At 42.1% G+C, this 495,681-nt stretch overlaps 1 protein-coding gene, 2 non-coding genes and 1 pseudogene across 13 annotated transcripts; 1 reads left to right on the top strand and 3 right to left on the bottom strand.

Moving 5' to 3' along the window:
- Positions 1 to 29,332: 29,332 nt before the first annotated feature.
- HECW1 (HECT, C2 and WW domain containing E3 ubiquitin protein ligase 1) lies at positions 29,333 to 485,517 on the bottom strand. 11 transcript variants are annotated; one of them, XM_021935846.2, is made up of 29 exons: positions 483,703 to 483,937; positions 353,845 to 353,902; positions 283,704 to 284,028; positions 275,165 to 275,272; positions 232,359 to 232,453; positions 197,448 to 197,523; positions 186,210 to 186,379; positions 156,318 to 156,460; positions 151,864 to 151,964; positions 148,909 to 150,261; positions 143,545 to 143,646; positions 138,107 to 138,257; positions 130,928 to 131,067; positions 128,236 to 128,357; positions 125,666 to 125,851; positions 115,160 to 115,294; positions 102,824 to 102,929; positions 101,820 to 101,916; positions 94,204 to 94,287; positions 93,660 to 93,769; positions 87,587 to 87,707; positions 86,712 to 86,825; positions 85,766 to 85,918; positions 54,342 to 54,440; positions 53,590 to 53,719; positions 45,012 to 45,158; positions 43,268 to 43,382; positions 40,516 to 40,714; positions 29,333 to 33,498 (listed from the first exon to the last, which is right to left on the bottom strand). In XM_021935846.2, exons 2-29 carry the CDS (start codon positions 353,869 to 353,871, stop codon positions 33,387 to 33,389), a joined length of 4,821 nt encoding a protein of 1,606 aa, XP_021791538.1. In that variant the 5' UTR covers positions 353,872 to 353,902; positions 483,703 to 483,937; the 3' UTR covers positions 29,333 to 33,386. The 11 variants fall into 11 exon arrangements, with proteins under 11 accessions (XP_021791538.1, XP_021791543.1, XP_021791536.1 ...); XM_021935844.2 differs by lacking the exon at positions 483,703 to 483,937 and adding an exon at positions 485,150 to 485,470 and having other exon boundaries at positions 33,133 to 33,498; positions 148,909 to 150,264; XM_021935843.2 differs by having other exon boundaries at positions 33,133 to 33,498; positions 148,909 to 150,264; positions 483,703 to 483,796.
- Positions 317,600 to 323,646, bottom strand: LOC110742821 (annotated as a pseudogene).
- LOC116274740 lies at positions 390,587 to 390,691 on the top strand. The gene has a single exon (XR_004183521.1). It is a non-coding gene; the product is annotated as a U6 spliceosomal RNA (small nuclear RNA).
- LOC116274749 lies at positions 404,288 to 404,349 on the bottom strand. Its single transcript, XR_004183527.1, has one exon. It is a non-coding gene; the product is annotated as a U7 small nuclear RNA (small nuclear RNA).
- Positions 485,518 to 495,681: the final 10,164 nt, after the last annotated feature.

Raw genomic sequence — 495,681 nt, 5'->3', positions numbered from 1 at the left:
CTGAAGACAAAGCACTATGCCTGCAGACCACACCACCCTGGAGCACACGGGTGAAAACCCTGCCTCTACTAAAAATACAAAAAATTGTACTGGCGGATGGCGGGCGCCTGTAGTCCCAGCTACTCGGGAGGCTGAGGCGGGAGAATGCTGAACCTGGGAAGCGGAGCTTGCAGTGAGCCGAGATGGCCGCACTGTACCCAGCCTGGGCGACAGGAGCCGAAGACCACTCAAAAAAAAAAAAATCGAAACCAAATCGTGCCACTGCTCTGCTCAAACTGTCTCAGTGGAGTTTTGCTTCTGGCACTGATAATATTAGTTTATTTGTGATCAACATTCTCACTAAGAAAAAACAGAAAAGTTGGCAAAAGTTAAAAAATTCCTCTCCCAGCAAAGACTTGGATGACTGAAATCCTGGAAAGATAGGCAGCTCAGAAAGCTGCCATTTTTCCCATGAGGTATTTGATGATTTTAAAGCAATGGCTGGAAGAGTGAGAAAGTAAGCAGAGCTTTCAGCCATCTCATGGGGTTGGGGAGAAAAAAAAATGGAGTTTAGGGCCTATTTAGGATGAGGGGCTGGTAAGCAACTAGGCTTTCAGCTGGGACTCCGAAGGGCTATACCCTAGGGGCCTGGATGAAAGGGAAGTAGACCCAAGGGGCAGAAGACCAGCTTCAAAGGCAATAGTAAATATTCTCTCTGGCGAAAAAGAGCATCATCCAGAGCCACACATTATCCATATAATATTTTATACACCATGTCTGAAACTTAATTTAAACAAAGGACACAGAATTGTCTTAAAAACTAAGGGAAAAAAACAGAAATAAAAACCAGATCCAGATATTAAAGTTTAAAGACAGATTTTAAAATAATTCTGTTTAATATCTTCAAGAAATTAAATGACAAGATTAAGAGTTTTCAGCAGAGAACTGGAAACTCCAAAGAAGAATACAATGGAATTTTGGAATTGGAGAAAAAACCACACTAACTAAAACTACTACAGAATTATGGGTTTAATAACAGATTAGATACAACTTAAGCAGGAATTACTGAAGCTAATAAGCAAAACAAAATATGCAAAATGAAATACAAGAGATATAAAAACTTTATATAAAAGATAAGGTTTCAGAAAGGAGACTATAACACATGTGATATGTGGTAAAACATTCTAACACACATGTAATTGGAATATCAGGAAGAGAGGTGAGAGAAAAAAGGAAAAGAAGCAGTATTTGAAAAGATAATGGCTGGAAATTTTTTTAAATGAATGAACTACAATTCTCAGAGTCAAGAAACATTATGAATATAGAGCAGGATTTCAAGCAAAGGAAACCATATCTACGCACATTGTAAACTACTGAGAAACAAAGTCAAAAAGAAAAGGTTTAAAATCAGCAGAGAAAACAGAGATATAATCTGTAAATGAGCAACAATAAAATTAAGAGCTTATTCTCAAAGAACCAGTGGAAGCCTAAACACTTTCAAATGTCTTCAAAGCGCTAGGAGAAATTACCTGTCAGCCTATATTATATACCCAGTAAAAATGCTTTTCAAAATTGAAAATAAAATACAGACAGTTTTATAACCAAGAAACACTAAGATCATCAGCTGATTTACATTAAAGGAAATTCCAAAAGGAGTTTTTCAGGCAGATGGACTATAATCCCAAATGAAATCATGGAGACATCTAAAGGAATGAAGATCAATCAAAGGGTTAATGTATGGATAGATGTAAATACACACTATTTGTATAAAACAATAAAAATGACATGTGAGGTTTAAATATATGTAGAATTAAAATATACACAATAATAGCACAAAAAGTGAGATAAAGTAAATGAAAGTGAAATGTTCTTAAGTCCTAGGATTGTATAGGAATTGATAAAAGTACTTGGCTTTAATACATCAAGAATGAATATTATAATCTCTAGAATAACAGCAAAAGTAATAGAAAAAGAATAAATAACATGTTAAAAAAGGGAGAATGGAATAATAAAAAAAATTTAAAAGATGCAAGAAAGGGAAAAAAAGGAACTCAGACAAGTAGAAACAAATAGATGATCACTCTGGAAGGCCAAGGAGGGTGGATCACCTGAGGTCAGAAGTTCAAGACCAGCCTGGTCAACATAGTGAAACCCCATCTCTATTGAAATAAAACACAAAAAAACAGCTGGGCATGGTGGTAGTAGCCCGCTACTCAGGAGGCTGAGGCAGGAGAATCACTTGAACCCAGGAGGCAGAGGTTGCAGTGAGCTGAGATTGTGCCACTGCACTCCAGCCTGGGCAGCAGAGTGAAACTCTGTCTCAAAAAATAAATAAATAAATAAAATAAAATAAAAAATTTTAAAAAAGCAAAGAAGCAAATAGATGGCAAATTTTTAAAAACAGGAGATTTTTTTGCAAGTACATTAAATATAAATGGAATCTATACTCCAAATAAAAGGCAAATGCTATGGACAGAATTAAAAAGTACTATCAATTATATGTTGCTTCTAAAAGACACCTCAAATAAAAGGCTACAGAAAGATTGAAAGGATGGAAAGAATTATGCCATGTAAATACAGGCGTATCTCATTTTATTGCAATTTGCTTTATCGTACTTTGCAGATATTACATTTTTTACAAACTGAAGGTTTGTGGCAACCCTGCATCAGGCAAGTCTACCAGTGCTATTTTTCCAACAGTATATGCTGTCTTCATTTCTTTCTGTCACATTTTGGTAATTCTCACAATGTTTCAAACTTTATTATTACTATTATATCTGTTATGGTGGACCGTGATCTTTGATCTTTGATGTTATTATTGTAATTGCTTTTGGGTACCATGAATTGCACTCATGCAAAGTTAATTGATAAATGTTGTGTGTGATCTAACTGCTCCACCAATCAGTCCCCTATTTCTCTTCCTCTCCTCAGGCCTCCCTATTCTCTAAAACACAACAATATTGAAATAGGCCAGTTAAAAACCCTAAAATGGCCTCTAAGTGTTCAAGTGAAAGGAAGATTCTCACGGCTTTTACTTGAAATAAAAGCTGGAAATGGTTAAGCTTAGTGAGGAAGACATGTAGAAAGCCAAGATGGGCTGAAAGCTAGGCCTCTTGAGCCAGTTAGCCAAGTTGTGAATACAAAGGAAAAGTTCTGGAAGGGAATTAAAAATACTACTCCAGTGAACACAGGAATGATAAAAATAGTGAAACAGCCTTCTTGCTGATATGGAGAAAGTTTGAGTGGTCTGGATAGAAGACCAAACCAGCCACAAGATTCCCTTAAGCCAAAGCCTAATCCAGAGCAAGGCTTTACCTCTTTTCAATTCTCTGAAGGCTGAGAGAGGTTAGGCAGCTGCCAAAGAAAAGTTTGAAGTTAGCAGAGGTTGATTCATGAGATTTAAGGAAAGAGACTATCTGCATAACATAAAAGTTCAAGGTGAAGTAGTAAGTGCTGATGTAGAAGCTGCAGGAATTTATTTAGAAGATCTAGCTCAAGTAATTGATGAAGAGAGCTATACGAAACAACAGGTTTTCAATGTAGATGAAATGGCCTTCTATTGGAAGAAGATGTCATCTAAGACTTTCAGAGTTAGAGAGTAAAAAGTCCAGGCTTGGTTTCAAAGCTTCAAAGGGCAGGCTGACTCCCTTGTTAAGGGCTAATGCAGCTCGTGACTCTAAGGTGAAGCCAGTGCTCTTTGACCATTCTCAAAATCCTAGGGCCTTTAAGAATTATGCCAAATCTACTCTGCCTATGCTCTAGAAATGGAAAAACAAAGCCTGGATGACAGCACATGTGTTTACAACATAGTCTACCTAACATTTTAAGCCCAGTCTGGAGACCTAGTGCTCAGAAAAAAAATAGATTCCTTTCAAAATATTACTGCTCATTGACAATGTACCAAACACCCAAGAGCTCTGATGGAAATGTGCAAGGGGATGAATATTGTTTTCATGCCTGCTAACACAACATCCATTCTGCTGTCCATGGATCAAGGAGTAATTTGACTTCCAAGTCTTGTTACTTGAGAAATTTATTTTGTAAGGCTGTAGCTGCCATAGATAGTGAATCTTCTGATGGATCTGGGCAAGGTCAATTGAAAATCTTCTGACCATTTTAGATGCCATTAAGAGAATTCATGGTTCATGGGAGGACGTAAAAAATATCAACATTAACAGGAGTTTGGAGGAAATTGATTCCAATCCTCACGGATGACTTTGAGGGGCTCAAGACTTCAGTGGAAGATGCTTCTTATGGATGAGCAAAGAAAGTGGTTTCTTGAGATGGAATCTAATCCTGTTGAAGATGCCGTAAACACTGTTGAAATGACAACAAATGATTTAGAGTATTACATAAACTTAGTTGATAAAATGGTGGCAAGGAAGTCCTACTGATAGAGGCAAGAGGCAGACAAAGGCCTAGGCAGATAGGGAAGGGTCCCCAGAGAATCTCCGACTCGCCCCACAAGTGTTTACATCAGATGTTTTGTGCAGATAAGGGAACCTGCACAGGGGACTTGCCTGAGCATGCCCATAGTGGACTGGAGACCCACAAGCACTGGGGGAATGGGTTGGAGCCATCAGGAATTCGCATCTTATGCAGGGGAGGAGCCTGGCTAAGGAGCCTAGCTAAGGAGCAAAAAAATCCTGCATCACTACTGTGTGGGTAAAATCAAACAGCATTGCATGCTACAGAGGAATCTTTTGTGAAAGAAAGAGTGAATCAATGTGGCAAACATCATTTTTGTCTTGTTTTAAGAAATTGCTACAGCCACCCTAACCTTCAGCAACCACCACCTTGATCAGTCAGTTGCCATTAACACAGAGGCAAGACCCATCACCAGCAAAAAAATTACAACTCACTGAAGACTGAGATGATCAATAGTACTTTTTAGTAATATAGTATATTTTAAAATTAATGTATGTTGTTTCACATATACATTCATTAAAATGTACAATGTATGTACATTGTTTTTCTAGACATAATGCTATTGCTCACTTAATAGACCATAGAATAGTGTAGACATAACTTATATATGCACTGGGAAACCAAAAAATTTGTGTGACTTGCTTTATTATGATATTATTACTGTAGCAGTCTGGAACTGAATCTGCAATATCTCCAGGTTATGTATGCCTGTTGTGCCTAATAGAAAATTGGTTGTAGCTATACAAATATTAGACAAAGTAGATTTTAAAGCCAAGTATTATAAGTGATAAAATGCATTCGTGAAAAGGATCAATTCAGTGCTATCTTAAAAAAGATAGTATTGAAATATATGAAACAAAATGACAGAACTAAAAGGACAAATATACAAATCTACCATCACAACCTGAGATTTTCAACACATTCCTCTCTGTAACTGATAGAACAAGCAGGGAAAAAAATAGAAAGGACATAGAAGCGTTGAACAACACAATGAACAAAATTGACATGATACAAATACAGCACTACAGAATATATATTATTTTGCTGCAAAAAGAATATTTATTGATTATGTAGTGGATCGTAAAGCACATTTCAACAATTTTAAAGGACTGAAATTCTATAGAGCATTCCTTATGACCATAGTGGAATTAAGGAAGAAACCAAATGTCATCTATTATTTCGATATACAACAACAACCACAACCAAAAGCCACAATCACAAATAGGTGGAACTTGGCCAATTTACTTCTCATCTATGTTGACAGAAAATGCTGGGAAAAAACATTGCATAATATGCAATACCCACTCATGACTGATTAAAATAGAAAGGAATTTCCTAAACTTAAGAAGATGCATCTCTAAAAAAATCTACAGAAGTATTATTGTTGAAGTCAGAGGCACAGCAAAGCTACGTGCTATCACCACTCCTATTCAGTGTTGCAGTTGAGAACCTAAATAGTGCAGTAAGACTACACTGGCATTAATATTGGAAAGGAAGAATTTAAGTAGTCATGAAGGAATTGTCACAATTGTTAAATGTAGAGAATTCTATATTCTACTTCTAGAATATCCAAAAGAATAAACTGGACCTGGCTCATGCCTGTAATCCTAACACTTTGGGAGGCCAAGGTGGGAAGATCGCTTGAGTTTAGGAGTTTGAAACCAGCCTCAGCAACATAGTGAAACCCTGTTTCTATTAATGCTGTTTTAAAATGTAATAAAAAAGGGCTGGGTGTGATAGCTCATGCCTGTAATCCCACCACTTTGGGAGGCCGAGGTGGGTGGATTGCTTGAGGTCAGGAGTTCAAGACCAGCCTGACCAACATGGTGAAACCCTGTCTCTACTAAAAATACTAAAATTAGCCAGGCATAGTGGCGGGCGTCTGTAATTCCAGCTATTCAGGAGGCTGAGGCAGAAGAATCGCTTGAACCTGGGAGGCGTAGGTTGCAGTGAGCCAGGATAGTGCCACTGCACTCCAGCCTGGGCAACAGTGTAAGACCCCATCTCAAAAAAGAACATTTTAAAATAAAACAAAATAAATAAATAAGTAAAATGTAATAAAAAAGATCAACGGAAAAATATTAAAATTAATACATTTTAAAAGACAATTAGGTTTAATAAAAATAAATCAATAGCATTCCTACATAATAACAATGAGATATGAAAGCTAATGAGGAACTATTCCATTTGCAATAAAATGAAAATAAAGCATGCAGAAATAACCCTCACAAAAAATGCACAAAGCTTATATTTTATTTTAAAGAACGTAGTTATTCTAAGAGACATAAACAAATACTTCAAGAGAGAAGCATAGATGAAAAGATTAGATTCTGTAATTCTTTGGAAATAAATCAATATATTTAACAAAATTCTAATAAGTCTCAAAAAATATGTCTTTTGGAATGTGTTAAAATTATCTCAGAGTTCATCATGAAGAATATCCAAACAAGTGTAGCTAGAAGATTTTTGTAAAAGAAAGTCGTAAGGAGAGAACTGTCCTAACATATTAAAATACAGTGTGAAATAAGATAGCTCAACATAACAGAATAGTTTTGAAATAGAGTTATAATATTTAAGAAACCACAAGAAGCCCCAAATCTTCTAAATCATTAAATGTAAAACAAAAACTACAAAATCTAGAAAGAAATAACATATAACAAGTAGCTGACTTTTTCTCTTTTTTTTTTGAGACAGGGTTTCACTGTCGCCCAGACTGGAGTGGAGTGGTGCCATCCCGGCTCACTGCAGCCTCTGCCTCCTGGATTGCAGGGGTTCTCTTGCCTCAGCCTGCCGAGTAGCTGGGATTACAGGCGTGTGCCACTATGCTTGGCTAAATTTCGTATTTTTAGTAGAGACAGGTTTTTGCCGTGTTGGCTAGGCTGATCTTGAACTCCTGGTCTCAAATGATCCATCCTCCTTGGCCTCCCAAAGTGCTGGAATTACAGGCATTAGCCACTTTGCCTGGCCTTGACAATTAGCTGATTTCTGAAACAAAAAGTAACTTCTAAGAAATAAAGCAGTGGAAAAAAACTTCAAGAAAAATATTTGACTACCTAATAATTAAAAAATTATTGCATATCAAAAAACATTATATGCAAAATTAGAAGGCAAACAAGCTGGAAATATATTTGCAAAAAATATTATAGACAAAAATCATACCCTAAATGAAGAACACATAATAAGAGGTGTGCCAACACTATATTAGAAAGAGGTCAAAGAAAATAGAATATTTTTTTATAGTGAAATGTTCAAATGTAATTTATATTTTCTTGAGAAATATAAATGGGTTTCAGTTTTGCCAATAAAAATGGCGAAGATTTTTAGGGTAATTCAATGCCCATTGTTAGTGATAATGGGGAGAAACACTGGAAAGATAAAAACATAAATGCTTTTTGTTTCCTTGTGTTGTTCTGATCTGTGTTTTTCCGTATAGAGTGCTATACCTGATTCTATCAGAGATTTTACGTGGCCCACCTGTTTTAATATCAACCTGAGTTTGTCTTTATCAAATTGCATTATAAGTGTATACTTTCTTTCTTCCTAGCTAGATCAAAAGGGACCATTTATTCTATATCCTCAGTGTGTATGAGTGACACTTCGTAAATATTGATGAATAGATGTGGTTGAGTTGAAAATGCAACACTCTTACTATCCGAGTAAGATAATGGTTAAATGAATTTTGATATATTTACCTGATAGGTTATTGTGCAATACCTTTTTTTTGAGATGGAGTTTCTCTTTTGTTGCCCAGGTCGGAGTGCAATGGCATGATCTCAGCTCACCACAACCTCTGCCTTCTGGGTTCAAGTCATTCTCCTTCCTCAGCCTCCCAAGTAGCTGGGATTACAAGTATGCGCCACCATGCCTAGCTAATTTTGTAGTTTTAGTAGAGACTGGGTTTCCCCATGTTGGTCAGGTTGGTCTCGAACTTCCCACATCAGGTGATCCACCTGCCTTGGCCTCCCAAAGTGCTGGGATTACAGGCGTGAGCCACAGCGCCTGGCCATTATGCAATACTTTTAAAGGGATTTAAGAACACTGGACAATATTGGTTTTGCAAAAAAACTCTAAAAAAGAATGATTTGAAATCATTTTTACTGTACTTTGTTGAGTAATTTTCTTTTATTTTCTGTACTCTCCAAATTTCCTTAAATGATTACATATTACTTTTATTGCAGAAGTAAAAAAAAAAATAAAAAAAAATTGTTTTTAACATAAGTACTCCACAGTCCAGCCAGGCAGGCATGGACTGTGATTATTTTAAACACAACTCACACCCACCTAGTTACTCTCTATCCCTGCATTTATTGTTGGGGGCTTAAGTCACAACCTCTCTGCCCCACATCAATTCAAGTTGAAGTTTGCCTTATGTCCAAACCTCTGTTGTTTTTAAATAACAGAGTACTGTTCTGGGAAATTATGTGCAAGTTACAGATCTAAGCCCTTCAAGGATAAGTATGCCTATCAGTAGTTAAGCTAAAAAACATTATTTCCTTTGACATCTGCTGTCAGAGAAAGAGAGTTGATTTGTACTTCTCATTCTCCTGCCAAAATTAGTATTTAGGTCAAATGTAAGTCTGGACTATTATCTTTCAGTAACTATTTTGTAGAATTTAGGTAAGAAAGAGACAGCTTACATTGGTCATCTCCTCTCTTTTTTTCCTTGCCATTTAGCCTTTCTAAAAACAGAGAACGGTCGGGTGCGGTGGTTCACGCCTGTAATTCCAGCATATTGGGAGACTGAGGCAGGTGGATCACGAGGTCAAGATATCGAGACCATCCTGGCCAACGTGGTGAAACCCCATCTCTACTAAAAATACAAAAATTAGCTGGGCATGGTGGCGGGTGCCTGTAGTCCCAGCTAGTTGGGAGGCTAAGGCAGGAGAATCACTTGAACCTGGGAGGCGGAGGTTGCAGTGAGCCGAGATCGTGCCACTGCACTCCAGCCTGTTGACAGAGCAAGACTCCGTCTCAAAAATAACAACAACAACAACAACAACAGAGAGCATTTGAAAGAATGACAGTTGTTCTATCAAAATTATACCCAGCAATTCTGGTGAGGAGATTTGTTGTGAAACTAAACAAAAATCCACAAACATTTGAGGGTCATGATTTGAAAGCATGGGGATCTGGGAGGTTAAGTAGTGAAGTAGCTACACCATGTTACATGTCAGCTGTTTGGAGAATGTTGTAGAATCCAGTGAAATGATAAACCAACATCTATCAACTTCGAAAGACTGATAAATGCGTGACTCAGTTCCCAGGTTAAAATGTGACACCTGACTTCTGATATGTTTACTGATTAAGAAACCAAAATATCTTAATACATGTAGAAGAGTTAATGAAAAGTATAAGAAACATTTTCATGGACTGAGTGAACTTCTCTGCAATTTTGTGTTTTACAATGAAAGTGCTAAAAGGAGAGCATGTTGGCTGAAGAAAGAAAATGTGGAGCACTTTGAATTGGTTGAAAATGTAATATTGCTGGTATTTTACTGTCTGTAATGCTTGGGGATTTTATTTATTTTTATGTAAATTACTATAGGAATCTTTGAGCATGAGGCAATGACATTGTCATAGATCTTTGGGGTGTCACTTTTCTGGCCTGAAACCTCTGGCCAGTGGTGCCTTTGCCTGAGTTTTTCTTGGGCCCACTGGGCTCGTTCCACCCATTCAGCCTGGCAGGCTATGATTGGCTCATGCTACCAGCCTGGATCCCACCTCTGCCAAGAGAGAGTCAGGTGTGGAGTGGCAAGGAGGGTGTGAGCCAGTGTGGGGTCCGGCCACTGCACAGTCAGACATGCCGGCTGCTGCAGCTGGGTGGGCAGCTCCAGGTGCTGGCACAGGTGCTCACTCTCAGCAAGGCTGTGGCTGGACCAGGTGTACTGCAAGTAGCTTCCCCAGGTGGCACTGAGGAACACAGTGGTACCTGGAAGCCTAAAGATGCCAGGCACTGCAGGACCCCAAAGAGGGAGTCTCAGCCCTGGCTCAGGGAACTCCCAGGTCTGGGCTCCCCAAAAGGCTGCAGCTCTTCTTTCCTCTTCATCCACAAAGTGGTGAGCAAGGGGAACATTTCAGCCCTGTTTGTGTAACAGCTCTTTAACCCTGCCATTTGGTGGATCCCAAGTTCTTGTCCTGCAACCAGCAAGAATAAGGTATGCAGGTAAGTGAAGGGTGAGCAAGACAAAGAGAAATTTTGCTGAGCAGTAGAACAGCTCAGAGACCTTCTGTGGGTAGCTCCTTTCTGCAGCCTGGGTGTCCCCACAAGTATTCAGCCCTCAGCAGAGAGAAAGAGACCCTGGGGTGGGTGGCTACTCTCTGCAGTTGGTTGTCCTGGAGTCTCCCGTGCTCTGGCTGAGCCTGGGGCTTTTATGGGCCTCAGAGTGGGGAAGTGCTGATTGGTCCATGGGCAGCCATGGGCCTGCCCAGGAAAAGCACCAGGAGTTTCCCCTCTAGTCTGCAGGACTGGCAGCAACCCAGCCCCCAGGCTTCAGGCCTTCCCTGGCTGAAAGGTGGGGCTTCATTGGGGACCTGTCCTCTTCTACCTAGGAACCTGTCGGCCTCCTGCTGCCATTCATCGTGCCTGGGCTCTGCCCAGACTTTTCTCCAAGATTGGGGTGAATGCTGACAGCAGGAAGCAGCCAGGCAGCAGGAGCAGGTACTTCTGAGCTTGTGAGGGCTGGTGGGGGCCTTCCCGGGCCCCCAAGAGTGCTGGGATGCATGGGTTTGCAGCCTTAGTTTGGGCAGCTGCAGCTGGGGGAGCAGGAGACCTGGGTCTGGGCAGCTGCAGTGGCACCCAGGGAACTCCTTGTCCCCACTCAGAAAAGGCGGGGCTCCCACTTGTCCCCAGCACCCCCCAGCTCCAGGGAGCATGCAGCCCTGGCCTGTATCCCTGCTGTAGCCAGAGTGATGGCAGTGGCTGCCCCGGATGGCCTACAACTGCCATCAACATCATGAAAAGAGTCTGAGTGTCTCAGGAAGCATCAGCAGCATAGGTGAATGGAATCTCCTCTCATAACTTCTCAGGTAAATAATTAACAAAAACCTGCCTTTAGAAATACCCACCTGAGCTCTGGAAGATAAGAATGAACAAAATATACCACGGGGTTGATTCTAGGATTAGTTTCTACTATTTACAGTTCTGAGGTCTGAAGACATCAGTTTAGAAAACAAGATGAACAAGTATGCTTTAGAAGTTGTTTCTGATGATCTTCTCCTGGGAAATTGGAGGATAGGAAAGGTCAGCCTTTCTCGATTCTGCAGTGGCTATGGAGACAGCATAAGTAATGGTCTCCATTGTGAAGGTTTTGAGAGATATAACTTATTAAGTTTAGGAAATATTTTTCTATTCTTAGGTTAATGTATGTATGTGTATATATATGTATGTCTGTATATATGTGTGTGTATATATAATTTATATAGATATATAATATAGGTATATAATTTATATATATATATATATAACTTTTTTTTGAGACAGGGTCTCACTCTGTCACCCAGGATGGAGGGCAGTGGTGGGATTAAGGCTCACTGTGGCTTCATTGACCTCCTAGGCTCAAGTGATCCTCCTGCCTCAGCCTCCCATGTAGCTGGGACCACAGGTGCATGCCACCATGCCTGGCTAATTTTTTATATTTTTTGTAGAAATGTGGTCTCACTTTGTTGCCCAGGCTGGTCTCAAACTCCTGGGCTCAAGTGAAGCTCTCAGCTCGGCCTCCCAAAGTGCTGGGAGTATAGGCATGAGCCACTGCGCCCAGCCAGGTTACCGCAGTTTAAAAATTAATCATGAATGGGTATTGAATGTCATAAAATATTTTTCCCAGTATGTATTAAGATGATACTATTTTTTTTTTTTTTACCTCTCATCTGAACATGTAGTGAACATCTTTGCATTCCTGGATAAAATCTACTCCATCATAATGTTGGATTCTTTTAAAACATTGCTTTGATTACTTTGAGTAATATTGTTTAGCCCATGCCATGTAGTGTGCTATTTGTATCTTGTTTACTCAGCATAATGTTTTTAAGATTTGTCCATGTGGTTGTATAGATCAGAAGTTCCTTCTTATTGCTGAGTAGTATTCTGTTCTATGCACAGAACAGAATACATGCACGTGGTATTTATCCATTCTCCTGTTGACGGATACCTGGACTGTTTCCAGTTTTGAGCTATTATGAATAAAGCAAAAATTCTTCTACTAAGCTTTGTGTGGACATGTTTTCCTCTCTGTTGGGAAATATCTAGAAGTGGAATTGCTGGGTCATAGGGTAGATATATAATTATATTCTTAAGAGACTGCAAAAGGGTTTCGAAAAGCAATTATAACATTTAACACTCTTACCAGCAATGTAGAGACTTCCAGATCCTTGCCAATATTTAGAATTCTCTGAGTTTTAACATTTTAGCTATTCTGGTGAGTGTATAATGGCCCCATATTATTGTTTTAATTTGTGTTTCCCTGATGACTAATGCTGTTGAGTACTTTCTCATGTGCTTATTAGCTATTTGTATATCTTTTTCATGAGGTATGTGTTCAAGACGTTTGCTCATTTAAAATTTTTTTTCCTGAATTGTTTATATATTCAATCTGTAAATCTTTTGGGAGATTTGTGTGTTGTAAATATTCTCATCTAGTATGTTGCTAGATACATCCAGTCTGTGCATCCATTTTTCTTAACAGCATCTTTGGATGAGCAGAAGGTTTAAATTTTAATAATGTTTATCGATTTATAATTTCATGATAGTGCTTTCTATGTGCTTTCCAGGGAATATTAGCCTACTCCATGGTTGTAAAGATGTCCTCTATGCTTTCCAGTTCTAGCTTTTAGGCTTATGTATAGGATCCATCTCAAGTTAATTTTTGCATATGGTGTGAGATAGTTGCTTTGTTCTTTTTTTTTTTTAAAAAACATCACTATTCAGTTTTTCAGCACCATTTGTTGAAGGAGTTTTCCTTTTTATAAGAAAATGCTTTGGCACCTTGGTTATAAACCATTTCACCATGTATTTATAGCTCTGCTATGGGACCGTCTATTCCTGTACTGTTCAATATGGTAGCCACTAGCTACATGTGACTATTTAAATTACATTTAAATTCATTAAAATTAAGTTAAAAATTCAGTTCTTCAGTCACACTAGCCACATTTCAAGTGCCCAATAGCTTTATGTAACTAATGGTTATCGTGATGGATAGTGTAAGAATAGAACATTTCCATAATCTCAGAAAATTCTATTAAGAAGTGCTACTCTAGGTGACTTCTTCGGCCCCCGCATTTGTGGACCGGAGAACATCACCCGAGAGCGCCGGTGCGACTTCCCTGGCCCCCCACACCTGAGGACCAGAGAACCTCGTCCGAGAGTGTATGCATATTTGCAATAAAAGACTGCCACTTTCTTATGTACTTTGGCCTCATGTTTAATTACTTAGCTCTCCTAAATTAAGTTACATTAAATTAAATCAAAACAGTGCCAAATTAATTTAAATTAAAACAGTTGGTGCAGAAACCCCACCCAGGAGGAGACCCTTCAACATCCCCTATGGGTCTAACGAATCTCCACAGCTTAACCGCTCCCAACCCAACCAGCCACGTGGACACCAAACAAGTGTTCCAGCTTCCACTGGTGCCGCTTCTGAGAATTCTTTTCTTTGGTGAGTACTCCCCGAGCGCACCATCTCCATCCGCTTCCGTGTCCTTTTTGGCCTAGAGTCGTGACAGACGCCTACGGACGAAGCCACCCTGTGGCGAGTAGGGGTGCCTTCAACCCGAGACGCCCGGCCTTTAAGTTCTCACTCTCTCGCTAGTGCTCCAGGAGCCCCCGGTTCCTGTGCAGCTGCAAAGGACGGTTATCGCATGAGGTCGTTTCCATTTCTGTGGTTAAACAATGGGAACCTCACAATTGAAAATCCCTACTAACACCCCTTTAGGTGTCTCCCTCCAAACTTGGAAGCCTTTACATCTAGCCCAAGATTTAAACTTAAAAGCGCTACACTTTTCCTCTCCACTTGTGGCATGCCAAACCTGTGGGAGGAGACCCCTCCCTCAGGGCCTCCCCTAAGGTCCGGGAGGAGCCTCCTCCTTCACGCCATGACAGACTCAGGACCTAGACATCGCCTACACCTCCAAGCCCAGTGGTATCTCTGCTCTCATACCTCTTTGGCCAGAAGTCCCAAGCAGGCTCAGCGTTTTTAGTCACCAGGTGACCCACAGGAGAGCTCCCAAAGGTAGAGACGCTCTGCCCAAAGGAACTCCATTCCAGTCCATGTGAGACCCGGCCCAGGACGGGAGAGACCCGGGCCTGGAGGTAATTTCCATTCCGCCCAGGAGCCTCCTCGGGTTCTAGTGGCTCCAGAGGACGCTTTGAGCTGTGGGTAGAGTTCGGCTTCAGCCATGGGTGAGAGAAGGCAAATGGGAAACTCCCTAACTAAAAATACCTACAGGACACCCCTTTAGGGTGTCTTCTAACTAATCTCAAAACTTTACAATTACAAAGGCAAGATCTTAAATGAAAAGCTGCACTGATTTACTTCCACTGTGGCGCATATCTCTAACATTGAGACTGCATGCAAACTGCCCTCAACGGGTCACTGAAGAATTTCTTAGACCGTGAATATTTTAATTAGATCTCTAATTTTCTGCCAGAGGCTCGGAAAGTGGTCAGAAATTATCTATGTCCAAGGCTTTTAGACTTGCGCCTCAGCCCAGACCTGTGCGCCCGTGTTAAAATGGCCTAGTCTTGTTAGCTCAAAAACTCCCTAAACTCCGCCCTTCTGCCCTACCGCAATCTGAGGACTCCCACCTTTATTTCTGATAAATACGCAGATCAATTCTCCCGACTTCTTCTTCAACCCTCCCTTTATGCGGACTTCCTAATACCACCCTCCCGACGCCCTCCTTTTCCAGCCATCTCTTCACCCTCCCCTATATCTTAACTGCTCCGCTTCCGAGACTTCCTCCTCAGCTTACCTTCTTAATTCTCCCATTTATCCTGCCATCTTTGCTCCAAGATCATGGCGTCTCCCCTATTAGTCAGTTCTACTAGCCAGCCTTGCTCAACCTCTACTTCAGTTTTGTCTTTAACTTTACCTGCATTGTTTCAGTTCGTTCCATCCCCTGCTAGTTTGCTGCCCTCCCCACCCCAAGAAGTTGCTAGAGCCAAAGGCGGTTAGAGTCCACGCCCCTTTTCCCTTGGCTGACCTTTCCAAACTGGAAGAACGACTTGGCTGGACTTCTCAGCCAACCCCACCCAATATTCCAAAGAGTTTCGATACCTAGCTAGAGCATATAACCTTACCTGGCATGACTTACATGTCATTCTTTACTTCCACTCTTAACCCAGAGGAGAGAGTGCATTCTCGCGAGCTACCAGGCAAATATGCAAATCAATGGTATTTAATCGAATTTCACCGGCCCTGTTAGGAGAGAGATGGCTGTCCGCCCATAGAACCAGATTGAGATTACCAACCACAGCAGCCTGCCGCCGCAGGAAGGACATTATGGTTCAATGTCTCTTGGCCGGTATGCAGGCAGCTCTAACAAAGTGGTCGACTTTGATAAACCAAAGGAAATCATCCAGCACCCAGATGAGAACCCAGCTTCCTCTTCCCACATCGCCTTACAGAGGCACTAGCTCAATTTACTCGGCTAGACCCCACCTCCACAGCCGGAGCAGCTGTCCTAGCCTCCTATTTTACTCCCAGTCAGCCTCAGATATTCGAAAAGCAAAAAGGTTGGAAGATGGGGCCTCACACTCCCATGGCCAGGAAAAATTGGCCTTTAAAGCTCTTTTTTTTTTAACTCCAGAGAAGCAGCAGCTGAGGCCGCGAGAGCTGAGCAAGGAGAAAAAGAAGCTGGCTGTGCTTCTCAGGCTGTGTTTTCCCAGTGGCTGCCCTCCAACCAGCTGCTGCCCACTCTGCTGGCAGGGAAGACAGGGCAAGTCTCCCAGGGGCTCCTGCTGAAATAAAGTGAGACCCAGGACCTCGGGCAAACCAGTGTCCCAGGCCAAGCCGGCCATTCTGTCTGGCCCATGCTTTGGCGTGTGGCACAACTGGGCATTGGGAAAAAGGTGTCCCAAATCCTCGCTTCGCCTACCACGCCATGCTCAACCTGCCAACAGGAAGGACACTGGAAGTCTGATTGCCCCGGCCAGCAGGGCAGGCATTGGCACCAACGTGGTGCTCTCAAAGGCCGGAAGGCTCTTCCAGCTCCTACACCTGGACGATGACTGACGGTGCTCACACTGGAGACCCTGGCTCACCCCCGCCGAGCCTAGGGTAACTCTACAGATAGCTGGTAAGCTGCCAATTTCTTTTCATCAATAATGAGGCTACCCATTCTGTTTCACTTCAACCCATGGAGGTCCTAGCCAGCCATCCACCATTCTCCTCAGTAGCCAGCATCGCAACCCGCCCAACCCCACCAGACCCCAGTGTTAAATTACTGCCTGACTATGCATGCTTTGCCCACTCTTTCTCATCATGCCCTCTTGTCCCACCCCTCTTGGGATGAAATGATCTTAACCTAACTCAAAACATCTATTCCCTTCCCTTTCTCCAGGTGGCCAGGTTCTACTCAAGGATCAACACCCTCCTCAAATTTTCGCTTCTCACCATTTCTCCTTCATCTTAACTTAACTGACTTTTCCTTTCATAAACCCTATAGATATCCTCCTTCCTCGGACCCATCTCCCCAACCACAGTAGGTTTCCCAACTTTACTCATGAAGACCTATTTGGCAGGTGCTCCTTTGTGATTCCGGCAATGCTGAACTCTACCCCTCACACCTCTAATAATATTATTATGGTTCACTCTAATTCTCCACATTCCTACTAATCCTAACTTTGTATGGAGATTCTAAACCTGGTCTACAGAACCAGATACACTCAGTCATGCACGGCACTGCAGATTGTCCCACCCCACCCAGGGTTGTCACTCTGCCCTCCCTAAATAAAATGTGGACTCATTAGGCCAGATGAAGGACAGATACAGGGAAGGGGAGAGGCTGTAAAATCAGAAGGCAGTAGAGCCCAGACTCCCCAAGGGCCTCTGCTGCACTCAGTCCCTAATGAGTCAGAGATAGGGAGAAATGGCATAGGAGCTGGGTGAGGGGAGCAGCCCTAGAGCAGGAGGTGGAGAGACAGAGAGAGAGGACAGAGGCGTGGATATAATAGGATAATAAGAGACTGGGGAGACACAGAGATGAAGAGACAGAGTGAGACAGAGATTCCTTACTTCTACTAAACTCTTTTCTCATGGTGTAATTGCACATAAGCTCCCAGCAGGACCCAGACGCCCCTGTTGAGGCTACTTTGGTGTAACCAAACTCTATCTAAACTCTTAACTATACCTCCATCACCCAGTCCCTTTATGCCCGGGTATCTTTAGTGCCTAGCTGAACCCTGTTATAGCTAAGGAGGTCGTTCTGAACTCAGCTTCCCCAGCTCAGCCCAGCAATAACATCCAAAGCTGGCTGTTTTTCTTCCCCTTAATTATCGGGTTTCTAGCTTCAACAATTTAACTTCCCCAACCTCGGGATCTCACCCCAAAGGCTACTGCCTGTAGTACAGCAGATGTTTCCATTCCCACCCCATACTAACTTCATTTTATGTTAACGTCTTGTCTCCCATTCTAATAAAATTCTCCGTTTCAAGGTCCAAGAGACCTGAGTCACCTTCAACCAAATGCAAGCTCTCAGAGTCTCCCTACACCCAACTGCCAACCTCAGACCACCCCACTCTTAACAGCAGGAAGCAGCTAGACAGACCACGGCTCTCTAAATTCTTATAATCAATGGGTGAGGTTGACTGTTTGGGTGAAGGAGAAAGGACAAGATGGAGGAAGGTGAACAAGTAGCTGCATAATCCATGTTGCTTCCGGTTCTTCTCTCACTAACTTTCCTGCACGGAAGATGCAGATCAACCCAGCATGCTCCAGGTGATGTCAACTGGCAGGACCAAACTTACCCGCCACGCTTATGGAGACGCCTACCACGCCTTTATCCTGCCCACCGTCCTCCCTTCCAGTACCAATGCATAAAGTCTGCCACTGGCAGGAGCCAGCGTGGACTTCCGCCCCGTGAGATTTGTGGACCGGAGAACATCACCTCAGTATCGGCGCCACTCCTGCCCCTCACACCGATAATCAGAGAACTCGTCCGAGAGTGTATGCATATTTGCAATAAAAAGACTGCCACTTTCTTATGTAAAAAAAAGAAGTGCTACTCTGTGACCGTTCCACTGATTTACTTCACGTTCTTGATCACGCAGCTTTACAGTAAGTCTTGAAGTCAGCACATTCAGTCTTCTAACTCGCTTTTTCTTTTTTAAGATTTTTATGGCTTTCTAGGTTCTTTGAATGCCATGTAACTTAGAATCAGTATTCTAAAATTCTGTCATTTCAAAACAAGCATTTTGTCGACTCTACAAAACCCCGCATTTGGATTTTGGCTAATGTACTGTATCATTAATTCGACATTTTTTTTTTTTTTGGACACAGAGTCTCCTCGTCACCAGGCTGGAGTGCACATGATCTCAGTTCACTCAACCTCACTCCTGGTTCAAGTGATTCTCCTGTCTCAGCCTCCGAGAAGCTGACCCAGACATGCCACCATGCCCAACTAATTTTTTAGAAGTTTTAGTAGAGACAGGGCCTCACCATGCTAGGGATGGTCCTCAATCTCTGACCTCGCGGATCCACTCACCTTGGCCTCCCAAAGTGCTGGGATTATGGCAACATATTCAGGCCCAGCTGACACTCATTTTTTTTTTTTTTTTTTTTTTTTTTTTGAGACGGAGTCTCATTTGCTTCAGGCTGGAGGCAGTGGCCTGGATCTCAGCTTCACTGCAAGCTCCGGCCCGGTTTACGCTTATCTTTCTCCTGCCTCAGCCTCCCCGAGTAGCTGGGATCACAGGCGCCTCACCACCTCGGCCTGCTGCTTTTTGTATTTTTAGTAGAGACGAGGTTTCACTGTGTTAGCTAGGATGGTCTCTCATCTCCTGACCTCGATCTCAGCCTCGGCCTCTCGCCGGGCCTCCCCAAAGTGCTGTATCACAGGCTTATCACCACCGCCGACATCATTTTTTAAGGAAGAGTTTGACCTATAGTTTTATTTTCTTATGCCTAGTTTCTCCAGTTTTGATATTATAGTTATACTGACTTTATAATATGAATTAGTTAACTTGTCATTTATTTTTTATGCTCTGTATAAAATTAATTCAACCATTTACTCAAGAAATAGCTGGTGAATGTGTACTCAGAGCCAGGAACTGTTCTAGGCCTTGGCACTGTAATGGTAAACAAAACAATAGTCCTGCTTCCTTAGAGTTTACGTTCTTATAGAGGAGACACCCAATAAACAAATAGATATAGAATATAATTTAGAGATAAGTAGTATGGAAAAACAGGAAACAAGAAAAGGAAATGGGAAGAGGCTGGAGGCAGTACTTTAGATATATTGGGCAGGCACGTGTAAGGAGAGTCCTAAGTGAAGTGAGCAAGAGAGCCACGTAGAGTCCAGGGGAAGAGGAACCCACCCAGAGGAAATCACGATGTAAAGGCTCTCCGGTGAAAAGGTGGCTGGGGTGTTGGCCTGGAGAAAGGATGGTAGCCCGGGCAGGCCATGCAGGAATTTATGAGCTGATGGGAAACCGTTGACGGGTTTGAGCTGGACAGCTGCATGATTTAACACATATTAGAAGGATCAGCCTGACTATACTGTGGAGGATAGACGGAGGGTGGCAAAATTCGAAGTAGTAAGGCCAGATAAGAGACTATGGTGACAACATAGGTGAGAAATTATTGTGGCTTGGATTAGGGAAGTGGCAATGTAATTGGTAAAAAGCAATAGAAATTATTTCATGGGAGGGCCAACAGGAATTGCTGGTGGGTTAGATGAGGGGTTTGAGAGAAGGATCTCCTCATGCAGTTTCCCTGAGTCCTGGGTCAGGTATGCGCGCAGCTTCGTGATGAGAAGAGACAATGTTTTCAGCAGGTTACTCACACTTTTGAGGTTGGAGGCAGTGAGAAACAGAAGGGCTTCTGTTTTTTTTTTTGCCTCTTGGGTTTAGTTTATCCTTGTAAGATTCAATTGTCTTAGTTCTCTCTTGCTTTATATCTGGCTTCCATTCCTGATTCAGATCCACCGTCAGATGCTAAAGCTTCCATATTTATTCACCAGTTCCACAACAGCATCGGGCTTACCCCTATACTAAATCCTTATTCCATAGCATTCATAGTGGCTCTCCTTTCCAGATCAAAGCCCTAACTGATACAAGTTTGATATGTCAATTAGCCTACTGAATAGAGATGTGCATTAGATAATTGAATACATAAGAAGATGTTTCAGCTGTATCCATGAATTATGAATACCTAGTGTTTTGTTATTATTCTACAGTTAGTAATTTTTAAACTATTATCTTCTAGTTCTATTGTATTGTGGTGAGAGGATGTGGAATATTAGTTCTTTGGCATTTATTGAGATATTGTTTGCATCCTGAATGTAATCTTTTTTCTTTTTTGCAAATGTTTCTTGAACTAGGGAAGAATGCATATTCTCTGTATGTTGGGTACAGGGTTTGATGGGTATCTAGACAGTAGGTGGTATGTGTACCCTTAATAACTCTTAATAACCAAGGAAATAGAATTTTAGATGAGCATTGTTAGAGATTGAGAAGGCCATTAAATCTTTGTAAAAGATACAAGCCACCAAAGAGACCTAACCATCATTAACTTATATGTACATAATAATATAGACTCAAAATATGTGACCTATTGAATTAGAAATACAAAAAATTTTACTTATAAACTTGACAAAAATTAGTAATAGTAATTAACAGACCAAATTATAAGTATTGTACTATATGTAGTGTATATATGATGTATATATAAATATGATTTGGTTTGTTAATTATTATTATATATAAATACATATATATAAATGTTGCTATACCAATGAAACAGATAATTCCTATAACAACAAATTTGAATGACATATTTATTTTATGTATTTATTTATTTTTGAGCCAGAGTCTTGCCTTGTCGCCCAGGCTGGAGTTCAGTGGCACAGTCTCGGCTCACTGCAACCTCTGCTTCTCGGGTTCAAGCGATTCTCCTGCCTCAGCCTCCTGAGTAGCTGAGATTACAGGTGCTCACCATCATGCTCAGCTAATTTTTGTATTTTTGGTAGAGATGGGGTTTCGCCGTGTTGGCCAGGCTGGTCTCGCCTGACCTCAGGTGACCCACCTGCCTCGGGCTCCCAAAGTGCTGGGATTACAGGCGTGAGCCACCGTGCCTGGCACTTACATATCAACTTTTTGAAAAAAAAATTTTAGGGTAGAAAATCAGTTTTCTTAGGTCAATCTGATGGAAGTTTAATCTAAAAAAATCAACTGGGCAATATTTTTAAACATACAATTATAATAAAAGTACACTTTATAAATACATATATATGAAAAATATAGATTCACTTATTTTAGAAGCTAGGTCTTTCAAGTGCTGTAAGCTGCCAACATTCTCATTCATGTTAAATACTTACAGGTTTCAAGGGGTTTGTTCTAGCAAACAAACAAACAAAAAAGTAGGTCGAGCATGGTGGCTCATGCCTATAATCCCAACACTTTGGGAGGCCGAGGTGGGCAGATGGCTTGAGGTCAGGAGTTCGAGACCAGCCTGGTCAACATGGTGAAACCCTGTCTCTACTACAAATACAAAATAATTAGCTGGGCGTGGTGATGGGCGCTTGTAATCCCAGCTACTCGGGAGGCCGAGGCAGGAGAATTACTTGAACCCAGGAGGTAGAGGTTGCAGTGGGCGGAGATCACGCCACTGCACTCCAGCTTGGGCAACAGAAAACTGTTCTTCTCAAACCTGCCTTTTTATGGTTTCTAATCTTTCATCCTTGATTCATATATTTGAATCTTTCTTTATCAATTTGGACCTTTAAAAGTACTTATGTTGTGGCTTTTTTAGAGGGCAGTACTATTTCAAGTTCCATTGGCTCATTCCATCTGTGGATCTTTCCTAGTGATAGAGTTCCTCATATATTTTATACTTTCTTGATGATGAGCTCCTATTTAACTGTAATTTTGTATTTTTAAAGGTTCCAAATAGGGTCTGAGTTAGGAAAGAATCTCTATGATGTGGTTTCTAAATGGTCTCTGCCCTGACTACAGAGTTTGTTGATTGGGAGACAAATTTCTGGCTTAATTTCTCAATGGAGCTTGGGGGTTCTGAAGCATTTGGATGATGTGAATTTGTGTTCTGCACTGTCATGAGCCATGAGTCAGGATTCAGGATCTGTGGTTCACACCACTTCCTCCATCAAGCAACTTATTGCCTGCTAGGACTCTGTGCCAGCAGAGGAGGTTTTTACTCATGAAGAAGTCAGCACTTCCCCAATTTTAGGTTCAATGCCAAGAGTTCATTTTCAGTTCCTTGCTCTACAAGAAGACTGAGGGCTCAAGTCCTGACACAGAAGAAAACCGATGTCCTTAAAGTGTTTAATTCTCACTAATCACTGTAGCTGTAGGTTTTCTTTTTATTTCTAGCTTCTTAGCTTCACTGTATATTACATTAAAAACAATATATATATATTTTTTGAGATGGAGTCTTGCTCTGTCACCCAGGCTGGAGTGCAGTGGCATGATCTTGGCTCACTGCAGCCTCTGCCTCCTGGGTTCCAGTGATTCTCCTGCCTCAGTCTCCTGAGTAGCTGTGATTACAGGCGCCTGCCACTAAACCTGGCTAATTTTTATATTTTTAGTAGAGACAGGGTTTTGCCATGTTGGCCACGCTGGTCTCGAACTCCTGACCTCAGGCAATCCACCTGCCTTGGCCTCCCAAAGTGTGCTAGGATTATAGGTGTGAGCCATCACGCCCGGCCTCCCTTTTTTTTTTTTTTTGGAGACAGAGTGTCGCACTGTCGCCCAGGCTGGAGTGCAATGGCACAATCTTGGCTTATTGCAACCTCCATCTCCTGGGTTTATGTGATTCTCCTGTCTTAGCCTCCCAAGTAGCTTGGATTACAGGCACACACCACCACACCCAGCTAATTTTTTGTATTTTTAGTAGAGACGGGGTTTCACTATGTTAGCCAAACTGGTCTGGAACTCCTGATCTCATGATCAGCCCGCCTCAGGATCCCAAAGTGCAGGGATTACAGGCGTCAGCCACCATCTTTTTCACACATTTCGAGCATAAGGGTGGTGGTTGTTTTCAAGTTAACTTAGTGCTCCATCTTAATTGGAAGTCTGCTATTGTTTCTTGTTTTTTTGTTTTGGTTTATTTTTCAGTCAATTCAGCTTTCTTTTTATGTATTTTGCTTCTATTTCTTAGGGATCATATCTTCTAGCTAGCTGATATTCAGAATGCCAATTAGAAAATATATATATTTTTTGAGCCAGAGTCTTGCTCTGTTGCCCAGGCTGGAGTGCAGTGGTATGATCATAGCTCACTGCAGCTTTGAACTCCCAGGCTCAAGGAATCCTCCCACCTCAGTCTTCTGAGTAGCTGGGACTACAGGTGTGTACCACCACATCTGGCTAATTAATTTTTTTTTTTTTTAGGAGAGATAGGGTCTCGCTATGTTGCCCAGGCTGGTCTTGAACTCCTGGCCTCAAGCAATCCTCCTGCCTTGGCCTCCCAAAGTGCTAGGGCCACAGGCATGAGCCACTACACCTGGCCCAATTAGAAATTTTTAAATAATTTCAATTGTTGCTGGTAGTGAGTCATCTTCAGGGATGAACTCTTCCTTTGAGTCTTCAGGGTGCTGATTCTTTTTCTTGTTCTGTGATGTTTGTCATAGTTTCCAGAATTATTTGTCCTTCAGTGGGTAAATTAGACCTAGCTTTTGCTAAGGAACTGTGTGTGTGTGTGTGTGTGTGTGTGTGTGTGTTTTAGTTCAACCCATTTGGACACCTGGACTCCTACATCTGAACAGCAGGTGGGTGAGTACAGACCAATTGGAGAATCTGGTAAGTATTCATCTAAGTGAAGCTCAGTGGAACTGAGGAAGTATTGCCTTCTACCTTTACTGATGGCTTTTCTGAAAAACTACATGAAAACTACAAGCCACCGCAGGCTTGACCAGAAATGCTTCAGTTTCAAAGGCATTTGCATTTGCTGTAGCCTTTGACGAAGCCACTCTTCCTCCAGAGAGTGTCAGCACTCATTCCCTCATCTCTGAAGATTTTGCCCAAACATCATCTTTTGTCGGCACCGTCCCTAAAAATTCTTTTTATATTTCTAATCTCTTTTATTTCAACCCTGTTTCCTTTCTCTTCATTTCCTTTCCTTTTTCCCCATCACACTTATCACCTCTCAACATACTATATTATTTACTTATTCTTTGTTTTGCTTACTGATGCAACCCCAGTGCCTAAAATAATGCCCAGCACAGTGTTGATGTTCAATAAACATTTATTGATAAATTGAATGAATAAATGCTTTGCCACTAGGGTTCTTCTTTCTCCTCCTCTCCCCTACAGAATTTGTGTATGGGCCTTCATCTTTTGGAACATGTGATACAGTATAATTTTCCTTTAGTTCCTGCTGTCTACATAGGAGTTCTAATCCTGGATAAACACAGAGTGTTACTGATGATGGGATGGGAAGAGTACCTAAGAACAGTTTAGTGTCTGACCTGAATGAAAGGCCTCTTCTCCGGATCCACCAGCAAGATGCAATTTTGAATCATAACTTGGGCCCTTGATATTTTAAAACTCTTGATACATATCATCAAATTATATTCGGAAAAGTTATGCCAACATGCCAATTTCTCTTTTCTCTACAGTCTCATTATTAATTGATTAATTATTATTTTTTTGAGACAGGGTCTCACTATGTTGCCTAGGCTGGTCTCAAGCTCTGAGCCTCAAGCAGTCCTCCTGCCTTAGCCTCCTGAGTATTTGGGATTACAGGTGTGAGCCACCAGACTTGGCCATTGTCAATTTAAACTAAAGAGTAGCTACCATGCATAGTGAATGCACTCCTAAGGTTAAACGCTCAGTGTTTCTTCTCAAAAGTTATCCTAAAAAGGAAAGAATGCCGAATGGTCTTTGAGTCTATTATTTATTGCCACAAAAAAGTACAGTGATCACAAAATATCATTGGTATTTAACCATGCACTTTCAGTGTTGATGTCTCCAGGGTCAGCTGGAGGTTGGCTGGGTGGCTCTAATGATCCTGGCTGGGTTTGCTGAAGTACCTGGTGGTCAGCTGGCTGTTGGTTGATCTAGCCTGGCTCAGTTTGGCCCCCGACATCTCTCATTCTCCTCTTATTCCAGGCCTGCTCTCATGGTGATAGCACAGCAACAAGAGAGAGAGGGCAAGCTCAGCCGTGCAAGTACTTTACATGCCTCTGCTTGTGTTACACTGGGTGGGTGGTTCAGGGAATGAGTCAGAATGTCCAACCACAGGTGGAGGTGACTGCAAAGTTAGAGGGTAAAGGGTGTGGCTTCAGGGGGGCTGAAGAATTGAGGCCCTTTTATGTGATCCACCACAATCTTAGAAAAGAGTTACTTCCTGTTGTCATTTAATTTTTCCTACTGAAGGAATAAGGTTGGAAAAAGGGAAGAAGCTCTTTTTATGAGTGAATATAAAATTCTGGACAGGATAAAAGCCAGGACTCAATTTTTATTACATTTAAAAAGTAATAGGGATTATATAACAACTGTGTAAGAAAAAAAGAAGACTCTATAGGATGTACTCTTTGGAATAAAATGGAAAGAAATACAAGTTCTTGGGCATATATAACTTGCCCAATTATTTGAACAAATTAATTCTAATCTGAACAAGTTTTAATGCTAATTCAATCAGAAGTTCCAGATATTAAAAAAATCTCTTTGTAGCTGTATTCTCCCAGCTTTTAAAGATATGAAGGTTCTTAGGTTGATTGAGTCACCTCTGCTCATTTCTCTGTTTACTGTTTCAGAAAAAACCGTTTTCCTCTTTCTGATATAATACATTTAAATTATTTTTCCCATTTTTATACATGTTCAAATTCTGTCTCCATCTGAGTTCATTACTGCCCATCCTTCCTCACCAGCAGAGACAATTGCTCTTGTTCCCTTTTCCTGTAGCACATTGCTTATTGATTTTTAATGGCATCATATTGCACTCGGGAGCCAGGGTTGGCGAGTTGGGTCAGGGAGACTACTCACACTGGAATCAGAAGCCAAATCTCAACTGGAGGAGAAGGATGCATCATTTTATTGTTAGACCATGAGCTCCCTGAGGGCAAGGACTGCCACTGACCCCTGTGTCTGGCACAAGACCTAACGTGTAACAAGTATTCAATAAATGGTTACTTGAATGAGATGGTGTGTGGTTGAGTGCTCGGGCCCTGGAGCTGGCTCCTTGTTCTCAAATCTTGGCTATGTTGTTTACTAACTGTGTGTCTTTGGGCAAGTTAGTTAACTTCTCTATGCTTTTTTTTTTTTTCTTTTTCAGCTTAAAAGAGGGCTATAAAGGTAACTATTTCATAAGATGATACATAAAAGGCATGTCAGAATTTATGACTGTTACTATTATTGCTGGAGGCTCTTAGGGAAGGAGGATGTTACAGACTGAATCACATCCTCCAGAGAAGATATAATGTAGCCCTAACTTCACCCAGTACCTCAAATGTGATTCCATTTCCTTATTTGGAGGTAAGGTCTTTACAGAACTAATCAAGTTAAAGTGAGGTCATTAGGGTTAGCCCTAATCCAATATGATGGTGTCCTCATAAAAAGGAAAAATGTGGACACACACACACATACACACACACACAGAGTCACACAAAGATGAAGGCAGAGATCTACAAGCCAAGGAATGCCAAGTACTGCAAGAAAACCACTGGAAACTAGGAGAGTGGGGTGGAACAGATGCTTTCTCACAGCCCTCAGAAGAAACCAGCCCCCGACTCCTTGATCTCAAACTACTAGCCTTGTTTAAGCCACCCAACTTGGGGTTCTTTGTTCTGGCAGCCTTAGCAAACTCGCACAGAGGGGCCGTGGGAACCAGCAGCCCGCATCCTTCTTTGGTGACTGCACACTGACCGTGGATTCCTGGCATCCAGTTGTACTCTTTGAGCTTCCATCTCTTCTGCATACCTCATGCTCCTGGCACATTTTTGAACGGTTATGCCAGGTCCAGGAGCCCAGGACCCCACAGGATATTTTGTGACAAGGCAGTAGTCTTCAAGATAAAACTCAGTGACCTTGACATCAACTATTCTATTCTCAGATCTCCAAGTTAAACCTGTTGGACAAAAGTGTCTAAGCCTATTCCCAGTCATAAATGTGATATGTAATTCCTGCAGCGCCGATAAAGGTTAGCCTGATCCTCCATAACTCCTTTCACTTATTCTCGTAGAGAGCCGTCCTCTAAACTGTGTCTGGAGCACAAGCTATGTGTGTCACTTTCCCCCTACAGTACATAATTAATGAGCTGTCAGCATATTAATTGGAAAAGTTTGGCCATAGAAATCAGGAGACCTGGCCGAGTGCGATGTCTCACACCTGTAATCCCAGCACTTTGCGAGGCCAAGGCAGGTGGATCCCTTGAGATCAGGAGTTTGAGACCAGCCTGACAGAGATGGGGTTTCGCCTGACATAGCTGGGCATGGTGGTGCACACCTGTAATCCCAGATACTTGGGAGGCTGAGGCAGGAGAATTGCTTGAACCCGGGAGGGGAGGCTGTAGTGAGCCAAGATCATGCCATTGCATTCTGGCCTGGGCAACAACAGCGAAACTCGGTCTCAAAATAAACAAACAAACAAACAAACAAACAAACAAATAAATAAAAGAAATCAGGAGACTTGAAGTCCAATCTTGATTTCAGAGTAAGATTAAAGCAGAATACTATACGCCTCACTATAAATGATGATCTAGTTCAGATTTTCTCTTTATGCCTTAGGAGAAAAGTGATTTTCAGTTAGAATAAATCTGAAGTCAGCCCAAGACATGTAGAAAAAACGCAGTATCAGCCGGCGGTGGTGGCTCATGTCTGTAATCCCAGTACTTTGGGAGGCCAAGGCGGGTGGATCACCTAAGGTCAGGAGTTCGAGACCAGCCTGACCAATATGGAGAAAACCCGTCTCTACTAAAAATACAAAATTAGCCGAGCGTGGTGATGCATGCCTGTAATCCCAGCTACTTGGGAGGCTGAGACAGGAGAATTGCTTGAACCTGGGAGGCAGAGGTTGCAACGAGCCGAGATTGCACCATTGCACTCCAGCCTGGCCAACAAGAGCAAAGCTCCGTCTCATAATAATAATAATAATAATAATAAGAAGAAGAAGAAGAAGAAGAAGAAGAAAAGAAAAATGCAATATAAGATGCCTCTCTGTCTCCAAATCAGTCCGTCAGGTTTTTCCTTCTCCCAGTCCTCCCCACACTTTTTCTAATAATAGAATATTTTCTGTCTAAAGAATAAATCAGCTTCTAACCACCCAGTAAGAGCCACATGGTTTGTCTTTTAGAGGCTTGGAAGGAGATCATGCTGTTTCCATCTTGGGAGTCTGTGATATGAGCCATAGGACACAATATGGTTGCCTAGTGGTAACCCTTGTCCTGGGATGACACTGGGTGTTAGGTTGTAGCCTGAAGCTTTCAAAGAAGCATCTCCATAGCTAGGAATGTATATAAACCAGTGCACAACTGGTTTACACAAAGGGAACTTAAAAAATTGCTGCCCATGTGGTTTGTTTAGGGTTCTTATAGGTAAACACAAGGAACTTGCTACAAAAGCTCTCCTCTTTATTCATGAATTTGTGAGCACATATTATGCTTTTTTGATAGATAATTTTTTTCTTGGGACTTTAAAAAAATCATAGCAGCTGGTAGCCTTCTGTGTTGTTTTATTGCTTACATCCAGCGAGAGCATAAGGCAGGATACAGATTGTTATGTGTTGTCCTAGACTTCCGTTTGCAATAAGGAGCATACACAATGCCATACCAAAGTGAGTTTATTGACATTCCTTGAAGATGGTGTGATGGAAGAGAAAGCGCGGCCTGAGTATCACGTGACATTTCTCTTGTTGATGTAAGCAAAATCAGCCCAGTAACGTGGACTTCTCCTGCTATTGACTAGAACAGACTTTTGAACAAAATTGTTGTAGACATTTCCTTAGATAAATTGGAAGCTGCAGGAAGTAGGCTAAAGGAACAATATTTACTCTATATACTACCTCTAGGCACCTTTTTTTCTACTAGAACAAAGGGACTACGTGTCGCTAACAGGAAAATAACACTTTCTCTTTTGGACCATTTATGATGGCTGGAACATCCATCCCAGATTTTTATGATATAGTATTGCAGTAGTTTTAATAATGAACACTGAAGTACGTAATAATAATAATAATAAAGCACCACATTTGTTATGTAAAGTTCTAACTACTTTCATTTGAAAGTGTTTCATCTTGACTGGGAAAATATTTGTGGTAATTGAGAAATTTCTGAACCCAAATTTTGGACACATGGTTTGACACATGGACTGACAATATGATGGATGTAATATTAAAACTATCCTGGAAAACTCAACCATTGGCTTGCCACACAAATATACTTACTGTTCAAGGACATATGGTCATGTATTAAAAGAAAATTTAGGTCTTGCATGTTTAATGTTTGCTCCCCCAAATCATATGTCTCTTTTTCTTAATTTTTTCACCACTCTCTAGGCATCTTCACAACCTCCAGTAATTTATATACATAAGAAATTACAAAGAGTTCAGTAGATTTAGAATACTTCTCCTGACCCCACAGAGTCAATTTCCATTTTTAGGATTATCATCTTCACACTGTAGAATAAAACATTTGTGATATCCATGGAATTATTATTATAACACTTTATAGATTTTTAAAAGCATTTTTCGAAGGTTGTAACATAAATCTTCTCTTATTTATCGCTCTTGTTTGTCCCCTGATTAAAGGTGTTACACTCTTACTAAAACCAAATCTAAAAGATCTTGTTTTAGGGAGATTGTGGCTTATAAATTTATAAGTGATTAATTTTGCAATTTGCCTCCATGGAGAAAACTCATGCTTAAAAAAAAATTACAGGTGGTAACAAATAGATCTGTCTGCCGAACTATATAATTTAGGGTGGTTTACACCTCCACGTAAGTGAAATTTAGTTCTATAGCTATTTCATTTCATATACACATTGAATGAAAAATTATATATAATTTAAACATCAGCCTTATAAATAAGGTAAACATGAATTTCCATAACTTGTTTCTGTGTTCCTCTTCTCTTTGTTTTTCTTCCTTAAGGATTCTATGCAAGGTTGCAATAAAGTATTACAAGCTTCATCTTCTTTCAGGTGACCGTGACATCAGCATTTCTTCATGAAATTTTGCATTTTTGTGAAATAATGTTCCTGTTATGCTTTGTGGGATAGATCTAGAGCTGTGACATCAGCAGTGCTGGTGGATAAGGAAACGTTTGTTGAAAAATCATGTATGCCAAAGTTACCTATCTAGATATAATTTCTGAGATACTGCATTCTTTTTGTATATGGTTAGAATAGATATTAATTAATCTAATTAATAGATTAATTCATTATTTATATAAATTGTAAAGCTCTCCAGGAGCCGGTCCATCTTGTAAACAGCTTTCTCCCTTTCCAATGCCTGACAAATAATGTAAGTACTAGAAAGAGACTGTTTGAATTAATGAGTATTTACATATGTATAATACCAAGTTCTAAAGATAAAAGATGCCCCTATATTAGAGATGCTGTTGCAAGAATTAGAATAAGGGTATGGTTCAATTATTTGCATAGTCCTTATGTTCTGATTTCATAAATAAAATAATAGCTCCATTGGAATCCATTATTTTTCAGATGCTGAATGTGTACTGAATTTCACATATCCCTCAAATTCTTTATCATATAACTTACTCATTCCATCCTGTCTCAGTAAATTCTTTTTAGACAATAAAAGGCTAAATTTCTATAATGTATACTCCTTGATTGACACCGGACACATCGCTGCAAGGGGTGCTGGGCATTGTAGATACTTCCTACTAAAAGAATGCTTCTATTTTTATTTATTTATTTTTGAGATGGAATCTCCCTCAGTCACCCAGGCTGGAGTGCAGTGGCACAATCTTGGCTCACTGCAATCTCTGCTTCTTGGGTTCAAGTGATTCTCCTTCCTCAGCCTCCCAAGTAGCTGGGACTACCGGCGTGTGCCATCACACCTGGCTAATTTTTGCATTTTTAGTAGAGATGGGCTTTCACCATGTTGGTCAGGCTTGTCTCAAACTCCTGACCTCAAGTGATCTCCCCATCTTGGCCTCCCAAAGTGCTGGGATTACAGGCATGAGCCACCGCTCCCGGCTGGAATGCTTTAGAGTGTAGGAAACACAAATAACACACTGTCCAGACACAAACTGGTATAATGAGCCACTAGGCCTGGCTTCATAGGAAATTCACTTCGTCTTACATTTCTCCCTTGTTTTAATATGGAAAACAATAATGTGACATTTAAATAGTCGGGTCTCTTGAGCTCTTCTTTTTCCCAGTGAAGAAAAACACTTTCATTTATGACCTATTTCAGACAACATGGATAACAACGTTAGAAAAATAGCAAATGACCATTATGGTTGGGTTTATTTCAAATGTAATTGAGAGGTTAGGCTGTCTTTGGAGCCTGCAACTGTTTTTCTGACAACCTGAAGTTTTCTGAGATATGTTTTCACTGAATGCTAAAAGAAATTGGATATTTATTTTGACACAAATCAACGTGCCTTTGGGGTGTTACGTTTCTGCCCCAGGAGGATTACTATGGGTGAAGGAGAAGTACTGTGTTGCCCTTGATCCCTAACAAGCACCATCACTCTTTGCAGCTTCCTAGTGTGGTCCCGATGGACAATCGAATGTAAAGGAACTTGAACTCCATGATTAAGAAAGGAAAAGGAAAAAAGAAAACGTGAAAAAAACCAATATCAAAGTTTAAAAAAAGAAGGGTTTGTCTGCCAAGCAAACAAAAGTCATGGCTTTAACAAAAGTCATGGTATCATCTACACATTTTGTTTTCCTTTATGAAGAACTGTGGCTAGACTAAACAAAATAGAACAGTACAGAACTCAGGGATTCAAACCAAGATAATATGTCCTTCTTCCCTTTCTCCAGTTGGCATTGCCACATTCTACACAAGACAATGGGGGCTGAAGCCTCATCCTTCATGCTACATCAATCAAGAAGGTTTCTTTCTTGGACATGTGCACAAGTTTGTCCTTCTTGTGGTGTGAGTATTCACTAGCAATGCTCCCCCTCCTAAACTTCTCTTGAGTTGAGCCCACAATCCCCGCAACCATTGGGATGCGATGTGTTTTCTTGCTGTTGTTAATTGTTGGGAGTGTCATATTTGCACCGTGTGTCTAGGCTAGTTCCGGCTGATGGGACTGATGCCACATGTGAATCATGAGTTGAATGTATAAAAATTTCAGCTTTGCCACTGTTGTCCTTTGGATGGATATTATGCACAGGGAAAAGTAGATAGAGAGGAAAACAAAGAGTTGATCAACTCCTAGTTCTGGAGTTGGTTGTTAGAAATTATAAAAAATGGTGGCTCTGCTCAGAAGACATGGGCATATAAAAGCTTGGAGTGCTTAACGCTCACATTTTCCCTTAAATGATAGAAATGGAAGTAAACATTTATTACCATTTGGTCAAGTGTAGCTTAACTTGCATTCATATTTCATTGTTAGTAATGGAGGTATGTGGAGATATACACAGACCTTGAGACAGCTGTTTTTTTAATATTGCATACAGGCTAGCAGTTCATTGAAAACAGAGGAGAGAAGCCTGAAGGTTAGATCTTAGAAGAAGGCAGTTCTTCATGCACAGCTTTTGTCAATCCTGATTTGGTTTGAAAATAAAAATCATGGAATACCAAAATCAAAGGAGAGTTGATTAAGGGAAAGGGAAAAGGGGATCATCCCAGGAAGGGTGATGTCACTGGCCAGGAAAATGTCAGGCGAGGTTCCATGTCCTCACTCAAGTCCAAAGGTGCTGGTTTCCTCTACTGCTGTTAACAGCTTTTCATACAACATGGAGTACGAGGGATACGGTGGAAGATCCAGTCGGTTGAAGCATGTGTGTGCCCTGAATGGGGAGAAGAGATCGGTGAGAGTGTTTGTTTCGATACAACTGGTTCTGGATCTGTGACTGTCTGAAGTTGTGATTCAAAAGGGAATCAAAAGTGAGCAGGACTGTGATTCAGGACCACCATAAAACATTGCACACTAAAGAGCCATATTCCTGTAGAATGAACAGACCGGTGGAAGGAATGGAATAACTAAAAATGGGTTGTTTGCATTTGCAAGCAAACCAACTACACTAGAATGACACTAGCAAACTGATTATAAACTCTATGGTATCAGCCTGATTTGCAATTGCGTTATAAATTTTGATGTGGTCGATGAAGGAGGCAGAAATATAATTAGTATTGAAGGATTATATTCCTAAGTCTTCTTGCCCAGCTCTGATTTCTGAGCCTCTGTGAACCACATGCATCTATTTAGAGGAACTTGAGATGGCCTGGAATTCTGAGATCCAGTTCTCCATTTAAGTCAAGTGTGCGCTGGAGACAAGTCTGACTCCTCTACCCCAGTAGAACCCACAGAACCTAAAGCTGAAGTGCTACATTTCCAAGAAAAGCTGCCCATGTGAGCCAGTCCTCCCCGGATGCCTGGAGAGTCCTGGCACCCAGGGTTCTAGTTTGCTTCATGTGTTTCCTCCTGCATGGCCAGTGTCTGCCTTAGACAAGGAATGTCTTCCTCGCCAGAGGCTAACACCTGGACCTGGAAGACTCATGTGGGTCTCCAGCAGTGGGTACAAGAAGCCCAGTACACATAGATCCCTTGCTGTGGAGCCTTGAATCACCTGACTAGCTGCTCCCTGCCAGTAGTTCTTTGTTTCTACAGAAACTTTGGCTGATGCTGAGCCTGTACCATAGTAGGGAGAAAGGTGGATGGGTGCAGGTGAAAGTTCATTTCCTGCCTTTTCCTCCCTAAGAGTAGTGTGTTGCAATGGTGTTTTGAGACACCAACCAGCACAGAAAAGGGCACTCTAAAATCAAACCAAATCAAATCACAAAACAAACATACAAAGAAACAAACAAAACTAAACTCTCTTCATTAGAGTTTTATTTGGGATATTAAACTCTTCTTTTCATTACAAGATCCCTAGGGGACTTGTGTATTATTCACACCTTTGTTTTAAAGTATATAAATCAGAGTATCAGATCACTGCCCAGGCTGATGCAGCACTCAGGTTATGGGGGGAGATTATTTTGGGAATGAGGAAGATGGGAAGAGGAAAGGGGGAAGGTGGGGCTTCCTGCCCAGCGAGAATCTAGGGAGGATGCTGGTGTTTTCGTCTGCCCAGCACCCATTCCTCCTCCTGGCAGTCCTTGGTGAACTTCCCTAACCCCTACCTCCCTCCTCCCTGTCCCATCCCCGCTGAAACTCCAAAGGCAAGCATAGGGTAGTAGAGTGTCTGGTCTTAGGCCTTAAAGACATAGTTGGGAAGAAACATATGAATAGAGATTAGCAGAATTCTTAGACTGTTATCTAAGATTCATACAGGCCTTCCTTTACTTTAAAAGAAAATAATTGAAATACTTTATCTAGATGTAAATATTTGAGTGAAAGGGAACTCAGTAAATCGACTTGGATGATTACAGTGATTTCTCTCTATGTTAAAAAGATTGCAATGAAACTAGAACATACATTGGGCTATGGCTAAACAGACGAAGTAGGGCAGAGAAATCCCAAGCATGCTTTTGAAACTAGCTGAATTAGCCAGGGGCGAGATAGGAGCAGGCATCATCTTCGTAGTTTTCTTCCTCTGGTCATTTTAACTGGCACTCATGAGTGGAAATATTACAGAAAAAAAAAAATCATCTTTACAAATTAGTTGGAACCAAATTAATTCTGTAAAAGATCATTTCTGGGAGTAAACAGAAAGCATTGGTGAATAGCACCTAGTCTGAACACCCACAGTTTCCTTACTAGTTGTTTTTATTGCATTTATTTAGAGCCTTGGTGAACTCCCTTAGTTTGTCATCTAGAATGAACGAACACAATCAAATCATGATCCAATTCAGCATTCCTAAGAGCTCGCCATCCTCCAGGTGTGGTTCTGACAGCACCGAGTGCCGCTTACCTCATTCCTGTGCACCAAACCAAGCATTGCCCGGTGGTGTGGGGCAGTGGACAGCAAGAAACCAGGGCTTGGAAGACCTCTATGCTGACCCCAGTCTAGCCACTTACCAGCTTTATGACCCTGGAAAAGTCAGTTAATCTTCCTGAGCCTCAGTTTTCTCACTTGTAAAGTGGGGATAATAATATATGCTGCGTGCACCTCAGAGGGTTATGGGGAGGATCAACGCTAGAACACACGTAAATGCGTTTTGTAACCTGTGAATCATCATTTAAACATAAGATTCTCTTAATGCAACCATGATTGTGATAATGATTTGGGGAACTGTGTCATACTTGTGGCAGCTGAAGCCTCTGGGGTTGTGCACGTGACTTACTGGCAGGTGACTCACTCTTTTCTCACACTTGGTACGACGGATGTTTTGGAGATCCGCACGGGTCTCTCAATTGTGTCGAATTCCACGCCATTGGTGTCAAGCTAGGGTTCCAGCATTTTGAGATAATTTTGGATTGGGTTATGCCAATCCCTGTATTGTTTATCCTTCTAACTGTGTCATCTACACAGTTGATCTCCCTGTCTCCTCTATTTTTTCCAAGTTATAGATTGAAATGTTAACCAACATAGGGCCAAAGAAAGTCTTGCTCCTCTCTACTAGAGACCACTTTAAGGTTGGCTAGAAACACACAAAAGAGGCAGCAGTCACTCCTCTTTGCTGCCAATTGTTCAGCCGGTAATGTAAGCTGTGTCTTCCCTTCATGCCAATCTTCTTCTACTGCCTAACTATAGCCTTGTTCTCTTCAGATAGGCCTTGCTCTCTTCCCTGCTAAATTTACTTTTTCAAGTTTGTCAGTAACCTCTTGATCCCTAAATCCAGAAGCCTATACTCTACTCCCTCCTGCTCCAGCTCTTTAAAAGCATTTGACAGCTCTTCCTCTGGAACATCTTCCTCCTTGGCTTCTCTTTGGTTTCTCAATGGCTGCCATTTTCTCTGCTGAGCTCCCTGATGGCACCCTCAGGCCTCCTTTGTAGTCCTCTTCTGGCCTTAGGTACTAGAGAGCAGCATTTTTCAGCTTGGCACGATTCACTTTTCAAACTGGATAACTCTTTGTTGTGGGAGTTGTTTTGTGCATTGTGAGATGTTTAGCAGCATCCTTGGCTTCTACTCAATAGCCACCAGTAGCACCCCTTCCCCTCAACCAAAAATGTCTCCAGACATTGTCAACTGCCTCCTGTGGGGGAAGAGAGGCAAAGTCGCCTTCCCTAGCCCCACCTTGAGAACCACTGCTACAGAGTAAACCAACTACTAACTGAACCAGGCCTCCAACTCCACCCCGGGCCTGGGCTCAGTTTACATCTGCAGTGAAACATGTTCATGTTAGAATTTCGTTTGCAACTTTTAGGCCAGTTAATTGCCTAAATGACTCATAGCTTTGATATCCCTGGTCCCTGCCCCAAAGGTAAACTCAAAGATTCTCCCCTCTCCTTTGTTCTGTCTCCACACTGCCCAGTGCTACTTTGACTCTGACCTAGCTTCTGTGCTTCTCTTTCCTTCCAAGCCTTTCCTCTGTCCTCCTTTGAGCTCTTGTTCAAAGTAAAGAAACTTTGCCACCTCCTTAAGCTCTTTCCAGATGCTGCCTCCAGGTCCTAGTGTCCCCTTTCCAGTCCTCATGGGTGGAAACTGCTCACTGCCCCACACGCTGTGACGTGGATGGACATTCTTCACACTCCCTGCTGTCAATTCCATGTCATGACTTTGCAATCCTTGATCAGTTTCCATTCCTTTGAATCTCATGTCATTTAGATAATTTATTTTTAAAACCATAGGTTTTGGCTGGCATTTCATTTTAATGAAATAGGTTAGAGTAGAAAATAGATTTTATTGCAGATAATAAGGGTAAAGTGCTGTTTTGAGGAACTTGAGTTTCAGATATACACACACATACGTGCAAATGAGTACATGTCCTGAGTTGTGATATAAAAGGCATTTCTTTCTGTGGACTATGGTTTAAAAAGCTTGAAAATAAGTGATCTAGATAGATCTTTGGTTCCTTCTGACCCTCTGAACTTCTAACTTACTATAATTATTATCTGGCACTTTGCTTAAGTCTTCCTTTCCATTTCAAGTCCTCCTACCAGACTGTGTGGCAACTAAGTCCACAGGGCTGACAGGGTGAACACCCAAACCCCCAGTTCCTTGACCTCAACTCCAGTGACAGTCCTGCCTCTCATCTACTTCAACTATGAAATTATATCCCAGAAGCCCCTACCCTCAAAGTCATTTCTCCTGACCCTCACACATCTTTTAGCAGGCAGGGACTTGGATTGACACAAAGGTTTTATGTAGCCTGGGCTATGACCGGGTTTTGCTGTGGCGGTGTCTGGCACTCTCATCTGGGAAGCCAGTTGTCTTTCCTTTCTGCAGAGGGAAGACCTGAGGAAAGAGCTGAAGGCCGCCTCTCCCAGAATTCAGGCCACATGCACTGTGGCTCGCAGTACCTGGGAAGCCCATGCCACCCGGGGTCTGCTTTGCTTCGTGCCTGCTCAGGGCTTCCTGCCACCTGCCATGGCCAGGCCAGGTCTTCCTGAATGACAGTTTCTGGAAGTCAGAGGTTCTTTCCTTCTATCCACACATAGATGACCTTTTTTTACATTCTTGGATCTTCAGACACTGTCCAAGGGAGACTGGACAGGGGTCACTATTTAGGGGTTATTTTCAGTGTCCTCTTAGAGGCAGTTGCTTCTTGTCCCAAGAAGAGGTCCCTGCTTCCCCAGGAAACCATCTCTGGGGCTTGTGGTGCAGCAGCCCTCTTAGGGGTGCCTTGGTCCAGATATGAAGAATCTGTTCATAAGCCCAGTGTCTGCCTTAGAAGTTCTCTGTGTGGGTTAATAATATTAATGTATATTTCAAAGCTTCCAAAGCAAATACAGAAATTATATTCAATCTGTGACCCCAGATAACAGAGGCAATGACTCCCATTTCCTAAATAATAGAGACTCCTCAGCACAGTCTTTTCTTTTTTCTTTCTTCTTCTTTTTTTTTTTTTTAAATTTAATTTGATACAGGGTCTCACTCTGTTGCCCAGCTGGAGTATGGTGGTGCAATCACAGCTCACTGCAGCCTCGGCCTCCTGGGCTCAAGTGATCCTCCTGCCTCAGCTCCTCAAGTAGCTGGGACTAAGGGTGCACGCCACCATGCCCAGCTAAGTTTTTAAATGTTTTGTAGAGATGAGGTCTTGTCATGTTGCCCAGGTTGGTCTTGAACTCCTGGGCTCAAGCAATCCACCTGCCTAAGCCTCCCACAGTGCTAGGATTACAGGCGCTCAGCCAGCAGGGTCTCTGTTTGTGGCTCACCAAACTCTTTCTCAACTGCATCCCCTGTGATGATGCTCCGGGCATCTTACCCTCTGCACTAGCCAGCCGCACCTTCCTGAACATGTGCTGCCATTCCCTGCTGTCAGACCTTGCATGTGCTATTGCTTCAGCCTGGAAGGCCCCTTCTCCCTATTCCTCATCTCCCAATGTTCCCCTAAATGCCAGTTTCTTTGTGGCATGTTCTCTAGGCAACTCGATTAGGAGTCTCTGTTTCACACTCTTGCAGCATGCTGCTCTTCACCCTGTGCTCCGCTGATTCTACCTTGTGCTATGATTAGTTACTATCAGGACGTGTTCTCCCTAGATTGCCGGTTCCCACGGGCAGGTGTGTGGTTGTAGCTCAGCCCCTCCTCAAGCTGCATGCTGTAGGGGTAGGCTATCATCAGTGATGACTCAAGCTGCATTTCTCTAAAATAAAAGCAAGATGTTTCCAAATAACTATATTATTGAAATCTATCATTCAACTTAACAAATGGAAATTCTGCCTTTTTAGTCTTCTTTTCTTGCCAGACTTAAATTCACTAGGTTTAGCTATTGGTGGAGCCATGCAAACAAGACAGACCCTTGGAGCTGAGGGTCTGCTGAACGGCGTGGGTGAAGCCAGGGCTGAAGCCTGCACCAGGGTGTTCAGCTGTGGTTAACCAGCTGGGCACGCCCACGAATGCTGACTGACACCAGGCGAATTGTCCTCGGGGAAAATCTGGGAACGCTAGATGAAAGCTATAGTCCAGTAAATCCTTCTGCAATAAGGATTTAGCAAAAGTGTCTGGGTGGCCATGTAGAAATAGAGCTGAGTTCAATGCAAAGCTTCTTTATAATTAGAACGTATCCTATTAACAAAAGATAATAGGGGTCCATCTTTTCTTCTGTCTGTTGCAGCAGCGTTTCTCACTACAGCGCTATGCACCACTGTCTCTTCAGTGCTTCCTGATTAGGAATGCACTACCCAAAGCGGCATAGAAAGGATTCAGGAAGTGCTGGGATTAAAACTCACAGTGCAGGGAATTTCTTCTGTAAAACTGCCTGGAGCCCCAGTGTCTCCTTTTTCACATTTATCCCACAATAGATGTGCTTTCTAAATAGAAGTCACCATAGAGACCCAGAGATACGTGTGGTCTCATCACCACATGTTTTAAAACTTGGTAGGAAAAATCCGACACATCACGCATATATAATGATCCTATGAAGTATTAAGAGATACGCTGCAGAAGTACCGATATGATGCTCGAGGCGTTACTTCCAGGTTCCAGCTTTTTTATATTAATGTCCTTGCCTCTGCCCTCTCCTGTGTGAGACATTCATCTTTAAATTAAGTTGGGCTGTGAGAGCATCCCATGACTGACACATGGACCAAGATATTACCGCTGAAATACCATCAGTCATCAAAACCTCCCTAAGAATAATATAGTTTCAATCCAAGTCTCACAGCTACCTCACCTTCACCTTTCCCTAATAACTGCCATGACAATACTTTGGGTAACCGGAAAGAATTCCATCCCAAAGGATGGTCACTCAAAATCAAATAGCAAAGTATACTTTGCCCTCTTCAGCAGGTTTCCCCGAAGGCTGGCAGGAGCTCTGTACCTGGGGAGAGAGGTAATTTTCCCCCATTTCTCTATGCAGAAGCGCCGAAGCCCATTGCTCCCACGGAGGGCTGCGAAGCCTTCGTAGGGCACGCTGGATGTTCCCGTGACAAACTGCAGTAATCTCAGCCTTTGCTCATTATTGAAGCGCTCCACTGCGGCCCAGAACCAGCGGATCACAAGATGCCCATCGTGGTAACCTGCATGAGGCAAAGGGAGGGAGGAAGACAGGATGCGGAGAAAAGAGGAAGGGGTGAGGAGGGGGAGAGAGATCAAACACATCAGGTATGATAGGAACGGAATCGCGGTTTTTGATCTGATTTCTCTCATGATGGCCTTTAGAGAGGTCTAAAACAATTTGTGCAACTAGGTCAAGTTTTAGAACAAGAGTAGATTTAGAAAATAGTCATTTTATAAAAGGACTTTATGTTCTGAGGGATGTTCTCAGAGATGTCTGCTTTCTATTTAAACAACTGGGACTCCACTTAAAATGCCCCTGCCTGATATAGGTGTAGATAAGGAATAGAACGGCCTGGTAGAGACCAAAGGGCCCATGAACACAATATTGCATCATGTTTCCTTTGTTCTGCTGTCTTAGCTCTTGGCAACCACATACCACGGGAGAGTCTAGGACTTACCAGTCCAGGCTGGAGGTGAACAGCCAGTTTGGTGAACAGGAGATCCCAGGCTCTCCCCTTGAGCAGCTGCTCTCAGGCCAGCCCTGGGTGGATACATGCTGGGCCCATGGATTAAGTACTGGGTCCCTCTCACAGTAAACTGGGGAGACCATGCTTGGATATATCAATTAAATGATTTGCCATTGACTGCAAATGCAAGAGGCATTCAGAGAGAGAAGAAATCCATGTGTGCCAAGGTAGAAGCAAGGAAAGCTTCAGAAAGGAAGTGAAGCTACGAGCAGTGTGCGAAGGGCTTGTGCAAGTGGAGGGAAGGAGAAGGACATTCCTGGCAGGAAAAATAAAGAATAACAAGAACGAAGAGGAAATATGCAGGCAACTGTAAGCCATTGGAGTAGAGGTGTGTGTGGTGAAGGCAGGAAGGAATATTTCTGGGGGGTGTTATGGGGCTTTAACAGCCTGGCAGAGAATTTTTTTTTGAGATAGAATCTCACTCTGTTGCCCGGGCTGGAGTGCAGTGGCACAATCTCGGCTCATTGCAACCTCTGCCTCCTGGGTTCAAGGGAACTTCTTATCTCAGCCTCTTGAGTAGCTGGTTCTACAGGCATATGCCACCACACCTGGCTAATTTTTGTATTTTTTTTACAGGTGGGGTTTCACCAGGCTGGTCTTGAACTTGTGAGTTCAAGCAATCTGCCTGCCTCGGCCTTCCAAAGTGCTGGGATTAAAGGCAGGAGCCACCATGCCCAGCAAGGCAGACAGCGGTTTTCATACTATACCAGTTTTATAATATAAGAGGCTTTGCGGGGCTGAGTGTACTGGGGACATGAGGGAGGCTGAGGTGATGCCCCTAGCTCACTCTCTACTGCATTGATGGATTTCTCTGTGGTATTTTAAATGAAGAGTTCTGAGGCTAACAAAACCCTTCAAATCTAGAAGTAATAAGGAACTTGTTTTGTGGGTAGGGAAGTGGCCCGATGAAAGCAATGTTTCAGGAAGACAGGTCTGGCAGTGTGCAAGGTGAGTAGTTAGGAGGGGTTAGACATTAGCTTTAGTGATGGCCACGGTTAGAACCGTGTTCTGGCAAACTAGGATCGAGGCAGAGAGGGCTCCAATTCTGCAGGAAATGAGACACCCTTCGCTGGAGGCACGCATGCCGCTCAGGAGCTGGGTCCTGGATGGAATGTTCTCTGTAAGCCTCTATACCATGTTAGGCCAGAGACTCGACCAATATGAGGAGGATGTCACCTGAAGGAAAGTTCAGGTTGGGAGTTGGAGAAAGGCATGTACAAACTCCTGCTTTGTACTGAAGTAAGGCCAAGCTTTTTGTAGTCTCCAAAAAGTGATGAATTACATACATATTATTATTATTTTTGAGACGGAGTCTTGCCTGTCACCCAGGCTGGAGGTGCAGTGGCCGGATCTCAGCTCACTGCGCCCGGCCCCGGGTTTTACTTCATTCTGCCCTCTCAGCCTCGAAAGTAGTTAGACTACAGGCTACCACCACCTCGGCCTCCGCTAGTTTTTATTTTTTTTAGTAGAGACGGGTTTCAATTTGTTAGCTAGGATGGTCTCGATCTCCTGACTCGCGGATCCGCCTGCCTCGGCCTCCCAGTTAGGATTACAGGCTTGAGCCACCGCGCCCGGCCAAAAAGTGACGAATTATTTATACATGCAATGGAATGTTATTCGGCTATAAAAAGGAATAAAATAATGAAACATGCTACGTACAACATGGATGAACTTCAAGTAGGTTAAGTCAAAGAAGCCAGACACAAAAGACCACATTTTGTATGATTCTATTTATATGACATATCCAGAATAGGCAAATCCATTGAGACAGAAGGCAGATTGATGGTTGCCAGGGGTTGGGGGAAGGGGGCGTAGGAGTGAGAGCAACTGCTTAATGGGTACAGGGTTTCCTTTTGGGGTGATGAAAATATTCTGCAAGTAGCTAGAGGTAATGGTTGCACAACACTATGAATCTACTAAATGCCACTGACTTGTTCGCTTTAGTCAATTTTATTTTACATCAATTTCACCTCAACAAAACAATCTTTTGGAAAGTGCCGAGTTCTATTTGTGATAATTATATCATCACAGCTTCTGCCCACTCACCTCCCCGGTACTCGGTGTTATTCCGCCAGTCATTTAGGTCGATTTCCGCGGTGCCAGCTATCACCAGCTCCAGCTCCCTGGCATCAAACACGGACACCAGCCTCGAGTCTACAACCTGAAATGCAGGTTAGGCTTCAGTATCCAGGTCCAAACACGTGGAAAGGCTATGTTCATTATTATATTTATGTGGGTTAAACTGGGAAACTCACCATCACTGGCAATACTTTCTTTCAGTCTGCAATCATTTTTAACTCAGAAATTATTGCTATGATCTGAATGTTTATATCCTTTTCCTTCCCCAAATTCATATGTTGAAATCTTTACCCCGCAGGGCATTGTATTAGGAGGTGGGGACTTTGGGGGGTGATTCGATCACCAGAGCTTCACGCTTTTATTAAACAGGCCCAAGAGATACCTCATGTCCCTTCCTTCATGAAGACACAGGGAGAAGGTACCATCTATGAACCAGAAGGTGGCCCCTTAGCAGACACCAAATCTGCTGGTACCTTGATCTTGGACTTCCCAGCCTCCAAAACTGTGAGAAATAAATGACTGTTGCTGTAAGTCACCGATCTCACAGTATTTTGTTACAGCAGCTCGAACGATGATCATTGACTTCAATATTTTAGAACACAAGCCTTCATAAGCAAGGAACAGAAAAAAGAATCCCATGCTCCACCCCTAATGCTCCCCCTCAGAATGATTTTGTAAACAAATCTGACTCGACTTTCTGCAGTCACATTGAAATTTTCAAATAACGCTGCATTTTAAAGGCAAAAAGTCCACATCACTTTGAAGGACTTAGTAGCTATTAGTATTACTATTTCACTTAAAATGTAATGTAGTCTTTCACATGCAATTATGACTTATTTCCTAAAATTTAGCATTTGTATTAAAACGACTGCATTTTCCATCCCTTCTCAAACCAGGACCCTAAGATTAAGAGCCTCATGCTCACTGGACTGAGCTAGCTGGGTGCAAATTTGTCTTTTCCTTCCTGTCTTCTCTCACTTCTTTCCTCCCTCCTTAGATATCTGGGAAGACTTGTTTTGTTAGGGTTCTGCATTCTGACTTTGCATCTCGGGTGAAATGTACCAGGCACAACTGAGGTCCTGTGGTGGAACCTCCTCTAATCAAACCAGAGGTGGACAAGACCATGGCCAGTGCACTATTCCATTCTGGCAGGGAAGGAGAGCCTTCCATGACCCAAGACGTGAGAAAACATTTATAGCCTCTGGTTTTTAAACTGGAGAAGTTCAAGGATGTCATAGGATGTCTAGCGGCCCTCCCTGTCTTCCTCATATACCACTCAGCATAGATTACGTGGCACAATGTGATGCTATAATGAAATAAAATCCTAGTGACAGTGGACAATACCCCCTGATGCCTTCTCTTCACTTATTTTTGTTTCGTTGAATGAAAGGAAACACCACCTGCACATATCGTGAAGAGATGCTAGATGTTTTCACATCTGGCACACCAGGGTCACATGCCAGTTGTCTGAAAGCATTTTTCACCAATAAGAGTTGAGTGTCCCAGAGAACTGTGACCCCTCAGCCCTCCACCCCAAGAAGGTCCTCAGCACTCCCTGGTGAGGAGCACTTGCTGAGCCCACTGCCCGCCTTGGCTCTCCCTGTCTGTTCTCACCACTTGAGCTGCTGCTCCCCCAGGGAGCCTGGAGGATGAGGCCCCATGAAGCAGCGCCCTGGCCACAGCTTGCCTTCCCCAGGCCACCGGGCCTCACCTCGTAGAAGCCGCGCACCAGCGCCTCGGTCTGCTGTACCACGCCGCGTTCCACCCGCCACTTCACCATGCGCTCGATGTACTCCTTCTTGTTCTTCTCCGTCACCTGTGTGTTGGCTCCTCCAGACTTCAACTCCCTTTCCGTGACCTTGTAGGAAAACAGAAATATTGCAATGCTTGTCAGTTCAGCTTATCTCTCAGGGAGATGCTTGTCAGTTCAGCTTATCTCTCAGGGAGGCACACCTGTATACCAAAAGTCCTCTACAGGGCATTATTTGGCATTATTACCCCTGGAGTCTTTTTTCCTTTCTCAAGGTCACTAAAAAGGCTCTGGCTGTTCTAAGCAGTTTGGAACACAGTGGTGCAATCATAGCTTATTGCAGCCCTGCATTCCTGGGGGCAAGTGATCCTCCTGCCTCAGCCTCCTGAGAAGATGGGATCACAGAGGCACCACTCTGCCTGGTTATCTTCCTTCTTTCTTCTTTCTTCTTCTTCTTGGGTTTTTTTTTTTTTTTTTTGGTAGAATGTGGTCTATGTTGCCCAGGCTAGTCTTGAACTCCTGGCCTTAAGTGATCCTCCCAACTCCGAAATATTGGGATTACAAGCGTGAGACACTGCACCTGACCTCTAAACAGATTGTTATGCACCTTGGAAGGGCTACAGTTTTCGTTTTATACAGAGGAAACAGGTTTCCTATACTCAAGAGGCATGATGGAAATGAAAGGAAAATGTGCTAGGTTGTCCCCAATGGTGAAGCTGAATGTCTCAATGCTACAATCACATACTTGATGCTCCCAAATCTCAATGACAGCAAATTCTTAACAGCCATCAGCTTCCACTCCCACAGCTGGCCAGAAGACAGTAGGCTTCTGGCAGAGGGTGGGGTATAATATTACACAGCCAGGGCAGCCTGATCCTGGGAAGGGAACCAGAAGCACGTAGGCACACACAGCAAATGGTGCTGCCACTTGTGTGATAATGCATGTTTTGTTAGGACACGCTTGAGTCATCAGGGAAGGCTATGATCTGTGTGCCATCTTTCCACAGGCAAGAAGGTAGATAACATACTAGACATTAAAAAAAATCAAAATGTGTTCATGTGTAAAGGGGGTAATTTTCAGTCATCTTAAATTCACTTAAGCGTTCACTGAAATGCTCAATGCTGCAAGACAAATGAGGCATCACTGGATTTAGTTACTGGTTTAAAGAAAAAAATACTTGTATATTTGGCACTTGTGGACACATGTACCTAAACAAAACAGTCCATAAGTAATCTGATGGTTACCTTTTCTTTTATCACTTAGGTGATCAGTGCTAATTATAAAATATTGGCTAACAATAAAATACTTGTTACCACCCAGCATCCATATTCTTTGGGATGTCTGATTTTTAGCTGCCCAGTTAAAGACTTTATTTTCCAACCTCTTTCACAGCTAGGTGTGGCACGTAAGTAAATTCTGTCCAATGGGATGAAAGCAGAAGTGTTTGGCACTGTCAGGAGGCCTCCTTGAAGGGATGGGCTGTGTGTTCCTTTGTCCAGCTGCATTGAACACAGTCATGATGGTTGGGATGCTGTACTCATCTGGGCTAATAGTGCGGGGCGCCTATCCTAGTGATAGCAGTGGGGAGACCTGGAAGGAGCTTGATCCCCGAGGATTTTATCAAATAGCGCCTTTTTTGTTTTTGTTTTGAGACAGGGTCTCACTCTGTCACCCAGGCTGGAGGGCAGTGGTACAATCTTAGCTCTCTGCAAGCTCTCTCTCCCAGGCTCAAGCGATTCTCCCACCTCAGCCTTCCAACTAACTGGGACTACAGGCACATGCCACCACACCTGACTAATTTTTATTTTTAGTACAGACAGGATTTTGCCATGTTGATCAGATTGGTCTTGAGCTCCTGGCCTCAAGCAATCTACCCGCCTTGGCTTCCCAAAGTGCTAGGATTATAGGCATGAACCACCACACTCAGCCTAAACAGGGCTTTTATGTGAGGGAAAAAAAAAGCTTCTATTAATTTCAACAGGGTCATTTTTGGCTTCTTCACTAGTAGCTGAATCTAATCCTAAAGCCTATGGTGTCTTTCACCTGCATCCCTCTGCTCTCCACTGTCTAACAACTTGACAAAAGAAGGGCTGCAATTCAATCTTCTAAAACCACTCATTGTTCTTGGTGACCTCCTTTTGAAGAGAAATGGGATAAACTTTAAACAGGTATACAGGTGACCCTTGAGCAACATGGATTTGAACTGCATGGGTCCACTTGTACATGGATTTTTTTCAATAAATATATTGGAAATTTTTTGGAGACTTACAACAATTTGAAAAAACTCGCAGATGGCCTGCATACCCAGAAAATTAATAGAAGCTTTTTTAAAATGAAAAAAAGAGTTAGAAATGTCATGAGTCCATAAAATATATGTAGATAGTAGTCTATTTTTATCATTTACTAACACAAAATGTACACAAATCTATTATTAAAAAGTTAAAATTTATGAAAACGTACACACACAAACACTTAGAGCCTGTACATGGTGCCACTGGCAGTTGAGAGAAAAGCAAACTAACATAAAAATGCAGCATTAAATCACAACTGCATAAAATTAACGTAGTACATACTGTACTATTGTAATAATTTTGTAGCCACCTCCTGTTGTTTTTGCAATGAGCTCAAGTGTTGCTGATGAACAGCCTCTCTCCAGTAAACTGTGTATCACAGTAAAAAGTGATCTCTCTTGTTTACTGCATATTTTACTGTGTTTAAGTGCAATACCGTGAACTTTGAATAACATCATGGGACCCACACGAAGGGCCACTAATGATGCTGGAAGTAATCCCAAGAAGGAGAGAAAAATCATGATATTACAAGGGAAAATTGAATTGCTTGATAGGCACCATAGATTGAGGTCTGCAGATGTGGTTTCCTATCTTTTCAAAACAAATGAATCCAGCATAGGGGCCATTGTAAAAAAAGAAAAGGAAATTCATGAAGCCATCACTGCAGCAATGCCAGCAGGTGTGAAAACCTGGCACTTTTTGTGGAATACCTTTTTATATCATATTGAAAATACAGCTTTTTTTTTTTTCCTCTGAGACAGAGTCTCGCTCTGTTGCCAGGCTGGAATGCAGTGGTGCAATCCCAGCTTGCTGCAATCTCTGCCTCCCGGGTTCAAGCGATTCTCCTGCCTCAGCCTCCGAGTAGCTGAGATTACAGGCACGTGTCACCATGCCCAGCTAATTTTTGTATTTTTAGTAGAGATGGGGTTTCACTATGTTGGCCAGGATGGTATTGAAATCTTGACCTTGTGATCCACCTGCTTTGGCATCCCAAAGTGCTAGGATTACAGGCATGAGCCACTGTGCTCGGCCAAAAACACAGCTTTTATGTGAGTGCAGTATTGTTAGAACAATGGCATACCTATAGACTCTAATATGATTCCAGAAAAAGCAAAGTCATTATATGATAACTCAAAGCAAAAGGAAGGTGAAGGATCTAAAGTTGGAAAATTTAATGCCAGCAAAGGATGGTTTGATAATTTTAGAAACAGGTTTGGCTGAAAAAAATGTCAAGATAAGAAGAGAAGCAGCTCGTGCTGACCAAGAGGCAGCAGATGAATTCCCAGACACCATTAAGAAAATCACTGAGGAGAAAAGATACCTGCCTGTACAGGTTTTTAATGCAGGTGAAAGTGCCCTGTTCTGGAAAAAAAGCACCACAAAGGACCTTTATTAGTAAGGAAGACAAGTAAGAACCAGGATTTAGGGCAGGAAGTGATAGGCTAACTCTACTGTTTTGTGCAAACACATTTGGATTCATGATCAGGATTGCCCTTATCCATTAAAGCTTTAACCCCCGAGCCTTGAAGAGAAAAGATAACACCAGCTGACAACAAGAAGGCCTGGATAATGAGAACGTCTCTTCTGGATTGGTTCTGTCAGTGCTTTGTTCCCGAAGTTAGGAAGTACCTTGCCAATAAGGGACTGCTTTTTAAAGTTTTTTTGATATTGGACAGTGCCCTTGGCCACCCAGAATCCCCTGAGTTCAACACCAAGGCATCAAAGTGGTCTACTTGCCCCCCAAAACAACATCTCTAATTCAGCCTTTAGATCAAGAGTCATAGGACCTTTAAGTCTCATTACACAGGGCACTCTATGGAAAGGATGTCAACATTATGGATGACTTCAATAGAGAGAACATTGTGAAATTCTGGAAAAGTTATGCCACTGAAGATGTTATAGAAAAAGCCATGAAAGTCATCAAGCCTCAAACAATAAATTTCTGCTGGAGAAAACTGTGTCCACATGTTATGCATAACCTCCCAGGATTTATGACAGAGCCAATCAAGGAAATCATGAAAGAGATTGTAGATATAGAAAAAAAAAAAAAAGTTGAGGGTAAAGGGTTTCAAGATATGGATCTTGGAGAAATTCAAGAGCTGATAGACACCATGCCAGAGGAACTAAAAGAAGATGACTTGATGGGGATGAGTGCTTCTGAACCAGCGCCAGGTGATGAGGAAGAAGATCTAGAAGAAGCAGTGCCAGAAAACAAATCGATGTTAGACAATCTGGCAGAAGGGTTCTGATTGTTTAAGACTGCTTTTGACTTCTTTTATGATAATGAACCTTTCTAGATATGGGCACTGAAACTAAAGCAAAGGATTGGTAGAAGAAGGATTGGTACTATATAGACACATTTTTAGAGAAACGAAAATGCAAAAACGACAGAAATTACAACGTATTTTCATAAAGTTACACCCAGTGTGCCTGCTTCTCCTGCCCCCTCTTTCACCTCTTCCATCCCTGAGACAGTAAGACCGAACCCTCATTTCCTGCTCCTCTTCAGCCTATTCAAAGTGAAGACAACCTTTATGATGATCCACTTCCATTCAATGAATAGAAAATATATTTTCTCTTACTTATCATGTTCTTAATAACATTCTCTTTTCTCTGGCATTCCTTATTGTAAGAAGACAGTTTATAATAGCTATAACCTATAAAATATTTGTTAATTGACCATTTTTGTTATTAATAAGACTTCTAGTCAACAGTAGGCTACAAGTATTTAAGTTTTTGGAGAATCAAAAGTTATACATGAATTTTCAACTCTCCAGGAGTCAGCGCCCTAACCCTTGCATTTTGAAGGGTCAACTGTACATTATTCTAGATCTACAACACATCCTTATTTTTATCATTGGGAACATTTAAGCTTTTTTTCTAAGTTGTCGAGTTCCTACACTTTACACTAGAGGATTGTTCTTTTTTATCTTCAACTTTATTTGTTCCTCTAATTTTATGCATTCAGTTATTTGTAGTTGACTTTGTTTTCTTGAATATATAGTATATGACCATGGAATAAAATTCAAGTGGTATAGAAGGCCATAAAATGAAAAGTAAGTTTTTATCCCACTTAACCTCCCAGCCATGCATTCTCCCTTTCTGGAAACAGTCATCTCTACTTCCCTTCCAGGGAGATTCTATGCATATGCTGGGGAATGTATATATTTCAATTTAAAAAATTTTTAGAGATGGGGTCTTGCTATGTTGCCCAGGCTGGTCTTGAACTCCTGCCTTCAAGAGATCCTCCCACCTCCACCTCCCACAGTGCTGGGATTACAGGCGTGAGTCACTGTGCCTGACCAATATAAACTCTTTTTCCCTGTAAACAGTAGTGTGTTTTACACACTGTTCTTCACTGTCTTTTTTTTTTTTTAAATATATCTTAGAAATTTTTCATGACAATTTAGACCTGTGTTTTTCTTTCTTAATTGTTGTTAGTGTACCTGTTTATTGCTCATGATTATATGTGAATTTAGGGGCTGAGGTGTCCTCTTGCTTTTTAATAACCCCACATGATTTCACTACTCCACTTAGTAAATGTGTCATTTATTTAACCAGTGCTCTACTGCTGGACATTTAGACTGTTACAGATATTTTTCAACTATCAACAAGGCTGTGATGAAGATCCTAATATATTAGTAATTTCAATTAGGTGTTAATGTATCGGTAGGACAAATTTCTAGACGTGTGCTGAGTCAAAGGCATGTGATTTAAAATATGAACTGATATCACCAAAGAGCCTTTCACAGAGAGTGAATCAAACTTCCACCTACAATGGACAGGAGGGTCTGTTTCTCTACACCATCCCAAAATACTGCTACATTTCTAATTCTTGATATTCTAATAAGGGAAAATGGTATCTCACTATAGCATTAATTTATTTTTAAAAATTGTAAATGAGATTATCTCCTCGTCTTTCCTTTTCTGGGAACTATCTATTTATATTCTTTGTGACTTTTCTATTAGGTTGTTGACTGATAATTTCATATTGATCTGTGGGATCTCTGATATTGAAAGAAATAGTCTTTATGTTATGTATTAAACATTATGTCGCTTTCAGTTTGCCATGCAGAAATTTAAAAATAATATTTGACTATGTCAGATGACTTTTATGACTTTGAGAGTTTGTGCCATATCTGTATCAGCATTCTTTAGTGCAAGATTAAAGATAAAAATTATCTCGTTTTTCCTTTTTTTTAAATTTAAATTTTTACAGTCAGGTTTCTGATCCAGCTGGAATTTATTTAGTGTAATGAGTTAGGTTAGGAATCTAACTTAAAACTTTTACAGATGGCTACCCAGTTGTCTTAATACAATTGTGTGTATTTTACAAATTTACGCTCTACAATTAGGCATATGTGAAAGATGGGCTAAAAGTAGTCATGCACAGAGAACAGTGTATTTTGCCTGTTCAATGAGTACATGGTAGGAAAGTTAAATGAGTAGCTGTTTTTTTTTTTTTTTTTGAGATGCAGTTTTGCTCTTGTCACCCAGGCTGGAATGCAATGACGTGATCTAGGCTCACTGTAACTGCCACCTCCCAGGTTCAAAAGATTCTCCTGTCTCAGCCTCCCAAGTAGCTGGGATTACAGGTGTCCGCCACCATGCCCAGCTAATTTTTGTATTTTTAATAGAGACGGGGTTTCACTGTGTTGGCCAGGCTGTTCTCGAACTCCTGACCTCAGGTAATCTGCCCACTTCAGCCTCCCAAAGTGCTGGCATTACAGGCATGAGCCACTGTGCCTAGCCATGAGTAGCATATTATTGAACATATTTAAATGTGCTCTCCAGAGTTGCAGAAAGAAATATTTTTTTTCCTCAAGTATGTAACAGCATTCTTCAGAGGCATGTTTTTACAGAGGAAATACAGCAGAATGTTGATGTTTCCAGGACCTATCCAAGATTCTTGACTGGGATGTGGGTGCTCGGTGGCCTGCAGCATTCATTCATTCTCATGCAGTGACCCAGTGCACTGTCCACATTGATGGGAGGCACCTCTGAAGCATTCTGACTTAACTATCACAACAACTCTGTTACAAATTACCATATGTCACGGGCTTTACATCCAGAAAATGAGGTTCACCAAACCTTGTTTGTTAAATCTACTCAGGCTATGGTTATTTTTTGTTAAAACTGTAGGCCATTTGATCAGAAGATTTGATGTTATATAAATACTAGTAGAAAGCAAATGGGAAACTTTATCTTATTATTTAGTGTTGAGATATATGTATTTTGGAGGAGTAGCTATCTGGATGTGATAGAATCATTTCTGTAATGGCACAGATAACAGAAATATCTGATATATGTATGGCGTACTTCACAAAAATGCTTTCTGATCCATTATCATATCTGATTTTCAAAGAACTACATAAAGTAGATCCATGTCATAACAAGAAAAAGAAGAAAGAGGACACGGGCAGATTTATTAAAGGAAGTGGTTCCCAAGGAATTGGTTTGAATGAATGAGATCCCATATTTGCTAATTTAAAAACGAAATCCCATTACCGCACGATCTAGCAATCCCACTTCTGTGTATATATCCAAAAGAATTGATATATACAGCAGGGACTTGAACAGATATTTGTACACTCACGTTCATAGCAGCATGATTCACCATAGCCAAAATGTGGAAAAAACCCAGGTGTTCATCAACAGACAAATGGATGAATGGATAAACAAAATATGGCATATATGTATATATATTTGTTTATATATATATAATATATACACATTATGAAATATTTTTCCGCTTTAAAAAGGAAGGAATATTTTATATATATAAAGGAAGAATACTATGTATATTTGTATATGTATGTGTGTATACATATATATCTATATAATGAAATATTATTTAGCCTTAAAAAGGAAGGAAATTTGGACACATGCTACAACACGGATGAGCCTTGAGGACATTACGCTAAGTGAAATAAGTCAGCCACAAAAAGACAAATATTGTATAATTCCATTTATATGAAGTATCTAGAGTAGTCAGATTCATAGAAACAGAAAATAGAATGGTAGTTGCCAGGAGTTGTGGGTAGGAGAAATGGAAAGTTATTGTTTAATGAGTAGAGTTTCTATTTTGCAAGATGAAAAAGTTCTGGAGATTGGATGCCCAACAATGTGGATAAACTGAAGCACTGAAGTCTACACTTAAAAGTGATTAAGATGATAAATTTCATGCTATGTGTATTTTCCATAGTAAAAAACAAAATCCCTTTTCCAAGCTCCATATCACACAAACCTGTCCAAAAACCTCTTCATTAACGGTGAAAGTGAGGTCTAGGATGTCTGTGATGTTGTTGTCCTTCATCCACTGCAAGCTTTGGTGGAATTCCTCATCCAAATATTCCAGGTCACTCAAATCACAGGGCCTGGGTGAATTCAGTGAGAAAGGCAAACACAATTACTGAACAAATGGCTACCCAGACCTCACTTCAAAATGTAGTTATATCATTCCTGGCTAAAACGTCCAGACTTATCTTAACAATTTGATACTTTTGAATACACTAATGAATCAGATCATTCAGTCATTTCAGTTCATTCAAATGATTTTCCTTTGAAAAGAAAATGTGAAATTGTTTACAATAACAAACACGAAATAATTATTGACTCATGGACTCTGCATGAAAATTGGAGAAAACTATCATTTTAAAACAACTACGTTATAAACTGATCAGTTCTACTTAACAGTTTAATGCAATGTTTGTAATATTATTATAATCTTTATATAAAATGATTCATCTCCACGATAAGACATTCTGATAATAGAATCTTCCCCTACAACAACAACAACAACAACAAAATCCCCAAATGCCTTTTTATTGTGCTAAAGAATGTATATGATATCTAAGCACTCAGAACAGGAAGCCACCATAGCCCTAACAGGAATGGTTAGGGCAAAACAGGGACAAAAGGGTCAGTGGCACCAGAGAGGTCGGTGTCGTTGCCCTGCAGACAGGGCTGGGGTGGAAGCGTGGTCTGCAAAGCACTTACAGTCTCAGGAGTGCCTTGTAGAAGGGCCTCGTGAAGAAAGCGTCAAGAAGGTACTGATGGATCAGAGCCAGGCCCAGGATGCGACCGCTAAACCTGAACCTGGAACACAGACAAGGCAGAGAAATGGATAAGTGGAAATTTACATTATTAAATATTTTAGTTTGCACTTTTATCTGATGTGTTTCTTCTGAGTATTCATCTCAAGTTTCTTAAGGAATCTTCTCATTGATGACGCAAGGAGGTGCCTGTTCTCCTCCTCCTTATGCTTTACCATGAACAATGCCTGTGTGCTTGCTAGGTACTAAAGGAAGCCTCCTCTCCCCACCATGTAGCAGACTCGAGTCGTTTTTTCAGAACCTTTTTCAGACCTCGGAGAATGAGGACCCAAGAAGAGGAAAGCACTGGGAAGGGGAATTCAGGAATCTTAGATAAAACGCCCACACTGAACTGGAGGAGGACCTGGATCCAGTGACACAGAGGACTTTCTGGATGTGCGTCCTTACCCATTCAAACATTTTATCTACATTACCTAAGGTCCATGCTTGAGTATGGAGCCCATATGGCAGTTGTGCTTGCAGACAGTGGGGAAGAGTTACATAGAATCCCAACATGGTAAGAGATAAGCTGAATGAGCATCACTCTTCAAAATTGCCAGCCACATAAAAGACAGAATGAGGTCACTGCTAGGAAGAACTGGCCATACAGATCTGGCCACCTCCAGATGTAAGTGCCTTTACTGATTTAAATCCTTGTCGGAGCATTGACTTCCTGAGCATTTTGCAAGTAACCTGCTTAGCAAAATGCTGAGGCTACCTGGGCTTGATTCCATTGTTGCCTGCTCCTAAACCAGCTTCTTGCCTGCCTGGTCTAGCACCCTATGCTTTCCCCACCATGTGGGCCTTGCCTATCTCTGACACCTACTTTCATAACTGGAGTCTCCCTGGTGTCCACTCTAAGTAGGTTCTCACCTAATCAGGGATTTAGTTGTGAATTTTCTCCGATCCTCCCTGTCAGAATTTCCAACTAATCTATCTCCAATGCCTTTTATGTGGGTCTTTTTAGACTCACGGGGTTTCCTACTCTATAGCTGCTATAAAGATGGTAAAATGAACAGAATATCTGATTCCATAGAATACATATATTTATAAAAACACTTCAAATTGGTATGTTTGAAGTAGTTGATTCTTTTTCCGTGAAATAACATGCTAGTGTTATTGACTCTGAAGAGACCAGAGGCAAACAAAACCTCAGTGAAAGTGCTATGGGGCACTATGGATAGGGGGCTTCTGGGACAATGGGTCGTTGGGCTTGGGTACCCCACCAGTGCTTCATTCCTGGGTGCCCTTTCCTGATCACCCCAATAACTGACTGGTCCCCAAGACAGTAACCACATCCTGTGTATAAAAACAGTTATCTTCTACCCCAATAGAAGATTGGCTCACCTACTCCAAATAGACTCTAGGGCATTGTAACCCATGCTTCTAACATGATAGTAGGGTTGTGGCCATCTAGGTAGAGATGACCGAGATGATCCAAACCAGGAAAAGACTAAAGGTCAGCACAGAAGTGATGGGCCCGTGGCTTCCCCACTTAGAGGTGGCCCCTGAGGGTCCAGTAAAGAGAGCTGGGAATCATAGCAGGGAGCAAATATATGCAGATATGGAATAAATGATAACATTAAATGAGATTACTATTTTCAGCTTAGTGCTAAAAAATTGAATATCTCAATGAATTAAAAATTTTCTAGCAAAATAAAAATTATTCAAATTTATTCAGGAAGATGTAGAAAACTTAGACCGATAACCATAGTGCCAAGTAGAAAATTTTGAGGAGAAAGGACTATCTCCAAAATTGATACTGGGACTGGATATATATATTTTTAAAGACATGTTCTTTCAAAGACTCAAGGACAGAAAACCTTTCTGCTATTTCAACAGTTCCAGAAATCAGAAAAGGGTGGAAAACGTCTTAATTCATCATTATGAGCTACCATAACCACAAAGTGGAACCTGGAAAAGATAAAACAAGAAAGAAAACTAGAGAAATTTCACTTGTACATAAATCCTAAACACACACAAGAGAATTGAACCTACTAGTTCATTTCCAGAACAATGAAGAATGATTAAGGATGTTTAATTAGACAACTAAGGATATTCAATATTAAGAATTTTATTACTAAAATCAAGTATAAGGACAAAAGACAAAAATTATATGACTTTTTTTTGGGTTACAAACTGGACAGTTACTTGAAAATATCCATCACCAATTTCTGGAGAAAAAAAAAACCTTTGTAGTAAACCAGCAATAGAAGAATGCTTCCTTAACAAAATAAAGCACATCTATCTCAGCAATATATTTAACAGTAAAAATACCGAAGGATGCTTGTTACTACCACTCTTCATAATATTCTATCGGTTCTAGTCACTGCAGTTAATTATAAATGAAAAATTGAAAACAGATTAGAAGTAACTTTTATCAAACGCCTACTGGGCCAAGGCACGTTATTTACAATATCTCACTGACCCTTGCAACAATTCTATTTTATTATTTTGGTCATTTCCATTTTGCAGATTAAGAAACTGAGGGCCAGTAATTAGCCCTAGGCAAGTGGTTCAGCAAGGAAACTGACCCACATCTGCCTGACACCAAACCAGGCCTTTTCCTTTGTGTCTATTTTGAGATGTGAGCGATGGAGAGGTTGCTCCTCTGGGTTCTGGGGCCAGGCTGCCTACTGTGTGATCTTGTGCAAGCGTTTAACCTCCCTCTTCTCAGTTTCCTCTTCTGGAAAACTTCACTATTTAAGTGTTACCTATTTTTGCTATTAGTATTTTATGTTGGCTACCAACATCTCTTGTGCTAATTAGACATATTTTGGTTCAGGTAACCTTCAACCAGCTTAAGCCCTCTAAGGCCACGGCGGTGTCTCAAGGAATCCAGGATCAGGAATGCAGTTGGGCCTCAGGAACGCCAGGGACATGAGTGATATCGCTCTCCCTCATCCAGTTTCTCCCTTTGGCTTCTCTAAGCTCATTTCTCCTCTCTCACTGCCAACACCGCCTATGGTTTACATCCCAGAGTTCAAGCACAGGAGACACCAACTTGACTCCCTCTGACCTAGTTCTAAATTTTCAGCATGATTCTGACTATTCTAACTCAGGTTGGATGCCCACTGGGATCAATCATGAGCAACCAGAGAGGAAATCTGAGTCTCGAGTACTTTGCAGCAAGGACCACTTTGCAGCAAGGATCACTCTCTACCAGGGGGTGGGATCACTGTTGTATGTCTCTCAACCAGGGAGTGTGGCAATGGGGTTTCCTAGCACAGGGGACTGCAGCGCAGACTGCCAACAGAGAATTGTGTATTTGCTTTGAATTGGGTAGACCATAAGGTGGAATTTCCAAAGTCAGAATTACACTGGTTTCAAGGACTGACATGGGCAACAAACAAGTCCTAGTTTATTTTTAAGTAACTGTGCAACAAAGCTATGATAACGTGGTTTGGCTTTACATAACCACAGACGGGATGGCTCTAAGCCAGTCCCATATGTACTGTAAAATATATTCCAGAGCCACGAACTATGATCTGGGACATGTTTGTATAAAGCAAAATACAGCAACTGTACAATTCAAATCTAAAACAATAGCAGATGGAAAAAAAAAAAACAACAATAGCTGATGAATTGCTGTGTGTGCAATTCCATAAATGAGAAAACACCTTCTAGTAATGGTGCACCTCCTTTATTTATCTTCTATATTTATCTCCCCTAAACTAAACAATTGCTTGTGGGGAAGTTGATTACATTTGCTGTTAACACAGGTTACAAAAGGGGAGGAAGTATGAGACAGAAAGAAAATACTTTTCCTTAGTCTCTGGACCTAAGATAGTGTGTCTAGGTATGAAGAAACTATCCCAGTAATTTAAGCAAAATAAAGTGCTGAGGTTTCGAGCTAAGTTACTTGGCGTAAATAGAGTCCAGAGGATAAACTAAAATAAGACCCTATAGAAGTAGCGGAGCCACTCCGCCTGCCTGTGGGTGTGTCTGTTACTTAAATACCCGGCCCCAGGGCCCCGTTCGAGAGCCTGTGTGTGTGAGCTTTCAGGGCTTTGCTCACTCCTTTCTCTCCTTGGATCTCAGGAGTCTCGACCGATACTGCATGCCAGCCTAGCTCCTGGGGTGTAGCACTGCTCCCCGCTTTTTCTGTGCTGACATTCTGGAGGCCATGCTTGAACGCAGCTTCTGCCGCCTCAGCCTCGGCAACTCAGCATGTCACGACGTGCTGCCTGTGCTGGTGCCGCCGCTGCCCGACCAGGCTGCGGCTCCGCATCTGTGCTTTTTCCTGGCCTGTGCTCAGTTTTACTTTGCCAGGAGGGAGTGGCTCCTCCGTGTTGTCCTGCTTTCTTAGAGGGGCCTTGCAGAGGAGTTGCCTGGACCCTAAAAGCTTACAGGGACTGCTTTTTTTTTTTTTTTTTTTTTTTTTTTTTGAGACGGAGTCTCTCTTTGTCACCCAGGCTGGAGTGCAGTGGCCGGATCTCAGCTCACTGCAAGCTCCACCTCCCGGGTTTACGCCATTCTCCTGCCTCAGCCTCCCGAGTAGCTGGGACTACAGTCGCCCGCCACCTCGCCCCAGGGACTGCTTTTGAAGCTTGCTCACGTCCTTTAATCCCTAGGGCAACCAGGGCCTGGTGGGTGGAGGGAACAGCTACCACGTTCACCTCTACCCCTCAGGCCGTGTTGGGCACCCCGGCTCCCTAGGCCATTCTTCTGCTTCTCGTGGGGGCTATTGTATCTTAAGGGCCCCCAGGTTCCCTGCTCAAAATCTGCTTTCTGCCGTTTCCCACGTGTGTCTAAGTTCCAACCATGGGTGCCCTTCAACTCCTCTTCACAAGAGAGACCTCAGCCCCCAGGTACCCAGCAGGTGCACATGCACACGGGGCTGAGGAGAGGAGGCAAGGCGGGTCAGCCCATGCAGCCTCCCAGCAGCGGGTGGTGGGTCCCAGCCTTTTCCCCATTCTAGCCACACCCGGATGGGTCAGGAAGGGAGCCTCCCCTGGGCAGTGAAGGGGCATGAGTCTCTCTCTCTGGCAATGTTTTTACTGTAATTTGAAGCCTCCCAGGAGATTCTGACATGCCATCACCATAAAACATATTCCTGACTTTTAAGAAACACATAAAGCATATTTTTCTACTTATTTATCAATTAGAGATGTGTTTCCACCCATTTAGACCTGAGACCACAGAAAGATTAGCAATATAGCAAAATACCGAGAACCCACATTTAACAACAACAACAACAAAATCCTTTCTATTGAGGATCAATGAAGGCCAAGTCTCCTTTGTGTGGAAGGCATGCTCTATTTTCCTTCAGATGAAGAGCACAGACAGTTCATGGTTACATTCCTCAATCCAAACCACATCCCCGTGGTTTGTGGGAACATTCCTGGACTCTGATATAAATTATTTTCACATCCTTGGTTTTAGTATGTTGCAAGTTTTTGTTTTTGGTATCATCAACCCCTTCCCTCCTGCCAAAGAAAAATAACAGAATTGGGTATTTTTTAATGTGAAGTAAAATACAAGTGATATATAAAATATTTTTAAAAAGTGAGTCAACTCTGTCACCCAAGGTGACATTTGTGACTGAGATGACTCTTCCCCTGATTACCAGTTGGTGAGAGCAGGGTCACACAAACATAGATCCTCCGTGCCATCATGTTCCCACCACGGTACAGTACGGACACCCTCGATACATGCAAATAGTGGTATTCATTATCCCTTAACACACTGCAAAACATTGCTTTTCAGGAATGCTCTATGCTTGGTTCAGCCCTTTCCCCTCTGATGGAAATATATATGTTTTTCATCTTTATCTGTCTGCTCATAGATCCTGAGGGGAAGCCTGGACCCAGTGTGCCGTGGGACTGTGGAGTAACTTTGGGAATGAGCAGACGTCACTCTTGGTGCGTGCACATCAGCACCTCCCCATATGCCTGGGAGATGAACTTGACCTACGCTGAAGAAACAGCCACTCTGACCTTTCAAAAATACGTGGAGGGCTCTTACAGCAGGAGATCTGAAGGGAGCTAATATTATTGGCAAGGATTTCTCATATTTCCATCTGGGTTTTGCACATTTTAGTGAGAGTTCAAAAGGTAATGGAGTTTCACACATTTCCAGCACATCTCCCCAAGTGGCTTAAAGGCCTCAAAATGACTCAACCCTCCCCTTGAGTGCATTACTGTTTGTTGACTTGACTCCTCTTCGGGCCATTTGCCAATAATCCAAACAAGGCAATGTGCTGTGGAGGATGATATCACAAGGTCTGATGTTAGGCTGCCTTGGTTTGGATCTTCTGACCTGTGTGACTTTGGGATACCTGTTTAATATCAGTTAACTCACCTGCAAAATGGGAATCATAATGGCACCTACTGTATAGGACAGCTGCTAAGATGCTAAAAGTCCTCTGTACAAGGACTAGTGGAGGTCAGTCCACCTGAGAGTCTAATGAATTCCTATCCATAGACTGGCATGTCTAGTTTCTTACACTCAGAACCCTAGACCTAAAAACCCATTCTGAATTGAAGAGTGAAAATGTGGATTGGGCTGACAGTGGCTAGCCTGAAACTTCCTGCTGCAAACTTCTGCTCTGCTTACAAACAGCATTTATGTGTCATGGTGTCTGGCACAGGTAAGGTCTCAATCAAGATTTGTTGAATGGAATTAAATTGAAAATTATCATTTGGTTTTATCCCAGTGGAGCGCAACTATACAAACCCACAGAAAATGTCTGAAATGTCATATACCATTTGAACCCTGTTTGACTAGGTTAATTGCTCAAATTTCCAATATCTGCAGTAGGTCTCCACCCAGGAAGATGGACAGAAAGAGCAAACTGCAGAGAAGAGTTTAGGGGTTGAGTCAATATATGGAAAGATGTGGCAAATATTTTACATCAAAGGACTGAAATAGCAGGTCTCCCTCTCCCTGTCTTCTCTCCCTCTTCAGTCTCTCCAATGAACCATTGTAGGGGAACATGTTTCAGCAGGAATTAGTATGTAATGAGTTCAGTGTATTTTTCAACAGATTATTTAAATGAAAGCAGTTTTTGTAATGGCAAAAAAATGCAGTTGGGAAGTCTGCAAGAGGAATCTCTTATTTACGGGCCATGATTTATGGAAGGGGAAGCGGGATAGCTCACCAAGCCAAGAAAATAAAAGACCTAATAATACTCTGGAAGGACATTTTGGATAGTGAAAGAAAAGACTTTAAAAGGCTTCTAGTTAATCTTTTTATATGCAAGTGATATAAAAATTGAGTGAAACCCTCAGTGCAGCACCCAGGCAATATGCCAAGTCTGAAAAGGCTCTGTAGGGCATTTCTGGCAGTTTTATTTCCTGGCATTAAACTTGGGCTGCTAAGGATTGATTCAAGGGGCCTCCTGGTTTTGGTGACCTTCTTAGTCTCTTCTTCTTGACCTGTTGCCCCAACAGATCAGGCTACTCATCTCCCTCTGCTTAATTCTTGGCTTCTGTATCTTTTGATGCATCACAGCCCAGCATGAAAAATACTCCCTGATAAGCTTCAGACTTGGGAGACCCAAAGCTGGGCCTTCCTGCCTGGAGAGGTGATCACATGGTGCACTGGGCACTGTAAAGAGGCTGGGCATTTGGTGGTAATGTGCTTGGCTCTTGTGCCTTTGGTGAGGAGATGGGGGCTGAGGCAGATGCAGGAACACCTGGCAGGACACTGAGGTCTGCTAAAAACTCTGCACACAGTCGTTAGTCTATAAAGGCCTCTTCTAACCACTATGGCATCTTCTGGAGCACAAATGTCTGTTGAAACGAACACTGTACTGGCAAATTTTAGGGGTTCACACATTTTGTTGGGTCAGTGAATGAGGCCAGAGGGTTGCTATAACTGCATCCATGCCTGGATGATGCCCCCAGGACACCATTGTAATGTCCTGTTTCCCAAGCCATGACTCTGGGGACTGCATTCACCTATGCATTGCCTACCACCTGCAGGTTGACAACCAGCTGGTTTGAGTCAGCTGAGTTCTAGAAGATTCTGTCTGTATCAGTCTATCTCTGATACTCCCTGGATCTTTCCCAGACACTGCTTCCCTGGTAATGGACCAGAACCTGCATGGGTTAAGTTCCTTTAAGGAGTCTTTTGCAGTTCTCAAAAGAAGAGAGTTGGTTCCTCAGCCTCGGCACTATTGATGTTTGCTTTCTGGAGTATTATAGGATGTTTAACAGCATCTCTGACCTCTACCTACTAGATGCCAGCAGTACCAGCCTCCCAAGCTGTGACAACCCAAACTACCTCCTGACATTGCCGGTGTCCACTGGCGGTGGAGAGTGATGGTGCAAAATCAACCTCTCTTGAGAACCACTGGAATAGAGCATAGGGTGTGGGCAAATATTTCTAAACATGTGACGACATACTCTTTTCTAACTTGCCTTTCTTGAAAACTTGAGGAAGGCTGCCTGGGCCCTCCAGGGCAATGCACGTCTTACCCCTATGGCTTTGTGCTCCACTCTGCACATCTGAGCAGCTTTTCATCATTCTCTGAATCTGTAAGTGTACTTCCTACCCCACCAAATATCATCTTAAACTCCCACCAAGAATCTGGGCTCCAGATTTCTTTTGGGGAAGTGATGAGCGGGGAGAATAATTCCTTCTGAATGCTTCAGAGAGCGTCACCATTGCTGAGGGGATGATGCAGGATCTGAGTAAAGAAAAAGAGTGAGCTCCTGGAGAATGAGCATCACAAACTGGGGGACAGCTTAGGGATCTAAGGTGGGAAGATGTGTGGTTTGTTTGAGCAATGCAAAGAGGCCAGTGGGGGTGGACCCCAGAGTAAGAAGGGGGAAATGGCAGAACATGAGTTTGGAGAGGCACCCAGGGGATAGATCATGCCGGACTTGGCGGGCTATGGAAAGGACTTTAGATTTCATTCTAAGTATGATGGGAATCCACTGGAAGTTTCATGTAGGGTCTTTGGAATGAACTGATGTGTTAAAATGATCACTCTGGATGCTGCATGGAGAGAGGTGAGTTCTGGCAAGAATGAAGGCTGAGATCTGTCTGGAGGCTTCTGCATCCAGATGGGAGGTGATAGTGGAGGTGATGAGGTGAGAGTCTGGATGTATTTTCACGATAGAGCCCAGGGGATTTACTGATGCATTTAAGGGGAGAGATGAGAAAAAGAAAGGCAACAGGAATAGTCCACGGCCTTGGGCCAGAGCAACTGGGTGCCATTTACTGAGATGGGAAACACCAGAACAGAGGGTTTGGAGGAGGAAATGGCGAGTTCTCTTTCAGACATATTACGTCTGTGCTGCCTATTTATATCTGAGTGGAGCTGTGAAGCAGGCAGTTTTACTGAGGAGTCAGTGCCTCCGGGCACAGGGCCGCGCTACAGATGTCACTGTGGGGCCGTCAGGATGCAGATGGCATTTGAAGCCAGGCATCTGGACAAGATCACGGAGGAAGTTTGTGCAGATGGAGAGGCGGACCCAGGGCTGAATGTTAATTGATGCAGCATTTGGGGATCTGGAAGATGAGAGGCAACCATAAAGTACATGAGAAGGAACAGGCGGTGAGGCTGGAGGAACAGGGATGTGGAGCACATGGTGCAGGAAGGAGGCAGAGGCCAACTGTGTCAAGTGCCTCTGAGATCAGGAAGTAGGCGGTCTGAGAGTCACCAGATGGCTTTGACAACCTTCATGAGGGGTGCAGGGGAGGAAGCTGGCTGGAGAGAATGGGAGGAGAGGCAGTGGAGAAAGCCAGCACAGATAACTCTTTCTAGGAATGCGCCTCTAAAGGGGAGCAGTGGGGTGGTCAGTGGAGGAGGGTGTGACATCAATGGAGGTTTGGGTTTTTGGTTTTTCAATGTGAGGGAAATTGCAGTGTGTTCATACATTTCCAATTTCAACAAACTTATCAAGTGCCTACTATGTGCCAGGTGCATAGAAAGATCCTAAGGTACCCATTCATTTTGAGTTTACAAGCTAGGAAGGGAGATAGACACAGCAATGCAGCATCTCATCACCACAGAGCAAGTGGTGGAGAAGAGGAGTGCACAGGGTGCTGTGAAAACTCAGGGGAGGAAGCACAGCTTGGCTCTGGGGGCGTTAAATCCAGGCAGGCCTCCTGAAGGAGGTGACAAGTGAGGTAAGCCTAAGAATTAGCCTGGAAGAATGAATAGAAATTAGTCTGCTTTAAGAAGACAGGGAAAGGCGTTCCAAGAAAATAGAATCACATCGGAAAAGAATAAAGAAAGATAATGGGATGTGTTTAGAACAGCATGCAATTCATGATTACTAGAGCATACAAAATGAGGAAGGACAAGATGTGAGATAAGGTTGTGGAGAGAGATAGCAGGAGGTCCTGGAAGGTCTTATTTTCCATGCCAACAAGTTCACCCTTTAAATTGTAGATGATGGGAACCCATTGACTGGTTTAAACAGGGGAGTGATGCGCTTGTTTTGGCATTTTTAGAGAAATCACTTTGCACCCATATGAAGGATATAGATTTTAGGAGGGGACAGATTTGGAGGTTATTACAATGTGTCAAGGGGATCATGCTGAACATTTTGGAGGTAAATCAGCAGGACAGTGAGACACAGCAGAAGAGAAGGATGACAGGAAGAAGTGGCTTGGTGGGAGAGAGTAATTGTTAACGTGGAGGAGGATCAAAATGGAGATGTCTAGTAGGTATTTTGATAATAAAGTTTGAAGCTTAACAGAAAAGTCAGAGCTGAAAATACAAATTTAGAATTCATATGTTAGTATGGAGAGAAGTTTATAAAGCAGTAAACTTTGATTACATTGCTATATTTTATATAAAATTATATCTGTCCATCCATCCATCCATCCATCCATCCATCCATCCATCCATCCATAAAAGAATATAAAAAAACTTAGGTCAGAAGAATAATGACATTTATTTCTGTACGGAGATATTTTCTTATGTATATTAAATTTTTTCATAATGAGTGTACCTTACTGATGTGATAAAACTATGTTTATTTACTTATAAGATATAATAAAAACTAGGTGACAATGGCATGTCAGAATCTAAGGGGGTAGAGTTTCAAATAGCAGTGTGTATCTACTGCAGTAAAGTGTCCATTAAAGTAAAGTGTGGGCCAGGTGTGGTGGCTCATGCCTGTAATCCCATCGCTTTGGAAGGCTGAGGTGGGTGGATCACCTGAGGTCAGGAGTTCGAAACCAGCCTGGCCAATGTGGTGAAACCCCATCTCTACTTAAAAAAAAAAAAAAATTAGCCAAGCATGGTGGCACAGGCCTGTAATCCCAGCTACTCGAGAGGCTGAGGCGGGAGAATCGCTTGAACTTGGGAGGCAGAGGTTGCAGTGAGCCGAGATTGCACCACTGCACTCCAGCATGGGTGACAGAGCGAAACTCTGTCTCAAAAAAATAAATAAATAAATAAAAATAAAAAAGTAAAAAGTGGTAAGAGTTCACTGGCTCTGTTGATGAGATGGTCTCTGCTGCTCATGGAAAGGGCGGTGCTGGTGACGATGACTGAAATCAGACTTCAGTAGGTGAGGAAGTGAGTGACGGAGAGGAGCAGAGCAGGGGGAGAGCATGATGTGTAAAGATCCATGAGAAAGGGATGACTGCTGGAGAGGCATGGAGATGGGGACTGGTGGGCCTCCAGCCTGCGTGGGTGGGTCCACCTTGAGTGGAGGAAAGGACTCCAGGGAGGCTGTTAAGGTTGGGTAGCATTTGTATTTGGGGTGAGAAATTGAAGGGGTCACCTCAGTGTTTCCATTTCAGTAGGGTCTGAAGTCACCTCACAGTGGAGGTGATTTTGGTTGGTGGAGGCTTTTGGGACAGTAAAATGGAAGATGCCCCCGTAACAGGACTGGTGAACTTTGCTCTGGCACTTTCTAAGGTCAGAGAGTATGATTTAGAATTGTACCCTTTCTTGGAATTACTTCATTTTCTCCAGGGCTAGAGCTGTAGAAAACTACCCTGGCATGGAATGGGGAAGAGTGAGTTACAATACTAATCCACAAAGGCATTTTGTCCGTCAGATGGGGTGCAAGCATGGAGCAGGGAGGGAATTGGGTGTGCAGGGAACAAAGGCGCTCAGGAGGCCTGGGATGAAGGAGGCCATGCCAGACTATGAGGAGACAGAGAATCCAAGGTGAGAACAAGCTTGGCAAGGAGTGGTGGTAGGGGGAGGAGGTGGGAATGCCGGCTGTAGAATGATTGACAGTGGGATTTTAGAGTTTTCAGTTTCTGACATGGCACAGTTCTGGGTGATAATGAGGTTGGGAGGGCCACTGTGGGAGCAGGTGGCTGGAGTGGAATGTAGGTCACTGCCATAGGGGTTAGGTAGGTTTGGTCTATTCTCTATACCCACATTTATTCAGATATCGTTTTGGGGAATGTATAAAGAATCCCCTCCTCAATGTCCCATAAAAATTGTTTAAATATTGCAGATGCAAGGCATTATTTATATTTGGTTTTCATAGCTTCCCTCTGTGTGGAAACGATTTTACAAATTAGCTGAGAAAACTTGAAGTTTTCTTCATCTGCCATGAAAGAGACTCTGCCAACACAAGATAATGACAGGATATTATCTTCAGATTGCTAATTAGTAAGTGAAATGAATGTCTAGCCCTGGTGCCGCCAAGTCCCCTCCTTTAATATCTGCCCTGCAGGGGGGCAGAGGACTGAGACCAGAGCTGCTTCCCCTCAACATGGTAGGCCAAGTGTGCGGTGTACCTCCCTTTTAGAGAAAGCACTTCTAAAAGTACCTTATGCAGACTTTTAACATACCCTCTGACTATAGAGAGATGGCAAATAACATACTTAGTATTGCTCTTCAATTCAACGAAAAACTAGTTGTGGTAAAATTGATCATTTGAAAGTGTGGATATTTTTTGACCCAGCATTCTGGTTAGCTTGTGTTAATACTGACTGTATCAATCGCATTTTCACAGATTATAAGGATGAAGTTAGGTTAATGTGGAAAGGAGTTGAGGAACAAAGATCTAGGAAAATAAACCTTCCCGTTAATATAGAGAACATTACCCCACCTTTGATTTCCTCCTGTGTCTAGATGTGTCCAGGTATGTTATCTGGCCCTCAAAGATGCTTTCATTGACCTCTAAGGCATGATTCCTCCTTAGCCTCCAAGTATTCTTTACTGGGAGAGTTCAAATATTTTGTTTTGCAGTATCATGGATGCTCACGACTGAGGTTATGTCTACAAGTCGCAAAAACGATGTGCATTTAATTATCCAGGCAAGCAGCCTTTCATGGTCAAACGACTGAACAATTCATTGGACGAAATTAATCAAATTAGTTAATCAAGGGACCAAAATAGCTCAGCTCTCAGTTTAGCTATTAACGTTAGCTAATAGCTCAGTTTTTAGTTATTTAAGTTTCTAGCTATTTACCATTGTCTGATCCTCAGTCATTAGTTCTCCAGGTTGACTTTTTTGTGAATTTGCTTTATGAGCTCAGGTAAACAGTTGAAGTTTTTTTCACCGGTTTGTCTGTTTACCTTGGGAGAATACTACTGATTTCTTCTCAGAGGCCTTTGGGAGCTGTTGGAAAGATCGGTGAATTTTCTATCAAAATCTTGTGTATTCTTCAGAAACAGACACTCCAAAGGTTCAGAGTGAAATATAATACTGCATTATTAAACTTGGAGGTTTCCATGATGGGAGGTATCTGAATGGGTGGAATATTGGGCCTCACAAGATATGCCCATGTCCTAAACCCTGGTACCTGTGACTGTGATGTTATTTGGAAAAAGAGTCTTTGAAGATATAATTAAGTAAAAGATCTCAAGATAAGATGATCTTGGATTATCCAGGTGGGTCCTAATCCATCGACAAGCGTTCTTATAAGAGATAGAGAGGGGAGGACACAGGAACCGATGAGAAGGCCACGCAAGACAGAGGCAGAGACTGGAGTGATGCAGCCACAAGTCAAGGAGCCCTTGAAACCCCAGAAGCTGAAACAGACAAAAAAGGGTCTCCCCTGCAGCCTTCGGAGGGAGTGTGGCCTTGCTGACACCTTGACTTTGGCCTTCTGGCTTCCAGAACTGAGAATGGCCAGTTTGTGATAATTTGCTACAGCAGCCTTAGGAAAGTGAGGGAGCGCCCACTCAGAGCATAGCCCTCCTCCTCGCTTGTCCAGAACACTTTTCACTCAGCATAGGATCTCGTAATTTTTAAGTTGTTCCACTAAAGTAATATATTTAATTTCATTCAAGAAGAGAATTTATCTAGTTTTAGAATGAGATACAGTGTCTAGTTCCAAGCCCAGTATTATATAGAAAATTTGATCATAAAAAGCTGCTTGCCTGGATAACTAAAGTGCTCTGAAACCTGCTACATCTATCTTTTTTTTTTTTTTTTTTTTTTGGAGACAGGGTCTCACTCTGTTGCCCAGGCTGAATGCAATGATGTGATCTCGGCTCACTGCAGCTTTGACTTCCTGGGCTCAAGTGATCCCCTCACCTTAGTCTCCCGAGTAGCTGGGACCACAGGTGCACACCACCACGCCTGGCTAATTTATTTTTTGTAGAGACAGGTCTTGCTGTATTGCCTAGGCTGGTCTCGAACTTGTGGACACAAGCCATCTTCTTGCCTTGGCCTCCCAAAGTGTTGGGATTACAGGTGTGAGCCACTGCACCTGGCCCTGCTATATTTTTATCTAACTGGATAATCCAGGAAGGTGAGGTTTAGAAGTCTTAATTATTTGAGCTGCACAGACCAGAAAATACAGGAATGGCAATGCCATTGTGTTCCAGGCAGAACCCAGAGTACCTTATTGACCCTTTAAATGTTATTATCTCTCTCTTACCTGCGATGCATTAGTCAATGCACAATATTTCCATATATCTGCATCGAGTTAAAAAAAAATCAAGTTGGGCTAAACCAAACAATGTTTAGAATTTCCATTCATTCATTCACTCATTCGATCTTTCCACAAATCATAAGTTATCTATCATCTGCAAGGCACTGTGCTAACTGCTGGAATACTTAGTGAACATAATAGACAAGGCTCTCATGCTCCCATGGAGTGTACAATCTAGTGACATTATGCTTCAGGAAGATGTTAGAATTATTTAAATATGACCTAAGTCTAAACTGATGTAGCATTCTGTAATTTTCACACGATTGGCAAAATAATAATGGCTCTGACAACATCAAGTTGCCATGCCACACAAGATCTATGTACTGATACAATCAGGATACCAGAAATACCTGAAACTATTTAAGTAATTGGTTCTGAATTAATTGCATAGATAGAGGGAAAATACGGAATGCATAAGCCAAACAATATACTAAATCAGCATAATATTGAGGTTTATGACTATGTTCTATGATGCTTTATTGTTTTGAAGATTTACCTACTAATGATATTTTTCTTTAGATAATAGAATTAATTGATATTCTTTAAAATTAGACTATAAAGAGAAAGTCCATAGAAGTCTGGATAGTAGGGACAGCCAGTGTAGCCTCTGTTTGCTATTCATCATCTGAAAGTAGGAAGCCTCCCCTTTCCACCCCTAAAGGTCCCAAGGCTGATCTGTTCTCAGCCTAGGCTGGAGGATCCATCTCCCGGATTACATCACACACTTTCCTAGAGGTCTACAGTGATTCCCATTTATCGTTCACAATGATATTCCTGATCATTAGTTGTATATATCTCCACCAACCATCCTGCTTCTCAGATCCTGAGATCACTGGGCTATCTTGGTTCTGTTCTCAATTTGATTAGGATTGTACTTCTGTCCCTGGTCCACCTCTGCCAATGTCATTTTCAGTACTTTTTTCAGCTGTGTTACTCTTAATTGAGAATAACCCATGCTAGGTGGTTTACATTGGCCCCACCCCTCCTGTCATTCCAGTTTCTGTTGCTGTCAAACTCTTTACACTCCACCCCGCTGAATGTATCCCTCCTCTCATGAAACTGGGCTGAATAGAAAGACGTCTTTATACTTACATATAATTTGCTTTTTAAACCTCTCCCAACAGACAAAAAGACTTTTGAATGCAATATATTGATTCTGTTAATTCTATCTGGCATTTAAACATCCAGGAAATGAACTGATTTCATGGAAAGTACATTTGCAGTAATTTAAATAATAGTTCCAATTTTGTTAATTTTCATACTCAGAGTCAAGCCTAAAAATTTCTCAGCCATGATGCTGACCACATATTCCGACTGATTCTTGGGCTTGATATTGTTACTAGAGTGCTTTACTTTCCTTTGTCCTTGAAGCAAATTTCTAACGTAGGCGGCATTGATGTTCATTTGTGTAATCAAGCCATAATACATTCATAAAAAAGAGTTTTGAATCAACAAATAAAGCCTAATTTTTAAGCTCTATTTTATAATAGGATGCTGAAATAAGATAATGTAAAGAGTCTGCTCAAGTTAATCAACTCTGATTCTTGTGAAAACCTCCTCAGTTTAAATCCTGATATACCAGGGAAATTTGGAGACTTGTAAATAGCATTTCATGCCCCTGTACAGGACACAGGAGCTCCTTCCACCTCCCACTAATGCTTGCTTACATAATTTTGCAATAACTTCTTTTCCAACTATTACAAGCACACAGGAGAGCAAGAGGTGAAACAATAGCCCCAAACCCGGATCTCCACAGTCTCCAGTAGGAACTTGTGAAAAAAAAATTCTTTCAATTTTAGCTCTGCATGGGCATGTCAAAGCCTCTCCACTCCTCTCTTCCCATCTACAAATAAGGGATAATAATGTTAATATTTGCTTACTTACCTCACAGGAGAATGAAAAGAAAGAGTAATTTAATGTTAATAGGTTCTTTGAAGATGAAAAGTATTTCATAATTGCTAAGTTCTATTACATTTTTTAAAACCCGTCTCAAAGATACCCCTCTTTCCTTATCCTCCTAACTTTGTTTAATTAAAAATAATTATCCTTTCTCAACCTCATTATTTAAGTGCATAAGACCTTCATGACGTTCCCACACAATGTATGTTTCCATGCTTTACTCAGTGTTACTGCCTTCAGGTTCGGGCCTTTCATATTTTCTAACTTCTTATGTATTAGAAAGTCTAGTGAAAATCTATCGTGTCTGTCTGGGGTAGATTTCATTTCTGAGTGTGAAAATTGCATGAACAGCCAGCTTTTCTTCCTCCCACTCTTTGAAAGGCTCTTGACGCTGCTGGCATCTAAGGCAGAATTTCTCAAAGGTGGGGGTGACCCTTCCATTGGTATCTGAGTCCCTGGGCTGTTTGTTAAGATCTAGGTGCCTGGAGATCAGACTCTATGGGGTGGGTTATGGAAATCTGCATTTAAAATAAATTCTGCAGTTGCTGACTAAAATTTGAGAACCACCCATTCCAAGTCCCTCATCATATTTTTAAGATGAAAAACATAATCTGAAGGTCAAAAGTGAAGTTTTTTGCCTTAGGCATCACTCATTGCATTTTCCTCACGGATACTGGAAGAAGGCATGGAGGACAAAGGCTTTTCTAGAAGCTGAGAGTATGAAGAGCTCTACTTGGCCTCCTCTCACACCACCACCTACAGGCACATGCATCCTTGCCTCCTCACACCCCACTAATTAGGGGGGGTCTTCTTTTTATCTAATCCCCCTCATATCACCAGACTCTCCCTCTCTCTGGTTCTTGCTTTTGTCGCCTCTCTCATTAGTAAGTACATCTGCAATCTACACTTGCCATTTATTTCCCTCAATCTCAAGGAAAAAAGGGCTGACTCTTTTTCTTTTTTCTTTTTTTTGAGATGACGTTTCCCTCTTGTTGCTCAGGCTGGAGTGCAATGGCGAGATCTCTGCTCACTGCAACCTCCACCTCCCGGGTTCAAGCAATTCTCCTGCCGGGGCTGACTCTTTTTCAAAGTTAATCTCTCCACTTGGGCTATCTATCCCCTTTCCCTGCCTCCTCTGCACTCTTGTTCCATCCACTTTTTGCTCTCTCTTATAATTCAAGACTTTCTCTCTCTTCTGACATTGTCTCCTCAAAGGCCTTGCATCCTTCTAGCGGTCCCACACAGCCAAGCTCCTAGAAAGAGCAGTTTTCAGGGCTGTTTGATGCTGGTATTTAAAAATACGAGCAAGGCCAGGCATGGTGACTCATGACTGTAATCCCAGCACTTTGGGAGGCCAAGGTAGATGAATCACCTGAAGTCAGGAGTTCGAGACCAGCCTGGCCAACATGGTGAAACCCCTTCTGTACTAAAAATACAAAAATTAGCCAGGCCTGGTGGCACACACCTGTAATCCCAGCTACTCGAGAAGCTGAGGTGGGAGAATTGCTTGAACCCGGGAGGCGGAGGTTGCAGTGAGCCAAGATCTCGCCATTGCACTCTAGCCTGGGAGACAAGAGCGAAACTCCGTCTCAAAACAAACCAACAAACAAACGAGCAGAACTACCTTTGGAAAGTGAACACACCGTACAAAGAGTAAGGGGAAGCACCAGCAATAACATCTGCACCATGGAGCTCTTTTTGGAATAAATATGGGGGAAGCGGAGTTTTGATTCTTTGCAGCTCCCTGTCCTCCTGGCACAATCAAATTTCCCTGGTCCTGGCTTTTATACCAAGGCCAGCATTGCTGTCATTCCCTGTGCTCTGTGCACATTCTTGTGGGCTGAGTTCAGGGTTTGGCCATAGGCTAGTCTCCTGTCTCCACTGCTAATAGTGGGTTTGGTGTAGGCCCTGGCATCCCCACCAGTGGTTTGCTTTGTAATTTTTCCCTCTTGGTCTGTGGGAGGACTGAGGCATGGGGTCTGGAACTCCCGTGCAGCTACAGGCCTGCTTGGAGGGTGAGGTGGCTGTTGTGGGGCAGGTGAGAGCACACCAGGGCCATAGCTAACCTCCAGCCTTCATAAAGAGCCCATGGCAACTCTGTGGGAATCCTTCCAGCAGCCCGCTTATGGCTGGAGACAGAGGTGTGGCTTCTGTCTAAGCTTTTCCCTCTGACTCAGTCCAGGAGGCCACTGTCTTGGGAAGCAAATGATAACAGCATCTGGGAGATTCTCTTCTAGATGGACTAGCAGGGAATCAGGACATGAACTCAGTGGACTGACTGCACCGAGACTCACCTGGTCATTACTTGAAGGTCATTACTTAAAGTAAGTTCTTCAGTTGCCAACATTTGAAAACTAAAGTGTGTGGTTCAGTTATGCTGGTCCAATAACCAGAGAGGTCTAATATATGAGTGTCTTAGTTCATTCCTGTGGCTATAACAAAATACCATGGCTTGAGTAATTTATAAATAATAGAAATTCATTTCTCACAGCTCTGAAGGCTGAGAAATCCAAGATCAAGGTGCCAAAAGATTCAGGGTCTGGTAAGGCCTTGTTCTCTGCTTCTAAGATGGACATCTAGATGTATCCTCAAATGGCAGAACGGGAAGAGCAAAAGGGACTAGGCCACCCTCTTCAACCTCTTTTATAGGGGGACTGATCCCATTCACAAAGGTGGAGCCCTCATGACTTAATCACTTTCCCAAAGGCCTCATTTCTTTTTTTTGTTGTTTGTTTTTGAGATGGAGTTTTGCTCTTGTTGCCCAGGCTGGAGTGCAATGCAATTAGGCTCACTGCAACCTCTGCCTCCCAGGTTCAAGTGATTCTCCTGCCTCAGCCTTCCTGAGTAGCTGGGATTACAGGCATGTGCCACCATGCCTGGCTAATTTTTGTATTTTTAGTAGAGATGGGTTTCACCATGTTGGTCAGACTGGTCTCAAACTCCTGACCTCAGGTGATCCACCTGCCTCGGCCTCCCAAAGTGCTGGGATTACAGGCATGAGTTTCCTTGCCCAGCCAAGGCCTCATTTCTTAATACCATCACCTTGGGGGTTAAGTTCCAACTTATGAATTTTGGAAAAACACATATATTCCAACTGCAGCAATGACATATTCCAAGGTTGAAAATGTTTTCCTAAAACTCTAGGCCTACAGAAATACTTTTTATCCTGCAAAAATATTTTGCTTAACCTTTTCTTTTTCCAGTCTTCCATCACGAAAACAGTGGTTCTCAACAGAGTGGTTTTGCCTTCTAGGAGAATTATGGCAATGTCTGGAAACATTTTCGGTTGTGACAGCTGGGGGTGGTCGTACCTAGTGGTGGTGCTACTGTACCTAGTGGGCAAACTCACTCTCTCAAGGCCTTTTATAAGGGCCTTACTCCTATTCATGAGGACTCTGCTCTCATCATTTAATCACTTCTTAAAGGCCCCACCTCTTAATATCATCACATGGGTGATTAAGTTTCAACATATGAATTCTGGGGGATGCGTCATTCAAACCACAGCAGGCACTCTTACATCCTTTTGGTGAACTAGGAGGCTGAGACTCAGATAAGTCAAGAAAGTTGCCCAGGGTCTACTGAGAGTTGGAGCAGGCATGAAACCTGGATTTGCCTTTTGCTGTGTGGCACCTGCCTCAGGACCTGAAGGGTGCTGCCTCCATGCCAGAAACCACGCTGGCTGCAGAGGGCAAACCCGAACAATAAGATGCTGCCCTGATCCAGTTTCAAAGCTAACACAAAGTGGCCAGGGAGGGATGGAAGGAGAGATGCAGACAGTAGATTAGAGCAGTGCTTTCTCAAGCTATTTTGCACAGAAGCATAGAGATGGGGAGGAGGAAGAGCCTGAGGGGCTCAGTGGACCAGTCACCCCTCCTCCTTGCCAGAGCCTGGCTCCAATTCCATCTATTCTAGATTGGAGAACAAGGTTCCCACTAAAAGGGTTTGGAAATCTTTGTTTTTTAAAAGAATTCAAGAGAAGATGAACATATTTGTCTTGAGAAGGTTCAGGAAATCATGAAGAAATCATGCAGTATTTTAAGTGGATTTTCAGGGTGGGAAATTTGCGCCCACGTAAATGAGAGAAGAGGAACAGAAGAAACAATCGAGCACATATGGGCAGCGGAGCAAAGCCTAAGGAAGCGTGGGGAGGGCAGAGGAGGAGCTGCCGGGAAGAGGCAGATGGTGTCTCAAGGCAGGTGGTCTTGTGCTTTGGCTGTCCTGAGAATGCGAGGAGTCCGGACTCCATTTTGTAGACAGTGGGGAATTAGTAAAGAGGTCTGTGCTGAGTAAAGGGGGGAGAAATGGCAAAGAGAGATAAAGAAGGGAAGAGACCGGGGGTAGGGTGAGCATAGTCGTACCATGTACATGAGGCATTTACAATATGCCAGGAGCTCACGTGTAGAACAGTTTGGAGAATCCAGCATCAAGTCCTTAGGTGCTAAGAATTGTGCATTGATGAATGCATATCTAAGATATTTGTTTTCCACTAATAATTAAGCTAAGACATTTATACCAAATGGCATCTTGGCTGTAAGAGATTTATTTATTTTTTACACACAGATGTAATTTTTATATAGATTTTGGCTTCTTCTGGCTTGGCTGGCTGGCTCCTGTCACCTTGGCTCATCTCCTGTGACACATATTGATAATCTAAAATGTGCCCTTCCATTTTTAAAATCTGAATCACATAATCACATACTAATATATTTATATTTATGTATCTCTAGCTACATACACACAGGGTTGGGGTTACTATTTTTCAATTTTTGAATTGCATTCTTCATGCTTTTCTGCTTTTCTTCTGTCAACAATATCTTGAGGAAATCTCTCTCCATCACCGGAAGGTTCTAATTCAGTCTTTTTTATGCTCCATATGACTGTGCAGTGTGGATCTGCTGTAATACATGTAACCATTCCCCTGCCGATGGACATTTGCATTGCTTCTAGGTTTGTGTCTTTAAGAACACTGCTGAAATAAACACACCAGTGTGTTTTGTGCAGCAGTCCAGCATAGCTTTTAAAAGTCTGCACTCAGCCAGCCGCGGTGGCTCACGCCTGTCATCCCAGCACTTTGGGAGGTCGAGGCGGGCCAATCATAAGGTCAGGAGTTTGAGACCAACCTGGCCAAAATAGTGAAACTCCGTCTCTACTAAAAATACAAAAACTAGCCGGGTGTGGTAGCGGGCACCTGTAGTCCCAGCTACTCAGGAGGCCGAGGCAGAAGAATCGCTTGAACCCGGGAGGTGGAGGTTGCAGTGAGCCAAGATTGCGCCATTGCACTCCAGCCTGGTGACAGAGCAAGATTCTGTCCCCCGCCGCAAAAAAAAAAAGAAATTCTGCACTCTAGAGTTAGACTGCATGTGATTGCTCCTCACCTCTGCCACTTACTAGCTCTTATACTGGGCAAGTTTAAGCCTCTATGGGTATCAGTTTCCCATTTGTAAAATAGAGGATTGTAACAGGTTGTGTAATTCATGTAGAGCCTTTGCAAAAATACCTGGCCCATAATAAGGGCTCAATAAATATTACCTGTTGTTATAAAAGTACTGGATATTAGTGCTTTTATTTCTATGAGATAACTTTATGGGCTAAAGGGTATCTGGGTTTTTAAAATTTTAGTTTATATTGTGGGTTGGATTCCCCCCTAAAAGGCTGTAAAATTGCTTCATGCCTGTTTCTACCAACAATGTATGAAAGCATCCTTTTACTCATGTCCCCTCCAAAGATGAATAACTCTTTAATTTTTGGCAATTTGATCGTTATAAAATGATATCTCATTGTTACCTTAGTTTTCATTTCCTTCACCATTGGAAAAGTTCAGATTTTTTAATGGGTTTATCAATCATTTGAATTTGTTCTTCTCTGAACAGCTTATTCTTATTCTTTGCCAATTCTCCCAGGGTTGTATCTCCTCTTTTTTTCAAGTTGTAAGAGCTCTTTGAAATGTGTATTACAGATTTTTCAACCTCTGATTTTCTTGAGTTACAAAGATTAATTTTCAAGATCAAAGTTTGTCTTTTGACCTTGTTTATGGTATTTTTGTCATAAAAGTATTTTAATTTTTATATATTCAAATACATCTTTCTTTTTTTTTTTGGAGACAGAGTCTCACTCTGTTGCCCAGGCTGGGGTGCAGTGGCGCGATCCCGGCCCACTGCAACCTTTGCCACCTGGGTTCAAGCAATTCTCCTGCCTCAGCCTCCCAAGTAGCTGGGATTACAGGCATGTGTCACTAGGCCTGGTTAATTTTTGTATTTTTTAGTAGAGATGGGGTTTCACCATGTTGGCCAGGATGGTCTCAAACTCCTGACCTCAAGTGATCCACCCGCCTCGGCCTCCTAAAGTACTGGGATTACAGGCATGAGTCACTGTGCCCTGCCTTTCTTTTCTTTTATAGATTCTAGTTGTTGATTAAAAAGATTGATTGTCTCTAAAAAGGTCTCTACCACTCAAGGTTTCTTGAGTTCATTTTATGTTCTCAATAATTTTTATGTTCTAGCATATGCATAAATTCACGTAGATTTTCCTGAAGAAATTTCATTCCTTTTTTTCACGTGTTTTCAAAGTTGAGAGGAATTGAACATAATTTTCTTTTGGTTGCATACCCAGTTACAGTATGGGCATCGTTAACTAAATAGTTCATTCTTTTCCTACTGAAAGTTTCTCACATGTTCTAAAGAAAGCTGGGTTCAGACATAGGACAGGCAGAGTCCCAACCAATCCCACTCATTCTATGGTGACTTCTCATCTAATTTTTGCTCCACATCTTGTTTGAGAATTGATAGGGAGGCTACTGAGATTCAGCCAGAGATGGGGTCAGCAAAGCTCTTGTAGGTGTTCATGAAAGAACCCAGGAACTGTTGTTAGGGGTAGGGCTGGGGCTGGGGCTTACCTGATCTTAAACTCAGATCAAAAGTCCACACTGAGCTCTCCTGTCAGGAGGGCCCTGGGAGGTTGAAGGGCCATGAGACACCCAGTGGGATCTCATAATGTTGTGGTTTCTACCTACTAATTCAAGACTCTGCAGATGTAGCAAAGGATATTTAAAGTGTGTTATCCAGGACTTCTTAAGTTCCATAAAACTCTACAATTACACTTAATACCCACTTACCCACTTGGCCAAACTCTAAACATGCACAAAAGAGCTTCCCTCCTCCCCCACTTCCCCTTGCTAAAGACCTGAAAACAGAAGATTTTTACCACCCAGGGAGTATCTGCTTGGGAAGGGAGAGAGGTCGGGGCTGGGGCAGAAGGAGGCAGGGGAGTCTGTTTATTCTGCACTTAGCAAAGGGCCTTGGGATCCTCTTGGAAATTTCAGTTTGAGAGGTGGTAGAATGTCTGTGACACCTGTAAGGTTAGATTCGTCACCACCACAGACATAAAGGAGGACACAGACATTTTGGTGGCTGCAGAGAAACTGATTAACAGCCTCAAATCTGAAATCTGGCTCTGAAAATCCTTCTCACACTGACAATTATGTAAAGAGTGACTCATAACGTAGTCATTTCTTAAAATGATACATGTTAGCACAGGCATAGGCCACATAACCACGTTTCAGTTAATGACAGACCACACATACAGCAGTGGTCTCAAAAGATTATAATGGAGCTGCCCTACACAGGTGTGCCATTTCTTATCTTCTATACAAAAATTTTACTGTACCTTTTCTATGTTTAGCTATGTTGAGATATACAAATACTTGCTATTGTGTTACAGTTGCCTAAGGTATTCAATATAGCAACATGTTGTGCAGGTTTGTTGCCCAGGAGCAATAGGCTATACCATAGAGCATAGGTGTGCGGTAGGCTCTGCCATCTAGGTTTGTGTAATTCCACTCTATGATGTTCACACAATGATAAAATTGCTTAGTGATGCATGTCTCAGAAATCTCCCTCTCGTTAACTGACACATGACTGTACTTAAGACAAACAAAATGTGTCTGAGGCTCTGGTATTCTTCCTAGAAATAGAGAAGGAACTCACCTATTTCAATCGTTCAGACTTAGGGCATCTTAGATTTGCTCCGGGAAAAGTGACATTCAGAATAATTGGGACAGAAAGAATTTCCAGTGGTGATTTCAGAGAGAATAGTTGGTAGGAGCTTAAATGACACTCAACAATGAGTGAAAAGCCCCAAATTTATTTTTTTTTACTGTTTTTATTTATTTTATTTTAGTTCAAATATTCTGAACTAAAAATTGAAATGGGATAAAAATTCTCATTAACCAAGAAGTTTTACCTGAGAAGCATTCCATCCATCCATCCTTCCATTCAACCATCCATCTATCTGTCCAGCTTCCCTTCTTCCCTCCCTCCTTTCTTTTTTTCCTTCCTTCCTTCCACATATATTTACTGAGTGCCAAGTTTGTGACTAGGAAAGCTACAGGCAAGACTCTGGTCTCACTGGGCTTACATTTTCGGGAAGAAATGACAACAAATTATAAACATATTAATACTTTATACAGTGATAAATTCAGTCAATATATTAAAGTAAGATGTTAAGTTGGAAAATTATAAATGGATGCACTATTTTAAATTGAGTGCTCAGGAAAGACCCTTAGAGAAGGGAATGTTTGAACTTAAATGTGAATCTTTCCTATATAAACATAATAGTTTGAAACTATATGCAAACTATATGGAAACTATATGCATTCATGTTTCCAAAGTTCCTTGTACCTCCTTATTACAATATGATGTGATAAATACTATAATAGAGGTACACACAGCGGTGGTCACACTGTATTTTAATTTGACCAATTATATATCTGACTTTGCCTTTGAATGGGGGCTAGATCCTGATGCTAAAGCCATGATACCTGGGTTCCTATTCCTGCCTGGTCCTCAACTATGGCCTTGTTTATGTCTGTGCCTCATTTTCCCTCATCTGTAAAAGTAGGATAACTCAGTATCTCGGTTATAATATTGTTATAACAACATTACATCTGGGTTATAATATTGTTAGACAGTGGCTGCTATATTTAGCAGGTTCTCAATGGATCCTTCATTATTTAGCTTAATTATTAAATTCTGTATCCTTAAAGATATAAAATCAGGATACAATAAATATGAAAAGGATAAAAAAGTAGCATATGAGTGCCTCATCAATATGCAAATGACATCATCATAATCGAAGAATGAAGATATGAAATTTGGAATAGGCCAGGCACATTGGCTCATGCCTGTAATCCCAGCACTTTGGGAGGCCGAGGAAGGTGGATCACCTGAAGTCAGGAGTTCGAGACCAGCCTGGCTAACATGGTGAAACCCTGTCTCTACTAAAAATACAAAAATTAGCTGGGCGTGGTGGCATGTGCCTGTAATCCCAGCTACTTGGGAGGCTGAGGGAGGAGACTCGTTGAACCCAGGAGGTGGAGGTTGCAGTGAGCCGAGATTTTGCCATTGCACTCAGTCTGGGGGACAAGAGCGAAACTCCATCTTAAAAAAAAAAGAAATTTGGAATAGTATTCATTGACTTCTGTCATCAAAGACACATACAACAGACACACACTGTTCTGTAAATTGTAAGATTTCTGGTAGATGGGTTGAATGTCCTGAAATGTATAGGCTCTTGTGGTAATTTTCCATTCCCTGCTCTCCTGTCCTCCACTAATTTCTCATCTTTTTCTGCCCTGCTCTGTGACCTAGGGACTGGCCACTGTGGGTTGCAGTATCTGGACAGCCTCTGTCCTCTGGTTTATGGTTGAGTTTGGCCATTGGGACTGGAGAGTGGGAGAAGAGTGTTGATTGAGAGGGTTATTTCCCAGCTTTGACCTGCTGTGGCCAGGTCTGGCTGGGGCTGTGTCCATGAGTGACCAGTGTCCATGGGTGGTCCCTTATAGGCTCCAGCTTTGAAAGAGCTCTTCTGATTCTATCTCCTCTCTCTCCTTGGCCTGAATATTATCACTGCTGACTTTGACAGGGTCCTTTCAGTTTGGAAGTCAGTTGTACAAATCAGTAATGAAACAGCAATTGCAGAAAGTCTCTTTAGGCCAAAGGCAACATGACAAAACAAAACAAAAAACAAAAAACAAAAAACCTGACCAAAAACAAAAAAACAAAAAAACAAAACCCACAGACAGTTTTTTTTTTTCCAGCTTATTCAACATGTGTAACACAGAATTTTCACTAGATTTATTCATATTGGTATGTCTCAACACTGGACTAGAAAGAAAGGAACTGGGTGGAATCATGATGCCCTGCTAGGGCTTTTGATTAAGCTGGCTCTATTCCAAGGGATACAAAGCCCACACACAGGAAGCAGGAAGCCCAGAATGTCAAGTACCTACTCTCAAAGGGGAGCTTTCAGAGGACGGACACAGTGTCAGGGGTTTCTCCATTGATGTCTTCGGGCAGTGCCTCACCCGGAAGTGGTCGCTGCAGGAGCACGTGCAGTGTGAGAAGGAGGAGGCCTTCCTTCAGTAACAAGCAGCATTCACGCATCGTGGAGAGCAGATTCCCAGAGTGTAAAGCTCTTAAGGGACATGTGCATTTATTGCTGACTTTTTAAAACCACAGACAATACAGAAAAGTGTGAACTTTGAGCAATTAATCGCACATGGCAGGAAGGAGCACTCTATTAATCTTAACCCTGGTAGAAGGAAGAGACTGGTGTGACTTGTGGAATAATATTCATTTATGCACCCAGTGGTCGGGGAGCTGTTCTGAACACCTCAAAGTGCCAGGCATTGTGCTAGAGTAAAATAAGACAAAAGTGTCTCTGCTCTGATAGAGCTTATTTTTTAGAGGGAACTCAGAAAATGTGTAAGAGGATGGGACCCAGAAGAAGGTCAGCAAAGGATAAAGAAGCAGAATAACAACAACAAAAAAAGATAAAATTGACCACTGCAAAGATGCTGCCTCTAGCCACAGCTGAGTACCATGTCAATCCTGAGTGATGTTCAATCCTTTGAAGCCTTATAATGGATTTTTGCTAGGCATTAAAAAGTATAATCATGTAAGAACAGCTGTGTTAAAACATTCATATAAACTCTACTCAGTGCATTTGGTTTCTCAGTTATTCCTCCATAGCAAGCCAATCGGTATTAAACGTGTGTATGTTAAATGGTAACAATTCTTCCAGTTAAGGGAAAACTCCAGTCCTTTCACTATTTCACTAGCCTACAAGCAACTGACTTTTAAATTCATCTAATTTTTATTAATGATTATGATAACATATAAAATTATGCTCGGTAGTACAAAATAGATCCATTTAGCTCATCAGCATTTTATACATTTATAAATTTTATAAAAGATGAATACCAATTACACAGCATTTTCTGATATGCCTTACTAGAGAATAAAATTTCTATTTTTGGAAAAAACCAACAACAACTTTTGAAGCTGACCTGTGTTTGCCATGTTTATTTCGGGTCTGTGGTTATGCTTATCTCTGATTCCAGAGTGAAGGGAGGTGGGCAGGGTGTGGGTGTCCATGAAGGCACCTCTGTCCTCCCTGCAGGTCAAATCCTGCCCTGGCTTGTCTTGTGTCTAGGGACAATGTCCTGCTTTACAAAATCAAGGCTGTGCCCATAAAAAGCCTTGTAATCTTTTGGTTTCTCCGTTTGCTCATGAGTGATGCACAGGCCCTGATGATTGTCATCCTCTTCGCAGCCTCCATGAATCTCCTGATGAACTCCCTGAGAAGGTGGAAGGAGCGCCTGACACTGACCCGAGATCAGCAGCAGCCACGCCCACCCTGTGGGCGGTTAAGAGGCAGCCAGTGGCATCAGTCGTGGGCCATCAGATTTGAGGACTCAGGATTCTGGTTTCCCGAGTGTCCTGGACCTGCCGGCTGCAGGAATGACAGCGACAGTTCTTCAGGCAGGTGCTACAGCACCCATACACTGCCAGCATTTTGTGCAAAACACCCAAAGCCACATCACCAGATCTGGGCTCTCCTAGCCTCCCTTTGCTAAAATGCTAGCCAAAGAGCTTAACGAGCCACTCAGGGGCACAAGATAGGTGAAACCTGCATGTTTTGTTTGTTAAACTATTTGCCTCATGGCACAAGATGGCTTACTGTGTGAAAATAAACAAAAGGAATAACTGCGGCATCATGGTTTTGTTAAGATATCCAAAGCTGATCAGGGCTTCCTGTTAAAATCTAAATAAGACTCTTCTTAGGTGGCTTACATTCAGTCAGCTGTGGCTCTGTGCAAAGAAAACCAGTTTCCCTTGCTCAGGAATTTGCAGCCACTGATAAGAGAGGAAAAGTGTGACTCCACCTGGAAGGTCATGATACAATCTGCTCTCTGACCCCGTGGAGGTGCAGGGGCTTGTTCTGCATGCCAGGCTGAGGACTCTCCGGACTGAGGCATTCACAGTTGAAGCTTTAAATCAGAAGGGAGTTCCCTGCCAATTTCATCACAAGTCAGCAGCATCCAAAGAGTGGCGCTGAAGAAAATCTCATCACCATGGGTTCAGTTTAGATTGCTAGTCGGCTCAGAAAACTACCTGCAATTGTGTTTCCAGGATGCATCACAAATACTCTCCACATGAATGAGACCATCAGCGGATGAAACTCAGCATGCTTAGTGCGAGGCCAAGTCCTCTAGCAAAGGACACAGCGATTAACCTGCATTTCGAGGGCAGGCACTGCCAAGCCCTCATCAGGGATCCATCCAGAGAACTTTGGTAATTCGTGCAAAATCCCTGTATCACACAATTTCCTTCCTTAATGTGATAAAGTGTAACAGAAACATCTGCAGAGCCTCTTCAGCCCTGCAATGCATGGATGAGCAGAAGGCCACAAAGCCAGGTTGATTGCAGGGACGGGGCAGCAGGCGAGGCATGGTCACTGTGGAAAGCGACAGAGGCCACTCTTAACAGGCAGTCCAGCCAAGTGGGGGCCACAGTATCTTCTCTGCTTCCCATCAGGCATTCACCTGTGGCCTTATTTTGTGGCTGCACTGAAACATGCTTGACACCAAGGTTTTCTTCAAATGTCGGCTTTCATTCATCCCACCGTGGTGCTTGTCCTTGTTGTCCTATGCCACTGTCCCCTCTTTTTGTAAGATTCACAGACTCCATTCCCCACTCCCTGACCCCCTACCTCGGACAGAATGAAATATTTTTCCCTTGTGATTGAATACAATTCTCAGGCTTATCTATGTATCTCAGGCAAACACATGTCCACATGTGTAGATGTGAATAAGTGAGCATTGAAGCTATTGTACTGTGATCGTTGGTTGGCTCATGTGTTCCTCACACTAGCCTCTTTGAGGCATGAGACCTTGCTCATTTTATGTTTGTATCCTCCCAGCACACACTATGTGCTTGATTTATAATCGTTAAATTAGCGAAGGTATTCCTGACACTACCTAGCATAGTCTTATATGGTAAGATATTTGACGAAAATATTTCTCTGTTGATTGCTGATTCCAATTCATGACCTCTAAGACACCATCTTAAATTTCATGCTCACAAACTAAGAGCTAGCTGAGGGATTGTATTAGGTATAATCTGTGTATGTGTATATTCCTGTGTTACAGGTCATAGCACTCTCTACCATCAGAATGGAGCCTGCCTGAATGTGAGCTCAGTGAGAGGCAGATTCCATTCTCGGGCCCTTCCACGGTGACTTGCCTGCTCTGCTCCATCATCCACTTATTCACAAGTTCTGGGGCGACAAAGGGCACGTTTTGTTTCATCTTGTACCAAACGCTCGATGTGCTCTCACTCACTCTACCTCAGCTCAAGAACTTCAGGGGCTGGGAGTGCATTTGGAGAGAAGGCATGTGCAATAGCTGGAAGCCTTAGCACAGGTGGGTTACACTGATGCTTTATAGCCAAACTATAGGACCTTGGGTTCTAAGGCCAGCAGGCTCAGGTGTTACCCCAGTGGCTCCCTTCAACAGCAGCATAAATAAGCCATGTCAGAAGAACCCACATTAGCCATCTCCAGGACTCCTTTCCCTCTCAACAGCAGGAGCTCCTGCAGTCAGAGCAGCGGTAATTTTCAAATCAGGCATGTGGTGATGCAGCAGGAAAGTGCTGCATCAGGTGTCCCAGCAGCGTTCTGGAGACCTCTAATACCCACATCTGCACCACAAAACTGCACAGCATTGATTGATACCAATCTTCCTACACATATCAGTAAATGGTAATAGAATGCCTCAACAGCAGACAACTCAGGAACCAAAGATATACTGGATTTTCAAGTCAGAAGAATGCTTAGAGATCATCTGACCCAATAGCCGTATCTTACAATAAGATGCGGAAGCCAGTGTCCACAGTGCTAAAGACATCGGTCCAAGGTCAAAGAATTTCAAACCCATAAATACCTCCAAGAAGCCTCCACTGGGACCTTATGATTTTAGTAACATTATCAACATTCATGACCTATGTCTACTGATCTTAGTGTCTTCTCAGTAGGCAATTATTCTTTCTCACATCGATTTGCAGTTGATACATTATCAGCATCCTTGGTAAATTCATCTTGTGTTCTGGGTGAAGACTAACAGAGTCTTCCTTCTTGGGCTGTGTCATTCACGCTCATCCCTCATAACATCTGGCCACTGCTCTAAACACAGTGGCCTTTGAGAAATGCTTCTGAATTCTGACTAAGAAAGAGGAGAACTTTCAAACACAAGAAAGTGAACATTATAGAGCTTACCACTCAAGATGGTTTTCTACAAATGCGGACATGGGGCTGATCTGCACCGTGTAAGTATCATTTGCCGAGTACTCAAAGAGTCCATAGTAAGGGTTGAAGAGCTCCTGAGACAGAAGGAAGAAGAACTCCCGCGAGGGGCCACTGTAGTCCAGGCTGCAAAGAAAGCAGAGGTCCAGGAAGCTCATTCTGTGCCCAGAGGTGAGGGGACCTGTCTGCACCCAAATTCTAGTGTGCCCTTTCAGAGTTGGGTGCTGGAGAAAGCAGAGAGCAGCCTCTGCTCTTTGGAGTGAATCTCAGTGGAAGTATCAATCCTCATCAAGAAAATGAGGATGCAGTAATTGGTTTGGAGATGTTTCTTAACCAGATGTCCATGAATAAACTCTCATGGTAGCTTTCCTTAGTGTTTTCTTTTGATCATCTAACACCTCAGAGCTAAAACACACAGCCAGCCCACTGAACACAAGGCCTTTGTCACGGGACACATAAAAGAATTTTCTGCAACAGTGAGTGTGTGCATGCATGTGTGTGTGCATGTGGGCTTGTCCTTCATGGTTGAGGTCGTTTCCCATGAAATCACTGAAATGATATGAAAAGTTTGGCATGAAGTTGTATACACACACTTTAAGAGAAAGAGGTTTTTAAATTAGATACTCAGAAGCGTACAACACCTAAAAAGGAAAGATCCAGTGCCCTGGGACTGTATTTTTGGCTTATCCTTTGACCATGTGATCTCAGCCTCTTGTGCATGTCAATAATCTTAGGTTTTTGAAGAACATGGCATTTTTTGAAGCTTGGCAATACCTGAAAAGAAGGACCTCCTGGGAGGGAATCACCTTGGGGTGAAGGCTGACAGCTACCCTGCTCCTTCCTGAGAAAAATCACCCCTGATCCTGAGGCTCTGGCCCACCCACGCTTAGGTGTCTGCATAAAACTCCTGGTGTCTCACCCCTCTTCTCCAACAAAGGTGACGTAGAGCTTGTTTCGCTGGAGCTCTTTCCGCGAATAGGCCATCACTTGATTGAAGGTTCCCTCCAACAAATGATCCCGGCGAATAATGAGCCTGAGAAGGAGAAGGGGTGGTGAGTGGTGGCCCTCAAGTCAGGATGCTGGACAGGGTTCTAAGTGAGTTGTGAGTGCCCAGGTTTAGGTTCTCACTCCCCAGCCTCTCCAACGAGAGGAAAGAGCAGGATGCAGGTTCCGTCAGTTCATCGAGGGATTATCTGAACACGCTTTTCAAAACATCAGGAGCGCAAGGAAAATGTGTACACTTCTCATGCATGCCATCATATGGAACTGCTTTTAAGATAGTTCATTTTGATCAACTCATAGGATATCGCTTAAGATTCCTGAGTTTGGGTTCAGCTTTTTAAGTTGAAAATAATAAACCCAGAAGGGAAACTATAAACAACATTTTACTTAGACTTCAATTACAAAGTTACCAAGAGTCTTTAAATTTGACTAATGAGTTAAATTTTTTCCCAAGAATAAGTGAAGGGAAATACGAGATTTTTTATTTAGTTCAAGATTCCTTGTTTTCTGAAAAGGTCTACCCTGTGATTTTCTACATGCCTTTGTCTAAAATATTCTGTTCTTTCTCATTCTCTTTCCCTCTCTTACCTTCTCTTCCTGCCTCCCTTCCAATTTCCTAATGTCCTTTCTTCTTTCCTTCCAGCTTCCCAACTTCCTTCTTCCCCCGCTTCAGACCATAACCACTACCACACCAGAGTAGCCGATCTCAAAAACAATATTACAAGGGTGTAGGGGAGAAGGGGATAGAAAAATCTATTGTCTGAATTCAGTGCTAAGCACTGGAACACTCACTTAATTTTCCCTGGACCCTGACCAAATCCTTTGGCTTCCAGTTTTCTGTAGAAATTGCGGAGCTTGGCCTCAAAGTCTCTCCGGTAGGGGGAAGGGGCTCTTGCGCTGGCTCTCTGTAAACCTGCAGAGAGAAGCACACAGAGGTCATCACTTTCTTTTTTCTTCTTTTTCTTTTTCTTCTTCTTCTCCTTTTTTTTGAGAAAGAGTCTCGCTCCGTTGCCCAGGCTGGAGTGCAGTGGTGTGATCTCGGCTCACCGCAACCTCCACCTCCTGGGTTCAAGTGATTCGCCTACTTCAGCCTCCTGAGTAGCTGGGATTATAGGTGTGTGCCACCACACCTTGCTGATATTTTTTGTGTTCTTAGTAGAGACAGGGTTTCACCATGTTGATCAGGCTGGTCTCAAACTCCTGACCTCAGGTGATTCACCCGCCTTGGCCTCCCAAAGTACTGGGATTACAGGCGTGCACTACCACGCCCAGCTAATTGTTGTTAATTTTTGTATTTTTAGTAGAGATGAGCTTTCACTACGTTGGCCAGGCTGGTCTGGAACTCCTGACCTCAAGTGATTCGCCTGCCTAGGCCTCCCAAAGTGTTGGGATTACAGGCATGAGGTCATCACTTTCTGTGGAAGAACAAATATGCAAAGTGACAGTAGAGCGAGAGCCCAACAGAGGCACATTCTGGCATCTCCATATTTTTCTTCTCCAAGAAGTCCCTTGATTTCCATCACTCTCTCAGTGGCTTTTATAATAAATAGAAATAATATACTAAAGTATAAAAATAATATACTAAATTCATTTATGAGTTCTAATGAGAATAAATATTTATGTCTTCCTCTCTAATTCTTTCAAGTTATACTTCTCTTAAAAGGACCTGGATGAGCATTTTTCTTGGCTTTAATTGTACTTGCATAATCTAAAATAATTAACATAAACTGAACTAAACTTTCCTTGTAAGTTCCTACAAGAAGTGATTGAAACTATAATGAGGTAAGTAGGACTTTAGTATATGTGTCCGTCATGCTCCTGTATTGATATTGATGCTCAAATAAACATACCTGTACACAAAGGCTCAGAGCATTTAGGAGTTTATATTAGATTAGAGTTTATATTAGATGACCTTGCATCATAAAAGTGAAGTTTACAATAATAATAATTCGCTAACTCTATATAGGTGAGAACTTTTGTCTCATTTAGAGTGCTTTGTAAATACTTTACTATATATACCTTTTAATTAAAAAAAGAATGGAAAATTAATATTCTTACCCGAGTTTTAAAGGTCGTCAGAATCAAGGCTTGCCCATTCAATAACCATTTATTAGTTACTTACTATATTCCAGGTACTAAGCTTACAATTTAGAGAAGACTGATGCTGGTAAACTCTCAGAAATGAGTATATAATACAAGTTACAATGATTGTTATCCAGGAAGGAAAGAAACCCAGTTCGTTGAGATCACAGAATCTGCTGTGATCTCATCTGCTGCTTGCCCAAGAGTGCCTGATTGCAGAATGGGGGCAAAGCAGACAGGAAGGTTCATCTAGGGATGAAACTCTGCCAGAGGGTGCAAACAAAACGGAGAGGGCCAGGGGAGTTCAGGCTAAGTCTGGGAAGGCATCTCTGGGGACAATCTGAAGAATAAATAGGCACAAATTAGATTGCATGGGTCAAGAAAAGCTTTGCTTTAACTGAGAGAGAAGATGAGCTGGGAGAAGAAGAGCACTCCAGGTGGAAGATCAGCATGTGCAAAGGTCCTGTGGCAAAATGGAAAGTGGTACTCCAGTTTGTCTGGAGCACAGGGTCCAAGGACCAAAGTGGTACAAAAACAAGGCCTGAGAGGTGGGCAGGAACTGCACGAAACAGGACAAGGTACATTGTTAAGCAATTTTGTTTTATGGTAAGGGTAGTAGGAAGCCCTTGCATAACGGCTGGCATGATGTCACTTGAATCATAAAAACATCCATCTTCCTGCAGAAGAGAACAAAACCCCAGAGGACCAAGGTGGATTTAAAGAGCTCAAATGGGACTAGGCTGGTGTCAGTGGAGATGAAGTGAAGTGGGCAGACAGGAGATGTATTTAAGAGGCAATGAATTGGATATAGGTAGTGAGGGAGGGTTGGGTTTCAGATTTTGTAACTGAACGCCCTGCGGTGACATTCACTGAGATGGGGAGTAGTGGAAAAAGAATACATTTGTGGGGGAAGAGTATGAACTTTTTCTTTGATGATAGTCCCTTTGTCTGGAGAGAGACACAGTTTGAGTGGAGAAAAAAGCCTGGGTTTGAGCCTTAAGGATGATAGGAAGAGGAGGATGAGGCCGCGGGAATGGCCAGGGAAGTAGATGAGATGTCAGGAGTGGTGTCCCAGAAACAAACTGAAGAGGGGATGCTGGGGGACAGCAGCTGGTCATGTTACAGGCTGCTGAAGATTAGGTGGCTGAGAATGGCCCGCCGGATTGGGTGGCCAGAGTTCATGGTGACCTTAGTGAGGATACCTCCTTTCGTGACCTCCAGGTGTGACAGAGAAGATGTGTGCAGGTTTGCTAGTCTTGTGGGTCTGATGGCAGGCCTTTGAGAAAATTTCTGCTGGATGGCTTCAGCTTCTCAGTGAAGTAAAACAGGATGTCATTTGCTAGGAGAGAGGAGGGGTGCTGAGGGTTGGAGGCTTTAGGGGAAATGTTTGAAATAATAGTAGAGGAGACAGAAAAAAATGTGCTAGAATTTTCCTTTGGGTGTTCAAGATTCATGTGAGATGAGAGATGACTAATTTAGAATTAATAATCTGCCTTGTGAGGTGAATTTGCCCAAGAGTGCCTGATTGCAGAAGTCGGGGAAGCAGACAGAAGGTTCATCTCGGGATGAAGCTCTGCCAGAGGGTGCAAACAAAGGGGAGAGGGCCAGGGGAGTTCAGGGCATTGGCAAGGGTGCTACTGAAATGATGAACTGCAGAATCTATGCTGCATCAGGGAAAGACGTTAGAAAGGAAAGGAGAAAAGTCCATGAACCAGAGGCCTTGATGAGGCCAAAGGATGGTACTAGGGAGGGTAGTGGATCAAGCACATCGGAAGGGAAGAGGAGGTTTGAATTAGTGATTGTGGAGAAGATCACAAGGTCAGGAATGTGATTTTGGGAGTAAGTGGTTGAGGCAGGGGAGGAGAAAGTCATTGCAGACAAAGTCTAGAGACTGGGAAGCCAGGGAACGGAATGAGGGTCCCCTGTTGATGTTGAAGTCATTCAGGAGGATGGAAGGACCTGCTTGGGAAGCAGAAGAAGACCACAAGGCAGGGGCCACAGGCCTTGAGAATGAGAAAAAGGTTGGTAGATGACAGTAACTCGGAGAAAGGGAGGGGAGGGATATGGCTGAATGGTAAAAGCAAGGAAGCATGGGGAGCCGCGCCCACCTGGGCCCCACAACACCTGGGCCTGAGGGAACCAATGGCCATCATTTGCAAAGAAGTGGTCTTGCTGGAATACCAGGTTTTGGGATGTACACAGAACTAGAATACAGGTCTGTCAGTGCAAGTATAATTTTCTATCCAGCACATTTCAGTATATTTTATTAATTATGATTTTCACTACCGCTGGTACTGTCACCTGTTCCTGTGATGACTGCTGTGCATTTCTCAAATAATTTATGCTTTACAGAGTACTTTGGCATAAACTTCATGATTCACCATCTCTGTAGCACCTGGGTAGATTTCATACAGGTCTAAGAGAATAGGGATTGTAAAGTTTAAAATCAACATATTTGGATTACATATTCTAGGATCCTGTGGTCAATGCTAGAGAATAAATAAATACTTTGACAAAATGAATTTGATGATTACTTAAATTCATGGCATCAGTCATATCTCTATCAGGCAAGTTTATTCCTTTTAGAATATCCAAATAATTTTCATATAGGAAATAACTCTTCATTTACTCTTATTTTTCTATTTGCGGTATGATATCTCTCCCATATAATGATGTTAACATCATAGTCTAGTATCAAAGCATAAGCACATTATTGGGCTGGGACAATCTCTACAACATGGCAGACCATCATGCAGTCCTACAGCTTCTTCAAACTTTTCCCCCAAAACCCCCTACTTTTGTCTTCGCTCCCCAAAAGCAGGTCATCCTGTGAGCACTGAAAGTATGTGGCTGTACTGATGTCGGCTCTAGCAAAGCTCCTGGTCCCCTTAGGCAAGGGGATCTTAATTATGTTGTGTGTCAGAGGTAGTAAGCATTGCACATTTCCTTAACAATGCTGTTGGGACACTTGTTTGGAGGAAGTGACAACAGGGAGATACAATCTTGAAAACATATTTTAACGACTAGCAAAACTACCTCTAAGAGAGAGTTCTAAATGCTACAACTTGGAGGAACCAGACTAAAAGATACTCTAGTCTGGAGATCTACGGCAGTACTGAATGATACTAACTCTGAGTGTGATATCCCTTCTCAGAGAAAAAGCTTATTGCCAAGTTCTGTTTCTCTTGGGAATTTCACCACTGGCTTCAGAAACCATGCTCCAACCCTGGCCCTAGAGCTTGTGAGATAGGATGTTCCTAGATGTTTCAAACTAATCTCTTTTATTTTAAATGAAACCTACAACGATGTGATAATGCAAGTCAAATACGAATGGAAAAATTCTCCAATATCTGGATCCAGTCTGGAGGTATGGATTTGACCTAAGCTCTTTATCTTGATGAGTCCAGAAAATATCTTTTTTTTCATTTGTTTGTTTTTTGAGACAGGGTCTTGCTCTGTTGACTAGTGCTTGGAGTACAGTGGCACAATCTCGGTTCACTGCAACCTCTGTCTCCCAGGTTCAAGAGATCACATCTTAGCCTCCTGAATAGCTGATACTAAAGGCGTGCACCACCACACCTGGCTAATTTAAATTTTTTTTTTTTTGGTAGAGATGCGATCTCACTATATTGCCCAGGCTGGTCTCGAAGAACTCTTAGGCTCAAGTGATCCAACCACCTCAGCTTCCCAAAGTGCTGGGATTGAAGGCGTGAGCCACTGTGTCTGGCAAAAATATCTTTTATTCACTAAACAGTTCAACATATATATTCCCTCACTTGGAATGGAAAATACCTGCAAAGAATTTTTGTACCACAAGTTCATTCTCATACATAAAGAAAATGGGGAATAATTTTGAAATGTGTAAGAAAATTCTTTGGAATCTTTGTGGAGATATAACAATGGTTCCTAGTAGCTCTATCACCAAAAGTGGTGTGCAGTCGATTCAGAGTCACAAGACAGAATGTGTCAGAAAGGGCTCTTCCCTTCGACATGCTTGGAGAGTGACTTTGGAATGCAATAGTAATTTAGAGCAGGGACAGTAACCTTTTTCTGCAAAGGACCAGAGAGTAAATATTTTAGGCTTTGCAGACCATGTGGTTTCTGTTGCTATTACTCATGTCTGGTGTGAAAGCTAGCATAGAACAGGCATGGCTGGGGTCCAATTACACTTTATTTATGGACATTGCAATTTAAATTTCATACAGTTTTCATGTGTCATAAAATACTGTCTTAATTTTTTTTTCTTTTTTTCTTTCTTTCTTCTTTTTTTTTTTTTTTAGATAGGGTCTCTCTTTGTTGTCCAGGTAGGAGTGCAGTGGTGAAATCACAGCTCACTGCACCCTCAACCTCCTGGGCTCAAGGAACCCTCCTGCTTCAGCCTCCCTAGTAGCTGGGACTACAGGCACATGCTACCTCACTTGGCTTATTTTTAATTTTTTTGTAGAGAAGGGGATCTTGCTATGTTGCCCAGGCTGGTCTTTAACTCCTGGGCTCAAATGATCCTTCTGGCTTGGCCTCCCACAGCACCGGGATTACAAGCATGAGACACCTGTCCAGCAAAAATTTTTTTTTCCCAACCATTTCAAACTGTAAACCCCATTCTGCTCAGGGGGCATTACAAAAAACAGGCAGCCATTTGTCAAAACCTGATAGAGTGCATTTTCAATTAGGGAATTGGGAAGGCCAAGAGAAAGAACACACACATACAGTTGCCTTTCATTCACCTTCACTGGAGGAGACACATGGCCACTTAACAGGAGCTATTAGGCCAGATTCCTGTTACCTGGAGAGTTCTGAGGTGAAGAACAGGGTGAACAGCGAGGAGAGAAGCTATACCCAGGGTGGAAGGCAGCCTGCAGGGGGACGTAGGACATAATCTCTTCTTCAAAGAGACTGCAAATGAAAAAAAAAAAAAGAAAGAAAGAAAGAAAAAGAAAAGTCAGTTTTACGTCCCTGGGAAAGTGTTCATGAATTGGGGTGGCAGCAGTTACAGTTCTCACAAAGCAACAAAAGCAATTAGATTTAAATGTATTATAGAAAGATAGGTACATCCCGCTTGCAAATTCTCAGTGTTGTTTTAAACCCTGATTAATCCTAAAACAATGTCTCCATCAAGTACTTTAGGCAGCTCTTGCTACCTCAGTTGGCAAATCTAAGGACTGTGATGGACACGGGTACAAGGGTGGGGCCCCATTTGCGTTGCAGTTACTAGAATCCTCTAGAACAAGCAGTGAGTGTTTCAGTCTAGGCCATTTTCAGGGTGGTCGTGACAGAGGAGAGCTGCCCAGGGAAGCTTTTCCAGAAGGATTTCAGGCCTAGCCCCTTACCTCAGCAAAATGACCAGATCCGCATCACAGGACAACTTCTCAAGCCCATGATTACCCTCAGTCCGAATGTAATGGATTTTCTCCCTGAATCATGCGAGAAAGAAGAGGAAAATTAGACGCCAACACATAAGCTCAGGAATACATCTTCTTCGGATCTCTTATTTCCTCTTCCAATACTGCTGAATAGCAATGTCCTAACGTCCCATGTATTTTGCAGAATTCTAAGCTCGTAGCACAGGCTCTCAGGATGCTCTATAATGGATGGCTTTTCTACAGACTTGCACAGGTACGGAAGCTGAGGAACACAGCAAAGTTAGGTCCTCAGGTAGCTAAGACAGTCAGGAGTGGAGCTGGGTAAGAGACAGCTCCTGAAAGACTGTTCTGGGGCCGGGCACAGTGGTTCACGCTTGTAATTCCAGCGCTTTGGGAGGCCAAGGCGGGCAGATCACGAGGTAAGGAGTTCGAGACCAGCCTGAGAAATAATGGTGAAACCCTGTCTCCACTAACAGTACAAAAATTAGCCAGGCGTGGTGGTGCCTGCCTGTAATCCCAGCTACTCAGGATGCTGAGGCAGGAGAATCGCTTGAACCCGGGAGGCGGAGGTTGCAGTGAACTGAGATTGTGCCAGTGCACTCCAGCCTGGGCAACAGAGTGAGACTTCATCTCAAAAAAAAAAAAAGACTGTTCTGGGCTCATGTCATGTTGGAAGCCATGGGAAGAAAGAGTGAGCTGGCGGGTGGGTGTCTCTTGAGAAATCTTGTGCCTGATGGAAAATTTATAATGCCACATTGGGCACAGAGGGGGCCCGGCCCCAAGAACCAAGAACAGTCTCCCAGGTCAGTCAAGGCACAGGCATCAATTTTGTCTCTGTTAGCTACAACTTCGTCTATTCTGATCCTTTTAGACAACCTCCAACTCCAACTCGGCAAATTGTTTCAAGTAAGTCTATGGATAAGTAGGAGTTTTTGGATCAAATTAACTTTTTAATTTGCTTCCCTGACGTTATTCAAATATTACAAACACCATACCCAGAATCTTTCTATTGTATGCACGCTTCAAAGGAGTTAATATATTTTGCCTTTTTTGAAGAGATGCAGTAGAAATCAGGGAAAATTAAGGATCTGTTTTTTAAAAATCTTTAACTTTTTTCTTTTTTTAATTTTTACTTTGAGGTAATTTTAGAGTCATGTGTAATTATAAGAAATAAACAGACAGATCCTGTATACCCCTCACTCAGTTTCTCCCAGTGGTAAAAGATGGATGATTTTATTTTCTTCTGTTTTGTTTTTTTTTTTGAGACAGAGTCTTGCTCTGTTGCCCAGGCTGGAGGCAGTGGTGCAATCTCAGCTCACTAACCTCTGCCTCCTGGGTTCAAACGATTCTTGTGCCTCAGCTTCCTGAGTAGCTGGGATTATAGGCATGCACTACCACACCCAGCTAGTTTTTTGTATTTTCTTTAAAAAAGAAATTATTTTTTTGAGACAAGGTCTCACTCTGTCACTCAGTCTGCAGTGCAGTGGCCTGTTCATGGCTCACTGAAGCCCCAACCTCCCAAGGCTCCAGTGATCCTCCTGCCTCAGTTCCCCCATGTAGCTGGGACTACAAACACACACCATCGGGCTTGGCTAATTTTTGTATTTTTAGTAGAGACAGGGTTTCACCATGTTGCCCAGGCTGGTCTTGATCTCCTAGGCTCAAGAGATCCGACCACCTCAGCTCTCCAAAGTGCTGGGATTACAGGCATTAGCCACTGCGCCTGGCCCAAAAGATGAATGATTAAAAAATATATGTATATTTTCCAAAATACTGCAGATACAACTTTTTCCTCTCTTTGATTGTATTAATATAAATCCAAATCTTCACCATAACTTAGAGATTTTCAGGCAAAAAATATAATCAATTTGACCTTTTGGCACGGAGATCTTTTTTTTAAGGCAAGGGAAGATTTTGAGCCTCTACAAAGATAGACAGAATGGGATTAAACAGGGAAATGCACTCTGATCCAACTTCAGTGTGGGTGAAGCACCGTTGCAGGAAATGGCATCACCAGAACCTAGGGGGTGTTCACAGTGGCTTCTTTGATGGGGGTTTGAAAAAGGGAGCAGCACTGTCCACATGTCATTCAGCAGGGAACGTGTGGAAACCCAGCCAAGAGAACAGAACATCCCCACCCCTCTTGTCACCTTCTTCTCCCTCTGCCTATGTCCTTGACCCCAGCCCTGGGCTTTCTCCTCTAAATATTGACACTACCTCACAGCCCTGTTGTTTGGAAGATGCTCTTGAATCGTCTCTAATTTAATGACTTTGGCCTTATAAATGACCTCAAATTTATATGCTCTGCCAATGATAATGTCCCCCTGGGCAGGTTATCCTCCTGCCCCAAGGGATCCACATCTGGTTAAGCCCCTGGCCTCCCTTCCTGGAGGAAAAAGAAGCCCAGAGAGGGCCATCTCCACTAGGGCAGCAAAGTGCAGTCCCCAGTTTAGAAAGTGCCACCTAGTGCAGTGGTTCTATCGTGGCACCACCGTATGGACCACATCCAGGTGTCTGAATGCTAAGCACAATTGTCTGAGAGTTTTGGTGGCTCTCCCATCAGACATTATATTCTCTGTCATGTCTAGCAACATTTCATGCAGAGCCAGTGGTGTGAGGGAGCTCCAGATGCCCCTGGAACTCCATCCCAAAGTGCATTGAGAACTGGGGAAGACATCTGAGGGTGAGAATGCCGGCTGTCTCTCCTACATATATCCCTTGACCATCAGGAGAACTCCGGAGCACACTTTCCCTAGAACTCAGGACAGGACAGGCACCTGCCTCCTTGACATCCTGACATTTGAAGCCACTTGTGGCTTCAAAGACCTCAAAACTCAATATCCAAAATGAAATCCTTGACATTCTTCCTCTCTTCAAGCCAGTTCCTCCTCCAGTCTTTCCCATCTCAGTAAATGACACCATTATCCACTCACCTGCGCAAGCCCCACACTTGGCTGTCATTCTTAATTGCTCTCTTCTCCTCACCCACCATGTTCAAGCTGTCGTCAGCTCCTGTTGTTTTTGCATCCACAGTATCACCCCAAACTGCTCCCTCCTCTTCATCCATATTTTCCCATTATCCACACAACCATCACCTCTCATGTGGATGAATATAATAGTCTTCTGCATAGCCCCTGTTCCATCTTATGCCCCTCCCCAGCCTATCTTTTCCCCACAAAGCTGCCCAAACATTGCATCTGTGTTTTTAACGACCACAGCTGCAATCATATTTCATCGGTGGTCATGAAAAACAGACGAAAAAGGTCATGAAAAAGCAGCTGTGGTCGTTAAAAGCACAGATGCAATCCTATTTCTTTCCAGTGGAAAACTTCTCAATCACTTCTCAAATAGAATCGCAATTCAAATAAAATCTTTCCTGTTGGTGATAGGGCCTCCCTCTCCAACTTCACCACGGTAGGTCTTGCCTACCCTCCCAATCTACCCCTGCGCCACACTAGCTTTCTTCCATTCTTCACCTAGGTCTAAGCTTTTCCTGCCTCAGGGCCTTTGCATACTCTCTCCCTGATCTCTACTTTGCATCTCAAGGGACCTTGCCTTCTTATCCTTCACGTTTCAGCTTAAGCACCACCTACTTGGAAAAGCCTTCCCTGCGTTCTGTTTAGGATGTAAGTCCTCTTCCTTTGTACCAGCATATTCTCCACTATTGCTGAATTCTAATCATGTTCATGGCACTTAACATATTATGTAGCTGTATATTTGGCTTAAAAAAACAAACCCCAAGCTTGTCTATTATCTGTCTCCCTCCATAGATTGCAAATTCATTGGGAATGTACATGTCTGTTTTGCTTGCTACTGCATACATAGCCCTGGGACAATCCTGATTCAGATGAGTGACACAATCAAAGCACTAGTTGAAGGACTGCCTCCATGCCCCTTAAAGATGACAGATGCCACTAACCTCTGGGTTTTCCGGCTCCATCCCCTTCTTTACATGTGGCTTCCTGCCTTTCACTGCAAATCACTGCTGTCAACTGGACAGTTTTCTAAATACTCAAACCCAGCAACTGGCTTTGTGGACCCAAGACAGAGACTCCATGACTCCCTGAGAACAGCAATGGCTGAACAGAGGTCACCATCTGCTCTTGGGGACCACAGAGGAAGCCATGAGTTCTTCCGGGTGGGGTCCTGAGGAGAGTGGTATTCTCTTCAACTCCTGAACCTTCCAAGTGGATCTGACTCACCCTGACATGGTACTCAGGGGCAGGTGGAGGCCTCGTCATGGAGAGCAGGGCCCGGCTTCCTGCATCTCTTAAGCTTGACCTCCTGAAGAACAAGTTCTTGCTCTTTTCTTTCTGCTTTTTAAATTCTATCATCACATAGTCTAGTTTCTGATAGTCATTGTGAGTCTTCTGTTTTTGATGAAATATTTGGGTTCTCAACCTGGGTCCACAGTTTCTTTAGGGTCCATGAACTATTTGAAATTATATTCAGAGGTTTATATTTATATGTGGAGGAGAGTCCAAAAGAGCTTCCATATGCATCTCAAAGGAGTCCATAACCTTAAAATAGGTTATTAGTTTCTATACTAGATAATTTCCAAGTTGTTTTTCCAATTCCAACGTGGCTCGATTTCAAGTTACCCCAGCTCTGCAAAATCATAATTGTACAATCCCATATTGCAACAAAACATTTAAAGTTTCTTGGATTTTGTTATAATGTGATATATGATAGGGCTGCAAACAGTTTACTGCCCTTTGAAAATACATTCCACTCATTTATATCGGGAACTCCTTAAAAAAAAAAAACTTTTCTAATGATTAAAATGAAACTTTTGTGTCTTTGGTGAGTTGAAATTCTTCCAAAAAGCAAGCAGTGAACTCACTACTTAGTGGTAGAATCAGTAATGTAAAGAATGTTCAAGAACAACCATGCGTCAAAAACCCTTAAGATAATACAACTCCCCTGGAAATCCCTTGAAAATTCCGTTAGGTTGTTAGGTGAGTCAAAGAGCAGTCCATGAATGAATGACCCAGGTGGTTGAATATGACCCTGTCTCTGCAGCAGTACAGTAATGAAACTTGGGGAGAGACTTCTTAAGAGTTGAACATAAATGAAAGTGACCATTCATCATGCTAAAGATCATTGGTTCATGCTAAAGATCTTTCATTCACTCTAAAAGTCATTGGTGTTTCCTAGTTTCAAAGTAGAGGACCCGGTTCTAAGGGGCAGAGTGGGCACAAAGACAAGGAAGAGAAAGGCCTTGCTCTAAAGAGCTTAGAGTGCTGTAGGGAGACACAAGTAAATGACAGAATACGAGAGATCTAAAAATATCTTTGAGGCACAAAAAGCATGCTATCAAAGCAGGACAAAAGAAATACTAGGAAACCACCATTCTCAGCAAACTAACGTAAGAACAGAAAACCAAACACTGCATGTTCTCACTCATAAGTGGGAGCTGAACAATGAGAACACATGGACACAGGGAGGGGAACATCACACACCAGGGCCTGTCAGGGGATAGGGGGCCAGGGGAGGGATAGCATTAGGAGAAATACCTAATGTAGATGATGGGTTGATGGGTGCAGCAAACCACCATGGCACATGTATACCTATGTAACAAACCAGTACGTTCTTCACATTTATCCCAGAACATAAAAGTATAATAAAAAAATTAAAAACAGACAAACAAAAAAACCAAAAAAAACCCACAAATGCCTTGGCAACATCAGGAAGTTCCCACTCCTGCCAAAGAAAAGAAATACTAAAACCTGCCTAGATCACCAAATTTTTGCTTTTGATCTGAGCCTTTAAAATGGGATGAGAGGTCCTTAACAGGGAAGTCATTCCCGGAAAGACAAAGGCAGGAGGTTACACAGCCTGTGTGGTGGAGGTGGTGAAGGAAAAGCTTAGCATAGGATAGAGAGTTAGGTTAGGGCCAGACTTTGGAGACCATGGACATTGTGCTTAGAAATCTTGACTTCAGGCTGGGTAAGGTGGCTAACACCTGTAATCCCAGTACTTTGGGAGGCTGAAATGGGTGGATCCCTTGAGGTCAGGAGTTTGAGACCAGCCTGACCAACATGGTAGAAACCCCATCTCTACTAAAAATACAAAAATTAGCAAAATTTTGCTGGGTGTGGTGGCACGTGCCTGTAGTCCCCGTTACTCAAGAGGCTGAGGCTCAGGAATTGCTTGAACCTGGGAGGCGGAGGTTGCAGTAAGCTGAGATTGTACCACCTCACTTCAGCCCAGGCAACAGAGCAAGACTCTGTCTCAAAAACAAACAAACAAAAATATTGACTTTATTTCATATGTGATGGAAACCATGAAAGCTTTCTTGAAGGGTAGGGAGGACATGATTTAATCTATGCTTTAAGTAGGCCACTTGGTTATGATAGGGTGATAGGGAATATTTTAGGAGAAACCCCTGTATGGTCCAGAAGAGAAACGATGAGCACCTAAACTTGAACCATGGCAGGGAGAAGAGAAAACGAGGATGGAGGAGAGAGTATGAGGAGGTGAATGTTTAGATGTGGAGGTGGAAGAAGAGGGAGGAGAGGAGATCAGGGACAGCTGGGAGGGTAGTGGCTCTAATTTACAGAGTGAAAATACAGGGAAAAGAGGTGTCAAAGAGGGGGTGCTGGAGGGGAAAGAATGGTGAATGATCCATTCTGGCAGGAGTGGCAAGGGTTGAAAAGCAAAGAGCCTACTTGAAGCTGTTAGCGATTCCCCGAGGAAGTCAGAGTAGAGTACCGCAGGTATCAGCCCCATTCACAAGACTGCACCACATGGGCAGGGAAGAATGAAATGCAGCCATTGCTGGGATTCTTGCTTGCCCTGCCTTAACCTTTACACATCCTCATGTAAGTATCGCAACCATGCCCGCTTTGTGACCTCCATTTGGGAGACTAAGGGCAGAGAGTTGAATAACACATCTCCATCAATAGTCCCTACCTGTTGGAGTAAGAATTCAAATGTCAAAGGGATGTGCTCTTAACCCCCATGCCTCTCCAGTTTTTGGAATGTCGCAGAGTAAACCAAAGCAAAAAGATGTGTGAATATTTTGGTGAGAAAGCAGGATTTAAGTTCGGGCAATATTTTCTCTTTTTATCATTTTAGATCGCTATCCCTTCCACATGAAGTGATTCAGAGTTTCAGGGGCACTTGTCCAAAAATGACCCTGATGAAGAATAAGATGTAAGTAGTTAGAACACACAGGAAACATTTTGTTTGCTTGTTTATTTTCGAACATGACCACTCAATATTTGGTTTACCATTCAACAATTATATTTCAAAACTAAAAGTAATTTACATGGTGCTGTGCATAAATAATTTTTTAATGGAAGCTATTTTGTTTCCTTCCTGTCCTTTCCTCCAAGTCAATGGAAATCATTTCAGTACCATATAAATGATTCGTAATCTGATAATATGACCATCTCTGATGATGCCATTTCCCAGAATACAGGAACCCCGAACCCTTCATCTTGAGGATTCAAGTTCTCGTTTAAATGCACAAAAAGAATGCATAATAAGCTTCTGCTCCTTCTCCACAGAGGTGTTTTCCCACCAGGAAAAATGGCTGCAAAGACCTAGAGTTCCAGGGAGTGAGGGGCGAGGCTTACCTGAGTGTGTGGTTTCTTGCTAAGCTTGGCTGACGCTCTTGCAGCATTTCAAAAATGTTTGGCTGGCGAAGAAATGCCACAATCTTGTCATTATATGCTGAAACAGACAAAAGCACAGAGTTGTGGTTGAGTCTGCAGCCCAGAGATAATCACTCTGATGATTGGAAAATGGCTGCTTGATACCAGGATTAATGAAGGCGTTTGAAGGGCAGGCAGCATACTCATCAAAAAAATGCAAGCTCTTGAAAGTTTTTAAAATGTGACATAATAGCATTATAATTTTTTAAGGGATCAAACTAAAAGTGAACAGATCTATGTTAATCGTCCTTAACGCTTCAGGATCTTTACTGCGTATTAATGCATCTCTGCATGAACAGGTAAAGGATAACAAAATAGCTCTCCCAGAAGAGGAGTTCTCCTCTCTTCCTTCTAACTTTTCTTGGTCATTTTGCCACAGTTATGGTAAAAGATTCTTTATGAGTGAAAAGAAATCCATGTGTTGATTTCCCAGTAGTGATAATGGAAACACCTTTTAGATGCTCTCATTTCATTTTCCTTGATACCAGTGGCATATGTTTTGGAAAGAGGTGGCTGAAGTTAGGAATGGAGACTGCAAACTTTATGCCATACATACGTGGAAAGAGAGGTATACATTAAAAACTGTCTAGCAACAGTAAAATTCACCTCCCTATTTAAACCATGCTCTTGTGCACGGGGTTAACAAATCACTGAATAGAGTAAGGAAGAAAGGACCTACGAGTCTGGGAAAGAATAGAAAAGAGAGGGAGGGGAACAGAGAGATGAGGAGGAAGGGAGAGGGGAAAAGGACAGAGGGGAGAATGGGAGCAGAGGTCGGGGAGTGCACCATATCCTAAAGGAGGAGAAAGGAACACAGAATGTTGAGTAGTAAAGGCTTTTTGACAAAAACCAGAAAAACAAACAAAAAATCAAGGCTAGGTGTTGGTATTCTGTGAGCCCCTGGCTCAAAGAAGCATGATACATACCCAGTGGCAATGACTCATGTTGATGTTGGCTTCGAATAGCAGCTACTAAGCTGTGTCCTGGCCTGGCCAGTAAAGAGGCTCCTCTGTTTCTAGAAACTTCTGAGGCCTAATTTTAGAATAAAAGCATAAGCATTAGAAATTTGTATCAGTTTCAGATGTCTTTTGATACCAATGTTTCAACCTAAGGGGTAAAAGATTCTGAAGTCACCTAAGTTGAAAAAGTAATAAAGTGATGGAAAAGAAAGCATACAAAAGTGTCTAAGCAGAGTTGATGATGTGCTATACTACGGTTAAGAAAGCAATCTGGCTCACTCCTGTAATCCAAGCACTTGGGGAGGCTAAGACAGGTAGATAACGAGGTCAGGAGTTTGAGACCAGCCTGGCCAACATAGTGAAACCCCGTCTCTACTAAAAAATACAAAACTTAGCCAGGTGTGGTGGCAGGTGCCTGTCATTCCAGCTACTTGGGAAGCTGAGGCAGAAGAATTGCTTGAACCTGGGAAGTAGAGGTTGCAGTGAGCCGAGATCACTCTGGCCTGGGCGACAGAGCAAGGCTCTGTCTCAAAAAAAAAAAGAAGTAATCATGCCAAAGTCATGAATATTAATCAAATTAATACAATGAATGGCTCAAGAAACATTTCTCATCACAAATCTGTTAAGGAGAGATAAATTCCAGATAAATATTATTGGTAAGGTAGGCCTATAACTTTCCAACAGGTAGCACTGAACTTCAGTACTGAATGTATAATGGACTTCTTGTTGAAATATTATTGATTACATTCATTCTTTGTTGAATGCCTGTTATTGCATTCACTGTGCTGGTTTCTGTTCACATAGCATCTTACATATCCTAACAAATTCTGCAAGATAAGCATTATTAACCAAAATTTACAAACAGGGAATCTGAGGATCCAGGAAAAGTAAGGTTTCCCCAGATTTACAACCATTGGAGAGGTAACCAGGGTTCTAATACTTGACTGCAAAGAACGTGTTTACTCCTTCCATGCTGCCTACCTGCTTCCAATATCTTGGTTCTGCTTAAGCATTTTTACAAAACTTCAGAGAGAAATAACTTGCTTAGCCTAAAGTTGATACTTGTGATGATTAACTTTAAACCAAATTAGCTCAATTTTGCCAGTGTGGTAGCTCACACCTGTAATCCCAGCACTTTGGGAGGCTGAGGCGGGTGGATCACTTGAGGACCAGAGTTTGAGACTGGCCAACATGGTGAAACCCCGTTTCCACTAAAAATCCAAAAATGAGCCAGGCATGGTGGCACATGCCTGTAATTCTGGCTACTCGGAAGGCTGAGGCACGAGAATCCCTTGAACCCAGGAAGCAGACATTGCAGTGAACCGAGATTGCACCATTGCACTCCAGCCTGGGCGACACAGCAAGACTCTATCTCAAAAACAAAACAAAACAAAACAAAACAAAACAAAACAAAACTAACTTAGCTCAATTTTAAATTTTATAAATTTAAAAACATCACCTTTGTAAAAGGTGAAAGAAAAGTTTGCTGATCAATAAACTATGCAGTTCTAGAGCATGATAATGGACATTCTCACTATGATTCTACATACATTTTGTTTTTTAAGACCTTTGCAGAGTAAGATGTTAAAATCTATAGACGCACTATAGAGTTTCCACATTGCAGTACATTCACCAGATATATGGGATTGAATGTAGAGTGTAACTCATCCTATGATATTTGGCAAAGTATGCTAAAATAGGCTTTAAAATAGTTAAGAATTTTGAAGTGTTAAAATAAAGACTTTAGACAAAGTAAATTTACAGAGTTTAATTGAGCAAAGAACACTGTGAGAATGGGGTGGTCCTCACTCAGAACCAGAACCAGAAAGGGCGGAGAGAGCACCGTTCTGCAACCGCGGGCAGGCAGCATTTATGGAGGGGGAATGGGAGCGTGGTACCGAAGCAGCTGGACTGGTTACGGCTCAGCGTTTGCCTTATTTGAACATGGTCTGATCAGTTAGCCACCTGCGATTGACTGAAGCTTGGCTGTTGTGACTGGCTGAGACTCAACCCTTTGTTGCCAAAGTATACTCCCAAATTAGGCTTTCAGTTAATTCATGTCCCAAGTGAGGTGGCAATCCATTACGTAACGACTCAAAAGTATGAAGGCATCCTCAAGCCAAGTTTAATTTCATGTAACAGATGATAATTTTGTAAGACACTTAGAAAGAGTTCAAACATCCAGATTTTAAAAAAGGAAAGACAATTCTCCCTCTGAGAGCAGCATAAAACTCACTCACACAGATTTTAGGAAGGTGATGAGGACCGGTGCTACACAGTCTAGACAAGTCAGTTCCAAAACAGCCACTTAAGAATAGGCCATGTGCGATATTGCAGATCCTAATGTAGGGCAAATTACTTAACGATCCCTAATGAAGAACACAGGCATTGCTGATTTTCCTTTGGTTCCCACTTCCATACTCCACACCCAAGGATAAGATCCTTTGTATGCAGACAGTGGCCACCAGTACATCCTTTGTATGTGGACAGGGGCCACCAGTTCACTCTCTGTATGTGGTAGTCTTTGCTGCTCTTCTGGAAGTTGGGTAGAGATGCAGATGCTTCTGTTTTCTCTCCTGGTCCTTCTCATTGCCCATGGCTACTTGAAGGACAAGGGGATAGATTCTGTGCCACTTTGGTGGACTTCTCACTTTGATGTCATTAGCTCTCAGCTCTGCTCAGCTGGCAAAGCCAGATACCAGGGTTTAGAAGCTGGTATTTCTGCAGCAGCACATTCCAGTCTCAAATGTTTACAAAGCAAAAGATGAAAGAAAAGTTTGCTGATCAATAAACTATGCAGTATTGAATCCTCATACTTCTCTTTTTTCTCCATGAATAAATAAATAAATACATAAAGCCTTTCTGGGACTGAAATGATAAGCCTCTTTTTCTTGGAGGGAATCATGTCAGTTTGCCTTCATGTGTATTTAAAATATTATTGACCTTGTAAAGACAGGAGTTGCAGAGACCCACCAGCTGAAGGTTATCTAAGTGATAAATAGAGCGAAACTGGGGAAACAGCCAGATCTGCTCGCTGAGCTCAGGAAGGCTTGGCTGTGCACTGAGCTCAGGAGACATTTGTTGTCTCGCCCTGGAGGAAAGTGTCTGCACCTGGCTGGGGCATCACCCAGAATGAATAAGCAAGTATGAAACAGAAAGAGGCTCACTTCTATTCCTGGCCCTCACAGGAAATTCATTAATGGTGCCTACTTCTGAGGTCACCCACTCAGGGGTAAAACTAAGCCAGACTGAAAAACTTCAGAAACCAGCTGCAGTCCAGCTAGCCCAAAGGCAGATGACTGACCAACATTCTTCAGGCTTAATACGAATGTGATAGAGGAAAGAACACAGGGGGAGATAGGGCTTGTTGCGTCCCTGAGCCACAGAAATGTCTGCAAAGGGTTGGTTGGTACTGGATGGCTCATAGACCAGAGCCCGGAGGACAGGAGGGTTGGATAGAAACACTCTTCTCCAACAAGGGGCCCAGGAATGGACAGCGATGAAGACAGTTTCAGGCAGGGCTGGAGGAAATTCTGAGGGTCTAAGTTTGAACTAGGATTTAGTGTGTGCTAGGATCCTTGAAGCCCGGCAGTGGTACTAAACAATCCATCCTGAGGGACGTCTGACAGCAACTGAGTGACTGATTTGAATCTCACTGCAAACATGATGCCAAGATGGCTTTTTTTTTTTCTTTCTTTTTTTTTGAGATGGAGTCTCGCTGTGTTGCCTAGGCTGGAGTGCAGTGGTGCGATCTTGGCTCACTGCAACCTCTGCCTCCCGGGTTCAAGTGATTCTCATGCCTCAACCTCCCGAGTAGTTGGGATTATAGGCGTGTACCACCATGCCTGGCTAATTTTTCTATTTTTGGTAGAGATGGGGTTTTGCTATGTTGGCCAGGCTGGTTTCGAACTCCTGACCTCAGGTGATCTGCCCACCTTGGCCTCCCAAAGTGCTGGGATTACAGGCTTTAGCCACTATGCCTGACCTTTTTTCTTTTCTCCTTTCTTTTTTTTCTTTTTCTTTTTTTGAGACAGAGTCTCTGTTCTTCAGGCTGGAGTGTAGTGGTGCAATCATAGCTCACTACAGGCTCAAACTCCTGGGCCCAAGCAATCTTCCTACCTCAGCCTCCTGAGTAGCAGGGACTACAGGCACACGCCACTGTGCCCAGCTAATTTTGAAAATGTTTTTGTAGAGATCGGTTCTTGATATGTTGCCCAGGCTGGTCTTGAACTACGGGCTTCGAGAGATCCTCCTGCCCTGGCCTCCCTGAGTGCTGGGATTACAGGTGTGAGCTACCATCCCCGGCCTGCTTTTTTCCCCTAAGGTCAGAAAATGACTACAGGACTGATTTTCCATTTAAAACCAAAATGACATGACTCTAATGTCCTGGCATTTGACCCCTTTGGTCTTATTTAGTTTCTTGGGGGTGTGTGTGTGCGTGTGGGCACATGTGGTAAGGGCGAGCGAGGGGAGAGAGAGCCCCTGGTGGCCTGCCTCTCCCCAGATATGCTGTGACAACTCTTCCATAATTGGGTAAACCCCAGTTTGTGGTAGGGACTACTTTTAGGATTTCTTTTTCTTTTGATATTGATAGCTTTCATCATAATTGTAAATGTGAAAACTTCAAACATTTGGCTCTCCAGACAAAACAAAATAGATATCCTCAGAAAATAGTTTTCAGCAACTGGTAAACAAGCTGCTCTTCAGCGCTGCAGTTTGGGAATGTACCCTTGTGGGTTTCCTTAAAGCTGTGATTGAAAATTGTATGTTTTAGACTGAATTTGGGTTAATAATCAGCTAACCCTCTCTCTGCAAACACTGGAGACTTGATGATAAAAAAAATGTAGCAAGTTCACAGGAAGGGCTCAAAGGACGAATTTACATTCATCTCTAGATTCCTTCTGTGTTCTGAAAACGGATCATTAACAACGTTGTCAGAATTATCTGAAGGAAACAAAAGAGAGATATTTGAGTTGTTCAATATTTTTATAATTAAAAGCAGGCAATAAACACACGTTCAAGAAAGACTTGTGTTAAATGATGGTAGATCCATGTGATAAAACATTACAGAAAAATGTTAATGGTGTGGAAATTGTCTATGAGGCACTAGGATATAGAACCATAGACAACATGATCTAATGTCTTTATGTTTATGTGTACCAGTGTCTCCAGATGGGGAATTATGCTTTTCCATCTGTGTCTGTATTCTGCATTCATTACTTATCGTTCATATAGCGATGTGCCGCATAGCGATGTTTCAGTCAACAATGGATGCATAGGCAATGGTGTTCCCATAAGCTTATAATAGAGCTGAAAAAGTCCTATCACCTGGTCATGTCATAGCTGTTATAACATCATGGTATAATTGCTTTAAAAAAAAATAAATTTAGGCCAGGCACGGTGGCTCATGCCTGTAATCCCAGCACTTTGGGAGGCCAAGGCAGGTGGATCACGAGGTCAGGAGTTTGAAACCAGCTTGGCCAACATGGTGAAACCCCCGTCTCTACGAAAGATACAAAAAATTAGCCGGGTGTAGTGGTGTGTGCCTGTAGCCTCAGCTACTCAGGAGGCTGAGGCAGGAGAATCGCTTGAACCCAGGAGGAGGAGGTTACAGTGAGCCGAGATCATGCCATTGCACTCCAGCCTGGGAGACAAGGTGAGATTCATTCTCAAAAAAAAAGAAAAAAAACTGAACCAACCCAAATGCCCATCAGTGATGGACTGGATAAAGAAAATGTGGCACATATACACCATGGAATACTATGCAGCCATAATAAAGGATGAGTTCATGTCCTTTGCAGGGACATGGATAAAACTGGAAACCATCATTCTCAGCAAACTAACACAAGAAGAGAAAACTAAACATCGCATGTTCTCACTCATGAGTGGGAGTTGAACAATGAGAACACATGGACATAGGGAGGGGAACATCACACACAGGGGCCTGTAGTGGGGTTGGTGGGGGGAGGAGAGCATTAGGAGAAATGCCTAATGTAAATGACGAGTTAATGGATGCAGCAAACCAACATGGCACATGTATACCTATGTAACAAACCTGAACATTGTGCACATGTACTCCACAGCTTAATGTATAATAATAAAAAAAATTTAGTGTAGCCTAAGTGCGCAGTATTTATATTCTACAGTAGTGTACAGTAATGTCCTAGGCCTCACCGTCACTCACTCACTGACTCTCCCAGAGCAACTTCCAGTCCTTCAATCTCCATTCACTTTTATAGGACACTTAGTCCTATAAAATAGAAGTATACTATTTTAAAAATCTTTTATACTGTAATTTTACTTCACCTTTTCTACGTTTAGATATGTTTAGAGGCACAAATACCATTGTGTTACAACGGCCTACAGGATTCTGTACAGTTAATATGCTGTACAGGTTTGCAGCCTGGGGGCCATAGGCCACACTGTACAGCCTAGGTGTGTGGTAGGCTGTACCATTTAGGTTTGTGTAAGTGCACTCTAGGATGTCCACAATGACAAGATTGCCTAACAACAACATTCTCAGAATGTATCCCTGCTGTTCAGTGATGTATGACTGTAATTAAAAAGTTTATGTTCAAAGTTGTCTGAATTTTACAAACTTCCAGCCAAACCTGTGACCAAGTGCAGGTTACAATGAACCAAGAGGAAAATGACCGATTTTAAGAAGCAATGCAGTGATTAATCTCCCCAAAAGCAAGCTTCCTGAATGAAGGTTCCTCCATGTCACCAGAGCCAATGAAATGACTTTTGCCATCAAAGAAGCTCGTTGCAAAGAATGACTAAGAGTGACTTCTGCTTCTAAAGTGAGAAGCAGGTTTCTCTTCCCTGTTAGACTCTTGCCCTTTCCTGAGGCAGTCACTGTCAAGCTTTTTTTTGGGTGTGTACCTTCCGGAAATTTTCTATGACTAACGATTTTCTAACCTGACTAAGATACGATGGCAAAAGAAATGAAAAGTATGTGCTCTGCTTATCCTTCCTTATTGATGTCAACTTATATTAGGAATTGCAGTGTAGACAAGGCAAATGTGTTACCCTTTTGTGATTTCTTTGCTAAGATGGGATCCAGTATTCACAGCACTCCACTTATCTGTGACCTATTCTGGTCACACATTCTGAGGAGAGTTAGGTCCTACTTTGCTGGTGCTTGAATATATTGCAGACAGATATGCCTCCACATTAAAATGCAAGTCAAAGTGTCAAATAACAATCTTTTTATGTATAAATCCTTTATTTGTAATAACTGCTTTCAGGAATCTGAAAATTTTCCAGGTGAGGTAAAGGACAATCCAAAAGATTTTTACCAATGTTTCTATTAATAATCTGTCATTGGGGTTTGGAGAAAAACATTTTACCATTTAGGATCCTTAATATAGAAACTCACTTTAATTTTGTCCTTACATGCAATTTATAAAAAATCAACTGCTGAATAACACTCAAGAGAATGGCTTATGTAGGTGAACAGAAAATACCCACACTTGTAAGTTGTAGTCTAAGAAATACCGAAATACCTATAGCTTAATTCCCTGTTGCCTGTGATACAGGACACAGAAAAACAATGGATTGTGGAAATAACCCATTGATGATTCCTGAGTCTCATATTTCCATCTGTTGAGCTGTCATATCTAATCAGATATCCTGCTATTTTCACACACATTATCAACCTGCCTAAAGACAAACCTGCCATCCTCCCCTCCTGCCTTTCCTGCTCCTCTTAGCTCTGTGCTGTTAATGGGACTCATAGTTACGTGGTCCTGAAGACATGGAATCAAGCCCCACAGACTCTGAGAATCACAGAGCTGGAACACACGTTAGTGGTCACCCATTTGCAGAGGAAGCTGGGGTCCCTAGCAGGGGAGGAATGAACAATGATTGATACCCAGCTCTTCTGTGGACATGCTGGAGCTGGAATGCCTGTCTGCAGACTGAAGTCCTAGTGACTTTTTCCTCCATACCCCCTGACTTCCTTGAGGCTTCTCCCCACGGGCTGCCCTTTGTTTTCCCTCTTTGTCACCTCAACTCGGCCTCATCCCCTTCCATCTGATTGTGGCAGTGGTCTCCAGCAGGCCTCTCTCGAATCCCTCTTTGCCACAGCCCTTCCTCTTCTTGGCTTTCATGGTCTTCTTTTAAAAATATAAGTTTGTGGCCGGGCGTGGTGGCTCACGTCTGTAATCCCAGCACTTTGGGAGGCTGAGGCAGGCAGATCACTTGAGGTCAAGAGTTCGAGACCAGCCTGGCCAACATAGTGAAACTCCGTCTCTACTGAAAATACAAAAATTAGCCAGGTATGGTGGTGCATGCCTGTAATCCCAACTACTTGGGAGGCTGAGGCAGGAGAATCACTTGAACCCAGGAGGCAGAGGTTGCAGTGAGCCGAGATTGTGCCACTGCACTCCAGCCTGGGTGACAGAGCGAGACTCTATCTCAACAACAACAACAAAAAAATGAGTTTGCATGGATGGCTGTTGGGAAACCTGAGCTGTGGTCCTGAACTCCCTGTGTGAAGTGAGCTCTTGGTATTTCAGTTTACTAGACTGTAAAACAATGGTTCTTCACTGGGGTAATACTACCATCTATGGGTGTGTGGAAGTGCTGGGGGGCTGTTCTGTTTTGTCTTGTCATAATGACTAGGCAAGTGGGGGCACTCCTGACATTTAATGGATGGGGTCAGGAAAAAAACGTACTGCCATGTAATGGGACGATTCCACACATCAGAGAATTGTCCTGCCCCAAATGCCAAGAGTCTTTCCTTATCTCTCAAAATGTGTTTTAGAGATTATTTCACCCTGAAACAGTGGGTGATTCAATTACTTTACTCAAATTCATTCAGTGGCCCCTTAAAAAAGTTCCAACTCTTCCATGCAGCACTAAAGTTTTCTGAAAACCAAGGCACAGCAAGCGGGGACCTGCTGCTCAGCTCAGACTGAACTAGTCACTGTCTCTCTGTGAGCCTTTCTCAATCCGACCTCTGCACCTTTGCTTAGGCTGTGCTCTGTAAGGCTTCCCTTCCCCATCCTTTGTAGCTATTCTACCAGTTTTCAAGTTCAAGTCAGGTACCTTATTTTATTTTATTATTTGTTTTGTTTTGTTGAGACAGAGTCTTGCACTGTTGCCCAGGCTGGAGTGCAGTGGTGTGAACACATTTTGCTTCAGCCTCTACCTCCCAGGCTCAAGCCATCCTCTCACTTCAGCCTCCCAAGTAGCTGGGACCACAGGCGCAAGCCACCAGACCCAACTAATTTTTAAATTTTTTGTAGAGAAAGGGTCTCGCCATGCTGCCCAGGCTGGTCACAAACTCCTAGGCTCAAGCGATCCTCCCATCTCAGCTTCCCAAAGTGTTTGCATTACAGGCATGCCAGGTACCTTATTTTAAAAGATACTTTTCTTTGGTTTCTTTTGAACTTTTGCGGCACTTATCCTAACATCTCTCTTGCCACTCAACCATATTCTGATTTCTCTTGTTACTTAACTCTGTATGTATTTTTGGCCTGGCTTCAAAAATGGAATACAAACTTCTCCAAGGCAGGGATTGTCTCATACTTTGCGTTCCACAGTGCTCATAGCAAGCCAAGCATGGAATCAATTTTCACTGAGCAAAATCACATCACAGCAAATGCAGTCAACATTTCCTACCACCCACTCCCCTCTATTTTGATACCAGAGTCCCTCTGTCTCCTTGTCCCTAGGCTGAGGGCTCTTGCAGTGGGAGGAACCACATATTTATTTTCTTAGAGGCCGAGTCTTTGTTTTCTCTGGTGCACTGCCTCTGGATCAGATACCCTCTGCCTCTTGGCTTCTCTCTCTGTTGCTTTTCTTAGTGTCCCCTTGTGTCAGTCAAAAGCTACCAGAAGAGAGAGGATGGGCACAGGGATGGATGAGGTTTGGAAATGTGATGAACAGTCAGGGTGGATGCATTAGGAAGCAGACAGATGGCTATTGCACAGCAACGCCCTTTCATCGTATGTGTTAGAGTCCTCCAGCTAGTTCTTTTTTTTTTTTTTTGAGATGGAGTCTCACTCTGTTGCCTAGGCTGGAGTGCAGTGGCACTCTCTCAGCTCACTGCAAGCTCCACCTCCCGGGTTCACACCATTCTCCTGCCTCAGCCTCCCGAGTAGCTGGGACTACAGGCGCCTGCCATCACACCCGGCTAATTTTTTGTATTTTTTTTTAGTAGAGACGGGGTTTCACCGTGTTAGCCAGGATGATCTGGATCTCCTGACCTCGTGATCTGCCCACCTCGGCCTCCCAAAGTGCTGGGATTACAGGTGTGAGCCACCGTGCCCGGCCCCGGCTAGATCTTAACTGATACAGATGGCACTTTGCCATATATGTTATGGCAAATGATATTAATGATTTAAATGATATTAAATTCACTCTATTTGGGCTATTCAATCCCATCAAACACATGTTTTAAAACAGGTAATGCAAGTGGTGTCCATGGTTTCAGTCTTGTTATTTCAGTTAGAAAGGTTTTAAATATTTACATTTCAGATTATTTTCTTGTCATTGTAAGAGATCTGTATTTTAGGGAACTCATCTTGCACAACTGAAGTTTTTGTTTTATTGGCAGTGAATCTGTCTGCAGTACTCAGCTACTTTATCACATGTAGTTACCCTATGTGGATACTGAAATTCTCTTAATGAGATTAAAGAGCTTGAACGTTTTAAGTAAATTTAAATGGTATATTCAAGTTCATGAAGAATTTTGAATTTATTCCCTATAATCTCAAGACAATCCACTTTGTAGTTTGTGGAGTGTTACAGGAATGCCACCAGGGAGAGAGACTATGCATGTTGAACTGGGAAGCTGGGGCATTGCTTTCTGTAGTCTGTGAACACATCCGCATCTAGCAAATCCTGACACCCATGTAATGCTCAGGGATGTGTAGTACTTCCTCTCTGCCTGGTCACATATACCTTATGTATATGAAGAAAGAAAGATTTAGCATGCTTTCAGCAGTCTCCTGAAACAATGATACTTAAGACGGCTCCATGAAAAAAAATTCATTTTATCACACTGGCATTAAGCCATGAATGCCACTGGTTGGAAACAGTTACGTTTCTCAGAGTATACAGAGGACTCCTGAAACAGTGGTAAATAACTGGTGCCAATACATCAACAATAGGCTCTTCCCTTGAGACTTATGTTTGCTATCTGGAGGAGGTGGCTGCAGGGTGAATTGTTATCTTCCCAGTTTCTCTGGAGACAAACTCCCTGGCTCTCCCTGGAATGACTCACTGTGGGATATAAGTATCTCTCTCTCTCTCTCCATATATATATATACACACACACACACACACATATGCATACACACACGCACACATGCATACACCCACGCACACACACACAAACTCACTCACCTACATACACATATATTCCTTTCCTTCCTACACCATGTTTTTCATTTTTTAACCTTATTATAATCCAATTCTAAAAGCTGTTTTGTGGGAAGTAGTTTTCAGAGGCCACATCTCTTGAGATCCTGGTGGTTTCCACAAAAAGAAGGCACAGATACTTGGGAAATGTCAGTTAGGACCTAAAAAGACATTTGCTCATGATATTGTCAGGAACTGATCAGGAGCAAACAAAGAGCTATGTTTTGAGTTTTGGCTCAAGAAAGAAGGACAGGAAGAGTATGGAATATAGATACTAATTCAGAAAAGCAATGAAGTGATGCTTAGCCCTTCACGGTAGCCACAAAGTGCTGCCAAGGAAAGAGCACATGGTAGAGTGGGAATAGAGTAGGAATAGAGCACCACTTCCTGTGGCCTGCTTAATTTCCCCTAGTTTCTAGTCCATGGATACATTATTGAAGTATTTTCTAGGATGTTATGGAGAGGTAGAAGTTTAAAGTTAGTCCGACATAACATAGCAGTTCCATGTATTCACACGTGACAGGCCTCAGGAGGCACAGCTCCAGCTATAAGTGTAGGGATCTCCCGACATTGCATTTTCAGTTTCCTTTCAACTAGACAGGTTTTTAGTAGTGGTGATTGTGTGGGACAAAAGGCAAGGCAGAAAAGGTAACTGAAGACAGTTACCTTTTACCGAGTAGCTGGGACTACAGGTGCCTGCCACCACGCTCAGCTAATTTTTTGTATTTTTTTTAGTAGAGACAGGGTGAAGGTCTGGGGTGTTAAGAGGGCATCCCAGTCATTATTCTTCTACAGAGCAGGGCGCATATGGCTTAGTCTCTTCCAGCGCGGGCAACCCTAGATCCTAGCCACTAAAGAACTGTTCTGCCCTCATGGAAGAGTCAGAGACTGTGACCGGTGAACAGTAGGGTGGGGTGTAGGGAGGGTTACCTCTCCAGCGCTGTAACTTCGGAGTCTCTGGAGGTGCTGTCGGTGGGTTAGATGATTGGGAAGACGACCGTTCTGAAGAGGGATTCGGGGGTCAATGAAAGTGGTAGCTCGACTGTTGTGGTCCACGAAAAAAGACTGCAAACAGACCAGTGAAAAAAGCACCATGTGTGAGAAAAGGCCAAAATGGAGTCAGTAATATACAGGAGTGCTACAGGGCCTAGGCCTCAGGTTTATTTCTGCCCAGCCTCCCGTACCCCCTACTTCCTTTTTTAATCTACTCAAAACTCATCTATCTAGTTCAGGCTAAAGGAGGCTGTACAGCAGGAGGTGAGCCACGGGCGAGTGAGCACTATTACCACCTGAGCTCCACCTCCTGTCAGATCAGCGATGCCATTAGATTCCTCTCATAGGAGCACAAACCCCATTGTGAACTGCGCATGTGTGGGATCTAGGTTGCACATTCCTTATGAGACTCTAATGCCTGATGATCTGTCACTATCTCTTATTATCCCCAGATGGCAGCATCTAATCACAGAAAAACCAGCTCAGGGCTCCCACTGATTGTACATTACGGTGAGCTATAGGATTATTTCATTATATATTATTATGTAATAATAATACAAATAAAGTGATAATAAATGTAACATGCTTGAGTCTTCCTAAAACTATCCGCTACCCTCCCATCCATAGAAAAATTGTCTTCCACAAAACTGGTCCCTGGTGTCAAAAAGGTTGGAGATCACTGATCTAGATGGGGAACAGGACACTGTGCCTGTTTGCTCAGTAGCTGAATGAAGCAGTATCAGTCATAGATAAGCACTCTACATGGTTCATGGAGTTTCTAAGTAGTGACTATAATACTTTATTCAATATGGCAAATGACAGCAATAGAGTCTTTACTGGGTTAAGATAATACTAGTAATTAATTTGTAGAGTATTTCATTTACATTTAAGATAAATGTTCTTTTTTATTACAGAATGTGTATATTTTTTTACTGAGAAAAAACTTTAAAAAGATAAAAAAGTAGAAAGAAGATAATAAAAATCACCCCAAATATCAGAGTCTAAAGATAATCACCAAAATATTTTGATTTTTTTCTCCTCAGTTTTTTCTTTTCCATACATACAAATATATACATATTTTCTCCACATTTTTTCACTTACTATTTTGTAAGTATTTCCCTAAATTATTAAGTATTCTTTTAACAGAGAATTTTAATGACTACATGATATTAAGTTTGATGGAAGTATAACAATTAATTTTAGTACTCTTAATTGTTAGACATTTGACTTTTTTACTGTTTCAAAATAATGCTTCAATGAACACTTTTTTTTTTTTTTTTTTGAGACAGAGTTTCACTCTTGTTGTCTGTCACCCAGGCTGGAGTGCAGTGGCACAATCTCGGCTCACTGTAACCTCTGCCTCCTGGGTTCAAGTGATTCTCCTGCCTCAGCCTCCCGGGTAGCTGGGATTACAGGCGCACACCACCATGCCCAGCTAATTTTGTATTTTTAGTAGAGACGAGGTTTCTCCATGTTGGTCAGGCTGGTCTCAAACTCCTGACCTCGGTGATCTGCCTGCCTCGTCCTCCCGAAAGTGCTGGGATTCAGGAATGAGCCACCGTGCCCGGCCAAACACTCTTGAATATAAATCCTTGTGCCATGTCTGATTACTGTATATATTTCAATATACGGCAACATTGTTCTTTAAATTTAAAATTATCTCTCATAAAAAAGAAAGTTATTACCTTGTTTTTTTTTTCAACAAACCCTTTGTACCATAAGACAACTTTTTAATTACTCTCTTTTCAATGAACAGTAACATTTGGTGAAGTCATACCAGCTTTAAACGACCTCAATCAATGCTAGTTTTAGATATTTTTAGGTTAACCTGACAAAAGTAGTTAAATAAATTTTATACAGATTTAGAAATTATTCTCGGAAGGTGTAAGCTTATAATTTCAACTATTGGATGTCATTGTAAACAAGCAGTTTAAAGAGCTTTATAAAAACTCATACAGGAAGTGGTTTATTGAGACAAAAATATACCCCCCAGGAAAAAGGTAAATAACAACACTTCTAATATCATGTGAATCAATATTTGTGACTTGCAGTAAAATTCCCCAAGACAGCAACCCACACAGATTCAAAAAGGGCTGTATGTTCAATTGGAACTGAAGATGATATACCCTTGAAAAATTGGTAGAGGACTCAAAAAATGACATTAGTGATGTAAAAAATACAAGGAAATGGAATGAGACTTAAATGGGAATGGGAAAAAACAAAATGCATCAATATGCATTTTAAACACACAAGTGTAAGCTAAACTAATAAATATTAAAAATAGACTTTTCATTATTCAAATACATGCTGAGATGTTTATAAATTAAATTAAATAGGTTCCTTATATTTGTGTATCTGTGGCAATTCTTTGGTATGCATTTCTAAAAGTTGAATTAATTACTTGGTTAAAGTTAGAAAAATATTTATGATTATTGATCCATACTAATAAACTATCTTCACAACAGTTGTTCAGATTTATCATGTTACCATTAGTTCATGAATCTTCCTCTTTATAATTCTCTCACAAATACTAATTTTGAAAGAACTCTTAGAAATGTTACATGGTAAATAATGATGAATTACAATTTCCCAGGGAATTTACAAAAGAAAAACATTTTCTTATAGGCTAATTAGTCAATTCCTTCCTTAGTGTATTGCCTGTGATGTCTGTTCCCTTTTTTGTTATTGTTGTTGGGATGTTAAAGTTTTTTTATTTATTATCCATGTGCTAAGTTATATATCTGCTTTCAAATTTGCTTTTGATTTTTGTTTGCTTTATTTTCTAATACACTGAATTTTTAATATTCCTATGTATTCAAATCTCTCAATCATTTCTCTCCAGGGGTCAGTTAAGTGTTTAACTATATTTTTCTAGCTTTAGGTGAGTTAATCGTTAACACTAAATCTTTCACCTTTCTGAAACTTATTTTGGTATAATATTAAGTTATAGTTTGATATTTTTTATCAGAGAGCTCATTTTTCCAAATCAATCATTTCCTATTGTTTTATTATAAATACATTTCTTATAAATACTACTGTCTGTTTCAGGATATTTTATTTGTTCCAATGGTCTGAGGCTTTTCACTGGTACCGCACTATTTCAATTATTAACGTCTGTAGGGCAAGTTTCCCCTTTCTTTTCCAAGATTTTCTGACATATTCTTGTCTGTTTGCTTTCATTTTTCCAGAGGAACTAATATGAATTTTATTAAGTTCCAAAAACAGTTCTATCAGGATTTTGTTTAGAATCACTTTGAGACTGCAAATGATTTTGGAGAGAATTCATTCCTTGTGAGAGTTTGTGTAACCATTTCCCATTTCTGAACAAGTCTATTAAAGAATTTTCTTCTTAGTACAGTTTTGTAGTTGTTTTACTGAAAGACACATCTTTCTGGTTAAGATGATTTATAGGTATTTAATATTGTCTGTTGCTATTCTGAGTGCATCTTTTCCTATAATGTTTTATAACCCTTCATTGCTGGTACTCAGTAAAGTTATTATTTGTGTATTTACTTTTTGTCTGCTCATCACATTAAATGCTTCCATCAAATAAATGACTCTTTTAAGTATATCCTCTTTGATTTTTAATTGCAAATCATGTTAATTTTGTCTTCTTCTTTAGGAGGACTTTTTCATTTTTACCTCCTGTTTTGTAATATTGGTGAGTATTTCTAGAACAACGTTAAATAAGTGGTGGTTGAAATCTTTTCTTATTCTTGATTTTTAAGGGAAAACTACTAGGCCCAATTGTACAATAAGATGTCCATTGTTTTAAAGGAGGCTTTATTAGGTCATGAAAACATATTTACATTCTTAGTTGACCAAGGGTATTTGTTTTTAAAATATAAATGTGTATTCATCACACCTGTAATCCCAGCACTTTGGGAGGCCAAAGCAGGTGGATCTCTTGAGCTTGGAAGCTTGAGACTAGCCTGGGCAACATGGCAAAAACCTGTCTCTACCAAAAAAATACAAAAAAATATACCAAAAAAAGCTAGGCGTAGTGGTGTGCATCTGTGGTCCCAGCTACTCGGGAGACTGAGGTGGGAAGATTGCTGGAGCACAGGAAGTTGAGGCTGCAGTGAGCTGTGATCATGCCACTGCACTTCAGCCTAGGTGACAGAGCGAGACCCAGTCTCACTAAATAAATAAATAAATAAGTAATTTTTATCAAGTAATTTTTTAAAACATTTCCTAAAGTAATCAACTGAAATTCTCTAATGCTACTAAGTCTTTGAGTATATCCTTTCTATATTTTATTAAGTATTGTTCACATGTATTTTCAACATTTCTCAATGGTTTCTAAGTATTTATTTTATTTTAAATCCAAGAGTCATCTAGAACATTGCTTTTACTTTCCAGCTGGCAAAGATTTTGTTTTTATGATTGTGCTTAAATTTACCTACAATTCAGTTTTATTGCTTTATGACCATAGGATGTGACCTGATTATATTCTGCTTTTTTGTTTTCTTTGGAGTGTAGAATATCACCACTTACAAAAATAATCATGAAAAGAAGTTGTCAACTCTATTTTGGGGGGCCCTTTTTCTTTTTTGTTACATATATTTGGCAAAATATATGTAAAATGATAATCATTTTTAGGTGTACAGTTCAGTGGCATTAAGTATAATAAATTCTCACGATTGTGCAACCATAGGCACTCTCCTTCCCCAGCACTTTCTCACCTTCCCAAATTGAAACCCTGTATCCACGAAACAATAACTCCTCATTTTCTACTCTTTCAAGCCCCTGGTAACCTCTGATCTACTGTCTATCTCTATAAGTTTGACTATTTTAGGTTCCTCATATGAGTGGAATCATATAACTCTTGTCCTTTTGTGTCTTGCTTATTTTACTCAGCATAATGTCTTCAAGGTTCATTCATGTTGTAGCGTGTGTCTGTATTTCATTTCTTTGTAAGGACAAACATTTCATTGCAGATATACACCACATTTTGTTTGTTCATTCATGTAAACTTTATTTCTAATAAAAGAATCAATATGTTTCATTTGCATAAAGTTATATTGTTTAAATCTCAAATTGTTTTGTCTATTTAATCTGTCAAACTGATGGATATAAAACACATTTTCCTACTACAACTGTATTTCTTTCATCTCCTTTCATTTCTCCTTGATTTTTCTTTATTTAATAAAATATGTTATTATTTGGCTCATAAGGTACATGATTATTATATCTTTATCTTAATTGTGCCATTGATTAATATTAAATATTTCTTTGACCCCCATTTAAGGATTATGGTTGAAACTCTCCTTTGTATTATATGAATACTGCACCACTGGTTTTTCTGTTATTGTCTTCATACTACATTGATATTTATTCTTTTATTTCTAAACTTTCTAAATCACCTCTTAGGTATGTCTTTTTGTAAACTGGATCTGTTTGTTACCAAAGCTGAAAGTGTTTTCCTTTTGGTACATAAGTTTATCATGTTTCCACCTGTTGCCATAACTGTTATGCTTGGCTTTACTTACTTTTTTACTTTACTTACTTACTTGTTATCTTAACTTTTATTGTTTCCATTTTCTTTGCAGTTTTTTGTGTTTTGTCATACAAACTCTATTTTGTTTGATTTTATCTTTTGAAGGAATTTGGAAGAGAAAAATTCTATTTTAAATGGTACAAAGAGTTGCCTTTTAAGCTTGTCAAATTACTATATTTAGCCTTTGTTTCTTAAATGATCCAGTTTTATTCCCCTTGAGCCCAACTAGTAACTCAGCATAATCTTCCTTCCCCTGCTCATCTTCCCTCTTCTCACTTCCTTACTTTTTTTTTTTATTCCAGTCTGGTGACATTGATCCAGACTGTTACTATACAACTATTCCATTTGTATTATACAGCTTTTCAACATTTTATTTAGACTTTTCCAATATGTTTTAAAGCATTTTAACAACAATTACTTTTATTTATATTTATGTATTTGATTGATTTAAATACTCACCACTAGTCCTTTATATACCATCATTTTTTCACTATTAATGTCGTGCTTTGATTTGTTAGTGATCCATCTGGAGAATGGCTTTTGGTGTTTCATCAGCATCTTAGTGTGTTTGTGTTGCTATACAGGAATACCTGAGACCAGGAAATTTCTAAAGAAAGAAGGTTTATTTGGCTCATGATCCTGCTGATTGGAAGACTGGGCGTCTGGTGAAAGCCCCAGGCTGCTTCCTTCCACTCATGATGGAGGGTGAAGGGGAGCATGTGCAGAGATCCCATGGTAAGAGAGGAAGCCAGAGAGTGTACGGGTAGGGAATGGGTGCCAGGCTGTTTTTAACAACCAGCTCTAGAGGGAACTAATAAGCAAGAACTCACTCATTGCTGCAAGGATGGCACCAGTCCTTCCTGAGGGATCTGTCCCTGTGACCCAAACACCTTCCACTAGGCCCCACCTCCAACACTGCCACAGTGGGGATTAAATTCCAGTGTGAGATTTAAGGGGTCAAACAAATCATATCCAAACTATCAAACCATAACAATCAGGATAGGTAAAAGAGTAGGGTAAGCTCTGCTTTTGCACATGAGGTTGTTTTTCTGTTTTCACCCATGAATGACAATCATTGTCTGTATTTAGGACTACTGGGCTACAATCTTTTCTCATCAATATCTTGGAGTCATTGCTCTGTGGATTTCTCTAGTTTCATTTTTAGGATGGGAAATTTGAAGCTTGTCTGATTTTTATTCTTTTGTAGGTAACTTTTATATTATCATGGCTGCATATTGATAAGATTTTTAAAGAATTTCTATTTAAAGACATTCCAGAACATGTGTAGATATCTAATGTATTTTAATTACCTTTACTGTAATTCAGTGAGCCCAATTAATCTGCTCACCTAAATAATTTATTTTAAATCAGCAACGTTTTAATTTTAATATTTATTTAATATAATTAATATTAATATTTAATTATTCCTGCTGTACCTAGTATTCTGGTTTCTTCCCTCAGGTAACTCTATAAGTCATTGGTGCAACAGAGATTTATTGAGTGCCAACTATATACTAGGCATTATTCTTGGCTCTTGATGTTTTATCAGTGAACAAAACAAAGATTTCCATTCTCAAAAAGCTTAAAATCCTGCCACAAGAAACAGACAATAAGCAATAAACCTAATAAATGTGTAAGTGACATGGGGGAGCACATGGTCTAGGGGTCAGGGAAGGTTGTGGCATTAACTTGAATGGTTAGGATAAGCATAGAGAAGATAAGTTTTTTCTTTTTTCAGTTTTTGCTTTTTTTTTTTTAACCGTCTCCTCCACTGATGGAAATCTGGTCCCTTCCTTCTGCTTCAGGGGCTGTTTCCATGTTCATACGCCATATCGGTGATGACATTTCACACAGCATCAGTGCTGCTCTGTTTTATCCTTATGCTATTATTATTACCTTTTGCTTTTCCCTGCAATCTTAAAACAGCTATTTTCAGACTACCTATGTCTGTTTCCTCCCAGCTTGTTTTCTGTTTGTGGCTTTTTCCTCTTGGTGAATAACAGAAGTCATGTGCTCCTGTGCCATTTCATGGATGATGAATAGATGTCTTTTAAACAGTTCTATTTTCCAAAGAAAATTATACTTTCTGAGAAAGAATATGCTTTCTGAAAAAAGAGACATGCTTTTTGTCAGACCAAGATTCTGTTTGCTTCTTGCAGTAGTGTCTCTTCTTAGGCCCCTTCTCATTTTATTTATTCATTCCTTAGCAGAAGCTGCCTTGGCCTCATGTCTGCTACAAGATAGGACCCATGGGGCCCACTGCCCTACCTCTCTGATGGTGACTGCCTCCCTCAGCTCAGACTTGGAATGAGGCATAAGGCACACATGCAATCTCTATTAAATTGGGCAGAAGGCTCTGTCCTCCTTTCTCAGAATCTGAAGATGGCAGATGAGTCAGATGCCAGTGTGTTCTTTGCTCCAGTCCTCCTGAAGCAGCAGAGCTTTGAGCTCCTTGCCTCTGTCCCCTTTGTAGAGATGACCATGCATTCAAAGACACCAAACAGCTCTGCCCAGCCCTTCTACTTCCTATCAAGGTGGATAATAAAAGCAAATGTTGCCATGTTTGAATTTGTAGATAAAGCAAGAAGCAGATTGTCCAGGGTGAGGGGCAAGGACCTGCTCTGGACAGCTATGAAGGTGGCTTTTGCATAGTGAGCTATGGCTACCCCATTGTTCAGGGAGTTGTGTTCCTAACTCTCAGCCTGCTGTGCAGCATATCCTTTCCAAGGGTGAAACCTGTGAGACACAGTCCTAATATGTTTTTCTCAATCTATTCCCCTCATCAATGGGCTTTGGCAATGAGATATTCTTTTATTTCCCCCACTTAACAATCTTGATCTTGGATTATTTTGGGGGACATTAAGAGAAAGAATGGCAGATACTACTAATCTGTCATGATATTATCAATCATTCCTTCATTAACTTATTAACTTATTTATCTGGTTGTAAAATCATGAAGGCAACGTAGGCATTATTGTTGCTATTTTTAGGCTCAGAAAGGTGGAGTGACTTGCACAGGGTCATGTATTTAGACGGAGATGGACTGGTCCATGTATTTTTCCCACTATCCTCCTTTGTTCCTTTCTGACCACCCTATGGACTGTGGTAATACATTGCAAGTCTAAGGCAACTTTCCCCAGCAATTCACTACATGGTATGCCTCTTAGACATTCTGTCACTGTGAGTGTGTGTATGTGTGTGTGTGTGTTCAATTAATAAGAAATAGGTGAGACCATTTGTGTGTGTGTGTGTGCATGTGTGTGTAGGCACACAGCTAGTTGGTGTCATAACTGAAAGTCTTCTCATTTCAAATTCAGAATTTTTCTCTCTCATGTATGATATCTTCTTGCTAAAGAGAATTAGGGGGAAGAGCTCTTGCCAGAAATTCCCTCATATGCATTCCCAAATGGAACAAAACTCTGAGAGTGCATCTCAGCCTCTGTGCTTCCCTGCTGGTGTGACGACCAGGGGATGTCACATTATCTGCATGTGTACCATGGAGAACCAGGGCTTATTGCATTGGGAAGCCTCCTTGTCATTCCACTGGGCTCCCTGACATCCTTATCCTGGTACAAAAACTGCAGTCATGGAAATCCAAGACTCAGCAAGCTGTTCACATCGGTGTGTGCTGTTTGCATGATGAACATGGTGGTGTCGTCTTGGCGTCCTGGTTAAGCAATAAATGTAAATGTGGCTACCCAAAACCCAGCTCTGATAAGCCACTCCTTTACTTTCTGTTCTGGCTCAGGCTTCATTTTCCCACCCTAATGCATATTACCAAGTCCCCACATACAAATCATTGTCCCTCTCCCAACAGAGGCCACGTCCAGTCAACGAGAAGATCCCAGGGAGCAGATGCTGGCTACAGTGGCTTTTCTACTACACAAGGCATGCTCTTTCCCCTCCCCTAATTCATCCCTGGTTACAGAGGAGCTGGTCCTAGAGATTCATTTTATGAATGGACTTGTAATGAGTCCCCCATTCTTTCCCCACACACTCCAGAGAGTCCAGGTTCTGAGGCATGCTAAGGGGTTTGTAGGAGAGAGACGCAAGGCTTCGAGGGGACATTGATGCCAAATCAGCTCCCTTTGAGGAACACGGCTTTGCAGGCTCACATTCACAGAGGAAAGGACACGTCACAGACATGACTGCAGGCAAAGCTTCTGGTTCCTTGGACCAGAAAGAGGGAGGGATTCTCTCTGGTAAAGTTCATAGAAGGTTACACAGGTTCAGTTCTAGTAAATTACTTGGCCTGTCCTTTGAATACATTGAGATGGCTGATGAAGATTAGGAAGAAACCTTCTTGTTTTCAGACTCAGCTGGTCTTCTAAAGCATGGCCAGAAAGGCCCGGTTTGGGTTAAGGTTACACAGAAGCAAACTGGAAGCCAGGGAAGATCACACGGGCGCAGCACACCCCACTCTGCTTGTTAGGCTGTTTTACAGAAAACTTAAGGTGTATTAGGGAAATCACAACAAATCCTCTAACAGTGTCACTGCATTTAACCAACGAGTTTATCCCCTGAGAGTTAGCTGTCTAAGGAGGCAAACAACCAAAAGTTCACTGGAAAGAATTCGGTTCCACGTTCCAAACCTAAATTTAAAATCATGCAGACAGTGGTTCTTAATTAGGTGTGACTTTGCCCCCCCAGGGAACACATAACAATGTCACAACGGTTGGCATCTAGTGGTGTGAGGGATAGGAATGCTGCTAATGTCCCGTAAGGCACAAGGTATTCCCCCGACCTGGCCCCCTTCTCCCCACAGTAGCGCTGAGGTTGAGAAGCCCAGATGTGGATGGTCATCACCCTCTTTCCTGCTGGCAGCTGACAGCGCATCTCCCAGACATAACTCCCCCCTATACCCTCCTCCTCACATCCTCGCTAAACTTCACCTTGGGGAAGGAGCCTGTCTGATGAAAACCCAGCATGTGGGTCACACTCACCTTTCCCTGCTGGTCTGTTTTGATCTCCCAGCCCCGGGGCAGTTCCAGCCGAGTGTCTGCGAACATGTTGATGAAATTCACCAAGTCCCGGTTGTGCTGGTAGCGTTCAAAATTGCGAGCATCCCGTCGGACTTTCAGAATCATGTGCTTTAAGCAGGTGCTACTGGTGAACACTCGGTAGGCACTCTGAGACGGGTCAGGGCGATGGGGTAAGGAGTGGGGAATGAGGAAAAACACAGAGCAAGCACACTGTGAGCACCCTAACACTGCTAAGTGTGATTGTGACACAGCGGTTTATTATGAGTGTGAGGTAGAGGCCTCAGAAAATGAGCTCTTGCTCAAGAAGTAAATGCCCAGGAATTCGAGACCAGCCTGTGCAACATAGCAAGATCCCATCTCTACAAAAAATTTTAAAAATTAGCGGGGCGTGGTGGCACATGCTTGTGGTCCCAGCTACTTGGGAGGCTGAGGTGGGAGGATCACCTGAGTCCGAGAATAGAGGCTGCAGTGAGCCATGATTGTGCTGCTGCACTCCAGCCTGGACAACAGAGCAAGGCTTTGTCTCAAAAAAAAAAAAAAAAAAAAAGTAAATGTGCATTGAATCATGCCCCCTTGGCCCACATGGACAGTCTGTGAGACCCGTTCCACCTGAGTGCTGCGTAGTACAGGACGCGGCCCACCACCCCTCTGTGCGACTCCACATGGTTTTCTCGCTGTCTCAGTCACGTCTGGCTCTCCTTGGTCTCCCTCTACCTGCCTGAACCTCACTCCTCTCTCTCCTCCATGGTCCCTTCTCTGACTATTGAGGTCTGCCTTTGGTCCTCCTACCTGTCTAAAACAGGGAGCATTAATTTAGGGCCTCTGGGGATTGAAGGCTGGACGTGAGAGGTCTGTCATTTCTTTGAATCCTATGTAAAAACGTGTGTGTGTGTGTGTGTGTGTGTGTGTGTGTGTGTAGGGGGTTGGGGGATGGGAACAGATGAAGAAAGAAATGACAATGTGACGGTACACAGGGCTGGTGTGTGTGTGTGGCGGCAGGGGTGTGCGTGAAGGGACAGACCACATGTAGACAGGGGGTTGGTTGGGCCAGTGGCTCCTACTGGCCCAGGGCCACCTGCACCCAGAGCTGGGGCATGGCCATGTGCCACGCGCTTTCTCCCTGTGGCCCCCACAACGCCTCTGGGGAGCTGCTTGGGATCGAGCCACTGGGCATCCCACAGGCTTCTCAGAAATAACCTGCTAAAAACTGATATCCCCCTCTGTAGCCACACCCTCCATCACCCAGTCAAACTCCAGCTCCAGCTTAGTGCGGTCACTGCCTCACCCAGGTGCCCAAAGCAGAAACTACGCTGTCTTTCTTGAGTTATCATCTTGCGCCCACTCATGATCACGGTGGACCTAAGTGCTGCTGAGTCCATGAGAAATGTCCTCGAATGGAGCCATTCCTTGCCACGTTCCCACCCCTTCCTTAGGTCACAGCCAGATCATCTCTCACTCAGCGGTTGAATCAGCCTGTGTCTCAACCCCCTCAGCTCAGTCTCTCTCCCTGACACTCTGCCAGAGAAAATCCATCATCAACCCCCCTGGTCAGGCAGCCTGAGTGCTACTGTTGACTCCTGTGACCTGCTGCAGTAGATCCAGGCTCCTTTGCATGAATTACCAGGTGTTCTGCTGCCCAGTCTCCAGCCCCTCCTCCTCTCTGCCTCCTGCCAGTCACTCACACTCACCACCTTGGGCTTGTCCCCCAGGCCCCCTCACGGGTGCATCCTTTCTACAGATGTCCCTCTGCCTGGACTTCTTCTTGTCCACTTTCGACCTTCAGGACTCAGTTCAGCCGCCTCCCCAAGAATGCTCCCTAGCGCCCCCAGAGCACTCTGTCCTCCCTCAGTTTGGCCTGGTCCTGTCACACTGGGCTGATCTTTTTCACATCATTGCTCCACAAAATGGGATCTCCTACTGTTTAGGTATCACCTTAATCTGTCTTTGTGACTCCAGCACCTAGATCTGAGCCTGAACCGCAGAAAATGTTTGTTGAATGGAAAAATTAATGAATATAGTGATATCATGCCATTGCTTTCTTGAAAATACCAAAAAAAGCAATGAAAAAACTACATATGTAAAATCATATCAAATTTAACTTCAGTGTGATATTTTAAAAAACCGTATCAAAAAGAAACCCAGTTATTTACCTAGAAGAACGCTGCTTTAAAATTTTATCAGTGAAAATGATTTTATAAAATGATTAGGTTGAAGGGAATCTGGCTGATTCATAATCTTGCTCCTTTAAAATTTTAATAATAATAAAAACAAGTTTGCTTCCAAAACACTTTCACTGACATTAACACATTTGAGCCTAACAAAAACCCAGAGAGGCAACAGCATTTCCAAATCCAGCCTTTGTCCTTTTTGGGAGACTCACAGATAGTCAAAAGAGTGGACTGAGCTGTCTTCTTTGTTTTTTCTTGCTTACGTTAAAATTCTACCCTTTTAGATCTATCAGATGACTTTACAAAGCTGTGTTTTGGGTCTTGCCAAGGCAGGCCCCTCCCTTCGCATTTTAGGGCACTCACATAATTGGCATGCAGCACAGTGAAGAATTCGGGGTTGGTGATGAACTTGACCGCTGGGGACTGCAGCAGCAAGGTGATTTTTTGTGAGTTAACCGGAGAAAGTGACCCTTCTCTCCTTAGATCTGGAAAAAATGAAGTTGGGAAAAAGGCATTTCAACCTCTGTACTTCGCTCCTGATGGCAGCAGCACACAAGCCTTCACCCACACAGCAGACTGTTGGATTTAGGCCAAGTGTCATTACTTTACATATGTCAGTTAAGAATCATCATTTCCTAGCAGTGTTTCTGCATAACTTCAGTAAGGCTCCTCCACAACATCTCTTCCCTTTTATCACAATGATTTTCTTTTTCCTTACCCTTCCTTCCTTCCTCCCTTCCTTCCTTCCCTCCCTCTTTCTTTCTTTCTCTCCTTCCTTCCTTCCCTTCCTTCCTTTTCTTTCTCTTTCTCCCTCTCTGTCTCTCTCCCTTACTTTCCCTTTCCTTTTCCCTTCCCTTTCCTCTTCCCCTTCCCCTTCTTCTTCCCCTTCCCCTTCTCCTTCTCCTTCCTTCCTTCCTTCCTTCCTCTCTCTCTTCTTGCTTTTCTTGAGATGGGGTCTCGCTCTGTCACCCAGGCTGGAGTGCAGCTGCGCGATCGCAGCTCACTGCAGCCTTGAACTCCTGGGCCCAAGCCATTCTCCCAGATACATAGCCTGCGGAATAGCTGGGACTACAGGCATGCACCACCATGCCTGGCTATTTTTTCTTATTTCCTTTACAAATTGCTAACCATAGCTGTGATAGACTGTTTGTGGAAAGGACCACAATTCCTCTCCTTGTATCCACACCCAGTTGCATTGGGACTTTGCTGCTCTTCCCCTTGGTGAATTGGGGCTGGCCTTGTGCCTTGTTTCAACCAACAGAACTTGTCAGAAGTGACAACGGATCAGTTCTGCATCAGGGTTTCAAGAGACCTGTGTGTCTCCACTCTCTGGTAACCCTGCCATGGCCATGAGAATGAGCTTGGGTGAGGCTGCTGCAAGATGAGAGGCCACAGGGCCATGGGAGCAGGGACAAGCCACCCTAGTGGCAGCTGTCTCAGGTCAGCCCTTGGCCGACTCCACAGCTGATCCAAGATGGACAGGTGAGCTCAGCAGCATTCTGAGGAGCCACCCAGCTGAGCTCAGCTCAAATTGCCAACCTGTAGAACTGTGGGGTAGATGCATGGTTGTGAGTTTCAGCCACTAATTGTGGGATTTTTTTTTTAATACAGTAAATGTCAACTCATTTAATATCAAACTCAGAAATAAACTTTCTGGTGCCTTTTCCTCGTGTTTCTAGTTACTTGGCTATTGTACCACGTCTCTCTCAGAAGTTTGAACAAAGAAATAAATAACAGGCCAGGTGTGGTGTCTTACGCCTGTAATCCTAGCACTTTGGGAGGCTGAGGCGGGAGGATCGCTTGAGGCCAGGAATTTGAGACCAGCCTGGGCAACATAGCAAGACTCTGTCTCTACAAAAAATAAAAAAATTAGCCAGGCATGGTGGTGCATGCCTGAGATCCCAGCTGCTCAGGAGGCTGATTTGGGAGGACTGCTTGAGCTCAGGAGTTTGAGGCTCCAGTGAGCTATGATCGCACCATGCATTCCAGCCTGGATGACAAAGAGAGACTCTCTCTTCAGTAATAATAACAATAATAGTAACAGAAAAACCTAAACTAGTCAGTTTAGTTAGCATATCTGGTAAAATGAATTGAAAGGGGGAAATTAAAATTGGTGGTGGAACTGTGGATGTGCCTTTTTAAAAATCACATGAAAATGTCCAATATTCTGCATTGCCCTAGACAGCTGAGACCTGGCAGGATTGGAATCCCAGTGCTGCCTGCCCAGACTGTTCTCTAACCCTTCTTTTGGCAAATAAATCTGCCATCATTTACCCAATTTAAAAAGAAAGTGGATTATTAGGATGTCACTGTGATAATCTTATCTCACTACAGGTTAAAAAAAAAAAAGGTGGAAGCTAGTCTCATGCCTTTTGAGTATCTTTTGTCTGAGTTCCACTCGGGCCAATTCAAAGAAATGAAGACCAGGAAAACCAGGCCCCAGGTGAATGCCTACTGTAGTGGGTAAAAATTCCCTCCTGTGGCATGCTGGAAAACCTCTTCATTCCCAGGTTCTTCTCTTGGGGGAACTGAATTTTATTCTATGTGCAAATGAGTGATTATTCCTAGTGTTATCACACAGCTCCTTTGAAATAGACTGTGAATTTTTATTGCATGTTTTATTTATAAGTGAAAAAATCCTTAGGACACCAACAAATACAATAAATTTACTTAACAATAAATTATAAATAAATAAATAAAACATTTAGTTAACACTACATGATTGAGCCACTGACAAAGTTGCCTTGCTTCACAAGCACTCTAGCAAATTCAGCTCCATCCCCGGAATTCATCTACTTTCCTGTCTCCAGATCCCCACGCCAGGGTGGTGGTGTTTCCTTCACTGTGATCACTTCTCCTAAGTTTCCTGGTGGAAAGCTCATTCTGTCTGCTTTCCCTTGGGGGCACCAGGCATGCCTCTATCCTCTACCCTGGCCTTCCACTCTCTTCACCCTGGGGCACATTGCTCCCCATGAGGCAGGGTAATAGGCTTGTAGCCCTCTGTCACACAGCCCCTGAAAGCCATCACAGGTTGTGGGGACCCCTCCTCCAATACCTAAGCTGGACTGGGAAGATTCGGCTTCTGAGTCACTCCCTCCACCTCCGCCTCCTCCTGCTGGGGCTTGCTCGCAGCTTTGGCTGCCAGAATCTTCTTCCGACCTCTCTGTTGCAATGGTTCGCTGAATGTTTTGATACCTTTGCATTAGAAAATGGAAAGACAGGAGTTAACTTTGGTTTGCTCCTTGGGGGCCAATACTCTGAATCAGATAATTGGAGAAATCTGTAAAGAATTGTCTTGAGTGTCAGGAAAGAAATGCTTAAAATTCCCACAAGATAGCCAGAACAATTAGCAAGACAAGTATCTCTAAGATGATTCGAGTTCTTTTTGTTTTGTAAGCTATGATGAGTTTCAAGTATGGTGACTTTTCAAAAATCAACACAAATAATAACTAATCATGCAAAACAGCCTGTGCCCTGCATTAAACAAAATCAGGCTAAGTCTAAAATAAGAGTGTGGGAAGTAAATTAAAATGCTACAACTAAGATATCAAATTACCTCAACATTATTGTAATAAGTGTACAAACTGGGCTAGCGGTTCTACTCACTTAGTTTTATTTGTTGGATAATTGATATAATTGGGCAAAGGTCATGGAAATATTATACCTAATAGCATGCTGGCAAATAAATAAATGCTTTCTGCTTATTCAAAGGCCCATTTTGTTTTTCTTCCCAAGTTGGGGACTTAGTCATTTGGCCAGCCAGCTAACCACCTTGCCAAGTACCAAATATTTGCTAACCCTTCCAATGTGTGAAGGCTTTGTGCTGGACTTTCCGATGGAGGAGAGGATTAGAATATGACATTGCCCTTTAAACACACACAGTCGAGATGTAACAAAAGGCAAATGGGACGGAAGCCATAACTCCAGCCAGGTGAAAGGCTGTCACAGACAGGCAAGAGGTGTGTGGGACACAGATGAGGAACCTCCCAGGGTTTGTAAATTGTGAAGTTGGAGTATGAATTTGTTGGAGAGTTTGTTGGGAAAGGACATTTCAGAAGAGAAACAACATGTGCGAAAGCAGGCCGCCCTCGGGGAGCTCTGAGACACCTGGCAGTGGCATCAGGGTGTGTGGGCACCGGGCAGGGCCAGGAGACCAGTGGATAGGGAGGAAGGAGCCCCAGAGGGCGCCCTGCAGTAGGATGGGTGCTATTCTCTAGGCCACAGGTTCCCCAACCTGAGCCGCGCAGAATCACCCGCAGGACTTAAAACACAGACTGCCGGCCTCACGCCCGGAGTCTCTGATTCAGTAGGTTTGGCGTAGGGCCCAGGAATGTGCATTTCTTTTTTCTTTTTCTTTTCTTTTTCTTTTTCTTTTTTTTTAAAGAGTGTGCATTTCTGATGAGTTCCCAGGTGATCCTGATGCTGCTGGCCTAGAGATCAATCTTGAGAATGAACCATTGCTCTTGGTGATGGGTGGCTGCTAAAAAAAAAAAAACAAAAAAAACCAGGCAGGGCCAGATGTACACGGAGAGTGATTACCCAGTGTCGGAGTGGAGAATGCATTGCAGGAGAGGAGCCTGGAGCTGCGGAGAGCAGCTGGGGACTCCTGCAACAGCCTAGGCTGGAGACTTTCTGTCTCCGGGAAAGCAATGAGGGTGTGAAGAGGAGGAGGAGGATGAGAGACAGGGTAGCAGGGAATAGCCAGTCTCCAAGTGCAATCCCAGGTGGGAACGCGCGGGGATGCTCGCTGCACAGACGAGGCTCCATTATGGCAGGATTTCTGCAGACCAGTGCCCCGCCCTTTCCTTGATCTTACAGAGGAAAGCTTTCTCACTGTAGTCTCCAGGCCATTTGCAAGAGCATCATCTGAGTGATTGTTAAAATTACAGAAATTGAAGCAAAATAAAAATCTGCATTTCTAACGAGTTCTTTAGGAAGTATTATTTATATCTAGGTTTGAGAACTACTGGTCTAAGGGCTTTCTTTCACTGTTGTTTTATCTGGGGAGACTCCCACTCACTTCTGACACCGTTCAGAAGCCACCTTTGCCTGGAGTGGTTACTGCAAGGCATTTCCTGAGCAGGCCTCTTAGAACAAAATGTGGAAGGGGGCGATGAGCTGAGCGGTGGTGTATCTACAGACAGAAATATTTGTGGTAATTCACCACCCCGTACATCTGTGGTGGGAGGTTGTGAAGAGTGATGGATGGTGAACGATGGCCCTCTGTGATCTTCTCCCTGCTGGGGACTCAGGGAATATAGCTGTGGCAGGAAAGCAGGGGGTGCCAACAAGAAGCTGCCCAAGTGTGTGACCTTGACCAAGGCGGGGAACGGGGCCTGCCAAAGACTAAGGCAGCTGCTACCGGGAGGATTCCCTAAATGCCTTATGGCAGGCCGCATTTCTCAAAATGGCACAACGATATTTTTAGACCCACATACTCTTCCAGAACTGTATCTCTCCTTTTAAAAGACAGAATCCATGTCTCCTTCAACTACCTTGACTAATAGAGTTTGTAGCAGCTCGTGATGGAACTTAGCAGCCATGCTCTGAGGCAGCCTGGGCCTCATGGAAAGTCTCTGTGCAGGTGTCCTGGCTGAGAGGCCCAGCCGACAGCCAGCATCAAGCTCCTAATATGTGAGTCTCCAGCCCTGGCCACCCTCTGACTGCAACCAGGAGATATCCCGGGAGAGAACTGTCTAGCTGGGCTCAGTCAAAACAGAACCATGAGAAATAATGGTAAGAAGAAATGCTTGTGGTTGTTTTATGCCACTACGTTTGGTGTAGTTTTACTCAGCAACAGATGCCTGGAATAGGGCTTAGAAAAATGTCAGTAACCTTCCCTTCCTTTCCAATGTGCAGTAACCACAGCAGAGCATTATGAGTAAATATGATCTTATTTGATGAGGATAATGTCAGCAGTGTCACAACCTACTTCACATGTCCTCAGCTGGACCTTGGTTATCGCAGGCCTTACTGAGTCAACAGCCTCAAATCCTGCATTTGGCCCCATGTCTGACCTCTGCCGAAGCACAGAGGCAGTCTGGGGAAGCAGGGCATGCAGTGGCTTGAGGAGGGTCTCAGTCTCTCAGGGCAGGACTGCAGCCTCAGAGGTTCCCCAGCTTTAAACAGGAGAGAGAGGCAGCAGCTCTCTTCTATTTCATTAGGAATTATCCATCAATATCCTCCTCCATTTTTTTTGTAGCAAAAGGTTAAATATTTATAATAGATAGAGGGCTAATGAAAATTAGCTAAAAAGTCAGCTGACATACATAATTTGTAAATGGACACACACACACACATACAAACCCAAACAAGAAAAAAAAAAAAAGCCCTCCAAAACCAAGCGAAATCTAAGTGGCATCAAAATACCAGGATCACCTCTTATAGCAACAAAAACAAACCAAAAGATAAGATGGAAGTGAAGCTGTAGTTGTTGGCAGAGTAAATCCCTAGAACCACAATGTCTAATGTAGAAAGCAGTTAGGCATTGATACCAAATGCCAAATCCACATTTATCTCCCTTGGCCTAATCTTTTGGGAATAGAACCCTAAGGAAACCCTCCACTATAAGGCAGTCTTAATATTTAGCAGGCCCTTGCGACAAGAAACAGTGACAAAAGCAATAAGCAAAACATTCAACAGTATGAAATTAGGTTAACTAAACTTCAGCCATTCAGTGGAATACTATACAAGTAATTACATGTTAATCTGAAGACTATGCGGCAATATTAAATGCTTACAGTGTAGTAAGTGAAAAAAGAATATGAAACTAACTACATATCACCATCATAATCATGTAAGAATTGTGCATGCATATGGAAATTGAAGATGGACACGTTTTTAAAAAGCTAAATTGGCTGGGCACAGTGGCTCATGTCTGCAATTCCAGCACTTTGGGAGGCCAAGGCAGGAGGATCACCTGAGGCCAGGGGTTCGAGACCAGCCTGGCCAACATGGTGAGACCTTCTCTCTACTAAAAATGCAAAAATCAGCTGAGTGCGGTGGTGGATGCCTGTAATCCCAGCTACTCGGGAGGCTGAGGCAGGAGAATGGCTTGAACCCGGGAGGCGGAAGTTGCAGTGAGCTGAGATCATGCCACTGCAATCCAGCCTGGGCGACAGAGTGAGACTCTGTCTCAAAAAAAAAAAAAAAGCTAAATCATCCTTGGGGTAGCTAAAGTATAGATCACTTTTTTCTATTTAAAACTTCGATTTCCCTTAAATTATCATAATTTTATACAAATAATTTAAAAAATCAAACTTTAGTTGATTATTTAAAATAAGAATATATATTTATATTTTCTGCTTTTCAGTAAATATTTGTGAAAGTAGAATTAATTCTGGATATTCTGAAAGCATGAGAATTAACCCAGAAAACGATCTTGTACTGAGTCCTATTAACCTTCTGGCACCACACTAGGTGCTGGGAGCAGAGAAGGGTAGAAGGAAGAATAAGGCAAAAAGGTAAGAAGTGGCAACAGAGGCAGGCACATTCTGGAGGCTACAGGGGAGGAAGTCACTGGCTCTGTGTGGAGGATTCTGGGATGGCATCCTGGGGCACATGACATTGAGTCAGGTCTGTAGGACAAGCTGTGTTTCAGGTGGGAGGCAGGCATGAGGCATTTTCCTGCAGTGGGACCATGTGGCCAAGCCATAAAGGCCTGGAAGAGTGTGCCGCATCTGGGGAATGGCTGAGTTGGAACATGGTCACTGCGACCTACCACACAAGCTTCCACATTGATTGCTACTGTGTACTCTGCACTTCCTAGTGTTATGTCTCCTTGCACAAACACATCTGATTTTCACAGTCATCTGGTTAGGCTCAAGGGAAACTCCTTTCAACACTGAGTAATACTTTCACATGACTGTGAGCCAGTAATCATTGTAAATTTCTCCGGATAACTGTGGGTTATCAAAATAATGACCCTGGTGTGTGTGGTCGCATGTGAGATGGATAGAAGATTGGAAGTGTACTTTCTGGGGCTGCCTGTTATCATGCCAAATACAGAAAATCTTAAATGCTTCAAAGCAATAGGTTAAGATAAGTATGGAAAAGCCTGGATACTTATTTGAAGGTTATCTGATCTTCCCTAGGTACACTTTTTCACAAGAAATAAGTACCTTCTCAAAGTGCTAAATTCCTTTTCTTTTTATCTGACCAGATGGATGTAGCAAATGCAACTTCCTATTCGGCAAAGTCCAGCTGCCTCTCCCAGCATGTTCATCTCCACTGGAGGGCACAGGAATTCATATCAAAGGCTATAAAACTTATTTGGAGACCTGGTTCAGGATGGATTTGGCCTAATTTTTATATTATGCAAGCTGATCACCCCGATAAACTTCCATGGATGTTTATGCCATAGGTCAAGGTGCTTCCTTCTGCTTCAGATTCATTGTCTTGCTTTGGTTAGTGTTCAAAACAGCACCTCTTATGAATACAGCCTGACGATGCCTTCCCCTATTTCTCTGCTAAACAATTGGAGCTTATCAGTTTTGGCAAGAGAGACCTAGGGGCTAACTTCTGCCTACGGAATCACAACAGGGTCTCTATCTAAGATGAGCTTACTTTGTCTTCTACATTTTTAGTTACACGAATCTTATTGCAATCACCATGAAAGGACTCTCTCATGGATTTTGGTCCATTCATGCCTTGTAAAACTGGGTTATCAGGACTTCCTCTCTGTAACATGCTTTGTTGGAGTGGGAATGACTGTAAAGTGTGCTGCCAATGCAAGTCTTTTATGGTTTTTGTTAATGACTTCAACACTCAGCTGCTGATGGGGAAAGGTGAAAAGCAAATGTCTTCCAAACATTCAGGCAATGAAAAAATGTTCTGGTGATTTTCACCTAAAGTATGCTCCTCTGTGTACAACAGTAACCAGAAGTTCATTTTCTTTTTTTTTTTGTTTCCATGTTTTTTGCTTGTTTGTTTTTTTGAGATGGAGTCTTACTCTGTCTCCCAGGCTGGAGTGCAATGGTGCGATCTCAGCTCACTGCAACTTTCGCCTCTCAGGTTCAAGCGATTCTCCTGCCTCAGACTCCTGAGTAGCTGAGATTATAGGTGCCTGCCACCACGCCTGGCTAATTTTTTTCTATTCTTAGTAGAGACAGGGTTTTACCATGTTGGCCAGGCTGGTCTCAAACTCCTGACTTCAAATGATCCACCCGCCTCGGCCTCCCAAAGTGCTGGGATTACAGGCGTGAGACACCGTGCCCGGCCCCATGTGTTTTTAATAGGACTAAATTGTTTCTTCTCCTTTTTTTCTGGCAGATAACAGTTAAATCTCAAAGGCATTTGCTATCAGTGGGTGTGTTCCACAAACCCAATTCTTCATTCTTTTTAGTCTTTCTCAACTTTTCCTTCACCTTCATACTTGACATGAAAGCAAGACAGCATGTGGGTGCAATTTCAACTGAAGGAAGCCTCAGTTTGCAATTCCTGGTAATCAAAAGTATCCTGAAGCTGCCACTCCGGTCTTAAAGAGCAAGATGTCAGAGACAATGCTCTATACTAGCTTACTGCGTCATCTCTGACATGAATGGACCACTGTTTAAGCCTGATACTGTTTAAGGTTTTGTTTGTAGGTTAAAAACAAAATGATATCTTTACAAGTTCTCAAAAAAAATAATTCTCAAAAAATGTTTTTAAACATTTCTTTTTCTAAGATGAAGGCTTTTCACGAATTATTATTGATAGGCATATATCAATTATGGGATCAGGGTAGGAATGCATACAGTGATTTATGAGACAGTTTATTCTCCAGGCAGCTTTTAGTCTTCTTATGGAACCTGTCCTTGGAATGTTCTTAACCGAGGTCTGTATCCTTTTGAGAACTGTATGATGGGTATGGATCAGTCAGCCAGAAAAATGTGTATCTATGTATAATTTGGGTATAGTGCCTGGAAAGTTCAAGGAACACTGACATCCTTGGTGAACATCCCAGGAGAGGGGGATACACCGGCCCTTGGTCAAGAACTCCTGTTTTTGAGCCTAGGCTATTAAGAAGTTTAGATGATATCCCATCCTTAAATGACACTCAAGCTTAACTTGTCTCTTGCCACCAAATTCTAAATCTAGCTTTCCAAATACCTGCTAGGAATAGGTTTCTTAAGATACTTAATTACTTTCCAGTCTCCTCGTACAGTCTGGGCAGAAAAGTGTAAGGGGAGTGTCTCTAGCTGCCATTCTCCTTTCACTGTGGTTTAGGGGAGCTCATTGCATAATGATCACCAACCGCCTGTTGAGTTGCTCCATCTGCTGGATGGACCCCGATCTCCGCATGCCATCCGGGGTGGCTGCTGCCGTCGGACGCTGCCAGGTGGTTGTGCGGTTCACGTGGTCCACATAAAAGACCCGCCCGTGGCTGTCAATTCGAGCTTCCCAGTCTAGTGTTTAACAAGAAGGCAAAAAGAAAAATCAAGGACAAACCACTGACCCATGTGAAACACATACAACTTCCAGGTCTTCTGCAGGTAGAACTCACCATTGGTTCATGGCTGCAGGCCAGACCCTGCCCACAGCACCTGCCACGACTTCTGGGACACTGGCATGAACTCGGGAGCTCAGAAAACAGTTTAATGAACTCAGACTCTCTGCTGGGCCATATTAAACAGTAATTGTGGTTCCTTGACCAAGACCTATGTTAAAATTCTAATACTTTCCTTTTTTTTTTCTTTTTGAAGCAGAGTCTTGCTCTGTCACCCAGGCTGGAGTGCAGTGGTGCGATCTTGGCTCACTGCAACCTCCACCTCCTGGGTTCGAGCAATTCTCCTGACTCAGCCTCCCAAGTAGCTGGGATTACAGGTGCCAGCCACCAGGTCTGGCTAATTTTTGTATTTTTTAGTAGAGACAGGGTTTCACCATGTTGGCCATGGTTGACCAGGCTGGTCTCGAACTCCTGACCTCAGGTCTACCTCAGCCTCCCAAAGTGCTGGGATTACAGGCATGAGTCATCACACCCGGCCAAAATTCTAATAATTTCTAAAGAGAAAATCTAATGTTTAATGAATTTATTTCTTTAGAAATGTCCATCCCCACTGTCACTCTTGTTGGCTACTCAAACGACAGCTGTGGAAGATTGGAGTACCCTCCAGTGAGAGCTGACACTGTGATGCTGGAGAACCCTTTCTTTGCTAAGTCTGGGTTCAGTGGAGAGAAGAATGGCCCTCAGATTAAAACCAGTTTTAACTACTGTTCTAAAATCTTGGATCTGCGAATTTAGATGACCTCTGTCTTATAGTTAGCAAACTTAATCGATTGCCTTTCCTCTTGAGTGGGTGAATGGAAGGAAATGATTGTTAGGGTTTCAAAACAGCCTTTTGATAAGTTGTTAATTAACAGTGTATATTCAACCCGCAGTTGTCAAATATCTCTGGTCACCAAACCAAACCAGTAACTAGGCAGTACCCTTTTGTTGATAAATAACCATCCCAAACAGTAGAGGGAGCCCGAGATAAAGAAAAGTTCCCTTGCTTCCCAAATTAAAAACAAAGGAAAACAAAAATAGAAAACAAAAAGGTGGAAGCATGGATGAGTCACTACATAATACAGGCAGGGGCTGCGTTGGGGTGAGGTGGGTGGAAAAGAGCTGGAAGCAATGTGTTCACATTTGAGCGAAACATAGAAGAGCGATGCCTGCTGTACAGAGATGGGCAAAGCTTTTAGATTCCACACGTCGCATTGTGGAAATAGCAGCAGTGTGATAAAGTTATGCTGAAAATACACAAGACTAAAGAAGAAGAAAAAGCACAAATGTCCGCAAAAGGAGGAAAACCATCCAGCCTTTTCAGTGAGAAAAGCCATAGCTTTTGGGAGTAGGTCAGATATTAACAGTTCCATTGAAAACTTATCATTCAGGTAATGACATAGCAACTCTCATTTTTTTAAGGGAAAAAATATATTTGGCATATTTATTGTTTTATATGTACATAGTATATCTGTTTGTGGCATTATGGCTTATGCCTGACCTGACGGATTGTCAAGTAATGCCCAGTAAAAACCAAAGTACCCCCAAACACCAAACGTAACTTATGAGAGAAATTGAAGAAAAGATGTAGGCAGATTGTATAAATATGTGCTAGGAGGTTTTGATTAAAATTGATCTAATGATTATCTAATGATAATCCAGCTGTCAAGTGTTAGGTGTAAATGGTAATTAGCTCATGGATGAAATTGTATATACATATAATTACTAGGTAATTACTCTTGATCTAGAAACTTAAAAATTTTAATGGATCCCAAACTAATATTAGTAAAAGCAACAGGACAACTATTTTTCTTGAATCCAACATGACTGTCTTCCAACAAAAAATGACCATTAGTCTTTGAAGAGCATTGTGCAATTTAATTCAACTGAACAAACTATGTAGCACTCACTCTGAACTAGAGACCGTGCCAGGTCCTGAGGACACAGAGCTGAGTGACACATGACCCTGCCCTCCAGGAACCTACAGTAAAGAGAGGGGTCCTTTGCAGAGAAAGGTTGGGTTTTATAAATTAAGGGAAAAAGCTAGAAAATGAAGTTGCAATAATGATAACTTATCACCACATGTTTCAATTCCTCATGGAAAAGTGTAGTAAACCCAACAGCTGGGCTCTTTTGTCAATACATTAAATATCTGGAATGTATTGTGCTATTATATACTCATACATATTCAGAAAATCATAGCTAAGTGTAATCAGAAATTATGTACATGTTTTCTGGATTGCTTTGTAAAGAATTTGCTTTCACATATTTTATAACCAAAGGAAATAAATTCCAAATGGAACTTCAGGCATCAGCATGACTTGAAGGGCTCAGCACTGTGATGCCATGGGTTTGTCTAAAGACCACCTGAAAACAGTACCTTCATGATGCTGGTGCAAGTTATAGCAGTGCAGGTCAGGTCAATTCATTTGAGACTATAGGATCTATTGCACACTAAATTATATGTTCTCCATAAAGTCCAAGAACAATGTAGAACCTGATCATGTATCATATTTAGTTATTATATTAACAAAAATCTATACAACTGTACATTTTGAACAATTTTAACAAATGCAATATTATTGCATAGTCTAGACCTTTCTCTTGAACTTCAGAGTCACACATCCAATTTCCTTCTTGACATTACTACCTGGATGACATCTCAAATATAAGATGATCAAAACCAAGTATCGGATCCTTCCCACCAAAACCTGCTCTGCCTGCAGCCTTTCCTACCCATCTCAGTTGAAGGCAATTTCATCTTTGTAGGTTGAAACTCTTAGGTCATTTTTGATACCTATCTTTCTCTCATATACATATCCAATCTATCGTCAAATCTACCTTTAAAATATATGGCCAGAATCAGACCTCACCACTTCCACTGCTCCCACCCTGGCCCAAGCTACACTATTGTTTGTCACCTGGGTTACTGCATAAAGACATAATCTTATGTTGAATCTCATGCTTCTATCCTTCCTCTTCCCAATTTATTCCCTACACAGCAACCAGGGCAAACTTTTCAAAATCTGAGGCAGACAATGTCACTTCTCTGTTGAAAACTCTACAATGTCCTCCTTTCATTCAGAGTAAAAGCCAAAGCCCTTAAGTGGTTTACAAGGCCCTGCGTGATCTGGGCCTTGCTAGTTCCCTAACTACATCACCTGCTGCCTTCTCCCTTCCTCAGTCTGCTCCAGACGCACTGGTCTCCTGTTCCTTAAACCCACCAGGGTGTTTCCACCTCCTGACTGGCAGTGGCCATTCCCTGTGCCTGCAAAGCTCTTCCTGCCCAACACTTGCAGGGATAACTCCCTTAACCCTCAGGTGTTGTTTTCTCAATGAAGCCTATTCTCACCACTTGTTTTAAAATTGCAAACCAGCCGCCACCACACGAACTCAGAGATCCCTCACCCTGGTCTATTTTTGCTTTTCCATAGCATCTCCTATGCTAGGCCAGTCCCTTTTTAATTATTGTTTGCTAATCTGTCTTCCAGACTAGACTGTAAGCTCCATGAGGGCAGGAATCTTTGTTTTGCTTACCCACAATAGTACCTAGCACAGGGCAAACATTCAATAAATATTTGTTGAATGAATGACTATCAGCAATAAGGTAATTCTTGTACTATTTGAGATTATTTAACAATATTCAGTTGGTAGGATTCATTACCAGTTTTTCTAAGGTCTTTCACTGTTATATGGATAGAAAATTGAAAAATATCTGGAGAAATTTGTTCTCATTATTGAAAGTGGCTTATATAAAGTAATTATTTTACAATGGATTTATATACAATCATTTATAACATTTGCATGTATAACTAGTTATCTGTACTGCACAGATTTGAAGGAGATTCATGCATTGAAAGGTTATTTGTTGTGGGGAAAGCGTCCCTTTCCTGGAGATAACATGTTATACATATTTTTCAATTAAGTGTTACTTAGGAAGTATTTATAGTGATGCTAAAATTTTACTATTCATTTATGGAATGTCCATAAATCAGTGTATAAAGAAAGAAAGAAATCAGGCATCAAAAGTTCAAGGACATGATGTTTGGCTTGGCCCTTGAAAAACAAATATTGTGTTTCTTTAAGTTAGTCCACATATTAAAGATGTCCTTTGATTTCTCACCAATAAATTACAATTGAATAGGGAGAGGAGTGGTGTTCCGGTAAAGTACAGCACATTACCAAGAACAGATGAATTAAGAAATAAGCACTTGTCCTTTTGAAAACTGTAACTGCTTCATGTAAGCACAGGCAAAAGAATGTAAAGAAACACTGGTTCCTTGCATTCTGGAAAGATTCTGTAGTTGTAAAATCTATCAAATCTTAAATATTATCTTTGCTTGAAAAATAAGTCAAAACCAAAACAGAGATGTTCCAGAATTCACGAACATATGTGATGCTAAGTGAATACATAATGTCTGGGGTACCGAATTCTTCCTATAAATTTATTAAATGGAGTATTATGAAGTTAAAGCTAGAATGGTATCTAGAGACTATCTAGGTCAAACCTTTCATTTAGCAGATGAAGACATTTAAATTTTATTTTTAAAATTTTACAAATGAGAAAACTAAGTCTCTGAGAGATTAAATGAATTTCCCAAGTTGAGATGACTAGTTAATTATTAATTACATACCACAGTTACCAGGAGAAACTGACATTGAATTCTATCTTAAAGATGATATTTTGCCTGGCAACCCCTAAGAACTGCAGAAGAAATGTGAAGCTATTACCTATGGATGCAAGTTACAGCAAGGGAAGTACAAGTTCATGTGCCCAGATGGGTTGAAGTTGTTTTAACATATGGAGATGCTTGTGATGTAACAGATCCAATGGAGAACAATAGGATTATTCTATCTTGAACTGCAATTTTAAATATAAAATGTAAAATTTGGGACTTAAAGGTCATGAACAGTTTGCAAAGACTAGTCAAGTGTGATAAAGAAACGCTCTCCATTTCAGAAGCTGAGAGGCGCTCAAAACACAGTGTTCTCTCTTCAGGATCACATGGCGAAACAACTAGTCAAAAAAACAAACTGAAAACCCAAAAAACCCCACCAGTTTTTAGAGTAGGTGTCATATTGGTTTTTGTTAACAGTGTAAGGCACGGAGTTGGGAAAGACTTTAGATGTTTACACACAAATTCATACTGACCTGCTTAGACTTGATAGGAAGAGTTAAGACACAGATTTTAAAAACTAAAGCTTACTTGGTGGAAGAGGCTCATCGATTGTTGGGTAGTGATGATGTTCAGGCCTCAGGGAAGGAAGCTGGCTTACTGGCTGGGAATTATGGAGTATAGGACATTCACCTACGGACAAGATAGTCAATACATTCAGATTCATTCACTGCTGTGGCAACATCATCAAAAAAGCATGACTGTAAAACTAAGTACCACAAGAAACAACCCCAAAGAGTGGGAAATCCATTTGTGTGTGTGTCAGTTTGCTACATTCACAGTCATTCATGAGAGGGGGAAATATTTTTTTAAAAAAGAAGAAAATCCAAACACTTCATAACTAATGATCTGTGCCACACAGTCCAATATGTAGGATTTGAGTCTGATTCTGTAATGACCTGAATTTCCTGAATCAGGAGGTGGCACCAGAAAGGAACACAAGAGAAAATTAGCAGAGCCTGATTGCAGCCCAGTGGAGGAAATAGGCCTGTTTGAGGGAAATGCAGCGTTTTATAAGGTTCCATAAAAGTTCCTTGGGCTTGTGCAAAATGACACCTCCTTACTTGGATAGGTTTCATCACAGGGCTGCCGAAAGGCTGTTTTTCAGATTTTTGAGGGGAATGAATTCTTAGATGCTACCTTTCCAAGACAGGTCAAGGAGCTGGCAAGCCAAGAATGTAATGTAAATTCCTGTAGTAGGAAAGCTGGAGGCTGGGGGGTAGGGGAGGGGAGCCAAGGTGCTGAGGGGTCTCAGAACTGTCCAGATTATTTTGAGGAGAAATCAGACAAGCCAGGGTGCTCTGGAAAGAGGAAAAGACAAGAGACAAAGGAAGTAGATAAAAAGCAGAAAGATGGTGACAGGAAAGCTCAAAACACAGAAATGGGAAAGAAGGAGGAAGAAAGACAGACACGGAGAAAGTTTAGAAGTTTAGAAATAAACATATCCACAGGATGCATGCCTCAGATTATTAAAAGGAAACCTACGACAGACATAGCTTATATTGTTCTCAGTTCAGACTTATAACGAACTGAACAATGTTCTGAAGTGGTGTCCTCAGGCATGTAGAGCAGCCATGCAGAAGGCAGGCCTGCAGCACCAGCTGCTTGGGTCACATAATCAGAGGCCAGTGCTCTTGATCTTTGCAGAGTGAGAAGGGCCCAGGACAAAGGATGGCCCTTTTTCAGACGGTTCCTCCTGCCTCACACCGTGCTGGTTTTCTTGCAAAAGCCTTTAAGGGCCAGAGGGCAAAGGTCAGGCCTTTTCCTTCTTCTGTCCTCTGCTGATGCAAATAGCAAGTGTTCCATTATCCCTTGGGTCAAAAAGAAGAGAGACTGGAAAATGGTGGTCAAATGGTTGTAGGATCTCAAATGCTGAATATTTCCTAGAATATCCACACATGGAAAGGATGATTATTTCTTCTCACTCTAGTTCTATAGAACTGATCAAAAATAAAAATAAATTAATTAGGAAGAAAGGTGGGTTTAATTTTGTGATTTAATTCCTAGAGCTAACTGGCAAACAGAAGTAGAGATATATTCAGGAACAAAGGGTCCTTTTAAATATTAAATATAGAACATCATTTGTTGAGCAAATTCTGGCATGTTACTCAAATCCTCTGGGTCCTTGGAGACGCTAATAGAAAACAATGAAGGTTCCTCTCATGCCGGCACCCAGTTCATTGTGGACAGACTGCTGTTTCAAAGATGGGCTCTGTGTTTAAGTGGATACCACACTCATGTTTGTTTGTATATGTGGTTAGTGTCCGAAATTAAACAAAACCATGGTACAGTTGTTATGTCATCAGCTGCTGCATTTTTAATTTAGTTTCTTTAAAAACAACAATAGACTTACCTCTTGAAATTAAGGCAACCAATCAGGTTAATTACTCCTCCAAGCTAGTGGAAATACAATACTGTTGACTGCCTGGGGTTAATGGAGCTGATCCCACCTGCTTGTGAACCCCAAGCAAATGCAATGATGTGACCGACATATCTCAGCCGACTGAATGGATGGAGGCACTGAAGAAGCAAGCAGTTCTATTCTGCACAAGGACAGGGCTCCACATCATCACCCTTGCCTCAAACACAAAGCAAGTGTTGAAACCCACCAGAACCTCCCAGAAGGAGATCTATTCCTCAGCTAAAAGCAAGTGACATCCTTTTAAATTCCCTTCTGTTTATAAATAATGTGACCTAATTGTAGAGAAAGATAGGTTGCCTCACATATTATTTGAAACAAAGTGATTTATACCTAATAATGTGAAAATGTCTCTTGAATTATAAAGTACAGGAAATGCAAATTCAAAGGATTGTTTTAGATGCTTTATACAACATAATTTAAACAGTTACCCTCACTGCTTTTCCGCCTGGAAGAACCCTCACTTGGTGGGAGGCAGAGTGCTTTTGTAGTATAATCTCATTCAATTTTCCCAACAACCCATTGAGGGAGAGCCTATAATTATACCCATTTTGCACATGAGGAAACTGAGGCACAGAGCAGCTAGGTAACTTGGTGAGGAAGTGGGAGGACTGTATATAAATCCAAGAGACCTGACTCCAGGGCCTGAGCTCACAACCATGATATTATATTACTCTTTCCATTCATCTGCAGAAGGTCTTTTAAGAACTATTTTAAATTGAACTTATAAAAAGGAGCTATTCATAGAGGGAAATGAAGCAAAAAGTATGAAAAGAATACTAGCCCGTATAGTTGTCAGTTCAGACTTAGAAGAGTGTTCCTCTATAAATTGTTGCCACCTCATCTATGTGGGCACGTAGACAACAAATCCACATGAGTTAATCTAATGCAGTTTCTCTCTCTCTCTCTCTTTTTTTTTTTTTTTTTTTGACAATTCTGCTTTTGTTGGCCAGTCTGGAGTGCAATGGTGCGATCTCGGCTCACTGCAACCTCTGCCTCCTGGGTTCCAGTGATTTTCCTGCCTCAGCCTCCCAAGTAGCTGAGATTACAGGTGCCCGCCACCATGCCCAACTAATTTTTCGTATTTTTTTTAATAGAGATGGGGTTTCACCCTGTTGGCCAGGCTGGTCTTGAACTCCTGACCTCAGGCGATCCACTCACCTCGGCCTCCCAAAGTGCTGGGATTACAGGCATGAGCCAACACACCCAGCCATCTAATGCAGTTTCTACAGTAAAGGGATTTGCAATCTTGGAAGTCAAGGCGAAAGAGCAATAGGGATTTTTATGGAAGCAGAGGTCACCCACACAATCACATATGAGGCAGGTCATGTCAAAGCCCTGCTTTCTTGAAGCACCTGCTGTTGTGAAGCCTGGTGGCAAGTGAGGGACAGTCCCACAATGCAGACACTGTTAGCTCGGGGACTCACTGCTGAAGGGGGGAAGGCTGGCTGGAAAGAAGTCACATGCCAGCATGTGCATGGCCTTCAGGAGTTCAAGGGACCCCTTGGGAATCTCTGTATTTCCCCTTGTGATCGCCATAAAGAAACATGTAGGTGCTTCTTAACCTTTTCTGCGTTTACACGCTGCAGAGTTCAGGAACTCAGACATTTCTTTAGACACTGCCAATGCCAATGCAGAGATGTCCACTGTGGCCCTGAAACACTTTCTGCGCTTCCATCTGCTAGACTGTTCCACCTCTCAAGGGCAAGGATGTGACTTTTTTGTTTGTAAAACATGCTTTTATATAAATTTACACTGGGCCAAGTTTCAATTGACCATGTGTAGATTATCTCCCAACATGGGGGCCAACAGATTGTGCACTAAAACAGGGTTGTATGGTTCTGAGCCAAGAAAAGTGTCAGTACACTTTTCAGTACTAAAAGCTTTTTAGTGAAAACAGTTACTTAATTTTTTACCTCTTGACCCACAAAGTCTAAAATATTTACTATCTGGCTCTTCATAGAAAAAGTTTGCAGACCTCTGTAACTCAACATCCCTGCCAGCTCCTACGTGTACCTTTTATGTGGGAATCCCCCAATCTCCTTTTGTTGTATTTTTTTAAATTATGCTGTAATTATCGAGTAATGTCCATACATCACCTGATGCCAATCCATTTTCCTGTGCCCAGTGCATTACATCTGGCCTAGAATAAAGGAAGTCCTCAAAACATCCTTGTGACAGAAAGGCATTTCCCATTCCCTTCTCCTCACAAGAGGGATTTTCCATCCCGCTCCTTGTGGGTGCCTTTCCATGCTGTCTGTTTGACCTTTCTGCCTGTGTTTCTTTTTCTCTACCAATTTCCTTGTGTTTCTCATTTTCGCATGTGCCACCTTCTCTCACTCTTTTTCTGAAATGTAGAAGCGGGCATTATTGAATACTTAAAATTATTTTTTTAATGCTCACTTTAGCTCCTGTTCAAAAAAGTTTGTAGGCACCTCAGCCTACAATTGTTTAGGTGCTAAGAATTCAAACATAAAGAAACGCAACTCTGGCCCTTGATGAGCTTACAATCTAGAGAAAATATCCCCACCTTTTGTTGGAGGCTAATTTCAACAGCAGAACAGCAAAATAGCAGATGCTATGTTTTTCTCTTTTAAAACAACTGAATTATTTCATATTATTAGGTGACTTCTCAATTTTTTTTTTCCCAGTCATACCACTGTCACTTTACGGGAAGACAATTCCCACTCCTGGATAAGGAAATGCAAATTAATTTCACATATAATTCCACAGGCATGACTAAGAAAGAACATCTTTGGTTAAAACACAGAATATGTTTTAAAACTAATGGTGGCAGCCTTTGGATTCGATTCTTACTGGAAACAAAGTGATTTATACACAATCATGTTATTTTCCCTTCCATTAGCCGCCAACAACAACAACAACAACAAAACAAAACCAACAGTAATAACAAGAATTGAGTGGACATAAATAATGACAAATATATGTAGGCTAGACATATCTACATGTACGTACATGGGCTAGTTGAATTCTAAAACAGAGGTAAAATCTGTTCTTCAACTAATATTAACATCTATTGCTAATCTTCCATGTGCTTTGAAAGTCAGCAGATATTTACACATTATCCATTTAATGTAGATAGATTATTTCCCACATATATCATTTGATACTAGTCTTGGGGCTCTGGCTGCTGTCAAGACTAGGATAACATGTACACTAACCACTTCTGGTGATTAGTTAAAACAAACATAGAAGCACACATACAAGTGCACGCTCACATCCAACCAGTCATAATTCCTGGTGTGTATCTGAGACATGGTGGGGTGTCAGCTACTCACAGTCATCTATACTCAAACACAGATACACATGCACACATATATGTACAAGACAGGCATACATTGCCCCAGCAACCCCGTTTGACACCGATCCCTCGCCCCTCTTGTTTTTAAACTGTTGGTGACACCTTTGTCCCCCTGACGGTCCTATTCTCACTCTGATCAGGTTTGAGGTCTAACCTTCTCTCCGATTGCTTGGACCTGCCACGGGGGATTCCAGACCTTCCGGGGTTCTTTCCACGTGCCCGCTAGGGGCGGCCAGCTCGTCTTGCCACGGCCCAGCGCCGTTCGTGGACTCCGGGTCCAGCTCAGGGCTCTGCATGGAGTCGGGCACAGACTCGAACGCGCTGTTCTCCTCCTCCTCGTCATCTTGCGAGGAGAAGACCGTGCTCTCGGAGATCTTGGCGCTGTCTACGGAGGAGAAGCGCGTGTGGCTGGCGAACCTGTTGCCGTTGTAGCAGGAGGGGCTGTAGCAGGAGGCGCTGTAGCACGAGCTGCTGTAGCAGGACGTGCTGTAGCACGAGGAGCTGTAGCACGAGGGGCTGCAGCAGGACGCATCACAGCCCTCGCAACTGTGGTCTCCGCCTTGCCTGGGGCTGGAGTCGCTCTCGCTGCCGGTGCTGGGGTGCGTGTCGCCATCCTGGGCCGCGCCATTGGCCAGGCTGGAGAAGTGGCCCCCGGAGTGGCCAGGGTGCGCCATGCCTGGAGTAGCCCCCTCGGGCTCTTCTCTGTCCTCTTCCAGGGCAGACGGGTCAGCGGCCACCGTGTCCACCTCGCTGAGCCCATCCTTCTCCGAGGAGTCCTTGAGGGTGGACTCCTCCTCCACGCCGTCCTCCTCCTCTGCCGCGCTGCCGCCCTGGGCCGAGGGCATGCTGTGCAGCAGGGTGTGGATGCGGATGTAGTGTGTCCGCGGGGTCTCGGGGTCCCCGCAGGCTGACGCGATCACTGTCTCCAGCTCAGACACAGGCAAGGAGCAGGGCCTGCTTTTTCTCTTCACCGAGGCCCGCAGCTGCAGCCTGCCCTCTCCCTGCTCCAGGGTAGACACATCTCCCTCCTCCTCCTCCTGCTCCTTCTCTTCTTCCCTTCCAGCCCGGCTCTGTGTCGTTGCTTCCTCCTCTAAGGGCTCCTCCTCGGTGCTGGCTGGTGCTTCACCGTCTTCCAGCAGCAGTGCTGACGCCTCCTCACCCAGGTCCAGCTGCTCGGCCAGCTCTTCTGCACTCGGGGCAGGCTGGATGTCCTTTTGCACCTGGGCCAGGAGGTCCCCAGCCCCTTCAGGTCCCACAGAGACCATGCCCTGGTCTCCTGCCTCCGTGATGACTGCTGCTTCCTCAGCTGGTCTGGAAAGCTCCATGCTTTGGTTCCCTGGACCATCCAGGACACTGCCCTCACCCAGCTGCTCTGGCTTCCAGCCCTCAGAGGACTCCGGTGCCTCAGATCGAGGTTCCCCACTGCCGCTTTCCATCAGGTTGTTCATGGGGCTGTCCTGAATGGGGGCTGACTCAGGCTCCGTACTCAGGGAAATCTCCTCATCATCTGCTGGTAGGAAGAAAAATATGTCATTTCTCCCAGAAGAGAGCATTGTGGTGTTAGGATACCCTGTGGGACATGTAAGCCATCACTAAGGGATTTCTACATTAGGATATTGAATGTCGATTGATGAGGGTTTCTCACTGGCCAGAGCTCTAGTGAAAAATTCTGTAAGATTGAGCTCTTGCTATGTTAACAACAACTTGCAGTCATGGATATATTTCTGAAATCTGTTTCAAGGGAATTCATCTTTTGGTTAAAATGCCCGAAACTTAGCACTAGCCCAGTTCTGGGCACATAGTAGGTGCTCAACAGTGTTTGCCACATGGAATGACTTCCAGGGATGAGGGTAGTAGTGGTGTTATTTATAGCTCCTTGATGATTATATTTAGTTAATCGCATTTGCTCAGAATGTTTCCTATGCTTAGGTCCTGCAGGGTGGCATAAGGGGTAAGTGGTATTCTCACGCAACCAGAGAGAAGAAAAAGGCTGGATGAAGAATGGGAACAATCACAGTCATTCAATATCTCAGGCTAGAAGGTTCCCAACATTCAGAGTTTATTCCAATTTAAAAAAAAAAAAAACAAGGTCTTCACCCTAAGCAGCCATTCAAGGGGTAGTAGCCAGTGTTTAACTCTACCTTCCTGCAGCTCTTCTACTGGATTCCTGCCAGATGTGAAATTCCCCATTTCAAATGCACTAGTGCAATTCACTAAAGAAAATCAGTCCCTCTGGTGAGCTGTAAAGCTGTCCTTATGGCTACACCAAAGGAAGAGTCAGTTGTATTCTCAGAATATAGAAATAGACTGAATTTGAAAAGACGAAACAGTCAAGGTGTTTTCTTACAATCTAAGTTGCATAGTGGCATAGGAAAGTACACCTGGAGTTTAACAAGTGGGTAGTGATAAACTCCAGGCTTTAAGTCCTCAAGAGCTTCATTAGACTTAACAGCAACTTGTAAATGGTCCAGGAGGTCCTAACAGTTCTCAGTGTGATCTATATTGAGATGTATGGGGGCTACAGAAGAAGAGCAAAAGTAGAACTATGGGCATATTATCATTCGTATTTTCAAATCTGTTTAGCATTAAATGGAATATTGGATGATTCTGGAGTTTTCTGTCCTATTTATACTTTTCATGTTTTTCTGTGATATTATAAAAATTCACTGTACAATTATAGTTCTTCAACATGACATACTTCAGCAACTGGCTAGTCTATATCTACTTACTAGGTAGAAAGATGTTTCACGTTCATTCATTCATTCATTCATTCATTCATGTATGTGATGATTAAACACCTATGTGGGTGCTGGGAGTAGGATGATAAATAAGACAGAGCTCCCTATCCATGTTGGCCTCATTGTTAATCTTCAGTCCACTGTCTAACCTCTACCTTTGGGTCACTAGAATGAAGAGAAGCTTCTCCATCAGGGGGACAGCAACCTGGCTTCCAGAATAGATCACTGGCTTCTGGGCCTCAAATGGAGAAGATAGAGAACCACAAAACCTAGGATATGTCTGGAGAGAACCATGGTTATTGTATTTTAGAGAAAGGAACCACACTTATACACTAGCCTAGGACAAGACATGAAGTTCATGCTGAAAATACCTGGGTGGATGGAGGAAGTGATCTCAAATCGGAATTGCAGCTGTCCACTCACATGATCTGTTGGAAGCCTGCGGCCAAGTGTGTAGCTGACCACCCTATCCCTAGAAGGAAATAAGCACCATCACAGTTCTGGTCAATACCTCTCCTCCTAATGACCATGCAGCGTGCTTTCTACACCAGTGGGTGAGGCAGGCAAGCCCAGGGAAGTCCTGATGTGCTCAACAGCAATACAAAACTGCAAGGAAGTCCTTATCGAATACAGATGCCCCTCGACCTACCATGGATTACGACCTGATAAACCCATCAAAAGTTGACAATACTGGCAAGTTAAAAATGCATTTAATACATTTAGCCTACCAAACATCATAGCTTAGCCTAGCTTACCTTAAAAGTGCTCGGAACACTTACATTAACCTACAAGTATGCAAAATCACGTAACACAAAAACGAAACTATTTTATAATAAAGTACTGGATATCTCATGTAATTTATTGAATACAGTCTACTGTAGAGCACGGTATCACTTGTTTACCCTGTGATCACGTGGCTGACTGGGACCTATGGCTTGCTGCTGCTGCCAGCTTCACAAAAGTATCATGCTGTGTATCACTAGCCCAGGAAAAGATCAAAAATCAAAATCCGATGTATGGTTTCTGCTGAATTCATTGTAAAGTAAAAAATGATTAAGTTGAACTAACCGTCTGTATCCTAAAGCAGGGGTAGGCAAACTACAGCCCAAGGGCTAAATGTGGCCCACTACCTGTTTTTGTGCAGTTGTGACATTTTATATTTTAAATGATTGGAAAAAGAAACAAAAGAAGAGTAACATTTTGTAGCATGTGAAAATTATATGAAATTCAAATTTCAGTGTCCATAAATAAAGTTTAATTGGAGCACGGTCATACTTGTTAGCTTACATATTGTCTGTGGCAACTTTCACCCTATAATGGCAGAGCTGAGTAATTTAGACAGGGACTGTGGGCCTTGCAAAGCCTAAAATATTTACTACCTGGCCCTGTACAAAAAAGTTTGCCAACCTGTGTTCTAAAAGAGAGAGAGAGAGAATAAAAAAAGACACGGATGTCCTTGGTCTGCTTTTCCTGTGCAGATTGCCATTTTCCAAATATGTCTTCAACGATGGACAGTGCCAGCAGATACATATCTTGTGGTATATATGTAATGTCTAAGAAAGGATGCTGTCATGGTTACTGGAGAGTCTGTGGGCGCTACAGAATGGCACCTGCTCCAGGATGAAGCAGAGCAAGACTTGTGGGTTGGGTTCTCTGACTTGAGACTTCCACTTAACACCAACTGCAGGGCTCCACATGTAGGGACCCCAAGTCTCCACCCTGGACTTCTGTGCCATCCCCTCCACCCCCTCAAAGCAATTTCTTAATTATAAAAAGAAAACTTTCTAGAGGCAATCAACCTGAAACTTTGCTATTATATTTTCATTAACAATACAGCTTCAGCAGAGTAAATTGCCCCTTAACTTGGCCTAAATAGGAACAGTGACCACCTTAGGATATTCAGGAGTTAACAAACCCAGCGTACACAGTAGTAACACACACATAGCCCCAAACCAGTTGTTATTCAGATGACTCTGTATTTATTCCATTTATTAGTTTGTGACACGAAAATAAAAAGATAAATCACTGGCTAATAGTGTTTTAATGTTTCTTTCTAGAAAACACTGGCATTATGAGATAAAGAACAAGCCCCTGACTTAAAATTGTTCTTTGATAGGCCATGATTTAGTGTTTGGAGTTCCTCAGAAGTCCATTAAGTAAAGCATTATATGTAGGAAAAAATAGGAGGAACCTCAGTATTTTGTCTATTTAGAAAGAGCCTTTGGTCAATATTATGAAGTACATCTATTACGACCATAACAAAGACATCCTGACCCCAAAACTTAATTGAAATCAGGGGAGGCCTAAAGACAATCAGACAGTGGCACAAAAATTACATTTATTATGCTTTGCATTTACTTTCCGGGCTTTTCTTTTTTTTGCTTTTCTCTCACTTGACAAACATTTTTTGAGCCCCTGCCACGTGAAAAGTGCTGCAGTTGATACAAAGCATTTCATACATCGCCCCTGCCTTTAAATAGCTTATGTCCAGCTGGGGGCATAAGGTAGGACCACTAAATAATGGTTCAAGGCAGACAGTGACACTTCAATGTGAAGGTGAGATGGTTAGAGTTAGAGGCAGAGAGCCAACTGAAGCCTGGGATTTTACAGGCCAAGGAATCGAGGTAGGATTGGAAATCAGAGTGCGTGTGTGCCCAGGGGGGAAAGGTGCAAATATCTCAGGGCAGGGAGGGAGCTGGTACAGGTGGAGCCAAACGTTTCAGAAGCCATCGATGCAGGGGGCTTTATAGGGAGTGCATGTGCTGAGGGCAGAGGGAAGCTGCTGTGCAAAGTGGATTCACTTTTGTTATGGGTGCACTCTGGGGTTGTGCCATGGCTCAGGCTGCATGGCCACTGCTTCCATGGCCATCACCCCAACACTCTGCTCCTACCCACGGTGGGACACCTCCGGAAGGGGCAGCACTACAGAAGTGGTCCCCAGGGGCTGTGGAAGCAGAAGGCTTTGGAGGAGGAGCTGCTCTGCCCCGCCACCAGGGGGCGGTCTGTCATCCCATCAAGGAGGGTGGGAGGAGAAACACCGCCATGGCTTGCTGTTGCCGCCTCTTGGAGAGGTGTAAGCTCAATCACGCTCGATCTGTGCTCTCCATTTCCCTGGGTGGCAAGAACACTGGGAAAATCATAGCTAACCTTCTTCTGGTCAGGGACACCCTTTTCCACCTCAGAAACTTGCTTTCAGCTGGGGATGTGCCTTTCCACAGTGGGAGGCTGGGAGAGCGGGACAGTGCCAAGAAGATAGGAGCCGGCAGCTTGGACTTAGGAGAGAACTCAGCATGGGAGGGCAGAGGGGCTCTGCGGCTGCTGCGAGCTGGAGAGAGAAGTTCTGTTCCATAGGTACAAATTGATATCTAATGCATGCTGGGCGGCGGTGCACTAGGTGCTGGGGTAGAAAGAATTCCACACAGCCCGTTTTTGTTCTCCAGTCCACCCCCTGGCAGAGGTGCTAACAGCTGTGAGAGCAGCCAGTAGGGCAGAGAAGGAGAGAAATGAAAAGCGTGGCCCACAATAAACCAGAGAATCAGTCCCAGGAACCCGGAGAGAAGCCTGTAGTGCAGGGATGGCCCTCGGGCTTTGGAGAGACACAGGTAAGAGTCCGACTTCCGGCTGGATCTCTGCTACCCACAAGCCTTGGGTTTACATAATTATTGATCCTTTTGAAGCCTTGTTTCCTCGTGGAGGAATGGTGATAATGCTGTCACAGAAGTATTATGAGGACTAAATGAAATAAAAAAGATCACAAGGAATACCATTTTCTTTTGTGTTCCTACTATGTGCCAGTGACCATGCTAAGTTCTTTATGTACACTTTTTGTCTGTTTAATCCTCACAACCATGAATGACAAGTGCAAACACTGCGTGTGACGTGTGACTGCAGCTCCATAAACTCAGCTCCCTTTGGCTGGAGAGTTCGTGGCAGGCCTCTGTGCACTCCGCTGCATGCACACCATAAAGTTCCAATTATTAATAAATGTCTTTGTGATAATTATCAGTGATTCCAAAGTCCTTCTGATAATCCAAAGAACTTTAAATTAAGATACTTGGAAATTCTGCATATTTTTCTCATTCTTTTGCTATCTTTGTAAGAGTTACATTGTATATAAGTATATATTTATCAATAGAAAGCTTTATTTCGTGTTTTCAAATGTAGTCCCTGTTACCTAAAGAAATACAGATTATATATAGGGCTGTTATCTGGTCATAGTCCACTTTAATGAGAACCATGAGTGGACATGAATGTATAAGAGACAAAACCGAAACCCATTCTCATATGCAATTGAATTCTGTGAGCATCTTAACTGCTGTCATTCCATAAGAATCATGCTTTCAAATTCTCATCCATGTTATCTAGCAAGTGCGGATAGTAGTGTCCTCTAAGTAAGACACTCTACCGTAGTTACCCAGTATTTCATCTTGTTACGGAAATGTCACATATGATTAAATCTTACATACCAGACTGATATATGAATGAAATAATATTCTTCATAGTAAAACAAACTTGAGTTTCTACCTGTACAGAAAAATGTCCCACTGAGGGCTTCTTTTAATACTGTTTAATAGTTTTAATAGGATTATTTACTCTCTTGGGTAAGTAACCAGTGTTACACCATCAAGTGGAAAGGGAAGGGTTTGTTTAATCGAACAAACGCTTATGTTGGCTCAAGCAACATAATTAGTAGGAAAAGCCAAGGAAGTATAGTGATAACATTTTGACTCTCTGTGAGACTATACTATTGCAGCCTACAGGCCACCTTTGGGCACGGCCTGTTGGTGGGAACCTAGTGATAGTAAGATCTCAGTCACAGGTTTACCCTATGGCGTGTCTCTCCAGGAGTCTTTGAACGGGCATCGACAGCTTTCCCAAGAAACGCTTGATGATGGGACGGCTCTTGGCAAACTTGTCCTTCACCTCAATTTCCAGCACGTCAGTGGGCAAGGACACAAAACTGAATTGCTGCAATGAAAGAATATGTCACATCAATTAACTGAGAGGTTGGAGGGCTGGCCAATTCCCAGTCCATCTGCCTTGATGCTGTCACTGTAAAACACCCCAGCTATAATATACATATACATAAAGGGTCTTAGAAATGCTGTGAACCCTGTTTATTCAGTAAATGAGGGGCAGCGACAAGATGCTTCCTCAGGGCTTAAAAACAGGCTTATTCTTTGAGATTCAAACAGTAAAATCAGCACACTTTAAAGAGAAAGAATGCCACCAAAGCCTCACCATACTTGATTGAAGGTATTATCATACTTAAAGAAAGAACAAGCACAAACTCACCTGTAATTAAGAAAATGTACTTTAAATCAACAATGCAATATAGCTTTTCATGATTATGATGGAAGAGATTTCTAGAAGTTTGGTAATACCCTGTATCCTTGAGAGGGGGAAGAGACAAGAATTCTCACACTGTTTTGGTGGGAATGCAAATTGATTTGACCTTTGGGAAGGGAACTGGCAATATTTACTGGCATTTAAACTGCAAATCCCTTCAACCTAGAATTATATTTTTAGGGATTTCCTTCTGGATTAACTTGCGCAAGTGTGCAAAAGATACATTTAACAGGGATGTTTATTGGAGCATTACTAACAATAGCACAAGACTGGGGAAAAACACAAAACTGTTTACAAAGAGGAAACTGGTTAAGTGAAGGCTGATAAATCTTTGAAACTGAGAACTCTTCCATCGTTAAAAAGAAAGGGGTGAATCAACATGCACCAACATGAAAAGACACCCGAGAAATGAAGTGATAAAGCAAAGTGCAGAAGAATACAAAGAGTAGGATTCCATTTGTACTTTGAACTGCAGAGAAAACGTCTAGAGGGAGACGCTCCAAACTGAACTCCAGGAAGTGGGCTGGTAGGGGAGGGAGAAAGCAGGTCTTTTACGTTTCACTTAATTTGATTCTAAAGTATTCATTTGTTAACTGGGTGTGGTGGTGGGCACCTATAATCCCACCTACTTTGGGAGACTGAGGCAGGTGAATTGCTTGAACCTGGGACGTGGAGGTTGCAGTGAGCTGAGATTGCACTACTGGACTCCAGCCTGGGTGACAGAGTGAGACTCCATCTCAAAACAATATACACAAAAATTTTAAAGAGTATTCATTTGTTAAATAGTGTATGGTGTGACTTTTAAAATGAAACAGTAACAATTAAAGGAAGACTGTGACCATCAGAAGTTGGCTTGGTCAATATTAATGTCAGGCCTCTGAGCCCAAGCTAAGCCATCATATCCCCCGTGACCTGCACATATACATCCGGATGGCCTGAAGTAACTGAAAAATCACAAAAGAAGTGAAAATGGCCTGTTCCTGCCTTAACTGATGACGTTACCTTGTGAAATTCCTTCTCCTGGCTCAGAAGCTCCCCCATTGAGCACCTTGTGACCCCCACCCCTGCCCGCCAGAGAACAACCCCCTTTGACTATAATTTTTCACTACCTACCCAAATCCTATAAAACGGCCCCACCCCTTCGCTGACTCTCTTTTCAGACTCAGTCCACCTGCACCCAGGTAATTAAAAAGCTTTATTGCTCACACAAAGCCTGTTTGGTGGTCTCTTCACATGGACGCGCGTGAAAATTACAAGTGTAAAAAGGAGACACCAGAAGGTAAAGGTTGGCATTGGCCAGCCCAAACTACTTGGGAGGAGAAGTCTTAATTAACATTGAATGTTACAGTCGCCTTGATCGAAGGCTGTGAAACACCTGAAATAAATACATATTTTCTTTTATTCTGATGAATCTTAACAGCAATCTTCTTTTTTTTTTTTTTTTGAGACAAAGTCTACCTCTCTCACCCAGGCTGGAGTGCAGTGGCACGATCTCGGCTCACTGCAAGCTCCACCTCCTGGGTTCATGCCATTCTCCTGCCTCAGCCTCTCGAGTGCTACAGGCACCCGCCACCACGCCCGGCTAATTTTTTGTATTTTTAGTAGAGATGGGGTTTCACCATGTTAGCCAGGATGGTCTTGATCTCCTGACCTCATGATCCGCCTGCCTCGGCCTCCCAAAGTGCTGGGATTATAGGTGTGAGCCACCACGCCCAGCCTAGCAATCTTTTAACGTTAGTTGATTTCTATTTACAGAGATTAAATATGTTGGGCATGCTAATGTGAGTATCTTCTTTGTGGCAGTCAGGATGAGCTGGGGCATGCTGCACTAACAGCCAACTTCCAGGTCTCAGGGGCTTCAAGTTGTATTTCTTGCTCACATTCTCACTGTGGGCTGATGGGGCAGCCACCCTCTCAAGCATTGTCAGTTACAATGACAGAGGCAAAAAGAGCTCCCCCTGCAAATAAGTATTCACTTACAAACACAGCTCCTCAGAACTAGACACAGGCCCCAGCCACCCTCAGGGAGCAGGAAGTATAATCCTATAGAGTACCTGGGAGATGGACCAAAGAAATATTTGACAAACAGTGCTAATGAGTTCCACAGTAACCATGTGGTACATCTGATTGCCATTATAAATTAGTTTTAGTTAACTCCTATATAACTCCTAAGAACTAATCATTCCCAGTACTAAGAAAACTGAATTATGGGCATGTCAAGTTTGAGGATCAAACCCAGGAATAGGTACTACTCTAAAAAGGCCTTCCTAAGTGAGAATCCAGCCCTGCTGATTGTCTCACGTCCTTAAAACTTCTATATCTTTGGTCCAGTTATTCCATTCTGGAGTGTATTATAATATATCTTCTAATCTAAATGCCCAACAATAGGTTAGGTACATTGTGACATGCACAAATAATAGTTTATACTTTTCTAAATTATAATAATTTATATATAAATATGTATAATTACGTGTAACACTAAATGCTAATGAGATGGAAAATGCTTGTTTTACAGTGTTAAGTAACAAAATCAGGACAAATACAATTCATGATCACAATAATATGAATTGTATGAATAAAAGAAGACTGGAAAAAATTACAACAGATTTTATAACAGTTGTTTTACCAAGTAAGAATATATTTTCAGCCGGGCGTGGTGGCTCAAGCCTGTAATCCCAGCACTTTGGGAGGCCGAGACGGGCGGATCACGAGGTCAGAAGATCGAGACCATCCTGGCTAACACAGTGAAACCCCGTCTCTACTAAAAAATACAAAAAAACTAGCCGGGCGAGGTGGCGGGCGCCTGTAGTCCCAGCTACTCGGGAGGCTGAGGCAGGAGAATGGCGTGAACCCGGGAGGCGGAGCTTGCAGTGAGCTGAGATCCGGCCACTGCACTCCAGCCTGGGCGACAGAGCGAGACTCCGTCTCAAAAAAAAAAAAAAAAAAAAAATATATATATATATATTTTCCCCCATTTCCTTTTTCTGTATTTTCCACACTTTCTATAATGAGCACCTATTATTTTCACAAGGAAAAACATAATCACCTTTATTAAAATGAGACTATTTCTACCCACAGTAGCCTACATGGGACACTGAAGTTAACTTATCAAAATGTATTATTAAACTTAGTGGGCGCTTCTGGGTTCTCTCCTCCCTCCACAACTTTCTTCTTAAACTCTCTTCACACACCCACCCCTTCATCCCAGACACTGACCTCTCTCCCCACGAGGCCCTTGTCTCCATGCCGTGGTTACTGGAGTCCATGTAGACCCCCAGCTAGGTCAGGTTCTGTTAAGAACTAGTGAGTAGTCCTGAAAATGTAAAAGTCTGTCTGTTTGTGGACAAGCTACTTGCACCCATGGGCCTCAAGCCAGTATCATGGATTTCACCTGGCTACCCTGACTTGGCCTTTACTTCAAGGCTCCGAAGGAGAAACTTTGGAGTGAGGTAAACTCGGTTTTATTCCCAGCTCTGCACATCCAAGTTTTGGACTCTGTCATTCACAATCACTCCAAACCTCAGCATTTTCACCTGTAGAATGGGAAAAGAAGGCCCACACCATGTTAGACCAAGTTTCTTCCGTCTCCATTTCTATTCTTTCCAGACCCCACCTGCCCCATGATTTACTATCACCTTCTCCTTTTGACTCTCTGGTTATTGAACTTTCTTAAGTTTACTAACTCATTTCAGCTGGCTCTTAATGACCAGTAATCCTATACCGCTGTCTGTAGTAATCTATAGGCTTATTTCAAATGCTTAGCATGCAGACAAAAGCTATGATTATCCTATTACTAATGCCCACTCTTTGTTTCCAGAGAAACGGCCACTTCTTGGTTAAAAGACAAATTTGTGAACTATATCTGCAAAAGGTTTTTTTTTTTTTTTTTTTTTTTAAAGTATATATTGTTGCCCTGAGCCCTCTGCTGGTTTGGGAATTTTATCTCCTTGCATCTTACCTCACTGGTGAAAGAAAGCCAGAGTGGAAATGACAAAGCCAATCCTGGGCATCCTTGGGGGTCTGATGTCTGGCTATTTTCCATCTTTGTCCTTTACCTTGTGATCTGAGCTTTTCAGAGCAACTGTGACACATGCTTGGGCCAACCAGTGAATAAATGGCTCCTCACCTCCTCACAAGCCGTGAAACTGTCCTAAACAAAAGACTATTGACACTCCGGTCAGAAAAGAAAGTTCCTTAGGTCATTTCTTCATCAGAGTCTGAGTTCTCTTTCTTGGCTTCACTTTAGGACTCAACTGTCAGATCTTTTCAACTGAGCAGCAACACCAGGAAGACAGCTGTACAAGGCCCACCGCTGGGGCCACTATGAGCAAGCATGATGCATATAGTATTCCTACAGGGTCAAGGGCCCTTCTGGCTAAAAGTAAAGCTTTCTTTTGTTTAAGTGCAGGTGTTGGGATTCTTACTTTTTCTTTGACCAGTGGGTCTTAGCCTTGGTTCTCAGAATAATCTGGAAGCTTCCACAATAGTACCCATTACTGGGTCCCACTCTTGACTATATTAGACTCCCTTGAGAGAGCGGGACACTGGTAGTGTTTAAAGGTTCCCAGGTGACTCCACTGTGCAACTGGGTGGAGAACTACTGTTCTCTCAGTAATAATCTATTTTAATATCAAATAATGTTATAGTTAGGAAACTATTTCTTACACCAAATCTAAATCTTCCTCTGTGGCCTCAATATTTAGTCCAATGATCTGTAAAGCATTCTTCAAGCCTGAGTTTAATAGCTTGTTTTTTGTTGGCATTCTTATTAATGGCAGTGGATGGAAGTGGATCTCTACCCATTAGATGCCAGTGACACCCGCCTAGATATGACAGCCAAAAATGTCTCCAGTCATTGCCTCATGTCCTTTGGGGAAACAAAACCACCCTTGTTGAAAACCACTGATGTGCTCCTATCATATTCAATCTTCCAGAGAGAGATTAGGGCTGGTGCTGCAATATAGGATGATATTATTTATTTTATTTGTGTTGTTTACTCAATAGGCCATTTATAGAAGTACGATGCTTAACTTATTATATTCCGTTTTGCTTCAGAAAAGATCTGAGGTAGATCGCCTCTAAAACAGAACTTTCATAAATTGAACTTAATGAAATTAAAACTGGGTAACTAACTAAAGGAAATATTTAATTGGCAATTAAGTAAACTGGTAGCAGTTGCATAATGAGCAATTTAGGCAGAGATTAGGAGAATGTTGGTAAATAAAGGGGGGAAAGTTGTTTCCATTCATTCATAAACATTTGTTGGGCACTGGCTCTGAGCTGGGTGCTGGGACACAGCTACCACCCTTCTGTGCTGGAGTGCTGGGGCCAAAGCCTCCAACTCTAGACTTCAGAGTGTTACACTGCAGGCAGACAATGACAAAGCAGAAGATACTATAGTAAGGCTTCCCAAAGGCCCAGCACAGTGGACAGGTAGAGATGATTTCCCAGAGAAAATAATGCTTTAACTGAGTCTTAAAAAATAAACAATTGGCCAGGTGCAGTGGCTCACGCCTGTAATCCCAGCACTTTGGAAGGCCAAGGCGGGTGGATCACGAGGTTGAGAGTTCAAGACCAGCCTGGCCATGATGGTGAAACCCTGTCTCTACTAATAATTACAAAAAGTAGCCAGGCATGGTGGCAGGCATCTGTAATCCCAGCTACTTGGGAGGCGCCTGTAATCCCAGCTACTTTTAGAGGAAAATTGCTTGAACCCGGGTGGTGGAGGTTGCAGTGAGCCAAGATTGTGCCACTGCACTCCAGCCTGGGTGACAGAGTGCGACTCCGTCTCAAACAAACAAACAAAAGAGCAAGTATCGGTGGGATGAAGAGGGGTGGGAGGAACATTCCAGGTAGAGGGGTGCCATGGGCAAGGGCTGAAGTTCACAGAGTACATGAGTCCCTTGGGGAACTGAAAGTGGCTTACTACATCTGGGTCATATTGGAGGATCTGGTTGTGGATGAAACTGAATAGATAAGTAGAATCCAGACCATGAACAGCCTCCTGGCCAGAGCTTGGACTTATCCTGAAGGCATCTGGGAGCAACTGAAGGATCTGCACCATGCAAATGATATACTCAGATCTGCAGTGTAGAGAAGTCACTGCGGCAGTGTTGAGGGGTGGCCCATAGATGGGTCAGGCCTGGAGGAGGCAGATCAGGTAAGGTAAGCGCAAAGTTGGGGTGGGGGGAAGACTAGCAGGCAAGGAGAAAAGGGTGGCAGAGTGTGGACTGGTTAAATGTCAATGAGAGTTATGGCACGTGGGAGAGGAAGAGGTCACAAATTCCCAAGCCTGGATTCCCAAGATTGAGAGCATGTGGAAGGAGTAACATAGCTAGGAATGCAGAGAGGGGCTGAATGTGTGTCCCAAAGCAATGAAGGAACAGAATGATGGAAATGGGGGCCTGGGTATGGAAGGATAGAAGACTGTACAGGGCTGGAGGGCTTGTGATATTTTAACAAGATCTAGGGTATAAGTGCAGGAATGGATGGCTCGTGGTGAATGGAATTGAAGGTCAAAGAGATTGCAGTGGTCAAGGAAACTATGAGTCATTCATGTCGACCTTGATCATCTGGAGAATTGTAGGTCTTGGGCATTGTTAAAGAAAAATAAAAATGGGGCTGGGCACGGTGGCTCATGCCTGTAATCCCAGCACTTTGGGAGGCCGAGGCGGAAGGAATGCTTGAGGTCAGGAGTTTGAGACTAGCCTGGCCAGCATGGTAAAACCCCGTCTCTACTAAAAATACAAAAATCAGCCAGGCGTGGTGGTGGGCGCCTGTAATTCCAGCTACTCAGGAGGCTGAGGGAGGAGAATCATTTGAACCCAGGAGGCAGAGGTTGCAGTGAGCCAAGATCAGGCCACTGCACTCCAGCCTGGGGGACAGAGCAAGACTCCATCTCAATAATAGTAATAATCATCATCATAATAATAAAGAAAAATAAAAATAGAGGCCACAGTCTAGATATACCCCAAGGTCAACTGCCCATTACCATGTAACCCAAACTTGTCATCTTAATTTCCCTGAAAGGTTCTTTCTAATTACAAACACAAAATGTAAGCTTTAACATCCTTCTCCACAAGATTCAGCGAAGTTAAACCAGCCAGCTATAGACAAATCATCTTAAACAGCTCTGTTTTGCTTGAAAAGAAAAATGATAATGTATAACAGCCAATCATGAAAAAATTCAAAATACTTCCTCCTTTATGCTTTATGTTGTAACTGCTTAGTGGAGCTTCTTACCACTTGGTTTGAAGTCTCCCAGATTGTAATCTGTACTTTTTGTGTGACAATAAACTTAGCAATTTTTCCTAACTTGATCTGCTTTTATTGTTGATAATACAAAGGGAAGATTGTGCCATGGGTAGAAAGAGTTTTACTGGCTGTGGCAGAGTAAATAGTGGGGACCCCTTATTGCCTCAATGTAGCTAAGATGATTAAGAATATGGATGTGAGGGTGATGCTATAATCAAAAAGGAGAAAACTTCGTGAGAAATTTCAGACGTGAGTTAGAAAGTATTTTCACTTAGTATTTTCATTTAGGGAGAGGTATGAGAAAAGATGACTCCAGTCTGTGAGAACAGAGGTAGAATGATTCATTTATGCACACTCATAAATTTATGAAATTCAGGAAAGGTTAAGGATGGAAAACTGGTAAGGAAAGTTAATTTGATTTGGGTTGTGTGAAGTTTGAAGGGGTAGAGGATAGTCAAGAGTCAGGCAGGAATACCAATCAGAAGTGGAGATTAGATACCTCACGATGTGGAGGAAGGGTGGTCTTAATTGTGTGATATAAGTCATGAGACTGGCATCTAGCTTTGTCTCTCCTCTCTTGCAGCCAGATATAAACGGGGGAAATGAAACACAGGTTTCATTCACAAGAGGCTGCCTGGTACCATTCAGCCAACACCATTATTTATTACTAATGGGAATTAAATGGACTGAGCTTGGTGCTTTCTGTGTAAAAGTTCTCCCTGGAGGAGAAAGAACAGGAAAGAAGCAAATGGAGCATGTGAACTACAGCTACTTTTCCTTAGAACCTTGCGATGTATGTGACTTTCAATTCAGGTGGCACTAGTCATTAGGTTTAAAAATGACATTCAAAAATAGTGCTGTCTAAAGTCAAGGACAATGATAGACAACTCCATTAGTAGAGCAGGAATTGAATCAGGAGCATTCTTCCCCCATCTCGCGAGCAACATAACAGCGTTTTAGAAAACCAAACACCGCATGTTCTCACTCATAGGTGGGAACTGAACAATGAGATCACTTGGACTCAGGAAGGGGAACATCACACACCGGGGCCTATCATGGGGAGGGGGGAGGGGGGAGGGATTGCATTGGGAGTTATACCTGATGTAAATGACGAGTTGATGGGAGCAGCACACCAACATGGCACAAGTATACATATGTAACAAACCTGCACGTTATGCACATGTACCCTACAACTTAAAGTATAATAATAATAAATAAATTAAAAAAAAAAAAAAAAGAAAAAGAAGTGGTGCCCTTGGAGTCTGGTCATGGGAGAAGATCTGCCCCTCCCAGTAGTGTGTGGTTTGACTCTATCCTAGGAAGGAAATGCCAGAGACCATACTGACCATACTGCTGAGACATAAGCCTAACTGCAGGGAATCTGCATATATACATATATGGAAAGTTTATATTTCTTCTTGAAATATTTGCATAAGAGCAAATAAGCTGGATTTTCTTTTCTTTTTTTTTTTTTTGAAACGGAGTCTCGCTCTGTTGCCCAGGCTGGAGTGCAGTGGCCGGATCTGAGCTCACTGCAAGCTCTGCCTCCTGGGTTTATGCCATTCTCCTGCCTCAGCCTCCCGAGTAGCTGGGACTACAGGCGCCTGCCACCTCGCCCGGCTAGTTTTGTATTTTTTAGTAGAGACGGGGTTTCACTGTGTTAGCCAGGACGGTCTCCATCTCCTGACCTTGTGATCTGCCCGTCTTGGCCTCCCAAAGTGCTGGGATTACAGGCTTGAGCTACCGCGCCTGGCCAATAAGCTGTATTTTTGTCAAGCCTTCACCATCTCTCTCCATATGAGAATCCTCAGCCACAAAATAGAATAATATTATTTGTATTTATAGGTACTGCTATGGCAAATTAGGCCAATATTTAGTTGTAACTTGGGAGAATGGGAAGTAAGATCTCTGTGTGTGTGTTTAAATAGGTAATATGTATATAATTGTATATTATATATAAAAGTGTGTATATTATGTATTTGCATATTATATATCTGTACATACTTATATATATACATATACACATACATATATTACACACATATGTATTCTGTCTATATCTGTATCCATATCTATATTTATATCCATATGTATATCTCCAATCTTTTACTTCTGGAGATGATTCACTTAAACACCTATAAAGAAAGCATAGGATTGGATGAACAGACTGGAAACTAAGAACAAAATCTGCTGTGTGATCATAAGCAATGTTAACTGATCTTCTTGTGCCTACTTTAAAGTACCCAGAACACGGAAGGAAGAAAAGAGCTATTATTCTAACTTTGCCTTCTGCACGTGCTTTGTTGGTAAACTGTCATCATCCATGATGCTCCTCATCTGCATATCTTGGTCAACCTTGATCAACCCTTGGTCAACCTTCAGGAGCCCAATCAGTCAGTGAGTCTAAATTTTCTTCCTCACTCCAGAGTCCATTCTTTTCTCTTTACTTCCACTGCCACTGGTCTAGGTGTGGGTCTTGTCATTGCTTGTCCTGTAATAACTTCTTAACTGGTGTCCCTGTCTTCAGCTTCTCTCTTACAATTGCCAGTAAAGTTATATCTCTGAAACACAGAAAAGCTTTGTACACAGAAACCACACGTGACGAACTGAGCACAATGATAAATGAGGAAATGAATGAATGGCAACTTCCTGTGGTAACTGGATAATGATACTGCAAAAATGGAATACAATCCAAGGTTGTGGGTCAGCTTAAATATACTCCTTTATGCATGCTAGATGGCACACTCAAAGCCCAACTCATACCAGTTATTGTTCTGGCAAAAAATCTAAGGATTATATTATAGTGATAGACTTCTCTGAAGAGGAGGCAAAGTGACTCTTCATCTGCTGTGGGGTGTGGCCACCTACACAGGTTGGCACTGAAGGATAATAAATGTGGTAGAGAGAATTCTGAGATGGTCCTCAAGATTCCTGCCCCCTGTGTATACACCCTGTATAATCCCCTTCCACTGGCTGCAGGTGGGGCCTGTGAATGTGTTGGATGCCAAGCTGTGATTAGATTACCAAGCAACTGGCCTTGAATTAATCAGTCAAAGGGGAGATTATTTGGGTGGGCCTGAGCTAATTAGATCAACCCTTAAAAACAAAAAGAGTGGGCCCTGTCTGAAGTCAGAGGGACAAATGTGAGAAGGATTCAATGCAAGGGACATTCTCCATCACTGGCTTTGATGATGGAGAGGGTCAGGTGTCAAGGATTGCTCTGGCCAATAACTAGCAAGGATCTCAATTATGCCAACAACCTGAATGATCTTGGTAACAATGTTTTCACCAGACAAACCCCTAGATGAGAACACAAGTGGACTAACACCTTGATTTCAGCCTCTGAGATCCTGAGCAGAGAACTCAGGTTGTGCCCAGACTTCCGACCTATAGAATTGTGAGATAATAAATGGCTGCTCTTATAAGTTACTAAATTTGTGGCAATTTATTACGTACTGATAGAAACCTAATGCAGTAGTCTAAATTAGGGCAAGTAACAGCAGAATAGAGATATATTTTGAACAAATATGAAGTTACTTGTTGACAGTTGATGTTTAAATCAGTATATGATGTAGATCTCTGAAACTGGTTTCTATGTGATGTTGACAATTCTAAGAAAAAGAACTCTGAAGGGAAGTACTAGGTTAAAAGGGTGAAGAGATTTCTTTACTGTTAGGTGTCTCAAAGCCTTTAATTATACAAATGTGCATTGTGAATTTGCAAGATAGTATGCAGTGCTACTATTTATATAAATTAATATTTATATAGAAATATAGAAATAAAATTTCTATATAAATTTTAATTATATAGCATTTTAATTTATATATTTACATAGAAAATATATATATTCTAGAAAATAAAAATTTTTAAATTAATTCAAGAGGAAATAGAAAACCTCAATAAATAACAAATAATTGAATTGATAATCAAACGTCGTGTAACCGGAACACCTTATAAGTACATTTTACCAAAACTTATTGGATCAGATAATCCCTGTCTTATATAAGCCAACCAAGACAATTTTTAAAAAGGGACAGCTACCCAAATCATTTTCTAAAGATAAGACATCTTTGATATAAACTGAACAAGCATAAGAAAAGAAATGAAAGGCATTTTATTAACATAGATAATTACAAAAATCCTAAATAAAATTAGCTGCAAATCAAAAACAGTATTTGTATGAAAAATACTAAAATATGTCTTCCAGGCCAAGTGCTATCCATATGATCCCTCCTCTGAAATCAAGAGACCCTTTCTCCTCGGTCATTTCTAATGTTATTCAGGAGGGTGTGCAAGACTGTTGACATTCACCTTATATACTAACTTTATTTCATCTTACTTTTTACTAAAACATTTCCCTGGTTTCCTGTTTCTCACCTATATTTAAATACATTTTATCTTGCTGTATTATATGTATTTTTTATGTTTTCAGTACTAGAAGGAATGCAAATATTTGGAAGTGTATCTATATATAAACATGGATGTAAAAGGATGTTCTGTGACCTCAGATTTGGCACTTTTGTACTCATAGGAAAACTCAGGTCATTAAGTGCCCCATGATTGGTCAACCATTGGGGCCAGATACCCTCCTCATCCCATCAGACAGCTTGTTAGTAAGAAAATTTTGACTCCGTCTCTCCTCATCCCAGTCCCAACAATGCAGCCATAATCCTTGCAGAGAAAAGTTGAGGGTGATCTCTAAATCCCTTTCCATGACTCTGTTTTCTCTCAAAGGTGCTGGAGTAGAAAAAAGGGACAAAATAGTATATGTCCTCTTTCTTCTCTGCGATGGCTTGAATATCCCTACCAAAACTCATGTTGAAATTTAACTGCCATTATAACAATATTAGAGGTGGGGCCTTTGAGATGTGATTAGATCATGAAGGCTCTGCCCTCATAAATTAATTAATGCCATTATTGAAAGCATTAATTATCAATGGGTTCCTGATAAAAAGAACGACTTTGGCCTGGTTCTCCTTTCTCTTGTCTCTTGCTTCTGCTTCTGTCTTTCTACTATGTTCTCACCAGATGCCAGTGCCATGCTACTGGACTTCCCAGCTTCCAGAACTGTGAGCTGAATAAACGTCTTTTATTTATAAATTACCCAGCCTGTAGTATTCCATTACAGCAACAGAAAATGAACCAAGACAATTTCCAAGACCCTCAAACCACAATTCTGACCTGTACTGGATGGCACAGGAGGCTGGGGCAAGAAACGAGAGATGTAAGCTGAATATAAAATTAGACTTGATTGGATTACTTATAAATACAAGTGACCAGAAAGTTACGGAATGTGGCCCAAGACATTATTAAGATACCCTACTGAATTGAGACTGCTCAATAAAGCATCTATCTATCTATCTATCTATCTATCTATCTATCTATCCATCTATCTATCTATTCATCCATCCACATGTGTACATCTGCATATATGTACACATGTGTGTGTGTGTGTGTGTGTGTGTGTATGTGAGTGTCTTGGTAAATATATAAAATATCCCCTTCTATTCAAATGTCCTCAATTATATTAACTGGGCTTGAAAGCTTATTGCAACTCCATTGCTATGGCTTTATGGCTTTGCCATTCCACTGTTTCACATTACCGGCAGGCTGCATAATATCCCCTTTTGATTACTCTGTATAATCACTGGACTTGTGCTGTATTAATTCTGTTTGTATGTTTCTCTCAAAAACACACTAAGTTATACCCATGCCCATTAATTCCTCCCTAATATATAATGTTCTCTTAGTCAAGAATGGATGCATTAATAACTTAATGTTTGTTATAAGCTTTTACAAGATACATAATACCTTCTTTGCTCCTGTTCTGGGCTTAAAATTTTTAAAAAATCCCAGAAAATGTGAGATAAGCTAATTAATCATGGTATTAGTATAGCAATAATTACATAATACATGAAATCAATAGCATAACCACAGTAATTCAGTTGTTACAAAATTGCAATTTAAAGTAATTTATAATATGACAAGAACTCTATTGATTTTTCCTGATATTTTTAACTTTGAAAAGACTGTTGTTTTTATTTTATTTATTTTTAAATTTGAGACAAGGTCTTGCTCTGCCACCCAGGCTGGAGTGCAGTGGTGTGATCATGGCTCACTGCAGCCTTGACCTCCCAGGCTCAAGCCATTTTCCCACCTCAGCTTCCCGAGTAGCTGGAACTACAGGCACACACCACCATGCTCAGCTAATTTAAAATTTTTTGTGTGTGGAGATGGGGTTCTGCTATGTTGCCTAGTCTGGTCTTGAACTCCTGGACTCAAGCAATCCTACCACCTTGGTTTCCCAAAGTGTTGGGATTAGAGGCGTGGGCCACTGCACCTGGCCTGTTCATATTTTTTTAGTAACTTTTTTTCCAGGCTAATAACCCATTGTCCTGAAAAATGCTGAGAAAGCTACACGGAGCAAAGCCTGTCATGACTTGAGATTTGTCATTGGAGCATAGTTATTTTCTTCCAGCAAGACAAGCCTGATGGAGACAAAGATGGGGACCTACTAAGAGGGCCCCCAAAAGGATGGATTCACAGTCAGAGATGAGCCTGGCTGAAGTGGAATTTCTGCTGTGGCCGTTTTATGTAGATATGCCAAAGACAACTAACTGCCTACCGTCTCTGAAATGTCTTTGGTTCTCTCCCAGCTGCCTGCTCCATCATTCCTGATTCTTGTATTTCCTCGTTTCTAGATACTCCCTTGGCTCTGTCTGTACCTGGTTTCATGTTCTTCTGAAGCCTTCATGCTTAGAAATCTACTTAGATCTGCTCTCCTCAGACTCTAGCCCCACCTTGGATTTTTGGTACCAGTCTTAGAGGACGTCACTTTTAATGTTAGTCTTCAGCTTAACAAATTTCAATCAATGAACAAGGCACCCAGTTCCAGCTCCAATCTGTAGTGTTTGCTAATTTTCGTGGTGTAAATACTCCCACGATGGCTGATTTCACTAAATGTGGAGTTGGGAAGAGATGCGCACGGTTGGCTCCTGTCAGCTCACATGAGGTGGTTCCAGCTCACCACCCACCACCATGGATGGATGTGCCAAGCTAACCCTTGCCCAGCTCACTCTATTCCTCCATAAGACATTGGCAATGGTTTTCAAGTTTTACTGCTGCTCTCAAAAACTCTATCTTACGTCCTCAGAAGCTGAAAAATGATGCTAACAGACAAGTACAAGGAACACTTTGGCAAGTGAATACCAAACAGTGTGTCTCTGGGTCCCAGGTTCAGTGAATGAGCCTCAGGCATCACCGTAGAACAAGAGGCCGTACCTCTAGTCTCCCACCCCGTGTAAACAGGAGAGTGTCCCCTGTGTTTTTTTGTTGGTGTTCCATTCATGAGTTCCTTTCATAAAATGGTTCAGCAGCTGATTTTACTAACAAAAGAACTGATTTTGTCCTTAGATGATGGTTGTCTACGTCTGGGGACTTAAAAAATCATTTGTGAAACTGCTGTCCTGGGGAAATAATGCCGTCCTTAGGGCTGCTCACACACTCACCACCAGTACCAGCTCTGCATTTCAGAGACTGATTTTCTTCCATAAATGTGATTTTTGTGCTAATGACACTATGTTTACTTTGTCCAGGTCAAAAGCACACTTTAATGTCTGATTAAATTATCTCATAATCTCTAATCAGTCAGGACTGAAGTGAATGATCTATCTTAAACCAATCAGAGATTGTTTAGAACTCCTTGGGGCTGGCTGATGACAGTAATCATTTAGCAATTGTGACCACAAGTCTTGGCCAGGCACTGCGATTTATCTCCAGGCAATGGGGCTTTTAGCTTAACCTGGCTGTTTGTTCTGCTCCATCAATAAGGTTTTGGCAATTTCCCTTTCTAATAAGTCTCATTCTCATTTACTCATGATGTTGTTGAAATGATTAAATGTGGTAACTCTGGTAAACAATGTAACGGTATATATAATTCTGGTAAAGCACTCGGTATCAAGAAGTATCCTCAAAAAGCCGAATGCCGTGGCTCATGCTGGCAATCCCAGCACTTTGGGAGACTGAGGCGGGCGGATCACCTGAGATCAGGAATTCAAGACCGGCCTGGCTAACCAACATGGTGAAACCCCATCTCTACTAAAAATGCAAAAAAAATTAGCCAGGCGTGGTGGTGTGTGTCTGTAATCTTAGCAACTCGGGAGGCTGAGGCAGGAGAATTGCTGGAACCTGGGAGGCGGAGGTTGCAATGAGCCAAGATTGTACCACTGCACTCCAGCCTGGGTGACAGCATGAGACTCCTTCTCAAAAAAAAAAAAAAAAAAAACTCCAACAAACAAAAAACAATAAAAAACAAGAAGTATACTCTAAAGGTTCAGCTCCAACCCTGACCCCTGGTGTTTATGCCCATATTTGACTCTTCAAGTCTGGCAATGGTTTGGGTAATTGTAGGTAATGTTTTGGTTATGCTTAAATTGTTTGGTAATGTTTTGGTTAGGTTGGTGCAAACGTAATTGCAATTTTGGCCATTACTTTTAATGGCAAAGCCGCAATTACGTTTCCACCAATGTAATATTTAATGTCTCACAGACAGCTTCAGCATTAGAAAACAGCCTGAGCTCCCTGTACTGTTTGTGTGATGTTCTTCTCACACACCAAAGCCCTAGTTTAAACGTACTGTAGGGAGATAAGCAAAGGGATATTGAGGAGACCAGAAGACAAAAATGAGGGTTGTGGCTAAGTATATTTACCTCCACACTTGTCTGTGTTCATGCCTCAGCCTGATCCAGGCTTCCTCATCTCCCACCTGGCTTCTGTAATCGTCTCCTAACTGATGTCCTTGCTCCCTGCCTCCTATCAGCAGTCAGAGAGTCTGTGTTCCACACCTCACCAGCAGCCATCACTGTTGATATTCTTCAGTTTGGCCATACCATTGCACACTGGTGAGTGTGCAGTGGTATCACACTGTCATTTTAATTTTTATTCCTGGATGTCAAAAGAAGTTAAGCAGCTTTTCATAGGTTTAGTGGCATTTGGACATCCCTGCTTTGTGCGTTGCCCGTTGAAGTCTTTGGTCCATTTTTCTGTTGGTGTCTGTCCTTTTTCTTTTTGATTTCTAGGGGGTAGTGTTTGTAGTCTAAATATTAGTTCTTTGTCACCTAGACTTAGCTCAACATCTTTACTCACTCTGTGGCTTTCTCTTAATGTAAAGTTTTGATGAACAGTGGTTCTTAATTTTATTGTCATTCAGTTAATTAATCTTTTATTTTATGATTAATGCTTTCTATATTCCATTTAAGTTTTTTTTTTTGCTTCCACAAGGTCGTGAAAGTATTCTCACTTGTTTTCTTATGAATTAGAAGCTTTATTATAATAATTTCATATCTAGATGTACAATTGATTTGGAATAGACTGTGTATGTTGTGAGACTGCATTCGAGGTTTATTTCTTTTCTATATGGACAGCAAATTGACCCAACATCAAATTTTGAACAGGCTGTCCTTTCCGTAACGCACAGCAGCACCGCTGTCATAAAACGACGATGATATGTGGTGCGTCTACTTCTGGATTCTAATCGATTTAATTAGCTATTTGTCTGTTCTGTGCCCATGCCACACTATTTAATTCTTAGAGCTTCATATTTTGTATGGACATCTGGCAGTATAAAATTCCTGCCTTTTTTTCTTTTTCAAGACTCTTACCTCTACTTGGCATTTTGTATTTCTATACAAATGTTAGAATTAACTTGTCAAGTTACATTAATGTATCTCCCAGGATTTTGATTAGGATATCACTGAAACCACAGATCGATTTGGGGAAGAATTGACACCTAAAGAATATTGACTTTTCTAAGCCTTGAACAATGTCTCCTTTCATCTAGGCTGTTTTAAATTTCTCTCAGCAATGTGGTAGTGCATGGTGTAACCATCTTCCTCCTCTGGTTAGATTTATTCCTTAGTTTTTGATGGTATTGTAAATAATATCTTTTAACAATTTTTATTTTCTGCTTGCATATAGAAATATGATTTATTGTACATATTTACCTTTTATTTATTCAATGACTTGGCTAAATTCACTAATTAATTTGGGTAGTTTGGGTAGTGTTTTATACTGTATACTGACACAATAATGTTATCTGAGAATACAGACAGTTTTGATTCTTCCTTTCCAGTGCTGACATACTTTATTTGTTTATTTTTTTACCTTGTTGCACTGGCTAGAATCTCTAGCACAATATTAAATAGAAGTGTCTAAAGTGTGCATCCTTGTCTTGTTCTTGATTCTAAGGAAATATATTTTAATATTTTACCAGTAAGTATAGTGTTTGCTGTGGATTTTATTGTTGTTATTATTATTAATATATTAAGTCCTCTATCGGATTGAAAATGTAAAAAGTAAAGTAGAGGTTCCTCTTCAATGACTTTTCTCCCCTTCTAATTAGGAATAAATAGTCACTTCTCTTAGAAGCAAAATTTATTCAAAGACCTGTGCTAACATTCTTAAATATCTGCTAGCCATAATAAAGAAATCAATGCACTTTATGTTCTTAGCTCCCACAATTTAGCCTAAATATTTGCCCTGGCATGCTTATACTGGTCCAAGCAAGCATTAGGTCATAGCCTGTTCCTCTTCCTTATTTGAAGGTGTTTTTACCTTTCTCAGCATTCCACAAGTTACTTCCTCCTTCCTTTGTTCTCCTCTGCCTTTGCCTCTTTTTAAAAGTTCTAAGTTGCTAGCCAGTCGGGAAATATACAGAATGTGAGGTTCTGTTCCAGCCAATGGAAACTGGACACAGCAGTAGGGTGGACATGTCAGGTTATAAATGACCTTGTGTCCTTTGTTCGTCATACTCTCATGGCAAAACTGCTGGTGAGTGTACCCTTTCTGCAGAAAGTAAAAACGGCTTTGCTGAGGAAATTACATTTTTATTCAAGTGCTATTTCTTTACGGCATCGGGAAACAAGCATTTCTAACAAAAAAGTTACCTCCTATTCCTAGTTTTGTAGGACTTGTTGAAAATCATAAATGAATATTAAATTTTATCAAAGACTTTCTATGGATCTACAGAGATAAACATGATTTTTCTCCTTTATGTTGTCAATGTGGTGACTTACATTAATTTATTTTTAAGTTAAATTATTTTACTAGTACACTTACAAAGAATAGCACAGAAGACAACAATTAAAACCTATATTGGCTTATAGGATAACTTACAAAGTACAGTGAAGAGATGGAATCTACTGGATGATAAAAATGCTACAAAACACATTTGTAGCTTGTTTTAAAAAATCCAAATGTTGGTAATGCCCAGAAAAATATAAAATAATTGTTTCTAATTGCTACACAGTTAATTGCTGACACTTGTTCACTGCAACAAGAGACGGGTATGGAATGAATTCTTCACACTGGGGTCTTTGTCCTGAATGCAGCCATAGTTGCTGCAATAGTGGTACAGAGCAGCTAAAACTCCTATAAAAATCTCACCATCTTTTTGGCTGGACGAACCAGGCAAAGAAGCCTGGGGCAACCAGCACCACCAGAGAGTAAAGGAGGAACTCCGGAAAGAAGAGAGCCAAAGGAGAGCCCCCAACGATGTATGGAAACTCAGCCCAAGTTTATGGTTGATCCCGGAATCATACATGCGCGGGCAAATGAAATCAGTTTGCAGTTAGGGCTTAAAGAACTGAACTTAGATCTGAGGTGCCTCCCACCACATGGATGACAGTAGGAGCCGTGCCAAATCAATTGCCTGCTGTAACAAAAACATCAATACCCCTTGAAGCAAAATCCAGAGTCTCTTCAGTATAACATTAACAATGCTCGAGATCATCATCCAGAATGACTTAATTTATTAAAAAAAATCACAAAATATGACCCATTTTCAATATTCCCCAGATGTTGAAATTATTAGGAAAATACTTTAAAGCAGCTATTATAACTATATCCCGTGTGGTAAAGGAAAATATTAACTTATGATGAATATACATAGGTAAGAAATATCAGCAAAATAAAACACATAAAATAAAACCAAATGGCAATCTTAAAATAAAAAATTCTGATATCTGAAAATATTCATTGCATAGAAGCAATAGTAGAATGGACTTTATAGAGAAAACATACAGTAAAATTGAAGACAGATCAATAGAAATTATCCATTTACAAGGAGAGAGAAAACAGCCTCAGGGACCTGTGGGACTCTGAAGATCTAGCATATGGGTCATTTGGAGGTCAAGAAAAAGGGGAGAGAATTAAACAGAAAAATACTTGAAAAAATAAATAACGGTCAAACTTCCTTGATTTGGTGAAAACATAAACTTATAGATTCAAGAAGTTCAGTGAACCAACGATAGAATAAATCAGAGGAAAACTGTTATGAGTAGAATTGTGTCCCTCAACAGGTACGCTGAAGTCTAAGACCCTGGTGCTTCTGAATGCAAACTTATTTGGAAATAGGGTCTTTACAGATGTAATCAAGTTAAGATGAAGCCATTAGGGTGGGCCCTAATCCCGTATGACTGATGTCCCTCTAAGAAGAAGAAAATTTGGACACAGAGACACACAGGGAGAGCACCACATGAAGATGGAGGCAGAGATGGAGTCTACAAGCCAAGAATGCCAAGAATTGCCTACATCGCTGGAGCTAGGGGAGAGGCATGGAACAGCTTTAGAGCCTTCAGAAGGAACCAACTCTTCATTTTGGACTTCTGGCCACCAGAACTATGAAACAATATATGCTTGTAGTTTTAAGCCACCCAATTTGTGGGACTTTGTTATGACAGCTCTAAGAAACTAATACAAAAACCATGCCTGGGAATGCCAAAATCCAACTTGAAAACCAAAGACAAAGAGAAAACCCTGAATCTGCCAGAGAAAACTGACACCTGACAGATAGGAAAGCAACAATGATTTAAATTATTATAGATTTATTATTGGAAATGATAGAGACAATAACACAGTGGAACTGCATTTTAAACCTTTCTTTTGAGATGGGGTCTTGCCATGTTGCCCTGGCTGGCCTTGAACTCCTGGGCTCAAGTAATCCTCGCACCATAGACTCCTGAGTAGCTGGGATTGTAGGTGTGTGCCATCTAACTGGGTGGAACCATATTTTTTCAAGTGTTGAGGGGAAACATACCAGTTAACCCAGAATTCTATATCCAGTGAAAATATCTGCAGAGAAAATATCTGTAGGACATTAAATAAAGACATTCAAATAAACAATAAGAGGATTAGTCTCAGCAGACCCACTCTAGAAAAGCCAGGGGAAGGAGCTCACGATGAAAGGAAATGATATCAGAGGAAAACCCAGGTCTTCAGAAATAAATGAAGAGGCCAGGTGCGATGACTCATGCCTATAATCTCAGCACTTTGGTAAATCGAGGCGGATGGATCACCTGAGGTCAGGAGTTTGAGACAAGGAGGCCAACGTGGTGAAACCCCATCTCTACTAAAAACACAAAAACTAGCTGGGTGTGGTGGTGGGTGCCTGTAATTCCAGCTACTCAGTAGGCTGAGGCAGGATAATCACTTGAACCCGGGAGGCGGAGGTTGCAGTGAGCCGAGATTGCGCCATTGCGCTCTAGCCTGAGGGACAAGAGTGAAACTCCATCTCAAAAAACAAAACAAAACAAAATTAAAAGAAATAAATGAGAAGCATTAGAAATAGGAAATGTATGGGGAGGCATTAAGGACTATATTTTTTTCCTAGTTCCTTTAAAATACACATCCACTTAAAGCAAAAAATGTTAATATCGTCATGTAGGGTTTATAATGTACATACAATGTGATATATATAATAACTACAACAAGAAAGATCATGAGTGTGGATAAATGCAGGTAATATTGTTGAAGAGTTACTACATTTTATGTAAAGTGGTACAATATTAACTCAACGTAGATCATGAAAATATAGGAAGGTATTTTATAGTCCCTAAAGCAACTATGAAGGAAGTAATGCAAAACTGTGTACCTAAAAATCCAGTAGATAAATTGAAATGAAATTCTAAAATATATCCAAATAATCCAAAAACAATCAGGAAGGGGAAATAGGAAAACAATCCAGAGGACAAACAGAAAACAAATAATAAAATAGTAGGCCTAAATACAATTACATGAATAAATACGTTAAATGGTAATGGGCCATTCATTCCTATTAAAAGGCAGAGATTATTGTAATAAACAAAATTAAGTCCCAAGAATATGCTGTCCATAGGCAATGCACTTTATAAGTAAAAACACAAACATTTTGAAAGTAAATGGAAGGAAATAGGTATACCACTCAAACACTAAACATAAGGGAGGCTGGAGTGGCTATATTAGTGGGATAAAACAGACTTCAAGACAAGGAGCATTACCAAAAATAAAGAAAAATATTTTATAATTATAAACATGATGCACAGACATAACTATGCAAGTACCTGATATAAGAGCTTCAAAATACATGCAACAAACGTTGACAGAATTAGAGAAACAGATAATTCCATGAACATAGTAAAGGATTAAACATGCTTCTTGTGGCAACTGATAGAACAGCTAGACATAGAAAGCAATAAAGACACAGAGAATCTCTACAACTCAACTACCTTGACTCAACTGATATTTATAGGACTTGATATGCCACAATAGGAGAATATACATTCTTTTCAAGTTGATATGGTAAGTCTACCAAAATGCATCATATGCTGGACTGTAAAACATGGCTTGATAAATTTAAATAGACTGCATTCATATAGAGTATATTCTCTAACCACAATAAAATAAAATTAAAAGTCAGTAACAGAAGAGATTTAGGAAAATACCCAGGTTTGGAAATTAAACAACATATTTCAAAATAATCCATGGGTCAAAGAAGGAATATGAAGAAATACTTTTGATGGAATGACAATAAAAGTATAAAATATATACAAATTTATAAAATGCAGTTAAGAGATTACAAGAAAATTTATTGCTTAAATAATTATATTAGAGAATAAATGTAAGTCTAAAATCAAGATCTAGAATTTTACCCTAAGGAGCTAAAAAAAAAAAAAAAAAAAAAAAAAAGAAAGAAAGAAAGCAATAAAGGAGATAAATAAATAAAAATAAGGGCATATATAAAAATAAATAGAAAACAGTTAAACATAGAGAAATGATGTCAAGAGCTAGTTCTTTGACAAAATTAACAAATTTAATAAACCGATATTTAGATTGGTTAACAAAAAGAGAGAAAAAGCAATTCACCAATATGTAAATGAAAGAGGTATTGTACTTAATAAGCCTACAAACATTAAAGGACAATAAAACAATTATTTTGAACAACTTTATGCCAAACAACATGAAAAAATGGCAACATTTCTTGAAAGACAAATGTTTTCTTTTAGAAGAAATAGGTAATCTAAATGACTCTTTTTATTTAAAAAACTAAATTCATAATTTAAAGTATTCTCACAGAGAAACTCCAGCCTAAGATGTTTTCACTGGTAAATTATATCAAACATTTAAGGAAGAAATAATAATTATACACAGACATTTCCAGAAAATATAAGAGGAGGAAAACTTCCTGTTGTGGACTGAAACCTGTTATGGACTGAATGTGTGTGTGTGTGTTTCTCCTTCCACCACCAACCCCCAAGTTTATATGTGAAACTCTAACACCCAAAGTGATGGTATTAAGAGGCGGGGCCTTTGGAGGTCATTACGTTTAGATGAGGTCATGAGGATAGGGTCCTCACGATGGGATTAGTGCCCTTATAAAGAGGAGTCAAGAAGAAAAGTCACTCACTTAAACCCGTGTGCTCTCTTTCCTTTTCTCTCTTTCTAACGTGTGGATGCAGCCAGAAGGCAGCCACCTGCATCCCTAAAGAGGCCCTCACCAGAATCCAACCATGCCAGCACCCTGGGCTCGGACTTCCCAGCTTCGGAACTTTGAGAAATACCTATTTGTTGTTTAAGCCACCCAGTTTATGGTGTTTTGTTATAGCAGCCCAGGTTGACAAAGACATTTCCCAAATTATTTTAAAGGCCAGCTGACACCAAAACCAATACCAATACCGTGGATACCAAGACCAGACTAATACAAGAAAACTGAAGACCAATGTTCTTCATGAATGTGCATGCAAAAATCCTTGGCAAAACATTAGTAAACCAAATCCAACAATATATGAAAAGAATGATACATCTTGACCAAGTAGGAAATCAATGGCTTCTATTCCTGATTCTTTATATCTATCCCACACATGGCAGCAGGGAGGTTTTCATAAAATGTTAATCAGACCATGATGCTTCCCTATTAAAAACACTCTAATGGCTTCTTATCACTTTTAGAGTAATATCCCAACTCTCCTCTGTGGCTTACAAGGCACTGGCCCTGCCTCTCTCCAGCTTCCTCTTATGCCCCACCCCTCACACACTCACTGTACTCCAGCCACAATGACCTTCCTGCCATGCTCGTTACACTCGGGCCCTCACGCTAGCTGCATCCTCTGTCTGGAACATGGATCTAACCAGGTTCTTGCATGTCTGGCTTCTCAGGTCATGTGACGGCGACTCAGAAAGGCCTCCCTGGGCCACTGCTAACGAAAGGAGTCCCTTAGTCATGCATATCCTGTAATTGTGTGAGATTTCCTTCACACTACTTACTGCCCACCGAAATTATATTGTTAACTTATTTGTGTGTTTTGTTTTGTCTTCTCACATTGGAATATAAGCTCCATGAGCAAATGCTAGGCCTTCTCTGTCTAATCTTCTAATCTTGTGATCAGATTGATGCTGCTGACCGTGCATGCATGGGGATTAATCCACCCAGCTTTGGAAGGCAAAGGCAGAGAGAAGGCACTGGAGGCTAACAAACACCATGGCTTCAGGCTGGAATTTGGTATTTGCTCCATCCACTTGATATTGCTGAGAATCTGCTTTTAGGAGTTCTTTGTTTTATTCAGATGTCTAAATATACTCTCTACGTGAGCACCCAAGACCCCAGTTGCTGCTGTTTGTGTTTAACTTCTCTGTGTAACTATCATCTTAAAAGTGTTCATTGTATCCATCCAGGAAAGAAAACGAACTTGAAAATCAAGAAGAGTGTTCCTGGGTGCAAAGAGTTTCTAGTTACAGTCATAATAAAGAGAAGGAGATTGATCAATCAACATGGAACTCTCTTGTTTATTTATATTCACTTTCATTGCATTTCATATGTATTTATGTCTCTTAATTTTTCCCTCCTTATCTTAATAGAAACTTTAATTTTTCTAAGGTTTAACTTTTTTGTCTTTTTTTTTTTTTGAGCCAGAAGTTCACTATGTTGCTCAGGCTGGCCTCAAACTCCTGGCCTTAAGCAATCCTCCCACCTCAGCCTCCCAAGTAGCTGTGACTAACATGTCTTAATTAGCAAAAAAATACGTTTCAAGTTTGAATTTACATAAATTTGAAAAGAATCGTATAAGACTTCAATGCAACATTAACCACAGAAATAAATGTAGCATTTAAACTACATATTAAAGGATATTCTTGCACTTAAGAGCAGGCAACTCCAATGATTTCTCGTTGAATACCCTTTATATATTAGTCAGTAAACACAGAAAGCAGGGCAGTTTGGTTCTTACCCTCTTGCATAGAAATCTGAAGACTTGCATGAATCCTGTAGGAACAGGGTATCATCATTTCACTCACCAGGGTGCCACATGGGACCTCAAAGCCAACATTAGCTTTCATTTGCAAGGAATAAGGGAACCATACTAAATGAGAGTGACTAGAATAAGCCCAGCCCAGTTGCCATCACTTGTCCATGCACACCACAAGCTCTAACCACATGATATTTCCAAACAGTATGCTAAGTATCTGTGGGATGCCTTGGTACCTTTGCACATGCTGTTCCTTCTGCCTGGAAGGACCCTTCTACCCTGAAAAGCATTTTGTCCCCTGTGAAGACCAAGTCCAGTAGCACATCCCCTGTGAAGTCTTCTCTCAGGCCACGTTGCTCTTTTCTTTGTATTCTGTAGTGTTTTGTTCATACTTTGATTAGAACATTTATTGTGTTATATTTGTATTGTCTCCTTCTACTAATCTGAGAGGTCATTTTTTTTTTCTTTCTTTTTTTTTGAGATGTCTTGCTCTTGTACCCCAGGCTGGAGTGCGATGGCACGACCTCGGCTCACTGCAACCTCCGTCTCCTGGGTTCAAGCGACTCTCCTTCCTCGGCCCCCCGAGTAGCTTGGATTACAGGCGCCTGCCATCATGCCCAGCTAATTTTTGTATTTTTAATAGAGATGGGGTTTCACCATGTTGGTCAGGCTGATCTAGAACTCCTGACCTCAGGTGATCCACCCGCCTCAGCTTCCCAAAGTGCTGGGATTACAGGCGTGAGCCACCACGCCTGGCCATCTGAGAGGTCTTATCTGTCAGTCAGCTATGTGTCCTTTCAGTGACTTCTATCTTTACTACAGAGTAGACATTTAATAGACATTTCTTAAATGAAAGGGAGAGGTTGTGATCAGTTTGAATGTCTGGTATAAACTGTTGATACCCTTCCAGAATTTACTCACAACTGCCTAAGAATAAAACTGTTCAGTATTAGGCTCTAGAGGCAGACTACCTGGTTCAAATACTGGTTTTGCCATTTACCAGCTGTGTGGCCTTGGGAAATTTACTTAACTTCTCTGTGCCTTAGTTTCATCCCCTTTAAACAAAGATTATAATAGTGTATACCTCATAGGGGTGTTGTGAGGATTAAGTGAATTGATTACATAAAATCTTTAGAGCGCTGCTTGGCATAGTAGGCCCTTTATAAACCCCATGTAACCTACTGTTAGTAGGTTCCAGGAACTGGAAATATGCAGATGAATTACATGTGATTTCCTTTTCTTCATCGTCTTGTGGGAAAGACAGAGGTGGATATAAAAGGAACCTGGCAACACCATGGTAGAGTCTGTACAAGGAAGTGCTTTGTTCCTAAGGCCTGGGGTGGAGGAGTCCAGGAGCACCCCATATGGGAAGTGGTAGTTTAGCTGAGATTTGATGGATGAGTGGTAGTTGCTGGGTGGATTAGGTGGGGACGTGCATTTTAGACAAATATAAGTAAAGATAAAACATATGAAAGACAGGCCGGGGGCGGTGGCTCATGCCTGTAATCCCAGCACTTTGGGAGGTCGAGGCGGGCGGATCACCTGAGGTCGGGAGTTCAAGACCAGACTGGCCAACATGGAGAAATGCCATCTCTACTAAAAATACAACATTAGCTGGGTGTGGTGGTGCATGCCTGTAATCCTAGCTACTCGGGAGGCTGAGGCAGGAGAATTGCTTGAACCCAGGAGGGGGAGGTTGCAGTAAGCCAAGATCAGGCCAGTGCACTCCAGCCTGGGTGACAGAGTAAGACTCTGCTTAAAAAAAAAAAAAAAAAAATATATATATATATATACACACACACACACACACACACACACACACACACACACACACACACGACAACATGAAAGCATGTGGAGCATTTGGGGAGTGGCCTTGGCATAGATCTGAGGTGAAAGGTAGTGGGGAGTGAAGCTGGAGGATGTCACATGTGCCATTAGCTAGTTTATTCAATACCTGTGTTCAACCATCTTCTCTCCTGCCTTCCTCTACCAGAATCAGGGAGGTGAAATGCTAAGTGTTTCCATCCAGGCGAGGCCATACGTGAGGTAACAGGGTATTAGCTGAGAAGGGCTTTTCTCCCAGGAAGAAAATGCAAAGTCCTGCAAGGAGAAGGCTTTTTTGGCCTGTTGCTTTCTTCCTGCCTGGAATTTGGACTTGAGGCTTTAACAGAGGAGGATGAGGCCATCTGCTAAGGATGGTGCAGTGGGCAGGCCCGGAGAGCTGGGAGCCCTGGGGGCTCACTCAACAGCGGCACTGCCTGGATCACCTCCCTCTGGACGTCTTGTTTGTGAGAAATATCAGAGGCAGTCAGACTTCCCCTTGCTTGGAGCCAAATACATACTTAACTGACATAATGGTAAGCAATGCCCGATCAAAGAAGGCCTTGAATGCTCTGCAGAGGAGCTATGACATTGACATTTGGACCCTGGGAACTGTTGTACAATTTAGGGGCTGAATGGACAGTTTTGCAGCAACACAAACCTTGGTTCAAATCTCCATTCAGCCAGTTACACACAGTTTAACTTGAGACATCAGTTATCCTCAGCCTGAGCCTTATCAGGCGGACATGAGATGAGGGATATTTTAGATTAATAACTCTAACTGCACCACGTGGGATGGAAGGGAGGCAGCCCAGAGCAGAGGGCTGGGGAGGATTTGCCAGTATTCTGCCAGAATAAAATCAGTCTTAATCAAAGCTTCAGAAATCATTTCAGAACTTAAAGTGTATTCTAGTTGATGTTTTTAGCCAAAAAACATTCTGATGGTGCTGGATTTTCCAAACATTCTCTGACACTTAAAACACCTTTATGACTAAATGTCTTAGAATAGGTTCCACTAAAGTCCTTCAGAAGAGAGAAGCCTTCCCTCTCATACAAAATAAATTCCTGTGGTATCTTTTATTATCCCTAGGAATGTAGGGAAGAGTTCAGAAATAATTGATGAGCACAGCCAGGACTGAATAAACAAATTAAGATTCATTATTCCATTCGAGTGGTGCTATCAGTGTTTTAGAATCTGTTGATAACCAGCGCTAGGAGGAAGTTTCAGTACAAGTCTATTTCCCTCATGTCTACTTCAAAGCTCTAACGAAGCTCTTCTGGGAAACCTGGGAGAGGGTTAATTAAGCCCAGGAAGGGAGTGGTATGATTTAATAGATAATAAAAAATATTTGCTCTCATATGTCTAATTATGTTTTCTTGTCAAGGATGCTTGAAAGCTCTAAGTCAGAGATGATCTACTCTGAAAAATAAAGGAAGAAATCCTCTCCAAAGCAAGTTCCTTCAGTGGGAGCATGTTTCCTTCAATAATAGGCTGAGGAGGGTAATCTAAGCCTCAGGTGGAGGATAACTGATCTCTCAAATTTATAAAACTATTAACTGGCCAAGCTGGGATTAGAATCCAGGTTTCTATGACTATAAAAGTGTACTTTTAACCTACATTATACTCCATCCACTCTCATGACCTAGGCCTCCCCGCCCCTCAACTACATGGTTTGGGGGTTATAGCTTCAAACTCAGGTCTGGCAGGGAGGCAGCCAAATGGGTGGTGATGACTTTCTTTTTTCTTTCTTTTTCAGAGACAGGGTCTCGCTCTGTTACCCAGCTTGGAGTGCAGTGGCATGATCCCAGCTCACTACAACCTCTGCCTGTGAGGCTCAAGAGATCCTCCCACATCAGCCTCTCCAGTAGCTGGGACCACAGGCACACACCGCCATGCTCAGCTAATTTTTTTTGTTTTGTTTTGTTTTGGTAGAGACAGAGTTTTGCCATGTTGCCCAGGCTGGTCTTGAACTTCTGGAGTCAAGTGATTCGCCTGCCCTAGCCTTCCTAAGTGCTGGTATTATAAGTGCAGGCTACCTTGCCTGGCCAAATAAGTGGTGACAACTTTCTGTGTGTCCTTTAGGAGAGAACTTTGAGGACCCTCCAAACCCCTGGCAAAGGCGACACTTTTAGGAGTGAAGAAGGGCCTTTGTAGACAACACAGACTATTCAATACTCTAGCAAGCTGCCCAGCCCCGTGCAAACCATGAAGATGGGATAAACCATTAGGCTTCACTATCTATTTAAATCAAATAATATTTAACCCAACCAGGGATATTCTAGGGCTTACTTATTCACCTATCCCAGGAACCTGATAGTTTTAGAATCTCTGGAACTGGTCTAGAAGGCTACATGTGAGATTTGACACCCTTGCTCAAGGATCATGTGCATGGTAAGAGCCGTGGAGAAACTGGAAGGCTCTGATCACAACTCTTCTCTTCCTTCTCCCACACGAAGGGCAGAGGGAAAGGCCGTCCTTCTCATGGCATGGGTTCTGAATCAGAAGAGGCTACTGCATGCAGTGCAATGAAAAGTGTGTTAGTTCTGTCTGGGGAGACTTGATCAAGATCCCTGAGTTGCAACCGCTGGAGAACATGGCTCCCTTCTAAGACCATGACAGCCACAGATTGAGCAGCAGAGCTCAGGGCTCCATGAATGGAGGGAAGGAGGAGAGCTGGTTCATAGTCAGCCCTTTCACTTTGTTACTTGGGCTTCTTTTCAGGGCCCACAGCACTCACCTCGGCCTGCCAGATGGGGTTCACGGTGTTGCCTATGATCTTGGATCTCCTCTCCTGTCCATGGTGAGGGAGGGCGGGGAAGATGCTGTGCTTCCCAGGCTGAATGGAAATCTTCAGATAAGGGTCTGGGTTGAAAAACATCCCTTTCTTCAACCCCATGGCTTGGAAATCTATAAAATAAAGGATACTTTAATTTAAATATGTTTTAGGGAGGTTAACAACTGGCACTTGGTAACTACACCTTTCATGAGAGGACCGTTGGCCCTTATGAACTAGATCTCTAGTGTTACTCAGGCAGGTAAATGGGCTGGGGTGAAGGAGTGAGGGTCACCCCAGGAAACGTGGGTAGCCCAGGGAGACAAAGTTCAACTTTGGAATTTGATGGGTCTGGGTGTAAAATTCCTCTGCAAGGTGAAGACATTAAAAAAATAAGGGTTGGAGTCTCACGATATATGTGGGCCTCATTGAGTAAGGTGAGAGAATTGGCAGAAATAAAGAGAGAGAAGAGGATGAAAAGAGCACAGAGCGTGGACAATGGAGGAAAGAACAAACAAGACCTGGCCTCCATGGGGCTGAGTGCAGTCAACGAGGAGAGTTCTGAGAAACCCTGCTGCCAGGGAGGGCAGGGCTTTGAAAACCAAGCTGTTCTGTTTAATTGAAGATATCTGACCATGTACAATTTCATGCTGCACAAGGAGAGAGAGACAGAAAGAGTGTGTGTGCACAAGATCATTTATGGCAATGGTTTATAGTTGGATAATTTGAAATCACATTATATTTATTAGAAATATATTTATTATGTCAAGGAATATAATTTTTTTTTTTTTTTGAGATGGAGTCACCCAGGCTGAAGTATAGTGGTGGGATCTTGGCTCACTGCAAACTCTGCCTCCCGGGTTCAAGCATTTCTTCCTGCCTCAGCCTCTCGAGTAGCTGGGATTACAAGTGCCTACCACCATGCCTCATGCCTGGTGAATTTTTGTATTTTTGGTAGAGACGCGTTTTCACCATGTTGGCCAGGCTGGTCTTGAACTCCTGACCTCAGGTGATCCACCCGCCTCGGCCTCCCAAAGTGCTGGGATTACAGGTGTGAGCCACCGCGCCCAGCCAAGGAATGTAATTTTTAAAGCTTTTTCTATTGTTGAAGTATTTTTCAAACAAAATTATTTACATTTACACACAAGTGTAACAAATGGAGGTAAAGATACACAGGATCAGGGATTCCCAGTCAAGGTATAAGTTGTGAGGGGTTTCAATAATTTGTTACTGATGAAAAAGCACAGATGTTTTCATATGCATTTATTTAAAAGTTATTTTGAGTTGATCCAAGGTTATCCGCTTAATAAAATTATTCCTACTCTCTAGCATGATAATATATTATTGCTCTGCGAAAGGGCCATATAGTCAAAATGGCCCCCAAATGCCAAAGGAGTTGAGAAACCAAAGAAGGAGGCAGACAAATCCAGTTTGTCGGTAAAAGGAGTTTTATTAGGGAACTCACAGACAAGCATGGTCTTGGGCTGCAGGAGACTGGTAGATCTCTGCACTGTTACTCGCCAGACCCAGGGCTTATGTACCATAGGGAAGGGGTACATAAGCCACTGCTCTGTGCAAGACAATGAAAGGCAGCCCTCCAGAACAGGCAGGAATGCTGCCTGCATCACAGCCTGTTGTTTCTGCCATAACATCAAGGTTGACATGTTCTTACACTAGAGACAGTGGATAAAGTAGGAAGAGGAGGCATTCACAGGACTGGGGGTGATCAGAAGTCAACACAGTGGATTCACATCCACAGTGGAGTCACTTTCACCCCCACACTTGCCAATGAAAGAAAGAAGGCAAGAAGTACAAGCATCACAGAAATTTGCAAAACCCAGGCCACATCTGCAGGAATATGTGTAGACAGAAGTTAACATAGCAGCCTGACACTACTCAACTGTTTATTTGGTTGGCTCTTGGCTAATGTCTAGAAACTTGGATTTCAAGAGGGCTCCTACCTTCCCAGAACTGGTAAGAGTGGCTCACTGTGCCTAAAGTGTTTGTGTAAATGATGTGGCTTATGGTGAACACTGCTTTCCTTCTGGGAGGCTGGAAGTTTGGTGTGGGCTAAGCAGAAGATGCACACATGACCAGCACCGCCCCCACTGTCCCCCAACACCTCACTGAGTAGAAACCCTGTCTCTTGTCTCTAAGAAGCTTCCCTGGTAGATAGCATTTCCACATGTTGTCACAGTTCATCCTGGGGGAATGAAGCATGTCTGTGTAACTCCACCGGGAGAGGCCCATTGGAAACTTGTTCCTGGGTTCCTCTAGACTTTGCCCTAAGCACCTTTACCCTTAGCTGATTTTGCTAAGTATCCTTTCACTGTAATAAGTCATATCAAGAGTATAACTAGATGCTGAGTCTCGTGAGTCCTCCTAGCAAATTGTTGAACCTAGGGGTGGTCTTGGAGACCCTGACTTATTAGAGTGTGAAAGACATATACATATATATGTATATATGTGTTACATATATATATGTTATATATATATATAAAATTCATCATAAAATAGGGACTACCATTGCCTCCACCACCACCTACCGTTTATTTGCTATCTACTAAATTCTGGGAACCATTCTAAGCACTTAAAATACATTTTCTGATTTAATCCTGACCACAAACTCCACAAGGTAGAGATTATATCCTTAATACAAGGAAGAGAAAATGAAGGCTTACAGATTGTCAGGGCTGGTCGACATCAGAGATAAGATTTGAACCTGCCTCTTTGATTCCGAAGTCTGTGCTTTTGTTTATCTGTTTGTTTTGAGACGGAGTTTCACTCTTGTAGCCCAGGCTGGAGTGCAATGGTGTAATCTTGGCTCACTGCAACCTCTGCCTCCTGGGTTCAAGCAATTCTCCCGCCTCAACCCACTGAGTAGCTGGGAGTACAGTTGCTCGCCACCACCCTTGGCTAATTTTTTGTATTTTTAGTAGGAATAGGGTTGCATCATGTTGGCCAGCTGGTCTTGAACTCTTGACCTAGGGTGCTCCACCTTGGACTCCCAAAGTGCTGGGATTACAGGTGTGAGCCGCCGTGCCCAGCCCAAAGTCTGTGCTTTTAATCAATCTGTTATATTGTCTTTTTATAAAAATGTCAACTTTGGCATTGGTTAAATTCTCAACTATAAATGAGTCTTTTTCGATACACTTTGTTCTGTTCTATCAAACAACTTGTCCGTATCTGCACCAACATGTCTTTATCAAATGTTTGATAGCTGCTAAATTAAGTCACTCTTATTGTTCTTATTTTTTTAAAAAAGAAAACACCTTTCTTTATCACTCAGCCATTTATTGCTCCAGATGAATCTTATTAAATTTTAATAACTCCTTTCAAAACACTTAGATTTTTATTAGAACTGCAATGAATTTATACATTAGCTTTGGGATAATTAGTAGCTTTAGAAAACAGAGACTTCCACTCAAGGGCACATGTTTCTTCATTTGTACAGGTCTTCTTTCCTGTCCTTCAGCAAATGTTTACACTTTCCTTTATAAAGACTTATGTATTTAAGTTCAGTCTGAATACTCAATGAGATATACATTTCATGGAATAAAAGTATTTGAAAACTGCTGCAATAAGAGGTATAATTTTAAAGGCACTGGACTGCTAGTCATTTGGGAACACTCACTATTGAACTTTGTAACTTTGAGTAAACCAATTTAACTCTTTCAGGTCTTAATGTTTTCCACTATGAGACTGTTGGGAGAAATGTCCATAAGAGCATGTAGAGTTCTAGAATTTTCCAAAAGTAAATGCTACTTTAAAGGAGAATAGTTAATTTCCTCTCATTTTTGCCTGTATTTTTTGGTTCTGGTGATAAACATATGTACAGACTTGTCTTCTGAGATGCCAAAATAAAGAAGCAAAGCCTACCAAGTGATAGGGACAGGAGACAGGGAAATAAATATAGGATAGAAAAGGGCAGTTCCCCAGCAAAGGCCCCACCCTCAATCCTGGAAACCCACGGCCCTAAATGGGAACAGGCATTCATGTTTTCACACCCAAATGTTGCCTTTTGGCCCGCCATGCCCCTCTTTCTTGTACCCATATAAGCCCCATATCCCAGGCTCCACAAGCAGATGAACAGAAGAGCAGAGCAACAGAAGAGTGGCATGGCAGAGAAGGAGAGAAGAGAAGGAGCATCCGAATGTTGAGAGGAGTTCAGCTGGGGAAGGTCGAAGAGGAGATCAGCTGAGGGACAGCCAAACTCCAGGGGAAGATCATCTTCCCACTCCATCCTCTTTCCAGCTCCCCATTCATCCTGCTGAGAGCTGCCTCCACCAATCACTAAAACCCCTGCATTCACCATCCCTTGAGTTGGTGTGTGATCTGATTCTTCCTGGATGCCAGATAACGATCCAGATACCAACATATGTACATTTATTATAATACTTAAAAATATAGAATAAAAAATAGGATTTTAAAGTTATTTCAAATAACTAATGGAAATAATTATTTATTTCAAGTAAGTACCCCCTCCCCACCAGTGGCAACCTTTGCCAAACCTTATTTCCTCCTAGTATTTTTCTTTGCACGGTTGAACTTGCTGCCCTTGAAGACTCAAAGTCCTTTTCCTTTGCCCTGTCACTTCACTAAAAATTGAACCGTTCTTTGTTGAAGACATTATATAAGCTAAAATTCTAAACCATATCTTTGAGATTTACTCATTTTCCCTGGGTATCTCCTATGTATATATAAGATATACATGTTAATAACTTCTGTTTGTTTTTCTCTTATTAATCTATCTTCTGTTACAGGGGGTCCTCAGCCAAGAACTTAAGAAAACTAGAGGAAAAATTATTTCCCACACCAACAACATCATAAGGATGTTCCTATGCCTTTTAGAACATTTTGTATACACAATTCTTAAGGGTATACAGTATTTAATAAATTGACTCTATGGTAATTTATTTAACCAAGCCCTAATTTTGAATATTTAAGTTGTCTCCAATATATTTGTAAATAAATCTTTGTTTGCATTTCTGATTTTTTCAGTTAGACTGCTAAAAGTGCACTTCATTGAAAATTAAAGTGATAATATTTACCTAGAAAATGTGTTACCTCCAGGAAGTGGTAAAAACAGGAAATATAAAAAGACTTGACAATTAAAGCATTTGCATGAGCAATCTTGCCGATACATGTTCATTGTAGACTGAGTTTAAGATGGCACTATCGTCTACTGTTATTTTCTCCTTTCAAACTCAAAGAAAATCACCTTAGACAGAACAAACCTTCAATTGCAGTGCCTGATTTTTATTCTTCAGATGCTGGAGCTGGTCAATACATAGCCATTTTTGAAGTGAGGTGTAGGTGGTGGAGTTCTTTGAGCCTCCTTATAAACCTTTTCGGAGGCGCTTTTCGTTCTCCACGAACATAATGAGGTGTATTCAGGGATGATGGATCTGGGTGTGTACTCTCACTCTCCTTGAACTTCAGAATGGGAGAGCTCCCCGACCCACCCACCACCACAAGTGACACATGCAAACAGGCGCGTAAGCTCCCTATGCTCAAACCTCTTACGGGAGAGGGAGCATGCAGACAGGCAGGTGCAGGAGCCGTAAGAGGTTTGAGCATAGGAGCTACATCCCTGTTGCATGTCCTGTGGTGGGGGGCGGTCAGGGAACTCTCCCATTTCACAAGTTCTAAGGGGAGAATTTTTTTACCCAAGATTTCCATGTCCACCAGATTTTCATTTATGTGGGAGGGCAAGAGGAACACCCTCAGGTTTATAAGGGCTCAAAGACTCCACCCTTACACCTCACTTCAAAATATGTGAGCATGTACTCCAGCATACGGAGATAAAATCCAAGAAAACTTGAGAATTGAGACATTGCAATAAAAGACTGATTTTCTTTTTAGGGTTTGAAAGGAGAAATAACCAGAAAGTAGATGATGGAATTGCCATCTTAGAAAGCTCAGACTTGTAAATTTATGCCCTGCTTTTGGGAAAATAGCAAGAGGGCAAAGAGCTTTTCTTTTATCTACTTCTTCTCAGTTGTCTTCAGCTCTAAATAATCCTTATACCAAAGTCACGGATTTTGGGATGTTGTTTCCCGGGCTCTCACATATAATGGGGTGATATATTCTGGTGCCTTACACATATAATGCAAGTCAAAAGAAAAATCTTGGATGCAATAATGAATATGCAATATGTTTTCAACCGTGCATGAGGATTGTTCTTTTGTACGTATCATGCATTTTCAGCCCAGATGTCTACTGTGGCTATATTTGAAAAAAAAAATCTTTTTAAATGAGATTTGTCTAGGTGTTGGTCTCTTCATATACATTTCTTTTTCTGAGCACCTGATGGTCTTCTTTAATTTAAATACTCAAAATTATCTTCAACTTAAGAAAGTTTTCTTCTATTACTGTTTCTGTTCAGTTTGTTATGATTTCTTCATCAAAACATTGATTATGTGTTGGCTCTGTATGTGCCATTCATCTTTTTTCCCTCATCCGTTTTGGGCTTTGCCCTTCATTGATGCCTTCTGGCAGAGACTCTCAAGAGACTGTCATATCACTGATTCCCTTTCTGTAGTGGTGCTTGTGCTCTGTACTGCTTTTGAAGGCTTTTAATTCTGTGATTGTACTTTTTAGAGTTTATTTTAAATCTCTTATTGACTGTGGTAGACCCCACAAAGATGTTCACATCCTAATCCTTGGAGCCTATGAATATGTTACCTTATATGGTAAAAGGGACTCTGCAGAGTGATTAAGTTAAGGATCTTGCAGTAGAGAGATTTATCTTGGACTGTCCAGGCGGGTGCAATGTAATCACAGAGTCCTTGTCAGATGGAGGCAGGAAGAGCAAAGTGAGAAGACAGCAATGTGATGAGAGAAGCAGAGAATGGAGCAATGTAGCCATGAGCCAAAGAATGCTGGCAGCCCCTAGAAGCTGAAAGAGGCAAGGGATGGATTTGCACCAGAGCCCCCAGAAGGAAGCAGCCTGGCTGACAGCTTGATTTTAGTCCCTTAACATTCATTCTGGACTTCTGACCTGTAGAACAGTAAGAGTACATTTGTGTTGTTTAAGCCACTAAGTTGGTGGCAATTTGTTATAGCAGCAAGAGAAAGCAAATACACTTGACTTTCTAAGTTTCTATTTTTGCAAGCTTTAAAAAACTCCCTTATCATCTTTTCTCATCTTTGATCTCTTAGTTAATATGCTCTGTACTTCCCTCTATTTTGTTGAGGGTACAAGCAGATGAGTGATCAATATTTTAGTTTTCTTTAGTAGGTATCTGTCAGTAGAATAGTTTCTTTTTCTCTTGAGTATTACAGTCTTCAACTTTTTAATAGGGTAGAGTATTTTCTCTACACATTGTTCAAGTAAAAATTTCTATTGTTTACCTATGAGCATGTCATGTAGTCCTGGCATTTGTCCATCTTTAGTGAGTTTGGTTGTCCAGCTGATTGTTGCTGGAATCCTTAGCTCTGCTCTTATACTCAGAGCTGACCAGCATGGAGCAAATTTTTGATATTTTGTGGGCTTTGCTGATCTTTCTGTTTTGTCTTTTTTTTTTGAGGCATGGAATTTATTTTTATATTATTTTAGTCTTTTGAAGCAGGGTCTTTCTCTGTCACCCACCTGGAGTACAGTGGCACAATTAGAGCTCACTCACTGCAGCCTCTAACTCCTGGGCTCAAGTGATCCTCCTGCCCCAGCCTCCTGAGTAGCTGGGACTATAGGTACATGCCACCATGGCTGGCTTTTTTTTTACTTTTTGTAGAGATGGGATCTTGTTATATTACGCAAGTGGTCTCAAACTCATAGGCTCAAGCAATCCTTCTGCCTTGGCCTCCCAAAGTGCTGGGATTATAGGTTTGAACCACCATGCCTGGCTGCATGGAATTTATTTTGATAGTTTCAGCAGTATTTGCTTTTTGTCCTAGGCAGACATAGTGAACGCAACACACATATACATAGCCAACTACTAAGCATTATATATCCACGACCATTCCAAGCTTGCTCTGCTAGCTACTAACTTTCTATCCTTAGTCACTTTCCTTTGCTGGGAATTGTTGTCTTGGAATAAATGTAGGAAAAGTAATGTGTTTGGGGACTGCAGGAGATGAACCAACCCTGATCACCTTATAAAGTAGCTTTGTGAACCAAGTTGGGGCAGTGGTGGCGGGGCTTCCTCCTCTGGTAGGTCTGTGAGCCCATGTCCTCATGGCAGAGGCAAAGCAGAGATGAAGGAATAGAGACTGTCCCCTCCACAGCCCTGCCCTGCTCACCGTGCATGGCATTCCTCTTGGGCTTCACGACTTGGACTTCACTGGAACTTTGGTTAGTGATAATTCTTCTTGGTTTCTGGCACATAGTTGTGCAGCATTCCTTGTTTTTACTGTTTTTGAAGGTTGGTTCTAATAATTGTTATTTCTTAAGCATTTCAGTAGGAGTTGCTAGCTTTTGCCTTAGAAGTACAAAATTAGTGAGCTGAAACCACCATTGCAAAATTGTAACTGAGACAGTGAAAGAAATCTGACCTAACCAACTCCACCTTGTGTCTAACCTATAAGCTATCTTTGTTCATTCCTGGGCACAGGCCCAATTAACTTTGGGAGGAACTTAGTTTATGGTTTACCTTTGAAACAAAAACAATAGCAGACCTTTCCTGAAACAAACCCCCTTCTTGCCTGGAGACTAGACTGCATTTGTAGGACTAACAAATTAGTCAAAAGATTATAAATTATGATTTAGGAGTCATGCAGCTGGAGGCTACAAGATTCTGACTACTCCCAAATTGCTCCTGGAGGTAATGTCACTATTATAAAACCTAAGATTAGTGCTTGAGATATTTTGCAGACCCTGTACTTGATGGATCAGCGGGCACCACCCAGGTGGCTAAACTGGCTCATCTGATCTTGTGGCCCCCACCCAGGAACTGACTCAGCACAGGAGGACAGCTTCAACTCCTTAGGATTTCATCTTCAACCCAACCCATCGGCACTCCTGACTCACTGGCCCCTACTCAACCAAACTATCCTTAAAAATTCTGATGCCCGAATTCTCGGGGAGACTGATTTGAGTGATACTAAAACTCTGGTCTCTTGCACAGCCGGTTTTGTGTGAATTACTCTTTCTCTATTGCAATTCCCCTCTCTTGATAAATCGGCTCTGTCTAGGCAGTGGGCAAGGTAAACGCATTGGGTGGTTACAAGTTTTTTCTTCTTCTTTTTTTTTTTCTTCAGCATAGCTATACACACGCTAACACTGTCAATGGATCAAAACATATTTGCTTTACTGGGCTCACTTAGACTTGAAAAGCCCAGTTAACAGTGTAGCTCCCAAGGAGGCACATACACTTCATGTCTGTGACCCCTGGCATTCAAGGCCTGCAACATCTGTTGATTTGACAAGCTAAGGTAGTAGTTTTCCAACTGTTGCTCAACAGAATCCTCAGGCTTTATGCTGCTGTGTCCCCTTAAAGACTGTTTAGGGTGGGATTGAGTGTGTGAGGCCCTGAGCTTTGTATATCTCATGTTAGCCAGAACAGCTCAGTTTTTCTTTTAAACATTTATTTATTTATTTATTTATTTATTTATTTTTGAGATGGAGTCTCACTCTGTTGCTCAGGCTGGAGTACAGTGGTGCAATCTCAGCTCACTGCAACCTCCACTTCCCACGTTCAAGTGTTTCTCCTGCCTCAGTCTCCCAAGTAGCTGGGACTACAGGAGCCCGCCACCATGCCTGGCTAAGTTTTGTATTTTTAGCAGAGATGAGATTTTGCCAAGTTGGCCAGGCTGGTCTCAAACTTCTGACCTCAGGTGATCCGCTCACCTTGGCCTCCCAAAGTGCTGGGATTACCACGCCCACCATGCCCAGCCCTGAACTTTTAATTTTTAAATAATTCTGGGTTTACAGAAGAGTTCCAAAGATAATACAAAGATTTCCCACATACCCTTTGCCCAGTTTGTCCCATTATTAACATATGATGGTGTCAGGCATCTGAGCCCAAGCTAAGCCATCATATCCCCTGTGACCTTCAGGTATACATCCAGATGGCCTGAAGCAACTGAAGAACCACAAAAGATGACATTCTACCATTGTGATCTGTTCCTGCCCCACCCTAGCTGATCAATTGACCTTATGACAATACTCCCTCCCCGTCCTTGCAATAACGTACTTTGTGATACTACCCCGCCCTGAAGAAGGTACTTTGCAGGCTGGGCGCGGAAGCTCACCCCTGTAATCCTAGCATTTTGGGAGGCTGAGGCCGGTGGATCACGAGGTCAGGAGATCAAGAGCATCCTGGCTAACACAGCGAAACCCCGTCTCTACTAAAAATACAAAAAAATTTAGCCAGGCGTGGTGGCGGGCGCCTGTAGTCCCAGCTACTCAGGAGGCTGAGGCAGGAGAACGGCGTGAACCTGGGAAGTGAAGCTTGCAATGAGCCAAGATCAGGCCACTGCACTCCAGCCTGGGCGAGAGAGCTAGACTTTGTCTCAAAAAAAAAAAAGAGAATGTACTTTGTGAGATCCACCCCCTGCCCATGAAATATTGCTCCTAACTCCACCGCCTATCCCAAACCTATAAGAACTAATGATAATCCCACCACCCTTTGCTGACTCTCTTTTAGGACTCAGCCCACCTGCACCCAGGTGAAATAAACAGCCTTGTTGCTCACACAAAGCCTGTTGGTGGACTCTCTTCATATAGACACGCATGACAGACAGAACCATGGTACCTTCATGAAAACTAAAACGTTAACTTACTCTTAAATATTAAACGAAAATATTATTAGTTAACAGACTTAATTGGATTCCACTGATTTTTTTCCCATGAATGTGCATTTTTGAGCGGCTCAGTTATCCGTTTTGCCAGTTGTGCCCCATGTGAGGTTTTGTTTAGACAAAGAGTTGAATAGCTGCGTCTCTTCCCAGGTTTTCCTTACCTCCCCTAGTATATGCTCAACTACTGCTGTGTGGCCCTGGGGGAAAGGTACAACTGCAGCCTCTCTTCCCGTCATCTCAACATGCTTTCACATCTATTACTTCCTAAGCTCTCTATTATCCTTATGTGGTCAAGGGAAATTGAACAGATTTAAAAAACATTTTTGCTTTACAGATTGAGAAACTGAGGCACAGAGAGGTTGACTGACTCGTAGGTAAGAGTGAAATGGAAGCGAGTGTCCTCACTCTCGGTTGACATTCTTATTCTCTCCACAAAGTCTCTAGGTGAGCAAAACATACCAGAGAGAGAGAAGCTGATCAGCCTCCGACTTCCTTGTCCTTGTACAGTCTCATCAGCGCCGATGCTTTTAAAAATCTGTAAAAAGAAGGAAAATGGGAGACAAGCAAAACAAACACTGAAATGGATATTCACACTTCAACACAAGCATGCTTATTCACAGTTCTTTTACCAGCTACAGGCAACGAAGACAGTGATTTCACTGGGTAACTATTGATTAAGACAAGCTTCTAGCAAGCTAATGTTTTTCCCAGTAGTAGAGGATCTGCTAGTGGGGGTGATGGGTACTTTTCAGGAAAATGGAAATCAACAAACATAATTACTGTAATAGAAAAGACCCTTTGTAACTACTTATGCAAACAATGTCTTTTCACATTCAAATTTGCAAAAAGTATTTATTAAAGCAGGGCCTAAGGCACTAGAATGATAGGTCAATAGATGTTTACTATTGTAATTATAATGTATTTCCATTTAGCAAAGTAGAGTGTTGAACTGCTGCATCTCCACTTATTATTTTTTAGGGATTTCCAGGAAACTGCTGAGGAGGAACCTGAATGTGGCATTAAGCAGCTCTTCTGAGCTCTCTCTTAATTAATCAGTTGCCTTCCTGGGAAATTTCAGAACACAATTGCTATATGGATTATCTGGAGTCTAGTAGGTATTTGAAAACAGTGTTGCTAAAATGTTTTGTTTTTCATCATTGCTCAATATTTAGTAATAGGTTAATCAAAATAGCTAGAGTTTTTGCTCCCATTCTCTTCTAGGAAGGTTTTATTCAGAAATGATTTTGGGTATTTGAAGGTACTTCCTATTTACTTTTGCATGTGTTGTATGTTTGCAGAAAATAATTTTAAAACTCTGGGTATTAAGCAAATCCACAGTGTCCATTTTTTAGAAGATAATCTGTACTAGGAAGAGAAAAATGAAAATATCCGTAATCTCTTGTTCAGAGTCTCATTATTTGTAGGTTGTGTGGGTTCAGTCTTTTTCTTTCTTCTCTTAGTATTCTTGATGCTGTATAGGTTGTGATTGGATATTCACATCAACCTGCCTGATATGAGACCAGGAGTAATGACTGGGCATCCCAGGGCTCACACTTCAGCCAGGTGGAGTACAAAGGGATTATTATTCATCTTTTCACACTGAAGCAGGTGCCCCTGGTGAGCCTGTGAGCTTGGCTGCAGCTTGTGGACAAATCTTGGTATGATTGCCCTGAGGCCCAACTGTGATGTTCATCTCAGGGATCCTGGGCTGTTCAGCAGAGGGAGCCAACCAATGGAGTGATATATGGAATGGAGCTCTGAACCAGGCCAGATAAGAGACTGTCAAACTCTTTGACACATGTCTGTCCCTTAGAGTCTCATTTGATAAGAATCAGAGTAAAATATGGCCAGGATTGGTGAGTCAAAACTCTCATAGGTCCTGAGATGTTATGAAAACTTGAAACTTACATTTGTCTTAAAGCTGCCCTTGCAAAATTATGACTGAGACGTGAAAGAGATCTAACTTAACTGATTCCATCTTGCTTCTAACCTCCCAAGCTGTCCTTGTTCATTCCTGGGCATAGGCTGAACTAACTTTAGGAGAAACGTAGTTTATAGTTTATAGTTTAAACAAAGATGGTAACAGCCCTTTTGCAAAGCAGATCTCCTTCTTGCCAGGAGACTAGATTGCCTTTGTAGGACTACAAGATTAGAAATTATGGTTTAGGAGTCATGCAGCTGGAGGCTACAAGATTCTGGCCCTCCCTAAACTGCTCCTGAGATCAGTGTTTGAGATATTTCACAGACCCTGCACTTGATGGATCAGTTGGCACCACCAAGATCAATAAACTGGCTCGTCTGATCTTGTGGCCCCCACCCAGGAACTGACTCACTGCAAGAAGACAGCTCCGACTCCCTACGATTTCATCTCTGACCAATCAGCACTCCTGGCTCACTAACTTCCACCTCCCCACCCCCTACCCCACCCCGTCCCACCAAGTTATCCTTAAAAACTCTGTTTCCTGAATGCTCAGGGAGATGGATTTCAGTAATAATAAAACTCCGGTCTCCCACACAGTTGGCTCTGTGTGAATTACTCTTTCTCTATTGCAATTCCCCTGTCTTGATGAATTGGCTCTGCCTAGGCAGTGGGCAAGGTGCACCCTTTGGGCAGTTACAGTCTCATTGGAATTCCTTCCTCAGGAAACTGACTCTCAGGTGAGAGACTGAAACTCACCAGATGCCCAGATCTAGACCAATGGATGCCAGACCACTTACTCGTCTACCTTAGTTCCTTAGACTCCTCTTTTGTTTCTGTTTTACATTCCTTCCCTGATATATAAACCCCAATTTTAGTTGGTCAAGGAGATGGATTTGAAACTTAACTCCTATTCTCCCAGTTAACATCACCCAAATAAAAAGCCTTCTTTCCTGGCAATACTCATTGTCTCAGTGATTGGCTTTCTATGCATGGAGCAATGGGACCTAGAACAAACCCCTGGCATTCTGATAACAATTAGCCTTCTTCACATCAGAGGGCCCTCTCCTTCCTCCTTTCTGTTTGTTATTCCCATCGATGGCTGACACTAAGAAATGGAAATCAGCCATCAGTTCAGAGACCACATCCTCAGGCTAGACCATGCTCTTCTTAACTCTGAAGGTGGCCAGTCCTCATGGCATAATCAGGGCTTCCAAATTCCTTAATGTTGTGGACTTTTCTTCTCTTGCAAGCCTGTGCCTGGACATGGCCGTGGGAGACTTCTGCATGCTGACCACCCCTCCTCACAGTGCTATACTGCACCACCAGGACAATTAACAATCAATGGCTAAAGCCTCTGGTTCTTAATTCTGATTTTAAAATGTCCACCCCAAGCTTGTCTTTCTAAGAATATAAGTTCTTTGGGGGGAACAATAGAAACTATCATTTTAATAATTATAGTTTATAGAATTATAAGTCTAGAGTATGTGCATTCCAATGTATATTTTTAAAAAGGTATAGGATTAAACTGCATATTTCATGCTGAGCTGAAACGTGCAGTGATAACAAAGGATGGTACATTTATTCCTTCCTTTTTAAGCGTACATATTTTGGTTCTTCATATTTAAATATTCCTCTGCTGGCATTCAGAGTATTTACAAAGAAGCCTCTTCATCTTTATTGCATCAAAAACAGGTCTGTAGATGAAACAAAAAGAAAAGAAGAAGAAAAGGTATATTTTCCAAAAGCTACTAAGCTCAGTGGGGAGACACATCACTTAAGTCTCCATAAAATTCTACCTAAATTCTTGGAGTTTTACTAACATCATTTACAAAGTCATCTAAGCACCACACTGATGATACAAAAACGGAGGGACTGGTAGCCATAATAAACATTTTCCAGGGAGTAAACATGTTTGCCCAGTCTTAGGGAGTTTGACATCTTGACTTCCTGCTTGAGATGCGTTGCACAAGCATGTTTGACATTGAGAAATGTGCTGTACTCACAGACAGACTCTTTACAGTTTATTGACTGTGAAAATGACGTGAAGATTTAGCCCAAATAGTTTCACCCTGGAGCAACCTGAGGCTGCAGGCCTGTCAGGGAGATGGCTTGTCTTCTCAGGGCTGACAAGCTCCCTTCGCTCTGAGGCTTGTCTGATGCCTGACTGCCGTTCCAACTGCTTGGTGCTGGGTCCTGCTGCCCCTCTGTCTCTGACGAAGCTCTGGCAGTTTCACTGTGTCTGTCTTGCACCCAAATGTTTCCGCAACAGAGCCTACTTGGCAAATGGTTTAACAGATTCCAAACTGAATCTGTTGTGGGGTGTAGAAGATTCTGCAGGGTATTGAGAAGCTCTTGGAGTTAAATAAGGGCTTTGAGGTTAATTCAGATGTCTCTCTCTCCTACTCTCATTCTCATTTTCTCTTTACAATTGCCTTTTGAAAAGTTGTAAATATAAATTCACACCACTGTTGCACACCCCTAAAACTGCAATTCAGTAAAAGAGTGTGACGATCAGCTCTTTTCACCCTGGCAGGGGATCTTCTGTTTCAGCAGTCCGGAAACTATAGCTCGGTTGACAGGGCTCCCTCGGCCTTTACTCTCCAGCATGTTATTCAAATTTTACCCTTTCTTTGCACAGTATCACTGCATGAAAGATGAGGTGGTTTGCTAAAAATACACAGCAGCATCTAATCACACAGTCATATATGTGTGTTGACCTATATCCCAGGTCTTCCAGCCTCCCAGGACATCAGGGCTTCTCAGACAGGCCCCTTCTGTTCCCAGAGGTAAGCAGCTATGCCCAGGGGCAAGGGTGCCTGCCTGGGAACATCATTTTACCCAAAATTTTGGGTAAAATTATTTTTATTTTAAGAACAAATATGAAGAAATGCCAAATGACTGAATGCCAAATGAGCATGCATTTGGAAGGTAAAGCAAGAGATTTCAAAGAATTTTCTAAGCTGCCTCCTGGAATGGCCCAGACCTGGGTTTACTTCCTTTGGGTAAAAGCTGGGGCTGCTCCCGTTACTGCACATGGCATTTCCAATAGGAGGGTGACCACGTTATGCTCAATTCTGATGTGATAACTCCATTTACATACCCACAATTATTCTCAAGTAATTACAGAATTATTTCCCCTAAACATGCTGACAAGGTTTGTTTTAGTTATAGAACAATTACATTGACAATGAGGCAGAGATTGAAATTCATTATGTCACTGAGTCTTATTCATCTGGCCCAGAAAACTTTGATTTGCCTGTAAATGAATAGTACAGGGCTCCGTAATAATAATGGAACCTAAAAATGAGATGCAAATATCATTACATTATCAATAATATGTAAGCAGCGGTGTATTGGCAGCCGAAAGTAGGGAATGATGAGTTCTACTTTGCATCAGAGATCCAGGGATTCCTCTAAAGTTCAGTATCTTTTACCTCCAAGACGAAGTCTATTAAATAATCGGATAGGCCTCAAAGCCACCTTAAAAGAGCAAGAATCAAAAACTAAAAAGCAAATCAACCAAGTTCAATTTCCACCTCCAAATCTCTGAGATGTTCAAACAAGTAAATGGTAGATAAGTAAACACACCTTACCCTCGTTTACAGAGCACTGCTGAGTGCATTTCCCTCATTAGACCCTCATTATATGTGTGTCATTCTAACTGCTTGCTGTTGGAGGCAGCACATTTCAAGATCTCCAACAGAAAGACCTGTAAACTGAAAGGGTAAAGCCAACTTAGGGGCCTAAACAAAAGAAACATAAGCCAACTGAATCCCAAGGCAATCTCCCCAACCTCAGGGACACTTTAGATGAAAGACTTAGAAGAAGACCCATCAAAGGGGGTGGGGAAAGCAACACAGGTGAGTGGCAATCATGTGCCAAGCACAGAGCCAGTTCTCCATATGCACTATTTTAACTGCTTAAGAACTAGGTATCATTCACTCCCACTCCCACTTACAAATGTGAAAGCTGAGCTAAGAACAATTCAATGACTTTGTTCCCGGACCAAACTGAGGGTCAGGCTGTTATTTCTCGTGGCCCAATAACAAGATACAGATGAACTGGGGAGGAAGAGAGTTTTTATTTCTGTAACCAGTTACAGGGAGAAGATCTGGAAATTATCACCAGACCAACTCAAAATTACAAAGTTTTCCAGAACTTCCATACCTTCTAAGCTATATGTCTATGTGTAAGTGTGCATTCATCTAAAGACGTAAGGGATTAACTTCTTTTAATCTATAACTAAAGTCTGAGTCCTGAAGACCTTCTTCTGGAGTCTCAGTAAGTTTATTTAATCTAAATGGGTCTAGGTGATTACCCTTATCTTGTCTCCTGCCAAATTATAAAGGTTTGAGGAGTTCCTTTAGACCCCAATAAACTTGTTTGTGGAGGCCTGGGGAGTTTTTTCAGACCCCCAATAAAACTTGTTTAATTCTAAAAGAGTCCTGTTATCTTGTCATGCTTCAAGGCCCAGGAAAAGCCTAGGCAAAACTCTTGGTGGGCTCTTTGTTACATTCCAGCCATTGTAAAAGGGCACTGACTCAATCAGCTTTTAATGTTTAACCTAGCTCCTCAGTCAGTGCTGGGACAGTTGTAATGGAGACCTGTGTTAGTGAGACCTGGCCTGCCACAACTTCACAAAATTCACTTGAGATGAATCAATGGTCTGAAAGACTTAAAACAAGAGTTTCAGAACTCACCAGCCCCATTCCATAGAGTCTATTAACCCCCTGGTGCCATTTCCTAAGATCTAGCCTGGCTGCTTGCATCTCTTTTGCTCATATTTTGTTCATATTCTGCTTCCACAACTCTGTTGGTTTTAAAGAGTTGCTTGGTGTGCTGCCCAGGCTGGATGCAGTAGCACCATCATAGCTCACTGCAGCTTTGACTTCCTAGGCTCAAGTGGTCCTCCCACCTCACACTCCTGGGTAGCTGGGACTGCAGGTGTGCACCACCATGCCTGGCAAATTTTAAAAAATTTTTTGTAGGGACAGGGTCTCACTATGTTGCCCAGGCTGGTCTGGAATTTCTGGGCTCCAGTGATCCTCTTGCTTTGGCCTCCCATGTGTTGGGATTCTAGGTGTGAGCCACCATGCGTGGCCTCCCTTTGCTTTCTGATGCCATCATCACCAAGCCAGCTTCCAGAGTCTGCACAGCTCTTGCTTTCTTTACCACCTTGAAGATGAGGCACAGGCTGCCCAATTTCAGGGCTCTTATGCTAATCACTATGGGGAAAAAGAGAGGGGTTGGAAAAATGAGGCATTTATCCTATAGATTTCATGGTGCGAATTAGAAATGAGTTAATTAGGAATGATTTTCTTTACTCTGCTTTTGACCACACAGGCCTGCAAGATTTTAGCACCAGGAGTACAGCTCCTTCAGGCAAAGATCTGCTGCTTTTAACTTGCTAAAAGTAATGAAGGGGCCAGGTGGGTTGCTCACACCTGTAATCTCAGCACTTTGGGAGGCCAAAGCGGAAGGATCACTTGAGGCCAGGAGTTCAAAATCAGCCTGAGCAACATTGTGAGACTCTATCTCTACAAAAATTTAACCAGGTGTGCTGGTGCACACCTATATTCCCAGCTACTTGGGAGGCTGAGGTAGGAGGATCCCTTGAGCCCAGGAGTTCAAGGCTGCAATGAGCCGTGATCACACCACTGCACTCCAGCCTGGGTGACAAAATGAGATCCTGTCTCTTTAAAACAACAACAACAACAACATGATGAGAATGTGTAAGAAGCACCGCGCAAATGAAAATGCTAGCTGAGATTAATCCAATAGTAGATTTTCCCTGATGGTTCTTAGGCTATAAAGTGGTTCTTCTTTAACATAGCTTCTTGTGTAGTGCAGACTGTTCTAAAAGTGAGGACACAGATTGTAATGAGTCCTAAAAAATAATTCAGTGGCATCTGCTGTAGTGGAGAGGTTCTCCAACTTTAGCATGCATCAGAATCACCTACAGGGCTTGACAAAACACACATTGCTGGGCCCACCCCCAGAAGGACTGATTCTGCAAGTCTGGAGAGGGCTCCAGCAGTATGAATCACTAACAAGTTCCCAGGTGACGATGACGCTGGCAGTGGAGGGACCATACTAGGTCTACCTCTCTTAAATGGTAATGGAAAGATTAAAGATGTCTCTAACTAAACCTCACCTACCCTCAAAACTGTCTTTCCCTGACTTTGAGCATGAGAATTAGATTCTGGCGACCCATTGGCCACATAGGCTTTTGTTTTCAGGACTTGAGCCTGCATCTTCCACCAGAAACAATGACCTGCTTCTTTGCATCCCCGTCACTGGCACCTTGGTCCAGGCCCCACTCCTTTCTTGTCTGGGAGACCATTACCCAGCCAGCTGTCCCCTCGGCCTATGAAGGGGTCATCATCCCACTTTCTGTAGGCCGATCATTCTTACCTGTTTCAAACTTATCAAGAGGCACCCACCTGGCGCAGGGAAGGCTGGGCTGTGGGCTGCATGGCAAACTGATGGGTTTTCTTTGGCTCACAGAGTGTTTCAACTTTTAAAAAATTAATTTTTAACATATATATTTTTTTAAATCAGGGAAATGTGGATTTCAGACTTCTGTTACAAAATCAGAATGCTGGCTGGGTGCGGTGGCTCATGCCTGAAATCCCAGCACTTTAGGAGGCTGAGGCAGGTGGATCACTTGAGGTTAGGAGTTTGAGACCAGCCTGGCCAACATGGTGAAACCGCATCTCTACTAAAAATTTAAAAATAAAAAAAATTAGTTGGGCATGGTGGTGCGCACCTGTAATCCCAGCTACTCGGGAGGCTGAGGCATGAGAATTGCTTGAGCCCAGGAGGCAGAGATTTCAGTGAGCTAAGATTATGCCACTGCACTCCAGCCTGGGCTAGTCTCAGAAAAAACAAAAAAACAAAAAAACCCCACAGAATATCCAGCAGCAACTTCCTGGGGCTGAGAAACAGCATCCTCTTCATAAGCATCACACGTCCCCAGGTGTCCTGTGACTGCTTCTTTTTTTTTTTTTTTTTTTTTTTAGACGGAGTCTCGCTCTGTCGCCCAGGCTGGAGTGCAGTGGCCGGATCTCAGCTCACTGCAAGCTCCGCCTCCCGGGTTCACGCCATTCTCCCGCCTCAGCCTCCCAAGTAGCTGGGACCACAGGCGCCCGCCACCTCGCCCGGCTAATTTTTTGTATTTTTTAGTAGAGACGGGGTTTCACCGTGTTAGCCAGCATGGTCTCGATCTCCTGACCTCGTGATCCGCCCGTCTCGGCCTCCCAAAGTGCTGGGATTACAGGCTTGAGCCACCGCGCCCGGCCTGACTGCTTCTTTAATTCCAAGCACCCACTGCTTCACATTTGACCATCATTATACAGTATACCACTGATAAATCTTGTAATTAAAATTAGAAAGTTTTTCTAGCTTGGCAATATGAAAATCAATGGTTGGTTTGAAAGTCCATGGCATTTTAGATCTGACGACGTGTGATACTGACCTGGCTCCCTGGAAGCTTTTGAATTTGCAGTTCTTGTCCTGAACATTTGACCTACAAATGTGATGTTGGCCATTATTATACTGCATGATAACCAAGTCATGTTGTATTCCTTCTTCATAAAGAGATAAACAATTCGGGAATGGATGTTGAATTCCCTGAATGTGGATTGGATGGATGGTTGGGAGCATTTACAGAGGTGGTCACAGGCAGGTGTACAATATGGTGTTGAGAGGCAGCCGGGCTGGAGCCAGCACATCCCTTTCTCTGCCAGCTCCTCCTCTGTCTGTGTTAGGGTGAGGCAATCAATCGCTCTAATGCTCAGTTTTCTTTTCCATCAAATGGAGATTATAATAAACCTTATCTCACTGAGTTCTCCTGAGAACTGAATGGCATAATGTGTATAAAAGTGTCACATAATACATGCTCTAAATCAGGCTAATGTTGTTATTTATTTCGTATTTGTTTTTTAACCTCTGACTTCTAACATTAAGAATTATGTTAGCAGATTGTCTAATATCCGATTCCTTTATAGATGAAAAACGTGAAGCATAAGCTGGTCAATCAAGGGGCCCACGAGGTCACATAACTGGTCACGCCAGACAAATCAGGGCCAGAGCCCAGAATGCTGAACCCTCCATTCACTGTGGAGGAGAAATCTGTTGCCCTTTGTTAGATCATTTGGTCCAGCTTATAAGAGTTATAAATATACCATAAGCTGAAAACCAACAAAAAGCATTGGTCTGTGTCTAACACCTATGAGTTATCAGTATAGTACATTTATATTCTTTAAAAAGGCTTCATATGTAAATGTCTTGCTGCTGTTAGCATTTTCTGCATGTCTACAAGTCTGTAAAAGACCTGAAGATGGATGGTCCTGTTTCTCTAGTCAGTAGTGGAATGAGATAAACATACAGGCAGAAGCAAGAAGGAAAGTTTCCTTTGTAAAAAGCATTTAGAACTTACTTTCTCAGGCCGGGTGCAGTGGCTCACGCCTGTAATCCCAGCACTTTGGGAGGCTGAGGCGGGTGAATCACGAGGTCAGGAGATCAAGACCATCCTGGCTAACACGGTGAAACCCTGTCTCTACTAAAAATACAAAAAATTAGCTGGGCGTGGTGGCAGGCGCCTGTAGTCCCAGCTACTTGGGAGGCTGAGGCAGGAGAATGGCATGAACCCAGGAGGCAGAGCTTGCTGTGAGCTGAGATTGTGCCACTGCACTCCAGCCTGGGGAACAGAGTGAGACTCTGTCTCACAAAAAAAAAAAAAAAAACCAAAACCAAAAAAAAAACTTACTTTCTCCTTCAAACTTGAGGAACCTGAGTCCTTTAATCAGAAAGACACCAACACTGTAGTAGTTTTGATGAATAAAGACAACAGAGAAAGACCTGCATCCTCTAAGACTTAGAAAAAGGTAGAACAGGAAGAGTGAAGAGGAATCGTTTTCCATAACCTCGATCCATTTGAAGTCAGTCCAAGGGAAGGAGCTGGCTGGGGGCTGCGTGAGGAGGGGAGGGAGAACAATGGGATTGGTGCGGGGGAGAAAGGGAGTGGGAGAATGAGGGCTGGTTTCATGGCAAGAAAAAGCTGCTGTGAGGAAAAGATGGGACCAAACGCATTTCTGTAAGCTGCTTCAGTGCCTTCTAAACAGCTGGATCATGTTTCTGCCCATCCAGACTCTATTTGAAATACACATCTCAGGAAAACAAATGCATTGCCTGGCATGCCACACTCATCTGGATTGATTTAATATGTGGGTAGTCTTGGCCTTATGTTTCTATCCCGTTTTCTAAAGAATTCATGTCAAGCTGCTATTTTAATTATTTTGTAAACAAAACCTGTCCTTATGTGAAATAAAAAATAAAAGCTCAGTGCGGTGAGTTTCTGTTAGCTTCTACACCCTTCAGCTGGCCCAGGCGAGGGCGCTGACGCACACATTCCTCTCTCATCTGAGCTGATTTGGGAGTCCATGGACCTGAGATGAGGGCTTACAGCTTGAGATGATGGGTAACACAGCTGAAGCTGGTGAAGAAGTGAGTGGGGCAAAATTTCTGCAAGGCTTTCATTAGAAGACAGGAGAAACATGCAGGGGGGTAGGAGCATCTCCCTGATTACTTTGGGATCAGGCTGGATCTAGGGGCAAGTGTTGGCAGCTCATGTAGGGTAAGCTGTTTGAGCCGGGGCAGCACTGCTTCTTCAGGGCTCATGCACATCCCTGGGAGTGGGTTTCTGTATCGTGTGGATAGTTAGAAACTCTGGGCTGAGTTGGGATAACTTGGCTCTTCTCTTTCATCCTCCACCTTCAACCTCCAGATACCAGGAGGACTGGGGGGACCCTTCTGAGCCTTTGCAGTAGGCAGGATTCTAAGATGGGCCCTAAGATTTCCTGCCTCTGTGGTGTATGTGCCCAGGGACTGTGAATTACTCTGGGATTAGGATAGCTGACTTTAACAAAGGGAGATTATAAGGGGCTGACTTGATCACACAAACTCTTTCAATCTGGACCTAGAGGCCAAAGAGAGAGGAAGTCAAAGATTCAAGGTGAGAAGGGTTTGACATACCATTGCTAGCTGGAAGATGGAGGGGACCATGTGGCAAGGAATGTGGGCAGCGTGAAGGACCCAGGGTGGCCCCTGGCTGAGTCAGCAAGGAAACAGGCACTTCAGTCCTAACCACAAGGAACTGAATTCTGCCAACAACAAGAATGAGCTTGAAAGCAGGCTTTTCCGTAGAACTTTCCAGATGAGAACTCAGCCTGGCTGACATTGATTTCAGGTATTTTACCTTACAATAGACTGAACAGAGAATCCAGCCATGCTGTCCAGGACTTCTGACCTACAGACCCATGAGCTAACTTTGTGATAATTTGTAACACAACAAAATAGGAAAGGAATACAACCTTCTTCAAGCGATTTCCTTTATGATCCAAAGCTCATTTTCAACATATTCTTTTGCCTTGGGAGAAATATCTGCCTGATTGTAGAACCAACAGCAGTTGTATTTCTCCTGGGAAACTGTGGCCAGTCTTCATCTTCTGGAAATCACTAATTGTGTAAGTGGCCTTGCTCTTCTGTTGGCAAGGGCAGCATGAACTCATGGAGATCAGCCCCTTATCCCAGGTCTCTGAGGGACGGCTCTGCCATAGTGTGGGAGCTGCCCCAGGCTTTACCAAGACCATGTGAGCCAGACTGGGGGTGGGGAGGTGGGTGGGACTTGGGCATCTGTCCTCTTTAAGGCTCCCAGGTGAGTCCAGTGTATACTCAATGATGTGAACCACAAAATTAGAGGGCAGAAGACAGAGGCAGAGAGACTAATTTGGAGGCAGCTGTAACAGTGTCTGAGTTATGACAATGACACAAACCCTGTCTGTCGGTATGAAGGAGGGGAGGGGAGAGGGGAGACCGCCAAGTGATAAAATGGATAGAACTTGGTGACCAATTGGAAGAGGGTGTTGAGGGAAAGAGAGACGCCCCTTTGGCTGAACCCATTTCTTTGTGAAAGAAATCAGGCACATTCCTCAGCCCCGGGCTCAACACAAAGCACATTCCTCAGCCCCAGGCTCAACACAAACAGGCCCAGTACAAACACATCCCACCATATATCTCTCAATTTCCTGAGCCCAGTACAAACACCACCTGGAAAAGTCCCCGATAAGGACACAGCTGTTTGTGGTTTTACTGAAAGCGTGGGAACCAATAGAAAACTGCTAAATGTATAACTTAAAATGTAAACCAATTGTAATGCTGTAACCAAAAAATTCCTTTGTTCCTCTGTAACCTTACTATCCTATTTACCTCGGGCTATAAAAAGCAAGCACTCGCATTGTTCGAGGCCCTCTTGTATGTTGTGGAAGGGAGGGACCAAGTTCGAACTTGCAGTAAAAGATCCTTGCCGCTTGGCTTTGACTCTGGACTCTGGTGGTCTTCTTTGGGGAACAAACGGTCTGGGCATAACATATGAATTCAGGATCTTTTTCTTACAAATTATGTAACTCCTTATAATTACTGTCCTTTCAGACCTGGGTTTTGTCCTTTATCACCAAGTCCAATTAAGGATGCAGGAGTGATAAGAGTTAGCTCTTTGCATCTAAGCATATGAGGTTGGAGGGAAAAACTGCTTTGATTCTACTTTTTTAAAACAGCAATGAAACCATACGACTGCAAAGCCTTTGGGTAAATGAAATCACAGGAAGTGTGTCGGTTGCTATTCCATCTGGGTCAGACAGTCTGCTTAGTGAAGACAAGGGCTACATTTTGCATAGAGCTCTTTCTAGCCACCCACTCCCTCTCACTGAATAGATGAGCAATTTTGAGGGATAATCTAAAGAAGAATGGACATGGCTCATCCATGTGAGTGTAACGGCGAAAACGTGATAATATTTACTCCTCACTCAATGAAAAGACGCCTAGAAAATGATTTTTTTTAAAGGCAAACGTTTTCCCCCTCAGTGACTTGCTTTAAAATGTCTAAGTTGTATTCCCATCTAAAAACAAATTTAAGTTTTAGGCAAAGGTATTTTTTCTTGCTAATGTAACATCTTTTGTCCTGGGACATGCCACACGGATACTTAGGAGAAGCTCTCTAAGGTCTAAGGATGGGCTTGCTGCCAGCCCCAGGCACACCACCATCTTGGGGCTCTGTCTTCCCGCAGCAGCTGCCACATTCCCTCCAGAGGTGTCTCTGGAGCTCCCCGCTACCCACAGGTTGCTGGATCATGGGATGAGTGAGTTAATCTTTCATTAAATACTGGTCAGAATCCAAGAACTTCACACCTACCTTCTTCTGCATTTCCAAGGGGTAGGTGGAGAACCCCCAAAACAACACTCACTTGTGCTCTGGAAGTAACCAATAGTGATTCTCATCAAATTACAGTTGACTCTTGAATAACATGGATTTGAACTGTGTGAGTCTACTTATACATGAATTTTTTTCAATAAATATATTTGAAAAAATTTGGAGTTTGCAACAATTTGAAAAAACTTGCAGATAAACCACCACCTCAGAGACAGCAAGACCAACTCCTCCTCTTGATCCTCCTCCTCCGCAGTCTACTCAATGTAATGACAAAGATGAAAACCTTTGTTATCATACACTTCCACTTAATGACTAGCAAATATATTTTCTCTTCCTTATGACTTTCTTAATATTTTTTCTCTAGCTTACTTTATTGTAAGAATATGGTATATAATACATATAACATATAAAATACGTTAATCACTGTTTATGTTACTGGTAAGGCTTCTAGTTAACAACAGGGTGTTAGTGGTTAAGTTTCGGGGGAGTCAAAAGTTATACACAAATGTTTGACTGCATGGGGGATTGGGAGCCCTAAACTCCTGTGTTGTTCAAGGGTCAACTGCATTTTCTTAGAAATATTTGCTAATACACGAAATCTACAAGGAACTTAAACAAATTTACAAGAAAACCCTATCAAAAAGTGGGCAAAGGATATAAACAGATGCTTCTTAGAAGAAGATATTTATGTGGCCAACAAACATGAAAAAAAGCTCATCATCACTGGTCATTAGAGAAATGCAAATCAAAACCACAGTGAGATACCATTTCATGCCAGTTAGAATGGCAATTATTAAAAAGTCAGGAAACAACAGATGCTGGTGAGTCTGTGGAGAAACTAATTTACACTGGTGGTGATAGTGTAAATTAGTTCAACCATTGTGGAAGACAGTGTGGCAATTCCTCAAGGATCTAGAACCAGAAATACCATTTTACCCAGCAATCCCATTACTGGGTATATACCCAAAGGATTATAAATCATGCTACTATAAAGACACACGTGCATGTATGTTTATTGTAGCACGATTTACAATAGCAAAGATTTGGAACCAACCCAAATACCCATCAATGATGGGCTGGATAAAGAAAATGTGGCACACATACACCATGGAATACTATGCAACCATAAAAAAGAATGAGTTCATGTCCTTTGCAGGTACATGGATGAAGCTGAAAGCCGTCGTTCTCAGTAAACTAACACAGGAACAGAAAACCAAACACCACATGTTCTCACTCATAAGTGGGAGTTGAACAATGAGAACACACGGACACAGGGAGAGGAACATCACACACCAGGGCCTATTGGATGGTGGGGGGCAAGAAGAGGGAGAGCATTAGGACAAATACCTAATACATGTGGGGCTTAAAACCTAGACGATGTGTTGATGGGTGCAGCAAACCACCATGACACAGGTATACCTATGTTAACCTGCATGTTTAGCACATGTATCCCAGAACTTAAAGTAAAATAATAGTAAATCCACATTTCAATCATCATTTTGAACTATGTGCAATCCACCCACTCAGTTTACTCATTTATCCAACCCCTCCCCCCACATCCATCCTTCCATCTGGTGGGATAGATCCACTGTCTATTCATCTCACAGATACTATTCTAGGGTCAGTAAATTCCTTTAAAAGAAACATCTTGAATGAGGAATGAAGCTCCTGCTTACAGGCAGTAACTCATTATTTTTTGCACTTTCCAGTTTTCTGTATGTTGTCCAAATATGCCTTTGACTTCTCCATGATGTTGAAATCTATGTATTTTTGTAACCAGAGAGCTGGAGTAGTCCCAGAGAGAAACATTATAGAAAGGCTCACAAATAGTACTAATTAACTTTTACTGGGTAGTTATCCCATGTGGGGCAAGTGCTGAGAGCATCACGGCATTGCTTCACCGCATCCTCAGACACAGTTTCCACAGTCCTCTGAAGGGGCTTCTATTTTTATCATCTATCCATACTATTATAAATCCTGAATTTGAGGCTCGGCTGGGTGTGGTGACTCACACCTGTAATCACAGCAGTCTGGGAGGCCAAGGCAGGAGGACTGCTTGAGGCCAGGAGTTTGAGACCAGCCTGGGCAACATAGTGAAACCCCATTTATAAATTTTTTTTAAAAAAATTATCAGCCAGGTATGGTGGCTCACGCCTATAATCCCAGCACTCTGTGAGGCCAAGGCAGGCAGATCACCTGAGGTCAAGAATTTGTGACCAGCCTAGCCAACATGGTGAAACTCTGTCTCTACCGAAAATACAAAAATTAGCTGGGTGTGGTGGCACATGCCTGTAATCCCAGCTACTCGGGAGGTTGAGACAGGAGACAGGAGAATCACCCGGGAGGTGGAGGTTGCAGTGAGTGGAGATCGCACCACTGCACTCCAGCCTGGGTGACAGAGCAAGCCTCCATCTAAAAAAAAAAAAAACCCAAAAAACAAAACAAAACAAAAAAATATTAGCCATGCATGGTAGTATGTGCCTGTAGTCCTAGCTACTCAGGAGGCAGAGGTGGGAGAATTGCTTGAGCCCAGGAGTTCAAAGCTGCAGTGAGCTGTGATCAAGCCATTGCCCTCCAGCTTTGGTAACAGAGCAAGACTCTCGTCTCAAAGAAGTAAATAAATAAATAAAAGTAAGAACTTTAATTCACCATAGCACCAAGTTTCTAAAATGCCATCCACAGGTAGAAGATACATAACAAAGAACTATATCCAGAATATACAAAGAACTACAAATTAACGTGAAAAAAGTAAACAGCCCAGTGGGAAAAAAGGACAAAAGATTTTGCAAACCCTTCACAAAAGCAGGAATCCAATGGCCAATAAATCTGGGGTCCCTAACACGAGAAAATGTTCAGCTTCATTAATCATCAGGAAGATACAAATTAAAACTACACTGCAATACTACTACACACCCTTTCACAACTAAAAATAAAAAGACAGTATCAAGTATTGACAAGGATGTGGAGCAACTGGAGCTCTCATATACTGCTGGTGGAAGTGTAAATTTGTAAAACCACTTTGTAAAACTTTAGCAGAATCTATTAAAAATTATATGCATGAACCATGAACTAATAATTTCACCCTAATTATATACCCAACAAAAGTCACATATATTGGCCAGGCCTGGTGGCTCATGCCTGTAATCCCAGCACTTCCGGAGGCTGAGGCAGGTGGATCACCTGAGGTCAGGAGTTTGAGACAAAGCTGGCCAACACGGTGAAACCCCATCTCTACTAAAAATACAAAAAATTACCCGAGCATGGTGGTGGGCACCTGTAATCCCAGCTACTCGGAGGCTGAGGCAGGAGAATCGCTTGAACCCAGGAGGCGGAGGTTACAGTGAGCCGAGATAGCACCATTGCACCCTAGCCTCGGTAACAAGAGCAAAACTTCATCTAGGGGGAAAAAAATCACATATATTCACAAAAAAATGTATAAAAATATTCATAGCAGCAATACTAAACCCAAATGTCCATCAACAGTAGAATAAACTGGTACAGTCACACAAAAGAATGAAAAACTACAGCACGACATGGATTAATCCTACAAAAGTAATGTTGAGCAAAAGAAACTCAAAGAGGCTGGGCACAGTGGCTCACTCCTGTAATCCCAGCACTTTGGGAGGACAAGGCAGGAGGATCACTTGAGCCCAGGAGTTAGAGACCAGCCTGGGCAACAAAGCAAGACTTCATCTCTACAAAAATTTTTAAAAAGTTTTAAATATTAGCCAGGTGCGGTGGCATGTGCCTGTAGTCCTAGCTACTCAGGAGGCTGAGTCAGGGGTATTGCTTGAGCACAGGAGGTCAAAGTTGCAGTGAACCTGACAACACCACTGAATTCTAGCCTGGGCTACAGAATGAGACCTTGTCTCAACAAAAAAGAAATTGAGGCCCAAGGCCACCAAGTTATTAAGTGGCCGAGCCAGGGAATAACCCATGTTTGTTGGATACAAATGTTTTATGGGCCGTCTGTTGTGTCAGGTACTGCTCTGGTGGGTGATAAGGAACAGCCCTGAAGAGGACAGGCAGGTACATCCCCGCCCCTGGAGGCTGCCCTCTGGGAGGGAGGCAAACACAATTACAACACGAGCACCATGAATGAAAATAGTGATTGGAGAAAATAAAGACTTTTGTGGAGAACAGTTTAGATAGGGTGGTTATGGAAGGCCTCTCCCAGGAGGCGACATTTGGGAAAAAGATCTAAATGTGGGGAGGGAGTGAATTATTTATTTGGGGTAATCGTCCCAAGCAGAGAACCCTGAAGTGCAAGGGCCCTGAGGGAAGAACCATCTTGCTGTATTCAAGGGTCAGAAAGAGGACCCTTGAGGCTGGAATTAGGTGGAAAAGAAGGAGGCAGTGTCAGGCAAGGGCAGAGCAGCAGGAATGATGGTGAAAAAGCCACTGGAGAGTTCTGAGCGGAATTATTATGTAATGGGATGGAGCGGACTACGCAGGAGAAGGAGGAGCTACTTTCAGGATCAAGGGTGCTTAAAGACAAGATGGGATGGGATCCCACGTGCAAATGGAGAGGCTGGCCTGAGACAGTTGTCACTGGAAGGAGGCACAGCATAGGAGTGTGTGTGCAGGCAGGCTGGGTGTGTTCTGATTGCCTTCACTCTCGGTGAGAGAGGGAAGGGCACTCTAGGTGTGAGGAAAATGGAAGTGTAAAGCAGCCTTCTCTCCACACAGAGGCGCAGTGCTTCTGGGAGTGAGCTTTAAAGGGAGCTTGAGATCTGTGGTCATAAGATTAAAGGAACATTCTTATGCTGCCTGGATGCAAGCAAAGAGTGGACGGAGAATTAAGTTTAACGAGGGTGGGGTTTTGCCAGGTGAGAGCGATGGGTTTTGTTTTACTTCAGTCATGCTCTTAACTTCCTATGCCTATTAGTTCAACAAAGTGCTTGTGTGAGCAAGGGCACACTGACCCCCCCATAAGAAATAACCACCCCACGTTCTATGCCTGGAAGGTAGGTTGTCCCTATTTTCTTTCCTGTTCAAAGTGCAAAGAGTTTTTAATTTTGTTTGTTTTTTGAGACAGTCTCACTCTGTTGCCCAGGCTGGAATGTAGTGGCACAATCTCGGTTCACTGCAACCTCTGCCTCCTGGGTTCAAGCTATTCTTGTGCCTCAGCCTCCCGAGTAGCTGGGATTACAGGTGTGCACCACCACACTCAGCTACTTTTTTTGTGTTTTTAGTAGAGATGGGGTTTCACTATGTTGGCCAGGCTGGTCTCGAACTCCTGACCTCAAGTGATCCACCTGCCTTGGCCTCCCAAAGTGCTGGAGCTGCCGCGTCTGGCTGAAAGTGCAAAGGGTTTTAACCATGTGTATTTGAGACGTCTGAGAGGACAATGCAGAATCTTTCTAAGGCAAGTTATCTGAGAGAGCTCCGCTCAGAAACCATGTGATTGTTCTAGATAGCTCTTTGTTACAGGCTGGTCTCTGAAAAGTCAGATTCTCCTGCTCTTGAATAATCCTATTCCTGACAAGTCCTCTCCTCTCTCCTCATCCAGTAGTCACTGTGCACACAGGAGAGCAAAATCACCTCATATTGGCTCTCTAAGTCCTTAATAAAAGGCAAACTAAAGAGACTTAGAAATTTCTAGAAATGAACGGTCTACAAAGAAAACGATTAGATTAGAATAACTAGATTACAGAAATTTAATGTTGACAATTTTAAGCAAGCAAGTTCTTTTTTAAATCTGAAAGTGTAACACACATATATACATATTATATACTTGGCCGATAAAATTAAGTAGTTTCCAATTAAACTCAACTCTTTAAAACAGCAACCATATATTAGTGACCATGTGTAAATGTATAGATTTGGATGTATAACTACATTGTACCCATAAACTGAGCATTAATGCTGAGGGTCTACTAACCTCCTTGGAAATGCAGTCATCTTTGGGTTCTGCCAGAGCAGCCATTTCTCATAAAAGATAGTTGCAGTGAAGAATGCAGGCAGGGAAATTATCCATAGCTCTGGGGGAGGCATAAGAAAGTCCCCAGGATCAGACTTCCCTTTGATCCAAGGGCTGCTTGATAATTCCGACTTCCCATTGGCAGAGAGCACAGATAAGGGCCTTTACACCCTGGCAACATGCCTGGGGACTTCATTAACTTAAGGGCTTCTGCCATCTTTGCTGTAAGTAACATAGGAAAAACTCACAAAGAGAAACAAAATGTTATTTCTGTGCATTCATATGCAAGGATTTGATTCTAATTTTTTGGACTCTTTCAGGAAACAGCCCACTGGAGAAAACCCCTGATCTAAAAGCACCAATCCTGTCTTAAGCTACAGCACCTTAAATCCAGGGACACTTTCACCTAGTTTAGATGGTTGAAAGAAGTGGGATCTAATGATCTACTAGCACCTGAGATTAATTATTGTGAGGGGGCAGGGTGAGGTCACAGTGAACCACAAACTCTTGAGTAAGTGCATTTTGAGGGCTTTGCTCCTTGGGTTAGTCTTACCGTGTGTTTTGAAGCAAAAGAAATGAGTTGATCATAGTTAATCCACTTGTTCATCAACCTGAACTTCCCTGTCCTCATAGAGCAAGAAGGGTAAAAAGCACTGAGAGCAGAACATTCTGCCTTCAGAACAGGCTTGAAAATGCAGCTGGTATGGGGAGGAGATGGGCCTGGGCTGCCTTCCTCCCTAGCCTGGGTCTCACTGTGTTGGGTGAGGCCAGGGATGGGAAGAGCACAGTCCAGGCATCTCTGACCTGCCCGAATGCCTCTGTGCTACATTCATTCACCTGCTTACAAGTCACACTAACTTTACTTGGCTCTGTGAGATCCTTGGGAAGTAAGAATTTACTTTTTCTCAAGACTTTTACCTGAAGAAAAGTCTTCCCCCCCCCCCCCCTCCAGAGTGTGACCACTAAATTGAATGCTGGAGCTGAAAGTTACAAATCTGAAATCAAGATTTTTATATTTGAAATGTCTTTTTTTTTGAGACAGAGTCTCGCTCTGTCACCCAGGCTGGAGTGCAATGGCACAATCTTGGCTCACTGCAACCTCCACCTCCTGAGTTCAAGTGATTCTTCTGCCTCACCCTCCCGAGTAGCTAGGATTACAGGCGCCTGCCACCACGCCCAGCTAATTTTTTATATTTTTGGTGGAGATGGGGTTTCACCATGTTGGCCAGGCTGATCTAGAACTCCTGACCTCAAGTGATCCACTTGCCTAGGCCTCCCAAAGTGCTGGGATTATAGGTGTAAGCCACTGTGCTGAGCTATATTTGAATTTTTTTATCCTTCAGTGAAATGTTAATAAAAACAGTTTTTTTGAGTGGCCATTTAGGATTTAAAAACCAGGATATAATCAGCTAGACTTTTGCCAACTCACAGGCACCTACTGAGTAAAGGGCATGGTGCCCGATGGCCTGGAGAATCCGCATAGCCGAGAGTCTGGCTGGCTACCCCCATCCCAGGGAGACTTGCTACACTTATTTTAATTGCTGGCTCTGCAGTCAGAGATAATCAAAAAGCCTGTCCTTTCTGCAGCTTCCTGAGGCTCCTTGCGTGGTGAGATTATTACGGTGACATTTTTCTTTTGTTTGTATGTATTCCCAAGGAACATGTACTATTTTACTTTTTAAATGTTAGAGTTGGTGACATCTTACACGCTTATTTTGGTCCTAATTTTAATTCTAAAAACTCTAGTGTTTCATGGTTAAGTATTGTAATAGGTGAGTATACGTTTGGTTTATTGGGTTATATGGAGATGATCAAGCTTATATAAAAACAAATAAAATAGTGTGCGTATATATATGTATGTGTGTATATATATGTGTATATACATATATATGATTATATATGCACCTCAACCAGTAATTATACTGTCTTTTTCCTTCAAATGTTATCTTTACCATGGCAAGTCTTGATTTTTAAACAGCTTTTTTTTCCTTCTTCTTTCTTTCTTTTTTTTTTTTTTTGAGAAGGATCTCGTCTGTCACCTAGGCTGGAGTACAGTGGCACGGTCATGGTTCACTGCAGCTTTGACCTCCAGGGCTCAAGCAATCCTCTCGCCACAGTCCCTCCAGTAACTGGGATTACAGGCACATGCTATCATGCCTGGTTAATTTTTGTAGTTTTTGTAGAGACAGGGTTTTGCCACGTTGCCCAGGCTGGTCTTGAACTCCTGGGCTCAAGTGATCTGCCCCCACCTTAGCCTCCCAAACTGCTGGGATTATTGGTGTGAGCCACTGTGCTTGGCCTGGAGCTTTTTTAAAAAACAAGTGTTACAGAATACCTCTTTATTATTTTTCATTTAGCTAATTGGTATAATAAGCCATACAATATATATTTAAGTAATAAAATAGTAATACATCCTTGCAATCATTTTAGCATATCTCTTTATAAGTAACTAGTTTCCTTATTCACTACCGGTTTCTGCCATCCACAATTTTCTCAATCCTGAAATCGTATCTTTGACATGTGGGCAATTTCTCTGTTTTTACATGCTTGAGAATGTCTGTATTCAGCATAGTCACACATCACTGACAACTGGTATGGTAGAGAACAATTTTTTTTTTCCCTTTAAATAGACATCTTACCAAGCACATCTTTGTGCTGTGAAGAGAACATTCAAATTTTCTTGGCTTTTGCTATTTTCCAGGCGTCCAACAGTTTCTTCTGTTTGTTTATAGCATTCTTCAGTTCAAAAATTCTTCCTCCAGAAACCCCTTGGCTCCTTTTGGAGTAAATTCAATGTAAGAAACTGAAGGAAATTTTAGGAAATTTCAGATTGTTCTCAACATGATTCAAGAGAACATTTTATTTTTAAAACTTTATTAGAGCAAAGAATGGTGAGAAGGACTACGTAGTTCTGGAAGCTTGCTGTGTATTGGATTATTATTGTTTTTTCTTATTTATGTGTCTACTAAATTTTCCACTATGAACCTACATATATATTTTATTATATCAATTCCAGCTATCTGAAATATGAGGAATTTCAATTTTAATTAGGTATTTTTTTAGATAAAAATGTTTTCATCTTTTTTTCATTGGTTATTATATTTCTGTATGTTATTTTTTAGAAACATCTATTGTTCATAAATTAGATTTCTGGGTTTTAAAAAGTTCTGTTTTCATCTTCTGTTTCCACTGGGTTGGGGATGATTTTTTTTCAGTTTGTCTTCTAATTCAGTAATTCCTTTTCCCATGGTCTCTAAGTCACATACCTGTGACTGTTGGTCAAAAGGTTGGACCCATTATCTCCTTACCGCCCTTCTTACCATTCATTGCTCTCCTAGGAAGTTTCAAAGATATAATGTTCTCTTGAATCATGTAGAGAACAGGTGTAATTTTCTAGAATTTCTTTACATTGAATTTATTTCAAAAGAAGCCAATCTCTATGAATTTTCTTAGTGTTTCTTTTTATTTGAACCGCAGAATACTTTTTATATGAAATGAGTGATAACTTATTTCAATGCAAAGAATGTAACAACAAATAATTTTCCTGATCAAATAACCAGTGGAGTTTCCTCCAAGGAATACCTATATCAAGCAACCCGTGGATCCTCCTACAGAGGAATGGATAATCAAAATAGAGCATATACATAGTAGGGAATACTATTCAGACTTAAAAAGGGAGGAAATTCTGGCACACGCGGCAACATGATTGAACCTTGAAGATACTATGTTCACTGAAATAAGCCAGGAACAAAAGGGCAAACACTGTATGATTCCTCCTAGATGAGGTGCCTAGTGTGGTCAAATTCCTAGCGACAGGAAGTAGGATGGTGGCTGTCAAGGGCTCTGAGGATTGGGGGGAATGAGGAGTTGGTGTTTAATGGGGACGAATTTCAGTTTGGGAAGATGAAAAGTTCTGGAGATGGATGGTGATGATGGTTGGACAACAATGTGAATGCATGCAGTGTCACTGAGCTCTATGTGCTGAAAAATGGTTATGATGGTAAATTTTATTATGTATATTTTACCACAATTAAAAATTTTAAAAAAACCCACAAAAATAACCATGTAAATCTACTATGCCCAGCCATTAGAAGGCACAGTTTACTCAAATTTGTATTTGTAGGTACACGCAAAGAAAAAAATAAGCTTAAAAAAAAAAAACCAAAAAAAAAAAACAACAGCGAGATTCTTTTTTCAGAATGAGACAGGGGAAAGAAAGAAAGAAGAAGAAAGGAACCGGGCATGGTGGCTTATGCCTGTAATCCCAGCACTTTGGGAGGCCAAGGCAGGAGGATCACTTGAGATCAGGAGTTTGAGATGAGCCTGGCCAACAGAGAAACCCCGTCTTGACTAAAATACAAAATTCAGATAGGAGAATCACTTGAACCCAAGAGGCAGAGGTTGCAGTGAGCCCAGATCAAGCCACTGCACTCCAGCCTGGGCGACAGAGGGAGACTCTGTCTCAAAAAGAAAAAAAAAAAAGGAAAAGGCAGAACGACACTGAAGTCCACTGGCAGCACCGCAGAGTTCACTGTGATGCCTGCAGCGACTCCCAGCGCCCTCAGTCTGCTTTGCCTCCATCTCTTCCTGCTGCAGGTTTCGGGCATCTTAACAACATTATAATCATCAGAAATTCCTCTCCATTTCTGGCCTGAGCACTGTCTTCGTCTCTGGTTTTAATTAAATCATGGGGTTCAGTATTGATTGGTTTTGTCTTTTCTGTTTATTATTCCCATAGGAATGGCTGTGGGGTTGATGGGTAGACTAAACAGGCATCTATATCACTTGATGGATGTCTGATCCCTGCTCTGGAAAAGGAGGGATGTGGCAACTGTTTTAGCACTCTTATATTAGCACATGCCAACATTCTTTCCCTTTGCATCAAGGACTAAATTGTGACACTACAAGTTAGAGCATCTAGATAAAGCCAGACCAGTCATGAGAAGAGAGAAAAGGGAATATTTTTAAAAAGATAATGAGCTTTTTCCTTGTAAAAAAAAAATTTAAAAAATTATAGATGTTAAAATAGTTAACAGAGAAAACACAAAAACCCACAATCCCACTATTTTGATAATACCTGTGATATTTTTTAGAAAAGAAATCTATTGTTAGAAAACATAAACAAGTTTAAAAAAGGAACATGACTCTTTGTTAGTAAATATAAACAGATGAAAAAGAAAAGGCACAGAATGATAAGTGAAATCCTGCACACCCCACCTCCACATAATCCTCAAAGGTAGTCACTGTTACTCATTTCTTGTTATCCTTTCCTAGAAATAATTTTTCTAACTATTAATTAAAAACTACATCAATGGGGTAATATTAAAAGCACTGCTCTGAGCCTTGCTTTTGCACTTCATAAAACATACTGAGGCCGGGCTCGGTGGCTCACGCCTGTAATCCCAGCACTTTGGGAGGCCAAGATGGGTGGATCACCTGAGGTCAGAAGTTCGAGACCAGACTGGCCAACATGGTGAAACCCCATCTCTACTAAAAATGCAAAAAAATTAGCTGGTCGTGGTGGTGGTCACCTGTAAGCCCAGCTACTCAGGAGGTTGAAGCAGGAGAATCACTTGAACCAGGGAGGAGGAGGTTGCAGTGAGCCAAGATTGTGCCATTGCACTCCAGCCTGGGCAACAAGAATGAAACTCTGTCTCAAAAGAAAACAAAACAAAATCCACCATCAGCAAAAAATGTATTGAGAACCTTTCCCTGTAATCGCTATCTGCTCCCCTGCTGCTCTTGCCCTTGGGGTGTATTATCCAGTCTCCCTAATGGAGACACTGACTTTCCTGTGGTTGCTGTTCCCACAATGCAGTGATGAATAATTTTGTCTATATATCCCAAATAGCTTTTGCAAATATGCCCAAGAGAAATTTTGATAAATTCGATAAATTTTGCTAAACTGCCTTGAAAAAAATGAGCCCAATATTGTACACGTGCTTCTTCCACTCTCTCATCATCCCTGGGTACCGTAAAACTTTTGAATTTTTGCTTTCTGATTGGAGCATTTTAAAAAATAGCCTTTTGTTTATTTTATAGCAGTTTTAGGTCCACAGTAAAACTGAGCAGAAAGCACAGCATTCCCATATATGCCCTGTCCCCACACATGCACAGCCTCCCCCACTACCAATGTTCCACTCAAGAGTGGTATGTTTGTCACACTTGATGAGCCTACCCTGGCACATCGTTATTACCCAAGTGCATACTTTCCATCAGAGGTTACTCTTCATGTTGTATATTCTGTGGGTTTTGAAAAATGTGTAATAATATGTTGCCACTATCATAGTATCATACAGAAGAGTTTCACTGCCCTAAAAATCCTTTGTGCTCCTCCTATACATCCCTCCCTCCCCACTAAATCTTCATAACCACTGATCTTTTTTACTGTCTCCTTATGTTTGGAAGGTCATATAGATGAATTGTAAAATTATGTAGCCTTTCAGATTGGCTTCTTTCACTTAGTAATATGCAGCTAAGATTTCTTCAGGTCTTTTTATAGCTTGGCAGCTCATTTTTTTTTAGTACTGAATAATAATCCATTGTTTGGATGTAGCACAATTTATCTGCTTGCCTGCTGAAGGATATCTTGCTTCCAAGATGCCTCCAAGTTTTGACAATTATGGATAGAGCTGCTGTAAACATGTGCAGATGTTTGTATGGACATAAGTTTTCAACTCCTTTGGGTAAATACCAAGGAGCGAGATTGCTGAATCATATGGTAAGGGTATGTTTAGTTTTGTAATAAACAAGCAAACTGTCTTCCAAAGTAGCTGTACCACTTTGCATTTCCACCAGCAATGAATAAGAGTTCCTGTTGCTCCATATCCTTGACAGAATTTTGTGTTGGGCATCTTTTCATAGGCTAATTTTCCATTCGTATATCTTTGGTGAGATATCTATCCTGGTCTTTCGCCCCTTTTTAAAAATTGGCTTGTTTGCTTTCTCATTGTTGACTTTCATGAGTTCTTGGTACGTTGTGAATGCTAGCCCTTTATCAAATATGTATTTTGCAAATATTTTCTTCCAGTCTGTAATTTGTCTTCTCATTCTCTTGATGGAACATCTTTTGTGTGTTTATTGGTCATTGCGTTTCCCCCCCTAAAAACCGACTTTAGGTTCTGGCCCATTTTTCAGATGGCTTGTCTTTTCTTTAATGATATAATTAGTTCATTTTGCTCTTAAAAGCTTAAGCTGTATCAGATTTATCTATTCTTCCATCATTTGAAAGACCTCACCTGTGAACTCATCCATTTTGTTTTGTTTTAGGGAAAGTTAACATTTCCTTTTGTCTATTCTGTGCTAAGCTCCTTGCCTCTAATCCCTGAGAAGTCAACATTTGGACCCTGCTGCAGAGAAAGAAGAGAAAAGCCTTTTGTTTAAGACGTCTCCATTCAATTTTCATGTCCTCTTTTTTCTAGGTCACTGGATATATTCATGTCAAGACTCGTCATATGAATATATTTATTTTGATGTGTTCATTCACAATTTCTAGGTCACATAGTAAATGCCTAGGTAGTAAGTAAGAACATTCCAGCTTTCATAGTGCTGCCAAAGATTAAGGTGTTCTCTCCCAAAAGGGCAAAGGTAGACTTTTAACCGTACCAAGACTGTCAAATTGTCTCTTTATTTTATTTTATTTTTTTTGAGACAGAGTTTCACTCACTCTTGTAGCCCAGGCTGGAGTGCAATGGCACGATCTTGGCTCACCGTAACCTCCGCCTCCTAAGTTCAAGCGATTCTCCTGCCTCAGCCTCCTGACTAGCTGGGATTACAGGCACATGCCACCACACCCGGCTAATTTTGTATTTTTAGTAGAGATGGGGTTTCTCCATGTTGGTCAGGCTGGTCTCGAACTCCTGATCTCAGGTAATCTGCCTGCCTTGGCCTCCCAAAGTGCTGGGATTTCAGGTGTGAGCCACTGCGCCTGGCCCTAAATTTTTTCTTTATGTCAGCAAAAAGTGACATTGATATTTCCTATGACAGAAGTCCATTATCTTTCTGGAGCCATGAACCCTGTTTATCTGATGAGTGCCTTTGATCCATTCTCTAGGAGCATGTGCAAATGTGTCCATGAAACACCAGTGCTTCATAGATGTCCTGACCTCAATTTCAGAATGTGGCTCTTACAAACATAGAAAGGATTTCCACTTTCCATTAGGATTTCCATTTCCACTTTCCATAAATTTCTTCTAATGTCATTTCTACAGAAAATGCAACTTGGAGAGAAGGTTTAGAACCAACTATTGAGGATCACAGAATGTGATTTGGTGTTTTGCTTCTTAGAGTCCAGAAAGGAAGGATGTAAACCACCCACCCCTGCACTATGGCAGCTGAACCATGGCTGGTGGGAAAGGTGTTTCAGAAAACAGTATCTCCAGACTGGAGACCCCAGAATGCCTCTTTAGTGTGAGGTCTGGACCTCTTCCCCTCAAACTGCACAGATTCCTTAAGGTTGGGCTAGGATAGACTCTAAACTTCCAAGATGCCTCTTTGAGAGGTTAGAGATTGTGAGCAGGGCCGGGGTAAGTTATTTAGAGAGAAGATGCCCAATCCCTTCCCTTTCTTTCTGTTCTAGAAGGGCAAGTCCATATGATGATGCCTTGCCCAAAAAGCAAGTGTACAAATGTCCCCGCTGCTTTAGTCTGATCAAAACCTGAAGGGACTTTTGCAGGAGACACATTTATGAATAACATGCCACTATATTCTGGGTTAAATTTGCTTACGAGAAATAAAGGCTTGATCAGAAATCATGGCTGTTGTGTGTGCATATTTCAGTTGACTCCTGGAAAACCCTGCATCATGTTCTGGGCCTGCCCATAATTGGTCCTTACAAAGTACCCTATATTGTCCACCTCCAGAGGTGTGGAATAGTGCTGTGTCATTGCCTGTTTTCTTGTCTGTCTCCCCGCTACACACTTGCCCCTATTTTAGGCAGGTGGCTTGATGAACATGGGTATTTGTCTTGTTTGGTTTTACATGCCTAATGGTTAGCCCCAAGGAGCTTACTGACAAATATTTACTAAGTACATAAATGAAATTGAAGCTACAGGCTACATGAAGATGCCCAGAATAACTGTTCTGAGCAGACCTCCATGGTTGAGGGACAGAGTGTTGCATGGACTGGAGAGGTGGGAGCAGAAGGGCTGAGGAGGTGGAAACAGGTTCTGGGGAAAGAAGATTAGAGGCAAGAGGCTTTGAGCATTAGAAAACAATTTGCCAGATGAGCAGTGAGAAAAAAATGTGATGTGAATTCTCAGCTAGAAGAAATTATACATTATGTTGATATCTAACCATCAACTTCTATCACCCTTGGAAACTCCTTTTCTATTCCACCTTTGACTTTTGAGAAAGGAGACAAAGTTTAACAGTTAACAGTAGTCAGAAGATCTTGTAAGAAAAACCCCTGAAAAAGTCATTCTAAGTTAAACAGTACAATATTCTATTTTTTATTTATTCCCTTCATAAATGTCTGTTAGCCTTTTCTTAGAGGAGAATTTAAGAAAGCATTTTGATTTGTAGGAGCTGTAGATCAAATGATACAGATAAAACACAATAAATGTAATCTTGAGTGCTTGAGCTAGAATTACATACATGATTTATTTACATGCAAAGGATCAATGCTGCCCAGACATTTACTAGAGGGTTTTAGATCACAAGGGCTCAAGATCATTTATTATAAAGCTGAGGTGTCTTCCAAATTAATTGACTTGTGTCTAACAATTCTGGGTAGCTGGTCCCATCAGTCGGCAACCTGTGGATTCCCTTTGCTACTAACGTGGTTGAAGTATTTTCCAGGACATTTTATAACCCATAGCAGCTGGTCCTTACTTGCTTTATTATGATTTGAAATATTTTTTGAAATATCTACTTTTAAAATCCCCAAGAAAAATATTACTATAGCCAAAGGTAATAACCTAGACTTTGGGGAAGGGAGGGTATTCATCAATTATTTGTCCACTGCAGGAGACTCAGACTGATGTGGAGGAAAATCTTGTCCCTATTTTAGAGTGCTAATTTACCCTATATTGGTGGGGAAATGTCCTGTTGAGTTGCCTTTTTTTTTTTTTTAGAGGATAGTGTCAGCACTTTGCTCAGGGGATCTGACAAAGTCAATGAATCTGTAAACATGAACTAGTGAAAAGATAGTTTAGTTTGTTCTTTTTTCTTTTTCCTTTTTTTTTTTTTTTTTTGAGATGGAGTCTCGCTCTGTCACCCAGGCTGGAGTGCAGCGGTGTGATCTCGGCTCACTGCAACCTCTGCCTCACAGTTCAAGTGATCCTTGTGCCTCAGTCTCCCAAGTAGCTAGGATCACAGACGTGTGCCTGGCTAATATTATTTTATTTTTTATTTTTTTATAGAGATGGAGTTTTGTCATGTTGGCCAGACTCATCTTGAACTCCTGGCCACATGTGATACACTCACCTTGGCCTCCCAAAGTGCTAGGATTACAGGCATGAGCCACTGCACCCAGCTGTTCTTTGTTCTCTGGCAAAGAACTTTACTTTGAATGTTATGCTGTTCAGTTATTATCAAAAGCTTGGTTGCAGATGCACTAGATTAACATGGAGGAAGAAGGAGAGGACTTCCCTATGTTTCCTTCCAACTTCTCATTGAAAGAATCAGAAGATTAAAAAGTATGAAGTAAATAAATAAACAATAGCAATCTGAGGTGAAAATAAGAATAATCCAGTGTAACATAATCCTGATGGGGTTTCCACATATTTTAATGCTGATAAAGACAAAATAAAAAATACATCTTCGACTATACATGACCCAGCCTCTAAACTGAGAGAAGTCTCTACTCCAGAGTAGATGGTCCCGCACGGGGTCCTCTACACTGCCCTGCATGTCCTCAGCCTGCCCTGCATGCTGGTAGCCTTTCCCGATTGCTTGGACTCTGCCAGAGTCATTCCTCAGCTACCTATTTTCTGTATCTGGAGGCTGCAGTCCCAGGCCTCAGCATGGGTGGGGAGGCCCACTGTACCGCCAGGTGAACGCTGTGCAGGGAGGGTCTCATAAACCAGGTGTGGGAGCAGTATGCTCGGGACTCTCACTTAGCTGGCTCACACCAACAGCTTCAGACTGCATCAGAGTCTCTGGCACTGTAAGAGAACCAGCAGGCAAAGGGAGGGCCCCCACTCCCTCCAGCAGCCCCTCCAGATGACGCCGGCTGGGTGCCCGAGAGTGGGAAGAGGAGGATGTGAAAACTCACTGTCAGGTCCAGACCTGGCAGAGCAGCCTGGTTATTTTCAGTGGACTGTGTGTTGGGCTGAGGAGTTTACCCACCCTGTCTTTGGCAAACTGTAGGGATGGGCTGGTTTCTGTTTTTTGATGTATAATCAGAGAAAGAAAAATATATCATGGGGCTTATTTAAGAAGACTGTAATGGTAATGCACAAGGGGGAGTTAGCAAGGGCCAGAATAAGGAGAGGAAGAGCTTGCCTTTGACAGTGATTTTCTACAGAAAATAAAAGAAAGATATGAAATATCATAGGTGCTCCCAATAAGACACAAAAAGTATGAAAAACAGGAGGATATATAGGTACAATAAGTCCCATGTTCTTCAAACCTAAGACAACTAGGTTCCTTCCCTGTCAGGCCTGAGCCAATTCTCACCCCATGCCTTTGTACAGGCCATCCCTTCTGCTGGCCTTGCCTGTCTGTCTTCAAGGCATGGCCAAGGCCCTCTCATGGTGCCTGCCTCAGGCCACGCCCCCTCCTCCCGCAGCCAGCACAGCTGCTGCAGGTGCCTGGTCACGGGTTTCTCTACACACCAGCACAGCACGCTCCAGTACTGGAGACTTTACACAGTATTATAATTTATAATGGAGTAACTGTGAGTTCTCAGTGACAGGGCTTATATTTCATCTATCTCTATAAGCACATCCATCATAGTTTCTGATATACAATAAATGAGAGCCCCAGCAAGACAAGGGCAGAAGACAACCTCTTTTTAAACAAGGACCCCAACAGTTGCCCATGGGACAAAGACAAAGATGAGAGGGAACAAGACAATGAGAAAAAGAACTGATGCATCGTGAGACCATACAATGCTCAGAAAGTTAAAGCACTTTCTGAGTGCTTTAAAACACCAAAGGAGCATGTGACAGCTTGTTCCTCCTTTTCAAAGAATGGTAGGTTTAGTGTATTGTCACAAACCAACTCAGTGACTTTTGGGATGTGATATAACGGTAATACACAGTAACTCTTCATAAGGGATGAATGCAGCAGCAGCAATCCTCAACCTAGAAGTTGACACTCCAAGTGTATTAACAAATTGATTTAGGGAAACATCACAGCATTTCCCCTTAGAAACAGTGTGTTCAAGTCCTCAGACCAGACTGCAAAGGCTTATTTAACCCGGAAGGTTGCTAGATTATACCCAAACTGAGCTGGGTTGCAAAAAGTGTAAGTAAAATGTGGTTCTGCTCCATCACCATAGAGCCAAATGATCACTTAACCAGAATGATAGTTCCTGCCTCTCTCCACAGACGTGCTGGGCATCGACTAGAGTAATGTGTGAGAAACAGCTTTGAGAAGTGTGCCATGCTATCAAACAAAGGGGGCTCCTCCTAGTGTGGCTCCTATGAAACCTAACTGCCCATGAAAATACAGTTTTGTGGGATAGTGTGTGCTGCCTTCTGCCCCGGGACTCCAGGGACTCATTTTCACCATGACAACGTGAGCCCAGGATTTCTCTCTTTGTCCCTGGTGGCACAGGGGCTATGCGATTGAGCTCTCACATGCTTGGGGAATAAAAGTTGTCTGCAGGATGTACATTCAAGTGTCAACCCAAGTGTCTACTGATTTGTGTGAGAAAATCATTAAGGAGATAAAAATCAGGATGACAGCAATATGTCAAAATATTTCAAGATGCCAGAGTTTGAAGTATGAGCAGCAGCAGCTCACGTGGAATGACAAAGGTGAGGTCAGGGCAGTAGCAATCAGGCACCTGCTGAACCTTATGTCAACAGTGTGATGGAAGCATCTCATTTCCTCTTCTGAGGTACAAGCCTTTGTTTCTGGTGATGGCAGCCCTTGGGGAGCATATGCTTGTTGACAATTTATCCTGCCCTAAGGGGCTGTACATCATACTTTAGAGGCCATTTTCCGGGCAGTTGGCCTCTTGCTTAATTTTAAGCCTACGTTGCACAACACTGTGATGATGTATGTCACACTTTGCACTGGTCCGAGCAGCAGGTGAACATCTGGAGTCTCCAGCAGGCTGAGTTCGGAGAAGTCAAATGCTCTAGGGAGCTTTATTTAAATAAGAAAAAGTGCTTCAGGTAAGAATTTGTCTGAATTCCAGGGCTGGCCAACACACCCAGAGTATCATTCCAGAGCAGAAGAAGGTGAGGAACTCCTCTCCCCTTCGAGCCTTGAGCCAACAGGCCAGTCCCGTCAGTGGGCACGGCCAATCCCTGCTGAGGGATCCTTGTGTCTGCCTCATTCAGTGACCTGCTGTGCAGTGGCAAGAGGCCAGGCCTGCAGTGGAAGAGTTTTCCCTAATTGGCTTCACTCCACTTCCTGCCTCCTTCCTTCTCTGCCTGTTGTGTGTTCAATGCCTTCCTGCTCTGTCTCCCTAGCTTCTGGTTCACCTTTTCTTTTCTGCCTCAATGTAGCTGTCCCTAAGCTACCTTGACTTAGTTGTCCCTCCAGCCTCAATGATTGGCTAACAGGTATCAGGATCTGTCTGGTTTTAGGGGGTACCCTCTTTTGAGGGATGCCCAAACAAACGGGCCTGGAAGAGAGGTTCTGGCACTCTGAGGACACCTCCCTAGATTCTCACACTTAACTGCTGTCCCAGACAGACAGGAATCATGTTCCAATCTGCATGGCCAGTGAGGGAAAAACAGCAAAGCCGTCAAAAGCACATGTGCCTCTCCCTCTCTTCCCATTGCACCTCCCACTGAGTTCCCGGATGGTAAACCCAGTTCAGTGTCCAGCCAGGCTTTGGGGCTCGGGCGTGCTTACCTTACTGCTTACTACCAAGGCCTCAATCAGCTCAACTTTAGGATGCTGTAGAACTGATTTGCAAAGCAGCAAAGTGGAATATTTTTTGGAGTGAAAGTCCTTTCTGAATCATTCATATTTGATGTCAAATACTTTCTCTCTCTCTCTCTCTCTCTTTTTTTTTTTTGAAACGGAGTTTCGCTCTTGTTGCCCAGGCTGGAGTGCAGTGGCGCGATCTCTGCTCACTGCACCCGGGTTCAAGTGATTCTTCTGCCTTAGCTTCCCAAGTAGCTGGGATTGTAGGCACTCGCTACCATGCCTGGCTAATTTTGTATTTTTAATAGAGACAGGGTTTCACCATGTTGGCCAGGCTGGTCTTAAACTCCTGACCTCAAGTGATCTGCCTGCCTGGGGCCTCCCAAAGTGTTGGGATTACAGGTGTGAGCCACTGGGCCTGGACTGTTTTTTTTTTAACGTTAAAAAAGAAGAGTCTTTTTTACTTCCACTAGCATGACAAAGTCCCCCACTGGTTTCTGTCCAGCCTCCCAGTTGGTCATTTTAAATTTATGTGAAAAGGAAAAGGAAAAGGAATGCCATTTCTCAGTGCATTTCAGCCTAATCAGATGTATTAAGAACTAAGAGAGAAGCACTACAAGGATAAAAACTGGATTGTAACTTAGGAAAGATGGCATCTATTACCATAGGCCTGAGCAAAGTCACACAGCAGGGAACAAAAGATGTGACTTAAATCCTGGATCTGCAATGAGTTCTGTGACCTGAGATAGATTATTTAGGCTCCTTGGCCACTGTCCTCATTTATACACAGAGAAGGGTGAGAGATTCTGGTCTTTCCGGGCCTATCACGTTATAATTCTATGACTAAAATCAACCTGAGGCAATAAATCCCACTTCATTAATTTATTTACAAGCCTAAAAGAAATAAAAACATAAGAAAATATCAATATTTAAAACCAAACAATTAAAAAATGTGATCCAAAGAAAAGGCTTCTTCGCTGTGATTGCACATGTCTCTGTTAGAAACGTTTGGCCATCTAAGGAAAATACAGAAGCTTGGCTCCTCCCTAACACACAAGTGTAGCATGAGCTTTAATAAGGTCGACTATGGATCTCATTCCTCTTGACTATTTTGAGGTGTCTCTCCATTTATTCATAATCAATCTATCAGTATATCTCCATGTGTGTGTGTGTGTACATGTACACACACACACACACATGAACAAAATAGGCAAGTGAAGAAAGACCAGAGTTAGGTGTAACCGCAGACGGAGAAATGAGACTTACAGGAGCTGCCGAGTTTTTCACCGTGACACTGGGGGTGGTTGCTCGCAGGGCCCCACTCACTCCATGGTAGTATTTGAAGCAGATCTTAGTTTCAGCTGAAAGACAAACAAAAAACGAGACTGAGAAGTAGGGTATAACCCAGGGAGAGGCAGCTATGGCTACAGAGGACATCTCTAAGAACTGCAACCTAATTCCCCCCACAAGCAAGCCAGGCCACACTCGACAATGATGCTCCTCATGTGGCCTCAAGGACAGGTCTGACTTCTTCCTAAAACTGTGACATGAAAAATTGTTTTGGCCTTAACATTTTGTATCCAAGTTAAGTCCATTATTTGGACTTCTCAGGATCCATCCGACCCCATTAGAGGTCATTGATTTTAAACCCTTAGTTCTAAGATGTTCTGAGACAGCCTACCACCTGTCTGTTCCTTCTGTAATGTCCTATTATTCAATTCATTGTGATTAATATCTTGGTAATTTGCAGAAATACTTTGAGAAGTTATTGAAGTACATGGGAGGGAGGCATATTTTCTAAACTCCTATACCCATCGATGATAATGCACCACAATTTGTTTTCCTTCAAAGTTCTATAGATGTAGCTGGCAGTGGTAGCACGCATCTGTAGTTCCCAGCTTCTTGGGAGGCTGAGGCAGGAGGATCGCTTGAGCCCAGGAGTTTAAGGCTACAGAGAGTTATAATCACATCAGTGGACTCCAGCCTGGGTAACAGGGTGAGACTCCATTTAAAAAAAAAAAAAGTTCTATAGATGTTTAGCAGAATACAAAGAGTTTAGGGGGATCACACTGGGTTTGAATTTCAGCTCCGTTATTTATAATCTGTGAGACAATGGATAAGTCCCTGTACCCCCTGTTAAAATAGGACTTCACAAGATGTTGGTTAAGCAAATAAAAGTGCTTAGATTCAATTAAGTGCTCAGTAAGTGTCAGTGATTGTGATGATGTGATGACTAAATGACAATAACATGAGTCCTTTTCCTTCTGGCATTTGGTTCTGTAGAGGATAAGATCTGTAGCCAACATGAGTTTAGTTCATTTGAAGGTGACTTGCTTTCCCCAATTCACTGTTTATAGGATTTGTTTTCTTAAAATTAAAAAAAATTACCAGGCTCTGTCTTGGCCCCTTATATTTTGTTTGAAATACGAGAAATCTCCAATTTGAGATCTTTTCTCTCAAATATGAAAATTTGCCATCAAGTATCATATTAAAAATAATGTCTACAATTTTTTAGCATGCATTTAAAATGTGCTCAGAATGGAAAATATGAAAAATGAAGATAAGTATAAATGAAATAACAATCTTCTGAGATTTTTGCATAATTGAGAGTATAAACTATAGAATAATCCATTTTGCTTTTTAAAAAAATTGACATTATGAAATAAGCATGGCCAACTATCATTAAAAACTCCTCAAATAACATTACTTATTATGTAGAACAACTGAATAGATTTACACATTGCAAATATTTCCTATATTTGGAAATTCAGGCTTTTCTCTGAAAACCAATTCCTTTTTACAAATTATTTTTTAAGTTCAAATTTTCTCCCTAGGACAATGGAGCAAAAATCGCTAGATACCTACCTGACATCCATTCTACCTTTCCTCCTTAATAACAGAATCTCAATTTTATTTTGAGTGATAATGTCCAGCTAAAGTACTATATTTTGCAGCCTCCCTGGCAGATAACACCTATGCATTTACCATTAGGATTTCTGTTCTATGTAGCTAAACCTAAGCCTAACTGATATGTAAAGGTTTCCTCAGTGCTATAGATATGAATATAGCAGTAGTCTTCCTTAGGTTAAAAGATATGGGCCGGGTGCGGTGGCTCATGCCTGTAATCCCAACACTTTGGGAGGCCGAAGTGGGTGGATCATTTGTGGTCAGGAGTTTGAGACCAGCCTGGCCAACATGGTGAAACCTCATCTCTACTAAAAATACAAAAATTAGCTGGGCGTGGTGGTGCACTCCTGCAATTCCAGCTACTCAGGAGGCTGAAGCAGGAGAATTGCTGGAGCCCAGGAGGTGGAGGTTGCAGTGAGCCAAGATCACACCATTGCACTCCAGCCTGGACAACAGAGCAAGACTCAGTCTCAAACAAACAAACAAACAAACAAACAAACAAAAGAATATTTTAGGGATCCTCCCTTCCTGTGGCCAAATTGCTTTCCAAATAATACTTAGTATTTCTATCAGGAAATGTGAGTCTGACCATCTCATAGAACCCATGTTAGCACTGAATATCATCACTTAAAAATAGGCTTAAAATAGAATCCGATTATTATTTTTATTTCATTTATTTGATTATTAGTAGGATTAAACTTTTCCATCAAGTTTTAATTGGCTATTTAAATTTTTTTTGAAGTCATTGAATTGAATTGCAGTTGTTCAGATTTTCCACTGCCTGGGTGATGCCTGGATGCTTATCAGTCCCTTTGTTAGTGGACGTGTTCTTACTTCAGATATGCCTATACTTTGAGTTTCCTTCCTGAGTTATTTTCTCTACAGTTCTTTCACATGTCTGTAGATTGTCTTTTCAAGCTCTTGGTGGACAATCTTATAACCCAGTTCTGTACTTATTCTCCAAGACACCTCAACGTTGTCCCCATGTTAGGTCTACACACCTGGATCCAACACTTTGTTGGCCTGAGAGGCAAGTTTCCTGTAAGTCAGGGATCAGGGAAGGACTCTGAATAAAGCAGTGAGCCATCCATCTAGTTAATTACAGTGAGTTGGTGTTGCCTAGTCCATGAGTTACTCTGCTTGTAGGTGCCGGTGGGATCAGCATGGAGGGGCCAAATGGCCTCACCTTCAGCTCAGTTGGGTGGAAGGGACTTTTAGGTACCAGGGATCCCAAACGGGCAGTACTAGATTTCAATTTAAATAAAAAATTATTTCAATGCCTTTGAGCAAAAAGGTCAGGGAAATGATATACAATCCTGCATTGAACCCTATTGCTAGATGAGCACATCAGTGCATATTTTGAGCCAATAATTCATGGAACCCTTCAAACTCTGTACTCTTCTTTGTTTCTTCCATTTTTAGTTTTTTTTTGATACATAATAGATGTACATATTTTCAGGATACATGTGATGATTGAATACATTCATATAATTTGTAGAGATCAAATCAATGTAATCGGGATGTACATCATCTTAATTATTTGTCTTTTTTGTGCTAGAGACATTTGAATTATTCTCTTCTAGCCATTTTGAAACATATGATAATTATTATAAATTATAGTCACTCTACTGATCTATCAAACACTAGATTTTATTTCTTCTATCAAACTGTATATTTGTACCCATTAATCAATCTCTATTCATCCTCTTCTTCCTTCTACCTTTCTTGGTCTCTGGTAACCACCAATCTACTCTCAATCTCCATGAGATCCACTTTTTTAGCTCCCACATATGAATGAAAACATGCAATATTTATCTTTCTGTGCTTGGCTTATTTCACTCAACATAATGACCTCCAGTTCCATCCGTGTTACTGCAAATGACAGAATTTCATTCTTTTTATGGCTGAATAATATTATATACCACATTTTCTTTATCCACTCATCTATTAATGGGCACTTAGGTTGATTCCATATTTTGGCTGCTGTGAACAGTACTGCAATAAACATGGGAGTGCAGACATCTCTTCGATATATTGACTTCCTTTCTTTTGGCTATATACCCTGTAATGGAATTGCTGGGTCATATGGTGGTTCTTTTTTTAGTTTTTTGAGGAATCTGTCAGATTTTTACAGTGGCTGTACTAATTTACATTCCCACCAGCAGTGTACGAGGGTTCCCCTTTCTCTGTGTTCTCACCGATATTTGTTACTACCTGTCTTGTTTTAATTGGGGTGAATGATAACTCATTGTGGTTTTGATTTGCATTTCTCTGATGATTACTGATGTTGAGCATTTTTTTCATACACCTGTTGGCCATTTGTCTGTCTTCTTTTAAGAAATGTCTATTCACATCTTTTGTCCACTTAAAAATCAGGTTGTTTTTTCTCTTGAGTTGTTTAAGCTTCTTGTAATTTTGGTTATTAATTCCTTATCAGACAGATAGTTTGCAAATATTTTCTCCCATTCTTTGGCTTGTCTCTTCACTTTGTTGATTGTTTCCTTTGCAGTGCAGGAGACTTTCAGCTTGATATAATCCTATCTGTCAACCGTTGCTTTGGTTGCCTGTGATTTTTAGGTCTAACACAAAGAAATCTTTGCCCGGACCAATGTCCTGGACAGTTTCCCCAATATTTTCTTCTAGTAGTTTCAGTTTTAGGTCTTAGATTTAGGCCTTTAATCCATTTTGTTGTAATTTCTGTGTATGATGAGCAATAGGGGTCTAGTTTCATTCTTCTGCATATGGATTTCCAGTTTTCCCAGCATTATTTATTGAAGAGACTAATCTTTCCCCATTGTATGTTCTTGGCACCTTTGTTGAAAATGAGTTGGCTGCAAATGCCTGGATTTATATCTGGGTCCTCTATTATTATATATTCCATTGGTCTATGTGTCTGTTTTTTGCCACTACCATACTGATTTGGTTACTACAGTTTTGTAGCATATTTTGAAGTCAAGTAGTATGATGCCTCCACTTTTGTTCTTTTTAGCTCAGAATTGCTTTGGCTATCCAGGGTCTTTTGTGGATCCATATACATTTTAGGATTAGTTTTTCTATTTCTGTGAAGAATGTCATTGATATTTTGGTAGTAATTGCATTGAGTCTGTAAATTGCTTTGGGTAGAACTGTCATTTTAGTCATAGTAATTCTTTCAATACATAAGCATGGAATATCTTTCTATTTTTAAATGTTTACTTCAATGTCTTTCAACAGTGTTTTACAGTTTTCCATTGCTCATTAAATTGATGCCTAGGTATTTTACATTCTTTGTGGCTATTGTAAATGGGATTGCTTTCTTGATTTCTTTTTTCAGATTGTTTGCTGTTGGCATATATACATGACTTTTGTATGTTTATTTTGTATCCTGCACCTTTGCTAAATTTGCTTATCAGTTCTAACAATTTTTGGTGGAATCTTTTTTTTTTTTTAATATAAAATCATGTCATATTTGAACAAGTCTACTTTACCTTCTTCCTTTCCAATTTGGATGCCCTTTATTTCTTTCTCTTGCCTAATTGCTCTGGCCAGAACTTCTAGTACTATATTGAATAAAAATGGTGAAAGTGTGTATCTTTGTCTTGTTCCAGATCTTAGAAGAAAGGCTTTCATTTTTTTCTCCATTCAGTGCTATGTTAGTTATGGGTTTGTCACACATGGTCTTCATTATTTTGAGGTATATTCCTTCTATACCCAGTTTGTTGAGGGTTTTTATCATAAAAGGATGTGAATTTTGTCAAATGCTTTTTCAGCATTTATTGAAATGATCATATGGTTTTGTTCTTCATTCTGGGTTAACGTGATGTATGACATTTATTGATTTGTATGTGATGAATCATCCTTGCATCCCTGTGATGCATCCCACTTGATCGTGGTGAATACTGTTTTTAATGTGTTGTTGAATTAGGTTTGCTAGTGTTTTGTTGAGGACTTTTGTATCTATGTTTATCAGTGATACTGGCCTGTAGTTTCCTTTTTTTTTTTTTTTTTTTGTTGTGCCCTTGTCTGGCTTTGGTACCAGGATAATGCTGGCCTTGTAGAATGAGTTTGGAAGAATTCCCTCCTCTTCGATTTTTTTGAAGAGTTGAAGCAGAATTGGTGTTCATTCTTCTTTAAATATTTGGTAGAATCCAGCAATGAAGTCATCAGGTCCTGAAGTTTTCTCTGAAGGGAGACTTTTTATTATGGCTTCAGTCTTATTATTCATTATTGGTTTGTTGCCGTTTTTTATTTCTTCATGGTTCACTCTTAGTAGGATGTATGTACTTGGGAATTTATCCGTTTTTTCTAGGTTTTCCAATTTGTTGGTGTATGGTTGTCCGTAATAGTCGCTAATGATCTTTTGTATTTCTGAGGTCTCAGTTGTTATGTTTCCTTTTTTTTTTTTCTTATATGATTTATTTGAGTCTCCTCTCTTTTTTTCTTAGCTATTCTAGCTTTGTTTATGCTTCAAAAAAACTGAGTCTTCATTTTGTTGATCTTTTGTATTTTTGAAGTATCAATTTAATTTATTTCTGCCCTGCTCTTTTTTAGTTCTTTTTTCTGCTTATTTTGGGTTTGGGTTGTCTTGCTTTTCTCGTTCCTTGAGGTACCTCATTAGGCTATTTACTTAAAGTCTTTCTACTTTTTTGATATAGGTGTTTATTGCTATAAACTTCCCTCTTAGTAATGCTTTTTACTGTATCTCATACATTTTGGTTTGCTGTATTTCTATTTTATTTGTTTCAAAAAATTTTAAAACTTCTTTCTTAATTTCTCCATTAGTTGTTCAGGAGCATGTAGTTTAATTTCCATGTGTTTGTGTAGTTTCTGAAGTTCCTCTTGTTATTGATTTTGTTGTATTCCTTTTGTGATAAGAGAAGATACCTGATATGATTTCTACTTTTTTGAATTTGTTGACACTTATTTTGTGGCTTAATATACGGTCTATTCTGAAGAATGTTCCATGTGCTGATAAAAAAAAAATGTATCTTCTGCAGCAGTTGAATGAAATGTTCTACAGATGTCAGTTAGGCCATGTGGTCAGTGTGTAGTTTACTTACAACATTTCCTTGATGGAATGATAGAGGCATTATGGAGAGTGGGGTATTGAAGTCCCCTATTATGATCATATTGTAGTTTATCTCTCATTTTAGATCTATTAATGTTTGCTTTACATATTTGGGAGCTCTGGCGTTTGGTGCATAAATATTTATAATTTTCATAGCCTCTTGCTGCATTGACCCCTTTATCATTATATAGTGACCTACTTTATCTCTTTTTGCAGTCTTTGATTTTTAGTCTATTTTATCTGATGTAAGCATAGCTACTCCTGCCCATTATGGTTTCTAGTTCCATGGAATATCTTTTTCCACCTCTATACTTTCAGTCTATCTGTGTCTTTATAGCTGAAGTGGGTTTCCTTTAGGCAGCATATAGTTGGATCTTGTTTCTTTATTAACTCAGCCACCCTATCCCTTTTAATTAGAGAATTGAGTGTATTTATATTTGTTTTTATTATTGATAAGTAAGGACTGACTACTGCCATTTTGTTGCTTGTTTTCTGTTTTTTTTTTTTTTTTTTTTAATGGAGTCTCGCTCCATTGCCAGGCTGGAATGCAGTGGTATGAGCTTGGCTCACTGCAACCTCCACCTCCCGTGTTCAAGTGATTCTCCAGCCTCAGCCTCCTGAGTAGCTGGGACTATCGGTGCGTGCCACCATGCCCAGCTAATTTTTGTATTTTTAGTAGAGACAGGGTTTCACCATGTTGCCCAGGATGGTCTCGATCTCTTGACCTCATGATCTGCCTGCCTCGGCCCCCAAAGTGCTGGGTTTCAGGCGTGAGCTACTGCGCCTGGCCTCTGGTTGGTTTTTAACTGCTCTCTTCCTTTTTTCCATGTTTCCTGTCTTCCTTTGTGGTTAAGTGATTTTCTCTGGTAGTATGTTTTAATTTTTTGCTTTTTATTTTTAGTGAATCTATTATAGGTTTTTGCATTTTGGTTGCCATGAGGCTTACAAAAAAATCTTATAGATGTAACAAGTTATTTTAAGGAGATGACAACTTATCTTAGATCATAAAGAATAGAAACAAAGAACAAATTTTTTTAAAAAGCCTCTATAATTTAATTCCATCCTCCCAGCATTTGAATTTTACGTTGTCTCAATTTACATATTTTTATATTACTTATCTCTTAATAGGTTGCTATAGGTATTATTGTTTTTGATCAATTTGTCTTTTCGGCTTCCTACTAGAGATATGAGTATATTGCACACCATAATTACAGTATTAGAGTATTCTGGGTTTGTCTGTGTACTTAATTTTACCAGTGGATTTTATATCTTCAAATGTTTCCTTTTTACTCATGAGTGTTTTTGTTTTTGTTTTTCAGATTAAAGAACTCTCTTTAGCATTTCTTGTATGATGGGTCTGGTGGTAGTGAATTCTTTTGGGCTTTGTTTCTCTGGGAAAGAATTTATCTCTTTTTCATATTTGAAGGATAACTTTGCTGGATACAGAATTCCTGGGAGGCAGTTCTTTTTGTTTTTTTTTGTTTGTTTGTTTTTTGTTTTTTTTTTCCTTTCAGCACTTCAAAAACGTCATCTCACTCCTTCTTGGTCTGTATGGTTTCCATTAAGAAGTCTGTTGCCTGATGAACTGGAGCTCCTTTATATGTTCTTTGCTTCTATTCTCTTGCTGCTTTTAAGATGCCATCTTTGTCCTTGACCTTTGAAAGTTTGATTATTATATGCCTTGGTATAGCCTTATTTGAGTTGAGACTGTTTGGTGTTTTCTGATCTTTCTGTATCTGGATGGATATATACCTCTTTCTCAAGTTTTGGAAAGTTTTCTGTTATTATTTCTTTGAATACGTTTTCTACTCCTTGTTGCTCAATTCCTTTCGAACACCAATAATTCTTAGATTTGGTCTTTTGAGGTAATTTTCTATGTCTTGTAGGTGATCTTGGTTCCTTTTTATTGTTTTTTCTTTTTTCTCCTCTGTGTATTTTCAAATAGCCTGTCTTTAAGCTAAGCCGATTCTTTTCTCTGCTTGATTCAGTCTGCTGTTGAGAACTTGTAATAAATTTTTCACTTCAGCAAATATATTTCTCAGTTCCAAGATTTGTTTTACTTTTTAAATTATTTCAATCTCTTTGTTAAATTTCCTCGATAAATTTCTGAATTGCTTTTTCTGTGTTATCTTGGAGATCACTGGAGATCACTGAGTTTCTTTAAAGCTGCTATTTTCAGTTCTTAGTCAGAGAGTGCACATATTGTTGTCTCATTGGGGTCAATCGCTAGTTCCTTTCTTTGCCTTCTTGAGGAGGTCATGGTTTTCTGTTTGCTGTTTTTCTTATAGATATACATGTGTGTCTTGGCACTGAAGGATTAGTTATTTCCGTCTTCTCTGTCTGACTTTTTTTTTTATTATTGGATATGTTTGTGTAGAGATTCTTTGTAATTTACCTGTTGATATCTTTCTTTTTTTCCCCTACTATATATGGTTGCCTCTTTTTTGACACTAGATGGTACGTTAAGCCCAGGTTTGCCTCACTTCTAGTAAACAATCAGATTGCTGCCCATCCTGAATGGAGGAGGTCCCAAAGGGGTTATCCCAGGACTATGGAAAAACTGGCTAAGGGCTCATGCCAAGGGGGATCTGTGGAACAAGCTTTCCATGGCATGGTGCTGCTGAACACTCACCCCAATTTAGTGTCTCCTTTGGCTGAGCTACATCGCAGAGTTTCCAGGGGTTGTGGTCTTTCCTCCATGCTTTGTCTATGGTTGCTCTCAGGAATAGTTCTCTCTTTAGGCACTCCCAACGCTTCTTGTGCATTGAGGGACAAGTCTCCTGCCAGGGAACCCAAAATGATGGGGAAGCTAGTTGTCTACCTCCATTTCACTTTTTCCAGTGTAGAAATCGTGAGCTGGGGAAAAATTTTCCATGTACTTGGTGCCAGGTAGATTGAGGGGAGGGGCATTGTGGATTTGGAAGTCTGATTCTCTTACCATCTGCTCAGAGTTTTTTTTCCACTGCTTTGTGGCCCTGAGAGCTGTCTTATCCTCATATTTGAGTTCTGTGATACTGCTGATGATCATCTTGGTGCTATACAATTGTTTTAAATTTTCTGTTGGGGGAAGTGAAGTCAGCTTGCTTCTATACTACCTTTTTGGAAATGGACATCATGGCACTCTCCTAAGAAGTTGTTGGCAAAGGTTGTTTTCCTTTTTCTTAAACAGGTATTTTTCTTAAACAAGTATTTTCTTAAACAACAATATGTTTCAGTGTTTAGCAACTTGATTACAAATTGATCTTCCTTTTATTTAACCTAAATATCCCTGTAATTTAAAATGATTTTCCATTCTAGCTCAAAAGAGATATTAAATCATTAAAGTTTTTTCTTATTTAAGAGGGAGCTATGAATGAAAGCCATCCATAAATATTAAAACACATACATCGATAATATATATATTTATATTTTCAAGTTTGGGCAGGGGTGACCATGTCATTCATGAAGTAAAGCAAAACTGAAGTTTTTACCACTATAAATACGCTTATTTATACACAGATTGCAGCTATAATCTTTATTTAAAGGCATGTATTCAGAGAGTAAGGATTGTTTCACCTCAGTTTATTATCACTTAAAGAAATGAGAAAATTGCTTCCCTGCCCCCTCCCCACCTTCCTATACTGTTAAGGGATTAGTAGGCCAGCTGTAGCACTTGAGACATCAGTATGCAATGATGATAGGAGACCTGAGTAAGTAAAATGTTCAATTAAGTTTAAAAGCAATGACTTAAATTTGTCTTAAGAGTTAATTAGCACTTACTATGTACCAGGCCATTAACAATATTTTCTAATTTGATCCTCACAAGAATCCTATGAAGTATAGCCAATTATTATTAACCTTCTTTAAAAAAGTGTTTAGCACAATGCTTGGCATATAATCAGACCTCAGTAAATGTCACCTGTCATTCTTATTTTACATCTAAGGAAAATGAGGTCAAAATTAAGGCCACTTACATAAGGTCACATATATGGTTCATGGCAGACCTAAGATTTAAGCAAACATTAACTCCTCTCTTGGTGATTTGTCTCTCAAAAGTTTTTAATAACTCAAGTTTGCTGACCAGCTAGCAGAAGTAAACTTCCACTTTCAGTAATAATGTACTAGGTAATTCAGAGAACACCTAGAAAAGCTGTTAAAAGGTATAAATAATTCTGCCAAAAGTAGGGTGACCAAATCCAATACAGGACACCCAGTTAAAATTGAGTTTCAGATAAATAAGGAATGAATTTTTAGTATAAGCAGTTTTCGATTATTGCATGGAATACACATACACTAAAAATATTATTCATTGTTTATTTTAAATTTAAATTTAATTAGATGTCCTGAAAGTTTTTCTCCCTAGATCTAGAAACCCTAGCCTGAAGGCATCAGAGACCTAGCAAGGCAGTGGAAAATAAAATAATGAGGTCAGGATACAGAAGATGAAAACTCAGAGATAAGTCCAGGATTTGGGGTTGTTTCTCTAGGGGTAACTGTGTTGATTCTAAAAGAAGCATCTGAGAGGCTGAGAAGCTGAAAAGAATGTTTGACAGGTTTGTAGGGTTAAGGGGATAAAACTTAAAAATTTAAAGCCTGTCGAAAAGGAAAGCTCTGATAATTCCCTCACGATTCAAGATGGGACTCTGAATAAGTAAATAGATATATTGTTGAGAAATATACCAGCCTTAGCCCTCCGAATCATCTCAAGCCTTGAAATTCAATTGAGGTTATTCTGGATTGCTAGACACTGGTCAGAAGAAAATGCAAAACCTCTCAGGAGGAAAGTAGCATCATTCTAAGCCTCAACTGATTTCTACAAGTTCTCATTTACATTGTACAGTTCTTAATTAAAATTGACCAAGCACATGCAAAGACAAGGCAATGTAAAAAAAAAAAAAAAAGAAAGAAAAAAAGAAAGAAAGAAAGAAAGAAAGAAAGAAAGAAAGAAAGAAAGAAAGAAAGAAAAACAGCTGACAAAAAGCAGATATATAGAATTTCCAGATATCAGAGTCATCAGATACAGGCTTGTGTTCAGTAAGGAGTAGATGTCACTCCTGGGAATCTCACCCCCATCCCCCACAGCGGCCACAGCAAGACCTGCCCTAAGAGTCTGAGCTCAGACATGTCTAGCCCTGCCCCTACCTGGTGGTCCTTCCCTACCCACCCTGGTAGTGGAAGATAAAGGGAATATAATCTTTAGAGTTCTAAGGCATCGCCCACCACCGGTCCCTCTCCACACTACTACAGCTGTTGCTCTCTGGAAAGCGCCACCTCCTGGTAGGAGGCCAACCACACAAATATGGAGCATTAAACAACCAAAACTAAGGACCCCTACGGAATCCATTGTACCCTCTGCCATCTCCACCGGAACAGGCACTGGTATTCATGGCTGAGAGACCTATAGATGGTTCACATCAAAGGACTCTGTGCAGATAACCCCTAGTACCAGCCCGGAGGCGGGTAGACTCACGCGTGACTAGACCCAAAAGAGAGACAATAATCACTGCAGTTTGGTTCGCAGGAAGCCACACCATAGGAAAAGGGGGAGAGTACTAATTCAAGGGAACACTCCGGAGGCAAAAGAATATGAACAACAGCCTTCAGCCCCAGACCTTCCCTCTGACAGAGCCTACCCAAATGAGAAGGAACTAGAAAACCAACCCTGGTAATATGATAATACAAGGCTCGTCAATGCCTCCCCAAAATCACACTAGTTCACCAGCAATGGATCCAAACGAAGAAGAAATCCCTGATTTACTTGAAAAAGAGTTCAGGAGGTTAGTTATTAAGCTAATCAGGGAGGGACCAGAGAAGGGCAAAGCCCAGTGCAAGGAAATCCAAAAAAATGATACAAGAAGTAAAGGGAGAAATATTCATGGAAATAGATAGCTTAAAGAAAACACAATAAAAAATTCAGGAAACTTTGTGCACACTTTCAGAAATGTGTAATGCTCTGGAAAGTCACAGCAATAGAATTGAACAAGTAGAAGAAAGAAATTCAGAGATTGAAGACAAGGTCTTTGAATTAACCCAATCCAACAAAGACAAAGAAAAAAGAATAAGAAAATATGAACAAAGCCTCCAAGGAGTCTGGGATTATGTTAAATGACCAAACCTAAGAATAATTGATATCCCTGAGGAAGAAGAGAATTCTAAAAGCCTGGGAAACATTTGGGGGAATAATTGAGGAAAACTTCCCTGGTCTTGCAAGAGACCTAGACAGCCAAATACAAGAAGTACAAAGAGCACCTGGGAAATTAACTGCAAAAATATCTTCCCCTAGGCACACTGTCATCAGGCTATCTAAAGCTAAGATGAAGGAAAGAGTCTTAAGGGCTGTGAGACAGAAGCACCAAGTAAACTACAAAGGAAAACCTATCAGATTAATAGCAGATTTCTCAGCAGAAACCCTACAACCTAGAAGGGACTGGGGCCCTATCTTCAGCCTCCTCAAACAAAACAATTATCAGCCAAGAATTTTGTATCCAGTGAAACTAAGCATCATATATGAAGGAAAGATACAGCCTCTTTCAGACAAACAAATGCTGAGAGAATTTGCCATTACCAAGCCACCACTATAAGAACTGCTAAAAGGAGCTCTAAATCTTGAAACAAATCCTGAAAACACATCAAAACAGAACCTCTTTAAAGCATAAATCACACAAGACCTATAAAACAAAAAAACAAGTTAAAAAGCATAAAAACAAAAACAAAGTACACAGGCAACAAAGAATATGATGAAAGCAATGGTACCTCATATTTCAATATGAACATTGAATGTAAATGACCTAAATTCCCCACTTAAAAGATACAAAACTGCAGAATGGATAAGAACTCACCAACCATCTGCTGCCTTCAGGAGACTCACCTAATACATAAGGACTCACATAAACTTAAAATAAAGGGGTGGAAAAAGGCATTTCATGCAAATGGACACCAAAAGTGAGCAGGGGGAGCTATTATTATATAAGACAAAACAAACTTTAAAGCAACAGTGTTTAAAAGAGACAAAGAGGGACAGTATGTAATGATAAAAGACCTTGTCCAAAGGAAAATATCCCAGTCCTAAACATATATGCACCTAACACTGGAGCTCCCAAACTTATAAAACAATTACTAATAGACCTAAGAGATGATATAGACAGCAACACAATAATAGTGGGGAAACTTCAATACTTCACTGACAGCACTAGACAGGTCATTAAGATAGTAAGTCAACAAAGAAACAATGGACTTAAACTATACCTTGGAACAAATGGACTTAACAGATATACATAGAACATTTCATCCAACAGGCCAGGCACAGTGGCTCTCACTTGTAATTCCAGCACTTTGGGAGGCTGAGGCAGGCGGATGACTTAAGGTCAGAGTTCGAGACTGGCCTGACCAACATGGAGAAACCCTGTCTCTACTAAAAATATAAAATTAGCCAGGTATGGTGGCATATGCCTGTAATCCCAGCTACTCGGCAGGCTGAAGCAGGAGAATCACTTGAACCCGGGAGGCGGAGGTTGCGGTGAGCCAAGATTGCACCATTGCACTCCAGTCTGGGCAACAAGAGTGAAACTCCATCTCAAAAGAAGAAGAAGAAGAAGAAGGAGAAGGAGAAGGAGAAGAGGAAGAAGGAGGAGAAGAAGAAGATTTCATTCAACAAACACAGAATTTACATTCTATTCAACAGTGCATGGAACTTTCTCCAGTCTCCAAGATAGACCATAGACCATATGATAGGCCATAAAACAAGCCTTAATAAATTAAAAAAAAAATTGAAACTATATCAAGCACTCTCTCAGACCACAGTGTAATAAAACTGCAAATCAACTCCAAAAGGAACCTTTAAAACCATGCAAATACATGGAAATTAAATAATGTGCTCCTGAATGATCGTTGGGTCGAAAATGAAATCAAGATGGAAATTAAAATATTCTTTGAACTGAATGAAAATAATGACACAACCTATCAAAACCTCTGGGATACAGCAAAGGCGGTGTTAAGAGGAAAGTTCATAGCCCTAAATGCCTACATCAAAAAGTCTGAAAGAGCACAAACAGACAGTTTAAGTCATACCTCAAGGAACTAGAGAACAAAGAACAAACCAAACCCAAACCCAGCAGAAGAAAGGAAATAACCAAGAGCAGAATCAGAGCAGAACTAAATGAAATTGAAACAAAAAAATTACAAAAGATAAATGAAACAAAAGCTGGTTCTTTGAAAAGATAAATAAAATTGATAGACCATTAGCAAGATTAACCAAGAAAAGAAGAGAGAATATTCAAATAACCTTACTAAGAAATGAAACAGGAGATATTACAATTGATACCACTGAAATGCAAAAGATTATTCAAGGCTAGTATGAACACCTTTATACATAAACTAGAAAACCTAGAAGAAATGGATGAATTCCTGGAAAAATATAGCCCTCTTAGCTTAAATCAGGAAGAATTAGATATCCTGAACAGATCAATAACAAGCAGTGAGACTGAAACGGTAATTTTAAAATTACCAACAAAAAAGAGTCCAGGACCAGACAGATTCACAGCAGAATTCTACCAGACATTCAAAGAAGAATTGGTACCAATCCTTTTGACACTATTCCACAAGATAGAGAAAGAAGGAACCCTCTCTAATTCATTCTGTGAAACCAGCATTACCCTAATACCAAAACCAGGAAAGGACATAACCAGAAAAGAAAACTACATACCAATGTCCTTGATGAACATAGATGCTGAAATCTTTAACAAAATAGTAGCTAAATGAATCCAACAACATATCAAAAAGATAATCCACCATGATCAAGCGGGTTTTATAAGAGGGATGTAGGGATGGTTTAACATACACAAGTCAGTAAATGTGATATACCACATAAACATAATTAAAAACAAAATCACATGATCATCTCAATAGATGCAGAGAAAGCATTTGACGAAATTCAACATTTCTTTATGATTAAAACTCTTAGCAAAATCAGCATAAAAGGAACATATCTTAGTGCAATAAAAGCCATCTATGACAAACCCACAGCCAACAAAATACTGAAAGGCGAAAAGTTGAAAGCAATCCCTCTGAGAACTGGAATAAAACAAGGACGCCCACTGTCAGCACTCCTCTTCATCATAGTACTGGAAGTCCTAGCCAGAGCAATCAGACAAGAGAAAGAAATAAAGGGCATCCAAAGCGGTAAAGAGGAAGTCAAACTGTCACTGTTTGCTGATGATATGATCTTTTACCTTGAAAACCCTAAAGACTCATCTAAAAAGCTCCTAGAACTGATAAAAGAATTCAGCAAAGTTTCCAGATACAAGATTAAGGTACACAAATCAGTAGCTCTTCTATACACCAACAGCAACCAAACAGTGAATCAAATCGAGAACACAACTCCTTTTACAATAGCTGCAAAAAACAACAAACAAACAAACAAAACAAAACAAAACTTAGGAATATACCTAACCAAGGAGTCGAAAGTCTTCTACAAGGAAAACTGCAAAACACTACTGAAAGAAACCATAGATGATACAAACAAATGGAAACACATCCCAAGCTCATGGATGGGTAGAATCAATATTGTGAAAATGACCATACTGCCAAAAGCAATCTACAAATTCAATGCAATCCCCTTCAGAATACCACCACCATTCTTCACAGAATTAGAAAAAACAATTCTAAAATTCATATGGAACCAAAAAAGAACCAACATAGCTAAAGCAAGATTAAGCAAAAGGAACAAATCTAGAGGCATCACACTACCTGATTTCAAACTATACTATAAGGCCACAGTCACCAAAACAGCATTGAACTGTTATAAAAACAGGCACATAGACCAGTGGAACAGTATAAAGAACCCAGAAGTAAACCCAAATACTTACAGCCAACTGATCTTTGACAAAGCAAACCAAAACATAAAGTGGGGAAAGGATGCCCTTTTGAACAAATGGTGCTGGGATTATTGGCTAGCCTCATGTAGCAGAAAGAAACTGGATACTCATCTCTCACCTTATACAAAAATCAACTCAAGATAGACTAAAGACTTAAACCTCAGATTTGAAACTACAAAAATTCTAGAAGATAACATTGGAAAAAACTTTCTAGATATTGGCTTAGGCAAGGATTTCATGACCAAGAACCCAAAAGCAAATGCAATAAAAACAAAGATAAACATCTGGGACCTAATTAAACTAAAGAGCTTTTGCATGGCACAAGGAACAGTCAGAAGAGTAAACATACAACCCACATAGTGGGAGAAAATTCTCACAATCTATACATCTGACAAAAGACAAATATCCAGAATCTACAATGAATTCAAATCAGTAAGAAAAAAAACCCAAACAATCCCATCAAAAAGTGGGCTCAGGACATGAATAGAAAATTCTCAAAAGAAGATATACAAATGGCCATCAAACATATGAAAAAATGCTCAACATCACTAATTAACAGGGAAATGCAAATAAAAACCACGGTGTGATACCACCTTACTCTTGCAAGAATGGCTATAATAAAAAAATCAAAAAACAGTAGATGTTGGTGTGGAAGTAGTGAACAGGGAACACTTCTACACTGCTGGTGGGAATGTAAACTAGTACAGCCACTATGGAAAACAGTGTGGAGATTCCTTAAAGAACTAAAAACAGAACCACCATTTGATCCAGCAATCCCACTACTGGGTATCTACCCAGAGGAAAAGAAGTCATTATTTGAAAAAGATACTTGCTCACACATGTTTATAACAGCACAATTCACAATTGCAAAATCGTGCAACCAACCCAAATGCCCATCAATCAACAAGTGGATAAAGAAACTGTAGTGTGTATATATATGTATGTGTGTGTGTATGTGTGTGTGTCTATATATATGTATATATATATGATGGAATACTACACAGCCATAAAAAGGAATGAATTAACACTTGGAGTGACCTGGATGAAGCTGAAGACTATTATTCTAAGTGATGTAACTCAGGAATGGAAAATCAAACATCATATGTTCTCACTGATATGTGGGAGCTCAGCTATGAGGATACAAAGGCATAAGAATGATACAATGGACTTTGGGGACTTGTGGGGAGGAATGGGAGGGGGGCGAGGGATAAAAGACTACAAATATGGTGTGATGTATGCATGGGTGATGGGTGCGCCAAAATCTCACAAATCACCACTAAAGAACTTACTCATGTAGCCAAATACCACCTGTATCCCAATAACTTATGGAAAATAAAATAAAATAACAAAAATAAAAATAAAAAACCATAAAAGAGAATGATTTCAGTAACTTTCTTCTGATAAGAGACTGCTGACCATAGACTGGTTCTGGCTTGTTTGCAGAGGCTGCACACCTGAGTGCCTCCATGTCCCTGCTTTAGCTTTTGATGGATAGGGCCTAATAGTAATTCATTTAAATGTTAAGTCTCTACCCTAATGTGAACTTGTGTTGTATGTTACATACATGTTTGTTCAATATACATGTGTCAGGACCCCCTTTGTGAATATTCATAACTCCTGCTAAAACTTGTTAAATACGTATACTTGGCCAACCTGTTCAACATTAAGTTCCTCTTCTGCTTTCTCCTCCCTCAAAGTGCCTGTTTCCGGTCTTTGCTGAGTGGAGTCTATACTTCCCAGCCTGTGGAATGGCCACCCTGCAGACTATAAACCCGAATACAAAATAAAGTCCCCTTTCTAAATTAAAAACAAAAAACAAGTAGATGTCACCAAACATATACTTAAAACACTCGAGGAAAAAGAAGACAAGATTGAAACTACTAGCAAAGAATGAAGTCTATAAAATGAACCAAACAGAAATTTTGAATTTGAGAAATTCTGAGAAACTGTAATTTTGAAATAGTGAACTCAATGAATAGGTTTAACAGTAGATTAAACAATATAGAGGAGAAAATTTAAGGAACTGGAATACAGGTCAGAAAAAAACCCAGAATGAAGCATGCAGAGGAAAAGGATGGAAAATACAGACAAAAGAGCAAGAAACACATAGGATACTAGCAGGTAGTCTAAAATATAGGTAACTGAAATCTAAAAGGAGAGCAGAGAGATGATGGTGCTACATCGAAAGACATCAAGGTATAGATTCAAAAAGCTCTATGAATCCAAAAGGAACAAAGCAATCAGACATCAGAGAGAGAAAAAAAAGACAAAAACAACATCATCCTTCAATGAAGAAAAAAGCTAGCTTACCTTCAAAGGAGCAACAATCATACTGACAGATGACTTCTTAATACAAACAGAAACAATGGAAGAGAAAGGAATGAGAACTTCAAAGTGCTGAAAGGAGATATCTGTCAACATAAAAATGTGTCTTCAGAACACTGTTGCCCAGAGGACTTCATGACTAAAACAACAAAAGCAATGGCAACAAATGCCAAAATAGACAAATGGGATCTAATTAAACTAAAGAGCTTCTGCACAGCAAAAGAAACTACCATCAGAGTGAACAGGCAACCTACAGAATGGGAGAAAATTTTTGCAATCTACCCATCTGAAAAAGGGCTAATATCCAGAATCTACCAAGAACTTAAACAAATTTACAAGAAAAAAACAAACAACTCCATCAAAAACTGGGCAAAAGACATGAACAGACACTGCTCAAAGGAAGACATTTATGCAGCCAACAGACACGTGAAAAAATGCTTATCATCACTGGTCATTAGAGAAATGCAAATCAAAACCACAATGAGATACCATCTCATACCATTTAGAATGACGATCATTAAAAAGTCAGGAAACAACAGATGCTGGCCAGGATGAGGAGAAATAGGAGTGCTTTTACACTGCTGGTGGGAGTGTAAACTAGTTCAATCATTGTGGAAGACAGTGTGGGATTCCTCAAGGATCTAGAACTAGAAATACCATTTGACCCAGCGATCCCACTACTGGCTATATACCCAAAGGATTATAAATCATGCTACTATAAAGACACATGCACATGTGTGTTTATTACAGCATTATTCACAATAACAAAGACTTGGAACCAACCCAAATGTCCATCAATGATAGACTGGCGTAAGAAAATGTGGCACATATACACCATGGAATACTATGCAGTCATAAAAAAGGATGAGTTCATGTCCTTTGCAGGGACATGGATGAAGCTGGAAACCATTATTCTGAGCAAACTATCGCAAAGACAGAAAACCAAACACTGGCCGGGCGCGGTGGCTCAAGCCTGTAATCCCAGCACTTTGGGAGGCCGAGACGGGCGGATCACGAGGTCAGGAGATCGAGACCATCCTGGCTAACACAGTGAAACCCCGTCTCTACTAAAAAATACAAAAAAATAGCCGGGTGAGGTGGCGGGCGCCTGTAGTCCCAGCTACTTGGGAGGCTGAGGCAGGAGAATGGCGCAAACCTGGGAGGCGGAGCTTGCAGTGAGCTGAGATCCGGCCACAGCACTCCAGCCTGGGCGACAGCGGGAGACTCTATCTCAAAAAAAAAAAAAAAAAAAAACAAAAAACAAACACTGCATATTCTCACTCATAGGTGGGAATTAAACAATGAGAACACGTGGACACAGGGTGGGGAACATCACACACTGGAGCCTGTCACGGGGTGGGGGGCTGCGGGAGGGACAGCATTAGGAGATATACCTAATGTAAATGATGAGTTGATGGGTGCAGCAAACCAACATGGCACATGTATACCTATGTAACAAACCTGCACGTTGTGTACATGTACCCTAGAACTTAAAGTATAATTATAAAAAAAAAAAAAGAATACTGTTGCCCAGACATTGCAGTTTGCCAGCACCATGAATATCTGAACTTCACGGCAAGTTTTTAGCTACCCAGGTGTTACAATATCTGCAATGCAAAAACACTCAGATCTTATGAACCAGAGTACAATCAGAATTAATGAATTAGACAGACATAGATCAGAACAGCCTTCCATTGTGAAGTCACTTATTTGGCAGAAAGAATCAAATTATCTATGTAGAAATATTCTTTTTTTTTCTTTTGAGACAGAGTCTTGCTCTGTCATCCAGGCTGGAGTGCAGTGGCGCAATCTCGGCTCACTGCCAGCTCCACTTCCCGGGTTCACGCCATTCTCCTGCCTCAGCTTCCCGACCGAGTAGCTGGGACTACAGGAGCCTGCCACCACGCCTGGCTAATTTTTTTATATTTTTAGTAGAGATGGGGTTTCATCGTGTTAGCCAGGATGGTCTTGATCTCCTGACCTCATGATCCCCTGCCTCAGCCTCCCAAAGTGCTGGGATTACAGGCATGAGCCACCATGCCCGGCCTCTACGTAGAAACATTCTTAAGAATAATGAACTTAAATCTACTAATATGTCATTTACAAAACAGATGTGAGACTATATCCTCAAACCCCAAGAAAAGCAATTTTAACCAAAAAAAGCTATAATTACTCTGAAAGAGTTAGCCTCAAGACTTATCTAGAAGGAGTAATGGAAAGTACAATATCTTCAAATGCTCAAAAAGATTGAGTAACAGTAGAATAATGTGATATAAATTGAGTCGGAAGAGTGTTTGATTTCAGCAAGAGGAAACAGTAAGAGCAGCACTTTAAGAGAAATAATCAACATTAATTGTATAAAACCTTGAGTCCTGCCAGTCTATCCTATATGGCAATCTATCCATTTGTATTTCTTTTTATGAATTAAATGGATTGTAAGAAATAAGCAGCTTCGAGAAAGGTTGTGACTTTTGATCAACACAAAAGGAATGGTGAAGGGTTTCCAAATAAATGAGGATAAATGGAAATAATGTTCATTGATGAGGCATCTAACATTGATGATTCCACTATAAGTGTAAATATTAATAGTAAATGTTGGAAAATTTATGTTACTTTTAAAACTGATACTACCTGTTGTATCTCCTTAAGGTAAAATGTTAAAGCTTTTCAGGCATGAGTCTGGTTTCTAACCAACACCAGAATGAAACAGAGTCATCTTTTATACATACTTGTCCTGCTGCATTTAATTTTAGTAACTTGTATCTAAGAACTCATTCAAAGGGATAAAATTATATAATTTTTAAAGCCATATTAAATTGTACCAAAACAATAACAAACAAACAAACACTTGCTCTACTATAAACAGCCCTGAAAGTCATGATATTGTTGCTACTCAAATGATATTTTTGTAGTAAAATTATCATTAAAGTAATATATGACTCTAACAGAAAAAATCTTACTATACTACAGAATGTCATATTGACTTGTCAAAATTTTATAATTTGATACAGGTATCATCTAACTTGGATTTGTACTTCCAAAAGTCATCATGATTTAGAATGCTGTATTACGGACTGGTTATATTAACTAAAACTAAACTAAAATTAAATTAATTTGAAAATAACTGGAAAAGTCATAAAGTTTTAATAAACAGAAGATGTTTGTATTTTTAAGAATTTCACATTTCCCTAACTTATACAAATTGCCACGTGATAAACTCATGCTTCTCTAATAGCTAAATTATGAGCTGTCTGGTTATTTGAATGAAAAATGGTTAATTGTAACTTCTTTTTGAAGTAATTGTGATATTACTTGACTAATTTCTTATTTAGAAGAATAAATCCCATGTTAATGCCTTTAAATATGGTACCATAGCAAAAGTGACTGCAACAAACCAATATGTAAAATGACACTGTAACTTTTTATTTATTTATTTACTTATTTATTTATAATACTCTTAAGTTATAGGGTACATGTGCACAACGTGCAGGTTTGTTACATAGGTATACATGTGCCATGTTGGTTTGCTGCACCCATCAACTCGTCATTTACATTAGCTATTTCTCCTAATGCTATCCCTCCCGCAGCCCCCCACCCCATGACAGGCCCCAGGGACACCCTGTGTCCAAGTGTTCTCATCGTTCAAATCCCACCTATGAGTGAGAATATGCAGTGTTTGGTTTTCTGTCTTTGCGATAGTTTGCTCAGAATAATGGTTTCCAGCTTCATCCATGTTCCTGCAAAGGACATGAACTCATCCTTTTATATGGCTGCATAGTATTCCATGGTGTATATGTGCCACATTTTCTTACTCCAGTCTATCGTCGATGGACATTTGGGTTGGTTCCAAGTCTTTGTTATTGTGAATAGTGCTGTAATAAACATACATGTGCATGTGTCTTTATAGTAGCATGATTTATAATCCTTTGGGTATATAGCCAGTAATGGGATCGCTGGGTCAAATGGTATTTCTAGTTCTAGATCCTTGAGGAATCCCACACTGTCTTCCACAATGGTTGAACTACTTTACACTCCCACCAACAGACGACACTGTAGCTTTTATTTATGGGAAATACTTGACGTGTCAGGGGGCCAATTCTAAACTCAAAAACAATCGAAAAATGCATTTTGTTTTCATTTCAGTGTTGATTACTGTCACCACCCCGAGACAGAGTTTTTGATCCCTGGGGCTACTGCTTGCCGTTCAAAGGTAATTAGAGGCAGGGCGCTGTGGCTCATACCTGTAATCCCAGCACTTTGGAAGGCTGAGGTGGGTGGATCACCTGAGGTCAGCAGAGTGAGACCTGCCTAGCCAATATGGAGAAACCCCGTCTCTACTAAAAATACAAAAAGTAGCTGGGAGTGATGGCCCACGCCTGTAATGCCAGCTACTCAGGAGGCTGAAGCAAGAGAACTGCTCGAACCCGGGAGGCAGCGGTTGCGGTGAGCCGAGATCCCTCCGCTGCACTCTGGCCTGGGCCGCAGAGCAAGACTGCGTCTCAGAAAGAAAAAAAAGCGGGGGAGAGAATTAAAGACTTCCTGTTTTTGCTAGGATATAGTTGTTGCAGCAGATTAATGCTTCTACAGGTAACTAAATAAGCTGATTTTAAAACAAAATATTTCCAGGCACTGCAGAGCAGTGGAATCTCAGATAGGACTAAAACTTCTAGATGAGGGGTTTCCGGTAAACTACAGCCCCTTTTTCCTGGTGACTGACTAGATGGGAGAGAGTTACAGCATGGGAGATCTCAAATACACAGCTTGTTTCCCCTCAGACATTCACAAATACTGAAGCTTTGAGGGCAAAAGACTAAAAATCTAATCATGAAAACATTTGAAAAGTAGAGGCAAAATTTTCCATCTCTTGATATTGAGGAGATCTGGCAGGGAGAGGGCTCCCACTGAAAGCCCTTGAGAGGGGTCCTAAGGAACACGGGTGAGCCAGAAGGAGACTGTGTCTTACCAGAAGTGGACTGCACCCCGCGGGTCTCCCCTCTTATTGGGCTAAGGCCATCGGCACCTCAACTGCCTAGCTGAGGACATGGCAAACCCTCTTTGGGAGAAGACGTCATCACCTAAAGTACCTCACGTGTATAATATTTCATACCCAATGTATGGCAATTGACAGAAAATTACCAAGTACAGCAATAGATAGAGGCCGGGAAACAGAATCCTGATGTTGAGGTCATCTGGCAAAGACTTTAAAGAAACAATGATATACATAGAAAATGGATATATTAAGTGCAGCCTTTGCCAGAAAATTAAAACGAATAGAAAAGAATCAAACGAGGATTTTATTACTGAAAATAGAATAGCTGAAATTAGGAACTTGATACATGTGTTTAGCAGGACATCAGGTAGAGCAGAAAGAGGGTTCACAAACTGGGAGATAAGTCGACTGAAAATATCCGGATCAAAAGAAGGTAGAGGGAAAAAAAGGGTAGAAAGTACATAGAGAAAAAGGAACAGAGGAACACGATGGAATCATCCACTGGATGTAACTGGAGTTCCAGAGAATGTGGTAAAGGCAACTTTTGAGAAGATAATAGCTTCTCACTAAGCTTCGGGATAAACCATAGGATAAAAACAAGAACCTCTGGTAAGCACATCGTAGTTAAACTGATGAAATCCAAAGACAAAGATAAAAGTCTTAAAAGCATAAGATGGGGGAAGATAGTTACCTTCAAAGGAATGACAAAAAGACTAACCGTTGACTTTTCAGAAGATAAATGACATTCCTAAGTGCTAAAGAAAAAAACAGCTAACCTTGAGTTCTCTCTACATATATTTTGAAATTACTCTTCAAAAGTATAGGTGAAATAGTGATGCTTTCAGACAAACAAAAACTGAGAGGCTTTATCTCCAGTGGTCTTGCACTAAAAGAAATACTAAAGGGAACTCTTTTTTTTTTTTTTTTTTTTTTAGAGGAAAATGATCCCAGACAGAAACACAGATGTGTGAGAAGGATGAAGAGAAACAGAACAGATTAAAATGTGAGTAAAGCTCTGCTTCTTGATTTGGGTGCTGTTTACGTGAAAGAGTTCCCTTTCTGAAAAATTCATAAGCTCTGCACTTAAATTTGTGCACTTTTCTGTGTGTGTGTTGTGCTTCAGCAAGAATTTTACCAAAATAAAGCAAAATAAAAACTGCTTAGAGGAAAATTGACAGTCTCATTGCATACATTAGACAAGAATGGCTACAAACCAACGAGCTAAGCAGCAATCTCAAGAAATTAGCAAAAGAACAACAAATTAAACCCAAGGAAAGTAGAAAGAAGGAAACGATAAAGAATAAAGAGCAGAAAGTAATTAAAAAGAAAACAAACATATATAGAGGATCAAGAAAACCAAAAGTTGGGTCTTTGAGAAGACTAATAAAATAAAAAATTCTTGGTGAGGGATATAGAAGGCAAGAGCGAAGAATACGAGGAACGAAAACAGGGCATCACACAGCACTGACGCTGCAGTCACCTGTCCTGGTGGAACCAGCTGAGTACTTTCTAAGCCTATCCCAAGCATTCAAGCTGGAGGCAGGGGATCCCAGCAGTATCTCCCAGGCCAAGGACAAGAGCAGCAGTAATATCATCACCGAGTCTAGTGCCTTCTGTGCCACAAAAGTCCTTAATCCTAGATCACTGGAGTAGGTCTCTGTGTTTCAATCTAAGTGGAGAGAATAGTCTTGACTGGTCAGATGGTGGAGGACTGAGTTGCCTGAAACCAGTTTTGGCTCTCTGGCACATAGAACATGGAAACTCAGAGCACATAAATATGCCAGACCATCTGGAATGCTGCATATTCAGTTGGTAGTTGCTTTTCCCAGTTGCAGTTGATTCAGATTCAGGGTGCAGGAACTGGATGCTGGGTCCTTCTAAGGGGCCCCTGACACTGCAAATGCAGCCTTCACAGCAAATGAGTGTATTTTATAAAAAAAAGACATTGTGCTCCATTGGGGTGGGATTTCATGAAAGTATAATGTCTGTAGGTTTAGAATTTGCTGGAATTGTTGCCTCTTGGGAGACAATGATCTTGGCTATTCAGCTGAGTTGGAGAGGCCATCCAGGAAGAGCCTCTGAAGACACTGAGATGCTGTGATGAAGCAGGTTAGTGTCAGACTGTTAGAAGAAAAGGTGAGAAATGAAGTACATGCATATACCATCCTGTAACACTTGGAAAATAGTGTGTGCCTTTCCACAACATGTTGTCCAGCATGCACTGGTCACTTGGCTGACCTAGAGATGTCATCTTGGGGCTCTTGGCTACTTGACTGACCTAGAGATGTCACCTTGGGGCTCTCAAATGTATCTTTGTCCAGGTAGGCTCAGAGATAAGTCTATATCAGATGACTCAAACAACCCAACAAGAAAAAAAACAAACAACTCCATTAAAAACTGGGTAAAGGGCATGAACAGACATTTTGCAAAAGAAGAAATACAAGTGGTCAACAAACATGCTCAACATCACTAATCATCAGAGAAATGCAAATTAAAATCATAGTGAGATATTATCTTATACTAGTCAGAATGGCTACTATTTAAAAAGTCAAAAAACAATGGATATTGCCATGGTTGCAGAGAAAGGGGAACACTCATATACTTTTGGTGGGAGTATAAATTAGTTCAGCCTCTATGGAAAACAATATGGAGATATTCCAAATAACTAAAAATAGAATTACCATTAGATCCAGCAAACCCACTACTAGGTACCTACCCAAAGGAAAAGAAATCATTAATTAAAAAGACATCTGCACTCCTATGTTTATTGCAGCACTATTCACAGTAGCAAAGTCATGGAACCAACCTAAGTGTCACCAATAGTTGATTGGATAAATAAAATATATATATACACCATGTACTACTACACAGCCATAAAATATAAAATCATGTCCTTTGCAGCAACGTGGGTGGAGCTGGAGGCCATTATCTTAAGTGAACTAACTCAGAAACAGAAAATCAAGCATCATATGTTTTAATTTATAGGAGAGAGAAACAATGGGTACACATGAGCGTAAAGATGGAGATAATAGACTGGGGACCCCAAAAGTGGGGAGGTTAGGAGAGGGATAAAGGTTGAAAGATTACTTATTGAGTTCGATGTTCAATATTTGGGTGATGGGTAGATTAGAAGCCCAATCCTCATAATTATGCATGTAATACTCTTATAACAAACAAGCCATGTGCTCCCTAAATTTAAAATGAAATAAGAGAAAATAAACAAGAAAAAAAAAGTCATGGTCTGCACAGAGTCCTGAGAAGGAGGCTGGATTTTCTTTCAAAAGTCCAAATCTTGGCTGGGAGTGGAGGCTCACACCTGTAATCCGAGCACTTTGAGTGGCTGAGGTGAAGGACCATGAGAGGCCAGGAGTTGGAGACCAGTCTGGATAACATAGTGAGACGTCATCTCTAAAAAAAAATTTTTTAAGTAGCTGGGCATGGTGGTGTGTGCCTGTGGTCCCAGCTACTCTGCAGGCTGAGGCAGGAGGATCACTTGAGCCCTTGAGGCTGCAGTGAGGTATGATCACACCACTGTACTCCAGAGTGAGAGATGAAAGAAAGAAAGAAAGAAAGAAAGAAAGAAAGAAAGAAAGAAAGAAAGAAAGAAAGAAAGAAAGAAAGAAAGAGAGAGAGAGAGAGAGAGAGAGAGAGAGGGAGGGAGGGAAAGAAGGAACGAAAGAGAGAGAAAGGAAGGAAGGAAGGAAAAAAGAAAGAGAGGGAGGGAGGGAGGAAGAAAAGAAAGAAAAAGAAAGAGAGAAAGGAAGGAAGGAAGGTGAGAGAGAAAGAAAGAAAAAAAGGGAGGAAGGAGAGAGAAAGAAAGAAAGATAGAGATAAAGAGAGAGAGAAAGAGATGAAGGGGAGAGAGAGAGAAAGAGATGAAGGGAGAAAGGGAGGCAAGGGAGAAAGAGGAAATATGAAAGAAAAGGAAAGAGAAGGAAGGAAGAAACGAAGGAAGAAAGAAAGAAGAAAAGAAAAGGAGAAAGGAAAGGAAAGGAGGAAGGGAGGAAAGAGATAAAGGCAGGAAAGGAAGGAAGGAATGCAAAAGAAAGAAAGAAAAAAAGATTCGAAATCTTGTAAGAATTGGTTTTGTGAGTATCTAAGTAATTTTGGACTGCTATAAAGAATACCACAGACTGAGTTGCTTAAACTACATTTATTTATTTCTCACAGTTCTGAAGGCTGGAAAGTTCAAGATCAAGGTGCTGGTGGATCAGGTTTCTGCTGAGGGCTCTCTTCCTGGTTTGCAGATGGCTGCTTTCTTGCTGTGTTCTCACATGACACAGGGAGAGAAATCATGTCTCTTCCTCCTTTTATAAAGGCATTAATTCCATTAGGAGGGCCCATTCACAAAGATTAGTCTATAGCAGTGAGGTTGTAAGGTCACCATAATCACTTCATTATGTATCAAGCAGCTGGACTTCCATTTAACTGGTTCTGATGCTTGAATATTAATTTTTTATATTGAGTTTGCCGAAATGTATTTTTCTCTAATTTGGGAACTGCTGGTGATTAGGCAAGCAATAAGGCTAAGGCCTAATTGTGGATTATTTTGACTACTTTTTTCTGCATGTTCCTAAACTCTTTCCGCCTTTTCCCTTCTATTATTAACTGTTTAAAAAGAATTGACATAATCTACTCTCCCCCTTCTGAAAAATATTTCATCATATTCTTTTAATACTTATCCTTTTCATTGTTGAAGGGTTAGGCAGGTTTTAACGGTTTAATTTTCACCAGAAATTTATCTTCTGTGTTACAGAAAATTCATATTGTAAAATGAGCCTCTTCTTTTCTTTTCTTTTTTTTTTTTGAGACAAAGTCTCGCTCTGTTGCCCAGGCTGGAGTGCAGTGGCCAGATCTCAGCTCACTGCAAGCTCCGTCTCCCGGGTTTACGCCATTCTCTTGCCTCAGCCTCCTGAGTAGCCGGGACTACAGGCGCCCACCACCTCGCCCGGCTAGTTTTTTTGTATTTTTTAGTAGAGACGGGGTTTCACCGTGTTAGCCAGGATGGTCTCAATCTCCTGATCTCGTGATCCGCCCGTCTCGGCCTCCCAAAGTGCTGGGATTACAGGCTTGAGCCACCGCGCCCAGCAAGCCTCTTCTTTTCAAGGGTAAATACTAAGAGAGAAAGGAACAGAAGTTCCCAGAAAAGGCTGTGTCTATAGGTCCAAATTTCTAGACTTTGTTTAGAGATAGAGTATTTCATATGCCATTCTCTGGTAGAGGGTGGATTATTTGTAACTGTATTTTCCCCAAAGGATATGAGAAGCATAATGTCACAATTTCTCCCCTCTAAGGTGAGTTCTTTGATTTGGGATTTAAATTCATAAGCCTTGGATAACCTGGAAGAGACTGGCTTTCATTCTAATGACAATCAAACAAGGATGACTTTCTCCTTTTTCTTTTCTGCTTTTTGTCTGCCCACTTTCCTCAGGTAACACAGCTGACAATAGCAATGTAAGTCTAAATATGGACCAGACTCTGCAAACTCTGGTTTTGCTTAGAAAGAAGGAACAAAGCTTAGATTAGCAGCTGCTGCAATGGATAAGGGTTGTGTGTGTCTAAATTTTGTGGGTGTTGGTGGGTTTTTTCAGTATTCTTGGGTACCATATTGACTCTACAATTTTGGGGAAGTGTGATACATGAGACAGAGAAGTCTGCATTAACCAAAGTTTGGGACAGGTTTTGTATACTTTTGTATTATTTGGACTCTGAACGCTTTCCTGGTTGTTCAAAGCTGGAGCAGACAATGTAGCTGGCACCATTTGACAATGGCCTTGCAGTTGACTAGAGACCTATCTTGACTGATGTCAGAAAGTCCTGAGAGTGACTTCTGAATTGGTCCCAGGTAGGTAAGGTGCACAGAAGCTGTGAAAGTACCCAGGAAGGCACACACAATGTTCAGGCAGGACTTTCTGAAGCTCCACAGATCTCTGTCCTCACCAAAAACAGCTGTGGCTATGCACAACCATTGACTTGGCTGAAACACTCAACAGGTTAAAAGAGGGAAGTCTAAGGTGGGAATAAAGTGGAAAAAGTGAAAACTCTCCCTTTCCACTGCTTTTCTAACATCAGTTTCCTGGTCCGAATGGAGGGAGGAGGAGTTGCTAAACTGGTTGGTCAGATTCCCAGTGTGGACTGGGCCATGTTCGACAGAGAGCAGAGTCCTCTGTTTTCAAAGGTGGTACCTTTCTGCCACCTCTTTATTACAAGGGAAAGGTAGATAGGTCAGTTGACTCTGTTATCTTCCTGTGGCTGACCCGGAGACCATCTGGCCCCCTCCCTCTGCCCATATTTCCCTGTCTCTTCATCTAGCAGGGAAACTCAATGTTTTAGGCTCAGGGGCATCTATGGGAAAGAGAAGATGTAATGGTTGCTGTCCCTGAGCATAAGTCTCATGCTTCCTGCACTGGAATACTGAGCACCAGCTTCATTCATTCATTAAATAATTGAATACATACTTATTAAGCCCTCTAAGGGGAAATGCTACTAGCAATAAAACACTCTTCTAAAGTGTTATCTAGGTGTTGAAATTATAGATGATTTTTGCTTTGATCTTTTCCTCGAATTTTCTGTAGGGAATAAGTAATACTTTTATAAATGCATACACAAATGGAATCCATCCATACGTAACAAATGTACCAAAACGGGGGCGATTTTGGATTTACATGTGAGGAAGCGATTGAAATCTTGTGTAGCCTTTTCTTTTAATGTGACTTTCTCTACAGCTTTTTACAGGAGGCACACTGAGCTCCCCATTGGGATCATGTGGATATGAGGAAGGCTGCACACTAACCACCTTGACCTTCCTTCCAGATCTCCATTTTGGCAGAGTGTGATAGTCCAGTGATGTCTGTGTTTGCTGATGCCCCCACATTTCCCTGCCTATCATACCAGGGAGGTAAAGCCCCCAGGAATGACTCCTACTTCAAAGTTCTATCCAGTGGATAAGCCAGTACTGCAGCTCTCCATGGGACCAGAATTTTGCACCAATCCTCTACCTTAGTCATGGGACCCCTACTGGCCTACTTCGGTCTTATCAGGACATCACAGTGGCTAAAGAGCAGTTTCTGAAGGCAGGCTGCCTTGGTTCGCATCCCAGTCCTATCACTTGTTTGTTACCTGTGACTATTGGACCAGTTGCATTATCTTCCTCTGCCTCGGGTTTCTCATTAAAGGAAAAATAAAAATATCTGCCACCTAGGGTTCCATAAAGATTAAATGAGACAATATATTTAAGGTTCACAGCATGATGCCAGGTACATCAGGAGGGCTCAGAGAAGTTTAGCTGTTGGTTTTATTAGTGTTATTCCTCTACTCAGGACAGTAGCCTTACCCCAGATGACAGCCCAGGGGTCGGACCTTGCAGCGCATGTACTGTTCCCCAGGGATGAGCACAGGCCACACTCCTGAAATGACCGCAGCCACCTTTACTCCCATCTGCTGCGTCTGTCTGTGTAATTGGACACCGTGGTGATCAGCCTGCCATGCCCTTCAGACACTGCCTCACCCACCTGGCTGCAGGTCCAGACACAGAATCTTAGTTGGGTCAGTGTCCCTTGTCTGTCCCACATTCTTGCCTGCCAAATTTGGCTTCTCGCCACACCCACCTGCCACAGGCCTTTAGAGTAGGGCCCCATTTCGAGAATGTGGCCTGTGCGCATGCCTGGGGATCTGTACCCACCTCATAGAGATCAAAACAGGCTAACAGTCCCTTCCTTGGGTTGTTGAAGCTTTTAGAGGGACACAGTAGCCCGGGTTGAGGTTCCAGCTCTGTGTGTCTGTGATTTTGAGTAAAAGAGATTCATTTTGTGTGTAGAGTGGCTTTGAGGGGGAAGAGGAGAAGCTATAAATAAATAGCTTACTATTATTATATTATTTTCGTAGCGTTCCAATTTCACTCTACCACATCTGTGTAGATGAAAATCACTCCTGAGTTCTTCCAATTTCTTCTTATTTCCCTTCTTGTTAGGAAAGCGGGCACTGTAGAGTGGTCAGCAGAAACACATTTCTTCCTGTCTCTTTGTTCCCATCCTGCACCTGCCACCAGCCTCACCCACATTTCTGGTTATCCCACCCCTAGCCAGTCAAGAGCTTCTAGGAAAGGCCTGTCCCACAACTGTTCTCTGGGTCCTGTTGCCTTCTGACTCCTCATGGCCTTCAATCCATCAAACTGCCCTTCAATGTCCTACATCTCTGACATTCCCGTGGGCTCTGCCATAGTGCTGAAGCACAACAGATAATCCTGAGCTCAAATCCCAGCTCCACCACCTACCACTCTGAACCTTAGGCAAGCTGCCATGATGCTCAGAGAATAAGATTTCTCACTGGATACAACAGTGATGGCGTCCACCTCATGGTGTAACATCCTTGCCAAGAACATTGATACCTGTAAGCACTAAGTTAATGAGAGGCTCTATTTTTATGGCCTATTCCACTCAGTCTATAAACATGTGCAAGCCCACCCTGATCTTTTTTTTTTTTTTTTTTTTTTTGAGATGGAGTCTCGCTGTGTTGCCCCAGCTGGAGTGCAGTGGCATGATCTCGGCTCACTACAAGCTCTGCCTCCCGGGTTCACGCCATTTCTCCTGCCTCAGCCTCCCGAGTAGCTGGGACTACAGGTGCCTGCCACCACGCCTGGCTAATTTTTTGTATGTTTTTAGTAGAGACAGGATTTCACCATGTTAAGCAGGATGGTCTTGATCTCCTGACCTCGTGATCCACCAGCCTCGGCCTCCCAAAGTGCTGGGATTACAGGCGTGAGCCACCATGCCTGGCCCCACCCTGATCTTTAAAAGACCTCCCTTTGATTTTATTCCTCATCCGGCTACCTTCTCAGAGCCACTCTCATTGCCAGTGTCCCATAGGACTGCTGTATTCCCCTGGCCTCTTCTTTATCAGTGCAGATTCACCAGAGGGTCACCAACCACTCCAGCATGTCCAGGCTGAGCTTTTTCCTGGGACACAGAACTATTAGGGCCCAAACCAGGAGAGTTCCAGCAAACCAGGATGAACTGATCACTCTGCCCTTTGGCCTGCAGTCTTTCTCACCAACTCCTTGAATTATTTAGACAAAGCCCACAGCCCTCACGTGGCCACCCTCCACAGGTGACTTCTGTATCTTCTGTGACTCTGTGGCGCTCAGCAGGTCATATTGATGACACCCTTGATGGTTTCTCCTCTCTTGACTTTCAGGGCCTTGCTCTTGATGGTTTCCCTGATGCTCCGGTTACTGTGGCTGCATAATCATCAAACCAAAAACTTGACAGTTTCAGCAGCACCCTCTTATTATGTCTCAAAGTTCTGTGAGGTATGGGCTCAGCATGGCAGCTCTCCTGCGGTTCTCACATGCTGTTGCCATTGACAGCAGCTAGGGCTAAACATCTGATGTGGTCTCTTGCCTGGTTGGGGATGGCTGGAAGCTCTGGGCCTGCCAGCATGCTCTTGTCACAGAGCCTCGATCATAGCTAGCCGGCGCTTCTCCCAGCCCAGCTGTCTCAGGGCTTTAAAAGTGAGTGTCCCAAAAGGGAGGAACTTCCAATATCTTGAGGCCTAGGATGGAAGTTGGCACTTTAGTTTGGAAATCAGCCCAGGTCACAGCACCCACCCAGGCTCCAGGGGAGGCGACATGGACCTCGCCTCTCAATAGGAGGAGCGTCAAGGAGTTTATGGCCACCTTTAACCTGCCTAACTCCATGATCTCTCTTTCTGTTCTTCTTCCTCTTGCTCCTCGGTGGAATTCCATCCTCAGCTCTCCTCTTCTCACAGTCTGTATCAGTCATCTTCACATTTACAGGCACATCAGAACAGCATGGCATGCTTATTAAAAAGAAAGGCTCTTGCCTGTGGAATCTGCACTTCTAATAACCACCCTGGGTAAAGGACTCTCCTGCAATTTTCAGCAGGCTACACTTTGAGAAACACTACTTTACACTCCCCCTACACAAAGTCCTCACACCCTCACTTCACACAGCACTTGCTTGTTCCTTTCTCATCTCTGTTTCAAAGCCAGGTTCTTCTCCTGAGCACGCCGTGTCCAGGCAACTGTGTGCTGCACCTTTCCAGCCCAGAGACACGTCAGCCTGAACTTGGCGTCTTCATTCCCCAAACTCACCCCCTTTCTGACCCCTCAGTCTTGGATGATGTGCTGTAGAGGCAGTTGATTCTTCTTCTGCCCCTTTCCTCTCCCCAGGCACACATCCAGTTCCTCACCAAGCCATGTTGATCTTACTTCCCAAGCCTCTTTCCAGCCTCTTCCATCTTTCTCATTCCAGGTGTTCTTTATTTCTCACCTGTTTTCACGCCATAGTTTTTTGGTGGTCTCAAGCCTCCAATATCAGCACCTTACAGTCGTCTTGCCACACTTCTGCCAGAAGGGAATTTCTAGAATGCAAGTCTGATCGGAATGCTTTTTCTACTTAACGCATTTGCATAGCTCTGTGTGCTCTGCATGCATATGTCCAAATTGCCTAGAACCTCTGACCCTGGGCTCCTTCCCTGGAATGTTTCTTTTCCAATTCTGTCTCACCCACCCCAGCCTCACCCCTTCCTACCCCTGTACGCCACTTGACCCTGAGTCCAGACCTTCCTTCCCACTGGCCTAGTTCCTGTAACTTGGAGGTGATTAGGTATTAGCCAAGGTCAGGCTAGGGCTCCTCCTCATACTATTTCACACAAGGCACAAAAAGAAATACATGCTTGTCTCCCCAGTGTAATGCCAGAACCTCAGCATGCAGGGATGGAGCCTGCATGTCCAGATCTGAGCCCCTGGAGACCAGCACTGTCCCCAGCGGGCCTCCAGCACAATAGGGCTCAGAGAGGCAGCTGTATCTGTTATGTTCTCACACCGACTTGGCAACTCAAGGTTAATCCAGAAAAGTCTGACTTTGGGTTATAGGCCTTGACCCTTTATTTATGTCAATTGAGGGTTTTCTTCTCATTGGGAAGATCTGACATGTATCTGACTGGAAGCTGGCACCATCGTTTTGTATTGCTGCAAATCTGAATGGAATGTTCTGGTTATATCTTTCTGGCTGTTTTCTGTAATAATGCTCAGTCGTGCTTTGTTATTTAATCTGAAGGACTGAGACCTCCATGGACTGCAGGTCAATTCTGATGTCCCCCAGATGCAATGGAATCCTTGATGTGCTGAGGAGGGACTGCATGCCTGCATCTTGTCTTCCCACGTGGATCGGGCCCTCCACTGCTGCACGCCATTGTCTCATTGACCGTGTTCAGTCAGATTGGCCTCTGGCAGCCCCATGCAGTTCAGACCGGGACCAGCCGCAACCGCAGCCCCTCTAGTTCTCTGCTTCTTCTGTGTCCCATGTTGCAAGCCTTGGCTGGGATTGCTGAAGGCAGATATGTTTCCCTGAAGCTATCTTGCACGAATAGTCACAAACCCTTATTTATTTACTTATTTTTTAAAATTTGAGACAAAGTGTTGCTCCATAGCCCAGGTTAGACTGCAGACCTCTCCAGCTCAAGTGATTCTCCCACCTCGGCTTCCCAAGTAGCTGGGTCTACTGGTGCATGCCACCAAACAGAGCTAATATTTTTAAAATTTTATTTTTTGTAGAGATGGGGTCTCACTTTGTTGCCCAGGCTGGTCTTGAGCTCCTGGGCTCTAGTGATCCTCCCACCTTTCTTCCTCCCAAAATGCTGCGATTATAGATGTGAGCCACTATGCCTGGCCCCAAATCAGTTTTATCATGTCATCCTAAAACTAAAAAAAAGAGGAAAAAAATAATATAAATGGTTCATAGACTACATAAAGTCTAAGCACTTATCTTTCCTGTACTTCTCAGCTCCACCCTGCCGTGCCTTTAATCTTGCTCTTTAATCACTATTATGTTCTTTCTGCATCCCATTAACACACAGGATGTCTAATATCTAATATATGATATCACATGATGCATGATAACCTCAAAGGGACAAAATTATCACTGTGTGAATATTTCCAGCCCTTTCACTCTGGGCTGCTAGAGAGTGCCTGATGATGGACTTGGTAGCTTGGACTCCTTCCTCTACCCAGGGGATGCCTCTCTAGCAAGATAAATTCTTTTGGGATTTTAAAGCAAAACTGGAGGGAAATAAGGAAGGAAACACCAACATGAGTATGAGGTATAACCAGAGGTAGGTTTATGGAGAAGTTTAGGTGGTAGGGACACCAGGGAGGGGAGTTAATTGTGCAGTGAAAGGACATAGATGAAAGAAGAAAAAGAATCTCAGGAGTATCACTGTGAACTGTATATTCTTTTCCTACAATTTAAGAAACACAAGTAAGAATATAAGCAACACGAATTACTTCATGACTGTTACACAGTTCAATTTTAACCATGATTTCACTTTAGCGTAGTGCTAAAGTGGGTGGGCAGTGGCGGGGGGAGTCTTGGTTTCCAGGGAGCTCTATAAAAAAATCAGATGGCACAACAATATAAATATGCCTATTATCTTGCAGATATGTATATGGAGTCATACTTTTTCCTAACAGAAAACCTGTGAAGCAGTGCAATGATCACACCTTTACATTGCACAGATTGGGTTCAGTCTCCCCATGCAGACTTAACCTTCTTAAGGGCTTAGCGCCTATGGCCCAAATATTTATTGTAGCACAAATTGAGACATCTCCTTGGAAATAATACAACAGTGATTGAAAATGGCAGCCCGCGGTGCAGTCCTTAGCCACGCTGGCTTTAAAGGCAGAGCAGTCCTGGTGAAAACATGCCCAAGTTCAAATAAAAGGCTCTAACAACATGTTACCTTAACCATCTGGACTGTAGCCTGATGAAGCCCCTGTATCTAATCTTGGTGCCGGTGCCTCTGGTCCCAGCGAGCTTGCTCTGGCTCTGGCTGCACCGCCGCAGGGAAACATTGCTCCAGAACGTCAAGGAAGAGAAGGCGGCCGGCTCCCCTGGAGCCCTGCTTTTCCTCCAGTGCCCTTTGTTCTCCAGCTTTCGCTGCAGGGGGTTTCCCCACAGAAGACTCGCAGCATAAAGCCATTCATGTCTCAATTCTCACCAAGGCACCAATATATCCATTTCCAGAGCAGAAATAAAAGCTAGATGTACGTTCCTGCCCTGTTTCCTCTCAGAGCGACACCTGTAATTCCTAATTCACAGCCCTCTGATTATGGCAGAGGGTCTGGTGTTGACTGAGCTCTTGCTGGCCCAGATGCATGGCTGGGCACTTCTCCTGAGCTTTTTCAGGTCATCTTCACGGGGTCGCCTTGTGGGGGATGTGCATCACTTTCATCTTATAGATGAAGAAACAGAATCTCAGAGTCCAGAGGGCCTCCCTGGGCGTGGGGTTGAGCCCCAAGTCGCCGTGGCCATCATGCTACCTCTGGCTTAGAAGCCACTGTCTGAAGCCCAGAGTAAGGAGGCGGATCCCAACAGTTCCTACCTGTGTGAGGCTCACCTCACCGTGGTTGAGGGGGAGTCATTACAAACTGACAGTAAGGTCGCCTGCTTAGATTTTCTGTTATGTATAATCAGGAGCCCCTGTGTGTTTTTAAAATATGGGACGATGATTTAAATGGGATGAATGCCCTTGTAAGAGAGGTTGAAGGGGTGCGCCAGCCCCTTTGGTCCCTTTGGTCCTATGTAGACACAGCAAGAGGGCACCGTCTTTGAAGCTGAGCAGGCCCTCAGCAGAAGCAGAATCTATTGGCACTGTGATCATGGACTTCCCAGCCTTTAGAAATGTGAGAAATAAATTTCTATTACTTATGAATTACCCAGTGTAAGGTATTTTGTTATAGTCCTGAATGGACTGAGACTGATGATGGCATATGGAAAAGGATTTTAAAATGATGTGCTAAAAAGGTTGAGGGGCGTTATTCTGATGGGTGCAGGGAATGATGAGACCACAGCAGGCAGCAATCTAGGTATGCATTCAGCCAGGTTTCCACACGAGGAAGGGAGGGGAGAGATGGGCTGAGCCTGAGACTGACGGTGGAGGTGAGATGGGATCCGGGATGAGTGGTGCTGACTGGCGGGGGCAGGACACTAGGGCAAGGCACAGAGGTTGAAATTGACTCCAGATTTCTTGTTTATGCCTGGACAGCCGTGAGGAGGCGGTGCCCACGACAGTGACGACAACACAAGGGCGGGGGAGAAGGGCAGCCCCTTTGGCAGTGGTCTCTTTGCTGTAAGCAGAGGCCACTCCAGACACACTACCCAGTTCTTCCTACTAAAATTGGATGAACAGGGAGGTACACAGAGCAGATCTGGGCCAGAGATCAAGACAGGATACCCTCTTTTCAGGATCACCTCATCTCAGTGTTCTGGGGCAATCCAAGCCCTGATTTGGAAGGACTCTGACAAAGTACACAATGAACAATGACTGTGCTAGCTCCCTCTGAAGGTCTGAACGGGCCAGCGGAGCTCAAATGCATGTATTAAAAAATGATAATTGAGTTACTACAATAATACAGTATCATATGATTTTACAGGATGGGTCAACTTAAAATTTCACCAGTTCTGTCTTCTGTCAGTGTTAAAGTTTGTATCTTTACAGTTCTCATGTTATAGCCATTGATACTACGGTCAAATAGGCAGGTGCCCACGAGAGGAAAATTATGCCAGAGAATAAGAAACGATTCAGGTTTTTTTTCTTTAGTATTTTTATCAGGTATGTTACTCCTTGGAGAGTGTAGAAAATATTTGTTTAAAATATTCCTAATTTGATGGTACTTTCAAAATCTGATTTAGTCAGACCATTAAAAATTGTACAAATCAATAGCAATTACCTACTTCTAATTGAATCATTATCCCCGAAGAAAAGTGCTGTTAGAACACTGTAGACTTCAGGTCATCTGCAATATACCTCCACTCTCATAAAAAAGAAATAACAAAAGGAAAAAATAAAGGGAAACATAAAAACCAAAATAAAAGGAACACCTCATTTTATTTTATTATGTTAATCTAATCCCCAGGTAGAAAGAATGACCTTCTGTTGTACTTCGATGTTTAAAATCTGGCCAATGTTTAATGTTTACAAAATTATTTTTAATTTTAAGAGAGTATAATTTACCAATTAGATTAGTTGTGTTTATTACTGCCGGGAGACTGCAAAGAGTCTTATTTTTAGTTCGTAACAGAAGCTTCTGTAACCCTTTGGATCATGGCTGGGATTCTGTATTTTTATTATAGCAAGAGCGCTTTGATGCTTGGATGTGTTAGGGAAGGATAGCCATATCAGAACGTTTCGTCGAGCCATCTCTCCCTACTTGTTAATTTGGCACCTCTCAATCATACATTTTTTAAAACACTCATTATTTCACATAACATATAAATTTATATAGCATCTTATATACAATTTTAATGCATTCAGACTCCTAAAGCTATAATTCATTATAGCATTTTATTTTATTTATATTAATATATGTGCCTTGAGTTAATACTCTAATCATTTGCAAACTCAAGCTTTGTCTTGATAAATTTTTACTTTTTGACAAATTATACTACATTAGTTTGATATATTTGCAAAATGTAAATACCTGCCTTTCCCATTTCACTTTCGTTGCTATTCCCAAAACACTGGGACATTGCTAGTCCAACAGGTATATTGAGGACCAGCATCTTCTCAAGTCTGCACAAAAACATTTCTGCAATGTCATTATCTAAAGTGTTCAATTTTTAGTTATTTGGAATATGCCTTCTGCAAGCCTTTTTTTTTTTTTTTAGACAGAATTTCACTCTTGTTGCCCAGGCTGGAGTGCAATGGCGTGATCTCAGCTCACTGCAACCTGCGACTCCCTGGTTCAAGTGATTCTCCTGCCTTAGCCTCCCGAGTAGCTGGGACTACAGGCACACACCACCATGCCTGGCTAATTTTTGTAGTTTTAGTAGAGAGGGGGTTTCACCATGTTGGCCAGAGTGAAACGCTAGGTTGAACTTCTAACCTCAAGTGATCCGCCCGCCTGGGCCTCCCAAAGTGCTAGGATTACAAGCATGCATCATGGCTCACGGTCAAGCCATTTGTTTTTATAGGATGCTGCTACTTGACCAAGTTTGAATATGCTTTCATTCAATTATGCCGATATTTATGTACTATAAAGAGCTGATTTTATATTATAATGTATTTTTGTTGTTGCTGTTTTTGTTTTATGAGACAGGGTCTCACCCTGTCGCCCAGGCTGGAGTTTAGTGGTGCTATCATAGCTCACTGCAGCCTCAACTTCCTAGGTACAGATGATGGTCCCACCTCAGCCTCCCAAGTAGCTGGGACTACAGGCACACATCATCAGATGTGGCTAATTTTTTGTAGAGATGGGGTTTTGCCATGTTTCCCAGGCTAGTCTTGAACTCCTGGGCTCAAGCAATCTGCCTGCCCTGGCCTCCCAAAGCTGGGATTACAGGTGTGAGCTACCATGCCCGGCCTATGATGTCTTTCTAATAATATTTAAAGTGTGTTTTCATACTGCCCATGAAGACAATTATGTGAAATGGTTATTTGGAATAAATATACAAGAAATGTTCTATATATGTTACAGAAATCTTTAAAAATTGCCTTGAAGGGAATGGCACTAGGGCTGGATTAATTTACAACACAAATTTCCCCTTTTTTGGTGTGTTGGCTCATGCAAATGAGGAGACAGTCAGGAGATCATATAGTATCAAAGTGTAGAAGGGATGTGGCTTTATGGGATGTGGTCACTACCCCTTGAGACTGAGTCAGGTATATTGAAATTACCATTCAGAGATTTCCTCTTCCTTAATATTTATCTTCCTGACTTAAAAAGATAAAAACTTGCAAGTTGTGTTTGTGCCAGCATCATTGAGAACTGCTACTTTACTGTGACCTTAAAATGGGTTCTTATGTCTATTTTTCAATTAATTAGAACCCAAAGGGAAAAAGTGGGTACCTAGTAAGAAAGAAAAACCTCTCTTACCAAACTTCCATTGTAGGTTTGTGCACACATTTGATTATTATGTCTAACAATCATTACTCACGCAAGTTTGTATCCTTTCCATTGTTATTGAAATTTAGGAGGTTTATATTAGGTACCACTTGCTGTAGCCATCTTTACACCCCAAACAAGCCCATATTTCCTATGCTGAATGATGCTATTTGTTGGGTAATGGGAGAGGTCAGCATGACTAGGGTGAAGGGTGTCTGCTGGGGAGGTTGGAGAAGTAGGGCTGTGGGCTGAGGGTGAGTTTATGTTGGGGCTTGCCAGCCGAGTAGAGAGATTGCAGCCGATGCAGTAGGAAAGAGGAGCCATGGAGCTTTGGGGCAGATGGTAGCAGAACTGGGTTTAAGGGATTTTTCCTGGCATGGATTAGAGAGGAGAAAAGCCAGAGCCAGGGAGATAAGTAAAGAAAAGAAATTCTGGCCAGGTACGGTGGCTCACGCCTGTAATCCCAGCACTTTGGGAGGCTGAGGCAGGTGGATTGCCTGAGGTCAGGGGTTCGAGACCAGCCTGGCTAACATTCTGAAACCCTGTCTCTACTAAAAATACAAAAAATTGTGGCGGGTGCCTGTAATCCCAGCTACTCAGGAGGCTGAGTCAGGAGAATCCCTTGAACCTGGGAGGCAGAGGTTGCAGTGAGCCAAGATCGTGCCATTGCACTCCAGCCTGGGCCACAAGAACAGACCTCTGTCTCAAAAAAAAGAAAAGAAATTCTCTTGCTGGGAGTTTTATGACGCCAATCTCAAATACAAGAGCCAGGAACTATATCTTCTAAAATCATGTTCCCTCTACACCCTGATAGCATAAAAATTTCCTCATTGTTTATTCATTCTGCATGAGCCAACACAAAAAAGAGCTATTAGTGTCATTGCTGGGAGCAGAGATACCATAAGTTTCTTCAAAGACAGACACCAGGACTTTCATCTTCACATCTGTAGTCCTTGGAATATAGTAGGTCTTACAAAAACATTTGTCAAGGGAGTGAATAAAAATAAAAGTGAATGAAAATGAAAGCAAAATATACTTGAGGATATAGTTTTTCTTGGACCATAAGTTAAATGCCAATGGATAACTTCAGATTCCTAGCCATGCATCTTTTCCTCTGAGAACTGGATAGCTGGAATAACAGACCACTCCATTTCCTTTCTGACATGCCACATTGAATGAACATCTGCTAAGAACCAGAAAGTGCATGAAGAAGTTTGTCCATGAAATCACTCCATACCCAAGTGGAGGAGAAGCAGCTGTGGACTGAAGGTAAGCTGTGCATTTCCTCAACTGGCAAATGTCAAGCCCATAATCTGAGCTTCGTATGTAGGAAATACCTATACACGAAGCCCATCTAGGTATTTCCTCATGCAATAAGAAATACACGAGTATGGGGACCCATGAAAAAAGCCTGCCATAACTCTGATAATGATTTATTTTCAAAGGCAGAAGAAAATTTTAGAAAACATATACATAAGATACATGACAGCAAGTTTATATATTCAGAAATGTCAGTAGATTAAAAATCAAAGAAATAGGATGGCAGTACCAATGTCTCACAGCCCTCCAGAGGAGCTGTGGCTACAGCCAAAAGTCAGAGCGAAATGTGGAAAATCACTGACAGACTGGGACCATGGGCAGGAAGCCTTGAAGGACTGGGTCAAGCAAAGGCAGAACTGGAGGGCAGGATGCCTGTTGAGAAGACCTGATCTAACTATGGCTACATTGGAGACGCCCCCGGAGGAGTTATGGAGTGAAAGTTAAGGGACCTGAGCCAAAGTGTCCCAAGTCCAGAGGCTTATGAATAGGAACCAACTCTTCCTTGGTATTAAAGGGGCAGCCCTCTGGGCTGGTTGGGTGACTTTTATCCAACTGCCCTAGACCTGACCACTTACTACTGAACATATTTTTAAGGATCTCTTTAAATCTATACCTTTTTTTTAGAGGGCCCATTTCCTAGTGGAGGCAGTGCAGCAGAACAAATAATGAAACAGTTGAATTCTGCTTCATCCATGCCTGCCAAGCCACAAGAATGATAAAGATACTCACGTTCCACAAAGTATGAGCTGGCATCGATCTTCCAGATGATCTGGCCCCGATGAGAACCATTGACTCCACGGTTCTTATAGTCCAGAAAGTTTTCGGACAAGACCTCATCTATATTCCCAGAGGAAGAAAGCAGAGCAGAGAAACATATCAGTCAACAGCATATTTAGGGAAATAAAAGAAAACAAGCAAAGGATACAAATGCTGCTTCCATCTCAACAGGAGAGAAAGCACCTGGAATCAGAGAGCAGGAAGCATCCCAAGATGCCACTGGGATCAAACGCTTTTTATGCAGGGATCTCCTCCCAACCCCATAGCACTCCTGGCAGGAGATCATCTAGCTGGTTCTGGAACACCTCCAGAAACAGAGAAATAATTACCACTATTGCGGTTCACTTCACTTTTAAATAGCTGTTCCATGTGTGAAAGCTCAGTGTGAAAATCTTCCTTCTAAAGCTTCTACGAACCAATTTGAGACTGAGGGCGAGACATAAAGAAAGTCTCCATTTGGGGTCTGGTTCTCATGGACTCCACCTCGAATCGTCTCTCCTTCCACCTGGGCATCACCACCATCCTACACATGGTCGCACCCATGAACTTATCCATCCATCCATCATGCACTCATGCATTCATTGTTCATTCAGCAGCTGAAATCCAACCATCTGCCAGATGCTGGGGAAGGTGCAGGGGCTGTGGTGTTGGGCAAAACCAGTATGGTCTCTTCTGAACCAAAGCTTACAAACAATTGAGAAGATAGACTGTAAACACTAAGCAAAGGAATAAATGTTTGATTGTAACATGTGATAAGAGATGGAAAGGAGGCTGGGTGTGGTGGCTCACACCTGTAATCCCAGCACTTTGAGAGGCCGAGGTGGGCAGATCACCTGAGGTCAGGAGTTTGAGACCAGCCTGGCCAACATGGTGAAACACCCGTTTCCAATTAAAAAAAAAAAAATTACAAAAATTAGCCAGGCGTGGTGGCAGGCACCTGTAATCTCAAGTATTTGGGAGGTTGAGGCAGGAGAATTGCTTGAACCTGGGAGGTGGAGGTTGCAGTGAACTGAGATCATGTCCAGCCTGTTTACAGGGCGAGACTCTGTCTCGTCAAAATAAAAAAATAAAAAAAAAAAAGAAAGAAAGAAAGGAAAAGAACAGGGTGCTGTGATAGAGAGTGACAAGGAAGGAGGCCAGAGGGTGGGGTGGGGGGTGGTCAGGAGAGCGCTGAGGGAGGAGACGAGGCCTGGGAGGAGCTCTGGGTGACTGTGCGCTTTCACCTCTTGCTGTTCTCTGCTCATCACTTTGCAACCCATCGATGTCCTCTTTAAAACCAGTGCCCAGAGAGAAATGCAGCATTCTTGGGGAGGACAGATCTGAGAATACCAAGCTGCCTGTCACCTTCTTGGTTCCAGACCCCACACTTTCAGTGCAGACTAAGATATGGATATGACTTTTACCCTGATCTTCTATGGAGCCCTTGTAGTTTCCACTTCACCAGAAATAATTTGAGCTAGATGGATCTGAGGCTATGGAGAAAACCAAGTTTTGAGAGTCCAAATCCACTGTAGGGGCTGGAGGGAAAACCTGGGCAAGGGCACCCGAGGGCAGGCCCAGAGCCCCAGCTCTGCAGAGAGCCCTTTTCATGATTGCCCTTTTCTCTCCTGATACCCTGTGGTTCACATGCTGCATCTGGCTGGACTGAGAAAACAGGCAGAGATGAAGTGCAAAAACCACTGAGCTTGAAGCCAAAGGGCCCAGCTCTTGAGGCCTGTTGTGCCATTTGCCAATAGTGTCACTTCTACAGTCTTTCCTCATCTGCAAAGTGGGGAGTAGTAATAACTTCAGTCTTACAGGGGAGCACTAAATGAGATAACTGTAAGCGTACTTGTAATCTGCTCTGTGGATTGCACATTTTAGGCTGCCCCTTCTCTGGCAAAAAAAAATGACTGGGCAAATGAACACTCATTACTGATAAGAACTGTTTGTATCCTTTGGAAAATCACTTGTTTGCAAAATTTGCCTGTCTTTTTATTCACAGTGTGTGCTCACAGCCCTGTTTGGGTTACCAAGAAGATTGCATAATACATCTTTTACAGTAATTGCCTCATTTCTGCAAAAAGGCGTAATATTTTGCTAGCTCCCTGGGTCTTCAGCACAGATATAACAAGTCTCACACCCAGGTAGAAATTTGCCTCATTATAGCAGTTCTCCAAGGGATGGTATTTCCCTGAATTTCTCTACTCTGACCACTGGGATATTCCCTTTAATGGTCATGGTGGGATTTATAGACAATAACACCTGGAAGAAGGATGTTCATTCATGCATGAGATAATGGGTATTGGGTACTTTGTTCTGTTCCAGACATTGTGCTAAACCCTGGGGATACACTGGTGAACAAGACACGGTCTGTGTTCTCAGGGAGTTTCTAATATATTTGGAGATTTATTCAAGAAAACAGGTAATTTCATTAGAATATAGAATGTACAAAAGGGGATTAATTATCAAGGAACCACAGGAACATGAATGAGAAAAGGATGAAGGGGAGGTGGGAAGAATCAGAAAAGGATGATGAGGATGGCAAAACACACACACACACACACACATTAATGAGAAAAACATATTTTGCTGTAGACATTTAAACACAATACATTTTAAAGGACTGGCCACTAGTCTTGGTAAGCATCCCCTTCCCTCACACTAACAATAACATTTAATCACAAATATCATGCAAGAAAAATAGAACAGTCTGTATTCTTGCCTGGGCCATCTGGGCTGAGAAGTCAAACCCTTCCCCAGAGGCATTTGTTACGAGTTGTTAGAAAAGTTACTAGTCTTTGCTTAGGAATCAAAATGCATTGACAGGGTCAGTTGCAGAAATCCAAAATCAGTCTACATATTTTATGCAGAAAGGGATTTAATACAGGGAATTCAGGGCTGGAGAAGTGGACTCTAGGCAGGGCCTCTGGAATCAGGATAACTGCCTAACTGGCTCTCTAACAAGGCTGATGCCTTTGTCTCACTCACAAGGGCTGCCCTGGGACCTGCTGAATATGACTGCTCAGTACAGTCACTGCAATCTGGAGAGCAGAAGGCTGCTGTCCAGGCCATGGCGGCTGCCTCTCCACCCGCGAAGACAGTGACCAGCCAGTGGCAAGCGGAGTAGGTCACTGCCTGCCCCCACCTCCACTGCCTGTTGGTGTCCAGGAAGCTAGAGAGTAGACTCGGGATGCTGCTGCAGAAAAGCTCCATTTCTCAAGGCCAGGCTTGTAGCAGCCACAGGCCCAAGAGCAGGATCCCCACATTTCACATATTCACCTTCCGGATCTTGCACAGGTGTAGCTAAATGAATCGAATTTGCATCCAGAACGTGGTTGCACAGGAGTCTGGGAAATGTAAATTTAGAGGATCAGATTCTGCACTAGGGGAAGGCACAGGAGATGAGAGGATAGAGGAGAGAAGAGGGGAGGAGATGGGAGGGGAGAGGAGAGGAGGGGAGGGGAAGGAAGGGGAGGGAAGGGGAGGGGAGAGGAGAGGAGAAGGGGGAGGGGAGGGGAGGAGAGAGAAGGGGAGAGGAGAACTGGAATGGATGCTGTGGGCCAAGCCACACTCTCCACATCAGTGTGGAATGGGTGCTCTGGGCTCTCTACCAGGAGGCTGTTATTTTCTGCATTCTTGTCATGATGGAAGCCTCTTTGTGGGAGCAATATTACATCCCCTTTGAGGCAGGAAGCTTACATCTACCATTACTATGTGATCTTAGGCAGTTGATTTAATCATTCACTACAAAATGGGGATTAAATACTATAAGTACCTACCTCAAAATCTTGTTGAAAGGATTCCTTGAGCTAATACAGCTAGTGATCTTAGACCGGTGTCCAACATCTAATAAGCAGCTATTTCTGCTTAGAATCTGGGCTAAAAATAGGGCCCTCTATTGCAAATCCCTGTGATACTTACTATGTAAAACCATTAATAATAACTTGAAGCACTAGCTCACATCAGTACTGTTTAAGATTTTGTCATCGTACATTTTGTACAGAACATGTAGAGATCAGTTCCTCAAGAAAAGATTATATTTTCTGAGTGGTATGCATTTCCTCTGTTGTGTAGAATCCTACCACCTGCTCCTCATTTTATAATAGAGAAAGGAAAAGGATTTTTGTGGATTATTAAAATTTTAATCAGAAAGTTCTAATGAAGCTTACAGAAACAGACATGCTTAAGAAACAAGTAATATATTTTCTCTTGATTTGTCTTCAAAATAAAAATTGTAGCTATGGTTTCCATGCCACAATCTATAATAGAAGAGTGGATAACAAACACGCTATTGCTGTTAGGAGTGGAATAAGCAAGTGAGCCTATAACTGATTAAAAGAGAGAATCAATATGCTACCCAGGTCTCCTACATCCATCAGAAAAAAGATATGGCTTCCATTTTTCAGAGTAATTCAGGCTTTCGGACAACCAAATCTTGGGAAAAAATCTCTGCGGATTCTCCCACTGTGGCTGGACCATGACTTCACTAAATAATGGGACACAGCTGGGTGTGGTGGCTCCCTCCTTTAATCCCAGGAGTTTGGGAGGCTGAGGTGGGTGGATCACCTAAGGTCAGGAGTTTGAGACCAGCCTGGCCAACATGAGGAAACCCCATCTCTACTAAAAGCAGAAAAATTAGCCAGGGGTGGTGGTGCATGCCTGTAATCCCAGCTACTTGAGAGGCTGAGTCAGAAGAATCGCTTGAACCTGGGAGGCGGAGGTTGCAGTGAGCTGGGATCATGCCATTGTACTCCAGCCTGGGCAACAGAGCGAGACTCCATCTCAAAATAATGATGATGATAATAATAATAATAATGGGACGGGAGATATGGGGAGAATCTACTTGTTTTTCTTACTACTAAGCCAATGATGTAGAAGCTCCATTCTCTTGTAGAAGCAGGGACTCTAAGCATAAAGTGATAGAGGAGCTCCTAAAAATCAATACCACTTTCTCCCCTTCTGTGGCCTTTCCTTCACATTGTTTCTTTGGACACACGAATTCTGTTTGTGCCTTAACTGAGAAACACAGCCGCTGCTCTTTTAGATTCTAATAGGGTGCCTGATGTAAAGGAAAAACTTTAATTCTTCAAGAGTTGGGTTCCATAAATCAGCAGCCACACTTCACCCTCCACATCCAGGTATCTTCCCCCTCTTATGGCAGAACAGTCCTATTTGCTTTGAGAGCTCTAGAAGTCCTACCATGCTGAAAGCATCACAACCCTGGCCTCTCCTGGACATTTGATGGCACATTGATGTGCCATGGCCCATACCCAACACTGCACCACAATGCTGTGCTAGTCCTGTGGCAGCGTGAGTCTTGAGCCAGGGGAGGCAGCTGTGCGACTGTGGGAGCCACTGACTTGACATCTCCTCATTCATGAAATGACAGATGAGATGAAATCACTGTCTCTACATTTCTCGGCCTAGATCTCTGATTTGATCTCTGGCAAAGCACGGCAAATGTGGAAGATAAGCTACTAAGGACTTACACATTATTGACTTTTAAGATTCACAGACAATTTCAGATTTGGAAGTTATTTTTGAAATGCTATGCCATTGAAAGTGTTGGCATTTTGCATTACATAACTTCACAGTTATATATGTGTAGCTACAATGAGAATAACAAACTGTCAAATTAAGGTTCTAGAATGATGAGTTGTGGTTACTTTTATCTCAGTCAAAATGTCATGTTAACACCAGATCTTATTCATTCATGGAGTTTCGTAATACCTGATACAGCTACCCATCCCCTCCTCTATCTCCCTCTTCTTTTGTTCTCTCCAGTCTCCTGGTTGTCCTGCCTCTTCACCACCTCCTCCTCTTCTGTTTGAGTTCCTTGTCTGCCTCTCCCCTGCCCTTCTCTCACTGTGACTATCTGGCGCTCTCTTTCTGTACACTAGAGTGAGCTTATCCACCCCCAAGATGTCTGTTACCCCAAATCTACAACCCTAGCTTGGATCCCTGGCTGAGCTTCAGACCCATTCATTCATTCACTGTGGATGCACGTCCCTCAGGTGTCCGACACTCAGTAATTCCATCTTGAGCTCATTACCTTCTCCCCAAACAGGCTTCTCTTCCAGTGGGTCCCAACTTGAGGAATAGCATCGGCACTCATCAGCTGCAGGAAGATGCCCTTGTAAGGAGACGACTCAAAACTAGATCTGGGCTGGGCATGGTGGCTCATGCCTGTAATCTCAGCATTTTGGGAGGCTGAGGCTGAAGGATCACTTGAGCCCAGGAGTTTGAGCCTGGGCAATATAATGAGACTCCATCTCAATAAAAAACCAAACCAAAACAAACCAAAAAACAAACCAAAACCAAAACCAAATCAAACCAAACCAAAACCCTAGATTCAGAAGCTAAACCTAATTACCTCAAGTGCTAAACAAAAAACATTCATGATGAAGGTCAGAATGGGTGGGAGGGGACTGTGGCAACATTGAAGGTCACAGGCAAGCCTAGGGAGGGTCCAGAGGCTTAACTCCAGCTGATTAGAACCATATGGTATCACAGGCTTAGACTGCCAAATTGGAGGCTTTTGTGAAAGAAGCTAGAAAGTTGGGTTTCAACTAGAAACTTCTACATTTTAAGTGCGGATAATCAATCAAATTTAAAACAAAAACAATGTAAATGAAACAAAATATTGGCCGGGGGCAGTGGCTCACACCTGTAATCCCAGCACTATGGGAAGCTGAGGCAGGTGTATCACCTGAGGTCGGGAGTTTGAGACCAGCCTGACCAACATGGAGAAACCCCATCTACTAAAAATACAAAACTAGCCAGGTGTGGTGGCACATGCCTGTAATCCCAGCTACTTGGGAGGCTGAGGCAGGAGAATCACTTGAACCCAGGAGGCAGAGGTTGTGGTGAGCTGAGATGCGTGCCATTACACTCAACCTGGAGCAACAGGAGTGAAACTCTGTCTCAAAAAGCATTTGGGCTGTTATTTTGCAATCTCCGTTCTTGATGGATAGTATCTACTTTTATTCAAGAACAATTTTTGTTTTTCAGAAACAAATTGAATTTTAACTTTTGGAAATCTAGTTTAGCTAGTCACAGCTATTTGTGTAAAAATTTCAACAATGTATGCATCTCCATCTTTACATTAATGTGTGTATTATAAACACACTAACCAAGCTGATGGAAAAACCTTTAAGAGACCCAAGAATATTTCCCTGAGAACTAGTTAGTCAGATAAGATCCCCTTTATTTTATCAGAAAAACTGTCCAGGTTGTAAACTACTCATAACAATCCATTACTTTCTTTTTTTTTTTTTTTTTTGAGACAGAGTCTCGCTCTGCCGCCCAGGCTGGAGTGCAGTGGCCGGATCTCAGCTCACTGCAAGCTCCGCCTCCTGGGTTTACGCCATTCTCCTGCCTCAGCCTCCCGAGTAGCTGGGACTACAGGCGCCCGCCACCTCGCCCAGCTAGTTTTTTGTATTTTTTAGTAGAGACGGGGTTTCACCGTGTTAGCCAGGATGGTCTCGATCTCCTGACCTCGTGATCCGCCCGTCTCGGCCTCCCAAAGTGCTGGGATTACAGGCTTGAGCCACCGCGCCCGGCCCAATCCATTACTTTCTGTGATGTTAAATCCGGTGTTGTGTGTCTGAATGTGCAAATGTTGCAGAGCACAGCCTGAAGGCAGAAGGCCTGGCCTCGGATGGACCTGGTGTTGAATCTGTTGACTCTTGTGGCCTTCCAGCAATTATAACTTGACTTTTGGGTAAACACATCAATTTCCATGACAGCTGATTCTATCACATAAAATAGATGAAATACATTTTTCATTTAAATTGGTTTTCATAATTACAAGATTTTCAAAACCAATCCATGGGAATGGTGAAACTTTCATAAAAATAATTGCCTCAGCATCCAACTTATTTGCATAACTTGTTTTGTTTGCAAAGACTTGAGAAAATTCACATAGAACAATTTCTTCTGGTGAACTTTCAACTTTGGCACTTTCAAAATTTTTAATAAATCTCCACCTAAAGTAAGGCAAGTCAGCTTTCTCCAGCACCATGCCTGTAGGCCTGTATGTATAATCCCAGCTTGTCTGTTGAATACAAAGCAGTAAGAATGTTGGAAGAGCTGGTGAAGATTATGCTGGAAACTGAAGTGAAATGACCTCCATGTAGGTGTGCTTACATTGGTTGGGCACATGGTGTTACTTTGTCTTATAAGCACATAGATTTAAAAACAGGCTTTGATATTAACTTATTCATAAGTAGAAGAGCTTCTATAGTTGCAAATGATAATGATGTTTGTGTTTAACCACACCTCACTCTGCTATATCTCATGATTTTCTTTCATGGAATAGAGATGGCAAGAGAGGACTTATTATCCATTTTGCAGAAAAACAAGGTCATGCAATAGTGGTCTTCAGTGTGTTAGAATCTGGCATATAACACAGTTGCTTGTATATTTTAATTATATTGTAGGTTTATTAAAATGTGACAGCATACGTAAAAGTGAATTATGAATAATACACTTGGCACATTCTACTCACCAATGAGGTACATGCCAATCCAGTCCCCAGCGTCCACTTCCTCCTTTATGTCCCAGTGGATGACCAGGTCCTGAGAGTGCCCGATGGAGTAGTAGGAGCTGCTGACCATGAGCGTGGAGCGGCTGTCCGAGGTGACCAGGTCGGTGTCGCTGGTGGAGCGGGGAATGGTGACGCCATCATGGGGGCCGCCCCTGAGGTCCATGTTGTGGAACTGGTCGGGATTGTAGCTGTATCGGAGAGGCTCCTTGCACCGGCGTCGGCTCTGGGAGTTTCTAGAAGGAGACGCCATGGCGGCCAGGCCTAAAAACCTGTTCTGGTACAGATTCTGTGGGAGCAAAGAGACAGTGAGCAGGGTCAGGGCACGCCAGCCACTCAGTTGCTGTCATCACAGGAAAATGAAGTATGTGCTGGGAGACACGCGCTGTGAGTGAGCTGCCCTGCTGGGCAGATCTGAAACATGGCATAGAGCATCTTCCTCGTGACAAAGGCTGCAGCTCTGGGTTCACACAGGGACAGCAAGAACAAAAACATGAGTGCACCAGGGTGTCCTGCGTTTCCATGCTCTGTTGGAGTCTCTGCCTCTCCTGGCTCTAACCCACTTGATACCAGAAGGACTGGGATGTGTAGAACGACCCTGAAGGTGTGACTATTCCTCAACCAAACACCATCCCTCGAGTTCTCCAACGTCAATTACATTGGATCTGATTTTATCCTTCTTTAAGGCAAACGACGATTATCATTATTAACCTCTGAGTGATCCCTGCAGCATTCAGGTCCCTACACACAGCCCAGAATTAGAAGTGGTCCCTGCTGGGAGAGGCAGTCACTCCTCCATTTACAATCTTTCACTCTACAGAATGCCTTCGGGCTGTATGAAGTTTCTATGAAGGATTTCAAACATTCTAGTACGCTTTGAACACCACGATTTTCAATAAAATCCAATCTCAGAGGACTGCATCTCCCTTGGAGCCAGTGTTAGTGTAGAAAACATTGATGAGAAAAAGATGCATTTTTGTATTGTTTACAACTTTGAGCACTTAAAATGAGCCAAGCTGATGCAGAGCAATAACTCGTTTTGGGCACAGATAACTCTGAAAACACAGAAGGACGGGCAGCAGATAGAACTCACACAGAGGATTGGTTTTTGAAACAAGCAAGGGTGATTCTGACTTCATCAAAGTATACTAAAATTGCGTTTAAATGAACATTGTTGGGGGGTCCTGGTTATTGAAGTTCATGTTGTTCCATATGTAGTTTTCTTTTTTTTTTTTTTTTTTTGAGACGGAGTCTCGCGCTGTGTCACCCAGGCTGGAGTGCAGTGGCACGATCTCGGCTCACTGCAAGCTCCGCCTCCCAGGTTCACGCCATTCTCCTGCCTCAGCCTCCGAGTAGCTGGGACTACAGGCGCCCGCCACCACGCCCGGCTAATTTTTTGTATTTTTAGTAGAGACGGGGTTTCACCATTTTGCCAGGATGGTCTCGATCTCCTGACCTCATGATCCACCCGCCTCGGCCTCCCAAAGTGCTGGGATTACAGGCTTGAGCCACCGCGCCCGGCCCCATATGTAGTTTTCAAGAAGAAAAGATTAAGGCCTAAAAAAGTGTTGACTCATGAAGTTTAGATCCCAGGAACTGTAACTTATTATGCACCTAATCAAATGCAAATTATTGACTTTTTGTTTATCAGCCATGATGAGCAGACTACAGCAACAGTGTACTCTTTCAGTTACATCAACATAGTTAGCGGTAATTTAGGCCTGCACTTTCTCCATCCTCTAAGACCAGGATGTTGTAAAAAGTCTATCAGCCTGAGAAAGCACAGTGTTGGCATTCGGAGTCTTGGTCCTCTATGGCCATAAGCCTAAGGCAGGCCCTTTCACTCATCTGTGTCTCCTGTTTGGAATTCCTTTGGCCCTACTGGTGGTTGCTGTAGAATTATGACGGGCAGGCAAGCCAGACTGCAAAAAGCATCTCATCACCCTACCGGGACCATATTTCTTATTTTTTCAAAATGCTTGTCACTATAGCAGTATGAAAATAGATGGACCATGGTGTTGCCTGGAAACCGTCCCTCCTCTCAGGAACACAGGCAAAGCGCTGAAGACCAGGGAAGCAGGAACCACCCACCTATCTCAAGGCACCATGGCTATTCTGGGCAGTTCAGGGAGGATCTCAGTAAACTGACACCCCTCCAGGAGGCGCTGACCAGAGACCTTTGTAAAATTCCCAGAACAGAAAGGCTGCTGCAACAGCACAAGGTTTGTTTAGTTCCCTTAAAATAGTCTAATAAGCGGACTTAGTCCACTTAAAGTAGACTAATACCATCTTATAGTATTACGGAGATTCAAAATAATTATGAGTTAGACCATAATCAAAGCTGAGGCAACACCTACCAGCTTCCCAGTTGTGGGTCTATCCCTGGACAATTTAATCTTTCTGGACCTCGGTTTCCTCCTCTGTAAATGGGCTGTTGTCAGAATTTAATGAGACAGTGCAAGTCAAGTTCTTAGTATAGTACGTGCTCAACAAATAAAAATCTCCTGCTAAGATACTACTGGTAATGCTTTAGGAAGGAAACCTCACTGAGATATAGGGCCTGGGCACTCAGCCAGGCTCCGTCACTGAACAGGCTTCCTTCATGCCACCCCAGAGTCCTCACTCTTAAGTTCATGCATTAAATTCAAGAAACCCTCAGGTTTTCTTACAAAATCAAAGTACCAAGGGTTAAACAGCCTAGTGTATTTGTAAAGGTGCTCCATAGACCGGTGTTCAGGGGAGAGGCTCCTTTATTTGTAAGGTTTACGACTGAGTAGGATATTTCTGCATTAATGATGAAGAGCCTAAGATAAAGATTTTTATGTATGTGGTTTCCATCAGGGCCTCAAAAGGATTATAGGGTGTTTCTCTTTTGCTGAAGACAACAATTCTGCTATTGCATTTTTACTAAAATCCCCTGGAAACTAGAGAACTCTCCTGAAACTGTCAAATTACGGCAGTGATCACTGTCCACACGGCGAGAGCAAAGGTAGAGAAGGGAACATTAGTCAAAGAAGACATTTGTCAGCAATTACTGGATTGGAATGATGACATTTGCCAGGGATAAGCAGGGCAGTCTCAAAGCTGTCCCTTGCACCCCACCCTCTCCCACCACCCTGTCTTTGCACACATCCTCCCCATTCCTACTTGCAGGCAGGATCTGCACTTCTGCGTCAGAATTATGCTCCAGCACCAACTCTGCTGTAACCGCTCCTTGCCTCCTTCCCATTCCCAAAAGTGGAACTTTCTGCTCCGTGATGCACAGGAATCCCATTCCCTTGCAGGGATTCTTAGGTACTGTTGCTAGTTGATCTGTCCACGTTCACTCCTACACTGAAGTTTTCTCCTCTGTATATCCCCTGTACCTTGCATAATTCCTGGCACGAAAATCCCCCAAAGCTTTAATTTATAGAAATTATTTTATTCAATGATATCCCTTCTCGTTCCAGAAAGGGTTTAAGATGGCTTGTAAAAATAGATAAAAAGGCCGGGAGCGATGGTTCAGGCCTGTAATCCCAGCACTTTGGGAGGCCGAGGCAGGCGGATCACCTGAGGTCAGACGTTCAAGACCAGCCTGGCCAGCATGGTGAAACCCTGTCTCTACTGAAAGTACAAAAATTAGCCGGGCATGGTGGTGGGTGCCTGTAATCGCAGCTACTTGGGAAGTTGACACAGGAGAATCGCTGGAACCTGGGAGGCGGATGTTGCAGTGAGCCAAGATTGTGCCACTGCACTCCTGGGCAACAAGAGTGAGACCCTGTCTCAAAAAAAAAGAAAAAAAAAAAAAGAAAAAATACAGAAAGGCATGATAATTTAGTAGTAGATGGTACATAGACAGAAGAAAATAAAGATATGAACACAAAGTCATGTAGGAAGGAGGTGAACTTAAAATTATATTCCATCATGTCCAAAACAGGTTTTTATTAAAGACTCACAACAGTTGCTCCTTTTTATTTTTAATTTCCCAGCTTTATTGAGGTATAATTGACAAATAAAATTGCATGATTTTAAGGTGTACTATGTGAAGATTACATAGACAGAAATATATAATATATATTATATACACTATGTAAGTATATATATTTCACTGTATATAGTGAAATATATATTATATATATGTGTAATATATATAGTGAAATGATTACCACAATCAGGTTAGTTAGCACATCCATCCCTCACCTAGTTACCCCATTTTTATTTTATTCTGTTTTGGTTTGTGGTGAGCACATTTGAGCAAACGTCAACAGTTGCTTCTTGAACACAGCAGGTGGATAGAGCTGATTGCTCAACATGCAATTCCTTTGTGGCTATGTTTCTCCCAGGCATTCACAAGTGTTTCTAGCATATACTATAGACTCATCAGGCTGGAAGAAGCAATTTAATCATTCTCTCTTCACATCTGAACTGTGGGAGATAGATGAAGCTCTGTCCTGTTTTTAAATAGCCCTGGATAAAAGGCCACTCTTCCTAGACAGTGATTCCAATGTCTTACAACTCCGCCATTCTTCCTAACCTCTAAAGCAGATCTCCCCACCAGGAGACCTCCTTTCTTTTTCCTCTCTGCAAAGGGTGGCCCTCCCGATCTCTGTATGTATGGGAAATCAGTGGATATCACTAAATTTCTCCCAGCCTTTTCTCCAACCCACTAATAACTCAAGTATCTTTCGTCTTCTTTTCCCTTTGGTGATAAACAATAGGAACTGATAGGAGGAGCACAAGAATATCAGCAATAGTTTCAGTAACACTGTAATTTTCCAGTTATTGGTTGTAATCACGTGTCCCTAGTTACAGGCTATGTCAAGCATAGATTTTAGCTGACCCTTGAAAAAGTGGGTCTGATGAGTGAGCCTCTGAGAGCAATTTAAATACACTGTACAAACTGCCCTGCTTTATAGGGAGTAAATACCATCTGCTGAGTTTTTTTTTTTCTTCCTATTTGTAGCAGAGGACCCACCAATTTTGTGTTTATTTGTTTTACTTTCCAACTTAAACAACATCGTAATTGTTGAAATGTTTTGAATTAAGTGATATGCTCTTTGTTGTTTTTCTTTTTTTCTTAATCTTGGAACAGGCCTTGTGGGTTTAATATGTTTTAAGATATTCTCATGGAGTATAGCACATTAACAAAAATAAAACCTGTAAGAAAACCCAGAATCTTAAAAGCAGAAAATCATCACTTCTAGGGATGGAACATGTTATTATGCATCGATTTTTTTTTTTTTAAGAACCTGGAGACAAAAGATTCTGCTCTGTCAGTTTCTATCTAACTAAGTCATTAATAGCGTTTCTGTCTTGCAATATAAAGCCGTGAGTGAGTGCCATCTCAGAAATGAAAAGAAAGCAGACAAAGGCATGTCTATAATAGAGTAAATGACTCTTAAAAATTGCCTCTACACCAAGGAATCAAAAATTGTTAGTGAAATACACAGCCCTTGAAGGAAGCTTCATTAAAGTATATAAGATGAGGTTATAGAAACTGGCATTATTTAGTTGGAAGAAAGAACGTAATACTTTTTTAGTCCATGAGCAGATTTTACTTTGATCAAGAAGACGCCTGCAGCTTCTTGCTCAAAGCTATCCTGCACTCGGCTTTGTTATGACACCAGGAGGGTAATGGAACTTTAAAAAAAAAAAAAAATCAAAACTTGTCTTTTTCTACAAAGGATTTGAGAAAATTTACAACCCAAGAAATATATAATAAAATAGGAAAATACAAAACAGACAGAAATCAGGAAGTAGTGATACGAAGGAAGACAAAAATAAAATAATTCTGAGCATTTGCTCTATGCAGTGGAATTTTGTATATCTCATTAAAACACTATCAAGGCCAGGCATGGTGACTTATGCCTGTAATCCCAGCACTTTGGGAGGCTGAGATGGGCAGATCACCTGAGGTCAGGAGTTCGAGACCAGCCTGGGCAACATGGCGAAACCCTGTCTCTACTAAAAATACAAAATTAGCCAGGCGTGGTGTCACATGCCTGTAATCCCAGCTACTTGGGTGGCTGAGGCAGGAGAATAACTTGAACCCAGGAGGCAGAGGTTGCAGTGAGCCGAGATCACGCCATTGAACTCCAGCCTGGGCAACAAGAGTTAAACTCCATCTCAAAAAAAAAAAAAAAAAAAATAGTTGGGCATGGTGATGGGCGCCTGTAATTGCAGCTGCTGAGGCTGAGGCAGGGAGAATCGCTTGAACCTGGGAGGCGGAGGTTGCAGTGAGCTGAGATCATACACTGCGCTCCGTGACAGAATGAGACTCTGTCCCCCCCAAAACAACAACAACAACAACAACAACAACAACAACAACAGTATCAAGTTTCACTATTCTCAGGTTGCTAGAAAACCCAGCTCAGAATGGTTAATAAAAATTCTGAGGTCATCCATGTGTGGCCGGAAATGGGGATTTGAGCCTGTGTATGGACGATTATAAGAGGGCACTTTTATCATTCTTAAGCATTCTCTCCAAATTATAAAACAGAAGGACAGAATTGCAGTAATTGAAATTCAGATACTTCTCTGAGCGTCTTGGCAGCCAAGAAGATAAAAGGAAAGCTTAGTTCTTATGATCAGAATACAAGGACTTTTTTCTTCCTCCGAGTTCTTAACAAAATGTTTCATCTTAGACTTTCTGTAGGAAACACAATGAAATGTGGTGAGTAAGATCTTAAGAGAGTTTTAATCACGATTATAGTGGCAGATTCCTGGTACAAGGCTTTGACAAAAGCCAAGGTCATCGCAGGAAGAGAGTTCATTAGGGACTTAGCGACTGTGCCGTGTTGCCTTCTGACCACATTCTGAAGTCTACCTGGCTTAGTCACTTCCAGGGGAAGCTTATACCCTGAAGCTTCCACTCTGAACTCAGTGACTGTTCTCAGTCCCGCAGCTTCCTCTCTGGCCTCAATGGAGATTTCCATCAGAGCCTGAATGAGATGTTCTGTCTAAAACTGCCTTACCTGTCAACTTATTTTCTGTCAGTCCCCTCTACTTAGATGGTAGGCACCAAGACAGCAGCCCGGCCTAGCAACTTCAGGTCTGCATTTCCAGCAAAAGTAGTGCCTGGTGGCCGGGTGCGGTGGGTCACGCCTGTAATCCCAGTACTTTGGGAGGCTGTGGCGGGTGGATCACGAGGTCAGGAGATCGAGACCATCCTGGCTAATACGGTGAAACCCTGTCTCTACTAAAAGTACAAAAAATTAGCCGGGCGCGGTGGCGGGCACCTGTAGTCCCAGCTACTTGGGAGGCTGAGGCAGGAGAATGGCATGAACCCGGGAGGCAGAGCTTTCAGTGAGCCGAGATTGGGCCACTGCACTCCAGCCTGGGCAACAGAGGGACACTCCGTCTCAAAAAATAAAAATAAAAATAAAAAAAAGTAGTGCCTGGCAAGAACGCAGATGATGCTCAGTAAATACTTTGTTGAGGCTGGGTGCTGTGGCTCACGCCTGTAATCCCAACACTTTGGAAGACTGAGGCAGGCATATCACCGGAGGTCAGGAGTTCGAGACCAGCCTGGCCAACATGGTGAAACCCTGTCTCTACTAAAAATACAAAAAAAGTAGCCGTGTGTGGTGGTATGTGCCTGTAATCCCAGCTACCCCGGGAGGCTGAATCAGGAGAATCGCTTGAACCAGGGAGGCAGAGGCTGCGGTGAGGTAAGATTGCGCCACTGCACTCCAGCCTGGGTGACAGAGCGAGACTCCATATCAAAAAATAAATAAATAAATAAGAAACTGTGTTGAATGAATGAATACATGTGTGGGTAGTGTGTGGGCTGGGGGGCACCTGGACGTGGGGCTCTGCTCCTTGAGCTCAGGAACTCTTCTAAGCACTTCTTTTGCCTTAAGCACAAGGCTTGGTGCCCAGAATCGCTCGAGTTGAGTTCCTGGTTCCTGGACTGCATTGGGATGGGTCAGGTGTCCGGATACAGGACCAGCATAGAAGCACCAGGAATCCCTGAGGCAGCACAGGAGAAGTGGGGATGGCTTGGGCTGCAGGGTTCGGAGACAAGGCCAGGGCAGCTTTATCCAGAGCTCTACTCGCTGCTGGGCCCTGCTGGTCCTAACAGTCTAAAAGCAGAAACCTCCTACCCAACCCAATGGCAGGCACAAGAGATCACAAAAATCACTGCAGCCCACGCATTTCCTCTGAGTCACCACTGTTAAGGAAAACAATTTGTTAGGCTAAAAATAAGGGCTCCACCTCTCTGGGAATTGCCTTCATCACCTGTCAAAGAAGAAGAAAGTGTTGGGATGAGATTAAATACTGCCCCCGGCTCCCCCTCTCCCTCTCGCATCCTGAGATTTGAGTGCTGCTTACCCATTTGTACCTCTGCTTGGGAACTGCTGTGTATGAGGGATGTTGTGGGACAGGGGCGGGTGTAGGGGCTGTGAGGTGGTCCTGACCCGCTGTCAGGCGTAAGGGAGTAGGGTGGGAGGTGGCTGCTAAGCCACCATCTCTATCTAACTCTTCAGCTCCCAGACACCTGTTCCTGAAACCTGTGCCTAAATTTGTGTTTTCAGCCTCAAAGCCATGTGCTAAAAAAGCTTTCTTTTGTGCTGGCCATTGTGTGGAAGAATATAACAGAATTACATAAAATAAATTGTGTGGGCTTCTTTTCTTTGAAAAAGAAATAAAATCCCACTCGTTACTGGCTGAAAGGGAACATTAGGGGGAGAAAATTTTAATAAGCAAATCAAGGCAAGCCAGATAATATCCACATAGGAAGTCATGATTTAAAATACAAGGAACTTGTTAAAATGACAGTCAGGCACATTATTTTAGGAACACATGATGCCTTATCGCACATCAAAAAAAGACCCACCAATAAGCGTAAGAGTTGGACATCCCCTCCCACTTTTGACTCTGCAGCCCTTTGATGGCAGGTGCAGGGGGTCGGGCAGTGGGGTGGTCTTGCTCCTTGTTGCTCACACGCCATTCTCACGCACACGTAAGAGAAACCAGGAGGGGCGCGAACAGACCTTTCACTGCTTTGCTCAAGTCTGGAATTGCTTGGTGCAGCTCTGGGCTATTTGGGAGGTTTATGTTTGGAGGTGTTCAGCAGCGAAGCTGCTGAAATCTGGGCGGTTTGTATGGGCAGAGGAATGGGCAGGCGGCTGTGGGCATGGGAGAGGGAGGAAAGTGGCAGGCAGGAGGGCCTCATCGGGTTAGCTGGGGCAAATTCCTGTTCATAATATTTAGCACTTCCTCTGGTTTACACAGAAAGGAAAGATGAGAAGTGGTATTTCTGTGTGTGTGTGTGTGTGTGTGTGTGTGTGTAAGACACAAAGACAGAATGAATGGGAACTTACAGATGTGAGAAAGAGACCCATTTTTCCCTTCTCAATGTTAGGAAATACCGTTTCTTCCTCAGGAAGGCACTAGCCTGATTGAAAGAGGAAACGTTTCCTCTTTACCTACTGATACTGCAGAGGAAAAGGATATGTGTTCACCTCCCAGAACCATAGTGTGGCTCCAGGGGCCCAAGGTGCCCAACTCCAGGGGCCCTGTGGACCATACAGGAGAGAAAGGGAGGTGGAGCTGCTGTGAGCCGGCCACATCATCCTCCCGGGGTGGCCCTGTGCCGGGCATTTGTGAGGAGCCCCCATGATGACTTCAGCCTCACTCCACCCTGAGCCCAGCAGGGCGTGCGCTGTGCTGAGTGGGGTGACTGTGTCTCTTCCCATAACCAGGGCACCATCACCTGCTTGGCTAAAGTCTAGTCTCCAAAAGCCAACCCACAATACCGTGAATCACACAGGATCCCACAATGACACTCATGGGAGGGTTCTGAGCCAACCCCTCCTCTTATTCACTGGGAAGCTGAAGCCTGAGAAGGGCTGCCCTGACCATGCAGCAGGGGAGCAGCAGGGCCCCAAGTGGACCTTGAGACTCCCCAAGGCCTGTTAGCTGCCTCCTCCATTGCCTGAGCTGCCCGGCTCGGGAGGGAGCCTCAGGCTTGTTGAGAGCGTAAGCCAGTGTGTGTTTTCCTCCTCCATTCATGGTCGTGTCCTCATTTGCCTGCTATGAGGTGATGGGGCCAGACAGGGAGTACAGCTCTAAGAAATACACTTAGGAGGGTTTCAGATGCAGCACTGAGTTTGTATCCTCATTGAAATTAATGCTCGAAAGCATGTTATCATTTGTTGTGGAGGCTCAAGGTGCTGTAAAGATGCTCTCGTTTAAATTCTTATATCCCCTGGGTGGTTGGACCCAGCATAGTTGGGTTTATTTTTAAGTAAATCCTGTCTTTGGTCTTCTTCCCTCCTTTTTTTTTTTTTTTTTGACAGAGTTTCCGCTCTTGTTGCCTAGGCTGAAGGCAATGGTGCGATCTCAGCTCACTGTAACCTCTGCCTCCCAGGTTCAAGAGATTCTCCTGCCTCAGCCTCCCAAGTAGCTGGGATTACAGGCGTGTGTCACCATGCCTGCCTAATTTTTTTGTATTTTTAGTAGAGATGAGGTTTCACCATGTTGGCCAGGCTGGTCTTGAACTCCTGACCTCAAGTGATCCACCCGCCTCGGCCTCCCAAAGAGCTGGGATTACAGGTGTGAGCCACCGCACCTGACCTCTTCTTTCTTTCTTTAGCCCAGTCAATCAGGAAATGTAGATGGAGTCTTTAGTGTGTACTAGGCCTTGTGCTAAGTGCTGAGTACGGATACAGAGAGGACTTAAACAGTGCTCATAGCCTTGGAGAGTTTGGTACAGGAGGCAGACATTTAAGCAGTCAACTGTGACACAATGGTGAGGGCAATGATGGGGTGGTGGGCACGGTCCCGCCTAGGAGGGACAGAGATGCTGGGACTACTTTCCCAGATGGGAGGACATGGAAGCTGGACCTGGAAGGAAGGGGCAAGAGCTGAAGCAAATCCAATCTAAGCAGAAGGAACTTCTCCTGTAAAAGCATGTCTTTACTAAAAGCATGCCAAGCTTCCAGATTCAGCAGAGCTCCTCTTAGCTGCCTGCCAGACAGTGTTGGGGGCAGCTGGAAGTATGCGAAAGGGGTCTCCCATGGCACACCAAGAAATAAGACCTCCTCCATTGGAGGGGGGGGGGCCACGGAGGTTTTGTTCACCTTAGAAACTTCACGCTGCAGCAATGAGGGGGACAGCAAGGTGGACAGAGCTGCTGTGTCTTGGGGAGCCCAAGTACAGCTCTCCTGAATGCCAAGGTCTACATGCAGGGAGAAGCTTTACTGATCAAGTGGACCCTCAAGTCTAAACAAGGGACACTTTGGCAGAAGTTACTGTTGAAGTAGCAGGGGTGGCTCCTGGGCAGGTGCAGGGACAGTGTGCAGCTCTCACCTCAGTGTGGGAGGTCATTGTACCTGCTTTTCCAGATCACCCATCAGGCCAGAGGAAGGCCCCATCTTGGACTGCAGCTCTGATAAGTGTGCCAGTCATTGGGGTTATGAACCATAATGCTCATCATCAGTACCCAGTGGGGTTGAACCAGCAGCAGCAGCACTTTCCTATTGTGATCAAAGTACCCCGGATGAACACAGCCATGTCTGATATAAATTCAGTGTTGAGGTCTCAGAGCATTTAGGAGAGCAACTTAGAGCAGTGATGAAGAGTAAAGCAGGCATGGCCATTAGCAATACAAAGGCATCTCTCTCTCCTACATTTCATACCTATACTGGCAATATAAAGGCATCTCTCGCTCCTTCCACGTTTCATACCTATTCCTCTTCCACCCTTGAAGGGAGACAAAGCCAGTTCGTATCTCAGATGGGGCCACAGGTAGCACGTTCCTTCCCAGGTTCCTTCCCGGTCATCACTCTGCCCACTCTTGTGCTCTTTCTAGCTCTGTCACTTAGTTCCAATTCTGACTGCCACACGCCTTAGCCACACCAGGCTGCACCATCTCAGCACCAGGCTGAGAAAGGAGGACTGGCAGAGGTGGTTTACATCAAGAGATTCTTATTGGAAGAGGAAGGAAATAAGGAAGAACTGGTAATATGTGTATAGAATAGGCCTATCTGTAGTGATTTAGGATAGAATGGGGGAATTGAAAGGATAAGGAGATTTAAGGATAATTAACCCACCAAGCTCCATCAAGCTCTCAACATTGATGGAAGAAATAAATCACAAAGGAGCAAAGACAAAGCCTTGCTTTTCAAGTGAGCCACAGCAGAATGGACACTTGTCTAACAGAGTAAGAGCTCCATGGGGAAAAGTCCAACAGCATCAAGATATCCCTGCGATCAAAACCAGCAAATCAGGTGACCTAGATGAGTGTCATATTGCTTTATTAGCAATTATTCAGGGGAATGGTAAAAGAAAGGAACAACTCCATTTTGAAAACAAAACAAAAAAATGGGATATGATATTCAGCTCTGACAGCAATGGAGGAATGATCACTAAGACTCTGTGATGTGGGCTGGGAGTGTGGAGGAATCGCCTCAGTCCAAAGTTTCGCTGGGTTCTAGAAGAACGTTAAAAGAAAGGGGACACTTAGCTACTATGATCTCTTTTTTTTTTTTTTTTTTTGAGACGGAGTCTTGTTCTGTCACCCAGGCTGGAGTGCCATGGCCGGATCTCAGCTCACTGCAAGCTCCGCCTCCCGGGTTTACGCCATTCTCCTGCCTCAGCCTCCCGAGTAGCTGGGACCACAGGTGCCCGCCACCTCGCCCGGCTAGTTTTTTTTTTTTTTGTATTTTTTAGTAGAGACGGGGTTTCACCGTGTTAGCCAGGATGGTCTCGATCTCCTGATCTCGTGATCCGCCCGTCTCAGCCTCCCAAAGTGCTGGGATTACAGGCTTGAGCCACCGCACCCGGCCGCTACTATGATCTCTTAAACGTCTCAGGTGCCACTTACTGCTGAAATTCTTTAACATATTTAACAGAAAGTCTCTTCTGACATTTTCCACACAACTAACCTTTCTGATTGTTTAGAGCTAAAAGGAAGGGACAACAATTGAGGCAGCTTGGAAACTTTTTTTTTTTTAAGTCTCTTTCTCAGTTATGCTGAAGGACTAAACTTGGAACCTTTGAACTCATGGACAGAAGCTACAGTCTGCTGTGGGATTTTGGACAGTATTTTCAATTTTACAGATGAGGGAAAAGGCATGGTTTTCATGCAGTCCATCTCTTTTGCTTGGATGCCTGTGACCATCTCCTGAACTTGTCTCTGATATGTCAAAGATGCACCAAAGATACACCAAAGATACCGGGAAGGTACCAGCCCCACTGCCTCTCCCACCGATTCTGGCCTCGTGGAATCTTTGCTCAACAGTGTGATATAGGTTCACATTAAATTCCATGAGATAAACAGTTTAATTGTTGCTACCTCCTTGACTCTCTGCAGCAATTATCAGATGGCAAACCAATGATTATCATCTCACTAAGACATTTTTCACTTGTAAGCTGATGCTTGGACATCTCTGGCCTCAAGGATACAGTAATGTATTCAAGGGCACTCACTGCCATTTCCACTGGTAACAAGACAAGTCGTCTATGTCCAGACTAATAGAAACTCAGAAGTCTCAATGATCTGGATATTTTAGAATTTCCTTTTGATTTGAGGCTTGAATAAATTATTCAGATAACATCTCTAATTTTCCATTTTACCTTGTATGCGGAAAACAGCAGAGATTAACGTGTGGTCTTGCTCCAGAGAATAAGAGCTGTGAAAGGAGCCTTGAGATGCAGGGGTGGCAGACAGAGCCTGCACCTCATGCACAGTGGTGGCGACGGAGACCGGCTCATTGCAGTGAGGCCCCTGGCTTGCCATTCACACTGCTCTGCTCAGGCCTTCTACCAAGCTCCAAGAGATGAAGTATTAAAAGGAAAGAGAGAAAATCAAAGTAATTTGGGTTTTTCCAAGAGGAAACATCAGTTGTGAGGAAGCCAGAGCCACAGGTACATGCTAATGAGTCTTAATACCCACATACTGCAAGACTTGGGTTTTGCTCTTTGCAAAGGACAGGTCTCATTGCCATTGGTCATCAGAGATAAAGTCATCATGTCAGTGCTTCAATTATGATCCCCAGTCGGAGACTGGCATACGACTACTGCTTTATTAATACTACTTGGAGGCAGTTAGAAGCACATGTCAGGGGGACTATAAACTGCTAAGGGTGCATTTCCCAGCAGGGCTTCATTTATTTATTCAGTCAACAAATGTACATGCCAAACCCTGGAAAATGAACTGAAATAGAAATGATGGCATCTGCCCTGGAGAGTCAGGACTTATTTGTGTGAAAATTTAATAACTCCAAATATTCTACGGCGTTTTCCATACCTAATTGCCAAAATGAGGTTATTAGAAGAAAGCACCATTGCCCAGAGAGAGTGGGGTGAATATTCTGGACAAGGAGAGAATGGTGCACTCTATTCCAACTAGAATATAAAGGTACCAGGGCACATACTCTAAGTCCTATCCAATCTAAATTTTTTTTTCCTATTTTTCCCCAGAGACAGGTTCTCACTCTGTCACCCTGGCTGGAGTTCAGTGGTGCCACTAAAGCTCACTGCAACCTCCAATTCCTGGCTCAAGTTATCCTTCTGCCTCAGCCTTTTGAGTAGTTGGGACCACAGTCATGTACTACCGTGCCTGGTTAATTAATAAAAATGTTTTTGTAGAGACAGGTCTCTCTATTTTGCCCAGATTGGTCTTCAACTCCTGGCCTCCAATAATCCTCCTGCTTTGGCCACCCAAAGTTCTGGGAGTAGAGGCATGAGCCACGATACCTGACCCAATTTAGGTTTTTTTTAAGAAAAATCACTATGTTGTTTTCTAGTGACTCCACTGTATATGTGTTTAAATTGCCATCTTATAAACACACTGGAGAAGAATCCTTACAGCCAAACCCAATGCAGCCGTATTTCTCAGTCTTAGAGTGTCCATCAAAATCTGGGCAGTAATTTTCATCTCAATTACAGGAATAGAGGAGGCCTGATGGATCCTTGCTGTGACTGGTGCCTGGACATCCCTGCAAACCACCAAGGAGAATGGCTCCTTCTGAGTGTGCCTGAACCACTCCTCTCCTTGGCTACCACTCTGAGTACTATCCCTAGAGAATACTGGCCACACACATCCACAGAACACACGTTCCACATAGTCTCTGCTTTGCAGCATGCAAAAACAATCTGAAAGATGATAAAAAGCAATTTTCATAATTAATAAATTTCCACCTGCTGATTAGGAAGTGTTAGAAATAAATAAACAAACAAGAGTAATTGTGGCATTTTGGCAAGGGTTCCAACTTAAGGACTGAAATGTGCCCTTGCTCTGGTTGTATCTAATTCAGTTCAATTGAACAAACATCCATTGAATATCTATTGTTTGTAAAGCTCTGGGCTAGTTGTTGTTCAGCATATGATCTCTGTTCTCAGGTCAAAACAACTGAGGCAGAAAAAGCTGAATGCATGAGATGAAAACAAAATTACAAATAAAACAGCCTTCCTCCTGGAGATTCTAATTCAATAGGCTGGGTGGGGCCCATGCAGCTATATTTTACCAAGCATCAGCTCAGCCTGGTTCTGACCAGCAGGCAAGCACTCAGAAGGAGGCCATCACTGTGTCTAATTGGCGGTTGTCACAAAAAGCTGCAAAGAGGAGGTACAGTCACCTTGAGATATTTCAACAACAACTGCATGTTAAGTGCCTTGAAGGCACAGGTCAGACTTGGGCAAGTGGAGGACAGAGAAGGGGGATGTTTCCAGCAAGGAGCAGAGCTGCAGAGGCCGCAAAGTGCACCCTGAACGGCTGGCCCTCTTGAGAGATGTCAAGAAGAACGTTGGAACAGTTCATTTCTAAATGAACTCATCAGCCTTATTTTTTTCCATTAGTTCACATTTGGCCTTATTTCTCAATCCAGAATGATGCAACGGAACCATAAACCTGAACTGAGACAAACAAAAGTGACATGGATAAATTTTCGTTGGACATCAGAGCACTAGGGATGAGAGAGGAGAGAGGAGAGCTCATGTTTCAACTTGAGGCTTCCGCCGCCGCGTCCACAGCTGCGCTGGCAAGTTCAGAGTTGAACATGAGTGCGTGTTTGTCATGAACCAGGGGCCTCAGTGTCACCACTAGGAGGACAAACCATAGCCCTTCCTGGGCATCAAGAAAGGCTGAGCCACACTCTGCAAATTCCAAAGGCCTGAGAGAAGTCCAGAGTCCGGACTTTTGAGGAAAACCAGTCCATGCTAAAAATTTGAAAAAATACAGAAAATTGGCCGGGCGCGGTGGCTCACGCCTGTAATCCCAGCACTTTGGGAGGCTGACTCGGGCGGATCACAAGGTCAGGAGATCGAGACCACAGTGAAACCCCATCTCTACTAAAAAATAAAAAAAAAAATTAGCCGGGCGCTGTGGCGGGCGCCTGTAGTCCCAGCTACTCAGGAGGCTGAGGCAGGAGAATGGCGTGAACCTGGGAGGCGGAGCTTGCAGTGAGCCAAGATCACGCCACTGCACTCCAGCCTGGGAGACAGAGCGAGACTCCTTCTCAACAAAAAAAAGAAAAAAAAAAAGAAAAAAAAAAAAGTACAGAAAATTAAGAAAAAACAGCAAGCCCCCATAACTACGTAACATAGAGACTACCAGAATAATTATGCAGAAATATTTCCTTCATTTTGCCTTCATGTGTTTTGCAAGATAGTTGGGACCACATATTTTTGTATTCTGCTTTTTTAAATCCTTAACTATTAGAGTAGAAGAATTCCTCTTATGTGATTAAAAATATATCACAAAATTATTTCAATAACCATAACATTTTAACACATGGATATTTATAATAATAATTAGCAAGGTAATTCTATTTTTGTAAATTTAGGTTGCTCTAATTTTTCTCCATTATAAGTAATGCTAATTAAGCAGGCATGACCATGGGCCAATGAAAAATACCTAAGTCAAAAGCAGCAATTTGTCTATAGATTTGAGTTTTAAAAAAATGATTAAAAACAATATGTCAATGTCATAGATGCCATTACTTTTGGAAAACAGTCTATTGCATCTTTCTCTGTTTATCTGGTATGAGTATAAATGGGCTTACAATGAACAGGCTCCCTTACCAAAGTGATATAGGAATTACTGCTTAGAGCTATGAGACTGAGAGATAGTGGGATATAAACAAAGGTCTCTTCGAAGGTCTTTAAAGGAGCTGGAAAATACTGAGGTCATGTGGATGTTCCACCGCCGCCACCAGCCCTCCTCCACCACTCCTCCCCTCCCCCTTGGGCCTCCTGCCTCCCTGCCCTCTGGTCTTGTCTTCATTCTAGGGGAAGGCTCCCTCCACGAGCAGGCTAATCCAGGGCCCAGGGAGCGGGACCTTCTTCATCTTCAATATTGGTGTCCACATCGAGGATGGCATGACAGTGGAACATCCCTGAACATAAAGATGGGGAGAGTGAAAGGAAAATCATCTCAGGACTTTAAAATCACTAAAGTCACAGGGAAAATTCATGCTGGGAATTGTCTTGGGCCAACCTGCCTCCTATTCTATTCCTAAATAAGATAGCTACAAAGATAAAAAAGCCATATACCTCCCTCACAATTATAAAAATGCTATATACCTCCCTCACAATTATAAAAATGATATATACCTCCCTCCCTCTCTCACAAAAGGAAATGCCTTGTGGACAAATAACAGGCAGAACTCAAAGTCATCCCTCTGCTCACACGAGACAATGCATATCTGATTTTTTTTTTTTTTTTGCCCTATTGTTTCACTAAGCCAGACTAAGGCATAAGTGACGATTCCTGTAAATTGTGTATTCAGTGAAAAGTTAATCAGAAACTCAAAAGAATGTAACTGTTTTTTTCTTATCTGCCTATGACCTGGAAGCCCCCTCCCCACTTGGAGTTGTCCTGCTTTCCGGACTGAATCAATGTACATCTTACATATTGTACAATGTACATTTTACATATATTGATTGAAGTCTCATGTCTCCCTAAAATGTATAAAACCAAGCTGTTCCCTGACCACCTGGGCTCATGTTGTCAGGACCTCCTGAGGCTGCGTCATGGGTGCATCCTTAACCTTGGCAAAATAAACTTTCTAAATTGATTGAGACCCATCTCAGATACTTTTTGGTTTATGGGGACAAAAGCCTTTGAAGTCAGACTGACCTGGGCTTAAACTCTCTTCTACCTGCTGCGCAATCCTGACCAATGACTAAGTTCTCCCAGTGTCAGCAGGTTCCATCAAGTAAGGCCTGACCCCTTCAGGAAATGTTGCTACAGCCACAAAACTGGAAGCTGGGACTACGATGGGGACCGCGGAGTCAAATATTAGCCAGGTGAATAATCTGCTTTTTTCTGACTGCATCCAGTGAGACTGGGGGGAGCTAGTTTTACAGCAACAGTGGCAGCTGATTCCCCAGGACTTCTGGAAGGCTCCTGGGAGGCTGAGTTACTTTGCCTCTCTCTGCCAAGAAAGCGCTATCTTACAAACACCCTCCCTCTCTCATCCTCCCCGCTCCCCCCATGGGAGCAGCTGGTTGCAGGACTATTGCCATTGTCTTGGAGATCTTCCCTGTTGTGGTCACCTGTGTGGATGTACATGTTGCTCTTAAAGCCAGTTAGTGGACATGCCAAAGGCACCAGAGGTCCTAGGAGATGTAGCACCATTTTTCCTTTTGGGAGCGAGCAGCTCAAAGTGCTTGGAAAACAGTGAATTTCACTGAGAGGTTTCCACTGCAATGCACATGAGACTGCCCCTGTAGCAGCAGTCCCCAAACTTTTTGGCACGAGGGATCGATTTCATGGAAGACAATTTTTCCAAGGACAGTGTGTGGTGAGGGGGGTGTTTTCAGGATGAAGCTGTTCCACCCCAGATCATCAGGCATTATTTATGTTCTCAAAAGGATCATGCAACCTAGATCCCTCAGATGTGCAGTTCACAATAGGGTTCATGCTGAAACCTAGTATGAAAATCTAATGTCGCTGCTTATGTGATGGGAGGTGGCGCTCAGGTGGTAATGCTTGCTTGCTGCCACTCACCTCCTGCTGTGTGACCCAGTTTTTAACAGGCCATGGGCTGGTACCAGTCTGTGCCCTAGGGGTTGAGGACCCCTGCCCTAAGGGTTTAAAGGTTATATAATGCACTAAAATTAAAGTTTCTAATTAAAAAAAGAAAATCCTACCACCACACTAGAGGCTGTCTTCAGATCTGGAGCACTCCTTTAGGCATGTGATGCCAAAGGTTGAGGACTGAAGCTACAAGTAATGGCGTGTTATTTGATACACGTATCTGAGGCAGCAGAATAGGGTCTGGAGCCAGGGAACCTAAGGTTGTTTCATGCCGACTTCCTAGAACTAAATTGAAAGGAAAACCCTAACTTTCCGGGCTTAAGTAATGAAAGGACCAGAGGCTATTATTCCCTTTGACCTTTTCTGTACTGCAGATGGGAAACTGGCTGTTCGCAGCCAGTCAGACTGATTGTAGGCTACCACTTCAGATACAGGAGGTGAGCATGAAGTGGCCAACGGGAAACCTCTAGGGGGTATCTGAACCCAAGAAGATTCTGTATTCGGGCCCTTGAACCACTGCTCAGGTCCGTTCCCACACTATAGAGTGTTCTTTTGTTCTTTTCTTTTTCCTTTCCTTTCCTCCTCTCCTTTCCTCTCCTCTTTCTTTTCTTTTCTCCTCTCTCTTCTCTTCTCTTTTTTCTTTTTCTTTTTCTTTTTTTTTTGAGACATAGTCTCACTCTGTCGCCCAGGCTGGAGTGCAGAGGCACAATCTCGGCTCACTGCAACCTCCACCTCCTGGGTTCAGGCGATTCTCCTGCCTCAGCCTCCTGAGTAGCTGGGACCACAGGCGCCCGCCACCACGCCGGGCTAATTGTATTTTTAGTAGACACAGGTTTTTTTCACCGTGTTAGCCAGGATGGTCTCAATCTCCTGAACTCGTGATCCACCCGCCTTGGCCTCCCAAAGTGCTGGGATTACAGGCGTGATGTATTTTCATTTTCAATAAATTCCGGCTTTTGTTCTTTTGTTGCTTCATTCTTTCTTTGCTTTTCTGGGCATTTTGTCCAGTTCTTTGTTCAAAATGCCAAGAACCTGGACAATTTGCAGTCACAACCCTCTACTGGTGACATATCCAGATTTTGCCTTGTACTATCATAGGAGCTGAGCTGAAGACAAAGCCCTCACACCCTGCTGGGAAAGTGTGCCTCACACGCATAACTTCAGAGAAGAGGTCCGGGTGCCGAGTGCTGGATGGAAGACGTATATCACCAAAGGCCACCTTCCTAGCTCTGTTCCCAGCCTTCCTCTCCTCATGCCTTGCCACTTACTGCTCAGCTGTCCCCTGAGCTCCCTCTCAGGCTCTGGGCCACACTTGTGCTTAGTCCTTGGTGGGGAATTTCAGGTGACACAGCAAAAAACACAACTGGCTTCTATTCTACTCTGACTTTGTGACCCAAGGTATTAGTTGGGCTTCAGTTGTTCTTATAACTACACGTTTGTCCTGATGCCTTGTTATCAAGGCTGATTCCCAGGGGCCTTGTGATACAGAGAAGAGAGCATGTGCTTTAGGTCTGGACAGACCTTTGCACAAGTGCTGGCCTTAAAACTTACTAGCAATGTGCTCTTATGCAAGCTAGTTGGCCTCTCTGAGCCTCCGTTTCATCAGGTGAATAACCATCCTGGCTGGTTGTGATGGGGCTTAGGACACATTATCCTAAGATATGATTGTAGGAGACCAGAATACGCCACCCCAAAATATGCCTTTTTGGCATAAGGATTATTTTGAGCTGTTTATTTTGAGAAACTGCAGATGCAGAGAAGCTCTGAAACTGTTACCCTTTTGTAAGAGAAATTTACATCTATAAAGGAAATCTCCATTTGTAAGGGTTTCTCTCTCTCAGCCCCAGGAAGAGAAGGGTGACCCTGAATCACTAGAGACTGAATTAATGGAGAAGACAGGGACTTAAAACTGCATAAAAAGCCTTACCTTTGTTTAAAGTGCTTTTCCTGGCAACCTCTTCTTAACTGGGCCTTTCCCTAGACCCTTCTCTCTTTGTATTAGAGAACGATGGTGTTTAAGTCTGACTTCTAAGATAATACTTTGAAATCTACTAGAGATTTACCCATTTCTCTGAGTTTTCCCCCATGTACAGATGAGATATACATTATTAAACTTCTGCTTGTTTTTCTCTTGCTAATGTTAATCTGTCTTTTGTTAGAGGGAGTCCCAGCTAAGAATTCATAAAGAATTGTGGAGAGTAAAAAGTTTCCTCTTCAAAGTTTCCTTTGTCATTGAAGAATAAACCGTGTTAGAAATAATCGTTTCTTTTAAAGACTAACTTCCTTCAAGCTTCCTTGCTTTGTGCTAATAATTCTTTGTTAAGCCCTATCCTATGTAGCTGTTAAATATAAAGGAATAAGTGCATTCTATGTGTTTGTACTTTAACCAAGATAGTTGTGCTGGACATGCTCACAGGCATGTTCCAGCTTGCCACCTATGCCCCTTCTCTACTTGGCATAAGCAACTTCCTCTTTTCCTTTGTTCTCCCTTGCCTTTACCTATTTTAAAAAAGTTTTAAACTGTTAGCCAATCAAATTCAGTTTAGATTGTGAAGTCTAGCTCCAGCCAATGGATGCAAGACACAGCAGTAAGGACAACCCAAATGCGTAAAGGATAAATATGTCTGCTTTTCCTTTGTTCAGTGTACTCTCGTAGCAAGACTGCTAGCAAGTGTACTCTTTCTGCAGAAAGTAAAAATTGCCTTGCTGAGAGAATTAAATTTACATTAGAGTGCTATTTCTTTGCAGCACCATGGAACAAGCATTCTGTTTCTAAACAAACATTGTACATATAACAGGGTGGAGGAGAAAACTATTTCCCCCCACCCGCAGATCTAAACAGTAAAGAGAACTGAGGTGGGAAGCCTGGCCCCAGCAGGCTCTTGGCAAAGGTTCATGTTACTACTGTGAGTATTCTCCATATGTAGTCTTCTCTTGATGGAAACTTCATCCTGGTTCCTCTGGGATGGGGTCTCTGCCTTGTCCTGCTATTCTCCCTGGACTGAAAACTGCTCCTGGAACTGGGTCCCACCATGGCTGCTAGGTCTCTACCATGACAACAGCTGGCTTGGATCCCAAGCACCACCTCCCTGGGCCCCACCATGGGCACTCACGTGGGGGACTCCCTGTTGGTTTCAGAGACCCTCTGACTGCATGGACTATCACCTGCTACTTGTCACTGGGGCTCTGGACATTATGACCTCCCTGTCAAGCTCCTAGGGACTGTAAACCAAAAATAAAATTCAGACATCTTCTAACTGACGGAATGGACCCCTCTTGGCCAGGAGGACCCCAGAGAAACCTGAAAAATGGAATTCCCATCTGTGACGGGAAGGGAGGCCAGACATGCCTCGTTACACCCCCTCCCTTCTGGAGTTTAGGCACAGCTAACCAGCATTAAGGTTAAAATCACGAGACCTCTATTTTATAGACAAAACAGGCTCTTCATGGCAATAAGATACCAAATTATAAACAAAACCTAAAGCTATGCAAGGCAAGTCACACCCTACAAATCATAAAATCTCATTAAACAGGTATTTAAAAATTGTTATTATCCTGGTGTCATGTGGCTTACTTTCCAACCTGACTGTGGTATAACATCACATGACAGATAGCAGACCATGGAGAAAATAAAAATATTTTACCCCCAAATATATTTCTTTGACATCTTTTGAAATGGCCCTGCAAAGCCGTCTTTCATCTTTCGAGGGGGAAATTTGCATCTGTAGAGAATCTCCATGAATGCAGATAGGCCTTCCCTTTCTAGACCTTTCTTAGATTTAGGAGAGATTAACTAAGAGTCTGACATCTTAAGTTCTGAAAAGAGACATTTACAATCTGTCTTTCTGAAGCCTTCTACCTATAAGACTTCATCTACATAACAAAGGCCTTGGCCTCCACAACCCCCTTTATCCTAATTCAAGCTTTCCTTTCTACTGACTTCAAGTCTTTAGATAAAGCTCAACTCTCTGAACCAATTGTCAACAAAAGAATCCCTAAAACCCATCTATGACTTGTAAGCCCCCACTTCAAGATGTCCTGCCTTTTCCTGCCTAACCAATGTATGCTTTCCATGTGCTGATTTATGTCCTTTCCTGTAACTCCTGTCTCCCTAAAATGTATAAAACCAAACTGTAACCCGACCTCCTGGGCCACATTTTCTCAGGACCTCTTGAGACTGTTTTCCAGGCAGTGGTCACTTATACTGGCTCAGAATAAACCTCTTTAAATATTTTACAGAGTTCTATTCTTCCGTTAACAGGACCACCTATGGGCCAGGCCGATGGGCACATGCTTGATCTACCAATGGTGGCTGGATTACTGTCCCCAGGGTCCTCGTTCCTCCTCTTCTACACTAGCCCATGACCTCCTGAAGTCCAAGCTATCATTCAGACAAGTAAGAACATCAGGGAGGTCTCATAAAAAGGCTGGAACCCAGCCCCTGTAAGGGTAGAGCTGCCACTGCATTTAGGGACAGCATTAGAAAGTGCTGGAGGCCTGGCGCAGTGGCTCATGCCTGTAATCCCAGCACTTTGGGAGACTGAGGTGGGTGGATCACGAGGTCAGAAGATTGAGACCATCCTGGCCAACATGGTGAAACCCCGTCTCTACTAAAAATACAAATATTAGCTGGGCGTGGTGGCGTGTGCCTGTAGTCCCAGCTACTTGGGAGGCTAAGGCAGGAGATTCGCCGGAACCAGGGAGTTGGAGGTTGCAGTGAGCCGAGATTGCACCACTGCACTCCAGCCTGGCGACAAAGCGATCAATACTCCGTCTCAAAAAAAAAAAAAAAAAAAAAAAGAGAGAAACTGTTGGAGATGGCACTCCATTCCTTCACTGGATGGGAATTGGGGAATGCCTAGTACCAGCCAGGCACTATTGTAGGCCATGGGATAAATTGGTGAGTTAAAGAGACAAAAGGCCCTGCCTGTGTGAAGCTTGTATTTGACTGCATATAGCGCACCTGGATATGCCCGGAACTAAAATATAAGAATAAGGCAAGAGAGGTAGGCTGGGGCCAGGTCTGGGGAGCCCTGAATGTCAGCAGAAGAATTTGTCTTTGGGCTGAATTACCAACAGTGGGTGAGATGAACCACTGCACATTTGCCAGGAAGACTGGAGAGTAACAGGGCAAAAATGGACTTTTAGAAAAACGTCTCTGACAAGAGAGGGTGGGTGAATAACGACAACAAAACCTTTGCACAGCATTTTCCAATTTATAACAGGTTTTATCAGCTATCAGGTCTCACAATCCTCCCCCGGGCTCTGGGAGTCAAATAAACGCCCCATTCAGATATAAGCCTGGGCACGGAGGGAGGGACTAGCCTGGGGCCACAGGGTGAGTGAAGAGTGGGGCCTCAAAGCTCTGCCTTGTGGCATCTTATCTACTAGTCTGCGTATTTCCCTTTCCCAGCAAAGACTGTATTTACCAAACACAGTGCACGTTTTCTCTTTAAGGAGGATATTCAACTTAAAATTATGGAAAGCTTTATTACAATGTTTGCAGAAAAATGTCAAGAGAGAGGAATACTATCAGTATTGCCTGGGGATTTTTTTTCAAATACACATGGCCACCTTCCTCCCTCCCTGCTCCCAGATTTTGACAGTGTCACTTAGATGTGTCTAATTTGCAAGAGCTCCTGTGACCCTGCTACCTACAGCCTTCACTGCAGCATGTCCAGCTAATTCCCCTCCTCATTGAGAAAGTTCAGTCCTGGTGGTTTGGGCTGTGAGTTTAATTGCAAAAGCCCTAGAGAAAGAAGAGATGTCAATATAACACTCTTGATGAAACAAGACAAGGGGAATATGTTTCCTGTTTGTAACACACAGAAAATTGAACAATGAGTGCTGGTGAGTTGCTTTCCTCAACTATCTCCATCTACATGGATATCTAATATGCATCTCAAGCCCACCTCCAAAAACAAGTTCTTGGTTATCCCAGCTGTAAATGTGCTCTTCCCCATCTCTGTAGATGGTAACTCTACTCTTTCAGGTACCAGACTGAATACCTAGAGGCATCCTTGATGATTCTTCACACTCCTCAGGTACAATCCAGCCAATGCGGAAATGCAAACTGTCTAAATCGACAATGCTGGCTTCAAAATCTGCCCTGTCCTCTGATCACTTCTCAGTCTACCACTGCTGTCTTCCCAGCCTCAGCCACCAGTATCTCTTGCCTGGTCTATTAGGTCTCCCAACTTCTCTCCTACATTCTGCTCTCCACAGAGCAGCCAGAGAAACCTTTACAAAACCTAAATCAGGACTGCACATGGTGGCTTATGCCTGTAATCCCAGCAAGTTGGGAGGCTGAGGCAGGAGGATCACTCTAGGCCAGGAGTTGGAGACCAGCCTGGGCAATATAGTGAGACCCTGTCTCCAAACAAAGAAAAAAATGAAAACAACCCTAAATCAGATCACATCCCCTCTGACAAACATGACTTCCTTCTCCCACTATTGCCTCCTTTTCCCTTGGTTCCAGCAACCCTGGCCTCCTGGCTCTTCCTCCTGCCCGCCCATCACAACCCTGCCTCGGGGTCTCTGCACTCCCTACTCCCACTGCCAGGAATGTGCACTCCCAGACATCTCTGGGCCTCTGGCCCTCCCTTCATCAGGCCTCCACTCCAGCATCTCCACAGCACCTGCTCATCTACTCCTCCCTAATCCCCTGTGTAATATCCTTTGCCATGCTCATGCTCTTTCTCTATTCCCTGTATTATTTCTTTTTACAGAATTTAACACCACTGAAAACAAACATACATTCTGTTAGTTTATTGTTCATTTTCTCTCACAACAAGGTATATTCCATGAGGAATTTGTTATGTTCACTACTACATACCTCCCCACTACCCCCAACCATCCTTAAACAACTTCCCCCGACCCCCAACCATTGTTAAACAATGCCCAGGACACAGCAAATTACTCAACAACTTTTGAGTGGATGAATGAGAGAATGTCATTGCTATTATTGTATGCAAATCCTTCAAATCTATTGACTTTCACATTTCATTAGTATGGACAACTTAAATGACGACCCATGAAGTTCAGGGTACCTCAACAAAAGGCAGGCATTCCTGTAGCATATGGAGCTTTCTGAACTCTGTCCACAATTTTCAAAGTCTATGCAGGTCGAGACTATGACTTTTTAGTAGTTATAAGGTGTGATTCTGGATGAGGCCTTGGTTGGTGATATCCCTCCTCCCAAGCACCTTTGAGGGGTGGGTGGCAGTTTGAACTTTTACTGGGCACAAAAATCATTTAAAAAGTGGCAAACGAAAACTGTGCATTTGCCGATAGAAGTAGTAAAGAAAAAATAATAGCTGCCATTTTTGAGAGCTTATCATTTGCCAGCACTTTGCTAAATATTCCTTTAAATATTAACTATAATGAAACTGGCATTAAATTTACTTTCTCAGGGTAAAAACTGAGCAATGGTCAACTGAATGATCAGAAGAAAGGAAAATGCAGCAGCCAGCCTTCCTGCTTGCACTGTGTCTTGGAAGGCTTGAGGACCCAAGCTAGCCTCAAAATCAAGGAAGTCTGTCATAGGGCTCCCCCGTCATAGGCGTCAGTATTGGGCAGTCTTGATGGCATCATCACTGGGCTGCATGCTCTGTGCTTCATGTGGTCCCAGTAGTTGGATCTCAGAGGCCTCTTTTCTTCAAGGCAAACTTGCCTGTTTGGACTGTGCTGTTTTCTCATTATCTCTCTGTTCAATTCATTTCTCTACCTGCCTTCCCTCCAAGTCATCTACCCTCTCAGGGTCCTGAGCTCCTCTCTTGAAAGCAAGGACAATAATGTACTTGCCCTCTGGCTTGTCCTTTCCATCTTGGACATGGCTCCAAGGTCTCTCTCATCTATGTCTGTGGTCTCTGATTTTTTTGCAAGCCATATGACTTACTGACATAGACTAAGATGTCCCTAACTAGTTCTTGTGGTTAGAATACTGGCCTTTGCCAAAACTTGGATTCCTAGTACTTTCAGTATAATCTATCCCTTCATGTCTAAGCATTTTCCTGGATTAAAAAGAGTTAGTTTGCTATCTAGCTCATTGTCATTTATTTATTTTGCCCACTCAGGTTTCTTAATTTCATTTTATTTTTTGTTGAGATGGGGTCTGTCACTCAGGCTGTAGTGAAGCAGTGCAATCATGGCTCACTGAAGCCTTGACTTCCTGGGCTCAATAGATTCTCCCACCTCAGCCACCTGAGTAGCTGGGGCTACAGGCACGAGCCACCACACCCAGCTATTTTTTAAAATTTTTTTTGTAGAGATGGGGTCTTGCCATGTTGCCCAGGCTGGTCTCAAACTCCTAGGCTCAAGCAATCCACCTGCCTTGGCCTCCCAAAGTGCTGGGATTATAGGTGTGGGCCACTGCAGGTTCTTTATTTTTTTGACTTTGGGTGGGCTCATTCCTGACTGCACTCCTGGTGAATGGTTACAGTCCAAGTGGCATATGACTCATGAACTTCAGAGATCCTCATTGACCTCTGCAGGCCTGTTTTTTGATTTCCTAGTCCAGTGGTTGCCAACCTGGGATGCATGTTGAAATAGCTTGAAGAGCATTAACCAAGGCAGATGTTAATCCCCCCCAGGGATTCAGACTTAACTGGCCAGTGGTGTGGTCTGAGTATCAGGGTTTTTCAGAGCTCCACAGGTGAGACCCTGATCCAGTTTGTCTACATACCTAATTCCAGGAAGCTCTCACAACAACCTGTTCCATTTTCCCCCCTTTGTCTTGAACTGCATTTTATTGGTCTATAAATATTGTCCTAGCAAGACCCAGTTAGCAGTTAAGGCTTGTTCTTTTTAAAAAGAGCTGGTCCATTTTTTACCTGAAAGTTATAATAAGTTTGTATAACTACACTTAATAAATTCAAATATGAGAACCTTAAAGTGAAAAAAAATTCCATACAGAAAGCACATAAATGTGAATAAAGCACAAAGGGAATAAAATCAGAGCCCTTCGAAGTTTCAAATGATAAGACCTGGGGAAGTCCTGGCTCTGCCACTTGCCAGATCTGCAAACTTGGGTGTTTCTTAACCTTTTTCCTCCACAATTTCCTCATTAATAACATCAAATGTAAATTCCATGATTTCCCATGTTTGTTGTGGAAAGAAAATGGAATAAAACTTGTAAATGCACCTCATAAGGTTATTATTTTATTAAGAATAGAATAAATATTATTTCAGGGCAGGGAAAATGGGGAGATGTTGGTCAAAGGATACATTTCAGTTAGATAGAAAGAATAAGTAAGTTCAAGTGACCTATTGTACAACAGGGTGACTGTAGATAATAACAAGGTATTGTATTCTTGAAAATTGACAAAGGAATAGATCTTTCTTTCCTTCCATCTCTTTCTGTCTCTCTCTCTCTCTATATGTGTATATATATATATATATAAATGGGTCTCACTTTGTTGCCCAGGCTGGTCTCGAACTCCTGGGCTCAAGCCATCTGCTGGTCTTGGCTACCCAAAGTGCTAGGATTATAGGCATAAGCCACTGCACTTGGCCCCAAGAGAATAGATTTTAAGTGCTCTCACCACAAAAAAATAAGAAGTATGTGAGATAATGCATACGTTACTTAGCTTGACTTAGTCGTTCTACCGTGCATACATATTTCAAAACAACATGTATATGATAAAGAAATATGATTTTCATTTGTCAATTAAAAATGTTTAAAAAAGAAAATTATTTCAGATCTGGGAAAAACAGTCCTCTCATTTCCTATGAGACTACCTGTCACTAGGCAGCCTGCAGAGAACCAGGTGAGAAGGGTCCCGGCCCCACGGTCCTGCTTTAGAGAGTCACATATCTCAAACACAAGAGAGCCCTGCTGCTGGAGACCCCATTATTAGCCCAGGCCCCCGACTCACTGCCCCCCACCTCTACTCCCCTTGTCCTTGAATCAAAGGGCAGCAGCATCCCGGTGCTGGGAAGAGGTGTGGCTGTTCCACTCCTGAAGCTCAAGGCAGCCACAGCTGGGGGAAGATTTCAGCAATAACACGCTCAGGTAGGAGAAATGACAATTTAATTAACTTGTCAATTGTTTCTGTCAGAAAACATGGAGGAAATAGATTTTTGCATTAAAAAAGCATCCTTTCCCAGCTGTGTCCAGTCTTATGTTTTTTTTCCTCTTCCAATTCAAGGTCCTGCTTTTGCTTCTGACTTAGGGTGATGGAGGCTGAGCGACATTTTGCAAAATTGAACAATGTATATTATTCTTACATCAATACATCTGTAGGTCTAAATCAGTGCTTGGTAAATGTTTTGGTTTCAGGACTGACCAACAATCTTGAATATTATTGAGGATCCTAAAGAACTTTTATTTATGTGGCTTATATCTACTAGGATTTACTATGTTAGAAATTAAGGCAAAAAATGCAAACTATATTGGTTCATTTGAGAACAATAAGAAACCCATAACATTAACATGGATAACATATTTTATGCAAAATAAATACGTTTTCCAAAATTTAAAAAAGTGAGAATTATGGCATCATTTAACATTTTTGTAAATGTCTTTAAGAGCTAGCTTAACAGAAGACAGCTGGATTCTCACACATACTTCTGACTTCAATGGGTTGTGATTATCACACTTCATGGAGCTTCTGAAAAACTCTGGTGTTCAGTCATGAGATAATGAGAGTGAAAAGGTCAAATAAAATCTTAATATTGTGATGAAATTAGTTTTGATTAGTTTTGACCTTACAGACCTTACTGAAGGCTCTGGGGGTCCTTCAGGGGTCCCCAAACACCGTACACTGAGAATTTCTTTCTTTCTTTCTTTCTTTCTTTTTTCTTTCTTTCTTTCTTTTCTTTTCTTTCTTTTTTTTTTTTTGGAGATAGAGTCTTACTCTGTCACCCAGGTTGGAGTGCAGTGACATGATCTCGGCTCACTGCAACCTCTGCCTCCCGGGTTCAAGCAGTTCTCCTGCCTCAGCCTCCCGAGTAGCTGGGATTACAGGTGCTTGCCACTATGCCCAGCTACTTTTTGTATTTTTAGTAGGGACGGGGTTTACCCATGTTGGCCAGGCTGGTCTCGAACTCTCGACTTCAGGTGATCTGCCTGCCTTGGCCTCCCAAAGTGCTGGTATTACAGGGGTGAGCCACTGCACCCAGTCAACACTGAGAATTTCTGTTCAAGATATGCTGTGAATATTATGCTGTGAAGCATAATATTGATTCTATACATTGTCAGTTAGATGACTATTGGATGCTAGAGAGGCAGATGGTCTTATAATAATATTTAATAAAATACAATTATTGAAAGTGTTTAAAATCAGCTTTATTAGTGACTTGCATTTAAATTTGGTATTTTATTTAACAATTTTAAAGCTATATTTAATGATACCTATTTATTATATTTTCTTGAACAGTTTGTATCTCACTTTATAACTTCCAAATATTTAATCATATGTTGGGTCTCTTTTCTTACTCTTGCTCTGCTCTGGGCCTGGCACGTAGTGGGATTTGAGACAGCCTGTGAACATTGAACACTAGGCAAGAAACATGCCCATAGGGGCTAGAAACGACTTTATAGAAGGCAAATCTGACCTTTGTTGCCAGCTCCTGTCATCCTGATGGAATCAGAGGGAAGGAAGTTCTCAGCATCTGAGTGAAGTTAGCCAAAAAGAGTGTGATGCAGGGCCCTTGCCACAGCAGCCCTCGCCTTGTCCTGCCACCTGCCTTTCCTCCTGCTCTGTTCATTAAAGTGATGCACCAGCCACTGAACTGGGTTTGCCCATCAAGCATCCTGGCTGGAGGGACATGAGTGACCCATGCAAACAGCCATAAGAGGCACGTTCAATGATCTAAGCAGAGCAAGACATTGCTCCTGCTGTAAATACACATCCTTCAATCTAGCAGTAGAAATGAAACCTGTAACTACATAGCTGCACAACTAAAATCTGAGGCAGAGTACAATAAAGTCACATTGTTCTATGACAGCTGGAAAGGAAACACACTTAAGCTGGATGAGGAGGGACTGGAAGAAGGCTCATGGAGAGAGTGTCAGACATGTTGGGACTTAAAGGATGCAGGGCAGGACTTTGAGTTCTTGCACATGCAGGATGCCGTAAGAATCCAATTCTGAGCTGAGCATGGTGGCTCACACCCATAATATTAAATCCCAACTACTCCAGAGGCTAAGGCAGGAAGATTACTTGAGGCCAGGAATGCAATAGACTAGCCTGGGCAACACAGCTAGACCTTGTCTCTTAAAAAGAAAAAAAGAGAGAACGAAAAAGAGGAGGATCTAATTCTGAAGGCAGAGCTAGAAGAGGCTTAGCAAGCAGTCTGGTTATTAGCTGTAGTGTGTTTGAGGGAGAGTGGACCAAGAGAAAGAATTGCTGAGTTTGGAGAGGAGGCTACAGACTTGAAAGAGCTTGTGTTTGAAGTCAGGTCTGGGTTTAAACTCCAACTCTCCCCTTGCTATTGTGATATTGTACAATCTCTGAATAACAGGTTTTCTATCTGTAAATGAGGAATAATCGTATTGCCATGATAAAGTCGTTTGAAAATAAGGGCTAATGCATTTGTAGAGCTTGGCACACAGCAGGTGTCCACCCAATGTCAGCTATTGTTGGACACCAGCTGTGGAGAGCCTGGTGCAACAAGTTGCAGAGAGGGGCTCAGTCTGGAGGAAACAGGAGAGCAGGAGAGCAGGAGATGCCCTGTTGGAGCTGAGCCTGAGATGGTGATGGCCATGACGCAAATGATTCAGGCTGGGGCATCCTGCAATGACAGGGCCAAAGGCTGCTGAAGGGACTCTCGGCGGTGCTCTTTGCCACTTGCCTGGGTGGGCGGTGAGGTGAGGGGTGCAGAACTGCTGTGACGAGAAGCAGCGGGTCAGAAATCACCTCAACTCCACTCCCCCAGTCTGGCAGTGCAGGATCCGAGAATCGTAAGCCATCAAAAATCTTAAATGCCAATTTTCAGGGGGGAAAAACAGCCCCAAACAAAATGGGAAAAGAGAATACTGTGTTGGGAATGCATGAAAACCTCAGCATTTGGGTTACATTTCCAGTCTTCCCCTAACTGGAGACTTCCCCTCTCTTAACTGCCTGTTCCTCAAACTGCCCTGTTCCTCAAACCCATTTGCTCCTAGTGAACAACAGCGTTATTGTCCACCTGGGGAAATAGTTGGCTCAGGTTCTTTTCTTCAAGTGTCTTGAAGTGTCCTTTTCTGGCAGTGTCTTGAGGTCTTTTGTGTGTTCATTCTCTTTCCGACAAAGTTGTAAAGGGAATGAACTGAGATCCATTTCAGATCCCAGAAAGAGGGGTGCTGGCTTTCTCATTATACTGGGATTATGATGAGTATTCATCCTCCTCTCAAAAGTCTTCCAAGTGTGCTATTGTGCTAGTTGCTTAAATTTGTAAAACTTTTCTCCTTGTATTTCTGCTCACCAGGAACTACAATTCGTCAAATAAAAGAGAAGCTGGCAAAACTTGTCTTATGTCTCAGTGGCCTGGAATTGAGGTAACTTAGGTTCTAGTTGTCATTCTGCAGTTAACTAGTTGTGTGACTCTGGACATTTTGGAGTGGATTGCCATTTCCTAGAGTAAATTTGGACCAAATCCACAAGGTCCTGCCCCTCCCTGACACTGGACAGGTAAGGTTACAGGTGTTCAGTGGTGGAATGGCTGCTCCATCTTGTGACCCCCCTGCACTCCTGCATGACGCTATTTCCATAGCAACCTTGGATTAAACCTAAAGTGCAGATGGGTTCCATCACCACTGCTGTTACCTAGAGGAGGCACTCTCTCCTTGGAGCATCTGACTCCTCTGGGAAAAGGTGATAAGAATTCCTAGTCCTGCATAGGCATGGGCAAGGACTTCATGTCTAAAACACCAAAAGCAACGGCAACAAAAGCCAAAATTGACAAATGGGATCTAATTAAACTAAAGAGCTTCTGCACAGCTAAAGAAGCTACCATCAGAGTGAACAGGCAACCTACAGAACGGGAGAAAATTTTTGCAATGTACTCATCTGACAAAGGGCTAATATCCAGAAGCTACAAAGAACTCAAACAAATTTACAAGAAAAAAGCAAACAACCCCATCAAAAAGTGGGCAAAGGATATGAACAGACACTTCTCAAAAGAAGACATTTATGCAGCCAACAGACACGTGAAAAAATGCTCATCATCACTAGCCATCAGAGAAATGCAAATCAAAATCACAATGAGATATCATCTCACACCAGTTAGAATGGTAATCATTAAAAAGGCAGGAAACAACAGGTGCTGGAGAGGATGTGGAGAAATAGGAACTTTTACACTGTTGGTGGGAGTGTAAACTAGTTCAGCCATTGTGGAAGACAGTGTGGCGATTCCTGAAGGATCTAGAACTAGAAATACCGTTTCACCCAGCCATCCCATTACTGGCTATAAACCCAAAGGATTATAAATCATGCTACTATAAAGACACATGCACATGTATGTTTATTGTGGCACTATTCACAATAGCAAAGACTTGGAACCAACCCAGATGTCCATCAATGACAGACTGGATTAAGAAAATGTGGCACATATACACCATGGAATACTATGCAGCCATAAAAAAGGATGAGTTCATGTCCTTTGTAGGGACATGGATGCAGCTGGAAACCATCATTCTCAGCAAACTATCGCAAGAACAGAAAACCAGACACTGCATGTTCTCACTCATAGGTGGGAATTGAACAATGAGAACACTTGGACACAGGAAGGGGAACATCACACACAGGGGCCTGTTGTGGGGCGGGGGAAGGGGGGAGGGATAACATTAGGAGATATACCTAATGTAAATGACGAGTTAATGGGTGCAGCACACCAATATGACACATGTATACATATGTAACAGACCTGCACGTTGTCTATATGTACCCTAGAACTTAAAGTATAATTAAAAAAAAAAAAAAAAAGGAATTCCTAGGCCTGACCAAGCATCTGGAACAGAGATTTATCACAGGATCCAGGGTCCCTTCACTCACCACTCCCTTTCCATGCCGAGACCACCCCAATCCCATTCTGACCTTCTCCTCTTCGGCCTTCCCAATGAGCTATGAAGACCGTCTGTCTTCAGCAGATGATCTGTCTCAGAAGATGGTCTAACTCAGAAGAGTTCCCCCGTGGAGGGAGCTCTTGGTGATTCTTGACCAAGTGAAAGGCCCACTGACCATCCACTGTAATAGCCGCTGCACTGCTGTGGTTTAGACAAAACAAGCAATGGTCCCTGTTCTCAGGCAACTTAGAGTTTCAGGGAGACAGTCAAGGAAACAAATACACCAATAAAAATATACTTACAAATTACTATACCCCATGAAGGAAAAAAGTCAGGTGCCATAAGAGAATCAAGGTGGGAGATATTTTGGAGAAGGTGGCAGAGGAGCTATCTGCAGAGGCAACACATCAGCTTCAGAACAAATGAAATGGGGACAAGGAGGGCGCGCATTCTAGCAGACGCACAGCCTGTGCAAAGGTATGAAGATGGGAATTCCCAACAGGTTCAAGGAACTACGTGAAGACTCGTGAGGCCCCAGCATAGTAAAAAAGAAGAGCGTGGATGGTGGGGTAGGAGCCAGATGGAGCAGAACCTCGCAGCTCACCGAGAGGATTTGCAATTTGGTCTAAATGCCATGGGACACTTTTGAGGGCAACAGGATCCGATGGAAGCGCAGGGGCACTGGTTTATGAACAAATATTTTATTTAAAATGTTTCTTCTCACTCAATTGAAACTGTGAGGTAATCCCTCCCACACCCTAAAAAAAGACACAGAGGAGCATTTTGCTTTGTCTGCTACTTGTTTAAAATGAGTTCACAAAAATAAAACTTCTTCAGTCAGTTCATCATCACAGAGTCCCCTCAGCTGGAAGGAGAATGCCCTTACACATAGCACAAATTGAATACCCAACCTCAAGCCCATGCCAAATATTGAATCTAAGATAAACGGGTAGGAAATATAACCTAACCCAGCTCAAAGGAGTAACACCGTCCTTGTTCTCAATCATTGAAAAACGCTGGATGTGTTCATTTATGCAACTGACTTCCTGTATGCCAGGCACTGTGCCAGGCACTCCAGATACAGCAGCAAACCATAGACAGAAATTTCTGTCCTCACAGAGCTTGAATCCTGATGGGGAGGAGACTACAAACAAGACAGGTAAACTATAATTTATATTAGAAAGGGACGAGGGTGTGGTGTGAGGCAGGGAAGGGAGTTAGGGAGTGTGGGTGGTTGCAACTTAAAATACAGTGGTCAGGAAAGACCTCCCAGGGGTGACGTAGGAGGAGGAGGAGAAGCAACGACTTACACCTCAGGGGAAAGACCACTGGGAGCAGAGGGGAGACCAAGCCTGATATCCTTAAGCAGGTGCACCTGGGGAGCAGCAGGGAGGCCATGTGACTGGAGCAGAGAGAGAGGAGGGGAAGGGGAAAGAAGGCAAAAGGGGGACCAGATCACACAGGGTCTCGGAGGCCATGGTTGGGGCTCTGGGAGCCATCTGAGGCTCTGAACAGGGAAGTGACATGTTCCATGCTTTGAGAAGGCCCATGCTGGGAGTTGTGATGAGAACGGGCCGCATGTGTGGGAACAGGAGGAGCAGGTGGGAAGCCGCTGCAGTGATGGTGGAGCTGCCGCTTGCTAGAACCAGGGTGGGAGCTGTGGATGTGCCGAGAGACGATCGGATTCCAGATCTATTTTTGAGGCTAGAGGTTTGGATGTGGGGTGCAGAGAAAGGATGAGTCAGGGATGACACCACAGGTTTTGGCCCGAGAAACAGGAAGGAGGGAATCGCTGTTCACTGACATGGGGAAGACTGAGATGGCTGATGATCAGATAAGGATTTTGGCTGGGATGTTTTAAGTTTGAGATGCTTATTAGACATCCCAATTGAAGACCTCAAGCAGGAGCTGAATATTCAGGGGAACATCCAGGGCCAGGGTCTGAAATGGGCATATACATTTGGGGGTCACCTGCCAATAGATGTTATTTCAAGTCACAAGAGTAGATATGACCACCAGGAAGGGTATGGATAGCAGGAGAGGGCCAGGGTCTGAGCCCAGGAGCAGCCCACAGTTAAAGGTCTGGGGGAGTCAGGGAAAGAGCCCAAGAAGGAGCAGGAATTTGGAAAAAGAAAACAGGGAATGGTGATTTCTTGGAAGCAGAGCAAGCTGCATTTCCTGGGAGGTACTGTCAACTGTGTCCAGCACAGAAGGGGAGGGCTGAAAATGGGCCAGGGGAATTTCCAAAGTGGAGATCCTTCGTGGTTCTAACAAGAACAGCTTTACCGAGGGAGTGGGGAGGAACTGCAGGCAGTCCAGATGCTTCTTGGAAGAAGTTCTGCTGGAAGAGGGGAGAAGGCAATGTGTGGTAAGTGGAGAAGGAAGTGGGAGATGAGAAGATCTGGGAGAAATTGCTGGTGGATGCCTACGGAAATGGTCTAACTGAGGGAGAGAGGAGCTGCTGGAAAGACATCCTAGCTGGTGGCAAAGGGCAGGGCCTGGTGTGCAGGTGTGTCCCGGGGGGTCCAAGGCAGAGAATACAGTCATGGGTTCTTAGTTTCTGTTTTTGGTTGGGCCAGTAAAGCCCCTTCCTCATCCCTCTTATCTGCTTATCAGTAGAGACAGAAACGAAAAACCATGGCTTCAGGCTGATAAACACCTAAAACAAAACCAAACAGAACAACAACAACAAGATAAGATGGGTTGGACAGGCTTGGACATGCGGGCAGTTCACTTGTCATATAAGGCAGGGAGGCAGCATCCTGGCGGCAGGTGGCAGTGGGAGTCAGTGGACGCTCTTTTCTGATCCCTGCAATTGTCTCAACAAAGTGTGAAGTAGGGTCGTCCATTGCCCGAGTAGGAGGATGGGGAGGAGATGAGGGAGGTTTGTTCATCATCACATTTTACCTAATGAATGACTGATTTCTCTTTCATATATATTATAAAATCTGTTCTTACATTAGATGGAGAAAGAAGAGAAAGCGGACTAGATAAAGGAGGAGAACAAAGAGCACTGAGCATCCTGAAAATCCAAGAGAAACCCTAAATGAGGCTTCTGGCCAACACTGAGAAGATCCAACAAATATTTTCTGAATACAAATATAATCTGGCGAAGTGGGATTAGAGTCGTCTGTATTTCTGCTGAACGCACTTTCTAAACTCCATGAGTGAAGGAGGGTTGCAGAGCATTCTGCGTGGTTCAGGTGTTTGACTTCACTTTAGGAAAAGTAAAACTAAGAAAACAGAGAAGCTGGAGCATGTGCCAAATAAAGAACTTGTTCCTCAGGAGACAGGAAAGCTGAGCTAATTTTGTACGTACTATAAAACATTAGTCAGCTTCAGTTTTAGGTCTAGTTTCAAACCTGGAGTGTGCCAGTGGACAGGGAAGACTGCACTGGCCTAAAGCATTTAGCCTTGCAAAAATAAATAGTATCATCAAATAAATAAAGCACATTTTATCGGGATTAGGCATAATTTATAATGACATAAAGATGATGGAATTCCACATAATACAGGAAAAGAACAGGCTACTTATGATTTTTAAAAGTAATCGTAATGTGAATTTCTACCTGCATTTTATTTTGAATAGTATCTTATTACCTATATTTAAAAAAAAGTAGTCTCTACTTAAATTTTACAAACCACTGTATGAGAAACTTATCCTTTTAAAATCAATGCCATACTGACACCAGCATCACTGGAGGTCTCTAGTTACTTGCCAGGACATAAGGGGAATTCTCAGGGGAGCCCCACACAAAGAGCTTATGAGTCTTGACACGGAAATCAATGTCGCTGGCCTTTTAATAACTCTGAAGAACAGGCTATGCTAGGAGTCAGTCTGTTAGATTGATCCAAAATAAACCGTCCCTGGCACAGTTGTTACGTAACATCATTTCTTACCATTTCTGATATCCCTTACACAGACAAGAAAAAAAATGAAAAGGTCACATCTCCCCACTGGGCCTCCATCAACAGGAACTAGACCTGAGCCCTCTGATAAGGGACCTTCTGCACAATTGATTCTTTAAACCTCCTTATTCCTTAAACCTCTGCTTCTGTCTTCCAGTACAAGTATTGACTGCCATACCCCATAATAGATCTCAATGTATGAAACAATTTTAACCACAAAAATCTAGTAAGAAAATTCAATAAGAGCTGACACTATAAAATACCATAAATCACCAGAGGTGGCCTGTGGATCAATTAGCAGGATATTGGCAAAACTCTGTAAAGCGTTTGATTGAATAAACCTACAGCCACCTATCCAGCAAATGAACAATGACTGAAATTGTTGTGGGGAGTGAGTGGGGGAGCGTGGGAGGGTGGGGTGCGTGTGTGTGTGTGCATGAGCATAAGAACAGACTATCTGGTGAGTAAATAGTGGAGGGAGATAGTGTGGGTGAATTAATGACCAGGCTTCAAGGCAGCTCCGTAATTTGGGGAGATGATTCCTGCATTTGCATCGGCATTACTCTCCCCCACCCTTACTTTGCTAAAACTTAATACAATTTTTTCCATATTCACAGTTTTTATGAGAAAAACAATGCTTGCTAATTATAGGTAGTTTATAACAAACTTTTAAGAAGCATTCAGAGAAAACCAAAAACCACCTCAAGCGTCATCACCCCAAGATAAGCACTATTATTATATTAGAGAGTTCCTTGCATTCTATTTTCAATGCATGCATGTGTATTTTTCAGCCAACAAATACTATACTGCATATACCATTAACGTTATGATTTACTTATGTAACATTATGTTATCAGAGATTTTTATTTTATTAAATAGTCTTAGGAGATTTCTTTCATAAAGGCTACACATTATTCCATAGTATGGTATTACTAAATAGGATTTCAAGTAATCTTTTTTGTTGGATTTTTAAAGGTAGTCCCAATTTTTCACTATTTTAAATATATATATAAAGCTGCAAATGAACATCCGTATAACTTATTCCTTGCACCAATTTCTGAGTACTTTGCTCTGTTATTCTCTGAGGACCCTGATAACTCAGTGACACCATGGATGCTGAGTGCCAAACTGCTTGCAAAGCACATGTAGAGACCCCTGGACACTTCCCTCTGCACTGAGTGCCCGTCTCAGGACATCTTCAACAGCATTGCATTGTATAGTTTTTAAAATTTTTAATAAGATAGGCAAAATGACAGTACTTTTCATTAATTTGTGGTTTGTTTTCTAGTATGAGTAAATATCTTCTCATTGATTTCATAGTCTTTTTAAGGTTTTTTACATGTCCTCACATGTGACTCACATCTACCACAGTGGCTGGTACACCATAGGTGCTCAATAAGTGTGTATCAAATAAAAAACAATAAATGGAGAGATGGTTTGTGTCTGCTTTTGTAATAGGATTTTACTGCTCTCTCTCTCTCGCGCACACCTGGGCGAGGATCCTGCACCTAGAAGATGTTGGGCCTCTTGGTGGTGAAGCATGGCCCGGCGGCACCTGTTGGCTGCGATCTCCTCCACCTTCATGATCTGGTTGCAGCGGGCCCGGGCGCGGTGCCGGCCCGTGGTGGTCAGGTCCTGGTATTCCCTGTATGTGTTGTGGGTGCAGATCCAGGAATCATAGAGCAGCCAGACACTTAAGTTCTTTACCCGCAGAGGGGCCTTCTCAAACACCTGTCCACAGTAGACAATCTAGCCTGAAGACATCTTCATCTTCTTTAACTGAGATACGAAGTACCAGAATGGGGACTTAGAGATGTCATGATTAGGCGCAAAGATTCGCATGCGGTAGAGGGGCAGTGTGTGGCATTTGGGGGTGGGCCAGGAGAGACCATCACCTTGTACTCTTGTAGTGTGCCCGAGGCCTTCATGGCGTCCTCTCCGTGCCTGCCGCCACCCGCGCTTTTCTCCGGCACTTTGGGAGGCCAAGGTGGGTGGATCAACTGAGGTCAGGAGTTCGAGACCAGCCTGGTCAACATGGCAAAACCCCGTCTCCACTAAAAATACAAAAATTAACTGCGTGTTGTCGTGCGGACCTGCAATCCCAGCTATTCGGGAGGCTGAGGTAGGAGAATCACTTGAACCCGGGAGGTGGAGATTGCAGTGAGCCGAGATTGTGCCACTGCACTCCAGCTTGGGGGACAGACTCCATCTCAAAAAAAAAAAAAAAATCATATTTTACAACTTCTGTCATATATTAAGGGAAAATGGGAAACTATCCACCGTTTTCATAAGTATGACACAATTTCTCCATATTTGCTATCTTCTTATTTTGCTTATTTTTTTTTAACTTACAAAACTTCAACATTTTATATTGTCAAATATCTTGATTTCTTTTCCATTGTTATCATTCTGTTATTTTAGGCTTAAAAGATTTCTGTCTCTAATTCAAGATATTTATCCATATTTTCTTTTGACTTTTTATGATTTCATACTTTATGTTTCACTCAAATCGATCAGGGATTGAGGTATGGGTAAAAGAGGAAATACATCTTAAAGTTTTTTTCAAAGTAGCTAGCTAATTGTATCAGTAATACTTATGGTTTAATATATTCTTTACTCAAATATTTTTTATTCTATCACTATTATTTCTAAAATTTATATTAGGGTCAATTTCTGTTCAATTTATATAGTTCCACTAATCTGTCATTATGTTGCTGCACTCATATCTACCATTTCAATTTATTTATTTATTTATCTTTAATTTTTTCAACTTTTATATTCAGGGGTACATGTGGAAGTTTGTTGCCTGGGTATATTGTGTGATTCTGAGGTTTGAGGTATACATGTTCCTTTCACCCAGGTACTGAGCATAGTACCCAACAATTAGTTTTTCAACCCCTGCCCCACTCCCTCCCTCCCCCTTCTAGTAGACCCCAGTTTCTACTGTTGCCATCTTTATGTCCATGAGTACCCAATGTTTAGCTCCTACTTATAGGTAAGAACATGTAGTATTTGGTTTTCTGTTTCAGCACTAATTTGCTTAGTATAATGGCCTCCCGCTGCATGCATGTTGCTGCAAAGGACATGATTCATTCTTTTTTATGGCTGCCCTAGTATTCCATGGTGTATATGTACCACATTTTCTTTATTCAGTCCACCATTGATGGACACCTAGGTTGAATCCATGTCTTTTCTATTGTGAACAGTGCTGCGATGATCATGCATTTGCCTGTGTCTTTTTGGTATAATGATTTGTTTTCTTTTGGAAATACACTCAGTAATGGGATTGCTGGGACAAATGATAGCTCTGTTTTAAGTTCTTTTAGAAATCTCCAAACTGCTCTTCACAGTGGCTGAACTAATTTACATTCCCACCAGCAGTGTATAAATGTTCCCTTTTCTCCACAGCCTTGCCATCATCTGTTTTTTGACCTTAAAATAGCCATCCTGACTGATGTGAGATAGTATCTCATTCTGGTTTTGATTTGCATTTCTCTGATGATTAGTGACATGGAGCATTTCTTCATATGTTTGCTGGCTGCTTTTATGTCTTCTTTTGAGAAGTGTCTGTTCATGTCTTTTGCCTATTTTTTAATGAGGTTGTTTTTTGCTTGTTCAATTACATTTTTTTTAATAGATTTTGGATATTAGACTTTCGTTGGATGCATAATTTGCAAATATTTTCTCCCATTCTGTAGGTTGTCTGTTCACTCTGTTGATAGTTTCTTTTGCTGTGCAGAAGCTCTTTAGTTTAATAGGTTCCACTTGTCAACTTTTGTTTTTGTTTCAATTGCTTTTGAGGACTTAAAAATTCTTTCCCAAGGCTGATGTCCAGAATGGTGTTTCCTAGGCTTTCTTCTAGGATTCTTACAGTTTGAGAATTAAATCTTTAATCCATCTTGAGTTAATTTTTGCATATGGTGAGAGATAGGGGTTCAGTTTCACTCTTCTGCTTGTGAGTAGCCAGTTTTTCCAGTATCATTTATTAGGATCTCCTTTCCCTATTGTTTATTTTTATCAATTTTGTTGGAGATTACATGGCTGTAGGGGGGTGGCCTTATTTCTGGGTGCCCTATTCTGTTGCATTGGTTTATGTGTCTGTTTTTGTACCAGGACCATGGTATTTTGGTGACTGTAGCCTTATAGTACAGTTTGAAGTCAGGTAATGTGATGCCTCCAGTGTTGTTCTTTTTGCTTAGGATTTCTTTGGCTATTCAAGCTCTTTTTGGTTCCATATGAATTTTAGCATAGTTTTTTCCAATTCTGTAAAAAATGACATTGGTAGTTTGATAAGAATGGTGTTGTATCTGTGGATTTCTTTGGGAAACATGGCCATTTTAATAAAGTTGATTCTTTCAATCCATGAGCATGGGATATTTTTTCTATTTGATTCCGTCATCCATGATTTCTTTTATCAGTGTTTTGTAGTTCTCCATATACAAATATTTCACTTCTTTGGTTAGATGTATTCCTAGGTATCTCAATTTTTTAATCTATTGTAAATTGGATTGCATTCTTAATTTGGCTCTCAGTTTGAACATTATTGGTGTATAGAAATGCTACTGATTTTTGTCCATTGATTTTGTATCCTACAACCTTGCTAAAATCGTTTATCAGTTCTAATAGCCTTTTGACAGAGTCCTTAGGGTTTTCTAAGTATAGAATCATATTATTCGGGAAGAAAGAGTTCGACTTCTTCTTTTCCTGTTTGGATGCCTTTCATTTCTTTCTCTTGCCTAATTGCTTTGGCTAGCACTTCCAGTACTATGTTTAATAGGTGAGAGTTGTGTTCTCATCTTGTTGCAATTCTCAAAGGGAATGCTTCCAGTTTTTGCTCATTCCATATGATGTTGTCAATTACTTTTTAACCATACATTAATGTTACATGGAACATCCACACTTCTTTCCCCAAAGTTTCTTGGTTATGTTTTCCATTCAATCTTAATTTGTGGAACTGTAGAATGAAATACATATACATACAACACATGTACATAAAATTATATAAATCTATCTCCTTGACATTTTTAGATTTGCATTCAACCAGTATATTAATTTGTGGGGAAGTGAAGTTATCTAAAGCCCAGTGTTTCCATCCAGCCACATGATGTACCTCTCAATTTGTTCCTATCTTTTAGGTCCTTCAGTGAAATTTTATGGTTTTCTTCAGAGAGTTTCCATATACCTTTTTTTGAAGTTATCTCTAGGTACTTTATAACTAAGATTTTCTTACTTTTATATTTTCCAATTTGATATCACTGGTGTAAGTGAAATCTATTGATATCTACCATACTTATTTTGTATACTGCGTATTATTTAATTCTTTTTAATCCTAATAATATTTCAGTTGAATCAGTGGAATTTTTTAGTTCAATAATTAAACATCTGCAAATGCTATATTGATTTCTTCTAATATGTTGGTTTGTTTTAGTAGAGTTTTTGCCAGCACCTGAGATGGTCTCAATTATCCTTACCACCTGATGTTCACACCATTATGAAGTGCCCTTCCACACTGAACCAGAACTTGTCAGTGTGACCAATAGAATTTAGCAGGAGTGGCAATGTGTGACTTCTCAGGCTAAGTCATAAAGGCACTTCAGCTTCTACCTCGGTCTCCTGGCTCCCTTGTTTGCGGAGAGGCAGCTGTCATGCTTTGAGTATGCACATGCAGTCCTGTGGAGAGCCCGAGTTGCTAGCTGATACCTCCATCTGACAGTTTCCCTAGTTTGCCAGCAACACTGGTGAGCCACATTGGAAGTGGGTTCTCTTGCCCTAGTCAACCCTTCAGATGACTGCAGCCCCAGCTGACATCTGACTTACAACCTCCTAAGAGATCCCAAGTCTAAACCCGCCAGCCAAGCTGCTGCTGAATGACTGACCTGCAGAAACCACAAGAGACTATTAAATGATTGTTGTTTTGAGTCACTAAATTTTGGGGCTGATTTGTTATGATTTATTATTAAGCAATAGATAACACACAGAATTTCAAAAGAATGTAAGTGAAAAAAAATCCAACCATTATTGAGCACTTACTATATTCTAGTAACAGGGCTTACAACAACCCTAATGTGGGCATTCCTGTTTCAGAGATGAAGCTATAGAGGCTGAGAAATATTAAGGTAAAGCAAGGCTTCTCAAACTTGTTTTACATTTTGAGCCAGATAATTCTTTGTTACGGTGGTTGTCCCATGCATAGCAGGGTTTCTAGCTTCTGCACATCAGATTTCAGTAGCAGTAACCCAATTGCAAAAACCAAAAAATGCCTCCAGACATTGCCAATTGTCTCCTCAAAGGTAACCCTACCCTCAAACTTCCCACCCCCAGCTTTGTTTTCTTGCATGCATTAGACTACTTGTGTGTTATCAGACAGGCTAGACTTTTGACAGCAGTTAAAAAGCCTCCAGGAGTGCCCCAGTTTTCTACTTCCTGGTTATTCCATAGACTCTGTGGTGGGGAATTCCCAGATGGATGGTCTTGTCTTTCAATTCATTTATTTCCTCCAGCACTCCAATTGTCCTCTCCAGCTTCCTTCACTCCTACATTGAAACTGTCTTCCTAACCCAAATATGTTTCAAGTGTGAATTTCACATGTGTCTTTCTGGTTCCTACAATACAGTGTTGTTCTATGTTAGGGAAATGCCATGGGCGTGCATTTGAGGGGCTCCCAGGCCTTGTCTCATAGAAAACCTCCTAGAGGAATCAACTCATCCAGTGAAGTGTGTGTCAGGGAAAGGGATCGGGGGCAACTTCAAACTGTTGCAGACAAAAAGAGCAGAATATGTGAGGGTTCTGTGGCCAGCAGGAGCATGGCACATGCCAGCTGTGCTGAATTCAGTACAACTAAAACAGAGAATGTTTCCAGCATGCTTGCTATAGGAGGGGGCAGGGGATGTGGATGGCAAGCAAACTGAAGAAGTAAGTAGAAGCCTGACAAAGGAAAGCAGTAGATAGGTTCCAGAGATGTCAACAGGTAGATGGTCAGAACTTTATTAAATATTTCAGTGGTGAGGGAGAGGATGGCACTCTGAGCTCTGGCATGAAAGTGGGTAGAGGGTGGTGCTGTTTACTTAAAAAAAAAAATGAACACAAGCCTAGGCAACAAACCAAGACTCCATCTCTACAAAAAATAGAAAATAGAAAAATTAGCAGGGGATGGTGGTGCACATCGGTAGTCCCAGTAGCTACTCAGGAGGCTGAAGTGGGAGGATCACTTGAGCCCGAGAGGTTGAAGCTGCAGTGAGCCATGATCACACTGCTGCACTCCAGCCTGGGTGACAGAGCAAGATCTTGTTAAACAAACAAACAAACAAACAAACAACAACAACAACAACAAAAAACAGGTCGGGGAAGATGACACATTTTGAGTTTGTCGTGCCTGAGGAACACGAAGTGGAAAAGCCCAGTGGACACTTAGAAATGTGGATCTGACTCTCAGGATCCCCCAGGGATTCATCATCCTACAGAGGAGTGTTTCCCAGCCTTGGCACTGGTAACATTTTAGGGCAGATACAGCTTTGCTGTGAGGCTGTCCAGGGCACAGTGGGATGTGTAGCTGCATCCCTGGCCTCTGCCCACTAGGTCCAGTAGCACGTCCAAGTCATGACAATGAAACATGTCTCCAGACATTGCTAAATGTCCCCGGGGGACAAAATCACCCCCAGGTGACAGCCTCTGGGTTAAAGGTTTCACAGGGAATAAGGCCGCAGATCTTTGATTCAAATCCTGGTGGCCTGTCTCTAAACTACAGCCCTTCTCCACTGAGCCATGTGTAAGGATCCCTGCCACACACTGTTACAGAACACTGCCAGCCTCCTTCTAGGATTTATCTTATTGGCTTACGGAACTAATTCTGTAGCTGAGTCAGAAATGTCTGTTTCCCCGAGGAGAAAGTAACCACCCTGAGGGCAGAGCCTCTGCACACACAGGATGCCTAGTAGAGTCTCTTGCACTTTAGAGAGACTCAATGAATATTTTAAAATAAAGGCATAAATTATAAGTTGTTGGTTTTGATTTACTAATAATTTAAAGGTATTTTAGCACCAACATGAAGTGACAAGTGTTCTATCTTTATTTGTCTGTGATAACTACCAGGTGAATATCGTACTGCTTGAAAATTTCTCAATATTCATTTGTGAAATGGTGTGGTTCTGAAAACTTTATTAAAAATTATCTGGCAAGTTTTATAGTTACTTTGATAACTTCAGTGTTTTGAAATTTTCTACTTCTTAAGTATGGGAATTTTCTAAGGAAATTAACTCATCGAGTCTTTCAAATATATTATTAAAATTCTGAACATAAAAATTTCTATTAATATTTCTCTTTGAACTATACATAATTTTATATTCCTTTTCTGATTCTAATCATGAATATTTGTTTTCTCTTAATTAGCTACGCCAGAGTGTTTGGTCCCCCAAGTAAATATTTTTAGATTTATTTATCAATGCCACTGTTTCACTATACTTTGTTTTTAGTACATTAATTTCTTCTTATATTTTAGTTATTTAATTTTTCTTTCCCTAGGTTTCTTTGGCTGAGGGTTTCCTAATTTTTTTTTTACTTGAACACAGTTTTCTTTCATCTTAAATAATAAAAACATGTAAAACTGTGAAATTTTTCCCTGTAAATAATTTTAGTCACATCTGCTAAGTTTTAATGTATAATTATTATATTGACATTATTTCCTAAATAGTCAAAATTATGGCTTCAATTTCCCCTTTGGCCAATAGTTATTTTTCAATTTGAAAATGTTTGAAATTTTAAAAAACATTAATGTCTAATTGTATTGTGATTGGAAAATGTGCCTTCAATAATTTCTCCTTTTTGGAGTTTATCGAGGATGTTCTCATGCCCCAGCAGTATATTGCTAATTGTATAGATGCTGTATAGATCCTTGCAATGATGACATATTCTATTTCATGGCAAAATGGTCAGTACAAGTTTTATTGTAAATATTATTTGATTGTATGTAATATTATCTTTTTTATGTGCAAAATAATGAATTAAAACTCCCAACACAAGTGCATACTTTTCTGCTAACTTTTAGCGGTTTTTGCTTTGCCTATTTTGATTCTACACTATTAGGAGTGTAGAGGATCATGGCCTTTTGTCACTGTGGATTATAACTTCATCAATATAGAATTAACAACTTCGTCCCATTAAATACTTGTCCTCTTCAGACCTCACTTGATTTCAGATTAAGCTGACATTTATTTATTTATTTTACTTTTATGGTTTTACTTTTAACCATTCCTTTTATGTGTCTCTTTTAAATAGAATATAGATGAATTTTTCTGTTGTTAGGTGATATTTATTTACATTTATTCTTGAATGAGGTATGTGGAATAATAAAAAATATATATTTTATTTGGTCTTCATTTGTTCCTAGTTCCTGGCATAGAAGTTCTTAAAACACTTCCTGAGGCCAGGCGTGGTGGCTCACACCTGTAATCCCAGCACTTTGGGAGGCCGAGGTGGGTGGATCACAAGGTTGGGAATTCAAGACCAGCCTGGCCAAGATGGTGAAACTCCGTCTCTACTAAAATACAAAAAATTAGCAAGGCGTGGTAGCGGATGCCTGTAATCCCAGCTACTCGGGAGGCTGAGGCAGAGAATTGCTTGAACCCGGGAGGCGGAGGATGCAGTGAGCGGAGATTACACCACTGCACTCCAGCCTGGGTGACAGAGTGAGACTCTGTCAGAAAACAAAAACAAAAACAAAAACAAAACAACAAACAACAAAACACTTCCTGAGTGAGGGAAGTATCTTTTGTTACTCATAACCAGCCCCTTCACCCCTACCAGAGTTTATGGTAATGAGGTTAGCTCTTGGTCAGTCCCTAGACAGCTTCAGGATGGGGGGCTGTCACCAGAGGAACCAACCATGTGACAAGAGGGTGGGAAATTTCAGCCCACCCATTGACCTTGGGAGAATGGGAAGGGGTAGAGATTGATCCAACAACCAATGGCCAGTGATTTAATCAATCATGCCTACATAATGCAGCCTCCATCAAAAACCCTAAATGATGTGGTCCAGGGGCGCTCCTGAGCTGGTGAATACATCTGGGTGCCGGGAGGGTGGTGCACCCTACCCTCCAGAATCCCCACCCCCAGGTTCCTCTTCATCTGGCCGTTCATTTGTACCCTTGATGAGAAGCTGTCATAGTAAGTATAGTCCTTCCCTGTCTTCCGTAAGTCATTCTAGCAGATCACTGAACCTGAGGGGGAAGTTTTGGGAACCTTCGAATTTGTAGTTGGTTGCGCAAAAGCATGGGAATCCTGGGAACCCTGTTTTTGGCTGATGCCTGAAGTGGGAGCAGCCTTGTGAGAATGAGCCTTTAACCTGTAGGGTTTGGGCTAACTCCAGGAGTGAGTACCAGAATTGATTTGAATTGTTGGATATCCAGCTGGTGTCAGGGAATTGGAGAATTAGTGTGGAAGACCAGACATTTGGTGTCAGGAGTGGTGTCAGAAAAAAGACAACAAAAGGTGTTTTAAACTTATTAGCATGAGCCTTATGAAATTGTCATTTTTGTAGGTCAAGATAGCAAAGTATGAACAATTTTATACATTTCAACATAAACTTATATTATCTGATATTATAGTTTCTCTTTTTATGTTTCTGTAATAAAATTTGTGCTCTTCTTATCCTGTCTGCTCTCAGCTACCCAGCACACGGCAGGATGACACTTCCTGGCCCCCTGTGGTTAGGACGGCCATGGGACCAATTCTGGCCAAGGAGTTGTAAGCAGAGTGAGTGTAGCTTCCACGCTGAGGTGTTTAAATGGCTGTGCAGAACCCCAGAATTCTCCTTCCCTCTGAGATGGAAACTGGCAACCTCAGAGATGGTGGCTGTCACCAGGACCAAGAGTGGCTAGAATGAGCAGAGCTACCCTCTGGACCCACAGACTAGGACAATGAGCAAAACATAGTCCCCTGTTTAAGGCACTAAAATATGAGGGTTGTTTGTTTCCATGATAGAAGCTAGTGCATCCTGACCTACTTTCTGTCCGTTTTGTTTTCCTAATTTCTTGACTACATGAAAATATGCTTTTGCCTCCATATTATCATATCAAGTTTTCATGGTAAATAAGAAAAAATGGAGGAGCAAATTTAATATACCAAGTCATCTAGACTAATTATCCTCATATATTTTAGAAGGGGAAGTAGATTGCAAGAACTATTTCTTGACAATAGTAATTTTTTTGTTTTGTTTTGAGACGGAGTCTCGCTCTGTCGCCCAGGCTGGAGTGCGATCTCCGCTCACTGCAAGCTCCCTCTCCCGGGTTCACGCCATTCTCCTGCCTCAGGCTCCCGAGTAGCTGGGACTACAGGCACCCGCCACCTCGCCCGGCTAATTTTTTGTACTTTTAGTAGAGACGGGTTTCACCGTGTTAGCCAGGATGGTCTCGATCTTCTGACTTTGTGATCCGCCCGCCTTGGCCTCCCAAAGTGCTGGGATTACAGGCGTGAGTCACCGCGCCCGGCCAACAATAGTATTTATTTTTTACGAAAGACAGATGCTATGTTGAAGAAAGCAAACATAAAAGCAAAATGTAGAGATTTATGGATAAAGTCAATGTGGTATATACATAGACAATGGAATACTATTCAATCTTTAAAAAGAATAAATTTCTATTATTTGCAATAACCTGGATGAACCTGGAGGATGTTCAGGTTATATGTTAAGTGACATAGCCAGGCACAGAAAGACATATACTGCATGATCTCACTTATATGTGGAATCTAAAAAAGTTGAATTCACAGAAGCAGAGAGTAGAATGGTAGTTACTAGAGGCTGGGGGGAGGGGGAGGGATGGGGAGATGTTGGTCAAAAGGTATAAAGTTTCCATCAGTTAGAATAAGTGTTAGAGATCTAGTGCGCAGTATGGTGACTGTAGTTAATGATAAGGTATTGCATGTTTCAAAATTGCAAAAGCAGTAGATTTTAAATGTTCTCACCACAAAAAGTAATTATGTGAGGATTGATATATTAAGTAGCTTGTCTGAATCATTCCACAATGTAAACATATATAAAAACATAACATTGTATCCCACAAATATATATTTGTTGGGATAATCCCACAGTTATTATTTGTCAAGTACAATTTTTTAAAATTAGAGATTTATGCATCTTTATCATTACTTTGTGATTTGTGAATGGTAAATAATACAATTAAGAGGTAAGGAGTGGAGAAACATGAACTTAAATAAAAACAATAATAATGCTAGAAAGAATATAACAAATCCTGCAGCCTCTTTTTTCTCTTTCTTTGGCCTCCTCTCTCTCTCTCCTTCCCTTTGTTGTCTCCTCCTCACCTTCCTCCCTCCCTTCTTCTCTGTTCCCTAGTATTTCTCCTTGTGTTTTCCTTCCTATTAACAGAGCTCAGGGCCGGGAGCAGTGGCTCACGCCTGTAACCCCAGCACTTTGGGAGGCTGAGGCGGGCAAATCACGAGGTCAGGAGTTCGAGACCAGCTTGGCTAATATGGTGAAACCCCATCTCTACTGAAAATACAAAAATTAGCTGGGCATGGTGGTGCACGCCTGTAGTCCCAGCTACTTGGGAGGCTGAGGCATGAGAATTGCTTGAACCTGGGAGGCGGAGGTTGCAGTGAACCAAGATCACACCACTGCACTCCAGCCTGGGAAAGAGTGAAACTCCATCTCAAAACAGAAAAACAACAACAAAGAAAACAAAACAAAACAAAAAAACAGAGCTCAGATTATTTTAGCAATTCCAGGGCTTGTTCTGCAGTGCTATGCTGCCAAGAATATTTGTAATTTTCTTTAATTCTTTTGTGTTTAATAAGTTAATGAAAACCCTCATCTCTATGTCCTTAAGAGGCAAAAATCTTTGAGGTTTTGAAGCTTTTAGATGCTTCAATTAAATTCCTGTTTCCTCTCTGAGAAAAATAACAATTTTTCTCTCTTTAGAATGTGGAAATTGAATTGTATTCTTTTCATTGCATCAGTAAGTAATCGCAGGAAATGCAGATGAGAAGAAATTATGCAAAATCCTACTAGCCATCATAACCACTCTTGTCATTTTGATATCAATTCTTTTAAATATAACTATTACATGCAGATGTGTAGCCTTCTGTTTTCAACAGACATGTGATATGACTGTTCATAAATGGGTGAAGTGACCACCTTATACTCAGATCAAGCCATATATGTGTCATGTAAGAGTCCTGAGGATGTGATTGAGTGGCAGGAGGGCCTGGGGACTGAAAAGTAGGGAGAAGGTGGAAATGCAAATGGACAAGGAAAATGGCCCAGGGCTGTATAATTTACTTATAGAGCATCTCTGATCTATTTATAGTAGCTGTTCAGAGGAAGCAAAGGAGGAAATGGCATTTTAAACTGTAAATTTATTAATTTTAATAGTTTGTTTTCCCCTAGGAATGCATGTTAACCTCATTACTGCATTGAAGACTCTTTGGAGGAGAAAACTACTTTTCATAGCTTAGTTTTTGTAAGGTAACTGCTAAGTAAGTAATTATAGATTCGTTTGAAGGCATCCTAACACCAGGGAAATAACATATTTTTAAAATCATGAAGACTGAGTCTGAATCTGAGCTCTGTCTCCATAGCTATGGAGTCCTGGGAAAGCCCAGGACTTACCCTGCAGCTTCAGTTTCATCATATGTGAGATAATATCATCAATACCTTGCAAGTTGCTGTGAATGTTAAATCAGATGAAATCTATAAAGTGGCTGATATACAGATAATATTCAATGAATTATAGCCATTGTTTTCTTTTTTCTTGTAGCCTCAATATTTACTGATTTCTTTAGGTTTGTTACATACACACACACATATATATTTTTTGAGACAGTGTCTCATTCTGTCACCCAGGCTGGAGTGCAGTGGTGTAATCCTGGCTCACTGCAGCCTCCGTCTCCTGGGTTCAAGCGATTCTTATGCCTCAGCCTCCCGAGTAGCTGGGACTACAGGTGTGCATAACCATGCCTGGCAAATTTTTGTATTTTTAGTAGAGACAGGGTTTCACCACATTGTTCAGGCTGGTCTTGAACTCCTGGCCTCAAGTGATTCTCCTGCCTTGGCCTCCCACAGAGCTGGGATTACAGGCGTGAGCCACTGCAGTGGACCAGTTTGTAATTTTTTACTGACTAATTTGGTTAAGCAAGAAATAAGTAATGCTGAAAAATTAAAAACAAACCAACAAAATCCATAACAAAACAAAACAAAACAAAAACCTGCCAGTTACTCTTTTGTTATGAGACAGAAGCACTCACTGATGGGCCCCTTACTGTCACAATAAAGATATGATTGATATGGCCAACATTCAGCAACCACTGAAATCTGAATGTTCACTTTGTCAGTAGCCACTTGCTAAAAAACATCACTGTCACAGAACAAAATGCTTTCTGGCTTATCCCCTGCTGCTGTGATTATCTCGTGTGTTTAACTGAAGGTACCATGTAATTGGGGTGGAGTCCGTGCCACATGTTCCTGGAGTTCAGAGCTGCCCGGTCCTCTACCAGGGTCAGCCAGGTCACTCCGCACCAGCTGCATTTACCCGCAAGGGTTTAAACTGCCTTGCACTTGGGGCAGCGCTTCCAAGGGCCACTAGGGGGCAGCAAACAGGTGAGAAAGAGCAAATAGAAGAGAACAAACCCGACGAGGAAGACATAGAAGTCATACTCCTTAGGAAAAAGGCTCTGCCCTCTTCAAAGAACAGGCTTGGGATGCTATGCACAGCACAGCATAGCACAGCACAGCAACAGAACTGGAGCTCTAGACATAAGGCTCCTGTTTAAGAAAAAAAAAAGGCAATTTCCTTTACATAAAGACAATCTACTTTTCCTATGCCAATCATTTTCAAATATTCATCGCTAGCCCTAACTTCTCTTCTCAGTTCCAGGTGCCTGTGGCCACTTGAATGCCTCAGTCTCCTGCGACTCATCCTCATTATACTTCCTTGTAAGCAACCTAGTGCAGCGCTCAAGAACTTGCTCCCTGGAGCCAGACTGCCTGGGTTCCAATCCTACTTCAGCACTTACCAATTAATGCTTTGGGCAGTTAATTAATTTCTTAATTTCCCCATCTGTAAAACTGGGGCAAAAACTGTACCAACCTCTCACTCTTGTGAAAGAGGTTAATGTTTGCAAACTGTCTTAGAACAGTGCTTGGCACACAATAGGCACTATGTGAGTGCTCGTTAAATAAAAATAAATAAGTCTTGCTCCTCTTCAGAATTTCCTTCATCAGTAAATGGCACCTTCATCCACCCAACTAGATGAAACCTACAAGTCAGTCTTGATACCTCTGTGCCCCTCATCTCCCACATCCAAGCAATGACTAAGTCCTATGACTTCTATCTACTAAATCAACATTAAATCAGTCCACCTCTCTCCATCTTCACAGATACCATCCATCACCTAGTCCAAGCCACCATCATTTCTCCCCTGAGCCACTCCTATGGCCTCCTGGTATCTCTTCAGCTACTCTGGTGTCTGTCTACTTTATCCAGAATTTTTCAAACACAGATTTGCTGCCTCATGACAGCAGAAGTGATCTGCATAGCTTGAAATACTCGAAAATCTTATTTTTCTTAGAATAAAAACAATAATCCACACTGTGTCCTATGATGGCTAGTGTGGCTCATCTCTTTTCCTTGGTCCCTGTGTTCCACCTGTCTTGGCACTTTTCGGTCTTTCCATGTGACATGTTTTCCTATGCAATGGGGGCTTTGCATATACCTGGAACATCTTCCCTTCTCTGTGCCTACTTAACATCTCACCCTTCTGATCTTAGTTCAGATAGTCCTTTCTTAAGAAAGCCTTTCTTGATCCCTTAACTAGATTGTACCCTCTGCTATCTGTCGTCAGAGCATGGTGTACACTTCCTCCACAAATTCTTTCTCAACCGGGGATGACTTTCCATTGCCTTTAGGCATTCATTGCTCTGATAAGAAGTCAGCCATAATTTTTTGTCATTATTCCTTTATATGCAACATATCATTTTTTCCTGTGGTTGCTGTTATATTTTCTTTGTCTTTGGTTTTCAGAAGTTTGACCATGATGTACCTGGGTGTGGTTTTATTTGTATCTCCACTACTTAGAATTAACTGAGATTCTTGAATCTACAGATTGATATTTTCTCATTGTATCCCAAATATTTCAGCTGTTATTTCTTTAAATATGTTTTCTGGCCCATTTTCTCTCTCATTATTCTGGGACTGCAACTACTCACATTTTAGACCATTTAATAGGTCACTGATGATGGGTAAAGTGTTTTTAAATATTTTTTCCCTGTGCTTTAGTTTAAACAATTTTATTAACCATCCTTTAAGTTCACTAATCTTTTATTTCAGTTTCTGTTCTGCTGTTAAGCTTATTCAATCCATTCTTTACATCAGATGTTTATTTTTTATTTTTACTCTAGAATGTTATTTGTTTCTTTTTTATGGCTTCCATTTCTCTGTTGTGATCCCCCATCTATTTATTCATTCTGGCCATCTTTTTCTGAACATCCTTGAACATATTTACAGTAGATGTTTTAAAGTCTTTCCCTGCTAGTTCCAATATCTGATTCATCTGTGGGTCTGCTTCTGTTGATAGTATTTTTCTATTTACTTATCATATTATCTTGCTTCTCCCCATGTTTTATAACTCTAAAAATTATATATTGAATGTTTTTTGTTTTTTTGGTTTTTTTGGATGGAGTCTCACTCTGTTGCCTAGGCTGGAGTGCAGTGGCATCATCTTGGCTCACTGCAACCTCCACCTGCTGAGTTCAAGCGATTTTCCTGCCTCAGCCTCCCAAGTAGCTGGGACTACAGGCATGCACCATCACACCCGGCTAATGTTTGTATTTTTAGTAGAGACGGGGTTTTGCCATGTCGGCCAGGCTGGTCTCGAAGTCCTGACCCTAGGTGATCCACCCTCCTTGGGCCAAATTGTCCTGGCCAAATTGAACATTTTTTGTAGAAGAATAGTGCAGACTGAAGCATACTATTGTTTGTTTTGTTTTCCTTGAGAGTGCTGACTTTTTCCTAAATCTGGGGGCTAAGGTAAAAGTGATCACTCATATTTCACTAAGAGTTGAATTGGTAAAAACAAAAACAAAAACAAAAAAAACTGGGGTGCACTTCCCACTGCTACATGTAGGGATTTTCTATCCAAGCTTTAACCTTACAGAAGCCATTCCCTACCATCAGCAATGTAACTGTTGCCCAAGTCAAGATATTTGCCTCTGTTAGCTCCAACAAATAAAAATATGTCTCTTTTTGCTGACCAAAAACAACAGGGCCAACAACAACTCTATAAGCACAGGCAATTTAACAAGTACATTTTCAGTTAGTGCCATTTTTAATTCTAATTATCTTCTGTTAGGTCAAGTGGAGGATTTCTAGCCTTCCTGGGCCAATACATTAAAAAAAAATTCCGAGTCTGTCCTGGTTGTCTAGATTCCCATTCAATTACACTGGCTTAATCCAGTTTTGGAGACATTCTTGACCAAGATCTACCTGTAAATGAAGTGTATAATTAGTTCCATAATCTGGTATGAAAATGCCTCTCAGTTGCTTTATTGGCATACTACACTAGAAAAATATGGGGCTTGGGGTTAAACTAACATGGGTTTGAATGTTAGCTCCATTACTTTTTAATGTGTAATTCTTTTTTTTTTTTTTTTTTGAGATGGAGTCTCACTCTTTCGCCCAGGCTGAAGTGCAGTGGCACAATCTCAGCTAATTGCAACCTCCGCCTCCCAGGTTCAAGCGATTCTCATGCCTTAGCCCCGAGTAGCTGCGACTACAGGCCATGCACCACCATGCCCGGCTAATTTTTTTGTACTTTTAGTAGAGACGGGGTTTCACCATGTTGTCCAGGCTGGTCTCGAACTCCTGACCTCAGGTGATCCACTGGCCTTGGCCTCCCAAAGTGCTGAGGTTACAGGCATAAGCCACCACGCCTGGCCTTTAATGTGTCATTCTAACATCGTATTAAACTTTTTCAATTTTATTGTCTATAAAATAGAGAAGACAATATCAGATTCATAGGATTGGGAGGACTAATGAGCATCTAATAATTAATGAGCACTTAATGAAAACTTGCGAAGTGCCAGCAATGTGAAGAGTGCTTCACCCATGTTATCCCACTGAATACCACTATTCTTTTTATTATTTCCAATTGCATATGAATAAATTAAGACATAGAGAGGCAAAATAACTTGCCTCAGGTCATCTAAGTCAGCAGCGGTAAAAGATGGATACAAACCTAAAATCTCAGCTGAGAGTCTATACTCTTTAGCCCCTGTGCTAAAATTCCTGGTACTCTGTTGAGGGTCACCTCAACACACTGCTTTTACTAATAATAATTAATAGTATTAACATTAATAACACAAATAAAATAAATCCCCCATCAAGTCTGCTTGGTCTAGATGATGGTGCTTGGTTTTGGTTTTTCACCTCCTCTCCACTGGAGGTTTGCTGCTACCCCTCCATCAGAGTGGGAATCTAACCCACCCGAACCCCAAGCCTCTTGCTTCGGGCCCTAATCTGTCTTACTAATATCAGTCTTCTTACCTTGAAGGCAGAACCCTGTTTTACTGCCTAGGTTAGTGATTCCCAGAGTGTACCCAAGTAATCATGAGTTACGAGATGATAAGTTAGAAAAATGTGATATTAATGTTGTGTTTCAAAATCCCCTTCTTGCCACATATTAGACTCAGAGAGGTCCTTCAGCAAATACATCAGATCATTTTGTTTAACTTGGGTGTTTCCCAAATTTACTTGACCACAGAACTCTTTCATGGCCAACTACTAATAGCTCACTTTGGAATATTAACATATACACTATATTTGTGTGAACATCTCTTTGTGTCTTGTTCATTCGGGTGGCCCCACAGCCCTTAGTACAATAATCAGTTAAGGCTCACAGAATGAATGAATGATGAAAACATGAGTGAGTATCTAACAACAATCATTGTGACACTGTTAATTTTGGAACGGAGAGAGAGTGGGCATTGTTCTTTGTTGTTTCCTGATTTCTGTATCAATATTCTAAAATGCTTAGCTCTCAAGTTAAAATTAAGTCTTACCTGGCATAAATAGAATCGAATAAATGATTGTCAATACATGGTCTATACACCTTACTTTCTTTCTTTTTTGGGGGGGATGTTGGGGGAGGGGAAGCCAGATGCAGAGAAGGGGGATGAAGAATAGCAGGTTCTGTTCTAGGAAATATTGCTTTTAGTGAAGTAGCTTTTACTTATCTTATCACTCCCTTGGCACACATTAAGCTAATGTACTACTTATTAATTATTCCAGTATTTCACCATGATATTATTAATCAGAAATTACTTTGATGTTCATCTTTTTTTTTTTTTTTTTAGATGAAGTTTCGCTCTTTTTGTCCAGGCTAGAGTACAGTGGCACAATCTTGGCTCACTGCAACCTCTGCCTCCCAGGTTCAAACGATTCTCCTATTTCAGCCTCCCAAGTAGCTGGGATTACAGTCGCCTGCCACCATGCCTGGCTAATTTTGTATTTTTAGTAGAGACAGGGTTTCACCATGTTGGCCAGGCTGGTCTCTAATTCCCGACCTCAGATGATCCGCCTGCCTTGGCCTCCCAAAGTGCTGGGATTACAGGTGTGAACCACAGTACCCAGCCGATGTTCATCTTCACTATGTTTTTACTTGGTTTGAACTATAACACTCCCTTTTCACAGTGCTCTGTGAGATCTTCAATGCCAAACACAGTTTCAAGACCCACATACTAACTTTTCACATTTACTATTTTGGATTGTATGATAAAACAAATAGCCAATCATTATTCTTTGCCTTAAAGGCTCTCAAAACATTTACGAGGGCCTACTGTGGACCTAGAGTGTGAGTTACCTATCCAATAATAGGAGATGGCGTGCAAGATGGTGAGCAGCACACTTTAAAGATTAAAAGGACAGTTTTAGTCATGACAAACTTGAGCTTGTTTTATTTTTCACACCTCTGCATATTAAATAATTAGGTCAGATTTTCTTGGAAGCGGATGACATCACTTTTTATACTAAGGAAAAGAAATCCTTCCTTCTCACCTAATTAACTACAACTCATATTTTAGTTCCTCAACTTCAGACCAAATAAAGTCCTCCCTCCTCCCTCATGCATGCTCATAGAGCTGGGCTCCTTCCCCCTTCAGAATATCCACATTTCCTGTGAGTGGAATGGCTTTTCTCCTTCACTAAACTGGAAGCTTGTAAATAAGCTGGGGCTGGCTTGGCTCATCATATCATCCCCTGCACCCAGCACAGTGCATGGCCCAGAAGAGCCACGTCACAAATATTTATGAATAAATATGTTGCAAAATACATATTTATTGAATAAATCTTGTTTTTTGTTTTTGTTTTTTTTTTAGACAGAGTTTCACTCTTGTCACCCAGGCTGGAGCGCAGTGGTGCGATCTTGGCTCACTGCAACCTCCACCTCCTAGGTTCAAACAATTCTCCTGCCTCAGCCTCCTGAGTAGCTGGGATTACAGGCATGCAACCATGCCCAACTAATTTTTGTATTTTTGGTAGAGACAGAGTTTCACCATGTTGGCCAGGCTGGTCTTGAACTCCTGACCTCAGGTGATCCACCCACCTCGTCCTCCCAAAGTGCTGGGATTACAGGCATGAGCCACCATGCCCGGCCTGAATAAATCTCATTTTATGCAATGGTGACTGAAGTTATCAAAATAAGGTAATGTAGTACCTGGAACAGTACTTGACTCTCCAGCTATTTTTATTTCAAACTCTTTTGCTTGAAAGTAGAATTCCAGATGAGGAATTAGCATAGTTGGGTTAGCTCCTTGGATCACATTGGGCACACTTGTCAAGCTTTTAGATGCCCTAATTCTTAAATAACATAGAGTTTGTGTTCTAACCTCTAATTGTATTAATCGACTAGGGCATTGTGTTTCCTCTTCTAAACTTGTAATTATGGATCATTGGACTGAGTGCAAAGTAGCTATTGCACAGCCCAGCGAGGAATGACAAAGTTATCCTTAGTCAACAATAGAAAACGTGATGGGGGGAGCAAACCAAGACGGCAGCCCCTAGTAGGGATGATTCAATATCCCTTCTTCTAGTGACATAGAAGAAGGGTAGGGTATATAAATGACTCTAGCAAAGACAAGTTTAGATAGATACAGTTACGGCAGGCCGGGCGCGGTGGCTCAAGCCTGTAATCCCAGCACTTTGGGAGGCCGAGGCGGGTGGATCACGAGGTCAGGAGATCGAGACCATCCTGGCTAACATGGTGAAACCCCGTCTCTACTAAAAATACAAAACAGTGACCGGGCGTCGTCACGCCAGCCTGGACAACAGAGGGAGCCTCCGTCTAAAAAAAAAAAAAAAAAAAAAAAGATACAGTTACGGCTGGTTCTGTGGTTTTCAAAAGTAGAGAGTGGCCATCTCTCTGGGCATTAGGACCAGTGCTGGAAGTGAAGAGATGGTAATTAAACTGACGTACAGCTGAGGAAATTCCTGGCTCCTCACACACTTTTGTATATCATATCCAAGAAAGCTGGAAGACTGAACTCTCTGCTGAGGGGAAACAATGGTTGGGGAGGTGGGGAGGTAAGGAGGCTTTTGTCGAGGTTCCTGCTAGTATGGTGTCAGCAGATTGTATATCGACTTAATGTTTGATTTGCGTGTTTTCCAGTACATTCTCCTGAACTCCTTGACATAACTTTCCAGTAAAAGTGCTTGTCTAGTAAGTCAGATATTTCCAGGAGGGCTGGGAAAGTGGAACCGTGCCACCTGGCACTATTTCATAAAATTAATCACCTGAACAAATTCATGAAAAATTGCAAATACAAGTGCTACAATATAGAGTTAGTGGGCCATGCCATATTTCTTCTCTCTAACAATTACCTGTGTTATTTTCACTTAAGTGGGGCTTCATTATTTTGCTCTCAGTGGCCATTGATTCTCTACTGGAAAAAAAAAAAAAGGATCTGTGTTTGGTCTCCTCGGGTTTGAAAAGACCTGAAGATAAGACTACATTGGAGCCTGACTCAGGAAACAAAGACGCTTCCCAGGCAATTGTTCATCTAATCTGGGGATATTCATTACCAGTCAATCAAGGAGATTTGCCTGGAAAATTTCTCTTAACATGAGCTTTAGATAGAAAGACCAGCAGTCAGCATAGACTCAGAGTCCAGAGATCTAAACCTCACTCCAGGTGGCACAGTGGGCAGCTTTAAGCAAGCCCCTCGCTTCTCTAAACCGGTTTCCTCAGCTATAAAATGAATGCATTCATGTGATATCTCTGCATCTCCCCCCTAACTTTTTTTTTTTTTTTTTTTTTAAGACGGAATTTCACTCTTGTTGTCCAGGCTGGAGTGCAATGGCACGATCTCAGCTCCCTGCAACCTCCGCCTCCCAGGTTCAAGCAATTCTCCTGCCTCAGCTTCCCCAGTAGCTGGGATTACAGGCACCTGCCACAATGCCCGGCTAATTTTTTTGCATTTTTAGTAGAGACGGGGTTTCACTATGTTGGCCAGGCTGGTCTCGAACTCCTGACCTCAGGTGATCCACTCCCACCCCCCTTGGCCTCCCAATGCACATCTCTTAACATTGGAGGGAATGTAAAAGTTGATGATGTATTTAAAGCCCTTGGAAAACTGAAGGCACTGAACAAACCTAAGTCAGAGTTTTTAAAAGGTGGAATCAAGCTTAGAACAGAGCTACCAGCAGCCATAATAAAATGATAGGGTTTATTCTCACAATCTATGTTTGTGGACTTCTAAACAGATGTGTATATAAAGTAAGGCTTGTATTTGAGAAATAAAGGAGGCTAGATTTGAGTTTATTCAGTGGGTGTGTAAATGGAGCGTGTCTCCTCACCATCACCACCACCATGGTCATCACTGTCATCATCACTACCAATGAGTGAGCAACAACTATGTGTAGGCACGTGGCAGGACCCTTCCTTCCCTTCATGCTACCATTCAATTCTCTCAAAAACTCAAGAAGCTTCTCTATTACTGTCCTCATTCCAGAAAGGGGCAATGAGAGGCTCCAAGAGGTTGCCAGTGGTTCCCAAACCGGGCTGTGCATCAAAATGACGAAGAATTTTTTTTTTTTTAAAGTGCAGCTGCTTGAGCCTCGACCAGCTACTGAACTAGGTAAATCCCAAGCAGCTGAAAATCCCTGTCCAAGCTCTACAGATGATTTTACTGAGCAGACAGACTTGCAAATGACTGGGCTAAATAATGCCCCCAAGGTTACGCAGCTGGAAGCAAAGCTGAACTCTAATCAAGGTTGGCCACTGGACTTCTGTGTCAGCTCTTAACCACTTTTCTGTCTTGTTCAATTGGCAGTTAACAGTCTATTTAACAACAACTGTCTTTTATTGACTTTAATTAGTTTTTCCACATTCTACATCTACTGTTAAACTATACTGCAAGATTGCTTTTCCCCAGTAACCATTTAGGTGTTTTATAATGAATGACTCAGCTCCCAAGGATCTTTTATAGTCTGGCCAACTGCTAGTGATATTTACTAATAGATGGAGAGTCTATCCATGATGAAGGTTACAAAATGCATGGGTATGACTGTGGGAACTCATAACCAATGATCAAATGACATCTGTACATTGGTGAAAGGAGTTTTTAATGAGAGACTGGGATCAATGGGCCCAGAGGTAGCTGTGAAAGCCTCTGCATGGCTTGGGCCACGGTATAAGCCAGTGTGTTCCCAACTTAAATGTCTACATGAATTACCTGGAAATCTTATTAAAGTGCGGAGATTGATTCAGCATTTCTGGAGTGGGCTCCGGAGTTTACTTTTCTGAGCTCCCAGGTGATGCTAAAGCTGCCGGTTCTTGGGTGTAAGTACACATGGCCCTAAGACAGCTATGAAGAGATCCACTCTCAGCAGAAGAACCAGAAGCCCCGGGAGTGAGCCTCAGACAGCTCCTCACTTACACAGATACTGACTGGGGGCAGAAAGTTGGGGAGGACACTCAGAGGTGAGCTACTGAAGTGAAGAAAGACCCACGTAGCAGGGGAAGGCGTTGACCAGAGAAGAACCTATTATCTATCATGGAGCAAGGAAGGGTGATGAGTGTAAGTGAAAAGCACACTTATATGTTGAGTAGAGGGCTCGCAGGTGTGTGGTTCTGATAATGATGCACATTTGGAAATATTCTATATGGTAAGGGAGTGAATTCTAGACCAACATTGGTTGAATCAATGGAGACAGGAGGAGGATACTGCTGGATGCTGAGATTCTTACAAGGTGAGCCAAGGACCCTGTGAAATGTACCCCCTAGAGCATTGGGTCCAGCTTGGATGAATGACGCTGCCCCTTGCGATTACCTGACGCCTACCTGTCAGGTAACAGCGTTCTACTCTGAACAGCTACATGGAAATAAACAGTAACTGGAGCAAAATAACATATGCTTAGGCTAATTCCATTTGGGGAAGAAAGAGTCTGAGAAGGACTTTGTGGGCAGAATTGTATAAGGGAGAAAAGATGAAGTAACCAGAGCATGGGCTGGGGTTTAATCAAGCAGGAGTGTAATGAACCCATAACTCCAAGAGCATCTTAGCCATTTAGACCTGTGAGTATAATGAGTACAAAGAAACTAGATTTTGTGGCCAGCCATGGTGGCTCATGCCTGTAATCCCAGCACTTTGGAAGGCCAAGGCGGGTGGATCACCTGAGATCAGGAGTTCGAGACCAGCCTGGCCAACATGGTGAAACCCCATCTCCATTAAAAACACAAAAATCAGCTGGGCGTGTTGGCAGGCACTGGTAATCCCAGCTACTCAGGAGGTTGAGGCTGGAGAATTGCTTGAAGCTGGGAGGCAGAGGTTGCAGTGAGCCGAGGCCACGCTATTGCACTCCAGTCTGGGTGACAGAGCAAGACTCGGTCTCAAAAAAATAAAAGAAAACAGAAAGGAACTAGATTTTTGTGCATCCACATTCGGTTCCCTGTCCCACTAGGCTAGGCAAAAGGCATCTGGAATTGCAGAAGGACAGGGCCCATTCTTCAACAGAGGCTTCTGCGACTTGGCCTGGGACTCCGACAGCATGGTACCTCCACAGCCCCTTGCAGCCCTCAAGGAGAGGTAAACCTCAATAAAATGACTGGGAGGGAAAGCCAGAGGAGGAAGCACCCACAGGGCCCATCCGGTAAGGGGGGTGGGGTCCTGACACCGGAAGCATTGCTGCCCTGGGAGAAGTAATGAATGACTGTAGGGCCAGCAACAAAATAGGCTAAAACACAGCTGCCTTCAGAGGAGGTGAGTTAAGTAGGAGCGGTGATGAGCTGAAGGTCATATGCCCTCCGGCCTAACAGGGCCCTCCTCACTCAGCTCTGTGGCCAAGCAGAGGGTGGGCCCAGGACTGTAGGAGCTTTTGATTTTTTTCAAGAGAAGCTAAGATTCTGAATTTTTATATAAATTGCCTATTTTTATTTAAAAAGCCATTAATAAAATCAAATAAAAAAACACCGGCAGCCAAATAAAATACACTTGCAAAGAAGCATGAGTTGGTGACCTCTGGGCTATTTTTTTACGCAAGTATAGAGAGACAGCATGGGTGTTTAGACTGAACCCAGAGGCGGAGGTACAAGGCAGGGCAGGTACACACAGGGCGTTCCTGGCGCTCCCTTCTCCACCTTCTGTCCCCTGGCCTCTCTTCTTAGCGCTTCCCAGGGCTTTACATCGTGTTCTGCACTTGTGTGGGTTCTTCATTTTCTGACACCCCTCCTCTCAGCTAGAATAAAACCTCCAGGCGGCCAGAGACCTGTTTGCTAACAACTGTATCTCTCCTTCTTTGACTATATCTGGTACACAGTAGGCGCTCAATAAATAGTGGCCCAGTTGAAAAGGAATGACTGGTCCATGCTCCCATCTATAACATCCAAGCCAGGCTGAGCTGGTGTCACAGACCCCTCATTTCAGGGTCTGACATCGAATTCAGAATAGTTCATGAGGCTGCTGTGGACCAGAGTGACCCAGGATAATCCCTATCCAAAAATTTTAAGACGAATACAATGCTCCCAAATCCATTTTTAGTTTGTATTTCTGTGTGTGTGTGTTTTGGTTAAAATCTGCAAGAGAGGAAGAAAAACCACATCCATCCGTGGCGTATATTCAGCTGTGATCATGAAAATACTGAGTTATTGTTTGAAATCGTGTAAAGCAAGAACCTGCATTAAGAAAGCATAGCTAAGCAAAGAGGCCCCGGACCCATATCTGCTGACATACCGTGCTATCCTGAGACTGCCGCAGAACATTTGCAAAGCCCTGTTCTCTAAGAATTCTGCACAGTGCAAACAGGCATGAGGGGAAAAATACTACTAGGGAACTTCTAGTTCTTGCTGAAAAGGAAAATTTTGAGCTCTAAATCTAGCACTACCAAGCAAGAGAGGCATCTGTGGCTGCATATAAAGCTGGTACTCCTTTGCTTGAACAAAATCCCTCAGTATACAGTACTTAAAATAAACAAAGCTCAAAACAGTCAGCTACACACGCATGTTTTTTGGCCACATGCTGCCTGAAGAAAATAGCTATGCCGTGTGCATGCCCTAGTTTAAACCAAGCCTGAATACTGCACAGTCTCATTCCTCTCCCGGTCTCCTTTTCTAGACAGAAATACATTTCCCTTTAATGTACAAGTGAGAAAAAAATATGTTTAAAAGACAGTCCAGGCCCTTGATAAAAAGCACTTACTTTGAAAGAACAGGACAGACTACGTATTCAAAACAAGAGCGCCTTCTTAAAGTGCAGGCTCAGAAGTTGTTCAATGGCCAGGACCTTGATTTGTGCTGGCGGCTCTGGTCCTGCTGGGCATGGTTAAGGGCGAGGCTTGCAGCCCGCACGGCGTGGTCCTCCAGGGGTGCTGCGTCAGGCTGACGCTCCGGAACAGTTACTGGGACAGGCTGTGAGCGACTCAGCAGGGCAGTTTTATTTCTGTGCTGAGCTTGCTGCTTCCTGCTGGGAAAATGGTGGTGGTGGAGTCACACCCGGGTACCGGGCCGCAGCCGAGGCTCTGCAGATGACCCGAGTTCTGATGGAGGTGGGGACGGGCGGCGCCCAGCACCTAGGGGGCAGAGGGCGAGCAGTCCCCGAAGAAGATTCACGCTAGGCGATTGGTCTCCTCACGGGAGCTCCTCGACCCTGCCAAGGGCATGACTCAGCTCACCCAGGGCAGTGCTGGACCACACTATTTATCTCCTAAGGTCCAGGAGAGCCGAGTTCAGGCAGTGACTGGAGAAGAGCTGGAGGGGAGGCAGGGCGGCCCCTAAGTCAGTGGGGTCCAGAGATCGTGGCCTCACATGCACACAGATTCAGCCCCTTTCTCTTTGGTAGCTATTGCAATAGAGTGGCTTAGGACTCCGACCCTGAAAACTATGAGGAGGGGGAGGGGAAACAGGAGGAGAACGGGGAGATGGGGAAAGACGGACAGGAGAAGGAGGAGGAAAAGGAGGAGGAGGAGGAGGAGGGAGAGGAAAGACGCCAGCCTTACAATGGAGGTCCCAAATCAATAAGTGCAGAGAATTAATGATGTCCTGATTTTCTGTTGGTGTCAGGATGACAAATTGCAGAGTTAGAAGAGAGGCTTCTCATGACTGTCAATTTATGTTTGCACAACATTATAACCAAAAGCAAGCCAGAGATATAGTGGAAGTTTAGGGAAGCTGGCTGTGGTTTCAGACGCCTGAGGATCTACACCTCTGTCTCCTGATACATTCTAGACCCAGGATGTGTCTAGATGAAGGACTTGGTGGGGCGGGGTATGGTATAGGGAACCTCAGGATCATTTTCAGTTTGGAAGATTTAAGCAAGAACATGAAAGTTCTGGAGCCACAGATTTTCTTTATTGTGTAGAGTTTGGAGTGAAGGAGAGTGATGTAACAAGGCCCATTCTGTGTCAGGAGAGGGGTGTGCTGTCAGGAGCTCTGAGGCTCCACCTCAGTCCTGCGGTCTCTGGGTGACCTCCGATGACACACAACCTCTCTGGGCTCTTCTCTTTCTTCTTCTTTCTCTCCTCTCCTCGCCTCTCCTCCTCTCCTTTATCTTTCTCTTTCTTCCCTCCCTCCATTGTTTTCCCTCCCTGCCTCCCTCCCTCCCTTCCTTCCTTCTTTCCTTCTTCTCTCCCTCCCTCCTTTCTTGTTTGCTTTCTTCTTTCTTTCTCCTTCCTTCCTTTTTCTTTCTTTCTTTCTTTTTTTCTTCTCCTTCCTTCCCTTCTTCCTTTTTCTTTTTTCTCTCTTTTTTCCTCTCTTTCCTTCCTTCCTTCCCTCCTTCCTTTTACTTTTTTCTCTTTTTTCCTCTCTTTCCTTCCTTCCTTCCCTCCTTCCTTTTTCTTTTTTCTCCCTTTTTTCCTCTTTTCCTTCCTTCCTTTTTCTTTTTTTCTTTTTTCTTCTTTCCCTTCTTTCCTTCCTTTCCCTCCCTCCCTCCCTCCCTCCCTCCCTCCCTTCCTTCCTTCCTTCCTTCCTTCCTTCCTTCCTTCCTTCCTTCCTTCCTTCCTTCCTTCCCTCTTCCCTCCCTCCCTCTCCCCTTCCTTCCTCTCTCTCTCTCTTTCTTTCTTTCCTTCCATGGCATCTCACTCTGTTGCCCAGGCTGGAGTGCAATGGCACGATTATAGCCCACTGCAGCCTCTAACTCCTGGGCTCAAGCAATTCTCCTGCCTCAACCACCAGAGTAGCTGCGACTACAGGTGCACTGCCATGCCTGGCTAAATTTTTTTAAATTTTTATTAGTGATGGGGTCTCACTATGTTGCCCAGGCTTATATAGACTGGTCTCAAGCTATCCTCCTGATATCCTCCTGTAAGTTCTGGGATTACAGCTGTGAGCCACTGTGCCTGGTCTGGGCTTCACTTTCAACATGAGAAGTTATTATGATCCCTTGAATTTTAGTGCCCTATTCTTCCATGTCCTGCCATCTAGCACATGCCCTAAACAGAAGGAAATCAAATGAACCAAGTTTTCCTGCCTGTTTCGTCCATTGTCCTCCCTTCATTCCTCTACCTTAGGGCAGTACATTCCACCAAAGGACCACACCTTGGCGTTGCAGTCAAAACAGAGCTAAACTCTGCACAGCCCAGAGAAGCTGATTTTCTGGTCTTTGGAGAGTACAGCAGACATGGAGCTGTGCTTTCTCTTTTAAAAACAGATTCATTGCCCAGTTGTCAGAATGCTGTTAGCTGACAGCTTCCAGCCACCAACTCCTTCCACTCTACTTATGTTTGGAGGGGTTCTCTGGTTCTTTTTAGGGTGCCTTGGCCTAACACTAAGCTAGGTGGGAGTGCAAGGGCCTTGCCATTCCCACCCAACACTGGGTCTCTAAACAGGCAGTTTTTGCTCCTGAGAGTCCACTGGGCTGGCAGAGGCTCTGCCAGGCTGCAGCCCCCACACAATTCCACTTCTTCCCTTTCCCTGTCACAAGCGTTAGTTCTCTCTTGCCCTCTCAGGGGACCTAACAGACACAGAGATGCCAGTCATTTGCAATGCATGTTTTGTTTTTTCTCCGCAGAGGGCCTTTGATAGGCTTGAGAAAGCCATCTTTGGGTGACAACATACTTGTTTTTGTAGCATAAAGATCTTCAGCACAGATTTCTTTCTCATTCTCTTATTCACAGAAGTGGTGAGGCTTAGTTCCCATCAGGTCTAGCTAGTGTTTCTCAACCAGGAGTGCATACCAGAATCACCTAGAGACCTTTTCAGTGTGCAAGTAGGCAGGCTTCACATGCGAAGCTAGACTTGGTGGTTTGCGATGTACCCCTGGTTGAGAACCGGTGGTTATAGCATAAAATTCTCCCTTGTATGAGCCTCTTTCAGAGATGAGCATTCATCCTACTGAGGATCATTCCAGAAGCTGAAAATACACTGACATTAAGTGGTCAATTAAATGATGCCTAGTTTATTTCTTTTATTTTCTTTTTTTTCTAGAGACAAGGTCTTGCTATGTCACCCAGGCTGGAATGCAGTGGTGCTGTCATAGCTCACTGTAGCCTTGAACTCGTGGGCTCAAGCGATTCTCCCCGTTCAGCCTCCTCAGCAGCTGGGACTACAGGCACACACTACCATGCCCAATTAATTTTTTTTTTTTAAATTTTTCGTAGACATGGGATCTCGCTATGTTGCTCAGGCTGGTCTCATACTCCTGGCCTCAAGCGATCCTCCCACCTTAGCCTCCAGAGCTTATTTCCAGATATTTTTATAAGTCCAGCTAGCAGTGCTGCAGACTCATTTCAGAGCATGATGAATCTTCTTATAAATTTAGGGGAAGGTGTCGGGAACCTTGGCATTATTTTTAATTTTGAAGATTTACATGAAAGCACAGAAGTTACGGGGCCATAGATTCCCTTTACCGAGTAAGGTTTGGTAAAGTAAAGAGCTTTGCATTTACCTTCCAGGGAACCTGGAAATAAGGCTGCTGCATCCTGTCCTTTCAGGTTCCCTGTGTCATTGCAGGAGGCTGTACCCATGCTTATGTTTTGTTTCACAAGCTAAGTCCTTGACAGCATCAGCTGGGATCCCAGTCTTCTCTCATGTTTCCCGGTGAGAACTCACTCACATAAATGTCGGGGAGAATACTTGGCCTTCGTGTTTCCTGGATCACTGAATAAAATCCCCTGTGATGATCTGTGTGCATATTTGGCTTTGCTGTTTGGTTCCAGGAGTTTTATTTCAAGGCAAAGCTTGTATCTGAAGATGCCATGAGCTGAGATCGTCTAGGACTGAGAAGCCCTAACTTCCCAAGGACACTAATCCTGGAAAGAAGAAAGAGGGGGCATTCTTCCTGAAAGTGAAATGCACCCAGAAGGAACTGCTTGGTATTTAAAAAATACTTCTCACTCTATCTTTAAAGCCAAAGAGAAAACACCGAAGTCCAAAGGGAATGCAGACAGACTGACTGCTATGAAAACTTTCTCTTAGCAAAAGTTACACCTTCCCTAAGGGACAGCTGGAGGGTTGAGTAAACTGAGGGAACTGGGGAAACCAAGGCTGTGCTGAGCTCTGAGGTGTGAAAATAGTACAGAGGAAGTGGCTCCTGAGCGCACACCAAGCTGGGATACTCAAGGAAACAAAGGGGAATTTAAGTGACTGTGCTGACTGTTCCTGGATGTTTGGCAGCACAGGACTAAGTATTAATTTAATGCTTCCTGAATCCAACACATGCTATGCTCATTCTTTAAGTGCATTAGGCAGAACTTGTGAATTAGGAGAGCTGCCCTCTGCATGAGTAGGCAGCAGGGCCCTGTGGCAGAGGAGAAGCTGCCTCTGCATGCCAGCGTGGCCTCACCCTTCCGCCCATTGACGCGTAGCAAGGCACGCACTGAACATCTCAGGGCGTCCCTCTTCTTCTTGCAGGGTTATTTCAAGGATTCGCTGAATATGCATGTGGATATGCTTAATAAATTTGCAAAGTGCTATGCAAATGTGGGCTTTTATTTATTTTTTAGAGAAAAGCCTCACATCAGGATTGGCCGAGTATTACCCAAACAGCACAGGGCCCAGTGGATGGACTCCAGCTCAGACAGGCAGACCTCAGTTGGAATCAGTGCTCCTCATTTACCTACTGGGAGACTTCAGAGCAATCAGTCAACCCTCTATGACCCAGTTCCCTCGTACATCAAATGGGGACAATGATCATACCTACCATGATGCATGGTGCCCAGTAAATGTGCGCTGTGATGACTGTAAACCGGGGCTGTCACCAAAAGTAAAACCATGACACAGAGGAAGGAGGAGCCTTGGCAGGAAGTCTTGGGGAGCTGGTGGAAAGTACTTTCAGGGAAAGGCACCCTGCTGCAAGGGCCCATCCTAATGAGCCATCAGCCTCCTAGAGGATGGCCTGGCTCTGAGTCAGGAGGAGAAGCCGTTGCTCTTGTCTCAAGGCCTATTTCTGTCTGTCCATATCAACTGTACAGCAATTACCCCTAGACAGCGGAGCTCTCGGCTATAATTCTGGAAGTAGCATCATAGAGTGTTTCCAGGTACAAATTCACTTGTAACAACTGTACGTTCACATCACACAAGGAGGACTCGACATGCAAAAACATCATCTCAAAATGGAGCACAGTCGAATTCTGGGGTAGATGCAGGTGGTGGGGAGGGAGGGTGATGGATCTCAAATGTCCAGCCACACTTGAGAGAATTCCTGGGCTGGGCAACAGCAATGGCCCTGGGCTGAGGCACATTCCATTATGAGTGGAGTGGGTTTATAATGGAATGACATGGATGGTTTCTTATAATCAGAAAAGCACACTGACCTTCACACTACACAGGTGCAGCAGCATAATGACCCACCACGTGTACGCGCATCAATTCCTGGGGAAAAGTCCAACGAGGTTAACTTAGCGTGTATCCCAAGCAAACAAAATCAGCAACATTACCCGCACAAACAACATTGTTCCCCCCACCCCTGCCAAGATACCTGGCCTGGGCAACCGACGTGCAAAAGGAAACATCACACAAGGACCACACTCATTTTGATAAAGTGGATAAAAAGTTGCAAGCAACATTATTCTGTGCCATAAGTAATTGGATTTGATTTTAAATTTTAATTTAAGGAATGAGACCCATGGGCCTAGAATTTTTTTTTCTTTTTCAAGAAACAAAGAGTTGGTGTAGGTGTTTGTGGGGAAAGAGAAGTTCTGCTCTCCCAGCTGTCTGAGAAGGCCACCTAAAAGCATCCTCACATATGATCCACTCCTGAAGCTCCCTCGACCACAAAGGAGGGGGAATCTACAATTAAACTGCTGAAAATTCACTGCCTCTTTCAGTGCCCTTACTCCCTCAGGCATTTACTCAGATGGGAAAGACTCAAGAAGTGCTGTCCCCTTCCACTTGTTGTCCTGCAGAGTGACTGTCACCACAATCAACTTGGCATCACTGGTCTCACCATTGGCACTTTAGAGCTACCATGTCCAAAATTAGCATACAGGACTTGAGCAGAGATACCAGGCATGGGAAAGTTGCTGATGGCATCGTCTATCAGGGCCCTCTTAATCCAGGTACTGTTTTGGTTCATGAGTCTTTATTCTGATTTGATAACCTCATCTTCCTTTGGAGTTACAGTCACCATGAAAGTAATCAATATGGCCTGATTCCAGAAAAAAAGCAGTCTATGATGTCAGCATTCCCAAACCCCGATGAAACCTGAAGTTTTGCTGACAAATGAATTCGTGTAAGAAACGAGTAGCAAGCTTGCATTCTGGGTGCAGAGATTATGTTCTCAACCCTGGTCCAAGTAGATCTGAATAGAAGAGGGAGAGAATTCAACATCCACGTACTGAGATCCTGCTCTGTGTCCAACGTGCTGGTGGATGCTACTGGACTTCTCAGTGGTGATGCACACCGTGCAGCACCCTTGCTCCTTCCTACTCCCTGCCACAGCCACCAGCTTCCCGGCTGGTTCTCAAGCTGCCCCAGCTCTGCCCCATCTGCAGGCTCCCCTGCACTGCCTTCCTCCTTGGAGAAGGGCCAACTAGGAAAAGATGCAAGAAGGAACACACTAGGGCCATGTCCCTGCCTCTGGCCTTAGTTACCATGTGAACATTGCCAACTCTCCAATTTCTGTGATAGGTCAGAGCACTCATCTGATGTCCAAATCCAGTCCCATCCACTGGAGCTTTGCGCAGCCACCCAAGCACCGTGCAAAAAAAACTCAGGGTATTTATTCCTATGCCCAAGCCTCCCTTAAAAGTCCAGCCTTAGTCATGGTTCCTTCACCGCTTAGAACTCCCTGTCAGGAACTTGGACAGCTTTCTTTCTCCAGTCCTCTTTCTCCATCCTTTTTGTCCAACCAAGCACTGAGTTCATCTGTTCCTGCCTCTTAATGGTTCTAGAATTTATCTGCCTCTCACCATTTCTGCCTCCTTCAGCATGGACCAAACCTCCCTCTCCCACTCAACTCCCATGGAGCCTAACCGGCCTCCTCGTCTGCACCTTTGCTCTTAATACAGTCTCCACAATGGACAGAACGCTTTATTGAAAAAGGAAACCTGATGTCGCCCTTCCTTGTTTTAGTGGCTTCACACTTCCTTTAGGCTAAAGCTTTAAATACCAGTTTGAGACTTACTTTATACAAACATGCAAAGTGGATCTGGCCCTCCCTCCTCCCCGGCCTCACTGCTACCTCCCTCCTCCTGACCTGTGACACTCTGGCCACTTGGGAATCCCACAGTCTCCAGAGGCACTTATTTTCCCCCTTCCTTGGAGATGCCAGTGTGCTGTCCAGCCAGATGCCAGCCAGCTGCCTGACCTGAGCTGCCCTCAGCCCTTCTTCCTCCACACCCCTCACTCCTTGGCCTTCCCTGTGCTTCCCCTTCCCCCACAACAGAGGCCTGGGAATAGTATCCTGTAGTTATTATTTTTTGACAGTTTAAAAAATAATTCTAATGAACTATTTATGTATTATGTATTTGTTTAACATCTATCTTGCAAAATTGACTCAGAATTCTCTGGGAGCTGGGGCTGCCATCCTCAGCACTTAGCACAGAGCCTGGTACAGGGCGTGCTCACTGTCCTAAGCCAAATGTTGATCCAATTAATTAAACACACACATGCATGCACATTAGGAGAGTAAAAAGAAGAGGAAAAAAGACCATTCAAACGGGCTGTTTAGACATTATCTATTTAGCACTTAGCACTGGGGATACTGATGTATTTCACTTTACAGTTTACTGTAAATTGTTTCTTTACAGTTTACTGTAAATTGTTTCTTTACAGTTTACTAATTTTTTAACTGCAAAGCTTGACTCTGGAAATAAAAAAGGAATGAGAGCAGAAGTGGAGACTTTATAAAGAAAGTGAATGGGGACAAAAAGGATCCAGCTCCAGATCCTGGAAGCTTACCCCACTCCACCAAAGAGAACCTGGATGGAACCCTCTTCCATCAGGAATAAACTGGAGCCCAAAGAAATGAAGGAATCAGATGGGGACCAAGTGACCTGTCTACACAAAAGCCACCTGATGAGTACTTCTACTCCCTGCTCTCAGCCCACCTTCAGCTATACAGATCTGCACGGCCCCTTGCTTCTGCCATATGGGATCCAGCCTGACAGCAGCAAATGAGTGCACAGATTTCAGGTAGAGGAAATCCCCAGGAAAAGGCAAGGAAGAGTATAGGAATCAACAAAGTACTACTTTAAAATAACCTGAGATTAGATGATTCTTCCTTCAAAGGCACAACTAGTTTATACACAGCTATACACAGCCAGTTCCTCTGTTGGACTCAAGTGGCCATGACCCTCAGGAAAATCCTCTAGGAGTGCTCGGCACAGGGCAGCAGGAAGTCACGTGGGGAGGGTCCCTCTGCAGACCCTTGCAGCACAGCAACAGGAGAGCGGAGCGGTGTTGGAGGCCCAGCCCTGCCTAAGGCCGCTCCTCCATAGGTCCTGGCTGCCGCACCCTGCTCATGCCCTGTAAACCCCTGGCACCTCTCTAGAGCCCTGTGAATCAACCATCCGACAGGGCCTGTCACTACTTATCAGCACTGACTGGCAGTGACACCACCTCCGAGGCCTGATGCTCTGCCACAGCCATTAGGTCAACTGAGTAGAGTTAGGATTATTAAAAATCAAAGGAGCCAAGCAGGATGTCACTCCTGGGTATATATCGATCTGTCCCTACCCAAATGAACTAAGATTAAAAACCAAATATTAGAAAGCATGTTACCCTTCAGACCATACTATGATTTACCATAGGCTAAAACAAATTGTTTCACTGTTTTGCTTCCCTCGTGTTTCATTCGGTCTGTCATCTGATAAGTGGAGGATTTTTTGAGGAAGAGGTCAAGATCATTCATGGGTGGAATACATAAAAGCTAGCAATATAAAAGATGATATTTATTTATTTATTTGAGATGGAGTCTTGCTCTGTCACCCAGGCTGGGGTGCAGTGGCTGGATCTCCGCTCGCTGCAAGCTCCGCCTCCCGGGTTCACATCATTCTCCTGCCTCAGCCTCCTGAGTAGCTGCGACTACAGGCGCCTGCCACCACGCCCGGCTAACTTTTTGTATTTTTAGTAGAGACGGGGTTTCACCGTGTTAGCCAGGATGGTCTCGATCTCCTGACCTCGTGATCCGCCCACCTCGGCCTCCCAAAGTGCTGGGATTACAGGCGTGAGCCACTGCGCCTGGCGAAAGATGACATTTAAAAACAACTTTTTTTCCTAATTATAGAAACAAAGTACATTTGCTTTTGAAAAGCCACGCCATACGGACTACAAACAACAGGATGAACGGTCACTCGGAACCCCACACTGTAAGAAAGCCAGAAGTCCTGGTTCGGGTAAGGTTCTCTTTTTTATGGGGCAGTTTGAGGGCGGCCCAGCCAGTGTGCCGCCTTCTGGTAGGGACGAGTGCCTACAGGTCTGGGCCTCTAAGAGGGCATCACAGCTAAGAAGCCCGGGAGTGGCTGGTCCTCAAAGGGGGCTTGTGATATTTAAAAATAATTTACACTTATTTTAAGTGGGTGTATCTGATATCCCCAGAAATCTGGTCAGCTGGGGCAATTGCCCCTCGCAAATCATTGTGACTATCAATTATTTTAAGTCGTCCTAAGTATAGACAATTGGCTTTTAGGATTTGTTGAGTTCCAGCAGGAGGTGCCAAGCTGTAGAGATATTTAAAGACATACAATTCCTATTTCATTGACCCCAAACCCCTCAAGGAAATTTACAGCCCTCCTCTTCTATCAGGCAAAGACCCTAGCGCAGTGTTTGCCATCTGATAACTATTTGCCAACAGACCGACCAACCCGGTACACGAAGGAAGGAAGAGCCTGTGTGCGCATTCCCATATATGTGGTTAATTCCGGAAACGTCACACCAGACACCCTTGCAAAGACAAAGTAAGCTCAGTTGCACATATTTTGAAGGAGATTTAAAAAAATGTTCTTCTTCTTAGAGACCAGAAAATTACATTTGCTAATTTAATAAAACTATGCTTTATGGCGAGAACCCAAGAGGGGGGATGAAGAGTTTCACTAGACCTTCTCCCTTTTGGCTGATGTCACAGCAAGTATTCATCAGCCATCAGCCAACCTGGATAGCAGGCCAAAAAAGCGGCCGTCTGGTCTCATGTTGGAAGTTCTGTTTTGAACTTTGTGACCTTGATTCCATCAGCATGACTTGGGGTCTGAATGATTTTGTTTTGTCCCAATCTATTTTCTTTCAGTCCCTTGTTTTGATCCAACATCAATTTTCAGGAGATATAAAATGTACTGTCATATAACATTATGGTGTTATTGTCACTGAATTCATTTTCCTGGGAGGAGGTCTCTTTATGATCCAACACCAAATAGCATCATTTCCTGTCAACAATGACTTACGATGCCTTCCAAATTCCCAGGCCCCTCCACTATGACAGAACGTCCCTCTTACATTAGAGGGAAAAAAAGGCTTTGACAAATAGTCCAGGCTTTACTTGAAGAGCATGAACTTCGTGGTATAGCCAGTGGGCTACTCCTTTTTAAAGATATTTATTTTACTCATATATTTTTCGTTTTCATTCATTCGTATATTTATTCACTTCTCTAGTATATCCATGGCTAAACAATGACACACAGGGAGAAAATAAAGATCGCTTCACTTTAAACTTCCATGTTCCCTAACGTCCCATTTGGAACTTTCTTCCCAACCTGAGGGACCCATCCTTGTTCTTAGATACACTGGTCCAAAGAGATCCAGTTTGTCCCTAAAGGAACAGTTCTAACTCCATAACCAGGCAACATAAATATGACCACCTGTGGGGGTGGCCTCCTCCTCGCCAGGCCTTACTCCTCAGATTCTCATTCTGAGCACCAAAGAGAAAAGTCACATGAGAAGTCAAGGTGGGTCCTGGAGCCAAGGTGGTAAGAACAGGGTGGGGACAGCTTCTGGCCAGCACCCACTCTGGGGCCAGCGTCATGGCCATGAGCTGGGACCCCTCCCTACCAGTTCCATCCCTCCCAATGCAGCACTTTATTGCTGCTCAGCCCAGAACTGTTTCCTTTCTTCCCTAACCTTCACATTTCATCCGAGGTACATCTGTGATTGGCAAACACACATAATAGAACTCCATCCTTGAATAACTCCACAACAGAGCTGTCTTCTAAGAATAATAGCTAATCTCAGGGTGTTTTCATTAAAAACAGATTTCAGTGACAGACTATCAAAACATTTTCCTTTTACAAAAAGCAATATGAAAGGGCAGAATTACGCAAAGGATACGGGCTTCACTCTGCCCTGAGCAACCAAGGGCCCTCTCCCATTGGCTTCAGTATCTCATTTAAATTTCCCGCCATGGGTACGCAAGCAGACTAAGTCCTACTCAGCGCTTTTGCAAGTGGGGGAAAAAAAAAAAAGACTGATGAACTGCACTTCTGCCTCTATTTTCAAAATCTGTCACCAGTTATCCTTGAGGGGTGGTTTGTTTGTGTTCTTAGGGAGTTGGAGAGGTATTATCTAGCAAAACAGACTCAGAGTCACCCAACATGCATTGACTGTCTCCCACATAGCTGGCATTGTTTTGGGCACTGCAGATACAGTGGTAAACACTCATCTCTAGTATTGATGTGACTTCCTATGTGCCAGGCACTGTTCTGAGTGCTTTACACATATTAACCCATTTGATCCTCACAATAATCTAGCGAGGCAGTTGCTATGACTGTCTACACTTTACAGAGGAGGAAACTGAGGCATGGAGAGTTGCTGTAATATGCCCAATGTCATGCAAGTAGTAAGGAGCAGAAGCAGATTCAGAGCCAGGCACCTGGCTCCAGAGTGCCCATACTCAGTGGCCCACCCTGCAAAGACTAGTGTGGTCCCTGCCCTTCAGGAAGGGAGACACACTGAACAGATGAGCTGAACACACAACAAGATGTCAGAGCATTCCGTTTAAGAGCTGAGGAGGGCTCCAGGCAGGTCTTCTCCAGTGATTTACATTTTATTTTGGTCAGAAATACCTTTAAGACACTGAAGGCAATGTCCCTTTTCCCCAGAACCTCTGAAGCCCCAGCTTCCATTAGGCAAACAGTCACACTTTCCCTCCCCACTTCCTCCCTGCCTCCTTCCTTCCCTCCCTCCTTTCTTTCCTTCCTTCCTTCTTTCCTTCCCTCCTTGCTTCCTTCTTTTTCTTTCTTCCCTCCCTCCCATCCCCCCTTCCTTCCTCCCTTCTTCCCTCCCTCCCTCCCTCCTTCTCCTCTCTAGTTTTCACTTTACCTTTATAGTGTCTTCTTTCTGAACTTTATCGTTGGGTATAGTTAGTTTTTTTGTTTTATTTACTATTGTGAAAGGAAAATAAATCTTGGGACCCCCAAATCACTAAGCCAAGAGAAAAGTCGAGCTGGCAACTACGGCAGGCAAACCTGCTTCCCATTTTATTCCTAAATAAGGCAGTTACAAAGATTTTTAAAAAGCTACATACCTCCCTCATAATGTGCCCACAGGGAAATTTCTTGTGGGCCTCAAGATCTTTACCCTCAAACAGTTCTGTTGAATTTCACCCTGGCAATGTAAACTGACAGCTGATCTTCACAGCTCACCTGAGACAAATGCATATTTGATTGCTTCCTCTGCCCTGTTGTTTATGTAAAAATGCAGATTCACCGAGCCAGACTACATTGAGTATTCAGCGAAAGGCTGATTAAGGACTCAGAAGAATGCAACCTTCTGTCTCTTATCTACCTATGACCTGGAAGTTCCTGCTTCAAGTTTTCCCATCTTTCTGGACCAAAGCAATGTACATCTTAAACATATTGATTGATGTCTCATGACTCCCTTAAATGTACAAAAGCAAGCTGTACCCCAACCACCTTGGGCCTCAGAGGACCTCCTGACACCATCAGGAGTGCAGCCTTAAACTTGCCAAAAGAAACTTTCTAAATTGATTGAGACCTGTCTCAGACACTTTGAATTCACACTATTTCATTTTAGCTTTTCTCCCCATGAATGGTTTTCCAAATCACTTAATACTTTTAGTAATTACTTAAATAATGATATAGATTAAGTAATCACTTAATATATCATAATATATGAGATTTCTTATTAACTGTGTCTATTTCAGGATTTTACTCCTATTGCTCTTTCTATTCATATGCCCACACATGAAGTTTTAGTGTTTGCATGTGTGTGTATACACGGCTAGCACATATAAACATATTTACTGTATCTTTATTGCATATATCACATTGGGTAGCACAGGTACCTCCACCATTAATTTTAATTTCTCATTTTTATAAAAGAGACAGAGTCTTGCTATGTTGCCCAGGCTGTTCTCAAACTCCTGGGCTCAAGTGATCCGCCCCTCTTGGTCTCCCAAAATGCTGGGATTACTGGTGTGAACCACCATGCCCAGCCCTTCATTAATTTTTGAAATAACTTATCTTAGTGGTGCTTGCATTTTTGTCCATCTAGAATCCAGAGAGCTGGTGACTGTGGGCCCAGGGGAGTGTGCTGGATGTGTAGGAGAATGCCACCCACACCCATGCCCACACTCAGGACTCCCCACCAAGGTGCCAGTAGAGCCCAATACTGAGACTCATTGGCCATCCTCCAGAACATAAAGACTCACATATCTTGTTAGTGGGATTAAATGAAACTAACAAATGAATAGGGGAAAGTTTTGTGCATTAAGTTATCCCATCCATGAGCACCATGTCTCTGTATAGATTACATTCCTGTTTTGATTCTTTAAATGAATCTTCATAGATTTCCTCATGTAGCTCATGCAAAGTCCTGGCTGCTTGGTAGTCCATGTTTTCTTTTTCTTGAGTTCAAAATGTTTTCTGAAATGATCATAGGCTTGGGCCAAGGATGCCTCTCTTATTCCACATTTTTAAAGAATAGTAGTCCCTTACTCCCTTCTATTGTCTTTTATCAGCCTAGTATTTGTTCCCAAGTATTATCTTTAAACACGGTTCCTGGTCTGAAGTGCAGGCTGGGAGGGCAGAGGTCCCCAGTCAAGGGGGGCCAAACCTCCTCCCGCTGTGGCCACTCCTCAGAGCAGGGGGAACTCTCTGCGGATTTCACCCCAAGTAAGGTGCTGGGTGCGGGGGTAGGGGGGCTCCACTTATTCCTGCATGGTCCCCAGGGACAGAGCTCCGGGCTCCCTTGGATATGGCTCTGCCAGTTCCAGGGAAGGCTCTCCTGACCTGACCAGCCCCAGGTGTGCTCTGGCTGGCTTCCAAGGGACTAGTGTTGTCAAGACTTGGGTCTGGACCATGGGTCTGGCAGGGGATTCGTGGGATTAGCTGGTGATTCACTCTTGTGGGGCAATGAGATAGGGAGGAGAGGCCTGCACAGGGACCCAGATAGTCACAAAAGGCAACTTTATTCAGCACTTGTTTCATTTGCTGTGCACATATTTCCTTTCAGGGCCTCAGTAAGTGTCTGTGGTGGGCCAACTACATACCAGGCACTATGGATCAGGCAATATGTCAGTGAGCAACACAGCCCACAGGCCCTGGCTGTAGAGCTCATGTTGAGGGGAAGAGAGCAACCAAAAACACAATAAATAAGTAAACTGCACATGTTAGATATCATGCAATTTCAAGAAACAATGAAAAATGAAATGTTAAGATGTGGGTAGGAGATGAAGGTTTCCCTGGGTCTCCAGAAAAAGCTTCAAAGATAAGGAAGTTTTGAATAAAGACCTGAAGGAAGAAAAGGAAGTATCCGTTCCTGCCCAAGGGAAGAATATTCCAGGTTAAAAGGCCTGAGGTGGGAGAGCATCTGCAGAGGCCAGTGTGGCCGGAACATGCGGAACAAAGGGGAGGACAGAAGGAAATAAAGCCTGGGATGTCACAAGGGGCCAGGTGGTGTTAGGCTTCAAGTTCACTGGAAGGACTCTGGTGTTCACACATTGCGAGGTGGGAAGTCACTGGTGAACCCTGAGTGGGGAAGTGACATGATGTGGCTGGCATTGAGCAGGAGCTCTCCGGCTGCTGCTTTAGGAACACACTGGAAGGAAGAGGAGGGAGGAAGTTGGGAGACCTTGCAAAAATCTAGGCCAATCACGGTGGTGTGAACAGGGTGGGAGTGGTGTGGGTGGTGAGAATTTGGCAGAATTGTAGATAGAAGAGAGCTGTCACTGGCAGGGTGGTATTGCATGTTAATTTGTAAAGCCTATGGCTAACCTTTTGCTTGTTTAGCAACCTGTATATCCTATGCTGCTCTTGCAGACTGGAGAGAAGCTGGCTGCTCCTCACCTGCTCATCTCGCTACCTGCGATGAAGCTTATTTCTGGATATGAAGCATCTTGTCTTTCCTGCACCAGAAGCTATAATCTGTTTCCATGTCTCTCTCTCTGAATCTGCCTTTTTCTATTGCGGCTATCACAGCTTCTATTATGCCCATTGTGTCGCTATACCTACTTCCAGCTTTGCTGCATTTTTGGGAACTGGAGAGCTCCAATAAACACAGGAAGAGAGGAGCAAGTGGAGAGGAGCAAGTGGAGAGGAGCAAGTGGAGACTGACTGGTGCAGGCCTGGAGCTACAGAGGGCAGGTGAAATGTGCAGGCAGGCAGAGGTCTGGGCTGATCTTGAGTCCAGTTGCACCTTTATCCTGGAAATCAGTTCTGGAGTCAGATATACCGATCCCTATTTCTAGCTTCTACAACAGTATTATTTTGTACTACTTTGGAGGCTTTCATAAAACTATTTTTATGAAAATTACTTTGGGGGGAAGGAGAGGCATCCAGGAAATCTATCATCGATCTGCTAAATGGACTGCACCACCACCTTTTCCAATTACATGTTTTTCCACTGGATAATATTTTCAGATTCTACAGACACACGAGTGTCTAAGACTTTGAAAAGCAAATAGCAGCATCTTTCAACATAAAGATATTAAAACCCATAGGCATGCACTGACTTGGATATATGTGACTGTGTGTGGTCAACTCTTGTCTTTACCATAATAGAATCTAAAAACTCCTGGAGACTAAATAAATTATGTTAGTTGGTGATAAGATATTGAGGGCTAATGAGGCAAGAAAAATTATAATATCCAAATTGTGATTTTTTTTAGTAACTGTTGTTTCTACATTGAATACGTATGAAAACATTAAGATTTTCCAGATGTGATATTGAACATAGAAATAGAGGTTTGGGGAGATAGTGTCAACCAGCTAGGGAGAAGGAGAGAAGTTAGATTTTTGGATCCAGTCTCTATATGTCAGCCAAAGGAGAACATGTGCCTACTGAGAACTATGAGCCAGAGGGGCACTCATTTCCACAACTCTGAAAACTGGGTCTCTACAATTAAACACAGTAATCAGAATATTAAAAAGCATGAGTGTCACGAAACAATGTTCCATGAATATTTTTATGTTTTTGGTGTTAATGATTTCTGAGCAAAGGTACATGGGTTAAAGGATGATTATTGGCTACCCTAAAGATAGAGACTTTTGGAGACATATAAAGTCTCTCCTCTGGAGATGGTGAAAGCCTAGAGTCCTTTGCCTCCTCTCACCAGAGAGGATTATTTTACATTCCAGAGCAGAGGTCTGGTGTTGGCCAATTAAATGTGATGTTCACTGTAAGCAAGAAGTTTTAAGAGGTATCATGAGTTTCACCATCCCTCTTGCTACTGCCCGCTTTCCCGCAAGAACACCATGTTCTAGTTCCAGATTGGGCTATGCCTTCAGCCTACACTTCAGAAGCACATCTGAGCCCAAACCACAAGGGGAAGGAAAGCTGCAGCTGACCCACAGCCAAATGTGATGTGAGTGAGAAATAAACCTTTGTTGTGGAAGCCATTGAGATTGTGTGGATGTTTATTTCACAGCATAACCAGCAAAAGCAAGCTAATGCAGCTGTACAGCCAGCCTCCATTTCTACTCCTCTACGAATTAAATTCCAGTGCTCAGGGCAAGACGGCATGTCCTGATTCTTTTATGCCACCAGCACTTGGCTTTTCTCTAAATTGACCTACTTTGAAGGAGGGGTCTTATAATTCACCAGTGGAGGAGAGGTTCCGGCACAAATAGAGACTTGTAAGGTTGCACTGAGGGGTGTCTTTCTTCTTTCCTGTGGCCTATTCAAACTATCCCAATCAACCAGGTCCTCTACTTTTTCTTTTTTTTATTTTTATTTATTTATTTATTTATTTATTTATTTATTTATTTATTATTATTATTATACTTTAAGTTCTAGGGTACATGTGCATAACGTGCAGGTTACTTTTTCTTTTTGTATTCACTGGTTTCTTTCTTTCATTGAAATTCCAAGCTCTTTCCTTATGATCAGTTTTCCCCAATTACTGTCAACTCTGGGATCAAGTTCCTCCCAGAGGTTGTTGTCAGAATACATTTTGTGTGCCCTCCTCAATGCTGCCACCAGGACTTGGTTCCTGCTTACAGCAGCTGAGGAGCTATGTTACTGGTACAAGCCCACAGTTGAATTCCTGTATCTTCACTAGGTTTTCATCCCAAGCATTGAAAACCAGGGGAAGTATGTCTCTAGCACCATCCAAGGTCTACATATTCTCCTTGAATCTACTCTCTTGGGTCCTTTTCAATCTCTTTAGCTGGCAAGCAGTGAGTCCCCATGAAGGCACTAACATAATTATAATGTTGAATTTCACAGACCTAAATTGGGTCCTCCTGGAGGCATTTACATTTTAGAAGTGCCATCTTCCATCATAGCAGCAGGAATAGGGAGGGAGTAGGAGGAAGACCTGCCAAGGGAGGTTATCATCTTGGCTCCTTTCACTGTTTACCATGGCCCAGGAGGGACTTCTGACAAAACAGCACCCGGAGTATGCTGGAGATTGCTCATATTACGCCAAAGAGCTTAAAAGATCTCACATATACAGACTTAGTGAAATAGCCCCACTGCTTCATGTTCCATAACTGGCATCCAATAGTTTGAGGAATTGTAAGGTGGAACATGGTTTAGCACACTGAGCAAAGCAAGATAACATGCCTTGGTGGAAATCAATTCAGTGAATCCACGATATGTGAAAACATCAACAGGGAATACTTTCAGACTTGTAAATGCCCAGAAAAAAAGACTTACATTCACGGGACTGTGATGGGAGGGACATATGATTCCCAGCTGTGGAAAGGACAGAAGAGCAGAGGGAGGTAGAGAAGCCCCAGTTCAAGTCTCATTCTGCTACTTTCTGGCTGTGGGATCTTATGCAAGTTACTTAGCCTCTCTAAATGTTAGTTTCTTACTTGTCAATTAGAATTAGAATTCTATCTACTTCATAGTGCTGTCAACAGATTTTGGAGGGAAAATATATGGAAAGGACTTAAGAATAGCACCAGACACATAGCATCTATTCCCTACAGGACAGAGAGAGGATTCAGTGTTGAAAAAGGCATGTCAAACTCAGGAGCTGGAGGGCCCCGATGATGTGCTAATGCTTGGAAGAGCTGCAACCAACAGTCCCTTTCTGCTTTAATTTATTTTTTTAAATCTTGGCATACTTTCAGACTTACAGAGAACTTGCAAGAATATGACAATGAATTCCCTAATATATTTCACACAGATTCTCCAAATGTTCACATTTTGCTGTTTGTTTTTCCTTTTTCTCACTGTCTCTATGTGAGAGACATATAATTTATACATGTATACATATTTATATATACATATGTGTGTGTGTCATGTTTTTCTGAACCATTCAAGAGTAATCTGTAGACAGTATGCTCCCATACTCCTAAATACTATGATGCATATTTCCTAAAAACAAGACATTCTTTTATATACCTACAGTATAATTATAAAAATCAGGATATTAACCTCAACATGGTACTATTATCTAATCTACAGACCTTATTCAGATCTCATCAATTTTCTCAATAATGTCCTTTATGAAAAAGAAAAATCCAAGATGCAAGATCTTGTGTTATATTCAGTTCAGTTGTTTTTCTTTGTATTTCATGACACTGGTTGTTTTTATTTATTTAATTTTATTTATTTATTTATTTATTTATTTATTTATTTTTGAGACGGAATCTTGCACTGTTGCCCAGGCTGAAATGCAGTGGCGCGATCTTGGCTCACTGCAAGCTCCACCTCCTGAGTTCACGCCATTCTCCTGCCTCAGCCTCCTAAGTAGCTGGGACTACAGGCACCTGCCACCACGCTGGCTATTTTTTTTTGTACTTTTTTAGTAGAGACAGGGTTTCCCTGTGTTAGCCAGGATGGTCTTGATCTGACCTCGTGATCCGCCCACCTTGGCCTCCCAAAGTGCTGAGATTACAGGCACGAGCCACCGCGCCCGGACTTATTTATTTATTTTTGAGACAGAATCTCTCTCTGTTACCCAGGCTGGAGTGCAACAGTGCAATCTTGGCTCACTGCAACCTCTGCCTCCAGGGTTCAAGTGATTCTCTGGTCTCAGCCTCCTGAGTAGCTAGGACTATAGGTGCCCGCCACCATGCCCAGCTAATTTTTTGTATTTTTAGTAGAGATGGGGTTTCACCATGTTGGCCAGGCTGGTCTCAAACTCCTGACCTCAAGCAATCCTCCTGCCTCGGCCTCCCAAAGTGCTGGGATTACAGGCGTGAGCCACTGCCCTCAGCCCACTGATGGTTTCTAAGGGTATAGGCTAGTTACTTTGTAAAATACTGCCCACTTTAAATTTGCCTGATGTTTCCTTGTGATCAGAGTCACTCTGACTTCAGCAGGAGTCACAGAAGCCACGTTGAGCCCTCAATGCCCTGTATCATGAGGTGTTAGGCTGGTGCAAAAGTTATTGCAGTTTTTGCCATCAAAAGTAATGGCAATAAAACCCCACAATTACTTTTGAACCAACCCAATACAAGCTGCACTGGTGATGGCAACTCTTGGTTAGGGTGCTGTCTGTCAGATTTCTCCACTGTAAAGTCACTATTTTATCCTTTGTAAATAATAAGTATCTTGTGGAGAGACCCTTGGAAATTACATAAATACACTATTACTTCTCAAACTTTCACCCATTTCCTTTACCACCCGTTAATTAGTTTTTGCTTGCATCAGAAGCCTTTTTATTTATTTATAGCCCATTAACGTATTTTTTTCTTTTTTTTTTAACTTTTATTTTAGGTTCAGGGGTACCTGTGTAGATTTGTTGTACAGGTAAACTTGCATCACAGGGGATTGTGGTACAGATTATTTCATCACCCAGGTACTAAGCCTAGTACCCAACAGTTATCTTCTCTTCTCCCCTCCCTCCTCCCACTCTCCACCCTCAAGTAGACCCCAGTGTCTGTTGTTTCCTTCTTATGTGTTCATGAGTTCTCATCATTTAGCTCCCACTTGTAAGTGAGAACATGCTGTGTTTGTTTTTATTCTGTTCCTGCATTAGTTTGCTAATGATAATGGCAGAGGTCTCTTTTTAAACAGAGTTTTGAATTCTATCGTTTGAGAAATATTTTACATGGCAATGGATCTTATGAGACTCATCAAAGCCATTATGGTGTAAAGCATCTCTCCAAAAAAATGAACTCCTATTTGGTGTCAGTTGATTGCAAAGAATTCAATATAGGGAAGGAGGAAAGAGCGCAACACTGGAAATATATCTAATGTACCAGAAAGCAAATACAAATTAAATGTCTCTTGACCTTAAGTTACAGCAGCTATCTCACATCTGGTTTAAACATAGCATTAATAGTTATTCCTTTTTATTACAAAAATAATTCATTCGTACTGTGGAAAACTGAAAGCTTCATAAAAAGCAGAAAACAGAAGAAAAAAAGACACTCATGATGCAGAATCTACCACTGTTAACCAATTTGGTAGATTCTTTATTGTCATTTGCTTTTCCTTTTCTTTTATCTTAAGACCTATTGTATATACAATTTTGTATTCCAATTTTAATAACTGGAATTCATTGAAAATTCTAAGATAGTTTCATAAATTTTAACAGATGCCTTTTATGAACATACTACCATTTAGTTTTTTGATACCATTTTGAACACATAGATTGTTTATATTTTTGCTATTAAATAATTGTGAAGAAGCATCTTTGCACACACAGAAAATGTGTACTGCATTTTGCTTCAACATTCATTTGTGTAAGAAATATTATGGCCTGAATGAGTATAGCTGAGTGAAAGGCTATGAATACATAGCCAAGTGAACTTACAAAAAGGCCTAATTTCTACCCAACTGGTGATCCACGCAAGTGTTCTTCTCCCCCAAAACTCAACAACACTGAGTGTTCCCATAGTTCTTTGCATCTCCTGACTGTACATTTTCAACCTTCTCTTAGCCAATTTATATTGCCCTGTTGTGAGTTGTCTGATCTTGTTCTTTAAAGCTTTATCTACTCAAGCTTGCTATTATTTTTTTACTTAAGTATATGAGCTCTGTGAATTCTAAAATATCAAACTGCTTTTTTTTTTTCTTTTGTAGAGATGAGGTCTCCCTATGTTGCCCAGGCTGGTCTTGAACTCCTAGACTCAAGCGATTCTCTTGCCTTGGCCTCCCAAAGTGCTGGGATTACAGGCATGAGCCACTGTGCCTGGCCTACAAGATTTTGTCTGACATACTTGTTGCAAATATTTTCCCTGGGTATTATTTGCTTTTTAATTTTGTGTATCTGGCTGTCAATGGAAGATTTCCAATTTTATGTGTTAAAACTATTATTTCTGTTTCCTTCTAACACTTTAATTTTGGAAAGCTCTACTTACTCACCCTTCCCAGCCAAATAGAGGTAAACATTATTTCTACACCCATCTAGCATGTGATAGCACTATTTTGAAAACATCAGCTCTTAGATCCATTTGTAATTTATTTGGGTGCATGTGAATAACATACTTCTTTCTTACTGGTAACCTGCTTCCCCCTTATTATGTATCAGATTTTTCTGTGTGCCAGAATTTACTCTGAGTTATGCAGTTTCATGGACCTATTGCTTTTTCTGGAGTCAGGATCACATTTTGTTCATTATTGTAGCTTTAAAATACAGTTGTATTAATCTTATTTCATTCCTCTTCTTTGCCCTCTTGAAATGTACCTCTTCTGGACTATTCATTATTTGAGAATATTTTAAAATAATGTTAATAATTTCAATTAAGAAAAACTGTCAATTGAAATAGAGGATATTTTATTAATAACATCATAAACTAGATATGAATTAACATAAAATGTAACTTACAATATTCAGTTTCCTCATGAAAGAACATGGGATGTTAGTAGATTAATTTAAATCTTTTATGTTTCTTAGTAAAGTTTTGTCTTCTATTACATTCTGCACTTAGTGATTAAAGTATGGATAGTTTATATTTTCATTATCATTGAAAATCAGATGCTTTTTAAATGACTTAAATTTTATATTTGAATGCTGTTAGCTTTGTAAACTCTTATTAATTCAAATAACTAGATATTTTCCTTACACTTTACAGGTATAAACTCACATCCCTAAAAAAAAAATGACCATTTGTTCTCGTTAAAATAACCATCCCTGTAGCTTTTGCCTCACATTTTATTTGATTAGCCTGAACTTCAAGATCAATGTTAAATCATCACTAAAAATAATGGTTAATTTCACATTGTTTCTGCCAGTGACAGGAATGTATTTAACATAAAGCAGGACACTGGGCATTAAATAATGAAATAGTTAATGTTAATAATGAGACATTAATAATGAGAGAGGCATTGACTTCCAGATTATATTGTCTAGATGAATGTTTTTTTTAATATGTCATTTTGCTAAAAATAATGGCAGCCATGGTCATCCAAATATGACAGGCAGTTTTCATGACATTGTGACAGCCATGAAAATGTAGTGCTTAGATTTCGGATGGCCGGAGATGGCCCCCAATCTGTACTCTAGAGCCCCCATGCCCAGGCCATCCTCTGCGGCTGCCCTGACCAGAGCACACAGCAGGGATGCAGAGGGTGCCCATGTCTGGGAGATGCCAGGCTCTTCTGAGGGCAGCATTTTGGAAATGACGTTGCGGCCTGGGGGCTTCTGCTCCACCCTCCTCCCTTGCACTCTCTTTCAGGAAGCTCAGGCCCTCACAGTTCCCTGGCCTTTTCCCCTCACAGGCTCTTTCCTCATCCATCTCCTGCATGCCCAGTCCCACCCTGGCACCTGCTTCATCAAGGATCTGGAACGACACAGACCCTAATGGTTTGGTCTGTGAATAGAAAAGCCAGGCTGCTTTACTGTCTTTTTCCACCTGTCAGTTGAGTGACAGTGTTATTTTGAAATCTCTTACTTCCAGGAGATGAAAAAAGTAAAGCATTTAGACAGTGAATTATTAGGAACAAGTGCTGGAGGGCACTTACACGTGGCAGAGCCCCTTTCCTGATGCCATCTCGGGATCCTCAACATCATCACCCCACTGGGGAGGCAGGGTAGATATTCCTGACTTGATCTTAAGACAAAACAACCAACAATAGACGTCTCAGGGTGTTTATAGGATATGAGCAAAGTTACGGAAATAAGAAGGACAGAGTCAAGGCTAGAGTTTATATCATTTGAATTTTTATCAAAATTATTTCCATTTTAACCCCAATGTTCCCTAAATTCATATAAAACATGATATTATTTGGTTTACAAAAGCAAATATGGTATTTAGTGGCATTTTGAATTTTCATGTAGGCATCTAAAAATAATATAATAAGATGCAAATCCAAATCAAAGGTCTATTCAACTGGCCAGGCATGGTGACACCTATAATCCCAGTACTTTGGGAGGCCAAAGCGGGAGGATTACTTGAGCCTAGGAGATCGAGACCAGCCTGGGCAACATACTGAGACCTCGTGTCTACTAAAAATAAAAAAAAAAGTTAGCTGGGTGTGGTGGCATGTGCCTGTGGTGCCAGCTACTCAGGAGGCTGAGGCAGGAAGATCGTTCGAAGCTGCAGAGAGCTGTGATCATGCTATTGCACTCCAGCCTCGATGACATAGTGAGACCCTGTCTCAAAAAAAAAAAAAAAAAGATCTATTCAATTAATAATCATGGCATCCTATGTAGATTCTATATTGATCTCATAGAAAATTAGTAGCATTTTCTATCATTATTCATGGTTTTTAATAATCTTTTTGGTAGCATGAATAATTTCATAATCATAATTTTAAAAGTTCCTCACACTATAGGAATAAACTTCTTATTTGGGATATTTACCCACATAATACAGGCATCTCTGGTTTTCTGGTTTAATCATTCAATAATATTTCATTGATGTATATTCCAAAATTTATTTATCTATTCTCCTACAGATGAGCATTTAGATTGTTTCCAGTTTTTTTATTTTGCTATTTCAAGCAAATCGCTTTCGTACCTACAACTGGTTTTATACATATATGAGTGGTTCCCCAGGGTATGCACAAGCCCAGGTCTCTTGGTGCAGTAAGTCAACCCATCCTCCACCTTGCTAGGTAGGGCCATCGTGCTCACCAAATGGAAGGGACCAGTTGATTCTCCCACCATCTGTGCAGTTCACCTATTTTTACACTCTTTCCAGTACTTGCTATCACCAGCCTTCTTTGTTTTTAACTCGATGGTTGTAAAATGATTTAAGTCCCCAGTCATGGCTTCAACCATGAAAAACAGGCCAGCCACCATCTGATAGCTGGGTGAGTCCCTCGATCTGGCTCAGTCCATCTCCAGGCCCCCGACAAACCTCTAACGTGTCACCTGCTGTCTTCCCCCACACCTTTGCTAGAGGATTGACCTGCCATCAATCTAATCATGTCATTTCTTTGCTCAAAACACTCAATAGCTCCCCAACTACCTACAGGATGAATACAAACTCACCAGCACAGCAAACAGCCTGACAAGCTGGCCTCATCTCTGCCCTTTTGCCAGGCCTCTCCCAGCCAACCACTCCCATGCACCCACGTCCCTCCTGCTGCCCAGCAATCCCAGAGATACTTCCTACCTGGGTTCTTTTGCTTTTTTTGTTTTGTTTTGTTTTTGTTTGAGACAAGGCCTTACTCTATCACCCAGGCAGTGGTGCAATCATGGCTCACTGCAGTCTCAACCTCCTGGGCTCAAGTGATTCTCCCACTTCAGCTTCCTGAGTAGCTGGGACGGCAGGCATGAGCCACCATGGCTGGCTAACTTTTTATTTTTTGTAGAGACAGGGTCTTGCCATGTTGCCCAGGCTGGTCTTGAACTCCTAGGCTCAAGCAACTGCCCACCTCAGCCTCTCAAAGTGCTGTGATTACAGGCATGAGCCACTGTGCCTGGCCTTACCTGTGCCCCTTTTCACAGGGCACAGTCTTTGTCTAAGGCACATTCTTTTTCTTTGCCTGGGACTCCCATTCTGCACAAGTACAAATGACACATCCCCGAACTCAGCCAGGTTGTGAGTTGTGAGTGTCCCCCTGGGCTCCCAGGGCATCTGATTTTGAGCTACAAGTACACAGATCAGTTATTATTGTGCTTGTTTGTACATCAGAGCCTCCACTAGGCTATGAACTTAGAGATGCAGCGATAATGTCTTACTGATCTTCCCCAACTCCTGGCACGGGCCTGGTAAGCACTGGGTGAGAAATGCATGATGTTTTACATTAAATGCAGTTCAATGTTCTTTAGAATCTCAAATGCATCTATTCATTCATTTTATGTGCCTTTTCTAGATGACAGAAGACAGCAGTGACTAAAATAATCAAAGCTCCTTTGTCCACCATCACAGAGCTTACATTCTAGAGTGAGAAGACAGAAAATGAATAAAACTAATGGAGTCCTGTAGTATAGAAAGTGATGTGAACTCTGAGGACGACGAAGCATGAATGTGGGAGAGGGAAGAGGGGATGGAAGGCTGTGAAAGGGTTGAATCTCAGAAAGGGCAATCAAAGGAGAGAGAAGGCGACATTTTTGCAGATTTGATAAGGAGGGAGGAAGTGAGACCTGGAGATTCGCAGCCGGGGTAGGGGAGCTTTCAGGCAGAGGGAATGGCACAGGCAAAGGCCCTGAGGCAGGAATGGCTGGAGTGGCCAGAGCAAAGACCTAGCAGGAGGGTCAGAGATGCAGACTGAGAAGTAAGGAGACAGCACATTAGGTGGCACCTTGTAAGTCACAGCAAGGACTCTGATTCTACTCCCAAGGAATAGGAAGCCACTGATGGGATCTGGAGAAATGACGTAACTTGACATACGCTTTTTTTTTTTTTTTTTTTTAAGATGGAGTTTCACTCTTGTTGCCCAAGCTGGAGTGCAATGGTGCAATCTCGGCTCACTTCAACCTCTGCCTCCCAGGTTCAAGAGATTCTCCTGCCTGAGCCTCCCGAGTAGCTGGGATTACAGGTGCACATCACCACACCTGAGTAATTTTTTGTATTTTTAGTAGAAACAGGGTTTCACCATGTTAGCCAGGCTGGTCTGGAACTCCTGACCTCAGGTGATCCGCCTGCCTCAGCCTCCCAAAATGCTGGGATTACAGGTGTGAGCCACAGTGCCCGGCCTTGACAAATGTTTTAATGAGCTCTCTTCAGATGTCATGCCATGGATATCCTGAAGGTGACCAACAGCAAGCGCAAGAGACAGATTAGGAGCTTTGCAATAGGTCTGGTGAGAAATGGTGGTGGTCTGGACCAGGATGGTGGTGAGAAGCTGTTGTTGGATTCTAGATATACCTTGACGATAAAAGCAAAGGATCTGCTGCTAGATTGAATGTGGAGCAGGATAGAAAGAGAAGGATGACTGCGTTTTTTAACCTGAGTGAATTAGAAGAATAGATTGGCCATGAACTGAGATGAGGAAGTGGGCAGGGCAGGTTTGGAGAAGAAAAACAAGAGTTTGGTTTTGGACATTTTCTGTTTGAAAGGCTCCTTAGACATTCAAGTGGTGATAGAAAAACAAGTCTGGCATTCAAGAAGGAGATGTGGGATGGAAATGAAAATTTGTGTCACCAGCACACAGGTGAAATTGGTCATAAGATGGGATGGGATGACCAGGGCAGCAAGTGGAGACAGGAGAGGACATCACGGCCCTGAGCCCTGAGACAGCCCAGTGGTAAGAGCTCAAGGAAAGGAGGAGCCTGCAAAGGAAACAGGCACCCACATGGCAGGGAAGGTCACCTGCAGCCATGGGAAGGTAGACTGAATGCTACAAATCTCACACATGTCAGGTTTCCAGATTAATTGCATAATTTGAAACTCCTGTGCTAGCAAGCTGCCCCCTACTGAACTTGGCTCTTTATGGAAGAAGAACAATTTCTTTAGACTCTAATTCAGCAGTAGCAGCTGAAGAAAATAGGATCAAAAGATCTCACCCCAGAAAGATGCATTGTACATTTCTTGTGCTCTTCCTCGAGATGCATCAATCCTCTTCAGAGTCAACATTTTGAAAACATCTGATCCTAGATTAAACATGCCCCAAATGCAATCCCTCTTATACAAAGTATCTTCTGGACATAGAACAGTCCATAATTTTCAAAGATTATTTGCATAATCTTTGAAACCTTCGAACCTGCCAAAAGAAGAAGCTGCATAGGGTGAGGTCTGGGAGCACCTAGAATGCTTCTTATGTCCTCTCCCTGCGGAGTCAGGATGCATTACCCTCCCAGCACAGAGTATTGCCAATAGGGATGCTCGCCTGAGTCTTCATGTCCAGAGTTGCTATTGAAGTTCCATATGAAGGCATAGTTGAGTGAATCATTGACCATGTGGCTGACCTCAATCATTAGCTCCTCTCCAGAGAGCAGGCTGACGTCATGTGACTTAGAGATACAACACTCTAATCACAGCCCTCAGCCTAAGTCATTTCTTAAGCATAAGCTAACTAGGAGCCCACCAGCTCTAGCATAAACTAAAGATCATTTGCATAATCTTTGAAAGATGTGCAAAATACAGAGATGGAACCAGACTTTATTGGAAGGAAAGCTGACTTGGTTCATGAGTATTTGGCTTCTTATTTTCAGAGCAAAAAAACCCAGGTTCTCTGAACGGATCCAGGCTACTTCCTTGTGATTTGCAATGCTTATCTCAGTGGTTTTCCTGGAGAGCTTTACTAAGTACCAAAGCCTGGGTTCCAACCCCAGAAATTCTAACCTAATTGCTCTGAGATCCTAATGTGCCATGGCAGTTGAGGAACGCTGGTCTAGAGGAACTTTTAAACCTTAACATCCATATGAATGGCCTGCAGATCTGCTTAAAATGCAGATTCTGATTCAGTAGGTCTGAGACTAAGCATTTTTACTGAGCTCCCAGGTGAGGACACTCTGGTCCAAGGACTACATTTTGAGCAACAAGGATCTGCATCTCATAATGGTCTCTGAAACAGTTATTTGGCATTGCCACCTATGATGATAAAATGCAGTCAGCTCAACAATTAAAAACTAATCCCTCTGACATTTAGTTTAGCAAATACTTATTGAGCACGTCCTATACACGAGGCTTAGCATTAGGGGCTTTAAGAAATAGAGAGATTTAGACAATGATCGTTCTGACCAGGGTTAGGAAGGGTAAATAGGCTTCATTTCAAGTTTCTTCTCTGATTGATTGGTACATATTTCATCCTTGGCCTAAAGAGATCAAAATATAAAATGACCCTGGAAACACAGTGTCAGAAACCACAGAATCTCCCTAATCCTCTAGATATGGTGCCAGGTACCATCACATTCTTCTATGTATGTGAAATGGGACCCCTGGCAACTGTTGACTCACAGCTGCCTACCTAAACTCTCTTAGCCCTAAAGCCCAGGTAATTAATCCTACTGTTCAATAAGGGATCCAAGTAACAAAAGTATAATGTACTGTCCCCTTACCAAATAGTACTCAAGGTGCTTCCAGGTCACTAGAAGAAAGATTATTTAAAACATTCATCAAGCCCACAGTGTCTTGCAGAGGTGGGCACTAAATACTGAGCCCAAATGGTCCCTCTCCAGCAGTAGGAATCATGATCATGAATATGCATTTCTAATGGCTTCCTTCTGTGACACCAGCCACACCTGGACTGCACAGGGAGGCCTGTTAATTTCTGGCACAGCCCTGCCCATTTTTAAAGTCAAGGGGCACAATAATGGAAAGCTCACAAGAAGCTGGTCTCCCTTCTCTCCTTTGTTACAGGGCAGGCCATGGGGGTGGAAGGGATTAGTGGCTGCCCTAAAGCTACTATCTGGTTGCCAGGCCCAGGCACCCACATGTCAACATTTTCCTTCATATGCCTGCTCAGCCAAAAATGATTGGGATTCCTGTGTTCTAGAGTTCGGCTGGGCTTTGTTTCCAATTCCTGGGAGGTAGCCTCTAAATCCTTCGAATTTCTCGGATGATAATAATGCCTTTGTTATTCATGGCGGGCTCTAATAGTTTATGCTAGAGCTGGTGGGCTCCTAGTTAGCTTATGCTTAAGAGATGAGGGCTGTGATTAGAGTGTTGTATCTCTAAGTCATGTGACGTCAGCCTGCTCTTCGGAGAGGAGCTGATGATTGAGGTCAGCACATGGTCAATGATTCAGTCAACTATGCCTTCATATGGAACTCCAGTAACAACTCTGGACGTGAGGACTCAGGCGAGTGTTCCTATTGGCAATATTCTGTGCTGGGAGGGTAATGCATCCTGACTCCGCAGGGAGAGGACATAAGAAGCGTTGCATTCTAGGTGCTCCCAGACCTCACCCTATGCAGCTGCTTCTTTTGGCAGGTTCTGATTTGTCTCCTTTTGCTTATACTTACAAAACTGTAATAATAAGTATACCACTTTCCTGTGTTCTGAAAATCATTCTAGTAAATTAGCAAACCTAAGGGGTACTGGGAACCCTAAATTTGTAGCCAGCTGGTAGAAGTGTGGGTGGTCTGGGGCCCATGGTCTTGTGGCAGTGTGTGGGGGACAGTGTTGACTTGTGAAGTCTGGCCCAGCCCCAGGTAGTTGGTGTCAGAACTCAGAACTCACTGCAGGAGCCTTCCTCAGTTTCCTGAGCAGCACAGCACTGGAGGGCTGGCCCAGCTGACTGAGACTGTGTCCATTTCCCGCCCGCAAAAGAATCTTTTGTGGTAGGAGTTATTAAGAAATTATTTTAGGCAGATAGAGAGGAAAAGGGGTCCTTGGAATGTTTTCGTTTTTGAAGCAGCTCCAGAAACATTTATTGTCCAGCAGGAAAGCCCTGGATCTTAGAGCCTGGCTGGCAACCTTTGATATGCAAATGCAGGCCATTAGAAACTGGGTCCACCCAACATGGTGATTCCCACTGTTGTCCTCTTGCCCTTGCCCCTACATGTGCCTGGCAACATGGCCACTCCCACATATCCCCACGCGTATAGAACATCATGGTGCCCTGTATTTGCATATTAAAAGGCTAGGGTGGGAAGGCCAGTTTTTTCGTGGGCCACGTGAATGACATGCCTGGTCAAACCAATCCTCTGAGCCCTATGCAAATCAGACAACACCTCCTCCAGCCTCTTTATATACCTGGCTGGTGTCCTCCGAAAGGGAGTTTCCTCTCTTGACTTTGGAGCCTTGCTCCGTCTCTGTACAGGGGAGCTTCTTCCTTCTTTCTTCTTCTTTCTTGTCTATTAAACTCTCTGCTCCTTAAAACCACTCCACGGGTGTCTGTGTCATTTTATCTAAATCATGTGAGACAAGAGCCCTGGTACTCCTCCACTCATTGTATTACTTTCTCTATACACCTTCCAACCGTGGCTGGGAACTTGCTCCAAATTAATGAACCTCTTAAACCATCACATGGTCTTTTCCCTTGGGTTTTGTTTATCAAGGACTGTCAATCCAGAAGATGAGGGTGGCTTTATCAGCCCACCAGTAAAGCACCCTAGGTATAAATGCTGCCCAAAGCCAGCTTTGCTGTGCCTTCCAAGACATTGTGATCTATACTGCTGGTCACAGGCACACTGTGGCCAGGTTCATTCCCTCTGCCCTGCCATACCACATTCCTTGCTTCCTTCCCTTCTCCACCAAAACGTGTTATCAGGACTCAGTTGCTTCTAAGGTAAAGATGTGCATCCAAGATGTGATATCTTAAACCACTGCTGTGTTCAGATCCATGATACGTCTTGTCTTCTTGTTTGGAAAAAAGTACCCTGAGCTCTAAGAGGTTCAGATGAGCAGGTTCTCAAGGTGACACAGTGCTGCTGCAGGAGAAAGCAGTGAGGCCTCCTGCCTCCTCTCTCCTTCCCTTGGATCATATTGGTGCTCAGGAATAACAGTTCAATCCATGATCTAAATATATCTTACACTGAATGGCCCAGCATTGTGGTATTGATTTTTTTTAAGTTAAAAATATAAGATGAACTATCAGTTTTCACCTACAAAATTCTGTTTCTAAAGCTTCAAAATCCTTTTTGACACAGACTTTGTTGGGCCATTTACACAGCTCTCCTCCAAAGGAGAATCTAAAACTCTTCCTAATACCTAGCTGGTGCTATGCCCCCATTCCCTCTAGTGGACCCCACAAGCCTCCCTGGGAGGCTTTTCTTCCAGGAAATCCTGCACTGTCCAGCCCCAGAAGGATCGGGTGCTGGTGGCCAGGCTTGTGCTAGATAACACTGCTCTTGGGCCAGAGATGGTCATGGCACCCAAAGGAGCTAATTAATTAGCTGCTCGGTGACCAAAAATAGTTCCTTTCCTGATAATTCTAAAAGACAAGAGTGGTAGGTGTAAATTCGGTGAAGTCCTCCAAACCGTACGCAAAGAGCTGTGTAAGGACATGGCCAAGAAATAGGATATAGTTCAGAAAGAGAAGAGGAGAGATGCCTAAGCCCCTCATCATTTTGCAAGTGAAGCTGTCTGCTGTATAATCTTATTTTTCCCTTCTCTTCTTTTCCCCCTTTTGTGGTCATTTGAAATTAGCTCAAGTAGGTTTCACTTCCTTGCAATCAGTGATTCTGGAGGGAGTGAGACATTCCCTGCTTTCAAGGGTACCCCAATTCATCTACAGATGAAAAGCAGCAAAAGTATCTCTCTTTAATTTGATACAGACATTCAACTATAATCCAACACCTACCCTAGTTACCAGAACTCATGCACTTGAAGTAGAGAGAAACATGTTTTTTTATTTCTTATCTGTATTCCCAGAAAGGGACTTCATTTAGCTGGAACCCAAAGTGTATTTTACATAGCTAACTGAGACTCAATTTTAATTTACAGTAGTGGGCTCAGGGTCAGAACTCAAGCATAAAGTGCCTATACAGCAAAATACGAAGATATGAGAAAGGTAAGTGAGCGTTTACATTTATTCCAGTATTAAAAAATTTTATTAGATAAAGGGCTCACTTTTTTCATGTACTTGGTAATAAGTTGCTGTCATTAAAATGTGTGCCTGGCCTAGGGATAGGACCCAAACAGGAGAATGTGATCAGAGAAGGAGCTATTAAAGCGGTGTTGGAAAGCACTCTAATGCTGCCACTATGACCAGACTGTGAGCCGCAGAACCCTTGAGAGCTGGTCCCTCTGGTGCAAGGATGCTTTCAGATTACACTGCAGCCGGGAGCGGTGGCTCACGCCCCTGTAATCCCAGCACTTAAGGAGGCTGAGGTGGGAGGAGCACTTGAGGCCAGGGGTTCAAGGCCAGCCTGGGTAACATGGTGAAACCCCGTCTTTACTAAAAATACAAAAATTAGCCGGGCATGATGGTGGGCGCCTGTAATCCCAACTACTTAGGAGGCTGAAGCAGGAGAATCACTTGAACCTGGGAGGCAGAGGTTACAGTGAGCTGAGATCACATCACTGTACTCCAGCCTGGGGGGAAAGAGTAAAACTCTCAGAATAAATAAATAAATAAATAAATAAATAAATAAATAAATAAAATTACACTGCATTTGCCACACTGCTAAAGGGAAGCAGGATATGGGCTAGTGGAGACCTTTTTCCGTAGGGCTAACACAGCATCTGGGGAACAGTATCAGGCAACATCTTCAGCTTACCATGATCCATGAAAGAGAAAAACTCAATGGTGCTGATGGCTAAGGTGGACGGACTGCCTTCTGCCACAGCAGAAACCTTTAAGGCATTAAAAACCTGCTTCAGCTGGGCGCCGTGGCTCACGCCGGTAATCCCAGCACTTTGGGAGGCTAAGGTGGGTGGATCACGAGGTCAGGAGTTTGAGACCCACCTGGCCAATATGATGAAAGCTCGTCTCTCCTAAAAATACAAAAATTAGCTGGGCATGGTGGCACATACCTGTAGTCTCAGCTACTCAGGAGGCTTGAACCTGGAAGATGAAGGTTGCAGTGAGCCCAGATCACACAACTGCACTCCAGCCTGGGTCACAGAGCAAGACTCCATCTCAATAAAAAAAGAAAAAAAAAAAAAAAGACAAACCTGCTTCATCTCACCAGACTCAGCTTTCATCTTATAAAACAAAGATCATATAAAATGACAGACTCATATGACTTCCTGTTCTGTCTTCTCCCTGACTCAGGGCCAGACACTACTTCCATAAACTGTACAACATCTCTCTGTCATGAGGTCAGACAGTTGGAAGAAACTACAGTGGTCTCTGTCTGCCCCATTCCTCTGCCTGGTCTCTGAACACTGGCCCTATACATCCTTGGAGACACAGCAGTGACCAGAACAAAGCTACAGAGGGAGGCACAGACATGGCAGAGGATGTTGACCTAACTCCTTCAGTATTTGACACACAAATTTGATAAAATATAACAGTATACAGGGACTCTGATTTAAATAATATCAGTTAAGTAGATGTCTTTCAAGATCTTAACAATCAAAGAATATACTTTGTTTTCTAATATACATGGACCATTTACCAAAAATTGATTACACAAGGGCCTCAAAGAAAACCTTGATAAATTATGAAATGCATAAAGAGTGGTGATAACATTTTCTGACTGCAAAGCAACTAGGATAGATATTGTATTAATAATACAAGTTTGAAGTTTAAAAATACCTTAACCATTTGTTAACAATTTAACCTTTGGTTAAAAAGGAATTTTAAATTGCAATTACATACTGCTCAGAAATGAAAGACAATGAGAATGCCACAAAAGGAATACAAATAAAATTATGTGCAATAGTGGAATCCATAGCATTACATAGGATTGCCATCTAGCCAGCACTGGCTGGGTCAGCCATGCTGACCTATGTTAGGACAGGACAACGCTTCTGTGAGGACTGGAAAACAGCATTGCTTTCAGCCTCTCTCAGGACAACCGACCCTTGCAAGGTGCAGCAGCAAAAGGTTTAATGCACAGCAAGGCTCTCCAGGAGTCCCAAGGGCAGTGTGCATTCTGACTAGGCGGTGCCTATATAGTCACTGGTAATTAAATATTGTATAGTTTAGTTGCTATTGTTATAAAACAAGAAGAATGTAAATCAAGAACCTGAGAATTCAATCCTTACATTTCTTAAAATCAGGATAAAAAGAGCAAAGCAAACCCAAGGAGAGCAGGAAGAGGAAGTGAATAAATACTCCAAATGTGTCGGCTACCTTGCACCTGCCTCTTCTGTCCCTCTTTGCTCTTCCTGCCCTGGTCCTGGGAGGCTGAGTGGGAAGAGGCATTCATGAGCTCCCTCACTTGCTGCCTCCCAGTTGGGTTCAGCCAATGTGGAACACACAGAAGACTGGAAGGAGGGAGAAGTGAAGGTCAGAGCATGCCCCGACACAGTCCCCTCACTGTAGGCTGTGAGCTGGCCCCTCTCTGGGGGGTCCTCCTCCTTCTGGGCTAGTGCCCGTGCCCACCTGCGTCTGCTCATGCCTGCCCAGCCACCTTGCCATCTCCTGTGCTCTGCCCATGCCTTGGTCAAAAGTCCTTTTATGAAATGCTCCTTAAACTAGCCACCTTGAGTTCACCATAATTTCCTGATTGGATCCTGACTGACATACCAACAATCACCACCACCACACAGAACAATAAAAACAACAAACAAAACAAAACAAAACAGGGGCAGGGGAAAGTAGCATTGCCATCTAAATTAAGCAGCTATTTTTTGACAAGGATATATAGACGCATATACATAGACACACACATGAAACTCTAGTTTGTCTAGTTTTTTATATCTATTACTCAGAAAAGTTATTTGAATATATATTTGAATGTATTATTTCCTAAGTTCTTTATTATGATATTTATTACTCTAGTCCTTTAGATGGCATTCTTTTATTCTTTAAAAGCTGTTTTCCCTATCAAGGACAGTTATAATCTCCTGTCACATTTCTAATCTTGTTTATTTGCTTTATTTTCTCTAATGTACATGTATGTACATCCACGTATAAAAACAGAAAAAATGTACTTGAAAAAATGAAAAATAACTATAAAAATTAGAGAGAAATATATATGAAAAACTAGAAAAACTATAGAAATACATATGTGTATTTCAATTAGAAAAGAAAAACTAGAAGGAAAAAGCAAGTAAACAATACCAGTAATATAGAAGATTAGAACTGCCACCAGTAGGGAAAACAGCTTTTAAAGAATTAAAATAAAGGTCTCTAAAGGTCTAATATAATAAATTCCAAAATCCTGATGAAATGTTTAATTTCCTGAAAAAATACATACTGATTTGATCACATGGAAACTTTATACCTTTTGTTTTTCTCATTGCAATCATATTCCCATTCTAAGTCCCCAACATGATTTCATCCTAATGCTATAGTTATTTATGATGTGAACTTTTATTAATTATATCATTCTTTTCTCTGATAAAAATATGTATAAAGATTTAAATTTAATTTTAAAAATTCTTGGCTGGGCGTCGTGGCTCACGCCTGTAATCCCAGCACTTTTGGAGGCTGACGCGGGTGGATCACAAGGTCAGGAGACCAAGACCATCCTGGCTAACACGCCACGGTGAAACCCTGTCTCTACTAAAAATACAAAAAATTAGCTGGGCGTGGTGGCAGGCGCCTGTAGTCCCAGCTACTCGGGAGGCTGAGGCAGGAGAATGGCGTGAACCCAGGAGGCGGAGCTTGCAGTGAGCCAAGATCGCGCCACTGCACTGCAGCCTGGGCAACAGAGTGAGACTCCATCTCAAAAAAAAAAAAAAAAAAATTCTTATGATCCTCAGCTCTAAATGTTAAACCACTTCTTCCAGGTTGAGTAATCAATTAGTATTGTTAGAGTTATCACTAGTAGCATACAGTTGATCCAAACAAAATAAGCACATGTCATTTATGATAAAAGTCTCTTATCATGAAATCATCTTTAATGATTTACAAGTCAATAACTCAATCAAGTCAGTCCTGCTTCAGTTTGATGAACATAAAGATCTTGAAAACACCTCACTTGGGGCAAGATTTGTTACCCAGTCCCAGAGTAATGCACTTTCTGGGAAGTATATAAAAAAGACTTACCACTCCTTATCAGGTGATCAATAATTACACCTGCCATTCTTTCACTGAGAAGTACATTGATTAACTCATAAAAGGCAAGAAAATTGACATCTTACTAATTACATTACTCTTTTACTGATATAATATTATAATAAAATGATTTAGGCCGGGCGCGGTGGCTCAAGCCTGTAATCCCAGCACTTTGGGAGGCCGAGATGGGCGGATCACGAGGTCAGGAGATCGAGACCATGCTGGCTAACACGGTGAAACCCCGTCTCTACTAAAAAATACAAAAAATTAGCCGGGCGAGGTGGCGGGCGCCTGTGGTCCCAGCTACTCGGGAGGCTGAGGCGGGAGAATGGCGTGAACCCAGGAGGTGGAGCTTGCAGTGAGCTGAGATCTGGCCACTGCACTCCAGCCTGGGCAACAGAGCGAGACTCCGTCTCAAAAAAAAAAAAAAAAAAAAAAAAATTTATAATAAAATGATTTAATCTTAGCATGCTTTAAATATACTTTTGTCATAATTTTAGAGCTACAGATTTAGTTGTTTTATTTGTGGAAAATATCTACCATATAATATAAATGGCAAAGCCAGTCCTCTTTGTCAAACCAATTAGCCAAATAAGATTTTTTTCAGAAAAATGTATGACTTCATTTTAAAATCCAGATAAATGTGTTAAAGTACATTTTAAAGAATATTAGAAATATGACTGGAAATAAAGTAAAAGATGCAATTTGTAAGAGTACTAAGACATTCTGGTAAGATAAAATAATGAAGACCTAATATATTTATTCATTTTAAAGTAAGTCTTATAAACAAGATAATAAATCATTCTCATTACTTAATTTGCTATAGTGCAATGTAATTTGCAGCTAAAATTACCAGCTACTTAAGAAGAGTGCAGCATAATAGCCGTGGCCTCCCTTCTGTAATTGTGTGCATATGATTTAGTTTTGAGGGACAGTTAAATGAGTCTCATGTATAAATACCAGAAATAATTCCAATAGTCTTGTTAAACATAATTATAACATAATTTATATATTTTAAAAAGTGAAAAGAATATTTTGCTAAAAATTATCAGTCTAGCAGTTAGTATATAATTTTGTTTTGTATTAATAGTAGGAAAAATTATTGAATGTTTTATAAGATGGCCAATGACTAAATAAAGAGCGTATGATCTGATTTGATAAACCAGATTTTGACTACCTTAATTAATAACACAACCCTAATCTGAGAGAGATTGGGTACAAGTTTTATTCATGCATTTCATTTAATAGCCTTGAAAATGTTGATAGTTCAGGAAACATCACAACTGTGTTTACAAGAATCAATAGCAAAAATCTCTTTGAAGAGACTGTTCTCTTAGCTGAGGGATGAGTGCTGAGGACAGGTGTAAAGAAATGCTTACATTTAAATACGGGTAGGGTTTGTTTCCAATATTCAGTCTTTCTTACAGTGCTCTCTTTGCCTTGTTCTCTAGTAAGTCTCCCTTAAGAACTCCTTGCATAGTAGATAGGCAGAGGCAAAGTCATTAAAATGAAACTTGTCATTACTCCACATACCATACATTTGAAGAATTCCGAACATCACAAACACGCAGGACAAAGCATCCCCTCCTAACACCACCCTTTATTCTTAACTGAGCTGTATAAGGCAGAAACAGAAGGGAACCTCAAAGGGTTTATGAAGTCTTGATATATTATTTTGAAAAAGGTTTTCCCTTTGTTCAATATCCTCAAAGTTTTATGCCCTGTGGGTAATGCACAGGCAAAATATGAGGGAGGCAAGGGGGAACGCCCCCTTTTATGAAGGGTTATTATGAACACAGGTTTATTCTAGCAGGTCAATTTTAGAAAAGAATAGATATAAGTTGAGGTTTTGAGTACAGGATTCCATAGAATCTCCATGCTTGAGTGCCCCTTGGAAAGTCTTTTACCCCTGGGAATCATGTCCTCTGGTGGGAGGACACTGTCCCATGAGACTGTGAGTTCCCTGAGGACAGAGATGATCAATCCTAACTCTCCCTGCATCCCCAGCACCCACACAGTGCCCGCACAGAGCATTCACACTTGGACACTTACAGAACCGGTTCATTCATTCACAGAGGAGAAAGGTGATGTGCTGGATGGAACTTAAACAATGGGAACTGCCTGAATAAGCCAAAGCAGTTTTATTTACATAAAATAGTAAAGGTTGGAGTTTTTAATCCTGATATCTAGCCTACCTGCCTCCATACTGATAGATAGGACTAGCTGGATTTCCTAGGCCGATTAAGAATCCCTAAGTCTAACTGGGAAGGTGACCGCATCCACCTTTAAACAGGGCGCTTGCAACTCAGCTCACACCTGACCAATCAGGTAGTAGAGAGAGCTCACTAAAATGCTAATTAGGCAAAACCAGGAGGTAAAGAAATAGCCAATCATCTACCGCCTGAGAGCACAGCGGGACAGACAATGATCAGGATATAAACCCAGGCATTCCAGCCAGCAATGGCTACCTTCTTTGGGTCCCCTCCCTTGGTATGGGAGCTCTGTTTTCACTCTATTAAATTTTGCAACTGTACACTCTTCTGGTCCGTGTTTGTTACCACTTGAGTTGAGCTTTTGCTCGCCGTCCACCACTGCTGTTTGTCCCTGTCGCAGACTTCTACAGGTGTAGAAGTCAGTGGTGTCAGGGTGTCTGGGTATCTGCTGCGCTCCTGATCCAGGGAGGCGCCCATTGCCCGCTCTGGATTGGGCCAAAGGCTTGCCATTGTTCCTGCTCGGCTAAGTGCCCGGGTTTGTCCTAACTGAGCTGAACGCTAGTCGCTAGGTTCCACGGTTCTCTTATGCGACCCATGGCTTTTTTTTTTTTTTTTTTTTTTTTTGAGACGGAGTCTCGCTCTGTCGCCCAGGCTGGAGTGCAGTGGCCGGATCTCAGCTCACTGCAAGCTCCGCCTCCCGGGTTCACGCCATTCTCCTGCCTCAGCCTCCCGAGTAGCTGGGACTACAGGCGCCCGCCACATCGCCCGGCTAGTTTTTTGTATTTTTTTTAGTAGAGACGGGGTTTCACCGTGTTAGCTAGGATGGTCTCGATCTCCTGACCTCGTGATCCGCCCGTCTCGGCCTCCCAAAGTGCTGGGATTACAGGCTTGAGCCACCGCGCCCGGCCCGACGACCCATGGCTTTTAATAGAGCTATAACACTTACCACATGGCCCACGATTCCATTCCTTGGAGTCTGTGAGGCCAAAAACCCCAGGTCAGAGAATACCAGGCTTGCTGCCATCTTGGAAGCGGCCCGCCACCATCTTGGGAGCTCTGAGAGCAAGGACCCCCTGGTAACAATATCTCACACACACACACACACACACACACACACACACACTTCTAATGGACCCTTCTTGAGTCTTCTATCAGTGGTCCAGGCATGCAAAAATCCTGTCTCAGGATGACCTGAGCCCCTCTTAATCATGTTCTACCAGAGCCACCCAGGGCCTCATACTCTGAAAGTTTTCCTATTCTCACCTCATCACAACGCATCTTTTCAATACCTATCGCCACAATAAGTTCTTTTTGGGCAGTGATAATAGACACATCAACTTCTATGAAACACCCCCCCCCCCCCATTAAAAGAGTCCTTGGTCAGCAAGGTCTCCCCATCCAGGCAGTGGGACAGGCTGCAGGGATCCTTCTGTGGGAAGGAAGGCCCTGCTTGCACTCAGACCCCACATATGGCTGGGTACACTCAGGCCTGAAAACTGCTAGTCCCCGGCTCTTGAGTTAAAACCATCAAGAGCAGCTGATTTTAAGTTTCTCTCAACTCTGTCCCCCCTTTGCTTTGGAGAAGAGCCCAAAGTTCGGAGTGGTGGCTGTGTTCCTTTGGTTAAAGTTCCGCTCTGACATACTGAGTACCTCACCTTAAGTAGAGACGCTGTGGGACCGGGCACGGCAGATGACCTCGGGGTGAACGCCAGTGCCCGGCCCGTCTCATGACTTGCTCTATTAATGCTCCCTTCCGTCTTCTGGAATGCCCGCCTCTCGTTTTGTTTCAGCTCCTTCCTGCCGGCATTCAGATATGTCTACTCTTCTCCACATTCCTCTCAATCAAATAACCAGTTTTCTTTTTTCCTTTCCAGCAGACTTGTGGAAAGACATTGATACTCCTGGCTTCGCATCTGTACGTCTCCATCAAATCTTACCCAGTTGTAGCCTGGCTGCAAAATCACTCCCAATTGAAACTTTTTTCACAGAGAAAAAAAATGGGCAAGGAGGCCCCTTCTTACAAATTCTAATGTTTTCAAGACAGGAGAGAGAGAAGCTCCTTTGTAAATTTGACAGTGCTTTACAGAGGAGACAGGAGCCCCCAAGATACCCCTGAGAATTAAAATAATAGTCATTGGCCTGAAAAAAGCAGAGAACCGGATCCAGAGTGAGCGGCTCAGGAAGCAGAGTGATGCCTGGTGCCTGGAGAGTGTCACACGCCCGCAGGCCCTGGCTGAGGACACTTGCCTGCGAGGCGTCATCAGCTCTGGTTCTGATCAGCAGGAGTGACAGGGGACAGGGGAGCGTGGGTCTTCAGGGGGCCAGCGTGCCATATCTGGTCTTGTCTGGAAACCATTCACCACGATGGCAATCATGGGCAAGACTGTGAGGGGCTCAGTGGGTCTGATGCCACTGTTATGCTGGCTTCATAAAACAATTTGGGGCCTCATACCACAGGGCAAGCGGAGCTGGCATGAAAGGCTGCCCACCCCCCACTTCTAACTGCCTCAAATACATAAAAATGCTAAATAAGAGGTAATGCTTTGTGCATATATCCAAGTTCAATATCAAAAGAGGTGCCAGGAATGAAGCAAAATCTAAAAGCCAGGGCAACTTGGCTAAAATGGAAGCCAGAGGTAGGCACAGGTATTTCGGAGACAGACCCGGGCCTCAGTCTCCAGGAGTGTGTGGCTTCTGATGCTCTTGCAGGGAGATGAATCCAGACCCCCGGTTACATGCTGGAAACCAGACACCTCGGAGGGCTGGCTTGTTGCTTCAGTGGAAAGAAACAGCACTGCCGACCAGCCCTAGGAAGCGGTGGCTCCAAAGAGGCCAAGAGGGATAGGAATTGCCTAAGAGGAGCATGTCCTAGACCCAAACCCCCAATGAGAATGAAGCCAGAACTCACACTGTGTGGGTAGTAAAGAGACACACATTACCCTAAACTGCTGAATCCTACGAGGCCCAGAAGAGGTTAATGTGAGCTGTCCCCTGGAGATACTGCCCGACCCAGACCCCGGGGACTCTCAGTGATAGAAAACCGCCAGGAGAGGCAGCAGGTGAAACACCAGGAGACTTTAACCCCAATAACTCAGGATAATAAAACAGCCCAAGAGAACACTTAAAATAAGAATGTCACCTTTCATTGTTTCAAGGTAAAGGAAGATATGGGAGTCATAAGACAGTAACAGGACCCTGCGGGAAAAGACCAAGTTGATTTGCAAAAGAAGCAAAGGAATTCTACAATGAAACGTCTAGCCATTGAAATAGAGAAATCAATAGAAGGTTGAAAGAGCAGACTTCAGAGAATTAGTCTATTGGAGAAAAGATTTGAGAAAATCACTCAGATGTCACACGAAGATCTGGAAAATATGAGGGTTTCAATAATAGGGAAGAGAAATGAAAATGTCCATTATCTATTAAAAGGAGTTCCAAAAACAGAAAAAGAATATGGGAGAGGAGGGATGTTTGAAGGGATGATGGTGAAGTTTCCAGATATAAAGAAATATGGAATTTCTAATTGAGGCAGCACCACAACTCCTAATCTGAATAAATTAAATAAATCTACACATAGGTACAGCTTAGTAAATCTGCAGACCATAAAAAGACAACTACTTTAATTACCAGGAGAAGAAAGATTATCTCAAAAGTAATGTCAGGGTTCATTTCTGCAACACACCTGTCAGAATTGGAACAGTAAGAGAAGATAAGCATGGCTCCCCCATGAGACGACATGCCAAACTGTGAAGCATTCCATGTTTTTTAAAGTACAATAAGCCAGGAATAGAAAGTTATACACCACATGTTCTCATTCATACCTAGAAACTAAAAATGTTGATCTCATAGAGGTTAAAAGTAGAGCAGAGGATACTAGAAGCCGACAAGGGAATGGGGAGGGAAGGATAGGGAGAGGTATGTTAAAGGACATAAAATTTCAGCTAGACAAGAGGGATCAGTTCTAGGTTCTATAGCATGGTAAGATGACTACAGTTAACAGTAATATATTATATAGTTTCAAATAGCTATTAAATAGAAGGAGGGTATTGAATGTTTCCAAGACAAAGAAATGATGAATGTTTGAGACAGCAAATATGCTAATTACCTTGATTGCATCACTATCCACCACTTTGTGCACCATGAATATGTACAATATTGTTTGTCAATTTAAAAATAGAATTTTAGGCGGGGCACAGTGGCTCACGCCTGTAATCCCAGCACTTTGGGGGCCGAGGCGGGCGGATCACTTGAGGTCAAGAGTTCGAGACTAGCTTGGCCTACGAGGTGAAACCCTGTCTCTACTAAAAATACAAAAATTAGCCGGGCATGGTGGCATGCTCCTGTAATCCCAGCTACTCTGTAGGCTGAGGCAGGATAATTGCTTGAACCTGGGAGGCGGAGGTTGCAGTGAGCTGAGATCGCACCACTGGACTCCAGCCTGGGTGACAGAGCGAGACTCTGTCTCAAAAATAAAAAAATAAAATTTTAAAAAGTAATGGAAATTAGACAAAAGCACCTTTTTACAAAGCAGCAAAGGACTTCGGAAGATAATGCAATAATATATTCAAAGTGCCACATGAAAATACAACAGCTATCCTAGAATTATATATTTAGCAAGTCTGTCTTTCAAGAATAAGGGTTAACTCAGCTATAACAAAGACCGAGAGAGTTTTTCATTCTAAATAGCTTAAAGATTATTTCAGCAGGCTGGGCGCGGTGGCTCACGCCTGTAATCCCAGCACTTAGGGAGGCCGAGATGGGTGGATCACGAGGTCAGGAGATCGAGACCATCCTGGCTAACACGGTGAAACCCCGTCTCTACTAAAAATATAAAAAACTAGCCGGGCGAGGTGGCGGGCGCCTGTAGTCCCAGCTACTCGGGAGGGAGGCTAAGGCAGGAGAATGGCATAAACCTGGGAGGCGGAGCTTGCAGTGAGCTGAGATCCGGCCACTGCACTCCAGCCTGGGTGACAGAGTGAGACTCTGCCTGAAAAAAAAAAAAAAAAAAAAAAAAAGATTATTTCAGCGCAAAGAATACTGAATCTAGAAGTGAGTTGGATTTAAGAAACCATCTGAAGAGATGAAACTGGCAAACACTTTGATTCACTTAAATATGAACTGAGTGTAAAAATAATGATAAATGACCAGACCTAGAAGTTTACAAAAAGAAGGAAATAAAAGCAGCCCCAAGTATGGGAGGTGGGGGAGGGAAGCTGGGCATTGTAAGTCTTTTGTGGTGTTAGAGTACAATACAGAGATTAATGAGCTTCAGTGTTCATAAAGTTAATTATGCCTCTTAAAAAATGAAAGTTAACCACTAAAGAATTGAAGTAGAACACATTACTTCCAAGTCAGTGGGGGACTGAGGGGAGGAAAGAAAGCTATAAAACAAAACGTATTTGATCCAATGGAGAGGAGAAGAGACAAAAAATAAAAGACCAAAAAAAAAAAAAAAAAAGCATGGTAGACCTTTTTGGCCAACGCTTATCTTCACACTCCATTTCCCTGTCCTCTCCCCTGTCTTCCTAACCCCTTGATTTACAGAATGACAGAGCCTCCCGGAAGATCCTCTTGACTCCGTGGCAGATCGGCTGCTGTGTTCCTGGTGTCTGTTCCCAGAGCTCTCAGAACTCCATCATCAGAACCCTTAAAATGCTCCCTTGTGAGTGCACATGGTGGAGGCTCATCTAAAAGTATTAATTCATGTGTTTCCTCTGTACATTAATTTGCTCTCCAGTTCCAAAAGATGGGTTTTCTCCCCTAGTCCAATGCAAAGAGGAAACAAAGAGGAGAAAGAGAGCCACAGCCTGAGCGCCAGATGATGTCTGCTTATGGAGAATTTTAGTGTCCAGGGGGAAGAAGTGGCAGGGGAGAGAGGGTGTCCTGGATGGGGAGGGATAACACATACCTTCTCCTTGGAGGGCTACAGGAAAGGCTGGAAGGAAGATGGTGCCCAGCTGTGCTCAGTGTAGGAGGCCCCCAGCCCCCTGCACTGTGGACCACAAATCATCCAATAGCCCTGGGCACTTATAACTCCCCCGTCATCTTGCCCTGAAATGAGAGTAAGGGACCTGAAGACCTTGGGTAGGGGTAGGACAGAAGGGACCTTGTCCACTGACCAGGATGGAACTGAGGAGAACCGATTATAAATTTTCTGAACAGCTGAAGCACCTGTGGTCACAAGACCACTGCACATGGCCAGGCATGCTGTGGAGTGTACAACCTGCACGACATTCTTACTGCAGACACAGTGAGCTTTGTTTTAACTGCCAATGTTGGGACAAAGACTCTCCTTGACCAGACTCTATTCAGAGTTCTCAAGCAGGCCTTGACCTTGGCCTAGAAGAACTACAACTTGCAGCGCAGGTGATTTCATCCACCCCGCTACAGGAAAAGTCTTGAATAAACACCAGCATAGTTCCTATCAGTTCCAGGCTGTGTTCCTAGGATGACAATTCCAGCCCCCTTAAAATGCCTGCCTGAGGAAACTCAATGCTGCCAAAAGAATTTATTGTTTGTTTGGGAGGCCGAGGCAGGCAGATCACAAGGTCAGGAGTTTGAGACCAGCCTGGCCAACATAGTGAAACCCAGTCTCTACTAAAAATACAAAAAATTAGCTGGGCATGGTGGCAGGCGCCTGTAATTCCAGCTACTTGGGAGGCTGAGGCAGGAGAATCTCTTGAATCCAGGAAGTGAAGGTTGCAGTGAGCCAAGATTGCACCACTGCACTCCAGCCTGAGCGACAGTGCGAGACTCCGTCTCAAAAAAAAAAAAAAAATTTACTGTTTGTTTCAGACAACACCTGATGATAGGCCTCTGAGCTCACTTTTCTTAGAACATTTACTTTAGAAAGCTTGCAATTATATATTCTTTCTGTGCCCCTTTGAGATAGAAACCTTCTACCACCCAGAAATGTCCTCTCAAGTATGTGGGAGTCATCTCTTCGAAATGCAAACATTCAGTAAGATAGCTCTCTTGTCTCCCAGTTCCTGAGGGAGAGTAAGATCCTAACTTCTTTGTGGGGCCTTGATCCAGTTGGCGAAACTATGTCCTGTCCTAAAGATAGAGACTTTTGTTTCTTCTCCAGGTAAGTGTCAATTAACAAACCCAGATGGCCTAAACCCATAGACTATCCCCTTACCTTCCTTTAGTCCCTTTCCTTTAGCACATACCACCTTTGTCTCAGGGGAGCTAAGCTGAGGTTTCACTGAGGTCTCTTCCTTACTGCAGTAGTACTGACTAGAATCTGTCTGGTCTTCTTAACTAGTGTCCAGCTTTGTGTTTCTTTGACAATTCCAAGCTGGGGCCAAAAGTTCCATGAGGTCATGCCTGTCTTGTGTAATTGGCCACCAGCAGAGTCAAGGTGCTCAGTAGATATTCACATAATGGATAAATGAACATAAGATATTTTTTTCACTTAATTTGCATTATGATAGTGAGTTGCATCCTTTAACTGCCATCTTGCAAAAAATACAGTGCTGGACAAATGAATGCACCAAGAAAATGACTTAGGGTTTCTTGAACAAACTCTACCGCCAACTAATCATGGAGTGATTTCACTGCCATGGGTTTATTTTGTTTATTCAACAACCTTTACATCAGTCATGTAAAATGGTCTTCAGTTTCAAGCTTTCTTTTGAAATTTCCTCAGGATAAGAATGAACTAACACAATGATGGAGCAACAAAATTAGCTGCGTTGACACCTACTGTTGAAGAAGGCAAAAATATTTATTTATTATGGTGCTGAGGTATAAGATCTCTAACCATAATCTGGCAAGAACTGCAGGAATTATTGATATCTTGAGCTAAATGTCACAATCAGCATTCTTGCTAAGCAACAATTCATTTGTTATTACAAGTTCAAAATAAATTATTCAGGTAAGACAAAGACAGTCCATTTATAATTCAATTTGTGCTTTTTTCAGCAATATACATCTAAACATAGTGAATACAAGACATTACATAATAGCAAGAATTGTCAGCTATTAAATACATATAATTTAAGAAAGTGGGGTATAGAACTGCAAAAGGATTATAACATTAAAATACAATAATACTTGTGATATGTTACTGATGACAATATACAATTACCCATTAAAAAGTGATGTGGCTTGGCCGGGAGTGGTGGCTAATGCCTGTAATCCCAGCACTTTGGGAGGCTGAGGCGGGTGGATCATTTGAGGTCAGGGGTTCAAGACCACCCTGGCCAATATGGCGAAACCCCATCTCTACTAAAAATACAAAAATTAGCCAGGTGTGGTGGCGGGCACCTGTAATCTGTAATCCCAGCTATTTAGGAGGCTGAGGCAGGAGAATCGCTTGAACCCGGAAGGCAGAGGTTGCAGTGAGCCAAGATTGTGCCACTGCACTCCAGCCTGGAGGACAGAGTGAGACTCTGTTTCCAAAAAAAAAGAAAAGGAAAGGAGAAAAATTTTATGTTTATAATCTTATAATAATTAGTATGCATATGAATGTGGAAAAGAATATGGAAAAGGAAGGATATTTTTCTTTTTGGTCCTGTAATTATTGTCATTATTGATGTCATGGTTTTAGTGCCCAAAACCTGCACACACAATTTTTTGATGAGAGAGAGATCCTATAAAGTACAGAACTTGACCAAAACAAATGAGAAACCTGTTGGGACAGGACAGTGTGCATTGTGCAGACTCTAGCACAAGACTCTGTGCTCAAATTCTGGCTCTGCCACTGACTAGCTAGGTATCCTTCAGCAAGTTAGTCAACTTCCGTAGACCTTGGCTTTCCCATCTACTTGTATTTCATAGGGTTACTCTGAGGATTAAATGAGTAAGTGCTTAAAACAGTATCTGGAGCATCATGAGTAGTTCAGTGTTGGCTAAGTATTATTTTTATTATTATCAAGTAACCTGTTTACATAGAAGGCTCCTTGTTATGAATGTTTCTTAAGCTCTCACAGATAAAATGTACTTTGATTCTACCCCAGGGTCATAAATCATACTCATTTCACATGAACCATTATTTTAGTCAGTCCTTTATCTATATTTGAACATTTAGGCATTTTTCTTTTTGCTTTTATATTCTAATTTTTTTTTGTTTTTGAGACGGAGTCTTGCTCTGTCGCCCAGGCTGGAGTGTAGTGGTGTGATCTCGGTTCACTGCAAACTCCACCTGGGTTCACGCCATTCTCCTGCCTCAGCCTCCAGAGTAGCTGGGACTACAGGCGCCCGCCACCATGCCCGGCTAATTTTTTGTAGTTTGTTTAGTAGAGACAGGTTTCACTGTGTTAGCTAGGATGGTCTCAATCTCCTGACCTTGTGATCCACCCACCTCGGCCTGCCAAAGTGCTGGGATTACAGGCGTGAGCCACCACGCCTGGCCAATGTCCCAATGTTAATGAAATCTTCAAGCATATAATTTTTTCATTTAGTTGTAAGAATTCAGCGTAGATATTTCTCTCCACACAAGACCATTCTCTGGACATAAGTCATTGCAAGACAAATTCTCTGACCAAGATTCCCTAGTCTAGACTTTAGGAGAATTGCTGATTTTCTTTGGTGACTTTGTGCAGGAAAAAGACTTGGAAAGTGGAATTGTGAAGAAAACCTCAGCTTTACCACTGGTGTACCTTAAGTCACAAATCTACCATGGGGAATGTAAAGATGAATTAACACTGGCTGTTCCATTACTGTTTTTCTTATCATAATTACCCTAAAAATATTATGGGTTTACAGAAAAGCCCCGTGGCATCCCATCGAGTGGGGATTCTCAATTTGACTTCTGGGCATCCTTCCTCCTTTTGTGTTAACACAGCATGCTTCCCCATGAACACACACAGAGGTAATTCTCTGTACATCCTGCCTCTACAGGCTCGTGGACTTCCACAGCCTCAACTCTAGAAGAAAGACTCAGAAATCTGCATTTCTAGCATTTCCAGCTTCCAAATCCCCTTCTCTGGAGCTCTGTGATTGGGACTGCCTCTTTCATTGGAGTGTCCTCTAATTCACCATGCCCAGAGAGCAGGAGGGACTCGGGCAGGCCAGTCAAGGGACATTTTGATGAAAAGGAACATCAAGGGCCAGTGTGTGATGGATTTGAGTCCACCCTAGAGCAAGTCTGTTACTTTCTGTCCATGGTCTTCAAGCTAGATAACACACACACACTTCCCCTATCACAAATGTCCTTCTACCATGTTTCAAAATAACAGAGGTATATCTTCGCCACTGTGAATCTTACATAGACTCTGGAAATAAAAACCTTCTGGAAAATGAAGAAAGGGTTAATGAGATCATGTCCTTGTGAAGCTTCCTTCCGTCGAGGCACTTTGGTAAGGTTTCCATCTTGCTGGCTTTGTAACTATTTTTGTTTAGGGTAAAGCATGGAAACAGAGTCAGAGGTGAGCATGCTGGGCCATGTTGCTATGTTTGATAATAAGACTTACTACCCAACAGGGAGGCAGAAGTGGTAATAAGTTTTTAAGACCCTGTTTCTTCTATTTCCCAGCTGAAGCCAAATTCCTCCTGCATACTGGCCATAAGAGCAGAGCAATGAGCCCAGGACAAAACATTGGCAGCAGAAGAGCTTTATTTCATTAGACAAGAGAACATGGCAAAGCTCTGTGTCTCACCTGTGTATTTATCTTAGAAGGCAACCTCAGAAGTGGGATGGCCATCTCAGCACACACATTAACACAAAGGGTTTGAATCTAAAAAATTGGAAGGTAGGATTTCCCAACAGAGAAGAAATCTGACTTGGTTGCTGGATTTGCTGAAGAGGACTGGCTTTGCAGATTTTGTTAAAAGGTGACCATTTTACTAATTGAGTGACATGAATGAACCAAAATTTGCCATTCTCAAGTTTTTGACAAAAGTATTTTAAAAGAAGATTTAAAAATACTGCATCATATTACAAAGGTGTACTAACTGAACAATATTTCAATCTTACTTTTTCTAACAGTATTAATCAATTATAGAAGGTATCTGTAATAAAATAGGTATAATTAATGTCATTTAGGAAAGCCTTTTTTTGGTAGATGTTCCAGAAACTGAGACAATGACTTTAATTTGGGCCAATGAAATCTATTTGAAAGTTAGCTGGTTTCTAGTACCTTTAAAAAATAAAGGAGAACCTAATCAAATTGTCAGATAATAGGACCTAAAAAATAATTTTTTTGTGATTTTTGGCATGAGCCCTGGAAGGAGTTATAAAAATTGAGTGACGCTTAGTGACTTCCTCCATTCCTATGTACTTATTCACAGATTATTACCATAACCATGGCCCTAAATACAAACAGAATTGAATCTTAAAATTGCCCTAACTACTTACAACAGTGAAATTAAAAAACAACCACAACAACAAACCAAACATATATATATAGAATTGATGCCAAAACTGTCTCATTTTAACAGGAAATAGCCCGCAGTCGTGGGTACTGGAACACCAGAGAAATAAAAGCCCCTTCCTACTCAGTAAGAGATACATTTCGGATAAAATTCTATATTTTTTCTACTAAAAATGCATAACATGTGCAATCAACTGTGTACGAATCACAACTGTAAAATATATTAATCTAGATATTTCTCATATATAAAAACTCTATGTTTACAAAGAATTAAAAAAATCTAATTCTCACTATGTACTTATTTTTGTTGACAGGACATATGACATAGTGATGAGGAAGACTTCCTGTCAGAGGGATATACTGTATTAGGATAAAATGCAGTGGGGTTGGTGAAATAGAAATGTAAGTTCCAGGGGGAAAAGAATAATGTAAATATTCAACTGTTAATGAAAAGCTTTACATGTATTTTATAAACGGATCATGGAAACTCTCAAAGTCTATAATATTCAGATTTCATAGTACATCCTGTCTCTTCGGGCTCATGGACTTCCACAGCCTCAACTCTAGAAGAAACTGATCATGGAAACTCTCAAAGTCTATAATATTCAGATAGCCATTCTTACACAGATAACTTTATTGTAAAATGTCGATATTTAAGTAAATACAGATAATATACTTTGATACTGATTAGACTTATGAAACACATTTTTTAAACGTCAACATTAAAAGTGCAAAACTCGTGAGTTGAAGGGAGAGCTAAAGACAGGCAGGCAAACTGTAATCATAAGAGACCAGGCGTGCAAAAGGGAAGCACAGAGGCTGTTCCCTGAGCAGGAGCTCTCAGCTTGCCTGGAGAAAACCGTGGAGAGAGACAGTGGGCAATGAGGGTCTGGAGGGTTCTCCGTGTGGAGGCAGGATATTTTGACTCTCTTATATTGGATTTGAGGTCATTCCAGGCTTTGGAACTGGGAAGGGAAATGGTTTAGCTTAGCATTATTGAACAAATACAAGGTAGGAGGCAGGCTCTGAGAGCCTTCAGAGGAACAATAGATAGCTAGCTCTTGATGAGAACGCTGGAGAGGGTGCTTCCTACTTCACCAGTTCTCCAGGGAGAAGAACACGGCCAGCCCAAAGGGGTCTCAGGAGGACTGCGGGTGTGTGAGGATGTGTGTGTGCACGTGAGTGTGGAGTGTGTGTGAGAGAGTGTGCAAATCTATAGTATGTGTGAGAGTGTGGAGTGTGTGAGAGTGTGCAAATCTGTATTGTGTGTGAGAGTGTGGGGTGTGTAAATGTGTGTGTGGTGTGTGTGAGTGTGGGGGGTGTGTGTGAGATTGTGGGGTGTGTAACTATGGTGTGTGAATGAGTGTGTATGACTGTGGGGTGTGTATGGTGTGTGTGGTATGTGACTGTAGCTGAAGGGTGTGTGTAGGAATGGGAGTGTGGTGTGAGTGTGGGAATGTGAGTGTGGTGTGGTGTGTGACTATGGTGTGTGAGTGTAGGAGAGTGTGTGGGGTGTGAAACTCTGGTGGAGTGTGTTAAAGGTAGAGTAGGTATGTAGATGAGTATAGGTGTATGAGAGAGTACAAGTGTGTGACTGGTGTATACAGGATGTGGCATGCCTGAGTGTAGGTGTATGACTATGATAGGTGTATGTAGGGTGTGTGTGTGTGTGACAGAGTATAGGGTGAGTGTGCGAATATGTGTGGTAAGTGTGTGGGGTGTGTGAGGTGGGTGTGTGAGAGGCTGTGGGATGTGTGACTATGGTGGGTGTGTATATAGGGTGAGTATGCAAATGTGTGTGGTGTGTAACAGTGATGGTGTGGCAGGTGTGTGTGAGTGTGTAGGTGGGTTAATGCTTCAGAGACACATGGGATGTCACGACTATGGTGGGTGAGTATGTATGGGGTGAGTGTGCGGATGTGTGTGGTGTGTGTGAATGCCAGGGTGTAGCTGTGTGTGTGTAGAGAGAGAGTGTAGAATTATGTCCATGACTATAGTGGAGTATGTAGAATTGAATGTGTGAATGTGTGTGGTTGTGTGTGAGAGTGTGGGGTGTGTGACTATGGTGGGTGGGTGTGTGTGTGTGTGTAGGGTGTTGGAGTGTGTGCGTTGAGGGTCGAGATGACTTAAGGGCAATGGCAGGAAAGACATGGGTTGTCATTGCTCAAGACTGAACGGGGCAGCCACAGCTGACAGAATCAGGGACCCAGTGCCGGCTCCAGGGTCCTGTGAACCGGCGCCTCCACCGAGAACCCTGTGCTGGGTTTAATGCTCTGCTGTCGCCATCCTGAAATCCTTAATAATTTTTGCACAACCTGTCCCGCATTTTCCTTTGTCATTGGGGCCACGGTTATGTTGCCAGTCCTGGAAGCGGTCTCCCTTCGTCAGAGGCCCCCACCTGCCCAGCATACTGACATCCCCTTCACCTTACCGCTCCTCTCCCAGTGGGCAGAGTCCTGCTGATCCTTGTCTTACCATGTGCCACACCTGTTCTTCATGCAGCAGTGCCTGATACAGATTTAGGGGCTCAGAAAATGGAGAAATCATTCAGGGCTGGGGGAGCTATAGAAGTTTATTTAGCAGAGGCAGCGATTGCTCTGTGCCAAGAGGCAGGTCCACACCCTACTCCTTCCAGGCCGCTGTGCGGTCGTAGGCATCACCTCCACTTCCGGGGACTGCTCAGCAGAGAGGCTGAAAATCAATACCTCTCCCAGTGGCAGGAAGGCGTTCCTAGAACCATGGAACCTTTCTCGGTTGCATGGAGTCATCATCTGGGAGCGTTGTTTCCTCTGTGGCGAGGTGTGTGAAGGTGGGTGGGGGGATTTCGCTCCCTCTTCCATGAATAGGTAACTTCCTATCCTTGGTAGAATTCTGACCCCACCATGCCCCAAAAAGAAGAGATTTTCCTTTTTCTTTTTTGTTCATCACATCTCCTAATTTTCTTTTTTTTTTTTTTTTTGGGATGGAGTCTGGCTCTGTCACCCAGGCTGGGTGCGGTGGCGGATCTCAGGCTCACTTTCTGAAATCCGCCTCTGGGTTTAAGCCATTCCTCCTGCCCTCAGCCTCCCGAGTAGCTGGGACTACAGAGGCATCCTCCCACCTCCACCCGGCCTAGTTTTTTGTATTTTTTAAAGTAGAGACAGGGTTTCACCATGTTAAGCGGATGGTCCTCGATCTTCTGACCTCGTGATCCGCCCGTCTCGGCCTCCCAAAGTGCTGGGATTACAGGCTTGAGCCACCGCGCCCGGCCTATCTTTCCTAATTTTCTTGAGTGTACACAAAACAAGAACTATTTTTTTTTCCTCCATAAGTTCTCCTTTGGATTACATCACACTAGAGAAAGGTGCCCTGGGACCAGGGATGGGGACTTTTGTGTTCCAGTTAATAGGCGTTTTTTCCTTTCTTTAAGAATTTAATTTATTGGACAATATGAATGAGTTTGAGAGATATGTGCCTGTCCTTTAGCTCACCGATCTCCTACAACCATCGGTGCTTTTATGAAATGAATATGATGCACACACTACCATGTATATACTTAAAAATGACTCAAGGGCAGGGGGAAAATAAAACTCAATTTAAAACATAGTTCAATTTTTTTTTCTCACTTTCTGATGTACATGAATGTAAAATATTACAAATTCTCCTTCATATGAGTTTTAAAACTACCATAGATTTAAATTTAATAAATAAAGTATGTAATGTAACTTCAAACTTAATTAAAAACTTGCCGAGCTGACTTCGTAGCCGTGCATACTGTGGAAGAAACTATCAAAACGCACTCCTAGCGCCTCTCCCTGGAGCCCGGCCCATCTCCCACTCAGGGCAGAAGTGTGCAGAGAGAGCGGCCCACTGCACTTCTTCTGAGGGCGTTAAATCAATGAGGCAGGAGATTCATGCATATGCAGTTACCCTCTGAGAGCCGAGACCTGTGGCAAACTACCCTGGACTCGAATGCTGAATGAGATCATCATAGAGGTGTTGGCTGTTTGTCATCAAAGCAGGGTTCACTTATGCAAAACTGAACAATCGAATGCAACAAACCCTAGACACCGATTAAAATAGTTGTCTTAAAAACAATAAGACCTATTTGGGTTCAGATAAAATCAGGTAAAGATAGAGGCAGTGCCTACTTTTTAAAATTAAAATACCTGCAAAATACTAAACTCTTTAGAATACCAAAATATCAAAATCCCATAATGTATCAAAATTAAGAAACAAACACATATCTCCTAACAGTTTTGGAGAGGAAGAAGAATAATCATTTGCCGATAGGAGGGATTTCACCCGCTATAGCACACTGATGGTAAGATAAGAATAATACAAAGTGGTTGCAGGAGATGTGGAAAATTCCAGGCGGCAGTTTCACATGACTAGCAAAAGGACACTTGAAATAGCTGCAGAAGCTGTGAGCTTATAAAATCCTGAAAAATCAGGGTGTGGACCAAGTTGGCTAAGACCGACTGGACCCAACGTGGTGCCAGATTTGGCCTGGGTTTCTCCTAGAACCTCATTATATGCTCATTAACATCCTCAATCACACACCCACCACCTCGTGACAGTTCTGGGAATACCTATATTTGGTGTAAAAACGGGTGGCACCACAGTTCTGAGAAATTTCTACCTTCTTCCAGGAATTTTCATGAATATTCCACCCCTTGGTTAAAGAAACCCATAAAGGTAGCAGCTCAAATCCACGGGGCAAACTCACTCTTTAGTATGCCTGCACTTCCTTTTTTTGAGTATGTACTTTTTGTTTTGCAAATAAATCTCCCAACTTTCATGATATTTGGATTCATCCTCAAGTTCCTTCTCACAATTGGTGTCAAAAGTCTGGACATCGGCTTGAGTCCAGGTCCTACCGGTATCTGGGGATGACCCCAGCCCACCAGTATCAATGGTGCCAGCCTAAGATGGAAGTGATGATGCCCGTGGGCTCTGCTTTCTGGGGCAGTAACATAAGAAGTATGGCTACCAAGCGGGGAGGGCTAGTGGTTGTTCAAGTTACCAGGCAGATCTGCTGCCCTGTGGTTGTGTGGGCAACTTCCTGAGGCAGCTAGCCTTGCCCAGGGCCTGGCCCCCAGGGGATGCCTTTGTGTGTGGATGGAAGTTGAGAGCTCCTTTAGGAAGCCTGACAAGGTGACACAGGGCTTCCCAGACTGTGTGACCTCACATACAGTGCAGTGCACAGCCCTGTGAAGTTTATATTCCCCTTTTAAGACTGAAGCCCCAGTAACGAACACCATACCATTAACACTTCTTTCTTTTTCTTGGGAAATAAATAGAATTAGCAATATGTGACAGTTATCTATTGCTATTAAGTCATTCTTAGGATCTGGGAATCCTGCTATGTAAAAAGTAAATCACACTTGTGGCAGTAAGTAAGGGGAACACAATGATTGCCAAAGTCTTGGGAAAAAAAAAAATCTCCCTCATTAAAAAATAGTCCTTCAGAGAAACCTTCATTGGGCCTGCCTCAGATGAGGTAGCAGGGTGCTGAATGCTGGTTGCCACAGCACAGTTATTTTGGCTCAAGGAAGGTAATAAAAGGTGAAGAGTGGCCGGGCGCAGTGGCTCATGCCTGTAACCCCAGCACTTTGGGAGGCCAAGAAGGGCGGATTACCTGAGGTCAGGAGTTTGAGACCAGACTGACCAATGTGGTGAAACCCTGTCTCTACTAAAAATACAAAAACTAGCCCGGCTGGTGGCAGGTGCCTGTAATCCCAGCTACTTGGGAGGCTGAGGCAGGAGAATTGCTTGAACCCGGGAGGCAGAGGGTGCAGTGAGCTGAGATCGTGCCATTGCACTTCAGCCTGGGCGACAGAGTGAGAAAGGGTGAAGAGCATCCCCTTCCCCTTCTGTTGAAGTATTTGCCTGGTTGAAACCACAGAGCTTGGCCATCTTAAAGGATTTCAGGTAAAGGTCAGGGCAGTGACTAGCCAAGAAAAGAAGGTCCTTGTCTCTGATTTGAGCAAGATTTTGCAGAAAAGAAGGGTCCAGGGAGCACACACACAGGTTTATGATTTTTCTTTCTTTTTTAGGGTAAGGGTGGCTTTCTAGTAAAGACCGGAAAACCTGCTAGACAAATTCTCAAATAGCTGTAATACTAGCTTTATGGTTTTTCATGCACTGCATCTGAACTGATCAGAGAATGAATGAGAATCCCAGATTTTTAAGGAAGAGAAGATCTCACTTTAGTTCAGCATTTAAAAAAATGCCTACTAAGATTAAGATTTAGTGATTAAATGCTGACTAAATACAGAAATTACCATGGTCTTATAAACCAAAAAATAGAATTCCAAGTCCCTCAACTGACTGAACAGATCCTCCTCTTGGCCAAGAGGACCCAAAGAAACCTGAAAAACCAGTTCAGGCCATACGGGACATGCCCCATGATACCCTCCTCCCTTTGGAGTTCAGGCAAAACTGACCAGCATTAACATTAAAATAGAGATCCCAAGACTGACAGAACAGACTCTTTGTAACTCTTTGTAATAAGTTACCAAATTCCAAACATGTTTGCATAGCATCACATAACACATAGCCAGTGCTGAAGGGAATCAAAGTATTTTACTCCAAAATACATTTTTTGACATATTTTGAAATGGCCCTGCAAAGCCGGCTCTTGTGGGGGGCATTCATAGTCTGCAGAGAATCTCCTTCCCTTACTAAGTCTTTCAGTTAGAGTACATAGTTAGGCAGACATGAACAGAGCAGGAGAGGCCACCCAGGAATGTCAACCTGTATGTAACCTTCAGGCAAAGGTCAGGCAGTTGTTAACTGTTTCTCTAAAATAATAATTGGTTGCAGCCAGTGCCAGGGAAAGGCAGTCTCCCACTAGATAGAAAATATGTGAAGTGGTCAGGTGCAGTGGCTCATGCTTGTCATCCCAGCAATTTGGGAGGCTGAGGCGGGTGGATCACTTGAGGTCAGGAGTTCAAGACCAGCCTGGCAATGGTGAAACCCTGTCTCTACTAAAATTACAAAAATTAGCTGGGTGTAGTGGCGGGCGCCTGTAATCCCAGCTACTTAGGAGGCTGAGGCAGGAGAATTGCTTGAAACCGGGAGGCAGAGGGTGCAGTAAGCCAAGATTTCGCCATTGCACTCCAGCCTGGGTAACAGAGCAAGACTCCATCTCAAAAAAAAAAAAAAAAAAAGAAAACACATGAAGATAGGAAGATACAATACATATAATATTTTGGAAAAAGGGCATAAGATAGGAGTTCGGCAAGACTGGTTTCTCAAGACACAGGTCATGAAGATCCTGCAGGACACAGTAAAGGAGCCGGCCAAAACCTGCCGAAACCAAGATGGCTACAAATGAAACTCTAGCAGTCCTCACTGCTCATTATTCGCTAATTATAATGCATTAGCATGCTAAAAGACACTCTCACCAGTGCCATGACAGTTTACAAACGCCATAGCAATGTCCAGAAGTTACCTCATATGGCGTGAAAGGGAGGGAGACCATGGGTTGCAGGAATTTCCCTCCCCTTTCCTGGAAAACTCATGAATAATGCACCCGTTATTTAGCATATAATCAAGAAATAGCCATAAAAACAGCTAGCCGGCAGCCGTTGGGGCTGCTCTGCCTATGGAGTAGCCACCCTTTTATTACTTTACTTTCTTAATAAACTTGCTTTCACTTTACCCTGTCAGCCGGCTCTTGAATTCCTTCCTGTGTAAAGCCAAGAGCCCAGGTGGCCTTCCAGGCTGAATCCCAAATTTGGGGTTTGCCCTGTGACAGCAGGGCAATAGAAATGTATGTACAACCTAAACAGATGGGGAAAGATATCTATTAAAATAAGATCTAAAAAATAAAGTATACCAAAATGTTCACAATGATTGTTACCAGCTGGTAGCATTAAGGACAATGTTTTTTCTTTATACTTTTCTATATTTTCCAATGTCCTAAAATAAGCATGCATAAGTTATTACTATAATTAGGAGATTTAGTTGAATTTATTAAAAGAATCTTCAATAATGTACCACTTTTTTCTTTTTATGATGTTTATCTTTACTTATTTAGTCATTTTTATTGATACATATTAGATATATGTATATTCAATGTACATGTCATATTAGGTTGGTGTGAAAGTAATAATAATTTGATACATTCATATAATCAAATCAGGGTAACTGGAATATCCATCAACTTAAATATTTATCTTTTCTTTATGCCAGGAACATTCAAGTTATTCTCTACTAGCTATTTTGAAATGTACACCCAATTAATGTTAATGATAGTCACCCTACTGATCTATTAATACTAGGTCTTATTTCTTCTAAATGAATCATGTGCCACTTTTTAAAGGAGCACTAATTATTGGCTAAGCCATCAAAAATGTGTTTTGTACTTTGTGTTTTCCATCAGTCCTCCTATTCTACTGCATAATATGAGTTTGCTGTATTATTTGAGATTATTTGATTCTGCTGAAGAAGACAAGAAAAGCAAATTAAGTGGATGAAATACATAAGCAATGTAAAAGCATAGATAGTGAGTTAGCAAGTGGTTTGTATGCCACAGGAGAATCTCGTAGTCTGTGTTAAGTCCTGGCAGTGAGTAAGCAAATGGCCTGTGAGACCTGGGCAGAATTAATCATATATGCTAAATGCTGACAGTAAATTAGAAACCTGAAATGCTAAAAGTAGAAAATGGAATATATGACAGCAAAAATGTGTGACTTAGATCTAGAAAAGGATGGGTAGACCAAGTTATGAGCACACACCTGTGGGTGACAGCTGGGTCACGCCTGACATTGATGATCCACTGGTGACACCTAGTATGTCCCCATTCTGGCTCTGCATGTGTTTTGTCCAAGAGGTGCAATTAGAAAGCATGGCAGTTTTGCAGCTAACTGGCAAGCTACAGCTATAGGCTGGTTACATCACTGCAATAGAGCTAAGGTATGTCAGTGGCCTCAGATACCTTCTAGTCTGGGAGTACTCTTGCTCAAACTCAACTCTGGCATCTTAATGACACCATCATTGGACAAGGCTCCTATGGCAGACAGACAGGACACATGAACTTTACTAGCCCAGGATTTAGGTAGTGTGGGCCTTCCTCCTGCACATATATATATATATATATATATATATATATAACCCAAGTGTGTTAATCTACCCCATAGTTTTCGATTGTTTGTGTTTTATATTCTTTTAGTAAACTTTGGGATTAAGCGTCTTAATTTGGTCTATGAGCCTTTTTGTTTTGTGATTTCTGGGATACCTTGCTTGGTGGGTACTTGCCCACGGTCCTTCACTACACAGCTGTGGAAGGGGGAGAATATTCTTGTCTTTTACAGAATGGTATTAATACTTGAGACAGACTCCAGTTTGGAATTTGATATGAAGTCACGCAGTGACCTATTAGCAGTCAGAAACGAGACTGGGTCTAAATCAGGAAGGAATAGTTTGCACAGAACAATCCCTTATAAACTTAGAGGCCTTGAATAAGGGAGGAGATGAGTTTGGAACATGGAGGGAGAGCATTCTGGGAAGTGGATCTGTGTGCAGATGGGTCTGTTTGGAAACCTTAAGACTGTCCCATTTGGGATGGTTGGAGAATTTCTCAATCTTTCCTTTAGCAGCAAGCTCTCTGGCCCTTGGAGAGAGCATAGAAAGATGAGGACTGAAATTATTCCACAAATATATCACTGATCGACTGAATATAAGAAATAGTTCTCAATCCATGGCTCCCCTATATCAATGTATTTCATTGTCATTTTTCCTTTGAAAATCCCTCAAGCTTATCAGGATTTAGTCGTACAATGAAGAATTACATTATCCCTCCCCACCCCCACTGTGACTATAAAACACATTTCTGGCCAGGCGCAGTGGCTCACGCCTGTAACCCCAGCACTTTGGGAGGCCGAGGCGGGTGGATCATGAGGTCAGGAGTTCAAGACCAGCCTGACCAATATGGTGAAACCCCGTCTCTACTAAAAACACAAAAATTAGCCAGGCATGGTGCTGCACGCCTGTAATCCCCTAGCTACTCAGGAGGCTGAGGCAGGAGAATCGCTTGAACCTAGGAGGTGGAGGTTGCAGTGGGCCGAGATCGCACCACTGCACTCCAACCTGGGTGACAGAGTGTGACTTTGTCTCCACAAACAAACAAACAAAACAAACGAACAACAACAACAAAAATTTCCACAGCTGTGACCATGGGTGTGTGAAAGAAATATCAGAAGTAAAGAGCATTTATTTGCTTTGAATATACCTAGCAAGTTTTTCTCTCTCCCAATATTGTGAATGTTACTAACCTTCCCCTTCTTAGAAAACAAAACAATACACCAAAAGCCCCGAGATTCAAAATATGTTGCAGGTCTGCTTGTGTATTCTATGTACCAGGCACTTTTGGAGCTGGGCAGTGAGGTGACTTTGACTGATATTTTATGAGACGTATCTGCTTAAAGTTTGGTTAATTGCCAAAAGTCTTGTTATCAACTTCCATTGGTAATTGTGCATTTAATACAATGTGACAGAAACTCTCTTCTCCAGTGCAAAAAGTTTTCTTAAGTAATGGATCACTTAAAAACAATAAAATGCCTCCAGAAACTTTTAACCCCATGTATTTATTTTTCATAATAAGGTCAAGTTCTCTCTCTCTTTTTTTAAAAAATGTGTATTACTAAATGGTATTCACATTATCTTTACAAGAGGAAGCAGCTTCATGATATCCAGGTCTAGGTTTTCCAAAGTGGAGTGAGCTCTTGGATAACTTAAAGTACTAGCAAAGCGACCTGCAGGCAATCTCTTTTTGTATTTTAATGATTTTCCAATAAGCTTTTGTAACAGTCTCATATTTTGCTATTCCCTGCGTCATCTGTGGACCAGCAGTGTCCCTATCGCCTGGGAGCTAATTAGAAATGTGAAGTCTCAGGCCCCATCCTCCCCTACTGAATCAGAATCTGTCCCTTACCAAGCTCTCTGGGTGGTCTGTGTGCACATTAAAATCTGAGTAGCTATGATATGGCCTATTCAGTTCCTATTTCAGTAGCAATTTTAAAAGAGATTTGTTCTTTCTTTGTCCTTATATTTTATAATATTATGTACTATTTAACTAAATTATGTCATTGTAAAAGTAAGTATTACTGGCATAAACAAGCTAGGGCAAACACACAACTGCCTCTCTAAGCATTCAGCTCGACTGTGAGAAAGGAAGCGAATGAGTGTAGGATTAGCCGAGTGCACCTCACCCTGTGGGCATCACTCAGGATGCATGACAGAGGGAAGAGAGTTTCTAGGAATCCAGAGATTGGCTTAAGTGTGGGCTGTTTAAAAGAACCAGCCCTATAATTGTAATTGATATTCACTGATGACTTTTCATGAATTGTTTCTAACTCCCATGACAAGATGGCAGGAGGGTGTTAGCAGAAGGCAGTGTACTGTTGGCCAAGTAACCCCAGTTCTTCCCCCTCCAGCCACTCACAGGATTGCTCTGTCTGGCCAGATGTGGCATGGGGGCAGGAGGCTCATCTGGTCAATGAATTGTGAGCCAAAGTAACATGTGTTATTTCCAGCCAGTACATTTAATTTTTAGTGAACTCCTCAGAGCCCTTAATTTCCCTTGGGCCCAGCAATATCAGAGGTGCCAGCCACGAGCCAGCAAGGAAACACCGTCAACATTTTAGTTGCCTGTGATTCTGGAGTTTCTCACAGCAGAACCTAGTCAGTGCTGACCAAGACAGTATTCTCACTTAGAGGGTACAGCCCGAGGTTAGTGATTACACTCAAGCACACCATCTATCAGGAGTTAGCTTTAAAATGCCTTCATATGGATGGTGTGCTTGAGTTTAACCATTAACCTAGGATTGGGTAAATAACACTGAATTTCCTTGAGTTAAAATCCCCACACACCAATCGTAGGAGAAGTTATTTAGCTCCTACAGGAGTGTTCAGTTCAGAATGTGGCTTTCCTTCAAAAAACTCAATCTAAATCTGTATCAGAGGAGGCTGCTAGTTGATCTATGGGATTTGGAAATAACTTTTCATCAACCAGAGTATTGTACAGGCATCTCCAACTTGGAATGAATGGGGCTGAAGAAACTGGTGAGCCAAGAAAACAATCCCTTTGAAGAGATATCCTCAGTCTAGAACCACATTCTGCCCTGTGCCCAGAGAACATCCCTCACCTGATCCCATCACAAGGTAAGCCACTCCTGTCATCAAGATATTTGCTTTTTTTTTTTTTCTCTTGAGACGGAATTCACTCTTGTCACCCAGGTTGGTGTGCAATGGTGCAATTTTGGCTCACTGCAACCACCTTCCAGTTTCAAGCGATTCTCCCGCCTCAGCCTCCTGAGCAGCTGGGATTACAGGCACCCACCACCACGCCCAGCTAATTTTTGTATTTTTAGTAGAGACGGGGTTTCACCATGTTGGCCAGGCTGGCCTCAAACTCCTGACCTCATGATCTACCAGCCTCGGCCTTCCAAAGTCCTGGGATTACAGGCGTGAGCCACCGTGCCCGGCCAGGATATTTGTTATGTTTGTGCTGGAATTAGTCCTTCCTACAAGGTATGTGCTATGGTGCCAAAAAGGCAGTGGTAGGGTCTTCACAGAGTCCATGGATGGGACAGTCAGCCGTTTAGTGCTTGCTTGCTAACAGGTGACCAAATTCAGTCTGCAACTGGCTTGTGCTGTAGCACATCACTTTTTAGTGTAGTTTTGGGGTAGGAGATACAGAGCTCCCACCTGCCTCTAAATGTCGGAGCTTGCCTATAATTACCAAAAGAATCTGATGATTATCAAAAGAACCTATTTGGTCAAATTGGGTGAGAAGGCAGACGAATAGACAAGAAAGGCAAGCTTGAAGGACTTGGAAATAAATCCAACTATTAAAGATTATCATAGTTAATATAGAAAAAGCAAATTATACTATCAATGAAAAGCCCAAATTCAATCACATAAAATCAAAATTTCAAACAACATTAATTAGGCATATTAGTAATAGAAGTCACAAAAACGACTTTAGAATGAGTAAAAGGTAATAGTGTCTAAAGGAATAAAATATAGATAATATAAGGAACTATTACAAAGTAAAATAAAAACCCTAAAATTTGAAAGCATGAATCAAAATAACAAAATGAGCTAAAGTTTACCTAAAATTATGGTATGTGTGGTGGTTCAAAATATGTCCACAGATTCTTTGACACTACCTTCAGCAGGTGGAGCCTGAGAGGCTGCACTTCGTGACTCACTCCTAGTGAAGAGAATAGAGCAGAAGTGATGTGCGACTTCTGAGACCAGGTCTTAAAAGACATCATGACTTCTGACTTGCTCTCTTCTGTGACCATTTGCTCTGGAAGAGGCATCTGCCATGTTGTGAGGACGACTGAGCAGCCCTATGGAGAGGCCCGTGTAGCAAGGAAAACAGCCATGTGGTGAGTCCTCATAGGAGCAGGACCCGGCAGACCAGTCAAGCCCTCAGACACTGTAGTTTTGACTGACATCTTGACTGCAACCTCATGAGAGACTGAGGCAGAGCCTTCCAGATAAGCCACTCTAGACACCTGCCCTCAGAAACTGTGAGAAAATCAATACGGTCATGTCCCTTAATGGCTGGGATATGTCCTGGGAAATGTATCATTGTGTGAACATCCTAGAGTGTACTTAAACAAATCTAGATGGTTCAGCCTAAGACACACCTAGACTATACAATATAACCTATATAACCTATAGCTCTTAGGCTGAAAATCTGCATAGCATGTTACTGTTCTGAATACTGTAGGCAATTGTAATGCAATGGTAAGTATTTGTGCATCTAAGCATATCTAAATATACAAAAGGCACAATCAAATTATGGTATAATCTTTTTTTTTTTTTTTTTTGGAGACCGAGTCTCTCTCTGTCACCCAGGCTGGAGTGCAGTGGTGTAATCACGGCTCACTGCAAGCTCCGCTTCCCGGGTTCACGCCATTCTCATGCCTCAGCCTCTTGAGTAGCTGGGACTACAAGCGCCCGCCACCATGCCTGGCTAATTTTTCTGTATTTTTAGTAGAGACAGGGTTTCACTGTGTTAGCCAGGATGGTCTTGATCTCCTGACCTTGTGATCCACCCACTTTGGCCTCCCAAAGTGCTGGGATTACAGGCGTAAGCCACCGCGCCCAGCCATGGTATCATAATCTTAACGGGACCACTAGCATACATAAGGTTCATCTTTGACTGAAACATTGTTATGTGGTATAGGTGTGTAATTGTTACTTTAAGCTACGAACGTTTAGGTAATTTATAAAGCACAAACAGATAATGAGCACAAACTGCTAGAGCTATGTTTTATAAATAAGCAAATAAATCATCTCGGGGTTAGAAATGAATCAGAGAAGGCGTGTTCTAATAGAATCCTCTCGTTTAAGAGAGGTGACTTCTAAGCATGAAATTCCCAAAGAAGCTCTGTGAGGATTATCTTGCTCTTGATCTTTGAGCAAGTGAGCCCTGGAAACCACCCGTTAGCCAGGACCTACCAAGTAATATAGGCCCATCCTCTCCTGCAATACATCTAAGGGTTCTTCAACATACAATCTAACCCATATCCCATTCCAGCTTGCTGGAGCCAGCTGACACTGCCTTGTGAGAGAAGATTGTTAAATTTTCAGAAATTTTGCATGTCAATTGTTAAATAAAACCATGAAATCATTATTACAAATTAGATTATATAACTTAAAATTAAATTATATTAAAGGAAAATGTAATAAATACCAAAACCTCATCATATCCTAATGATTTTACTACATTATACAGTCATCTGTGCTTTTGAAGTACTTCTGTGTGTATTGAATCTATAATGATGGAAATTCTACTATTAAATATAGAAAAAAACAAACCAAAGTGCTCTTTCCTACTCTCACACAATAATCAGCAAAGAATACTTCTGTGACCCTTGGCCACCAAAATGTGTGGGGATTTTCCCCCACCAAGCAGTCTTTCAGGGTATTCTCTAGTGGACACTAGCTGAGTGTCCTCTGATTCAATTCTGACACTCTACCTGGAGACAGCATCAGATCTCACAGGTTGAGGGCTCAGTCCCACAAGATTGGCCCCACTTCAGATGCTAGTTGTAAGAAGTAGGCTGTCACCGATAATTCTGAGCCAGTTCCCACCATTTACCCCTCAAGTTTGATTAATTTGCTGGGAGATTACAGAACTCAGTGAAACACTTTAGTTATGTTTATCAGTTTATCATAAAGGATATTGCAGAAGGTACAGGTGAACAGCTAGATGGAGGAGACACACAGAGCAAGCTCTGGGGCATGGGGATTGGACCTTCCGTGCCCTCTCTAGGTGTGCTACCCTTCAGGAATCTCCCCATGTGTTCAGCCATCACGAAGCCAGCCCCTTCCCCCTCACTATCCCTGTCCTTTTGGGTTTTTAACAGAAACTTCACTGCACGGGCATTGACATGGTTTGCATCTGCATCCCCACACAAATCTCATGTTAAAGTGTAATCCCCAATGTTGGAGGTGGGGCCTGGCGGGGGTGGGCTGTGACTGGATCATGGGGGTGGTTCTAATGGTTTAACACCATGCTCCCTTGGTACTGTATAGTGAGTGAGTTCCCCTGAGATCTCATTGTTTAAGGGTGTGTGGTACCTCCCCTCATCTGTTCCTCTTGCTCCAGCCATGTAAGACCTGCCTGCTTCCCCTTTACCTTCTGCTATCACTGTAAGTTTTCTGAGGCCTCCCCAAGCAGATGCCACGGTCATGTTTCCTGGACAGCCTGCAGAACCATGAGCCAACTAAACCTCTTTTCTTTGTAAATTACCCAGTCTCAGATATTTCTTTATAGCAACGTGAGAACAGATGAATACAGGCATGATTGGTTAAATCATTGGCCATTGGTGATCAACTCAACCTTGAACCCCTCTCCCCTCCCCAGAAGTTGAGGGGTAGTGCTGAAAGACCCAATCCTCTAATGTTCTTTCTTATGACCAGTCCCTATCTTGAAGCTATCTAGGGACGTCCAGCAACCAGTCATTTCTTTAGCATGAAAAAAAAGCACTCTTATTTCTCCAGAGATTCCAAGGATTTTAGAAACTCTATCTCAGGAAATTGGGATGAAGACCAAATACATATTTCATAGTATCATAGCTATATAATGGTTTGCTACTGGGCACCTCTTCCCAACTCAGTGTTCAGTAGCATCACACTGATAGCTTGAAATTGGACATGGTGAGAATATAATGTAAGAATTGGCAGGGCGGTGGCTCACGCCTGTAATCCCAGCACTTTGGGAAGCGAAGGTGGGCGGATCACGAGGTCAGGAGATTAAGACCATCCTGACTAACACAGTGAAACCCCGTCTCTACTAAAAATACAAAAAATTAGCCAGGCATGGTGGTGGGCGCCTGTAGTCCCAGCTACTCAGGAGGCTGAGGCAGGAGAATGGGGTGAACTCAGGAGGCGGAGCTTGCAGTGAACCAAGATCTAGCCACTGCACTCCAGCCTGGGTGACAGAGTGAAACTCCATCTCAAAAAAAAAAAATTAAATAAAAAAAAAAAAAAGAATTGGCAAATGCTACAAATCACATCTTGATTTATTGTTTTTTTTTTAATTGTGTAGTCTTAAAACAGTGACAAAGAAAATGTTAATAGCATAGATTAAACTTAAAAGTGTGCCTACACTTGTTACATTGTAAGTAGCAAAAAACATTTATGATATATTCTTCCAGTATTCAGAAAAATTCTATCCTTAGCAAAATAGTTACTCACATACCAGAAGAATAAGTGAAGTTCCAATATATGTCTTACTAGTTAAGATAAATGAAAGTATCAAACAACATTCAACTTGAATTATACTCATTCATCTGTTGTAACCATAGATTGACTATGGATCGTCAGAAATTTGGCAAAAATCAAGGTAAACATTGTATGAAAATCAACTGACTTCACAGAATTTATATAAAGAAGATTTTACATTTTATTATTATTTGTAAACTGTGTGCTACACATCCTTTATATTAGCAATATTTTAAAATAAGTGTATGTGTATATATATTCTCCATTTTTCAAAAATTGTCAGGTTTTAAACGTTTACCAGCATACCAATGACACTAACTCATGCTGACTACAGTAGATAAATTACTTTACTTAATAATGAGCCTCCATTGTGTATTGGGGGCGGAGGATGTTTGCAGTATCTTTACCTGCGGGCAGGAACAGGAAAACTAGGAATAAGGGAGGAAAACCAGGTATCTATTCTCCAGCCTGGCTCCACCTACCAGGTCGACAGGGAAGTGAGACTTGTGGTAGAAGTGGAAGAGCTATTTTCCCAGGGGAAAGGTTTATGAGACTGATGTTACCGTAACTCAATTATAACCTAAGTAGTGAGGTCAACTGCAAATGGTAGATGAGTACCCACACAAAAGACAATATATCTTATATGCTTTTTTCCCCACAACTCTGTACTTACCTTCACAGAGCACTGAGCTTAGGAGATGCTCAAAAATATTTGATAAAAACTTGCATTAAAATAAAGATATAGTGATAAAAATCAACATACAAAAATCAGTAGTACTTCTATGTGCTAATAGTGAACTATCTGAAAAAGTAATCAAGAAAACAATCCCATTTAAAGTAGCTACCAAAAAAGAAATCTATTTCTAGGAAAAATTTAACCAAGGAAGTGAAAGATCTCTACATTTAAAACCATAAAACACTGATGAAAGAAATTGAAGAGTACACAAATACATAGAAAGATATCCCATGTTCATTGATTCAAAGAATTAATATTGTGAAAATGATCATACTACCACAAAAGTGACCATACTACCACAAGTGATCTACAGATTAATACACTCCCTATCAAAATACCAATGCCATTTGTCACATAAATAGAAAGAAAAAAATCCTAAAATTTGTATGAAACCACAAAACGCCTCAAATAGGCAAAGCAATCTTGAGAAAAAAGAACAAAGTTGGAGGTATCATACTACTTGACTTCAAAATATACTGCAAAGCTATAGTAACCAAAACGGCATGGTACTGGCATAAAAACAGACATATAGACCAATGGAACAAAATAGAGAGCCCAGAAATAAATCCACATATCTACAGCCAACTGATTTTTCCATGAAGGGACCAAAAACACACATTAGGGAAAGGACAATCTTTTCAGTAAATGGAGCTGAGAAAACTGGATGTCCATAGACGGAAGAATGAAACTTAACACTTACCTCTTACCATATACCAAAACCAACTCAAAATGGAGTAAAGACTTAAATTTAAGACCAGAAACTATGAAACTACTAGAAGAAAACATTGGGGAAATGTTTCATGACTTTGGACTGGTTAAATATTTTCTTAAATAAGGCACAGGCAACAAATGTAAAAATAGACAAATGGAAATATATCAAATGAAAACACTTCTACACAGCAAAGGAAATAATCAACAGAGTTAAGAGAGAACTTAAAGAATATGACAGGCTGGGTGTTGTGGCTCATGTCAGTAATCCCAGCACTTTGGGAGGCCAAGGCAGACAGATCACAAGGTCAGGAGATCGAGACCATACTGGCTAACATGGTGAAACCCCGTCTCTACTAAAAATACAAAAGACTAGCCAGGTGTGGTGGTGGGCACCTGTAGTCCCAGCTACTTGGGATGCTGAGGCAGGAGAATGGCGTGAACCTGGGAGGCGGAACTTGCAGTGAGCCGAGATCACACCACTGCACTCCAGCCTGGGTGACAGAGTGCAACTCTGTCTCAAAAAAAAAAAAAAAAAAGTGTATGACGAAATATTAGGAAACTATACATCTGACAAAGAGTTAATATCCAGAATATATTAGGAACTCAAACAACTCAACAGCAAAGAACCCAAATAATTCAGTTTTAAAATGAGCAAAAGATCTGAACAGACATTTCTCAAAAGAATAAATACAAATAGTCAACAAGTATGTCAAAAAATACTCAACATCACTAATCATCAGAGAAATGTAAATCAAAATGAGATATTGTCTCACTCCATTTAGAATGACTATTATCAAAAAGATAAAAGAAAACAAGTGCTGGTGGGGTGTGGAGAAAAAGAAACCCTTATGCAGTGTTGCTGGAAATGTAAATTTGTACAGCCATTATGAAAAACAGTATTGAGGTTTCTCAAAAAATTTAAAATAGAACTACCATATGATCCAGCAATCCCACTGCTGAATATTTATCCAAAGGAAATGAAATCAATATGTCCAAGAGATCTGTACTCTCTTATTTATTGCAGCACTATTTACAACAGCCAAGCCATGGAAAAAACCTAAGTATCCATCAAGAGATGAATGGATAAAGTATGGTATATATACACAGTAGAATACTATTCAGCCATAAAAAGAATGAAATTGTGTCATTTGCCACAATATGGATGAACCTGGAGGACATTATGTTAAGTGAAATTAGCCAGTCACAGAAAGACAAATACCACATGAACTCCCTCATATGTGGAATCTTAAAAAGTTGATCTCATAGAAGAAGAGAGTAGAATAGTGGTTATCACAGGCTGGGAGGTTAGGGGAGAGAGAGGAATGAGGAGAGGTTGGTCAATGTGTTACAAAGTTACAGTTAGATAGGAGGAATAAGTTCAGCTATTCTATTGCACAGTAGGGTGACTATGGTTAACAATAATGTATTGCATATTTCAAAATAGCTACAAGAAAGGATTATAACTATTCTCACTACAAAGAAATTACACATGTTTGAGGTGATGGATTTGCTAATTACACTGATTTGATCATTACACAATGTGCACATGTACTGAAACATCACATTGTACTTCATAAATATGTACAATTATGTGTCGATTAAAAATAAAATAAAACTTAGAAAACAATAAAAAATACAAGTCAATTTGATTACTCAAAATCCTCACGTTCTTTATGCACCCTCCAACCATTAGAGGGGGTGGAAGCTGGATGACTCTACCTACACAGCTTGTCCCAGGAGCCACAGTGCAGTGAAAGTAATCCTGGGCAAACATTCATTACCTGCAAGCTCAAACACAGTCACACAACCTGTGCTATAAGTTGGTGATGTCCCCATCTTTTGTTCTTTTAGGCTCTGCAAAGTGCATCTTGCATACAAGTGAATGTTACCAACTCTGCTAAGGGCAGGATAAGGTAAACTGGCAAGTGCAGTTGTGAAACTCCTCTACTGATTTGGGGGTCACAGGATCAGAGTGTCAGATCTAAGGTTGCTGGAGATGTCTGATTATTTTACCCTCCACAGACAAAGCAAAGGTTCCTGTATAACATCTAATAAATGCACCTTTCAGGGTCGATTTAAATGGTGATAAATAAATCTCAATCATGTTTTTGAAAATGAACTCTCCCTTAGGCTCTTTTATGTAACACTGAGATATGGGCTACTATTGGGAAAATTTGGATGTTAACTAACTTTCCATAGGTATAAATTAAGGCAGTCATATTCTATGCCGCAGTATTTCATAGAGACAATAAGCAATACTAAATGTATTTAAAACACTTCTTTGTAGTCATTTGTTCTTAAAACTAAAAAGTACAAACCTTGCATTTAGAGGTTTTTTTGCTGTCTCAGCAAAAACAAAACAACAACAACAATAAACTTAGCAAATATACAATTCTCCCAAATAACCAATGATATTTCTTTTAATGGGTGAACATAGCCATGTTAAGACATTCAGGTACCAGTAAAATATAAAGCCATTCCATTTTAGTACCATACCTAGCTCTTAAGCACAAAGAACTTCTGCTGAAGCATAGCATAATTCAAGCAAAGGTTGCCATTTTTACCATACTTGGAACTCTCAGACTTGGGAGTAAGAGGCTTCTATTAATATTACAGTCTCCTTTGCTCTCAATGCTGTAGACTTCAGCTTCACTTTGATGCCGCACAAATAATACAGCTCGATTCAAGTTGGAGCCCTTGGGTGCTGCTGTCAGCCACTCTCTCCAGCATCTTGGTTTGGCTATTTTCCATTTATTATTTTCTGTGGAAAGCAAGAACCTGTGTCTTTTGAGTGTCAACAACTTTGATGGTTCCTCACTTCAGAGGAAAGGAGATGAATTATTCTGGAGAAAATGCTTTCTTTTTCCTCGGTATTACTTGTGAAGGGCCTGGCACTTCTAAGAAAGTAGTTGATATTCTCCAAGGCTTTTTTCTGTAGACAATATTATTTTCAGTGCTTGGTGAATATGAATCAGGTATCATGCTCCATAAAAAATATGTTTTCAGGAAGTGTTCTGAAAAGGCTGCTTTTGCAGTTGAGTTTTCCATTTTAACAAGCCATCTTTAATTTAAAGAATCTACAATGAAAGGATCTTTGTAAGACTTGAAGGTCCAAGTGGGCTGGAGTTGAGGAACGCCACAGCGGCTTTGGTAGCGAACCACAGTGATTCAAAGCATATAGTCCCCCTTGCTGCCCAACCTCTAGCTGTGGCACCTTGGACATGTTTCTTTCCATCTTTCAACCTCCACTTTCTCACCTTTAAATTAGGGATGTGAGAGAACCCAAGTCAAGGGGCGAGTGTGAGGAGGCAGTGCTCTGCACAGTGACCAGTGCCCAATAACCATCAAGGAGCTCAACACATGTGAGCTATCATAGAAAGCAGCAGCTTTGCAGAAAGCTCTCTGGAGGCCAAGCTGGAGGATCACTTGATATTTGGCACTTTCGTGTTATGAAGTGGTAGCTTATTTAATCCAGTAAATTCTTGGGTAACATGGAATACATCTTACACTAAATTCCTCTCTATCATGAATAGCATTAAAACCAAGTTCCAATGTGCAAGAAAGCTTGTGGCTGGGTTCATGGGGATAGTTAGATAAGAACCCTGCAGACCAGGTGCAGTGGCTCACGCCTGTAATCCCAGCACTTTGGGAGGCCAAGACAGGCAGATCATTTGAGTTCAGGAGTTTGAGACCAGCCTGGTCAACATGGTGAAACCTCATCTCTACTAAAATACAAAAATTAGTCAGGCATGGTGGTGGGCACCTGTAGACCCAGTTACTTGGGAGGCTGAAGCAGAATTGCTTGAACCTGGGAGGCAGAGTTTGCAGTGAGTCGAGATCATGACACTGTGCTCCAGCCTGGGTGACACAGTGAGACTCTGTCACAAAAACCAAACCAAACCAAAAAAACCCTGCCCACAGGGGCAGGGGAGATCAAAAAGATGCCTGAAAAGTTCACAAAGTCAGGATTGGTTAAGTGCTAAAGAAAGATGAAAATAATGTGTTAACAGTATTCAGAAGAGGGAGACAGTGCCTCCTGCAGGGGAGTAAAGGGAAGAACTGAGAAGACTTCAGGAGGAGATGGATAGTTTGGGATCTGTAGAGAAGGGGAGAAGGCAGTGAGATGGGAGGAAGGGCGCCAGCCAAAGTGTTTGTGCCAGACGCTGTGCTAAGCTTCATGTTCACACAGACTCATTTAACCTTTGCAAAACGGGTTGAAGTAGGTGCTATTTTTCTTCTATTATTAAGGATGAAATGAAGGCTCAGAGTGATTAAGTCACTTGGCTAGACTCACACAGCTGACAAGTAGCAGGGCCAGGGCTAGAGCTCAAGTTGTCTGAATCCACAGTCTTTTTTAAAACCGCAATACATGGAGAATAAAAGGGTGACTGGCTCAAACCCTGGCTGGAAGACAGCACGGGAAAGATGACTGTGGAGAATACACTGAAAAATTTGATGAGGGACAAACTCAGTCTAGACTGCCCTGGGGTCAGGCTCAGATCCCGGGGTTCTGGCCATTAGGTACTGGGGATGACATGACCTTTTTGAAAGAAGGGTGACATGATCAGACCTGTGTACTGGTAGATTCACTGTGGAAGGCCCCACCACCAATGATTAGAGAGGAGAGTGCTGGGACTCTCCCAGAAAGTTCTCATTAAGCCTCTCTGGGCATCATTTCCCACAGAAGCTGAACCACTCAATCCCAAATGTGTGAGAGAGCAGTATTCTTTCAGGGTCCAAGCTTCTGTTTTCTAGATTAATAGTTCCAAATATGCTGAATGCCACAGAAAAAAAGTTAGTATGCAAATCGCAAACATGTTTGCCTACAATTTCAGGCAGCTTTCAACCTTGAAACTCTAGAGAAGTAGTTCTCAAACTATAACATACATAAAGTAATAGCCAGAGAGCTTGTTATAATGCAAATTTTCAAACTCCAGCCCCAAAAACAGTCATCTAAGGGATCTCAGGAAGAGGCCTAGGAGCCTGCAAGAGAACAGACACTCCTCGTAATTGTAATGCAGGTGGCCTCTAGACAAACTTCTAGAAACTCAGACCTAGGGGCCCCCAGTCCCTAGAGAAAGAGCCCCTATTCTAGAACATCACGTAGTGGTACGATTTGAGTGTGTCCCCAAAAGTTAATGTGTTGGAAACTTAGTCTGCCATGCAGCAGTGTTGAGAAGTGAGACTTTCGGGAGATGATTGGGTCAAGAGGACTCTGCCTTCATGCATGGATTAACCTATTTATGATTTAGTAGATTAATGGATTAATGGGTTGTTGAGCGAGGGGTTTAGTTATCACAAAAGCGGGTCTGTTGTAAAGCCAGTTTGGCCATCTGTTGTGAGCCCCCCACTGTGTGAAGGCCCCTGCCACCTCAGGCCTCTGTAGAGTCCCCAACAGTAAGAAGGCCCTCACCAGATGCAGCCCCTCGACTCTGGACTTCCCAACCTACAGGATTCAAATAAAAAATATTTTTTTCTTTATAAATTACCCAGTCTTATATGTTCAGTTACAGCCACAGAAAATTGACTGAGACACAGAAGCATAATGAAAATGGCTCTAAAATACAAAATGAGGACTGCTTCACGACCTCTTCTTGAAGCTCTATTGTATACTCCTTCTGACTGAAGCCCCTTTCTGCTTTCTGAAAAAAATATGGCAGAGCAAAAGGAGACGTTGAGGGTTTCTTTTACAGTTCACCCACAGAGCCCTCTGCACACAGCAATGGACTCCAGAATCGAATGCGGGGGTACAAATGTCTACCATTATTTACCAAATAAATTGCCCATATTTGCCACTTTTATTTGCAGATCCCATCTACTGTATCAGGAAATCCATTTTTCCTCCTCAAGTAGCACTTGCGAAATACGTAAACATTATGCTGAGAAAACACTCCATGGCTCACTGAGAAGAATTATCCAAAAGGTTATCCAAATCTGAGCTGGGCATTAGGCACTGTGAGCATTAAGAGGAAGTATGCTCTGGTGGGTAAGGGAAATTTAAGACTTGAGATATAATTAGGTATTGAAAAGGTGGCAGAACTGAGAGGGTGTTAACATGAGGTGAGCCTGTGAGAAGGAAAACGTGACCAGAACAACCGAAAGCCGTCATGAAGGCTGCATTTATCAAAGCGGGCAGTTTGCACAAGCCTGGAGTGAAATGTTAGCTCCGTGTGTTCATGACTTGTTCGTTACACAAAGGCTTCATGCTTTTTCCAAAACACTTCATCTTACATCCACGGACAAGGTCTAGCAAAGATTAGATTTACTCTATTTGCCTTCACATGGGTTGCATTTTTGACAGTTATTTGTGGTGCTTATAAAGAGCCTTTCATCTGGAAATTCACAATCTGCACCGTGAGGGAAACTCATAACTCAGTTAGCACTGATGTTCATGAAATGGTCTTCAAAAATCCCCAAAGAAATTCTCACTTTAAAAATAATGACAATGTTCACAGCAAAATTCTTTTAATCTTCCTGTATGCTGGGACATTTTCATAACAAGAGATGGAAAAGATGTTGGTCGAAGGATACAAAATGCCACTTAAGAAGAATAAGTTCAGACCTATTGTACAACACGGTGACTGTAGCTATAACAATGTATTATATACTTACAAATTGCTGAGGGTGAATTCTGAATGTTCTCATGACAAGAAAATGGTAAGTGTGTGAGGAAATGAGTGTTAATCAGCTTGATTTAGCCATGTCACTGTGTGTGTGTATGTGTATGCGTACACACACGTCATGTTGTACACCAAAAAACCACAAAATCCAACAAAAATATATACTCCTCATCTTAAAAAAAAGAGAAAAATTTCATAATAAGATGTTGGGAAAAGGATATCAGGAAATCAGCGGGATGGGATTAGGGAACACATAGGTACCTGGAGCTGTTCTGATTCTTGAGTTGGGAGATGTGTTTGTTTTATTAATATGCCTCGCTTATACATATACCTATAATATCTATTCCTTCTGTTCAAATATTGCATAATAAAATTTTAAACAGAACAAAACAGAGATGAGTAAGTATATTCCATCCGAGTCACTGTTAGGGGCACAGCAAAATGTCAACTACTTTAAACCATTCTTTTTTGCTTACTATCCACACATGGCAAGGGAAGGGACACTGTGACAATGTTCTCTAGTATGTCAATGAGTTGGTTAAAATAAAAACTTTGTGGATCTCCCAAAAAGGAAACAAAATTCCCTGGAGCTGTTTTTGTTATTGTGAGCTGACAACCTTTTTTCATAAGGGAAGAGAAAAAAGCTACTAAGATTGAGTGTAAAGGAGAGAAACAGTGAAGCTTTGATATAGTGGCCAGGGAGTTCATCTGAGCTCATTCAATCCCAGGAGACAAGAACCTTCGTCCAGGGCTAGTCCAGAGAATTATTCTTGATCTGGATTGACACTGGGAGAAGATCAAGGAAGCAGAGAAGGAATAAGGGTTATCTCTGAATGACATCAATAGTAAGCAGAACAAGACACACCTTTGGATCAAGGAGTAGAATAGTTGCAGAAACTAAGAAAGAAACAGCATTTGCAAAGTTGGCTGGGAGAAGGGTTGGCTCTGAGACCCACTATGTATGACCTAGAAAACCCAGGCTGATAAGGGTCCAGCCTCCCTCATAAGGGATCTCCATGGATCGTCCAGTAGCAATGATGATGTTTCAGAAACTGAGGCTTTGTCAGGAACTGGGGGGCAAACCCCTTTCTAATGTAGTAGGATATTTAGGACCTCTTCCCAATATGCTCTGATATTCCACCTATCAAGATTCATTTAAGGCTAGGCACTGTGGCTCATGCTTGTAATCCCAGCATGTAGGAAGGCCGAGGTGGGAGGGCTGCTTGAGGCCAGGAGTTCAAGACGAGCCTGGCCAATAAAGCAAGACATTGTGTCTACAAGAACATTTTAAAAATCAGCCAGGTGTGATGGTGCATGCCTGTAGTCCCAGCTACTGGGGAGGCTGAGGTGGGAGGATCACGTGAGCCAGGAGTTGGAGTCTGCAGTGAGCTTTGATCACCCCACCCCACTCCAGCCTTACACAGTGATACCCTGGCTCCAAATAAATAAATAAATAAATAAATAAAAATCATTTAAAACAATAGTCACATGGGTGGTGGAGGTAAAACTGTTAGTCTTTCACACCCTAGAACTGAGGTCCCCAAATCCTGGACCATAGACCAATACTGGTCCTTGGCCTGTTTGGAACTGGGCTGCACAGCAGGAGGTGAGTGGCAGGTGAGGCAGCATTACTGTCCGAGCTCTGCCTCCTGTCAGATCAGTGGCTGTGTTAGATTCTCATAGGAGGGTGAACCCTACTGTGAACTGCGCATGCGAGGAATCTAGGTTGCGTGCTCCTTATGAGAATCTAACTAATTAATGCCTGATGATCCGAAATGGAACAGTTTCATCCCCAAACCAATCCCCAACCCTGTGGAAAAATGGTCTTCCATGAGACCAGTCCCTGGTACCCAAAATATTGGGGACTGCTGCCCTAGAGAACTTGATTTAATCAGATGGTTTTCCTAACACATGGGGAGGAGTGGACCGCCACTGCAGGCAACATATGGTCACTGGATACTCAGAAGAAACCCAAACTTTCTATTGACTGGCCCCAAGGAAACCAAACCATTCTTTCCAGAAACCAGATAGCAAAACCATTCTCCCCTGCTTAGCCATGCAAAGTGGCCCTTTAATTTCCTCTGCGTCTTTTTTAGTCACCATTGGCAGGTGGTTCAGATGTGACTGGAATGGTATCATACATCTGAAACCTGGATCTGCTGTCTTTGTTTTAATTTTCCTCAGAGAACCCCAGTTAGATTAAATTTTACATAGAACCAGAATATGTAAAATAGAGAATCAGAGCAACTCTAGCTGTAAGGAGTGGGGTGTCTGAACGCGGAGGCTTCTGTCAATGTGGTGTGAAACCACTGCTTTGGAGAGACTCAGGATTAGGAACCACAGACAGTGGGTGCTTAAAGGCACATTCAAGTGCTAGACAAAGGCAAATGAATGTGAAGTGGTCTAGCTGTATGTGTCCTTCTGGCTGCTTGTTTGTTCTATCCTGAGTAAAAAAGTGTCCCTGCTCCCACATACATGAGTTCTTCATGCTGTGTCCAAGGATCACTTACAATGCCACTCAGAAAATAAGAGTATTTCCCAATATCAGGTATTCCTGTGAGCCTCTTACAATTAGGGCAGACTTCTAATTGTCACATTTGCTCCCTTTAGGGATCTGTGCCAATTAAGAAGATTCTGAGTTCTGGGGAAGGGACATAGGGCAAAAAGGGCTGAACCCTAATTGTCTCATGTCTTTTTTGTTTATTTTCCTCACACATAAAGCATGTTTATAAAAGTGACATTAAACATTAGGTAACACATTACATTTAATGCATATAGTAATAGTTAAATTAGTAAACATGGGTGTAATTCAACCCTGCCTTAGATGTATATGTGGATTTGATGTATAAACATGGGCATGTGTGAAACAATTTATTGAAAAAAAAATCCTAGAAATCTCTAGGATTTCTAGAGATTTGTAGAAAATACTAAAAATTTTCTAAAACTAGAAATTTTTTTTCTATTTTTTCCAATAATGAAAATATTAAGAGTTGTAGTTTATATTTTATTTTATTTATTTATTTAGAGACAGAGTCTCACCCTGTCCACCAGGTTGGAGTGCAGTGACTCAATCTCGGCTCACTGCAACCTCCACCTCCTGGGTTCAAGTGATTCTTGTGCCTCAGCCTCCTGAGTAGCTGAAATTACACATCCCCCTCCAACTGTGCCTGGCATATATATATATATATATATATATATATATATATATATATATATATATATATGTATATATAGTGTTTTTAGTAGAGACAGGGTCTCATCACGTTGGCCAGGCTGGTTTCGAACGGCAGACCTCAAGTTATCCACCTGCCTCAGCCTCCCAAAGTGCTGGGATTACAGACGTGAGCCACCGTGCCTGGCCTTTTATTTTTTTACCTATAGGGAATCTACATAACACCGAGCAACTGTAAAAATCTTTTATCTGCTTGAAGATTCAGCTCATCAAAACTTAAAGCTCACAGCGTACAAGTAACATTAAACTAATCTCAAAAACTGTCAAAAGAAAGACCCCAAAAGCATTTTACTTTTGTTATCTACAAATGCCATCTTACTGCAAAAGAGTCCTTGCAATGAAGCCAACAACAGGGAGAAGGGATAAGAATGCCCAATCCATTGAGGAAGATTCTGTATTAAATACTTTCAAGTCTGATAGCTTTTCGTTCTCAGACAATTCTTCAAAATCTCAGGCTTAGAGATTTTTCTAGGATATGAACTAAACACCGCTTTTTTCCTTTCATTGTACCACATGCATCTGTTAAAACCTGTTGTATTGAACTGGTTTTTATGAGGCTGTTTCCCACTTGTATGCACACATGGAGCTCCTGAGGGTCGTCCTTTCCTTGGAGCCCCTGAGGGTTGTCCTTTCCTTGGAGCCTGGCCAGCACGCAGTGGTTGACCAAAAGTGTGATGCCCAAACTTTTCAACGTTCATTCAAGCTTTGAGCAAGACCTAAAGATATAGCAGACTTACAGGTTGGAAAATACAACTGTGAAAAATGAGATTTTATAAAAGCAGCACACAAAATCTTAACCATCTGAGTGTGTGTGTGTGGTGTATGCACGTGCGTGTTTCACTAGTGACTTTGGACAGTTCAACATTTAGTGGAATCGCATTTCCCAGCACTCAGAATATATGGAACTCCTTGACTGTAAAGGCATAATCTTCATTCCGCATAAGAAAGTCAAGCATTTTATTTTTTCTAAACTCACACACTTATTTTCATGTTTAAGTTAAAATCTGAGCAGACTCAAATACCAAGTCCATGGATTTTCATGCTTGTGCACTCCCATCTGACCTACCACAGTGTACCCCTGTTGAGCTTTTGTAAGGAAGCAAAAATGCGGCTGATCCACAATAGTGTCACTTTCTCTAGCTCAAGGACGCTGGTTTCATTCATGTTTCCCCTGGCTGCCTAACCTTTTGCACAAATGTTTTTCTTTTCCTCCCTGTGTGGGAGAGGACACTCACCCTGCACATGTGCTGCTCCGCCCTACTTTCAGCTCAGACGACTCTGATTTCCTTGGGGTCTATGTACTCACTCTACCCCCACCTTTGCACGGTCAGCTGGGCCACTTTCATCTCTCACTGGACAGTTGGCATCCACTTAATAAGTCCTTCCTGAACTCACTCTCACTTCCCATCCCATCCTCCAGGCCTGGATGGTCTGTGAATTCGCTTTCTGTTAATGCAAACCATGCACCTTTGACAAGGCCCTTTCAAATGTAACCCCTGCTACCACTATTTTCCAGGCACCCTGACCTCTGCCAGAGAGAGTGCGTTCTCCCTTCAGGGTCTGTTCACGGGCTGCAACCTTATGGTGACTAACCCCTTCTTTTGGCCTAAGCTAATTTGCATGGGTTTCTGCTATAACCAAGAGTCCCAACTCAGATGTGTCTGGGAGCCAAGGGTGTCCATGAAACCAGTGATCTCCAACCTTTTTGGGACCAGGGACTTGTTTTATGAAAAACAATTTTTCCACAGACAGGGCCTGGGGGAGGATGATTTTGAGCTGATTCAAGAACATCACATTTATTGTGCACTTTATTTCTACTATTGTTACACTGTAATATATAAAGTATATACATGTATTTATTATTACATATAATATATACAGTGACAGATCATCAGGCATTAGATTCTCATGAAGAGCCTGCAACCTAGATCCCTCGCATGTGCAGTCCACAATAGGGTTCGCGCTCCTATGAGAATCTTGTCACCACTGATCTGACAGGTGGCGGAGCTCAGGTGGTAATGCTTGCTCACCTCCTGCTGTCAGACCAAGTTCCCAACAGGCCATGGACCAGTACCAGCCCCATGGCCCGGGGGTTGGGGACCCCTGCATTAAATGATCTGTCCAGTGGTTCTGATAAACACGATGTTGGCAGACAAAGTAATCACTTACTCTCTATACATGTGGCTCTGTGCTACCCAAGAGGCTCAAAATCAATCAGCCTCACCAGGTAGGGAATTGTCCCCTGGGGGTGGGGAATTGGCATCATGAGGAGGGAGATAAGATGTGTCTAAGATACAAAGATAAGAAAAGCAATATAATGTAATTTATTTTAAGGAGCTTATAACACTGGTCATCTTAGGCAAGAACAAAGTACTAGCATATGATAATGAAGCCCATTATTTTTACTCTCATAGAAGTGAAATTGGGCTGAGTTGGGATGCTTAAGTTCTTTTTCTGAGCTTTTCCTCGACACCAGTGGTTCTCTGTGGAGAAAAGGGTGTATCTCCCAGGAGTATCCGTCAATGTCTGGAGAAAATTTTTGGTTGTTACAACTTACAGTAGAGAGGGTGGGGGGTGGGTTGCTACTGGCATCTGGTGGGCAGAGGCCAGGATGCTGCTGCACGCCCTGCCATGCACAGGACAGCCCCTATGACAATAAAGTGTCCAGCCCCTGGGAAACACAGCTCTAGGCTCTACATTTCACCTCCATACTGGTATTTCCTGAACTTCCAGATCTCATCTAACTTATCATCAAAATGTAGTGGAAAGATGACAGAATTGGGAATGCAAGGTCCTCTTTCGGCTATGGGAGTAGCAATGAATAGTATATGATTCCTTGTAATTACCCAGTAATGTAAATTGAGGGGGAGCATTTGATTTCTTTCCCTACTAATTTCAAATATACAAGTAATACATGAAAGTATTTTCCTGGTAAAACAATTTAAATATTACAGATGAAAGTAAAGTCCTCCAAGAAATCACCCCTGACCCAAGCGCTCGGAAGTCACCATTTCAGTTTATTATCAGTTTGGTGCATATCTTTCTGTAGTGAACAATGACAACTTTCCTGCCCCCCTTATGTTTTATTTCACCAATCTGGTTGGAGTAGAATCATATCTTGTCAGTGTTTTAACATGCATATTGCTAATTGCAAGTGAAACTGAGTATCCTTGCATATACTTACTGACTTTTATTTCCTCTGTGAATTGCCTGTTCACCTCCTTCACTGATTTGTGTCTGTCTATGGATGTGTCTCTTATCCCTATTGATTAATACATGCTATTATTATTATTATTTTGGAGACAGGGTTTTGCTGTGTCACCAAGGCTGAAGTGTAGTGGTGCAATCACAGCTTACTGCAGCCTCAGAATCCTAGACTCAAGCGATCCCCCTCAGTCTCCTGAGTAGCTGAGACCTCAGGCACATACCACCAAGCCTGGCTAGTTTTTAAAAAAAAATTTTGAGAAGACACTCTCGGTATGTTGCCCAGGTTGGTCTCAAACTCCTGGCCTCAAGGGGTCCTCCCACTTTAGCTTCCCAAATTGTTGAGATTACAAGCGTGAGCCACCATGCCCAGCTGGCACATACATATGAGGTGCATCCCAAGGTCTCTGTGTGTTCACCTATATCCCTGCACACTACATACTGTATAATAGCGGTATGTTTCCTTGTCTCTCTCTCTCTCACATAGGCTGAACATATAATTGTGGTCTGAATTAATGATACCATTCTATGATTCAACAAACACTCATAAACATGATCTTGGTGCAATGTAGGTGCAAGATATTGGGGACATCATGCAAAAGTAAAACAGGCCCAGTCCCTCTCTTCATGACATGTATTCTAATCTATTTGTAAAAATAAACTAGTTAGTAATTGAACACAAGCCGAAAGAGAAGTTTAGACCACCAGCTATGGGGATTCAAAGAAGGGAGGGACAATTTTACTTGGTGGTGCAGTGTTGGTGAGGGGTATGTGTGATGTGTGAGTATTCAGGAGTGCTGGGTTTAGAGTATGGTTATCTAACTCCAGAATTTATTTACTAGCAAGCCACCTAACCTCTCCAAGCCTCAGTTTGTTTCATCTTTAAAACAGGGTGTGTTAGAGTTCGAGTGATCATAATAGTACTGTTTAAGAATTAAATGAGGTGAGGCCGGGCGCGGTGGCTCAAGCCTGTAATCCCAGCACTTTGGGAGGCCGAGACAGGCGGATCACGAGGTCAGGAGATCGAGACCATCCTGGCTGACACGGTGAAACCCCGTCTCTACTAAAAAATACAAAAAACTAGCCAGGCGAGGTGGCGGGCGCCTGTAGTCCCAGCTACTCGGGAGGCTGAGGCAGGAGAATGGCATGAACCTGGGAGGCGGAGCTTGCAGTGAGCTGAGATCTGGCCACTGCACTCCAGCCTGGGCCACAGAGCGAGACTCTGTCTCAAAAAAAAAAAAAAAAAAGAATTAAATGAGGTGATCCTAGTAACTCTCTCCATTACAGGAGAGAGGGTGGTACTTGAACTAGGACTTAATGCTAGAAGACACCTGCATGGGCGGAAAGCAAATCTGTGAAGGTTTGGCTTTTACTCCACAATCTCTCATTCTTCTTTTTTACCCTTTCCTCCCTTATTCTTCCTGAACACACAATTCCTGAAACCTGCCCCAGTATTCCACCTACGCATGCTCTTTCTCTCCTTGCAGGTTCCTCTGTAATGTCCTCCCAGGTCCTGCTAGATCTCATCCTCTGAACCTCTTCCAACCTCCCCGCATCTGGAGTCAGCTGAATAGTGGACCCCTTAAATTCATATCCATCCTTCTAGAACTTCAGAATGTGACTTTATTTGGAAAGAGGGTGTTTGCAGAGGTGATTAGGCAAGGATCTTGAGAAAAAAATCATCCTAGATTTAGGGTGGACTCTAAGTGCAACGACTGGTATTCCTTGAATAAGAGAAGACACAGAGACATAGGGGAAGGAGGCCATGGGGAGATGAAGGCAGGGATTGGAGTTATGTGGCCACAAACCGAGAAAAGTCAAGCACCACCAGGAGCTGGAAGAGGATAGGGGAGGATCCTCCTCTAGGGCCTGGGAGGGAGCATGGCCCTTCCCATACCTAATATGAAACTTCTGGCTCCAGAACTGAGAGTATAAATTCCTGTTGCTTTAGTCCACAAAGTTTATGATAATTTGTTATAGCAATGGGAAGCGAATCCACCATCTCGTCAGAAAGGTGTATTTTGGAAACACCCCACTCTGGTCATGCCTCTTGCCTGCCTTGCGTCATTCAGTGCCTGCCCACAGCCTGAGAGGTGAGGTTCCCTGGGGCCTGGCACACAGGGTCATCCACATGTGGCCACCGTCGCTGAACTCTCCAGGTGCACCTGTCATCACCCATGGCCAGCCATGGCCTGTGCCTGTGCTGCCCTCCCTGGCCCCACTCTCAGTCCTGTGCTGGTAATTAATTAAGATCAATAATTCAAATGGGCCCTTTCCACCTGACCAACAGAATGCTTGGAGCACTCACCTCAGTGTCTTATTACTCTTTAGTGGACAGAGATTCCTATTATACTTTCTCTCAAGTTATGAATCACTTATAATCATCAATAAAATGTAATTTGAAGGATAATGTACACTGTGTAATGTGAAATAAACAAAACATCTTTTTAGTAAAGAAAAGCATTTACTTGTAATGTGACTAACCCCTATCCTTTCTTAAAATATCAGTAATAATAAGAGTTGGCTCAGGAGTCAGCCTTCCCTTATCCATCTCCACCCTGCAGCTGGCCTGGGTGCTTCTTCTAGATCCTAATAGTGTTATAGCTTGGGCAGGCTACTAGCTTATCATTCACCATTTCAAAGTCATGTCAATCTCCTTCAGCAGGCTGGGCGCGGTGGCTCATGCCTGTAATCCTAGCACTTTGGGAGGCCAAGGCAGGTGGAACACACCTGAGGTCAGGAGTTCGTGACCAACCTGGCCAACATGGCAAAACCCTATCTTTACTAAAAGTACAAAAAGTAGCTGGCTGCGGTGGCGGATGCCTACAATCCCAGCTACTTGGGAGGCTGAGGCAAGAGAATCACTTGCACCCAGGGGGTGGAGGTTGCAGTGAGCCGAGATAGCGCCACTTCACTCCAGCCTGGGAGAAAAAAGTGAAACTCCGTCCCAAGAAAAAACACAAACAAACAAACAAACAAAAACTCCTTCACCAGAGAGGAAGGAAGACTTTTAACATGTCCACTTCATCTTTGTGACCCAGACACTCCAACTGTGCTTGAACTACACAGGAGGTTATAGACACTGGCTGAATAATTGAATGAATGGATGGGTATATTAATAGGCAAGGAGTTAGAGGGAAAGTCTTCTTTTAAATCTAAATTGGAACTCAGAATCTCAACACATGCGAATGGCTGATGGCATGGTTTTATATCTCTGGCATGACTGATTGAAATAAGAAATAGAAAGGAAGTTGTTTATTTCTGCTGGAGACACAGCATCTCAACTTTATTTGTCTTAATATAAACTCATAGCATATTTTCACAACTGCTGTTATGATTGATTGTAAGGAAACTATTACTAAAAAAAAAAACCCTAAGTGATTAGAGTGGGCTTACAATGCCTGCGTATGGATAAAAAGCATCATACAACTGGAAACCAAAAACCCTATATAGGAGAGCTGTGTCCTTTTCAAATGCTCAAAAAGCAAAAATAAAACCACTCTTATGTTCTCAAATCTATCTAAACTGCACAGAATAAGCATCTTACACCTTCATGGATAATTGATTGAATTATTACTAATGTCTTTTGATGTCATTAGAGGCTGCTGTATTCAAACACACACACACACATCTGTGTGCACACACACAAACACCCCCCACCAAAAAGCCCAGTGTCCTTTGCATTATTTTCTAACCTCATGATACGTATACTGTAACGTAATTCATACACAGTGTTCTAAAGTTGGAAATTGTACGCACATGGCTGCCAATGTGTTCTGGAAATCTCCAACTCTGGACACAAAAGTGAAAACAGAGGAAAAGAAAAAGGGAAATTGATACATTTCAATAAACATTACAAACAATCAGTGCACTGTAATAATACTTGAAATAGATGCCAGGGAAAATTAAAATCCCTTTTATTTCCATTCTTTTATTATTTCCATCATTTAGGGATTGAGAAGCCCTTACCATTGAAACCACATTTCAAGCCAGACTAACTTACAGCATTTCTACAAAAGTGGGAAGGTTCTGAAACAAGTGAGAAGTTACAAATAAAGACAAAGGGGCATTCCCTGACTCACAGAGGGAGGAACCTTTAGAAACCACGGATTCATCCTTCTGCCTTCAGCCACGACTCTTCACTCTTAAGACACTCCCTGATGAATGAGCTTGTGTTATCATGACCTGCAGATATTCTAAATCGTACACCATGGAAGTGTGGCTCCGTGCTCGGCATCTCCTTTCTAATTCTGGAAGAGTGTGCACTTGCCTCGCACGCACCATCCGTCCTGGAGATCTGACCCCAGGACGTGGCGGTCTCTGTCTTCGCCTTTTTCTCCATCGGTTCTCCCTCTCTCCACACCAAAAGGAAAGTCCAGTCCAGTTTGGCCCTGAAACACACCCACTATACACCAAGGACTGTGCCAGGGCTGCTGGCCCTGCAGGGGCCTGACCCTCAGGAGGCCTGACAAGGGAAGGAGGCAGGGGTGCGTCCTCCCGTGGGGAGCACAGGAGGGGTGCACTGAGGGGAGTCCGGGCACACAGCACAGATGCCAAGCAGCCCCCTCCACTCAAGGCTCAATCCAGAGGACACGCTGGTGATTTCCCAATGTTGCTGAATCTTCCCCCAGGAGGCCCCACCGGCATCTTCGACTCAACTTATACAAAACACTGTTTCAATACGTGGTAACGTTTTATTGGTTGTACACTTTTTATTAGTTGCTTTAATTTTTTGAAAGTAATTGAGGCATAAATAAATCATAAAAATAAATAATAAGTGCCAATGGCTGAGCCCTTCATCCTCCTGCCTTCCCTGCTGCCTCCCTGTCTCCAGCCCACACAGACCAGATGCCTCGGGCCAACCCTGACTTCTCTCTGGCCATTCCTCTCCCCAGTCTGGTCCTCAGCTGCTCTTTGACTTCCCCCATGTATTGGCTCCCTTTCATTCCCGCTACCTCCACCCAAGCCTGGGCCTCCAACCGCACTCTTCGCTGCCTGCCCTGGCTCTTCTCCCTGTGTGAAATCTGCCAGCCAGGGCAAGATGAACCCCTGCCCACCTCCTGCCACCCACGGCCCAGTTTCTTCTCTTAGATTCTAGAAATACTAAATAAATTACTTGCTCTTGCCAGAACAGGATAATAACTTCCTTCTTTACAGTTGTACTCAACTGTTTGAGTCACCTGCAATATCCTCGTCTTTGCTTGTCCAAATCCTTCCCTCAAATCCAAACATCTCCACCATTTATTAGGAGTTAGACCCAAGATGTGAGGGTTCTGGGAAGCCACATGTAGCAGGCAGGGAGGGAATGAACAGGATTAGGAAGAATTAAAGCAGAGCCATTTGGGGGAGATCAGTTGATCGAACCTGGGGCAACTCTTTCCCAGGGGTCATAACTGGTCACTGAATCTGGGTTCTGGCTGATGGCTGGGGATAGAAGACTGGGAGCTTGAGGGTGACTTGTAGCAAGCTCCCCAGATGACTGGCGTATGGTCTGTGACTTGGCCTGGACCTTCAAATGGAAGGTCAGGGAGCGTAGTGGGGTGGGTTGAGGAATCCAGCCAGAAGCAGAACCTGCCTCCATCTCCCCAGTCTTCGCAGCACCTCCCTCCAGACAGAACAAGGGAGGTGTTTGGCACACCAAGAGCACTTCTGTCACTGCACGCAGTGGGGGTGTGTATGTGTGTGTGCATACACACTGATCAACATGGTGTCCTTTCCATATACGGTTCACAATCCAACCCAAGGTGAAATGTATTTGCAATCCTCAAACTAGTAATGAATCTGATGGGATTTACGTTATTTTCTTCCAATAGCTTGGCAATGGGGAGAAATTGTTCAAGAAACTTGGTGTTTGTTTGTTTGTCTGTTTGTTTATTGGGAGTGGTTTGCACAGATGGGAGAGAGCAAAAGTCTTTAGGATTGTTCTCGTCTGTGCCGTGTGCTCCTGGTCAACTCTCTTGCCTTTGCCTGCACAGGTCCGAAGGAGCTGGGTTGTTTCAGTTAATGAGTTTCATAGTCACACAGGCTTTGGAGTTTAATAAAGGTAAGCAACTCCTCTGCCCATTGCTCATGTGACCTTAGGCAATTTCTTTGACTTCTCTAAGACTCATGTTCTTCATCTACAAAACAACAGTAACAATAGTTGCTTCTTTATAGAGTTGTTGAGAGATTAGCTCAGATGATGCTTGTAAAGGTAGTTAGAACAATGCCTGGCACAGAACAAGTGCTCTATAAATTACTGCTGCTATTATTAGAATGTTATTATTACAGTAATATGGGAGCTTTGTTTATAGGGACCACTAACTCAGTATTAAAAGGCATTCCCAGGATCTCCAAGTGAGATCTTACCCAGTTTTTCTCCATACAGAATCTCCTGGCTTACTGCCTTTAATAAGATGAATGGTGGGCCTCCAAAAGATATGTCCACATCCTAATGCCTGGGAACTGTGAATATGACCTTATTTGGGAAAAGGGTGCATATGTAATTAAGTAAAGTATCTTGAGATAAAAAGTTCATCCTGGATTATTCGGGTGGATCCTAAATCCAATGACAAGTGTCCTTGTGAAGGACACACAGAGGAGAGACAGAGAGAAGAGGAGGCAGACCATGGAGACAGAGGTTGGAGTGATGCAGTCATAGCCACCAAGCAATCAGAGCCCCCAGAAGCTGGGAGAGGAAAGGCACTGATTGGGTCCTGGAGCCTCTAGGAGGGAGTGCAGCCCTGAAAATGGCTGGATCTCAGACTTCTGGCCTCCAGAACTTTGAGAGAATACATTTCTATTGTTTTAAGCCACCAAGCTTGTAGTAATTTATTATGGCAGCCCAAGGAAACTGATCCACCAACAAGTAAGTTCTAAATATCATCTTGCTTTCTTTTTCAATTCCTTACAAAACACAAGGAAACAAACAAAAATAGCCAAGAGTGGTAAGACACACTAATGGGTAGATCTTGATGTTCACTCAAGTGGACATACAATTGTTTATGGTGTTCATTAACGTGAAATCATTTTTTTCTTCCACCAGTTATGAGAGAAGAGCAATCATAGAGCAAGTGACAGATGCCACCATCACATCTGCATGTTCAATAAAGACAAGTGGGCGGCAAAAGGAGCAAGCCCATGAAAAGCACAAGCACCACCTCCCCCATGGGCATTCATGGGAAACGGATCATGTTGCAGTTATAGCACAGAGGACACAGATGCACACAAGTGACACCACAACGAGCACACTTTGTAGAGAAGTGTATATGGGAATTAGGGACCGGAGAAAAAGGAAAAGGAAAAAGGCTAAAACATAAGCTTAATTAGCCAGGAATAACAGAATCACCCAGTCTTAGTGACACGGGGACCATAGAAGTTCACCCTCCAAAATAATGGAAGCAGTCATCACCTCTCCAACCTTAGCTTGAATACTTCCAGGAACGGGGAGTTCACTATCTCACAAGCCTGCATTATCTGAAAGCATTGTTTGAAGTATCTTCCTCAGTCAGAGCCAGAGAAAATGTATCTCGCAGTACGATGCACTACTGGTGCTGTTTCTGATTTAAGAACTGTACACAATCCTTACATTTGTTTACTCAACAGATACCGCCTAGGCCTGTGCTGTGCACCAAGCACTGTAATTACACAAGGGATCTAGAGGCTTAGGAGCCCTCTGCTCTCAGGACAAGGCCACACTTCAGAGAGGTTGCTATGGGATCTCTAACTTCCCTCCACCAGCTCTTCTCATTCTCAGATGGAATCTAAAACATTACCCATAGGAATACCATTAAACAACATAATGAAAAATAATTGTACCAACAGCATTAAAAAAATCCAAAGCAATCTCAAAAGCCATATCATAGAAACCAATGGGCAACTGCAAAAGGGAGCCCTCTTGAAAAAGTGGCACTAATTCAGATTCTTTTGTCATCCTTCATTCCCAATCAGTCATGACACACAGTTCCATCTGTGGATCTGGCAGGAGACACCGCTCCCTGGACTCTGAGTTTTCAAAGGTCCCAGCCCCGCCTCACCCCACAGGACCCAGGGAACTCACACACCCAGGGCCAACATCCCCTCAAGAAAGTTGATGGTTTAGAAGGAGAAAAAAACCTGTAGAAATGGAGATATGTTCTAAAATTTAAATAAGGAAAGTAAATTGAATAAGGTAAAAATAAATAAGTAAATAAACCAATAAATAAATATGACATCACCTGTAAAAGGCACAGCACAGTGGGCCGGAACATAGAAGTGCTGAGACTCATGAACAAAAGAGCTTGTCCCTGAGGTGAAATCTGACACAATTTTATTGGCCTTTGTGAAAGAAAGAGGAGAAATAACATTTTATTTATTTTATTTATAAGCCATTATAAGTGCTAAAGAAATTTTGACAAAAAAAGATGAACAAGATGAATTAAAAGTATAGTAAATGACAATAATTAACAGTGTGGTTCTGGAACAGAACCACAGATCAATGGAACGAAAGAAACCCCAAAAACAAACACTGATATGTTGAAGACTTTGCGATGAGTAAAAGTGACGTTTCCAAACCAAGGGAGAATGGATGAATTACTCAACGCGTGGCTCTAGGACATTTATGGAGGGAAAACGTTATATCTCTCTTTTATCAAAATAAAGTTGAAGCATTGAAATGTAAGAAGAAAGAAACCCATAAAAGTATTAGAAAATCCAAGTGGATAGTAACATACTGCTGGAGTGAAGGCAGTTCTCATTTTTCCAACTGCAAGACTAAACCACGACACCACAAGTGAAGCATTGAGAGCTCTGACCATAGAATGAAAAAAAGTATTTGCATAAAAAAATAAACAAAAATCCAAAGGCAAACAATAAATTGTGGGGAAATATCGAAAATATGTATAAAAGGCAATTCTTTACATATAAAGGATATCTTAAATTATAAAACAAATGACAAATAGACCCACAGAAAAATGGGCAAAGATCATGAAGATGCCACCCACAATCAGTAAGTGCAAAGGAACAAAAGTATCTACAAAACTGTTTAATCTCACTAGTTATCACAATAGTATGAAGTGAAACAATAGTTTAATTGGATCATTTATCAATTGGTGAGGATTTTAATAAACAAGAAAATAGTGTATGTACTATATTTGTAAAGATACAAGGAAATGCTTTCATAGATTTGTAAAGATATAACGAAATGCTTTTTGTATGTTAGTAGAATCATAAATTCATAAAAACTATCTGATGGACAATTTGGCAATCTCAAAATCTTTAAAAATATGCGTATACCCATGCCCAAGTTCTGCTTTTTAGAAATTTTTTTGAAGGAAACAAACATATCAATGTATAAAGATTTAGCTAAAAGGATATAAAAGCCAGAGTTACTTGCATAAGAGATAAATGGTTAAATAAACTGTCACATTCATGCAATGGTGTGAATGCTTAGTGCAGCAGTTCTCAGGCTGTGGTCCCTAGACCAGCAACTCCAGCACCATCTGGGAACTTGTTAAAAATGCAAATTATCTGGCCCTTTCCCACCTACTGAATCAGAACCTCTGGAGAGTGATGCCCAGCAATCTGTGTTTTAACAAACCTTCCGCATGATTCTGATGCACACTACAGTTTGAGAACCTCTCTCGGTGTGTAAGTCAGGGTCCCAGGAGGAACTAGATGAGACACTTGAATTGGGTATTTGAAGCCTTTTGAACTATTCACAAAAAGAAAGTAAACTACAAGCATGGTGCAGTTATCACTGTCTGGAGGGTATGGTAACTGGAACCCAGGGAGAGGTTGCTGGGTAGGAATGACTGCCTGATGGAGCAGGCAAGATGGAAAGGGGAGGGGATGGGATTGGAGGGGCAGATGGGAGATGTGTGGCAGGTGTTTATGAAATATCCAATTTTTAAAAAGTGGTACCCAGTTCCTTTTTCATTCAGAAATATATATCATACATATTTTGTATGCACCCACCATATGCATGAAAATATGCTTGTAGGATATATGCCAAAGTATTAGCAGTAGTTATGTCCAGATCTTGAGATAATGGGTAAGTTCTTGTTACTTGATCCTTTTTGCTTATCTATGTTTTCTAAAAGTTCTACAGTAAACATGCAAGAAAAAAATTTAATGCATTCCCTTAAGCAAAATCATGAATATAAGAATCTCAAAGAAAAGTGGAAAATTGGTATGTTTCCCCAATATCTTTAATTTTTATGGTTTATGTATAATAACCACCCATATTGGCCAACCTGTCTTGCCTTTTACCTTGACAAGTTTTTGGAAGCAATGTGGTTATAAGAAGAGAAAATGTAATAAGTAATAGTTAGTACTATTTAGCAAACATTTCTTCAGTGACTACTCCAAATAAAACACTGCACAAAGTGCTTCTTGAATTATCTCAATCAATACAAGAAGCTTAAAAGCCTTATTATTATACTTACTGTATTGATAAGGAAATTAAAGCTAAGATACACGAATTACCTGTACAAGACTACATCTTCACTTTTCATCTTAGGGGAGCAAGGACTCATACCAGGACTGTTTAAGGCCAAAATCTGTGCTCTACATTTCTGTGGATGTGAGGGAATATTATTTTGAAAATAATGTATCGGCTGGGCATGGTGGTTCATGCCTATAGTCCCAGCACTTTGGGAGGCCAAGACGGGTGCACCGCTTGAGCTCAGGAGATTGAGACTGGCTTGGGCAATGTGGTGAAACCCCACCACTACAAAAACTAGAAAAATTAGCCAGGTTTGGTGGCATGTGCCTGTAGTACCAGCTACTTGGCAGGCTAAGGTGGGAAGATTGCTTAAGCCTGGGAAGCAGAGGTTGCAGTGAGCTGAGATTGCACCACCTCACTCCAGACAGTGACAGAGTGAGACCCTGTCTCGAAGAAGAAGAAAAGAAAAGAATATATCAGTTTTATCCTTACAAATGTAAACCCTGTGACAGCACAATTCACTGCATAATTTCACATGGTAATTTATTATTCTATGAGTACAGCAATGGTTTTCATATAAGTATCTGAATATCACGGTCAAAATTATTATTTTAATAGGCTACTCAGAAATGATTTAATATATCAAATGTAAAAACATGTTTTTTTTCACTCTGGACTTGAATAATGCAGCCAGAGGAATGAATCTACTGATAACATTTTTTGGGGTGTTTGATAGAATCTACTGGAAAGAATCCATTTTCAACTATGAAAACTCTGGAGTTTCCTAAAGATTAATTCAAGCCATTATACCTGAAGCAACACTTCCCACAATGTTTAATGTGTCCCATAAATGCTTGACTTTGTGCTTACAGGCTGAGTGGCACTTTTTTATATGCATGCCTCTCCTATTGAATGTAAATTCCTCTGAAATAAAGATGCATATTTTATTAGTATTGACTTCCACTATGCCTAACACAAATCCCAGGTTTGTGACTGAACATGTGTCACTCAGGACAGGCTAAATTATGCTGTGGTAACAAGTAGCCCCTCAAATCTCATTGACTTAATCTGATAAAAGTTTCTTTTCTCATTCACACTACGTGTCTAATCTAGGTGGGTAAGGAAGGCCTGCTTACAAGAAACAGATGCTGATGGATGCTTCAGCTTGACCCATGCTTTCCTGATCACTTTGGTGTGGGAAGATAATGTGGTGAATGGCCTCATAAACTTCAGCCTAGAGGTAACACACATCACTTCCACTTATTCCATTGGCCAGCACAGGTCACATGACCACGCCTAACTTGAGCAGCGCTACCACATGCCTGGAAGATGGAGAACCAGAAATGTCTGGTGACAATATTAAGGACTGACATAAAAAGATTTTGGGAATGAATCATGAAATTGTTAATTAGCACTTGTTAATTCATTTACTCACTAGTGACAGCCTACTATCTGAGGTTATCTTTTCTGAGAAGAATCAAGCCAAACATGGAAATAGATAGCATTATACATTGTTTTGATATATAATGTATAATGCAGTTGTGTTACTGCTGAAATATTAATTTTATTTCATGTGTGGCAAAATTCATATTAATTCTACATTTAGTCACTAGTTTTATCTTTCCAGAGGTACTAAGAAAAGAGAAATACCATTAATTAGTAATGACCAATAAGAAAAGTGAGAGAAGAAAGATTGGCGTGGGCACACCCCATAATTCATTCACTTAATTCAGTAAACATCTACTGGGGGCCTGCTCTGTCCCAGATACCTCAGAGACTCTGTGAGTATGAAGCTGACGAACACTTAATGCACACCAAAATCTTAAAGTATTGCAAAGAATATGTTTTTCTTTATATGGTAGTCTTTCATGTACAAGGTATTGGTCTTGTGTTTCTTTTATAATTTTATTAAAAAGTCATTTTTAAAAAACTTCTAATTATTGATCCTTTATCACAGTTTAGAGTTGGTAGAACTTATTTCTCCCAGTTAAGCGTTCTTAAGTATTTAACTGCAGTGCTAATTTTCTTCCTGTATCACTGTCACTGGATTCATTCTGGATTTACTGTTTTAAACAAACAAGGAAAGACACCAGTGAAATGTAGACTGTTGCCAGTCCAAGTGGTTCTGTCCATGAATAAAAGACCTTTGTGAGCAAAGCCCTTTTGTGTTCATTCATGAATCCGCTGTTACACCTGTGAGATTGTTGTACTGGACCCAGGAAGGTGGCAGGACCTCTCTGAGCTCAGCACGCTTGTGAGCACAAGGGTTTCTCTGAAGTCAATTTCATAAAATCAGTGTCCATTGTATACCGTGATAAATGCTTGCCAGCTTATATTATCTTAGAGACAATCACCACAGAGAAAAGGCAAAACAGTAATACTCACTGAGTAGAGAAGTACACACTTGACAAATTTATCAAATAGCCTGTTTTAAATCAACCTCCCCGTGTTTACTATACAAAGCATTTCAATAATACATATATATATATAAAAAATTCTTTTGCCCAAGTAAAATACAAATTTCTGTAAAGATGTTATAATAATTTTTAGTGAACTCAGATTCCTTATAAGATGAATTTGTTTTCCTCTGTTCACTTGTTCTTCCTATTCTCATCTTGGATTGTAACCAAAAAATGCCTTTGAAGAGTTATGAACCCTTTTTGTCCCCGAAGTCTCCTTTTTTCCCCTCCAACTTCCAGTTGCCATGTATTCTAGCCCTCTTGGTATATTCTCTGTTTACTGTTTATTTTTAAGAATTTATTTCTTTGAGGACATTTTAGAAAGTTGTTAAATTTGATAGCAGTATATTACGTTTCATAAGGATATTTACATGTGTGTACAATTTCATAATTTCCAAGAACTTTCCTACATGTGGTCTCACTTGGTAGAGCAAAGCACAAAGTTTGTTAGTTTGAAAGTCATGCTACAAGTTAGCCAGCCACTTGAGGATGTTCCTCAGGAGGTGCATGAATTTACTCCATGATTTGAAAGCACAAGGCGGGCTCCCTAAGTCACCTGAGCTGCAGCCTTGTGTTCCAGTCTGTACCCCTCACAGAAGGTCATGCTAAATACAAAGTTCAGGACTGGGGAGGAGCAACCAGGTAGATGAAGCAGTTTCAGTAATGTTCCAGTTTTGAGGTTACAGATCTCTGTACATATCAAATGTTACATAATTTTAAAAACAAAACAAAAATATAACACCTAACCTTTCCAGAACATTATACCTATTTCACTATGGAAGAAACATAACTCTAAAAATGCATCTTAGAACCTACCAATGAAGGAAGGTTTGAGAGCAGGGAGATTTCTCCAGCAGAAACAGTGCAGTGTGGCTTAAGACATTCCTGCTTCCTGTGCTGGAATACAGGGCTTTCTTGAAATTTCCTCTTTAAGATGCTAGGGGTAAAAATTTCATTTCAAATGCATACTAATGTTTCCTAGTACACACTATTTACCTCCTCAAACAAATACACCTAAGGCGTAAAGGAGAACAATACAAATGCTTGTGAAAACCACTGAGTACTACAACGAGAAGATAATTCACTGGAGAATGGAGGGAACTTTCACTAACCTAGAAATGCAAAGGGGACAAATAAAAACTAAACTGGGGATATTTTAGCATAATTTACTTTGTCTTTGACAGATAAAGCAGGTGAATGAATGAATGAGTGAGTGAGTGAATGAGTGAATGAAATTGATCTTCTGATATTTAACTAATAAGGAAAAACTAATAGTACATATCAAACTTGTACCGACTAAACAGGAAGTACATCTTCCTTGTAAATGGAACATGCTCAAATATATCAATATATTTGATAAACCACATCACTAGACCACAATGCAGAAATGTTAGAAATTATTAATAAAATTTTAGACACAGACATGCAAACACATGACTACTTGGAAAGATTTTGACTATTGTAAATAAGTATTTTGCCAGAGAGGAAATCAATACCACATTTATAGAACCTTACGAAAATGGAGGCAGTCATTCATTATTTGCAAATCCAAGAAATGATTTTAAAATACTATTAGAATTGACATGGAATTTGAGTAACAAGATTAAGACTATATCTCCAAAGAGAAATTGCTTTTCTAACAACTACCAAAAAAAATTGCAATCTTCAAAAAGCAAACATCTCATTTATCTCATCAACAAAAAGCATAAAATACATAGGCATGTACCTAGAAGTGCCTTGTTCTAATAAAATAGTAAATATTATCTCAATCCTGTACATTTCACATGAACCCTTTCTGATTCTCAAACCTCCACAAGTGGGCTTACTGTCTCCATGTTTACTATACAAAGCATTTCAACAATATATATAAAAATCCATTTTCCTCAGTCGGACCTCAGGAAAATGGGGTCTGGACAACTGAGTAAATTGTCAGATGCCACATAGCTCTTGGAGAGGCAGGCTGGAAAACTCTGTCTTTCTTCAAAGCCTCTTCAAAGTCTTTCCACTCCCCACTGTCCCTTGATCAGCTTCATGACCAATACAAAGAAAACAGATGCTGACAAGAGGGCTCTGAACTGAATGTAGAGACATCGACATCCCCAGATGGGAAAACTAGACATGAGAAAGATTTTTTCCCCTTAAAATAATGTATGGGTTTAATGTAATTCCAACCAAAATCTCTATGAGACTTCCTTTTTGTGGGGGGAGACACTTTTGTGGAAATGTTACCCCAAAGTTCACGGACATACATCGACAGCAATATGCCCATCTCCATTCCCTTTTTCCAATGCTGTCCAGACAGCAGAAGAACACTGGAAAAGCAGTAATTTCACAAGGACAAGACAATTCAAGAAATAATGACAATGAATGAGAAACAATGTACATATTTTTTTAACAATGGGCTTGACGGAGATCAGTAGTTTTTTAAAAAAATGCAAAGACCAAAAACTAGTGCCCAGAAAAGGAAGTCAGCAGGAAACAAGCCAATTCACATCACAGAATCATAGAAAGTTCTAGAACTCGAGAGAAGCCAACATAAGAAAAGGTGTATATAGGGAAAATTGGCTCTCGCATCCTCTTACCCACCGCAGCAATCAACAGAAAGTTTATTCTCAGAGAAATTTCTTTAAAAGAAGCTCCAGACTAAGAGGCACCAGGCACAGAAGAGGAGTGACGGACATTACTAAACTGCACCATGCTGACTTGAGCTTTCTCCAGCTCCCAAACTCGCAGTCAAACTCACATCCACAGGAAGAAGTCTGGAGCCTTCTCTGAAGAAAACAACCAGCTCAGGGGGAAACACCTATAGATGTGAAGACCCGAGGGCCCCCGGAATGAAGTGAGTTCCACCAACTGATAAGACTAAATCTCATTCCTAAATGCGACGACACAGTCAAGGATTGCCAGATAGTTGAAGAAAGCTTCTAACAGGAAATACAGAGACCAAAACAAACAGGCAGGTAAAAAGAACTTGGAAGAAACAGAGATATTAAGGAACAGAAGAAAACTAACAAAAACAACAACAAAAAAGCAATATCGTACCCTTATATGAGAGAGCTCATCCATGGAACAGAAACATGAGTCTATAAAAAAGAATAAAGAGTAATAATAATAATGCTCTGAAAAATTAAATACTTCTATCCAACATATTTTAAAAAACCATTTGAAACTTTAGTTCTGGATTGTTATGATGTTATTAATTTATGACTCTTATTATTAGGACTTTTTTGTTCACAGTTGTATTCCCAAAATATATAGTTTCAAAATATATTTTGGCTTATCTGTGGGATTACTGCTTTCAATGCTTATAACTGTCTCACATATGCACTATCTTTCCCTTGTATTCGTTCTGTATTCTGATGGGTTTTAATGAGTGGTATAGGTCCTTGAACTTTTTTTGCCAGAAATAATGCATTAATAGAATATTTCCTCAGTATTTTCATGTCTCAAAGTATATACACATACTAGTTTGTCTACACAAAGGAATCCAGGTTCACAATCTTGGTGAATCGTGCTCCTTTGTCATCAGGCAATTAGTGTGGTAAATGAGCTATTCGATGACACTTTTGGTTGATTTCTACCCCCACCCTCTGCTTTTTTTTTGTTTAGAGATGTATAGAATTTATCTTTTTACCCATGAAATTAGAACATATTATTAGGATATGTATATGTGTGTGTCTTTTTCAATATCTTATATGGGCTTGGGAGAAATTTTCACCAGCAACCTCAAATCTTTCTTTAGCCTAGGAAAATTTTCTCTTGTATATCTTTAAATATTAACCCTTCTCCATCGGTTTCAGTTAAAGAGAATAAACATATGTTGGATACACTAAATCAATCCTCTCAGTCACTTCCATCTTGTAATTCCTATTTATATTTTCATTCTATGTTCTGTGAAAATCCCTTAAGTTAGTTTCTAAATCCCTAATTCAAATTTAGCAGTGTTTATTTGGTATTTGTTGCCAATATCAGTGGGGCTCCTTCAGCAATCACATTTTAAATTTCCTTTTTCACAGCAGCCTACATTTTTGGCACAATATCCCCCACAACTCTCCTTGAGATTGCTAATTGAGATGTTCTTCAATTTTTATTTTAAAAATTAATTCTGTTTTATGCATTTTCCCAAACACTTCACATCTTCCCCCCACCCACCTGACCTGCTGCTTTTCTTAAAGTGTCTTCAGTTAAAATCCTTCATTGTCTGTCCATGTTTATCAAAGAAAAGTGTAAATCCATCATTTTTACAAGGTTTATTAAGTACTTTCTGTGCCCTAGGCAGAATAGTAAAGAATAGTAAAGAATGGAAACTCTAAGTCAAACAAAATAATCCTATGAGAGCATGTTATCCTCCCTGAGTGTCACGTGGAGAAGAAAAGGGGTAGCCAGCTGCACCCAGTTGGAAATTTTTTCCAAATTACTGATATCTTTCTGCCTCTTGGCTCTACTCACTTCTGCAGCCTCTGTCTTGGGACCACAGGACCATCTCTGCAGTCAGAGCTGTAGGTGCCAGGAGAAGTCAGGAAAGGGCACATGAACTGATTTTTCTGTTTCTTTTTTTCTTGTATTTGCTGTGCAAGCCTGGAGTTAGCCGGAGGCCTGGCCAGGTAGGAGCCAGCCATGGTCCACCCCCCACTTTACTTAGCAAGTTGTCCGTGCCAAGTGAATCCTGGGGACTGGGCCACAGCTGTGGGGGTGTGGGGGGCGCTGATACAGATGCTGAAGTCCTTCATCACCTGCTCCCCGGCCCACGGACCTTCCCAACCACAGCTGTTCTGAGCCAAGAATTTGGCAGGGATCAACCTGGGACCCCTATCTTTTCTGGAAGCCCTACTGTGCCTGTACTGGGTGGAGGATCACAAAACACCGACTGGTTTCTTTGCCATTGTGACGCCATCTTTAAAATGCTGATTCAGGCTGGATGCAGTGGCTTATGCCAGTAATCCCAGTACTTTGGGAGGCCAAGGCAGGTGGATCACTTGAAGTCAGGAGTTCAAGACCAGCCTGGCCAGAACAGTGAAACCCTGTCTTTACTGAAAATATAAAAATTAGCGAGGCATGATGGCAGGTGCCTATAATCCCAGCTACTCCGGAGGCTGAGGCATGAGAATCACTTGAACCTGGGAAGCAGAGGTTGCAGTGAGCTGACGTCATGCCACTGCACTTCTGCCTGGGTGGCACAACAAGACTTGATCTAAAATAAAATAAAATAATCTAAAATAAAATAAAAAATAAAATAAAATGCTGGTTCAGTGATGGTAGCCTTCCATGTTAAAGCAAATCTATCTGAAATAAATTGGTCAGATGACTCCACGGTGTTATAGACAGCGTAACTAAAAGCTTTCTTAGAAAGTTAAGTAACCTTGGTTCAAATCCTGGTTTCGCAAATTGCTATGTGAAGTTGAGCAAGTTATTTTACTTCTCTATTTCCTTTTCTGTAAAGTAGTGATAATAATAGGGTTATTGGGCAGAATGATGAAGTAAGGCACTAAAAACAATTCAGCACAGTGCCTCATTTGCAGTAAGCACAATAAATGTTAGTTATCATCATTATTTTTAACCATAACATATCTTGCAATGCAAGAAGATACCGTGAGATAACAGACAAACCCAAAATAACGGACATTCTACAAAATAGAATTGCATTGCATTCAGCAATGCCGAAAGGTATCTATGACCACTACAGTAATTCAAAATTGTCTGAGTTTTACTTTTTTTGATGAAAAAAGAGGTAAAAATAGTAGAAAATTAAAAGCAAAATCATAATTTGCAAATCATGCAATACATAAAGTCAAAATAAACTCTATTGTATGAGTGTGTTTGTCTATAAAATATGTCTGAAAAAATTTTTGAGGAATATATCTGTAAATATTTTTACTTTTTTTACTTTTTGTTTTTGAATAATTTTAGGCTTATAGAAAAGTTGCAAAATAAAGCAGAGTTACCATTTATCTTCCACCAAGCATTCTCTTATGTTAACATCTAATCTTACATTATCATGATACATTTGTCAGAATTAAGTATTGGTACAATACTATAAACTACTGACATTTGCATGCCTTACCAACATCCCTTTTCTGTTCCAAGATTCAATCCAAGATCCCACATTGTACTGTTATGTCTCCTTGCTCTCCTCTCATCTATGACATTTCCTCAGCCTTTCCTTGTCTTTCAGGATGTGGACATTTCAAAATATTCTGGACAGTTATTTTGTAGCATGATCCCTATTTTGGGTTTGTCTAATATTCTCTCATGATTAGACTGAGGTTGTGTGTTCTGGATAAGAATACACAGAAGTGATGCGTCCTTCTCAGTGCATCATATATGGAGGTGATGTCGATATGTCAATATGATGACAACATGTTTTATTACTGGTGATAATTGACTTTGATCACATGGTTGAGGGGGGTCTCTGCTCTAACCTTGTTTTTTTTCTTTGTAATCAATAAGTATTTAAGGGGGAGATACATTGATACTATGCAAATATTGTATTTGTCCTAAAACTTTTAGCTTCTAATGTTAGCATCCATCTGTGGATTTTATCTGCCACAATTATTACAGGGGTGTTCTAGTGATAATTTTGTATTTTCTTAATTTCTTCTATGTTTATCAATTGGAATTCTTCTGTAGGGAAGAACTGTCCCTACATTTCTGAGACTCATTGACTTTAGGGGCTGAAGAAGACTTTGGAGTCTTCTGAGATTTTAGTTTGCCAGCAGTGTAGACATCACCTGAGAGCTTCTTAGACATGCAAAATCTCAGGCCCTATCCCAGACCTACTAGATCAGAATCTGTATTTTAGCAAGATCCTTGAGGTACTCATGTTCTTCAAAAGTCACTTTAATTCCATGTTATCAAGGGACTTGATCAATTGAGTCTAAACTTGAAGTTAGCAGCAGAGCCAGACCACACCTCAGTCTCCTGACTCCCAATGCGCTCTTCTTTTCTTATTTAATTGATCCATTCTCTAGAGAAATCCAAAGAGTACAGGCTTTGGACTCAGACCCTAATTTAAATATCTAACATTGTTTACCTAGCAAGCTACTTAACCTCTCTGAACCTGAGTTTCTGCATATGTAAAGTGGGGGGGGAAATATTAGCTAACTTTAAGGATCACAGTGAAGACAAGAGCTACCAGGTGGAAAGCATCTGGCAGAATGGCTTGGGCATGAGGACACAGAGACATGCAGGCACATCCTCTTCCAGGAGGGACTGCAGCCAGGTGCTGGTAGTGCTGTCAGCATATGCCTTCAGCTGCCAGCCTCTTCAAGCCTCACCCAAGGTCGTGTCTTTTCAGTGGTGACTCACATCCAAAGACAGGGATGTGGAGGCCCAGCCATTTTGGCCAGACACAGAATGGAACAACCCTGATGACCATTTCAGCTCCATAACTCTATGAGGTCTGCTGGCCTTCTTTTTGCTCTGTCCTGTTTTATACCTCACCTCTCCCTTGGCTCATTCCACTTTCTGCCCCCTTCCTTCACAGATGTTGAATTCAAGGGCACTCCCTACACGCAAGTCCATTTCAGGGTTCATTTCCAGGAGAACCCAAACTGCCACATGGCACAAAACAGATTCTCAAGAATTGGGAACAACTGTTATAAATACCATTATTATGCCTTTGGGGGATGAGCTTTGCAAATTGCCCACTATCACTAAATATAAAGTGACCCAAATACGTAGTAAGTTTTTATTATACACCTGGCCTAGTGCTCAGCTTACGGATATAGAATTTAGCAAAACAATGCTAAGTGCTGTCTAGCAGGGAAGACTGAAAATAAACTAGACGGTGCAATTAACCAAATCATCATTTTGGCAAGACTACTGTGGCCAATGGCCAGTCCCTTTGCAGCTGAAACTCTCCTGATATACACAATTTGAAACGGCGCCATCAAGGGCCATTACTGGAAAACCCTAGTTGGGAGATGGAAGATGAATCATCACTCCTTTTTTAATTAAAAAAGGGAACATGACCTGATTTTAAACTAAAGACATTTATTGTTTTCTTAAAAACTCTTTGTCTACCCTTGATACAAAAAAGTCCACAGATAGATGTAAGCAAGTTCTGGACATCCAAGCCATGATGAATATGGAACTGAGTTTTATAGCTCTGCTTTCAAAAGTACCTCTTACACGTTTATTTATGCTTTCATTTCAGCTGTTCTGCAATAACAAAAGAGAAACTACATTGTGCTTCAATTGCAAAGGAATGTGCACTGAAAGCTGAACAAAATCATGTTTCTTCAAGCAAAGGGCAAAATGTACTCTATGTCACTACTTCAATTGGCTGAAATGGTGTAAAGCTCAATTCTCAATTATTTACTGTAATGCAAGATCCTTAGCCTGGAGTGCTGTTAAAAAAAAAAAAACCTACATTCTTTCATGATTAAATGCATATTACCATTAGATAAATCAGAATAGACACATTAAAATATTTGCCTGGGCACTACCTATTATTCTTTCTTTAGCTCTGGCTTTGAAAGCCTAGTAAAAGTTTCCTTGGATAATAGACAACTTTAATAGTCTTTCACAATAAAATTTAAAAGTACAAAATTTTCATTACCCACTGCTGGCCACAGGCAGGTTCCTCAAGGGGTACACAAATGCATTGGCACATAAAGCAGCCATAAAATAGTCTTTAGAAGCAATATGGCGCCCCCAAAGTGGCAAATAACCTAGTTCCTGTATCCCAGTTTGATGAACTTCACCACCTACTCAAGTCCTCCATCTTCATTTCTTCATGTCCACATATTCTGGGGTAAGTACCATACACTAATGGGCCATGAGCTGCCTGTACATGGACATCGGGCTTGGCCAGTACCCTGCTGCCACTGGCTCCTGATTACCCTGGTGCATCTTCCTTGTCTGCATGGAGTGGGCATCCCCAAAGAAGCCTTGTCCATCATACATCCTCTATTTCTCCCCTTCAGAAGCTTCTCTCTTTAACGACATGATACTTCAGTGAAATTCCATCTAAGAACCACCAGGTGAATAGACAAGCAGTGGTTCAGAATTGTTATAGTAATGCTTGGGCAAAGTAGTAAGACTCTAATTTCCAGGTCCAATTATAAATGTTCCACTCCCTTTCTCCCCTTTTCACCAGGTAAGACTTACTCATTTTCTTATTATTAATTTAAAATATTATAACTGCCTTATAACCAAAATATTTCAGTGATGGCATTGATATAATCTAGTGGTTCTCAACCAGAGGCAATTTTTGTCCCCATGGGACATTTGGATAACTATATTTTTGATTGTTACAACTGGAGAGGGTGGGGTGGGTGCAGCTGCTACTAGCAAGCAGAGGCCAGAGATGCTGCCAAATATCCTACAAAGCAAAGGGCAGCCTCCAATAAGAAAGAATCATTGGACCCAGAATGTCAATAGTGCCAAGGTGCAGAAACCCTAAATCCAATACCACGGAAAATTAAATGGAAAAGGAAATTAGGACAAAGCAAAATTGGAAGCAAGACAGTAAAATTCGGTCAAAGGCAAACATTTTGCTGTAAATGGGGATAGATTTGGCTTTGAGTTTCCTATCAGCCAAACCAAAGAGGAGACACTGGTAGTGGAGAGAATCACATCTTCCATTGTAAGGGCCCCAAATGATATATCCAGGTGTGATTTAACTGTGGCTACTTCTCATTGCATACCACTGTGCAAGGAAGGAGCAAAAACCAACACCGTTTAGCAGGAGCAGTTCTACAGAGGACCCAAACTGGTAGACCCAAGTCAACTTCCACTCTGTTATTTATTTATTTATTTATTTATTTATTTATTTATTACCCTGGAGGTGACACACAGAAGATACAGAGTGTCGAGTAGCCTACAGATCTTTCATAAAATGATTTAGTGCTCTGTTTCTCACAACCATGCTCTGGATAACACTTGGGCAACAGAGAGTTTTAAGTTTTCTCTGTGGCAATACATGAGAGCATATAGACTTTTCAATTAAGGGCAGAAACATATTCTCTAGACTTCTACAGCAGGAAGACACCTCTGCCTTCAGAAGCTCTTCATGAAGATGTAAGAAAGACATGCCTGTACTCCCAACACATTGGGAGGCCAAAGCAGGAGGATTGCTTGAGCCCAGGAGTTCAAGAACCAGTCTGGGCAACATGGCAAAACCCTTTCTCTACAAAAAAATATAAAAATTAGCCAGGCGTGGTGGCACGTATCTGTGGTCTCACCTACTCAGGAAGCTGAGGTGGGAGGATTGCCTGAGCCCAGGAGGTGGATGTTGCAGTGAGGTGAGATCACACCACTGCACTCCAGCCTGGGCAACACAGTGAGACCCTGTCTCAAATATATATATCTATAAAAGAAGGAAAGGGCAAAGCAATGCTGATTTTACCAGGGAAACACACTCCATCAATCATATTAAGGGGCCTGCAGACTACACCGAGTTCATACAGCTTAACCCATAATCCAATCAACCCATATCTCGAGATTCAAAACACAAGGAAAAATAACTTAAAAAGTATAAAATTATTTCTGTTGAGAGAATTGGTAATTTATTTTGGAATAAAGTTGTAAAACATCTACACCATGTACCAAAAGTATAGCGCATATATTTAAAGATTCAAATGTTAAAAAAATGAAAGGGCATCTATGCAGATTATTTACATCTAAATTCATATAATTATCCACCTATTTGTCTTTAGAAAGAAGGAATTTTAAAAGCAAGTGAGAAAATAGAATGTAAAAGGTTGATAGATTTTGCTACATAAAATTTAATTGTATGAGTTTTTGAACATCGAAAATACCATAAAACCAGCACCCACATCTTGATGTCTGATTCTATTCCCCATTAAAAGAAAACAGGGCACCTTTGAGAAATGGCTGATTCTAGGACTAAAACAAGAAATAGACAAGATAAGTCTGGAGTATTTTGTGGTGCCAGGAAGTAAGAAAGTGCTCCAGAAAACAAAGCAACAGATAAAAAAATAAGAAAACTCCACAATATGCAGCATATCAAAGGGACACATGAGTCAATAAAAGAGCTCCCAGACAAGTTCAACAACAAAATAATGTATTACCGGATTATAATTGAAATAATAAAAAAAATACTCCTGAGTTCATACTGATAAAAATAAGTGAGTAAACTAATCAATGGGGGAGAAGAGCCCAGTCTCCCTTGGAGAAAAATTCCATAGGTAGGTAGGTACCTGCTCTCAAGGAGGAAGAACAAACTTCCTACTCCTTCAGTGTGAGCTCTGCATAGTGACTTCCTTCCAAAGAGCTCTGCATGGGGAAGGGGAAAAAGAGAAACTTCAGAGAGGAGAAACCCAACAAACACTACCTCAGCCAAGTGATTAAGGTCAACAGTGATGAGTCATATCGATAGAGTATACCCTTAATATAATGGGATGAAATGGTACCTTACTCTTCAAACCACATAGCCCCAGTATAATTGTGAGAAAAAAGTCCCAACGAAGGAACATTCTATAAAATACCTGACCAACATTCTTCAAAACTGTCAAGGTCATCGAAAACAAGGAACGTCCGAGAAGCTCTTAGAACCAACAGGTGTCCAGGAAGACATGATGACTCAATGTCATTTGGCATCAGGAATGGGATCCTGGAACACACTGGACTTGCTGACTGTGAGTGCAGCAATATCATTATCTATGGCAAAGTGGCAAGAAGCCTGCTGGCCATTGGCTGACAAATGCAGTCTTAGCAGGTCAAATCTTGACCAGGAAGGTTATGAGTTATACTCCTGAGTATGCAGAGAAAAACTACCTGGTTCCCTCTAGACTTTTGAGTTGGGAAAATTCCTAACTTAATCAATGTCTTGTACCCATCCCAAGTGGCCATAAAATAAGGCAAATAACTCAGTCTCCCCAGTGAGTGTACATGGAATGACCACATTTTGCAGGTTGAACAAGCGGTTGGTAGCAGGGAGGATCTTCTCCAAAGTCCTTTGGGCAGTTGAAGCAGCAGCTGCATAAGGGTTCTAGGGCTAGACTCCTACAATTATGCCCACAGCTTCAACCTGGGGAGTGACAGCTGACATCTAAAGGAGGCGTCCAGCTGGGCACCATGGCTCACACCTGTAATCCCAATACTTTGGGAGGCTCAGGCGGGAGGATTGCTTGAGCCCAGGAGTTCAAGACGAGCCTGGGTAGCATGGTGAGACCCTGTCTCTAACAAAAAAATAAAAAAATTAGCCAGGCATGGTGGTGCATCCCTATAGCCCCAGATATTCAGGAGGCTGAGGTGGGAAGATTGCCTGAACCCAGGAAGTTGAGGCTGCAGTTAGCTGTGATCAAGCCCTGGCACTTCAGCGTCAGTGATAGAGGGAGACCTTGTCTCAAAAAAATGTATAAAAAATAAAGGCAGTCTTGGCCGGGCACAGTGGCTCACCCCTGTAATCCCAGCACTTTGGGAGGCTGAGGTCGGTGGATCATCTGAGTTCAGGAGTTCAAGACCAGTCTGGCCAAAATGGTAAAACCCCGTCTCTACTAAAACTACAAAAATTAGCTGGGTGAGGTGGCATGCACCTGTGATCCCAGCTACTCGGGAGGTGGCGGTTTCAGTGAGCCGAGATCACGCCACTGTACTCTGGCCTGGGCGACAGAGCAAGACTCTGTCCAGATAAAATAAAATAAATAAAATAAAATAGGCAGCCTGCCACTCTCCAGTCTGAAGTGTTACATGGCCAAGCCCAGCTTTGGCTACCACAGCACCCACCACCCTGAGCCAGCATTAAGCTCTGGGACCTGTCGATTTTACACCCTGTGCTCCTCACAGACAGGAGTGGGTGCAAGACAAGCCAGAATTCCCGCTTCTGAGCATGAGGAACAGGAAGCTATCAAGTGGATGCTGAAACTGGAGTGCTAAAAGAACCAATGTGTATACATGCTAGATCCTCCAGGAACTGTTGTCAAATTCCAGAGGTAAAACAAAAAATTAGAAGTCACATATGATGGACAGAGGGGCCAGGCCTCTGGGGAAACAGATGTGAGAGGATGGGGAGCCAGTCTGCTGTCACTTTGAGCTGAAACCTAGCAGGATATTGGCTTTGTGTGGGGAGGGAGCTGAACCAGAGCCAGGACTGGTGGGCACAGCAGCCCACCTTCAACCCTCAGCAGGGAGGAGGTAACTTCCCCTAGCTTGGTCTCCAGTGCTACCCTTCAGCATGCTAGATTCTGTGCATGAATACATTTCTAAGAATTTTCTGTTTGGGTGACAAAGCTGCCCTAGAGGAACACTAGAGTGAGAGTAAGAATTATCTCGGGAACTTGTTTAAAAGTGCTGATTTTAGGCAATATCCACAGTGTTGTCCAAGTCCCAGGGGCCTGATTCCATGGGCCCCCTCCTGGGAGCTCAGAATCTGCAGGTTTAATTGGCATCCCCAAATGATGAGGATGCAGGGTATCCAGGCCAGGTGTTCACAACAAAAACAGGCATCCCACACCTCCATCAGACCCAGACCTCAATCTAGTTTTCAAGTCCTCAGAGAATTTTCTCTATCATAGAGAATGTGGACTGCAGGAAAATAAATGGAGAAATAAATACAGACTCCAGTGCAAGCACAGCGTGTGTAGGTTTTCGGGAGGAATAAAACTTTGAGGTCAGTTGCACCCAAACTCTCAAAGCCTAAAGTAGAGCCAGCGGGAGGAATCCTGCGGTAGGACTTGAGGTGTCCGGCTCATAGACTCCAAGTCGCCAGTACAACCATGCTGTTAGGAGGGATTTGTATTTCTTTGGTTCCTTATAAACTGAGAAATTAGTTTTCTAAAATCCAAATATCTCGCTGGGCACGGTGGCTCACACCTGTAATCCCAGCACTTTGGGAGGCTGAGGCAGGAGGATCACCTGAGGTCAGGAATTCAAGACTAGCCTGACCAACATGGAGAAACCCCGTCTCTACTAAAAATACAAAATTAGCCAGGGTAGTGGTGCATGCCTGTAATCCCAGCTACTCGGGAGGCTGAGGCAGGAGAATCACTTGAACCCGGAAGGCAGAGGTTGCAGTGAGCCGAGATTGCGCCACTGTACTCCAGCCTGGGCAACAAGAGCGAAACTCCGTCAAAAAAAAAAAAAAAAAAATCCAAATGCCTCACAAAAATATATTAAAACCCAAGAGAAATATCAACACTCTTGGCTACATTCCAAGAAAAGCACACTCTAAGAAAACCACTAGCTTCAAAGGGCTCGGCCCCAGATGCAGCAGTTCTCTGAGGTAAGCACTGTGACCCAGCAGGGGGTCAGTGTGCCTGTGTCTGGGCAATTCCTGGACAGGTGGCTTCGGTGAGATTCCAGGGCTGTGTGGGTGGGTGCACTGGTGAGGCAACTGAATAGAGTTTCCCAATGACCCCAGTCAGTGGAATCAGGTAAAGAATGTCACAGCCAGAGGGAGCCAGCTTTCAGTCAGGAGTAGGTGGTGAGAAATGTCACCTCACAGTGCTGGCAGACCAGGCCATTGGTCAGCTTTCTCCATACCAAAGATGGGTGTTATGAACTGAATGTCTGTGTCTCCCCACAATTCACCTGTTGATGTCCTAACCCACCACATGGCTGTATTAAGACACAGAGCTTCTAGGGAAGTAATTATGATTAAATTAGGTCAGAAGGGTGGGGCTCTGATCCAATAGGACTGATGTCCTAGGAAGAAGAGACCCCTGGGAGCTCTGTCTCTCTCTGCTCCTGTCTCTGTCTCGCTCTGCACACATGATGGAGAAGGTCACGTGAGCAGAGTGAGGTGGTGGCCACCTGGAAGCCAGAAAGCAAGCCCTCGCCAGGAATGGACTCAGTGGGAACCTTGATCTCAGATTTCCAGCCTTCAGAGCTGTGAGAAAATAAATTTCTGCTGAAGATGCCCAGTCTGTGGCATCACTTACAGCAGCCCGAGCTAATACCGCAAAAAGGGAGCATTTGCATTATGTTGGGTTCTCCTAATCTCGTGGGAGAATACTGAGCATGATATATTGAATCGCATTATAATCTAAGACTAGAGGATCTATCAGGATGCCATTTAGAAACTACCTTCGAAAAGTAACAAAAGAAGATAAATGAGAGACCATGAAACCCAGAAACGATGGATTCGATGTGTGGTTCTTCATGGTTGATGAGTGTGATGGGCCAGCATTACTTCAGCACTTAGATGTGCCCTTAACCAATGGGAAATAGCTCATAGTAGGATTTTTCTGGAGAACTGACAAGAAAAGAGACAGGAGAATTAAAAGGGGGCGCAGTCACTCATCAGTCAAGAAGTGCCTCTGTGGCCTGGGACCTCCCTGCTAGCCCTGTGAGTCCACTAACTTCAGCTTTCCCTTCGTCTCTGCTTCATGTACTGTATAAAGATGTCAGCATAAAAATAACCAAATTCAGAAGAAATGGAATAAATTAATGAGGAGAAATATAGGTGAAACAGAACTGAAAAAGGATGTCAGAATCCAAAATTCCAAAGATTAAAGGTGAATGGGGAAAAAAATAAGAAACAAATAATCAAAAATATTAAATAAGTATAAATTTAACAATAAAAAGATGACAAAACAACTTAAAATGTAATAATATTCACATTATAAGTAACCTTTATTAGACATTTCTTATCTAGCTAGGCACTGGGCTAAGAACTTTGGATGCATTTTCTCATTTAATACTTACAACAACTTATCACGAAGTCCATTTCACAGACTAGAAAACTGAGGCTTTGAGAATGGTTAAACAACTCACTTAAGACACCCAGGCAGGTACTGGTTGGGAAGGTAGTCAAAACCATATAATCTGATCCCCAAATTTGCCCCTTTTTCCAAAGATGAAAGCCTCAAAATGAATAATGAAATAAAGCAATTAAGAGAAATGCAACCAAACTTGGATTAAGAAAGTAAATTAAAAGATTAGAAGCCGAGAACAATATACAATTGTGTTAAATTTTTGAATGAAAAGAAATAAGGGAAAACTAAAAAGCAGAAAAATTAGGAATAAAGAAGGTATTATAATAAAATGGAGATGGAAACAAAAGGAACACCAATTAAAATGGCACGAATGATATGAAAACGTTTTGTTAAAACAATGCTAAAATACTAAATGTTATAGAAGAGAAAATATGACATTAATTAAATAGGAAAACAGGAGTCTCTAAGGAGGAAATGGATTCACAGCATGGTCTTCCCAGCAGCACAAAGGAATAGTTGCATGTTGAGTCTTTGACTCATCCTCTATGCAGGGGGTCTTTTGAACATTTCTGAGCCAAGCCGGTAGCATTTTAGTGGCCAGACAAGCTGTGTGGCAAAACTTCAATTTTACTCTGATTACAGGATTTGCAATGGCCCAGGCTGAAGTTTGCCACGGTGCTCCCCATTAAACGCTAGGCCTGAAAGATGTTCTTTGAAGAACAAGAGTTTCATGCCAAATGCTTCAGGTCACTATTTCCCTCCTAGAGGCACCATTCACATCAGAGCTGCTCATTAAGAACAAAGAAGATATCATAATAAAATGGAGATGGAAACAAAAAGAACACCAATTAAAATGGCACGAAGGATGTGAAAACGCCTTGTTAAAACAATGCTAAAATACTAAATGTTATTAAAAAAAAAAAAACTGTCTGCACAGCTGCACATGGAAACCTGGCCCTGGTGGAGCTTTACCATGCACAGCAGCCTGCCAAAGGCCTTGAGAAGTCCTGCAGCAAAGAAGCAAAGAAATCTGTTTCTCTTTGTTGAGGCCACTTTATCTGACATTTAAAATGTCTCCCCCACCCTTCCTCTGACCCCCACCCCGGAATAAGCTCTATTTTCATCCTAAAACAGTTTTATGGAAAGCACTTTGGAGTACTCTGACTTAAAACCATTGCTTGAGGTTTTAGGTCACTTGGTCTAAGAGAGAGGGTTTTACTAAGGCGCAGAACACTATCCTAATTGTCCAACTCATGCAAAAGCAAATGTAGTAGACATAGTTTGAGAAGATGATGATTCTATAGGGGTGGTAAATAGACCAAGCAGGCAAGTACATATCCAGACAGAAAAGCAAGATGTTTTATAACAACACTTGAGAAATGTGGAAGAAAGGACACAACAATGAACTCCCCCAAAGCGACTCTCAACTCCTACTCCCAGAATAAAACTACCTGGTGGTTCCTAATTAATTTACTGGCGGTGCTGGAGCGATCTGTGCTTTAGGAACTAAAAAGGAAAAATAGACACAAAAACAAAACAAAAAACTCATGTTTTTAATAAAGAGATATTTAATCATCAGCATAGATTAAACCATTGACTACATAAGCCGAGAAAATGTAAAGTTGAAATGATATCTTCACCAGTATCCAATAGTTCCTGAACAACTGGGTTATGCCAGTACAGGCAGCAGCAATTCCAACCACTGAGAAAACATCTTCTTTCATTACCTCTCCAAGTTGGAGGGTTATTATTCTGACTTTTATAGCTAGAGAAAAAAATTCGAGGGTTATTATTCTGACTTTTATAGCATCTATATATTGAACATTATTTTGAGGAATCACACACGTAAATGAGAGAGATGCAAAAGAAGTTACAAACAAAGCCATTGAAATCATTTCCAAATGTGTATGTCTTTTATTCAGTATATAATGGCCAGAATCTTAAAAAAAAAAAAAAAAGTGTTGGTCAGAATAATATGACGTCTGGATTTGAGCTGCATCTTTGGGAGGGAGTAAGATCTAAATGGGTGATCAAGAAAGCAGAAAGTGGCTGGGCATGATTGCTCATGCCTGTAATCCCAGCATTTTGGGAGGCCAAAGCAGGCAGATCACTTGAGCTCAGGAGTTCGAGACCAGCCTGAGCAACACAGTGAAACCCTATCTCTACTAAAAATACAAAAATGAGCTGGGCATGGTGGCACATGTCTGTAGTCCCAGCTACTTGGGAGGCTGAGGTGGAAGGATCACCTGAGCCCAGGAGGTAGGGGATTGCAGTGAGCTGTGATTGTGCCACTGCACTCCAGCCTGGACAACAGAGCAAGACCATGTCTCAAATAAAAAATAAAATAAAATAAAATAAATAAAGAAAAGAAGGCAGAAAGCATTCCAGGCAGAAAAGATATCATTTTTTAAAAAGTCTAAGGGTTGAGGATAAATATAGAATGGAATGTGTGGAATCTACTGATGAGATGAGTATCCATTTTAGAGAGGCAGGAAGGAATACTGGATGGATGATGAATGTGGGCCACAACTCTGGAGGGCCTAGGCCATTCAATCATGGTCTTGGAACCCGATGCCGCAGATCACAGGGAAGAGACAGCAGCTCCTCAGCTAAGGGTAGCATGACTGAGGCTCTGCTGAAAGCATCACCCTGGGATTGACATGCCTGCTGGGAGGAAGCAGAGAGGAGATGCAGAGGAGACGAGCAGGAGTGCTCCTTTGGTGATTCAGACATGAAGTGATGGAACCCCCCACACTTGTGGCAAAAGTAAGAATGGAAAGGAGACAAAGTGGAATTCTGGATTACCTTAAGGGTATTTGGGTGATAACATCTGTGTCTTATTGCTTAACTCTAACAGGTTGACTTGGACAGTGGGTCTAGTTGCTTAACTACAAGTTTTAAGGGCAAGGAGAATTAAAATGTCATTACCAGGAAAAGTCATACATTTGGCTTTGGGCATATTAAACTTGAGCTAATAAAAGGTTTCTCAGTTGAAATGCCTTGAAAGCAATGGGATCAGACTTAGGTTGGAAACATCCTGGGCTAGGGTGGGCCACCACCAGAACAGGTGAAAGTGGACTGTACATTGACTGTAATGCTCCCTAAGGCACAGCACTGAGAATTGCTAATGCTAACCAATGTTTTGCAGCTCCCTGGGAGAAAGTTCTCTTATCTGCAGTGTGGATGGGCTGGATTGAAGAACTGTGATCTGTTGAGGGGGTAATTTAGAAGAAAACGGGCTGGAAATCTTCCACCTGTAGCCTACCACCCTATTTCAGATATGAGGCTGAGACCACAGCCACACACTGCCAGAAAATGGGTTGTCATTCCTCCATTGTGGAGGCAGTGCTTCCAGAGGTGATCCGTTTCTGCCAGCTCTCCTTCCTAAGCAGTCTCGTTCTACACCCTTTGGGAGATGAGAGAACCTCCCTGTAATTTCAACCCAGCTGAGGAAGGAGCGTGCTCTCAGCCCTGGGGCTGGAATTGGCCCCCTTTGGGAATGAAGAGCTAAAGAGCCCTGCAAGTGCATCCTCTTATATTATTACCCAGGAAACAACCCCTGCTCCAGTCATGAGAGAAACACATGTAACAGCTTTGGGAAGATACTCATTCAAGATAAGCCCTAGGAGATGTGCCTCAATAGATAAGTGCCAACTAAGCATTAAAATTTGGCAGGGTCTAGAGTCCTCATCTTGTCTATAGTAGCATCAGGCGCCTCTGATTCTGGCAGAACCCACATAGAGACAGGACTAGGTTCCTCTAATAATTTAGTAAATATCAGCCTGGATTGTTTTACTGTCCAAAGGTGAATAAACTGAAAAAAAAAAAAAAGTTTAATACAGATAGGGGAGTGCAATTCTAAGGATTCGGGGAAAATCACAGTTTGAAAAGGAGCTACCAGTGAATAGTAAAAAAAAGTATAAATGGTATCTATTTTGCATCCTGAATAAAATGTCATAAAAGCATAAAAGGCCTTGTGAAATCAGGTGAGAAATGATGTGAAAAATAACTTAATAATCTTGATTTTAGAAAAAACTTAAATTCAGAAATCAAACAAAATGAAACGCAAGTTGAAATGGAAAAAGATATAACTCAAATAGGGGATTAGAGCTATTATCTTTCCAGCATGAAAATTAAAAGTAATAGAAACAAAATCTGCTTTGGAGTGAAAATGCAAATTAGAGGTATCAAAAAGGAATAAAAAGCTCTTTAAGAATATGAAAGAATGGGTCAAAGGAAAAAGCTATGCATGAAAAGATGATAGGTGTAGATGGATAATTTACCTTTATTAGTTTATAAGAGAAGTTGTTTTGTTCAGACATTGACCAAACAAACCATGAGCATTTCCTTAGTCAAGAGAAATATTTATTTTCTCTTGTGTGGTAAGAAGTCCAGAGATGGACAGATCTGGGGTGGTAGGGCAGCTACGTGATGTTCTAAAAACCCCAGACTATTTTCTTTTTTAGCCCTAACTCCATCAAATTTAGTGTGTGGCCCTCCTCCCCAACTTCCAGTGTGGCTGCTGGCACTCCAGCCATCACAATCACATTCCAGATCTAACAGAGGAAGAGTCAGAGGTGGATGTAGCATGTCAGATGAGTCATTCCCTGCTTAAAGAGCATTCTCAGGAGCTTCACCTGGCAGCTTCCAAATTTATCTCATTAGATTCAAATATGTCATATAACTACCCCCTCCCTGTAAGGAAGACTGGGAGATAAAGCTGTTAAGAAGAGACCATTCCCAAATTAAGTCATGGTCCTGTTAGTAAGTGAAAAAAGAGAGAGAAGATATTGGTAGATAGACAACAGCCTGTAACAACATCCCTGAGATAAATACAGTACCATAGGGGGAAGAATCAATACGCAAAAATATAATAAGTAAAGATTTTCCTTCGCTGAGTACGCAAATCAGAATTCTTCATGTTTCAGGTAAAGTTAATAAGAGCAAAAACCTATATACCTAGACATTTTAGCAAAATGCTCTGATACATTTTTTAAAACTCTTAAATGTACCCAAGTAGAAAAACAATCCAGATTATCTACAAAGCATTTAAATTTAGGCTGCCCTCAGACTTCTCCATGATCACCAAAGGTAAAATAATATGTCAAGAATCTTGGGGAAAAAGTCACAACACAAAAATGATAGTCACAGACAAAACACTATTTATTAAAGTAAGAAAAAAAATCCCCCAAATATTGAAAGATTGAGGAAAATATGCCACTTAAAAACCTGCAGAAGCACAGTGTGGTGGTGCATGCCTGTAGTCCCAACTACTTGGGAGGCTGAGGCAGGAGGATTGCTTGAACCCAGGAGTTCAAAGCTGCAGTGAGTTTTGACTGCCCCACTGCATTCCAGCCTTGGGGACAGAGCAAGACCCTGTCTTTAAAAAAATTAAATTTAAATTTAAATAGAAAAACACTTAAACATAGACTTTCCCAAAAATCTATAGGTGGGAAGCTCATTCCATTCATATTTTAAAACAAATTTATTCTTTTTTTTTTTTTTCTTCTGAGACAGAGTCTCACTCTATCACCCAGGCTGGAGTGCAATGGCACAATCTCGGCTCATTGCAACCTCCGCCTCCCGGGTTCAAGCGATTCTTCTGCTTCAGCCTCCAGAGTAGCTGGGATTACAGGCATGCACCACCACGCCCAGCTAATTTTTGCATTTTTAGTAGAGACAGGGTTTTGTCATGTTGCCCAGGCTGGTCTCAAACTCCTGACCTCAGGTGATCCACCCACGTTGGCCTCCCAAAGTGCTGGAATTACAGGCTTGAGCCACTGTGCTCGGCCACAAATTTATTCTTACAATTTAAGAATGAGACACTTGGGCTATAAAAAAGCATAGTTTAGGTAAGGTTGAACAGGTTAGAGAGGCCTTGTGACTAATTATATTTGCCAAAGATGGACACAGCTATATCTCCTAGCCTACATGTGACAATGTACAGCTCTCTGTTGAGAAGAATTCTTAAGCTAAATCTAGACTTAGCAGAAAATGGCTTAAAATTATTAACAATAAAATAGACACATTTACAACTAATCTTATTTGAAAAACAGAGGGAGGAAGAGAGGGAAAGAGTAAGGGACGGAGTAAGGAAGGAACAGAGAAAGAGAGAGAAATATAAAATGTAAAAACAACAATGAAAGAAATTAAAGCTACTAATAAACAGGAAACTATAAAAGGAAAATGGTCAAAAACTTGAATTTAGAAAAATAGACAATTTTCTAGGAAAAGACAATTTATTTGTCTCAACTAGAAATAAAAACTAAAGATACCAATAACCAAAAGATTAATGAATTAATTTATCAGATTGATACAGAAAAAGGCATAAAGCCCAAGGAGATTTTCCAGGGAATAATAATCACAACATGCTATTCATTTCCCAGGAGAATTTAAAAAGTTTACCAATTTATTTTATAAATTTTAAATACATAGTATAATAAAAATGCAGACCAATCTTATTTATTCATTTGTATATAAATGTGTATATAGTTCATATGTAAGTATATCATACATATATGTAACTAAACATATTGAGTCATCACAGAATTGGAAAAATAGTGTTCAGGTTGGGTGTATTTGAAGACTGTAAATATAGTTTAATTCTAGGAAACTTATTAATTGATCATTTCATTAGGTCAAAGGAAAAAACACACTAGTTAACTTCAGTAAATTCCCCCAAATTCAATGTTTAGACATGATTTAAAACACCGACAAAACTAGAAATAGAACCATCTTTCTTTCTTATTAAAAAAAACTGAAACAAATAGCCCTTATTATTTAATAATGAAAAACTAAATCCAGCTTAATTAAAGACAAGAGCTAAATAGAAGTCTTCTTTCACCACTAGTATTTATTATCGTTCTAATTTTAGCCAATGTTATAAGCACCTCCCACCTCCAACTGAAGAAGAAAAGAAGGGAGGAAGGAAGGAAGGAACAGAGGAAGGGGAAGAGAGCAGGAGGGTGGAAAGAAGGAAGAAAGAAGAGTCAAGAATTAAAGAAAAATGTAAGCACTCAATTTCTTGTGTTAGAGGTAATATAAAAGGCACTCACTGGGCAAAATTGGGTTAATTTGAGCACCAGAAAGAATAATGATTGTAAATGATTATATCACGCTGAGTAAGTAAAAATCCTTAAGAACCCAGTGACTCTCTTCCCCCAAAGGGAGGGGTGGGGGAAAGGAGAGAGAGAAAGAGAGAGAGAGAAGGAAAACTCTTGTTCACAGAAGAATGACTGCTAATGAATGTGAAGGGAATTATATGATTGTAAAGTTACCATTTTGCAACCCCCAATGTAGATTCAGGGGAGATCCATTTGATGATAAGACAATTAAGTGCAAGATTATGGAGGAAAAGGAATTTGTCCCTATTAGTAAGTGTGAAGATAAATTGTACTTTTTGATGGAGACATCTGAAGCTCACTATTTTAACCAATAGGTCATCATAAATAAAACTAAAAGACACATCTTAAACTGCATCAAAAATGATAGTTAATATCTATAATATATAGACTTAATTCAAATTGGCAAGAGAAATACCAAAACCTTACTTTGGAGGGGGCACTGTGAGGGGCCGTGTGGAGATGCAAAGTACCAGTACAGAGAATTTGCAGAAAATGAGATACAAACATGATCCTTTCACTAGGAGTCAGAGAAAACAGCAGTGGATAGGATTGCATTTGCCTTCGCACCTGAACCTAACAACAGAGGTTTCACTAAACTGGGTATTTTCCCCACTCGATGCCCTTGTAACCCAGGCTCCCAGGCCACTGTTCCCTCCATGTGGAGCCCTCAGTATGCAGCTTTCAACCCTCGGTCATAAGACAGCAGGAGGACACAGAAAGACACAAGGTGAACACTTGTGACAACTGAAAATGTCCCTTCTTATCAGGAAAACAACGTCTTTCCCAGACGCCACTCTCAGGAGTCACCAGGCTGCACCTACCTGCAAAGAGCCCACCTCCAGTATCCCTCTTTCCTCGGCAAAAGAGCAAAACTAAAAGCGTTTAAACCATAGTACTCAGCACTGAAGGTACTCTGGCACCTTCATAGAGGGTTAGAATACAATATATGTTGTTACAACTTTCCTAAAAAGCCACATTCTTCAGTATGTGTGAGGAAACCCCAGTGTACCTTTTGATTCATCAGTTCTGCTTTTGAGAATCATTTCTATGGAAATACTAAAAAAAAATGCTTTCAATGATTTGTGTACACTGTATTAATCAATTGATGTTTCTAATATCCACTCCTCTCAAAAAACAAAACAAAGGTACATTTAACTTCAGTGTCCAGTAGTAAGTGAAAGGCTGAAAATGTAGGGTTGGTCATTGGAAAGCCCAGCTATGTGAGCTGGTCAAGCCATAGAAACACTTCAGGTCTCAGTACTCCCATCTGTAAATTGAAGTTAATAATACTTCCCACACAAACTTGGAAGGATTAAATAAAAGAAAAAAATTTTTATTTTGAGACAGAGTCTCACTCTGTTGCCCAGAGTGCAACAGACTGGAGTGCAATGGCGAGATCTCGGCTCACCACAATCTCCTCTCCTGGGTTCAAGCAATTCTCCTGCCTTAGCCTCCCAAGTAGCTGGGATTACAGGCGTGTGCCACCACGCCCATATAATTTTTGTATTTTTAGTAGAGATGGGGTTTCACCATATTGGCCAGACTGGTCTTGAACTACTGATCTCAAGTGATTCACCCTCCTTGGCCTCCCAAAATGCTAGGATTACAGGCGTGAGCCACCATGCCTGGCCAAATAAAATTTTATATATAAAACATACAGTAAAGTGCCACACTAAATAATCAATGCATAATAGATACACACATATACACAAAGTACTAAGTAGATTATTATATACCCAGTTATTAATAAAATACAGGTTGAGCATTTCTAATCCACAAATCAGAAGTCTGAAATACTGCAACATTTGAAACGTTTTAAACGCTGACATAATGCTACAAGTGGAAAATTCCACAGTGGCCCTAATGTGCCAGGTCACAGTCAAAATGCAGGCGCACCACACACAATTGATCCAGCCCGCTCCTGCTTGTTGTCGCTGTCTAACAGCTGATACAGGTATTCTGGTGATGTTACTGTGTTGCTTGGTTACCTGGAACACATTGCTTATCACTATATTAATGATACACCATATTGTTTTACTGTTGAGTACTGAAGTACGAATATGTGTAAGAAAATGATTACTTATCATTTTATTTGTAGCATACAAATTCTGAGTCAGGAATGATGGTGATGTCAAACACCCACAGATTGTCCACATGGGTGCCTGAGATAGTGACACCCTTGATTTCTGACGGTTCAATGTGCACAGACTGTTTCATGTATAAAATTATCAAAAATATTGTATAAATTACCTTCAGGATATGTGTATAAGGTGTACATGAAACATAAATGAATTTCATGTTTAGATTTGGGTTCCAGCCTCAAGATACCTCATTGTATATATGCAACTATTTCAAAATTTGAAACACTCTAAGCCCAGGTACTTTGGTAAGGGATACTCAACCTGTAATATATACATATACAATGTCAAAAAATCTCTGGGAAGAAAATGCATCTAATAGTTTGCTAAATGAACATAGGTGTTTTGGAGTGTAAAATCACACCTAGAATTATCTAAGTCAAAGTTTTAAAAAATTGTATTTATGGTGTGATTTCAATATTGCAATGGATACAATCAGCCTTTCTTATCCAAAAGTTCTGCATTTGTAGATTCAACCAACTGCAGATTGAAAATATTTCAGAAGAGGCCGGGCGTGGTGGCTCACGCCTGTAATCCCAGCACTTTAGGAGGCCAAGGCGGACGGATCACGAGGTCAGGAGATCGAGACTATCCTGGCTAACACAGTGAAACCCGGTCTCTACTAAAGAATACAAAAAATTAGCCAGGTGTAGTGGCGGGCACCTGTAGTCCCAGCTACTCAGGAGGCTGAGGCAGGAGAATGGTGTGAACCCAGGAGGTGGAGGTTGCGGTGAGCCGAGATTGCACCACTGCACTCCAGCCTGGGACAGAGCAAGACTCCATCTCAAAAAAAAAAAAAGAAAATATTTGAGAAGAAATTGTATCTATATGAACATGTACAGACTTTTTCTTCTCATTACTCCCTAAATAATATAACACCTGTTTACATAGCATGCACATTACATTAGGTATTATAAGTAATCTCGAAATGATTTGAAGTATACGGGAGGATGTATGTACCTTATGGGCAAATACTACACCATCGTACACCAGGGACTTGAGCATCTGTGGATTTTGGTATTCACAGGAGGTCCTGGAACCAATCCCCCATGGAATACCAAGGGACAACTGTATAAGGTTAGAGGAAATTAAGACACCAGTGGTTTGTCCAGCTAGTCATTGCATTACAGATGGTTATTTTATCCTTTATCCTTTTTGTTTTTGTTTTTCAATTACCTGTTTAATATAAGCATACCTCAGAGATATTGCAGGTTCAGTTCCAGACCACTACAATAAAGTGACTATCTCAACAAAATGGATCATACACATTTTTTGCTTTCCTGGTGCATATAAAAGTTATGTTTACACTATAGTATAGTCTATTAGCAGTGCAATAGCATTATGTCTAGAAAAATAATGCACACACCTTAATTTCAAAAATATGCTAAGATATCTGAACAATTATCTGAGCCTTCAGCAAGTCACAGTCTTTTTTCTGGTGGAGGGTGTTGCCTCAGTGTTGATGGCTGCTGACTGATCAGGGTAGTGATTGCTGAAGGTTGGGTGGCTGTGGTAATTTCTTAGAATAAAACAACAATGAAGTCTGCCCCATCGACTGAATCTTCCTTTCACAAAAGATTCCTCTGTAGCATGTGATGCTGTTTGATAGCATTTTACCCATAATAGAACTTCTTTCAAAATTGGAGTCAATCCTCTTAAACCCTGCTGCTGCTTTATCAACTAAGTTTATGTAATATTCTAAATCCTTCGTTGTCATTTCAACAATGTTCACAGTATCTTCACCAGGAATAGATTTCATCTCAAGAAATCACTTTCCTTGCTCATCCAAAAGAAGCAACTCCTCATCTGTTAAAGTTTTATCACGATATTGCAGCAATTCAGTCACATCATCAGGTTCCATTTCCAATTCTAGTTCTGTTGTTATTTCCATTCCATCTGCAGTGACCTCCTCCACTGAGATCTTGAACCCTTCAAAATCATCCATGAAGGTTGGAACCAGCGTCTTCCAAAGTCCTGTTAATGTTGATATTCTGACCTCTTCTCATGAACCTCAAGTGTTCTTAGTGGCACCTAGAATGGTGAATCCTTTCCAGAAGGTTTTCGATGGACTCTGCCCAGATCCAGCAGAAGAATCACTATCTACAGCAGCTATAGCATCAAGAAGTGTATTTCTTAAATAATAAGACTTGAAAGTCAATATTACTCCTAGATCCATGGGCTGCGGAATGGGTTATCTTAGCAGGCATGAAAACAACATTCACCTCCTTGTATATCTTCATCAGTGCTCTTGGGTGACCAGGTGCATTGTCAATGAGCAGTAATATTTTGAACAGAATCTTTTTTCTAAGTGGGTTTAAATATTTAGTAAACCATGCTATAAACAGATGTGCTGCCACTCAAGCTTCATTGTTCCATTTATAGAGCACAGGCAAAATAGATTTAGCATAATTCTTAAGGGCCCTAGGATTTTTCAAATGGTAAATGAGCATTGGCTTCAACTTAGTCACCAGCTGCATTGGCCCCTAACAAGCAAGTCAATATATGTTTTGGAGATTTGAAGCCAGGCACTGACTTTTCTCTAGCTATGAAAATCCTATGTGGCAGCTTTTTCCAACAGAAGGTTGTTTTATCTGCACTGAAAAATCTATTTTTGGCCAGGTGTGGTGGCTCATGCCTGTAATCCCAACAATTTGGGAGGCTGAGGTGGGAGGATTGCTTGAACCCGGGAGTTCGAGCCCAGCCTGGGTAACATAGTGAAACCTCATCTCTACAAAAAAATAAAAAAATTAGCCCAATGTGGTGGTGCGCACCTGTGGTTCCTGCTACTCAGGAAGCTGAAGCAGGACGATCACTTGAACCCAGGAAGCCGAGGTTGCAGTGAGCTCTGATCACACTACTACCTGTTAGCCTGAGTAACACAGCAAGACGCTGTCTTTAAAAAAAAAAAAAGGAAAATCTATGTTTAATGTAGCCACCTTCATCAATGATCTCACCTGGATCTTCTGGACAATTTGCTGCAGCTTCTCCATCAGCACTTGTTGCTTCATCTTGCACTTTTATATTTGAAGATAGTGTCTTTCCTTAAACCTAATGAACCAACCTCTGCTAGCTTCAGACTTTTCTTCTGCAGCTTGCTCATGTCTCTCAGCCTTCACAGAATTGGAGAGAATTAGGGACTTGCTCTGGATTAAGCTTTAGCTTAAAGGAATGCTGTGTGGCTGGTTTAATCTTCTATCCAAGACCACGAAAACTTTCTTTGTATCAGCAAGAAGGGTGTTTGTTTTCCCTTTTTTTTTTTTTTTTTGAGATGGAGTTTTGCTCTTGTTGCCCAGGCTGGAGTGCAATGGTGCAACCTCGGCTCACCACAACCTCCAGTTCCCGGGTTCAAGCAATTCTCCTGCCTCAGCTTCCCAATTAGCTGGGATTACAGGCATGCACCACCACACCTGGCTAATTTTGTATTTTTAGTAGAGACGGGATTTCTCCATGTTGGTTAGGCTGGCCTCGAACCCCCAACCTCAGGTGATCTGTCTGCCTTGGCCTCCCAAAGTGCTGGGATTACAGGCATGAGCTACCTTGCCCAGCTGGCTGTTTGTTTTCTTACCATTCATGAGTTCATTGGAGTAGCACTTTTAATTTCCTTAAGAACTTTTCCTTTGCATTCACAACTTGGCTAACTGTTTGGTGCAAGAGGCTTAGCTTTTGACTTGTCTGGCTTTTGACATGCTGGTGCAAGAGGCTTAGCTTTTGACTTGTCTGGCTTTTGACATGCCTTCCTCACTAAGCTTAATGACTTCTAGCTTTTGATATCAAGTGAGAGACATGGGACTGTGCCTTCCACTTGAATACTTAAAGGCTGTTGTAAAGTTATTTATTGGCCTAATTTCAATATTGTTGTGTCTTAGGGAATAGGGTGGCCTGAGGCAAGGAAGACGGATGAGGGCATGGCCGATGGGTGGAACAGTCAGAACACACACCACATTTACTGATTGAGTTCGCCATGTTATATGTGTGTAGTTCCTGGTGCCCCAAAGCAATTACATTAGTAACATCAAAGATCACTGATCAGAGATCACCATAACAGATATAATAATAAAGAAGCTTAAAATATTATAAGAATTGCCAAAATGTGAAACACGGAAACTAAGTGAGTACATGCTGTTGGAAAAAACAGCACCGACAGACTTGCTGGACTCAGGGTTGCCATAAATCCTCAATTTGTAAGAAAAATGCAATGTCTGTGGAAGTGCAATAAAGTGAAATGCAATAAAACGAGGTATGCCTGTATATTTGTTTTCATATAAATCAGCGGTTAGGTCCATTTTTTCTTAAAGGGCTAGTTAGCAAACATGTCAAGTTTTGTGGGTCTTATGGTCTCTGTCTTAACTAGTCAGCTCTGCCACTGTAGCGTGGCAGTAGCTTTAATCACGATGTAAATGACTGGCATGACTGTGTTCTAATAAATCCTTATCTACGAAAACAGGAGGCCCGCCAATTCGGTTTGCAGACCCTTGCTTTGGACAATGATATATACGAGTTATATTTTCAAAATAACATTTTTAAGGTGTTGTAGCAAAAATCGAGTAAAGAGAGGAATTTTTCTAGTGGTGGGGAAGAGATGTAGAAGATGAAGAAGGTTTGCACAATGCTTTATGGACAAGAGAAAATAGAACAATTATAGAAGCAGGGAAGGAGCAATCCCTCAGAATCCAAGGAGACTCAAGCTGGTAGCGTTTCATTTAAATAATAATGAAACTGTACGTGTCAGTACAGTGGTGAGTAAAAACAAAACAAAACAAACAAAAAAAGTGAGAACAAACTCACATAAATGCATAACTTGCATTTAAATGGATTTTGTCCCCCAAAGCTTTTGGACCATTTCCCACGGCATGTTGAGGCAGCTGGAGGTTTTCAGAATGACTGCAAAGCCAGGTTAGAAAGCAAGTTCTCCTGCAGCTTAGACTGAGGAAGTTATGGGTTCACCTCTCCAGGATGGGACAGGATTAGCCTTCATCCAGCAGAGACCTTTCCAGCTTCCCCTACAACGGCTGCTTGGCTCCACTCAATGGCAACTTACATATTAATGCCTCACTCTTCTTGAATAAGTCTGAGTAATAGAAAATATATATTGTTATTGAGTCAAAATCTTCTACCCGCTACTTTTCATTCTGGACTCAGAGCAAGTCAGGATGTGCCAAGCCCCTCTGCCACATTCAGGTTTTAGTTATTCGAAGCCATGATCATGGTCTTTTTCCATTCATAGAAATCCTTTGTTAGGGACTGAATGTTTGCACCCCTCAAATTCGCAGGTTGGAATCCTAACTCCCAGTGTGATGATACTTGGAGGAGGAACCTTTGAAGGTAATTAGGTCATTAGGCTAGAGCCCTCACAAATGGCATTAGTTCCCTTATAAAAGAAGCCCCAGAACGCTCTCTAGCCCTCTTTCCACCAAGCGAAGGTGCAAGAGTCAGCAGCCTGCAACCCAGAAGGGGGCTCTTACAGAACCGGACTACACTGGCACCCCAGTCTTGGACTTCCAGCCTCCAGAACTGTAAGAAATAGATTTCTGTTGTTTATAAGCCACTCAGTCTATGGTATTTGGTATAACACCCCAAACTAAGGCATTTTGAAAGCACAGTTTTCCTGTAGCAGAGGTTGCAAATTGGAGACTTACAGTTATACTTGGTTTGGCCCACTGAGTATTTATTGTAAAATCATTAAATCCAATGAGAAAAAAATCTTAAAACTATAAAATTATCTTAAAAACCCAATCTTTTGGTTTTCTCAGAAATATCTGAAGAACTAGCAATACTGTTAATAATGGGCTTGAAGATAAGGAGCAACCAGCGTGAGCTCCTGGCTACTCCCAGTCCCCTACCCCAGCACTGATTTTGCACCTCGATCGTTGACGCCACCGGCCTGCACCCTGAGGACAGCTCCTGAAGAGAGCTAGCAAAAGGTGCTGCAGAGCATGAGACCGCAAGCTCAGAGACAGGTTCCTCTTTTAGGTTTAACAAATGCAAGTTCTGTGGCCCTGGGAGATGGGTGCTCACAACGTGTTTCACTGTGTGGAAAATGAGTGGGTTGAATGGGACCGTGGCTTAGGTTCCTTACCCAGACAGCATCCTATGAATCTATAAATGGCTTAGCTAATTTTCAAATCTCACTGAGCTCATTGCCTGAAAACTGCCTGAAGTCATGAGTTCCACCTGCTAATAGCACTTTGAAAAAACAGATTTGAAAAATAAAATATCTGGATCCCTCAAAAGCCATTTGCAAATTTATACCAACATGTGCTAAACGTAAAAGCAAAGCCGTTCACTCTCTTTTGCCTCTAAAATGAAATTTCAAAGGCAGGAGTTCTAACAATGAAGAAGAGAATATCTACCACAAAGTTTCATATTTCTATAAAAATAGTGCGTTGATTACATCGTTTAGTAGACACAAATGAACACTTGAAAGAGTCAGGAGCACAGACTGAAGGTTTTCTATCTTAGAGCTTGATGCTTCCCTCCAGTTCCTATCCACCCCCAATCACTCCCACACCTGTAGATACAATTTGGGTTTAGATTTGTTTTATCTCTTGCCATAATACCCCAGCTATCTCTATATAGCTTAAATGGTTCATTCAATGCTTTCTCCAAGAAACTAAAACACATTCTAGAATAAGGCAATATGTGCCATTTAACTGAGAGCAGGACACAGACTTTTGGAGAGGAGGGCCTGGTCTTCCAGCCTCCCCTCCCAGCCCACAGCCCACCCCGTTGGAAGGGCTATGGTACCACTATTCCATAGCATCAGGCAGGCAAGAGGGCCTGGGGCTCCTGTCCAGTGTGGTCTAGAAACATCTGCCTCCCTGGCCTCATCCACCTGCTAATTATGTGCACCAAGCCAGTTCATTCATTCTGTGCATGGGTCCTGACCAGGCAAAACCACAGAAACTTGACTTTCAGGCCAAATCTGAACCTCAGAATGTCCCTTGACACAGCTGTTCATTAAAGTCCATATGGAATATTTAGACAGAAAATGCTCCCTGCTCCAGAAGATTCTCTAGATCCCCTGGAAAAAGGCAACTTATGTCAAAGCCCAGGGTCACAGGGGAGCAGGTTCCTACACCAGTGGTCTGTTGGGAAGTGGACCTGGTGCCTTGGCCCTAAGGGACCCAAGGTCAACGGCAGGCACACTCAGTTTTAGTAAAATTAAGTTTAAGCCAAGATTGTCACGATGATTTCTAAGCTCCTGAAAAGGGCAATGTTCTGTTTAATGACCGAACTGTGAGTAGCTCCTCCGGAAGCAATATTGTAAAATTGAGGAGCTCACCCTGTAAAGGCAAGAAATGCGCTGTGGATTCATTCATCGTGGTAACGGCCCCCAGCCCAGCGTCTGGTACAAAATAGCTTCTCCATGAATAGTGCGAAAAATAAAATAATCACCCTTAAAGGCTACAAGTTTTTCTTTTCTTTTTTTGAGACGGAGTCTCGCTCTGCCGCCCAGGCTGGAGTGCAGTGGCCGGATCTCAGCTCACTACAAGCTCCGCCTCCCGGGTTTATGCCATTCTCCTGCCTCAGCCTCCCGAGTAGCTGGGACTACAGGCGCCCGCCACCTCGCCCGGCTAGTTTTTTTGTATTTTTTTAGTAGAGACAGGGTTTCACCGTGTTAGCCAGGATGGTCTCGATCTCCTGACCTCGTGATCCGCCCGTCTCGGCCTCCCAAAGTGCTGGGATTACAGGCTTGAGCCACCGCGCCCGGCCAAGGCTACAAGTTTTTCAATTTGCCTTCTCAAATTAGATGTTTCTGCATGGGAGGGATTTAATTCTGCTTCGTCTTTGGACATTTTCACCTTTAACCATAAGCAGATTTTGGTCTAGATGGAAAAATCTCACACACAAAAGAACCTAAATGCTTTTCACATAATAGCTCAAGAAATGTTTTTGGAATAAATAAGTAACTGAAAATTACTTGAAAATAATTAACCAGCATTTTAAAAATTCTATGCATGTGTTTATATATGTTACGTATATGTGTAGGTAGATTTATACATATTTTTGTATAGATATACAGGACTTTTTTTTTTAGATTTGTGATTTAGTAGTCCTTTGGTCAAATTTCTCTTTAGATTCTTGAAGCTTAACACTTATTATACATATAGTGATATTTTTCCCCTTTCCTGGGAAAAAGGAGAAAATAACAGTTTGTGAATTTCCACTATTTTTCCCAAGGATGTCACACCACGATCTGAATGTATGTTTCTAAGAAAGATAAATTTTACTTCATTGCGACAACAGGGTGGAGAGTGCTTGCAAAGTTCCTATGAGAGAGGTCTCATCAAAAAGTTTGCTACTTGCTGTTAAAAGCTGTTCCTAAAGCAGGAGAGGAGCACTGCCAATAAACCCCCCTTTCTGGGTCTCTGAGTCTTTTGAAATTCTGCAGTTTCTACTCTTGCTTCTTTCAGATGATCTAAAAATTAGACCTTGCCTAAAGAAGGAAGCTTCTCAGATATTGGTAAGAAACTAACACTAGTGAGCATCACCTGGAAAGAGTTATTGGGGCAATTCTTACTCAGGTCTGACACTATTCATGGCAGGGGTGGTGATCAGGAGAAAGACGGGATTCACGCTGTGGAAAACCAGGCTCTGCCTCTGACCCTGTGAACCTGGGAAAGCTCTGCAGTCCTCGACTTTGCTCATTTATAGAACAAGGGTATTAGAAATTTAAGATGCCAGCTATGTACTTCATTCATTCTTTAAATGGTTACTGAGTGAAGAGCACTGTTCTTTGTCCTTAGAGAATCAACAAACAAATACAAATCTGTCCTTGTGGAGTGCACCTCTTCTAACTTTCTACTTACGTTTGTGGTACGCATTTTATGGATACATACATGGCGTACAGCATTCTAGAAGCAACGAAATGCAGCCCTTCTCAACTGTTAGGTTGCTCCTTGAGCTCATTTCACATTCGGAGAAAGAAGTACCTGCTGAGGCAGATACTGGGACAAGTATTTTCAGGAATACTAAGAGAAGTGTGACACAGCCCTTAATCTAGAGGTGCTCAGCATTTAGTAGGGAGGCTGAAAGACAGGAGAGTGAAGAATAAGCAAATAATGATATTCATTCCAGGAGAATTCTGTAGGGAGATAAATCATATCCTATTAGGAAACTGAGTGATGGACTCTGCTAGGAGGTAAGGTTTAAGCTAGATCTTAAAAATGGTTACATTTACAGAGGGGTGGGGAGTCTAAGAGCAGAAAACAGCATCATTTATTACACATATAGTGATATTTTACATATCACTATATGTTTACATATCACTATATGTTTACACAACTACAGAAAAGCACAGAACATGTTTGGAGAAATGGGAAAGTGATTCGCTTGGCTGCCACAGAGGGTCAAAAGAGTGTATGGGGACATGGGCTGGCCAAGGCCTACAGCCCGACGATGCCAGCCTAGGGAATTGTGCGTACTTTGGCCACTCCTGAGAGCTTTGAACACAGGACTGACATGCTCACATTCAAGATGACAAAGTCAGTGTGACCCAGAGGAAGCAGAAATCGGAGGGCAAAGAACAGTTTTTATGAAGTCCCAGCAGCAACAATAGCAACAACTAAGTGATTCAACTCAACAATAATTGAGTTGCTGGGTGCTACTTGCTGGGTGCTGAGGAAGCAAAGACAAGCTCAAGCTAGCCACTCTCTTTAACTGTTAGAGAACACCAGCCAGGAGAAAAACACGGAGGTTCAAGACCAACAAAATGTCCAGGCAGGCAGGAAGACCCCCCAGCCCCCTCCTTGTAGGGGAGGGAAAAATAGTGTATGGAAAAGGAAAGATATATACTCAGAGGATCCCAAGACCTGAAAATATCATCCAAACGCTAATCCAGCAGCTTTTAAGGGGGTTTTATGTGCCCAGGCATGGTGGCTCATACCTGTAATCCCAGCACTTTGGGAGGCCGAGGTGGGCAGATCACTCAAGGCCAGGAGTTCCAGACCAGCCTGGCCAAAATGGTGAAACCCCATCTCTGCACAAAATACAAAAATCAGCCAGGTGTGGTGGTGTGCACCTGTATTCCCAGCTACTCAGGAGGCTGAGGCAGAAAAATCACTTGAGCCTGGGAGGCAGAAGTTGTAGTGAGCCAAGATCATGCCACTGCACTTCAGCCTGGGTTCCAGAGTGAAACCCTGTCTCAAAAAATAAAACATAAATAAATAAATAAATAAATAAATAAAGGGGATTTATCCAATATAATGTGGACATAGAGAAAGTTCTGAGATTGGATTTTGGTTAAGGAAAGCACCTGTTACATCATTCATTCAGTCAGCAAACATTCACTGCGGTGTCTAATATGTTACAGACACTCTTCCAGGCACTGGATAAACAACTAGGTTCCTGCTCTAAAGGAGATTACAAGTTCAAGGGGAGACAGATAATAGCACATAAGCAAGAAACTATATAACAAATTGCGTGGTGCAAAGTGGTATGAAGAAAAAGAAAGCAAGCAAGCAGATGGAAGAAAGCACATTGTGTGTGGTCAGAATAAGTCTTTCTGAGGACGTGATATCTGATAAAGGGGGTCAGGATGTGGGTGGCTAGGGGACCGTCCCTCCAGGTCAAGGGAACAGTATTTGTACCTGGTATGTTCTAGGAAGAGCAAGGACAACTGGGGACTGGGAGAGTGGCAAGGCAAGCCCTGTAGGCAAAGTAAGGAGTTTGGGTTTCATCCTGAACAGGGCAATGTGCAAAGAAGTAACACAATGTCCACTCCAGGATGTGCAAAGAAGTAACACAATGTCCACTCCAGGAGGACAGGGACTTGTGACTCTTTTGCACTGTGATACTGCTACATCCCAGCACCTAAACCAATGCCTGGCACACAGCAGATGTCTAGACAGAATTTGTTGAATGAATGAATGAATGAATGAATGAGAAGACTTCCATTTTTAAAGGCTCGTTTGGGCTGCTACATAGAAAACAGACTGCAGATGGGCAAGGACTACAGAAAACCAGTTAGGAAAGCTTACTGGGGCTTAGACAGGGATGGGTGTGCTGGATGGAGAGGGAGAGAGAAGGGAGATTTAGTAAAAGCTAGATCTGGGTGAGAAAAACATCAGGAGGACTCACAGGTATTTGACCTGAACAACTGAAAGGACAGAGTCTCTGTCCCTGACAGAGATGAAGGACACCAGAAGAGAAGCACGTTTGGGGAGCAAAAATCCGGGGTTGTATTTTGCACATGTTAATTTTAAGCTTACGTGCCATTCAAGAAGAAATGCTGGGCGGTTGCATTTTCAAGTCTGGAGTTCTGGGAATGAGTCAGGGCTGACGAAATAAACTTGGAACCATAAGCATGAAGACAGTGTTGAGAGAAGAAATTTAAGTAAGAAGGGAAGAAATCTGAGAGCCAAGGCCTGGGGAATCCCCATACCCGCATTTAGAGGTCAAAATTCAGTTGAAGTCAATAGGGGCAGAAACTCAGTGGCCATCCAAAGAGCCTGAAAGAGAAGAGCCAGAGAGGCCGCAGGAACACCAGGAGAATCTGGTATCCTGGAAGAAGCCAGGTGCTTAAGAAAGAGAGAGTGGTCCCCCATGGAAAATGCTGCTGAGATCAGCAAAGCTGTGCCCTTGTACTTCACCAGGTAGAGATCGTTGGTGACCCTAATGACAACAGGGAGGGGAGTGACAGGAACGAGTGCCTGATACCTGATCGAAGTGCTCTCAAGATAGGCAAAAGGTGAGAGGGGGCAGAAACACAAAAGTAGCTTCAAATAAGACGGTAATCTTCTGGTCTCAGGCTGCATGGTGTGTGTGTGTTGTATTTTGCTTCATGCATTTCATGTATGTTCAATGTGTTGTTTGTCTAAATCAAATATGTCACAATAAAATATGTCTTTAGAGGCTGAGATGGAGGGAGTGAAGAAGGCCAGTGGGACAACGTTTTTTGAAGCATATTCTTTAAAAGGGAACAGAAAATCAATCATGGGGGATGTGGAGTCAGGGAGGGGTTTTGTAAATGTCATATATCACAGTACCATTTGTATGCCAATTATTTTCTTATCATCATCCTCTTTATATGTGGGTCCTATGCCTGGTCATGTAGAGGGGACACCAAAGACAATGCTGGGGTGGGCAGGGGGAAACAAAGCTGGCAACAATCCTCAAAACGATTTTTTTTTTCAATTTCAAAAAACTCATTTCTACAAAAATAATTTGTATTCAAAATAGAGGGAAAACGTCATTAAGTAGTTTTAAGTTTTGATGGTAAAAGGAATTATGAATAACGGTAAAGAAAAAAAGAAGTCCTTTTGAGGATAAAAACTTATTGACTGCATCCTGTGGTTTCTTCAGCTCATCTGTGTGTTACAGGAAAGAGGATGAGGAATCACTTGCTGATTGATTTCATCAGCTCTGGTACTGATGGCACTGATGGCAAGGTCTTATATGTTAAATTTTATTCTCCCCATCTTTTTCCCCCTTAACCTAGGTCTCTGAATTTTAACAATGTGTAGGGCTGAGATTTCTGTTTCTCAAACTGCTCTGACTTGAACTTCCAAAGCAAAAGCAAAAGCAGGGAACATCCATGCACGTTAAATGGGTGTCAGTTTCAGGACAAAATGATTGAATTACAATCCCTGGCCATGGATGTGAATTTTGATCTTTTTTTTCTTTCACACACATGATATTTCCCTGACATCTGTGCAATACAAATATATCTGGAAAGTGTGAAATGGAAAATCTGCTTCACTAAATATATAAAAGGGACCCCGAATGAAGTCTCCATGATGGCATTTGTCATCATGGGCACAGATGGCGTCCTTTCCCAGCTCTTCCCCCACCCCCCTCGTACCGGCTTAAGTTCCATCCACCAAATTCTCCCTGCACATCACATGTATAGATGCCTGATAACCCCAGGAGAGCCTGTCTATATGCCACATCCTTATTTTTCAGGCCTCCATATGCATCACGCTTCAGACCAATAAATCAGAGAAAGTACGGGTTCTGAACGAATAATGCAAACAGTGTATACCACTTGTTGCTGTGGGAATCCAGACGACCTAGGAGCTTAGTGATCTTTGTCATATGTTGCCAGTAAGTGATGGCATTATTATCATTCTCCTTACAGTGCCCATGTCACAGAACAGTACAACTACTTACCAATGCCCACACATCTAAACACTATGAGATGGGATACATACAATCACTAATATGCTGCTTTGCTTCCTAAAATATTTAAAGAGGCTTTAAGACACCTAAATGCATGACATTGAGGTTCCAAATGGTGGTCAGAAAGTCTGTGAGAAAAAGACTAAAACTATAAACGAAATCGTTAAAAGACTAGATCTGCTTCTATATCTCATTGTGTCTTAACTTGGAAAAGCAATGGTAATGAATAAACCTCAGAAAGTAGAAAAGCTTGAGCTGAGTAAGGAGGTTGTGAAGGTCTGACTCCTGCCTTTGGTGGGGTAGCTGGGGGGTGGCAGTGTACTACTGGCATATGGCTTATGCATGTGGGGGATGTTATAGGAAGTTGGGTGGAGCTAGAGAAGTGGAAAAAAAGAGCAAAATGAGGAACCAGAGAGAAACTGAAAGGGGAATTTGTTGGATGAATTGCAGGGAACACTTTGACCATAAGAGTTATTCAGCTGTGAAACATACTCAGTGGTGAGAATAAAAATGCTTGGAACCTTGGCTATTAAACCCCCAAATTCTAAACCTTTGGTACATTTTGGAGACTGCATATGTTTTCCACCACTGCATTCCTCACTGGGAAAAAGAAATGCCACAAATCTTTCCCCTCAGTATAGTAAATTTAGTTTTACAAATAAGAAAGGATTACTATAGAAATGTATAAAGAATAGCTTTAACAGAAGGCTCCAAGTAGTTATTAGATAACCCACAGGCTGACCCATGTAGCCTTAATTATTTCTTCTCTACATATTGCCAAGTTAAATTATTTCTAATCTTTTTCTCCCTTCAATTTGCTCAACTGAATAAACCAACAAAAATAATCACAGAATGATGATGTTAGCAGTGACCTTTGGGATTACTTGGTTCAACTTTCCACTTTTAAAGAAGAAGAAACTAACCCTCAAAGAGGAAAAGTGACTTGAAGAAAACCCTACACAGCATTTCATACTGTTTTCTCTAAAAGTCCGTGAACATCAAATGTGCCAACAATTGCTTTACAGAAAGGACATGTGGGTATTGCAACTTCCTGGTATCCTAATGTAGCTTGTCCTGTTTTTTCAGATGGAAAAGGAAGCAGGTAAATGGGAGAGAAGCAGGTGACTTGATGTCTGTAAGTCACACCTGTTAGTCTAGAAACCTGCCTATTGGGAGACTCAGTCAAGCTTGGCTGGCCCAGGAAGGATGGTTGTCTCTGGTCTAACTGTAGGTCATTTCAGAAGCATTTACAGTGGTTCAATGTTGCTTGAGCAAATAATGAGTAGACATTCCCTAGACATGTCCATCATCCTAGCAAGCTCTAGTTGATAGAATCAGGACTTAGAGAGACAGTGGGCAGAAGGGTGCTCACGTATTCTGTTTAAGTGTGGATTAGAGGACAGAGTGCTTGGGTCATGTTTCCTTCTAAGGCCAGAGCAAGACAGAACAGAGCAGTTATCAGATAAATTTTGTCAAAATGGATAATCCAGATCATTCAAGGAAAAAATAAATAACCAAAACCTACAGCATAGGAACTCATTCTCTACAGGTTTTTTTGTTCGCTGAGGGTGGGTGGAGCCTCTCTCAGAGGCAGCGTGGTAGAAGGCCTGGATTTGAGTCCTGGCTCTCGGTTCCCCCTTAAGCATCTTACATAACCTCTCTGATTCCCCCAGCTGACTCACAAAGTGAAGGATTCCCACCTACCTCCTGCCTATACAATTAGAGGGCATTTTTATGACCTGAAATCCACTCAATAAACATTTCTGAGAACACATGATGTACCAGGCAAACTGCTAGGTGCTGGAGAGATGAATATAAACACATCCTTGTTCTGAAGAAGCTCATCCCATATTTAGATAAGGAGACTGTGGCACATTTACAACTCAGATAACTTCAATATTGAAATGCTATCTTGGCTCTATGAACAAAAAGGCTATAGGAAAATAGGAGAAGTGGTTAATTATGCCTTGCAGGGAATGTAATTTCAGGATGTTATTTTGATTGTAACTTAAAACAAATGAGTGCACAACTACAGAAAATTGTGTGGCTAAGCATGAATCAACAAATACCTTGACTATACCTAAATTATAAAAATTACCATAGCACATGAAAACACTGCCTGCCTGCCTGCCTATTTAGGCCAATCATTGCTTCACCATTTTTATAACAAGCAACAGCACTAGCAAGTTTTGTGAGCAACACCAAATTACATCAGAGAAAGTAAGTCTCATGCCATTGTCAATTACTGCATAGGATGAAACAGCTATCTGGAGTCTCTCATTAGAAACAAACAAAAACCAATTATTGGAAAAAGCAAATTCCTAATTATCTAAGATGGGGTTGGAATGAATAACTCCACCAAAGGAGAAAACCTGTTATCCAATTAATTCAATTTTCTTCTCTTTTCCCCAACCCCCACCAAATGTTTTGCTATAGTGGACAAAAAAAAAAAAAAAAAAAAAAAAAAAAGACCTGTTTGAGTTGGTGAGTAATTTCACTTATGGGGAAAATGCAGACGCTTGGGTTTTAAAAGCTGCAAGGTATAAAAATAAGCCATAGATTCTATAATCAATCCTTGGTTTGCTTGCATGGTTCACGTTATAATTATTTGCCTTTCCAACACTGGGTAACTTTTCTTACTCCTCTGTCAGTTACCACAGAATGCTGGAACTAGAAAGAACGATAGAAACCAACCAGTCCAACTTCCTTTACCATATGGAATAAGACTCAGGCTTGTTTTTCAATATCACATCTGGCCTTTTAATATTTCTTTTGTTAACAATCATATCAGATGGAAGCATAATAGAAGGTAAAGCTCAAAGTGATCTTGTAATTCATCCATCTTTACAAGCCAGAGTGTAAAAGGAATCAAGTCAAAATACACAAATAACAGAGCTGCAGTCCCTCTGTATTGATGCATTGATGGGCTGTTCCAGCTCAGGATGTGGCCTCCCTACCAAGTCAATAATGTCACAATCTAAACAAACTTAGGCAATTTGCCTTCAGGAAAAAACTGCCCCAGACAAAAAAAGAGAACTGTCATTCCACAAAGCAGCCAACTGCACTAGACTGGGATTATAGTGTGGAATTAGTCAGAACGTGGTTTATTAAATAAAACACTATAATGGCCAATTTGCCTGGAGGTCTAGGAATTAAAATAGTGCTTTGTTTTTCCAATGCCACATTCCAGAGGAGGCAGCAAGCGGAGGGAACGGGCAACAGGGAATTCTACCACAATCTATCTCTCTACCAAACAGGCACACACATTCATATCAGGGTGGGCATGTGGACTCTAATCCCTTCTTAGTGGAAAACACACATTTTAAAATGAATCCCCAATCTAGAATGAATTACCGTAATAGCCACAGCCGGAGCGAGTCCGCTGATGAGAAACGCAGATCTGGCCACCTGCTTTGAGACGCCTTGGACCACAACACTGCCGGGGTCTTTAAAGGTTGGCCTTTTCGGGTAGGGCATCTGCCCTCCTAAATAGCGTTTAAATCCCAGGAAAAGAGAGAAGATGCCTCCCTCAATTTTTGAACTATGTTGCTCTTGCTGTATCCATTTCTGCTGAACATAGCATTGATATCTTTTCAAAGAGAAGGGGGAAAAAATAAGGGGAGAATTGCACCACTGCAGATTCCAAGAGAAGTAAGCACAAAACTACAGCAACGTCAAATAATATCTTCTTCGGCAACTAGGAAAATCCCCACATGCTATCTGGTGTCAGCCCAATGCAGACTGAGGCGCGCTGTGCCCGGAACCACAGGAAGCCGGGCATCTCTGCAGCCTGTGTCCCTGCCAGCTCCCCCCACGCGCTGAAATTCGGCAGGGAAGAAGTTATGGTGCCCAGCCTCTGTGTGCAAGACAGAGACACCGCGCATCATGGCTTTGAAAATCAGCCAACTGGCCGGGACGTCAGAGAGGCAGAGCAATCAGAATGCCCTGGAGCCGGGGATGGAGGGGCCACATTGTTTGAGCCCTCGGATTTTGCTGCATTGTCACCGCCCGGGAACGTAGGGGTAGCAGGAAGCGCACCTCCAGCCAAAAATGGACAGGACGCATTTTTTCCCCCGGTGGCTCCCTCCCTGCCTGTATGCAAGTCGCAATACGGTAGGCGACATGACGGGCTGCTCCCGCTAAAACTCAGGTGGCAGGCCCGGCTGGGCGGCGCAGCCGGCGGGGAACAGGGAGGCGCTGGGGGAGCACCTACACCGCGCCTCCTCCCCTCCTGCACCATCCATGGGAGCAAGGGCCGGACCTGGCCACGCGCCCCTCGAGCGAGCACCGGCGAGCCCGTGCGGAGGCTCCGGGCGCTCGCTGGGCTAACCACCGGCATTGCATGGGACACAATTGTTCAAAAGCGAGCCCAAGGCGAAGCGCAAATCCAGAGCTTTGGTTCACAAGGGGTGGGTGTGGGCTGGGAAGGGGGATTACGTAGGTCTCTCCGCCCCCTCCCCTGACACCTCCTCGCCTCTGGGAGGGCGCTGAGGAGCGGGCGAGGCGCTGCGAACCCGCTTGGGGGCTTCTTTGTTTCTCTGCGTGCCCCGCAGGAGGGCCGGGTGCGCCTGCCGTACCCAAGCCGGGGTCGCCACCCGGGGATGCCGGCCCAGCCCGGGCGGCGGCGCGTCCCAGGCTGACAATTGAACCTCGCGGGAGAAGCGAGAGGGTGGGGAGGAGGGTGGATCTCGTCCCCGGGAAGGGAGGGCGCTGCCGGGGCCTCGCGTACGGCGGGGAAGCCGCCCAGAGAAGGGCGGGGGGAAGGGGCGGCAGGCAGTGTCCCCGCGCGACGCCCGCTTACCTTGGCAGCCCTGGCCTGGGCACAGATCATGCTCCTGTCAGCGCGCAGGTTAGAGCTGGGGGGCGCACGTGCCCCGCATAGTGCACCGGGCGCCTGGGACTGGCTGGGGAGGGGACCCTGGCGACCGTCCGCTCTCGCCTCGCTCTGGCTGCCGGGTGCCCCGAGCGAGCGGCGGCCACGGCCACTGTCACGGCGGAGGGGCGCGCGCGGCTCGACGAGTGTGTGCGCGTGGAGGGGGCCGATTCGGTCAGAGTCGCACGGTGTTCCGGCTCCAACAACAGCGCCTGATGCGCGGTAACGCAGCACACTTCATCGCTTTATCCTCCCGCTTGCATCCCCTCCCTCCCTGCCTGCTCCTCTGTGGGTACCAGACTCCAGAACCAACCACAAGCCGGGCTTGCTCTCATTAGCGCTGCCCCGCCCTGCAGCCTCCGCGCACCCCCACCCCCGCCCCCGTGGTAAATACATATTGATTCTTGTTATCGCCGGCCCCATCCTTCCAACACCCAGCACGCGTACTGGGCAGATTCAACACCAGCCCCGGCTCCTCGGCCCTTTTGTGTGTGTGCAAACAGTATAGCAGAAAGGATGCAGTACAGACGCTCTAGGCGGGTACCCTGTGACAGGTGTTCTTGGCCTCTGTCTTACACACTTTCCTGACTTACCTTACACACAGTTAAGAATGCTCAGAGACACATTTCAGGAACCGTCCTGTATCTGCACAAGCACACAAAACAAACATCGTAATGACAAACGCAAAGGATGAAAATCACCCCAGAATATCCATTGTTGGGCAAACCTAACTCCCAAACCGGGTTTTCTGTTTCGCTGCACACAGTGTCAGAATGCTAGAACTAGAAGGAGGCAAAGTCTAGACCCTTACAGGTACAGCCAACTGAGATGCAAAGAGAAGCGAAATGCTGGTTACTATTGGTGGCTGACTGTTCCATGTATGCACATTTTTGTGCATTTGGTCGACATTTGGTTTGTGTGTGTTCACATAAAATGCAGAGGCTTTGAGCACATAATCTCTATAGCCTGGGATTTTATGATCCAACCACATTCTCTACAATGCTGATTTATTCCTTCCCATTATTTTGTCCAGCACCCTTTACATGAGCTTTTTTCACTTTTTGAGAAGTTATCTTCTTTCCCAGACTCCAAACCCCGCCTCCTCTAGAATAAACAAAGGCTTCACCCTGACTTCAGAACTCCTTACTGAAGACCTGAGTACAGACTTCCCAATATCAAATCTCCTTCCCCTTCCACCCACTGTGGCTAGTTTCTCAGTGGCCCTCATTCCACTGACCTGCCTCTTGGCATTGATTTCACTCTTACAGCTGGAACTTTCCAGAACTGGAAACTTTGGACGATGTGAAGGCAGCTTCACCAGCTGTGCCCCTTTCTGCAAGGAGGCACAGCCCTTCTCTTTCCGTATTGCACTTGGGGTGCCCAGTCCTTTCCTGACAGACCCTTTTCTTTGCCCGGCAGCAGTCAGATCTTCTGGTCAGATGAACTCAAAGCAGACCACTTTTCAAACCTCAGCTAAGAATCCACACAGAAAGCTGTGCACACATTTTTCCGGATTTTACACTTGGATTAGTATCAACTCCTATATGAAGAAAACTCTCCGAGAATAGACTTGAACAGGCTGTGGCAGTAAACAGCAACAGCAACCAACCATGTGATGTTTCCAACCAGAGACTTGAAAGAAAACAAAAACTCTCACATAAACCAGCATCCATGGTTTCTAAATTAGCACAATGTCACCAAACCACAATAAAGGATAATTTTTTTACCTCAACTAATTGCCAGGATGTTCACCTCATTATTTTCAGTGAATCAGCATCAACTTGGCTCAGAGATGTTTGCTCTCTGTTCTATCCATCATGGAGATGACAAGTCAACATCTCTCACAGAGGTTATTCATGTAGCAATCCTTGTGGTGTGCTTTATTCTCCCGAGGAGTTGCTTTTTTTTTTTTTTTTTTTAATGTGGAAGACAAAAGATATTAAAGCAGCAGTACACAAAGTTTCGCATCCTGAGTAGATAAAGAAACCTCATAGAGCAGCTTCTACAGGCCAGGGACAATGGCAACATATACAGACTCCTGTGTATTCTCCTTTTTTATTTTTATTTTCTTGTGACAGGATCTCACTCCAATGCCCAGGGTGGAGTACAGTGGTACAATCTCCATTTACTGCAACCTCCGCCTCCCAGGCTCAAGCAACTCTCTCCTCTCAGCCTCCTGAGTACCTGGGAGTACAGGTGTGTGCCACCATGCCTGGCTAATTTGTTTTTTGTATTTTTAGTAGAGATGGGTTTTTGCCAAGTTGCCCAGTCTGGTATTGAACTCCTGAGCTCAAGCAATCCTCTTGCCTCAGCCTCCCAAAGTGCTAGGATTACAGACGTGAACCACCATGCCTGGCCTGTTTTGTTTTTCATTCCTAACAGTTCCCCTGTAGTCTGGGTAGCATGATCCTATTTTACAGAAGAAAGCAAAAAGGCTATGTTAGTTCCATAATTTCCTTAAGGTCTTGTTTGAAGCACAAGACCTTGAATCTAGAGTTTGCAGATGTCAGCTGCCCTAACCTTAAAGAGAAGAGTATTCAGTGGAGAAAGGAAAAGACATGGCATGAATCTTAAAGCCATCCTAGTAGTCATATTTATTAAGTTTCTAATGTACTCAAAATACTGTTATAAATACAATAATAAGTCACAGTCCCAATATGTCCCTCCTAATACTAACCTTATACAATGGCGTAAGGTGATGAAGGTTTTGAGATGCACATACAAACACCTGTATTATCATAATGCCCATGCAACTGTGTTTTCCACCTTTTGTAACTCGAGGCCCAGGAGGACCCAGGGAGGGGCTGACATGCCTGCTCACCTGCTCATCTCAGGCCACATGCAGATAAAGATTAGCAAACAGAGTGCCATTCACAAATGGTCCCTACAATGCTGAGAAAACGATAACTTGAATCGATCTGAGGCTTTATCTTTGGGGACAGGCCTTCAACATAATGTCAGAAGTGAATGCACTATAACGAGGGGAGGAAAAGGACCGAGCTGTTGAAGCTATCTCACACAGTCTCTGCACAAGAACAAATTGTAGCCAATAGTACAAGATTGTCATTTGGACTTTCCTAATGACTAATGATGGTGAGCATCTACTTTTGTGCTTCTCTTCTATCCGTCTATCATTTGTAGTAAAGTGCTCAAAATTTTTGCTCATTTTTAAATGGTTTGTTTGCTTTTATATTGTTCAGTTTTGAGAGTTCTTTCAATGTTCTAGATACAATGTCTTTGTCAGATAAGTTTTCTGAATATTTCCTCCCCATCTATGGCTTGTCTTTTCATTCTCTTAGTAGTTTCTGTCACAGAGTAAATGTCTTTGAAGTTTGTGGAGTTTAATTTATCAACTTTTTCTTTTAGAGATCATGTCTTTGGTATATCTAAGAACTCTTTTGACTAGCCAAGTTTACAAAGAGTTGTGTTTTGCTTTATAAGTTTTAAGGTTTTACATTTTACACTTAAGTATTTGGTTCATTTTGAATTCTTATTATTTTTTAGGTGGGAGCTATGTATGGTGACTTTTTTATTCGTTGGCTTATTGGTTTTTGCACATGGGATGTCCAATTCTTCTAACACCATTTATTGAAAAGACAATCCTTTCTTGATTGAATTGCTTTTGCAACTTTTCAGTAATCGCTTGGCTATATTTGTAGGAGTCTCTTTCTATATTCTCTGTTTTGTGCCTCTGATCTTTCTATTGTTTTACAAATACTACACTATTTTGTAGACATATACTGCCTTAAAATCAGGTAGTGTGAACCCTCCAGTTCTTTCCTTTTTAAACATTATTTTGGTTATTTTCATTTCTTTGCCTTTTTATATTAATTTAGGAATGTTTGTCAGTATCTACAAAAAAAAAAAAAAAGCCTACTAGGATTTTGATTGCAATTGTGTTAAATTTATAGATGAATATCAGAAGAATTGACATTTTAACAATTTTCCAATTTCTGAATATCTTTCAACCCACAAACTTAGCATTTCTCTGCATTTATTTAGGTTTCCTTTGATTTATTTCATCAGTAGTTGAAGTTTTCAGCACGTAAATTCTACACAGATTCTAAGAGTTTCCACGTAGATTCTAAGAGTTTCATTTTTTTTGGTACTATTATAAAAGGTATTGATTTTAATTTTGAATTTCACTTTGTATTAAAGTGTAACTGGGATTTGTTTTACATACACACACGGAAACGCTTCTTATGAAGGGAGAAGTTACACTCACAGATCCCTAGAAACAGGAGGCATGGCATACCGCACAGGGCCACAGGGGGAGCTCCTGGGTCAGTCAGCAGGCAGAAGCCGCCGGGGACAGCATGGCTCAGAGCCTTTATTTTGTATCCTGTGGGAAGGAATGATCAGGCAGGGCAGGCCAGTTTGAGCAAGTCTAGGATTTGATAGTTCCAATAATTTCAGTGGCTGTGGGCTATAGAGGTGGTCTCTAGTTGTCCTGTACTTGTCCCTGGGGAGATTTAGGGCAAGGGAAATTGGCTTGCTATGTCAGTTGGATAAAGGAGGTGGTTGTGGGCATGGACTCTGGATTGGTTGGTTTACATATGAATGCTGGGCTCTCAGGCAAGTTATTTGCTAACTCTAGGAATTAGCTAGCCCTGGGAGGGGCAGTTTCTTCTAAACCTGCAAAGCCGCTAACATGTCAAGGCACCACAAAATATGGAAAATAAAAAACATAACTAAAACTCATTCACTGGTAGAATAGAAAAAAACACCAAATAATTAGTGTGTGTGTGTGGGTGTGTGTATTATGTATCCCATAACCTTGCTAAACTTATTTATTCGTTCTAGGAGCTTTTGTATAGATGTCTTGGAATTTTCAATGTAGATAATTATGTGAATACAGGATGTTTTATTTCTTACTTTCCAATCGGTATGCCTTTTGTTTCTTTTTTTTCCACCTTATTTCACCAGGTATCCTTTCTATTTATTGCATATATGTTTTATTTTATTAATTAATTTATTACTGAGATTTTACTTTATGATAGGCAGCGTAAATATCAATCACACTAAACTTGTGGTCAAGTTAAACATGTAAGTACAATATGATGTAAGTGCTAAGAGAGAGATGTGTTGTCAGTGTGAGAGGAGCAATCACGCTAATATGGCTAGGGAGGCTAGAAACGCCTCTATTAATAGAGCTTTGAATGAAGAACAGAAGTTTGTTGGGTGACCAACAGACATCTGAAGAAGAAAGAAAAGCATACATGAAAAAGCAGAAGACAGGAGGAACAGAATGTACTTGGGAATGCACTTGGTGAAGAGTTCAATTTGACTGGAGCAAAGAGAGTGGTGTCAGAGAGAAGACTATAAGCAAAGGTTTGAGATATATTGTGATAGGCCAAACATGCCCTGCTCCAACTCTTAGAATTCACTTGGCAAGTAATGGAGAACCCTAAAGATTTTTAAAGCCAGGAACGGAAACAACAAGATTTGTCATTTAAATATATAGTAAAAGCCATGTGCGGTGGCATGTGTCTATAGTTCTAGCTACTTGAGAGGCTGATACGGAAGGATCATTTGAGCCCAGGAGTTCAAGTCCAGCCTGGGCAACATCATGAGACCTTGCCTCTATTTTTTTTAATTAATATAAATAAGTGAAAAACATATTGTGAAGCAAAATTTACAGTGTATAAATTTTATAAATTATTATTTGTAATAGTTTTGGATTATTAAGATATGTTGATCAAAAATTAAAGGTAAAAATTTAAAAAAGAGAGAGATGTTGATAACAAGTGTCAGATGAGGATGTCAGCTGGCTAATTTGCCCTCACCCACCTTTCCATCAAAACACTTATTAAAAAGCTTGAGACAAAGAAAAGTGACACACAAGTATGAACTATGCATGCTTATCAACAATTTATCACATGCCAGAAAGATTCTCACTAATCTAATCAAAGTGTGTTTAGGCATTAAAACACAGCCAGACCAAAAAAAAAAAGAAAAAGAAAAAGAACAAAATTAGAAACAAATACCTTTAGAAAGGTGAAGCCTTCATTTAGGAACAGCAATAGAGGGTGATGATGAAGAGTATAGACACAAGACAAATCACCTGGGTTTAAAACTTGGATAGATTATATTTACTTGTTTGTACTCTTCTGCAATTTATTTAAATTCAATTTCCTCATCTATAAAACTACTTATGAATATTTTTACTTTAAAAATTGTTGGCTGGGCACGGTAGCTCACACCTGTAATCCCAGCACTTTGGGAGGCTGAGGCGGGTGGATCACAAGGTCAAGAGATCAAGATCATCCTGGTTAACACAGTGAAACCCAGTCTCTACTAAAAAATACAAAAAATTAGCCAGGCGTGGTGGCAGGCGCCTGTAGTCCCAGATACTCGGGAGGCTGAGGCAGGAGAATGGTGTGAACCCGGGAGGCGGGGCTTGCAGTAAGCCAAGATTGCACCACCACACTCCAGCCTGGGTGACAGAGCAAGACTCCGTCTCAAAAAGAAAAAAAAAAAAATTGTTGAGATTTAAGTGAGATAACAAATGTAAAGTTTATAACATGCTGATTAATACATGGTAGCTTTCAGTATTCCTTAGCTCATTCCATCAGTAATGTTCTTTTCAAGTCCATTTGGAGATTTCAACAGGCTGTAACGTACATGACTAAGTTTAAAAGTGTTTTGAGGAAAGTGAGATATTGAAAAATTTTTTAAGTTTTAACCAAAAAAAATTTAAAAACCAAATTACATGAAAGTAAAGTGGGAAAACGGCACCAAAAAACTTTGATGGACGATTTTCAAATCTGCAATGAATGCATGAAAAATTCTTAAATAGCCCTATGACTCAATTAAGTGCAAATTAAATTGAGATACCTTTTTCCTCATTTTAGGACTTTAGGGCTTGTATTTCTCCTGGTAGGAAAGTGAACACTGGAGCAGGAGTATAGACTTAAATGAAGTATACTCTTAAATCATTCCAACATATCTGAAGTATAATTTGCATTTATGTCAAGGATCTTTAAACAGCTCCTGTGGTTAAATGTAATGCATCAGTTAGCTATTGCTGCCTAACAAACCATCCCAAAATTTAGGTAACAACCATGTACTATTTCTCCTGAGTCTATAAATCCACTACAAATTGCTGATCTAGTCCAGACTAAACTGATCTCAGCTGGGTTCCTTTGTGTGGGCAGTTGGCAGGTTTCCTGGGAGCTAGCTGATCTAGGACAACTTCATCTGGGACAACTTGGCTCTGTTCCATGTGGTCACTCATCCTGTAACAGGCTTTTCCCGTCTTGTTTTCATAGCAGTAGCTGGAGTGAGTGAGAGAGAGAGAGAAGTATACAAGGCTTCTGAGGTCTGGTCTCAGAACTGGCACACTGTCACTTCTACCATATTCTGCTGGCCAAAGCCCATCACGAGGCCAGCCCGGATTCAAGTGATAGGGAAAGAGACTCCACTCATTGATGGCAGGAACTGCCAGGCCACAGGGTAAAGAGTATGAATACAGAGAGGATGGAGAATAGGGGCCAGAAAAAAACAACAGTATTGTCAGAAATAAAAGAGATAAGAAAACCACAGTGGCCAAAATCTGAGCAGGATTCTAACAAATCCACCCTTAAAATGAAGGACTGAGATTGTATTCTTGAACTATATATCACATGATCTCACCTCTGGAATCTAGCATGGATCATACAACACCAAATGAGGAAGGATAAAATTTTGAGCCCTCCTCCCACCACATTTTCTTTGACCAACTCTGAGGCATTCACCTTAACACACCAGGGGTCATCCTTCTACTGTGTGACATTTATCTTTTGAGCTGGCTAAAAATGGTCTTGCAATTGTCCCTCTATTTTTTTTTTCTATGCATCCCTTAGATCTATATCTCACAGAATAGACATGACAGAGAACATAAGGGCCAGGAAGAGCTGCACTGCTCTCTGGAATGCTTAGTCACCCATGATGAAAGCTTTATGAGCTAAAGTGGATCCAGGATGAACTATGGAAGGAGTGAACACTGGAGCAGGAGTATAGACTTAAATGAAGTACACTCTTCAGAAACATTGCAAACTGGGTTTCCAGTTTAAATAAGCTAGCCTACCAAAGGATGTATACACCCAACTACCATCCTGTAGACCCCTGTTGCCTGCAAGGCACTGAAAGTTAAAGGAAAGCACTTAAGTCAGCAGTGAGGAGGCTAAGAATGTTCCTCGCATCACACACTCCAAGAACCTGGAGAAATCTCTGGCCATTTGAGGAATCATAAAATAATTCAAAAACAAAAATGGGAGCACTAGAAGTACACCTTATTAAAGAGATAATATTGTTCTGAGAAATTAAAAAAAGATATAGATGAAATAACTTTACGCCATTTTTTAAATTTAGAAGGTATATCCTAGATAACTTTAAAAAGTTGACAAAGAAAATATAAAAATTTTTAAAAAGTGATGAAGGTAGAGACACAAAAAGGAGAGAGAGGAACAACAAAAATGTGAGAAAATTCTAAATGCAAATACAAACTAAAAATCAATATTGGAGACTGACAGGGAAGAAAAGGCACTATAGAAAATAAAGGATTGATACAAAAAATAACACTGAGGAGACTACCAAATTCCAGAGGAATGACAATAAGATGGATAAGAGAATAAATGCAAGCTATATAGTGCAGATAAAGGAGCCCCAACCTTAAAACTCCATTTTTCTCAGGGGAAAGAGGGAAAACTTGAACCAAAAGTAAAATAAAACAATCAAAAACCTTACAGAAGCAAAGTTTCCTGAGTTGATGTAATCCTTGGGTCTATAAATCTAAATAACTCTTGGTATTCCAAAAATAAATAAATAAATAAAAATCTTACATCTAAATATATACTAAATTTTAGCTTATTATCAACACTGAAAAAATTATACAAGTGACATTAAACATATAGAAAAAAACAAAAGAACAAAAGAGTGGCTGAACTGATTTCTATTCTCCATCATCAAATGCGAACATACATTAAAACATTTGAAAGTGCAAAATATTTTGTCAATAAAAATTTTATACCTTACTAAGTTATTCAGATGTAAAAGCAATAGAAAGATTGCTCAAGATATCGAGGAATTCAGAAACATACTACTTTTGTACCTTCCTAAAAAAATCTCCTCTAAATATATATCAAGACAGCAAGATAGAAATAAAAATGCAGAAATGTGGAACTACAACTTACATGTTTTGACTTTGTGTCCCCACGCAAATCTCATGTTGAATTATAATCCCCACGTGTCACGGGAGGGACCTGGTGGCAGGGAACTGGATCCTGGGGACAGATTTCTCCCATGCTGTTCTCCTGATAGTGAGTGAGTTCTCAAGTTTGTCACTTTCCGCCTTGCTCTCTCTCTGCTGTCACCATATAAGATATGCCTTGCTTCTCCTTTGCCTTCCTACATGATTGTAAGTTTCCTGAGGCCTCCCTAGCCATGCAGAACTGTGAGTCAATTAGACCTCTTTTCTTGGCTGGGTGTGGTGGCTCATGCCTGTAATCCCAGCACTTTGGGAGGCCATGGCAGGAGGATCACTTGAGGTCAGAAGTTCAAGACCAGCCCGGTGAAACTCTGTCTCTACTAAAATACAAAAATTAGCCAGGCATGGTGGCTGGCGCCTGTAATCCCAGTACTCAGGAGGCTGAGGCAGGAGAATCGCTTGAACCCAGAATGCAGAGGCTGCAGGGAGTTGAGATCACCCCACTGCACTCCAGCCTGGGCAACAGAGTGAGACTCCCGCTCGAAAAAAATAAAAAATAAAAATAAAAAAATAAGTCTCTTTTCTTTATAAATTAGCCAGTCTTAGGTAGTTATTTAAAGCACTGGGAAAATGGATTAATATAACAACTGAACATTGAAACCAATTAAATATAAATTTCATTAGAACTTTGGTAATAGAGTGACAAAATCAAATGAAAAAATGCTCTTGTTGAAGTAGAAGTTATATGTGGAAAAATCATGATAAAGTACAACTGTAATTGTGTGTTGATACATTGGGTGGATAAGGACAAGAAAATTGATGGTTGGGTGGGAGGTAAGGATACACAATAGTCCTTGTTCTGATTTTGATAATTTAAAAATATATAAGTACTTAGTTGATTAAGAAAACTTTTTTGGAAAGCAGTTGTGGAGTATTTATTAAAATATGAAATATGCAAATACCCAGCAGTTTTACTTATGAGTCTATTCTTAGACAAAGCAATAGTTAAACAGATAAGTAAAAATAGTTATGCACAAGGATAGCTATTGGAGTAATGTTTGTAATACAAAACGAAGCAAAAAAATGGGAAGGACTTAAATGTCCATTAATAAGGAAATGATACATATAGTCAAAGAAATTCTATATAGCCATTATAGAAGAGTGGAGGAGAGCTATATGTGCTGGTCTGGACAGTTGTCCATGTTTTATTGGTAAGAAAGAATGAAAAATTATAATATGATCCCATTTTTGTAAATAAAACATATGTTATTGC

This window comes from Papio anubis, chromosome 4 (genome assembly GCF_008728515.1).
Source record: "Papio anubis isolate 15944 chromosome 4, Panubis1.0, whole genome shotgun sequence".
NCBI classification, from domain to species: domain Eukaryota; kingdom Metazoa; phylum Chordata; class Mammalia; order Primates; family Cercopithecidae; genus Papio; species Papio anubis.
Note: the sequence above shows the minus strand (reverse complement) of the source record. Positions and strands in the feature narration are given on the sequence as shown.

Bases quoted from the DNA above. Each gene is read 5' to 3' on its own strand.
- HECW1 (XM_021935841.2), bottom strand. From the start codon at position 485,179: ATGATCTGTGCCCAGGCCAGGGCTGCCAAG. The intron at 232,454-275,164 runs GTGAGTATCTTT...TTTGTCTTTCAG, and splicing joins CAGCTCATACTTTGTGGAAC to CTGAAACTAAGATCTGCTTC. The intron at 151,965-156,317 runs GTAAACCTGTGA...ATTTCCTTCTAG, and splicing joins CTGGAGAGACACGCCATAGG to GGATAGGGTGGTCAGCTACA.